Source organism: Homo sapiens, chromosome 2, assembly GCF_000001405.40.
Source record: "Homo sapiens chromosome 2, GRCh38.p14 Primary Assembly".
NCBI lineage: Eukaryota > Metazoa > Chordata > Mammalia > Primates > Hominidae > Homo > Homo sapiens.
In genome coordinates this window covers 209,270,087-209,757,673 of record NC_000002.12, presented here as the reverse complement: position 1 = coordinate 209,757,673, position 487,587 = coordinate 209,270,087, and the positions used below count along the sequence as shown (strand labels likewise).

The 487,587-nt window shown below is 36.3% G+C and overlaps 1 protein-coding gene and 1 pseudogene across 90 annotated transcripts, besides 13 other annotated features; one reads left to right on the top strand and one right to left on the bottom strand.

Annotated features, from left to right (window-relative positions):
- Nucleotides 5,135-5,691: an enhancer, noted in NCBI's record as "H3K27ac-H3K4me1 hESC enhancer chr2:210616707-210617263 (GRCh37/hg19 assembly coordinates)". NCBI's record gives its function as "activates a minimal SCP1, AML or CMV promoter by ChIP-STARR-seq in primed H9 embryonic stem cells {active_cell/tissue: H9 hESC(primed)}" and the evidence as "EXISTENCE:reporter gene assay evidence [ECO:0000049][PMID:30033119]".
- Nucleotides 5,692-6,249: an enhancer, noted in NCBI's record as "H3K27ac-H3K4me1 hESC enhancer chr2:210616149-210616706 (GRCh37/hg19 assembly coordinates)". NCBI's record gives its function as "activates a minimal SCP1, AML or CMV promoter by ChIP-STARR-seq in primed H9 embryonic stem cells {active_cell/tissue: H9 hESC(primed)}" and the evidence as "EXISTENCE:reporter gene assay evidence [ECO:0000049][PMID:30033119]".
- MAP2 (microtubule associated protein 2) lies at nt 23,562-333,627 on the bottom strand. 90 transcript variants are annotated; one of them, NM_001375504.1, is made up of 18 exons: nt 333,398-333,627; nt 250,033-250,082; nt 177,574-177,638; nt 132,545-132,621; nt 104,242-104,532; nt 78,989-79,102; nt 76,847-76,924; nt 61,324-65,049; nt 60,926-61,132; nt 60,623-60,757; nt 57,336-57,397; nt 53,054-53,224; nt 51,947-52,094; nt 47,420-47,760; nt 33,987-34,079; nt 31,884-31,965; nt 27,712-27,824; nt 23,562-27,492 (listed from the first exon to the last, which is right to left on the bottom strand). In NM_001375504.1, exons 5-18 carry the CDS (start codon nt 104,501-104,503, stop codon nt 27,277-27,279), a joined length of 5,748 nt encoding a protein of 1,915 aa, NP_001362433.1. In that variant the 5' UTR covers nt 104,504-104,532; nt 132,545-132,621; nt 177,574-177,638; nt 250,033-250,082; nt 333,398-333,627; the 3' UTR covers nt 23,562-27,276. The 90 variants fall into 90 exon arrangements, 84 of the variants coding, with proteins under 84 accessions (NP_001362433.1, XP_024308662.1, XP_011509497.1 ...); XM_024452894.2 differs by having other exon boundaries at nt 61,324-65,037; XM_011511195.3 differs by having other exon boundaries at nt 76,847-76,921.
- On the top strand, nt 35,653-35,761 carry RNA5SP118 (RNA, 5S ribosomal pseudogene 118; annotated as a pseudogene).
- Nucleotides 141,882-142,478: an enhancer, noted in NCBI's record as "OCT4-NANOG hESC enhancer chr2:210479920-210480516 (GRCh37/hg19 assembly coordinates)". NCBI's record gives its function as "activates a minimal SCP1, AML or CMV promoter by ChIP-STARR-seq in naive and primed H9 embryonic stem cells {active_cell/tissue: H9 hESC(naive and primed)}" and the evidence as "EXISTENCE:reporter gene assay evidence [ECO:0000049][PMID:30033119]".
- Nucleotides 142,479-143,076: an enhancer, noted in NCBI's record as "OCT4-NANOG hESC enhancer chr2:210479322-210479919 (GRCh37/hg19 assembly coordinates)". NCBI's record gives its function as "activates a minimal SCP1, AML or CMV promoter by ChIP-STARR-seq in naive and primed H9 embryonic stem cells {active_cell/tissue: H9 hESC(naive and primed)}" and the evidence as "EXISTENCE:reporter gene assay evidence [ECO:0000049][PMID:30033119]".
- Nucleotides 237,898-238,583: an enhancer, noted in NCBI's record as "OCT4-NANOG hESC enhancer chr2:210383815-210384500 (GRCh37/hg19 assembly coordinates)". NCBI's record gives its function as "activates a minimal SCP1, AML or CMV promoter by ChIP-STARR-seq in naive and primed H9 embryonic stem cells {active_cell/tissue: H9 hESC(naive and primed)}" and the evidence as "EXISTENCE:reporter gene assay evidence [ECO:0000049][PMID:30033119]".
- Nucleotides 261,496-262,695: an enhancer, noted in NCBI's record as "CDK7 strongly-dependent group 2 enhancer chr2:210359703-210360902 (GRCh37/hg19 assembly coordinates)". NCBI's record gives its function as "activates an origin of replication core promoter dependent on BRD2, BRD4, P300/CBP, MED14 and CDK7 cofactors, with strong dependence on CDK7, by STARR-seq in HCT116 cells {active_cell/tissue: HCT116}" and the evidence as "EXISTENCE:reporter gene assay evidence [ECO:0000049][PMID:35650434]".
- Nucleotides 306,052-306,553: an enhancer, noted in NCBI's record as "NANOG hESC enhancer chr2:210315845-210316346 (GRCh37/hg19 assembly coordinates)". NCBI's record gives its function as "activates a minimal SCP1, AML or CMV promoter by ChIP-STARR-seq in naive H9 embryonic stem cells {active_cell/tissue: H9 hESC(naive)}" and the evidence as "EXISTENCE:reporter gene assay evidence [ECO:0000049][PMID:30033119]".
- Nucleotides 333,557-333,946: a silencer, noted in NCBI's record as "silent region_12291". NCBI's record gives its function as "represses an Ori minimal core promoter by ATAC-STARR-seq in GM12878 lymphoblastoid cells {active_cell/tissue: GM12878}" and the evidence as "EXISTENCE:reporter gene assay evidence [ECO:0000049][PMID:35858748]".
- Nucleotides 387,755-388,954: an enhancer, noted in NCBI's record as "MED14-independent group 3 enhancer chr2:210233444-210234643 (GRCh37/hg19 assembly coordinates)". NCBI's record gives its function as "activates an origin of replication core promoter dependent on BRD2, BRD4, P300/CBP and CDK7 cofactors, and independent of MED14, by STARR-seq in HCT116 cells {active_cell/tissue: HCT116}" and the evidence as "EXISTENCE:reporter gene assay evidence [ECO:0000049][PMID:35650434]".
- Nucleotides 451,446-452,444: an enhancer, noted in NCBI's record as "NANOG-H3K27ac-H3K4me1 hESC enhancer chr2:210169954-210170952 (GRCh37/hg19 assembly coordinates)". NCBI's record gives its function as "activates a minimal SCP1, AML or CMV promoter by ChIP-STARR-seq in naive H9 embryonic stem cells {active_cell/tissue: H9 hESC(naive)}" and the evidence as "EXISTENCE:reporter gene assay evidence [ECO:0000049][PMID:30033119]".
- Nucleotides 452,445-453,444: an enhancer, noted in NCBI's record as "OCT4-NANOG hESC enhancer chr2:210168954-210169953 (GRCh37/hg19 assembly coordinates)". NCBI's record gives its function as "activates a minimal SCP1, AML or CMV promoter by ChIP-STARR-seq in naive and primed H9 embryonic stem cells {active_cell/tissue: H9 hESC(naive and primed)}" and the evidence as "EXISTENCE:reporter gene assay evidence [ECO:0000049][PMID:30033119]".
- Nucleotides 457,446-458,105: an enhancer, noted in NCBI's record as "OCT4-NANOG-H3K27ac-H3K4me1 hESC enhancer chr2:210164293-210164952 (GRCh37/hg19 assembly coordinates)". NCBI's record gives its function as "activates a minimal SCP1, AML or CMV promoter by ChIP-STARR-seq in naive and primed H9 embryonic stem cells {active_cell/tissue: H9 hESC(naive and primed)}" and the evidence as "EXISTENCE:reporter gene assay evidence [ECO:0000049][PMID:30033119]".
- Nucleotides 458,106-458,765: an enhancer, noted in NCBI's record as "OCT4-NANOG-H3K27ac hESC enhancer chr2:210163633-210164292 (GRCh37/hg19 assembly coordinates)". NCBI's record gives its function as "activates a minimal SCP1, AML or CMV promoter by ChIP-STARR-seq in naive and primed H9 embryonic stem cells {active_cell/tissue: H9 hESC(naive and primed)}" and the evidence as "EXISTENCE:reporter gene assay evidence [ECO:0000049][PMID:30033119]".

The following is a 487,587-nucleotide window of genomic DNA, read 5'->3' as shown; positions in this document are numbered from 1 at the left end:
GTCTTTTAGGTTCATTTGGTAAAGTGTCAAATTTAAGTCCTGAATATTTTTGTTAGTTTTCTGCCTTGATCTAATACTGTTAGTCGGGTGTTAAAGCCTCCCACTATTATTGTGTGGTTATCTAAGTCTCTTTGTAGGTCTCTAAGAACTTGTTTTATGAGTCTGGGTGCTCCAGTGTTAGGTGCATATGTATTTAGTGTTGTTGAGTCTTGTTGAATTGAACCCTTTATTATTATGTAATGCCCTTCTTTGTCCTTTTTGATCCCTGCTGGTTTAAAGTTTGTTTTGTCTGAAATCAGAATAACAACCCCTGCTCTTTTTTTGTTTTCTATTTGCTTGATAGACTTTTCTCCAACCCTTTTCTTTGAACCTTTGGTGTCATTGCATGTGAGATGAGTCTCTTGCAGATAGTATACAGTTGGGTCTTGCTTCTTTATCCAGCTTGCCATTCTGTGACTTTTAAATGGATATTTAGCACATTTACATTCAAGGTTAATATTGAAATGTGTGAATTTGATCCTGTCATTATGCTGTTAGCTAGTTGTTACATAGACTTGATGTGGTAGTTGCTTTATAATGTTAATGGCCTATGTACTTAAGTATGTTTTTGTGGTAGTCAGTAATGGTCTTTCATTTCCATATTTAGCACTCCCTTAAAGACGACTTGTAAAGTAGGTCTGGTAGTAACAAACTCTCAGCATTTGCTTGTCTGAAAAGGATTTGCTTATGAAGCTTAATTTGGCTGGATATTAAATTCCTGGTTGGAATTTCTTTTCTTCAAGAATGCAAAATATAGGCTCCCAATCTCTTCTGGATTATAGGGTTTCTGCCTGAAGGTCTGCTGTTAGCCTGATGAGGTTCCCTTGTAGGTGACCTGCCCCTTCTCTCTTGCTGCCTTTAATAATTTTTCTTTTATATCGACCTTGGAGAATCTGATGACTATGTGTCTTAGGGATGGTTATCTTGTATAGTATCTTAAGGGAGTCCTCTTAATGTCCCGAATTTGAATGTAGACCTCTCTAGTGAGGTTGAGGAAATTTTCATGGACAATATCCTCAAATATGTTTTCCAAGTTGGTTGCTCTCTCTCCTTTTCTTTCAGGGAGGCTAATGAGTTGTAGGTTTGTTTTTTACATAATCCCATATATCTAAGAGGTTTTGCTCATTCTTTTTTATTCTTTTTTCTTTATTTTTGTGTGACTGAGTGGATTAGAGGAACTGGTTTTTGAGCTCTCATATTCTTTCCTCAGTTTGGTCTATTCTGCTGTTAATACTTCTGATTATATTATAAAATTCTGGTAGTGAGTTTTTCAGCTCTATCAGATCAGTTTGGTTCTTTCTAAAAATGACTATTTCATCTTTCAGTTCCTGTATCATTTTACTGGATTCCTTAGTTTCCTTGGATTGGGATTCACATTTCTTCTGAATCTCAGTGACCTTCATTGCCATACAGATTTTGAATTCTGTGCCTCTCATTTCGACCATTTCAGCTTGGTTAAGAACCACTGCTGGAAAGCTAGTGCAATAATTTGGAGATAAGACGACACTCTGGCTTTTTGAGTTGCCAGAGTTCTTGTGCTGGTTCTTTCTCATCTGTGTGGGCTGATATTCCTTTAATTTTTGAAGATGTCCTTTGGATGGGGCTTTTTGCTGTTACACTCTTTGATGCCTTTGAGGATTTGACTGTAGTATAAGTTAGGCTCCATTGACTGGCTTCATTTCTGGATGATTTCAGGGGGCCAAGGCTCAACCTAACACTTTTGGGCTGTGTGCTCTAATGCTAGAGGCCCGGGACCAGGCTCATGGCTTTGTTTGGTGGCCATGAGACTTGTCCCGGCCCCCCAGGATTAGAGCACACAGCCCAAAAGTGTTGAGCTGTTAAGCACCTGCTGTGCTGGAAGGTCCTAGGTATTTATTGCTGGTTTGCTGGCAACAATACTGCAATGGTGGGGTGCTAGCAAAAGTGCTTTGTTGAGGTGGTGACAGTGGGGTCTGCATGCATGCATGTGCAGGCACCAGTGGGGTAGCGGGGTCCTCATGCATATGTGTGCCTTGCAAAGTGATAGGGAAAGCTGCAGGTGAGTACACACTAGCAAAGTGGTGGTGGGGAGGTCCATCTGCAGAAGCTTTCCAGTGGTTAGATGGGGTCTGCCAACAAAGAAGCTATGGTGGCAGCCACTGGGAAGCACCCTACTTGGGCATCCAAAGCTGTGCTGCAAGCAGGCACGGTGAGGGAGGGAACCCAGGATAGGCCAGCAGACAGGGTGTGCTTAGATTATCCTGGACCCATCTCATAAGCAAGACAGATCCAACAGTCAACAAAAGCCAAAACCACTTAGAGGAGTGTGGCGAGCCTTGGGGGCTCATATTTCACAGCAGCTTTTCCCACATCAAACCTTCTGGGCTCCTCGCAGACTAGAGTCCTGTCCCTGACAACTCTCCAAACAGATCTCCCTGTGAGCTCAAATGTCTGTGGGGGTTGTGAGGTCTCCTGCAGCTGGGATTCTAGAGGTCTATTGTGAGAGTGGGCCACTCCTTGCCTGTTTAACTCACCCCTTCCCCAGGGTCTGCACCCTCCCTCTGTCCATTCTCAATACCTTCCTTCTGAAGATCTGCTTGGAGTGTGCCGATTTTGTTGGTCTGGTCTCTCGGTGGGAAAGCTCCTCTTAGCTGCATCTAGTCAGCCATCTTGGCTCTTCTCCAATATATTTAATGACTCTTGTATTCCTCCCCCAAATTTTATGGACCTATGTAGGTATTTACATATTGTACGAAAGAAATAAAAATGTTCAATGGCTTAATCAGGATGTTTTATTTGGAGCTAATTTGGTTGGAAGAAACAGAGACCCATTCAGACTAGCTTAAAGGAAGGGAAGTATTATAAGGAAGGAAATCACACAAACATGGAAGTTATGCTGTGACCCTACTGAGACAGAACTGTGGATGAAACAAAGATGCTAAATGGACTACAGCAGCAGTTCTCACTACAGCTTCCTTGTTCATGTGAGTCAGCTTCATTCTGTGGGTCTGTTCATCTCTGATCATTTTGACCTCCAATTGCCCAGCCCAGGGTTTAATCTAGTCTTTAGAAAAAATAATCAAACAAACAGTTTGTTTTTCCCGTACTCTCACACCCCACAACCCAGCTAGCATTCTCTACTTTAAAACAATTCTGACACTATCTTCCTGGACATAGCATCAGATCCCACAGGTTGAAGGCTCATTTCTACAAGCCTGCCCCTCACTTCAGATGTCAATTGCAAGCCCCAGATTGTTTTCCCTGTGCTTCTCATTGAAGGCAATAAATCGAGGCTACCACCGTCCCCACCTTGGGTTTGAATAATTTGCTAGAGCAGCTGACAGAACTCAAGGAAACACTTAAAATTTACTGGTTTATTTTAAGGATATTACAAAGGATACTGATGAGCACCAGATGGAGGAGATGCATAGGAAAGGCAAGTGGGAAGTGATGCAGAGTTTCATGCTCTCTCTGGGTGCACTACCTTCCAGGAACCTCCACGTGTCCAACTATCTGGAAGCTCTCTGAATACAGTCATTTTGGGCTTTTATGAACACTTAACTATGTAAGCATGATTGATTAAGTCACTAGGTATTGGTGATCAATACTTTCAGCCCCTCTCACCTCCCCAGAAGTTGAGGGGTAGGGCTGAAAAGTCTCAACTCTCTAATCATGCCTCGGTCTTTCTTGTGACTAGCCCCTATCCTGAAGTTACCTAGGGACTGCCAGCCATCTGTCAACTCATGAGCACACAAAAATATACATCACTTTGGAAATTCCAAGGATTTTAGGATTTTTATGTTGGGAAACAGGGACAAAGATCAAAGATATATTTTATAATACTACAGCTGCTTTTGACTCACAGAATCCCTAGTAGTTTGATAAACTGCGAAGTTGTTTAAAGTTGAAAAGTCATGTTCTAAACCATGACTATTTACGACAGCAGAGGCTATGAAGAGAGGGGCAGACTCATTTTGAATTTCTGTGAGATCCAGGCAATGAGTGGCAGCTCCAGGATAGGGGGCCAACAGAAAAGGTAGCTACCTAGTTTTTTCATATGTGAAAGAATCCTTCTGGATGTAGGAAAAAGCCTGAACATGACGTTAGAAGATCTGTGTTCAACATATAGTTCTTTTATTAACTAGCTGTATTCTGCATAATCTTGGGAAATGACTTCATATCAGTTTCCTCTCTATAAAATGTGGCAGGAATATATATCCCAGAGGATTATTTTAAGACTTAAATAAATAAAAGGTTGAAAATGTTTAATAAAACTAAAAGCATTAGACAAAAGCAAGGGAATAATTACTTCAAAGTACCAGAACGTCAGGTTAATTGTTGCTGCAAAGAAAGCAATGCAAAATAACTGCTTATGTATAAATATCAGCTTCACTGTCCATTTTCACACATGCATCCAATATATTATTGCATCACCTCATGCGTGAGTTTTCCAGAACACTGAAGAATAAAGTTAACTACTTCCACATGAAGTAGGGGGACCATATGGATGATTCTAGCTTCATTATTGTTGAGGAAAACCTGAGGTTTGGAAAGGCTAATTTACACTGGTAGTAAATTATAGACCAGGATTTGAAGTCATTCGATCATGAAAGCTATAACTTTTTATTTAGAGTAAAGGGTACCAGTCTCTTTAATGGTTGTCTTTCCATCTATGCTACTACCTCTTCCCTTGTCTTCCTGAGGTAAAAATCAGGGAGTATGAACCACGTGAAATCTCACTACATCTAACCAACTCAGGAGTCATTACAATACAGCCTAGGCCAAATGAGGTTCATCGTTTGTGTTGGCTAAAGATGGTTTTTACATATGAGTATGGTTTTATTTACTTTTTCTTTTTCTTTTCTTTTTTTTTGACAGGATCTCATGCTGTTACCCAAGCTGGAGTGCTGGGCACGATCTTGGCTCATTACAACCTTGACCTTGCAGGCTCAAGCGATCCTCTGGCCTCAGTCTCCTGAGTAGCTAGGACCAAAAGTGTGAGCCACCATGCCTGGCTAATTTTTGTATTTTTTGTAGAGACAGCTTTCGACATGTTGTCCAGGCTGATCTTGAACGCCTGGGCTCAAGTGATCCCCCTGCATTGGCCTCCCTAAGTGCTGGGATTACAGGCATCAGCCACCATGACTGGCCAATAATGTTTTTTATATTTTTAAATGAACAAAAATTAAAGTAAAATACATTTTGAGACATGTGAAAATTATATGAAATTCAGATTTCAGTGTCCATGAATGAATTTTTATTAGAACACAGCTACACTGATTTCTCTATGTTTCGCCTATTGCTGCTTCCATGTTACAACAGCAGAGTTGAGCAGACAGAGAAGGTACGATGAGTGAAATCTGAAATATTTGCTACCTGGCTTTTCACAGACCAAGTTTGCAAATCCCTAATCTAAATCATAGGTTTTTTAAAAAATTTTTTTTGGTGGGGGAGGAGCCAAGATGGCCGAATAGGAACAGCTCCGGTACACAGCTCCCAGCGTGAGCGACGCAGAAGACGGGTGATTTCTGCATTTCCATCTGAGGTACCGGGTTCATCTCACTAGGGAGTGCCAGACAGTGGGCGCAGGTCAGTGGGTGCGCGCACCGTGCGCGAGCCGAAGCAGGGCGAGGCATTGCCTCACTTGGGAAGCGCAAGGGGTCAGGGAGTTCCCTTTCTGAGTCAAAGAAAGGGGTGACGGACGCACCTGGAAAATCAGGTCACTCCCACCCGAATATTGCGCTTTTTGGACCTGCTTAAAAAACGGCGCACCACGAGATTATATCCCGCACCTGGCTCGGAGGGTCCTACACCCATGGAGTCTCGCTGATTGCTAGCACAGCAGTCTGAGATCAAACTGCAAGGCGGCAGCGAGGCTGGGGGAGGGGCGCCCGCCATTGCCCAGGCTTGCTTAGGTAAACAAAGCAGCCCGGAAGCTCCAACTGGGTGGAGCCCACCACAGCTCAAGGAGGCCTGCCTGCCTCTGTAGGCTCCACCTCTGGGGGAAGGGCACAGACAAACAAAAAGACAGCAGTAACCTCTGCAGACTTAAATGTCACTGTCTGACAGCTTGGAAGAGAGCAGTGGTTCTCCCAGCACGCAGCTGGAGATCTGAGAACGGGCAGACTGCCTCCTCAAGTGGGTCCCTGACCCCTGACCCCCGAGCAGCCTAACTGGGAGGCACTCCCCAGCAGGGGCACACTGACACCTCACACGGCAGGGTATTCCAACAGACCTGCAGCTGAGGGTCCTGTCTGTTAGAAGGAAAACTAACAAACAGAAAGGACATCCACACCAAAAACCCATCTGTACATCACCATCATCAAAGACCAAAAGTAGATAAAACCACAAAGATGGGGAAAAAACAGAACAGAAAAACTGGAAACTCTAAAACGCAGAGCGCCTCTCCTCCTCCAAAGGAACGCAGTTCCTCACCAGCAACGGAACAAAGCTGGATGGAGAATGACTTTGACGAGCTGAGAGAAGAAGGCTTCAGACGATCAAATTACTCTGAACTATGGGAGGACATTCAAACCAAAGGCAAAGAAGTTGAAAACTTTGAAAAAAATTTAGAAGAATGTATAACTAGAATAACCAATACAGAGAAGTGCTTAAAGGAACTGATGGAGCTGAAAACCAAGGCTCGAGAACTACGTGAAGAATGCAGAAGCCACAGGAGCCGATGTGATCAACTGGAAGAAAGGGTATCAGCGATGGAAGATGAAATGAATGAAATGAAGCGAGAAAGGAAGTTTAGAGAAAAAAGAATAAAAAGAAATGAGCAAAGCCTCCAAGAAATATGGGACTATGTGAAAAGACCAAATCTACGTCTGATTGGTGTACCTGAAAGTGATGGGGAGAATGGAAACAAGTTGGAAAACACTCTGCAGGATATTATCCAGGAGAACTTCCCTAATCTAGCAAGGCAGGCCAACGTTCAGATTCAGGAAATACAGAGAATGCCACAAAGATACTCCTCGAGAAGAGCAACTCCAAGACACATAATTGTCAGATTCACCAAAGTTGAAATGAAGGAAAAAATGTTAAGGGCAGCCAGAGAGAAAGGTCGGGTTACCCTCAAAAGGAAGCCCATCATACTAACAGCAGATCTCTCGGCAGAAACCCTACAAGCCAGAAGAGAGTGGGGGCCAATATTCAACATTCTTAAAGAAAAGAATTTTCAACCCAGAATTTCATATCCAGCCAAACTAAGCTTCATAAGTGAAGGAGAAATAAAATACTTTACAGACAAGCAAATGCTGAGAGATTTTGTCACCACCAGGCCTGCCCTAAAAGAGCTCCTGAAGGAAGCGCTAAACATGGAAAGGAACAACCGTTACCAGCCGCTGCAAAATCATGCCAAAATGTAAAGACCATCGAGACTAGGAAGAAACTGCATCAACCAACGAGCAAAATCACCAGCTAACATCATAATGACAGGATCAAATTCACACATAACAATATTAACTTTAAATGTAAATGGACTAAATGCTCCAATTAAAAGACACAGACTGGCAAATTGGATAAAGAGTCAAGACCCATCAGTGTGCTGTATTCAGGAAACCCATCTCACGTACAGAGACACACATATGCTCAAAATAAAAGGATGGAGGAAGATCTACCAAGCAAATGGAAAACAAAAAAAGGCAGGGGTTGCAATCCTAGTCTCTGATAAAACAGACTTTAAACCAACAAAGATCAAAAGAGACAAAGAAGGCCATTACATAATGGTAAAGGGATCAATTCAACAAGAAGAGCTAACTATCCTAAATATATATGCACTGAATACAGGAGCACCCAGATTCATAAAGCAAGTCCTGAGTGACCTACAAAGAGACTTAGACTCCCACACATTAATAATGGGAGACTTTAACACCCCACTGTCAACATTAGACAGATCAACGAGACAGAAAGTCAACAAGGATACCTAGGAATTGAACTCAGCTCTGCACCAAGCGGACCTAATAGACATCTACAGAACTCTCCACCCCAAATCAACAGAATATACATTTTTTTCAGCACCACACCACACCTATTCCAAAATTGACCACATACTGGGAAGTAAAGCTCTCCTCAGCAAATGTAAAAGAACAGAGATTATAACAAACTATCTCTCAGACCACAGTGCAATCAAACTAGAACTCAGGATTAAGAATCTCACTCAAAACTGCTCAACTACATGGAAACTGAACAACCTGCTCCTGAATGACTACTGGTTACATAACGCAATGAAAGCAGAAATAAAGATGTTCTTTGAAACCAACGAGAACAAAGACACAACATACCAGAATCTCTGGGACGTATTCAAAGCAGTGTGTAGAGGGAAATTTATAGCACTAAATGCCCACAAGAGAAAGCAGGAAAGATCCAAAATTGACACCCTAACATCACAATTAAAAGAACTAGAAAAGCAAGAGCAAACACATTCAAAAGCTAGCAGAAGGCAAGAAATAACTAAAATCAGAGCAGAACTGAAGGAAATAGAGACACAAAAAACCCTTCAAAAAATTAATGAATCCAGGAGCTGTTTTTTGAAAGGATCAACAAAATTGATAGACCACTAGCAAGACTAATAAAGAAAAAAAGAGAGAAGAATCAAATAGACACAATAAAAAAATGATAAAGGGGATATCACCACCGATCCCACAGAAATACAAACTACCATCAGAGAATACTACAAACACCTCTACACAAATAAACTAGAAAATCTAGAAGAAATGGATAAATTCCTCGACACATACACTCTCCCAAGACTAAACCAGGAAGAAGTTGAATCTCTGAATAGACCAATAATAGGAGCTGAAATTGTGGCAATAATCAATAGTTTACCAACCAAAAAGAGTCCAGGACCAGATGGATTCACAGCCGAATTCTACCAGAGGTACAAGGAGGAACTGGTACCATTCCTTCTGAAACTATTCCAATCAATAGAAAATGAGGGAATCCTCCCTAACTCATTTTATGAGGCCAGCATCATTCTGATACCAAAGCCGGGCAGAGACACAACCAGAAAAGAGAATTTTAGACCAATATCCTTGATGAACATTGATGCAAAAATCCTCAATAAAATACTGGCAAAACAAATCCAGCAGCACATCAAAAAGCTTATCCACCATGATCAAGTGGGCTTCATCCCTGGGATGCAAGGCTGGTTCAATATACGCAAATCAATAAATGTAATCCAGCATATAAACAGAGCCAAAGACAAAAACCACATGATTATCTCAATAGATGCAGAAAAAGCCTTTGACAAAATTCAACAGCACTTCATGCTAAAAACTCTCAATAAATTAGGTATTGATGGGACGTATTTCAAAATAATAAGAACTGTCTATGACAAACCCACAGCCAATATCATACTGAATGGGCAAAAACTGGAAGCATTCTCTTTGAAAACTGGCACAAGACAGGGATGTCCTCTCTCACCACTCCTATTCAACATAGTGTTGGAAGTTCTGGCCAGGGCAATTAGGCAGGAGAAGGAAATAAAGGGTATTCAATTAGGAAAAGAGGAAGTCAAATTGTCCCTGTTTGCAGATGACATGATTGTATATCTAGAAAACCCCATTGTCTCAGCCCAAAATCTCCTTAAGCTGATAAGCAACTTCAGCAAAGTCTCAGGATACAAAATCAATGTACAAAAATCACAAGCATTCTTATACACCAACAACAGACAAACAGAGAGCCAAATCATGAGTGAACTCCCATTCACAATTGCTTCAAAGAGAATAAAATACCTAGGAATCCAACTTACAAGGGATGTGAAGGACCTCTTCAAGGAGAACTACAAACCACTGCTCAAGGAAATAAAAGAGGATACAAACAAATGGAAGAACATTCCACGCTCATGGGTAGGAAGAATCAATATCATGAAAATGGCCATACTGCCCAAGGTAATTTACAGATTCAATGCCATCCCCATCAAGCTACCAATGACTTTCTTCACAGAATTGGAAAAAACTACTTTAAAGTTCATATGGAACCAAAAAAGAGCCCGCATCGCCAAGGCAATCCTAAGCCAAAAGAACAAAGCTGGAGGCATCACACTACGTGACTTCAAACTATACTACAAGGCTACGGTAACCAAAACAGCATGGTACTGGTACCAAAACAGAGATATAGATCAATGGAACAGAACAGAGCCCTCAGAAATAATGCCGCATATCTACAACTATCTGATCTTTGAAATACCTGAGAAAAACAAGCAATTGGGAAAGGATTCCCTATTTAATAAATGGTGCTGGGAAAACTGGCTAGCCATATGTAGAAAGCTGAAACTGGATCCCTTCCTTACACCTTATACAAAAATCAATTCAAGATGGATTAAAGACTTAAACATTAGACCTAAAACCATAAAAACCCTAGAAGAAAACCTAGGCATTACCATTCAGGACATAGGCATGGGCAAGGACTTCATGTCCAAAACACCAAAAGCAATGGCAACAAAAGACAAAATTCACAAATGGGATCTAATTAAACTAAAGAGCTTCTGCACAGCAAAAGAAACTACCATCAGAGTGAACAGGCAACCTACAAAATGGGAGAAAATTTTCGCAACCTACTCATCTGACAAAGGGCTAATATCCAGAATCTACAATGAACTCAAACAAATTTACAAGAAAAAAACAAACAACCCCATCAAAAAGTGGGCAAGGACATGAACAGACACTTCTCAAAAGAAGACATTTATGCAGCCAAACACATGAAAAAATGCTCATCATCACTGGCCATCAGAGAAATGCAAATCAAAACCACAATGAGATACCATCTCACACCAGTTAGAATGGCGATCATTAAAAAGTCAGGAAACAACAGGTGCTGGAGAGGATGTGGAGAAATAGGAACACTTTGACACTGTTGGTGGGACTGTAAACTAGTTCAACCATTGTGGAAGTCAGTGTGGAGATTCCTCAGGGATCTAGAACTAGAAATACCATTTGACCCAGCCATCCCATTACTGGGTGTATACCCAAAGGACTATAAATCATGCTGCTATAAAGACACATGCACACGTATGTTTATTGCGGCATTATTCACAATAGCAAAGACTTGGAACCAACCCAAATGTCCACCAATGATAGACTGGATTAAGAAAATGTGGCACGTATACACCATGGAATACTATGCAGCCATAAAAAATGATGAGTTCATGTCCTTTGTAGGGACATGGATGAAATTGGAAATCATCATTCTCAGTAAACTATCGCAAGAACAAAAAACCAAACACCGCATATTCTCACTCATAGGTGAGAATTGAACAATGAGGTCACATGGACACAGGAAGGAGAATATCACACACTCTGGGGCCTGTGGTGGGGTGGGGGGAGGGGGGAGGGATAGCATTGGGAGATATACCTAATGCTAGATGACGAGTTAGTGGGTGCAGCGCACCAGCATGGCACATATATACATATGTAACTAACCTGCACATTGTGCACATGTACCCTAAAACTTAAAGTATAAAAAATAAATAAATAAATAAATAAAAAAGAAAACCCATTAAAAAAAAAAGAAAAAGACAAAAAAAATTTTTTAAACTTAATAAGAGAATGGTGTTTCATCACTTGTTATCAAAAGGATCTAAATTGAAAACGAATTGAAGTGGGGAAGTATCCCTCTATTGTGAACATAAAACTTAACACACAGTTTCTGGAGACAATTTGGCTACATATATAAAAATCCCTTGTAAATCTGGATACCATTTGACGCAACAATTTCATTTCTAGAAAATTTTGCAAAGGAAATAACTACAAATCTTTGTGGGGATATGGGAAAACAGAACCACTTATAATAGTGAAAATTTGAAAACAGACCTGCCGGTTGCGGTGGCTCAAGCCTGTAATCCCAGCACTTTGGGAGGCTGAGGCGGGCGGACCATGAGGTCAGGAGATCGAGACCATTCTGGCTAACACGATGAAACCCCGTCTCTGCTAAAAATACTAAAAATTAGCCAGCCGTGGTGGCTGGCGCCTATAGTCCCAGCTACTTGGGAGGCTGAGGCAGGAGAATGGCGCGAACCCGGGAGGCGGAGCTTGCAGTGAGCGGAGATCGTGCCACTGCCCTCCAGCCTCGGGGACAGAGCAAGAGTAAGACTCTGTCTCAAAAACAAACAAACAAACAAACAAAAAAAACCAGACCAAAGGCTCAAACATAAATAATTAATTCAGCTATAATATATTCACAAAACGAAATGCAATAAAGTCATAAAAAATAATGCAAACCTATATTGAATTGAAAAGATGTTCATAATACAAGTTTAATGAACAGCATGGTACAAAAAATATGATAGTATATTCTTCTGATAAAATTTTATGCTGTGATATTTTATTAAACATAAAAATATAAAGAGTGGAACAGCAGAAAAATGTAGCACTTACAATTACGTACTTTATTAGACAACTCTACACATTATTTTATTTTAAATTCACAACAAGCCAGTTGCAGTGGCTCATGCCTGTAATTCCAGGGCTTTGGGAGGCCGAGGTGGGAGAATTGCTTGAGGCCAGGAGTTTGAGACCAGACTGGGCAACAAAATGAGACCTTATCTCTACAAAAAATAAAATTTTAAAAAATTAGCTGGGTGTGGTGGTGCATGCCTGTAATCTGAGCTGCTTGAGAGACTGAAGCAGGAGGATGACTTGAGTCTAGGAATTCGAGGCTGCAGTAAGTCATTATCGTGTCACTGTGCTCCAGTCTGGGTGACAGAGCAAGACTCTGTCTCTAAAAATAAAATAAAATAATAAAATAAAATTTCACAACAATCCTGTGAGCTATTCACTCACTTTTTAAAAAACAAAAATTAATTTAATTTAATTTTACTTTCTGGGATACATGTGCAGGACATGCAGGTTTGTTACATAGGTAAACATTTGCCATGGTGGTTTGCTGCACCTAACCACCCATCACCTACCTATTAAGTCCAGCATGCATTAGCTATTTATTCTGATACTCTCCTTCCCCCTACCCCCTCTGACAGGTCCCAGTGTGTGTTGTTGCCCTCCCTGTGTCCATGTGTTCTCATTGTTCAGCTGCCACTTATAAGTGAGAACATGTGGTGTTTGATTTTCTGTTCCTGCATTAGTTTGCTGAGGATAATGGCTTCTAACTCCACCCATGCCCCTGAAAAGGACATGATCTCGTTCCTTTTTATGGCTGCATAGTATTCCATGTTGTATATGTACCACACTTTCTTTATCCAGACTATCATTGATGGGCATTTGGGTTGATTCCATGTCTTTGCTATTGTGAATTTCACCCACTTTTTAATTGTATTTTGTGTGTGTGTGTGTGTGTGTGTGTACCTAGCAGTGTCACCATTTTTCAAGTATAGAAACTGAGGCACAGAAAAAAGTAAGTAAGCTGCCTAAAGTTACATAACCAAGAAACAGTAAGGTCAGGATTAGAAAGTTAATGTTCTTTGTATGCTACTACACAGTTTCTCCTTTCAGGATTAGGATGAGGGTTTTATTTTAATAAAAATATAACTGCAAATTTCAATAAATTCTCAAGTATAAGAAGCTAATGCCCTTTTTATAATTAGCATTTCTTTTTTTGATTTATTTAAAGTTCTACATATTCTTTTTTTTAAATTTTTTTAAATTCTTTTTTCTTTATATATATATATTATTATACTTTAAGTTCTAGGGCACATGTGCACAACGTGCAGGTTTGTTACATATGTATACATGTGCCATGTTGGTGTGCTGCACCCATCAACTCGTCATGTACATTAGGTAATGCTATCCCTCCCCCCTCCCCCCAGCCCACACGGACATGGATGAAGATGGGTTTTCAATCACAAGGATTCATGTACTTCTCAGTCATTTATTATCTGTGTGATAGTGGACAAGTTATTTAGCCTTATGGGTTCTCATTTCTTTAACATGAAATGAATATAAAAATATTTATCTCATAGAGTTATTGTGAAGTTTAAAAGAGGCAATGTATCAAAACATTTAAGGCATATTTGAAAAGCAATACATTTTGATTCCATTAAATACATTATAAGCAGTAAGAACCATAATTTACCATTATGTATCTGTATATAAATTGCTGAAAATACCAAACAAGTGACTGTTATTTAATTCTGCTTCTTAAAACTGATTATTCTCTGTTTATAACCTCTAATTTACATAAGTGATCATTCCCGGGTTTAATCTTTTTCCAAGGAATGATCCTAAAGATCATTTTTCCCAAAGGAAAAGACTGATTTATCACACTCATACCAACCAGTCCATAAGATCTTGCTGTAAAACTCATATAGTTATTGAATTACAGACGAGCACACTTACCCAACCTGTGTAAGAATCACATTTGTCTGCTGAAGAAAATATGTTAGCTGGCAAGAACAACATACATTTCTTCAAAAGGAGAATTTGGGAAGTTTCCTTTCTAGTAGTGTTAGGACCATAGCTTAGTGAGTTAGGAAAATTCCACCACGCAAGGAATAGGTGTTATGGGTTCCTCTTAGGTGTCATGTCTGGGGAATTGGAAATAGCTGAGCACGAGCTTTGCTATTGGTTCAAACACAAGAAAGAAGATTCGGCCAAGTGTCTTGCATAGAGAATAATGGCCCTGGTGATTGAAACACCTTTGCAACAATAAAGATATCTCATCTTGTTTCCAACTGCTGTATCATAGTTGGTAATTTGAATTTATTTTTCCAGTGTGTAGATTTTTTTGCTAATTTTTCTTCAATTTTTACTTTATTCACTTAGATTACAGATAGGCTCTTCCTCTCAAATTAATGTAATTAATTGTATTAAACTTTGATGGTTCTCTAGAGAAAATTGGTGAGAAATTTTGCTGTAAAAAGGGAAGGAATGACATTGGATGTGGATTTGATGATCTGGAAGAAGTATTCTACTTGCTTTCCTATATTTAAACTATGTTCTAAAAAGACTGGAAGTCACCAATTTATACGTTACTATTTAATGTGATTTTTGTTGTTATATTACTGCAAAATTTCCTTCCAAGACAAAGGTAAATGCCCCATCTCCTCTTGAAGTTTTCCTGCTTTGCACAGATTGTGTTGCTGTGAATGTGCTTCTCTAATCAAGCACGATTGATCCTCTGGCACCAGGAATGAAAGCACAGGTGATGTAACTGGGAGGAATTACAAGTTCTCTCTAAGAGCTAGCCTGCAAACCCAGTCTCCTCCTCTCCTTTTCATGCTGGAGTTGTCAGAAACACTTCCCACTAAGAAATTAAAAACTAACTTAATTTTAGAATGGGCACGTCATAAAATGTAGATTATTTAGAGTATGCTCACATGCATGTATATGAGAGCATAGGAATTGGATCAAAATAGAAAATAATTCAAAGGCAGTTTTATGACTGCATGATTGTATAATACATTCAAAGGTATCTGGAGAAGAAATCACAATAAATTATGTAACCAGATTTAATCTACTGTGGTTTTCCAGACTGGCCCTGAAGGTAGATTTTAAATTCATCAACTCATCATCCACTATTCTTGTAATGTATAAATGAGAAAACTCAATAATTGTCATTTGAAAATCACAGATCACGCTGGAAATCTAACTGGCTGAAATACAAGGACAAAAGCAAGGTTACCATCACCATTTTTTTGTGGTTGGAATGGTTGGTTAAAGGATTTAATCTAAGATAAATGGATGAATAAGTAATGAAACAGACTTTAATCACTTTATTTTAACCCAATATTCCATTGAGTTGAAGCTGCTTTATATACTTACCAAAGCCTGTTTACCCTTTTGAAAAATTGTATTTGTACTTTTCTCATTATACAAGCAAATAAATCAATTTATATTCATTTAGAAGCCAGTGTCAGTTAGCATCCATGGCCAGCAAGATAGCAAATCCAGGTGGTTGTGAACAAATAAAAGTAGAAGCTGGCTTTCAGAAACAGCTGTTGGAGTGACAGGGTGAGATGCCAAAGCACAGAGAGATGCCTTTTTATCATGGATGATGTTGACAAACATCGTGTGCCCCGGATGAAAGGCATTTCTAGAGGAAAATATTTGTATTCAAAGTTCCCCAAGCTATGAGTGGGGAAATTATTTTCAGATGGTCCTTCAGGAGCTGGAGAAGATATTGCAATTTGCCACTGTTATATAAAAGTGAAATGAAGAAGTACAGCACAAGAAACCTTGTTCTATCTTCAGCATCCACCATCATTCTGCAAAGTCACTGAGCGATCCATTGTAAAATGCTTCTCCTTTCTCATATTTGGCAGATGCAGATTTTAACCCTGTGCAACATCTACTCTTGTGGCTTCTGTAACATTTTCTCCTAGGAACATCCCTCCAATGACTAGTCCTTAGTTTTTCTGATCTCCCTTTTTCTCTACTTGTCACTTCAATATGAAAACTACACTAAGTCTCATTTTGGACTTTTTAATTCTCTCCATTGTGAGCTCAGCCTGAATGAGTTCATCTATTCCCTAGAACTGGCATCATTTATATGTTATAGGAATTTCGGAAATTCCTATAAGATATTATGAACTTTGGCAAATGAGAACATTAGAATAAATGTCAAATATTTTGGGATCACAGAAAATTAATAACTTTGTTCTGGCCACTGCTGACTTAGGATGTTATTCCTCGATGATCAGATGTTTTGTCCCTAAACAAAATAAATGGAGCTAAGGTAAATATATACCTGGTGTCTAATGAGTGAATATCAAGGACAAATAAAGCAATTAGAAGAAAAAGATGCTGTCTCAATTTCAGATGTAACTGTCTTGGGACAATAGACCAATTAATAGAGCCAACACTGATGATGACAGAGGAGGAGTTGAAGATAAAATAAGCCCACCGATGTGATGTAGCCTGCATCCTACTAGCTCAGATAATGTTTTGAAACTCAATTCCTCTTTCTCTAAAGCAAGCAACATCTACAGGGACCCAGAACAGACAAGTCATAGAACTGGGGTGGTCATCAACATTGCATCCATGGTCAACTGGACCCATCCTAAGGGATAACACCTGAATTTGGAGAGAATAATGCCCTGGGATGAAGGATAGGAGATGCAAGTTGTAGCTATTATTTCCTATTTTATGCATGGCATCTGATAAATAGGACTCTTTCTATTTCAAAAGCCAAGCTTTTGCAATGCTCATTACTGATCAATATGGTTGGGTTAGAGATGATCAGGGCAAGCCACTCCTCTTACTCTTATTTAATCCCCCCTGGCTTGGGACCATCCAGAATCTGGAGTGATAAGAATATAACCATCATTGGTCATGATCCCACTTCTAAGATCCAGATGGGAATTAATAATTTCCTGAGATTTCTTTCTTTCATTCTTTCTGGATAATCTACTGACACCTCATCTTCTTCACCTGCATACTGCATCTTAGTTAATTGCATTATCATCTACTTGATTATGCTAGTGAAAAGCCTCAGGTTTATTTCTTTCTCGACTAACCAACTCATATACCATGGTCACTAAGTTCTGTCACTTTTATTTCAAAAGTGTGTTAAGCCTGTTCCTTCCTCCATGCCACCACTGCTACTCCCTGGCCCAGACTCTAGTGATCTCTCCCTGGTTTCCCCAACTAACAACCCTTCTTTTAAGTACAATCTCAACATTGTTGCCAAAATTACTCTTTTAAAATTCAGATCTGATCATGTCATTTCTCCTCAAAACCTTTAATGACTCTGCGAGCTTACACAATAGAAATCAAGCGTTTGAATATGATAGAAGATCCAAAATCTGTCTCCAAGCTCCTTTTTTTTCCTGGCCTCCTTTCTTTGGACCTACCTCTACTCCAGATATACCAGGTGATTTTTATGTTCAGAATGTGTCCTTCACTCATGCCTTTATGCCTTTTCTTTCGAAGTCCCTTCTCATCCCCTTGTCCTTTCTGACTCCCCTTTTGTCCCCTGGATCTTTGTGTGACTTAAGCTTCCACCACTTATCACTGTTTATCTTGGGCTACGGTTAGTTGTGTATGATCTGCTTCCCTCAACTTGGCTCTTAATGCCTTGAGGGCACTAGAGCAGATGAAGATGTAGCATTCAATGAGTGTTTATGGTTTTTGTTTGTTTTCTGTTTAAAAGGGTCCAGACATTATGAGACCACTCTAGCCAAAAGTGTGGAAAAGACAACTGCAACAAGATGTTAAAACAAGATTCTTTTCATGTGAGAATCTACTGAGGGGCTGGCCTGATTAACATCAGGTCACAAAAAAGAGAGTGAAAAATTGCCCCTTCCCATGTGCAGATGGACACAGGAAATGATATCAAAGATTTGTTTCTATCAGATAAAAGACACAAAAATGGGATAGAGTGGGATTTGGTGAGAGGCGACTGATAAGGGATTCCCCACGTTGTCTGTGGGTCACACTTCTCTTTTGGGGGAGGCGTAGGGGGGTGCTACCTTCCTATCCTAAGTTTAATAAAGTGATTTAAAAGGACTACTTGGAAAGCATTGAAATGTGTTCCGTGGAGTTGGGGGACACGGATGTTGGTAGACACGAGATTTTTCAGGCTGGAGAAATCTAGTAGCTAGAGGAAGCTGATGGCTCTGACTGGCAGGTCTGAAGAGTGCTGCTGAGTTGGGATCTGCCTCCAATAGAATTATTAGGGTAGGTAACACATGCAGGTCAGGTGAGAGATAGGTGGGAGAGAGAGCTGGAGACAGACACCTTGGGTCCTGTCCAGTAGGACTGCCTAGATGGGCTAGATGCCTCAGTAGAAAGAGGCTGAAGGTCTATCACTGGATGCCCAATGAAAAAGAGAAAAGATCTGCTTAAGCCACCACAGTCATGGAGTGCACCACCCCCAATCAAGTAAGACCTCTCCTTACTTTTTCTTACTCCCCAAGTTTTATCTCTGAAGGGAGCAAACCCAGCACCTGTCAGCAGGGGAAAAAAGTGAGTCCATAGAGAAGGAAACAGATAACTATGCCCCAATCTCAATGCAGGCTTGCAGCCTGAAGGCAAATCCATGGTATAGATCTTACGCGTTTTCATTATTTCGTGCATTGGACATTTTAATGTCTGAAATGAGACACTTTATAATCGAGACTTCTTTTTATAACCAAATAATTTTATGATCTGAGAGTGCCTAAAAAGCCATAGGTTTGACCAAGTCTTCAGCTTGAGGCAGGGGAAAATTTCTTTCACCATTCAGTAGGATGTTTAAAGGAACTGTGAGAGACAGAAATAAATTTGTGTTTTGATCAAAATTCATATGAGTCATGCTTGTTCAACATTCTCATTACACAAGTAAAGATGAAATATTGTTACTCTGGTATTCACATAATGAGTGCTTTCTGCTTTTTGTGCTTTTGAAGCAGAAAAATGGCTGAGAAGTCCCCTTGGCTTGTGTCTTAGTTTTCTGATGCTAATGAATATCAGCATATTTTTGTTTACTAATATTACCAAAATTCAACAAGACTGTCTGACGTGTGCATTCCACATCTAAGGCTTAATCGGGTATTCTCATATTTTATGCTGTGAACTGCAGATCCTTGTTTTCATAAGGAAAATCTAAGTGACATGTCATGCTTATAATGAGGCTGGAAGCAAGGGTGATGTTAAAATATTTAGTGGCTGGTACACTATTATAAGTTAACACATATACCAGAAAACTTGCTTTTATTCTCTAAACAATATGAATTATAAGACTGCTTATTGAGTGATGTGTGTTGTAGTAAAAATAGCTTATACAATTTTCCTAGAAATTTCCAAATAAATTGTTGAATTTTAGAAATTTTTGGTTGATCTTTGCTTGACTTAGATGTCACTTGCTAGATTTTTTTTTTGTACAAGCCATGACGATGCAGAGAACCACATAAAATACTTCCAATGATTTCAAATTGATTGTCATTGGATGACTTGTATTTATTTATTTGAAAAAAAGCATTTCTCTTTATGTAAATGATATTTATTATTCATAAACCTGTTTAACCTTTGCTAAATAGCAAATATATGAACATTTTTCTAGCCCTTGTAATACTGAGATATAATAAGGTATTATACACCTTGTATTTGATATCATTACTGTCATAAAAATGGTTTATTAGAATATTTAATTAGGTTAAACCTAATCCACTACATGAAACATCTATTATTGGGCTGCTTGGGTTAAAATTCTAGCTCTGCCATTAAGTTTTAAATGACCTAAGCCCCAGTTTCCTCATCTGTAAAATGGTGATGCTGACAAATGCAGTACTATTAGGAGTTAATATATGTTTTTAAGGATGCCTGGCACAATCACTAAATAAGAATAAAATTAAAAGTGTTAATACCCACATCAGTTGGGCTTTGGGGGTTTAAAATGGAGGTGACTATTAACATGGACCATAAAAACTCCTTACCTTAGACATCTGTTAGCCCAAATCATCCCATAGGCTAGCCTATCTATGACAACATCCTTCTGTTTGTGGCCTCAGCAACCTGTATTACCCCCCTAGTTCCTGTTGTCCATTTTTTATACTATGCTAAGAATTCAAGCCCTGTGGTGACTAGTTTTCATAAGCAACTACATGAGAGAGGTTCTTAGGGGATTAGCGACTGACAACAGGTGACCATATTCAAGGTATAATTACATGTGCACCAGGTATTTACCTACCAGCATGTCACTAAAGGCACTATCTCCTCTGGGGGGGTTCCAATCTCCTTCTGACTTGGTTGGGGGTGTGTAATGCAGGGATGGGGTAGGCAAATAAGAGCTGTGGCAGGCTGTCTGGCAGGAAAGCAGGCTGCTAGGTGCCAGTGTAGACCTTCTGTGCTGCCCATCTGGGCTTCTTGCAACAGTTTGTAAGGCACGAGCTAGTTCTCAGGAGCCTTTGGGGGACAGTAGCCATTGGTGATGCCTGGAAGCCAGGACTTTTGAGGGGACTAGAGCAGGATTTTGAAGGCCTTCTGCTGTCCGTTTGTATATGCTGGAATCAGAGGACATCTGTGGAGCACAGAAGAATAGGTTTGGGTGGCCAATGTGGGCATTGGTAAGGCGGAGGAGGCTTGGGCAGCAAGTCTTTCAATATTGTAACAACTTATTCAATTAAATAACATGTATATTGCCTGAAGATCAGCCTTGGGTTCAAGAACATTGGCTTGTCTAGGCTAGAGCGTTTCCTAGCTATGCCTTTCTTTGTTCCTAAAAGGAATAGGCAAGTATCCTATATGTTCAGTCCTACAGAGTAAGACAATAGTTTTTGTCATTTCTCACTTGACAATGAGATCTTTATCATAGGTGGCACGACAAGGAAACAAACTCCACTGCAGTTTTTTTTCCCTTGATTTAGCAATAAGTATAAGGGGTGTGCAGAAACTTAAATATGTTTATCATGGACATTAACAGTTGCTGCTATGAAATAAATGTGCTTCTTAAAGGTCTTTTTCCCCCTGCTTTTTTTTTTTTTTGAGACAGGACAAAAGCTATAAATATTGGTGTTCCCAGTTCTCTGTCACCCTGAGGATTCTAATCTAACCTCCCTAACTCCCTGGCTCTAGGATTAGGGGCTCTAGGATTTTGGACTTTTGTTTTATAGGATGAGGAAAATATTGGCGAGAAAGACAAGTGTGCCTAGGTCAAGGGTTACAAACTCTAAATCTGTAGTTTAATGCTTATCGTAATGAGTGAAAGCAGAGGGGTGGGAGAAAATAATAAGCCTAGCTGGGCATGGTGGCCAAGTCAAGGGAATAAACCCCATCTCAGAGGTACCCATGGACAGCTCTGGTCAATGGTCACCAAGAGCGAAGATCCAAATCTGGGATGTGTGTGTGTGCATGTGAAGTTTCTGAAATTTGAAAACAGTTTGCAGGCCAAATAAAGCCTATCTGGAGGCCACAGGTTTATTACCTCAACTGAGGCCTGGGACAGAGATTGTCTTGGAATTTAAGGGAGTAGAAGTGGAAACAGCTGAGGCATATTTGTGAGGGAAAGGCATGAGAGGTGGAAAAAGGGCTTTAAAGAGTGTGTCCATGATGCTGCTTTATCATGCTCAAGAAAGTCGAGTGAAGGGCTTAATATTTTGAAACAATTTTAGGTTGCTAGACTGTATACTTTTGACAATTTTCTAGCCCTAAATTCTTGAAGTCTCAGGTCTACAAGGAAGTGCCACATCATAAACAAGAAGAGGAACATTTATCTTTCTGTAAGTTACACTGAATGTTATCCTGTCATCCTCCATTATTTACGGTTGTCTCTTGTCAAGGCAAATAAACCTTTCCTTGCCTTGTTAACAAATAAAAAAGAAAATCAACAATTTTATGGTGATTCATGCTACTGGACAAATTTAATCCTCATGGTTTGAAGACTCTGAAGGACAACATGTGTGCTGATTTTAAGGAATTATTAGAGATACACTAATAATTCTTGCTAGGTTCTACAAAATCTGCATTATTAGCAAAAGGAGACTGAATGAGAAGTGATGCCATTAATAAGAGAAGTAGGTTTTAGCCAAGTTAAAATAGTCTGAGGGCTGGAAAACCTCTAATACACACATAAGTATTTCTTTTACCAGTCACAGCTTTCTATGCCTTGGTTCCTAGTTTGACATCAGAGGTAGGGATGCTGTCTCAAATAGTCTTTGGGATAACTTTTATCCATTAGAGACCTGCAACGGAGCTCTTTCTCCTTAAACACATTAGCAGGGACTGAATGAGCTTAGTGTTTCTCAAATTTTTGAGTGCAGATGAATCACCTGGAGGAATGTTAGTTAGTTAGTCTGGGGTGGAGTCCAGAAATTTGTATTTCTATCAAGCTCCCTGGTGAAGCCTGAGCATAATCTGAGCTGTAAGGAGCTAAAAGATGAACAGGGGTGCAGCTATACCACGTATTTGTTTTTGTGGCCTGTACAGTATCAATTCCTCTCTTCTGGCAGGAGTAGCCTGAATTAACTTTGGGGGAAACGTTTCCTCTCCACGATTAGCTCAGGTAGTATGGAGGAGAATAAAGCCACTTCTCCCCTTATTCTCCTTCTACTCCAACCACCTGTGACAGAGTTGGGTACGTGAGCCAATCCTGGTCAATTAGCATAAGTAGGCAGGAGATCCAAGTATTAATCGTTCAGTGATTTTCAGACCCTGGATTTGAGCTACTGTAAAGGGGCTTTCTTTGATAGGTTGTGAAATCTGGAGCTTCTGGTGCCCATCACGGAAGGGGTGCCTGCCTGAGAAGGAAGCCAACACAGAGGATGCAAAACTAAAAGTTGGAAAAGGGAAGATTCCTGATGACGTCGTTTGAGGGCCTGGACCCAGCCATGCCTGAGGCAGATACACCTGAGTAGTCAGTTACTTGAGCCTACAAATTCACCTTTACGTTTAAGCCCGTTTAATTAGAATTTTTGTCACTTGCAAAAGATAGCATCCTGCTAATACAGTAGTGATAAAAATAAATTTCCTTATTAATTGAGCTAATATAAAATCATTTAGTATAGAGCCTGACACATAATAGAAACTCAGCCATAATAATAGCCTTGTTTTCACAATTTTTCTTTGGTTGTATTACACACATGCACACACACACGCACTATATCACTATATATATATATAAAATTTTTTTTCCAGAGGAGAAGCAATTAAACAGTCTGAAACCAAAACTAGCAGTTAGGTGACAAGCAATTTTATTTTGCAAAACAATCACTATACAGCAACAAATACATTTGCAAATTTGATTGAAAAACATGAACTAACTACAACCAGCCATTGAAGAAATGCCTTTCTATGGTAACAGGCTCTAGAATTATCAGAAGAAAGAAACCCCCCACAGATTTGTAACAGTGTGTTGGAACCTCGGAATCCCAGCATACAGAGTATACTTTTTGTTGATTTTTTTTTCTTTTTGCTAAAGTTGAAGTAGATTTTTATGATTGACATTTTATTTTCTGAGTTTGAAAATAAGCTTTTTCCTGCAGAGAGTCTTGGCCTTCACCTACACACCCAAGCTAAAAATCCTAGGTGTAAAAAAACTCAAAACATCAATGCTTATTTTAGCACGTCAATCTTTGAAGGAATGCTTAAAATTTCCTTACCAAGCCATGAATCTACTTTATCTCTAGTATTTAGACCATGAGTAGTTTATTTTCCTTATTGTGGCTTGAAAAATAGAAGAAAACTGTAATTGCAGCTATGTCAAAATCAACCACATTCAGGTTATTTCCTTAATAAAATACTGATGGAATGTTATATATTGGCTGATTATTCCACGCTTGCTGTATTACTGTAGGTGTGTGTGTGTGTGTGTGTGTGTGTGTGTGTGGAGAAGGTCACTACAATCAGTACATTCTTCCATTTAATGGCATTCTCTCTTCAGCCTTCTCCAGCCGTACCTAGCTGGTGTTACACAGGTGTCATACTTGTAGGTGGGATGTCAGCCCATCACGCTGCTGGAACTCAGCAGGTAAATCCAGAGAGAGTTGGTTCCTAAATGAACGTGGCCTTTGAAACTCATCATGAACTCGGGTCTTTCCTGCATCATTATGAGGTATCCAATTTCTGGTTGCAAGTGACCCAGAGGTTGAGTTCACTGGAGAAGTTGGCCTTTAAACTCTTCACAGCTCTGGATTACTTACGTATTCTTATACAGGTTCTCAAAGGCTAAAGCCAGAGAGAAACTGGCATAGTAGATCTAGAATTGAGACCACGAAGATTTCATTCCTAGATCAGCGTATGTGTGTCCCCACAAGAGTGGTGCTCAAAAAGCTTAATTTGAGTCGTTATCTTGAGAGTGAAGGCAAGATAGGTTCTACCCCTTAACCCCACAAGAAGATATTTAACCTGTGTGTTTCTCTCTTTTACTGGTACAAACGATCAGTTCCTTTCTGTTAACTTTAATAAAGAATTGTATTTCCATACAAAGCAAGAACATTTATTCATTATAATTTTGTTGTGATTAGAAATAAACATTTGTTTTAATGCCAAATCTAGTAGTTTGGTGCCTTGTATAATCTTTATTTTTGACATGTATTTGTAATAAACTGACTTCTAGTATGCAGAATGTTTACCTAGTGTTAACTTATATAAAAACTTTAAAGAATGTTGAGAAAAATACTTATTTCACAGGTTAAAACTTTTCTAATGAGCTGTTAACTTCTTTCTAGAGAAATTTAATCACTATTTAAGACTATGAAAACATGTAATAAAATACCCTAAGTCTCCACACACCTTTCTTCTATTTTCTGGTGCACTTCAAGGGAAGCTGATGAATAAATTGCCCAGATTGGTCAAATCAAACCTCACAGCAATTAATAGGCAGAAAATAGATATAATGATCCTAAGGTTTCTAAGGTTTTGACTGTCATATAAAATAACTGATTTATAGATGGTTTAAGACACGTTTGCCTGTGTAAAATCTCTTAGCTGAGAATGAGTGGTGTGGGTTTGCTCCTAGGGTTTCTTGTATGGCAGTTACACTGGTTGCCATATCCACTGGGTCACCAAAAAGCACCTGTGTCTCTGCCTTTGCATCCCTTGGCTTTTGTCTTGGATGTTTCTATACTTCCCCGTTGCCTCAGTACATCCTCATCATTTCCTCCTTTATATTCAGGAACTGATTTGGCTCAAAGAGATCATACGCCTAGTGGACCATTTGATTTTAATGGTTCAGATCCAACCTACCAGCCCTGAGCAAGAAAAAGAACAGATAAAATTTTTAAAAAGTGTCCATCTAGCCTGGTAGCTCTTTGCCTTAATCAGGCCATTGACTATTTCATTCCTTATTTGTAAGTCTAAGATGAATGATTTGTGAGAGGAACTAATTGATTTGTGAGTTCTAGACTGTATATACAGTCAGAACAGTATTATCTACTGATAAATAATACTAGATCACAGTGTGTTACTTTACAGAGTGCAATGTTGGAGTCTTGGAAAAAAACTGATTTAGATATCTGTGTCTCAAGTGTTTTATAGCTATAGCTTCCCAAAGTATTGTATTTTTTCTTTCTGATCAGGGGATCTTTACTTTGGGTAAGAAAGACAAACATCTTCTATTAGAGAATTTAATAAACAGATACTATTTGGAAAAATGAGAAAACATGTTTCAAACTATTATAGTTAGTTTCAACTTTCAACTTTAGCAAATGGAAAAAAAAAGAAAAATAAAGAAAAAATCTTAAGTCGGTTTCATGAATAATAATAGGAATAAACCCCAAACTATCCTGTGATTAAAAATGAGATAAATCCATAATCTTAAACCAACAATCTGTAAACCCTTTCATGTATAACTGGACCCACCCCCACAAACTCCATGTTGGTGAAAGCAAAGAAAAATAATTTTTTGTCTAGCATCACGGGAGAGACTTGTATCTGGCACTAAAACAGGGTTACGGCTTTGAGTTGTTACAGAAAGCAACTTCATGCTAAAATTTTTTGTCTTTTTTAATGTATTTTTTTTAAATAGGGAGAGAACCCTGCTAACATCTACTTTCACATATCTAAAATTGCAACACCAAAGGGTGCAGGAGACACAGATACTGTGAATAAAGAAGTATAATATTCAAGTATATGAGGAAGTATCACAAATGGCCACAGAGAAATATATATATATTTATATCTATAATACTGTATCAAACAGATGGAAAGGGGGTGTGAAACTGGTAGTGTGGACACAAATCTAGCTGATCAACTGACATTCTAATCAGACACGAGTCCATCCTAATGAAAGTGCATCATTCCTAATGGATGCACTTTTACACCACTTCCTCAACCACAGCTCAAATGCTTTGCAACTATTTTTTAATTAGTTAAATAATTTATTGGACTGACATACTCTGATATAATTATCCAGGTCCCAAATGTTAATAACTTAATTGAATCTTTCTTCCCATTTATACAAAATAACACTTTAAAAAAACTTATTTCTTACATGCTCTTCCCTTCCTGCAATCAGACTCCTTGGTTTAATTTAACCTGAAATAAGTTACAATGGGCAGTTTTTATCTTCTCACTCAGAAACAGAATAGTGAAATGAGCAGCTTGGATTTTAACAAGGCCTTCAGAATGTAGTGGATAGCCTTCAGGCACATGAAAGGTAAAAATGCAATTTTTAAAATAATAATACTCCATGCAAAACAGAGCAGAGCAAAAATAATTGTCCAATTGAACCCATGTAAAGCCAGTGTCTTCCTGTTGCAAATGGAAATCAGGTCAATTTCTGCATGTACTATTCATTTTTTAAATAGAAAATTGTAACAATTACTACAGTTTGGGGATGAGATTATTTATTTTATGGTTTATAAAGAATGAATATAACAACTGCTCAGAGCCCACTCCTGCCAAGAGCTCATGCCTAAATATTATTATTTCAATGCTAAATGAGAAATATTCACAAGCCCTGCTTAGCGAGTGCAGCAGTGACATCCTCAGCCAAAGTGGCAAGCTGAGGAGATTCGAGCAGGTTGATGCTTCCAGACGAGGAGACATTGCTGAGTCGTCGGGGTGATGCCACGCTGGATCTGCCTGGGGACTGTGTAATGATCTCAGCCCCATGGTCCACACGGGCTTTAGCATGCTCTCTGAAGTTCAACTTTTGGCTGTCAATCTGTTTAAGACAAGCATCAGTCCTCGTTAACTCATGCATCTTAACTGGCCCCTACCTCTTTCTCCATCTCCCAGGGCTGACATTAATGACTTCTATTCACCTCTGTTATCCCCACTTCTTATTTGTCCAGGTCTACAATCTGGGACCTATTTTGATGAAGAGTATTTCAGAAGAATTTTTTTTAAAAAGACAAGATTGGCTCATAACCTTGTTTCTTACCTTGACATTACCACCTCCAGGTACATGATGAGCATTATCAAGAGAACCAACTTTAGCTTGGGCCTTTTCTTTGAAATCTAGTTTTACACTCTCAATTTTCACACGTCCGCCACCTATGAGGGAAGAAATACCTTGATTTAACTATATCTTGCATTCGTGGTAACTATTTCCCAAAAATGACTGCAGTAGATAGACTACGGCAAACCACAAATTTATTAACTTTACCATCCCTCCAACCATATATGTAAAAAGAGTCTTTTAGAATTTCTAGCCCATATCATTTCCTCATATGATGCAAGACCATAACACCCTTCTTATACTATTATATGGATTGCTTCACGTATTAATACCTTTCTCCTTTACCCATGTCTAACCTAAGAAATCAGAGGGGCTTTTCTTTTTGGTATAACAAGAACTCTAAAAATTAGCAAAATGAAAATATCTTATTTGAATCCTTTCTAAAAGTTGGAACATTTAGTCTCTTATTTCTAAGGGACCAAATTAAATTTAAATGAAACTCTTCTTTATATTCATGGTAACAGGTTACTTATCCAAAGAAGATTTAGGCTGGAAGTGGTGCACATGTGGGCAATATATTCATTTATGAATGTTCAACATTGAAAGCTTCACTGATGAAATGAGTCGGGAGGTAAGTTGTTTATGACTAGTAAGCTTTAAAAGCCTCCCGTTTCATATATGGAGTGACAGATCATCATCTCTTTCTTGTATGGATGCCATAGGACCAATATGACGCTGACCTTGATCTGATAATATTGAGACAGAGTTTTGACCATGCCATTTTCCCTAATGCTAACCAGTCTAGAACTCTGATCTGCTGATTATAACAGTGCCATGCTGCACTCTTCAGTGTAGTCTTCCCCATCTCTACACGTCTTTCTCAAGCTCTCAAATATGGAAAGTTCTTCTACACTGGGCAAGTTACTCGTTGTCCTTGAGCCTGTCCTTGACCATTTCTGAGTGTCTGCTGATGTATTTGATCTAGATAAAAAGTGAAATTGGACTCCTTATTTGCTCATCACCACCTAAGAGATTTGCTTTCACTTTAACAGCAACTTGGTTTTGAGCACATGCGTTCTTCTGGAAAGAAGCGGTAACGTAGGTCTCACTTGTTGATTGTGATGTATCTTACAGACTACATATTTCAAAGCTGCTCCAATAAACATGTTGAGTACATAAAGTGCATCTTGCTTGGGAGTTTGATTTTGAAAAAATGCCTGATGGACCGTATGGAAATATGAAAGAGATTTTGCAATTTTGGATTCTTGTTGCTCATGTATCTCTGTAGACGAAAGAGGAAGGTTTGTTAAGGCTTCACGGTCTCTTAAGCCATGAGGTATTTTTCTCATGCAATATCTAGACATCTATGTTAATACCCAACTGCCTGGCCAGGGGCCTCTTGAAATTATATTACATAATTAGATTACATTTTGGAGAAACATCCATTCGTTCTTCTTTTAAGGCTTAGAAACTGTATGATGTTATTTAACTCATGCTTAGAGATGTAGTTATCCTTCCCTGAAAATATGCCTCATTTTATAGAGTGTTATTCTTCCCACATTTTACCTGGCCATATGGGTCTCACTTATTGATTGTGATGAGATGAACATGATTTGCAATGATTCATAAAAACAGACTTATCTTGGTTAGAGGTTAGAGGATACTGGACTTTCAACTAGATAAGAACAACTTCTTTGTGATCTTATTTTTGTATTTTTGGTAGCCTCTGATAGAAATCATTTACTTTTCTGATTATATGTTGTGTCAATATAATCGTGTTAAATTTTTGCTAAAATGTCCTTTTTATTTTTGGAGACAAGGTCTGCTCTGTTGCCCAGGATGGAGTGAAGTGACATGATCATAGCTCACTGCAACCTTGACTTCCTGGGCCCAGGTGATCCTCCCTCCTCAGCCCTCTGAGTAGCTAGGACTACAGGTGTGCACTACCACACTCAGCTTATTTTTATTCTTAATTTTTTTGTAGAGATGGACTCTCACTATGAACTGTCTTCTGAGAGGGAAAAATAATAATGTATTATTGACCCAAAACATATTCAGAAAAGGAAGCTTAAGAAGTCTATTTCTGATGAAGTCCCTCTAGAAATTCTTATGCAACTGTTAGAGAATCCAGATATCTTAAACTCAGAGATCCATGCCTTTGATTTTCGAAGAATTCTGGCACCCATCAGGAGCAGTAATTGTGAAAGACTATTATCTTTGTCAAGCTTTATAAATGAAGTTGAGAAGAACAGATATTTCAGTGTGTGCCTCCAGATGTTTATTTTCTTTATTTTCTCTTTAGATATTCCACATTCCAAAGTAACTTTGTGAAAAGGTTGCTGCTGTCAAGGATTATTATGCTTACACTTCTTTATGAATTTAGTCATTTGATTCAGTTATAATAGAAGCAAGAGCTAGATTTAGAAATAGGTGGGAGTCCATGACAACAGCCTTTTATGACCAACAAATCATACACAGAATAGTTCCTTATCTATATAAAATTTTTCCGTACATCTAGGTCACAGGTGAGTTTGACTAACTATATCCTTACTGTCTAGAATTGAAGAGTCCAGCATTTTCTTTTGCATTCTGAAAGAAAATAGGCAGTGTTGCCAAGTATTCCAGCCATGCTGTTGACACAGCAGTACAAAGTCAATTTAGTGTTTGTAGACTTCAGCTGTGGACAGGAGAATTTCAAAGATATGAAGTATGGGACAACCTTCCTGCTGCGTCATGAATAGTAGAGAAGCTAATTCCATGGCAGCAGTTCTGAAACTGTAAGTGAAGACATCATAAATGTAGTTTGTAACTCTTTGACTTGCTTTATAATGAATACTCATTGACAAAATGAATCCTGATTTCCAGATGTTTTCAATGCATTTATCCATTTTGAAATTTATTCTACCTATCTTTGTTTTTCAACCAATAATTTATTAATAATTTTCTCCTGACTAGCAGAATAATTGTCAGCTAACAGCTCAATTGTTATTATACCTTGTTTCATGGAAAAAAACCTATTACTTTGTTTTCATGTTAAGATGCCAAACACAGACAGTTAAAACCATTTGCTTTCCTTTTGTTCTCAAAGGGATAAATGAATTGTGTCAAAATATTCTCAAGAAAATTACAAATATGACAGTCATCTTTTATTACATATCTATGGAGGCAGAGTTTTTTCTTTGTGACAAGGTCTTGCTCTGTTGCCTAGGCTGGAGTGCAGTGGTGTGATCATAGCTTGCTGCAGCCTCTAACTCCTGAAACTAAGTGATCCTCTTGCCTCAGCCTCCAAAGTAGCTAGGACTACAAGCATGTACCACCATATCGGCTTATTTTTATTTTTTTATTTTTTATTGAGACAGGGGTTTCCCTATGTTGCTGAGTCTGTCTCAAGTTCCTGGCCTTAAGCAATCCTCCTGCCTTGGATTCCCAAAGTGCTGAGATTACAGGCATGAGCCAACATGCCCACTCTATGGAGGTAGAATTTAACAAAAACATGTAATACATGATATTCAGAAAAAGTGACTCATAATGTTAGATTCACACTTTAAAGGGAGAAAATCTCCCAGTAACTATGAATATAAATTCTACTTTAGGGCACTAGTCGTATGAGATATTTTGAAAAACCAAAAGGGGTTCATGGTCAAATAAGTTGAGGAAACATTGCATTCTGCTGGGTATTCATGGTGTTTACTGACCTAATAAAGAATCTGAGAAATTCACCAGATAAATACACTTCTTCAGCTTTGCAAAGCACAATCCTTATTTTACATAATGTAGAAAGCCAATTTTAGGAAAAAAAACCTTGGAAATGCTACCCCCAATGTTATTATATATGAATACATGATCTGATGTATTTTATAGACTACGTATTTCAAAGGAGCTCCAATAAGCGTGTTGAGTACATAAAGATAAATGCGTCTTATGTACCTTTTAATTTTTAATTAAAATGTGTCCTCTTCATTGTAATTGGGTTCACTTTTCCCCAATGAAGATGCCTTGAAATTTTCAATTTTAGTTTCTATTAATAAAAATGTGAAGTACCCATATTTTAAAACATCCTTCCAATTAGGTATTTTGCAACAACAAAAAATTTTCTCATCCCTTTCTTGATTCCAGTTAAATATTTCTCAAACTACTAAAAATTATTTATTTACCTGGCCTGTGGCGGATGTTCTTCAGAGAGCCACATTTGGATGTCACATGGCTTAGGTCTATTTTCTTGGTAACAATTTGTACCTATGTGAACCACATAAAACATGCTTAAAATAGTTCAAACATGGACAAAAACCCAAGCTCATACATAAGATCTAGAAACACACCCAAAGTCACAACATGCAACAACATAGCTAGAAACCCAAATTGAAGTACACACACAAACAGAGGAAGACATAATTTTCCATATATTCTCCCACATGTTTGGATTGGAAAGAAGAACCCAAGTGAAAGAAAACCCTAGAATAGAAGATTTTATTAGTTGAAAGCAGATTATGACACAGGAGGATAGAAACATATTAATAAGGCAAGCTTCCACTCAGAGAACTAAGCAACACTGTTTAACCTTTCCATAAGCAAAGAGCCAAGGGAAGAGCTGCATTATTCTTTATAAAGTGATTTTTACATAAAAGTGACCAATGTTGCTCATAGTTACAAGAAGACCAACGTTAAGATACAACAAGAAGTTCTGAATGTGCTTTCCTAAATTGTTATTACATTGTCATATCTTAGCTAGATGAAATTTTTCTTTCATACCAAATTATAAAATGATAGTAACAGGTTTTTTTCTTCTGTGTGGTTTACTGAAAATATTTCCTCTCCCAATATTTGAAGCAGTGCTTCTCCAAGTTTGGTCCATTGTCATCTGCACGAGAGTACTTGGGAATTACTGAATCAGATATCATGAGGACAGGGCCAGGATGTCTGCATATTTAAACAAGGGATTCTTTCCTAGAGGAAAATTTAAGACTATTGTTTTGGGAGATAAAGCTCCTCTACTTACTTTAAGATCTTTAATTATCCTAGTTTATCCTTTTCCACTTAGGTGTTTTGTCCAGCAGCACTTGTGTAAAGGATAGCTGGGTCCATCCTCTGATACCCTCAAGGTAATTACCAGGACTGGGGCTCCTTTTATGAGAGTACCACATGGTGTATACTTACAGTCTGGGGAATAAGGAAGAGTGGCAACCACATAAATGTAAAGTTTAACCCTGAGGCTTAGCCTAGCATACCTGAAGGGGGCCAGCAAACATTGCTATGAACTTTCAATGACAATGACAGTTTTATGCTCAGTGAAGCTACTTTGATTATCAGGCAACAGCTGCTTGTAGAAGGCACTTGCTTCTCTCTCTCTCTCTCTCTCTCTCTTCACTGCTTGATTCTACTTCTGCCCAGTTGGGAAGCAAGTAGCCAAAGAGTTAGTAGACAGGTGAAATTCTAGACTCGACACCCTGTAAATTACTTGAGTCATGGATGATCAGAAACTGAAGTTTAAAGAGATAGGATCTGTAGAATACAGTTAGCCTGATCACCTTTGAAAAACTATTCTTGTTTTATAAAGAACCATGCTTCCTTTAGCTTGAGATTGTCTGACCATTTCAATTCTGCCTCAATCACACTTAAAAAACATGGAATCATCTTTCCCTTCCTCTCACAGGACATTATTTACACTAAATGAAAGAGACAGGAAAAAAAATCCCATCAAGCTAAAGTGTACACTGGACTTGAATCCTTTCACTTTGAATTATAAATGAACCATGCTCCACCAGTTTTGTATTATTCTAAATGATATCCTTACTTTCATGAATAATGAACCACTGAAGATTGACATTACATACTTTGGGCATTTACAAGTATATCAGTCTTTGCCTCATGGGTAATTTAAATGGAGCTAGAAAAATATGTGCCCAGCTGACTTTTGTAGTGGAGTAGAAACAACGTGAGAAAATACATTGAAGACAAGAAGGCCAGCAACAAAGTTGGCAAGTGAAGTGGTTTTGCCATTCTCCAGAAAACCATGGTGCATCCCATCAAGGTTTTCTTTCCCAAATCAAAGCAGGAAATTCCCTGATGATCTTACAGGGAAGGATGGGAAGTCCATCACTGAAAATGCAAGGCTACAAGCTATCATACCAGGGAGACATGTGGAACAGCAGTGAGAAAGGAGCAGTGTGTTGGAAAGAGGTGGGAAAGAAGGCAGGGTGCTGGCTGTGCAGGTGGCTCCACGCAATCAGGACAGCTTTCTAAAAGGCGCTTCTACTTACATTTCCGCCCCCAGCCGAATGTTTGATGTTATCCTTGGAACCACATCTGGACTGAACTTTGCTAAAATCGATCTTCTTGTTTAAAATCCTAACCTAAAAGGAATTGGAGGTAACTTCACTGTGCATTTTTCTATCAAGATGCTGGATAAAGGGAACCAGAATGGGTAGCATCAAAGAGGCTTTAGATTCCCTTCCACCTACACATTTATTTAAGAGAAAATCTAACACTGGAACTGAAGAACTGTTCTATCATGTAAATCTGAGCCCCTATTCTTCTGCACCCACAAGGGTCAAATGCGAGAGAGGCTAAGAAATCCCACTGTACTTAGGTATGATCTGGAAACAGTTATATGGATTGAAAAATAAAACTTGAGTCATCTGTGATGGGGAGGCTACCAATGTTGTCAGCAACACTGGGACTCAGGCTCACTCTAGGTAAGGTTCAATAGTGGTTAATACTAAATCTTGTTCAGCACAGGACCCTAGAGGATATGCCATTCCCTCGCCCCATCAGAGTCAGCCATCACAATTATTAATCACCTCGTACACTTGACTGTTCTGTTGGTCCACACAGCACAAATGGGGCTCACACATGGTGAATGCTCTACATCAGAGTTCTCATTCATCTAGGGTAAGAACCCCCGGTTTCCCAGGAGGGTCAACGAAGAAACTTTGGGTTTCACAATTCCCTTGCAGGTGGTTCAGCGACATCCTGAAGGCCCCTTTCTGGCAATTGCTCAAGAGCAGCCATTTTCCATGGATGATCATATGGAAGCATTATTTCCATTTTTAGAGGAAAGAAAACCCATGCCCATTGGTTAGCTGACTTGTAACTAGGTCATACAGACATAGGTCAGGCCTTGATTGAGGCCAGCAGATTTGAGGTTAGGTGTTTTATTTCTATTTTTGGGAAGTCAAACATTCATCTTGAAGACAACAGCAGATCCAGATCTGGAAGGACATTACTCTGGTTTAATGTAAAATGTTACAACTTTCATGACTTCTTTCATATGTCTTTTGAACCTTGCATCTTTTGGAGGACACATAAGCAATATAAGCATGGAAAGAAAGCTTTATTTGTGTTATTGTCGTTATTTGTTCATTTTGTTTTACTTTGGCTACTTCTACTCTCTTCTCTTCCCCACCTCTGCAATAGCTAAAGAAAAAAAAACAACATTTTCAATGCTTTAGGGGACACTTTATCCTCTTATTAAAAAATTCTAAATAAATTTACCTTAGATACACAGCCATCTGCAAGAATATTACCACATCTTTTGGTATTTCCAAAAAAGAATAAATAATTCAAAAAGACATTGAATCCTGACTATTTTTAACTAGGCAAAGCTTAATTCACAGTGCCTGCCTAACATTGACAAGATAGCTTGTCCCTTGCAGGGAAATATCATTGATATCTCTCATCAGCAACCCACGGGGAGAGCCTCTTGTCAAAATTTGAATTCAGAAGACAGAATGATTGGGCTACTTTTTAGGGCATAATAAAAGTTGCAATTTAAACAGGCTTGAAGATATTCACAGAGTCTGTATCTAACAATAAGTGTAGTTGCACTATAAATGTTTCACATAAGACGGAGATAGTTTTAAACCAACAAAGACCATTACATGTAAAACCTCACAGAGAAATTATTTTCTAAAGGCAAATCATTTTATTTATGGCCATATCACCATAAATGTGCCCATTCCCATCTAATCTTGGAATTTAAGCAGGATCGGGCTTGATTAGTACTCGGATGGGAGAAAGCAAATAATTTTGACTTACTGTTTCTAATAATAATACTTTAAAGGATTCTCAATAAGTATCTAATTATTTTGGCAATGACATAGACATGATGTGAGCTATTTTACTAATCCTTGAGAATATACAGGATTTCATACTATGTTTAAAAAATTTAACTTAGAGATCATTAGAGTACCAATCTGGTGACTCATTGCCAAGTGATCACAAGCCAAACATGAAATCTGATTCACTTGTTACAAAAATGGAAATTCTAAAATCAGTTGCATAAATCTGTTTGACATTAACATTTAATCAACTGTTTGATCATTTTTATGATTTCCAAAACAAATGATTCAATCCTAAATGATCACATTGCCAGCATTATTAAGAGATTATTTAGAATCTTAAAGTCCTACAACTTAAAAGCTAACTTCTGTTGATTTTACCCAGATTTTCTAGAAAATCACAGATATTCTATCAAAAAAACCTGCTTGCCTCTCTTGCAGGTAGACTTTCTCCACCTATATCTGCTCAACTTGTAATATGAAGCAATCCTATCCTTTCACATGCATTAGTGGCACTTTCTTTACATATTTCCATATGCAATAGCTTTATATTATAATTTTTTCATCTAAAATGAGGTGAATTATGACAGAATAAATGTAACTGGCCTCTCTAGACCTTTGTTTTCCATCGCGCTTAATGGTAGGGTAGAAAGAAGCATAAACCTCTTTGGATAGTGGACACTTAGTGCTCATGAAGAGTTACACTCTAGCTTGACAACTTGCACCTGAATGTTCGCCTATTCCGCGTGACTCATATTTATGCCGTAGCAAAATTACAAATTACTTCACACCAAAGATCTCTAGGGTCAATTACAAATAATTAGCATCTTAGAGTTCATTCCACAAATAACAGCAGTCCTCAGAAGCCATTTCATAAAATAGAAAAATTTGTGGCTGCTGTGAAGGAGAAGGCCATATTCCAGATCAGTTTAAAAAAAAAAAAATCAAAGAGTTATAGTTTTAACTCTGGGTTCTATGGATAAATCTAAATAAATATTTATTTCTTTGGGAAGGGATTTTCAGTTTTAGAAAAACATTTGTTTTCCTAAAAACCTATGTCAAGAGAAAATTATTTTAACATCTTAGAGATTGTCTAGAAAAAAAATAACTACTATTTAACGAAAAAGCTAATTTTCCGTGCTCATGATATGAAGGAAAAAATCTGAATAATAATTGCGCAAAATTTTCTCTAAATCACATTTTAATCTCTGCCAATTTATTTCAAGTTTTTTTTTTTTTTTTTTTTTTTGAGACCAAGTATCGCTCTGTCACCCAGGCTGGAGTGCAGTGGCGCGATCTCGGCTCACTGCAAGCTCCGCCTCCCGGGTTCACGCCATTCTCCTGCCTCAGCTTCCTGAGTAGCTGGGACTACAGGCGCCCGCCACCATGTCCGGCTAATTTTTTGTATTTTTTAGTAGAGATGAAGTTTCACCGTGTTAGCCAGGATGGTCTGGATCTCCTGACCTCGTGATCTGCCCGCCTCGGCCTCCCAAAGCGCTGGGATTACAGGCGTGAGCCACCGTGCCCGGCCTATTTCAAGTAAAATTTTTACTTGCACTATTAATACAAAGTAGTGTAATTTGAAAGAGTGTGACAATCTTTTTTTCTACATAATTCATAGTAGAAGTGAAAAATATTATATTAATCAACCAGATCATCTTCCTATAGCTCTCCCCTATTCAAAATTCCCCCAAGCACCCTATTTCTTATTAAATACATCAAAACTTCTTAGTGAGGCAGCCAGAGGTCTCAGCAATTCTGATTCTTCAGACTTCTCTGTTACTTTACATTTTGGCCAGACTCTGCTATATTCTATACTTTAAGGCCTGTGTTTACATTTAAAGTTCATCCCTGTGTTTTATGTTATTATCTCTCCCTAGGGTGCTCTCATTCCAATTTGAGTCTGTAACAGATTATTCTTTAAGGTTTGGTGCAATCAATACCTCCAGTGGGAGCTTGCAAAAAAGGATTTTAGTCTCATGAATTTTATGCAAACATTGGTGATTTATTTGCACAAATAGTTGGCTTTCCATTCACATAAGGGTCATATAGCATGAAGAGTTGTATAAGCATAGGTTAATGACATTAAAAAATTCATTAGAATTGCTTTATTTTAATTTTACTAATTCTTTCTATTCTTCCACTATGATAGAGAAGAATATTGTAATTTCTTTCTGGATATTCCTTGTGTGACTTTAGTTGGATTTTATCACCACGGTTTAATTGAAGTGATCTGCCACGGTGCTCTCTCTCTCTGCATATATTTAATTGTTTCTTTCAATAAATTAACCTGTTCCCCTAAAACAGGGTTGCTCTAGGAAAGGATTGAAACAGAAAATGCAGGATATGCCTGCAGACAAGAAAAAAACATCTCTCTTACTAAGAAACGTAAAATGAAAGAAAATACATTCTTAATGTACAATTTTTAGTAAAACAATTTGTAAGTTGGAGGCATTCATCCCAATGTCAACTTGAATTTCTTGAGCAATGAGATTTTGATTTATTTTTAAATTGACTCTAACACTGCTCTCTTTAACAAAAGACCCACACGTCAGCTCAACGTGGTGAGATGTGGAGGGTGACTAGGAGTCAAATAATTTGGATTTGTCTAGACCCCCTCAGGCATCCATTAGGTACGAACCTAGGTTGCAACACCGTTTCTCTCTTCCTCCATCTGAGTTGTATCAGAAAGAATGCTTTTGAGAAGGGGGAGTGAACAGTGGCACTCAACTGACTTCCCTTTAACCTTGCAGGGGATTAAGTTTCTCCTTTGGGTTTCCCTCATTTCTCAAGATGGCATAAAATTAAGCCTTCCTTTGTTCTTGCATTATGAAAATACTTTCTCTCTCTTTCGAAAGTATTTTTTATTTCATAATATTCATTTTAAGGAAAACTATTTCGCCTCTATAAAATCCTCAAGTATCCTATAGTAAAACAAACTATGACTACATCAGATATTCCCGAAGATTGAAAGTTCTCTGGCACACATGATGTTCTTCAAAGATTCATCTGTTAAAAACTTTGCACTCTGGTTAAAATGTATGCAGACATTATAATCAGAATTTTAATCATCCCTGCCTACATTGAACAATAGTTTCTTTAAAATTTTTTATATCCAATATAAACAATATGTATATTTAAATACACATTTAGGAAGAAATAACAGTTTATGTCAAAATGCACAATTCCACAAAACTCTAAAAGAAAAGTTGGAGAGACCAATTTTCCTACGCAAGCTGAGTCGCATGGCACAGAAAGTAGAACCACACTGAAAAGCCCGGGGTGAATAGATAATGCTGAAGAATTTGGAAAGAACGTTTTAGTGGAATAGACATTAATGAGTTCAGTCACTGGACCCATTTTTACGTATTTGTAAATGGTCTCTCAGTGGGCGCTGGAAGAAACATTATGAGTACAACAGTCATTTTGATTCATGAAAATGAACAGCTAATGAACTTTTTCAAATTTGTATATTATAATTTTTTGACATTAAATTTTTTCTTGTTTAAATTTTTAAGAAATTCTAAGGAATAGTGGACGAAGTCATCAAAGAAAGTAATTGTTAAATAGTCTGCTCAGTTATCTGAAAATAACCTCATTAGTTCCTGTGTCTTTGTTTGGCTTGTGAATGAACAGTAGATAAAAAGGCTCAACAAGCCTCAACTTTGCAAACCCAAAGTGGTAATTTTCTCATAATTTTTAAAAATTAGTATTTACTCAACCTAGCTCAAAACCTTTTCATTACTCCACAAAAGACATTTGATTTATAGTTACAAAATTCTATTGCATAAAGACAGAGTCCTGATCTTAAGTAGCTTTCACTCTGATATAATGATGACTTTGATATCAAAAAACAAAACAAAACAAACAAAAGCCTTGTAATAAATTTCTTCATGCTGTGTTGACCAACAGTATTTTTACAAGTTCGTAGGGTATTTTATGAGTCCTCTTATTTAGCCCTTATTGTAGCTCTAAGAAGATGTGAAGAAATGGCTTGGAAAAAAACTTAAAATTAAATAAGGGGAAGACATTAGAGGAGGACAAGAAACAAAACAAAAAACAAAAAACCTCCTTTTTGCCTAGATTGCAGAGACCATGCCTCATTGTCTCCCATTGCCCTTTTGTCATTTAATGCCCAGCAATCTTAGTAAATGTTTGATGAAAGAATAAATATGTGAATGAGAAAAAGATTCATTGCAATCTTTCTCTCTTCATCTTATATGTTATAAATATGCTTACATGTTAATAGCACCCAGTAGACCTTCATAGTGGTAACCATTATAATTTCATATAATGAGGGAAAATTCTGTTTCACTATAATTTATTAGTTGCTTCCAGAATTAATCCATTTTCTTAAATATAAAATTGAAGGTAAACTATGTAATTAGCATTTAAAGGGCCTACAAATAATCCGAGGGTAACAATATGATTTGGATTTGTGTCCCTGCCCAAATCTCAGGTTGAATTGGAGGAGGGACCTGGTGGGAGGAGATTGGAACATGGGGGCAGATTTCCCCCTTGCTGTTCTCAAGACGGTGAGTTCTCATGAGATCTGATGATTTAAAAGTGTGTGGAACTGCTTTCCCTTAAAGCAGGCACCTTCTTCACATGGTGGCAGGAGAGAGAGTGAAAGTTCCTATTCTGCCATGATTTTAAGTTTCCTCAGGCCTCTCAGTCATGCGCCCTGTTAAGCCTGTGGAACTGTGAGTCAATTAAACCTCTTTTCTTCATAAATTTCCCAGTCTTGGGTAGCTCTTTATAGCAATGTGAGAACAGACTAATACAGATAATGCCTAAAACTTTATAAGAATATATTTAAAAAGATTCCACCCTACATTTCACTAATTTTATTCCCTTCTTCCTCCCTCTCTATGTCTCCTTCTTCCCTTATGACACCTTTCTTCTATTTCAGAAACCTGCTCTTTTACTCAATTTCAGCTGGCCCTTGTGGCACAAACATATATGGAATCTATTAGAATACCTAAATGAATGTTTTTTGATGAACTGTAATGCATAACTACTATCATGCTCCAAGTAGTACCATGCATGTGAGAATTTAAAATGATTTAAGAGTCTATTTAAATGAAATGGTGCTATATACAAAAACAAGCATGATTTTGTTGCTTCCATTCTACAAATAAGGACAAAAAAAAAATCAGTACCTAAGGTAATGCAATACTTTAATAGAAGAGCTGGACCACTAACTCAGCTCTTAAATCCTAGTTCAATATTCTTTTAGATCAGGGTGTCCAATCTTTTGGCTTCCCTGGGCCACATTGGAAGAAAAAGAATGGTCTTGAGCCACACATAAAATACACTAAAACTAATCATAGCTGATGAGCTAAAAAAAATCACAAAAAATCTCAAAATGTTTTTAAAAAGTTTATGAATTTGTGTTGGGCCACATTCAAAGTCATCCTGCACCACATGTGGCCCCAAGGGCCATGGGTTGGACAAGCTTGTTTTAGACAAACATGGAAAGTTTCTTTGGATAATAACTGTCATGACATAAAACATTCATAATCATTCAACGGTGTCACTAAAAGAATGCATCTCTCCATGAATATGGCATAATACATTCATTCAATTTTCACTGCATATTTATTGAGCACCTACTATGTATGGGACATTATGGACAAAATGCACCTCATCTCTGACTTTATGGACCTTATGGTCTAGTAAGTGAAACAAGATAGACATTAAATTACTAATTATATAATGGAATATTTAATGAAAAATGTGGTGAGAAAGTTTGGTTACAGTATAGAGAGTACATCAGATAGAGCAAACAACAGATGTAGGGAAACCAAAAATTAATAACAATTGCGACAATATCAGCAAGAGATCATGTATCCTGCGCTAAGGTAGTGCAGAGCAGACTGAGTGAAATGGCCAGATTTAAGAGCTATTCAGGGCACAAAATCAGATGGTTAGGATATGGGATGAGAGAAAGTGAGAGGAAAAGTCAACACTTAGATTTTTGGTTTAGCAATATGAAAGTCCTGTTATTTGAATAGATGTAATAATACTAAAAATAATAATGTAATAATAGCATAAACTTTCTATACTCAAAGATGTATGTGGCATCAGTCACACTGATGTACTTGCTGTTCCTAGAACATGTTAGGCCTGCTTCTACCTCAGGGTCTTTGGATGTGTGGTTCCCTTTGCCTGAAAGGCTCATTACCTAGTTATCCAAATGGCTTACTTCTTTACTTCCTTGGAGCTTCTATTCAAATATCACCTTCTCGGGACTTTCCTAGCCATCTTATCAGAAATGCAATTTCCTCTTAACATATCCTGAGCCTCTTTCTTATCTTTATTTTTCTCCATACTTAGCACTTTTTTACATATTTTTCTTATATCACTTTTTTTTTTGCTCACCTTTCCTCCTAGAATGTAAATTCCATGATGGCAAGAATTTAAGAAATCTATGTCTATTTTGTTTGTTGTTATATTTCAGTATGTAGAACATAGCATGGTGTAGTAGGTGCTCAATAAATATTTGTTGACTCAATGGTCAAGTAAAGAAAGGTAAAACTTTGTATTTCTGGAATTATCAAAGTAATAGGAGACAACTCCCCATGTTATTTTTAAGATGCCAAGATTGATGCTATAATATTTCATAATTGATTCTTTATATTATCCTTAGAAATTAAAAAGCTAACTAGCTTCTATTTTAAAACCTTAATTTTTAGAATTATTTAAAAAATAACTGTCAATTATAGGAGAAAACAAAAAATATGATAAAATGCAACATACCTTTCCAAATTTAATGTAGTATATTAATATAACATGTATTTTAATAGTGTATCAATATAACATGCTATTTGCATTAAATTATTTCATGAAAATATAATAAAAGTTTAGAAGCTTCAAATTTCAATCCTGACGTGGTAAAAAAAACTTTGGCATGGAAAACACTGCTAAATAAAATTACCATTTATTTTCATGTTATGAAATGAAAGGTAAGGCAAACAAAGAAGACTAAGGTATACAAAATTACATACTTGCAGATAAGTGACTAATTATTCATTAAAGACAAAGTATAGACTCTGACTTCACAGCTCAGCCATGGAAGGATGATATTTAATGTCCTATATGCAAGATGCAGGTAATGTGAGAACTTCTGTTTCTTACTCTGTGAAAATGTGAGGGTTGGATTAGAAGGAGATGGATATCTCTGACATCTAATATCCTTTAGTTTAATAGATCCATATAGAACTGAGATATAGAAACTAAGATTGCTTTATTTCTAGAATGTAATGATATGTTTTACAGGTTCTAGTTTAATAGATTTATCTAAATAAAAATTTTACAAAGATGACAGACCAATGCTGATTGGGAAAGCAATATGCTGACAAATTTTACAAAGTTCTTTATTTAAAAAGTGAGTACTGTTTTTTCTTCAAAAAGGAGTGACTTGCATGATGATGCCACCATCTGTAGCCTAGCTAACCTGAAAATGACTGACTGTAGTCATTAATGGAGCAAAAGCACATAATTCAGAGGCAATCAATCAGATCCACAGACATGGCCTTGCAGAGATTATGCTCTAACTGACTATCCTATCCAATGAGCAGTTAATGAAAACAACATCTGTGAAACCACTTCTTTAGTAACTTTCAATTATTACAAGCGCATATAACTTGTGCTTTTAAAATTTTATTTATTTATTTATTTATTGAGACAGAGTTTCATTCTTGTTGCCCAGGTTGGAGTGCAATGGCGTGGTCTTGGCTCACTGCAACCTCTGCCTCCTGGGTTCAAGCAATTCTCCTGCCTCAGCCTCCCAAGTAGCTGGGATTACTGGTGCCCACCACCACGCCTGGCTATTTTCTTTTTTTTTTGTACTTTTAGTAGGGACGGGGTTTCACCATGTTGGCCAGGCTGGTCTCGAACTCCTGACCTCAGGTGATCCACCCGCTGCCTTGGCCTCCCAAAGTGCTGGGATTACAGGCATGAGCCACCACACCTGGCCAACTTGTGCTTTTTATACTCATCTTCATAAAGCCAATGGAGAAAAACAAGATATCTGTCAAAACATATAGGAGCATTCCATATAAATCCAAGTAACTATTTTAAAACCTGATTATTAGATAGAAAAGGCAAAAAGCACTATTCCTTGAGTTGTTACCTAAATTTTTTTATGCTACGTGTTTAGAGAAATTGCTTGTTTCTCTACCTTTGTTTAACTGAAGCAGCTGTGTTCTTCAAAAGCTAACATTATTTATTCTAAAACTTAGATTTAATGTAGATTGAGAGGCTAGCTACATAGAGCAGTTTCAAATTAATACACTTAATAAGATAGTCTTCCCTATGCCTTGAGTTAAATCAATCAAGCTAATTATCTACACTGAATCTATGATTGCCCATATTCTTTCCAATAGAATGAATTTGTTTTAGCTGAAAAGATTAGCTTTATTGCCTTCTGTAAAGCTCCTTGTATCTTCAGCTAGCTTATCTATTCCATTAGGCATTGATGTGACTCACTGAGCTGAGCCCCTCTGCCAACAGAAATTGGACCTTAACAGAAGAGATAGCTGCTGTTAAGCACAAAACCTGTACATACAGAAGAGCAATTAATGTTCAAACTGCAGGCAAATAATTTGGAAAGCTGTTGAGTTCCTAAGATGCATATATCTTTATTATAGATTTCCTCTACCAATTTTTAGAGATTGCACAAATTTTAAAACCCCAATAATGAAGTTTTCACAATTAAATCATTTGTATACAACCTAATTGCTTCAAATTTTACCACAATAGACCCTGTGCAGAGGAATTAAAGTTACATCTTTAATTTTACTCCCATCTTCTTTAATAAGAATTACATGAATATTTTTCTGAATTCCTAGAGACCATATATCACTATTACAAAACCTGGCCCGTGAAGAAAGTATAGCTCTTGTTCTGTCTTTTTAAATGTTTCTGCGTTGGCCAACCCATTCAAGTGCCTTAGGAAAATCAATTTACAATTGAGAACAATGTGCTAGTGGCTTCAATTTCTTCAACGGTATGCATGTATAGATGCTCGATCATCTAATAAAGGTCTTTAACATGTCATTTTGATAATTTCTAAGAAGCCCTAAAATACTTTTCCTTCAGTCGTTCTATAAGATCTTCAGTTTTACAAGTATGGAAAAAACCTCTCCTCACTCCCTATATCTGAGATCACACACTGTAAGGAGGCTTTTAAGGGGAGAGTGCTGAAGTGTTGAATGATATGTTTTTCCTACAAAGACAGTTCAATTGCAATGCGCTATTATTTCCCAATTCATTTTACCCTTTAAGTGAATTTATACCATCTATCACAAAATAGAAGGCAAATATCTTTCATCTGTTTATCTTGGTGAGGAAATACCTCCTACTTCTGCAAAAAAGTTACCTCATAACTCCACTGTTGTGGATTTTTTCCAAAGTCATCATTGCTGAAGTAGGATAATTTTGTAGCAGGTTAACACTTGCCTGATGATAAAAACATATTTGCTTCAAATGACACTGTGATTTTGAAGCTATTTTTGTTCTTTCTGTAATTTTTGTGTCATATGTATTTACTAGTCCTTAACCACCATAATCTCTAAGGAAGTTTTAGTTCAGCTCAAAAGTATGAGATATTTTGTATCAATTTTATGAATTACCAAATATAGAAGTCAATTACAATAAGACATAAAAATACTCCAAACCAGATATGATAAAGAATCAGAAAAAGAAAACAGACGTCTTCACATTTTTTGGGTTGATTGAATCTTAGAGGTTCCTGCAAAGCTGGGGCTAAAACCATTCTTTTTGCCTTTCTTAAGGAGTCCTTCAAAGAAAATCATATATTATAAAATTTCTATGTCAACTTAAAATAATACTTTTCTCTTTTAATTACTTTTGTTAGTTTTAATACAATATCTTGGAGATAATTTGTATTTTCTTGTGATTCTAAGAGGAAACAAATTATTTTAAGTATTAATGTTTTCCAGAATATAATTAAGTAAACCCCATATCTAGTTGAGGAGAATAACAGGACATGGGAATATTTATTTTAAAAGAACTGATTTTTAAATATACATAATAGTTATTCTATTTTAGAGGATAGCTTGTCCAAGGCTAAAATGCAGAACTTTCCAAATGGTACTAAATTGATTTTATTCACCTTACACTTTTAAATTATTTATGTATAAATATAAAGATGATGCAACATTTGAATATTTCCAAAAAGCTCAAAATATTTCCTTCTCTTGCATGTGCAAAACTCTGATGAACGCAAGAATAGTTTGAGTTTTTTAGGAATTATAGGCTTATAATTCTACTTTTTGCTTAAAAATGTTTCTTGTAGCTTCTAGTTTTCATAGCATCTGTCTGTGAAAAAGTATCTTTCTATGACTCTATTATTATAGAATGTTATCATTGTTCTAAAAGGGCATATTGACCTCTCCCCTCCTGCCCCATTGGTTGATTTTTCTTAACTCTTTGGGCTTTCCCTTACAGAGCCATAAAGAGACAGCAAAGAAGTTTGTTGCTAAATGAAAGAGCAACACTGAATTGTTGCTTCATTGGTGAGTAGGAGTGCCTGATAGCTTTACATTTTGGCAAGATCTTTCTTCCTGAAAATAGATTTTCTTTGGCATGAAGGAGAGATACCAGAAAGCAGTGGCACAAAATACAAGAGACAAGAAAAAGAGTGGCAGAAAAAAATATTGACGTTAAAAAGGAAAGACTTTCTTGGAATACTGAAAGGGCATTATAAGTTCGTTTATGTACAAAGTTACTGTTTTTGTCCTTCTTTCTTTCAAAAAAGGATGTTGTTTTATATCTCTTCAATGACAAAAGTTAAACTATCCTGAATAGATCAATATTATGAGATAAACATTAAATAATATTTGTATTATTTCCTTCCAGGCTAATTGCTTTGTCCAAACATGTAGTGTATAAGCAAGGTTCAGGTCAAGACAGAACTCAAAACCCCCTGGTTTGAAAAGATATGAATGTTTGCTCTGGGGAGCTGAAGTTAAGAGTTAGTAAGTAAGCTTTACTAATAGCTCTATTTAATACAATTAATCTTGAATAGAAGTTCAAAGTCTACAATTTTATTCATCAGAACCATGTGTCTTTTATTATCAACACGAATACCTCCCCTTTGCAACATTTAGGCAATAGTAGCCAGAATTGAAACTCGGTGAAACATCCTTATTTTGGAGTAAACATGAGGAAATGGTAGAAAATGTCATAGGAAATCCTTGGGGAAGAAAGGAGATAAAATTGGAATCACTAAAAGATAGCCAAATGAGCTCATGGTCAGAAACTAAAATAGAAAACTCAATTTTATATCAGAAATATAACTTTAATCTCAAGTTAAAAAACACAAAGCAATAGAGATACATTCAGAAAAAAAAAAAGTTAGTCAATCAACTAAAAGTTGGTAAAAATTTTTACCCAGTAACAAACAGAAGGAATGGGCATGTCATGTGATTTTCGTTGTATTTCAGAGGCTATCTTCCTAATGTAAAGTCCAAACTCTTAGCAATAAATTGTAACCAAGCTCTTTAACACCTCTGCTTCCCTTTTAAGAACTGTTAGTTTTCAATATGAAGAAGGCAATGTAATAATTATTTCTGGCAGCAAATATGTGTTCATGCAATTCTTACCTGCCCCCCTTTAGGCTGGTATTTGATGTTGTCTGTTGATCCGATTTTGGATTTGACATTCTTCAGGTCTGGCAGTGGTTGGTTAATAAGCCGAAGCTGCTTGGGAGTCGCAGGAGATTTTGGAGGAGTACGTATGATGGCGACCTTCTTCTCACTCGGCACCAAGATGGCAGACTTGGGGGTTCCTGGTGTGTGAGGGGTCCTGGGATAGCTAGGGGTTCCAGGAGTGCCTGGTGTGCGTGAAGAATAACTTGGTGGGGTGCCAGGAGTGATGGCAGTAGACCCAGGGGTAGTGGGTGTTGAGGTACCACTCTTCCCTGCTCTGCGAATTGGCTCTGACCCTGTATTAACAAGCAAGACCAAAACCAAACCAGAGTCAGACAATTCTCCTCAAAACATCCCTCTTCCCATAGATTGTTAGAAGTCATAATACGTTTAATTTCTAAGGTATTTAGAAACAGTTATCACTATAGTACTCAAGAAGCTGAGAGTCTCGTTTCTGAAATCAGGTGCATAACCCGGTGGCATTCTTTTGAACATGCATTGCTATCAACACAAAGAAAAAAACCTGATTTTTTTTTTCTGATTTGTTCTCCGTAATTTTCATTATGAATGTGTCAAAAACTATTTTCTACTTGTGTGACTATTAAGGCAAATGGATCTGCCTTTAGTTGGAAAGAGTTTACACTTAGTGTCGTATGCAGACCCATATTTACTGAAGATTCCTTGAATGATATGTAGATCATTCATTCCTCTATGTAGTAAATTCATTCTGGGATCCAGGTGAACATACAATATAGAACCATGTATTTAGGACACATAGTTTTGGCCTGTATAGAAAGATCTGCATTTCAATATTATATCCTTATACTGAGGAACACTATGAGGTGTAAATGTGTTTATGGAAGCTGTCAGACACTGCTATACTATATCATGTATTCTTTTCATAAGGAAAATTATCTCAGTGCTTCAAACCAAAAAAAAAGTCTGTTTCTTGCCTTAGAAACTTGGGATGTCTCAACAATATATTCCCAGTGAGCCTCGTACCTGATTGTGTTTTCTCCTCTGTTTTCATCACTAGCTTGGCAGTTTAGAGTTAAATCCAAAACCACATTAATTATACAGGATCTGAGATGCATTTCTTTGCCTCAAGTTGAGCTCAGCCTCATATTATTATTATTCCCACCCCCCACTTTCCTATACTATGTTTCTTTCATCTTTTGAATGTGCTTTGAATGACATTTCAAATACTTTCCTGAAAGAATGATAGAAATAAGAATGCAACACCTTATAAATTTCAAAGCACTTATGTGAATACCAACCAACTGATAACCAAACAAACATGCACAATACAGTTGTTAGGGGCAGCTCTTATTATTCCTAAGAAATGAGAACATTGAGGCTCATTCACCCAGATGCTACTAACGTCTAAGCCAGATACAATATTTAGCCCCTGAGGATTTACATTTTTAAGCATGCAAATTTCATTTATAACATATTTTATAGAAAAGGGATAATTTTCATTTTTTACTGCTGCTTAAGTAAAAAAATCAATGAATCTTCTGAAATTTTGTAGAGAATAAATATATAACAATTTTAAAGCCACTGAAGTGAAAGGAATCTCAGAGGTCACCTAATGCAATTGATCATAAATATAGGAAGTTCTTTCTGAGAAGTGGACATGTAATCTTTGCTTAAATATTTACAAGATGTGAGCTCAGGAGAGCTTCTTGGACAATTGTAATCTATGGAAAATGTAAATCCACCCATCACCATAGGTTCTATCTCCTGGAGAAACACAGAAGAATTTTACTTCTTTCAGTGAACAGTTTTCAAGTATCAAATGAAAGTGCCCTGTGTCTTTTTGGTCTTCTAACACAGGGCACAAGATAGTTAGACTCTTCAATTGATAATATGAAATGGGATATGAGAAGTCTAAAGTGAGAAATTAGCATGTGTTCTGTGATTTTTATTGCTTTTCACAAGAATTTCAAGACTAGGATGACACAACCACATCCAACTTGGCATTTTGTAACTTCCATGTCCTGGTTTGTTATGGACTAAGTTTGTAACGTAGATGTCTGTCTCTATGTCTGTCTGAATACTTTCTCCAGAAACATTATTTCTTTCTTGAATGTTTTCTCTATTACTTCACCAGTTTTGAATAGCTCAGATATTCTGGGGAGAGGGATCATCCCTGTATTTTTTGCCATTGTACCTAGCCCTGGTGACTTTCATGTGAGCTGAAAACAGTAGGTAGACAACATATTTTTTTAATAATTCAGAATTCATCAAAGTGTGCTGAGGGGTTTTTTGACTTCATGGAGACTGAATTGAAGCAATATTCTGGATGTGAATAACAATTTTTACTATATGAAATAATTTTTTCTAAACTTCTAAGGAGTCATTTCCATACTTGTAGAAAACACGTTAAGCTTTATAAAAGAAGGTTTTATGTTACATCTGGAGAAAGAAGATAAACTACAAATATTAAGGCCTTCACACTGCTGTTCAATATATATGACCAATTTTTATTGTAATAAATATGTTCTTGTCATCAAAACAATAAATTTGAATGTTTCTTATTTGTTCTGAACTTGAAGAGGTTAAGCCTAAGATCTAAAACAACTTTTAAGATATTTCTTTACAAGTTAATTGATTAAACTGTGCTTTTATTTATCTTGTCAACTCCTCAATGACAATGGATTTCCTTCCTCTTGGGCGGATGAGCTTCCTGCACAACATTGTTTCCTTCAAATCTTTTCAATAGCTGCACAAAATGTTAGAACATCCCTGTGTACCATTAAGGGGATGGTGCACAAGTAGAAGTGGGCAGAGTGCTTGCTTTTCCAATCGTCTTTATGCCTTTCAGCTATTGGTATGCAGAGGTAAAACAGATCCTATGTTTTAAAATTATCAATGTGTTAGTTATGTTCACTATCAAATAATACAATGCAAAATGCCTGTAAACATCAGTAAATTTAAAAAGTCAAAATAGAATTGGTGCTGAACATTTAATGAATCAATTCATATATAGATACACTTTAAAAGGCAGAACACAGTGGTTTGAAGAAGTGGATTTATGGAGAAAGTGCCATTTTGCTTTTATAGCAACAAATACAAGTATAATTCAAGATGTTCCTTTCGAGAGTACTTGGTATCTTTGTCTTGTCTCATACATCCTTGGGGTTATTAATTATGTTCAATTTCAACTCTAGAGATTTAAAGTCTCTTCCCTGGAGAGTACTAAATCTTAAATGACCTTCCTGCTAATTCATTCAAATAATTTATTTTTGCTATGATAAAAGAGTTTTTGTGATTTCAGTGTTCTTAACACATATTTCAAAGGATGCTAATACTCTAGGAAACTAAATAATGTTGGACACAATTACTGTTATTATAATAAACACTTTTCTTGTAGGCAAAAACACTGTTTAAATGCCAATAGTCATATTTAAGTGGGCCAATTATTATCAAAATAAGTGTTGAAGTCAACTATAATGTGATAGTGGTAGCAATTTCCACCATTTTAAAATGGTTCTTAAATGACACAGATACTCTTCTCCAAATAATTCTACAGAGCAGTTCTCTAGTACTATTTCCTCCCAATAAATGTAGAAAAGACATTAAGACTTCAGGTTGTGAAGTTATCAGTAGGCTGAAAACCAAATTCAACCACTTGCGAACTGTGAAGCAGTTACCCTCTCTAGAGGGTAACTGGACAAGTTACCCTCTCTAGAGGGTCAGTTTTCTCATCAGTAGAATGAATTGAGTTTATTAATTATTATAATAGTCATTAGTCTTGCTAATTAAATTAGTGAAAAAATGTATCTTAAGAGTTTAGTATCTATATGTGCTCAATAAACGGTAGCTATTTTGGTTGCAACAGAAAAATATTTACGGAAGTAATTTGAATCCATGCTTTACTAGATAGTTTGCCACAATGCAACATATAAGTGTGTAATGATTGGAGCATTATATAAACTGTTACAATTGCCAATCAGTTCATGAATGGGCCATCAATCAAGATAATTTGAACCTATTGCATAGACTATGCTATATTTATAGCTCATTTGGAATGCAAATTCTTAAGAAGTTGAACAGGATCCTAAGTTTTGAATGTCGACTTTCTAGTTAGATTTTACAACTTGGAAATCTAATAAGTGTTAAGCTTTTATAGATGTATGTTTTTAAAATCCTTGACTTGGTTTCTACATTGATTACTTCTTTAGAATTTTCTTTTCTGCTCTAAATTTGAAGCAAAAAGAAAAATATATTCTTAGAGAAATAACTTTATATCAGTCTTAGATAATAGGGTAATATGTTACCATTTCCTCCATCAGTTGTTTTTACTCAAACAGCTATTTTGCAGCCATCTACATTCTGGATTTTCTGATCCTTATGGCAAATATAATCTAGTCTTAATGCATGTTTTATTTTTACAAATTAAAATATAAATATAAGTGCTATTCCACTTAAAGGATTTAAAAAGTGCTTAAAAAGGAATTCAAATCAAAATAAACCTACTGGTGGTCCGCCGTGCTGAAGAAGAGATAGAACTGTTGAGAGAGAAGGAATTCTCATCTCTGTCTCCTGACACACCTCGCCGAGGAGGGAGAATGGAGGAAGGTCTTGGGAGAGAAGAGCGCTTTTCTGGGCTCTTGGTTACTCCGTCCTGATTGGAGAAAACAAAAAGAACATTGGGTTCTTGTAACTCTTTAATTTATACGAAGTGATATTGATTTTGCTATTTTCCTCCTGTGCTAATAAATGAATTTCTTTTAATACAAACTACTGGATTTCATATATTTATAAACATTTCTACTTTATAACTTAGAAAGAGTGCATATTTGCCTAGATGTTTTGTAAAAATACATTATTTTGGAGTTCTAATAACTGAGTGTGAAGTTCAAGTTCTAAATGATAATATTGGTAAAATAAATGTACTCAATCTTCAGCAAATTACTAATTTTATTGAAAAATCTTCATTAGCATGATAATTTATTAATCAGAAAGGACTGAGAGTAGCTCACTGCATGCATAATATTTCTAACAATGACCATTACCATATCTTGTGCGTGTATGTGACAGGAACCCTTTATAGTTTATATCCTTTTATGATTTGATTCTCACCACAAAACATGATACACATTTTAAAGCTGAAGAAACAAGTTTAATGAGTTTATATAATTGTTTCAAGACAATTGAGTTGGTAGGTGTCAGAGATAGTATTAAACCCTGATGTATATGACGTTTAGTTTAAATTATCTATTATATTCTATACAATGTAATTTGTTATTATTGTACTGTACAATATTATTTCTTATATATTATATATAATAGAATATATTTTGTTTTGTTAGTTTGCATTTGATATTTTACCAGATAATCAAACCATAAATTAATAATGGGTAGCATATCTAGAAAAAGACATATTTTCTACATTTAAAAAATAGGTATACTGTTTATCAAAATTTTAAATTTGTATTTGTTTTTAAAAGGGCCTACTGTTTATGTGTCAAACACTTCAGAGTAAAGTATTTGCTTTCATACATTTCCTGAATTAGGTTCTATAACATAACCTTCTCCCAAATTCTATTTCTTTCTGCACCTTTTATTGACCTGCCGCCTTACCTTGTTCCCTGATTTTGAGTATGGCAAACGGTCTGTGGAGCCTGCTGAGGTGGGCTGTATTAATAAACTGTCAGAAAATGTAGCCCTTTTAGTCGTGCTAGGGCAGGCTGAGCTGTATCTTGGGGACTTTGTGCTACCCTGTAAAGCAGGAATCTTTGACAAGGTAGAATTCTAGCCATGAAAGAAAACAAACAAAAGCACAAAATAAACCAAACTATAAAGTAAAAGGAAGATAAAAAAGAAGTATAAACATATAAGAAACTCAAAGTCTTTTTAATAAGAACACATGATAAATGGTTATAATCAATGATAGAGATGTGTACTTAGATGAGAAGAGATTTTCACAGTTCTTTTTAGCCAAAACTAACTTAATAATAGTCATAGAAAAATGTCTAAGAAAACCAAATATCACATGTTCTCATTTATAAGTGGGAGCTAAACAATGGGTACACACGGACATAAAGATGGCAACAATAGACACTGGTGACTCCAAAAGTGGGGGAAGGATTGAAAAACTTCCTATTGGGAAGTTCCTATTGGGAACTATGTTCACTATTTGGATGATGGAATCAATATAAGCTCAAACCTCAGCATCACGTAATATACCCTTGTAACAAGCCTGCACATGGACACCCTGATTAAAAATAAAATAAAAAATCTGTTATACAAATAAAACACAAAAATAATGCTAAACCATTTTATTTTCTATTAACCAGGTCTAGAACAGGTATCCATGTTTATTACTTATTACTTGCTCTTCTTTACTTCCAAATGTGATTGTTTATGTTTGGTACGCAGTAGAGAACCAGCGGATAATTGCTGAATAAATGATGAGTGGGTGGATAGATAGAAGGACAGAAGAAAGAGTAATATTGCTTAGATATGAAGGAATTAGCTTTGTGAAATCCTGAGACCAAAGCAAGTCTCTCTTTCTCTTTAAAAATACAATAAGCCTTAATATAGAAAGAATGTTACAAGTGACTAGCAAAACTCTCTTTTTGCAGGTTTAAAAAATAATGCTGAGTGCTTAAATTTTGTTGTTTAAAAAATGATTCTATACATAGTTCTCTAATTTAAGGATAATGTATATAAAATATTCTTTTTGGATTCTACGTATATAGTCTCTAATTAATTCATAAGTTTTATAATGATAACACATTTGGAAATATCTTTCAATATCCTATCTGCTGGAATTATTCCTTTAATAAACACAGCCTTTAAGGTGTACATATAATCCATATCTTAATCATGTTTCAAGAACTTTGGAACAAGGTATATTTGAAGCCTAATAATGAAAAAAGTATTTTTAAAGATTGAGAAAATTTATTTTCACGTCATCTACATTGACTTCAACAGAATTTTTCAGAGTTTATATATAATTTGTTCATTTTATAAGTGAAACACATACTGTGGATTAAGTTATACCATAGAACTAATAACATTTTTATGCAAAGACTAGAGTCTGCATGATGTGTTATGAATTCTAAAAAGGAAAGTCAGGACTGAAAAGATGGCCAATAAAAATCACGACTTAATTTACAGGTGTTGATAACTCCTGGGGAGACTGTCTGCAAGTATAATTGGGAAGGATGTATGGCTTTTGGAGAAAGCTATGCCAGCGTGCCATATGTCTCATGGGTGACTGTTAAAAATATAGATAAGTATGACAAAGCCAAGGAGATTATTATCTTCAAATAATTAATTTGATTTAACTGTTACAGAAATGACAGATAAAACTGAGATTTTTATCTCAAGTTTTAACCTCTGTGGCTACAACAGGACATAAGTATTTACAGACTGTACAAATCACTTCTTGTTTTATAGACCCAGTATCTTGAGTGGGAAGTGTAATTGGGTCAGCACAAGTCATTCTTTTTTTATTGATCCTACCCACAAAAGAGTGAATTTCAAAAGCGTGATATAGAAGAGAAAAATAAATTGGATTGCTTGTAGTTAAGAAAGACAACTATTAATGCTAAACAAACAAACAACAGAAAAACCCACGTGAAATGCAGGATTATGGGTGGGTCTGTTTCCTAATAAAGAGCAATTTAAAAAATCATCACAGGCATCCCATAAATATATACAACTAATATGTACCCATAGAAAAAAAATTTTTAAGTTAAAAAAAGTGAATCTGAAAGAGCATACAACTACCAAAAAAAATCAGAGAACAGTACTGATGGATATACTGAACATTAGAGCTAAATCAAATAAAAGTTACTCGGGGTTTTAGAAAACTTATAGAACAAGGATATGGGATTAGGAAGAAAAAAAGACTAATAAATGAGAAAAAAAGAAAGAATGAAGGGCTAATTTTGCTTCAGAAAGACAAGACGGGCATTTACAAGGAAAAAAGGTTGTTTTGTGTCAGACGATGCCTATGGTTCTGTTCCAAGTGCTGATTCTATCGAGTTACTCAAAGACCAAGGGGCTTAAAAATTTCCTAAAAATGTTCCAAATAATGTCAACCTAAAGGAGGAAAGGTCAGACTTATTTTCTATATCTGCTCCTGAAAACTTCCACCATTCAGTTAACTAAAATAATAACTAACAACTATTACCATTTATTAAATGAATGCTATGTTCTAAACATTATACTGCATACTGTTTTATAACATCATTACATTTAATTTTTATAACTAACTCATGAGACAGGAATTTTGTCCTCCCCTTTATTTTTAGAAAATTAAGAAATAGGAAGAAAAGGATCATATAACTAATAGATGTTCAAGATTTGAACATGATTTGTTTCATAGCCCTACGGCCAACCACCATACATCATTAATTTGGAAACAGAAGGTAAAGAGATACAAATCTTGAAATCACAATGTGTTTATAATAAAGCCTAATATTCACCAAAGCAATAAATGAATTCTGTTGCTTGCCATATGTTCAGGAATATATCTGAAACATTTGTATAAAAATCAAGTATCATCTTTTATCAACATAAAACCCCTCAGGTTCAAGATCAAAGAAATGAATCACTCACTACTTTTCATAATAAATAAAAGTGGAAGTCTAAAATCTTATTGGTTTTTTAGAAGGGTAAGCTAAGAATTGTGATTTACATATTACATGTGTTTGCTCAGTCTCAGAATGTTGTTATAAGCTACTAATTAATATCATTCAAATTATTTGTTATAATTTTAGGATTTCATTAGTAGCCTTTTAATTTTTTTCTTTCAATCATAAAGGAGTGAAAATACTTCATGTTGGCTTTGGTCATTAAAATACAGTTAATAATATAAAAATAAAATTCACAGAAAAAATAGAAAAGATTTACAAACATATGAAGAAGTTAAACACCATTAATACAACCAAAATAAAATTTTAAAATAATAATATATGCCATCTCTATAATTTGGCAAATATACAACAACAATATAAAATATGTAGTAATAATAACAAATATGAACACTCTCCTTATACAGAATGTATAAGTGGGTAGAACCTTTCCAGAGGGCAATTTGACAATATGCAGCAAAAACTTTAAATATTAACATTTTTCTTGAAACAATAATTTCACTAGTAGAAAATGAAGGAAATAGCATACAAACTGAACTTAGCCAAAAAGTTCTCTACAGTAATATTGTTAAAATACCAACAAAAAATTCTAAAAGTCAAATAATAGGAAATTGATTAAGTATATCATTGCAAAGAAATAAAATGCAGTATTACGTAGTCATTAAAACTTACAAAATGTTCAACGACATGGAAGTACATTTACTGTTGAATTTAAAAAGTGATACACAGTGTTCTCATTTTTGTTGTTAAGCCTATAAATGTATAGAAAAAAATTAGGATTTTACATCAAAATGATAGCTGTGTTTATCTTTATGATAAGAGGATTATAATTGATTTCTACTTCTTTCTGCTTGTGTGCAGTGCTTCATTTGGTCATATTTCTATTTTGTAACAAAAACAATGAAAGTGTATTATAAAATACAGTTACTGTTGATTATATGGTTTAATTTGATTCTATGAAAAGTAACTAAACTGGACTTCCTTACTTTTGCCATATCATTGTGCTGCTTTCTATGTTTTTGTCTTACTAGTAAGGAAGCAGTCCAGCTGTGCCCTCACCAATTACCATCATACGCCATCCCAGAAGACGTTCATCCTTCCATGCCTGGATGCCACGGAGAATCTTCTGGGTGAGCGAACTATTTAAAGTGACTTTTAAGAGTAAATATCTAAACAATATCAAAAGTTATTCTGATGTTACAGCTAATACCAAAGGAACTTCAAATGAAGAACAAGGAAAAACTTATTTTACTCACAGAGACTTTGTCCTTTGCCTGTTTAAATACACTGGGAGCCAGAGCTGATTCCCCACCTGCTGCTGTTGAAAATAAAAGACAAACAACCCCAAACTTAGTTGCTAAAAAGTCATAAATGCAGTTTTAAATACCTGTAGGATATTCTGTTGTGTCAACAGACTAATGCAAAGCAAAAGTTTGCTTATTATGAGACTCAAATTCAATAACTCAAGTAACATGAATAACAATAACATAGCATGTGGCTCCAACAAATAGTGTGTGCTAATTAATATAACCCATTGTCTACCAAAGTGCAGGTAAGCACACCACGTAATTTTTCTATTGATTACCAATGTATCTTTGAATCACTAGTACGTAAGGAGATCCTTTAGAACAGAAGTTACAGAATAGCAATGTGAATGTTGCAAAATTTAAGAAAAAGAACACTGATTGGTTTCTGGGGTTCACATGATATATAGAAGAGGGTTCATAGAGATTTCCAAACCCTCTTCTTGTTCTGGAAGCCACTGGCATAACCATAGATATTTCGGTATTTTACATTTCAAACTGTCATGATCAGCTAACCCCTTTCCCTTTGTATCCCTTCATTTCACAATATGAATGACATACTTGTTTGATGTGAAAATGCCACATGAGAAGGGAAGAAAAATAGCTTGTCAAGAACAGAAAACACGAGAGAAAATTTAAGTTCAGTAAATACAGAACATGTTCTACACATGCACTTCCTGTATGAAATTATTACCACATCTGTTACTGTTGTTTCTCTTGCTGCTGTTTTATGCTTCTGGATTCAATTTTAAACTCCATTATCTCTAGCACATTTTGGTTGATGACTTACCTGAGGTAGCTTAGCTCTCATGATTTAAAACAATCCCTTGTGGTTTGGAAAACCATCTATGTTTGAAAATTGGGCTTAGAAGATAAAATAATCAAGCTTGTGTGTTTATTCCTCCTTAATTTTCATTCATAAAATAGAAACCCTCAGAAAAAAAATGTATCCTTATAAGCCCTCTGAATAAGTTCTAAAAAGGTATTTTTATGACAGGTACAGTTCTGACACAAACATAATAACTGTCTACAATATGCTTTATGCCATGTAGGACTAGCTAGTGAGATTTTTCAGATTCTAGGACTCATTGTTTTTAAGGAAGCAGTGAAAACGATGCCTTACTACTATCTCTGTAATATAACTCAAATTCTTGTGACATGTATAGCTTGCTTCAAACCAATGACACCTACATCTGATACATGCTTTCTCCTAAAGTATCTTAACATTAGACCAGAATAAAGGAAAATCTTCATTAGTTCAAAGATTTTAAATTTCTTTCAAAGAATGAATAAAAACACAATTTACTTTAAATGTGGCAAATTGAATACCAATGACATGTAAACACTTTACTAAACCATTTTACGTTTTCTCTAAAATTCCACAATCCTGATGACATCTTTCATCCTTTTAGGTAGGTTATAGAGTTTTTATGCTAAATCAAGAGATTCTGCTTGCCCAAGCAATTTTGCTACTAAGTTTAATGAAGCTATTAATTTGCTATTAAGTTTAATGAAGTTCTAAGTTTAATGAAGCTAAAAACCTGAGAAAATGAATTGAGGTATGTCACGTTAATTCCTAACTCCTAGCTTCAGATATATTCTTCATCCTGAAGCTTTATCAAGGTGTGCGTATATACAAGCCTTCTATTTTCAAATCCTGCCTTAGATTCTTGTTTTTGAAGGAAAGCACATGATATGATTTCTAGATGAAGAACACAAATACAAAATACTTGGAATTTTCAATGGCTAAAATAAAACCATCAGTTACCTTGATTTTCTCTTTCTCACAAAGGCTAATGTTCCTCTTAACCTTTAAAACCATCCGAAGATTTATATAGAGGCATTGATGATGTACAATGGAAAGAAAAACATTCTTTTCTGATTTAGCAATCTGTCATTTTGTAGACTACAAGCATGCCACTTAATAAATGCTAAAATAAAATATAGTGTAAGGTAAGATTATCCTAGTATAATTAAACATATAAAATAAATACTTTGCCCTGAAATTTAGAAAAAAGTTGGCATTACAGATATTTGTAGGGGTTTTTATGATGGTTTCCAACAAGTTTCATTCCTTTGTTTTACCAGTTTTATAAACTTAGGAAAAAATATGTATTTGAAGAAGAGTAATAAGTAGATAGCAGGCCGGGTGCAGTGGCTCATGCCTGTAATCCCAGCACTTTGGGAGGCTGAGGCAGGTGGATCACGAGGTCAGGAGTTCAAAACCAGCCTGGCCAAGATGGTGAAACCCCGTCTCTACTAAAAATACAAAAAAAAAAAAAATTAGCTGGGTGCACGCCTGTAATCCCAGCTACTCCGGAGGCTGAGGCAGAAGAACTGCTTGAACCCAGGAGGTGGAGGTTTCAGTGAGCCGAGGTCGTGCCACTGCACTCCAGCCTGGGCGACAGAGCGAGATTCCGTCTTGGGAAACAAAAAAAAAGTAGACAGCAAAGTAAAAATAAACCGAAGTTTATTTCTAACTGAAGTTCCTCCTAAAAGGAAGAGTTTTAGCTTCAAATTTGTGAAACTAAATTATATAGAAAAGTCGAGCAGTTTGGATCCAACATATTTAAGAAATCTCCATGACAAAATGTCAGCTAAGAGATGTAGTTCAGTAGAGTGAAAATCTTGTTAATTTTGGATATGAGGAATAAAATCTGATATAATTACCAGAAAATTTTGTTTTCTATCTTCTTTTTTTCAGCAAAAGCAAAGTAATAGTAATTTTGCAAACCACAATTTCACTTCCTGGCTTGCTTTTCATTTTCAGTATCTAAATCACTACACATTCTTGGTGGTTTTCAATAAATTCATCAACATCAGTAACAGATTTGGCAGTAACAATGTAGAAAATAGGACAAATATTTATGGGTTTAAGCATGAGAGAGATAAATAAGCAAAATAATGAGAATGCATACCACAGTTAAATTCATCGCCATCGTCTAACCAAACACACAGAATGAAAATAGGAATCCCCAGAACGTGACACTAGAGCACAATGCCAAGATACAATCACGCACTGTTATGTCTGAGCATGACAAAGAAACAGATGGTCATGACCTTTTCTGTAAGGAGGGGGGAAAAAAGAATAATGATACAAGACACTTAATAGCAAAATTGTTCATGACTGCTGAGATTCTTGGAAGAAAAACAAAATGAAGAAGCTGCTACAGTAATGAGATTTAAAAAAAAAATACATGTCTATGTTTGCCAGTCACATTGCAGAATTGAACAGTCACCTGTGGTTTTCCGCTTAACACAGGAGAGATGAGTTGGTCTAGTATATTTGATAGCAGGTTTTAAAATGAATTTCCTGGAGGGAGAGTGGGCCTGAACTTCTGTTTTTTTAGCAAGTTCAGCCTTCTTATAAACTGCTATGAATAAGAAAACACAAAAAGCATACCATCAGGAAAAAATAAACACGTGGAGCAAAACCGAACGAAATTTTATAAATAATTAGTTACCACTGTTAGGCAGTTCTGCAAAAAAGTAATAATGAATTACTTCAAAAACATTTTTAAAGAAGTGATTGTTAAATGAACCTTTTTTCCTTCTCACTTCATCTCTGGAGACTGTGCTAGGTTCCTTTTTAGCTACTTTTCTTTCAGGAGTGGAAATTCTGCCTCTCCCGGTTTTAAAAGGCTTTTCTTTTCTATGTTTCTCAAGAGATGATCTCCGAGCTTCCTTTTCAGCTTTCTCCTCTTTAGGAATAGTTTCTAACTGTTCTGTCATGATGCTCCTATCATCATCTGTGGATCAAAGCAAATCATGACAACAACAACAACAGTGAAAACATTAGTAACAAGTGTACAAAATCCTTTGTATATTTAACAAAATACAAAATAAAGAGATAAAGAGGTATTTTAAAATGTTTAAGTGAAAAAAAATTCCCATAAGGTTATTGTGTTTGAGTTAAAATAATAATAATAATAATGCACACCTTGAGTGTCCACCCAGAGGCTGTCAGCGTCCATGATGGAGTCGTCAATGGTGGTCTCATCTTTGTAATCGTCATAGGTTTCTGTCTTATATTCAGAAAGTGCAACCTCTTCTCTCTCAGGGGAAGCTGGAGCCTCTGGGGAACCATCTTTGGGTTCTGCCTGGGCTTCAGCTGCCTCTTCTACTTCAAACTCTTCTTCATCATGAGGAGATGGTCTCCTTTCCACCTCAGGCTGCTCTAGGGCTGCAAAACGCACGCTGTGGGACCCTGACTCCCCTTCATCAGTTGTGGTTTGCACTACAGTGATGAAATCATCCTCGATGGTCACAACAGACTCAATCACTCCTTTGTGTTCACTTGGGCAGGTCTCCACAAATTCCTCCCTGGCACCTGAGACACCCAGGTCAGTTATCTGAAGGGTGTCTGAGCGGAAGAGCAGTTTATCATATTCTCCCTGGGCTTCTATCTCTTCTTCCTCACTCTGAATCTCTGCTGGTTCAGATACGATCGTTTCATGCAATGGCTCTGCAACATCAGAAGGCGTGATGGATATATCTGGGGTCTCTTTGCTTTCTTCTTTTGGCCCCTGAATAAATTCCATCTGGACATCAGCTCTCTCATCTGTGGCTAAATCAGCCTCTGAAACAGCAGGTGGGCAAGGTATTTCCACTGACAATTTGACGGCAATCTCATCTTGAATTAGAGATGATTCTGGAGATGTTTCCTTCTTGCCCTCATCAGCTTTCAAGGACTCCATGGTGAGACTTTCATGCTCACCACTAGATTCATAGGACTCCTCCTTGTCTACAGCCTCCTGGTGCACCAAGTCAGGCTTGGCCACCTTCTCTTTGACTTCTGTCTCACTAACTTTAGTGCCTTCTTTCATGTGGCCAGACTCAACACCCATAAATGCATCTGCCTCCTGCGGTGCTTTGGATGAGGGGGTCATGTCCTGTGTAGCCTCAAGTTTTAGCTCTGTTGCCCTTCTATCATCTATGTTTAGCCCTGAAGCCATCTGTCCAAAGTCACTAATTTTAACATCTAGTTGACCCTGGACAGCAAAATCCAGACCTTGTTCCACCTTTTTGGATGGTTCTACCTCAGCTATCTCTGGCACTGAACTAAGACCCTTCTCTGCTTTCTCAGAGGATGCATCTGTTGGTATTGACAAATCTTTGGCCAAAGCTTGCTCATAGGTTACTCCTAATCCGAATGTTTCTATTTCATCACCAGCCTCTTCAGTTTTCTTGGCATGTTCTTTTGAATCAGCATGTTCTTCACTCTTTTCTAGTACAGTATCCAACCTATCATTAGCTTTCTTCTCTTGGTCAAACTCCTTACTCAGTCCTGATTTGTCACCAGAGATATGCGCGGATGCTTCTTTGTCAACACTGAACTCATCTTTGACTCTTCCGGCTGCTGCCAGTTTCACTTCAATCAGTGAAAGGTCTGTGGCCAAATCTCTTCGAACTTTATCATCAGTGCCTTCGTAAAAGGTACCACTCTCCCCTGATAAATTCTCACTGTCTTGAACAGGTGATGGCAATGGGACTGTGTACTTATTGAACACACAGTAGCCCAGGTCTTCGAGCTGACTGTCCGTTTTTACAATGACATGGTTTTCATCAGTTACCGGGGGCAAGCCAGTACGACTATCCTCAACCACAGTCTCTGATGGGACTGATTTCCTCCTGGCAACCTCAGCATCTGCACTCACAGAAGCCAATCTTGACCTTGTGCCTGCCAGATCTAGCATTTCAGGAAGGTCAGGTGCCATGACAGTACCATTTTTGTAAAAATCTTTGGCTAGGAAAGGAGACTCACATGATATCTCCGCTTGAGTACTTTCTTCTCCAGTAGCTTTTACTTTCTCTATCTGTTCTTCCTCTTTGCTTTCTACAGGGAAGCAAGGGGCTTTCTCCAGTGCAGGTGTGGTGGCTGGAAGGTAATCATCCCCTTCATCCATACTTCCACTAGTGTTGGTTAGAATATCGGAAGCCAGAGGAGAAAGATCATGTCCCCGACCAAAGTTAAATCCAAGGGCTATGGAATCTAGGCAAGACATCGGCAAATTGATTGACATGCTTCTTTGTTCTATTGCAGACCTACCACCAAGTCCTAAACTCCTGCTAAGGGTCAAATCATCCTTATTCTTACTGTGGAGGTCCCTTTTCTCTCCATACACTTTTGGATCAATAGTGAACATTCTTTCTTGAGGAGAACTGGGTTCTTCAGGTAAATCTGATGGATAACTCTGTGCGAGAGTGCTGTACCCTGCTTCTTGTGCTGGAGGACTGGGCTGGGATTCTTTTCCTGTTTGAAACTCCTTGTCACCATTTTTATGCATGGGAGACATGGTATCAATAGACTCATGGACACTTTCTCTAGTGTCACTCAGTTCATAGTAATCACTGCCTGGCTCAATGCTTTTTGTTGCTTCTTCTTTCAAGGCAGATGTTTCAAAGTACTTGGACATTCCTGATTTATCTTCATAAAATGGCATATCAAGCTCAGCTGATGTTGCAGCTCCAACTCCTTCAATCTTATCTTTGTCATCAACTCTCATTTCAAAAAGTTCCTGAATTGAGCTCTTTTCAATTAATGCAGATGGTTCGGTCATGGCTTTCTCCAGTGTTTTAGAGGTCATGGCTGAATCTGTAACTGCTTGCTCCAAACTTACAGGGAACGAGTCCTGTTTCAACATATCTGTGGTAGGCTCTTGGTCTTTCTGTTCTGAGAAAGTGTGCTCTGTGGAGGTCTGAATTATGCCTATTTCTTCATCTGCAGGTTTTGGGGGTTTACTCTCTTTTGGCACAGCTTCTTTGTCAGAAATGGTGGTTTTTTCTTCAAGCTTCAGCTCAGTTTCCTTTTCAGTAAGTATAGGTTCCTGTCCACTGGGGGTGAAAGTATCCCTTTGCTGCACAGTCTCTTGATTTATGGCCTCCTTTTCTTCCTCTAAAACTTTCCCCATAACATGTTCTTCTACAACTGGAATGTGAGCATCTTTGGGTAAGGTCATTGCCTCTGAGGGTGGTGCTTCTGCCATTTTGTCAGGTTTAGCCTCATGGGGCTCTTCAATTTTAAAACTATCTTTGGCAGTAGCTGGGCCACTGGTTTGTTGCAGAGATTTTTTGTCATCTGGCTGTAAAAAGGCAGGGGCAAAGGGCGATGTTTCTGTAACTATTTCATTCTTCATGACATCTAAAGGAAGAGTGAAGCTTCCCCCTTGAAAGGGACTTGGCATGGGAGAATCAAACTGTTTCCCTTCCCATTTTGGGATATCATCAAATACATCTTTTTCCCTCATGGGAGTCAGAGGGCCAGGAGATATGGGGGCAACTAAACCCCACTCATCCTTTTTTGCTTCCGTTGGCATTTCGATGAACCAGTCCTTTTGTTCTTTTGGAGTTGGAGGCTCTTTAGGGAGGTCAATGCCAGGTACTACAAGGCTTGGTTCTGTCTTCTGTTTCATGTCTTCCAGGCTGGCAACAAGAGTGTGCCCAAACAAAGCTAGGGGTGCTTTTTCTTCTTCCGTGCCTTGCATGTCCTTTTTATCAGGGTAAGTTTTAGTTGTCTCTGGCTGAGAAACTAAGGCAGCATGTTTAAGGTCTTCACCAGGCTTACTTTGCTTCTCTGACTCCTTTTCCTTCTGGTCTGAAGGCTCAGCTGTAGAGGGAGTCAATTCCTGTTGATCGTGGAACTCCATCTTCGAGGCTGTAAGTAAATCTGAAGTAATCGGGTTGATTTTTAAACAAATAATAGGCAAGTGCGTTCAGGAAATAAGCTTAAAATTATATTTTGAAGTGATAAATGAATGGTAGAATAAAAACAAAAATTATGGAACATGCAAGCATGCTACCCATGTAAAAGTCAATATGAAAAGGTCAGGACTGAGATATATGTGTACTATTACTAAAATGAACTCTGGTTGTAAATTAATGTGCAAAGGAATTGTAAGAACAGTATATTTCTGGATATTCTTTTCTCTTTTTTTCTTTGTTTTTTTTTTTTTTGGTCTCTCCTAAACATTATGTGATGTGTATTACAGAAGAAACAAATTCATGTGCCTTCTATACATAAAAGTTATAAGCTAATGAATATTGAGTAAGCAGCTAATGTTAGGGTACAAAAGAATATATAGTAAGGACTAAATATAGATAAAGAATTGATTTATACTGAACATTTTCATTGGTTTTATCATTTAAAAATGAATTGGTAGGCTATGGGCAGAGGGCCAAGTAATGCACAATGATATAATGTTAATAGTTGCAGTTAACTTGATTAACAAATGTCAGGGCCAATTCTTTAGGCATCCACAGGTTACTGGCATAAATTTTTAGAATTCATCTGAGGATAAATTTCAGAAATATAAGTAAATATTTGCTATCAATTTTATATGATATGACTTAAGAATTTACAAGCCAGTTTCTATTACATATTTAAAAATTTAAATTCCTAATCATTACTTAGTCTGTACGGTAGATATAAGAAAATCTGAATTACACTGTTGATACTGGGAAGTCATGTGAGTAACAAACTTTTCAAAAGAGTCAACTATTGAAATAACTTTATTCCCATGGTCATGACCTCAATCCTTGGAGCATGACTAACTGGTGAAGCATTGGCCAGTATTGGCTTTAGAGGTGCTTCACAGAAATTAGATAACACATTTTTACTTTTATTTATTCAACAATCCAAAAGGCTTTATTGTCCCACTTGTGTTTTAAGGTCAAAGTAGTTCACTGTGGTCATTAGAGCTAAATGTAGTTATCTGGAAAAGATTTGGGGAAAAATAATAAAATTCAATCATCTCTAAAAGAGCAAGTGTATGGATCATCATTACCTTATATACTTATGTGTCCTGTTGTAACAATAGAAAAAAAAATACTTGATGAACTTCTAATAAAGGTTAGATGAATGAAAACTCAAGAGATATGGGGATGATCAGAAGGGCTGGCTGCCATGGGGAGAAAATGATATGAGAAGCATCAGCAGGAGGTCAAGAAAATCAAACCAGTATTCATTGAAGCATAAAAAATATAGCACATTTCGGTTGCAAACAAAAACGATTCCACCATTTAAGCCTCTATGTGCCAAAATCCAACTGTACGATTTGAAATAAAAGCATATGAATTGCTGTCCCCAAAATAAAAACAAAAATATACATGTATTAGCAATGTGACTGGCAAACATTTGAGATGAGGGGGGGCGGGTAAAAAAATAAAATAAAAAAAGAAGCTCACATAGCATCATCAGCCTGGCTGCAAAGCGTATTGTATCATGGCAAAGGAAAACCAGGAATCAGCTGCAGCACTGGAAAACCAGCTGCCACACAGCACTTGCGCAAGCCACACTCTCTGCACATTAAGCCTACAACAGTGGACTTGTTATCATAAGACCCAGCGATGAAATAGCGAAATAGCGTTGGAAAGGCATCAGGTTGGTAAGCCACTGGAGAGATCATTTGCAACAAAACACATGCAAATCCTGAGAAAGACACACCTTCCCCAGCAGAGGAAGGGGTTTTTACTTCTGGAGACACCTCCTTGACCTCTTTTACACTTTTCTCATGTGGGGCCCCTGCTGGGGCACTCTCTTCGGGAACTATTTGGGCCTCCGCACTAGACTCCATTTGGCCCTTACTGAGGCCCTTGGGTTGGTCTGAGGACTTAGCAGCCCCACACTCTTTCTCAGGAAGAGCAGCAGGTTTCTCTTCCTCAGCCATCCGACTCTCTAGCGTTTCTTCTTCTTAGGGATGAAAAAGATGTTGACATCATGACCACAGAACAATACATGAAACGACAGAAATATTGCTAAAGGAACACTTTCAGCTCCATTAGAATGACCTCATGAAGACCTCAGCTGTTTTTTTATTTTACCATTGGGATGAACAAATTAATATTCTAATGCAACATACATTAGGTACTGGTTGGAAAACTATGATGTATAATCTGCTAATAGTGATGACTTTTAAAGTCTCATTAAAAGGCAATTTATTTTAAAGTTTGAGAGCTGAAAGGGTTGTATTGATTGATTACCCTTATTGGAAACGGCAGTAAGTTGCACGCATGTGGAAAGCTTGCTGGAAATAAGAGATGGTACTGCCGGATAACAGATGGTTGTGAAAAGATGGATGTACTGATGTACTGAAAAAAAAAAGCCTTTAAATTTGTTAGACATGTGCTGTTTTCGCCAATGCAGGAAGCCCCTACATAAGAATTCCCGGCTGCTTTATTTAAAATGTGCAAATTTTGCTAAAGAAATCTTTGGGAATAAAAAAAGCCTTGCTTCAAAAGAATATCCAACCAACTACCTTAACAGCTTTATCACAAAGTCCACCAAATTTACTTAAAATATAATTTATTTAGCATTTCCAAGGTAAGGGACTACCTAAGTCAAGTTATGTTAGCTTCATTGCATTGTATGATGTTGGAGAAAATGAACATTTTCAAAAAGTAAGTAAAATAAAATGTGTTAAAAACAAGGTCAAGGTTAAATTTAAATCTGTTTACAAAAGTCTACCTCTGGGACACAACTATTATCATATTGTTAAACTCCCTGAAATATCAGTAATGTAGTTCATGTATAATTCTCTTTGACACTAAAGAAAAAATATGCACATTAGTAATAAAGTCTTATTTCTGTAATTCAAAACAAAATCACCAAGGAAAGATAATTGAGTGGCAATCAAACGGCCAAAATAACCACCCCCCAAACCATGTATATCACATAAAAAAGTTAACATTTAAGATGTAAAGATAAACTTTTCAAGTTCATGAGTTATTGCACTAATTTGTTTCTCATTTACACTTGAAATGTCAGTAAAAATAAGTAAATTCCATTTGGTCACTTAAGGAATTAGAGAGAAATATATGAGCTGTTTTATAGTTTTGTAAATGGAAGATTCTTACAAAATTCTTATGAAATAATTGTGCATTGTTTAAACGGCCCTGAGGGAAAGACTACAGATAAAAAGAAAAGGAATTTTCTTTTATTTTGTTTTTTAGAAATATTAATATCCTCAGAGAGAAACAGAGAGAGAAAAAAAAATCTACATTATCAATCTCTTCACATTTAGCACTCATTTTTAGTTTTGTAATTTAATTATGGCATTTTAAGTAGCATTTTAAAAATTTAAATTCTAACTTGTTATTTTAAGAAAATTTTTATAATGCCATAGATTTTGATTACAGTTAAAAGAATTTTAATATAACTGCATTATAATGTTACCTTTTTGGATAAAGTCTAATCAAGTTAATTTACATGTTTTCAAATCCATGTAGCTTTTTAGCTTTTCATTTTCTCATTTAGTATAAATCATATTTATTTCCACTACAATTGTTCCTAATTTAAAAACTCACATATTTTAGAAATTTAGTTTAGAAGAACTTAGTTTCACTTAATAGGGGTTATATTTCTTTATCAGAGAACCTGAGCTATTGGTGTTCTGTTTTCAAAAGGGTCCTTGAAGACGTTTATTATGATGACCATAGTTGGTGAGCTGTAAGCTTATTCCTTATTGCTTTAGAACTATCTGCTTTCATATTAAATATTGTCCCTTTTGGAAATAAACTCTTCGCCTAAGCAAAAATATATTTAGCTGTACCTTTTTTTTCTTTACCAAAACTACCTAGTTAGAATGAGACACATTGCAGCCCATCACCTACTTATTTTATCCTCACGATAACCAATTATACACTTGAGTCTCCCAGCTTTATAAGGCTAGAATGACAAAGGCTTTGAATCATTTCCTTCATTTTAGTCCAGCTCTACTGATGTGAGCCAAGATTTAGTCACCTGGGGAAGCCTCTGTAGTTTCTGTAGATGATTACATGATATGGGGAAATAAATTGTTTCCATAACATTTATTCTGCTCTAAACAGATTCTTCATTCTTTCTCTTTTAAAGATCTATCATATTAATATAGCACTAAAAAGAAAGCTAATGCTATTTAAAGATGCTATTTAAAGATGCTATTTAATAGTAATATTATGTGTCTAAGGAGGAAAAAAATTATATTCAGAGTCATCTTCTTTGGTTTGGGTAAAGAATATGTTCTTCCCCAGCTGATTATTGGCAGGGAGCAGAAAGAAGCCATACTTTAATGGAATATTTTTTTGCTTCTCTCTCTCTTTCTCTCTCTCTTTTTCTTCCTTCTCAGAAGCAATGATACAGAAAAAGGAAGTGCTCACATGCCTCTAGTAAGGCTTCTTTTATATAAATTGTTAAGGCATTTGGATAGATTCAACTTATATAGGAACTTCACTTTCATGCAGAGAAAACAGGCTCCTGCCCCTCCCACCCTGTATTAAGGCACACTTAACATGATGTAGGTGGTCAAAGCTGTAGGCCGGGGCGGAGGAGCAAAAGGGGACCATGCTTGGTTCACCTTTCTCCTGGCCTAAGTGGGCCTCTGCACTCTGCGCTGTGACACTGGGGAGCACACTAGAGGTGGTCCGTTCTGAGCTGAACAAAGGATGCTCATAGTACTCCTCATCGGAATTGTAAGGGTCATCATCAGGCACAGACACTGAGATGGAGGGGGCTAGGAGTCCACGCCTCTCCCCGCTGGTGGCAGGTTCATGGCTGGGGAACCTGTGTAGAGGACCCACTTGATCCTCAGCCCCTTCATCTACAAACAGACACACAGGAAGAAACTGCAGGGAGAACTGGACAACACAGACACAAGATCAGACGGACGAAACAAACACCTACACAAGGGCAGGAAGGGCCACAGAAGCAGCACAGCAGGATGAAGGGAAATTAGCAAGATCAAGCTGATGGAGGATGGGAGACAGTGAATGTTTCATGCCTCAGTAACTGCTGAATTCCACCTATCCCTTAAGCAAGTTTGCCATTGATCTAAGTGAACCAAAAGCATTGACAGCCCTGCGGCAAAATAAAAATCATCTGTACATTCCTCTCAAACAAGTCAGAATAACCAAGGAACGTTGGAATAGAAACAAAGCATTACAAAACAAATGCATTCTTTGGAGGAAATTATTTCATGAAGGTTAACTCTACTCATGCTTAGATCAATATGTTTATAAGTTTAAAAAGAAGAAAGTTATTAGGATTTAACGCCTGTAAGATTATGAAGAAAACAGTCCTGTTTAAAACATAGTCTTAATTATCTAGGATGCACAAGTAGTGTTTTGGTTAATTTAATTCTAGTTAATAACTTTAACCAGAAAGTCATTTTTAATTTCAATCCTGTTAAGAAAAATCTACAATGCATTATGCCTCTTTCCTGCCTTAATAAGAAATGCGCAGTCAGCATAGCTCTTTCTTTGGATGCTAAGGCTAATGTAGTACCTAGAGGCATCATTTTAAACCAGGTTCTGATTTGCAGGACACTAAAAGTATACTGTTTTAAGAAAGCCTCTAATATTATAAACTTGTTTTCTTATGTTTTGTTTTCCTTCTGAAAGCTTAGCAGAGATACAATTAGCTAAAAATTTCTGCAGAGTCGGCTGCAGATTCATCAAGACTTTATTCCATGTAGTTTCATTTGTACCACTGGCTCTTGGCTGTTTTTCATGTTTCAAACCTCTTATTGCATATTTCTTATTGAAATGCTAAAGTAACTACTCTCATTTCTGTTCTTTCCTGTATCTTGCCTAGGAAATTTGCATTATTTAAACATATCTCCTTAAATATACAACTGTAGATCAGTCTGCTTAGCATTTGGATTCTCGTATAACTCAGTGAGCACTTGGCTTCTGATGTGGTGCAGACGTTACATCTCAGGCCTATGTGGTGGTTGCTAAATTTGCTAATCACTATTTATTTACTTATATTGAGATATCAATTTAAAATTTCATGACTCTCAATAATAAGAACAAAATCTATAGTATCTATCTGTACAGTTTTTATTTATATCAGATTTTAAGAAGACAAAATTATAGCATTAATTTGCAAATATACTGTATTTTTAGGACAGTAACTTATTTTTGGCAACCAAGTGCTGACAACTAGAAATAAGTCTGAAATCATGAGGATACTAAAATAACATTTTGTAGAGAGAATACATTTAATCTTTCAAGCACATTATTTACTGATTGTTCCATGGAAGATGTTTCTGGATGGATGCTCAGAACTTTCTCAGCCACAATGCTTTTTATATCATGGGATAGCAGAAGCCTAAAATAACGTTTGATATTCTTAGTTCAACTCGGCACGATTTCGCAGCTGAGCAGATAATTGTCCAAGATCTGGCCTACAACACTGACTGAATCATAGCCCTGGCTTGTCACATGTCCTAGCCATTCATATTTCTCTCAGTGGATCTCTGGGGCTGTAAATTCCCCATGTATGCAAGTTACTTCTAAAATTCCTGATATGTTCAGTAGGGTACTTTCATGATCAATAAATGAAAATGGGATATGCTCCTCTCTGCTTTTCAACATTTATTTTCTGGGAGGTACAGCAGACTATAGTATAAAATTAAAGAATTTCAAGCTGAGAGTAAAGGCAATACTCATTGGATGTTTTAACCTTTTGCAGATTCTGGCCACCTCTTTCTTGTTGTCATTGTTCTTTGTGAAAGTGCCAACATTTAAAAACAGTCCAGAGCCTTGCTTCAGATCTATAGCATTTAAAAAAATGGTAAATGGTATTTTCTATTCTGAAAACTTTCACTCTAATCAGGAAACAACAAAAAGAACAACACAAATTTTGAAAGATCTAGTGGAAAAAGTAGCTTCTTTTTAGTATTCATCTGGCCTGGGACCAAGGCAACTTCAAAAAGAGTGTCTGGCAAAGTCCAATCTTCTCTTGGTACTGTAAGCTGTCTGTACTCCAAGTCTCTGTTTAAGACCTATCAGCCTAAAGTCCATCTACGTTACAAGCTCTAGAGATATGCCAGGGAAGCTATGCTTTATGGGGACCAGGGAGGGCTAAGCCAAACAGGGCACTTGATTTTAATGATAATGACAGAAGACATTAGATTCTCATTTCTTATTGTGTTGTGTATGGCAGGTGCATCTGGATCACTCCCAATGCAGATGGAAGACATAATAATTTTAAATAAATAAATAATAAATGGAATATTTATTTGTAAGATTTTTTTTCTTAAAGGAAATTAGTATAGTAGCTTGTAACAAATAACTCTCATTTGAAGATAATTTACTTCCATAGTCTCACAGTAAGAACCTTGATAAGAAACAGCTTTAGGGATGTAGTGCAACCGTGATTGCAGAATTTAGATTTGGATTTGCATTCTGGATAAGCCACTTCTCCAGACATAAACCATAACATTTTGGGCAAAGGAGTGGAAATGAATATTATCTATCTCTGTGGGTTGCTGGGAGGATTAAATGAGAAGATATCTGTGAAAATGCCAAGCACAATGTCTGACTCCATACATCTTAGCATCTGTGTCTTCAGTGTACTCAGACAAGTTGTCAGGTACCTCTGTTCTTTCCCCTCATTTAGCACATCAAAGTTGGAGTTGAGAGATATATTAAAAATTAAATTTATTTCACAACAGTTAGTTTGCTGTTTGAGGTCAGGATTGAATGCATGCATCCTTTTACTAGAAGTGGGCATGCTTCTGGGGACTCTGCTTTTGCCACAGAATATTCTATTTCATTTAATCACGTGTTATGCTAAAAACAGGGTAACCTTATACACCTTGGACTTTTGCATAGTTTTCTGCATAATTATAATCTTCAAAAATAAAGCTTACCTGGTTTCAATGGAGGAATAAAGTTTCCCTAGTTTGCTTTCATTGAAACTTTTTCTTTTAAATAAAGCATTTGAAAATTTACACTGGGCTAATGTAAGGTTTGCCATGTAAAACCCAGCCTTAGTATACCAGCCTCCTTTGGAGACTGCATCTTGTGGAATGTTAGTGATTCGGTACTTTTTGCTTGTTGTGGCATCACAGCATATGGTCGATGGCTGCTGGCCGCACTTACATTGTTCTCCACCATTTCCAAGCCCTTTCCATTCTGCCAGCTTTTGACTGAGGACTTCTCAGTCTGCTGACTGTTACTGCTGCCCCAGAATGACATAAAGAGAAAACTACTTTCAGATGCGCGATGATTAGGTCACCACATCCATGACACAGGAAAACACCACCCTAGAATTCTGGAGCAAACCTAAAAGGGCAGAAAGAATCCTGGTTCTGTGTTCAGATTATTCCATTCCTTCACAGCCTTCCAAATTCTAATAGCTCAGTCCAAATGACAACTATTATGATTAGGCCAAAAAGAAAAAGGAGGTTAATTTGAAAACATCATAATCAGTACAGGTTTGGTTTACTGTACCGTAGATCCTTTTCTAAGTGTGCAGCTTGTTTCCTTTTTTTTCATCAAAATCCCTTGTAAATGTTTTCTAGAATAAGCACATATCCTGGGAATTACTAATATTACATTAATTATAATAAATATTCATAAATTATAGTAATTAACATCTTAAATTTTTAGTGGAAGCTTTCATGCTTCCCCTTTGGGAAAGAACAGCTTTAAAAAGTTTGATAATTAACAAAAAGAAAATGTATCCTCAAAATCGCTGAATTAATCTAACAAAAGAGCTTTCTTCCATTTGTATAAAAGGATCAGACTGCAGCAGTCACTATACCCTCAGATTAAAGTTGCTTTGAGGGTATCAAGGAGGGTAAATAATCCCCTAGATAAGGCAAAAAAATCCACCTGCTCCCTTTCCACCTGACCTGCTATAAGCAATATATTGATGGAATTTGGGCTGAGTATTTACAAACTACTTGGTTTGAAAAATTGAACAGTTCAATCCTGTCTTGTGACTTGTCACTAATTTATTTTCTGACAAAACTAAACTTAAAAAATACTTGTATATTACTTAAGTGTGGCTTAACATAAAAGAGAAACAGTAGTTTGTCTAGACCACAAATCTTTTACATATTTAAGGTGAGAATATTATCTGGTCTTTATAGAGATAGAGTTTATAAAATATATACATCTGTTTTTCTTAAAACTCAAAAAATGGTTATACTTTTAAAATCAAATAATCAGAACTTCAGATAGTTCAATACTCAAAAAGTTAAAAACACAAGTTTGGCTTGAAAATAACTTTGAATTACTTTCAATAAGAGGTTAGGTGGTATTTTCCTTGAATATCTTGAAACAGCTTGAAGAAAGTAATTCCAAAATATTAGGGAACTCTGGAAAGTTGACACCTAAGTTACCAAAATGTGAAGGTGATTCTACATTTTATTTATTTATGTTTTCATTATATCCATCATATTACCCTACAGGAAGCAGGCTGGGTGAATTCCCAGATGGATGGGAGGACTCTGCTTCTTCCCTTTCTGTTCCAAATCCCATATAGAGTAAGAAGATTAAATGACTTGACCTCAAGCCGACTTTTGGAGTAAACCTGCTCTGTCAACATCATATCCCTCTCTGGGTTAAGAGGATTCTCTGATGCTTGAAAAGCTTTAAGTAGGAGCTTAGAAACATTTTCCATGGCCTGAAGGAGGTACAAGGGTCATGTCAGGCTTCCCGCTGCATTCAGAATGAAATCTAGGCCACTGACCCCAGCTGACCACTGCTTACTCTCACACTCCACTGCTCTACCCTTTCTCACTACCCATCAGCCACGGACCCCCTTCAGTTCCTGGGTCACTTCATCTTCTTGGGCACCTGAGCGCCCTTGTGCTTTTTTCTATCTTTATTTGGCCAACACTTCCTCCTCATGCTTCTGGTCTCAGCTACTTAGCCATCCCCTCACCACCCAATAAAATCAGGTTTCTCTTGTAATATTTTAAAGCTCCCTATTCTTTTCCTCTTCAATGCTAATCCAATTTGAAATTATTGGTAAGCTTATTTATTGGATTTCTGTTCTCCACTAGATAGTGTACTATTTATTTATTTATTTTGAGATGGAGTCTCGCTATGTCACCAGGCTACAGTGTAATGGTGCCATCTTGGCTCGCTGCAACCTCCGCCTTCTGGGTTCAAGTGATTCTCCTGCCTCAGCCTCCCGAGTAGCTGGGATTATAGGCGTACGCCACCATGCCTGGCTAATTTTTGTATTTTTAGTAGAGACGGGTTTTCACCATGTTGGCCAGGCTGATCTTGAACTCCTGACCTCAAGTGATCTGCCCGCCTCGGCCTCCCAAAGTGCTGGGATTACCGGCTATAGTGTACTCTTTAAAAGCAGGGATCATGTCTGTTTTGTTCACTAGTATATACTCAGAATTTGAAGAGTACCTGGAAGACTGTAGGGCTCAATAAATATGTGCCCAGTGAATGGATAAACATAAGGTCAAAAGGAACTTTTCAAACCTATAAATTAAAAGATTAAATCACATTAACTAATAATCAGTGGCTGCTATGCACTGATTATTATCCCCAAAGTTTCTTTTATTCCTCAGAAAAATTTAGTTTGTTTATTATTTCAGGCAGTAAATTGGAAAAAAAAAGCTTCAATTTAAGAAAGAAAAACCTTGCTAAAATAAATTTAGGTTTATAAATCTGTGACAAAATAAAATTATATTAGAGGTGATAATATATGGTTCACTAATTCAAATTTTTGTATTTACGAAATCAAAGAATATTTTAAATGAACCTAATTACAAATGATAAAAAGACAAGTCTTTTAAAATAAATGTTCTTCAGTCTTTAACACAGTAAAAAGGAAAAATAAATGAATAAATGAATAAAATAAACACTTTTAAAATTCTGGTTTTAATATATGAAAACTAAGTAATGTTGAAACAACAATGGAGCCCTAGTTCTTCTCTGCCTTTTCCTGTGACTCTCAAACAATAAACAAAGGTTAACTGGACTAAGTCGGAGAACCAGTAATGGTTTCCTTTTAAGTAGTGCCTTTCATCTCAGATTCTGAATGAAAATTCTTCAAAGGCATCTTTCTGTTGTATCAATGAGAATTGAAAAGCTAACATGACATTCCATGTTGAGTAAGTTCATAAAAAGATCCATGGACAATAACAGGTCTCAACAGGAAAGAGTCATGAGCTCAGCTTCCAGTTCAATGCTCTCAATATCAGATTCATTCATTAACTTCTTCATTTATTCATTAATATTTATTAAATTTGCTATGAGTCAGGCCCTGGGGAAGGTCTTGGCAATATAACAGTGAGCAAAACAGAGATAATTCCTGACACTTTCATAAGGAAGTGTTGATTTCATTGATAAATCTGACCCCTACTATTATGGAGATTACATTTATATTTATTTTAATTTTTGTTCAGTCACTTACAAGGTAGAATTGTATCTTCCCTGTTAAAGCATTCTAAAGTGAATGGGGTCTCTACAGTTATTTTAGCAACTGAACACAAAATTCTTTTCCTTAATCAAGCAGATTTCTTTTTTATTTACCAAATTCCTCTACTTTTGCTTTTATAAAAATAAGTGATTATTTATTTAAAGTCTTTGTTTCTTCTTCATTATTTGAAACAGATAGCTCCAAAGCTTGGTCACATACTAACCAATACCAAAGTCCAGAGCTTATTGATTGAAGTTTATTGTTCACACTTTAACAGAAGACAAACCCTGAAAAGTCCAATAGGCCTTACCTTCCTCCACTGTGACAGTCTGTTCTGAGGCAGGTGATGGGGGTGGAGAAGGAGGCAGATTAGCTGTTTCTTCAGCTGCTAAAGATCAAACAATAGAAAAATGAGATGCAATAATTAATCCTTTTAGGCTGGTAGATGTGTAGGAAGTTCTGCCATTTGTAAAAAGACCTCTCTATAAAATTCAGAAAAAGATTCAATAGTAAGCCGCATTTGGTTTATTTATAGGCCCATTACCTGATTCATGCATTTTTGAAAACCTAAAAAATAAGACAAGCATTTGATATTTTCAAAAAAAAATGATTTTATCATCTCTAGAAAAACAGATTAGAGATGCCTGCTAAAATTCCATCATTAATCTCATTAATGTGTCTACCTGTTCAATTAATAAAATATTTCATTTTGGCCCTAATTTACCATATGAAAACACACACAGGCAGGCAGGTGTTTTTAGTCTGGATTCAGCTACTGACTGAAAAAACTATTAGAACTCTCTATTGTTCAACTGCTCAATCTGGAAACATGTGTTATCTTGATCACTAATAGTTATTTTAGGGAATATATTTTTTAAACAACCTTTTGTTCACTGAGTCTAATTTCAAAACCCATCTTCTGTATGTATTCTCAGAAATGGAAAAATAAGCTTTCATAGCCTGAGTGAACTTTCAGACAAAAACCATATGCTGAGTAAACTTCTGGTCTTAGCAATCAATACACATGAAAAGGAACCAGAGAAAAAGGTTCTAAAAGATGTAATTCATTTACAGTTAATGTTAAGTTTTATTTTTCAAGACACTTACATGATTTGTGATCCCCCTCATATGACAGTAAGAAATTTCAAAAGGAAATATTTCTCATTTAAGGCCAGTGGTTAAATCTATTTTAAATATTAGGGGAATTTCAGCTTCATAAAGTAGTTATTAGAGGCAGATTTGGGATGACAGGTGACTTTTTTAGTTCCTTACCCTATGGGCTTCTGCATGGCGTATTTTAAGATTTCAAGTTTTAAAAAATTGAGTTTTCTTTTCTTTCAAGGAATAAAAGTGAACAATAAACTGAAGGTTAATGTTTTAGATTAGATAATTCTCTATGTGTTTTAAGAGAAAAATAGTCCTTAATAATTAAAAAAACCCACAGTACTGAAAATACTGAGTGTATTCTAAATTATTATTCTGGGAGGGCAGATTATTTTTATTACTTACTTTTTAATAGACAGTTAAAGGAATACTGATCAAAAAATCAAATATCATGGATATATTAGACTGTAAGAGAGGGAAATGGATATGTACTTTTTTAGGCCTTTAAAAACACACCTTTCTATGACTCACGTGTATATACCTGTGAAATAAATATATATATTGAATTTAAGAGAGTCTCCTTTCCTGTATCTCTTTGTGTATATACATCCATCTCTCTATCTATCTATCTGCCTATATACATCCATCTCTCTATCTATCTATCTGCCTATCTATCTATCTATCTATCTATCTATCTATCTATCTATCTATGAGTAGGGGCAGCAAGGCTTTGGCTGAGAGTGTTTCCTTTGGCAAGCATGCGTTAAATGACTTGCTTGGCATGGAGGGCATTTGTCTTGTTACTAAGGGAGAGAGCAGCACTCTCTCAGCGCCCTTAGATGAACCAAGTGAAGTTCAGTACTTCATATAAGATACAAAGTCACTCACGATTATAACAAAGCTCTGGCTATAGGTTTTGTGTAGTCATTTCAGGAAGACCCAAACAAGGCTACAGTATAATCATTCACCAAAACCTGTAAAGGGAAATAATCATCTCTTATGAAAGTTTTAGTATATTATCCTTATGGGTGGAGGTCATGAAATAAGGCATTGGCTTTATTTTAATAATAACTATTTCTAGTGGTCTGGAAAATGAAAAAATTAAGGGCCACTTAGGGAAAAGTCTAACTGTAAGCTCACCACCCTAACGAAAGACTATGCAAACACTACAACAAACCAGTGGAAAAAGATGAAAATAGGTCCTAGTGCATACCCAGTCAAGGTGTCTGATGAATGTTACATGTAAGGATGAAGTACAAGATATGGCCTATCTTTTGAACATGAAGACTTTATCCTGTGATCAGGGTGCAACAGACACAGTCCCTGACCTGAGAATCTTCTTATTTACCTAAAGGCAGAGCTGCAGTCTGGTCTTTATGTTGAGCTTCTTTCTCTTGTTCACCTTTCAGGACTGCTACAGCCTCAGCAGTGACTACTTGAACTATCCTTGCAGACACCTCCTCTGTAATAAACAGTAACAAAATAAAATATAACGATGAGAAGTCTGAGAAAGCAAAGAGGAAAAGTAACCAAACAGTATAGTGGATTATAATTTCATTTTCTTCCCCCTAAAAAGTACAACATAATTTTTTAATTGCAGAGAAAACATAAACACATATATACAAAAAAGAAGAAGAAAAGAAGTTGGTATTCTAGGAGCTAAGCTAAGCAAGCAAAATGAGCACAGAACTGAGAAAAAATACTTACATAGTATTTGAACATTTTTTTGGCTTCAACAACAGAAATTTATTTTCAACTCTGAAGTCTATGACATCTCTGTTATAGAATGAGTGTTTGTATCCCCTGCCCCCAAAGTCATATGTTGAACTCCTAACCTCCAATGTGAAGGTAATTGGTACTTTATTTTGTAAAAGCTGTTTACAAAAATAGAAACAATTTAATTTCTTTATACCTAGTAAAACAAATTCAAGGATAGAAGAGAGGGTTCATTTTGAATTTAACTTAAATTTGTTTTATAGTTTCCTTATACTATTCTAAAAATATAATTTATATAAGCTTGTGTGCTTGATTTGCAGAAATACCATTATTTAAAATCTGAAAATCTATTTATGGTTAAATAGCATTATCCAGGATCAGTGAAAATAAGATAAATTATAAGGAATCTGGAAAGATGAAGTTTTAATGAAATACATGGCAATGATATGTCAGATGGTCTCTTTCTAAAGAACTAGTATTTTTCTAGAGAGTTGATATTTTAAAGATCTTTAAAGCCATATGACATCAAATCATCTTAGTTTCATTTTTTTTAAAAGGAGGGCTCAAAATTAAAATGATTGGTCTGTGAGATACCAAATAACTAGTTTTTAGCATTCCTGACTATTATAATATTCTTTCTCCTAAGCAGAACAATGGAAGAAATAACAAACACATAATCACAAAACTTTCTAACAGTCGTGAGTGAATGACTAACAGAAATATATCAACTCTTTTAGTGGTATGAATGAAGGAAACATACTCACTATCAGACCTGCTCAGCTATATGTCTATCTAAAATACATCATTGTAATTCCATTCCTGATTATAGCTGGAAGCTATGCAACAAGTGATGAGCCACAATTGAGCAACATCTATCTGTCTGTCTGTCTGTCTGTCTGTCTGTCTGTCTGTCTATCTATCTATCTATCTAATCTATCATCTATCTACCTACCTATCTGCCTGCCTACCTACCTATATATCTCATAGACCATGTTAGATATTGTGATAGTTTACCTTTAGAAGATGACTATTTTATTTCTAAGAGATAATACTATCTTATTAGCATATTTGTTTTAGTGTTGGAATAGAATTTTTCACAGTTACAGCAGTTAAATAAATAACATTAACAGTCACCAAAGCATTATGAGGAGGATTATCTGCTATGCTACTCAGTGAAGAGGGCAGTAGAGAAGGAAAGGCTGTTTGTTTTCATAAAGCCAGGCTGCTGGGTGGGGTTTCTCTGAACATTCTCTGAAAGGCTGGGCTCCTAAAGTGATGTTTTTTTAAATGGGAAAGAGTATACAAAAAGGGCTACAGAAAATTAAATTAGCTGTAAAGATCATGCTTAGACGTCTAAATTGTTTAATAATGTTACAAAAAGAATTATTTTAGGTTTTGAGAATTGCCGCTTACATATATTAATTTTTAATGCAATTAAAATATTTAAAAATCAGTAGAGTGAGGTAGCTTCTTCTAGCACCCCAGTGATTTATGGAAAAATTGAGTGTAATAAAGAGGTGGAACAATCATGGCAGAAATTGGGAGATATATATATATATATATATATATATATATATATATATATATATATATATATGACCTTTGTGTCTTCTGGATCATTCCTGCATCTTTCTATTAGCACGTATGCAAACTGTAGTGTCTTCCTATGGCATTTAGTACATCTCACATGGAATTGTGCTGGTTCACATGGCTTATCTCCCACACTATATAAGGTTTCCCAAGTCAGGGACTCTCTTCTGTCATTGTCACAATTCTAACTTTTAAGTTCAGGGGTACATGTGCAGCTTTGTTACAGAGATAAACTTGTGTCATGGGGGCTTGTTGTACAGATTATTTTATCACCCAGGTATTAAGCCTAGTGCCCATTAGTTATTTTTCCTGATCCTCTCCCTCTTCCAATCCTCCACCTTCCAATAGGCCCCAGTGTGTGTTGTTCCCCTTGATGTTGATGTGTCCATGTGTTCTCATCATTTAGCTCCCACTTATAATTGAGAACATGCAATATTTGGTTTTCTGTTCCTGTGTTAGTTGCTAAGAATAATGGTTCCATCCATGCCCTGGCAAAATACATGATCTTGTTCTTTATTATGGCTGCATAGTATTCCACAGTGTATATGTACCACATTTTCTTTATCCAATCTATCATTGATGGGCATTTAGGTTGATTCTATGTCTTTGCTATTGTGAATAGTGTTGCAATGCACAACTCTTGAAGCTTCTCTTATTGAGCTTTACTCAGATTGGATGCTTAACAGAATTTTTTTTGACAGAATAGAAAATTAATATGAAAGGTTTTGTTCATAATATTTACAAACATTCAGAAATAATTCATGCTTGTTACTACATTTAGTAACCTTAAAACCTAAAATTATCTTATTTACTCTATTATTAAGTATTTGATATATATATCAAAACAGTATTTCTTAAATGGGGGTCCTGCATTCTTGTTTAATTACTGATAAATATTTTTAGGGTCTGAGAGTGTTTTATATGTATTCTTTTTTTAGATTGGGAAGATAATCCAAAATAAATAAGTATCCATTGGTTATATGAGCAAATTATAACTGAGCAACTCTACATTATTTCAGTATTTTTCTTTGGGATTGTATCTTAGGATACAGTTTTGATATCCATGGAGAATTATTTAAGTGTTGAGAGCTAATAAAAAAGGAGAGGTGGATTTAATACATAAAGGATGTATTCATACAAGTGTAGCCCAAATAACATTGTGGTACACTGTATAAATAGACTTTGAAAATCATTGAAACAGAGAAAAAAGGAGAATAGAAGTATTACCTGTCTCCAGTTCAGTATAGAAATGTCCAACTTAAACAAAGGCACTGTATCAGCCAGTACTAATCGTGAGTGATAATTTAGTTTCAGCAAAGCAGTATCATTTATTGTAGATGGGAAGCAGCAGAGAGTTTGAATTTTACTGGTTTTGTTGTTTCAGAGAAAATGAATTTATAAGTGTGTTTATGTCCCATAATGGAATTAGAACTCATGAACAAGTTAATTTTATTTTTGTATATGTTTAACCAAAAGTTGTTAAAAAAAATAATCCAAGGGAGAATTGGTAAATTTTTTCTTCTTTGAAGTAATTTAAGAGGATTTGAGAAACATTATTTTAGCATAGTCAAAGTTATTGGCTTAATTGACATATTATCTTTAAGACTTTTTAGAGAATAATATTGTTAAACTTTTTCAAATAGGGCATGTCACATTTTATAATATAGAGTTCACAGTGAATTTAGGGAAACAGGAGCCTAAGATTGTTCTGGGAATTTCAACTGGTCCAATTAATTTAAAATCTTCCTCTAAGTAAGGGCTGTCATCAGCAGAGACAGAAGCATTCTTAAGGAAGGAAGAGATGGGCTTCTCTCATTGGAAGCCTCATCAGCAGATCTACTGGGTGAGCTTCATCCTTATAGCATGGCTTCTGGGACAGGAGCAAATTCAGTCAGAGTGTGTGTAAAGTTCAGGGCAGATTAATGGTAAATGTTCCAAACAAACTTAGAAGACAAGGAAAGACAGTCAAAAAATCAGACCTATAAAAATATAAATGTAATGATTATGATGTGTGTGATTATATATGTAATTTCTTCACTGATTCTACATTTGTCTATTAAATACCTCATCCATCCATCCATCCATCCATCCATCCATCCATCCATCTATCTATATATTTAGGGGATTACTGATTGCTGTTTTTTTACAGCACACATCAGAGGGAATCTCACAGACTTTAATTCAGGAAAATGTGGGTACAAATTCCAGCATTGCTACTTTCTAGTTATTTCATACTATGAAATGTATTCAGTCTCATTTTGCTTCGATGCCTTATCCATAAAATGGAAATAATTTTAGTATCTGTCTCAGAGGTTGTTGTGGGGACTCAATTACATAATTATATAACAGGCCTGGCAAATAATTATATAACAGGCCTGGAATACAAATAAAATAAAAACTTCTATATAGTCCTTCACCAGCACATCTTTATTTTCCCCTAGTCATGTATTTTTCTGAGTCTTCTACTTTAATATTTCTACTTTAAAGAAAGAGCAATAGTGATATGCACTAAAGGTCAGCCCAACTAGGCTATTGTTATTATAACCATCTGAAAATATAGTTAATCCAATATCACTGATGTTGATGGCTATGTTAATGGACAAGGGAAGTATTTTTTTTTCCAAGGCAAAGATATGAGAGAAGTAAATATTGTCTTTGTTATTTATTTTCTGGCTTCACACCCAGTTTCCTGGATGCATAGGTCCTGGGCTACCATCTGCTCAAGATTCCATCCAGCAAGTCCCAATTCAGGACTGTCTATTCTAGACAGGGCTCTAAAAGGTATGATAATCCTGTCTAATTCTGAAGACAATTGGTGACATGAAAAATTCTTTTTGAAGTCAGAGATTAGACTACATTTTAATTTTTCATTGCTTACTTTTCCTACCTTCTATTCCTTTTTATACTTTCTATTCTCTTTTTCTTGCTTTTTCTTCCAAACATAGGTGTAAAGTTATAACAACCAGGACTTAGTTGTTAGAAGATTAAAGATGAATCTAGATTACACATAAATTGGGGAATTATTATTCATTATATGTAATTGAAAGGTAACACTGATCTTCATAGCTGAAAATATTAAACAAACATAAAACTGCTTATTGTAATCTGATATTTTGAAAGGCTCAATTATCTTTCTTTTGAACTTATAAAATGTTCTGGCACTGGACATTTTTTAGTTTATGTTAGAAATTATCTTAGTTAATAAGTGTATACAATATGTTTTTCTATTCTTTCTCTTGTGAATGTTCCATTCTGTCTTTTGTGAATGAATGTCAGGGTTTTGATGTAATTAACCGTAGTTTTTGCATTGCAGTAAGACCCTTACATTGGTATTTGAATGTTAATTTGTTATTATTTTATCGGTAGTGTCAATATGATAATGAGACAATTTCTGTAAGTAATAAAAAATATTATAACATGCCTGTAAAGTCACGTCATGGCTATGCATGAGTGACAACTTGGATCTGCTCACAAATCAATTAGAGGGAAAACATTAAAAAGGAACCTTTCTAAATAAAATTCATCTCATAATTTCTAAAAATGTTATTGGTTAAAGGCTGATAAGAATAAAGGATTTAAATATTTAATCTAGGCAACAGAGCAATAGATGATAGCAGATCACCACTATCCAGGTAAACATCTGAAGATAAAAAGTGAAATCTGTCTTGAAAACTTTTCCTGGGAAACAAAGATGGGGTCAGTATTTAGAAAAGAGAATCAAAGCAGTCCTCTGGAAACAAATAATATCTTTTCTTGGTATTAAGGAAATATATTGGTGGAAACACATACAGGAGATTAATATGTATGAGAAACTAATTGAGAAATGCTGTCATCCACCAAAAACTACTTGAAGAAACCCAAACGGTATCATGCTAGGCTACTTACATCTCACCTAACTAATGAATAAACATCACACTGTTATACAACGTTATTAAGCAACCTTGTATAACAAGTTGTTACAGTAGGCACTTTCATTTCTTGTTGATGTTATTTAATACACATATTTACAGATAGTCCAGATGGGAAAACTAGCAAAATAATGGATAAAGATATGCTTGTCCCATTTAGACATTGTTATGATTTACATCAGTATTTTATATAAAAGTAGGTTCTAGTGTCAGAAAACCTGGGATCAAATTCCATCTCCATCTCTTACTAGCCAAAAGACCTTGTTAAGTAACAATCTCTCTAACCTTCAGATTCCACATCTGTAAAGTGGGAATAAGAGTAGTATTCATCTTTTGGTGTGTTGTGACAATTAAATAAAATAATATAAATCAAGTGCTTATTTAAATTAGGTACCACTGTTTTAATCACTCTTGATGTTCTCTTATCATGAAATCTATGAACATAATTTGATTGACAAAATGTAGGTAAGATCTGAAAGTTTTTGTCAGACACTGAGATTATTCTGTCATTTTTCCCAATGAGTACCTCCTTGCTGAAATGTTGGGTCACTGCTGGGACCCTAACAGACAATACATCAGGCTCCTGCCACTTATTATTTAAACTAAAAGGAACATAAGGTAAATTTTGCCCTACTGTCATATCATACTACTCAGCATTTGTAGCCATCATGACCCTCTGGTTTTTTCCCTAATGCTGATTCATGCTGCACCATTGCCATGCTCTTCTGATCACACTACTTGTCACAACAAAAATTTTAAGACAACCTCAGGCTTTGCTTTTAGCGCATTTTAAAGTTATTGTGTTACATTTATCTATCAATATTGCTTGGTTGATTAAAAATAACCAATGGAGATGAAACTTTTTCAATGATCCTGGAAGTTTCAACTTGTTTCTGAGTGATTCTGAGTGATATGTAACATTGTTGGTGGACCCATAAGTTTGATTTTGAATTCGTACCCTGTGGTTTTTCAGCAGGACCAGCTATGATTACTTGAACGTGCAAAGGTTCACCAATTAGACTGTGAATAAAAAAAATCCAAGCACCTTGGCATATGCTTGAGAACATATTTTTGTTGATTTCTTTCAGGTTGTTAGAGAAAAGTAAGAGACAGTGCCTGTAAATTCAACCATATGGAATATAAAAGCCTGTAAATGTTTTAAGAATCTTTGGTATAATAATGTTGTGTTCAAAGAAAACGACAAATAAGCTTACCGTACGCTTGTGGAAGAAGGAAAACAAAACAATTTTAGACAGAATGCTCCTGTCAAGAAAAGGTTTTTCTCAGTAGGGTACAGAATGGTTTCCTAGGAAACCGATGCTAATTGCTGCTGCTGATGGAAACTAATCAACAAGGAAAGCACTGTGTAGTTTGAAGCACTCTGCTAAACAAAGACCCTAGATGAATTCATAAAAATAGGGAAAGAAGAAAAGTTATTTGCTTCTACTCCTTGCTCAATTTGGAGAGTAAATGGTTCCTCTGAAACTATTTCCTGTAATCAACTGATGATGAAGGAAATTAAAAGAGCAAATTGTTGGGTTTTTATTTGTTTGTTTCCCTGGCACCTTTGCATTATTTAGAGGCCAGCATTGGCATGTCTCACCCTAGACAGACCTCTGTTAATCTCAGGGGTCACACTGGCCAACATTGCAGCTACAGATCTTTCCCCACCAGCTTTTTTTTTCCAGATATTTCTTCTAAAGATTTAGCGATTAAAACAAGGATCAATTTGGTTTATGGGGAAAAATGCATTTGAGGCGAAGTTAGTTAACGAAGACAAATGCATTTAAGATAAAAGAATTATGATGGCACAAAATTCAGCTCTGATGGGTACTTAAATTTAAGAGAATTTATTTTGCACCTGCTATAGACAATGGAGCTATTCTTAGTCACTAGTGGGGGATAGAAAGATGAGTAAGATATGGTATTCCTACATTTAAGTTGTGTTTAAAGGGGGGCACTCTTGTTCAAGGACATGTTTTATTTTTCTTCTTCAAGATTTACTAGTAGTGGCCACAAATTTTGACTGATCCCGCCACAGTCACTCATATGGTCCTCTTCTGAAACGGATTTACAAATTGGTAGACTAGGATTGTGAGTACAGTGTATAATCATAGGAGAATTCTCCCTCTCTTGCTCTTTTTTTTCCTCTACCTCCACGTACATGCTCAAACCCACAATCTTGTTTAGATTATACCTTAATGTACTCAAATGAAGTCTTTAGAGTTTAATAGAACTGGCCTAGCATTTAAATTTGGTCAAGGAGGAAAATGTAGTAAATTAATACTATTATCAGTGAAAGGACACCACAGGTTAAAAACACTACATTATGGAGTCAAAGGTAATTAGAAAAGCACAGATCAGAGATAGTACCTACTGGAAAATTTTGCTTCTAATTTTAAGTTCCCAGCTGAAAGTAGGAAACAGAAAACACATTTAAGCAGAAGAAATATGGTAAGCCAGTATCGTTACAATTTAGCTTTATATTTATCATGTTCTAGTTAAAGTGTTCTGCTGGTGGTGGTTTTGGGGGTGTCCAATGGAGTAATGTATTGCATGTTTATGTTGTTTGTAGCCCCTATATTACATATTTACTAATTAACTAAGGTTGTAATATTTTATCAATCTTAACTTGAGAAAGAGAAATTCCTAGAGAGGTTTGCTCCCCTGAAATTTTCAATAGTTTTAACACCAATAAATTGAATCCAATCATTAAGGCACTGAGGGAATTGACAGTACTTTTGGAACTTTGAAATGTTCTGTTTTGCATCTCGTCAAAACTGTTACAATTGTACTACTCTTTGTAGATGTGGGGAAATTGGATTATATTCTCTTCATTAAGTCTTAAAATACATCACATTGCTAAAGGAATGTAGCATGATACATTTTAAATATTAGTGGGAAAATAAAATATCAATAAAACAAAGAGACCTTGAATAAATCCACCCCTAGAAAGAGTAACTGTGAGATAAACAAAATATAAAATATAGTGGGTTTGTGGAAAAGCAATTTTGTGTGTGTGTGTGTGCGTGTGTGTGTGTGTATGCACATGTTAGGACTCATGCACATAGAGGTCTGTCCATGCTTTTAAAGTCTCATCTGTACATGGATACCTCACAGGTCTTAGGCACAAGGAGCAAGGCTAGGGTTTCTTATGGAGAAATCAATGCTTCTATAGCTGCAAAACATAGGAATGCCAATGCTGGCCTGAGACAGGATATGATGGAAAAAAATTCTACATTCTAAAAGGATGTCATTGGAATAAACTTTTGAAATTAAGTTCTCTATATACCAAGAATAGTCTTTACTAGTTACCTCTGTAAACACAGATCTTTCTTCTAGGAGAAACTATATTTGTTACAATAAAATGGTAAAGATCAGCAGCTTAGCTAACTTTTGTTTGATCCTTCTCTCTCATCCCCAACATAACTTAGAAATCTTTGGAAGCCTTGTGACCTAGATGCATATGGAATTTAGGAACCATGTGATGGGAAAAATCACTTTGTTCAAAATACATCAGAAGGTACACTCAATGTTCACATGGAAAAACCAACATGACTTCTGCGTAATCAGATTTCACTTAAACCTCCTTCCCGTCCTATAACGTTTCTAAGAATTCGCAAATAGCAGCAATCATCAACCTTATCTGCTTTCTTCTTAGCAAGTTTCTCATTAACTATTAATGTTGTAAATAAGTGACTGTTCATTTTCTATACCTGCATATTTTATATCATTATAGCTACAAAAGTATTGTCCGCAAAGATTCTCTTTACACCAGCACCTGAAATGACTTGACAGACTTTAAAAGTCAATGTTAAATAGACATGGTAGTTCTTTGTAATTTTCAAATCATAACTGAATATATAATCAGATAATCATGTTTCAGTAATCTTATGGGGGGAAGTACAGTGAAATCAATTACACTATGAACTTCTGAAAACTGAAATACCTACTTAAGAAAAAGCAAAAGAAAGTAAAGTAAATTTGAACCATCCTACTATTCTTTCTTTAATAATGCTGTAAAATAAAAGCTCAGCCACAACCCAAGAGAAGGGGAGCACCTTCACTGGAAAAATTCTAAATATGTAAAATTGATGATAGTTAAAATACTTTTTGCCAGACCTGTACGTAGCAAAATCAACAGACTTTGCAAATCTTCTTTTTACAGCAAGAAGGGTAAGGTCAATGTCATATTTGTATTTCGATGCCATTATGACAGTAAAAAGCAAAGACTTTAATAGAATTTTAAAATTTCTTCATGTCAAAAATATTCTAGAATAAAGACGATTTCTTTTAGACTCTGTATTGATAAATGCACCCCATGGAAAATATTATTAAATACATTTTTCAATTTTATTTCTTCATTATGTAAGACAAATAAAAAACAAATAATAATTTCAAATGCACCTTGAGAAATTTGCAAATAGCATACAAATCTTTAGAAAATATCTCTGGGGCGTTTGTTGAAATAAAATTTTACATTGATGATTTTGCTTCAATGTTGTTTATTCATGTCAATTTCTATAGCTGCATCTCTCCACTGTATTGCTTCTCATTGATACCAAGCACACCTCTAGAAATACCTTCAAAGCATGAATTCCATCTCTATTATACCTATACTTGCCAAAGAACTCACTCTTTACTTGAAGACAATGAAGTTTTATATCAGAATAGAAATGATATCTAGAAGCATAAAACTGTAACTTGTTATTGAAATAGCTCTGGTTGTCCTATTGTAGGAGCCCAGCAGAAAGAGAAAGGTAGATAAAATTTGATGGAGTGGTAGAGTTGAGAAAAATGTAAGAACAGGATGCTATCTAGGTAGGTAGCCTGATATAGGGCAAGGAGATTAAGCTTTGTAATGGGATTTATGCGGGATTTTAGGCATATGAGCATATGACTGCTGACTTGAAGAAAATGAAGAGAAGGGATTGGGGAAGCAGATAGAAAAGTGCTGAAGTCATGTTTCATTTACTTTCTAATTCTGCATAGGGCCGGTCCTAGGTAGGCAGATATTACTATACCCATACAACATACTTGGTCTACAAAGACAGAGCTTCATTTGGAATGAGAATCACAATCTTATGGAATAGACATTTGGGGCTTGTTGAGGATATGGAAAATCAGATTTCATTAAAAGGCCCTGAAATTTTCAGGAAAATATTACAATGAAAATTCAATTTACTATGATAATATATGAAAAATATATTATTTTCTTCCCAACATATAAGGAAAATTTCTAAATCAGGACTTGTACCTTTGTTTTTCAAAATGAAATTACAATGTCAGTATTTCATGTACAGGAGCCCTGATCATGAAGCAGTTGACCAATTCTCGGTTCTAAGAATATGCCTAAAAATAGCTTGGTTTCTCAGATTCCTTTCCTTTCCCTTTGCTAGTTTATCAGTCACTTTTCTCCCAACTTTTACAGAGACCACCCCTTCCAAAAATATTTTATGTGAGTTTGTAGTTTGGGTTTGTTTTCTTTAAAAAAAACTGTAAAAGTAAAAACTCTCATGAAACCAGAGAACTTTGTTGTTTTTGCTCTTTTTCTTGGACAGTTCTGAAATGCACACATGAAACAAAGAGGCAGGAATGACATGATCTGAAAACAACTAGAAGGTGATCAAAAGCTATAGGAAGAGAAGTATGGTTTTAATACAATCATTATGTTAATTAAAGTGTCTTACTGAAATTTTATAGCATAAAATACAAGAAATACCTCAACATTTTAAATAGAGTTTAGAGTGTCCAAAATACTCTTTAAAAAGCAAATATCGTATTTTCATTTTCCCACAGAACTGGTGAAGAAAACCACTTTCTATTTACATACTGTAGTTTTTCCACATTCAGTTGTATCAAAGAACACAGGCAAAAGTTGAAACTTGCCATTATTCAAGCCTCAGGAGATTCAAGCATTTCTAGTTAGAATTGAAAAAATGCTCGATATTATAAAATTTACTTTAAAAATAAGTATAATTTGGGGGAGTTTTTTTCTTCACATCAAAAAAAATTAAATTCAAACTTATCTAGTAATTCCATCATAAGATGATAAAATTTTTTTCTTCACATAAAAAAATTAAATTCAAACGTATCTAGTAATTCCATCATAAGATGATAGTCAGCTAGAGTAATTTAAGTTCACCCTTAAAGAGTGAAATCCAACTAGAAAGGAAACCTGTGTCACCAAAATAGCCAATTCCTTGAGCAGTATTTTTGATGTTGTATTAGGATCATATGAGCAAGATAAATGTGGTCTGCAGAGCATTTCATAACACATTTTTCTTCAGGATGGCAGATGAGAGAAGGGAACTACTGTTATTCCAACTGAATGAACTTCCTTTCTCGTTATCCTCTTGTTATTCCTCTACTGTTATTCCTCTACTGTTATCCTCTACTGTTATCCCAACTGAATGAACTTCCTCTCTTAAAATGTGACTTTTGTTAAGTGGCTACTATATTTGCATCAAACTCAATCATTTGCTTCTTTTCTTATAGCAATCAGGATTTATAAAGAATTAGATGAGAACTGGCCTGGAGAAAATAAATATCTTACATGCGTTGTGATCTACACCAAGTTAGTGCAATATTTGGAGAAAAAGCCACTTTCCCCAGGTCAGCATTTGTGTTCCAGTAAAGCTCGAAGGAAAGCAAGTTTATTCCAATTTTTTTAATGCTTTAGTCACAAATTCTATTTTTCAAGCTGATGAGAAAAACAACCAAAGCCAATTTTTAAAGAAAGACATAAATAAACATGAGCTGAAGATGCAAAATTCAACAAGGAGAAAAAGTATCCAGTGAATTGATTTTTTAAAAGTGGTTATAAAAGTAAGTCAATAATTATTATTACTACTATTAGTTTCCTCCTTGGAGAAGAATTTCACTAAACACTGAAATACTTAATGATTAGATTTAGAAAATGTAAATGGGAGCATTTTCATTCAAATATGTCAAAGGAAAAGAAAATTATGGATCACAGGAAGCTTTTTATTAAGTGAAAAATGAAAACTAAAATGAAACTAAGGAATTATATTTAACTGAAATCACAATATTTTCCTAAAGTTAATGTATAAATTCCTAATTTGATATGATAATGTTGTTTACTATCTAAGAACTCATTTGCAAATAATTTTATGCACTCAAAGATGAAATAGAGAAAATAAAGGGCATTGGTGACATTTGGTCTTCAAAAATAGGATACATAATATCTTTCCAAGACGATACTGGTATACTCCTTTAAAGGAGGCACATATTAAATCCATGACTTAGAATATCCAAATGCTTTAAGATTTAGATTGCCCATTTGTCAGAAATGAGATTTACTTGACCTAGAACAGTGCAGCAATCCTTATTTATAGTCAGAGGATCAAAAAAGACATGCATTATAGAGTTCCATTTACAGAATATTTCAGTGGCATTTTCAACCTAAGCCAATTATTACACTGGCCTCAATTCTGCAGAAATGAACATGAAAAATTTTTCTGTATCTATGTATTTCTTAACCACTAGATTATCTTTTAGAAAGTTCATTTATCTGGACTTTTCATATTATTTTCAGCTCAGTAATTTTCATCATCAAGAAAATATCTCCAATTTGATATCTTACTGCTATCTTCAGTCAAAGATATATTTTCTTTACTCCCAACTCTCACTCCCAATTTCAGAACAAGTCAAGTCTTCCACCATATACTTTCACTACAGTATTTTGGAGTTCCTACCTAATTTCTTTCTGTTCTAACCGACACTTTTAAAGTCCTTACTTTGAATCTAGACTGTTTTCAGTTTCTTGATTACCTCTTCATTCTCAGTTTTCCTTTCTTTTCTTCTTCTTCTTTTTTTTTTTTTTTTTTTTTTTTTGAGACGGAGTTTCGCTCTGTCACCAGGCTGGAGGGCAGGGGCGCGATCTCAGCTCACTGCATGCAACCTCCGCCTCCTGGGTTCAAGCGATTCTCCTGCCTCAGCCTCCTGAGTAACTGGGACTACAGGCATGCACCACCAAGCCTAGCTAATTTTTGTATTTTTAGTAGAGATGGGATTTCACAATGTTGGCCAGGATAGTCCCGATCTCCTGACCTCGTGATCTGCCTGCCTGCCTTGGCCTTCCAAAGTGCTGGGATAGAGGCATGAGCCACGGTTTTCCTTTCTAATACAGTCTTTCCTGCAAATTTATTGTTCACAATGTAGTATAAATTTTGTAGACCATTTTGTTTATGTGATTTCCATTCTCAGAACTATATATGGATACTCTCTCTTCTTTTTGTTTTTTTGTTTGAGACAGGGTCTCACTCTGTTGCCCAGGCTGGAGTGCAGTGGCGTGATCTGACTCACTGTAACCTCCACCTCCTGGATTTAAGCAATTCTTGGGCTTCAGCCTCCCAGGTAGCTGGTATTACAGGCATGTGCCACCATGCCCAGCTAATTTTTGTATTTTTAGTAGAGACAGGGTTTCACTATGTTGGCCAGGCTGGTCTTGAACTCCTGACCTCAAGTGATCTGCCCATCTTGGCCTCCCAAAGTGCTGGGATTACAGGCGCAAGCCACCATGCCCAGCCCTCTCTTCTTTATATTAATTCAAAAAATATGTATTAGCACATACATATTATAGAAAATAAGCACTGTGTTATATACAAAAAGGAAAAGAAAGATGAATGAAGCACAGGTTCTACCCCAAAGCATTTCCAACCTACTGACTGTAATAAAAACAAATAACAAGTAACCTCAGTAAAATGATTGCTATGATCAATTGTATTAGCAAGATATAAACATGGTACTTGGGGGTGTTCAGAAGAGGAAGACTCATTTGAGAGAATAAAATCAACAACAGCTCTTTATCTTTAATGGTAGATTTCCGAGAACCTTTGCTGTAGGGTGGTACCCTTCCAAAATGTTTTTCTTATGACTTCTTGCACAATACTGCATGGGAATGAAAACACCACAATGTAAACTTGCCCATTTACATTCGGCAAATGCAACGTGTCACAAAAGAGAACATTTTAGACCAATCGGAGGACTGATCATTCATGCTGGAGATGCTTTGCAAGAACCAGAGGTGCTCATATGCCAGCATCACTTTGACCTGTGTTTACAAATTAAAAATATGGATTTTCAGGATGCTTAAACTGAATCATATGTATTTAGGATGATTTTTCTCTGAATCTTGATTCCTCCTTTCTTATCTATTTTTGCCTAATGCCTTCTTGCGTATTCCTGAAATCAACTGTATTTTACTCTCATTTCTGTGTTCTAATAACCACCCAGCATTTGCAAAAATTGTTAAAAGCATTGTTAAAAGTTGCATGACAACCTATGACATATGTTTTCCCCTTCCTCTGCTCATCAGCTTGGCTGGTTTTTGAACTGTATTTTCTATGAGTGTTGCTGAATGGTGACTCATTCAGTGAGACGAGCTACACAGTGAGCCGGCAGGACACGGTTTAGTGTCCTTTTCCCCCAGGACTCACGATGCCAGGTCAGATAATGCTGAAGCTACCAGGTCTGCAATGCAGCACCAGTTGTTCTGTTCATCCTCTCCTGATATGATTTCCAGACTCCCCTGACAGTCAAAGCACGTGCTTTATGTAATGTACTGGGGAGCAGTGAAGTGTGAGGGAATGAGAGGAAGAGAAAAAGGCTTGACACACTGAAGTAGAAAGAGTCAGTTTATCTCAATAGCTTAGAGGGGAAAAAAGAGGAGTGATAACTGCTGGGTACTCTCCAGTCTACTTAATAACCTCCCAACCGCAATAAAATCAAACCCAATTCTAAACCGCAAGGCAGCATTTGGCATACAGTGGCAAACATTTTTCTCAGACCTACACAAGTAATATAATCAAAGAATATATATATGTGTGTATATATATATATATCTCACACTTAAAAACACATTATTGCTTGATAAGAAATATAGTCTCAAGATATTTGAGCAATTTATTTGTTCAAAAGTATTAGATTTTTTATCTTATCTTTTTTTTCTTTTTCTCTTTTGTGAGGAGAAAATACTCCGAAATATAACAAAGGACAGATAAAGGCCATGCATAATCCTAACCAAAACAAAGGCTTAGACAGTCCAAAAATGAGTCTAGAAGACTCACTCCCATTACTTATTACTTTCATCTGTTTGCTAAAAATAAAAAAAGAATTTAAGAATTGTTTTAAATTTTTATCTAAATGGAGGTTTTTTAAATCTCAAAAAAATTGAAAAACATTAAAAGAAAAATATGATGACAAAACATGACAGCATATTAGAGGAGAGAAAACTTAACAAGATCTTGGAAAAAATGGGATGAGAGAAAGGTCAAGTAAAAATTACAATGATAATTAAATTATATTTGCACTTAAAAACAAACTAGAAAGAATAATTTTCATAAATAGGTCTGAATTGTCATTGGCAAAAATCTGTTTCGTTAAGATTCAAATTCAACAAAATAATTTTTAAAATGTCAGTGGACCAAAACGTCTGAGGAAATACTTTTTGCGCTTGTGATGTAGTTCTGACATTTAGCACAAAGCGAGACAAGAAACGAGACTGATTTCCACAGTGCATGGGAGGAATTTTCTTGAGGAACACACATAGAAGTACATGTGAATGCAATTAACCTCAGTTTTTAAATATCCTATTATATTGTGTTAGATAGAGCCTTGCTCTTCACAACTTGAAGTGTTTGTAGGCAATTAAAATTCCAAGGAATAAAATCATACCTTAATTTGTTGAGTCATAGGGTTTAATGGAAACAAGTCTTGAGAAACCAAGTTTTCCTCATATATCGATTAAGAATTACCGTCTTAAGAAAATCTCATCCTACCTTAAGACTGGACTACAGAGCAAAGACAGATTTTTATGGGACAAACTACCTTATAGCTGTACAATGAAACAAAACTTTATCTGATGTTGGTTTTTTTCCTCTAATTTGTAAAATATCAAACGCTGTGGCTGGCAATACCTGCTATATACAACCTCATATTGTATCAAGAATAAAAGACACAATTCTTTATTATAATATCCATATAAGCTAGCCCTAAATTAGGTTCAAATCCTATTCATCAACAAGCCAAGCCAAATATTATGATTGAAGCTAATCCCCACAACCAGCTTCACCTAGTAGAGAGACCACATAGGACAAAGCAAACGTGACAATACAAACCTCGTGGAACTGCCTTTTCTATCAATCCTTGTCTTTCTCACTCTTTCTAGCCCCGGATGCCTAACCTTTAGAAGGAAAACACTGAAAAGATCCCCATTTTCTGTCCTCATCCATCGGTGCCACCAGGCCCAGATGCTTCGCAGTGAGGCTGTGTGATTTTCTGCAGATCCACCCTTGAATGCTAAATAACTCTGCTCTGCACACTCCTCTCTCTGCGGAGCTCAGGGAAATGGCAGCCAGAGCAATGAGTGGTTGGCATGGCAACTAGGAAAGGAAAATCTGCAACCTCTCGCATTGTTAGGCGAGCTTGTTTATTTGCTTGGGGGGTTGGTGTGGATGGCTTTAGTCATTTTGCAGGAGAAATGGCTCAGTGCTATTTTGCTCCGCATAAATTAATATATTACATAGAATAGGCCATATTTTAAATGGGATGCTGACTCCTATTAGTAAATCGCAAATCTAGAAACGGAGGCAGGGGAGAAAGGGCGAGGTGAGAAAAGATAGATTTGAATCTTCTGAGATTGAAAAGCAGAACAGAGAGAAAAGCTTTATTTAAAGGCATATGCAGCTTTTTGCATGTGAGAGCTGCCAAACTTTTCCTTCATGTGTTTTCAAACTTAATAATTGCAGCAACAGGCCGGGTGTGGTGGCTCACGCCTGTAATCCCAGCACTTTGGGATGCCGAGGCGGGCGGATCACGAGGTCAGGATATGAAGACCATCCTGGATAACACAGTGAAACCCTGTCTCTACTAAAAAAAAAAAAAAATACAAAAAATTAGCCGGGCGTGGTGGCGGGCACCTGTAGTCCCAGTTACTCGGGAGGCTGAGGCAGGAGAATGGGTGTGAATCCGGGAGGCGGAGCTTGCAGTGAGCCGAGATCGCGCCACTGCACTCCAGCCTGGGCGACAGAGCGAGACTCGGTCTCAAAATAATAATAATAATAATAATAATAATAATAATAATAATAATAATAATTGCAGCAGGCCGGGCACGGTGGCTCACGCCTGTAATCTCAGCACTTTGGGAGGCAGAGGCAGGCGGATCACGAGGTCAGGAGATAGAGACCATCCTGGCTAACACGGTGAAACCCCGTCTCTACTAAAAAATACAAAAAAAATTAGCCGGGCTTGGTGGCGGGCGCCTGTAGTCCCAGCTATTGGGAGGCTGAGGCGGGAGAATGGCGTGAACCCGGGAGGCGGAGCTTGCAGTGTGCCGAGATCGCGCCACTGCACTCCAGCCTGGGCGACAGAGCGAGACTCCATCTCAAAAAAAAAAAAAAAAAAAAAAAAAATTGCAGCAACAATAAATGTATATAACTGAGTGTTGGTCACTTGGCTGCTGGAGTTATGTGGATGTGATAGTATAGGGCCAGATTTTATAAGACATAGCTCCCATGGTGAGCTCCCTGAAAAAGTGACAACGCAAAGCCTGGAAAAGCTTTTCCATTCCTGCCTCTTTGGCAGTGGGTAGGTCTGGATAGCATGCCTGGAAATGATGGGGAGACAAAGGAATCCTGGTAAATTGTGGGGATTATAGTGAGGAATTGCCTTTTAATCTTTACATTTACCCAAGGGGATTGCTGATACTGGCCTTTGATCGTCACGTAGGCACTTTCTACTGTGACCAGCATTTTTTTTTTGAGACTGAGTCTCGCTCTGTCGCCCAGGCTGGAGTGCAGTGGCGCCATCTCGGCTCGCTGCAAGCTCCGCCTCCTGGGTTCACACCATTCTCCTACCTCAGCCTCCTAAGTAGCTGGGACTACACGCGCCCGCCACCACGCCCGGCTAATTTTTTCTATTTTCAGTAGAGACGGGGTTTCACAGTGTTAGCCAGGATGGTCCCAATCTCCTGACCTCGTGATCCACCCGCCTCGGCCTCCCAAAGTGCTGGGATTCCAGGCATGAGCCACCACGCCCGGTCTGTGATCAGCATTTTTTTTTTTTTACTAGTGTTCACAGCACTGTACTTCAAGATAGTCAAAAATCACTAAAGCCTGATTTTAAATACTTTAAAAATGTTTTAGTATCAATAAACATCTCAAAATTGCCTCCCCTTTTTGTCTACTCAGATTGAAAACTAGGAATAAAGTTATGATATCATATCACTTAAAATTACATGAATGTGGCAGTTCTGGAATAGAAGAATTGTCTGCTTTGCCTGTAATCGATAACTGCTGCAACTAACTGCTGTTCTGAATGTGGCAGATGGGGATAGTGGAAACAGCACTGGTCTGTAGGGCAAGAGACTTGCATTCTGGTAGTAGTCATATTATCTACTGTGAAAAGTCATCTCACTGGTCCCTTCCAGCTTTCAATCACATCATCCACAACTGTGATAGAAAAGTAGCTAATTTCACCACGATTTTCTAATAAAGAACAAATCCTGACATTTGCAAAATTAATCCTGAGAGCAAGAAAAAAAAATACACTCATCTAAAAGAGTCTTGAAAGCTTTCACAATGAGTAGCATATTTATAAAGCCAAGTAAATTATAAACTATAGAAAAAAAAATCCATACCACTTCTTGAGGTTAGGACAGTTGAGAAGAGAGTTGCATGAAATTCCTGAACACTGTGTTCACAATTCACCTCTCTCACTTTCTTACTGTGTAATAATGGGCAAGTTGCTCAGCCATTCTGTGCCTTAGTCTTCTTATTTGTAAAAAGAAGACACTAATGACAGATATCCTCATGGAAATTGCAAAAAGATGAAATGAGATAAAAGATATGACGGTGCTTTATAAACTGAAGAGCACTATGGCAGCTTGCAATTCTACACACATTTCTAAGCTGTAGTTTTATATATATTTCCATAATAGTTTTGTAAGCAATTCTTGAGGGATGAATAGAAATTAGAAAATTTTTTCCTCTCGGCCGGGCGCAGTGGCTCACGCCTGTAATCCCAGCACTTTGGGAGGTCGAGGTGGGTGGATCACCTGAGGTCAGGAGTTCAAGACCAGCCTGGCCAACATGGTGAAACCCCGTCTCTACTAAAAATACAAAAATTAGCCAGGCCTGGTGGCAGGCGCCTGTAATCTCAGCTACTCTGGAGGCTGAGGCAAGAGAATCGCTTGAACCCGGGAGGCAGACATTGCAATGAGCCAAGATCGTGCCATTGCACTCCAGCCTGGGAGACAAGAGCGAGACTTCATCTCAAAAAAAAAATAGTAATAATAATAATTTTTTTTTCCTCTCTTTAGATGAAAAGTGAGCAACAGCAAAATTATTACTTTTTTAGAGCAAGGTCAGAAACATAGAACCACCACTTTGTTTGCACATCCCTGTTTTTGCTGCTAGAAAGTACCATATTCAAAATGATTCTATAAACAGGCACAGTAAAGATAGGATTTGATATAATACTGTTAAGGGAATACTAGATGAAGTCAAAACCAATTACACTGTTAAGTCACATGCACAATGATTACAGAAATCAATTGCTTTTCTGTGCCCTTAAAATTTGAAAGGTCACTTTCCATTTTCTAAAATAATTTTCCACTCAATATTTTACAAATTTTACAAATAATCCCTTTTGCCCTTTTATAAGATCTTGATACAAGTTCTAATACGAGTTTGGGCCCCAACCCTGGAACTGAAACTTAAGGATGAGGCTCCCAGTTATCTTCAGAGCTGAAACTCTGTGGGGACCAAAATGCATTCCTCTTGCTTTCTTCAATAAAGATAACACAGAAAAGAGAGGAAAGAATTATTACAAGCCATTACTCTTATTATTTACGCTTTGGAAAACAATTTTAAAATGATGCTTTAACTTAAAAGTGAGACCTCAAGCTATAAAAATCCTAGAAAAAAAGCCCAGGAAAAACTTTTCTGAACATTGCCCTAGGCAAAGAATTATAATGACTAACACCCCAAAAGTAAATGCAACAAAAACAAAAATAGACTAATGGGACTTAATTAGATTAAAAAGCTTCTGCACAGGAAAAGAAATAACCAAAAGAGTAAACAGACAACCCACAGAATGGGAGAAAATATCTGCAAACTGTGCATCCAACGAAGGACTAAGGAATTCAAACAACTCAACAAGAAAAAAAAAATCCTCATTAAAAAGTGAGCAACGGACATGAATAGACACTTCTCAAAAGAAGATGCACAAATGGCCAAATAGGTATATGAAAAAAAATGCTCAACATCACTAATCATCACGGAAATGCAAATTAAAACCACAATGAGATATCATCTTATACCAGTTAGAATGGCCATTATTAAAAAGTCAAAAGACAACAGATGTTAACAATGCTATAGAGAAAAAGGAACTCTTAAACAATGTTGACGGGAATGTTAAATTACTACAGTCTTTATGGAAAACGGTATGGAGATTTCTCAAAGAACTGAAAATAAAACTACCATTCGATCCAGCAATCTCACTACTGGGTATCTACCCAATGGAAAATAAATCATTATATCAAAGACACCTGCACTCATATATTTATTGCAGCACCATTCACAATAGCAAAGGTATGGAATCAACCTAAGCATCCATCAGTGGATGACTGGATAAAGAAAATGTAGTGTAGATATACGATGGAATACTACACAGCCATAAAAAAGAATAAAATCATATCTTTTGCAGCAACATGGATGGAACGGGAGACCATTATCTTAAGTGAAATAACTCAGAAAGAGAAAATCAAATACCATACGTTCTCACTTACAAGTGTGAGTTAAACAATGAATACACAAGGACATAAATATGGAAATAATAGACATTGGAGACTCAAAAAGGCGGGAGGGTGGGAAAGAGGTGAGGGTTGAAAAATTACCTATTGAGTACAATGTTCACTATTCAGGTGACGGGTACACTCAAAGCCCAGACTTCACCCCTATGAGATATATTCATGTAACAAAACTGCACTTGTATCCCCTGAATCCATGAAAATAAAAATTAAAAACAAAAAACAAAGATAAAGATAAAAATTACGCTTTAGACTTATTATAACGACAGCTTTCCTAAGTGGCTAGATGCTTAATAGTTTCTCATTTCTTTTTTTCATGCTTCTGTGGCATGGCTTCCAAAAAGCACACTTTAGTGGTAAGAAAAAATCTTAAGGAATGAAAAATTATGCTACAGTTGAGCAAATAATTCTTTTTATGGATAGTTTTAAATCATAAAAAAGGGGACAAAATCTAGATTATTATTATTATTTTTTTTTTGAGACAGGGTCTTGCTCTGTCATCTAGGCAGAAGTGCAGTGGCCTGATCACAGCTCACTGCAGTCTTGACCTCCCTGGGCTCAGGTGATCCTCCCACCTTTGCCTCTTGAGTAGCTGGGACCACAGGTGTGTGACATCATACCCGGCTAATTTTTTTTTGGAGATGAGGTTTTGCCATGTTGCCCAGACTGGTCTCGAATTCCTGGGCTCAAGCAATCTACTCACCTCAGCCTCCCAAAGTGCTAGGATTACAGGTGTGAGCCACTGCACCCAGCCAATTTAAATTATTATTGCCTTCTAATATTCTCCACTCTCCCACCCTCTGGTGTCAGTGCATAAGATCAAGGATACACTGACTATGGGTTTGCATCTTTAAAAATTATTATTGCCCATAATAAAGATGAACATTGAAGGAGTGGATGAGGGGGAAAAAAGTAAGGATCTTGGTTGAAGTGAGCCCACTCTAATGAAGGAGAAAAGGGGGAAGAAGATGACGATTGCATTTTATTTATCATGTGATCTTATTTATATAAATGATTAAAAAGAAACAAACTTGGAGAAAATATTATTTTAAAATGCAAAGAGGGGACTATAGCAAAAACGGAAAGTAGAGGGAAGATTCTTTGATTTAATCAGTAATGTCCTGGATATTACAACATATAGCTGTGGACCTGATGTCACTGAGAAGTGCCTCACGCTAACAGTGTCCTGAGAAATATCCTTTATAGGGAAAAATGTAATACACTGGTAGATTGTATAAAAGAGTGAGCTGATGTATAGATCCCTGGTCCTTTTTAAAATAATCACATCAAAATATTACGCCAGCTCATATCTATAGTCTCCATCATCAAAGGATAGCATTTCTAAATACCATATTTGGGATTTAAGAGCATTTGTTTATGCTGGAGATGATTTTTATTACACAATTTGTGAAACAGCTGTCAATAAACCATGAATGATAAAAGTTGTTATTTGTTAAATTAGAGTTTGGAAATAAATTTAATTGCATATTAACTCATCACTGGAACATCCTCTGTAGACATGAAAAGATATTATTTTACATTTTCCTTTTTCTAAAGATTTCTACACATGCATATCTCATGGATTCAATACTTGGCTGCTTATTTCTAGAGGAAAGTTAATTTAAAAATCACACCATAGTTTAGTTTGGATTGACTATCACTCTGGTAGCCCATGGCTGACTGTTTACAATTTTTGTCACTCAGAACATACAGACAAAACCTTTGTAATCAATCTCCAAAAGCTAATACCAAATGTGTTTGATACACATTGAGCTGAATTTAAAATGAACTCTGGATGTTCCTAAACCCATCATTTAAAAGAAACGTCTATTAGCCTCTTTTAAATGTATATCATTTTCTCAGAGAAGCTGGTGATAATACACTGACTTGACAAATAGATTTTTCTGATGCTCTCAAATACTTAAGACCACTGAACAGATGAAATAGTGAATGGTGTTGGTTTTTACTGCATGACCAAGCACACTGCAGTGATTTTTTTTTGTGTATTACAAGCTTTCATAACAGGCACTGAGAGTCAACTGGCGAGAGCCCAAGGGACAAAGTAAGACTTTTCAATTGTTTTCATCATTAATGTGAAGAGGACTTTCTTCTTTTTGAATTTATTCATTTATTCCTTCATTCACTCGCTCACTCAACACACATTTATGGAATATTGAAGGTCTAATGCTGCAAGATACGATGATGAAAAAAACCTTGACATATCATACTAACTCTTTTCTTCCTCACAATCAATATGCTATAACATGCTCTCATCTCCTCATGCTGCAATCCCTTGAAAATCCTCTTAGTGCTCCTGACACCCAAGTTCCACCCTGTTAAAGTTGTGTATACTCAGCTATAGAAAAATATTACTTGATCAAGAGTGCTATGTCATCCATATTGATACCACCACTACCACCAATAATAATAAAATTAATTAACAGTTATTATTTCTTGAGCCATTCACTTTGTACACTTTACTATCTTAATTAATCCTCATTGTAACCATGAAATGTGCAAATAATATTTTTATTTTATTCTCAACCACAATTTCATACTAATTGAATGTATGTGCCTGTGGGGCACTGCACAGTATCTCAAACCCTGGAATCAGGTTGGACACTATCACTCTCTTCTTCCATTTCACATGGATTTCTGCAGGGTACTTGCTTTTATCAGAACAACTGCTGAAAACCTATTTTTGCAAAGATATGACATATTAAAGGAATATAGTGTAATGTAATGTTGAAACTGTAAACTATCTTGAGCTAATAGTTCAGGCAGTGTTTGACAGATATTATCACTGTTCCCCTTAAATATTTAAAATACCTTGTTGTATTCTTGTGAATTTGCTGCAGCACCCCAAGATGATAAGATGATTTTGTGCACAATTTGGGGACTTTGGCCCAAAGCAGAAATAATCTGCTTTAAACTTTGCCTTTCTATACTGCTCATGTGGCACTTACATGTTATGCTTTGTATCCAAATAAACATATGCACAAGTCTCATGTCTGCTCCAAGATCATCTGATTCATGAAGTTCTGGGACCATTTCTTGCACATGCACTGGCACAGAAGCTAACACAACACCTTGCATGTAGAAAAGCTAAACTGTAATTTGTTGAATGATGGATTAAAAAAATTACAGTATGTATTTACGTATTTTGCTTTTTTCTGCTCTAAAAAATATGCTTCTAATCAATCCATTGGATTTAGGTCCAAGGTCATTTAAGAGAATTAAAAAAAAACTATTTGTAAAGTTTTCTTTCAATGAGTTAAAATGCTGACAGTTTCTAGCAAAACATACATATACTCAGCCTGCAAAAATTCACGTGATAAAAATTAAATAGGGGAATGGGATTGAGAATACAGATAATGTGGGGAAATGTCAAGTTAGTTGCCATGATTTTTCTCTTCTTTTATTTCCTCTGACTGACTGGAATTTCAGTCCTAGCACTAGTGAAAGAGGATCAGTGCTGTATATTAATTCACTTTCAGACTAAACTGACTTCAAAGCACAAAGCAAGCACTTGGTGACAGTAGAGCCCTTAGTTACCTGCTGTTTCTCTGTCAGCTGAGGTCAGCTCTCCGTTGATCCCATTCTCTTTGGTATTTGAATAGGTGCCCTGTGACCCATGCTCTCCAAAGGCACCCTCTTCATCCTCCCTGTATGGGAATCCATTGGCGCTTCGGACAAGTCCTTCCCCTGCTCCGCCTTGATCCTTAATCTCAGGTGGATGTGAGTGTGCAGATGCCTCTGTTAGCGGTGCTGAGGTCCAGTGAGGTGCCTTTGCTTCATCTTTCCGTTCATCTGCCATTCTTCAATGCCTTGTTATTTCTCCTGCAACTGAAAGAGAAAAAATAGTAGCTATTACTTTGGGGAAATCTTCTGATCTGATATTGGTTGTACCAAGATAGGAAAAATTTGTAGCAAACCGTGTGGCTTTCTATGGTCAAAGAAAACATGTACAATAACCTATGTTTAATATCAAGAATGGGTCAATTAGTTCATCTTGAGTTTTACAGACCATTTCTGGAATATTAGTTCTTTTAAAATAAGATCAATGTCATTCTACACATATTCCTTTTTGTAAACAAACAAAAACAAAACAAAACAAAACAAAAAACCAAACAACAATGAAAAAAAACTAGTGTTTGGCATTTAGGTATACATCTTAATGAACTTTCATTTAATTATGGTCTTGAATGTTGACTGTATGGTAGAGTCAAGGAATCCTTCAGCATAGGGAAAATCTGCAGTATGAGAAAACGGGCTAGAAAAAGTGGGAGGAAGAATGACAGCAGGAATTCTATACCATGAAAAATTATCCCATGTACTCTCTTAAATCATGACTTTTAGTGAGATCTAGAAAAGACAATAACTAACATATTAGCCGTTTTGGTTTCAAGGGTGTTCAATTAAAGCCGAAGGTAGATACACTTTTCTGGATATGTAACAAACCTGCACGTTGTGCACATGTACCCTAAAACTTAAAGTATAATAAAAAAAAAGAAAGAAAGATAGCTTTAACTTAATTTTTTTGATAAACTTTCCTGGACCCTATCTATAGACTAAGAGGAAATGACATTTTCTATTAATGTAAATCTTACAGAGAGAAAGGAAATAAATATAGCATTAGGCCTACATCCTATCTTATGGCATTATTTCTCAGCTAAATCAAATAAGATCTGAAAAAGTTAAAACCATTGACATACAACAGGAAGTTGTAAATTATAGCAAAGGATGAATGAGTTGTGGAGGAGGTGTTCTATACATGTTAATTGGATGGAAGATACTGCATGACCTTCTCTTACAAGCTGATATTACCAAGTTTAGATATATAATTGAAAAGAGGTGATTCACCACTCAGTTTTGGAAAGCTGTTGCCCACCATGCAGCCTTATTGATGGCTTATCGTCTCCACAGTAAGGATGACAACACAGGCAACACTGTCTTTGATGGAAACTAAGAACATCTTCCTTTTTCCAAAAAAGTATCTCAAGCAAAGGCCTCCAAAAAAGTAAGCAAAAATTATATTAAGACAAATACACTTCTTACTACCAAGCTCTGTTTGGAGAAAGTATAAATAAAGTAAGTTTTCCCATCAGATTACTAACAAGCATTTGTCTGGGGGTTTTTTAACTGAATTTTGTTGCTATCCTCCGCTCTCTCTATTTTCTGTTCATAGCAGGAAGAGCTAGATGAGTTAATTCATTTAAGCCAATTTGACTGCAGCACCAAATCTCTCCCAAAACTGATTCTCAAAACAGCTCTATTTATTTTCCCTAAGAACATATTTAAACAGGATGTAAAAATTTAGGTTTTAAAACATTGATTGAAGGGCTTATGAGTAAATCAGGGAGTATCGCTACCTCACTAACTATGTGAAAAGAATTGTGTGCACAGGAGAGTTTTCTCATCTATTAAATGAGAACAATGCTTAGTTTATTGGTTTGTTACCAAGTTTAAACAGAATAAAATAAAGGGCTCAACACAGTTCCTGGCATGCTCAATAAACAGTAGTTATTACATTTGTTATTGTTTGTTAATTATATCATTATTCATTACATATACAACATTGGCATAGGAATAGGAGCCTGAAAACTTGGTGAGTACAATAATGAGAGTTACTTGCAAATCCGTCCCCAGATATTGTGTAGGGATGAATGGATATCCCAAGACAGGCATGGTAAATGTACCAGACATGGTAGCCTAATGAGAAGAGAGCATCCTTGGAATTAACCTCTCCCTGTGTACATTGAAAAATTAGCTACATCTTTTTATAAAAACCATTCTGCAGTGTTCTACACTCCATTCTGCCATTTTCTTCCAGTCACATATCAAAAGATCTAATTGGGTAGCCTAAGCATTGTGTTTCCGCTGAGTTGTGGCATCTTCATATATGTGAAGGATTGAGGAAATTATCTAGATTCCAATTGTGAACTTTTGGATCACAACATTTTACTGATAGATTCTTGCCTACATCAGTATCCTAATCTTTACATGCTTTTATTTCTTTTTTGTTTGTTTGTTTTACCAAAGAGCTTAATTAAGATTTCCATATTCTTATATGGCCCAATTTATTTTGTGTACACAGAGAACATTGTAAACAGAAAAAGTTTCACGTAAATAACATGCCTTGTTGATGTAGCTTTTTCTGAGTTAACAGGCTTTACATTTTTGAAAGTTTTAAATTTACAAAAATATTAAGCAGATACTATAGAGATTACCCATCTACCCCTTGCATACAGTTTTCCCTATTTGAAATATTTTGCATCAGTATGGTACATTTATATAATTAGTGAACATTACTTTTAACTACAGTCCATAGTTTATTTAGATTACTTTAGTTCTTACCTAATGTCTTTCGTTTTCGTTTCAGGATCTGATCCAGGGTACTATATTATATTTAGTCCTCATGTCTCCTTAGGTTCCTTTAAGACCTTGACCTTGAAAGTTTTGATGAGTACTAATCAGATAAATCATATACCCCTCTATTGAGATCTGTCTGTTTTTTGTAATGATTAGTTTAAAGTTATGTGTTTTGGGGAGGAAGACCACAGAAGTAAAGTGTTCAGATGAGATGCTAAGCTACGTGGGTAGGAACACTATGAGCCTTCTGAAAGCTTTTGATACGCTACTGGATATTTGAATCTCAGGCAAAGGCAGTGATGTGCAAAACATCCCAAACCAATTTGCCACAAAACTTTTTCTAACACCGTATTTATTAACATCCCCAAGAGGATCTGGGAAATATTTAGGTTTGTACTTTAGTCCATGTTTAACTCTAGGAGTTCTAGCCACCAAATATTAAAAGCAAATACAACAATATAAGCACCCACAACTCTCAGTTACATTTGACTTCTCTCATCCCCCTGCCATAGAGCTTTCTGGAACAGATTTCTCAGTGACCAAGAATCCTTATTTTAAACCTAGCAAACCAACACTTAAATAGAGAGAGTGCTACTTGGTAATCATCCATTTAAAAATATTATGATAATTTGTTTTCAAGAGGACAGACATTTAAAAAATGAATTCCTTAGTATTTAATGCTTTAGAGTTTTGAATTTTTAAAATTAGTTAATAAAAACTAATTTTGGAAGAAGAAAAGGCTGGCTAGCCATACTGATTTCGCTTAATACTAGAATCACAAACAAATCAAAACGATTACCTAAAAAGTATCACCCAACTTCCTGGTAAGACTATTCAGATAATATTCCTTAAAATGTATGCAGATTACTCAGGTATTGCTTTTTAATTTATTGAGCTTTTTGAAAGAAGATAGTCTAACCATTTAGTAAGTAATGATCATTTTAGGAGATTTCAAACTAAAATAGCATGGCTCTGACAAAACTACTTTTACAGAAAATATAACTTGAAAAGATTGCCTCTGTTTTAGGGAAAAGTTTATTGAACAAAAGGAGACACTATTTGGCCACACTCATTTATAATCACAACATAATATTATTAAAATACCACCCATAAATGATAAATTTCACTTATACTTCTAATCAAAATTTTGGGGTCATAGATTATCTCTGTTCTTCAAAATGGTATTTTCAACATAGTTAAAAGTACCATAGCCTTCTTTAATTTCTTCTTCCTGATGTAATATTATTTTTACCCAAATCTCTTTGAAAACCATGTGAATGTGCAATTAAAGAAGATAAAGACTGGGCATAGTTGCTCTTGCCTGTAATCCCAGCACTTTGGGAGGTCGAGGTGGGAGGATTGCTTGAGTCCAGGAGTTCAAGACCAGCCTGATCAACATAGTGAGACCCCCATCTCTACAAAAAAATTTTTTTTTAATTAGCTGGGTGCAGCTATTTAGGAGGCTGAGGTGGGAGGATCACTTCAACTGAGGACATTGAGGCTACAGTGAGCCATGATTATGCCACAGCACTCAACCTGGGTGACAGAGAAAGACTCTGTCTCTAAGCAAATAAAGATACAAATAAAAAAGTGAAGACAAAGACAAATTCTCTCCAAGTCTACTAAAAAATTTGTTGTGAGATACTAGGAATTTTTAACATTCCATTCCTACTGTACAATGGGAAACTCTCCAAATTGCAAAAGATCACAGATCTTAACTGCTCCTAACTGCCAAACAGCTGAGCATCTGCCACACAATCCCAGCTTTGATAGAGCAAGCTGAGATGCTACCTAAACAACTTTCTTTCTTTCTTTTTTTTTTTTTTTGAGACGGAGTCTTGCTCCGTCACCCAGGCTAGAGTGCAGTGGTGTGATCTCGGCTCACTGCAACCTCTACCTCCCAAGGTCAAGTGATTCTCCTGCCTCAGCCTCCTGAGTAGCTGGGATTACAGGTGCCCGCCAACATGCCTGGCTTTTTTTTTTTTTTTTTTTTTGTATTTTTAGTAGAGAAGGGGTTTCACCGTCTTGGCCGCCTTATTTCTCTTCCCTGAAAAGCCTAGCTTGATAATGTGAGCAAGGAAATCTAAGACTAAAACAATGATTTACAATTTATAATATATTGCAATGGGAATCTTACTTTTTAGGACAAAACACACGTCAATATATAATGGGAATACTGTTATGTGTGATAAGCATTTTTTAAAAATCCAAGACATGGCCAGGCACCGGTGGCTCACGCCTGTAATGCCAGCACTTTGGTAGGCCAAGTCGGGTGGATCATGAGGTCAGGAGTTCGAGACCAGCCTGACCAACATGGTGAAACCCTGTCCCAAGAAAAATACAAAAATTAGCTGGGTGTGGTGGTGTGTGCCTGTAGTTCCAGCTACTTGGGAGGCTGAGGCAGAAGAATTGCTTGAACCTGGGAGGCGGAGGTTGCAGTGAGCCGCGATCACACCATTGCACTCCAGCCTGGGCAACAGAGTGAGACTGCGTTAAAAAAAAAAAAAAAAATCCAAGACGTTTAAACATCTATTGATATCAGGGTGAGATATTACACTTGACTTTATTGTATTATGACTATTATACTATATATTAAAGGGCCCAAGTATTCTTTCTAGGTAAGGTATATTATTAAAAAAAAGAAAAAATATTGTGCCACCAGAAATGTTAGTTATGAATCTGAGTGGTGAGCTTTGATGTTTGCTACCTTAGTTGTTAAACAATTTTGTCTTGATATTTGAGAGTTTCTATGGACACATTTATTTCTACTTCATCAAAAGCTAAAACTTCGGTTTTTTAAAATTCCAGCTTTTTCCCTTGATAAACCTTAGATCTGTTTTTTTCATGCTAATGTTCTTGACAACAACATGAATGTTTTCATACCAACCTCTGACCACTGATCACTGCTGCACTCTGAATAATTTCACTGATGGAAAATTATGAAAAATCGAAGATTCTTTAGTGTTTGTTGATCTGACATTAACCTTTGATTCCAATGATGTGAGCCAAACTAAGAGACTTGGTATTGATCAGATTTCTAACATATTGATGATTTAAGCTGTATCATAGTATATCAGCATAATAAAACTGTTATATAACCAGAATAGAATGGTCTTTCTAGAGCTTAAATTTCAAGTTGAAATGGTATATGAATTAATTTCTCGTCTTTTTAACACATGTAACATTCTTCAATTTTGTTTTTAGGTAGACTTAATGCTTACATGTTTAATACTGTTGAGTAAAACAAGTACTTTGCCTCATTTTGATTAAAAGGTTTTGGTACCATGAATTATGAATTTTATAAGTGATATGGTCTGGATCTGTGTTCCTACCCAAATTTCATACTGAAATGTAATTGCCAGTGTTGGAGGTGGGGACTGATAGGAGGTGACTGGATCGTGGTGTGGTTTTCTCATGAATGGTTTAGCACCATCCCCCTTGGTACTGTCCTCATGATAGTGAGCTCTCATGATATCTGATTGTTTAAAAGTGTGTGGCTCCTCACTCTGTCTTACTCCTGCTCTGGTCATGTGAGGTGCTTGCTCCCCCTTTGCCTTCTACCATGACTGTAAGGTTTCTGAGGCCTCCCCGAAGCTGAGCAGATGCCAGCATCATGCTTCCTGTACAACCTGTGAACCATGAGGCAACTGAACCTCTTTTCTTTATAAATTACACAGTCTCAGATATTTCTTTATAGCAATGTGAGAATGGAATAATAAGTAACCAAATGTTCTATTAATTTAGAATTTATTAATTCTAAAGAAACAGAAGTGATAGAAGAGATTGAGAAGCAAGTAAAAAACAGGAAGAAACAACAACAACAACAACAACAAAAGAATGAAGAAAGAACAAAAGGAAATATCCAGCTCACTATAAAACATGGGTACTATGGCAAAACAATTTTGGGACAGACATATTCCAATTTTCAATCACTTAATAGAAACTATCTAATATGATAATTAATGTAGACTCTCGGAAACTCTTTTTGTAGCTGATGGGTAGGTCTTTTAGCCATCACTGCTGTTATTTATCAGATTTCTACAGTATTGACTGGAACATCAACAATTCAATTTCTACTGCATTAGGATTTTCTTATATTTAAATGTATCTGCTTTTAGCATTTTCCAGGCCTAAGATTGTAATGTTCTATGTTTAAAAATTCTAAAATCTTACTTGAGTATGTGTCTAGATACTTAAATGAGTTCCTCTTTTTCTGTGTTAAGAAAAAATTTGGACTTGCCCATAGGCAGCCAAAGTCTGCCTGCAAATCTGTAACACTACTGTTGAAACATTGTCTTTTGTGATGTGATTGCCTCGTGCAAAAAAAATGCATAATAAATTAATTTACATTGTAATTTAGAAATAAGATAACCTATATTTTGCTTATTTCTTTTATTTTCTTTATTTCATTTTATTTTTTGAGACAGGGTCTTACTCTGTTGCCCAGGCTTCAGTGCAATGATGCAATCACACTCACTGCAGCCTCAACCTCCCGGGCTCAAGTGATTCTCCCCGCTCAGCCTCTCAAGCAGCCTCTTAAGTAGCTGGGACTACAGCTATGTGCCACATGCCCAGCTAATTTTTGTATTTTTTAGAGAGTCAAGGTTTTGCCATATTGTCCAGGCTTGTCTTGAACTCCTAAGCTCAAGCATTCCATCCACCTTGACCTCTCAAAGTGCTGGGATTACAGGCATAAGCCACCATGCCCAGCTTATTTTGCATATTTCTGATAATTAGACTATCAGGAAATACATCTGTTCCCTTATTTTCTTTTATTCCCAAGAATTTTAATGCTTAATGCAGTATTTACTTTATTCTAAGTCCTGAGTACTATGTTCTGTTCCTTATTTATAATTGTGAAAGTTATCAAATCTTTTCTGAAATCCTGCAGAATATATATCATAAATACATAACTGTACATATTACCTTTTAACATTTTAGTTTGAGCATAGTTCTTACAATAGAATTATATAATATCATTTAGCACACAATAGCTTATTTTCATGTAAAGCGAATGAAGTACAAAATAGGCAACAATATTTTCCACACAAAATGTCTCATAAAAATGTAATATTTTAGACCTTTCAGATAGGTTACAGGTTAACAGACTGTAGCAGAAAAATCTGATTTGTTGGAATAAATTACTTAGTTTTTTTTTTAAAGTATTTCTCCTTTGTTCTTCTTCCTTGGAATACTTTTTAAATTATCATTCAAGCAAATGTGGCTAATAAGTGAATAATAACTTTAAAATGATAAATGACTTATTATATTGGAGACAGCCAAATAACATATTTTGGTTGGTTATCTAAGTGTTATAAAACTGTATGTACAAATTAAAACTTAATGCATTTAACAGCTGGCTTAAAAAGAGAAGCATTTTCACCTGGACCTCCATCTATTATTGCATTGCCTGAATATTGCACATGGAAAAAAATAATTTGATACACTCTGATGTTTCCTGCATTTTGTTTTTTAGAGCAAGTGGCAAATAGACATACTTATTTAAGTGTAACAAAAAGTAGTTCCTGAGCACATATGCCCTGAGGGCTTGCAGACACAAGAAAATAAAGTACAGCTGTCATATTTCCCAGACTATTTAAAGGAAAGAAATAAGAAGTAAGCAGAAACACACAGAAAAAAATGTCCCTGACAACTCTGCCATCAGTCTGAGCTATTGATGAATTTTGAATTTATTTTCTCTGGATAACTCCAGGACTAAGGATGCAAATCAGAAATACATTTTACTAAAAAAGAAACAATTTTCTCATTTCTACTCATTTAAAATTTTGAAGTTTTCCATACCTTTTCTTCGAAGTCTAAAAGGGGTTATTTGAAAGTATGGTGTGCATAACCAAACCATGATAGCAATATAAAAAACTATCAAAACAGCCTTTGGTCATACTTTGGCTTTCATTTTCATTGTCTTTTTTTTTTTTTTTTTTTTTGAGACAGGGTCCCACGTCGTTGCCCAGGCTAGAGTGCAGTGGTTCCATCTTGGCTCACTGCAACCTCCACCTCCCAGCTTTCAAATATGTATTCAATGTTGAATGAATATTAATTAATCAATTACCTACCTCAGGGTAAACACAGAAAGGTTCTGCCTGCTGTGGATGTTTGGCCAACACTATATAGCAAATTGGGTTAAGAGGGGAATAGTTTTGAATCTAATTTTCAGGGCTGTCATGGTAGAAGTATGGAATTCAAGTTCTAACTCCATTTCATATGCTCCGGTGCATATGAAAAATAACACCAAGTAAAACAAACTACTGGACACGAATAGGGTCTAGTAAAAACATTTCTAAATCTGTATAAATGGGGTGATAGAGGTCTAGTAATCATAATAGAAACCACATGATATAAAGGTTTAGAAATACTTTTAAGATAAACTACTTCAATCCATTGGAGAAAATGTTTTAAAATCATAAAACTGAAGTGATCTTTGGTGATCATCCATTCCAGTGTGTCTTACAGTGTTTTCAGTCAATTAGCTCCAACACAGGTTTAACAAATTAGAATTTCTCAATGTGGGACTTGCAAATTGATATTTTAACAAGCTCAATAGGGTGACTCTGATACATTGACATTTGAAGACTAGTGCTTTCAGCCAAGCTTGCTGCATAGGACCTCAGAAAAGAATGAGGAGTGATAAAAATACACACATGGAACATCCCTATAGACTAACTGAAGTGAAGGGTTAAGGCAACTATGTTGATAGGTCACATGACTATTCTCACAAATAGAAGTTGGGTCTTTCACTTCCTTTGTCCAGAACATTTATGATGAGTTGATGGAGTTAAATCACAAGATAGACTGCTCGTATTCTAGCTTATGGGGAATAAGGCAGTGCTCTGTTGTGCCTAATCCTACTTGTAGTATCTTCCAAGAATGTTTAAAATTACCAATTGTCCATGGTTAAAAAAAATCTACTTCACATTATGAAAACAATGGGCAGTCCCTGGCATTTTCAAATCGTCTTTCGAACATTTACTTTAAACACCCCTTAGCATTCATTAATGGTTTGTGATAGAAGTACACTTGATTAAAATATCTCAAATTGAGTTACAATTTTCTTTACCATTAGATCATTTTGGAGGTGGATGTGGGGTAATAAGCAGGGTGCAAATGTGTGGTAGATAACTCTGAATTTGTAAAGCTCTCAAAGAAGTAATTGAATTATTTAGTATCTAGATCACTGAGACATGTGTGCTGAAAATATCATTAAGAAGAATAGAACTTTCCCTCCTGGGATTCCCACATAATCACAAACCTCACTGGTTTTCTTTGGATTACAATATTAGAAAGATCACAAAGCACAGGAATACTTACTGATGATAGTTATTACCAGGCAGCACTAACTACTCTCAAAAATTGGCAAAAGGAGAAACAATAAAGTCTTGGAAAATCTAAAGGAAAAATACACTATGTGCCAGATAGGCATGTCTCCATTTTAATAATGTGTTCGGCACAGACAGTTCTAGAATGTTTTCTATGTGTTCTGCCCTATCATCATGTAATGTGCCAGTTCAATCAAAAACATTGGTTTTATAATTTTGTGCTGCTACATATCCACAGATGAACAAAAGGCTAAAATGACCAGTTGTGTAATACAATTAAGCACATAAATATTGTTTCTCTTTTCCATGTAGGCTCAATTATGCTTTATACTGTTACTATGCATATCAGTATCACAAAATAGAAACTTTTGTTTTGGTCCTTAATGGTATTAGAAGTTTATGCAGAATCCATATTTTTGCTTATAAATGCTGAGAAGTTCTAAGCTTAAACATTTGTTAATAAGCTGCCTGCAACTCTATATTCTCCCTCTTTGTCTTCTAAGAAAAACAGAGGAAAAGGTTCTTGATAACATGAAAAAGATATGCTGAAAATCCAGATATTTGTTTCATATCTTCCCTGCTTTATTTCAGGCTGATTGTAAAATACCTATAAGGATGACTCATCATTCTTCATCACATACCATGACTAATAAACAATTAGAAAGAAGAGAGCTGGTGGGTGCATAACACGTAATTTCAAATGATCATAGGCACAGATAACATTAGGTTATTGCTAGAAATAGATAGTACAAATAAAGTATAAGTTCAGACAAGTTGGAAGGGCTTAAGAAATGTTACCTACTACTTGTTATTATTTTGTGTTTTCTTCTTTTTCTTTCTTTTTTTTTTTTTTCAAAGACAGGGTCTCACACTGTCACTCAGGCTGGAATGCGGAGACACAATCATAGCTCGCTGCAGTCTCAAACACCTGGGCTCAAGCAAGCCTCAGCCTCCTGAGTAGCTAAGATTATAAGTGCACATCACTATAGCCAGCTAATCCCCCCCATCCACCACCAAGAGATGGGTCTTGTTATGTTGCCTGGAATCCTGGCCTCAAGCAATTCCTCTGCCTCAGCCTTCCAAAACACTGGGATTACAGGCATGAGCCACTGTGCCCAGCCCATTTTATGGTTTTTATTTGAAAATTTTCAGCAATAGGATTCAGTACATGGTTTGACCCACACTGAAAAACCAAGAATAGATACAATTATTTAACCAAATTAGACACTTCCAGAGAGATCTGGAAGGAGAAGTCAAATCCCAACATCCGTTCCATTGCTTGCTGTTTCACAAAGCAGTGAGACTGGTGGAATAGGGTTAGAGCTAAAAAGAGAATCCACTCCAGATAACAACACTAACTTTGTAAACCTGCTCGATTGGTAACAACCTACCATATGAAACTGGGCAATTGTCTTTATGTGACCATGATATACAACTTATGCTTCACAGCTGTATACTATTTCTGAGCCTATTTTTTATTATATCAGAGGACTAATAAATAGCTCCTGTATATTAGATATAAACAATATTTAAAATGCTTTAGAGCTTTAGTCTCTACCAGTAATTTTTTTTTCTTTTTTTTAAGTCCCCCCACCCCTACCAGTGATATTTAATTAAGGAATTAAGGACTTGCATTTAGGTACTGGAGATATTGTGGAATAAGTAACAGATTTTCAATCAGAAAAATAGGGGTGAATCCTGGGTCTACCGCTTACTAGATACGTAAACTTGGACATGATGCTAAACCAGAGTGTTAGTTTCATAAGTATGTAACTAACTATGGAGCCATTGAACAAATAAACTTTGACCCCTACATTAGAATTTTTCTTTATAAGGAGAAAAAATTCTAATCATAATTTTAATAAAAATTTTTCTTACATAAGCATACATTTAAATATCAGGATAAAAAGCTTAAGAGGAAAATTATAATTTGGATTTGGATAAATAATGTATTTTGTTTTAAACTTTTTCCAGTGTGGAATCTGATTCAAGACCTGTCAGACTTGGTCCAGGTTCACTTAACAAAATACCATAAAAGTAAATCTTCTTTGGACACAACTCTGAAGAATATTGGCTAGAATTGCAGACATTACAAAGCAGAATTTAGGCCATAAGTATTTGCACCACCACAGAGTGAAGATCCTTGGGTTTGAGATACCTGAGAGCCACATTATGAAGAAGCCACTGGCTGGGATTAACAACAATCTAAAAATAACAATCAGTACTTGAGGACTAGATGCTTTAGAGATTTTCTGGTATTGTAACAGGGCCATGATCCAGGTAAACTTGGAGGCCATATTATACATCATGGAAGAAGATGCTAGAATTAAAATTAAGAGAAAACAAAACTCTAAAAGTTGGAGAAGAAATGGCAGTCATGAAAAGACAAAAAAAAAAAAAAGAATAGATAATTGAAACTGGAGAATGTATTAGAACATAAATTCAAAAATTAGATGCTTGATAGTTTTCTATGAGTGGGATCGGCTTTTTGGCTATTTAAGACAGAGGAAGAATAAAGTCCTGGAGAATTATAAGCAGGATACCATTTGTTGTGTGCCCTTCTCTTTATGGGATCTGCTCAGTCCCTTTATCTTCTGATGAACAATTGTTTCTCCACAAATGCAAGCCATCTGACTAAAGCTCTGTCTCTAACGTGTTCAAATTAAAATCACATTCCAAATATAAGTGTAAACAGATTTACAGCATAGTCATAGTATTTTTTTTTTTTTGCATTTCTTTGAACCTGATTGCATTCCTTATCAGTGAACGTGTTCAAGCAAGCAAAACCTGAATGACCATCCTGTTATGAACATTATAGAATCAATTCTGGTTTTGACTGATGGGAGGCTGGAATGTATGACTACTAAGATGTTGTCCAACTCTAAGATTACAAATTTTAATGCATTAAGCAATTAATTATTTTTTAACTGTATTTAAAAAATTAATGGACAGGCTTCTGTGTATCAAGTAGTAGGAACACACTGGGAATACTAGAAAAAAATATATAGCCCTCATGTTGAAGGAGGTGACAGACAAACCAATAACAATAATACAGTGTGGTACATGCTGTGATGGTGATAAGGACGGGAAGTTGTGGAGGTACGTCAACATCTCTTGCCACACTAGGAAGCCAATCAACACTGCCTGGAAGAGGGTTTAAAGGACAAGTAGGAGGTAGTCAAAGAAAGGACAAGAAGCTTTCTAGGAAGAAAGAGCCTAGATGACCAAATCCTACATTTTTGTTTTTGTTTTGTTTGTTTTTGAGACTTGGGCTAGGCAACACTTTCTAGAAAGATACCAAAATGAGCATCTTCTGGCATCTCCATAACTCCAGCCCTCACTCTGGGTCAGAGGTTCCTCTCTACTCTATGTCTCCCTCACAAGGCTGTGAGCTCCTGGAGGAAGGGCTGTGTTTAATTCATCTCTGACCTCCAGCACCAAGTACAGTGTGTGGCACAGAGTAGGCTCCACAACAAATGCTCGCTAAATAAATGAACAACATTAACAACCAAAAAAAAAAACCTCATGTAAGGCACAAAATTGTTCACTATGGAACAGAAGTGAAGTGGGAAGTGTGGAAATGAGGTCGATGGCCAGGCAATGGCAGAATTGTAAAGGGATGTGGTGAGCCATGCCTGCACTCTGTCCTGAAGGCCATGGATGCCCATGAAAGATGGAGAAAAGAAAATGGTACACTCGAGCTTGGTTTTTAGGATGATTGATCCAGCAGTGGTATGGAAAGTAAATTGGAAGAAGACATGGCTAAGGATAGAAACATTTCTCAGAGACAGTTGTTTGAAAGGAACTGGGCCTGAGCTATGGCAGTGTGAGTGGGACTGAAACAAGGGGCTAGATTCTATGTTCAAAAAAATTAATTAATTAAAACAAAACCTAATCCTCAAATTAATACAGTCTAATAAACTTAACAGACTGTTTCATGAATTACAGTATTTATCTATCATCTATTTACATGTATGTTTTGAAAAGAATGATAAAATATCATGTTTTATACAATTTTGATGGGTATTGACATTATTATGTTTTGAATTCAGTTTGTGGTCCAGTCACATATGATGTCCAGAAGAGTTCCTTTTCATTAAAATTTGTGCTGATGCCAGGCATGGTGGTTCATGCCTGTAATCTCAGCACTTTGAGAGGCTGAGGTGGGAGGATTGCTTAAGCAACAGAGAGCCTAAATGACCAAAGCACTGGGCCTGATATAAAGGTGGTAGTCAATAAATGATTACTGAATTATATACTAGAAAGCAAAATAAATAAGTTAATGGATTGATAATGATCTCTAATGAGCATGTATCAGGCCTTCATTTAATTTTAAGATCATTATCAATCCATCGATTAATTTATGTTGGTTTCTAGTATCTTATTCAATGATCATTGATTGAATACCAGGTTTATATCAGGAATGCTGTTAGGCATTAGGAAAATGATGATGATTAAGATATAGACTCTGACCATAAACTGCTTACACTGTATTCAGAAAGGCAGATGTGTTTGAAAAAACATACATTATAACACAGTAAATGCAATAATAGAGGATAAAATAGGTACTACATGAGTAAAAACCTTCTGAGTCATACATATTTAAAAAGAAAAATGGATGGATGCAAAACATTTGTATTACATGCATTTTAAAGTATACTAACCTACTACATCTGTGGAGCATCAACGATCTAGTTAATTATGTTAAATACTAGTTTTTCTCCAGGGAAAGGTAAATATTAGTCATATATAAGTAACGTATGAGTCATATAAAGCAGAGTCATTTCTCTTCTTTCTTTTTTTCTAGGGGTGGATTTGGGGCAGGCTGCTTGTGTTGTGCTGTGCCCACTGCAGCTGTAATTGTGATTCAGAGGAATTCTAAGTTGAAAGTAGCCTTATTCATGATATCAGTTGAGTTGGGCCAAAAGGAAGCATACAGAGAATCCTTGTCATCTGAAATTCCCTTGCAACCCAAGTTTGATCCAACTGGATCAGCCTTCATATACTGTTTGACTTCTCTCTTTGAGTAGATTTATCTTAGTGTGCCCCAGAGTGAATTCTAGGAATCAGGTTGATTTCCATGGCATGCTACTTGTATTCTGTCAAACTTCTGGAGGGGTATGATGGGACATACATTTGCTAAATCCTCCAGGCCTGAAATGTATACAATTCATTTACATTTATGAGACGTTAAAAAATTGAGCTAGAAAAAATATTCAAGTACTTAAATTGCCACAATAATTAATTTTTCTGCAAAGACAAATATTCCAATCTTATTTGGAAAAGTCTTAATAGATGTGGCAATATTATGTGGTGGGCCTGTAGGCAAAATACTTAGATATAAAAATAGACCCATCATATGCAAGTTAGGTAAATAGGACCTAGCCAAGAGTGAATTTAAAAAAATTATTAAGAACACAAAAAAGATTAAGTTAATATTAAAATAAAACAAATTTTAGAAAAATCACAAAAAGTTTAAGGAGACATTAATTTTTTAATGCACTGGTATTCAAAAATTAATCTTCTATTAAACCTAACATATGTTTAACATTTCATCATAACCATCACAATAACAAAGGATAGCAATTTTATATTTTAATCACTGTAGTAAGTGAGGAGAAAAAGGGACCAGTGAGGCTGATGGTTAGGTTAGAAGTATTACTGGTAACAGCATCCTTAAAAGGGCCACTGTGGACTGATCGCTCCCATTTTTCTTTTCTTTTCCTATCTTATCTTATGTCACCTCATCTTATCTTATCTCATCTCATCCTATCTTATCTCATCTTACCTTATTTTATTTTACCTTATCTCCTCTCACCTTATCTTGTCTTATCTCATCAAGACACAGTCTCAGTCTATTGCCCAGGCTGGAGTGCAGTGATGTGAACCTGGCTCACTGCAACCTCTGACTCCTGGGTTCAAACGATTCTTGTTCCTCAGCCTCCCAAGTAGCTGGTATTACAGGTGCCTGCCACCACGCCCAGCTAATTTTTGTATTTTTAATAGAGATAGGGTTTCACCATATTGGCTAGGGTGGTCTTGAATTCCTGACCTCAAGTGATCTGCCCACCTTGGCCTCCCAAAGTGATGGGATTACAGGTAAGAGCCACCACACCCGGCCAGAACTGCTCCTTTTCTTTCTGGGATTCCAGATGAGCTGAGAAAAGCAGAATACAGCAGCAGTACACTCGCTTGTAGAGAATACTATTCAGGTAGGTTCTGAGCTTTCATTTGGCATTCTGTGATTTTTAGACTTTTAATGTATAATTTCAAAAATTCACCTGACGAAGCTCTACAGGATCCTATACAAGCTGGGAAGTCTTTGTAGGCTCTTAAGCATGGTAGATCCTGGATGCCAGAAAGAATAATTGCAGGATAGGCTTGTCATTACTTAAACTATTGTGGAGAAAATAAAGTTAGAATGTTTTTCTGTGTGATTTCCATGTACAAATATTTTGAACTATGTAATACAGTTACTCAGCTCTGCCATGAGAAAATTACATTAAAAATATACATTGGTATGTTACTTCCCTATAGTATTTCAATGAAGAATTTCCCTGTCCTCATGTTTCAGTCAAATCTTACAGTGTATATTTAAATAATCCATAGATGTATGTATATGGATATTATATATCAGTGTGCATATGCAATGTATTACGCTGTTATATTTTCAATTCTGTTGCTTATAAGTGTGTGTGTGTGTATATATATATATATAATATATACGTATATAACATTATATTGTACTATAATTTTCAATCCCCCTTGCTTTTAAAATAAAGTTCTCTCTTGAATTCTCACACTCCAAAAACAGGACTCACTCCAATTGTAAACACATGCCAAAAAGGAACACACAGGCTCAAAACAAAAAGGCTTACACACTGCTTCCCAGTAGGCCAGTAGGAAGAACTTTCTAGTGCCACAGCAGTCTGTCTGTGTTAGAGAAAGGTCTTTTTTGATTGTGTTGGCCCTTTGCTTTTTATTCAGGATTGATTACTACTGGATCTTTCCTAGAGCTCTGTTCACAATGGTTGTAAATGACTCAAGCTTTGGCACTCCCTCACTGAAGTATTTGCTTTAGTGAATTCTAAATTTCTCTGACAGAGACTACAACTGTCTCAGAATCAAACTGCCTTCTGTAGTAATTACTGAGCACATGGTACAACTGGAGTCCTTGATATTCATTAGAAAAGTGCAGAGGGTGGGTGATAAAAGAAAAGAGTAAAAATCTCAAGAAATTACTAGGTTTAGGTAAAATCATCACACTTCTTAGGAAGAATGATTTGACAGAGATACTCAGAAGGAATCAGCCCCTGAGTTCAGCCACATTGGGGTCTTGCTGGCTACTTAATCTCACATAGAAGAAAACATCAAACTGTCTTTGCTTACATGCTTGTAGGAAAGGCCAGTTTTCTTCCCTTTGAAATGCTCTCTGATGTCATGAGAATTCTATTAAATGGCCGCCTACTCTCAAAGAGAAAATGCGTTTTAACTTTCAGGGAGAAAACAGTGATCACACACTTACTGCAATGCAGTATTTTTGCAAACACCCAAGCATTCTGCAGTCACAGGAAACAGAAACCCAATTATAGAATTTTTTTAGCAGATAAATTGATTTTGTAGAATATTTATCCAACAGAACAGCTTTCATGCAACACTGCAACACACTATATTCCTTTCATATAAACCAGGTGCACTGCTACCCTCCACGTAAATAGTAATGTTTATAAACATCCAAATAAACAGTATGGATGGAGCAAATACAAAATATCACGTCAGGACTATATACGGTTATTTGTAAGTTCATCAAAACATCACAGTTTTTTAAACATTTTTGCAAAAGCATCAACTCAGGGTTTTTTTCTATTATAATTTTACTCTTCATTTTTCCTTAAAAGGCCATATATCCTTCTTCAGTACAAAAATGAGTTTTTAACTGGCTATGCCAATTTGTCTTTTTATAATAAATTTTAGAAACTCATTAAAGTACAAATATTTATTTTTTCCATAATGAGGTTTTCTACATTAATTAATCAATTGATTCCTTTAATAAGAAGTTACTGAAGAAACCAAGAATGGCAATAGACACTATGCTTTTGAAGTCATTATCATTTTGGAAACAATGAGTATTTCTATAAGGAGAGTTATGTAAAATATCTGATTTATTATTTTCTTTTTCTTTTAGAGTCAGAGCTCTTGCTGTGTCACCCAGGCTGGAGTGTAGTGGCATGATCATAGCTCTCTCAAGCTTCTTCCAACTCCTGGGCTCAAGCAATCCTCCCATCTCAGCCTCCCAAGTAGCCGGGACTACAGGCAGGTGCAACCTTCCTAGCTAATTTTTATTTTTATTTTTTGTGAGATGACATGAGGTCTCGCTATGTTGCCCAAGCAAAATGCTTGCTTTCTCTATTATTATAAGAATTAAGTTCGATAAACTAGTGTATTTAATACATTTACTATTTTAACATGATATTGAAGTTACAATCCACACTCTTATCTCTGTGGTATAACTGACATCTATTTTTGCCACAGCTTGAGCTACTTGATCTGAGTATTCAAATATATTAATTTGTAGGCAGATTTTCCCTTGGTATAACAGAGACTGCTAACCATTTACCAAAATCTTTTTTGATTTTGAGCATATAGCTAGAGTACATTTCTTAACTTCCCTTGCGATTAGGTGTGTCCAAATGACTGAGTTCAAACCAATGGCAGGTGAACAGAAAGAAGTGCTGTGTACACTTCCAAGATCACCTCAGGTACAGCTGCCTTTTGCTCCTCCTTGGTCTTTTCCCTTCCACTCGCTGGATGAAGAAAATGACAAAGCAAAGCCACACATGGAAGAAGTCTGGACCCTGGCTGACTACGAAGAGGACAAACAACGTTTCAACTGGAACACTGAACCTGGACTGTTAGGTGAGCAAGAAACAAAGTTATAACACATTTCTAGATCTGTTTGTTATAGCAATAAGCTAATCCTTTTGGTTTGAAGAAAAGTATAATGAGATTTTCCAAAAAATCGATGAGACTAATAGAAGTAGCAGGATTAAATGAAACATTTAAGTCACTGTCCCCAGTTTATTGCCTGCACAGCAAATCTTGACAGCAACTAGAACACCCTGTGGGAGGTGGAGTGGGAGAAGTGAGAGAGCAAACTTGAGGAAAGAATTTCCTGCAGCTCTTCCTGAATTTCTCTCTTCATGCCCTTCTCCGGTGTGGCTGGAGCAAAGATGGCCCAGCTTCTGGGTTGGTCCTTTTGTAACATCTGCTTTCTGGCCAATGTGCAGACAGAATGTGCAAACACATTCAGGGAATCTTAGGACAGCTTGATGTTTGCCAAAAGCAGAGTGAAAGCCCTCCTTTTCCTGAGATGGTAAAAAACAGAAGCCCTGCAAAGGGTCTATGTCTTGTCTCTCTAGGCCCTCTTCATTTGCCCTCATTGTCGTCACCTTTCTTTAGAGGAATGGGTGGCCCTTATTTTGTTAATTTATTTGCTCTTTAACGTATCTTTTCCTGCCTCCTCCAAAATTTTGTCATATATCCCTTCATGGTCTCACAATTCCAGCTCATTCTTCCTCCTTTTCTTGCTTTCTGACTACAAACCTAGTCTTTTTTCCTACCCAAAACAAACCCCCTTCCCTACCACACGAAAGGATGACAAACAGTAACCATCACCATAAAATCTATTTTGTAAATCTATCTCAAGGCTACAGTTTATTTCTTTTCACCTCTTTAATCCATTTACTTATCACGTACTCATTATTTTACTCATAACTTAGTAACAACTATTAACAACAATTTATTAAGTATTGTTTTGTTTAAAATCGAATAACATGGTTTTGGAAGCGGTGAAACTTTTGCCTTTGAGACTTCACCAACTGGATGGGAATAATGACACGCCAAGATGATTTTTCTATAGTGCAGATACATTTAAAAGGCTACCAGATGCCCCTTATTGCCTAAAGGCACAATTAATACCACTTTTTTAGGACTGGAGAAAAAGCTTCATAGAAGGAATGGCATTTGAATTGAACAGACATAGGCTTTTGGAAGGCAGACAAGGGGAACACGGGTATTTAGACAGGAGTAACGGAAATAACAAAGGTGATTGTAACATGAGAGAAACGTGGCATACAAAAATAAATAATTAAATTGAGGAAGTACAAGTCACCTGCTGAGGTTAGAATGAAGAAAAGGCAATCGAGTAGAAAGGAAAGACTGGAGATTGTCCAGAAACAGCTGCTTTGACGTGTTCTAAATGGCATTTAATATGTTTGGAGCTTTAGACTGTAGGAAAATTTGAAGTAGGAAAAAGAAATGATCTGATATACACTGAAAATTACACAGTGACAGCATGGAGGAGAGTCAGTTTATAAAGAATTTCAGGAAGAGGGAAACTAATCAAAGGCCACTGAAAGGTTCTGGTAGACGCCCTGGGCTGAGAGAGTAAGAGTGAGGAAGAGGATGGCTCAGATTTCTGAGATACTTCAGAATCTGGTGCCTGGCCAGATTTAGGAATTAAAGCAAGAGGATTAAACAATAGATTCTTGGATTTCTACTTGGATATCTTGATGGATAGCAACGGAGATACATTAAAACTTTGGGTGCCAGGAAGAGCACAGAGGGACATGTGTGTTTGTGATGACTGACGACAGCATATCTGGATGGGCATGGCCAGAGCATGGTAGAAACTTTGTGTTTGGTGGTCTCAGGACTGGAGTTGAAGATAGAGACTTTGTAGTTACTGTTGTTTTCCTGTCTCTTAATAGTCACTGAGAATCTATTAAGCACGAAGTATGACACTTTTTTGTTGTTCGTTCTTTCTTCTTGACTTAAATGTCATTTTCTGTAATAACAACCTTGGTTCATGATAGGCATGATTCCTTCTTCTAAATATCCTTCTCATTTTTCTCTGTTTCTCCACTTCTCCCCACCAATGTGAATGTTCCCTAATGTTCTTTGCTCTTTTCTGGCATTATTCTCTTCTCCATGGCCCTTCACTCCAAATAGTTCAGATACTGGATATGTAGATGAGTACCTAGTCCATAATTCCAGTCCTGACTGTTATCCTCAGCTACAGGTTTCTTTTCCACTCACTTTCTTGTCCACTGCCACATATTGAAGGTGTAAATACATATTAGTGATGCAAACCTCCAATTTTCTTTTGCTTCAGAATCTACTGTCTAATTCATTCTACATATCTTTGCCAGTGTAATCAAACTTCCTAACTCAAGTTTGATCACATCATTGCTCTGCCAGAAACCGTGTTGCCCACGGAATCCCCACTATCTAATGAATAAAGTGCATGCCCCTAGGTTAGGTTTTATAGCATCTCCACAGTCCTATTTCAATTTACCCCTTTTGACTCAACTCAGTCTACTACCTTACATAATCCAATTAAAATGGACTTGCTGTTTCTTTTAACACATGTTGCAGTTTCATGCTTCTACACAATCCCTTACTTGGATTTCTCATGCTTTATAGAACAGAGACTTGAACAAGGTAGGATTAAAATATTTTTTAATGAGTAAATAGAAAGATCTTTGCTTCATCACATACTCTTTTCTCTCCTGTAAAATGATGATTGGCTCGAAAATAAGTTTATATATTTGGTTTCATATTTCAGTGAGAATTAGGCAGGTATTATGCTGCAGTTAGATTATGACCATTAAGAAAAATGTTTCCTTGTTAACTACTTTTTTTTTTTTTGCCAACAACAGAAGCCTGAGGGACAAAAGGGGAACCGGCCAAACATACCACTTGTGGGAAAATGGCCATTCACCTCCTCAGGAACAGCCAGGTCCACAGGACAGTAGCTGAAGGGTCTGCCTGCAAAGTTCCTCATATCACACTGTATCCTCAAATTAAAATTCGTTTCAATGACCATAGGACTGAGGTTTTAAAGCATCCCAAACTCATAATCACATTCATGCCAAGTTTTGTAGAAGAGTGGTCTTTGGAACTATGTGTACTGAAACGTTGGTTTAAGTTGTGCATGTAAACACACAGACACCCACATACCCGCACATCTCTTGCTAAGTTCACATTTTTCATATTGCATCAAAGGGACAGGACAGACAGATGAATGCATCTTATAAGCAGTTTTATTTTTACAGGAAAATGTGGCAAGCTAAAGGCTGAATGCTAACTTTGCACCTGAAATGCTTCCTTAAGCTGCTTGTTCTGTCTCTAGATTTGTCTATGACAGTCATTTTGCTTTCCATCTATTCTCGCTCTCTCTCTCTCTTTTTTTTTTTTTTTTTTTTTTTTTTTTTTGCTTGTAGCTCCCTTCAATCTTGAAAAATGCTACTTTCTAGCTCAAGGGACAAGGAGAGCTTGAATAAGACTTTTAAGGGCTTATAAACATCCTCAGTTTCTGAGCACCAACCAATATGGAAGACCCTTGATCAGTAATAGGGTTTTCATGAGTTGACAACCATAAAATATACCTAAGTATGTGAAGAAGAAGGAAAAAATAGTATGTAGTGAACACTCCCTAAAGTATCAATTACACAAAAACCACAGTCAAGAAGTCCTTTATCCATTTGTCTTTCCCTTGGAGGCTGGCTATACTCCCTGCTCTTCTAATCTCTTAACATCCTACTCTTTGGCTCTTTATACAACAATAAAATTCAATAAAGGGGAATTTTGTGGAAGGGAAGACTTAGGGTATAAATAAACTGTACCATGAGATTTTTAATAGCTTTTGAGACTCCATTTCACTGATTATTCTTCCCTCTTCCCACCCATAGGTATAGGATCCTGGCAACTATATATGCACCACCTGGTCTATTCCATTGATCACAGCTTATTAGCTAAGCAGCTCAGGTCATTAAAAATTAATATACTGCTTGAAGCTGGCATTCATGAGAAAGCACACTTGAGAGTTGTGCTTGTGTAATGGGCAGTAGGGAAATCCAGTCTCTACGTAAAGAGTTATCTATAGTCATCTTGAATTAAAGAGAGCTACAGAGGGATCGGGCTGAGGAGCCCCAGAGAGATTGGGAGAATGGTGGCCTTAGTTCCTGGCTGATGTTTAGTTCCTGATTCTAGACCCTCATAAGATCTGTTTCTGAGCCCTTGGATTATGAGGTCCCTCAGCAACCATAAAATAATCTTCCCTATTCTGCTTAAGCAAAGTGACTTATAGCCAGTAAAAGAACTAATTGCATAGTAACCATGCCTGGACCACCATTTTTAAAAATTCTAAGCATTAGAAAAAGTGCTCATCAGCACCGTTTTTGTTTTCTTTTCCTATCTCCATTTGGTCAAACAGTTAAAAGACAAGACTTAATAACAGCACCCTCCTAATAAGAACTAGAGCCTTTTGAAGCAGGTGGTGCCCACCTCTGCCTACAGAATTCCAGCCCAAACAATCTGCCCAGAATTACTGAGAAATCAGTAGAATGTGCTGATGACTCAGCCTGTTAAGTAGGAGGGCTGTTATTGTTATTTTAACTCCTGCCAGAGTATGTGGGCAATTCTGCCTCTTTCTGTCTCTAGTTAACCATGAGAGATCCCTCTTCAAAACCTCACTCCTGGAATAGGTTCTTGTTCAATAAGAGCCAGAGTAGCTTGAGATCTGGATATGACTGCCAGCTGAGAGTACAGAATAGGATAGGCTTTTATAATGGAAGCATCTGATATCCTAATTTACCAATAGAATTTATTTTTAGAATGCTTAATCTGCCTTTAAAATTATTCACACAGAGTGCCACGGAGCGGAGTTGAATGCTGATGAAGTAGTAATCAGTGCAAGTCAAAGTATTTATTTTCAGAGAGGATGGTGAAAATACCAGGTTTTCTTTCTCATTTCCTTAAATGTTGGGGTATTGTGGTTCTACTGTTTGTCTTTCTCTTGCCAAATGTTCTCAATGATATAAACACTCATCAAGTGCTTCTCCTAGGAATATTATAAAAATAAAACAACAACAACAACAAAAACCCAGCCTATTTTACAGAAAATTATCTTAAAGGATAAACTTTGCTCATCTATGAGTGATGAAGAGATATAAATCTATTCTGAAGATAAAGTAAAATCTAAACTATGTTGAATGTGGTAAATCTTAGTATTATTATTTAGTTAAAAGACTGCAAGGAATAATAAATATTTTCTGCTCTTCAACTGGCTTTCTCATCCAGCTAATTAGTTCCTGATTTGTCTATGTGCATTTTTCTTTCTTTTGGTATTATACATTATGGCTTGCAATTATAAATCAGCTAAGTAAAGTTTCTCATAATGCTATAAAATCATGAGTCAAAAACATGAAAGTGCTTTAGCATTGCAGATGTGATGGCCTCTGTTGAAACAAACCAAAGGAATCCTTAAAAGGGCAACGACTATCACTGTTCTGCATTAAAGGTACTCTGTGTGCAGAGCATCTACCTACATTGTTCCATGGTAACCCTTGCATACCTAGTCATCCCTTCAGCAAGTGAGGGTCCATCCACCAGGATAGGTGGTAGTTCTAGGGGCTGGTAATACAGCTCTGAACATCATAGTCTCTGCCCTCCATGAGAGGAGATCATGTCGAGATGATGTAGGTAGAAGATGCCAGTATATGTAGCATCTTGTTGGCCATTGTAGGAGTGTGGGCTTTATTTTTGACTATTACAGGCAGTCATTGGTGGATTCTGCATAGGAGAGTCATATCAATTGATTAAGATGTTTTTAAAAGATAATTCTGACTTCCATGTGAACAATAGACTGTAGAAGAACAAGACTGAGTACAGGGGATTATGATAGTAGTAAACATGAGAGACAGTGGATGTGAATGATATAGGTAGAGATGATAAGGCATGATAAGATCCTGGACAGGCATGAGCTTGGTACTGTAATTATCTACTCTGAGTCTTAAAGAGATTAAATCATGCCTTTAACAGGTGGTGGTTGTTAGAAACAAACAAACTTTCAGAGTTGCTAACCACTGCACTGTAATATTTAAGGTTTTTGTGTGAAAAATATCTCGGCTCACTGCAACCTCCGTCTCCCGGGTTCAAGCGATTCTCCTTCTTCAGCCTCCTGAGTAGCTGGGATTACAGGCACGTGCCACCATGCCCGGCTAATTTTTTATTTTTAGTAGAGACGGGGGTTTCACCATGTTGGTCAGGCTGGTCTCAAACTCCTGACCTTGTGATCTGTCTGCCTCGGCCTCCCAAAGTGCTGGGATTACAGGCGTGAGTCACCGTGCCCGGCCGAAAAATATGTGAATTCTACATAAGTTAGTAAGACTCAAACTTCAAACACATTTAGAAGTACATGTGTTAGGATAGAAGTATTCAACTCTAAATTCATGGAATATGAGAATTAGTAATATTAGCAAATGATTGCAAAGATTTTGTCATTTGCAAAACATTTTCACTCCTATTATCCTATCCAGTTTAATTGAATTGGCATGGCTAGGCAATTTCAAAGGTAATCACCTGGTAAGCAGTGTGAGGATATCACAGCAAAATAAAAATGTCTAATTAAATAGTCACATTTAGTGGTATCACTAAATTAATCTTCGTGGTTTTCAATAGACTGTTTCTCATTTTAGGTACTGTGTCTTCCTTGCTTTCCTAACACTGGACCTCAACTCACATAAAAGGATCCCAATAAATATTAGTGGCATGAATAAAATTTCTATATATGTGACAAACAGATTAGGTTTTTCCAATTTATTTTCTGGTAGGCAGAATAGCTTCAGAGCCTGAAAGGGATGAGTTTGAATGCAGGCTCTGCAATCATTATATGATCTTGAGTAAGTTACCTGAGGTATTTGGGCCTTATTTGCCTCCTATGCAAAATGGTAATGCATTTCTGACCTAAGAGACTTATATAAAATCTCAAATTTACTTACTCAAATTTGCCCAAAAAGGTTAGTCTTCTATTCCTCTTCCTCCCCCAACTTTGACGAAATAATTTACTTCTCTCAGAAAATAAAAGTTGGGAGAGAGTCTATGTCTACTATTTCACTACCATATACTAACATTTCTTTTACCTTAAACAAATTCTAAAATTAGCTATAGTGTTAGAAAACATTTTGAAAAAAAATTTCTTTTTTAGTTTCCTCCATTATTTTCTAGAATATGAGCAACTAACATAGGCCAGACCAAGATATTTCACTTTTAAGTATCTTAAATTCCAAAGGTAGTAATTTATACTATATTTGGGAATAGTAAGTGTTTCATGTATAGGGAAATAAAACAGATTCTAATTATTGTGTTATAGCAAAAGAATGAAAATCATGAGTCCCATTAGATTAGTAAGATCCTTACAAACCAAATAAAAAAATGTTTTTCTAGTTGAAAAAAATAAAACATAAGCAGGATTGGCATGATATTATATATTAAAAACTTTGAATTCCTTATACATAAATCTCAAATAAGTTTTGCAAGCCATGCTTAAACCATTTTAACATTAAACCTTTAAAATGCTGAAAGTTATTTAGAAATAATAATTAATAATACTAGGCACCAGAAGATTAAAACATTAAGATGAGTCAACTTTATAACAGAAGGTGTCAACCAGATCTTCATGCCTCGATATGAAAGAATCTCTACATATAATATTGGGTAAAGATGAGATGCAAAAGAATATCTACAGTGTGATGCCCTTCATGTAAACTTTTAAAATGTTAATAATTGTTCAACATTTGTTTCTTACACATGTCATAGCAGTGTTAGAACACACACAGGAAGGTTATATGATCTTTAGGGTTTTGACATCTCTGGAAGAATGGAAGAAACTAAAAAGGAAGCAAGAAGAGCTTTGATGACTTCTGTGATTATTTTTTTAGACAAGATTTTAATATAGCTGCATGTTAGCATTTGTTTAATCTGTGTGGTGGATGCTTAGGTATTTGCTGTAATATATATACTTTTTTGAGACAGAGTCTTGCACTGTCACCTGGGCTGGAGTGCAATGTTGTGATCTCAGCCACTGCAACCTCCACCTCCCAGGTTCAAGAGATACTCCTGCCTCAGCCTCCCCAGTAGCTGGGATTACAGGTGCCCACCACCATACCTGGCTAATTTTTTGTATTTTTGGTAGAGATGGGGTTTCACTATGTTGGCCAGGCTGATCTCAAACTCCTGACCTCATGATCTGCCCACCTTGGCCTCAAAGTGCTGGGATTACAGGTGTGAGCCACCACACCCGGCCTATAATATTTTTTTATATTTTGCTTTGAACATCTTATAAATTTTCTTGCTTAAAAACAAATAATAAAAACAAGAAAGTGAATACTGCTGTGGCCAATTTAAGATTATATATTCAGTACTTCTAATTTAAAAAAACTAAATTGAAATATATTTCCTAGAATAAGAAATCATTCATTTATAATCTTTCCATAATTTTATTATGCTTTTATCATAGGAATTTTGAGTTTAAAGAAAGATGTAAAATAAAGGAAAATATTATTTCTGCTTGTAACTGAGCTAAAGCATATATATTCCTTTATTTACTCATGCAAAAATTTTGTGAGGAACAAATGCAAACATAAAAGTTTATCTGCTATGCATTTATAGCGCGTTCAGTAAATGCACTGTTATTTTTATTCCATAAATTTTGATAAAAACTACTCAAAATGTAGGAAAGTCTGATTGCTAGACATTTCTACCACAACATGAAACTACTCTCCTAATAACAGCTGGGGCTGGTGTTCTGTCCAGTGCCTGCTTCCAAAGCCATGTATGCAATCTCAGGTGAATCCCTGCATCCACCTGCTTCTCTCTCTGCCTCATGCCCCTAATCTCTAAAATGGGGATGATCCCCATATCTACGTCATAGAACTGTTGTAAGAAGTAAATGAATTGATTTATGCAAATTAAGTCATGTAGGATCATGCTTGGCATGTAACAGGTACTGAAGAAATACCGTTGGCATTGTCAACCAAGGCAGGAGAGACAGGCTGAATTCAATCCTGATTTAAGAGAAAGAGCTTGTCATTTTCTTACTATTAAGTCAACTCAACACTATGAAGTGCTGTTTTAATAACACTGAATTTATTAGCTATAACTATTAAAATATTAGAAATAACTATTTATAAGTTATTTCTCCATTACTAAAATGAATTGTTACTTATTTAAAGATTTTAAAAAACAAAAGGTTAGCAAAGAGTTATTTTTCACACTTGTAGGTAACTCTTTCAGAGTAGAGAGAGTCTTACCTATTCAAGGAAGTGGTAAAATATAAAGTTCGTTGTGTCGTGTTCTCAAAGGGTTGATAATATTTTCTGGCTTCTTTCTGTTAAAAAAATAGAAAATTAATAGTTTAATCCCTGATCCATATACATTAATCACATCAAGTAGCTCAACAACAGAATTCATCTTGTGGCTTTCTCTTCTGGCAACTATAAGACTATGAGATGGATATCATCATGGTTCTTTATAGTGGTCATACACTGAGCATTTATCACTGGCTGGGAACTATCACAGATAGAATAGAAAAGTGAAAATGCTAACTGCTGCATGCTTTTTCTCACTTTGAAAACCACTCCAATGGCACTTTATAGGTATTACATCCAAGGGAGAATAAATTTTTAAATTGTCTTCAGCTAATAAATAGCAGACAATCATATTTTCTCCCAAGAGAATACATTCATTCTAGTAAATCATTAATTATATCCAGTAATCTTTAAAGGACTGGGCCTCCAGCCCAGTCTGCATTGATTCTCTCCAGCACAGGATGGAGAGGAATTTTTTAACAACTCATTAAATTTTCTCCATGGAGTACTAAACTTATTTTGACATTCAGAATCCTAAATGTCATTCTGGATTAGCAGTTCTGCTTAGGAACTCCACCTAGAACAATACAGAATACTTCTTACTGAAGTGGTATGTAGAAATAAACAGAATTACTAGAAAGCACGAGGCTTGTTTTCTACTTCATAAGCCATTCAGGTGTAACTATCTTCATCTATAGAGGACTACAAAGGACGCACAATACATAAGGGATTGCAGAGCTGAGGGCCATTTTATAGTCCAGCTCTCTTATACTAGGTATCTAAATCTATGTATCTCCATGCGTTTTGTCAGGACCTGTGTGATTTTACTCCTGGTAGAGTGGACCCCGTCATATCTTCTAGGAAGATGTTGCTCTACAGGTAAGGAACCCAGACTCAAACTCTGACACCTATTAACTCTTCTTTAAGACCCACTAGGAAATGCAAGTTGGAAAGACAAGATGCAGATGGCTCAATTCTTCTGTATGAACCTCTAAGGACCAATGTGTATATGGATATGAGCAGACATAAGTTTGATTCAAAAGCAAAAAATATGGTCTGGGCCAGAGCTGTGTATGAAGTGCTTTTACATGTGTTAGCTCATTTAATCTGTGAATATTTACACACAATGTGCAGCAGCAAACAAGTCCTATTAGTACATATTAAAGTTAGAATGTCTTAACATTTAAATAAACATTTAAAAATGTCTGCAGGCAAGAAGAAACATGGTAGAATTCTCCATTCCCTGTAATAATTTGATAACTATTTTAAAAAGAAAGGTCTGACCGTCCAAATCTTTGCATATAGCTTTTTTTTTCTTTAGTCCAGCTCAGTGGTTCTCACATTTGGAATATATATAACAGTATAATACAGAGTTCTATGCACAATAACTTCAGACTATTTAGAGAATTTTTAAGGACAATTTTGATTATTAGCAAATTAAACCTTCTAAGTTGGTTTTAGAACTAAAGTAGAATGGTAGGCCAGCTCTGGAGCTTATTTGGATAGAAAGAGTCTTTGTGTACTTAACAAATGAATGCTGGATAGAATATCTGTTTTATTTTCTCTTGAAATTATGTATTTTTCTTAAATTTCTTAAAGTGCTTGTTTTTTGTGCTTCATCTTCATGATTTTTAAGTAAGCACATATGCATATGGATAAGTGTGTGAGTACACATTCTATGTGTATGTCTTTTACCCTAGTAAAAATAAGAAAAAAAATGAATTTTATAAAATATGAATCAGTAAACTATGGTCCATGGGTCAGAACCATCCTGCTGCTGCCTTTTTTAAAAAATACAGTGCTTTTGGCACATAGCCACTCCCACGCACTTCCACGTTGTATATGGCTGCTTTCATGCCATAATGCCAGACTTGAATGATTCTGACAGACTATATGGCCTGCAAAGCTCAAAACATTTACTATCTGGCCATTTACAGAAAACATTTAACCTATCTGTTATCAAAGAGCATGTTCATTATTTGGGTAATATTAAAAACAACACTAAAAAAAATCCTGTCTTTTAGTCTTTCCAAAAATTAACTCAGTAGTTACATATGAATGAAAGTGAAATTCCAACCCTAAATACTTAAAAGCTTATTTCATCCCAAAAGAATTGGGAAATTATTGGCCAAAGGATGAGACGATTATTAAAAAATTCAGGGTACCCAATACCTATCAGTCATAAAAAGAATGGCCCATTTTCACATAAGCTTGACTTTTATGAGGTTTTGTTTATTATAAAAAATAGAAATAACTATAATTTTCTAGACTTTATGAGAAAGAGATACATACTCTCAGGGATTTATTTTTAAAGAGCAACTTATGGCCTATTCCACAAGGCATACGAAATTTTAAATTAACATAGGATAGTTAGAAGTGATCCTTTGTACCCATATAAATAGCATTAAATTACTTTAACACTAATTTTTTTACAACATTAACAACATAGTTTTAACATTAGATTCATTATATAAAGTGGCTGCAACATGCCTAAAATAATATTAGCAAACATTTATACATAATTTATTGTGTGCTAGACAATGATCCAAGCACTTCATATATATTAAGTAATTTATTCCTCACCATCATCCTCTATTATTGTCCCCACTTTACAAATGAGAAAACAGGCCAAGAGAGTTTAAGTGTCCTTCCCAGCATCACAAGGCTAGAAAGTGCCCAAATCTTTTAGCTACATACCAACTCCACAGACACTGAGAATTGGTTTTAGGTCTTCAACTCTGGCTAGAGACAATTTTGAGCCTAAGGGCTTGTGGCTTCTCTGAGGAATGATATTACACTGATGGCAACTTTTAATTTACTAGAATTACCTACAAAGTACTTTTTTTACTCAGCACATTCAGCTTCTTGAACAAATTGTAGTATACTCAGCCACAGTTCTGCCTCCCATTATATCATTCCATTATTTCTACCAGGTGTGCTTATGCTACCTTCCAGAACCTTTTAGAGCCAGATATGAACACTGTTGAGAATCATGACTTACAACACATGACAAAGTCAACTGCTTAACAATTATATTTAAGAGTTAGCCTACACAAGGCAGAGAATAGGATGTACACTGCACACTGGCATCACAAAGTAAGCTGAGTAAATCATTTAATGAGGAACCCAAAATACTTGTTCAGCTATAAACGAAGTCAGCTTTTATTAGCTGGTTACTCCGTAAAATAAGATATGCATGCAATGTGCTTAGGCTGCATATATGTTTGGCTGTTCTCATATTTATGTCCAAGTTATTTGCTACCTACAGCATTGAGGCTATAATGATAAATTCATGCAGATTTTCAGAGTCTCCTGGAGAAAATGTTGCCATGTTGTGGTTTCCTCAACGGCTGTAAGAACTCAGGTTTTATTAAACAACAAAGTCATCAAGATAAAATCTTCCCTGGATTGTTGAGCCAGGATATACTCTTTAGTTTCCTTCGAAACACATTGTAAGTATCATTTAGTTTTTAAATCTCATGTTTGATAGACTTTGCCAGATAAGCAAAACATCAGTCGGGCGTGGTGGCTCATGCCTGTAATCCTAGCACTTTGGGAGGCTGAGGAGGGTGGATCACCTGAGGTCAGAAGTTCAAGACCAGTCTGGCCAACATGGCAAAACCCCCTCTCTATTAAAAATACAAAAATTAGCTGGGCATGGTGGTGCATGCCTGTAATCCCAGCTACTCAGGAAGCTGAGGAAACAGAATCACTTGAACCCGGGAGATGGAGGTTGCAGTGAGCCGAGATCGTGCCATTGTACTCCAGCCTGGGTGACACAGCAAGACTCTCTCTCAAAAAAAAAAAAAAAAAAATCAAGATGCCTGAAGTTGCTGGAATCCTGTATTCTTTCTTTCTGTCTTTCTGTCTTTCTTTGGTTTCACCCTTGTTGCCCAGGCTGCCAGGCTAGAGTGCAATGGCGTGATCTCGGCTCACTGCAACCTCCGCCTCCAGGGTTCAAGTGATTCTTATGCCTCAGTCCCCAGAGTAGCTGGGATTACAGGTATGTGCCACCACGCCCAGCTAAGTTTTGTATTTCTAGTAGAGACAGAGTTTCACCATGTTGGTCAGGCAGGTCTTGAACTCCTGACCTCAGGTGATCCATCTACTTCGGCCTCCTAAGATGCTAGGATTACAGGTGTAAGCCACCAAGCCTGGCCTCCGAATAGTGTTTCTAAAGGCTAAGCTTAACCTCAATGACTAGCATTAAGCTATTCAGTCAATTCTCAAATAAACAACAATAACATTGTACTCCACCTCCACTATCAATCTGACCTACCAAGATTTTGAGCAATTCATGTAATTTAGTGCACTTGTCCAGGATAACAATATTTTAGCTATTGAAGACTGAATGTCCAAAACAGTTGGGAAAATATCTATTATTCAAGCAGTCTTTTAAATAGGAAAGCAGATGCCAACATAAAATCATTTAGTCTAACATGCTACTAAACCAGTTCTACTCCCTAATGTGCTTATTATAGAATTAGTTATCTACATATTTGTGAGTAGAAGGAAGTCATGGTGTCCCAAAGGCACTGATAATTGAAAATATCAGAGAATGATCTTTCTTTCTTGGAGCTTTTGTCAAAGTTCCTTTTAAGAGAAACTTATGTTTCTTGCAAAGGAAACTTATTTCAAAATATAATTTGAAAGGATTAAGAGCTGTTAGCAAATTCCTATGCAAATAACATATGGTCTTCAGTGGAGCAGAGAACTTGGGTAAGGTAGACAGTAAGAATTATCTCCTTTCATCTCTAAACCCAGAAGCTCCAGGCTATTGTAGAGGACTAACGGGCTGGGTTAAGCTGATTTAGTAGAAATGATCTAGTCTTGTCTGAAGCATCTCAACATAATTCAAGGCAGTAAAAATAGTATACAAGTAGGTGAAGGATAAACAATTAGATTAGTCAGAAAAGTAAGGCTTAAGTCTCAGAGGCTTTACACAATAAAGGTTATAACCTGTTTACACAAATCCTGATGTGAGTAGGAAGACTCTCCAGGCCACTTCTCTCTCATGCAGTGACAGAGCTCTCTAGGTACATCCTTCTTGTGGCTCAACTCACAGCCTTCAGGATTACAGCAGCAGCAAAAGAAGACATCTGGAGGGCTGAGCACAGGCTCTTAAATGCCTTAATGAGGAAGTGACACACATCACTTCCTCTTACAGCCCACTGTACTGAACATGTTGCTTAAATGCAAGGGGTGGAGAAACATGGGGGATAAATGGATATCTGATATCTGGTGAGCAATAAATATCTCCATCTCAAGGATGAATGGGTATGATGGGCTGGGTCCTGTAGCTATGTTAGGATTCTTCCTTGTTGACAAAGGTTGAAAATAAATAACAATGCCTGGTGATATCAGCTTAAAACTCACTTTGCTAAATTGGTAGCTTATGCTGACTCTGATTAAATATATATACATATAAACAAATATTTTATTTTATAAATAAAATATGAATTGGCACTGTAATATAGGGAACGTTGAGCAGCAATGGGGCACATGTATCAGTATTTTTGCTTATTTATATACTACACTGCTGTTTTCTGCTCAGCATCAGAATATAGCTGAAGAAATGTAACACTACTTGACAGAAAGCCATCTGTTCATTTGTCTCTAAGTTGCATACAAAACACCAAACTTTTATTATTTATTCAATTAGCAGATAAAATTATATATATTTATCATGTATAATATGATGTTTTGAAATATGTATACATTGTAGAATGGCTAAATCAAGCTTGATATCATATGTATTACTTCACATAGTTGTCATTTTTTGTGGTGAGAACATTTACAATCTATTCTGTTAACATTTTTCAGGAATACAATATATTGTTATTAACTACAGTCACCATATTGTATAATAGATCTCTTGAATTTACTTCCCCTACCAAACAGAAACTTCGTTATCTTTGAGCAACATCTCCCCAGCATACCCCCAACATCACTGCCACAGCTCCTGATAACCACCATTCTACTCTCTACTTCTATGAGATCAACATTTAAAGATTTCACATACAAGTAAGACCATGAGGAATATGTCTTTCTGAGTCTGTCTTATTTCATGTAACATAATGTCCTCCAGGTTTATCCAAGTAGTTGCAAATTTTTTTCTTTGTTATGGCTGAATGATATTTCATTATGTATATATCCCATATTTTATTGATCCATTCATCAGTTGATGGACACAGGTTGATTCCATATCTTGGCTATTGTGAATAATGTTGCAATCATCATAGGAGTGTAGATATCTCTTTGACATTTGGTTTCAGTTTCTTTGGATATATATCCAGTAGTGGGATTGCTGGATCATATGGTAGTTCTATTTTTAATTTTTTGAAGAACCACCAAACTGTTCTCCATAATGGCTGTACTAATTTATATTTCCATCAACAGTGGGCAAGTGTCTCCTTTTCTCCACATTCTCTCCAACACTTATATATTGTCTTTTTGATAACAGCCATTCAAACAGAACACCAATCTTTAAAAAATGGTAGAATAAATTAATGCAGGTACCCAGGTTCATGTGGTAGGAGAAAAAAATTGGAGAGAGGCTCAAAGGAAATTGAGCAGGTTCACATGTTGTCGTAAGACTTATCTTGCCGGGATACCACATAGTGATTTATTAGTAGCACTCATGGTCAAAATTATTTTTTCAAAATGACAAAATATAAATTTCTCAGCTTAGCCTCAAGGACTTTTGTATTGTGACTACAATGTATTCATCCTGAACTTTCTACTGTTACAAACCCTCACATTTTCTTAGACTAGTTCTTTTGCAGACCTATTAATTCCATCTTTGTATTTTTCTCCTCTCCTGCAAGGTCCTCTTCTTTCTCTTTCTTTCTGCCTGTCTCCTCTGCTCCTTTTGTCTCTTCCTTCCTCTTGATTTTTCAACTCCTTATTTAACTGAAGTGTTCTCCATGAACTCTTCGATTCCCCAACCACTCCAGGAATGTTTCTTTCACTGATGTATGGTTCTCGTTTCTTATATTTATTTGATATTCATGTAAACTACAATATATAGTTAATTAAGGCTTCATGAAATTGTAAGAAATTCATGTCCCTGACCTTTTTTTTTCTTTATTTCAATTCTAAAAGCCATTAGTATTTATTAAATATGTAAACTACTTTTTGATAGCATTTTGAATTTAAAATAAAAACATATGCAGGATAAAAAAATGTTAAACCATATACGTACACAATAGATTTCAAACAATGCTGCCAAAGTGTCTCTGAAGAGTTATTAATTTATACCCTTTGTGGACTGTATTATATCCTCCCCCACCCCCAACATTCATATATTGAAGTCCTTACTGCTAACGTGATTACATTTGGAGATAAGGCCTTTAGGGAGGTGATTAAGGTTAGATGAGGTCATAAAGATAGGGCTCTAATCCAACAGGACTGAGTCCTTATAAGAAGAGGAGGAGACACCAGATCTCCTTTTCTTTCCATGAGCACAAAGAAGCAAAGAGTCTCTCCTTGACCAAACTTTAGCCAGGCTTCTCTGAGCTCTCTTCTTAACTAGAAGACTTGACTTTGGCTCCTTTGGATTCTTGGAGCAAGAATCTAAAATCAGTTTAGAGAGAATCCCCCACCCTTGACATTTGATCACGCTGGGTATCTGATTGAGTTTCTTATCCTCCAGCTTTGATGTGTGTCTTTGGTCTGCCTTCAGCAAGAATCTGATTAGGTAGGTTTGGCAAGAATCAACCTACACTTGATGCCTCTTGGTAATTTTTCACCCATAACCCCCTCACTCTGCTCATTGGCTAATGTTGGGGCTCAGAAAACAATAACCCAAAATGAAGGCCTAGGAAGCAGTTTCTTTCTGATCTTCTCCTGTCCTTTTGTCTATCTCTAGGCCTCATTCTTCTCCAACACAAGTCATAGAAACTAGAATCCCTGTTCCTTAAGGTGGGTCATAGAAACCAGAGCCCTCTTTTCCCAAAGTCAGCCATAAAACCTAAAAATATCATTATGACTCCCCACACTGTATCCCCCATCCCGCCTTTCTGTGTAAGAATTTGCCATAAAGAAATGCTTTGATCTACCTTGTTTAATGGAAGGAAGGAATGTTGCACAGAGGCCATGAAGAATCTGAACAGACAGGTCTTGCTGGGTCCCCCCGCCTAGTCTATAATTATGAGATAATATCCTTTTTGTCCAACCATATTTCTACATGGCTGCCTATGCTTCACTGAACCTAAGCCCCCCAGCCTGTGGTGTTCTTTATGGCAGGCTGGGCAGACTAATACATACTCATCCCACTGTCTATTTTCAGACACTATCACTAACAATGCATATTGTGTATTTGTTTAATGTCTGCCCCACTCCACCCCAACTAATGTGTATACTCTAGAAAGACTGACTGTTTTCTTATTACACTACACCCCTTGTTTGGTAGCAAATACTTGTTCAGTAACTATTCAACCAATGAATGAACAGCTGAGAGACGTATTGCAAAAAATGGAAAGGTGTGCTCAGTACTGGTTAACTTTGTGTAGATGAGCTCCTCTGTTATAAGCAATGAAATCTTGCTATACCCTGCTTAATGCTTCCCTGATTTGTAAGTGGGTTAGTAAAGGTCTAATGAATGAGTTAATGAATGACGTAGTTTATTTTCCTAACCATTCTGACTAGGAATTAATCAAATTTGGTCTTTGAAGTAAAAAGAACTCAAACTTTAGATATAGAAGCTGAACTTGAACACTTACTGGCTGTGTAATATTGGTTAAGCCTTCTAACTTTTTGGATCATCACTGTTAGCAATAAAATTGATGTAGGATTTTTCTTCTTGATCACTTTGCAAGCTGGGGACCCCGGGCCAGTGATGCCCCACCTGGGCCTCACTAGGCCATGCTTGTGTGTGCCAAGGCCACAAGCTGGTTATAGCTGTGTTATAGCTGGTACCTCTGTTTGGTGGTTCCCGAGCTCTTGTACCATGCCCAAGAAGAATGAGGATACACAGCAGGACATTGAAGCGTGGAGAGGGAGAAGAATTTTATTGAGCAATGAAAATAGCTTTCAGTGGACAGGGGATGTGGGATAGGGGAGAAATGGTGCCCTCACCCGAAGGTGGGAAAGTTCTGCCTGTGTGGCTGGGTCTGGGCCTTTTATGAACTCAGAATGGGGAGTGTGTGCTGATTGGTTTGTGAGTATGCAGAAAAGCTTAAAGTGAAGATACCACTCAAAGGAGGGCATGATAGCATAGAAAAATCAATTAGGAAAGAGTAGGTATATGTAAAATAGGTGAAGGGTAGGCACAAATCAGAGGAAAGCGCACTAAACAGGAACACAAGTTCTCAATCCAGTCAGAGGATTTAACATGTAGCTTGGCTTTCAGGCTTTTTACTGTCTTCGGCTTGGAGGTGGCGTTTCACCGGGGACCTGCCTGTATCTGCCTAGGCATTTGGCTGCCTCCTGCCACTCTCAAAATGAAGACTATTAATGAGACTTCCCCTATAGAGTCATTGTAAGGATTACATAAAGTTATATGTTTGGAAAAATGCTTTGACAATTGTGGAAAATTGCAAAGTGTCAATATCAGTCTTTAAATGATATTTTCTTTTACCACTTAGCACTACTGTATTATCTCATGAAGAAACTAGGTATTAACTTGAGCAGAAACCCTATGGTTATTTTAATCTGTGGTTTCTTGGCTTCAACTCTTCTCTTGAGTTTTGCTTAACATCTAAAAGCCTTTTGTAAGGTTCTTAAGACATGAGGTTGTCTTTGAGAAGGATTGTGGCAGAGAAAGAACGCATTTCACTCACTAATAGCCTTGAGTTCACCTGCTGGGAGCCATCTGTCAACCTGCAGCCACATACAGAGATTTCACTGAAGAGGCATTCGGCTGAACACAGGGGACAGAGCACCAGGCTATTTTTGAGGTCAACGTGAGCATTCAGATTCCAGCTGTGGTCTATAGAAACTGGAATTCAGCTGACTGATGATGTTTTTTGCCTGAGCTCCACACCCTCTGACATTCCTGATCGTGGATAATTTGGAAAGGCATGCATTTAGGAAAGGGGACCACACCAGAGAGAGGGAAATACAGGCTGTGCTACAGTCATCTGAGCAGAAAAATGAAATTCTGACAAATCTACTTTTAGCATGAAAAGCTAAAAGCTCTAGAAGCAGAGGAAGTTCATCGACTCACTGGAGTCTTGCGGAAGAGTTTACAATTAAGGGTGATCTCCAGCTGATTTGAGTTCTTTATCTTCTGCTGCATGTTGTTCAAGAGGCAATGCATGATCACTTAATTAGCACAGTGGGGACTAAGCTGGCACCCTCCCCTCCCCCTTCTGTGATACTAATGTGAAATATCTTTTCTTCCTCCCCAAATTATTTTCTTAACAGTGGCAGCCAACATTTTATTACTAAAGCGATTGCTTGTAATAACGCATTTTAAAAAGTGAGTTTCTCTTAATTGAGTGAGAATATTACTTACTGGCTCAGAAAATATATCAACATAAAAGCAAGCCTTGAAATATATCTCGATCTATAATGTTATCACTCCCAAGTGTTCTGGAAATTCTATAACCATATTCCTGAGTGCATAATATGATAATTCTCAAATCAATAATCTTGGAAATATACATGATGATATATCATTAAGATTCTACCAAAGAAAGATGGGGGACTTGGCATAGAGATTGCTGGAAACAAAAACAAAGAAGAGGCTGCCTCCCTATAAATAGGAGGCAAAGGAAGAATAGATGAATCATCTATTGGGGGTTTCTTTTAAGATGTTTTCCTCGTTCTTCTGTTATTCAGTCAGTGGCCATGCAATTCCCCATCCTTTGTGCTCTTTTCAGAAAGATGTTCTATTATTATGTTGTATTTAATTGGCTTAGATTTAAGTAAACAGGCACCACTGAGATGAGGGGCAGTCGGAATGGAGGAAGGAGGAGTGCAGAAATCAACACAGGAGGAGGGGCACAAAGAGACAGAAACTGCAGAGTGGGGAGGACACCAGAGAACCCGGGCATTGCACGGTATTGAAAAGCTTTCATCTAAAGCTCCTAGTAGCCACTTAATGTCTATAATTAAGCCACATGAGTCTGATTTATACAAAAACATAAAAATAAGATTAAAGCCTGGGCTTAAAAACACAGCAAGTGAGCCAATGAGGTTGCAAATATTCCAGCTGCTCTAATTATTGTTGTTCCAAAGGAATGTGAGGGCTGTTGACTCCTTGCTTGGGTTACCCTGGGCTCGTCTGGGACTACATCAGCTACCTTTGGTATTTGCAGGCACAAAAGTTTGCTTCAGAGGTAGGTTTCAACCTCACACTGTTAGAATGTTTTTTAGAGCTATGTTAAGCCAATGAATAGTTGACAGACTTCAAAATGTTTTATCTTTTAAAATTGTGGCTCTGAATAACTATACTACAATAAAAAAGTCCCACTCTGAGTCTTTCAGTGGTCTAATTCCAAGACACCAAGTGTAGAGCTCTTCTCCGCTAGCCCCACTGAGCTCCTTGATCCATCCATCTGGGGCCTTCCCAAAACTGCAAAGCCAGCAACCTGCACTGTGTGCTCCCCACGGCAACTAGTGACTTGCATGATTTCACCTTTAGCAGGGGCTTTGGCTCTAAGGAAGATTTTGGAGGCACTTTCTTAACGAAGGACTACAGATCCTATAGTTTAGTGAGTTTTGTTTTCTTTTGTTTATGATTTTATTTTTGCCATTTCACATTCATTCTATTTCCTAATGTTAATTCCAAACAGAGAGCCATTCAGCTAAAAGAAAACTCATGCAGCTATAGAAAACAGATTAAAATAAATAAATAAATAAATAAATAAATAAAAATAGAAATAAAAAACACGTTAAGAGACTGGAAGCCATTTGTGGCTTTCTCTTTGCCTCATGTTTTGGGTGGTTCTGTCTAGTTAGCATAAACAGAATATGCTTTCCCTATGCACAGCAAGTCTACTTCAAGCTCTGAAAATACTCTCACTGATTGTCTGGAGATCAACTGATGCGCACGGCGGGGGTAAGAGAACCTGATCTAATAGAAGGTAATTTTAGCAATAGTCTCCAAGAATTTATTACAGTAGCAAGCAGCCATGAATGGGCCATGTTTCATTAGATCCTGATATAACTTTGAAATAACACTAAAACCAGGAATACAGATTCCTATTGTGTTAATAAGAAAACATAATGCCACTGCTAAACCAAAAGATAAGGATCCTTAACTATCCAAAGGAAGTTATAGCATTTTCTGCTCTTAAATAAGATTTCCTGTAAAACTTGTTCTAATACTATGTTTCCATGTCATAGAGAAGTTGACTCATGACCAAAAAAGACATTTGCCATTCATTTCCCAAAATATTCTCAAATATTGATCAGCTATAGCATCACCTAAAAGTCTTGAAATAATGTATTTAATAGTTCTCTCATTCATTTAATACATTACTTGCTATAGCTGCTGGCTGAATAGCACTTTTCAACAGCATCATAAGAAATATTATTTCTGCTGTTATATGGCAGCTGACAAACTCAGCTACAACAGGCCCAGAAAAAAATTCTGGCTCCCAATTTCCTGAAGAGTTGGTTTTTAGCATTACATAAAGGAACGATCTTTTCTCTTAAATAATTTGAATTAAAACCATTTTTTCATAAAGAAATAAACTGTGAAGATATTTTAGAAGAAATCAGTGTTCTTGTGATAAAGCCACCTTAAAGTCAAATTGAATGTTTTTAACCCCTGACTTCATTACTGAAATGCAAACATTTCAAAATTATAACTAGAAACTAGAAATAAACAAATAACTAGAAAACTTCTATCTTTTCACTCTCGAAATATTTTATGAATAGACCACATTATATTGGCAAAGAGCTCTTTTCTAGTAAAGGTCTATAAAATAGAGTTGATTTCAGAATTTGTTTTTAAATTCAGCAGTTTTATTATTAATGCCCAATAAAGGCGCTGCATGAAATGAAACGCAATTCATGTGATACAGCACACACATATCACAGAGCCATCTCTCTTGGGTAAAATGCTTATTAAAGCTCATGTCTTAAAGCAACCTAACAGACCTGTCTTTTTCCAGCTGCTTTAAGGAGTTACATGGAGTTTTATTTATCCACTTATTTATTTTTGGTAGTGATACACGCTAATAGGTTTTAGGGTTACTTTACTGTAATATTTTGTTTTTTCTTTATACTCCCTGCTTGTTAAATTGTAACAACTTGGAGCAAATTTTTCTCATTTTCACACTTTTTCTGCCTGTAAAGTGTTACCTCTGAGAGCTTCTTTTAGAAAGTGTCAGACAGTTGTGCTTGGTGAGAGAGGCTCATGTATTATACTTTGTTCTTTATAAATCTTTAACTTTGTTGATGATCATGGGTTTCAGTGGATGTTGACTAACACTGTTATGGACTCATATAACTCCACTCTCTAAAAGAAGCTTTCTTTTCCTGAGTACTTCTTATAGTACGGAACTAGCAGTAGGTAACTTATAGCAGTTACAGCAAGAGGCTTTATGACAGAGTATTAACAAAGCCAGATCTCTATGTGGCCAATTATTTAATTTCATTGGTCCATAATTTCTTCATCTTTAAATTGTAAATTATATTATATATATATTTTTTCAGTGTGCATTACATGGTACTATTATAACTAATGAATTGTATAAATTTGTTTTTTCAAAACACTGAACAGAGAAAGAATGTTGTTATTTACTATGTTACCTTTCCAAACATGTGTTGACACCAAAATCACCTGGGATCCTGGTTAAAAATCCAGAGTTCTGAGTTCTATTCCAGGGATTCTGATTCCAAATGTCTGTAGTGGGTCCAGGAATCTACATTCCTCACAAGTGCTCAATATAATCCCTGAGTATGATCTAAGGTCTATAATTTTTAAAAAAGAGAATACTGCTTTCAAGATATTAGCTTATATAATAGCTGTTAGTTTAAATATTTGGCGTCATTTGTAACTGCATTGGTTTAAACTTCTCTAAGTAGTATAAAAAGTGACCAAATATTTTTTCCTAGTAACTTATAGATTATTTTCCACTCTCAAAAACCCTAGTTTTTAACTTTTTTGTGTGTATAATAGACTCTTTGTAGAATTTAATGAAAGCTTTGGATTCATGCCCATGCAGGCATGACCTTTATTTTTTACAAAAGCTTTATATTATTTCTACAAAAGCTTCCTGGGTCCCATTCATATAGTGCCTGAGAGGAATGGCTCTCAAGTCAAAAGCACTTAGGCTAAAGAATTAGGCATTAGCTAATTGGAATTTAGAGAATGGTTTCTGTACCTTTAGAATTTATAGGTCTAAAACATGTTTATTGTATAATGGAAACATATGGCCTTTATATATTTATTATAATACTTCTTAAGTAGCCATGATTGCTTATTCCGTAGGAGAACTGGAAAGAATAGTTCTTCACAAAATTGAATTGGAGAATTCTAATAAGGAGGCTGTTTATCCTGTGAAAATAATACAAGTTTTTACTTTTGATAACAAGTTATTTGGTAAACACATAAAAGAAAACTTGAAATGCCACAATTCTACCACAAGTTTTGGCAGAAAAGATAACGTATCATCCAGCAAATTTCGCCTTTCTTAACACAGCTAAGCCCTGGGAGAAAAAAAAAAAAGTAAAAACAATACACATTTTCTTTTTGCTTGCATTATCTCTAGGATTAAAATACTTCAGTGGTCCAATACTCCTCAGAAAATGAGTAAAACCCTTCCCTTGTCCTGGAAGATTTGGCATCATTTAACCTTACTTTCCAGCCTCATTCCACACATGCTTCCCCTACCCTCTCCTCTCCTGTTACCTTGCCTCTGTCATTTCTCCTATAAGCCATGCTCCTATAGCCAGGGCCTTTGCATGTGCTCTTGCTCTGCTTGGAATGCTCTTCTCTACCCTTTTTACTTAGGTAATTATTGCTTATCCATAGATCACAGCTAAAATATCCTCCTTGACAAGGTCAGTTCCCCAATGTCTTCTTTATAGCTCTTGCCATGGTTCTAATTTTGTGTTTATTTATATGATTATTTAATAAAAGCTTATTCCCAATTAAACTGTGAACCTCATGAGGACATGAACCATAATTATTTTTGTTTATTCAGATCATAAACACTTAGTGCTCCATAAGTATGTATTACGCATATGAAAGAATGAGTAGAAAAGTACATGAATGTATGTGTTGTACCAACCCAGCATCTAAAATAATAAGAAATACAATAACTATGTAAGTCTAGGAATACCACTTTGGGACACAATCTCACATGTATTAAAGGAGGATACTGGACTAAATAACCACAGGGTTTCCTTTCAGTTTAAAAAAGAATCAATGACTCAGCAACTTAAATGTCCGTCAACTGATTAATGAACTAATAAAATCTGGCATATCCATTCAATGGAATATTATTCTTCCATAAAAAGCAGTGAATGATGCATGAACACTGAAAATACGATGCTAAGTGAAAGAAGCCTTCTACAAAAGACCACCTATTGTATTACTTATATGAAATGTCCAGGAAAAGGGACAGATCCATAGAGAGTAGATTAGAGGTTGTCTAGGATAGAGGTGAGGCAGAAATTGAGTGACTGCTGATGGGTTTCCATTGGGGGTGATAAAAACCTTCTAAAATTAGATAATGGATATGCTTGCATAACTCTGTTAATACACTAAAAATCACTGAACTATTTAATTTAAAGGGGTGAATTTTTATATGTGAATTATATCTCACTCAATATAGCTATTATTTTCAAACAAAATTAATGACCCAATGACATATGTTAATTCATGATTTTGATAGAAAAATCAAAAATTAATTTAGTAAATATTAATTTTTTGAAATTTAAGATTTTTTTCAGAGTTTTAAGCCTGAGCAATGGGAAAATGTATATTCAGAATGAATATACATTTGTTACTATATATTAGGCATTAAATTATACCTCATCTACTTAGATCTTATTTAAAAATACATGAAACACCCTTCCTGATTTCAAGAAGCTTATATATAATCAAATCTGGGATGGTAATTAACACAAAGTATAGGGTGAGAGCACAGAAGAAAAAGTATGTGTCAGGGACTATGTGAATCAGAGAATATATTACATTCAATTTTAATTATTCTGGAGAGCATGGTATTTAAGATGAGCTTTGTAAAGTTACACATAATTTGGGCAAGCAGGGGATGAGGGGCAAAGATGAAACTGAAGAAAGAGCAGAAGCAAAGGGGCAATGAGAACTACAGGTTGTTGGCACACAACAGAGAACAGTGGGAGATAGAAATGGAAATGTAGGTAGGGGTCATATAACAGAGGGGATGGAATCCTAATTGGAGGAATGTATATTTATTTCAGCATACAGAAGAATTTCTTGGAGGTTTTAGGCTAAGATATAATTAGTTGTGTTTCACAAAGATTAATCTAGAATTGAAATGGATGGCCTCGTCAAATATATGGAACAAGAATCTTGGGATAGGCCAATAGTTTTGGGATGGACCAATGATAGAGTGGCAGGATGAAGAAAAGCCAGTAAAAACAATACAATTCAATATTGCAGAATCAAATAAAAATAGATTTCCCAGCCTGGACAACATAGCGAGATCCCATCTCTACAAAAAAATTAGAAATTAGCCAGGTGTGGTGGCACACCCCAGCAGCCCAGCTACTCAGGAGGCTGAGGTGGGAGGATACTTGAGCTTAGGAATTCAAGGTTGCAGTGAGCTATGATTGTGTCACTGCACACTAGCCTGGGTGACACAGCAAGATACTGTCTCCATTAAAAAAAAAAAGATTCCAAGGAGAAATGGGTAGCCACTAATAATATCCTCTTATATATGTGTACAGTATTTAATCTTTGTTTCAGGTTTTGGACAGTATTTAATCTTTGTATGATGTTTCATAACTTGCCTAAGGTCTCACAGTCAGTGGTGCACAGTAGAGTCAAGAGTGAAATCAAGTTTTCACATTCTTTCTACTGCATCATTACTGTGGCAAAGAGAGGTCATTCAACATAAAAAGTAAAAGGCAACTGTTCCATTTTAAAATAAGATGATCACAGGAGATCTCTCAGAAAACATTTCCAGCATATAATAGGGTGAAAATGAAATCTAGCAAAATGCTAAGAAAAGAGTGTGACAGAAAAGATATAAGACAATAAATTGAATGGACATGTTAGAGGAGTTTGACTAGCAAAAGGAATAAGAAAGTGGTAGTTAGAAATATTAGCAGAATTAAGACTGGGGCTTTCAGAATTAGGACTCTGGAGTAAAAGGGGTACCCCTCACTGGTGAGGATCCAGCAATAGTGCACACCAGTGGGGTAGGCAGCCACATGGTATTAATATTCAGGCCGGGCACAGTCGCTCATGCCTGTAATCCCAGCACTTTGGGAGGCCAAGGTGGGTGGATCACCTGAGGTCAGGAGTTCGAGATCAGCCTGGCCAACATGGTAAAACTTTGTCCTTATTAAAAACACAAAAATTAGCCGGGTGTGTTGGCAGGTGCCTGTAATCCCAGCTACCTGGGAGTCTGAGGCAGTAGGTTCACTTGAAACCAGGAGGCAGCGGTTGCAATGAGCTGAGATTGTGCCACTGCACTCCAGCCTGGGCAACAAAGTGAGCCTCTGTCTCAAACAAACAAATAAACAAACAAACAAATGAAACATTAATTTGAAGACATCTGAGAGGGAGGGAATAGTTTACCATCTTTCAAAATCTGTTTGGGATGAACTGACCCTTGGCTCAAGTTTTATATTATCTCTTGACTAATTCATCTTGGTCTGCAGTCAGTGAACCAGTTGTTTCTCCCAGTATTTCAGTCTATGTTTCTTTAAGTACTGAAATAAAGAAACTTTAAATATTCAAAACACCTTCAACTTTGGAAAATGTTTTAAATGTTAAATAGTATCCAATGGTTATATGGTTCCCAAGTGTATTTGAAAGTAGAATGCCATCTACTTGGAAATGTACCTGGGACATGTACATCATAACATAGAAACATGTTGGTGAGTAGATGAGTTTTGTGGTTATTACCTTATTATACTAACTGGTAGATGCTATTAGTTTTTCTCATCATTAACAATAAAATACTTTCAAAATATATTTAAAGTTAATAAATATTTCTGCTGAAGATTAACAGGAACACAACAGAAAATGATATATTTAATATCATTAATGCTATTCATTTACTGTGAAGTCACCTAAAATACAGATATCAAACATTTACCACCTGTTACTTGAGTTAGCTTTTGACTTTCTGCGGTTATTGTTCCTTTAAATGAAAATTTAATTATGCAGTTACTTAGCTCCAAGCAGGGCTCATATATGCAAAATCAAATGACTCATAAACATGATCTCAACTATCAAATGTGATAATTATTTATTACATTCAAAATAATGTCATCAAAACAAAAGAATGGATTGGTACAGATTTTTCTAAAGCTCTTTCATATGTCCAATTTAATAGAGAGATGTTAATTACCTAGGTTTTACTAGACTTTGCCCACAGAATGAATCTACTCTATTTTTTAACCCCAATTCCATGCCCCCTCCTTTTTTTGAGACAAGGTTTACTCTATTGCCAAGGCTGGAGTACAGTGGTGTGATCACAGCTCACTGCAAATTTTATCTCCAGGCTCAAGCTATCTTCCCACCTCAGCTACCCAAAGTGGTGGGATTACAGGTGCAAGCCACAAGACCTACTTTCTCTATTCTTTCTTCACATGTTAATACCAAGAGGAAACATCTTCCCTTTACAGTGCCTAAAAATTAAATAGTCTCACCTGGAAGTTTTTCTTTTATATTTTTAACCATAGACACATATTTAGAAACAGTCTTCAAGTAACTTTATGAAAGAGCCAGAAATAAAAAAAGACTGAACAATTTATTAAAGTCTTCTCTGGTGGTATCAATCAAATGGATGTTCTCTTAAAGAAAAGGCTTGATATACGATTTTGAGTGAGGAAGATTATTTTACACATTGGAGAAATTTTTTTCTACACCCCCCCCATCATAACGTGAACATAGTCACTAAAAAAACTGATCATTTATAAAATAAGTATTTACATGAACATGCATCTATCTATCCAGCGGTTAACACTAACTTTACCCTTTCTCAAAAGGTCAAGGTCTTTCCTCTTGAGTTGATTTCCAGATACTTGTCAGAAGATGCTAATATCTGACAACACAACACAAATGGGATACCACTCAACTGTTAATTTAAATTGCAAGTCTAAGGCAATGGAGGAGAGGTACTCAAGTAACAGGCAAATCATGAGAACATGAAGATCTGGCATGGTTAGGCCGGTTACCAGTGAAAAAGGGAAAACCACAAGGATAAGGGCACAATATTCACTTTAACAAATAATTATTTCTGTATCACAATAGTTTTTTAAAATCTAGGAAAAATTGAGTAAGTGCTTAAATATTTTTACCCAAACAGCCTTTTTAAGGAGCATGCTGAAAAAGCCAAAGGTGGCATAAAGGATGTTGAACTACCTTCTAATAAAACTTGTGGGGAAGTTACTCTCAATAAAACCAAACAAACTCAATTCATTCCTTTGTCTTAGAATGAGCATATAGTTGCAATTATAATACAAGCATTTCTATTCATAGTTATAATAACCTTATTTTTATAAGATCTAACTTTATTTTTTCAAACTAAACATTGCCTCCAACTTTCCTTCACTATGTTTTTAATAAAACTTGATCTGTGTTTGAGGAAGATTTACTTTAAATGTTTCCTTCTGTGACAACAATTATTAGTAGATAATGAGGTTCTCTTGTACATATTTTCTGCCAAAAATCTAATTTTGAATAAATCTATTTCCATAAGGGCTGTTTAAAAGTCACACAAAACTGTCTAAGATAGTGAAATGAGTCTCACTGAAATACGTTTGTTGAGAGGACTACTAATGAACAGTAGCTAGGAGAAACTGTATTTTTAAAATTGTTTTCTAAAACAGCCTAGTTACCTTTATATAAATATTTTTTTCAGATCTGATGTATTCACATTTGCATACACACGCATATACTCTTTTAGTATATTTCTGCTGCACTAACTAAAACACAGTGAGAAATTACTGACTATGTTTAAAATCTTCATCTCTGTGGTTACATATAATATACCATAACCATCAGGCTTTGTTCAACAGCCTCTAAAGTTTTTAGCATTTTTATGGGGAGGCCATTAGAATTGGGAGTTTATTTCGGTCTGCAGAAGTATTCTGTTTTGGGATTTGCCAACACTAACACTTTGTCTTTCCTGTCCGCTTATTCAACATGCTTGGCAAACTATAATTATCAGTATTTTCCTTTATGGCAGGATAATTATTTGTTATTCTTGCTTAAGCAATAAAAGAACTTAACAGCATTCTCTGCACAAACAAAAAGCATGTGCGCAGGGTTTGGGCCTGCCTATGTGTACAATTTGAAAAGACCTCCATAAAACAGACTGTTACTGTAGGGTTACTCGGTTAAAATACCAAAAACTGTTTTACAGAAATCCTTTTTAAAGGCTTCGAAGAGAAAGCAAGGTGGTTACATTTAAGAGGATATCCCTTTTCTTAGTTCTAATTACATTTGAACTGCTGATGGTCATATTAGAGAACAAATGTATCACCAAAATGAATATTGGTGAGTTTCTTTAGACCAGGAGCAAAAACCTTTTTGCTACAATTCATGATTATGCAGATAGGGCACTGTACACCCTGTGTTAAGGTCACTTTAGGGAACTAAAGAGCCAAACTACCAAATTAGCTCATCTGGATTAGTGCAGATTAAGACAAGGATTTATGTGGCATTCTTGTTTCAAGGGTACTGGGTACGGACTTAATGAACACCTCAGTAACTACTTGGAAAACTGAATTGAAGTTGTGATTAAATAAATGCAAACATTCTAAAAATCTGTTCATCTTTCTTGGGCCCTACCCTAAGCTATAGCCTTCTTGTTGGCACCAATCCTTCTTACTGCTATAGAGATCCAGTGAATCTCATGGATAAATTAATGGAAACTGGTACAAACTAGTGAATACACACAGGATGCAAAACAAAATCCTCCGGGAGATGATAAGACCTGCTGCGGGTCAGCAAGGCAGAATCCTCAGCTAACTAGAATTTGCAATGTCCCTCCACACAATTGCACATTCCTCCGATCAGCAAAAGTAGGACACTGTGGCTTTACCTTGGCATTACACAAACTTTTCTCATTTTTTCCCCCTACCAGAGCACATACAGCCCTTAGATAGTTAGATCAACTTTGAAACCACTAAGAGCAATTGTGGTTTCTTTCCTCTGATGAAAAGACTGAAACTGTTACTTAAAAAGATGTCTTTTATAGCATTGTATTCCAAAAATTGAGAGATATTCTGTCAAAAATGTGAAAAGTCATGGCTATTCTGTTATGTGGTCAAGAAAGGCGGGTATAAAAAGATGAGAAATCTCACACCTCACAGGGATTAAAGACTGGGAGTAACCCCTTCTTAGCTATTAACATCTATTGAGTAAAAGGAGCTGCCCACCAGCATGCAGAAAGCTTTGAAAATGCTTGCTTAAATGGTTACTCCGTGCCTGCTTTCCTCTTCTACATATAAAAGGTAAATGGAACATCACTGGGGGCAGATTGTTCATGCACAATCTGTTAATCCTTTGTGATAACCGCCCCCCATCCCACCGCCGAAGTTTCTACATCAAATGAAACAATGACTCTGAAGGCACACTGAAAATGGTAAAGCTTTATCTGTGATTATCAGTGAGTGTCATGGTTTTCTAAGGTATCTTTCGTGGGAAACATGGTAGGTAGAAAAAATAATAGCTGGGCCTACATATTTTTTTAGATTCCACAGTGTAATTTAGTTCTAAATAAACCAAGGGGTTTCTTTTCCCCCTAAATTTGTGGGCGTCAGGTCAGTTTGGACAGGCAATCCTATTCACCCAACTATTCTTCTCTCCAAGCTTAAGGGCAGTTTGACTCTGGACTGCAGCTAAATGAAAACATGGCTGTGCACAGCTGGCAATCCTCTTTCTTATGAATGCTTTATCTCTTTTTGATATTTGTGGTTAATTGGTTTCTATTCTAAATGGCTTCACTTCAAGCCACTGATTTATGAGCTTGAGATGCCTGCCTGAGAGTCATTAGCCTTCCTCCTAGGACTACCGGAGACCTGCAGTCACCAAAGTATCTCTTTGAAGCCTAGCTCTTATTTCCAGATAACAGTACAAGCTCTGAAACCATTTTAAGATTTGGTAGAGAATTATAATGTGTAATATTGACTTAGAGAAGTGCCGCAAGGCCCACAGGCAGCTCTTCATATTTTGATAAACTCTGTTGGAGAGTTGGTCCAGTTTTGGCATGCTCAGAATCCGCTAGCGTTCTCAGAAGAACTTGAGTCTTCTTGGTCTCTTTCAGTTGTCAGGAGAGCTGGCTCCTCTTCTTCTGAGTTCATCAAAATAGATTCACAGTGTGAATGTGTACTTTTTATTGGTAGTGGATATTAATGATCAAGATTAGTAACAGAAACTTAGAATATATTTCTGTATTCGTGTTCCTATTTACACCAGCTGTTCAAAGTGCTGGGATTCTAATCTATTGAGTTTACAAAAGGCTCAATCCTTCTGACAGCTAAAAGAGGCCAAGGTGACTGCCAGCCTGCCTGAGGAGAAGCATGTGAAATCAAATGCAATTCATGATCAGCAGCACTTATTTTATGACTGGATGGGTAGCCAAGTATACCTTTGCATCCTTTGTTAATTCTATCCAAATATATTTGAAGAGAAAAATCCTAATAGTTTTTACATTTGTCTTTTAAGCCAATTATATTTTTAACCCAAACAGTAAATGAACTCCCTCAACTGTTTTCTTTTTGACTGAGAATTGATTTGTTCCATTTGAGAGAAATATAAAAAGAATATGCATAGTTGAGTCTTGTTCGAACTAAAAAACTAAGGCATATTGGTCGATTTCCTTTCCAAACTAGATAAAATTCAAAAGGTGACAAGCAGTTTAGAAAAACAACAACAACAGTATTTGCTTGAGTCAGGTGTGCATAAATTAGTTTGGGAGACTTTTCACACATAATGTCTGTGCAAAGAGGGCTTTATTAAAACAGACCTTGAAGCTTGGAAGAGTTCATGCATATCACACAAGTAAACAGCCTCCTTTCTTAAATGTCATTAAGTGGAGTCTTTTTGGCAATTTACTTTTATTTTGTAGATACAAAGGGTGAGACTTTAAAAATCAAGATTAATTTAAAAAAATATAAGTAGTACTCCTTCAAGGGAGATTAGAATGCTGAATATCCTTTATCCTATCTGTATGTCGCATATCACAGAAAAATACACTGCCAACCCATGTGATTCAACCTCCCAAGAACTGATTTGTAGTAGACTCAAGAATCATTACTGATGAAACCCAGAATAAATTAGCATTTCTCTCATTTATGCATTTGGTAAGTTACTGGCAGCACAAGAGGAAAACACTAAAGAAATAAAAACACCCAGGACCACCCCTTTATAGCCTATTGATTTGCAAGCTCACTGCATTTCAGACATAATTTATAGAAGTTCTCTTTATAAACAATGAACCATTAAAGCTATGTTTTCCATGTCAAAGACTATTCAATATCTTTAAAACACAGTATTTTTCTCTCTAGTTAAAAAATTCACATGCCTAAAGTGTGAAATATGGTTGGAGTTAAGCCTAACAAGAGAATTTATTTTTATGTAAGATGTAGAAAGGAATGAGATACTTCTTCATGAAAATGTTCTAAAAATAAAATCCTACATTATTATAACTTGAAAAAAAGAAAAAAGAATAAAAACTGAAAGGATTGACTACGCATAACCATAATGTTTAAGTTACTAAATAAAAATAAAAATTTTAAATGTAAGTATAACCGTAAATAATTAGAATACCAGCCACCATTTATTGTCCATGTTGAAGTGCCTAGCACTTGACTAAGTATTTTACAGTCAATATGGCAACCATTCTTCACAAGTCTATGAGGTAAGTATTATTGAAATTTACTGGTGAGAAACCTGTGCCTACAGAGCAACTTGACAAGAGCCATACAGCTGTCATTGTGAGAAGTCTAATCCTGAACTGACCCAAGCTATTAGCCTCTCAACAGTGTGTCTTGCTTAGCCATAAAAAACTGAGCAAGAATCTGTGCATGTAAAGAAAGTGTAAGCTTAACCTACAGGAAAGGCTACATAGTCACAATCCTAGCTCAAATGATGGAATAGACATTACTCCTATAGAGAAGAAGAAGGGAAGCATTTGAAATCAGGTAGCCTAGCAGCGCTAACACCTGGGGAAGCCTGCAAATTCAAGGCCGCTGACTCCCAGCTCACTCACCGTGTCCTGGCTCTGTCAGCCCTACAAGGAGGTTTGCCCTTAATAGGGACTGACTGAGGACTCTTACAAAAGATAACATCTATGTATGTGGCTAGAGGCAGAAAGCACAAAAAATAATCCTTTCTTTGAGACAGGTGATAATGGATCTTTGCCATTTGGGGGATTGGTAGGGATTTTGACACTAGTTAGGGGGAAAAACTGTCTACCCGAATATGTGCTGATGGTAGACAGCCCCGGAAACAGGCTATAGAGAAGACAAATCCTATTAAGCCAGCTGGGGGGACTGACAGCAGCTGGTGGGTCTGGAGGCTGCAACAGCTAGGAAAGGCTTGGACAAATCTGCATTTCAGATAAACCTCAAGAGAAACAGCTGAACTCTTAACATTGCCCCTGCCAGCTTTTCTCCTGAGAGAAGAATGGCCTCAGGTGGTGTAATTTAGGTTGTATATAATTTCCAGGCCTTTCTGGTGACTTTGGATAATATACAGTTCCATCTATCATCTTGCTGCTTTTCACCTGTCGATGTGTGTGGGCTTTTTTTGTTTTGTTTGTTTTTATTTTGGGTAAGAGTGAAATGGGTAGAAAGAAGCAAAGGGGCAGAGTAAAGGAAACTGTGCAGTCCCTTCAATGCTCCTTTTATAGGTCTTAGCTTTTGTTTAATGATAGGCTTTGTCTTTATCAAACTTTACCATTCAGTTTCAAAACAACATCAAGAAAGAACTGAGCACCTACCTTGTTTGTTAAGAAGGGAGTAGAGTAATGTAATTTGGAAGATCATAGTAATTACTACTAATTATATAACTTTTTCTCTGTAAATTATCTTCATTAACCCCCTCAATATCCTAATAAGTTTTTTATTATCATTCCTGTTTTATACACCTGAGGCGTGGTAAATTTCCAATATTTCACAGTTGATGAGGATCTGAACCCAAGGGTATCCAATTTCAAAGTACGGACTTATTATTCCACTACATTATAACTCAATATTTGTTAAATGCCTGTTATATGCCAGACATTCTGCTTGCAAAAAAGGAATAATTTACCAGCCATAGACTCCAGAAATTTCTGTTCTGTTGACAAGAAGGCAATTGTAATAAATGGTTTTTTAAATACAGGCAGCTATTATAATAAAACTTTTCTAAAACACTTGAATTTTCTAGAATGTGTTCCCAATAGTAATTTAGAATTTTGTAAACAAAATAACTGTAATTAAAGTCTGATATATGATCACAAGAAAAATGAATGCCTAATTAAAAGGAGAAGGTGCAAACATGGTTTTGATGGTCCAGAGGATGGATGGGATTTTGATGAGTGGAACCTTGGTTGGGATGTCAGTTAGGTATGCTTTTTGGGTGAAGAGAAGAGAATAAATCTGACAAAGGGCTAATATCCAGAATCTACAATGAACTCAAACAAATTTACAAGAAAAAAACAAACAACCCCATCAAAAAGTGGGCGAAGGACATGAACAGACACTTCTCAAAAGAAGACATTTATGCAGCCAAAAAACACATGAAAAAATGCTCACCATCACTGGCCATCAGAGAAATGCAAATCAAAACCACAATGAGATATCATCTCACACCAGTTAGAATGGCAATCTTTAAAAAGTCAGGAAACAACAGGTGCTGGAGAGGATGTGGAGAAATAGGAACACTTTGACACTGTTGGTGGGACTGTAAACTAGTTCAACCATTGTGGAAGTCAGTGTGGAGATTCCTCAGGGATCTAGAACTAGAAATATCATTTGACCCAGCCATCCCATTACTGGGTATATACCCAAAGGACTATAAATCATGCTGCTATAAAGACACATGCACACGTATGTTTATTGCGGCATTATTCACAATAGCAAAGACTTGGAACCAACCCAAATGTCCACCAATGATAGACTGGATTAAGAAAATGTGGCACATATACACCATGGAATACTATGCAGCCATAAAAAATGATGAGTTCATGTCCTTTGTAGGGACATGGATGAAATTGGAAATCATCATTCTCAGTAAACTATTGCAAGAACAAAAAACCAAACACCACATATTCTCACTCATAGGTGGGAATTGAACAATGAGGTCACATGGACACAGGAAGGGGAACATCACACTCTGGGGACTGTTGTGGGGTGGGGGAGGGGGGAGGGATAGCATTGGGAGATATACCTAATGCTAGATGACGAGTTAGTGGGTGCAGCGCACCAGCATGGCACATGTATACATATGTAACTAACCTGCACATTGTGCACATGTACCCTAAAACTTAAAGTATAATAATAAAATAAAAATAAAATAAAAAATAAAATAAATAAATAAAATAAATAAATTTTAAAAAAAGTATCAGTTAGTCGACAACATTGTCTGAGCACCTATTCTGTACCAGTCTCTGCACTGGGTGCCGGGGTTCAAGTTAAGAATAGGACAGACACAAGGCTGGGTACGGTGGCTCATGCCTGTAATACCAATACTTTGGGAGGCCGAGGTGAGCAGATCACAAGATCAGGAGTTCGCGACCAGCCTGGCCAATATGGTGAAACCCCCATCTCTACTAAAAATACAAAAATTAGCCGGGCATGGTGGTGGGTGCCTACAGTCCCAGCTACGTGGGAGGCTGAGGCAGGAGAATCACTTGAACCTGGGAGGCAGAGGTTGCAGTGAGCCAAGGTTGCGCCACTACACTCCAGACTGGGCGACAGAGCAAGACTCAGTCTCAAAAAAAATAAATAAATAAATAAAAAAGAATAGGACAGACACTCATGGAGATTCTAGTCTTGTAGGAAGATGGGCATTAATCTGATAAATATAAGTGAGAGAAGTACAGGGGCTCTGAAAGTATATAATGGTCAAGCCTAAATCAGAACAGAGGATGAGAGGCTTAATCTGAGACCCAGCCAATAAGCAGGACTTCAGTAAGCAAAGGGGAGGAGGGTGGGAGTGGGGAGAGATGGGAGGGAGCATAGAGAGAGAGTACCAGGCCAAAAAACGAAAACAAAAAAAACAAAAAATGCAATAGCTGCAGGAAGATCAACTCAGGATGGACCTAGAGAGTCAGGCAGAGGCCAGATCATGGATGGCCTTATGGCACAGTTTATTCTGCACTTTAGGGTGAATGCTATGGGAAGCATTGAAAGGTTTAACCACAGAAATATCATGATTAGATTGTATTCTGAGAAACTAAGTCCAGCTACCATGTGTACAATGGTGCCTGTGAAGCAAGGGTTGATATAGGAAGCTGTTGCAGTCATTAGAGTTCAAGATGATGAGAGACGGAGCTAACATAGTTCACGTGAGCATAAAGAAATGAATGGATTTGAAGACTGGTTAGAAAGTGGAACTGAATAGAACTTGGTAACTGATTGGTATATTTTTGGTAACAATTTTAATATAAAAGTGATTTATATACAGAGAAATGATGATGAAATGATGGTTTGGAATCTTTGAAAATAAACATAAAGTTATAAAATTGTCAAACAGATGATTAAGTTTGGCTGTAAGTAATGGAAAAACCCCAATTAACAGTGGCTTAAACAAAATAGAAATATATTATAAGATTATCTCATATTCAAAATGGCTGCTGAAGCTCCAGTCACTAAGTCTGAATTCCCACTAGAAGAAAGGAGGAAGAAGTGGCAAAGAGCACACTTACTCCATTTAAGTAGCTGATACACATTTCACACAAAACTTCTTTTCTAGCTTACAGGCCAGAACTTAGTCATATGGTCACAGCTAGTTACAAAAGAGGCTGAAATTCTGGATCTTTTTCTGAATGGCCAACTACCCATGAATCTCCCAAAAGCAGGAGTCCTATTTTTACTGAGGAATAAAGAGATAATAGGTACTGGGGGCAAAAGTAATCTATACTACATTAATTATTGGCTTTAGGTATGAGTTAGAAAAAAGACTTGTAAATTGTGCCAGCTTTTTGCAACAACAGAATATTAAAACACATCAAAATGAACTCGCTTTGAGTTAGCGCTTCATGTTTTGCCTAAGTCTCCAAGTACATTTTAAAATTTCAATTACCATCCAGATGGGCTGGGTAGGTTAAACAGAGCTTCACCATCAATAAATATGATTTTCTACTGCAACAAAGCAGCCTCAGCTATGCCAATATTTGAGCATAGTTGTTTATGGTTTCATTTCCTTTACTTTTAATAGTGGCCATAAAAAGCCAAACAAATGCATTTTATTCACATTCCTTTGCATAAGGCCTTGAATTTAAAGTATGTCATGTCACTAGATCCATTAACATTTAACTAGGGCTGGCGACTTATCCTCTGCAAATAGTCAACGTTAGAATGTAATAACTGCATGCAGAAAATAAGAATGAATAGCAGTCATATATCTAATTGTAGATGCATCATGCTGCATACATTCACGTGGTGTGCTTTGTCTGTTTGATGTGTTTTCAGTTTATTCGTAAGAATAAAGGCTATCAATAAAGATGCTGTGTTTTAATAATTTAGGGAAAATACACATTTTATCATATCCGCAAATGGTTTCCAGTACGTTGAAGTAAAAGGCCACTGTGATCCTTAGCTTTCTCTCTACATTTAGTCTCCTCTTCAATTTTTACAATGAAGTCACTTTACTGTTATTTTTATTTTCTTTTTTTTCTTTCTCTTTTTAAAATTATACTTTAAGTTCTAGGGTACATGTGCACAACGTGTAGGTTTGTTACATAGGTATACATGTGCCGTGTTGGTTTGCTGCACCCATTAACTTGTCATTTACATTAGATATTTCTCCTAATGCTATCCCTCCCCCTGCCTCCTACCCCATGACAGGCCCTGAGGTGTGATGTTCCCTGCCCTGTGTCCAAGTGTTCTCATTGTTCAATTCCCACCTATGAGTGAGAACATGCAGTGTTTGGTTTTCTGTCTTTGTGATAGTTTGCTCAGAATGATGGTTTCCAGATGCATCCATGTCCCTGCAAAGGACATGAACTCATCCTTTTTTATGGCTGCATAGTATTCCATGGTATATATATGCCACATTTTCTTAATCCAGTCTATCACTGGTGGACATTTGGGTGTCCAAGGTTTTGCTATCGTGAATAGGGCCGCAATAAACATACATGTGCATGTGTCTTTATAGTAGCATGATTTATAATGCTTTGGGTATATACCCAGTAATGGGATCGCTGGATCCAATGGTATTTCTAGTTCTAGATCCTTGAGGAATCACCACACTGTCTTCCACAATGGTTGAACTAGTTTACACTCCCACCAACAATGTAAAAGTGTTCCTGTTTCTCCACCTCCTCTCCAGCATCTGTTGTTTCCTGACTTTTTAATGATCACCATTCTAACTGGTGTGAGATAGTATCTCCTTTTACTGGGTGCTTCATGTCTTAATCTCACTGAGAAAGCAGAAACTTTCAATTAACTGAAGCCAGATAAAATCAATAATAGTTTTGTGGCAGCTAATTAGCACCACTAAATTATACTCATTTTAACATAAATATTCATATTCTTAATATTGCCAAGACAAGGATCACACACATTAAGTCATATATTCTACGCCAAACCGCCAAACCTAAATTTCACATTTATTTTTACTTAGCTGAGAGTCTATTAACTACATTCTTGGTCTGCTTTCAACTTTGTCTTTCTGTGAGGTGAAAAATATACCAATGTGCAATTGCTTATTTTAATACTGCTACCACCATATAATTTCTAGTTCTTTAGAATTGTAGAAGGAGTTTTACTTCTTGCCTCTCCTTGGGATCACCTTGTAATTCCTATTCAGTAGGGAAGGGGTTATCCTGTAACTAGTTAATCTCAAGGTCTTCATTTACTTGTTACTCTGGATCCATGAGAAAGTCTTATATATAAAGACAGTTGACATTTATATTCTACATCTTACAATCTGTACTTGTATATTCCATCTCAACACTGAGAATTAGATCCTATCATTATTTTACAGAAAATAAAGGCCGAGGAAAGGAATTTTTCCAACCAGGTAGTAAATACTAGAGGTAAAACAATGAAATAATAAGTGGAAAAGATTGTAGTGCAAACATATACTGTTATTATGAATATTCAGAGTAAAAAATATGAAATATGATCAGTGATAGGAGAATTCTTACACACACTTCTCTCTATTAAGTATCAGTAAATAATAAAATTGTCAAAAATACAGTGTAACCCTAGGAGAAATTTTGAAGATATTCTAGACATCAAATGCAGACGGGCTGAGACAGAAAGAGAAAAAACACCAGGGAAACGTGTTTTGTTAATAGTAGGACCCTGAAGAAACCTGAGGAAACCCCAAGCTTAGCGTAATCAAATACAGAGTCCTAGAGGACTATGGGAGCAACATCATGGCAATTCATTAAGAAACTTATTCAGAACATTTGAGACCCTTCTTCTTCTCCCTTGCTACTACATTTGACCCTTGAAGCCTTCGTCTTCAAAATAAGAACTAGTCTTTAATGAAAGCATGTGATCAGTTTTGGAACCTGGTCTAATACAGATAAATCCAGGCAGAACTAAAACACATGGTGGATGTGCAAAGATCTTACCCTGCTCATTGCCAGCTTGCCAGCTGTTGCTCCATACTCCCTCTGGGATGCCTGCTTTTTTTTTTTTTTTTTTTTCATCTGTTACCGAGGCCGGAGTGCAGCGACACAATCATAGCTCACTGCAGCCTTGAACTCCTGGGCTCCAGTGATCCTCTCGTATCAGCCTGTCAAGTGGCTGGGACTACAGGCGAAAGCCACCATATCCAGCTAATTTGTGTGTGTGTGTATATATATAATTTTAAAATATGTGTGTGTATATATATATAAATATATATTTATATATTTTAATAATATAAATATATACTTATATATTTTAATAATATAAATATATTTTTATAATATAAATATATATTTTATAATATATATTATAATATAATATAAATATAATGTATTATATTATATTATATATTATATATAATATAATATAATGTATTATATTATATTATATATTATATATAATATAATATAATGTATTATATTATATATTTATATATAATATAAAATATAATATAATATATATTATTTTTTATAATACATATATATATATATATATATATATATATATATATATATATTTTTTTTTTTTTTTTGTAGAGACAGGGTCTTGGTGTGTTGCCCAGGCTGGTCTTGAACTCCTGGCTTCAAATGATCCTACTGCCTCAGCCTCCTAAAGTGCTGAGTTTACAGATGAGAGTTACCACACGCTGCTGATACCTGCATCTTGACAGATTCTGCCCTCTTACCTAGAACCATTAGTCAGCCTTCACAGTTAATGGGGATACACAGCTACACAACTGCAAAGGAACTTACAACAGCGACCTATGATCCTCAACTAGTTCTTCATTCATTTTTTTAATTAAAAAATACAAATTAATAAAATAAAAATTTCAAAATCAAGATATTTGAGAAAAATAAGCAGCACAAACAATAACAATACATTTTAAAAATCACTCTTGAGGAAATAGAGGTGATTCAGGAAAGAAGAGAGAACTTACAAGTATTTTTCTCAGAGAGATTTGAAAGAATGTTATTTACATACTTTAAAAATGAACATCCTTTTGAAAATGAATTATGGAAAAGTATCAATCAGAAAATAAGAAAGAATTCTTGGAAATTAATATATGAGTACCTAAATAATTTGAATTTAAATTGATTACATAATTTGAATTGATTTTTAAAAATAGAATTAGCAGGACTAAAGGTAAAGTTGATGATTCAGTTGACAAAAAGGAAAAAAAACCTAGAACGGAGAAAAAGTGAAAAAATGTCTTAAAATATTTGAAAAAGGAGACATTATAGGTTCTGGAAGTTCCATATTTATCATTAGGAATACCCTAAGCACAGAACAGAGGCGAGAATAGCAACAAATATCAAAGAAGAGCAAACCACAATTCCTTTGAATTAAAAAGATATCATTAAAAATAGTCTGATTGCCAAATAGGTTAAATGAAAAAAGACCTTCATCTGGACACATCATTTCCAAATCACACAAAATTCCTAAAGCCTACTAAAAAGAAAACCATCAAAGTATTTCACAAAAGAATGAGAACCTGACTTATTTCAGATTTCGTATCAATAACACTGGATGCTAAAATGTAATGTATCAATAACACTGGATGCTAAAATGTAATGGAGCAAAACTGCACACCTGATCAAATTATCAATCAAGTATAAGTACCATGTGAATATATAGTTTAAAACAAGTAAGGACTCAGATTTATTAGTGACTGGCCACATATGAATAAATGCCTTTCACAAGGAGCTCCAGTCAAACCAAAAGGAAATACAGAAAAGATAACATGAGATAGAAGACACTGGGAGACACGAATATAGCCTAAAATGAGGGTAAGTAAGTCATGACTTGTGGGCCAAATACAGCCACCATCTGTTTTTGTAAATAATGTTTTATTGAAACACAGCCGTGCCTATTCATTTACTTATTATCTATGGTTTCTTTTGTGCTACAATGACAGAGTACATTGTAGCTGCGACAGAAACTGTGTATGTAAGTTGCTGTGATGGTGATTAGATGACCCTCAAAGCCAAGAATATTTACTATCTGCCCCTTTAAAGAAAAAGTGTGCTGAACCCAGTTTAGAAGAAAGAAATTAGGTTGAAAAGGCATTAAAGCCTCTGGATCTCAACACTTAGAATATTTTCACTTGAAAAGCAGGAGTTGGGAAGAGACAAGATTACCTTTACTTTTCAGTGGTTCTGATTACAGTGTTTGATTCAACAGGGAAATATATTTTTGAATATATTCAAAATATTTTTGAATCAACATAAAATACAGATTGCTTAATTATAAATACAGAACAGAATACATTCATAATAAACCTTGACAATATAAAAATTATAATAACCTAACAAATAGAGGGGAGAGGGAGAAAGTGTTAGTGTGCTAAATTTCTCACTTTTTATTGTAGTAAATCAATAGATACTGTCCCAAGTTAAGAAATGGAAGTATAATATTTACAACTAAAATGGTAATCAGAAGAACTCTTGGGGAATAGCAATTATCAAAATGGTTTTCACTGGGATGTGAGATTGGGAATGGGAACAGAGAGGAAGACTTTCATTTTCTTTTGGTCCTCTTGTTTGGCTTGTTTTTAAACTTTTATTTGTTTACCATAAGTAGGTGTTACTTTAACTTAAAAACGATACATTCAACTCTCATTCAAATATATACCTATTCTATGATAAGTACTGTTTAAGGCAGTGGGAAAATTGTGGTGGGGAAACAAAAGTCCTCATTTTTATTTTTTTTAGACTGTAAATTCTTGTAGAAGGAGATAGAAAACGAACAACTTGGGCATTATTGTCATTGTGAGCCAGATAACTCTCTATTGCAGAAAGCTGTTCACTGTAGGAGGTTTAGCAGCATCCCTGGCCACCTCTAATCATTAGATGTCAGTAGCTCTTGCTCCAGTGGTGACAATCCAAAATGTCTCCAGACATTTCCAAATGACTTCCGGCAGAGGGGCCCACAGGTTAGGGGAAAAGCCTTGGCTTTGGGCCAGACAGACCTGGGTTTTATTTCAGGCCCCACAGACAATTAGCTCTTTGTCTTTGTAAAACAGACTTACCCTTGCTAAACCTCATTTTCCTCTACTGTGAAATTAAGCTTAAAAACAAAACAAAACAAAACAAAAACAAAAACAAACAAACAAAAAACAAAGAAACCAAATGGTCTTATGAGGCTTCTTTGTTTTGTTTTTTCATAATCTCATAAACATGGTATGTACTTGGCATATAATATGCATTAAATAAACAGGAGTCATTACTATTTTAATTCTAATTGTAATAATGACCATGAAGAGGAGGACAGTAGCAGGTGGAGTGAAGACTGTGTGCTAAGGGTAATGGGCAAGGAGGAGAGTAAGCCTAGGCCTAGGATGCCTGGGTGAAGGTTCTGGTTATGCTCCAGAGCAGCACTCTTCAATCAAACCCACTGTGATACTAGAAATGTAATATAATATATAATGTTCTGTAAAAAGAATGTGGCTATCAAGCGCTTGAAACATGGTATGACTAAGGAAGTCAACTTTCAATTTTTAAAATTTTTATTAATTTGAGGCCAGGGATGGTGGCTGACACCTGTAATCTCAGCACTTTAGGAGGCCAAGGTGGACGGATCACCTGAGGTTAGGAGTTCAAGACCAGCCTGACCAATGTGGAGAAACACCGTCTCTACTAAAAATACAAAATTAGCCAGGCGTGGTGGCGCTTGCCTGTAATCCCAGCTACTCTGGAGGCTGAGGCAAGAGAATCACTTGAATCCGGGAGGCAGAGGTTGCGGTGAGCCGAGATTGCACCATTGCACTCCAGCCTGGGCAACAAGAGTGAAATCTCATCTCAAAAAAAAAATTCTTAATTTGAATTTAAATAGCTGCATGTGGCTAGTGGCTACCGTATTTATTAGCCAACACTGTTTGAGATAGCAAATGAGAGCCACTAAAGGGGGAAAAAAATAATAGGAAGGGTGTTCTAGTTTGTCTGGAAGATTAAGGTAGTGATGTGTTTGGGGAAGGGAGACCAGATAAACACACTTCAGTATCCCTGGTGTGCTAATGAGAGCATGGATGGGGTGGTGGAAAGGAGAACTGAGGAAGAGGTGGGTCGCTGCACTGAGCATGGCCTTGGTGGACCCATTCCCATGGGTGTCTGCCTCAGGACACCTAACCTCCACCTTGACCCTAACTCAGCAGCTCCTGAGGTCATCATTTTCTTTATATATGTTCTTCCCCTTCCATGTCTACATCTGAGACCAGAACTGAGATCCAGTTTAAACTTTTTCTTTATAAGCTCTTTTAATTATCCTAACAACAGGCAAATCACAATGCCTATGTTTTAAAATGTTTCTCCATAGATGTGCTCTTTTGAAACATTAATAATTTTCTTTGCTATCCTGAATTCTTACTGCGTTATTTACCATTCGCTTAAAATTCTGTGGAACTCAGAACTGAACAATGAATTATTAATTTATCCTTCTTTCAAATGTGTTTTACATCAATAATATTTCATTATTTCATTTTCTGTGATATATTTAGCTTTATCTGCTTCTCATGTTGAAAAATTTTAAACCATTTCAGTAAAGACTGTGCTATTTTTACTAGTATTTACATAAATCCATGCCACACTAATCCAAGACTTGGAAGGGCAGGAGTCTTTTAAGGTAGGGCAATCCACTTAGTAGAGGTCGCCACTGCCTTAGATTCCTTATTTTAGCAATCAAGTCAGTGCATTATTAAAATATTGTAGATTTAGGGCAATACACTCATTTATCTGCTTTAGCTTCATAGTAGTAGGAAGTAAAGGCTTTGGAGTCAGAACAAGGATATGTGTCCCAGGTTTACCATTTTCTAGTGCATTGACTTGAGTAGGACACTTGCATTCTTCAAACTTCAGTATTTTCATCTATACCAAATATAATAACAATGTCTGCCTTTCCCATTCCAAAGACCGTTGTGAGCTTTGGAACACCACGTCTTAGAAAATGTTTCATATTACTTAAAAGTGGTACAGAAGTGATTATTTTTTTTTGTCCTTAAAATCTAAATGCAGCTTCTTAACTGGTTGCATTATTCTAACAACTTTGTAATTCACAGTCTATACCCTGGTTGTGTTTGTGAACATAACATAGGGAGCTTATTCCATTAAGCATGCAAACATTGCATGCTTAATGTAATATATTACATTTATTATTTCTCTTTTATCTCTTGGATTATCCACTTTCCTACAGAGGAAAAGTACAGCCAGAATTATGTGAATTTCTCAGGCTCATGAGTTCTTGTATGATTTTTAAAATGTTTCGATTGTTAGATCTCATATTTCCTCAAATGTCATCTTGGAAAGTCAATCATTTTAGGAATTTCTGCTCCCACTATTTAAAGTATAGGCAGTCTACTTAGGTTTTTTTTTAAGACTCTGAAATATCACAAATTTTCCTGAAGTTATGTTCAAAATTATGTTAATTGGTGGCTCTTGGGCACTATGTCAGAAGAATCCTTAACGCTTGCATGCTTCACCTTATTCTGTATATGTTAACATGAAATCTTACCATGAGAAAATCATATAAAAAGCAAGAAAATAGTTTTAAAGAAAACTAAGTACAACCATTGTTCACCTTGGAAATAAAATGTAAGATCTTCCCAAAAAGAGACATCATTTCTTAAGTTCCTACACGTGGTGAAGAAAGATATTTTGGTTATAATGCATTAAATGGAGTATCTTTTCCTTAATAATTGCCATAGGTGGATCAATGTACATCTGGCTTTTTAAAATGGTCATAATGTAGTCATTAACACCAGGAGAGAATCTGAAAAAAGGTTAATGCAAACCATCTGAGGCAGACTGAAATGGAACCTGCAGAACAAAACAAAAACAAAAACAAAAAACAAAACTTACTCAGACTTCTATTTTGAGAAAGAGAGACAATCTTGGAAGACCAGAGATGATTCTGTGCTACTCTGAGACTCTTAACAATTGAATGCATGGGCATGGTATTCAAATTCTGCAAATAGTCAATTCCAGCTTGATGATGCAAAGAAGACCAGTGCTGTCCATTATGGAAAGAGTAGACTGACACATACACACACCCATGTACAACACTCATTTTTCTTAGCTTCGACTTGAATGTGCATCTAGAGTATCTTCTATGTAGACAACATATACAGTGCAAAGGTGCCTGTTAACATGGCTTCTCTCCTCAAGGACCTTGCCTAAGTGTTCTTGAGGAAATGTGATTATCAATTTAACTTGACTTCACATAAAAACTAATTTGATACTTCATTGCAATTTTAAATTTCTAGTTTCTAAGGACATTGCTCATGCCTATTTGGCTGTTTAAGTATACAACAAATTACAAAATGATAACAAGGTCTGGAGACCTGGTCATGGCATGGTCCAGAGAGAGAACTAGCCCCTTAAGCAAAGGATAAATGCTAATAAGGATGAGGACACCACAGATATTTAACATGCACTTGAGCTACTCTGCCTTGAAGGATGGGTATGTTATATTTATTTGATTTTTTTCTTAGATATTTTATAGCTACAATGAGTGATGTGAGGGTAATCAAACAGGTCAGTGCTCCCACGTTCCCATAGCTAAAAGAGATGACTAGAGTTACATTCTAGCACTGGAGGCAGAAAGGTAACATTCCTCCTGACAGAGTCTGTCAAGGCTTCTTATGAATACTTGGCTCCTCTGAACACTCTGATTGTCTACACACCGATGCATTCTCCTATAGAGTTCTGACAAATCCCTCAGAGGGATGCAGGTTGCTGTCACCAACCAAAACAGTCCACCACAAAGAGATGATTTCAACGGAAAAAAAAATGCTTTCCTGAAGTCAGAGACTATCTTCTGTTCCCCTGTGGCTTTAAGCAGAGTCACCCGGGGCTTTTAGTAGGAGTGGGTGGCAAGAGGATGGAATGTGGAGACTCAGAAGCTTCCCACAGAGGAGTGTGATGGATGTCAAGAGCTAAGGGGACAGAGAATTTAGCAGCTCAGTACTGTACTGGAAATCCAGGCAGAGAGGACATTAAAGTCCAAAGAAATCATGAGGCAGGAAATAGAACTGGAATGAAGAAACGGACACAGGGTTATATAGAACCACGTCCCCAAACACAAGCCACCGAAATTCATTATATGGCATAATAAGCATTGAGAATGGGCAGAAAGAATGGAATGCCAGTAGCTCATTTGGGTTGATTTAATGGATTTTTCATAAAACTGGCTGGGATTTAAAAACTCGGGAGTAGACAGGCAATTTGCTCTTTCCATCAAAGAGGTTTAAAAGTATGCTATGTTGCTGAATAAGAAGAGCTCACTTCAGACTTGCTCACCAACCACTCCTCCAATCATTTCTCATTTTTCTTGCCTGGACATTTGCCTTCTAGCCTTTTACTAATCAAAGCATGGTCTCCATGGACCAGCAGCATCATTACTTGGGAGCTTGTCAAAATACAGAATCTCAGGCCCCTCTTTAGACCTACTGACTCTGAGTCTGCATTTTAGTAAGATCCCCAGTTGACTCTTCTCTGCTTTAAAGTTTAAGAAGCAAATCTCTTAGCATCTACTCTTACCCTTTTATAATTCATTCTCTGAACAGCTGCCTGAGTAATTTTAATTTTATTTGTTAGCCCACTGATTAGTTCCACTCTCTAGAAGGAAAGTTCCATAAGGGCAGGAAACGGGAATGGAATTAGGTATTCAATTAATATTCATTGAATGAATATCCTTCAGTCCAGGATAAAGTCCAGATGAGATATGCAAGGTTTCTCATATTTTTTCTTTACCACTTCAAAAGTCTCACCCTCTTTTCCCTTGCTCTTATTTATAAGGAAGCTACATTTTGCATGCCAAGCCCAAATTCTTGTCCACGTTCTTTATACCCTTTCCTTTAGAACATTTTCTATAAATTTGTCTTTTTTCTGATTACACATGTAGCACCCCTCTCTACCTGCCCCTGCCTTTGGCTTGTGATTTTCCATGTTAATAAGCAGCAAAAGCGCACTGAAGTCACTACCTTCTTGCTTTTCATATTTTATCTCTCTTTTCTTTGAGTTCCGGACTCCTTAAGTGTATTTTCCTATTGTTTTCATATCCTTATTTACTCATTCATTTCTCAAGATCTTGTTTGTGTCTCCACGATTTGACTAGTTAGAGTCAGACCCAGATTTAAAACTAGGCCTAAAAAACATGTGCAACTCTCTGAGTCTGTGTACCTTCATTAGTAAAGTGGGTATAATAGAATCGACATCAGAGATACTGTGATAATTAAAGTGCCTTTCACAGATGCTGGCACATGGCAGGTGCTAATGTAATCTCAGATCCTCCTTGGAGGAAAGCCGAGGCTCATTTTGAAACCACCAAATTTTATCTGTCCAGGAATTTGACAAAATAGAATACAGTGATTTTGTTTTAAGTAACTATCCATTGGAAATTATTTAAAATATTGTGTAAGAGTAATATACAAACTATTCCACTACAGCATTATGGTGATAGTGAAAAACTGGAAACAGTAGGGATTTAAAATGTCCAAACTTTAGGTGAGAGAATAATATGCAGGTGGCAAAATGTTGTGAGAAATCCTTAAGACACTGCTGAATGAAAAAAGGCAGAATTCAAAATTATATCCTTATGATTTTGATTATGAAATTTTAAAAGCAATAGGATAAAAAATACATCAAAATGTTTTAAAAGTGTTAACAATAATCTCTGGATTGTGTAATTATGAGTGACTATTATTTCCTTCCTTACACCCTTCTAAATTTTACAAATTTTACAAAATGTGGATTTATTGTTTTTATAACAAAATAATTATTGAAATAAATAATACTCCCAGCAACATTTTCTTTATTCTCATTCTTCAGTTTTTCTGGAAAATTTGAGTTTTAACTTTGTTTTCTATAACCTTCCCTGTCCTCTTCTTTCTTTGCTTTTTTTTTTTTAATTCTTCATTCAACTTTAATTCTTGTCCCTTATTTTGCATCTTAAATGCAGGTACTGCCAAGAGATTCCCTCTGGTCCTCTTCTTATCCTTCTTGTTAATAACACCCACGCCCTCCCTCCCTAAACTTCCCTTCTCAGCTTTGGATCTGCATGTTCTGCAATCTACGAGCCCAGTCCACCCACATATCCAGCCTCATGTCCTAAACATACCTCTTCATTTTTTATTCGTGTTCTCACTCATTCATTTAGCATTTATTGGCTGTCTGCTATGTACTAGGCATTTTGCTAGCGACTAGAGATACAATAAAAATAAAAGAAGGACTCTTTCCTCGTGTAGCTCTCAGCTACTTTCTCCCTTTGCTTTTTTCAGTTATCAGATTCAAATTTCAGAGTCACCTTTGAGTCCTTCTGCTGTTCATTCCTCCTACCAATCAAGCAATTGTTCTACTCTGTATATGAACTTGAGCTCAGAAGCATCTTTCATTATCATGACCTCTTTTTCATGCCCACAGTCAATACCCTCTTTGGACTTTTGTTTTTCCCCTGGGATTATTCTATGACAGCTTCTGAAGTGATGCTTTCTTCAACATGCTCTCACACACAGTTCTGATTTATCTCACACAGAGCTATAAAACAAATAATCTGAAAACACAGTTTGGTCATAGTAGTCTCCTGCTCAAACTAGTCAATAGCTTCCCACTGAATAAGAAACAAACCTCCTTGACTGGCATTCAAAGCCATCTCCCAATGTATTAAGTTGAACTGAATGAAATTTTCTAATTTTATAATTCAAAAAAGATGAATATTAGCCATTTCGTATGATACAACTTTATCTTCTAAGAGTCCTGTTTTTCTGCTTTATACTCTAGAATATGAATGAGATCAGTCTGTGCTTTCCCAGCATGTTCACTTCCTTTGATTCCTTTGCTAATGTTTGTTCTTTCTGGAGCTCCTCCATACGTTGTCTCCCCCTTGAATACTTCTATTCATCCCCAAGTTCCGCCTCAGAAAACTCATACTCTATGAAGTATTTCCTGTTGAGTCCCATTCCAATGATTAGAATTCATGCCCTGTAATGAAGTCCCTTAATAAATTATCCATAATATGTTATATATACACCATGGAATACTACACAGCCATAAAAAGAATGAAATCATGTCCTTTGCAGCAACATGGATACAGCTGGATCCATTATCTTAAGCAAATTAATGCAGGAACAGAAAACCAAATACCGCATATTCTCACTTATAAGTGGGAGCTAAACACTCGGTAATTGTGGACATAAAGATGGCAACAATAGACACTGGGGACTACTAAAGCGCAGAGGGAAGGAAGGAGGAGTTGAAAATGAACTATTGAGTACTATCCTCAGTACCTGGGTGACAGGATCATTCATACCCCAAACCTCAGCATCATACAATATACCCAGGTAACAAACCTTCATGTACTCTCTGAATCTAAAATAAAATCTGAAAAAAAAAAAATCATTTATGTCTCTCTTACGGTACCAGTGAGCCTTGGTACTACTTCCTCATCTTATTTTGCTGACTCCAACTGAGCTCCGGAAATGTTCTCCTGTAAATACTCCTTTGCAAGTAGAGAATCTTAATACATATTTGTGTAATTGTTAGTATCTTCAGTGATTTTTCCAAGTTAGTTGTCCTTGAGGTTGAATTGGTATTTTTACTCTGCCCATGGCCCTGTTGCCTGCTTGTTTCTTTATTTTGGTCACTTGAACATTCTTCTGCCATTATTTCACTTTAAAAAGAAAAAAAAAACCCAAACCTTGCAAGTTATAACATCAGTTATGCTATTTAGCACTTGGATTCTCTAATTTTCTTATATAGATTATGCAATTCAAAATAACATTTCACTATAATTACATGGAAAATGCTTTATGAATACATTTATTTTAAAACTTCCTAATTTATCTTTGACATTCATCCTTGAAGAATAAAGTCCTTCAAGTTAAATATAAAAATTAAAATACAATAGAGCTTGAATATTAGTTAAGTATTTGAGGACATATTCACTTCTACCATAGATAAATAGATAGATAGGATAGACAGATAGATAGATAGATAGATAGATAGATAGATAGATAGACAGACAGACAGATGGATAGATAGATAGATAGAGATATTTTGATTTATACTTGCAGATAAATCAAGATATTTGCAAGCATACTGTTTTAACCTTATTGCATGGAACATCAAGACAATGACTAGGTACCAAAAATCTGCTAGAAAAAAATGTGGTAAAATTTAGTGTTTAATATGAAGGACTTTGAGGCCAGACTTGGGTTTGCCCAACTGTAGTCTCAATTCATTTATCTGTAAAATGGAGACCACACTTATCTCCCAGGATTACAGGGAGAGCTAAAGGAGATAATATATGTTAAGGACTTAGGATACTGTCCGTCACATTGTTAATAACAAAAAATTATACTTTTAATAATGAAAATAAATGACAGCAAGAAAGAATAACATTCTCTAAAGCCATGTGATTCTAGAAGTTTCTTGATAGATTCCTTAAATATACAGAAAATATTCTATCTATCTATCTATCTATCTATCTATCTATCTATCTATCTATCATCTATCTATCTATCTATCCTTAAATGCTTTGTTGCTCATTATGGACTGGTAAGTATGACATCATTTCTCATATTACATTTATAGAAAGGGGATGGGGGGAAAGGCCTCCTCCCCTTTGCTGCAGCAAAATCTTGGCCAAAGACATGAAAAGCAATAAACAATGTCAAGCCTGGGAGTAGTATTTAGGAAGCGTCCATAAGCAAAGCTCAGGCTGCAGTTTGGCATATTTCCCCCAGCTGATGAAAGTGAAAGGGGACATTTCAAGAATTCTTTCCGTTTTAATCTAAAACCAGAAAAATCCTATTCCGTACAGCCTAAAGAAATTTCTATACATGGTTTGTCACTTTTATATCCAGTGTAATGATCTAATTATTATTTATTAGAAACATGTAATGAATATTTTGGGTAACTAAAAAAAAAATGACCAGATGTCTGTTTCACAGTGTATAATTTTAAGAAAGGCAAGAACAAAAAAGTAATAGGGGAAAATGCTGACAAATTCATTTATTTGTGAAATAATTAAATAAATATTTATTGAATTCCTACTGTGACCCAGGCACTATACTATGTGTTAAAAATGTAAGTGAAAAAAATGAGTGAAATCAGTAAAGGAATTAACTCACCACAATATTGACTAGAAAAACCATGATATAGGTCCCAGAATTTGACTCTAGTAGTCAAATTCTGTTCTGCTTTAATCACCCAACCTACTATTTTAATAAACTCATTTTTTATTATATGCATTTTGTCAGCATACCGCTAGATGAATTTTTAACTGGTCCTCCAAAATTTAGATGCCAGAGGCCTGTTGGTGAGATTGTATGCCCCTTCTCCAATATCCAGACAAATCATAACAGAACTTATTAGTTCCTATTGACAACGCATTGGAGTCATTTTTTAGCAGTTAAATAATTTCACCCTTTTCCAATTCATACACATATCCTAAAGTTCAAAATTAATATAATGAGTTGCTGAATGAGTCTGAAGATTAGGAAATAGATCTTCATGTGAAATATATGCTCTCTGGATTTAATCAGATGGGCAAATACCAAATAGATTTTTTTTCCACCAAACATAAATATTTTCACTTACTTTGAGTGAAATCTAAAAAGAGAGAATGGTCTCAAGAGTTTTACAATATCTAGGTGAAATAATCCTGTTTGGGGGATTTCATACACGATTCCACTGAGTAATTTCTGAAGAAGAAGTGCAATATAATTTTATGTGTCTCAAGACTAGTATTAGCTTTTGTTCAATATCTGAAATAATGCAATTTCCTTTCTCAGACCACACTAATTTATTTTAACGAATTCATTCTCCTGTTCAAAAATCTTTATGTGATGCTGCCTACACTCTAGAAGGCTGAGGACAGTGTCATCTACCCCTTCCCTCTCTCTCTCACAATAATTACCCACAGCAGCAAGGCTCTTAAGAAGTGCTTGTGGAATGAATAAATTAAGGTTCTCATGATTATACATTGCAGATATTAACAAAGGACAATGTATTACTCTCCTTCACCTGCTACAAATATTCACACTCACAGGTGTACACTCACATACTTATAATATTTCAGTGTCAGTAGTTGGACATTATTTTCAGGTATATTTTTCAAAAATTAAATTTATTGTGTAAAATGCTTCGGACTGACAGTCTTGAGAGGAAATATTATACATAGATCCCAAGGAAAGGCTTAAAAGGTATTACTGATTTTCTTCTCAGCAGGGCAGAAAATGTCTTCCATTTTTTAAAGGCAAATTACAAATATAGGTTTTATTGATATTAACAGGTATTAAAGTTAAAGACGGTCTTAAAGAAAAGGTAATATCCATAATTGCCATCTCAAATCAATATATATCCTGATGCTGAATTTCAAAATTAATGTTTTTCATGTAAGGCATGAGGCCCAGGATCAAGTGGATTCAAGTGCATTCATGGCAAGATGAAGGATTACTTTCTTATGCTGTCAATTCCAAATAAAGCAAATGTAAAATAACTTCTTTTAAGAACTAACAACCTCGGCCTTTAAATATGTCCATTTTAAAGACTGAAATGTCAATAAAGAAGTTACAATATTTTATTTGTAAAGCCAACAATACTGAGTCATTCCTGGGCTTTCGTCTCTAGCACCCATTCTACCTGGGAAGGGCAAGGCATTTCATTTAACCATTTTAATAAATCACTTAGCAGGATTTGTTCAGATAAAATCATTACTTAGCATATTTCTCTTAAATTCAAATTAATGAATTTTCATTTAGATGGAGAATTTTGGACTTTAAAAAAAACATTACAATGATAAAATCTCCAAATAAGCCAAACATGTTGATATTTGTTAATAACTTGCAACATAGGCAAAAGACACAATTCTTTAGTCATCCTCTAATCAAAACAACCTTAGATAATAGAAGTATCTGCATAGAAAATGGTATATGCAATAGACAATGATCAACTTAAGCTTAAGGATAAAAGACCAATCATAGATAAATTAATTTAAATAAAAACATTCCAATTCTCCCCTGATTTTCCCTCATTAAAACATCCAAACAAAACATGTGGTACCTTTTAATTTTCTGAATGAGTAGCTCCCAATCAATGCTTCCTCGGTTAGAGACAAGCTGAAGAATCTACCGAAACAAAACAAAAGAAACATATATATATATATATATGGATTTGTTAACTAAATATCAAAAATTATAACTCACCAGTAAGCAAATGCATTCTTTATACTCAAATAATAAATCTATGCCTGGAGGTCTGTAGCACAAAAAAAATGCAGTACTTGAATATTTAGGAAGCTCAATAATGAATTTTAAAAGATCTTTACTCTGAGATTACATAAAGCACATCCTATGAAAAACGAATTGAAAATGAAACGAAATAAAATTAAAAGCCCCAAACCATTACCAGCGCATATGCAGCAATACCACTCAAGTCTAGCCTTTGAGAACTGCTGCAGAATCCTTCTCCGGGAGCATTATCCCCACAGGCTGGCTCTCTGGCTCTCTAGCTCCAGACAGACGCAGTCTGCAAGCCACCAGCTCGTGTCTGTGTGTGCCGGGGAAAGGGAAGCTGCAAATTAGAAGTCCCCGCAGTGGCGAACAGGAAAATAAGGCGAGTGGGAGAGAGGGAGAGAGCTCACTAGTCTCAGAATTTTCGAGAATGATGACAAGCCACTCAGCTCCGCCATCATTCACTGACAATAGGATGCAGCCCTCACTTACGATTTAGCGGTTTGCCATAGGGGCTTCTGGTACCAAATGCCTGACAGGCATTTTAATTGCCTCCATCCAAGTGTGTCCCCAGGAGTCGAGTCTATCAGCCTATGAATGTCATCATCTGGTCTCCTTTGTGTTAATGCCAGACACACACACACACACGCACGCACGCACGCACACACACACACCGCTTAAATAGAGAAACAGTTTTCAGGCATATAGGATTACAAACAAGTTAAGCTACACAAACTGGACATGACTAAATACTAGTTTATGGGAATTTTTATTATCTGCATTAAGGACATCAGAGATTTGTTGATGTTTTGTCATTGGCAGATAATTACAATATTTTTAACTATCGCATATTGCTTATTTATATTCCAAAATAAATATCTTCATTAAAGAAATGCATATATTTATGTATATTTTCCTACAGAAAATTCAATACCCTTTTAACAGTTATAATTATGCACTTGGCCATGTTTTCCTTACAAGAGAAAAAGAAAAAAAAAAAACAGAGAATTAGAAAACCAGGGCCGATATGTGATTTCTGGGGGCAATCTATTTACATACAAAAGCAAAAGGAGGTGGCAACCAGCTTGGTCCTGGGGCTTTTCAGTCCCTGAGGGCCCAGGCAGAGAATTCAATCTTTGGCATAATCTGTATCCCCTCCATGTTAGCAACTGAAATTAGCAGTTGAATATCCCTATTTTACAGTGCCCTTGTGTAGGGAGGTTAAGTGTGGAATAATTTCCTGCATTTATTTCCTGGGGAAAAGGGAAGGAGAAAAATGTCAATAAATAAGTTAATTTTTACAGCATTGTTAGCAACCTGAACCAGTGAATGGAGCAAAATTCGATGAGAACCAAAAAGGCCAGCTGTGAAGAAGGTTGCTGGGAAGAAGCATCACCATGGTTACTGGAAACAGAAAGTCAAGAAAAAAAAAATATGATGGCAGAGAAGAGAGAATGAGACTACAGGGAAGGAAATTGAGAGACAGATGATATGTTTCTTTTTTTTTTTTTCCTTCTTGAAAGAATCGCCTCCATCAGTTTTATACTGTATTTTGAATTAAGATAAATTTGCATTCTCCTTGAGCCACCTTTCTGCCCCATTTTTTAATCACTAGCTAATTTTGCTTTCATAAATATTCAAACTACAGTTCTTTTGTATGAGATCAATTCTGCTACCCCTTGCCTCTATCCAAATACTGGCTTCATGGAACCACTTAGCCTAGTCCACATCCTTTGTTTCATAGGTGAGAAAGCTGAGGCCCAAAGAATATGACCAAGGTCACAAAACCCAGGCACCCGCAGCGTTTCCTGATTCAATCCTCTGCCTTTCTTCTCTCACCAAGTGACTTTCTTTCCCTGCTCTCTTTTGTTCTGTTTGCAAGCAATACAGATTCCAGAAACATCCTTTGTCTTTGATTTTTTAAACCTTCTTGTATTTGCTACAGCAGTGATGTATGTCCCTCTTTAAAATGCATTGCAATCATTCTGAAGACTTTTGCAAATATCTGTGCTGGATTGTATTTGAGGTCTGAGGAATCTGGGGTAATTATGTCACTGCTTTTCTTTCATTTCCAGTCTGGCAATCAGATAAATCAAGCATGATTGCCCTTTTGTGAACCTATCTTGTTGAGCCTGAACTTCATCATTACATACTAGGCACTCTTATCATTACTGGCCTCATTATTTCTGCAAGCATAAAACTGGGTAATCAAATTGAGTCGGTCTCCCAAGGCACCTTCTAGGTATAGACAAGTTAAACTTTCCTGGGTTACCAAAAACAATGAAGCTGGAAAATGGAAAGCCCAGGTAAAATTAAAAATTACAATAATAATGATAATAATTCATTCCAAAACAACCACTGGAGGGCGCAAAATTTCTTAAAATCTTTCTAAACTACTCAGTAAATGTGGCTAGAATTTTGACCTTCATATTTTACTGTTTTTATTTTCTTTCCAAACTGTTCTTTCAATATTCAGTTTATATGATTCAATGCTTTTGGATTAACTCATCTATAGATAGGGTCATACTGCTTTTTTTGATGTCTAAAAGACAGTTGCTGCCACCATCATCATCCTCTCTCCCCAGTATGTAGCTATAAAATGAATAAATCACATTTTGAAAATGTATGACTACCACAGGTAATAATCACAAGAGATTTCAGGTTTTAGTGAATCCTACATACTGGTTAGAATTCTTCCCCCGACCCGCAAAAAAAAAAATGCCCCTTTAAATATAATCTCCCTGTTAAATGTCTATTTTTCTTCAGTGATTTTGGATAATGAGGTGATTTTTCAAAGTGAATGCTTTATTTTAATGTATTGTCTTCTGTTCACTTCTGAACATAAAAAATGATGCCTAAGACTTATGTCTGGGAACATGAATCATATTCTATCATGAAAGCACATAACAGGGTCCTGGTCAGTCTAAAAAAATAGCACAGCTTCCAAAAACATTTAATACTCTCTGGAGGTCATTTAATATTTAGGGATACCTAGTTCAGTACATGAGAATGAGTTGGTACACTCTTTTTCTTTTCTTTTTTTCCCAATTGTTTCCAACATGGAGTAAGTACCATATGTGAAACATAATTACTGCCCTTAGGTATGTCATATTCTAAGAATACAAGACAACCGACAATTGAGATACTTCTGTGAATTTTTAGATTTTTCATATTTATGCCCAAAAGCCTAAACTGATGCTTGCCTTACCCTTCTTCTGTCTGACAGTATTTTAGACCTTGGATTACCACCATTCATCCATTCAATCAATTGTGATGGCACACATACATATTTTTCAGACTCTTTACAGGTTCTGGGAATGGAAAAAAAGTGGGAAACAGGATTTCCTTTTCAAGACACTTCATTTAATAAATTAGTTAACAGAAGGCCAGGCATGGTGGTTCATGCCTGTAATCTCAGCACTTTGGGAGGCTGAGGTGGGTGGATCACCTGAGGTCAGGAGTTTGAAACCAGCCTGGCCATAGTGAAACCCCATCTCTACTAAAAAAAAAAATACAAAAATTAGCTGGGTGTGGTGGTGCATGCCTGTAGTCCCAGCTACTTGGGAAGCTGAGGCAGGAGAATCTCTTGAACCCAAGAGGTGGAGGTTGCAGTGAGCCGAGATCGCACCACTGCACTCCAGCCTGGGCGACAGAGCAAGACTTCGTCTCTCAAAATAATAAATAAATAAATAAATTAGCAGAAACCTAACTTCACACTTCCTTTTCTCACTTTGATGAGATACTATGACTCCACCCCTCTGTCATATCTGCTTCATTGTAGATGCCTGATCTTTAAGAATCTGATTTAGCTATACTCCCAAATTTAGTTAATTCACCCCTGTGCCTCTTCTGAAATAACTTTGATTTCATTCCCTAAATATATTGGTCTGCGTATTTGTGTATGACTACCTAAACTCTCCAGGAATGAATAATGGAGACTTATCTTCCTTACCTCCTTAAAGCCTTTGCTCATAGATCATCTTCCAACCAGGGCTTTCCTAACTACCATAATGAAAGTTGCAACCATGCCCTTTCCATGGCTTTTCATTCCCTGCTGCATTTTACTTTTTTCCATAGCACTTATCATAGCATAAACTTTTCTTATTTACTTCTAACTTCACCCCGCTAGTTCCACGAGGGCAGTCATTTTTACATGTTTGGGACACTGGTATCCAAAGCACCTAAAACAGTGCCTGGAGCGTACTGGCACTCAAACATGTTTTTTAAATGACTGAATATGAAAAATCACACTAGTGGATGAATTGGAATGTCTAAACACAAGAGAAGTTTTTGTATTCCATATTGTCTTCCCTATTCTATATATTCAGTCTTTCTTAAAAATATTGCCTTTTATTTGTAAGCGACTCCTTGCCACATATATATGTATTTTTTTTTTTTTTTTTTTTTTTTTTGAGATGGAGTCTCACTGTTGCCCAGGCTGGAGTGCAGTGGCGCGATCTCGGCTCACTGCAAGCTCCACCTCCCGGGTTCACGCCATTCTCCTGCCTCAGCCTCCCGAGTAGCTGGGACTACAGGCACCCGCCATCACGCCCGGCTAGTTTTCTGAATTTTTAGTAGAGACGGGGTTTCACTGTGTTAGCCAGGATGGTCTCGATCTTCTGACCTCGTGATCCGCCCGCCTTGGCCTCCCAAAGTGCTGGGATTACATGCATGAGCCAGCGCACCCGGCCTTCCTTGCCATATATTTTGTAATCAATATGTTTTATAATTTCTATTATAGGATGTAAATTTATTTTAAATAGAGACTTGTCTCCTACTCTCTTTGAATTCTGCAAAGTACCTAGCATGGGGCTATCAGCTTTTAAATGCTCAGAAAGAGTTTGTTTGATAAATCATGCCTTCTCTTGGTATTAAAATGTGCTAAATTATAATTTTTAGATTTTTAAAATAAAATTTGACAAATTAATGCTGCCTCATGGCCAAAATATTTTGGAATGACCTTTGTAGAGATATGACTACACTTACTAAAATTTGTACTTTCAAAAATTTATAATAGAAATAATACTTATGCTTTCCCCTAGTATTCTTGAGTTTGTTATTCTAAATCAAATAGGCAGATGTGTAAGTATTTTACAAATTATCATGATATCCAAAATCACTGAACACTGTTTTGCCTTATTTACTATAGATGACATTTTCTCTTCCAACAAAGTTGGTCCACACAAAAATATATTTTGGTCAAAAAAGACAAAAAGTGTCATAATCAGCACATTAGTCTTAGATATACAAAATGATAAAATTATATTACTTTTTACCTACAAAATGCCAATTTCAAATGGTTCAACCTAATACCTAGAGAAGCTATACATGGATGCGGGATTGGGTAGCGTGAGTTGTACAAAATGACTCCCATGTTTATTGCAGCATTATTCACAATAGCTAAGATATGTAAACAATCTAAGTGTCTGTAGATGGATGAATGGATAAAGAAACCATAATCTCTGTGTCTGTGTGTGTGTGTGTGTGTGTGTGTGTGTATCTATACTATGCAGCTCTAAAAAAGAACAGGATCTTGCCATTTGCCACAATGTAGATTAGCCCGGAGGACATTATGCTAAGTGTAGTACATTAGACACAGAAAGAAAAACATTGCATGATCTCACTTATTTGTGAGATATAAATAACAATAATAATAAAAATTCAATGATACAGACAGTGAACAAAACTGTGGTTACCAGTGACAGGGCTGGGGGACAGTTTGGCAGTGGCAGGGAATGAGGAGATGTAGGTTAGAGTATACCAAATAGCATCATGTAGAATGAGCAAGTCTAGAGATCGAATGTACCATGAGAATCATAGGTAATAACATTGTACTGTACAAAAACCAAATAAACATCACATGGTACCCCATAAATGTATACAATTATGATTTGTCAGTCAAAAATATTAATAATAAAACTTTTAAAAAATGTGGTATATTCATAGAATATTGTTTGGCAATAAAAAAGTGAAGTGCTGACATGTCACAACACAAATGAACCTAAAAGCCATTATACTCAGTGAAAGAAGGTGGTTACAAAAGGCCATATATTTTATAATTCCATTTATATGAAATACCTAGGATAGTCAAATCCATAAAAATGGAAAGTATATTAATGGCTGCCAGAGGCTTGGGGCAGAGGGTAATGGAGAGTGACAACTAATGCGTAGGGCCTTCTTTCTGGGGTAATGAAAATGTTCTGAAATTAAGTAATGGTTATGAGTGCATAACTCTATGAATATATTAAAAACCACTGAATTGCTGAATTGTATACGAGTGAATTTCATGCCACATGAATTATATCTCAATAACTCAGTAAAAAATAAAGTAATAAGGGGCTGGGCACAGCGGCTCATGCCTGTAATCCTAGCACTTTGGGAGGCTGAGGTGGGTGGATCACCTGAGGTCAGGAGTTCGAAACCAGCCTGGCCAACATGGGGAAACCCTGTCTCTACTAAAAATACAAAAATTAGCTGGGTGTGGTGGCTCACACCTGTAATCCCAGCTACTCAGGAGGCTAAGGCAGGAGAATTGCTTGAACCCAGGAGGCGGAGGTTGTGGTGAGCCGAGATCGTGCCACTGCACTCCAGCCTGGGCAATAGAGTAAGACTCCTCAAAAAAAAAAAAAAAACAGAAAAAGAAAAATAAAGAAAAGAAAAAAAAAGAAAGATAAAAAAGTAATAAAAAGGTCCCAGTCTCTAGGCAGCAAGTCTTTGAATTCCATGGCCACTAATTAAAATATGACAAGTTTATAATTCAATCCATGGCACCTTCCAGATTATTACAAATTGTTAGAAGCATGGCTCCAAAAGCTATTCATTTTTTTGAGGCCATGAGACTCTGATTCATGTGGGAATCTGAAAATCTTCTAGAAGTGTTTCTTGAATTCTTTAACAAATTCAATTGCAGATCTGCAGATCTCCATTTTTAAAAATTTCTTTTACATGGACAAATGGATTAACATGGTATTATAAATGAAAGATATGTGCTCTAGTGGATCCCTGATTTATGTGATAAAGAACAACTGGTCAGGAGTTGAAAGACAATCACTAAGCATCTAAAGGATAAATATATGTAAATCACTCTCATGGCTGTCTTTTGTTTTTCATAGAAAACTATAAAAAGTATTAACTATACACCATCAACGAAGCTGAGTTACTAGTTATAAAAACATCTGTATGTTGAGAAACTCATGCAAATAATTCTGACAGCAAACAATGGACAAATTTATTACTGAGGAACAAAATTTCTCCTGAAAAAGTAGAATCCTTGAATCACTTGACTCCTGCCACAAGTTTTGTTATGATTAAAAAATGGACTAGATTTGTTAGCTTGTTGTCTATTTGATATTTCATTTAAGTTTACTAGGTATTCTATGCCACTGAGCTCTGGGCTATTAACTTACTTAAAATTTGAAAATAATATTGATATTATACAAGCCCAAAGTCCTATAACTATCTGCCTTACTTTATATGTATTTTAACTATGCCTTATACATAAAACCCAGTAAGAAATATTTAAACAAAATATTTAGTATCTCCACTGAACTTGGATGAAAAACAAATTACAAAATAAAGTATATTTATAAAAAGCAAAGAGCATATTGAGATACGCGTTGCATGTGGTCATCTTTGACATAGTCACTGTGATATTAATTAGAGTTGTACTGCAATGAGAAGGATGAATTTATTCCAACCAAGTAGGGTGAAGAGTAAGACAAGATAACTAGAAATCACTTTCCAATTGCTCTTGAATCAGGCTTTAATACTTCTGAGTTATGATGAACAGAGTTTAGCTTGACTATTTCATTTAGAATCTTAGTATGATGATTTTTTTAAAAAATCACTTATATTCTTATCCAAATGTATGTACATAATACATTTCAAATTATTTTTGGATTATGCACCATCTTGAACCTCCGAGATATTCATATTTCACTGACAAATTTTGCACAATTCTAAAAGTAATAAATTCTCGTTTTTCTTTATTCCATCAGTGCTTTTATTTCACTTATCAAGGTAAAGCCAATGGGATGGTATAAATGGAGAGAGAGAAAGAAAGACAGGTTATTCTTATTGTCAGCATTCAAAGTCTGACTGCAATTTAATAAAAACACTTGCTTAAAAGCCATATTTAGATTTCATATGACATTACCACCTAAGCTCATGAAATAACTATACTCAAAGTTCTAGTCTTCTCACATACTTTTACTAAAGTAAAATAAACCAAACTTCTTTTTAAAAACAATGTCACATGAACTATAATTATGAAAAATAATTGCTACTTCAATTCCTGAAGTCATAATCTCATTACACTTTAAGAACTATGTTGGGAATTAAAAGCTCTCAAGAGGTTGAAAGGAAAACTATAATAGTTGAACAACTAAGACTCTCATACATTGCTGGTGAGAGCTTAAATTAATACAACCACTTTGGAAAACTGTTTGGCAATATCTAGTGAAAGTAAATACTAAACTAAATATATGGAATAATATATGAACTTCCAGAGCAGATAAAACTAATATTCAGAGAAAGAAATCGGAATACTGTTTACCTCTGTAGAAAGTAGTATGAGAGACTGTATTGACTTGGAAGATGTACAATGTCTTCTTGACCTGAGTGGCAGTGACATGGGGTAGAGGGCACTCTATTAATGTAATGTACCTTCATAATAAAAATTGTAATAAATATTATGGTGCCATTGTTTTAGAAGTTCTTCATTCATAAGTTTTAGGATCTATAGTGAATATTATGCAAAAGGGTTCTTGTATAAGCATATATTTTACACACATACCATGTAACCATGGCTGTGTAAATAAAGACTATATGATTATGTGTATATTAAATAAACAAATTGTAAGGGCACATTCTCCTTAGTAGGGAGAGTATGTTTTACATTGGCTTTTAGTAAATAAATGGCAACTGTAAAGTAAAAGCACATGAAATGAGAAATGGAAGTAAAATTTGTATTTTAGGAATATGGCAACAAGTGAAAGTATTTGTGTGAAGCAGCCCTTACAGAACTACGCTATTATGACAAAAGAATGGACAGCTAAGATGCTTCCCGTATCATCCTTTTCACAAAAATCCATTACCCATTGAGGCCTATCGTAATCGTAAGTTTATTTCAGGAATCACTGATTTCTTCTCTTCCAACCCAAATCTTACATTTCCTTTTAGGTTCATTTAAAATTGTGCCTTTTTCATAATGGCTTCCAAAATTCCCACAAGCACATAATGTCATAAAGCTCTTTCCTTTCTCAGAATCGCCAACATATAAATCAAAAAACAAAAACCATCATTATACTATAATGCCTGTTATTAGATACGGGCTTGGTCCATTTTTCAGTAATTTACATTCAGTTATTTATTCTAATATTTGCGAATTTGAAAAGCATATGACATGATTCTGATAAAATGATTAAGAACCTATAAAGTGCCAGTCTTTTTGAGTACATTATTTTATTCAACAATTCTGAGAGTCATGTGCCTCCATTTTACAGTTGAGGAAATAGGCCTAATTAGGTTTAGTAAAGTGCCCAGGGGAACACAGCTGGTAAGTGGTAGAGCAGAAATTCAATCCCTGGACTTCTCAGCTAATTAGTTTGTAATTCAGCCTAACACTTAGAAGGTATCAGAAGAGGAAGAGATAAACATAGAACTAAGAATTTTCCATTTACACTTACAAGATAGCAGAAAGGGAAGAGATAAATTAAACACAGAATTAAGAATTTTCTATTTTTCCAGGAGAGGGAGTTTAGACAGACTACTTGTTATGTAAGTAGGCTGTGCATAAAACAGATAAGATTAAAAATATAGATTTTTACTGTCAGAATTATTTCAGATTCCATCAGTTCATATTTAAATAATATATATGTATAAACAAGCATTCCTGGAGGTGAGGAAAACATCTTAATTTTAATTACTATCTATCTGGTTTAATCTTGGCAGAGGATATAGAATATATGAGTGCAATATAGGCTCATGGGTTTTTAAAGAACTTTGCTGTTTGACAATTTGGGCTTATTATGATTGTTTTGAAACATCTTGTTGAAATTAACTCCTATCTTAGAAGTACAGATGATAATAGTAAAGTACGTATCTTAACACAATCACTACCCTTATTTTATTCTATCAAGTTAGAAATCATCAAACATCATGGTGAATCTTAAACGTTACATGAGAAAACACCATATCATGTTATGTAATCTATGTCCATTAAAAAAGTTAACACATTTTTAATAGTTAAATTTTGGTGTGGACACTTTTTCATTTCAGACAATTCTATTCTTTCCATGAAGTTTTCCCTCAGATATTGCCTTCTCAAGCAGGCTTCACCTGACCATCCTATTCAATACTGCAATCTGTAATTCCTACTCCCAATCCCCCTTACTCCATTTTGCTATCATCTTCTAATGTGCCACATAATTAATTTACTTGTTATGTTTATCCTTTATTGTCTTTCCCCATTCACTTGTAAGCTTCATGAAGGCAAGACTCTGCCTGTTTTGTTCATGAATGTATCCCAAATACCTAGAACTAGGTCTGGTATATAACTGGTGCACAATAAATATTCAATAAATATTCATTCATGCATGCATGAACACTGAAACACTGAAATTAAAACATTAAAGCTCATATAAGAAGCATAAATTACCTTCCTAAAAGTCTTAGGGCTAAAAGTTTCAGAAATCATGAGATAAAACATGTAGTGTAAGTGTTTCATTTATTTTGGGTCTTGGTTAGCTATTTGAATATACAAATTTTAGATTTTTCATCTTTGGCACATTTATAGGGAGTTTGAGTAACCCCTCTTCCTTTACTTCAAGTTTTAAAAAGTATTTACTTATTTTTTTATTTCTACAAAAATTATTCTAGCAGTTTTTCTTATCTACTTGTGAATCCTTAGTTATAACTAGTAAATTTATTTTTATCTTACATATAACCTAAGTGTTAAGACAAACCGTATTCACTGTAGGTACAACTACCCTATAGGCAAACAATATTTGCAAGAGAAATGGGCAAACCATGAAGGAAAATTAAGAGAATTAGTGCGGAAGATTTTTTACTAAATAAAATTTTTATTTAGCAGCCAACCAGTCAAGCAGAACCATCTTCTAGAGTCATTAATTTCTTGGCTGATCTTCTTGAAAGCAGGAAATGAACCTTCATTTAATCAAATTCTCCACAAGTGGGGCCATTACAATTTCATGAAAGACTGAAATCAAATCAAATGCTACAAAATCAAATGCTACATTTCATGACAGTAGATCTAAATACCTGATTTGTTTTTGAAAACTACTAAAAGGAGCTATTTTGTTGACTGCTTTCTAAGCACTGAAGATTAATATATCTCAATATTTTAAACCTCTCTTGTTCCTTCAGTCTTCAGCAACTTCACTGAATTGGAGAGCCAGCAGAACTTAAGAGGTCAGCTAGTGCCAATCCATTTAAATTTAGTAATCTTTAACCTTAACATGACCAGATTATTCTGAAGAAGCTTAAATTCTGCATGATCCTATAGCTTTTATTTTCAGTATCTAATATTCCCAGTTCAAATAATATGTCTACTTTGATGGTTTAATAAATACAATATCATAAGTGGAATGATTTCTGAAAATGCATATATTTATTTTGTGAATAACTGAAATCCATATTCCAAAAATTTATGAAATCCAGACTTATTCTCTTGGCTGTTGAGGGGACAGTGTACCCTAGGGTGATGGTCACCAGGAATTACATATGTAATTTCTTAGTCTCTCCTCTTCCTCTAGTCCTTGTACCAAGGTTACAATAGAGATGAGAAGAGAGAATTAATTATCTATGCAGGTATTTATTTATAGATATTTCAATAAAACAGAACTACAACACACTTTGAATATTTAGAATGTATTCAAGTACATCTACATGTGCATGAAAGTTCCAAATTCTCCTATTGATTGGAACCAAAGAATAAAGATGATGAATATCAAATCCCTAGTGTGAAAAGAAACAGGAACTTAGATGAAGAGTGGGCGTACTGTTTCTATTTCTACTAAAACTTCATGGCTCATTCTATCATCAGATTTCTCAGCTGCAAAGGATTTTAGGTAAAAGATATACTGGCTTTTAAATCAAAAGGAAATATTATACATAAGCAATGCCTATATATGTATATTCCTTCTCAACATTATCATTAAGTTGGCGAGAAAGAGTTCATGTTATGTTATATTTATACTCGTTTCATTTTCCATAGTTTTGTGGCTTTTTTTTTCCTTTTGCTACTAATAGCAAACATATAATTGAAGAAGTCAGTGTTTTATTTAATATTCTGTAAAACGGAACTCAATTTTTTTTCTAGGCATGGTCTATCTACTTTTTTATTTCAAATGGAATGCAAAAATAGCTATTGTAAGAATCTGGGCCAACAGATCTGTCTGGAAGAGAAATTTCCACACCCCCAGGACCACTGACCTTTTTCTTGAGCTACCACACTCTTGTGTTTTGCTTTTTTTGACTTTTCCATTATCTTTGTTTTGCCTTCCCCTTTTCAACTCTTTCTCCTCCATTTTACCCCAAAGTAATGGGGAACATAGTCAAGGAAAATAGTTACGGAATCATTTAAATAAACTTTCATCTATATAGGTCCTTGGTTTTATGTTAGTTAGGGGCAAACTTGATGTGTTTTACAAAACTTTCTCTAATATCTGGTAGGCTCCTTTTACACTGGGTACAATGAATAATGTTAATTTGTGTTGTGGACATTGACCTAAAAAAATGGAAGAAGTCGCTGATGGGGAGGAAGATATGTTGTCACTGAGATCATTGTATGTAGTGCTGCAGCATGGTATTTATTTATTTTTAAACCAGTGAAGCTAAAAAAAATAAAGAAAAGTGAATCAAATGTCCAGTTTATACATACTTTCTACTGTAATGCTTATACGCATATAGATGACATATTAGAAAAAAGCAGGTGATGCCTCAAAAACAGATTTTTCTAGTGGCACGGGGATGCTTCTAATTTTCTTATAATTTCTTATTTTATTTTGGAGCTGTTTAACAAAATGTATGATTGATTGATGGCGGATGAGAGAAAGGGATGTGAGGCCTGTGTTAAGAAATGCACAAAAGGAAACCTTGAGAAACTGACACTCATGAGTTAAAAGCCAAGTGTGATGAAAAAGAAACTTATCTTACAACAGAAAAAAGCTGAAGAAGAACAACAACAACAACAAAAAAACAAAGAAACAAACGGGGGTTGTGAAGATGATAAAATAGCACAGAAACGCCAAGACTGATTCAGCACTATTTGTACATCACTTGAAAAAAGAATTAAATGAAAACTGATGATGTGTGTTAGGAGAGTTAAGACACTCAAATCAGAAGAAGAAGCAAGAATATGCGACATGGATAGAGAAGAGTTGGAGGATGAAGAGCTTTGGAAACAAATAGAGTTTCATTTTTAAACCACTGAGCCAGTCTGACAGGTGAAGCAGGCTGAGGCACTTGAAAGATCTTACTCAATAGCTGGCATTGCTGAATGCCCAGCTGGGTCTGAATGAGAGTAGTTTTAAACAGGGACATTGTTCCAAGGAAGATTTTAGTTTCACGTGCCTTCCAATACAGCCTTATAAATCCTGAACAGCGTCAATATTCACCAGCCACCTGCAATCAGCATTATTCCAGAATTTGCTAGATACAGCAAGTCCGTGACAGAGGATATATTAATTAGGATGGTTGGTCCTCCACTCAGGACTTACGTGTATTGATGATATGCAAATCAATGCAGTTCAGTCTCATCAACAGGATAAATTAAGTGCATCCTATCATGAGGATTATCTTGGAAAGAGTGAATGTCACTCTCAATAGGCCTCTGGCCTGGAGGTGCATAGTCAGCAGTCGCTGAGTGAGGGAGAATGAAAAACAGACAAAAAAGTATTTCATCATTATTGACTGGCTGGTTGCATTCTTCCCTAGATTGAATGCTTGGCTACTTATATTAAAAAAATCTTTGCTTAGAAAAATTTCCTTCTTAAACATCTGTGCAGTCGGACAAGAAATCCAAAGGTAGCATTTTTGATTAAGAGACCCGATGAGCAAATAACAAGAGAAAACAATCCTACATTGTGACCTTTGTATTAAGAGTTAATATTTCACTGGGAAATGATGCCCACACAGGACAGATGTTTTGTACTAGAGAGGATGAATTTGTGATTTCTTGTTGGACTTTCTTAGGAACTTAGGTTAGTTAACAAAGAGCTAACGGCCTCAGAGAGAAAGATCACAAAATTGTATGACAAATGTGAGAAAAAGAAAAAAACTTTGGATAAGGATATACCTATGACTGACATTTTAAAGAAGCTATAAATCATGGATGGAAATAGTTAAGGAAATACAGATATAATTCAATCTGTAATGTATAGATATTTTCGGTCTGGGAATAGTGGCTAATGCCTATTATCCCAGCACTTTGGGAGACCGAAGTGGGAGGATCGCTTGAGCCCAGGAGTTCAAAACCAGCCTGGACAACATAGAGAGACCCTGTTTCTACAAAAATTAAAAAAAAAATTAGCTGGCATGGTAGTGTGTACCTGTAGTCCCAGCTACTAGAGAGGCTGAGGTGAAAGGATTGCTTAAACCCAAAAGGTTGAGGCTACAGTAAGCCATAATCATGTCACTGCACTCCAGCCTGGGAGATAGAGCAAGTTCCTGTCTCAAAAAAATAAAAACAAAAAGAAATTTTCCATTGAGTTTGCAATTCCTCCTAATACATGTTATCCAGGCAGCTTAAAACACAATCAATGAAAAAGAGTTGTTAAAGTCTAGATTTAATAGCAAATTAAATGTTATGAGTAATCTTGAAGCCTAATGAAAGTGAAGCAGCCAAGCGGTGAATCTGAGTTTAGTGCTTGAGCTCGGTATTTATGATGGTGGGAGTCAAGACAACTGAGGTGTTCACAGCAAGGGGCGGAGACACATCACAGGTGGCAGAAGGAATCTTGCTGTCCTGTGCAGCTGTTAGAAACTCTAAACTGTTGAGTGAAAAAAGGCAGAAACAGAACAGTATGGGCATCTCTACAACACATTGCAATGAGGGCATGTGGGGGCAGGAGAATGGAAGTGGAGCTCAGAAATGAAAGGAAAAAAAGTTAAAATAACGTAAAGCATGAAAAAAGATTTGCATGATCTGATGATAATGAGCCAAAGAAGTGAGGATTATGAGAAGGTTAATTCTTTGCATCTGTGGTTCAAAACAACCACCACCATAACAGGTTATGAAATAAGAACCTGCACTGCCCCCCAGCACCATCTATGGGGAAGGGGCTATGAAAGTAGACATGAAGGTTGTGGCTACCCCTGGCTTTTGGTTTTTTTTTTTTTTTTTTTTTTTTTTTACTCCACAGAGCTGTGCTAAAACACAGATTCTGGGCCTCACCTTTGTGTAATTCTACTCAGAAGTCTAGAGGTAAGCCATCAGTCCAACATGCATTCATTAGCATCCCAGGTGATGCTGGCGCTACTGGTTCATTAAATCCAGTTTGAAAAAACACTAGCATAAATGATTCAAAATAACTTGAGATAAATTATTTCCTCACCAGATGTAAAGGTATTTGCCTCTTGTACATACAAAACCAACAGGGAGTTCCAAAAATGAGGTACAGGGGTCAATCTATATGTGAATATGAATTTGCACTGAGAACAAAGCATACTGAATTATATCAATGTCTTCTACACTTACAGATATTACAAATTAAAATGTATTGTTTGAAGCAACTGAATTTCCCTTCATTTTTCTATTCATTTTCCTTTTCGTATTATCCCTTTTTCATTAGCTGCGATCGGTAATAACAGGTAAAAATCCAGAAAAAAATGCTCTGATCAAGGATATTTTAAGACTAACTGACCTTCATTTCACATTGACTGTTGAGAGATGAATGAAAGTACAAAGAGGATTCCAAGATGGTATTTATAACATATGCTTTAAATAAGATCTACAAACATTGCTTAAAGTTAGAAAGTTACCTTCAGCATTCTTGCCATATTTTTATCACCTAGTACGTGCAAGTTTTGCACTTGATGTTTGTGAACTGGTAACCATAGAAAAAAAAAGCTTATTTTTTCAACGCAAAGCAAAGTATAAAGTGAATAAGACACCTGTCTGTTTCAGATGAAAGTACATTACTTCAGCTTCCACAGTGTTCTATCTTGGTTGAGACCAAAACCTCTATGAGGAATTTGGGAACAGCACAGCCAGCGCCCACAAGGGGCTATGTTAATATCATCTTGGTCTTCAGAGCTTGGGACTGGATTCCAGAGCTTGGAAATTCCAGCCACACTGTTGCTTTAGTCTGAGAGAGGCCAAGGGATTTCACTATGAGCTAGAGAAGTATACGGGGGTGGGTTGGGAAGCTGGTGGCGATGCAGGTGTCCTTAATCTTGAACTAGATTCATATGGCCTCTGAAGGAGGGTTGTTCTCGTGGATCTCTATAGATAACAATGAAAATCTTTTATAAGGTGCTTACTAAGGACAGGGCATTTTTTGAGCATCAATTTGTATAGGTTGGTGCAAAAGTAATTGCATTTTTTGCCGTTACTTTTAATGACAAAAACCACAATCACTTTTGCACCAGCCATTAACTTGTTTAATCCTCATAGCAACTCTGTGAGGTGGTTACTTTCATTATACTCATGTTACAGATGATCAGACTAGGACACAGGAAGACTAAACCACTGGATATGAATTCAGGTCATATGCTTTTATACTACAGGTATGCTTTTAAAACTCCATTCTACTACTCTGTACTCTCTTATATTCTGTATATAATCAAAACTGATTCTACAGCAGAGACAAGGCTAAAGACCTGGCAGGAGTTAAGGTCTGGCATCTCAGTCCTCTAGCTGAAAATTTCAACAGCACATTCACATAAGTAATGTGCATAATGTGAATAATCAGGTACCCAGGAAGCAATGGAATATCCAAAAACAGTTCTGGTAATGTATTTCTTAGTCTTTTAATATCCTGAGATGTGTGGATAACTAACATTAATGATTCAATTTTTCAAAAATGAAACATGACCCCCAATTTTTAAAAACTGCTTTATATTCTAAGGCTAGTTGAGGAGTCAAGAAAGAGAAAAATTTCTGTTTTGGTATTTGAGCTGGTGTGCAATCACCGCTGGGCTTTTGAGGCATTGGTTTCAGTTTTTCTGGTGCTTCACTGGGATGCTGTTTGCATTCGCTTTTTGTTTTTTTTTTGACAGAGTCTCACCCTGTCATCCAGGCTGGGGTGTGGTGGCGCAATCTTGGCTCACTGCAACCTCCGCCTTCTGGGTTCAAGTGACTCTCCTGCCTCAGCCTCCCGAGTAGCTGGGACTACAGGTGCACATCACCACACCTGGCTAATTTTTGTATTTTTAGTAGAGAGGGGGTTTCACCATGTTGGACAGGCTGGTTTCAAACTCCTGACTTTAAGTGATCCACTCTCCTCGGCCTCCCAAATATCTGGAATTACAGACGTAAGCCAGCGTGCCTAACCTGCATTAGCTTTTTTTTTCAAGCTGGAGACACCCCCAGTGTGTAGCTACCTTTGTGACTCATATGCTCCAGTGAAAGGGGAAAATGATATCTTACCCTCTTAAATTACAAGATGCCCAGAGGAAATAAATAAATTAGTAATATTGTAGTGCCTTGGGCATTATGATAAATCCCAAAGTATAATATCCAGAATCACATATGTGTTCATGTTTGCTTTAGAGTTAAAGCACACTTTCTTAAAAATATTCTAGTCACTGAGCAAAATTATTTTATATTTATTTTCATTTTGAAGAATGAGTTTCAGCACTGTTAATTTGGGGAACATCAATATATCTTTCATGACCCTTAAGTATAAGGAATTCCTTAATTTTCCCAAATTTATAACTTCACTATATCTTGTAATAGTAATTATCAAACAAAATGACATTTCCTTGTTTATATAATGGTCAGTACTACCAGAGTTAGCTACTTGCGGAGAACTATATCATTATATTTTTGGATCCTTCACAACTACAAGAGTCCCTGGCCATGCTGAGTGCTTCATCAATGTGCCTTACATTAAGTTGGTGGTCTGGATAATACAGAGAGCTGTAAAAGCTTTAAAAATATTGCACCTCAAAAGAAGAAAGTTAAAGAAACCAATAACAAAATAAAATTAGACAACATAGTTTGAAGACTGAGTAATTCATTTGTTGATTGGATTGTTTTAAAATTTTCAAACATTGATAAGAAGTAATCATATTTTCTTAACATGTCCATTTATGTGTCTATAAGTAATAAAAATAAGAGCTAATATTTGATGTGTGCTTATAATTTGCCTACACTATATTAAGCACTTTACACATAATAATCAGACCTTATGAGGAATGTCCTCTTATTACCTCCATTTTATAGGTGAGCAGGTCGAGACTCAGAGAGGTTAAATAACTTCTCCAAGGACAAACTGCTAGAAACTGAAGAACCTTCATGAATCAGACAAATCTGGCCCCAGCTTCTTCATGAGCCTGAATTTTTCTACGTATGTAATGGATTCTTTATCAGAATGGCCTGTTCTGTTCAGTATTGAAAAGTGAGGAATTCTTGAAAAAGCTGGAATAAAGCCCTACCAAACCCAATCACCTTCTTTGCCAAGTTCAGATGCCAACACACACACAGGCATTTGACATTCTTTCACCTGAATTTGACACAAAACCAAAAATATAAGAATAAAAGACATTCCGACATAAATCATACAATACATGTCTTTGTTCTTCCCTATTTTTAGCCTAGCTTCTAATGAAAAGAGGACGTGTAAAATCATTGAGTCTCTGTGTGTGTTCTCCTTCCTCCAACCTCATGCCTGCTTTTGCCACCATAGTCAGAAGTAACAGTCCAGATGAAGATATAAAGAAAAGAATTATTGTTTTCTGGTCATCTGGGCTGTTTTGCTTTCCTTCCTTGCTATTAATGAGATGCTAAGCATCATCTATTTACTCATCTCCGTCCTCTGTCCAATTTATCATAATCTGTGGTCATGTAGGGGTAAGTTATTTTTAAGAGTTTTAATTTGAGAGTATAAAGTGATACGGCAAAAGCAAGAAAGTCTTGAAATTAAACCATATCATATTTATAGTATGTATTAAAAATGAAATCATAGTCAAATAGGTGTGCTTCTTACTTGAAATAGAATCATAGAAAGTAAAACCCACAACAATCCATTTGCCCACAAGAAATCTAAAGATAGCCTGAACAACACAGCAAGACCCTGTCTCTTCAAAAAATATAAACATTGGCAAGGTGCAGTGCCTCATGTTTGTAATCCCCGCACTTTGAGAGCCTGAGGGGTGGGGGATTGCTTGAGCTCAGGAGGTCAAGCCTGCAGAGGGCCATGAGCACACCACTGCACTCCACCCTGGGCAACAGAATGACACCCTATCTCAAAAAAAAAAAAAAAAGAATCTCAAAGTTGTCACCACACCAGTTCCTTAAATGTGACATAGGTACTGCATCCACTGGGAAAATAAAAGAAGTTATATGTTTGCAATTTTAAAAAATCTTATATTCCCTAAATTACACTGTTCTTTCAGACCTACTAAATAAATGTAAGAAAAGTAAAAACACAAGAAATCACAAATGTATGTTTTATCATTCTTCACATAAATGTTTCATTTTTTTGAAAAGATTTCAATGTATCACAAAATAAAATATGCTTTCCTATCTGAAGTATTAAATAACAAAGCAGCACAGGGAACAGGTGAGAATGCAATCCATAGCCTTTCATCTGTTCTGTTTAGTCTCAGAGTCAGAAGACAAGGACTCATGTTGTATCTAACCAAGCTAGCTTATTTATTTCCTTCACCCTCACATATATCCTACCTCCTACTTATTCCCTGCACACAGATTTATATTGGTGCTCCTATTTGGCATTGTTCCAAGTAAGCTGAATACTTGTTTCATAGCACTAATCATAGTCATGATAATATAGCATTTTATATTTCACCAAGTACTCTCAAAGCAATTACTTCATTTTGTCCTAGAAGCAATGACACCCCAGTCTTGGTTTATAAATGCCATTTACCACTAAAAGGAACAAGAAGTCCTTGAAAAAAAAATGTGGCTGACTCCAGGACTGGCACAGGGAAAATACAAAGAGTCTCTGGACATCTTGTTGCACCAGAAAGCAGAGAAGTGTTGAAGGACTGACTAATGAGACTTGATGAAAGGACACCACTACTGTCTTGGTGGGGCTCCCAGTGGCCAAATTTGGTTTTTCTCTTTATTTTTTTGAGACAGAGTCTTTCTCTATCATCCAGGCTGGAGTGCAGTGGCATGATCTTGGCTCACTACAACCTCTGCCTCCCGCGTTTAAGCGATTCTTCTGCCTCAGCCTCCTGAGTAGCTGGGATTACAGGCATGCTTCACCACACCCGGCTTTTTTTTTTTTTTTTTTTTTTTTTGTATTTTTGGCAGAGATGGAGTTTCACCATGTTGGCCAGGCTGGTCTTGAACTCCTGACCTAAAGTGATCTGCCTGCCTCGGCCTCCCAAAGTGCTGGGATTACAGGTGTGAGCCACCACGCCCAGTGGAATGGCCAAATTTGAAATAATTTGGGCACCAAATATAATAATGATGGTATTAGATTATAAGACATTTACTGAAGGAAAATCCATGAGGCTATAGAGATACTCTAACAGAGGGAGGGAGGGAAGGAGGCGTCGGCGGGGAGAGAGAAGGAGAAGCTTTAGAAAAGGAGAGGAGTTGGGGGAAAAGTCTTCTTTAGAGAAGAATGCCAGTTAGTAAGGGCAGAAAGAATGATAAACTTTAAAAACAAAAAATCACCATTTCATCCTCCAATATAGTAACAGACTCAGGTAAGAATCACTGATGTATGCTGAAACTGCTGGGTGAAAGAATGTGGGGAAACAGGATATTCCCATGGCCTTGAAGTATCCCCTACAGATTCCTTCTTCATTACAGAGGCAGAGAGGTACTTTTACAAGTAAATTGATAAAAAGTGTCCAATATCATCTATTTGGTTATTTCCCCAAAAAATATATACTCTGAACCTAATGATCAGTAAGCAAATAAGAACTTCCACGATGGGAGACAGTCTTCAAGACAACTGGCCTGGTATTTCCAGAAACATTAACGTCACAAAATTTTAAAAAAGCAGGTGCTGGTTACTAGATTAAAGGAGACTAAAGAAACATGGTAACCTTGCTTATTCTTGGATTATTATTATTATTATTAGAAAAAGAACATTTTGGGGACAAATGAAGGAATTTGAATACAGGTTACATACTAGATAATATTATTGAATGAGTGTTAAATTTCTTGGCTCTGATAACAGTATTGTAGTAATGAGAATGTCTGGGTCTTTAAAGATACAAGACGAAGTGTTTAGAGGTGAAGTGTCTTGCAAACAGTTCAGAAGAAAAATGAATGTGTGGCCGGGCGTGGTGGCTCACACCTGTAATCCCAGCACGCTGGGAGGCTGAGGCAGGCAGATCACCTGAGGTCAAGAGTTCAAGACCAGCCTGGCCGACATGGCGAAACCCTGTCTCTACTAAAACTACAAAAATTAGCTGGGCTTGGTGGTGCGTGCCTGTAATCCCAACTACTTGGGAGGCTGAGGCAGGAGAATTGCTTGAACCCAGGAGGCAGATGTTGCAGTGAGCCAAGATCACGCCACTGCACTCCAGCCTGGGTGACAGAGCAAGACCTACCTCAAAAAAATAAAGAAAGAAATAAAATAAGAATATGTGTGTGTGTTTATGTAGATATATGAATGTGTGTATGCACATGGTATATACATATATATCTTCCTGAAGAGATGAGAAAGATAACATTGTCATCATGTTAACAATTAGTGAATCTAGTGAAGTACACACAGATATTCATTGTACTATTCTTTCAATTGTTCTGTAGCTTTAAAATTATTCAAAATTAAAAGTTTGGAGAAGAAAATATTGTGTGTGTTCCAAATAGCTCATGATACAGTGGTGGAGAAAGGCACATAAAACTGTTTAGAGTTCAATGTGCTCAGCTCTGCGATGAGTTTTTCATAAGGCACCATGAGAGTACAGAGGAGGATAAGCCGAATTCTAACTCCCTCAGTGCACATCCTGTGCTTTTTCCACTCCCACACTGCTCATGGACTTGAGCCATTAAAGGCTCTCTCATCTTTCCTCCCTGCATCACTTCAACCTGTTACCTTTAGCTGCCTAGTAAAACAGGACCTAATCTAAGCTAAAGACAACCTGGCTCATTCTCACTCTTCAGAGCCCCTGGGATCCAGGGCCATTTCAGGATGCCAAGGACTCATTTTACAGACTATTCTGGTACTTGTAAACCCACTTGGAAGAATGCCTTGATGAGTCTTCCAGTGATGCCTGATGCTGGAGTTGGATAGTGGCTCTACTGGACAAGAGCCTCCACACGATTCACTCTGGTGTGAATGTGCATGCTTACACTCCATAACCAAGTTGGAATGTAGCAGCTTAAACAGGGAAAAAAAACCACATTTTTTTCCTGCTGTCTACCTCCATACCATTCTTGAAGAATTGGACAGGAGTCTTCTCTTCTTACCAGACAGGTAACGGAAACAACAATTTGTCATGAGACTCACATACTGGACTAAAGTTTAGTCTTCTCAGTACAGCCAAAATGCTCCCATTATGTGAGAGAACAAGATGGTGCCACAAGTCTGTTGTCTGGTCTCAGAATTAGAAACCGTAAGTCCAAGATTCAGATGAACCTGAATAGTATTTTATTCAGTGTATTTTGAATTAACAGTGAATGTGAGATCACAGATTTTCCAGAGCCTACTGAGTATTACTTAACTATGTTAAATTATTTTAAACAGTTCAAAAGAAAGGACAGTATCTTCTGTTAACATAGATATTCAAAATATATTTCCTTATCTGGTAGATGTCAACTTAATTCACCCAAATAATGTATAATTATAATAATACATATTTAATATATAGCACTTAACTCTGTATTTCCATTAGGAGAATGATAAGCATTATACTTGAATATTCTTATTTTGTTTTGTTTTGCATTGCTTAATAATTAAAAAAGAATCTCAGCAGTAAAGACATAATTTTATATATGTAGTTTAAATTTTTTTACAACGTAGGTTAGAACATTTTTGGGTTTAATATGCCATTGTCAGCTACAATGGTTTTATGTCAGATTACCTCTAGTTAAGATATTTCCTTCCATTTTGGTTGTTTCTTTCACTGTGTAATCCTTTTTTTTTTTTTTTTTTTAATAGGCCAGATTATGTTGCCAGTATGTGTGCGTGTATGCAAGGGTGGAGGTGTTTCAGGTTGAAATCTGGCACCCATGTTTAGGCCTCACATTTCTCTCTAAGCAGTAGAGGGCAGAGTTGTAGCACTTACTATGTGCCAGACACTGCTAAGAACTTTACAAGGTTCACGTAATACTTACAGATTTAGGATGCAGATCCTAGTATTGTCTCCACTTCAGAGATAATGAAACTGAGGTACAGAAAATGAAATAACTTGTCTAAGGCAACGGAGCAAATAAATGGTAGAACCACAAATCTTCAAAAGAAAGAAGGCCTGGGGCGGGATGCAGTGGCTCGCGCCTACAATCCCTGCACTTTGGGAGGCCAAGGCAGGACGATCGCTTGAGTTCAGGAGTTCAATACCAGCTTGGACAACGTGGCAAGACCCTGTCTCTACAAGAAATATTTAAAAAATTAGCTGGGCATGGTGGTATGTGCCTATAGTCCCAGCTACTTGGGAGGCTGAGGTAGGAGGATCACTTGAGCCCGGGAGTTGGAGGCTGCAGTAAACTATGATGGTGCACTGCACTCCAGCCTGGGCAACAGAGCAAGAGGCTGCCTCTAAAAAAAAAAAAAAAAGAAAAGAAAAAAAAAAAAGAAAGAATGCCTGAAAATGATTTTCTCTTTTCAATTTCTTTTCAAGCAGAAAATCCAGCTTTTCCAGAACTAATACCATTAAAAGGATAGTTAGAACACAACCACTAGGCTGTCTTTCTGGATGCCAGGCCTGTTACAAACTGCAGATGCTGAGAATGTGACTAGATTTTGTAATTCATCCTTGAAGGATGGGAGTAGAATATTGGCATTCTCCAGTTTATAAAGACAAATATTAAATATCGCTTGGTTTTCCTGGCTAGACTTTTGATATGTTTGAATGATACTACAAATCTGAGCTAAAAATGCTTTTTGGTACCTCTATGCCTGGCACAATCCAACAATTTAACAAATGCTGAATGGATAAATAAAAGAAATAAACTTGAGTTGTGAAGTAAAGAAATAAAGCTGAATTTCAATTTTGACTCCTTCATATTGAAAATGTATAGATAAGCCCCTTTATTACTAAAAAACTAGAACTTTGCCTGTGGTTCTGTATGTTCTCAATGCTAATTTACCTTATCTCCAGTCCAGTCATAAGCCTTAATAAACAGTCCCATCCGGGTCTTTCCTTCTTCCCAGAATTCTCCATAACACAAAATTGTCCAACTCTCGGCCTCCATTAAAACAGCTTCCCCTATAGCAGATTCCACCGGGAATGTGGAAAATTTTTTAAAAATAACTGAACTGAGTGAATATTCGCTGGCATCTTAGCTTTCTCAGAATATGTGCATTTTTTAAGTGTAATAAATCCTTGTTTAGCAGATAAATTCTACCAAATAAACCTCCATAGTTGAATTCTAGGCAGTAAATAGAAGCAAACATACAAAACAAACAAATAAACCAAAAATCAGACCTAGGATTATAAAATGAAGGATAGGATTATGACGGGCACTGGGCACCCTTTTGCTATCTTCTGTATGAATCATCTGTTATTTTCCAGACATGAAGTTGGAAGCCCCAAGAACCAGGATTTATGATTATATTTGCCCATTCGATGCCTCCCCTAAAATTCTGACACTTTAAATCCCTTCTGAAACAAGGCAGAAAGTAAATTATATATATATATAAAAATAATATATATATTTATATATGATAGATACATAAAATGTGTATATATTATATTTAATGCATATATAAATTATATATATATAATATTTATCAGATAGTTACTGTGTATTTAAATTCTGTGGTAACAGTTTACCTGCTACCGAAATGAATCTAAAATTTTAGTCCCAAAACGAGCTTTTATTTTATTTTTTAATTTTAATTTTTTTTTGAGACAGTCTCTGTTGCCTAGGCTGGTGTGCAGTGGAATAATTCAGGCACAGCTCACTGCAGCCTCAACATCCCAGGCTCTATCAGTCCTCCCACCTCAGCCACCTGAGTAGCTTTGTATTTTTGTAGAGACAACGCTTCACCACGTTGTCCAGGCTGGTCTTAAACTCCTATGCTCAAACAATCCATCAGCCTCTGCCTCCCAAAGTACTAGGATTACAGGCATAAGCCACTGCACCCGACCCCAAACCAACCTATTAGACTTTCATTCTCCAGTCTGCATTCTTCACAGCAGCCTACTGTGGCAGCATCCATCTTAACTCACAATGGTACCATGCTTACATCTGTCTGAATCCTACACCCTCGGGTAGAAGAGAGTGGAGAAGACCAGTCCTAGAATATAGGACGCTGTGGCCAGAGTAGTGGGCTAAATTTGGAGCAGGCAGAATAAACAGGGGATTTCTTCTGGAGACCACCTAGCTGCCAAGGGTTACAGGCTGAGCCAAGCCAGGATCTGGTGGGGAGAGTTTAGATTTGAATACCCAAAAGACTGAATTTCAATGCTTTATTAAAAAGCAGAAGCAAGTATTAAGATGAGAGTCAAAGAGCTAAAAGGTCATCTCCTGAGATAGAACTGTATATTTCTGTCATGCCTTCATTCTCAGTAGTTTACACTGTGAAACAGGTATCTTGAACACACCCATTGGATCCCTTGTCCACGGTGTATATGCTGGACCCAGCTCCCACCCACTCTCGAGTCAGTTGTGAGCTTCTTTTCTCAACTCTGTGGTCAGTGACATCACGAGGACAGCTTGAAACTGGCCACAGGAGTAGTATTTACATACAGAAATCCGCTAACTCTACAAATTAGGGCATTTTACATCTTTCCCCACTCTCCTTGACAGCCACTTTACCAGCATACCACTAACTATCAAGAAATTAAGAGATGCTTCTTCTTTTCAATGTAATACATTTATTTAGGCAATGATAACATTCTCAAATACGCCACTTAGGGATGAGGACAAATTAAATAAGTGTAGAAGGGATAGCCCAAAAATAAGATAAATAGAGGCATAAAAATAGTTTAAATTACTTGAAATCACTTTTTGGACTTCAACTGAGAAGTTATGCCAATAACTACTATCATTTATTAAGTCTAGCACTACTATTAATTGGTGCTATTAATAACAGCAACAATAATCAGAGCAGTCATTTACATCAGGAAATCAATGTATTGTTTACCAAGCACTTTCCTGTATGTTATCTTATATGTTCTTGTAAAGGTGATGAGCCCAGGAATTTTTAAATTTCCATACATACATTCATAAACACAAGCATCTGGTTTATGAACCAGGCAACACCAGGATCTCTTTTAATGATGTACGGTACAGGGCTCTTCTCGCTGTACCATACTGCCTCTTAAAAATACATCCTTTTTAGGCTGGGCGCGGTGGCTCACACCTGTAATCCCAGCACTTTGGGAGGCCGAGGCTGGTGGACCACGAGGTCAAGAGATCGAGACCATCCTGGCCAACAGGGTGAAACCCCATCTCTACTAAATATACAAAAAATTAGCCGGGCGTGGTGGTGGGTGCCTGTAGTCCGAGCTACTCCGGAGGCTGAGGCAGGAGAATGGCATGAACCCGGGAGGCAGAGCTTGCAGTGAGCCGAGATCGTGCCACTGCACTCCAGCCTGGGCGACAGAGTGAGACTCCGTCTCAAAAAAAAAAACAACAACAAAACATTCTTTTTAATGTTTTAACTCTGTTTTGTGACAGTGCAGTGCTGTCAAACAGTGTTTGTTATAGTCTTAATATTTTTCCCAGCTAAATTAATTTCAATTTTAATTGATTTTCAAACTAAGTATTTTTCTTTTTTCTTTTCTTTTTGAGACAGAGTCATGCTCTGTTGCCCAAGCTGGAGTGCAGTGGCGCGATCTTGGCTCAGCACAACCCCTGCCTCCCGGGATCAAGCGATACTCCTGCCTCAGCCTCCCAAGTAGCTGGGACTACAGGTGCGTGCCACAACGCCCGGCTAATTTTTGTATTTTTAGTAGAGATGGGGTTTCACTATGTTGGCCAGACTGGTCTCAAACTCCTGACCTCGTGATCCACCCGCCTCGGCCTCCCAAAGTGCTGGGATTACAGGCATGAGCCACTCCACCCGGCCAGTAAGTATTTCTCAAAATAAGTCTTAGGCACACACATAATAGGACTTTTAAAAGAAGAGACTATATGGGAGATGATGGTAGTAACACACAAATGCAAAAAGGGTGACAGATTGAATTGCTTATTTCATTCTAAGCCCTGATGTTATTAAAAGCATAAATTCAATATTATTTAAATATATTATATTCCTGGCACTGTGCTAAATGTCTGTAAACCCCAATGTTTAAAAATAGAAGCAGATGGATGAATGCAGGAAGTCGTTACATGTAAAAGTTCCAAATGCCCTGTGAGACATTTTTGTTCATAACAGGTTAGGGATTGACAACTTTACAGTAAATAACAACAAAAAAAAAGTTTAAAAGGCTAAGTCTTTCTATAATTAATTCTTATTTTATTATAGACATTTTTGTTTATAGATGTTCTTATCCACATTTTACAGTAGAGAAAGAAATTAGAATATTTGCTGTCAATAAACACTTATGCAACCTTTTTGCTTTGGTAGAAACTTCATGCCCCATGATTCCAAAACAGAAATAATTTCTTACATCAAAAAGTATATTTATGCACTTTGAGCCATTTAATCTTACTAGCAGTATGGTAAGTATGGTATATTGAGTGGGGCATGGCTTTGGGATGAGTCTTCAGTTTAAAATGGAGTTCTGTTATTTGCTAGCTGTAAAGTTGAAGGGAAGGTAAATAACCTGGACTTTAGTAAGTCCCTACTTCACAAGATCATTATGTGGAATAAACAATTTGATGTGTACAAAGTAACAGCATATCACACACAGTCTCAATAGTTAGTCCCTTTTCTTTCTTAATTGGCCATACTATACTCTGGTTTCCCCAGAAAGGAAACCATTTATGACTTCCACAGAGAGAACATTTCGGTACATGCAAACTTGCTCAAATCATAGAAATTTTTTCTACCAGATTGCTAATCTTTAAAATGAAAATTCTTACTTAAACTGAAAAACCAAATCCTGAAAATAAATAGCATTATGCAGCTTGCCTACGTTAATTCTGCCTATAAAGGAAGTTATCACAATGTCCTCTAAAACAGAACTGAGCTCTTTGGGCTCTATGCAAGGACAAGTACATACAAAATGAAATCACTTTTTAAAAATTATGAAATGTATCTTATCAAGTGAATGCAATGAGCTTTCTAGGGTGAATAATGCACTATGAAATAATGTTTTATGTATGCTACCCTTAAAAGGAATTAAATGGAAATTGATAGATGAAGGTAGTAAAAAGTAACTGATGAAAATAAAAAGTGAGGAAGAAGTGCACCATCAAGACCACACTTTTTCTTACTGGGATGATGCTTTCTAACAGATACCATATGCAATCTATTTCTGTCTAACAATAACTAAACCCTTCAGTTTTGTAGGCTTAAATATAGCATTAATAAAAAAGGATAAGTTGTATGTTTTCTACCTAGCCCTATAACTTTGTACCCAATCCAATATTTTCTTCCTATGCCAACACAATTAATGGCATGGTAATATGGAATACTTTACAGATGGTGTTTGAGATCTGACAGCATTGGCATCATTTTTCTTCCTCTTATTAGATCTTGCTTTGAACAAAAATGAAATTGGGATGATATGAGAAGGTGTCAGGGTGACCTCCTCAATGTGACTGGGAGAACCTACCTATATTAAAATTCCCGATGCAAGTTATACACACGATTTAGTATTTCTATTTTGGAGAAACTGAGATCTGACCAAACTTTGAGAAGTTTTAATTACTTAATTATATTAAATCAAGTGAAAGTACATTATGAGAACTGTGACAAGTAGGAAGTGTTTCCAGAAATATTTAATCCATGACAAAACCATTATATTATTGGGACTTCTGAATATTGCAACTGTTTCAGCCCTTTGTTAACTACAAGAACTAATCTTGATTATTTATTAATCATCTAAAAATGATCTCTTGCAACATTTTTTACACATTCAGCTATATCTGGCTTACCCTGGCTTAGAAATTAAGAAATACTATCCAGGAGGTTGTTTCATATTCATTATCAATATTTCAGAAAAATTATTTCAGGTTTAGAGTAAATATCAAGTGTAGGAATTAGAGTTCAATTTTGTGAAAGAATATGCAATAAAGTCCTATTTCTTTGAGTCTTTTAATTAGCTTTCAAACTAGACCTAATAATATATTTTAAATACAAAACTCATGACTCTTTACTACTAAAATTTAGAGTAAACATTATACTACTTTATAAAGCTACATATACTTTATTTCTATAATCATAAGTATATAGATTCACTGCATATTCATTTTTCCATAAGATATATGTTGTGAACCGCTTCAATGTTTTGAGTGTGGTTTGATGGTCCCAGAGGAGAGGCCAGGATGTTGTTTTTAAATATGACATTTTATTAAGTGTCTTATACCAAGAGCAATCACATTAAAAATGTTTCTAATGTAAAATGCAAGGTTGACTAATTCACCACTATAGCTTCCCCCGGGATTGACAATAAGGAATTAACAAAATGTTTGCTTCCTTTCTCTAAACTATTAAAAATGCCTTTAAAAATTCTGAAATAATCTACAAACTATATTGTCACTTTGCCTTAAAATAAATCAGTACCTTTTCCATCATTTGAAGCAGCATAAAATCAAAAATTGTTCACCACCAACTGTAAAGACGAGTAAACTTATAGTTCCCAGAGGGTGAGAAAGAGAAGCTAAGTATGCTAGAGCTGGTTTTAAAGTGTTTAACAAGGCAGAAACCAGAACGGATGTGCCACAAACCAATATCCATTACCGCAAAGTGATTGCTAAATTTTCTTGTAAAATAGCTCTCAGCTGGCCTATTCAGTCTAGTCCTGTTATAGCTAAAAAGAGTGTCCAACTTGTGATTGTTGCCATGAAAATAGCAGGCAACAGACTACACAGTAGCTGCAGAGAAGAAAACAATATGCTTCAAGAAGTTTTCTGACATTTAAATCTATATCAGGTTCTGTAAAGGTTGAAAGAATAAACAAATATCTTTTACAAAGTATTTTTCCAGATATCTGGTATGCTGATTTATTAATTAATATACTTTGGATTTCTAATTATTCCTTATAGGTAACTAAGACTGACTTTTGGGAATAATAACACAGTTCTAGAGAGGATTTCAATAAACACTTAATTGATTAATGGAGGGAGTACAGTTTGGTAGAGTGGGAGCCACCAGAGCCAGAAATGATCATCTTTTTCTCTTCAGTTTACTCTGAAGCCTTGCACAAGTCTGTTCTGGTGAAGAGACCTTGGTTTTCTCATCTGTGAAAGAGAGGCATGGTAGACACTGTCCACTGTCTACTTCACAGCCATTTCCCTTGCCCAGTGATAGGTTTAGTGATAGCCAGCTCTAGTTAAGAAAATATTAGGGAAAAATCTCCTGGAGAGAGCCTTTCTTCCTAAATCAAAACAAAAATCCTCAGGAGAAAGCCTTTACCAATTATTTTTTCTTGCCTGGAATATAGATGTGACGGCTGAACATGTAGCAGCTATCTTGTGACTATAGGGCAAAGAGCCTTATGATTGAAAAAAGTCAACATTCTAGAAACACAGAAAGACCAAAATGTGTTAGGGCACTTTACTAGTTCATTCTTACACTGCTATAAAGAACTGTCTGAGACTGGGTAATTTAGAAAGGAAAGAGGTTTAATTGACTCACAGTTCTGCATGGCTGGGGAGGCCTCAGGAAACTTGCAAGCATGGTGGAAGGCAAAGGGGAAGCAAAGCACCTCTTCAACAAGACAGCAGGAGGGAGAATGAACACAGGAGGAACTACCAAACACTTATAAAGCCATCAGATCTCATGAAAACTCATTCAGTATTACAAGAAGAGCACGGGAGAAACCACCCCGTGATTCAATTACCTCCACCTGGTCTCTCCCATAACACATGGGGGTTGTGGGGATTATGGCTATTACAATTCAAGATGAGATTTTGGGTAGGGACACAGCCAAACTGTACCAGGCACTTAGTCTCTTATGGTATCATTGAACAATTGATTGCATTTCTGGCTAATATTTTTCTGACATTCTGTGTTTATGTCATTTCTATGACATCTGAAAATGATTCACAAGGTTATGTGTGGATCCAGCTAAGAGCATAAGCTCTGCTATTTGTTTAGCAAAGAAAATAATATTTAGAAAGAAGATAGAATATCTGGTGGGTATCAGGAACAGGACAAATAAACAAATGCAAAGCCCTTCTAGGCAGGCTGTCATCTTAATTGTCCCTCTGAATGTAAGCTAATTGTGCCTAGATAAAAATATGAAGTTTGTGGAACTCCCCATTTTCCTTACCAAATCAGAGTGATTTGTTTCCTTGTAGGACTGCCTTAGAAGTTCTTATTACAATCATGTACATTTGGTTAAGCTACTCAGGAAATATCTTCCTACTGATGCTTGGATCCTGAAGTCCAATTTAGTGTGGAATGCTGAATAATTTACATGCCTAGATGAACTGAAGCAATCAGGACACTTTGTGTCCAGCTAATAAACAGCATTCAATTTATTTCTGGTGCTTTATCGAGAAAAGCACCATATAAAGCTTCACTGTTTGAGTTAAAAAATGGGAAAAGGAGATGCCTTGTGTTTTATTTATTTTCTTTCTTCCATTTAAAGACTGTTGCACAATCACTATCATTTTTGTAAAAAGACTGACTGTATTGTAGCATCAAAAATGTGAAAGAATTCCAGCCTTCAAGCACATTCATGAGTTCTATGCAATGGAAACACATTTAATAAACATCATAATAATAGTGGAATTAAGGCAAAAATTAACCCTTATTTTAACTTAGCTGTGCTAAGTGTTTTACATGTATTTCTCATTTAATCCTCACTACATTACAACCACTATGAGGTCAGTGGTTTTATTTTCCCCATTTGAGACAGGGAACTAAGGCACAGAGAGGTTAAGTAACATGTTCAAAGATACACCACAAATAAGTAGTAGAGCAGGAATCTGAACCTGTGATGTGACTCCAGAACCTTCAATATTGATATTCATCAATACAGCATTTTTATTAGCAATGTCACTTTTTTCTTTGTTAGATCTTTCAAACTTTACAATCTGCCGGTATTTTACGTTTTGCTGTAACGTAAATGTCTGATTATTTGGCACTCATTTACCCTGAAGATTATGATGACTACAAAATTGCAACTTGTGAGGAACTTAAAAACTAAGTGGAAGGAGGTGGCCTGGGGACTTTTATTTGGCAAAGCAAACATATTTAAAAAAAAAAGAATTCAGGTGAATGTTTTGTAGGTCTTCTTTTTGTGGGGGGTAGTGGCTCTGTGTGAAGGGTGTCTGAGAAGTAGCATGTCAAAGCCCCTCAGGCTGTAGCACAGAGGCCACCCTCTCCTCAAGGGGCATGCTTCCAGGAGCATATCTCTTCACACATCCCCTGCAAGAGCCAACAAGAGTATTTTAGGGGACGCATCAATGCCAGTTTATGGTATCTATAATAAAAATAAAATTTAGGGTATATATATAATTGGAGCAATTTTTCCCAGTTGGACAGGTAAAGTGAGAATTCTATTTTCTTTCCAAATATGTATCAAATTAATTTTTAAAAATTTCTTCTATTTATTGGCTCATTGGAAAGTATGATAAAGTGTGCTCCATGCTTAAACCATTTTCCTAGCCACTGGCTAGGCTATTAAAATCTGTAATTTCATATTTTTGTTGATCTTCTTGTTTTACTCAAAGACAATACCAGTGGAAAATAAAAGAGAAATAGTTACAGTTATTTAATTCTTCTAAAATCTGGATTATTTGGAGAATAACCACATGGTTTTGGAAGCCATGCATATAGATTCTTTTTCTGATTTGTAACATAGTGTGGCCTTTTGAGAATCAAACAAATTTTGTACTGCTTTACTCCTAAGGGAAAGTGACCAACTTTGAGCCTTTAAAAGTCCCAGGATCTGTGCCTGAAACATCTCCTGTTGTCTCATCTACTTTCCATAGATATCCTTTTTGATATGCACTAGCTTATAGGTGAGGCAACTGGGACTCAAAGAGATGAAAAATCCTATAAGCAGTAAAGGGCAGACCCAATTAACATTTAGTTTAACTGACTCCACAGACACTGTCCAGACACTGACTCCACAGACATTATCTCTATGACAATATTGATAATACATAACTACATAATCATTACATATTACATAACTACATAATCATTTTATTTGTTATATGTAGCATTAAGATGCACAAACATACAATTTGTGTCATTGCATATAAATATAGGTATTTGTATATATGTCTGTACACAGTGGGAATCTACATGTATACAGAGATATACATACTTATATATGTGTATATATAAAAACATCCATACACATTTAAAATATATGTGACCATAAATTACAAAAAGTTGCGTGCATTTCTTTTTTTCTTTTTTCTTTTTATTTTTCTTTTTGAGACGGAGTCTCACGCTGTTGCCCAGGCTGGAGTGCAGTGGCGCGATCTCGGCTTACCGCAACCTCTGCCTCCCGGGTTCACGCCATTCTCCTGCCTCAGCCTCCCAAGTAGCTGGGACTACAGGTACCTGCCACCACGCCTGGCTAATTGTTTTGTATTTTTTTAGTAGAGACGGGGTTTCACCGTGTTAACCAGGATGGTCTCAATCTCCTGACCTCATGATCCGCCCGCCTCGGCCTCCCAAAGTGCTGGGATTACAGGCGTGAGCCACCATGCCCGGCCAAAAAGTTGCATTTCTTAAATTTGTTAAATACCATCTGGTGTTGTATGTGAATTTAATTCAGTACTATTAACTTTCTCACATTCAATCCATAATTTATAAAGCATAACTGTACAGATTTGATGTCACAAAAAGATCCTGAACTTCTTTTTTAAAAATAAGTAGTTAAAACTGTTAACAAAAAAATACTGCAGCAATTTTGTGCTAAAAACAAACAATAAGGTAGGTTTTATTTTGATTTGTTATCATCTTTTACTCTTGCAAGAGAAAAGCCAAACTGATTTATGTAGAAATCAAACTTTCAGGTTAATAAGACACTAGCCTTATGACTTGACTAATAATGTTACAATACTGTCAGCTGCATCGTTACCACAATATTGTTGCTACCAGGTCAACTAATTAATGTTTATTCAAAGCTCTACACTATGAAAATAAAATAAAACAAGGTAGCATTAAAAAATAAAAATTATTGAATTTTACTAACACTTGTATCTCTGGTTTAGAGACCCAATAGTGCAGGCTAGGTAGATTTACAAAAGTGGATGCTTTCCCACAGATGGATTTCATCTACAAGAGGATACTATAGGGCAAAATCTATTAAAATCTTAAGCACAGACAGATGGTAAAGTGTAAATTAAGATTCAGCACATTACAGGAAACTCACAACTACCTTCAGTAAGTGGTAGAGCATAAATAACCTAATTTAAATGTGTAAAACAATCTGATCACTGCCAGATTTCCTCCCCCACCCACCAAAAAAAGAAAACTCTTACTATTATCCCATAGCTAAAATTCCCTAAAAAATTAACAGTATTTTTTTTTCCTAACAGGCAAAAATAGTTTGAATTCCATTTTATCTGAATCTCTTCACACTGCTCATGTTCTGGTATATAGTTTAATGAACAGTGAAATGGCCAGAAGAAGAATATTCAGGTTTTACAAAGGCTGATGCAATCTAGACACTGGCTATTCAAGCCCAGAGTAATCAAGTACTTGCTGTAATTGTATTTCAATGTGCACATAATATCTATTCCAACCTCCATAAAAATATTGACGGTTTACAATGCTGACTACTTACAGATTTATATCACATTATTGGGTTAGCATATTTTGAAGAAATGGATGGGAAATCTAAGGTTGAGCAGTCCATGATTATTATTTTGCTCTTTTACTTTTACCGAATAATTCAATGACTTCTAAGGAAATAATAGCTATATACATTAGTGTTTACTGAGTGCCCTATTTTACAGAAGAGAGATGCGGCTTCATCGGTAAAATGACTTGCTCAAGGTTACATCCTTCTACGCTGGCCTAAGCAGCAATTTGGAAAGTTACGAGAGCTATGATGAAATGAAACCAGCTCCAAGAGATCATACATAAAATAATAACATCATTTTAAAGCCCTTAAGCTCATATAATAAAATTATATCATAGATAGATAGACCTCCCTTTCATAGTCAAAGTGAAGATTCCTTCCCCACTGCAAAAAGATTTCTCCCAATACCATTTTGTTATTCTTGTCATGTTTAAGATTCCCTCGATGTTGCTGGGCTAGAAGACAAAAAACAAAAAACAAAACAAAACAAAAACTAAAAAGGTTGTTTTCTTCCCCGTTTTTTTTTTCTTTTGAGACAGAGTCTCACTCTGTCACCCAGGCTGGAGTGCAGTGGTGTGATCTCAGCTCACTACAAGCTCCACCTCCCAGGTTCACGCCATTCTCCTGCCTCAGCCTCCCAAGTAGATGGGACTACAGGCACCCACCACCATGCCTGGCTAATTTTGTTTTTGTATTTTTAGTAGAGACAGGGTTTCATCATGTTAGCCAAGATGGTCTCGATCTCCTGACCTCGTGATCCGCCCACCTCGGCCTCCCAAAGTGCTGGGATTACAGGCGTGAGCCACCATGCCAGGCCTGTTTTTTTCCTTTTTAAAAAAAGATACAAACATTTAGAACGAAAACTTTTAGAGAGACAGACATCATGGATTTATGACACAATTGTTTAAACAAGTACAAAATAAAACTTGACCTCACATTTTCATACAGTACTAAAGCAAAATTTCAATGCTGGTTTTTACAGAGAAGTACATTGAAAGGAAAACATATCATCCTAAACTGCCCTTAAATCTTTAAAATACATGCGTGGTATCTAAAGAAACCTGACACAATCTTAAAATACAGAAACAGATACAAAATAGTTTTGAATGTTTTCCAAATGTTCTATTACCCAACATGTTGGTTTAAGACAGCAGTGATGAAGTAAAAGGAAGCGTTGTATTCTAAGGAGATTTATGAATACTATACAGCATTGCAAAATCAATATCTGAGTATGCCTCATTTTATTGCACTTTGCTTTACTGCACTTCATACATCCTGCACTTTTCACAAATTGAAGATTTGTGGTAACTCATTGACCAAGTCCATCGGTGCCATTTTTCCAACAGCATGTGCTCACTTACTGTTTCTGTGTCACATTTTGCCAATTCTCAAAGTAATTCAAGCTTTTCCATTATTTTTATATCTGTTATGGCAATTTATGATCAGTGATCTTTGACGTTACTGTTGTAATTGTTTTGGGATGCCACAAACTGCACCCACATCAGACAACGAACTTAATGGCTAAATGTCGCATGTTCTGACTGCTCCACTGACTGGCCTTTCCCCTATTTCTCTCTCTCTCTTCTTAGGTTTCCCTATTCCCTGAGATATAATAATATTTTAATTAAGCCAATTTATAACTCTACCATGACTTTTAAATGTTAAAGTGAAATAAAGAGTTACATATCTCTCACTTTAAATAAAAAACTAGGAATGACTAAGTTTAGTGAGGCAGGCATGTTAAAAACTGAAATAGGCCAACAGCTAGGCCTCTTTCACCAAGCAGCCAAATTGTGAACGCAAATGAAAAGTTCTCAGAGGAAATTAAAAGTACTACTCCAGAAAACATACAAATGATAAGAAACTTGAAAAGCCTTATTGTTGATATGGAAAAAGTTTCAGTGGTCTGCATAGAAGACCAAACTATCCACAACATTCCCTTAAGCCAAAGCCTAATCCAGAGAAAGGCCCTAGCTCTTTTCAATTCTATGAAGCCTGAGAGAGGTAAAGAAGCTGCAGAAGAAAGGCTGGAAGCTAGCAGAGGTTGGTTCATGAGGTTTAAGGAAAGAAGCCATCTTCATAACATAAAAGTTAAAGGTGAAGCAGCAGGTGCTAGTGGAGAAGATGCCACAAGTTCTCTAGAAGATCTAGCTAAAATCTTTGATGAAGACAGCTACACTACACAATAGATTGTTAATGTAGATAAAACAACCTTTTTATTGGAAGAAGATCCTATCTAGGACTTTCATAGCTAGAGAGGAAAGTCAATGCCTAGCTTCACAGCTTCAAAGGACAGGCTGACTCTCCTGTTAGAGGCTAGTGCAGTGGTGACTTGATATTGAAGTCAGCGCTCATTTACCATTCCAAAAATCCTAGGGCCCGTAAGAATGATGCTAAATCTACTCTGTCTTTGCTCTGCAAATGGAACCACCTGGATGATGTAAATGGAAAGCCTGGATGATAGCATATCTGTTTACAGGATTGTTTACTCAATATTTTATGCCTACTGTTGAGACCCACTGCTCAGAAAAAAAGATTTCTTTTAAAAGGTTACTGCTCATTGACAAAGCACCTGGTCACCCAAAAGCTCTAATGGAGATGTACAAGGAGATTGATGTTGGCTTTATGTCTGCTAATACAACATGCATTTTGCAGCCCATGGACCAAGGAGTAATTTTGACTTTCACGTCTTATTTAAGAAATGCATTTCATAAGGCTGTAGCTACCACAGATTGTGCATCCTCTGATGGATATGGGCAAAGTAAACTGAAAACTTTCTGGAAAAATTTCACTATCCTAGATGCCATTAAGAACATTTATGATTCATGGTAGGAGGTCAAAATACTAACACTAACAGGAGTTTAAAAGAAGTATTAACTTAATTCCAACTCTCACAGATGACTTTGAGGGGTTCAAGACTTCAGTGAAGAATTAATATTCTGTACATGTGGTGGAAATAGAAAAAGAACTAGCATTAAAAGTGAAGCCTGAAGATGTGACTGGATTGCTCTGATCTCATAAGAAAACCTTAACAAAAGAGTTGCGCCTTATGAATGAGCAAAAGAGTGGTCTCTTGAGATAAAATCTACTCCTGGTAAAGATGCTATGAACATTGTCAAGATAACAACAAAGGATTTAGAATATTACATAAACTAAGTTGATGAGCCAGAGGCAAGGTTTGAGTGGATTGACTCCAAATTTGACGTTCTGTGGTTGAAATGCTATCAAACAACATTGCATGTTACAGAGATATCTTTCATGAAGGGAAGACACAACCAATGTGGTAAACTTCATTGTTATCTTATTTTAAGAAACTGCCACAGTCAACCTAACCTTCAGAAACCACCACCCTGATCGGTCAGCAGTCATCAACATTGAAGCAAGACCCTTCATCAACAAGACTATGACTTGCAGAAAGCTTAAATGATCATTAGGGCCAGGCGCGGGTGGCTCATGACTGTAATCCCAGCACTTCGGGAGGCCGAGGCAGATGGATCACTTGAAGTTAGAAGTTCGAGACCAGCCTGTCCAACATGGTGAAACCCCATCTCTACAAAAATACAAAAATTAGTCAGGCATGATGGCAGGTGCCTGTAATCCCAGCTACTTGGGAGGCTGAGGCAGGAGAATTGCTTGAACCCGGGAGGCGGAAGTTGCAGTGAGCCGAGATCGTGCCATCGCACTCCAGCCTGGGTGACAGAATAAGACTCCGTCTCAAAAAACGAAAAAATCATTAGTATTTTTAGCAATAAAGTATTTTTTCATTAAGGTATGTACTTTTTAGACATACTATTGCACACTTAATAGACCACAGTATAGTGTAAACGTAACTATTGTATGCACTGGAAAACACAAAATTCATGTGACTTGCTTTATCGTGGCAGCTAGAACTAAACCTGCAGTAACTCCAGGGTACGTCTGTATAATGCATACAGTAGATTGAGGATCTCAAGAGCAAATATATTTTGAAAATCCTCAATGCATTTCTTAAGTGCATTAGATACTTTGGAGTATTTAGGACTATTACTTAACAACCCTATATATATTTAGTCAATGACATGAACATCAAAATAAAGTGCTGTGATTTTCTTTTCTTTTCTTCTTTTTTTTTTTTTTTTTTTTTTTTTTTTTTTTGAGACGGAGTCTCACTCAGTCACGCAGGCTGGAGTGCAATGGCGCGATCTCAGCTCACTGCAACCTCCGCCTCCTGGGTTCAAGTGATTCTTCCGCTTCAGCCTCCTGAGTAGCTGGGATTACAGACGCGTGCCACCACGCTCGGCAATTTTCGTATTTTTAGTAGAGACGGGGTTTCACCATGTTGGTCAGGCTAGTCTCGAACTTCTGACCTCATGGTCCGCCTGCCTGGGCCTTCCAAAGTGCTGGGATTACAGGTGTGAGCGACCGCGCCCGGCCAGTGCTGTGATTTTCATTAATTTTTTAATGGAGACAATATCCAGAAATGCATTATACAAATGCTAAAACATTAAATTTACCTTTTTTACTTTTCTTAAAATGTCATCTAACTATTCCTCAGACCTATAATTATGGAAAGAAAGTGGTCACTATATATTTCTATTTTATCTAAATTCAAGCTCACAATAACAGATTCTGGGCCAAATCCACTATTGTAAACTTTGTGGCTTTTTTTTTTTTTTTTTTTTTTTTTTACAACGTCTCCCTCTGTCACCCAGTCTCGAGTGTACTGGCATGATCACAGCTCACTGCAGCCTCGACCTCCCAGGCTCAAACAACCCTCCTGCCTTGGCCTCCTGAGTAGCTGGGACTACAGGCACATGCCACCAAGCCTGGCTATTTTTTTTTTTTTTTTTTCGTGAGATGGGGTCTCACTATGTTACCCAGGCTGTTCTTGAACTCCTAGCCTCAAGCAATCCTCCTGCCTTGGTCTCCCAAAGTGCTGGGATTATAGGCACGAGCCACTGCAGCCAGCACGAAAGTGACTTTTATGTGGTTTGAGCCAAAAAACAAATGAGTCTTACATGAGTTTGTCAACAACAAATTTGCACTATTCCATCATCACAGACATAAAAAAAAAGCAGATTGTTAATTTTAAAAATTCATATTTACTAGTAAGTGTAAATATAATTAGATTATAACATTAATTCAAGTGATAATTATAATAAAAGACAACCCATGAAGTCTTTGCTCCTAAAAATTAAGCACTAGTTTTCAGTTATTCTTTAGAGAATAGTCATTTAGGAACATACTCAAATGAGCATCTCAGTGAAATTGGCCAAATTGACTTTGTTTTCCTAGACTTTAGATAGATACTCAGCATAGAGATTATTCATTGTTTTCTTCAGAAAATACTAGTTGCGTTAAATGACTACTTCAGCTGTTCTGACTCATGTCATAAATTAGGTCAAAAGAGTGGCCAAATTGTGAAGGAGCAGAGGTAAATATATAATTAATTAGACCCAACAATTCACTACATACAGAATGCATTCACAACAATTACAGAAATGCAATTCCATTAATATTTAATAAGTTATTTACTTTGGTCTTTATACTTGGCATTTTATAAGAGCAGAAACAATCTGCATATTTTAAGGTAACTTTAAAAATAATCTCCAAAGTGATAATGATTCTGGACAATTGCAGGATCAGCAGGTCAAATAAACACAAGGTTTAAAGAAAAAATTAAAATGTTAGTCCAGCATATCATAAATTAAGGAAATGATATTGTGTTCTGCCTTAAATATCAAGATCACACAGAAAAGATGTGTATCATTCTAATATTTTTTGAAAAACCAGTTACTGTATTAGTGTTTAATTAAAAGTTAATAAAACTAGTAATCTGTACTAGATTCTAAAAGACAAGATGGAAACCACTGGTTATTTTTCCCTAACTTAAAAGCAACAATGATATTATTTGTTAGCTACTCTAATCTATATATATTTAAATTAATTAATTCACATCCTTCTCATTGAACAAACTTTAGGGTATTCAGCGACAGATTTTATTAAATCAGTGTCATCAATGTTAGGAAAGAAATGCTTGTTTTTTTCAGCATCTCGATTTCACGATGTGTTTTTATTAACTGCAGAGGCAGAAGGGGATAATATGGAAGTTTGATACGTATTTTAATCCAAAGTGTACCAGGCGCTAGCCTTCATCTTTTCCAATGTGTACCACATTTTTCCAAAACCAATTTATTACTGTTCTATTTATACCCAGAGTCATACACAGAGGAAAAAAAAAAAAAAAAAAGGACTCTTCTGTCCGTTTGCTCTGACCTGCTGATTTCTTGAGTTTTGTCTTGTTTCAACTTGATGAAAAAAAAATAGCAGACATTAACCTCACTTCATCATTATTATTTTGCTAAAAAACATTTGAGGAACTTGAACAAATGATATAAATATGGAATATGAACCAATGATATAAAATAGCAAAAATTCACTAACTCTTTTAACCTTAAAAGTCAGTCACCACAAAGTTCATGAATCTAAAATATTAACCTACTCTCCCATTTCTCTCTCTTCTCTAAATATTATTTTCAAGTTCCAGTTCATTTATTTCATTATATCATAAATTGTATTAACCATTTGTAAAGTATTTAACAGAGATAATATTCATAGGCACAAATCCAAAAATTCAAAGTCTCCTCAGCAAAAAATAACCAACAGATTTCTGCGTGAAGACACAGCCAAAGATGGTGTGCATGTATGATCAAAATATTCTACAGTGATGCTCAAGTGAGATAGACTGGGTTCAATCTGCCTGACTGTGACTCTGGGCAAGTTACTTAATCTTGGTGAGCTAGATACTATTACCTATCTGAAGATCAGCAATAGTCACATGCATTGTATTTGGTACAGGTGCCAAACATCAAATATTGTTGATATTATTATTATTTCTGTGCTTATTAATGCTTCTTATGAGCAACAGACTATAAAGGAAATTAACATAGCAATGCTGCTTCTTGATAAAATGAATTAAAGGCTGAATCTGAGGAGGATTAAGGAAATAATTACAAGAATATCAGTGAGAGAGTCTTCACTCTAAGTCCAGGATTTATTAGAATCACCCCATGACTATGTCAGACCTTTAAAATGACTTGACTTGATTACAAACCAAATATTAAAAGAATGGCTACTAGTTTCTCAATACTGTGCTAAATGATGATGAAGGCTGTAATACAATCATGTAAACAAAACTTGTGTATGTACAGAAAGAGTGTACAATATACACATATACCTGTAATTAGCTTCTAATTAATTGCATTATCCAGAAAATCATACAATTTATCTTTCATTAGGATTGGATGAAAGTTTCTGGTGCATTTAACCATTTTACCTAAATGTAGTCTCAGTACAGAAACTGAATTTTTAATTTTTTTCTTAATTATGCTAGTTGCCTTATTGATTTGCACATAAACCTATCCAGGTATAAATTAATTCAACTTATATGGAAAATTTATTGTGTGTTTCTTTCAGTGATTCTTGTAGTTTTGGGGGTCTCAAAATAATTACTATAGTAACATCAAAGATCACTGATCACAGATCACCATAACAGATACAAAAAATAATTTAAAAGTTTGAAATATCGTGAGAATTACCAAAATGTGACACAGAGACACAAAGTGAGCTTATGCTGTTGAAAAAATGGTGCTGACAGACTTGCTTAATATAAGTGTGCCACAGACCTTCAATGTCTAAAACATGCATTATCTGTGAAGCACAATAAAGCAAAAACAATAAAGCAAAGCACAACAAAATTAGGTATGCCTGTATACTCTTGGGCCACTTAGAAAAAAATCCTATAAAACACATGTCCCGCCACTGTGAGCTATCCTTACAGTATGTACACACATAATGAACATATTCAGTGAGGAAACACTGGTTCGATGCAACCCAATAGGATGGAAATTGAAACAAAGGGTGAAGATGAAAACTTCTGTCCTGGATAAACCTAAATTTATGTTCTGTCTGACCACTTAGTGCTTAGACATTTCACAGGTTTATGAAAAAAAATACTATCATATTTTAAAATTTCTTTAGATTAACAAGTAACTCAATTTAAGACACAAAGTGAGGCTCTGAAATAGCTTCATATTCTATTAGTTAAAATCATAGTTGGGGATCCACCATGTCTTGTCTCACCATCACCCAAGACACAGACAAGGCTTCTGTTCACCGGACTCTGGAACCATGTGAGAAGCTGCTGGATTCCACAGCACCCAATAAACAGCTCTCACTTGACTGACAAAGAGTTGCGTGGTGTGTGGAGGGCAGTTCCAAGGTCAACAAACAACATTTTGTTTGGAAGACTGCTGTGACTGAACAAGAGTCAAGAAAACTTTTTTTCTTTCAAGCTATTTGTAGTATAAAGAAGCTGGGTAACAGTATACATTTCTGAGCAAAATTTACCTTTCTCTCTACCTGGGCTCAAGCCCAAAATGAAGCATAGAGATAAATCTGTACAGTCTTTGGTAGGCACTATACTGATAGCTGGAACAATAATAATAATATGACAGTGTTACATCATTTTGCTTATTATTTTATATTTGCATATGTCATAAATAACTGAAATATACTTGAAAACACCTAGTCCAGCTTATGGCACAGATCAGGTTATTAAATGTTTAGGAGAATAAACATTTAACAAACATTTAAACAAATGCTGTCTCACTCTGAGATAGTGCTGAAATAAAAAGCATAATAGTTAAAATACCAATTTATTTTATTTTATTTGTATCCATAATCTGTCTCATTCTAAGAAAGTTTTGAAGAACCTAACTTTCTGTTTCTTAGTATAAAATTCATTCTAGGTTTACAACTGTATTATGAAATATTTGTATAATTATTCAGTAAGCTACAATGAATGGAGCAAAGACCTATTTAATACCAATTCAGTTACTATATTATATAAGAGGTCAGCTTATAGGAGAAGACAATGAGGAACAGCAAATGATAAATAAAATTTTATATTATATTGGCTTTTGTATTATTTTAATCAAATGATTATATTTAATTTGGTGTAACTGAAAAATAAACCTCGAAAAATACCTACAACATAGTATTATTTATTACAAGTTTAATTCTGGCTTTGTAATTTATTAATGGAGTCTAAAACTACAAACCTCCTCAAAATGGATTGACCCTACTGTTTTCTAATTGTTTGTTTTAAAGCTTACTTTTATTTCACAGCCATTGATCAGCTTTCTTCTGCAGAAAAAAAAAAAAAAGACACTTTGCCAGACTGCAAGGGAAGGCTTCACTGAACCATGCATTCATGGCTGAAAATATATTTATGAGAGACGAAAAGATGCTAAGGAGAACATGGACATCTCTGAAGTAGTGAAAAGTGTTCTTAAAGCTTTGCAGGGATCAAAGACCTGTCTACCACAATGTGCAAAATTTATAATTCTAAGTGATCCTTGGAAATGTTATGGTTATGCGGTGAAGTTGTCCAGGATAAGTAGGGAAGCACCTGTTATCGGCATCAAGGGTGTGAACCCTTAGAAAAAATAAAATACAAAGAACAAATTGAGCACATGACACAACTTGGATGAATCTTGAAAACACGTTAGCTGAAAGAATCCAGTCACCAATGTTCACATATTATATCATTCCATTTATATAAATATCCAGAATAGACAAATCTATAGAGACAGAAAGTAGATTACTAGTTGCTTCAGACTGGGGTGGGAGAGAGGAGAAGGGAGGACATGAAAGGGTGGGGAGGTAGTAGCCAGAGGACACTATGGGATTTCTTTCTGAAGTAATGAAAATATTCTAAAATTGACTGTGGCAATGGTGCACATATCTGTTAATATACTAAAAACCACTGGATTTTATAATTCAAATGAGTGAATTATATGGTATATGAATTATATCCCAATAAAGCTGTTAAAAAATGCACGTATTCCATTTTTGGGATGATGGCAGGCAGGGTACATGACCTTGAAATTTCATGTTTCATGAGTATTTCTTCATGTCCTTGCAGACTAACTTTAAAACTCCTGCTATTTCAGAGCAGTGATTCAGTTAAATTTTGAATTGTAACTCTTGTAGAAATTGTGACAATTGAGATATTCTGATTATATAATTCTATGTTCTATGTGAATAAAACTGAAGTCCAGCTTAATTAAAAGAAAAAATGTTGACAGACTCAAGAGCTTGGAATACTTCTAAGTCAGAAGTTAGTTTGAATATTTGACATATTTATAGACCAGGTTTACACAGAGCAATTTAGAAGGGGTAAGCAATGCTACCTTGGTACAATAATTTGAAAACCTCCAGAAATTACTGCCTCCCACCCACCCCCGTACACAACAGTTTCCTCCAGTAGGTTAGACTACTACCATAACCCCCTGGCAAATGACTAAATCACAGACCACATGGCAGCGAAGAGTAAGAACTAGAATGAGACAATCACTGAGCTGGAATTCCTATTTCTCTATTTATCCAAGTGGCCTTGGGCAAAACCATCAACTTCTCTTAACTCTGACTCTTTATCTGTAAAATGGATATCCCAACAGTAACCAACTTGTTGTAAGGGCTAAACAAGATAACACCAGGAGATAGATTAGCCAGTGCTGGACACATACTCAAGAAATGTTGGCTGTTATTAATGGCAAACTAACAAAAGGTCTCACATCAATTACTTGCAGGGCTCAGGAATAATCAAGTTGGTCTATGCTTGAAGGTGGAGGTTCTGAGCACTTTGGCAGGTCTTGGTATTTTGCATAGCCCTTTGGGGTAGCCAGGCTGCTGGACGGCCCTTTGAAGCCAGGTCTCTTGGGATGCCCTAGTTCCTTCAGCCAGCACTCAACTCCCATTCCCTCCAACTGGGTGTGGTCCCTGCTCTCACTCTCCTTGTGTTAATAAAATTCATGGAAAGACCTATCTTTTGCTTTGTCAACTCTCTTACCTAGACCGGCTCCCCTTACCCCTGTCTCAACCTAGTTCTCCCAGGAATGGTTTTGATCTTCAAGCACCTCTCCTGTCCTCTTTGAGGGTGGCATCACATCGATGTCCCTAACACAAACAGATTTAGATCCTCACTGAATCCCTAGAACGAGACAATTCTGTATATCTGAACCAGAAGCATAAGTATGCCTTGAGCATAAACATGGCTTTTGTTTCAAAGAGCTGTATCCTATTAAAAAATAAATCCTCATGTCTTAGAAATTTTTCATACAACAAAAGGCTGAAAGGAAATTTGCCAAAATGCATACTGTAGCTGCATCTGGATGTAGAATCACGGGATCTGTATTTCTTTCTGTTTCTTTACACTGTTCTGTACTTTCTAAAATGTTTGTACTGAAAACAGAGCAATTAGGAAACCAGAAAAAACAATATTTAAAAACATGGCTTGCCTGTAATCCCAGCATTTTGGGAGGCCAAGGCAGGCGGATCACCTGAGGTCAGGAATTCGAGACCAGCCTGGCCAACAGGGTGAAACCCCATCTTTACTAAAAATACAAAAATTAGCCAGATGTGGTGGTGGGTGCCTGTAATCCCAGCTACTTGGGAGGCTCAGGCAGGAGAATCGCTTGAACCTGGGAGGCGGAGGTTGCAGTGAGCTGAGACCATGCCATTGCACTCCAGCCTGGGTGATGAGCGAAACCCCATCTCAAAAATAAAAAATAAAAATAAATTATAAAATAAAAATAATAAAAACATACCTTGGCTTGGGAAATGGGGGCAGTAGAGAAGAATAATGAGAAAGTAAAATCGCACTTATTTTTCAAGGCTTGGTTTTGAAGTGGTACAAAGGGGAAATGCAGTGCGGACCACTTGAAGAAAAAAGAAAAGGTCTGAAAGGGAGAATGCTTCTGTCAGGGGAGCAGGGAGGAGTGGGCAAATCCCAGCTATTTCATGAGTTCACCAGAGAGCAGGCTAAGCCTAGTTTTTAAGATACATGAAAATCACCACTGAGTTCACTGGTGAAAAATTCATCAAATTTGTTGGCTAATTAAAATAATCAACCAATTAAATCAAAATGGGAAATGCAAATAGCCTGTACAACTAGTCCACATTGATTTCTGTGCAGAGGAACAGGAGGTTATTTTGTGGTCTTGAGTTCTAAGAGGCCAGCTTTAAAAGGAGAGAGAGACTTAGTGGGACAACACTAAAGGCAGGGTCATCGAAACACGGCCAGTTCCACATTTAGGAATCTGTGAGATTAGGCACATAGGCATCATAGTATACTTTAGAGGGCAGGCACTGGATTTCAGACTGTCTCAACTTGAATCCAGTCCCAGCCAGCTGTAAGCTATGAGACCCTGGGGAAATTGTTTAACTTGACTCAATCTCAGTTACATCATCTTTAAAATAGGGATAACAATATTACCTAGTTTTTGGAACTGCTAAAGGATTCAATGAAATAACACATGGTAAGGGCTTAACACTTAGCATTAGGCATGTGATAAAGAAAATGAGGATGATGAAGAAGAGTTTATGTGAAATAAATAGATCCTAGAACATATAAGAGCTGAAGTCCTCTTTTCATTTTCATTTTTTTCTTCCTCCTTCTCTTCTTTTTTTTTTTTTTTTTTCCTGAGACTGGCTCTCCCTCTGTCACCTAGGCTGGTGTGTAGTGATGCTATCACAGCTCACTGCAGCCTCCACCTCCCAGACTCAAGTGATCCTCCTGCTTCAGCCTCCTGAGTAGTTGGGACTACAAACACAGCTACCATGCCTAGCTAATTTTTTTAGTTTTTGTAGAGATGAGGTCTCACTATATTGCCCAAGCTGGTCTCAAAATCTTGGACTCACGCAATCCTGCCACCTCAGCCTCCCAGAGTGCTGGGATTTCAGGCGTGAGCCACCATGCCTAGCTGAAGTCCTATTTTCTAGTTAGTCAAAGTGAGGAAACAAATCAACATTTATATTATAGTATTTTAGAAAACATTATTTAAAGACACCTTTTCTCAATAAGATCCTTCCCTTAGGAGTCTAAGATTGGTTGCATAAGAGCACCCTAATTTGGTCAATGCCCAATACCATTTGTACCTGAATAATTAAGCTCACTTAAATTTCACATTAAAAATAGAAAGAGGAATTGCCTGTAAAAGTAGCTTATATCAGCAATCTATATATTACAAACATCATTATTTGAATTTCAAAATTCAATTAACATAACAGATTTCTAAAACTATTGTAAAGTACACAGACAAATAAGTCATATTAGCCAAAGATTAAATAACTCAAGGGTATTGAAGGTAAATTTTCCTCAACTTCTGACTCATTATTCTCAAAGTTGACATGCATAAATTTGGCAAACACACATTTAATTATTTTATAACTTGTTTTATGAAAGTCTGATTCAGGCTCATAAAAAAAGTGTTTGTATTTTCTCTACTCTAGCAATCAAATGTAATAACCACTAAATGGCATTACACATGCTTTCTCAAATTAAATGGCTTTAGAAGGCTATGCTATTAAATAATGAGGAAAAATTTCTGCATGATAAAGAGTAGATATTTGACGACATGGAATACAGACAAAACAAGCCCACAACATGAGGACAGTCAGGTGCAATAAGAACTTAGAAATAAAGAGAAGGACATTATCTTTTCTTTCCTCTTTCATTTCTTTTTCTCTTTCTTTTTTCTTATGAAGAAAAAATACTATTTGGAATATCCCATCTATCATGTCACTGAATTTGCTCAATAAAAATGTTGGCCACTAATCAGAAATTAAACATAGCAAAGGCATGAGATGGCTTTAAATAGTCTACAAATGATAAAAACATTTCACAGCATTGGCGAAAATAGTGGACTTTGTATTTGTATTTCATTCATTCAATCAGCAGCTAAATATACTGTTTGTAACATGGAGGATCTAAAGATGAATGAAACAAATTGAATACTGTGCTAATAAATACTGAGAAGCAACTAGGAAACAGAACAATATGGGAGAAAAGACACATTTTGCAACCCAACAGACATGGGTCAAAATTCAACCCTATTTGTTATTATCTATGTGACCTGGAGCAAATTAATCAATTCTAATTCTCAGACTCTTCAACCATAAAAAAGGTGAATACCTCTATTACTGGATGCTTATAAAGAAAAAAATGAAAATATATATCAAGAACCTTGTATGCTGCCAGGAACTTCATAAATATTTGTTCTCTTATAAATACAAATTACTAGAATTTATGATTTAATTCAAGCTGAGAAAAATACACATCCTCATGAATAGCAGACAACTTTAAAATCTCAAATTAAATAATCTGCAAGAGATTTTAATTTCCTGTCTATATTTGTCCTATAATCATGTAACTGAACAGTGAACATTCACTGCAACCCTAATAATCTGTACTTCCTCCTCTGATTAACAAAATAAATAGGGCTAATTCTCATGCAGCAGAAGCCAAAAACTGTCCTTCATTATCAATTCTCTCCTTCTTCTTAAGTAAAAGAATCCTCAAATGTTAGTTGGGCACATGTTTATTTTTAATAATGACTACATATCATCTATATAGCAAAGTACGATGAAATAACTAAGGTCTGGTGGGATGTGAGAACAAGAAGTATATGTGACTAGTCAGAAATGTGTGTAAAGGGAGAGGTCATGCCCATCTCTGCATTTCTCCCTCCTGCTATCTGGGATGCATATGTGATAAGACAGTGGGGGCAGAAGCAGCCATCTTGGAAACAAAATGGAAGTTGCATGTTGAGGACAGCAGGGCAAAAATACAGAGAGCATCTGGGTCCCTGATGATAATGGAGCACTATGTTAAACTTGAGTTGGCTTAAGTTACTGTTATTTTAAATTTTTTGTAATTCTTCCCCATGTGGTCAAAATTAAATATACCTAAGGAAAACTCTGCTCTCAATACTCATAGAATTATTGAGTTTGTTTCTCCTCTACAATCATTAATGGGCGGGCGGGTGGGGAAGAAGAAAGAAAAGAAAGAACAAAATGTTGGGCTATAACAAATGACTTCAGCAGTCAAGACGTGAGTAATTGGTCTAGGACAGATGGGAGTACAATTAAAGGTTATGGCTAAAATGAGAAATAAATAGCTTATAGGTACTTAGTGACATATGTATTTGCTCAAAGTATTTATTGCTTCTCTATGGACCATTTTTCATCTTGCTGATGCCCTTTAGTGAATGATGAATCTGCTTGCCTCCCACTTATTTTAGATTGAATTCTATTTTTAGAATAATTATAAAGGGATTTTAGGAGACCTGGTGTCATTATAAGACTGGATATGTTAATAAGTAACATTTGTGATAATCAGACCCATATATTTTTTCTTGAAGAGTTGCTTTAATGGACTAAACAGTAACATCGATGATTTCCATAGGAGATATATGCTTTTCTCACTTACACCCAGCAATGTTCCTCATCTGACAGGTTCAGTTACCATCTCTTCATCAAATCACACATACAGTTGTTTGTTAAGAAGTTTACTTATTCATGTTAATTGACGTACAATGCATTAACTATAAGTCGGTTTTGACTGAATGCCTTGCTAATTTATAATCTTGACAACAATAGAGTTTGTCTTCCTAAACTTGCTTACTTCCTTTCAAAATGGAATGCCCTTGTTGCTCTAACATTGCAAGCAAGGAAGCTTTAGTGTCCTCTCCACCACATTTGATAACTGTTGCTGCTTCATCCACACCACCATTTTTTTTCCTAACTAAAATCCTTGTCAGTTCTAATGTGTACTATAGCAAACTCCATTTGAGAGACAAATAGCACCTCCTTATTCTTAGTTCAGACTCAAAGTTCTTAAGGAACTATAATGAATTGGTCTTCCCCAGAGAAAAAGGCTAGATATGTGATTAGGCTTTTTAAAATGTGAAAAAATGATTGAGGATATATGTATATGTACATATGTATGTATATATATGTATGTGTGTATATATGTGTGTATATATATGTATATACACACATATATACATATACACACACATATACACACACACATATATATACATACATATGTACATATACATATATACATACATATGTACATGTACATATATACATACATATGTACATATACATATATACATACATATGTACATATATACATGTATATTTATGTACATATACATGTATATATATATAGTCCTAAGATGACATGGGCTCAGCTATTCTTCCAGGTCCTCTTTTGAGAAAGAACCCAAGTTCTGATGCTCTTTCAGCTACAGTGAAAGGTCTGGGGACTAGAAGTCAAGCATTCAAAAGGCTGAACTGTCAATATGTTAACCAAATTATAATCAAGTTAAGAATGAAATGTGGCAACTGAAATATTTTCCCATAAATGACAGAAGTGGTTTTAATAAAAAAGCAAATATAACATTATATTGCTATTTTATAAATTAAAGCAGATTTAGTACATAAAAATTTTAAAGTGAGGAACCATTCCTATCTTTCTCTAAAACAGAATTACATAGAATTTCCAAGAAAGAAGACTATATAATATCTACGTAATATTTCCCATTCTAAAGAAGTTTAATTTTTAGCTTTACATACAATTACTGATTTTGAGTATTTGTCCTGAAGAGCTGTGGCTCACCTACAACAGGTTCTAGGGTTGAATTTATACATATACCATGTGGGAAGTTTGGGGGGATGAAGGAGGTAGGTATACACTTAAAAATAAATGGGAATTACAGCCCAGTCTTCTAGAAACTTGAATTTGCATATTTTCTGGGGTGGGCAGGGGGGGAAGATGGCTTCTACCTTGCAAGATTCTACAGGGACATATAATCTATGCCTACCATGCCCATAATTTAATAAATAAATGTTAAGCCCCTGCATTAATTTAGAGAGAGAACTTCGTATAATATGAATCTTTTTGGATCTCCTGAAGAAATATGCCCAGAGAAATTACAGGGATTTTGAAAAGTTAAAAACAAAGCCAGGAGGCAATCTATGTCTTCTCACTGGTTCTCAAACTTCAGCATCAGAATTACTTGGAAGACTTGACAAAACGCAGGTTACCGAGCTGCAGCCACACATTTCTGATTCACTAGGTCTGGGGTGGAGCCCAAAGATTTACATTTCTAACAAGTACCCATGTGATGCTGATGGTGCTGGTTCAGGGGACACTCTGAGAACCACTGTCCTTCATGAAGGAAGGGCATAAAGAAGCCAAATCAGGAGCTCAGCTCTCACCTCTAAGAGGGCACAGCCACACATGGTGTCACACTAAGCACCTGAGAAAGATCCATAAGAGATGGTTCCTTAATCAAGTATGTAACCTCATTGTTGTGAAGAAAGCTGCTAGTGGGATGGGAATTGTGGGATGTGGTGAGAAAGAAGAGAGGCGGAGTACACGGCTGCGAGGGGAAGACCAGACAACAGTAGGCATCGGTGTATGCGTGAAAATAGTGACTAAATTCATATTCATTGAACAGATATTATTGAGCAACTATGATGTGCCAAAAACTTGGCTAGATGTTAGGGACTCATCAGTGATCAAAACAGAAAATGTTCCTGCTCTATGAACATTCTAGTTAGGTGAAACAATAATTAATTGTACAAAAAAATATATCAGATATATCAGTAATATAGAAATGCTATGGAGAAAAATACAGGGTAGAGTAAGTGAGGATTAAGTGTTCTTTTTTATTTCTACACAGGGTGATACAGGAACGATGTCCACCAGATATCACACTAAGAACTGCCACAAGAAAATGAGACAATTCTAATGTGTAACTTTGCAATCACTTTTCTCCCAGATGCCAGGATTAGTATAAAGAGCTCCAGATAGTGAGGGTGCAGAATTCATAAAAGTCCATCTGCCTGGAGCTCTGTCCTATTCATATATTCACAAGTCTCCTGGTTTAATTAAGTAAATCTGGGAGAGAAGAAAAAGTATTTGTTGGTTTTGTAGTCAGTCAGCTTTACAGATTCCCCACTATATTCCATCATAGATCTGCCATGGATGATCAAGCTTAGGAAAGACATTTGTACATCTTATATCTCAGGTATGAAATGAAACTTTTCTAACACATGACCATCATCAGAAAACAGGGATGCCGTTAGATTTAGTTACAGTTCTTATTATAGCAGCACTTCCTTCTTTCACTTTCAGGGTGGCAAAAAATAGGACTTAGGTCAGCTAATACTTCTGCAAGGATCTAGTATGAAGATAATCTAGTTAGAAGACACTGTTTGGTTAGTTTTCAATGATCCAAGGAAAGATTTGCCCCAGGGAGAATCCTTGCTCTTTTAAATTTATAAATGCATATATCCTAAGCAAATACTCACGTATTTTACCCAAATAAATCTAGAGTGCTCTTTAAAAAAAAAAGAAAGAAAAAAATAAAGAAACAAACCAAAAAACGAAAGCCTGAGAAAGGTCTCTCAGCCTCCCCCTTCTGTATTTCTCTCTATGTACTCACATGTGGATATTAATTTTATATTCTTTAAATTGGATTTCCCTCCACTTCCAGAATTCTCAGGCACTCAGACATTTAGTGAAATATGCTATTTGCTTTTGTATATTATTACTATTTAAACTCTTAATTTTCTGCATTTTCATGAGGTCACTTCCTAGACTCCTAGTTTCCTCTTTTAAACCACAGCTGCCTCAAGCTGACTATGCTCAAAAGAATAGGACTTATGAAAAAAGTAGGCATTGCTAATCCACTGCTAGTTGAAAATACTTTCTGAATTATCAGACCTTCTGTAAAAAGCCCATGATATGCTTCATTATGTAAACAAACCTCCTCTGTGTTGCTTTTTAAGCTTGAAAATATCAAAATCATGACATAACATGAGAAGAATTCCATTTTGACAAAATGAAAAACACAAAAATTCTTCTACCCAGAAAAAAAAGAAACAGAATGTAATGGGGGAAAATAAATGCAAAAATAGAATTGGCTAGAAACCAGCAACCACAAGAAAAGAAATATGACAGGAAATGGAACTAATCAGTTACTATAGTGAAGAGTTTTTTCCCCAGACTTTCTTAGGAGAAAAAGAGAAATTCTAAAGAAATGTAGAAACTAAGAGTTTGGACAAAGTTATTTATATAATCTTGAACTATACAAAATTCCCTGAGAATGTATATGTTTTTTGAAAGGACAATGGAGTTTTTATTTAGCGGAATTTTGAAAGTTTATCTTCTTTGGGATTCTTTTGGTAAAGCTTTAGTTAGAAGGGTTGGAACTTTTGAGGAGTAATTTCTATATAACTACACTATGATATCTTTTTCCAGAGGCAGAATTATCTTCCTTTCTAATTCAAGGCCACTCGAAGGCTTAGTCCATGCAGGAATGGGCTTGCTTTGTCAGAACCCTCTTCAGCTCAGCAACAGACATTGCCAACAGATTAGCCTTCCGTGAATAACAATTCTTCATACACTGGAAAATTTTTCACATGAAAATTGCTCCTTTGGGTTATTCTCCCATTACAACTTACTTTTATTATTGGGTTATTTTGGTATAGACTATATCAAGTTTTTTAGCTGTTTTATGCCTAGATAAAATTAGAAGACGTCATTTCTAAATATAGATATGAAAAATTAATCTCTATATTAAAAACAAATTTAGAAATAATTGTCATTTATTTGCTAGTTGTTTTGTGACTCTAAGTTTTAAAAAAATTAGTAGCTAATTCACTTAACAAAAGTCATTTCCAAAATGTTTGACAACCTCTGAGCATGTCTACAGAGATGGTAGATACAGAATAGTCTTTATTTAATTTCTAATATCCTACTGGAAAAATATGGATAAAAGCTAGAACGTATATTAAAAATAATACGGCTCATCTCCATTTAATTTATATACAAGAAAACCCAGGTCTCAAGATTTGAATTTCCTTATTCAAGGTAACACAGCTGCTTAGCAGACGAGACAAAAATTGAAACCAGGTCTCTGGATCCCAAGGGACACTGATGGTCCCTAATTATCATGGGGTAAGAGAGATCCACCAACAACCAAATAACAAACACAACAGGTAATGAATTGAAAAAAAAATTGATATTAACTTTTTTCACACCCTTTGTAATCCATAGAAGCTTATTCATAAATAAATTAGTGAATGTCTTGTGATTCAATTGAACCAACATTTCCCAGTGTTCAGGCAAGACAGAAAGACTGAAAAGAGGATGAATGATGAAAAGGTTCCTGAGTCAAAGTAATTTATTGAATTTTTCTTTTTCCAGCTCTATTATTTTACACATATAATAATGAAAGTTGATGAATGTATACTTTATGCAAGTGTGTTACATATATTACCTGGTAACATATTATATTGTATAGTGTATTGCATGTATTACCTTATTTATTTCCTTTTATTGCTATTATCTTAATGTTTAATCTCATGTTTCGAGGCTACTAACATAGCAATTATCATAAAGCTAACAGCCAGCATTTGAAACCAAATCTAAATGATTCCAATGTATATCTCTATCCAGTGAATTATATTGCTTAATTGTTGAAAACTCTCCCTGACTCTGGATTATGTGTGTTAAAAATAAAAAAAAGAAAAAAAAGAAAAAGACTAAAGAAACTACTTCTGCCTGTTGAAAAAAATCATATTTCTAAAATTAGATACAAATAACTATTAAAATTGATTCTAAATTGGGATAAATAAGATAAACAGGACTTTCAAAATGAATGCCTTTATGCATCACTGAGCATCTAAAATGCCTTCTCAAGGTTTCCATGCCAACCTTTCTAGAATGCTAAAATAAGCTGTGAAACAACATTTACTCATACCACAATATGTAGTTTTTGATGCACTAAATTGTTTCGCTGCATTTAATAAAAAAAAAAGCTCAAATAAATTTTGAGTATTTAGCAAATGGGGGAAGTAAAAATGGTACCAGTCATCAGTGAGCAGGCAAACAATGTAACTTTTGTTTGTCTAAATGAGACAAGCCTTAAGAAGGACTTAAACGGAACTTTTCATTTCTGCTAACATCCTTTTTATGTATATCCATAGTTAGTCATCGCTTTTCAAAATAGAGTTTTATAAAAGTTATGTTTAAATTATAAACAACACTAAGCACTTAACACTGAATATATAAAAGACAAATTTGGAAATCTAGGGCACTTCAATCTTTGATTCGGACCACCTGGCAAGAGAAAAATAAATGAATAAAAAGCCAAATGGAGCTGAATAGGTCTCATGCAGTTTGAAGAGATTTCTTTTTACCTGTCAAGCTCCTTAAAAGTAAATATTGCAGTTTGACTGCTGAATTACGACAGGAGCCTCCAGTGGAGAAGCAGCAGCTCCTGCAGGCTGGAAGAGATGGGCAAGAGAAGGGCCTAGCATTTGGGTCCAGCCTCCAGCATGCAGAAGACGTAGGCTGAGGAGCTCAGACAGGGTGGTTAGAAAGGGAATACTCAGGACAGCAATAGAGAAGGGCACACAGGGCGCTGGAATAGTAACAGCAATCCAACAACAGCAATGAGAGTAAGAGTGAATGTGGGCAACATCATAAACACTAAAATTATATCAAGCAACGCACTAAGTTCCAGAAAGACAGTAATGACAAGCCATGTGTGGTCTCTGACTTCAACAACTAGGAATCTAATTAATCTTTAAAACATGTTGATTAGGGAGGGAGAATAAAGCGAAATGCCATGAGAGATTGCATTCGGGGTGTTATGGGAGTGCACAGTGAGGGCATCTCGCCCACTGTAGGAAAGACGGCTCTGAGTAACTGAGGTCTAAGCATTCACTCCTAACAGAAAAAAACATGGAGAATAAAAGGAGGAGAGATGGCAGGAAATAAGGCTGAAGAACCATTTACTGACTTAACTAATTTAAGCTGAATGCAAATGTCAGATTTTAATTTGTCCCTTACCAGGTTTTTAAGTATGTAATACATCATATCTAAAGACCAATATTGGCAACCATAAACAGGAAAAGACAACTGTAAATTTATTAGAGTCACAACTACACTTACTCCACCACCAATAATTGTGGGCTTCAATGAGTTAGTTGACATCTCTTTGATTCAGTGCTCTGGGTTTTCTATGTAAGTTGTAACAGTTTGAATGCAACCGTTTTGTTACTGAGGGAGCAGCATCAACTGATACTTTCCCTGAATGAAGAAAATTTAAGATTTTACCAAAGGTAAATAAACAAAAACAAAAACAAAAACTTCCATATGGAGCTTTAAATAAATTTCCTGGATTGAGGTCTTAGGCCACGTCCTTACAACTGCAGAGACCTACAAGTGCAGGCCTCTTACATATATTAATTATTTTGAAACTTTTTTCATATATGGATTTGAACTCTCAATCAGAAATACAATGCTTGATTATACAGCACTTTCAAAAGTTATTTTTAAAAATTATTTGTCACAAACATTTCTTGAAACATCATATAAGAAGGGGCAATATTTTCCTCAACCTGAGGTTTATGACTTGTCAACTACTTCAATATGATTTAGGTCTCTCTTATCCCAACCTGCAAGACTTCTTCCAAATCATTTTATTTTCCTGCATCTATGATACTCTAGTTTTTAGAGTTCAAAATGCTGTTTTGTGACAGGTGCCATTGGTTTTGCATTAGCCATATTTACAGGGCTCTGCCTTGATTCAGAAGTGTATGGCCATGGCTTTCTAATCTGATTAGCTCCTTGGAATTTATATTACTGTCTTTACTGAATATATTTTTCTCATTTCACAGCTGAGATCTAGCTGGTGGAAAAAAAAAAGGAGGCCCATCAATCCTAATGGGGCACTGGTTTAAATGATGCTGACTCTTGTTCTATATCCAGTATGAGAAGCAGCTCGACACAGGTCTTTGATGCTTCTTTAAAAGTGAATGAACAAATTCTCCCTCATTTGAATTTTATTTATGAAAACAATACTTTCTGAACCAAAGCTCTAAAAATATGGCTTGTCAAAAGATTTTTCTGTGTAATTTATGATTTAATTAATATGAAGTCTTACAAAACTGAACTGAACTACACTGCTATGTATTTATAATTTTATTGAAAAAATAATACCATAGGAGCTTTAGTACCTATGAAAACAACAATTAAGGAATTTAGCAAACAGTTTCTCCTTTAAAACATGCTATAGAATGGACCATATAATGTGTTATTGATCACAAAATCCCAATCTCCTGGTATATCAGCTCAGATGGATCATGAATGTGCTTTTGATGTTATCTTTGAGAGGCATAGGGGCCCAGCTGACAGAGTTCCAATATTGCAAAGTCTCTTAACTGTTCTTTCTCTGAAAAGTTAGAAGAGAAAGATATCAGTCCTAACAACCTAAAAAATTTTTTTTTTTTAAATAAGATTAAAGAGTTTACAAGAAGCAAGGAAGGAAGCATAAACACAGATAAAAAGGAGAGAAAAGGGTTACAATCCAATCAAACTCCTTTATGCCTGAAGAATAAGTTGAATCATATCCTAGTAATGACAAAAGAGGGGGTGGGGGAGGAAGGATTGGACAGGTGCTGCCACAAAACGACTTTTAAAAACCATCAATTGATGTATTTTGAAATTATTAATAAATGAGGTCAAATCATTTAGGAAATGATACATTATATTTTGGTGCATCATATTAGTGTGTTGTAAAGTACATGTATGTACGTAGAAGGCTGCTGCCACCTGAATAAAAGTGAGCAAGACTGTGTCTTTCTTGTTCTTTTCTAGCACACTTCTTGGCACGATGTGGTGCTCAAGAAAGCATTTGTTTAGTGAATAAATTATTCATTTAGAGTCATTTTACACATACTGGAAATAAGCTTAGCCTGCCTCAATACTATAAAGGAAATTATAAGAAGCTCTAAACCATACTTTGGGGGCAAATTGGCAAAAGGAGAGATTTTCAAAAGAAGAAAGATACTATGCATAACCTTTAATGTCATTGTCATTAACCAACATGGGGAGACCAACCAATGGTATTGCAAAAATACTGCCACATCTCCTAACATGATATTTAGCACAGTGTGTCATTCAAAAATTACTGCATGAGATGGGAGAGGCTAAAAATAAGTCAAATTAATACACAATAGAATTTAAAACTGTAAGTGCTTTATAGTAAGCAAAATATAATAGGGAGCAAAGTAAACAATACTGTGAGAAAATATCCTATGAAACAACCACCTTTTAATAAGCAAATGACCTCATGAAAGGGAAAAGAATTCATCTTGCTAAGGAATGGGCCTCAGAAGGTCTTAAGCGGCCTGAAGAATCTTCCCTTAAACACACACCCTTTTCATTAGAAATTAGGTCTTCATCTCAAAATTAATAAAAACAAAACAAAATAAAATAATATGAAATAATATTTCTGCTGGAAAGATTAAGCCCTTGTGACATTCTTTTCTCCTTGCACAGAGAACTAAAATTTGTGTAGGTAAAGGCTGCTGCTTCATTATTAGTCATTATTAGAATATCTTCCCTATTCCCTCTTTAGAATTCTAATTACATTCGCACACAAAAAAATATGCATTTTATGCTGTTCCTACTAAATTTTAAAGAGGCATTTTAGGAAAAAGTGTGAGGAAAAGAATGCTTTTATTAGAGCATATGGATTTAGCTGTGCATATGTATATATATTAAGAAATTAATCACTGGATATCTTATAGGGAAGCCTGTCTTTAGTAATCTCCTGATCTATTTATCATCAGCAGATGCTCACTCTGGGTGCAACCTAAGTGATTACTCCCAGAAATCTCATAATTGCAGTAATTAGGGTCATGTGACCTTCAGCTTGTTCCTGCTATAAAAAAGGATGGGGATGGGGAGGCAGATGGCCCACATTAACATTTGAATGAGCACTGAATGAGTAGTTGAGCAGTTTAAGTTAAATGCACCAGAAAGCTAGGATGTCCAGTCTGAAACACATTTCAAGTAGAAATTTAAGACCTTTTTTATATGATCCATTCTGCTCTCCACAAGGTCTGCCTTCCCTTGCAAAAGCCAAATATGAGCAGAACTACCCTCCAATAATTTACCCAACAATCAAGTTACTATGAGTGTGAAGGAGTAGTGATCATCTTACTTCAATCTTTCCATTTTAAGGCCTATTTGTTATTTGTTTTAGAATATACTGACAATATACTCAGGTAACCCAAAATATCCACTGACTACTTTTCTTAAAAAACAATTATTTCCTTCATTTTACACTGTAAGGACAAATATACCTCTTATTCAAATCTCTCTGCTGAAAACAAGGGTAGATAGAGACTGCTTTCTACCCTCCCTTTTCTTTTAGAATTTCTTTCTTTGTTCTTTGAGAATTTATGTAAATCTTAATGATGGCTAACTAAGCCTCCCATTAGCCTCACAACTCAGAAATGCTTTCTCAAGAACCTTGAGGCTATCTTTTTGAAATGCAAACATCAAGGGAGAAAGCTCCCCTATCTCCCAGTTCCTATGGGAGGGTAGGAGCCTAACTTCAGGGTTACCCTTGCTCCAAGTTGCAAAACTTCTTCCTGTCATAAAGGGATGAGAAATTTGTTTCTCCTCAGAGAAAGCCAATTAGCTAACACAGATGATCACCCCAATTACCTGAAGAATTTAGGATGGGGCTGTCAAGTCCTTTTACTTGAGGACTGGTTGTTGTTTATCTTGAAAGCATGTGTGTAATCCCACTCTTGGCTACATCTACTTGGCAATATAGAAAAGTGAGATTTCTTTTGGTTTTTATAATCTTAGTGGATTGCCTGTAATGTTCATCACATTCTGGTTTAATGCTTAATAGTAAAAGTGTTTTCTTTTTCTATTACTTTGGTGGAGGGGATTTCTGGGTTGGTATAAGATTTTGTTTTTAATTATATTCCCTCAACAATTTTGATTTTAATTAATCCGTCTCCCTGTAGTAGAGCCCTTTTAGATATTTAACAAAGGACTTAAACAGTAAAATTCCAAATTTCCCATCTGAAATTTAAATAAGGAGATAAAGTAGTTAATTTTACTATTTCATTTATCTTTAATTATAAACAAGCTTGGTAATATTAGTGCCAAAATAAAATAATTACAGACATCAAGAGGGTGAGTTGGAACATCTAGTTCCCATGTGTTCAGATATCAATGTTTATTTTTTTCTTTTCATAAAACCTACGACAAAAACAGACTTTCATTAAAGTGAGCTTTTGAAACAGACATTCACAGCAGTATATATCTATGTAACTATTCTGTGTGCATGAAGAGAGAATGAAAAATCTCATGATGAACTGGGTTTCTGCTTACAGTTAAAGAACAGATACACATACAAGTAATTCAACAAATATTTGTAGGGAAAAAAAGTGGAAGACTAAGAAAGAAGGAAGAAAAGAAGAGGCAGAATACAGATCCAAAGTAAAACTGTCCCGCACCCTCTGTTCAGGTTTCTCAACTTCTGAGTCCTCATTCCCTTATGCGTGCTTTGGTTTCCATAGACCCCTTTCAAGAAATGTCCTTCTTTCTGTACCTCTAACTCTCTATTGTGGCTATATAAATTCTATTTACCTATAAACCCAGCTGAAGATCCCTTTTAAAAAATTCAGCCCTTCAAAATCAATTATATCTTCTCTAGGTCACTCTACAAAGTTATATCTGTGCTTAGTATTTGATTGTATCATCATGTATTAATATTTATATGCATTAGTTTTCCCCTCTCTTGACTGTAAGCCATTGCAGAGCAAAGTAACCACTGTTAATACATTTAAAGCATTCACAGAATCTTGCTCTCAAATGAACTACAACTGGATCTTCACTACTTGATTTAATAATAACCACTCAGTTGTATTGGAACTGCACCTTCTCATGTAGGCTTACTACATGTGTGCCAAGATTTAATTCTGAAAGTACAGAGAATGATTTAGAGTATGATTTAGAAATATTATCATGTACAAATTCTCTTTCCCTGGTAAAAATACATGCCCATGAAACTATGAGATGAAAGAATGTAATCTGGTTTCCCAAAGGCTGGACCAGGCAAAAATGTGTTATCATCTAGGCTGTTTTACTTTTTGTTTTTTCTCTTATTTAAAAAAAAAATCTGTTTGGTTATCATTCACCTCATGGCTTGTATTTCTTTGTATATACTTTTCTATTTTTTGAGCATACTTCTTCCCCCATCTGCTTCCCTTGCCCTTCCACTCCATAAAGTGGTGTATTTCCACGTGGGGTCATGTTAGCTAATGACTAGGATTTCTATGTCCTAGTTAATGGTACATTGTTTGAATATCTATGTGGGATACCATTTATGGCTATGTCAAAATGATGAAATAAAGAGATACGTATCAAAAACTACAATAATGTGGGCTTTACGAGATAGATAACGAACTTGTAAAAACTATCTAAGCAATCCATGACATGTACATGAAGAAGATACTATGCTCAATCCAAAGAGAAACTGTTTAGTTTTCTGAAAGCAAAACCAAATCACATCACGTTTCAAACACTTTTTATGCCATCTGCTGGCATTGTGCCACACATTGTGGTGACAAAACACATGATATTTCTAAAAGTTTTCTTGTTAATTAATGAAGTACTTGATGTTTGCATCCTCTTTATATTTATGTAAAAGTGAAGAGTGTCCTTATTTTCTAAGCACAAAGTTAAAATAACTTTTGCCACTAGGTCTCTAACAGAGAACTTCAGTGATCACCAAAAAGAAAATTTTCAAAAACTATCTAAATATAAGAAAATCCAAAAATTAATACATATCTACTTAGTCCCTACAGTGAAAGAGGAACACAGCAGTTCCAGGTATGGCGGAAGAGGGAGGATGATGCCTGATAGAGAAACTTGGTAAATACCCTGTGGGGTATACATTTCCAGTAAATGCATAATCATTCAATAGCATACAATATTTTAAGGTGACATTAGTAATTATTAACATGGAAGATTATGTAATTTTTGTGTTGTACAACACTTGTATGAAATAGAAGAAAAGGTAATTTCACTCCATTGAAGTGCCTATGTAATAGCCTAACCTGAATATGTAAGTACGATTTCTCTCTGAGCATTAATTTCACCTAAGGAAATTAACTGCCTGCCAGTACACCCCTCTAACATACTACAATACTAATTTACATCTTAATTTCCAAACAGGTAGAAAACCCCAAGGGATACCCTAAGTGCACAAATCATCCCCCTGTGATAGTGTAGCCAGACAGTCTAAATTAGGTCTTCGAGTCTCTAAGGGATAATGGAAAGTCGAAGTGAAATTTAAAATGGTTTGCAACTATAAAGTTGCCTGTCAAGTTAAACGTCCTGCTCACTGACTCATTTTTACCCCATATTTCCAAAATTTAAATAAATTTTAAAGGAAGAAATTCCTATACCTTTATTTTCGGTAAGTTCCTTAACCCTTCCCTTTTTTTATTCCTGTTGTTTAACTGATTCTCCTCTATTGGTCTAATACTCCTTATGGCTGACTTAAAACCCCTTAAAGATGCCACCGTAGCTGTTTTTTAAAAAGTAGATCAGCTTATACTTGCACCTTAGTATTGTACCAGAGAGCTACTTCTGACAGAACACTAATAGAAGGCAATAGTTTTGAGGAAAAGGTGGAAAAAGTATATTCATTCTAGGTGAAGCATCTTTAAGCAAATGACATCAAGCCCACTCTCTTTATCATTCTGAAGATCAATATCTTATAGTTTAAGCCATCACTAAATGATGTATATCATAGGCAAGTAGTTACATTTAGATAAATGTGTATTTTTCTACTTACTGTTATTCCATAAGAGACTTTTCTGTATTTCTAAGAACTAACATACTTCACAGAGGAATACTCTGTTTATAAACATTCTATCCGGGCCAGGTGCAGTGGCTCACGCCTGTAATCTCAGCACTTTGAGAGGCTGAGGTGGGAGGATTGCGTGAGCCCAGGAGCTTGAGACCAGCCTAGGCAACATAATGAGACCCCATCTTTGCAAAAAATAAAAGAAAAAAAATTTAGCTTGGCATAGTGGTGTGCACCTGTGGCCCCAGCTACTCAGGAGTCTAAGGCAAGAAGGATCACTTGAGCTGGGTAGGTTAAGGCTGCAGTGAGCCATGATCACACTACTGTACTTTAGCCTGGGTGACAGAATAAGACTCTGTCTCTACATAAATAAATGAAATAAAAATAAAAATTGTTTCTGGTTTAATGACTAAGTTTCTCGATTCATAAAATGAAGACAATAGTACTTAAAGTTCCAAATACCTACTGATATGGTTTGCCTCTGTGTCCCCACCCAAATCTTACCTCAAATTTTAATCTCCACATGTCAGGGGAGGGACCAGGTGGGAGGTCATTGAATCATGGGCGCGGTTTCTCCCATGCTGTTTTCATGATAGTGAGTGAGTTCTCATAAGAGCTGATGGTTTTAAAGTGAGGCACTTCATCGTGCTCGCACATACTCCCTCCTGCCACCTTGTGAAGAAGGTGAAGAAAGTGCCTGCTTCCGCTTGCACCATGATTGTGTTTCCTGGGGCCTCCCCAGCCATGCAGAACTGTAAGTCAATTAAACCTCTTTTCCTTATAAATTACCCAACTTCAGGAAAGTTCTTCATAGCAGTGTGAAAATGGACTAATACACTTATTAATATTCAAAAAGTAATGTACTAAGTGATCACTTGCTCTAGTTTTGAACTACAAACTTTGGCAGGTATAAAACTTTAGATAAATGAGAGAGAGAAAGAAGATAGACACAGATGTACTCATATAATGCATTCAGTGTTTTCTTTACTCAACTCTTCACTAATTAGATTTGAAATGGTCGAAAGAAAGAAAATGAAGACTGTAAAGCAACACAAAGTTGATAACCGTAAGACACTGAATAATATGGAATGAAACCTAATCCATGTCGGTTTGTTATGGCAAATGATTTTTCAACTAACATTTTTATATTATTAATAACTGGGAGAGTTTAGTTCAGAAAAGGCACATAATTTTACCCTCTTCAACATGAATGACTCAGAAGGCATTCCTAAAAGTAAAGCCCTTGTATTGTGCATTGGCAAAATTATTTGAAACCATCATGACTATCCATTTATCTATCTATCACATGTGTGTATTGTATGTCATATTCCTTTTTCTAATACACAATGGATACTTTTCTATTCTCAGGTGAATAACTGATGAAGCTTAACAAGTCTCACGTTGATTTATAGAGGAACAAGAGAGTTTATCCCTTGTACTACTATGCAGTTCTTATTCTGCAATAAGTAGAATATAAAGAATTTCTTACATAATAAAGAAATTCATTAATTTTATTTTTAAATCTTCCAAACTACCCTAATAAGATATAAGGCCTATATTTAGGTTATAATACTTTTTAATGACATAAATGGGCTGCAAAGAGATCAGCTGTGTTATTCTTTGGAATGGGATTCTTTTTTACAGATGAATTTAGGAAAAGAATAAAGATTAGCTGGTCAGTGAATTAAATCCACAGAACTGATTTCATAAGCATGGGGTTTGTATGAAAACATAGCCAGTGGTTGTCTTTTGCAGCCATTTGATACTACATTTAATTAAGGAATAAAGAATGAGCTAGAGCATTCTTTTCCCACATGAAAAAAAAAGGGAGGACTTTAAACAATAATCACCCCAAAGACATTTGAAGCTGCAATAATTATTAGGTTTAATTTGGGAAACTTAGAAAACTTATGAAAAAGGTGATTATTTTGTCATTTTATTTTATTCCTACATTTAGCATAGTATATTAATATCTTTGTATTAAAAAAACATATCCAGGATTCTAATGATTAGATTTACATATGATACAAAGTGACTTTGAGATTCTGGAAAGATTTATAGAATGGCCAATTATTTGTTTACTACTTTAAGGAGAAATACAAGGCTTCCAGAATCACATTTCAAACTGAAAAGACCATTTAATCCTTAGGATAATTTACTTTCTCTTGTGAAGCTTTCTGAAATTTGATGCATCATAAATATGTATTTTTTCCTTTTAATGGTAATCATTTCCTAGATTTTGGACAAAAACGTGACTATCAAAGAATTAGCTCATGACATAATTTAGAAGAGGAGAGGTGGGGAGGGGGTTGAAGTGAGGATGGCAGACAAACTTGCTATCCCTCCTCATTTGTTCACATGACCTAATGAAGAATCTTGGGGATACGTGCTTCCAGAATTGCTTTCATTTTGACAGCCTGACATCCTGAGGAAATAGGCTTGTTGATGCCATGAAAGATGAATACAAAAATACTACCCACTGGAAGAATCTTAAAGAACAAGTATTGGATCTGTGGTGTTTTTTTGTTTTTTGTTTTTTCAAGAGAGAAAGATAGGGGGCCGAGAGAGGATACAGTGATTAATGATTATTAAAACATACACACATATACGCACATATATGTAGCTCTATAGTCTTCATATGTAATACAATTGTTTATATTCTGTTTTGCAATTTTATAATTGTTTGTTATATAATGAATGTCTTTAAAATTCATTATATAAGCATTTCCTAAGTGTCCATTTCCTCCAAGGCCCTATTGAGACAGCACGCATAAGTGTAAAGGCCCCAGTTTCTCCTTAAAAAGCCTATGGGCTGCTAGGGGAGAATGGACCTATCCAGATACAATCATAACATGAAGCATAACAAGTCTATAAGAAATGTGTGAAGCAACATGAAGCAAGTTGGAAGAGAAATATAGCGTCTCCCTGAGAAGGTACTGGAAGTTGACCAAGAAGCTAATCAAAATTTTGTCTTGATTCTGGAAAGCTCAAAGCACTGAAGCTTACTGGTTAGACATTAAGAACATCCGCCTCTCCCCACTTCCTATTTCATTAGAGTATTAGCATTTTCTACACTTTTTTTAAGTGCAAGTCTGCTTAATTGTGCAATATGCTGTTTAGTTTAACAGCATCTTTAATGAACCATATAATACTACTCAACAGAGCATAGAGAAATTACTTTCTGGCCAGTTTAAAATACAGTATAAAATTCTATAAATTGGACTGCGTGCAGTGTCTCATGCCTGTAATCTCATCACTTTGGAAAGCCAAGGCAGGAGGGTCACTTCATGTCAGATCAAGACCAGCCTGGGCAACATAGAGAGACCCTGTCTGTATAAAAGGCATAAAATAAAAAATTAGCTGGGTGTGCTGGTGCATGCTACCACAGTCCTAGCTACTCAGGAGGCTGAGGCAGGAGAATCACTTGAGCTTAGAAGTCTGAGTTTATACTAAGCTATGATTGTACCACTCCATTCCAGTCCGGGCAACAGAGTGAGGCCCTATCTCTATAAAAGAAATATTTTTTAAATTTATATATATCATACATTTTATATATATATGTGTTTGTGTGTGTGTGTGTGTGTGTGTGTGTGTGTGTGTGTGTGTGTGTATAACTTCTGGCTTCTTTCATTAATATATTTTGAAGCTTTTATAACAATAATTTAAAGATCCTCATTCATTTTATTTTCTGTTTTAAGAGAAGCGTCAGAATTTATTACACATGTAAAATCTAGAAAAAAAGACTTTAATAGAGAATTTGTTTGTTTGTTTGTTTTCAAGGATCAATGGAACAAACACTCCTATTTATTTAGCAATCCCCATATGCCAGACATTGTTCTAAGAGTCTTTTTTTGCATTAAAATGTAATTTATTTATTATAATTTACATATTTATCAGACACAAGGTGGTGTTTTGATACAAGTATACAATATGTAATAATCAAAGTAATTAGCATATTTTGATAGAGGGCTTAAAAGTGGACTAAAAGTTACAATTTTTAAGACTCATAATAATATCTCATTTAATCTTGAAATGAAGTATAAGTTATTTTTGTTTCCATTTTACAGATAATAAAATCAGAGGGCTTGACCAAGGAATACCACAAGCAGCTTAGCAGTCTAGAAGTATAGAGGGCATCAGAGGTTAAGCCAGAGGAAAAGATTAGAATTAGGAGGAAGGACTAGATCCAGGTAGAAAAGAAGCACAACATCCACCCTGTTCTGGAGCACTGGATCAAAATCAGGGCTTGGGTAAATAATTTCAGATAAATATTAATGATTCAGTCATAGGTAATTGACCAGGCACAGTGACTCATGCCTGTAATCCTAGCACCTTCAGAGGCTGAAGCAGGAGGATCGCTTTAAGCCAGGAGTTTGAGACAAGCCTGGGCAACAAAGCGAGACTCAGTCTCTACAAAAAATAAAAAATATAGCCAGGAATGGTGGCACACACCTGTACTCCTAAGCTAATCAGGAGGCTGAGATGAGAGGACAACTTGAGCCCAAGGGTTGAGGCTGCAGTGAGCCATGATTGTGTCACTATACTCCAGCCTGGGTGACAGAGGGAGACTCCATCTCTTCAAAAAAAATCATAGGAAATCATCTGTTTAAGAATTCTAAGCACCAAGAAAGCATGAATTAATCTAATTTCAAACTCGGGTGCTTCAACCAATGCCACCAGAACACTTTAATATAGTCAAGTGCAATTGCAAAGGCAGGGGAAGTCTTATAGCACTGAGAGCCTTGTGTTAAGCAATGTATCCCTTAGAACTAGGTGTCAGTATGATGAACATGATCCCTCTTTGGGAGCAAGATAGGATAGGGTTGGAGGTAGGGTCTTCATGGAATATATATGCTAAGTACTGACTGCATTAGAGGAAGGATAAAAGGTTAGTGTATAGGATGAAGAAGAAACGGATACAAAATAGCAACAAGTTATATCCAATATTTTCTTTTTAACTTTTGATTTTGCAAAATGAGACTAAAAGACAGTATCAATATAGAAATGTATTTTTTAAATTTTGAGGAGAGAAATTTATAAAATATCTACACTAGCTAGCACACAATATGACATTTCACTTTTAGATTTGTAGAGTAATCTTAGTTCTTTTCTGCTCACAGCATTCCAAACACTTCCAGAAAAGCTACTGCACCTCATGTCACTTGTTGAGCAGTACCTCCACTGTAAGTAAACTTGAGAACTCTATTAAAGAATGTCTCCCTTGTCCCATTCCTTAGGGTCCTCAACCTCTTTCTCAAGAAAACTATAATTAATATAATTAACATGATCATCTATCTTTATAAGAATGAAAATCATTTAGCTTTTGATTCCGTCTTCAACAGCATAAGATCAAATAGCCTTCCCAGGCTGAGAGTGGCAGAGCCAATGAAATTAACATTACCTCGTCATTCTATCTAAAAACAAGTTATGCTGTTTAGATTGATATTTTTAATGATCCATGAGTATTCCTTTACAAGCATCTGTTTCCTATTTTATATTCTAAAATTGAGAATCCATCATTTGCTTATCAAACTGAGAGAAATTTTTAAAATCCTAATTCCAACATTGGCATGGGTATTGCAAATCTCAGACTGCTTCTGCTACCAGTGAAGTGTATATTGGTATATAATTTTGGGGAACATAATGTACACGTTACTCACCTCAAATATATTTATTTCTTTACACTACATAATCCCACTTCTACAAATTGATCCTAAGTACAATGTCAGCAGTGAACATAAACATTTTAGAAGCATATTTATTGCAGGGCTATTTATAATAGTGAGATATTAAAAATGGTCTGCATGTCCAACAATGAGTAAATGGTGAAATAAACTATGAAATATCCATAGGATAGTATATCACAGAGCCATTAAAAATCACCTTTTCAAGTAACTGCAATGTATAGAATAGAAAATTTAATTTAACTTTTGTGAAAACAAACCACAAAAAAAACTGGAGGAAAATATACCAAAATGCTGGTAGCAGTATTAATAATAAAGAAAAAGAAGTAGATCAGAAAAACCAATACACATTTTTTTAAAAAGGCAAAAATTGTGGCCTAAAATGTTGCTGAGAATCAATGCCAAATTTACCTTCCTTGTTTCTAGATTTCATTCTGACTTTTTTTTTTTTTGTAATAACTTTAGGAGATTAAAACACGTTTCCAGTCTAAATTCAGTAATATTGTGTTTCATAAAATCTAAGATGCTATTCATTACAAGACATACCTCATTTACCACTAGGAAAAAAAATGCTGTCAATTTAACTATAGCATCACTTAATTTTACATAACTTAATGTAAAATTACATGCATCACAGAATTGATAAAATATTGCAATGGCATTTCTGATGTCCTATTTTATATACCCCTATCGGTAGCTTTCTTTTATCTGGCAACACTAGTTATTTTGCTCAGCTAACAGTTTTACAGATAAACATGCTTTTTCTGTGAGGGAAACTCTTTTATTTTAAACCAAAAGTAACTTAGTTATAGTTGAAAAAAATGGTAATTTCCATTACATATATTCTGTTTTGATAACTTGGCTGTTTCTAGTGAGTTAATATAGTTTTAAGAGACTTACTACATCTAACTGCTTTTACAAAATGTGATTTAGATAACTGATTAACCAAATGTAATTTAATATTATTTTCATTTCCAGATAGAAGGGAAAACAATACTAATAAATACTAAACCACACATATCCAAGTGGGAAGACCTGGTAATAAGAGAGGCTTAAACATGTTTCCATTTATATGTACACGTTATTTTCACTGATATATTTATTTATTTATTTGAAAATAGGCAAGTCATCTTGACCAAACACACTCGATTTTCGTATTCCCACAACAGAAATCTCCATGTGGAAGATGGTTAGGGGATCAGATTATGAAAAATTTTTGTGCGTTACTGTTAGTTTTTTATAGTCTAACAAAAATCTTTTTTCTTTTCAGTTTTCTTTCATTCTGGTAAGTGGTCAGAGCAAGATGAGATTGCAAATTGTCATGTTTACCATATAAACTATAAAATAAAAAAATCAGGAAGGGAAGAGTTTATTTCTTATTAAAGAAGAGAAAGGAAAAGTTTACCTCTCATACAGATTTATTTATAATTAAAACTTAACTCTGTGCATTGAAAATATTACTGATTCAATGATGTATACTTTACAAAAATCTCATTCTACTTGTAATTTTGGTTTTGTAGGTGGATGGGATAGGGGCTAGTAGGGGATAAAAGTAGAAAAAAATTCAAAAAATCTTAAAAAATTGCACATTTAAATGTTCACAAATCTCCATAGCATATGCAGAAGTGAATAAAAAAGAGAAACTTTAATAAATTTGACCCCGAACTATATAAAAACACTTAATAAAATAATACAGTTTATAGACTTGAAACCAATACTTGTAGACATTTCACCTTTTTTCTTTATTAAGTTTCCAATTATCTATAGGCATAATTTTAATATATTCTATTTGCTTCATTCGATACAGATTTCGAAGATAGGAAAGCACAGTTTGAACCTGAAAAGAGAAATAATAGTAGTTTTTCATCTCTGTGTGTGTGTGTGTGTGTGTGTGTGTGGGACAGAGAGAGTGTGTCTGTGTGTCTGTGTGCTTATATGTATTTGGTTGTAGGAAAGTGAGGTCAGAAAAGGTACATATTTACAGTGTGCCTGTTATATGACAGACACTGCAATCTGAAGGGTTAAACATGGGCTTTAAAGGGAAAATTCCTGATTAGTGTAAGGGCAAATGAAAAGCCAATGTTTTCCTTTATGTTAATTATTAATCAAAAGCCTATACAAAAAGTTTAGCAACAACTGGCATGTTGTTCTTTCATAAGCAATAAAAGTCTTCATTTCATTCAGTGTTTAGTGTTTTTTTTTTCAATCTGAATACATGTTGAAAAAAAATAGAAGGCATAAATAAAATCCCAAGTTTATTGCTGTGAGGGCCTTCTGAGGTTCTGTTACTACTCTAAACTCAGTTAAGCTAGTTTCGAGTCTCAATTAAGGCCAATTAATGAAAGCACAGAACAAAAGGAATGACATCTTAACACTCTGCTAACTGAAATTTTTTATTGAAAAGTACGTTTTCAATTCTACCCTCTTTACGAAATATATTCTCTATGAGTATATAATTGTGGAATTCAAAGTGTTTTCCTGCAAATTCAGGAAGCTGACCATTCTTTGAAAGGTCAGCCTTCCAAGAAGTCACTCTTTTAATATTTCTGTTAATTAAACAAATGAATTCGAGTTGGATTTTTTTCATTATTCGAAACTCAGGTAGTAGTAAGATTAAATAAATTCAACATTCAAAAACCAAATAAATTATACTAATTAGAAAAACAGTACTTAGGGAACCATGTTTGCTAGTAGGCCAACTCCGAAATATATCCAGTTTTTACTAAATTTGAGCTTCTACTACACATTGCAAGCATATTTCTGACACAGCTATCTAAAGACCCATGATGCCTTTATTTTATTTCACAGTTTATTCATGATTGACACAAATATAGTACTGACCTTAATTCCAGCCAGAAGTTATAAGATACTTTGGATTAGATCAATAAAATCTAAAAGAAGAAAAGAAAAATACCCAGTAAGTTAAATCAGTTGAACAATCTGGCTTTTTCTTTCACTAAGGAGGAAGATAAAATCAGAAGTGACTTGTTCCTCACTCCATAAAATGCACTGACTGAAACACATCCATTTACAATACGTGACGGTTATGTATAATACAACTTTAAACTTAAAAATACGTTCTACATTTTATTGAAAAAAATATATATTAAATGCCAAAATTAGGTCCTATTTTTATTTTATACTTATTTAAAGTAGAAGTCCTATGTTTATATTCTAAAACAACCAACCAAAAAGAATTTTTAGCACATTCTGTTCTTAATATACTACCATTGCTCTTAAGAGATGTTTAATCAAAAATAATAAAACTCAGGCATTTTGATCCTGCCATAGACTGAATGCTAGTGTCCCCACCACCCCAAATTCATATGTTGAGATCCTAATCCCCCAATGTGATATTTGGAGGTGGGGCCTTTGGAAGGTGATTACTGCCCCTATAAAAGAGATCCCAGAAATATAAAAAGTGGACTGTGCCTTTATACAAGAGATCACAGAGAGCGCTCTTACACCTTCTGCCTGCCATATGAAGGCGGAGGAAAAAACAGGAAGCAGGACCTCAGCAAAACCAATCTGCTGCTGCCTTGATCTTGAACTTCACTGCTTCCAGAACTGGGAAAAATAAATTTCTGTTCTTTTATGTTTGTTAGAACAGTCTGCACAGACTGACACAGGTCTTTAATCTGATTTAATATGCACAGAGAATCTGAAGATTTTTAGTCCTGGGTCGACAATCAGTCCAAACCTTTGCTAAAGGTAGCAAAGTTCAAATAAGACAATTCCAGTGGTAAACGATCAATCTTTCCAGTGGTCTCTTGCACCTAAGCCTTGCTACTAAAATATGCTGAGAAGTAAATATGCAGAAAAGCATGTTGTCAAATGGAAGTATAAAGAAGGTAAACCAGGGACAAAAACAAACTTTTGTGCCAAAGTCAGCCTGTCTCTTGAACAGATAGTAAACAAAACCACTTCAAAATGACAAAAGAGACTCAACTCGCCACAGGGAGCATCTATGGCAGTCTCTAATTAAAAAGCAAGTTAGGTTCTAGAAGTATGTTTGTGAGTTAACTGGATAGAAAACAGCATATGTTCTTCTACATGTTAGAAATGTTTCATTATTAGACTCCTATGCTAAGCCCAAAAACTAAATTAGCCTAAAACTAGTTATTTACTGAAAAGAACAGTATAAAATAAGACAAAGAAAATACTAGTAAACCACAGAAAATACAACTGAATATGAAATAGTTGATTTTTAATCCTAAGGGCAGGTGTTTAAGAAAAGTAAACTTTGTCCTACAATAACGAAATGATAGGTTGATACATCTGTGGAGATTTTTTTTTAAGTATCTGAGGAAATTATGAAGGACATTTAAGATTAATGCCTTTAGTATATCTATCTTGACTTCCAACTAATGACATTATTTTACTTGGATACAAATATTATTTTTTGGCTATAAAGCCAACAACTCTCTAACTGTCATGGTGGTCCAGGGCACCACTGTAAACTCTCAGGGGAATGGTGAAATGTTTTCTTTTTCTTTTCTTTTCTTTTTTTTGAGACAGGGTCTCACTCTGTCACCTAGTCGGGAGTGCAGGGGTGTGATCATGGCTCACTACAGCCTCAACCTCCCAGGCTCAATCGGTCCTCCCACCTCAGCCTCCGTAGTAGCTGGAACTACAAGCGTGAACCACTATGCCTGACTAAGTTTTGTATTTTTTGTAGAGATGGAGTTTCACCATGTTCCCCAGGCTGGTCTCAAACTCCTGAACTCAAGCAATCCACCCACCTTGGCCTCTCAAAGTGCTGGGATTACAGGCATAAGCCACCGTGCCTGGCCAAAATGTTTTCAATATATGAAAACAAAAACAAAAACAAAAAACCCACAGCAGTATCCATTAGGCAGCACAAAAACTATTAAAGTGGTTTGCAGTTTCAATATTAGATCATGCTACATTCCTTTCAATGATGTTACAGCTTTGCAAAGTTGGGTTTTGATTTTGTTTGTGATATAAAAGCAAATACTGCATGAAAATCAACATGAAGTAAGAATGACAAAAACCTTGTTTCCATAAAAAAATTAAAGGAAATAAGAATGATAGCGTCCAGTGTGACTTCAAGGTTTGAGGGCTGGGCAGTATTCAACAGGCAAAAATCCCATTAGTAAGTGATTGTGGGTTTCTAAGCATAAAATAAAAATAGATTTGCTTTCAATTTATGTGTATCATTTTTTCAAAAGGCTACTAAGTTGTTAGGACTTAAACATATTATGTTAATTAAATGAAACTGTGAGGTACATCTTTTGGCCTAGAGGATCTTGAAAATAAAATTACTGAGATACTAAGGGTGCCATAAACTGAGAACATTTGGAACATTCCCGTTAAGCACAGTTTCTTGTTGTTTATTTTTTGTTTTGCTCCACAAATTTAAAGAGAAAGTATGAGAAATTTAAAATAAAAATACTAGGAGAGTAAAGGAAAAAAGAGAAGAAAAAATATGTCTCTAAAATATGAAGAAAAAATGCTAGGAGAGTGGGAAGGACAGTGATTCAACACACTCAGTGACTGTGTATGTGTGGCTGGGTTGCATGTGCACTACTGTGTGTGCAAGAGATGGCTAAAATAGAATGTACATAAGAACACTAGGCTATGAAAGACAGAGTGGATACACTGCCTATGTGTTCATTTTAATCATATTATCAATCATTATCCCCTAAGAAAAAAGGAGACACTGGAAAGGGATTGTGATTTATATCTAAATATTCACTAGGAAAAAAAAAATGATAGCTTGCACAGCAACGCGAATGTACTTAATGCCAGAAAGCTGAACCCTTTAAAATGGTTAAAATGTTAAATTTTACGTTACATGTTTTACTACAATATAAAATAAGTGATGCTGTTATCCTAGGATCTTGCATGGTGTCTCATACAAAAACCTGCTCTACAATTGATAAATGCATACTGAGCAATGAATACCAGGATGATATTGCCACTTAACAACTCTTTAAAGAGAAAGTGGTTCACTAGTTGCCTGGAGTCAGGGAAAGTCTAACCTGAAACTGCCCATTTGTTTGCTTGCAAGTTTTAGGCCTCAATTTATCATTTGACTATAGCTACTTCTTGCTAATTGCTCTTTAACACAAATCAGCATCCTGATATCTTTAATATTCTTTTAAATAGACTGGATTTCATTTCTTCTACGTGCACTCCCAAATATATACTTTCATAGCAAAAACAAAATGATACTGTGGGATTTTTTTTTTTAAAGTTCAGTTTTATGACACAGGAGCCTGACTTCTTTATGTATTCCATAATGTGTCTGGAAAGACATTCCAACTTACTTGTCCCTCTTCCAGTGTTCCTCCTCCCCACAACTGGAAGCCCCATCTCCAAGAAAAATCTTGCTTAGTCTCTCTCTTTTTTTTTTTTTTTCCAGAGACAGGGTCTTGCTCTGTCAACCAGGCTGGAGTGCAATGGCACCATCTCAGCTCACTGCAACCTCCACCTCCTGGGTTCAAGTGATTCTCCTGCCTCAGCCTCCTGAGTAGCTGGGATTACATGTGCGTTTCACCACACCCAACTAATTTTTGCATTTTTTAGTAGAGATGGGGTTTCAATACAGCATGATTCAAAAACAAACTGTATTCAAAATATTAATACTCTTTTAGGTATGTGAACTTTGTATTTGAACCCAACGTTTGCAGCACACAAAATATCAATAAATATTGTTAAATGAATAAAGGTGCTTACTGTCGTATTTTTTCCAATTCTATGTCAGATTTAAAGAAACAGTTGAAAATACCCTTCGTGGTGAGAATAAGAAAATAAAATCCCATCCTTGTCTTACATTACTTCCATTGAAAGGATAGTCTCTTCAATAAATGGTGTTAGGTAAACTGGGTACTACATGTAAAAGAATGAAAATAGACTTTTATCTTACATCATGCACAAAAATCAACCCAAAATGGAATGAAAACTTAAATGTAAGACCTGAAACCATAAAACTCCTAGAAGAAAACATAGGGAATAAGCTTCTTGACATTGACTTTGGCAATGATTTTTTGAATATGACACCAAGAGCTCAGACATCACAAGCAGAAACAAACAGGTGGGGCTACATCAAACTGTCCAAAAAAGGAAACAATCATCAAAATAAAAAGGTAACCTAGAGAATGGGAGAAAATATTTGCAAACCATATATCTGATAAGGGGTTAATATCCAAAATATAGGGCTGGGCGTGGGGGCTCATGCCTGTAATCCCAGCACTTTGGGAGGCCAAGGAGGGTGGAGTGCTTGAGTCCAGGAGTTTGAGACCAGTCTGGGAAACATGGAGAAACCCGAACTTTACAAAGAATACAAAAAATTAGCTGGGCATTGTGATGTGCACCTGTTGTCCCAGCTACCCAGGAGGCTGAGGTGGCAGGTTTGATTGAGCCCAGGAAATTGAGGCTGCAGTGAGCTGTGACTGTGCACTGAACTCCTGCCTGGGCAACAGAATGAGACCCTGTCTCAGAAAAAAAAAAAAAAAAAGAAAAAAAATCCGAAATATATAAGGAACACACATGAAACAATATCTCAAAGCAAATAAATAAAAATAACCTGATTTAAAAATGAGCAAAGGACCCTGAATAGACATTTTTCCAAAGAAGACATGACAATGGCTAACAAGTTTATGAAAAGGTGTTTAATATCAGAAATCATCAGAGAAATGAAAATCAAAACCACAATGAGATAGCTATCTCACACCTGTTAGTATGGCTATCATTAAGAAGATAAAAAATAAGTGTTGGATGTGGTGAAAAGGAAAGGGAACACTGTATACTGTTGATGGGAATGTAAATTGGTACAAGCGGTATGGAAAACAGTAAGGAGGTACCTCAAGAAATTAAAAAGGGAACTACAATTTGATCCAGCAATCCCACTACAGGGAAAATACACAAAGAAAATGAAGTCGGTACCTTGAAGAGATATCTGCACTCCTGTGTTCATTGCAGCATTATTTACAACAGTCAAAATATGAAAACAACCAGTGTCTATCAACAGATGAATGGATTAAAAAATTGTGAGTTACTATACACAATGGAACATTATTAAGACTTTAAAAGGGAGATCCTGCCATTTGCAACAACATGAAAAAACCTGAACGGCATTATGGTAAGTGAAATAAGCCAGACACAGAAAGAAAAATACTGCATAATCTCACTTATGTGGAATCTTAAAAAGCTGAACTCATAGAAGCGGAGTAGAATGGTGGTTATCTGGAGGTGGGGAGGTTGGCGAAATGAGGACATGTTAGCCAAAAGATATAAGGTCACAATTATACAGGATGACTAAACCTAGAGGTCTAATGTATAGCATGACGACTATAGTTAATAATATTGTAAGGTCTACTGAAAATTTGCTAAAATAATAGGTTTCAGGTGTTCTTATTTTTTAAAACAATAAGTGTGTGAGGAGACAGACATGTTAATTTGCTTCACTCTAGTAATCAATTCACTGTGTGTGTATATATATATATCAAAACATGTTGCACACTTAAATATATACAATTTTTATATAAAAATATTGGAAACACAGTTCTGAGGGAAAAGAGGTATTCATTTTTGACCTGGTGGGCTCAAGCTGTCCTGTGGCTTCTGTTTGTTTGCTTGCTTTTCTTATCTTAAGGAGAGCACTTTCATTTGCAGTGCCAGGAGCGGATGCTTTGTAAATAACTCCCTGGAACTTTTTTTTTTCCTTTTTTTCCAACCAAGCCAGTTATTGAGCAAATAGGTGCAGAATTGTGAAGATTGATGTTGCCCCAAGGCTCAGTCCTCACTGTGAACATCTGCCATTTCAAACACACAGGTCAAGACTTTTTGTGTAGTATTTTGCTAAACAATACCCTAAGCAAAACGCAAATAAAATTATTTTCAATAGGATTTAGCATCTGCTTCCAGGCAGCTTAATGTATCAGCATACTAAAAGCACCAATTCTCCATCCTCTGTCTCTTTCTCCTCACCTAAAAGGTAAGAGAAATGTCACCAAATAATCTTGAGTTAATTGGTAAAGCTCTTCTTCCCCCTTGCCACACTCCTGCCCCAATGAGAAATGACTTCATGCCTCCATATTATAAATCATATTGTGATGGTCAGATAACATTATAAAGCCTATGTCAAACTCAAATAGGCCTGATTATACCTCACAAGGAATACAAGATGAAAATAGCAGACATCTTTTAGCTATTGGATTATCAAAATTAATTGTGAGCTGAAAATTCACAATTTTTATATTTCTTATGCTTCTCCCTTGTTAAAGTTACACTTGAGTTTTCAAATTACAGAAATTGTTACTGCTTAAGTAACAGAAAAGTTACTACTGGAGTTACACCTTACAGAAACAAATGTTGGGAATACTGCAGTTATATTTAAAAAAATGGAAATGTTTTTTGTTTGTAATTCTTGTAATTCTCATATTTTTAAGGTATAGAGTAGGCTTTTTTTTTTTTTTTTGAGACAGGGTCTCACTCTATTGTCCCGGCTGGAGTGCATTGGAATGATCATGGCTCACTCCAGTCTCGACCTCCCCAGCCTCAGATGATCCTCCCGCCTCAGCCTCCTGAGTTGCTGGGACTAGAGGCATGCACCACCATGCCCAACTAATTTTTCTATTTTTTTGGTAGAGACAGAGTTTCCCTATGTTGTACAGGCTGGTCTCAAACTCCCGGGCTCAAGTGATCCACCCTCTGAAATTGCTGAGATTATAGGCATAAGCCACCATACCCAACTGGGTAGGGTTTTTTTGTTGTTGTTTGTTTGTTATGTTTTTTAGTATCATTTAGTATTTTAGGGATCCAATGTTCTTTAACCTTAAAGAGTTCACTTAGTTAGAATCTAGTGGGATAAGGGAGGTTGTGAAAAAGCCAAAAGACAAAAAGCCACGATGGAAAAAAAAAATTCCTATTGTCACAAGGAAATACTAACAGGGCTTTTGGGAGATCAGTGAAGGGGAGAAAAATCCTGTTATGAAGATAAAGATTCACAGAGGAAGTTGCATTTGAGTTAGCCCTTGAAGGAGGTAAGGGATTTTGATAGGTGGAGATGGAGTGGGAAGGAGAGCAATTCAGACAATGGACAGGACAACACAGAAACAAAGTAACAGAAGAATCAAAGCCCAGGGGGTGTTTGGAAAAATACCTAGCCTGGAGTATGACCCATAAGAAGAGCAATAATTGGGTGAAAAGCTAAGTTGGCTCTATATAGGAAGTAATGACCTTGAATGACAATCTGAGGAGGCTATTCAATTAAACATATTTAATTTTGTAGGTGAAAGTGGACCACTGAAGGTTTTAAATTCAAGAATGGCATAATTAGGAAATTTAATCTGGCAATATTATGTAGATTGGATCAGAGAGGGGAGTGCTTAAAGAAGTGTTCAAAAAAGTGGCTCCTTCAGAAGTCCAGGTGAATGGTAATGAAGACACAATTCAGGTGGAGACAGTGTCCATATAAAGGAGAGTGTTACAACTATTGCATGGATATGTGTATTAGTCTGCTGAGACTGTGATATAGTTCTGATGTTTGTCTCCACCCAAATCTCATGTTGAATTTTATTCCCTATTGTTGGAGGTGGGGCCTGGAGGGAGGTGACTGGATAATGGGGGCAGAGCTCTCATGGCTTGGTGCTGTCTTCATGATAGTGAGTTCTCACAAAATCCAGTCACTTAAAAGTGTGTGCCACCTCCTCCCGGCATTCTCCCTCTCCTTTTCCTCCCCACCCCCTGTCTCTCTTTCTGGCTTGCTCCTGCTTTCACCATGTGAAGTGCCTGCTCCTGTGTTGCTCTCCACCATGAGTAAAAGCCCCCTGAGGCCTCCCCAGAAGCTGATGCCGGCACTGTGTTTCCTGTATGGATTGCAGAACCATGAGCCTATTAAACTTATTTTTTTAATAAATTACCCAGTCTTGGGTATTTCTTTATAGCAATGTAAGAACAGCCTAATACATTGAACTGAAGAGTGGGGTGTTGCTATAAAGATACATGGAAATGTGAAAGCAGCTTTGGAACTGGGTAATGAGCTGAGGTTGGAAGAGTCTGGATGGCTCAGAAGAAGACAGAAAGATGAGGGAAAGTTTGGAATTTTTTAGAGACTAGTTAAATTGTTGTGACCAAAATGCTGATAGTGATATGGACAGCAAAATCCAGGCTGATGAGGTCTCTGATGGAAATGAGGAACTTACTGGGAACTGGGGCAAAGGTCACATGTTTTATGTGTTAGCAAAGAGCTTGGCTGGATTGTGTCCATACCCTAGGGGTCTTTGGAAGTTTGAGCTTCATGGTGACTATACAGCATATCTGGCAGATGAAATTTCTGAGCAGCAATACATTCAAGAGGAGGCCTGGCTGTTTCTAATAACCTACACTCAGAAGCAGGAGCAAATAAAAGATTAAGAATTGGAATTTATATTTAAAAGGGAAGCACAGCATAAAAGTTTAGAAAATTTTTCATCTAACCATGTGGCAGAGAAAGAAAAAGCTTTTTTTGAGAGAGGAATTCAAGCAGGCTGTGGAACAACCACTTGCTAGAGAAATTTGCATAATGAAACCCCACCAAACACTCACAGCCAAGATAATGGGAAAAAGGCCTTGAAGGCATTTCAGAGACCTTCATGGCAGCCCCTCCCATCATAGGCCCAGAGGCCTATGAGGGAAGAATGTTTTTGTGGGCCAGGTCCAGGGCCCCATTGCCTGGCACAGCCTTAGGATACTGTACTGCACTGGAAGCTCTGGCTGCAGCCTGTGCTCAAAGGACCCCAGACACTGTCATACCACTGCTCTGGAGAGCACAAACTGCTGTAAGTCTTGGCAGCCTCCATGTGTTGTTAAGCCTGCGGGTGCACAGAGTGCAAGAGTGAATGAGGCTTGGCACCTTCCACCTAGATTTCAAAGGATGTGTAGAAAAGCCTGGATGCCCAGGCAGAAGCCTGCTGCAGGGGCAGAGCCCCAACAGAGAACCTCTACTAGGGTAGTGCCAAGAGGAAATGTGAAGTTGGAACCCTCACATCTGGTCTCCACTGGGGCATTCCTTAGTGGAGTTGTGAGAAGGGGGTCACCACCCTCCAGACCTCAGACCAGCAGCTTGTATCCTGCACCTGGAAAAGCCACAGGCACTCAACAACCTGTGAGAGCATCTGAGGGGTATGGGGAGGATGCACCCTGCAAAGCTAAAAGGGCAGAGCTAACCAAGGCCTTAGGAGCCCCCTCATTGTACCAGTGTGCTGTGGATGTAAGACATGGAGTCAAAAGATATTATTTTGGAGCTTTAAAGTTTAATAACTGTCCCTGCTAGGTTTTGAACTTGCATGGGGCCTTTAGCCCCTTTCCTTTGGCCAATTTCTTCCTTTTGGAATATCAATGTTTACCCAGTGCCTATACCCCCATTGTATATTGGGAGTAAATAACTCTTTTTGATTTTACATGCTTGTAGATTGAAGGGATTTGCCTTGTTTCAAATGAGGCTTTGTACTTTTGAATTAATGCTGGAATGAGTTAAGACATTGGGGAACCATTGGGAAAGCATGACTGTATTTTGCAATGTGAGAAGGACATGAAATTTGGAAAGGACCAGATGCAGGATGATATAGTTTTCATATTTGTCGCCACCCAATTCTCATGTTGAATTGTAATCCCCAGTGCTGGAGGTGGGGCCTAGTAGGAGGGGTTTGGATCATGGAGGTGATCCCTTATGGCTTGGTGCTGTTTTGTGATAGTGAGTTTTCATGAGATCTGGTCATTTAAGAGAATGTGGAGCCTCCCATTCTACTCTCTCTTTCTCTCTTGTTCTCTCCATTGCTTGCTTCTGCTTTGACTACATGAAGTGCCCACTCCTGCTTTGCTTTCTGCCAGGAGAAAAAGCTCCCTGAGTCCTCCCCATGAGCTGATGCCAGCACTATGTTTCCTGTATAGCCCGCAGAACTGTGAGCCAATTAAACCTCTTTTCTTTGTAAATTCCAGTCCTATGTATTTCTTTATAGCAATGCAAGAGATGGCCTAATATAGTCTAACATAACAAAATGCCCTAGACATGTGGCTTACACAACAGATATTTACTTTTTCACAGTTCTGGAGGTTGGAGGGGTGAGATCACATGCCAACATGGTCAGGTTCTGGCGAGGGCTATATTCCTGGCTTGTAGACAGCCACATTCTCACTATATCCTCACATGGCGGAGAAAGAAAGACATGAAGATGGGTGGGGAAATTTAGAGAACTCTCTTTTCCTCTTCTTATGAGGCCACCAACCCTACTGGATTAGGGCCCCACTCTGATGACTTTGTTTAACCTTAATTACCTGCTACAAGCCCTATTTTTAAACAGTCACACGGGCACTTAGAACTTCAACATATGGATGGGGTGGGGCACAACTCAGTCCATAACAGTATTTACAGTCCATACAGAATTTAGGGATTAAAGCCAGTCATGGTGGCTCACACCTCTAATCCCAGCACTTTGGGAGACCAAGGCAGAAGACTGCTTGAGGCCAGGAGTTTGAAACCAGCATAAGCGACATAGAGAGACCACTACAAAAACAATTTTTTTTTTTAAATTAGCCAGGCATGGTAGTGCACACCTGTAGTCCTAGCTACTGGGGAGGCTGAAGCCAGAGGCATATGAGGTTACAGTGAGCTATGATTGCACCACTGAAATCCACCCTTGGCAACAGAGTCCCTGTCTCACACACACAAAAAAAGAATTTAAGGATTCATTGGCCAGGAAAGGCACAGGATGAAGAAAGGAGCCAAGAGAATTTTGAGAGTGTAAGAAAAACAGACTCCCAGTACATTCTTAGAAACAGGAAAGCCTGAAGGGAGATCAGGTTGCTGGGTAAAAGTAGAGGATAATGGGCTTTATTAGACACATTAAGTGTGAGTTTCTGGCAGGATAATAAAGGAAAGGTATTCATCAGGCAACTGACCTATTCATGGAGGGTATGATTTTACGTGATATGCAAAGGAATAAAAACTCAGTATCCAAACAAAACAATAAAGGAGTTAAATTTGTGGTGATATAATTAGGCAAAATATACCAATATAGGGCTATAGGGTCAGAGGTACATGTTCCAAAACATAGAATTAAGTTGTCTAGACAGCTCATATTATTGTATATTTAATCACACTTTGCCTTGACAGGTAGATATAACATTAATAGAGTGCTGGCTATGTGTAAGCCCATATTGTTCTTAATGAATGCCATACCCTGCCTGCCCAGACTGTGGGCTGCTCTGGGTCAATGACCCAGCAAATCTATGTTTGTATTCCAAGCACTTAGTGTGGTATACGGCACAAAGTCAGGAATCTATAAATGTGGAATGACTCACTCCCCAGAAAAAGAGGCTGAGTCATGAGCACTCCAACTAATTTCACCTCTAGACATTGTATTATTCATACAAAACATCATAGGAAGCGAGGCATGAGATAAGGCTCTTAATGGAATGTTCTGTACTCTGACATGTTTGCTGTAGCTGCCGTAACAATGCTGGAAAAGAAAGTTAAGGCTAAAAAGGCCAGTTACATGCTGGGAAATTGAAACTATTTCACCCATTTGCTGTCACAACACTGAACATAAAATGACTAGGTGATGCAGTAACTAGAAATAAATGTCAGTTGAAAATGAAGAACTTTCAAATGTCTAAATCATGGAATTTGTTTTATGAAGGCTAGAGTACCATTCTAATACAAAACAACAATTATAGGAAATGAGTAACAATTATAGGAAATGAGTATTAAGTGTTTAATACAACTCAATCATTCTACAAAGTTTGTCAGATGCATTATTGATTTAATCCTCACAAAGGCCAAACACAGCAGATACTATTTTTATTCCTAGGAGAAAACTAAGCTTATAAAGATTGAATATCCAGTACCTTTCTGTTTGTTAGTTTTCCTTCTGACAGTCAGGTCCCTCTTCTGCAGGTCTGCTGGAGTTTGCTGGAGGTCCACTCCAGACCCTCTTTGCCTGGGTATCACCAGCAGAGGCTGCAGGACAGTAAAGATTGCTGACTGCTCCTTCCTCTGGAAGCTTTGTCCCAGAGGGACACCCACCAGATGCCAGCCGGAGCTCTCCCGTATGAGATGTCTGTCATCCCCTACTGGGAGGTATCTCCCCGTTATGAGGCACGGGGGTCAGGGGCTCATTTGAGGAGGCAGTCTGTCCCTTAGCAGAGCTCGAGCACTGTGCTGGGAGATCTGCCGCTCTCTTCAGAGCTGGCAGGCAGGAACGTTTAAGTCGGCTGAAGCTGTACCCACATCCCCCTCTTCCCCCAGGTGCTCTGTCGCCGGGAGATGGGAGTTTTATCCACAAGCCCCTGACTAGGGCTGCTGCCTTTCTTTCAGAGATGCCCTGTCCAGAGAGGAGGAATCTACAGAGGCAGTCTGGCTACAGCAGCTTACGGCACTGTGCTGGGCTCCGCCCAGTCCAAACTTCGGGTGGCTTTGTTTACCGATGTCTTTTATTAAGGCAAAGAAATAACAAAAATCACAGATAAGGTGGAATATATACACATATATGGCCAGCATATATTATTTTTTCATCTTCTGTTTTTAAGTTTAGAGCACTGACAGATTTTCCTACCTATATAATTCTCTAAGGAGTTCTGGCATATTCAAATTCAGGCAGAAACAATAGGGGAAAACATGCTTTGAAGAAACCTGAAAACCAATGATAAATTTTTGAAATGAAAATATCTCAATCTCTTTTAGTTCTTTCTGTGTTTTCAGTGGGACAAAAACTTTGGAAGATGGCAATATTTATTTATTTGTTTTTTAAAGTGAAAGCAAGTCTATTAAGAAAGTAAAGGAATAAAGAATAGCTACTCCATAGGCATAGCAGCCCTGAGGGCTGTTGGTTGTCCATTTGTATGATTATTTCTCGATTATATCCTAACAAGGGGTAAATTATTCATGCCTCACCTTTTTAGACCATACAGGGTAACTTCATGATATTGCCATGGGATTTGTAAACTGTCATGGCGCTGGTAGGACTATAGCAGTGAGGATGACCAAAGGTCACTCTCATAACCATCTTGGTTTCAGTGGGATTTAGCTGGCTTTTTTTTTTTTTTAATTATACTTTAAGTTTTGGGATACCTGGGCAGAACATGCAGGTTTGTTACATAGGTATATATGGGCCACGGTGGTTTGCTGCACCCATCAAACAGTCATCTACATTAGGTATTTCTCCTAATGGTATCCCTCTCCTTGCCCCCAACCTCCCCAACAGGCCCCGGTGTGTGATGTTCCCTGCCCTGTGCCCATGTTCTCATTGTTCAACTCTCACTTATCAGTGAGAATGTGTGGTGTTTGGTTTTCTGTTCCTGTGTTAGTTTGCTGAGAATGATGGTTTCCAGCTTTATCCATGACCCTGCAAAGGACATGAACTCGTTCTTTTTTATAGCTGCATAATATTCCATGGTGTATGTATGCCAAATTTTCTTTATCCAGTCTAACATTGATGGGCATTTTGGTTGGTTCCAAGTCTTTGCTATTGTGAAGAGTGCTGCAATAAACATACAAGTGCATGTGTCTTTATGGTAGAATGATTTATAATCCTTTGGGTATATACCCAGTAATGGGATTGCTGGGCCAAATGGTATTCCTGGTTCTAGATCATTGAGGAATCGCCATACTGTCTTTCACAATGGTTGAACTAATTTACATTCCCACCAACAGTGTAAAAGCATTCCTATTTCTCTATGTCCTCTCCAGCATCTATTGTTTCCTGACTTTTTAATGATCACCATTCTAACTGGCATGAGATGGTATCTCATTGTGGTTTTGATTTGCTTTTCTCTAATGACCAGTGATGAGGAGCTTTTCTTCATATGTTTGTTGGCCACATAAATGTCTTACTTTGAGAAGTGTCTGTTCATATCCTTTGCCCACTTTTTGGTGGGATTGTTTTTTCTTGTGAATTTGTTTAAGTTCCTTGTAGACTCTGGATATTAGCCCTTTGTCAGATGGATAGATAGCAAAAATTTTCTCCCATTCTGTAGGTTGCCTGTTCACTCTGATGACAGTTTCTTTTGCTGTGCAGAAGCTCTTTAGTTTCATTAGATCACATTTGTCATTTGTCAATTTTGGCTTTTGTTGCCATTGCTTTTGGTGTTTTAGTCATGAAGTCTTTGCCCATGCCTATGTCCTGAATGGTATTGCCTAGGTTTTCTTCTAGGGTTTTTATGGTTTTAGGTATTATGTTTAAATCTTTAATCCATCTTGCATTAATTTTTGTATACAGTGTAACGAAGGGGTCCAGTTTCAGTTTTCTGCATATGGCTAGCGAGTTTTCCCAACACCATTTATTAAATAGGAAATCCTTTCCCCATTGCTTGTTTTTGTCACATTTGTCAAAGATCAGGTGGTTGTAGATGTGTGGCATTATTTCTGAGGCCTCTGTTCTGTTCCATTGGTCTATGTATCTGTTTTGGTACCAGTACCATAACATTTTGGTTAATGTAGCCTTGTAGTATAGTTTGAAATCAGGTAGCATGATGCCTCCAGCTTTGCTCTTTTTGCTTAGGCTATACAGGATCTTTTTTGGTTCTGTATGAAATTTAAAGTAGCTTTTTCCTAATTCTGTGAAGAAAGTCAGTGGTAGCTTGATGAGAGTAGCATTGAATCTATAAATTACATTGGGCAGTATGGCCATTTTCATGATATTGTTTCTTCCTATCCATCAGCATGGAATGTTTTTCCATTTGTGTGTGTCCTCTCCTATTTCCTTGAGCAGTGGTTTGTAGTTCTCCTTGAAGAGGTCCTTCACATCCTTGTAAGCTTTATTCCTAGGTATTTTATTCTCTTTATAGCAATTGTGAATGGGAGTTTGCTCAAGATTTGGCTCTGTGTCTGTCTATTATTGGTGTATAGGAATGCTTGTGATTTTTCCACATTAATTTTGTATCCTGAGACTTTGCTGAAGTTGCTTATCATCTTAAGGAGATTTTGGGCCTGACGATGGTGTTTTCTAAATATAGAATTATGTCATCTGCAAACAGAGATAATTTGACTTCCTCTATTCTTAAGTGAATACCCTTTATTTCTTTATCTTGCCTGACTGCTCTGGCCAGAACTTCTAATACTATGTTAAATAGGAGTGGTGAGAGAGGGCATCCTTTTCTTGTGCCAGTTTTCAAATGGAATACTTCCAGCTTTTGCCCATTCAGTGTGATACTGGCTGTGGGTTTGCCATAAATAGCTCTTATTATTTTGAGATATGTTTCATCAATACCTAGTTTATTGAGTGCTTTTAGCATGAAGGGGTTTTGAATTTTATCAAAGGCCTTTTCTGCATCCATTGAGATAATCATGTGTTTTTTGTCATTGGTTTTATGTGATGGATTACATTTATTGATTTGCATATGTTGAACCAGCCTTGCATCCAAAGGATGAAGCCAACTTGATCATAGTCGATAAGTTTTTGATGTGCTGCTGGATTTGGTTTGCCAGTATTTATTGAGGATTTTCGCATTGATGTTCATCAGGGATATTGGGCTGAAATGTTCTTGTTTAGTTGTGTCTCTGCCAGGTTTTGTTATCAGGATGATGCTGGCCTCATAAAATGAGTTAGTGAGGAGTCCCTCTTTTTTTATTGTTTGGAATAGTTTCAGAAGGAATAGTAACAGCTCCTCTTTGTACTTCTGGTATAAGTTGGCTATGAATCCATCTGATCCTGGGTTTTTTTTGGTTGGTAGCCTATTAATTACTGCCTCAATTTCAGAACTTGTTATTGATCTATTCAGGGATTCGACTTCTTCCTGATTTAGTCTTGGGAGGGTGTATGTTTCCAGAAATGTATCCATTTCTTCTAGATTGTCTAGTTTATTTGTGTAGAGGTGTTTTATAGTATTCTCTGATGGCAGTCTGTATTTCTGTGGGATCAGTGGTGATCTCCCTTTTATCAATTTTTATTGTGTCTATTTGATTCTTCTCTCTTCTTTATTGGTCTGGCTAGTGGTCTATGTATTTTGTTAATCTTTTCAAACAAACTAGCTCCTGGATTCACTGATTTTTTTGAAGGGTGTTTCATGTCTCTCTCTCCTTCATTTCTGCTCTGATCTTAGTTATTTCTTGTCTTCTGCTAGCTTTTGAATTTGTTTGCTCTTGCTTCTCTAGTTCTTTTAATTGTGATGTTAGGATGTCAATTTTAGATCTTTCCCACTTTGTCCTGTGGGCATTTAGTGCTATAAATTTCCCTCTAAACACTGCTTTAGCTGTGTCTCAGAGATTCTGGTACATTGTGTCTTTGTTCTCATTAGTTTCAAAGAACTTATTGATTTCTGCCTTAATTTTGTTATTTACCCAGTAGTCATTTAGGAGCAGGTTGTTTGGTTTCCCTGTAGTTATGCAGTTTTGAGTGAGTTTCTTAATCCTGAGTTCTAATCTGATTGCACTGTGGTCTGAGAGACTGTTATGATTTGTGTTCTTTTGCATTTGCTGAGGAGTGTTTTACTTCCGATTATGTGGTCAATTTTAGAATAAGTGCTATGTGGTGCTGAGAAGAATGTATATTCAGTTGATTTGGGGTGGAGAGTTCTATAGATGTATATTGGGTCTGCTTGGTCCAGAGCTGAGTTCAAGTCCTGAATATCCTTGTTAATTTTCTGTCTCCTTGATCGGTCTTATTTGACAATGGGGTGGTAAAGTCTCCCACTATTATTGTGTGGGAGTCTAAGTCTCTTTGTAGGTCTCTAAGAACCTGCTTTATAAATCTGAGTGCTCCTGTATTGGGTGCATATATATTTAGGATAGTTAGCTCTTCTTGTTGCATTGATCTCTTTACCATTACGTAATGTCCTTCTTTGTCTTTTTTGATCTTTGTTGGTTTAAAGTCTGTTTTATCAGAGACTAGGATTGCCATCCCTGCTTTTTTTTTTTTTTTTTTTTTTTTTTTTTTGCTTTCCATTTGCTTGGTAAATCTTCCTCCATCCCTTTATTTTGAGCCCATGTGTGTCTTTGCACACGAGATGGGTCTCCTGAATGCAGCACACCAGCGGGTCTTGACTCTTTTAACCAATTTGCCAGTCTGTGCCTTTTAATTGGGGCATTTAGCCCATTTACACTTAAGGTTCGTATTGTTACATGTGAATTTGATTTCCATCATTATGATGTTACCTGGTTATTTTGGCCATTAGTTGATGCAGTTTCTTCATAGTGTCGATGGTCTTTACATTTGGCTTGTTTTTGCAGTGTCTGGTACCGGTTTTTCCTTGCTACATTTAGCGCTTCCATCAGGAGCTCTTTAAGGCAGGCCTGGTGATGACAAAATCCCTCAGCATTTGCTTGTCTGCAAAGGATTTTATTTCTTCTTTGCTTATGAAGCTTAGTTTGGCTGGCTATGAAATTCTGGGTTGAAAATTCTTTCCTTTAAGAATGTTGAATATTTTCCCCCGCTCTCTTCTGGCTTGCAAGGTTTCTACAGAGAGATCTGCTGTGTCTGATGGGTTTCCCTTTGTGGGTAACCCAACCTTTATCTCTGGCTGCCCTTAACATTTTTTCCTTCATTTCAATCTTGGTGAATCTAACGATTATTGCTCTTCTTAAGGAGTATCTCTGCAGTGTTCTTTGTATTTCCTGAATTTGATGTTGGCCTGTCTTGCTAGGTTGGGGAAGTTCTCCTGGATAATATACTGAAGTGTGTTTTCCATCTTGGTTCCATTCTCCCCATCACTTTCAGATACACCAATCAATTGTAGGTTTGGCGTTTTCACATGGTCCCATATTTCTTGGAGGCTTTGTTCATTCTTTTTTATTATTTTTTCTCTAATCTTGTCTTCACGCTTTATTTCATTAAATTGATCTTCAATCTCTGATATCCTTTCTTCCACTTGATCAATTTGGCTACTGATACTTGTGTATGCTTCATGAAGTTCTCGTGCTGTGTTTTTCAGCTCCATCAGGTCATTTCTGTTCTTCTCTAAACTGGTTATTCTAGTTAGCAATTCCTCTAACCTTTTATCAAGGTTCTTAGCTTCCTTTCATTGGGTTAGAACATGCTCCCTTAGGTCGGAGGAGTTTGCTATTACCCACCTTCTGAAGCCTACTTCTGTCATTTCATCAAACTCATTCTCCGTCCAGTTTTGTTCCCTTGCTGGCGAGGAGTTATGATCCTTTGGTGGAGAAGAAGTGTTCTGGTATTTGGGACATTCAGCCTTTTTTCACTGTTGTTTTCCTCATCTTTGTGGATTATCTACCTTTGGTCTTTGCTGTTGGTGACCTTCAGATGGAGTTTTTGCTTGGTTGTCCTTTTTGTTGATGTTGAGGCTATTCCTTTCTGTTTGTTAGTTTTCCTTCTGACAGTCAGGTCCCTCTTCTGCAGGTCTGCTGGAGTTTGCTGGAGGTCTACTCCAGACCCTCTTTGCCTGGGTATCATCAGCGAAGGTTGCAGGACAGTAAAGATTGCTGACTGCTCCTTTCTCTGGAAGCTTTGTCCCAGATGGACACCCACCAGATGCCAGCCAGAGCTCTCCTGTATGAGGTGTGTGTCGTCCCCTGCTGGGAGGTATCTCCCTGTTAGGTGGCACGGGGGTCAGGGACCCACTTGAGGAGGCAGTCTGTCCCTTGGCAGAGCTCGAGCACTATGCTGGGAGATCTGCTGCCCTCCTCAGAGCTGGCAGGCAGGAACGTTTAAGTCGGCTGAAGCTGTACCCACATCCCCCCCTTTCCCCAGGTGCTCCGTTGCAGGGAGATGGGAGTTTTATTTATAAGCCCCTGACTGGGGCTGCTGCCTTTCTTTCAGAGATGCCCTGGCTAGAGAGGAGGAATCTAGAGAGGCAGTCTTGCTACAGTGGCTTTTTGGCACTGTGGTGGGCTCTGCCCAGTCCAAACTGCCTGGCAGCTTTGTTTACACTGTGAGGGGAAAGCCACCTACCCAAGCCTCAGTAATGGCAGACACCCCTCCCCCCACCAAGCTCGAGCATCCCAGGTTGATTTCAGACTGCTGTGCTGGCAGCAAGTGTTTCAAGCCAGCGGATCTTAGCTTGCTGGATTCTGTGGGGGTGGGATCCACTGAGCTAGACCACTTGGCTCCCTGGCTTCAGCCCCCCTTTCCAGGGGAGTGAATGGTTCTGTCTCACTGGCCTTCCAGGTGCCACTGGGGTATGAAAAAAAAAACTCCTGCAGCTAGTTCAGTGTCTGCCCAAACGACCATCCAGTTTTGTGCTTGAAACCCAGGGCCTTTGTGGTATAGGCACCCGAGGCAACCTCCTGGTCTACAGGTTGTGAAGACCATGGGAAAAGCGTAGTATGTGGGCCAGATAGCTCCGTCTCTCACGGCACAGTCCCTCAGGGCTTCCCTTGGCTAGGGGAAGGAGTTCCCTGACCCCTCGTGCTTCCTGGGTGAGGCGACACCCCACCCTGCTTCTGCTCGACCTCCATGGGCTGCGCCCACTGTCTAACTAGTCCCATTGAGATGAACCAAGTACCTCAGTTGCAGAAATCACACACCTTCTGCGCTGGTCTCTCTGAGAGCTGCAGACCGGAGCTGTTCCTGTTTGGCCGTCTTGCCCAGGAATCCAGCAGTATTTATTTTTTAAAGAAACTTGTTGTCATTACCTCAAAGATGTATGGCAAAAAGTTCTTACATATTCCCAACCAAGTTCCTTTTGTTTTTCCTTCTTTTTAATTTTTATTTTATCTATGTTAGGTATATAAATAGTTTAAGAGGCTACCTTACTCAAGGTTTATGATAAAAACAGCAATAAGAAGTATGAGTTATTTGAAGGTTAAAATGCATCTGAATAATGCTGTATTTATGTGGATAATGAAGTAAGAGAGTTGAGTGATGAATCTGCAAAAGCCCCTAAGCTTATTTTTATCCATTTATTCAAATCATTTGTCTTCAAAGTCTGAGTTTTTCCTTGAAATGCCTTTATGGTTAACTGAATGCATTATTAATTATTTGTTGAAAATCTTTCATGGAACATCTTCTCATTAATACTCAGATTTACAACTGAGCTTTGTAAACATGTAGGATAAACCTGAGGCACATGTCAGGCAGGCAGCTGTGTCTAACATTGGGGTGCTTTTAAGATTAATACCACAACCTAGATTTTCTCCAGTTTGGAAAGTACACATCCTCCTAGGCCTACCAAACCATCATTTTGTCATCTGAGTGAAACCTGAATTTCAAAGGAATGTACAGCTATAGGCAATCCTTGACAATAAAGCAAATCTGTTCCCCAAAGCTCTAATTTCCTGAAAGCTTTGGCAATGCACTACTAATAAGCGAAAACGGAGCATTCCACAGATTTCTGGACCCACTTCTCTGAGTCAGAGGCTTTCTCTCGGGTGAGTCCAGGTGTAGGTAACTCCTTCTGTGTTGCTGTTATAACTAAAGTTCTACATAATTTAATAAATAAAATTGCAAATCCCCAAAAGAGGTATATGAGAATTGACTTCAGACCTATTTATCATAAAGTATATTTTCATACATTTTAATATTATCATTGCATTTCATGTTACATAAAAGGGACCAAAAAACGGTCAGAATTCTAATGGAATCTATACACTACAAAAGGAAATCCCATGTCTGGAACAAATGTAGCTGCAGCAAAAGTTAGGGTTTCCCATAAGTCTGAAAATATTAATCTATGACACAGATCTGCTGTTAATCCATGTTACATATTAAGTACTTCCTCAGATTCCATTATATTTCAACTGTACTAGTCAAGAGTTAATGCTTTAATTTTCCCCTGAAGTAGCACTGGAGCAGAAAGTATTATATTGGAATGAAAATAGCTTAAATCAACTTACATTTTCCCCTATAATTCACCTATAAACAATCTTATATTTGTAATTTTTCAATAACGTATTTAAAACCACAAGCAAAACATTACAAATGATGGTTAAATTTCTGATCTGACCAATTTCATCTTTAGTATAATTGAAGTGGTGCTGAACACCTAAATAGAATGTTTACAGCCTGACTGTGAACCGAGACATATCTGCATCTTTATTCTACTGTAAGAAAGTTTTCCCTAGGCTGGGTGTGGCGGCTCATGCCCGTAATCCCAGCACTTTGGGAGGCTGAGGCGGGTGGATCATGAGGTCAGGAGATCAAGACAATCCTGGCCAATATGGAGAAACCCCACCTCTACTAAAATACAAAAAACTAGCTGGGCATGGTGGCGCACTCCGGTAGTCCCAGCTACTCAGCTGGGGCAGGGGAATCACTTGAATCTGGGAGGCAGGGGTTGCAGTGAGGTGAGATCGCACCACTGCACTCCAGCCTGGTGACAGAGTAAGACTCCATTAAAAAAAAAGAAAAGATTTCCCAAGCAAATAGAATATACAAGCAAGTTAGTTATTCATTCTTTTAACTAATGTTTTTTGAAGACGTGCTTCAGGGCAAGGCAGATACTTTTCTAGGAACTGGGATATAATGATGGTGAAGAAGTTGTCAACAAGGTTCCTGCACTTTTGAAGCTTATATTCCTATAGTGGAACACAAATACTTAAGAGAATGATGACTGCTATGAAGAAGATAAAGCAGGGTATGAGGTTAGACAATGAATGGTAGTTGGGAGCTTTCTCCATCCCCAATTTAAGCAACAAGAAAGAAGCAGAAGCTGAAAAGACATTTATCACAGCAAGAAAGCTAGGCCCTAACCTTCTGCCCTTTCAGAAGGGAACATTTCCAACTAACAGATCCCTGATCTACAACTATCCAGCCACAGATTAATCACAGGAGTGTTAAGTTAGAAAGTGCAAATGACAAATTCATGTGAATTTTGAATGTGCACAAAAATATTTGGAGACTAGTGTGGGATTATAGTAGCAGTGTTGGTGCCAACACTAAAACTAACAGCTTATATCTGTTGGTCTTCTAGTTCTTCCACATAGAAAGTCTTGCTTAGTTCTATAAGCAAACATACCTCTGTTGGCCTAGATTTATCTGGCTCTGATTCATCAGCGTGACACCTGCTTCCCAACGACAGGTAATCTTTGGTTATGGGCTATCCTCAATTGTTTGCTTGACAAAGTGTCAAATGTCATGCAGGAGAAAACAATCCAGAAATAAAGGAAAAGAAATGACCTAATTTTTGAAATCCTCATTCAATAAAGTGTTTTCAATAATAACATGTATTTTATTTCCAAACTTCTGACACAATAAAAAAAAAAGTTATAGGAGGTGGGGCTTATAATCCACCTCTAATGAATTGATTAACTCTTCTTGTTTGAGCCAAGCACAAAATTATTTAAAGTACAGCACTGATTAAATTCCTGTTGGTACATAAATCTTCAAACAGTTAACAGAGAGGGAAATAAGCTTTGACAGCAGTCTGGTACCACCAAAACGCTGCCCAATGTGACTCACATGAAGACAGTCAGAATCAGTCTGTACAGAAGGTCAGCCCGTCACCTCTAGGAGGACTCAGCATTTGATGAATCTAGTGCCACAGCAAAGAAACTATAGACACGCTCCAGCAGTTACAGAAAGTTAACAGGCCTCTCCCTGTCTGTAATGAGCAGCTCAATTACTAACTTCTGTTGTGTGTCTGCCACAGTTGCAGACATGGTGCACAACTGCTATCGCGTTTCTATCGGCCCGATTTCAATGTGCCTTTGGGACCAGAGATAGCACATTTAAGTTCTTTAAGAAGATTTCTTTTTTCACTATGGCTAATAGTTGACAATAGACAATAGTTTAAATAATTGAGGAGGCCTTATTTTCTAGCCAGTCTCAAATCAAGAAGGCCAGGTTATTTAAAAGGCAGAATAAAAGCACAAAATAAGTATTTGCTGACTTGCAGTAATTTGCCCCCAAGCAAATTCATTGAGAAAGATATGTTTTTTGTTTGTTTGTTTGTTTGTGATGGAATCTTGCTCTGTTGCCCACGTTAGACTGCAGTGGTGCAATCTCGGCTCACTGCAACCTCCACCTCCCGGGTTCAAGCGATTCTCCTGCCTCAGCCTCCCGAGTAGCTGGGAATACAGGCGCCTGCAACCACGCCAGACTAATGTTTGTATTTTTAGTAGAGACAGGGTTTCATCATCTTGGCTAGGCTGGTCTCGAACTGCTGACCTGGTGATTGACCCACCTCGGCCTCCCAAAGTGCTGGGATTACGGGCGTGAGCCACTGCGCCTCGCCATCAAATACATTTTCTTTGACTTCTTGGTAATGCCTCGGCCTCCCAAAGTGCTGGGATTACGGGCGTGAGCCACTGCGCCTCGCCATCAAATACATTTTCTTTGACTTCTTGATAATAAAATATAAACCACTGACCACCTACCACTAAACGTTCAGTGCTGTAAAAAGTCAGTCTGTGCCTTTCTACTGCACTCAGGGGGAAGTCAATTTACTAAGTCAACACAAATGGCCCTCACAAGTTAAAAATCATTTTTTTCAAATGCAAATGCATTTTCTTTATATTGTTCTTAGAAGAAATAGAGGAGGTAAAGATTTTTACCTCTATTTTTTTAACTAAGGAATCAAGCTTAAGGAAATTTAAGAATGTTCTAGAGTTGTCTAACATATCAGAAGTTCAATGAGATACAGCTCCCAGCTCCCTGCAGGGATGATAACCTGGGTAAAGCTAAAGGAACTGGCAGAAAATGGATTCAAATCAATCCTCTGGAAGTGCTCTGAGGCCTCTAAGAAAATTTCTCCCAGCTGTCACCCACCTTTCCTGGCTCCATGTGTCCCATTTAATCTTCCCCATGATGAAAGGATGGATGAAAGTAAATGGTGTGTGCTCTTTAAGGCAAAAGATGCTCATGTGACTTGAAAATTTTTCCAAAAACTAACACAAACTCTGGCATTGTCACAAGCAAAACTGAACAGTAAATTATTACACTTTTGCCTCCAATTTCAAAAATCATTTTTCTTGTAGATAAACAAGACCCATAATAGGTAGACTATATCGACAAAATACAATAAAGAATTTTAAAAACATCTTTTACAAAAATTAAATTAAAAATTTTTAAGAGATGGAGTCTCGCTCTATCAGCCAGGCTGGAGTGTGGTGGCAAAATCATAGCTTAGTGCAGCCTCAAACTAGTAGTCTCAAAGGATCCTCCAGCCTCAGCTTCTTGACTAGCTGGGTCTACAGGCACAGGCCACCATCACTGGCTAATTTGTTTTATTTTTCTAGAGACAAGGTCTTACTGTGTTGCCCAGGCTAAATACCTTTTTTTAAACAAAGGGTAATTGTACCATTGAATCTAGGTATCAGTAATAAAATAAACATTAAAACAAGGTACACTTTATAACACTCACATTCTTCTCTTCTTTCAGACATTTCATTTTTCTGTATTCACAAATTGTCTTTGATCAACATGTATTACAGCCAATAATAAAAGTATAAGCAAACATAATTTGTTTCTCTGTGGTGGCTGCACAAAATTCATGTTAAGAAAATATTTCTAAATGCAGAATTTCAGATCATGTTTACAGTCATTAGTGTTGTATGAATAATCTAGATTTAGCAAAGCCCTGAGGACAATTTCAGGACTTTAGTTCTAAACTCAGCGCTTTGTTAACATATAATGTCATGTTCTAAAAAAGATACTAAAATCTACTTTGCCCTAATCAATAGGACAGCTGTAGGAATGACAAGATAAAATGCAGTATAAGGCTGTAATATTTCATAAAAACAGACAATGATTCTGTAAAATGCAGAGAGTTCATTTAAACAGACCACTATCATGTAGTATATTAGTATTCAGATTTATTTACTACAAATATTGTTTAATCTTACAGAAACAGGCAAAAATTCAAGGTAGTTGGTAGAATGGAAGGAGCTGAGGCCATGTGTTTGAATCCTAAGACTTTTTTCTATCAGTTAGTGTTTAAATATGTCTGAGTCTCAGTTTTTTCATCATTAGAATGGGGGTAATAATTTCCCAGAGTTCTTTGAGATAATCAGATAATGTGTGTTAAAAGCCTATCAGAAAGTTTGGTATAAAATGGAGGTTTAATTCTTCATTCAGTAATATGTTTGCAAAAATCTGCTCACTTCCTATGACCAACAATATATCAACCTGAACACATATTGCCACACGTGTCAAAGGGGAAAGAACTGACATAGCTTTTAGAGAGGCTGACTCTGACAGGTTAAAATTAACTGAATTAACTGAAGTCAATGCTGCTGACATTGGATTTCTGATGGTGACATTATTTCACTGAATTTTAACCTTAATTCTCATGATGACTGTGAGTTTTTTTTAAATCAGCACAGTTAACTTACTGACAGTCATTTATGCAAACATTTTTTCATGTCTATATTGTGTAATGTTGGATATCTATACTGTATGAGATAGAAAGCAAGCATAGCACTCTGCCCTCAGAGAGTTACTATTTAGTAAGAGAGCTAAGACACATGATCAGTCTCTACAACAGAACTACAAATAATACTTTTTAAGTAAGAATAGTGAAGTGTCAACACTGATTCTACTGCTGTCTTTGAGATTTTGGTCTAATCATCCCAGCTTTTCCTAGTGTGCATTCTCTTCTAAGATGTTCTACTTAAAAAAAAAGAAGTTCCACGGTAAAATCAATGTATACATACACATAGGAATACATTATTCTGAAATAAATGAAGAGAATGCTCGTGTATTTTAACTCACAAATAACTGTAACATCATCAACTCTATATGAACAGAAGTTTGTGGAAGCTGGCTGTCCTTTCATGTATGCTACGTGGTGAGCTAATACATGCTCAATAACACAGAAGAAGAGAGGTTTAGGGATAAAACATATCCAAATTCTATGTTCTGAATAAAAATGTATTCTACTATCATAATTCCCTTTATTCAGAAACCTAAAGACAAGCTGGCTTCATAGTTAAGTGACCTAAGGCAGAGGTTGTCATGTATATCTCAGTTCAGCATTTCCCTTCCTTCATCTGCAGTCAAATTCATCTTTTTTTGTGGGGAGCCAATTTTATGTGATTTAGATGTGGTTGACCACACACAGTCCAATCCTACCCCAGCCTCAGCCATAGGATAGTATAGGTCAATCCATGGACTCCATTTCTTGGGGACATTGATTGGTTGACAGCTAGGAATTCAGGCCATATTAGGATGGAGTGGCACTTTGGTGTACCGCCCAGTCCCCCATCAATGAAACAATGTCCTAGCCACAGGAAGTTACTGTCAGTAGAGAAAGCTCAGTAGTTGGGCCCCTTCAGAGATTGCCTTCCTTTACCTGGGTAGCCCACATCCAGTGATGGATCAATGCAGGAGTATGAAGGCTGAACCATCTTCACCCAATAGGAGGCAAGCTGAAAAGCATTCTTCTGTTGGGAGATGTTGTCACTGGGTTGCAAAGCAGCTCAAGTTCTCCCTCTGCCCATTCCTGTTTCCTTCTCCTTCCCTTCCATGGACATTTATCCCAGGAAACATTCAGTAAGCTACACTCTGTGTCAGAGTCAGTCTCACGGAAATTCAGTTTGTAACACAAGCCAAAAAGAGTCTTCCCTGATACGTGAAGGCTGTACAGGAGATGGTCTCTTTTCCTCTCAGTTAACTACATGTAACAATCTTGTAACCTCGAAGGTACTGGTACCTCTTTTCACCATGGAGTAAGAGCCTTATGATGAACCCAGCATTTCCAGATGAAGCAGAGCAGGGAAATGGAGAGAAAATGAGACGAAGAGTGGGAGGGAGGGAAACAATGGGATGGAGAGTGAGAAAGAGAAAGAGAAAGAAGGAAGAACAAGACTAAGCTAATGATTACAATGGTAAACCTGGTTCCTGCCATCCCTATACCAACAGGACTTCTGGACTTTTTATATCGTATATGCATTAATATTTTCGTCTAAACTCTTTAAAATTTTTTCTATTTACAGGTGAAAGAGCCTGATTATTATAGATAAATACTGATATCAAATCTTATTATTAACCTCAAACAACACAAAATGACTGATACATAAAGCAGCATCATGTTTGGCAAATCCTGCTCATGGACTAGAACATACAGTATGTAGTAAAGAAAACAAACAAACAAACAAACAAACAAACTTTAGATCATCTTAATTGCAAGTTACTAAGGAAAACAATGTGATTCCAACAACAAATAAAGTAATGCTAGCTTGTAATCATCTTTAAATATTTTTTCCACGTATCCACAGACTCAGCCAGAAATTCAACACTATTCAAAATTAAATGTGTAAGAACAAAAAGTGTACAATGGCCTTATTGTTCCTTGTGTAAACTAGAACCTAATAGTTTCCCTCCGAATGGAATAAAAAGTCCCAGTTAATAAAGCTAAAGGGTATAGTACTAAGTGGAGTCTACTAGTCTAGTAGACTACATTATTATATTCTAAAGTTCTATTTGTCACTCTCCTAAGAAAGACCCTCATCCTTGGCAGAACATTATCAAGCTCTCCCTCTTTGACACAGTGACAGTCTACTGATTTCATATTAACTACTCTTAGTCAATGTGCATATTTAGCTAGAAGCCTATCAGCTATTTGAGTATGTACATTATTAGGTAAGGAATGATGAGGAAAATTGTGAAAAATGTCAAATGCAGCTCAAACTGTCACATTTTAATTAAACAAATTGATGTGACTTATTTAAGTAAAACATGGGAAACAGCAGCAATAAAACACATTTATAGGCTCAGTTGTGCAAAACCATTTGAGCTTTCTACTAGCAACTCAATTTTATTTTGATGCATAATTTGAAAACAGTTGAAATGTTCGGCTATTATATCTGCTAAGGCTGAAGAAAGTTATAATTTACCAAGTCTTTTAAAATGTAATTTAAAAACTTTAAATTTTTATTTGACACTTTTATTTTTGGTAATAAACACAGGACTAAAAATATTGTTTTATGTAGTTCAAAATTGTGCTATTTTCTATCTCAAGCCAGGGGTCAGGTACACTGCATTTAATTACAGAATCTCTGAATTTTTCTATAATTTGTTGGCTTATTCATATATCTCGCCTTTGGTTCTGAGAATGCTGAAATCAACATTGTTACTATAAGATTTAGAAATTAATGAAGCAAATCTAACTACCATGTTATTGTGAATTTCCGATTTCCAGCTCATTCTTTACTTACTGCCTAGCCCTAGACAATTGATCAAAAATGTATCTTTATTATCATAGTTCCTATCTATTAAGCAAATAGTAATATGACAAAATATAATTGCATTAATAGACTAATGTAAATGTCAGTGAAGTTCTGGTAATGAAATTTTATATAAGTGATGCAGAGTATTAATATTTCAGCAGGTTCCTATGCCAATTTCAACAAAACCCCACAAAATCCCTTCTTTTGTTAATTTTAATTAAATACAGAACCTTATGAAAAGGAGAGATATATGTTTTTTGCACAACCATATAAGGAAAAAATTGATCAATCTTAAAAGAGAAACCAATGTATTTTCCATGGTAGAAAATACTCCATGTTTACTGAAGTCCAACTCTGGAAGAAAAAAAATCACTTGCTTTTGTAATTTGAAAATGAATACACATAGGCTAACACATTAGAAATGAATATTTACTTTATTCATTGTTTAAAACAGTTTCTTAATTGATTCTCAACAAATAAAACTACTTAAATGAAGGCAGGCCAATAAAACTGTGTGACTGGGTAAATGTTAGACACCTTTTAAAAAAGTTGTTTCAAACCCTGGAAGAATCTATACAGCCTATTTAATTCCATCCTATTTCATTAGAGGGAGAATGTCTGATGAAAATACGGGCAATTTCCTTCAAATTTAAAACAAATATCACAAGACATCAATTAAAACATTTCTATTTAGATAATTAAATCTAGAGTGGAAATGGGAGACATATCAACAAAATAAAAATGCGGAACCTTATAGTGAGTTGAAGATAGCAGTCACTAGAAGTTGGTATTTTAATAATGTATGATAAACATCAAAAACCTAAATTATTTATGTATGCCTGCCCTACATATATTTAGAAAGTGGACTCTGCAACAGGAGAGTCGCAGCAGCTGTGATGTGCTGGGTGTCCATGACACAACTATGTTATCTCTTACTGCTCCTGTTTCACGTTCTTCTATAGTGAGGTTTTGTAAATTGTATTTCAAATATCCAGATACATTTTCAACTTGGCAGTAGTAAACATTTGTCTTCAATTAGATAATTAAGCTAATAATCACTGAGTGCTGCTCTATGCTGGGAATTCTTTGGATGCGTTAACTCACATAGTTTTTAAAATAAATGTATGAGGTAGATAATATTATGGTTATCTCCATTTTAAAGATAAGGACATCAGGCACAGAGAGTCACTTGCTAAGGGTCACAGGAGATAGCATGATAGGGATTTTAAACTGGACTGCTTGATTTCAGAGGCTGGGTTCCTAACCACTAAAATTGATGTCATTCTCTTACAGGTAACTAGCAATAATGACGTGTTTACCAGAATTTTTTGTTTGTTTGTTTTTCATTCTATTTTCCCCACACCTAACTGATCCTAATCAGGTGCTACAAAACTTTAGCCCAAGTAGCACTTTCTTAATACAATAGAATAAGAGTAATCTACCAGTATTTTTAGTATCTTTATTTTATTTTTTGAGACAGAGTCTCGCTCTGTTCCCCAGGCTGGAGTGCAGTAGCCCTATCACAGCTCACTGCAGTCTCAATCTCCCAGGCTCAAGCCATCCTCACACCTCAGCCTCCGCAGTAGCTGGGACTACAGGCATGCACCACCACACCTGGCTTTTTTTTTTTTTTTAATATTTTGTATAGAGGAGGCCTCACTTGTGTTGCCCAGGCTGGTCTTGAACTTCTGGGCTCAAGTGATCCTCCCATTTTAACCTCCAGAGTAACCAGGATTATAGGCGTGAGCCACCATACCCAACCTTTAGTATTTTCAACATCAGAACTGTCAGAGTGGAGAGACAAAGAAGGAAAAATGTTAGAAGGGATGCAGAGAAGGGGAGAGAGAGGTAGGGGGAAGAGAAGAAAGCATAGGTAGAGATTAAGACAGACTTAAATATCCATTTAAAATTATTTCCCTTTGGTTAAAGAATAGCCTAATGTTCTTTATTGTGCCCTCCACTAAAGACAATTGTAAAGGGTTTTAGGAATAGCATGAACCTTTCACACATGTGGCTAAAGCAATGGAAAGAAAAAAAAATCATGATGTATTCTTTATTGTCATTATTTTTAATTTTTTTTAATAGAGCCATATTTATGTACTACAGTTTGACTTCTTCATATTTCATTTTTGTGGCTTTTTTTTCAATATAACATTTTCTTTTGAAATAGTTTAAGATTGACAAGCAGTTACAAAGTGGCCCAGGCTATGGCATACCCTTCACTCAGCTTCCCCAATTCCATCGTTAATTTTTTGTATATGAAAAAGTGAATGGATCACTTTCATTGTTTCCAAATCTTCTGAAAAGCACAGAAACTAACACTTGTGCAGTACGCACACCAATGGCCTGCAAGGTGGCTCTGTTGCAAGACTCTTGATGAAGCTTGGGGAAGACGTCATCAAACTCTGGACTTGAATGTTAAACCTGCTGGCAGCCTGCCCTCTCACAGTATGGTCTTCGTCATGGGTGCCAACAAAACTTGGCCTTGTTTAAAAAGAAAAATAGCTCAGCCAATCTTTGTGATGAAGGTTTTGAATGCTTAACTGAATTCAATTAGGACAGGAAAAAGGAATTGCCTTTACATGTGCAGAATAAAAAAATCTGTTTTTATTTTTTTTCCAAAGAGCTCACTTTTCTCAAATGAGAAAATGAAGTTTAATTTAGTATAAGAAAGATCAATTGTAATAAAGAAAACTTAAAAGGCTTTGTGTCAAGACGGATTATATTCAAAAGCAATATTTAGGTGATGGGTTAAGAGAACAGCTGGCACAATTAAGGCCTGAATGTGCACCCTGTGGTTGAGAAGAAAATGAAGAGCACTTAATCATATGGACGTCGTATATTTTTCAAGACATAAAACCTCTAATGTTGCTTTTCCCAGACCAAGGTTGGTGAAAAAGCTTGGAGACTGTTTTATTACATTGGGCTTTCTGCCCAGTTTTAATCACCATTAGGGAAATAGGGCTCTGACCAGGATACTATATTTCACTTTCAGGATGGCTAGTGGCAAGTAGCATTGTATTTCCTAAATTACAGCCTGAATTATACGTATAGCAGAATGATGAAAAAAAAAAAAAAACTAAGAAAAACAAATCGTGGGGAGGACTACTACAGGTTTGACTAATTTACCACTTTCTGTAAATGGATCTCTTTCTTCAGCGTCGGTTTACTGAGATGTTTAATTCCAAAGTATAGGAAACAATCTTATGTCAGAGGTCAATAGATCTTCTTTCCAAGTGACTGCTATCACTTTGAGATGGACAGAACTCTCATTTCCAAAACTAGGATCCACAATCATGGTCTCGAGAAGGCTTTGGCTTAAAATTCATACCCATTTTTAAAGTATTTTCTAAATGTTTATTCTAGATGCACCTTCCTCTATTCTGGATGATAAGAAACTTGTTTTGTTTTTTTTTAAGATGAGAAGTTCCCAGAATAGTAAAATACATTCAATCTAAAATTTAAAAAAGCATTTTGAGTTATATTAAAATTGTCTTCTCTGAAAGAGAGAAATGGAAAGCTTTGTCTAATAAACATTCAGCATGTACCAACTGACCTCTCATCAGTTTTTCCTAGAGAAAAGAAATTTACAGTTTTTCTAGAGACTCTTCATAGAAGGTTCTGGAATACTGCTAAACTGTGATCCACCGTGTTCATATTTCTTGTACTTAAGTACTATAAATATATTCCATACAAGTTGACATAATTACATAGTGTTAAAGTTAAATATGCATTAAAAACTAGAATACATAGATACAAAGATTGATGCTTATTTAAAATTGACACATTAATAGAACAGTAGTTCAAATAGGCTGAATTTTTTTATTGCCTGCTCTTCAAACAAAAAATGGTTGTTTCCTACTTGAACATAACAATATTGATTTGACCCCTAAGCTGTACTTCACTATTTTATATAATTTCTGATTTTACATTTTATGAGGCTTTTCCTCTCATATGTACCCTTAGATGAAATAGTAATATCTCTGCTAAACATTTATTTCTAAATGTTTTTATTTTTTCAAATACTATGTTTTTCCCTAATGTTATAAAGTAATGCAGTTTCAGGACAATTGCACTGAGCAGAGATGAAAGGGAGTATTTGGCCTTTCAGTTCAGAGTTGTATACAGTGGCTTAAATAAATAAAAACAAGAGGAGAACTCTATACACAGTTTATATATTTTTACCATGAGTAAAGACAAAATCTTACAAGTATGCATTTTTAAGAACTGATCAGAAGATGGTTTTACATTCACTGACTTGTGATTTGTGTACGTGTATAAACACACAGTAGGATGTTACCATTTTTATGTAAACTTCATGACGGGAGCAAATTACTTTACTGTAACAGATTGTGTTTAAAGATATCTAACTATAAATCAATTTTCCAGACTGCAGGATTAAGACAAGAAATGGAGCTAAAACTCATTCCTCTTCATACACATAGAAAATTATTAGGTAGGAAAAAAATGCTTTCACCCAATCAAGAATAATACTAGAGTGAAAACCCATTACTTGCAAAAAGTGAAAAAGATATTTGAAATTATCTCTGGCAGGAGGGAGAAGATAAATCCTGACCAAATTGGATTCAGAAATAATATTGTTGAATTGAGAAAAATATATATGTTTTCCTCATGCCTATTTATAGATTTAAATTGTTTGCATATATGTATGCATATAGTAACAATCTCCATGTATTTTACTCACTGTGTAGTAAAATACGGTTTTATTTTATTTGCCTGAAAATCACCCATTTCGAGCTTTAAGTAGCACCCATTTGTCCTAGTATTTGTGGTGTAATAAAGTTATACTTTGTTACTTATACGAACAGTTAATTTTTGTAATACATACACATACACACTCATATATAATATACTTCTCCCCTCTCTTTCTTTCTTATAACAATACTGATCTTCAAAGCAGGAGATTATGGAATATAATGGTCCATACTATTATATTAGAATGTAATGGAATACTATTTGTCAGAAACCAGCATTGAGAATCTGCTTTTATAGACTGTGCATTGTTCCTGGGCTGGTGGAATAAGCAATAAATAATTATTTTAACAGCGATATAACTGCCTTCCTATCATGCTGTAACATAAATTATACAAAGGACTCATAACTTTCACTATCTAAGAAAAAAAAATCCAACTGACAAAACACATGCAGTAAAGTCATTGTCTTTAGGCACTTACACATTTGGCTCCATTGAATTGCAGTGACTTCCTAAAACTTAGACCAAAGTTAAGTACATTTACAAAGATTAAACCACAAATCAGTTGTAGCCAAAATTGCTTTGGTTCAACACCTGGCAGTATGCCCATATCTCAAGCTCCCCTTGGTAAACCACTATAGAGAGCATCTAAGGTAATGAGTACTACTTCTAAAGTTTGCCTCCTCAGATCGGTTCAATGTTAGAAAACAACATGAATCAGGTTTGTGGAATGTGAGTAGAGCACTGCGGAGTAGATCCTTAAGTGGTGAAACCACACAGAAATAGACAAAGATTGCATAAGGCAAATAAATACAGTAAGCTAGAAATAATCACATTTTCTCCTAGTGAAACCTTAAGAAGTAATATGTGATAATTTTTTTAAAATATATGCTGTAAAATACAAGGATACAAATATGTATTTAGTCATTGTTTAATAAGGTGCTATTAAGACAGTGATAAATAATTTTAGTTCTATTTCCTAAGTTCTAATTTTTCATTAGTTACTTCATATCTAAGGTATTTATTAAATATATCACAAACTAGTCTCATAAACACTTCAGAGATCTCTATTAATAATTCCTGTAACTTTTTGCCTGGCAGGCCAAAACTGTAAGAGTAGATAACTATACATCTCTGTTTTATCTTTATCTGTTTCTATACCCCTAAGTATAAAATTTTAAATTAAAATTTAGACACTTGGGGGTGATAAATCATAATATAAAATTGTACAGGTCTCTTAATGAAAACATATGTGACAAAAGCAAACTTTTAAATATATAGGGTACTATACCTCCTTCTACCTCCTAGGTCCTGCTGTAGACTCTTCACCCTCAAGACCTTAACTCTTTAACAAATGGATTTTCATTATTTAATTAATCTATATTAAAATACTAAGAAGAATGAAGGAAAGCAACATTTCTACTCATCAGTAAAATCCTCTAAAAGTCACTGAGTAGAAAGGCACAGACCACTTTTTTACCACTTATTTTCTCACCAAAGTATAATTATTTGCCACCAATAACCTGACAATCACTGTAAAACGTGGGATTTATGGATGAACAAACTTGGTTCCAGGAATGCTAGTAAGTACTTGAGACAGACCAGACCAAAATACAGCACAACACTAAGCAGGAAGTGCAATAATAGTTGATGTGGGGAGGACAATTTGTGACATACTTTAAGAAGGGTATGAAGTCACCAAGGAGTAGCGTCCTGCTCCTGGAGCTCAGACTGCAATCCTAGCCATCAAAGATGTTGGTCTGATGTTGAAAGAATCAGAAGAATGTAAAACCAATAAATATATACATAACAGTAATCAGAAATCCCTATACATTGTTTGAAAATTGCTAATCCACTTATGTTCTTTCCTATAAGACAGACTTGACTAGAAGATCTCTCAACTTCCTTCTAATTCATTGCTAGCATTATATTAAATATGATAATGCTTTTGTACCAACTCACAGTTGACTGTTCTTGGATATAAAACAATGACTAAGCAATTTCAGTGACGGCAATAATTTTTTTTTTGAGTAGTTCTAACCACTCATCTCTGTGTTACACAATCCTGTTTTTTTTCCTCCTCCCTCAAGGTTTAAGGGGGCAAATGGTCTTTGGTAATTAGTGCTTAACTTCTCTTCTTTCATTCACAAAGAGGTATTTCAACACTCAAGCCTTTGTCAGTACTTTGATGAATTGTGCTCTTCAATCTTCTGGAAACGAATAGCAGACTGCAAGGTCTCGTTTTTCCTGAGATTCACCTGACCATGAGCTTTTAAGTGTCACTTTACAACTCCAACATAACCCAGGGCTGGCTATACCCTTCAGAACTCTGGTGGAAATGAAGCAGCAGGCCAAGTACCTTGGCCTTCAACAGCTTCCTGACTCTAGTTTTAAGCTTGGTGTTGATATACCTTGAACAATCCTAAGGGACCCATTTTCTCCTTAATAAACCTAGTCACCAACTTAAATCCTTGGCTAACAGCCCAGACACACACTTGCTCTGAAGGCCATCAGTAATAACATCCCAGAGGGGCTCCAAATGAAAATTAAAAATCTATAACTTCTATGTGAGATGACAGATATGTTAATCTGTTTCACTATTGTAACCATCTTTTATTTTTATGTATCCCATAGCATCACGTTGTAAACCTCATATATACAAAATAAAATTTATTATTAAAAAAATCAATAGTTACATGATATGTAATTGTCAGCTGTTCATAACATATCTAGCATATTAACCCTTATGGAAAATCATTGGGATGAAGTGGTGGTGGGGAGAATAGCAAAATTGGCTGTGAAACTCCTTTTAACCATAAAATTTGATTTATTTATCTTTTCAACACAGCAGCAAAAATACAATATCTCATTTTCATGTCCTTATGTTAGGACTTACTAAAGTTAGAAATTCCTACTAATAGAGACCAGGTTTACATATATTTGACCTTATCATTAAAATTTCTACTTATTTGGCATTTTAAAACCTAATTTAACCCTTCATTCTCAAGGAACTATATTTTTAAGGTAATAACATATATCAAATAAAAGAAAATTAATATAAATAAAGTATTTGTAGAACACGTTCCTTCCTCTTTATTCTTTTATTAAGTGCCGGGGGTGGGGGGTTGGGAACATGAGAAAAATCATTTAAGTACTAGGTTAAAAAGTTCCCACAGTTCTTAAAAACTTTTAGTAAATTAATTTTGAAATAATAGCTTTCTTTACCAAATTTACCTACAATTTTAGAACAGTTAATGGTCAAACCCCATTTAATATTCCTCCCTTACCCTAGCAGCACCTACTTTTATTTAACAATTCAATAGCTAAGGACATGTAAGGCACCATGCTAGGTACTGGGGATATCATTGGTGACCAAAACCAGACCCAGTTCCCATTCTCAAAAGGCTTACAATCTAGTAGAGAAGACAGGTATTAATAGGTTTAACATAATTAAAACCTGAAGTGAGTATTCTGAGGCAAAAGAACCTGAAGGAGTTTGAGTAAGGATTCCCTTCCTGTGTAGGATGAGTCAGAATTAACCAGAAAGAGGGAGAGTGGGTGAGAATGTGAACTAGAAGAAAATGCATGTTGCCTTAGAAAAGAGAAACATGGTGTATTTGAGGTAAAATGTGGCAATGTGGAGAATGGTAGAAGTGAGACTAGGAAAACAGGCAAGAGTCAGACCATGCAGAACCTTGTCAGTCATAGAAAGATTTGTCTTTGTACCAGAAGACAAACGGGAAGTTACTAAAGACCTTTAAACAGGGACATGAATACTGATAAGTTTGTATTTTTCCAAAATTAGTCTACTCCAATATGGAGGACAAGTTGAAGGGCATGTTCAGGAGATATGGGAAAATCAGTAAGTCATTGTCAAAAGCAAGACCGTGTTTGTGTTCATTAGAGAAGATGAATGGGGAAAGATAATGTGCAAGTGGTTTTTGCCCTCAAAAAGGTGTTCCCTTTCAGTATTTACTTTTGGAATCCAGGTATATTAGTGCAGAGAAGCTGGACTTGGGAGTTAGTATAGCCACACCAAGCGCCCCTAGCTGACCTCAGAATTGAAAGTACATGGTGCATGGGAGCTATGATGGAGACAGAACAGCCAGGGGCAGTGGCTGTTAATGCGGGTGAGGTTGAGAAACTTTTGGTGACAAAGACAAGACATCTTTCTGATGAGATTTTACCCTTACCCACTGCAGTTCAGTGACATCACTTATTTTACAGGAGAAAAATACAGGAAAAGGTAGAAAAAATATTTAATTATATACAATTATATATATAATATATATGTTTATATATATTTTTTACTTAATTTCCCCTCTAAGTAAGGCAGAAGAGAAGTCTGTGAGAGGGGAGATGTATGCGTAATTACAGTATAGCACAAATTCAAACTGCTAAAGAAGACACGTTAATAATACGCTTGGCTAGATAAATATACAAGATCCCTTGCCATATGTAAAACCACTTTTAAAACAGTGCCAAGGGGCACTGTGCATGTACATGACAAGCTGTTTCTAATGATCTTCTCCCGCATAGCATTTGCCTTGCCCAAAGCATTGTTTGGATTTTCACTTCTTTCAATCACAAGTGTTTAAATTCAAACATGCTATACTAATTTTGAACATTGAAGATTTGCTATATTAAAAAAATATGGATGACTAAGTTCTGAAAGCAAACATATGTGTTTGATGCAGCAAACCATAATAAAACTGGTAGGTGGGCTGTCGAGAATGTAGACCTACAGAACAGAAACCAGTAGTTCTTGAGTATTTATTGTGAGCCACACACTCTCACATTTACTATTTCACTTAACAGTCAATACTGGCCAGTGAGACAAGAATCATAACTTCAATTTTGTAGGTTGAAAAAATGGAGGTGCATCAAGTTGAAATAATTCTGTTAGAGAAACATAACTAGTGAGTGGCAATGCTAGAACTCAAATCCTAGTGTGTGTGGCTGAAAGACAAATTATTTTTATAACCCCTAATCTGCAAGAATGAACTACACTTGCTTAGGTAATTCTTAGCCTGAGTAGGAACCAAGGCACTGACATTCCTGTGGGTGTATGGAGGGATGTGTGTATGAGAGAGACAGAGACAGAAAGGCAGAGAGGTTGACTGGTTGTGAAGGGAGGCTGCAGCAGGTGCAGAGGGAGAGTAAGAAAGGATAAAGGATGGAATGAGCATATCATTGCTTCTCTTCCTAACAAGATGGAGATGGAAAGAAGATAGAGCCCATTAATCATTAACCAAAAAAAGTGTATTGTGCATATACTTACTTGAGTATGCCCCCCAAAATAAAATTTTTGTGTTTTTAAAAAGTAAAATATAAAAAAAAATTACATCAGAAATGTTTTAGAGAACTAAGCATATTTTGGCCCAGAGAAGAAGACTCAGCGGAAGGCACGGAATCTGTCTTTTCAACCAGGAACAAACATCTTATGGAAGACAATGGAACATATCGTATCTAGTTTAAGGGAACAACTTACACAAATGAGTGAAAACTGCAGGAAGACAAGTTATGGCCTGAGACTAAGAAGCTCTATCTAGCAATGAGAAAATGTGGTAAGCTGACTCAAGAGATAATGAGTTTCCTAATGGAGGAATTCAAATAAGGCCCAAATAAGCTCAGGTCATAAATCTGTTTAAAGAGGATTCACGCATTTAAAATTGAACAAGATGATTCCCCAAATCTCTTCTAACTCTCTGGTTCTTATTAGTAAGATTTCATGACCTGGTTCAGTTTCTGGCTCAGTCATAAACTTACAGTGTGGTCCTGATAGTATCATCTTGGATGTTATCCTGGAAGCTGGAAGTTAAGAGCCACAGAGAAATGTTCCCACATGTTGGTGGCCCCAGGCACTGGAGCAGTCCCATCAACATTACTTGGTTGCCCTGTGCCTCTGCCTCCTGTTTCCTCACCTACTAAGTAAGGGTAATATATACCCAGATCAAAGATATCCATATGGTTTAATTAGATGCAATCTGTAACACTCTTTCCAAAGGTACCATATCATTATCTATTGGTGCAGTTTGCAAAAAATATAAGAATCATGAAACTCATGTTGCTGAGTGTTAAAGGGACAAACTCTTGATAAACTCAACGTAAGACTTTGTGTGCTTAAAGAAACACTAAACTGAGGCCGGGCGCGGTGGCTCATGCCCGTAATCCCAGCACTTTGGGAGGCCGAGGCGGGTGGATGATGAGGTCAGGAGATTGAGACCATCCTGGCTAACATGGTGAAACCTCGTCTGTACTAAAAATACAAAAAATTAGCCGGGCGTGGTGGTGGGCGCCTGTAGTCCCAGCTACTCCGGGAGGCTGAGGCAGGAAAATGGCATGAACCTGGGAGGCAGAGCTTGCAGTGAGCGAGATCGCACCACTGCACTCCAGCCTGGGTGACAGAGCAAGACTCCGTCTCAAAAAAAAAAAAAAAAAAAAAGAAACACTAAACTGAAAAAATCCTCCATGAGACTTTTTAGTTTTCTAAAAACTGAAATTAGCCTACTAGGAGAGATGTGAAAAATTAATGATCAGATAAAACTGGCCCAAATTTTAGAATAATTCTATTGAGAATGGACTAGTCAACTACCGAGATGAAAGTTGAATTTTTCAAGAACCAAGTGCCAAACCCCACTATGGGAAATACAATGAAAAAAAAAAGCAAAAATCTCATTCTCAAATTAGGGCTGAGGGAGTGAGCAGGCTTAGGTAAGATATGCATGCAAATAATATGACGTAAAATGTGATCCCTGTCATAAGGTAAGTATAAACCAGTTGCTGCAGCCAATTCTTAATTATTTTATGTAACAACCTCTTGTAGCACTTCATATGAGCTAGGCATTGTTCCAAGTGCTTTATATTTAATATAATCGTCATACCAACCTATGAGACAGGTACCATTATTGTCCCTATTTTAAAAATGCAGAAACTGAGGCAAACGGATGTTAAGAAATTGCACATGGTCTTATGGCTAATAAGTGGTGGAGAAGAGAGATTGAGCCCTGGCAATCTGTCTGCAGAGTCCATGCTCTTATTCTCTTTATTATCTTGCCTCTTCAGTCTAGACAAGAAAGAGTAAATAATTCTTACTCCAAGGAGAAATGCAGAGAAATAAAATACTTTAGGAATAATACATATATGAGATTTTACCTGGTAGAACAGAATCAAAATGGTAATACAGAGAAAGAGTAGCATAACAAAGGGATGATGAGAAGAATGTAAAGAGAAAGAGTATGTGAGAAATGGTGAGATCATTCCAGGCTGGTCAGAGATTCAGGGCCATGAATGGGAGTAGTAGGAAGAGACAAATCTAAAAAAGTATATTTTAAGTAGTCCTCAATGGTATGTTGTTGGAAGCTGAAATTTATTTTTTTAAGAATTGGGTAGACGTTAGAAATGATTAATCAGGAGAGTGATAGGACAGAAGATGGAATTTGGAAAGCATCTTCTGGCGGTATATTATGTAGGACAAAATGACAGGGGTAGAAACTGAACAGAAATACCCCAGGAAAGAGGTCGTTGCAATTAATTTAATAAGGGACAGAAGGCCTGAATAAGTGAGGTGGAAATAAAGTCCAAAAAAGACATAGCAAAGGTAAGAAGTGACACAATTTGTACAAATTAAATGTGGGGGTGAGAGAAAGCTTTTGCTCTGTCAATTAGAGTCTGGGTGGCTGCATGGGCATGAAGTGTTCTCCTTAAAAATAAGGAAAATTTGGCAAGAAGGAGAATGTGTGGAAGAGGTGATGAGTTCTGACTGGGACATACTGAGCTTAATGTAGCAGTGGCACACTCAAGAGAAAATGCCACTGGGCAACTGGAAATGTTAGTAAGGAACACAGGAGAGGGGTTAGTGGGAAAAGAGAGAAATTCAAGTCTTCAGTCCCTCTCATCCAGTGAGAGCCAGGTAGCTCTTTTATTTTGAAAGTGGCAAGAATTTGATCTTCTGCTGTTTTCTTAGCTTTTTGCCATGTCATTAGAGAAACTCCACAAGTTCTTTTCAATTCTTCTATTTATGAAACAAATGCCTTCCCTATCTTTAAGGGTTTTCATGGAGAAAGAAATATGTAGCATTTAGATCATGGAATCACTCAGACCAAGCTAGCTTAAATCTTTGCTCCATTACCTCTTAATTAAGTTGCCATTCAAAGTTCTACTTTCTTTGTGTGAAAAATGGGTAGGTATTATTGCCATGATATGATTATGTAAAGTACTTGATACCTAGTAGGTCCTTGATAAATGTAGCTATTTATTGGACATTTAATGTGATCTGACCACTTCATTTGCTTAACCAACAACCTGATAAAGAAGATACTACTATTAGTCCTTTTTACAGATAAGGAAACCAAACCTTAGAGAGGTGAGGAAACTTCCCAAAATCTACTTCCAAATGTCATTTTAGGGAAAAATCAGTCTAGAAAAAGTATTCAGTATGGATTAGAGCTACTTTGAGAGAAGGAATATGGCAAGTGTATACATTTATTTGTAGGGGGTCTTTTAATCAAAAGCTAATACTAGAAATCCCATTTTCTTAGGTGACAAATGTAGGCATTAATAGCTGATAAAATCAAATTTTACTCTCAAATTTTACTCTGTAAGAAACTGAGACAAACCAATAGTTTATGATTCTTTGGACTAAATAACCATTTCTTTAGTAGTCTCATGGGACTTTAACACAAACCAGCCCGCTCAATGTTTGATCATACTTGAAGTCATACATTCAATGACAGCTTTGGGTCATTTGGTAAGGAAATATTCTTCATGGCCCAGGACAAATTCCAGCATTTCTGATTCTTTGGACTCCTTCTGCAACAGTCTTAACTAAAGTGAAACCTGAGGAAGATCTGGGCCTTGATCTTTCAGAGGCTTGGCTTCACCATCACAGTGCTTTTGGAAAATGAAGTACAGCCCATTGATATATCTATTTTAAAAAATTACACCTCTGCACAACTAGAACAGGAGAAGGGAAATCTCTCAAGAACCAACATGTGTTTTAGACCTAAGGGTGTTTGCTAACCAAATTATCATTTAGACTCCTATGGAGTCTACAAATTGTAGTGTAGTGAACAAATATAAGGAAATGAAAAATAAGTTAAATGCCAAGTGGTTACATCCTAGAATGGAGAAAGTATTATTGTCTTTGTAATAACTGAGACTACTGAATGGAAAGAATTTTAAAACCCAGGTTTGCTTTTCAACATGTTCTCACTCTATACAGTCATGAAATTAACTCAGAACTTTTAGAGAAAGTAGACTAGAAATTTATTTTCCAGTTTTCATGCAATACCATATTTTGTGTGTCCTCCTCTTACAATGATAGAAACTAGAAAAGTTATGTTATATGCAATTATTTTGCCTTTTAAAATGTGAAAAATATTTATAGCAAATGTTATATTACTCACTCCAATGATAGATTACTAATGCACATTTTTTATTCTATTTTGAATGTGCCTTGACTGATTTAGTTTATTTTTCTTTCACTTTTTTTTAGACAAAAGTATTTCTGGAACTATGTCATTTATATTATTTTCCTAAATAAAATAATCTCTCAGTCAATTAACTTTTTTAGACCTTAGTCCTAACCATAAAAATCTAATTATAAAAGAAAAGGGACTGGATTAAATCTTCCCTAAGTCTCCTTCCAGCTCTAAGATTTTATTAATTCACGACCTTTGGAAAAAAACTAAAATGCCCAACACTGGGGGAATGGTCATAGTCTATTCCTGTGATATGATGCGTGCAGCATTGAGAAGAAAGCTTATGATATTACATGAGAAGGGTGGGATAGATACAGAACAGTATATATTTACACACACAATTATAATTATCTGGATGTGTGAGTATACATATATACATGTACACATACACAGCAGTATAATTACACTAACAATAAAAAGAACACTTTTTTAAGAAAGATGTTACAAGATGATTTCAGTTTTGGGGGAACACAGGCAATTTTAATTAATGTCATTGTATTTTCAAAACTATATTAGTTGTCTTTAATGACCTTATAACTAGATAAACAGTTATTTTTAAAATCCATTCTTTGTAACCTTTAGTAGAAGTTGATTTTTTTCTAACCTAAGCAATTTTATTATTAATGTGTTACTGATAAATACAGTATAATTAATGAATGCTGGACTGGAATCAATCAATCATGTATAGTTTAATATCTGTAGAGTAATATCACTGTTTTCCAGCTTCATTCTTTCAGGAAAACAGAAACAATGTCACCTTCAAGCGTCCTCAAACTCTCCCACACCAAACAGCAAACATTGCCTAATAATGTTACAAAAATGGGCCTGACTGCAATAATTTATTCTTCATTAAGTAGTATAATTTGAATAAATCTAAATTACTTCATTGACATTACTTTAAATAATCACATGTAGAGATTTTTACCAAACTAATTCAAGAGTTGGAAATAGATGGTTGTGAGTTCCTAATATAAACTATATTATTTTCAATCGAAGTACCTGTGCTAATTCCTCAGAAAAAAAGACTAACATTGAAGCTATGTCAACAAGGGACAAGCTAATTTTTTCTTTATACTGAGATATAATCATCTATTTTAGTGAACCATTTCAATCATTCAAAGAATTTGGGATGGCATAGAGCACAGTCTCAAATTTTGGACTTGTTACTGTAGACAGACCTGTTCATGAAGAAAAATAATACAGTAATACAGCTAATTTTCCCCAGTCATCCATTAGTCATTCCTAAACTCTGTGATTTGAACACCTGTAATATTTGTCATGTTTATAATTAGATGTCTCAGAGTGAGGGAGATGTCTGTATGTCAAAAACTATATAAACCACTCTAAATCTAGCGACTGAGAGCTAGTTTAAAAGGCAATCCCTACACCAACAATTTTCTTTACTTCACTGAATCTACAGTCTCTCCTTTGACTCAGGCAAATAATAGTATTTTACCAACATTCAAACTTTCAATAAAGACGCATCTACAAAGATAAAAAAGAAAGTGGGACGAGACAACTACCATAGATTATTTCAATGATTTCTTTTAGCAACAGTTAAAATGTTATAACTCAGGTTTTACCCTTTTATCCTGGGCAGTTTAGGTTAGATTCCAGTTTCCTCATATGTGAAATATGGGCACTGATTTTCAGTACATACATTTTTATGATTTCTCTTTGTAAATGTATTATGATTATATCTCATTGGTATATATAAGAATTATAATTACTAACTAATAAGCATGCCTTGATTTCAACTTTTACAAATTCACAAGGAAAGAATATGTTGAAAGCTGCTTCCTCCCCAGAGAGAGGCCAAAAAAAGAAGAAAAACATTCTCAGGCCTCTAGTGGCAGAAGTCAGACCTTACCTAAAAGCAGACCAGAAAGCACGACAGGGACACTTCTCCAAAGGAACACTTTCATGAGACAAGTTAAGAAATGGTAAGAAGTTGACTTTTATTATTTTGTATGAAATAAAACAAATTAGAAATAGCATGACTTATCAGAACAAATTTTAAAAGACCATATTATTAAGAATAAATATGAGGTGATTAGAGCCAGCTTATAATTGTAGAATGACACTATAAGACTCAGTATAGAAACAATTTTTGCCATTTCTTCCTCCATCTCTTCCTGCCTTTTCTCATCTCAACATTTATCAATAACCACATGAGATAGATTCTGAGGATCCATAAATAAAAGACACACTCATGTGTGTCTTGAAGATGAAGACATCTTCAAGTTACTCGTGCATGTGTGTGTGCACGTATTTGTGTGCACGTGTGTGTGTGTGTGCATTATGCTGGGAGTTGACAGAAGAGCAGGCATACAAACAGATAATTACAGAAAAATCTCTTTTCATTTAAAGAGATTGGGCTCCCAAAAGCCTCTATTATAAGATTATTTACAATGGAAAATCTTAAAACTAAGTGGAGAATGTTAGAATTTAAATGATGTCTTTGCAATATATTTATTTACTAAACCCAAGCATCAAAGACATAACTCTAACCAAATACTAAACCAATTATATCCTTTGCATCTCAAACTAGTCATAATTAGACTAGTTTAATAGCTAATTAGATTAGTTTAATAGTTAATTATTGCTACCATAATAGCAAAAATTGGTAAAAGATTTGTGGAAGAGAACATCCAAAGTAAGAGCATGGTGCGGTCTCCTAATTGGTCAGTGGTTTTCAGTTTCATGACTAGAGACTGACTTTCTTTTTGTCTCTTGGATCCCAGCTCCTAGGTTCTACTGAGCTCTCAGAGATACAAAGTAGTGTACATGCCTGAAAAGGTTGCCTATAAATAACCTAATTGGAATAACTAAGTATTTTTCAAACCTCTGGTCCAATATTTTTAGTTCCATGGCATTAACTCTTCTTGTGTTAAATCCATGACAAAGTCACTGTCCTTTTTACACGTGGCTCACTTTTCAAGGATACCACTGGAGTGCAGTTCTGAAGCCTGTTTTTACCTCCTTTATTTTTTCTGATCTTGCCCGATAAGGTCTAATTGAAAAGTCCAACCATCTGCCATCTATTTTATTTCTCTTTTCTACATCCAAACACCAGTTTCCCCTTTTCTCACAACACTTATTCTCAAAATGAAAACTAGAACAAAACGTTTCATAGTTGTCAAAAATTGAATTGAATTAACATTCATATATTTTACCAGGATTTTTTATAAAGCAGCTCAAGGTAGGAGAGGAATTAAAATACAGTTTTGATAAGTGTGATGACTCATAAAATAAGCATGAGGTACTATTGGGCCCCTTAGATGCTAAAGGCATCTAAACCAGAGAGTAAAGGCCAGGGAAGGTTTTCTGCCAGATTATATCTGGATTAAATTCCATGGATTAGAAAAAAATCAGAAGAAAAAGGGAAATTCAGAGGAATAACATGTGTAAGAGTACTGAGATGAATGAGAATAAAACAGACCTGAAGAGTGGCAAAAGAAGAGGCTGAAATACTAGAAGATTAGAGACCAAAGAAACAAACAATAAAAACAATTAATTAAGAATCTATTAAGGCCAGGTGCAGTGGCTCACACCTGTCATCCCAGCACTTTGGGAGGCCCAGGGGGCGGATCACCTGAGGTTGGGAGTTCAAGACCAGCCTGACCAACATGGAGAAACCCCGTCTCCACTGAAAACACAAAAATTAGCCAGACATGGTGGCACATGCTCCCAGCTACTCAGGAGGCTGAGGCAGGAGAATAGCTTGAACCTGAGAGACAGAGGTTGCAGTGAGCCGAGATTGTGCCATTGCACTGCAGTCTGGGCAATAAGAGCAAAACTCCGTCTCGAAAAAAAAAAAATCTATTAAACTACGAATTTTAAACAGGGGAATTATTTAAAGCCATGCTATGCAGTCAAACTTTCTGCAATGATCCAATATAAACTTATGTGAATCCATACTGTCTGGCATGGTTGCCACTAGCCCCATGTGTCTCTGGAGCACTTGAAATGAGGGCAGTGCAACTGAGTAACTAAATTTCAAATTTTATTACATTTATTTAACTCAAATGTAAGTAGTCATGTAGTTCATTTTGGAGAGCACAGATTTTTAAACAAATGCTTTATTTTTAATTTGAACCATTGTGAATAGTTTTCTGGTAGTAATAATTAAGTTTACTTAATAATCACGTTTTCTGGAGTATTTAATGGGTTGTTTGTTTATTTTTACTTTCCAGTGAAACAAGTTTATATCTTCAAAGTTTCCATTTTTTGGCCGGGCACAGTGGCTCACTACTATAATCCCAGCACTTTGGGAGGCTGAGGTAGGTGGATCACTTGAGGCCAGGAGTTCAAGAGCAGCCTGGCCAACATGGTGAAAACCTGTCTCTACAAGAAATACAAAAATTAGCTGGGTGTGGTGGTGCGTGCCTGTAATCCCAGCTACTCGGGAGGCTGAGGCAGGAGAATCACTTGAACCCGGGAGGCAGAGGTTGCAGTGAGCCAAGATTATGCCACTGTACTCTGGCCTGGGAGACACAGTGAGACTCTGTCTCAAAAAAACAACAACCAAAAAGTTTCCATTTTTTAATTACCCACAAAGTAAGATTCTACTTACCACAAACAGAAGAAAGAGAAAATTTGTTATAAATTAGTTAAAAGATGAAAAAAGAGAGTGAAAAGAAAGAGAAAAAAATAAAGAGGAAGGAAAGAAGGAAGGAAGGAAGGAAGGAAAAGGAGAGAAGGGAAAGAGAAGGGAAGGAAGGAAAGAAAAGGAAAGGAAAGGGAAAGGGAAAGGGAAGATCATTTCTCCTAGTTCCCCCATATCCCAGTTACCAAGGGAATTTTTTTCTCTTTCAACTCTAAGGCACCTGAGTCACTAAATTTATTGCACTGCAGTGATTTTCTAGGGCCAGTGTCTACCTTATGAAACCAATATCCACGTCCCAAAGAACCAGTTTGTTCTTTTTAAAACCACCTATGTTGTTTTCCTCTGAATAGGCATAGCTGACATAGACCGTCATTGTAAACACGGTTAGTCAGATATTAGTAATCTTCATACATTACGATGGCCAATTTCTTCATCTATTTTATATACTTCTTACTTCATGAAAACGATAATTCCAGAATTTATTGAGGAAACTATGCACACATGCACACACACAGTGAAATATCACATTTGTACTCACAAATTAAAACAGGTTTGTAAAAACTGAATTATAATTTCTAAACAGAATAATTTATGTGCTGAGTTGAAAAATTTTACCCCACTTAGCTGAATCTCCAAGTATTTGTTTTGTAAAGGAGGTTGGACTCATAGAATATCAGTTAATCTAGCAACAGGCCTTATTTGCTCATCAGAGGTTGTGGCTGATGTGCAAGAAAGACAAGGAAAGGGGCTAAGAGTTGGAGAGACTCTCCATGGGCCTGAGAGGGTTTCAAGTACTAAGAATAGAAGCTCCATGGAATAGTCAAACATGATGGGTCCAAGACCTACAGGACATCCAGCACAGTCCTGCAGGCATGAAGACTAGGGCCTGCAAGTCCCAAACTGCTACTAATCAAAAAAATGCATGGTGGCCTGGTAGGCAGTGCACATCAGAGAGATTTACCAATGAACCTCAGTGATGTGATTGTTCTCTAAGGCAGTAGAAAAGCACCTCAGATGTAAGAGAGTCCAGGGAGTCTCATAGAGTGCTAGAATAGAAATCAGGACAAAAGAATTACAGTAGAAACCCATGTATGAGAGCTAGACACCAAGATCCGAATCTGCCTGGAGGGCAGAATGGGATGATGCACTGCTGAGACAGACTTAGAGTTGTTTTCCTGGATCTTTAACTTTAGGCCAGGCTTCGTCTTGAATATTAGGAAAGGGGTAGATTTTAAGGGGGTATCTAGTGGTCCCAGTTATGGAGAAAAAGTAAGTTCCAGAGGAAAATAATAATAATGATGATGACAGCTAGCATTGGACAAGCACTTAAGATGTGCCAGGCACTGTTCTAGGGCTTTCCATGTCTCACTTCACTGACTCACTATTCAACCTCAAAACTATATGAATGGCATTATCTCCATTTTACAGATGAGAAAACAGAGGCATGAGATGTTAAATAATTTACCCAAGATGAGAGCTAATAAAGAGTGGAGCCATAATTTAAACACAAGCAGTTGGACTACATAACTCATTCTCTTAATTAGTACACTATATATACTGGGCATGAAAGGGCCAGAATACTAGGGAAAAAATTAAAATGTCTTACAGAGGTAAAATGAATTTCACAAATAGCAATAGCTTGATCTATATTTCCTTATCATTCAACTTTGCTCAATGATTATTTGTCAGATAACATTACCTTTCTAAGCACTTTACATGTATTATAAATCATGCGATCTCCCCAACAGCCCTATAAGCTACATATAAGTATCATCTCTGCTTGACATATGAAAAGACTAAGGTATAGAGAGCTTAGAGCACTTACACAAAGTTACTCTAGACCATATGCTCTTAACCAGTATCCTTCACTGCTTCTCAGGCAGGTGGAGGGAGCATCGTATGCCTCAAACACCTCTATGGGACTTCTGATGGGCAGGAGGCAGCCTGTGTGATTCAGGTTTGGAAATACTGAGCTCTACCCATATGAATTATTATTGTGATTAGAGGTAAACAACACAGATGCTGGAGAAAATCCAAAATATCTTCACTTTCCCTAAACTCCCAGTTGCTTTATTATTCAAATACAGTGACCATCCCCTTTAGGCAGTCTCAACTATCTCTCAATAGGCAGCCTGACCTCTTACTGTGAATGAGTTCTAGTTACTTAATTACTTTGCATGGACCATATTTTGGTTGGTGTTAATCTTAATCTCAGTTTTCCTGTTTCCTTTGCTCTCGATATTATTTCTACCTCCATGTCCCTAACCCTAGAACAGTTCCTTTTTAAAAAGTTTTAGTTACAGAGGGTATAGTTGGAATGCATCCACTCATATAATAGTGGTATAACTATACAGTCTTTGAGTTGTTAGGGAGGAGGTAATTTCCCTCCAGACCCTCTGTGTTGCCTGCTCTGGATAATTTACATTCTTCTGTGACTCCAAACAGTGTAATGAAGACTTTACTAACAGGTGGTTTCTCACTGGGGAATCTCCTGTTCTGGGAGTATAGCCAAGCCTTTTACAATGATTCTACTTTATTAAATGGGATTTCTGGCATTTTAGCAGCAGAGAGTTCTGCCAAAGTAAAAAAAAAAATTACCTACTTATTTGTATTATCCCAATGCTCAGGACACACTAATAATCAATACTGGAAACATAGTGCAGCCTTTTAAAATTTAACAAAAAAAAGTTGGCAGTCCCAACAAAATCAAGATAAAAACACACTGTGGAGATATCTTCCTTTATAGCTGCAATTTATTTGAGTGGTTGAGAAGGGCAGTAGCATACTGTGGCCCATGGTTTGTGGTTCACTTTGGATCATCCTAACTTAAGAAGGAAAGGCAAAGATGGCAATGAAACTCAGGTATCTACACTAATAGGACACAACCTGGGCTATAATCCCCCATCTCCATGTCCCTATCTCTAGAACGCTTCTCATGTATCCTCCCATTTTCAGAGAACTTTCATGTGATGCATAGAGTTTAGTCATTCCAACAATCCTATGAAGTACATATGGTGGATATCCCTGTCCTCTTTTAATGGATGAGGAATTTGATGCTCAGAGAGAATAAGCTACATGTTCAGGTCACAGAACTCATAAGAGTTGCAGTTCAGAGCTTCATTATATGACCACCGGTTGAATATTCTTTCTACTATACCAAAGCATCCCATTCACACAAAAAATCTAAACTGAATAAACTTCCTTAGGCCTCCATTTTTGTACTGTATCATTCCTGCTTCCAAAAATGAGCAATAACGTAGGATGCACTTGTGCATGTATGCAGTCATTTTCTAGCAGCTGGTTCACTGCTCCCCAGATAAGATACATAGGTCAACAAGTACCTCTCCAGACTAGGTGGTGGGTAATTTAGGAAGATTTTGCCAGACCCAGTGAAAGTGCAGAAAAGATGAGCCAATATCTATGCAAAAGCTCATCTGGGTAGCTGCCATAGCCAAGCCATTCACGCCCTTCACGATTCTTAATATCTTCATCTGTAAAACCAAGAAAGAAATAACTACCACCTCAAAACAGGTTGTAATGTTGAATGAGATAATGTTATTGAAACACATTTTATACAGTAAAACACTAACTAAATATTAACTGTGATTAAAATTATTACCTATAAGTGGAATGGGGTTCTCCTTAAAGTGATCCACCTAATTTCTTTTGATCTGTGCATGTGTTTGTGTGTGTACATGTGTGTGTGTTGGAAGAAGTGGGCCACCAATTTACTTCCCTAAGATTCCTATAATGATGACAATTTATCTATAACAAAGACCATGACACAAAGATGAAGATTGTTCTTTATCCCAACTCCCAATTCTTGAATGTGATTTACATGGAGTTTGCAGTTTATAACATGCTGTTGTGAGCTAAGTGTTTCATATGAAGAAGGCACACTGTTTCATAGGCTAATGTCTGACCTAAGGAAGTAAACAGGTAACTTGTGGCCTCTACTTGTTAACATGTGATCACAGTGAACAACAATGACCACAACACTTCCTCTTTGAGGGATCAAGGACAAGTGCAATAAATGGAACAGAGAAAGTAGAGCTACTCTTAGTTTGTCATTGGCTCTTTTCTTCCTCCCTCCCACATGGTCTGTATGTCTTGGTATCTTTGCAGGCTTTCCCTAATCACAGATACAGACTCAGTTTGCAGCCTTTGTGCTTCCACCATTCTTTCTCATATCTAACATAGATTCACTAGGACCCACACTGCTTCAGAGCAAGAGGCCTGAGTAGTAAAATGATGGTTCTTCATTATACCACAAATGTGGTACATTACCTTAAACTGGCTCCTTCATTCACTGGGCCTCAGTTTCCCCATTAGTAAAATGAAGGTTTAGAACAGTGACATCTAAAGTCCCTCCCAGACCTGATATTTTTAATACTATAAGCAGAAAACCAATCTTCTTGGTTTGAGATTATAATTCCTAAGGATGCACTGGAAGATCTTATAAATCCTTTCCGATTCCTGAAAGTGACAGGATTCACCATTTAGCACCTCGGATGTACCTTACCACATGATAAGGTTCATTTAAAAAATTACTCAAAGGCACAAGTGTGACAAGATGCCAGGGAGTATGAGTGATAGTCACTTCTTTTTATGGCTGCTTTAGATCAAAGATGCAGAGGTTTTGACCTTGAGTCCTAAGGAGTTGTCAGTAAAACTGGGGTACATTGACCTAACAAGATCATTCTGAGGATTACAGGAAATAGTGTAGATATCATGTTTAATAATATGCCTGGCACTTAGAAAATCCAAAAAGCCATTCACAGTAATGGTGGTAGTAGTAGTAGAATGCTAGTACTCGCAAGGATAATGTGGGTCAGTCAGTAAGGTGTAGAGCCAAGTGAATAATTAATACCTTAAGAATGAGAATCCAGTTATTCTAAATCACCACAAGCAAGACATCCATTCCTCAGGACCAGGATTACAAGGTGGCTTTTTAAAACATTACTAGAAACCTTAAAAAATTTATTTATATATCAGAGTCATCCAGCTCTACATATATTAAGAACATGAAGCCGTGTTTTTTATTAATGCTCTGCATTTTATACAAGTAATTCATGCTAATAATTTTTGAAGTGTGTCAGGAAATCTTCCTAAAGATGCATCCATATTTTGAACATTTGAGGATCATTACAAGGGATGATAAATATGAAACAATAGTACACTTTCACCTTTCACTCTGGTTATCATGAGTAGAGGCCAGCTTTGACAATAACAGCACAGAGCTGGAGCAATTTCAGAGATAAAACTACTTGTTAATCTATTATATTTTAATGTGCCTTTAAAATGTGATTGTTCATAAAGACAAAATAAGATCAAAAAATAAAATTCTAACTTTATTACTTACTATCTGTGTGACCTTGGACAGATTATCTATCATCTCTTCATGTCAGTTTCTTCATTTGTAAAGTAAGGTTGATAATGGTACCTACTTAATAAGATTGTATAAGGAAAACATTAAGGACTAAATTATGTCCCCACAAGGTTTATATGTTGGAGACCTAACCTCCAATGTGATGGTATTTGGAGATGGGGCCTTTCGGAGGTAACTGGGTTTAGATGAGGTTAATCAGGGTGAGGTCCTCATGATGTGATTAGTGCCCTCATAAGAAGAGACGAGAGAGCTTGCTTTCCCCCTTTCTCCACCATGTGGGGACACAGCAAGAAGATGGCTGTCTACAGTCCAGGAAGACAGTCTTTACCAGGAACTGAATCTTCTGGCACCTTGTTATTGGACTGTCTAGCCTCCAGAACTGTGAGAAATAAATGTCTGCTGTTTAAGACACACAATCTATGGTATTTTGATACAGCAGCCAAAGTTGACTAAGACAGAGTAAATGATTACACACACACACACAATGAGTGCAATGCACCTGTTTAACCCTTAGTCTAGTACACAAATATTTGTTATTATCATATATTTACATAATAATGCAACTACATATGATTATGTATTCTATATTTTAAAAGACTCTTTTAGTTTGCTATGCAGTGGAATTTACTAAGATATTCAGTATTTAGGACAGGTGCAGTGGCTCATGCCTGTAATCCCAGCACTTTGAGAGGCCAAGGTGGATGGATCACTTGAGGTCAGGAGTTCATGACCAGCCTGGCCAACATGGTGAAACCCTATCTCTACTAAAAAATACAAAAACTAGCCGGGCATGGTGGTGGGTGCCTCTAATCCCAGCTACTCGGGAGGCTGAGGGAGGGAGAATTGCTTGAACTCGGGAGGCAGAGGTTGCAATGAGCAGAGATCGTGCCACTGCACTCCAGCCTGGGTGACAGAGCGAGACTCCATCTCTCTCTTTATATATTCAGTATTCAGTGAATATATTGATGATTTCCTAACATATTAGCTGTGGTTGAACAATCCTGCCTTACACCAGAAAGAAGAATGATTCCTTTTTTCTTATTTTAGAATTGAGCTTTTTCACTCTCTCCTGGGCTGAGCTAATTGCATTAAAATTTGTCCTCTACTTTTTTTTTTTTTTTTTTTTTTTTTTTGAGACAGAGTCTCGCTCTGTTGCCCGGGATGGAGTGCAGAGCGCGATCTAGGCTCACTGCAAGCTCCGCCTCCCAGGTTCACACCATTCTCCTGCCTCAGCCTCCGGAGTAGCTGGGACTACAGGCGCCCGCCACCACGCCTGGCTAATTTTTTGTATTTTTAGTAGAGATGGGGTTTCACTGTGTTAGCCAGGTTGGTCTTGATCTCCTGACCTTGTGATCCACCCGTCTGGGCCTCCCAAAGTTCTGGGATTACAGGCGTGAGCCACGACACCCGGCCTGTCCTCTATTTTTTTTAGTCCAGTAGAAAGGTTATCATATAGTGCCATCTGTGTACCCTAATCATGTCCACATTAAGATAGTGACTCATGTGAGAAATATCACTTTTCCTGACATGACACCCCATCTATGTAAAGAAAGAATAGGGAATCCTTTGGTTTAAAAAAATAATTTATTGATAAAAAAAATTTTAAACAAGAATTTTAGTTACTAACAGAATATTATGTAATCTTTTTATTTGGAAGGATAAAATGGGCACATATAAATGTTTGAGATGATTTAGGCTTTAATTTTTAGGAAAAAATATAAACAGTAACAGTCATAGGTATATATACATGTAATCCTAGTCCTCTTCCAGCCCTTTTAAGTCGTTATGTTGCATTGTTATGTATTAAAACTGTACATTCCAATCTTAAAGTACTTTGATATTAAGTGGGTAGAATCTGATATTTTATTTCTTAAGTGGGGAAAAAAACTTTCTTTTTAACACATGAAATTCAACTTATGCAGGAATGAATTTGCCAAGCAAAATGCCAAACCGTTACTATCATGGCCAGTTTGTCATTAATTTCTTAAACAAAGAAAATACGAGATAGATAATGGCTGATCATGCATCATTAAAGCAGAGAATATCCAGGGGTTCAGATAGCTCATCGAAGGAACAACAACATCGCTACACTTATTTTGTCATTCTGAGATGGAATAACAGGGTATTAATCACAAAGACCATAAGGCACACCATATGAATTGTGTTTTCGTATAAGCCACAGAAATCACTTTTTGGCTATCCTACACTTAAAATATAGACATGCAGGAGAAAACACAAACAGAAAGAAATAAAATTGCAGGATTGAAATATAAGAACTTTGAGCAAAAACAAAAGATTAAAGCTAAATATTTCCAATTTCTTTTACAATGAAGAAGAAAAAAATGGATAGGTATAAATTATTTATATATATAAAAGATCAATAGTGTTATAGAGACAACTGTGACCAACTAAGTGTATCCTTTTGATTGTTAAATAAAAGAATGCTATAAGATTGCAGCAAAGGAGTTAAGGTAAGATATTAAAAACAGTCCCCTCTACTTCTCTGCATGTTTCAGGTTGCATAAAGAACCGTTGGCTGGTACTGAGGTATGTATGCAGGCTAAAAACTGAAGGGAAGAGAAGCATTATAAGAGATAGGACTGTATGCTAGAAGTACCAAATATATTGCTATCCAGAATTCTAAAATGTGGATCCATCCTTTAATATGGTTTTATTCTAATCCAACTGATGAAGTTTCATTCGAAAGATGCACTTTGTTTGCCCTGTCATTATCAGAGGCAAAAAGAAAATGGGATGCCTAGGGATATGATATGCCTCAGGATACCATAAAGGGGTACTAACCATGATTTTTTTCTAGGTATGTGAAAAAATGCAAAATGTATTCAGAGGTGTTTAGATGAAAGGAAACTGATCTATGCTCAATAGGAAAGAGGAGAGTTCCTGACAGAATGCCTTTCTAGAGAGAAGGACCTGCCAGGGGATAGGATGAAAGTGGGTTTTACATCCTTGAAGAAGCTGCTGAAACCAAATAGCTCCTAGAAATAGGTCTTTAGTATTTGCATATAGGTCAACCCTCTCCCCTACTCTGTCTACTTGTAGAGATCACAGATCCATCTCTAAAGGAGAAAAATACCTAGACTGTCACTTCATACCCTTTCACACTCCTAACCTCAAAGAAATGATATGGTTTATTCTCAAGGCTAGACTTGCAAACAGCCTATTTTGATTTCAAGGTGTTCTTTTGGGTCCTCAATTAGTTCTACATGAACTTGGTGCTTTCTAAAATTGCATTAACAATCAATACAATCTTTTTATTGAAAAGAGAGAAAGATGAAAAACAGAGTTCTAGGCTGAGGTATGCCTCTCTAAAATTCATCGATTTTAAAATATTGTGTGGTCAGTAACAAGGGTAACTGGTGACTATTATCAGGTTCTTTGTGAGAGTAGAGAGAGGATTAGGTTGCAAGAGAAAAGCTGGCACCTAAAGATAAAGTCCTTACTGAGTCCCCCAAAATGGAGCTTAGAATTTCAAAAGAAAAAACAATGTTGCAGACAGAGCTATTTTTAGCCTCCTACAGCTGTGCCTACATACACCCAGCAGCAAGTTTGCTGAATGTCTGCATTAAACACTAAAGCCCTGTTTAGTATGTGTATGTGTCAGGCTCCAATTAGAAAAGTGGGCTTTTGATGAAGGGATCTCTCATAAAGAGCTACGGATAAGGTTACGGAAACCAAGGAGGGATGTTGCAACAGCCAGGGCTAGAAAAGTAGAAAACTGTTACCACCTCAGAGCCATGGGAGCAAGGGGAGGGAACAGTGTAAACAGACCCCACCACAGCTACTGCCAGGAAAGGGGGCCTGAACTACTTACCTGGGAGGCACAGACACTGTGGGAATCTTAGCAGCAGGGCATGGAGGGAAGGGGGAAATAAAGAGCTGGCCTTGCTCCTTTCTCACCTGCTGATCACCTATTCTTGCTCCCCATTGTCTGAATCCAACAGGAAGCCAGAGGAGCAGCAGCCTGATGGGCAGACGCCTAGGGTCACACTCACCCCCTCACCAGGGTAGAGAAAGGTGGAGAGTGGATGAGTGTGATGAGCAAATGAAGATTATCTTTTATACATTTTTTTCCCTAAACATAGTCCAACTTCATGTTATAGAACCTTCTGTATCTAGGTGTATCTTATATCAGTATCAGAGGATAAATAACTCAATTGTTCAGATTCAATGTATGTGGATTTGGATTACATTCTTCAGGTTACCAGGCCAGCAGATATTGTCTTTACATACCCAGCAGAAGAAATAAGGAACAAAACTCAAACTTGCTAATGGCTTGGGAAAAAAAATTATTTCATAACTTAGAAATCTAATGATTATAGAATTAGAAATTCTAATAATTATATAATTCTAATAATTACAATTCTGCAGTAGCTTCCAGTTTCTAATCTCATTCATTTTTCTGATATTATATACTATACTGCCCATTTTAATAAGCTACACTGAGGTGATTTCTATTTTTCTCTGATTTATTAAATATATGTAATGAATCAAAAAAGTCATAGAGAAGTCAGACTTTCCAATGAGCTACAGTCCTTAATCACATAGTATTTGTGAGCATTAACTTTTTACAAGATACTCTTGGATGATATAGAAGATACTGAAGAAGTGTAAGACATTACCCCTATCTTCATTACAGACATTCTGAGGAGCATATAAATATACTTGAACAAAAGCAAATAATGAAGAGTTTTAGATTCAAGTACTAAGTGATGCAGTAAAAATATGTGATTTATACTGAAGTGTAGGAAGTAGATATTAGAAATTATATTTATGATTCTTCCCTAAGACTAACTGAAATGAAATGTTACTAATCTGTAAATTGACATGGGAGACTTCACTTGGCCTATAAGTCAAAAGCCACTTGTTACTGAGGCCAAGCGATGACTGGATGGCTCTTAATAAAGGGAGTAAGAAAAGGTTCTTCTTGTTCATTGCTCTTGGCTTATTACATGTGTGACAGTTTATGTGTGCCTTGGCCAGTGGATGTGAGGTTTAATAATCTGTTAAAAAAAGGTAAGTTGGCTGTGCACGGTGGCTCACACCTATAATCCCAGCACTTTGGGAGGCCGAGGCAGGTGGATTACTTGAGGTCGGGAGTTCAAGACCAGCCTGGGCAACATGGTGAAACCCCATCTCTACTAAAAATACAAAAATTTGCTGGCCGTGGTGGTACATGTCTGTAGTCCCAGCTACTCGGGAGACTGAGGCAGGAGAATCACTTGAACCTGGGAGGCGGAGGTTGCAGTGACATGAGATTGCGCCACTGCACTCTAGCCTGGGCTACAAGAGTGAAACTTTGTCTCAAATAAATAAAATAAAATAGAATAAAAGAAAATAAAAAAGATAAGTGACTTAAAAAATTCCCTATGCATAAAGAACAAATGGAAGATAATACTGATAATACAAGTATACTCCTGCAACACACAGCAATAAAAAGTGTCACTAACCTTCAATACAAAATCTTTTCAGACATACACAATGAAAGCCTATTCAGATCTGATGAGAAGTCAGACAAAGAAACTGGAAATCATCAAGACTACTTGCAATATAGCTTTATATCCAATATCATTAATGATGAAACTCACTCAAATTACATTTTTCTTTGAGATATTAAGCCACTGTGATTTGCAAGATATTTGAAATTATTCTTTATTTTATGCTTAATTTGCTCTTTTTAATTTCAATTTCTATATTTTATATATATATAACAAGTTCTGAACTACATAACTATTAAAAGTATAATAAATTACTATGCATTTTAGACAGTATGTTCAATACTGTTTTAGCAATAGGTATGTCATGAAAAGGTTTTGAGATAATTGGTATAGACTATGGACATGGAAGGAGAGGGAAACGCATTCTCTAAACATCCAGTTTTCTTAAGCAGTCCCTCTCAAGTATTTTTGTAGTTCTGGAATAAGGAGCGTGACAGTTTGTTCTTTCCCTAACTGCCTGCGTCTGTTGGGCCTGAAAAAATTTTTTGATTCTATTGTTTCTTCTTTAATTTTTTAAAAAAAGTGCTAAGCACCTACTATGGTCCAGCCAGTGTGCTAGGTGATACAGTGCTAAATAAGACTGTGGAATGTATAACCTAATGGTTGAGTCTTCCTTTGCCTCTTTAGACCAAGGTGCTGAACTTGGAAGCTCCGTATTCTAATGCCTAGAAAAAAATCATGTGCGAAGTCAGGGAAGACCTAATGGAAGCACGTACAAGACTTACCCTGGTTAGTTATGGGACTCTAACAATGACATTATAAAAGCAGGCTTTAGTTACAGAGTCCCCCATATCTCTCTAGTCCAAAAACTGTGGCCATAAGTACCATAAGTATGCAGGTGGCTACCACATGGTATGGTGGTTAAATGGTGGCCCCCCAAAAGATATGTCCATGCTTTAATTCCCAGAACCCATGAACGTTACCTTATTTGGAAAAAGGTTTTTTATAGGTATAAATTAAAGATCTTGAGATGTAGAGACCCTGGATCTGATGGGCCTGAAACCCAGTGACAAGTAACCTTTTATAAGAGACACACACAGGAGATTTGAGAGACAAAAGAGAAGTCCATGTGAAAAAGGAGGCAAAGATTGGAGTGATGTAGCCACAAACCAAGAAGCATCAACAGCTAATAGAAATTAGAAGAGGCAAGGAATGGGATCTTCCCTGGAACCTCTATAGGGACCACCATCCTGCCAATACCTTAATTTCAGAGCCCTGGCCTCCAGAACTGTAAGAGAATACATTTCTATTGTTTTAAAGCACCAAGTTTGTGATAATTTCTTATGGCAGCTACAAGAAATTAACACAACCAAGTGAAGACTCTTTAGTCCTAGTATGTAGTCCAGGTATGTTGTTCTGTTAATCCTTGGGAAGCAGTTAATTATTAATAATTCTGGTTTGGGGAGCACGCAAGATTGGCTGCCAGCTTTAGGGTCAACAGGAGGGGAAAAACTACTGAAATGGTCTTTTCATGGTTATAACAGCTACCTACCTCCCAACCTCAAGTGATTATATGAGAGCAATTTTATGTTTTACATATTTATACATGTTGCCCAAATTTCAACAATAGACCTCTTTATTTGGATCATCTTTCAGGTTCAATACCTCATTGAATTACCCTGGAGCAATGCTGTTGTAGGACAGTAGATTTTTCTTCTACTTGTTGTATATTACATGGTGAAGGATGATACTGCACATTAAGGCCGTGCTTTCAAAACTTTTGTGTGCATCTGAATCACCAGACAGCTTGCTAAACATAGTAAATATGAAGTAGAATTTACATTTCTAACACGTTTTCAAGTGAGGCCGATACTCTTAGTCCAGGGACCATACTTTGGGAAGGGCTGCTTTAAAAGCAGAATTTTAAGTTATGAGTTAACCACTTATAATAGAGCTGGTGAGCCCTCTACTGAACTTTGCAGTCCTTGTTGTGTCTCTTTTAGCTAGGGCATGGAGTTATCTTCCACTATTCTCTGAGTAACTAGGACATAACTGATAGTCTCTTATTTGGAAGTACTGATAGTACAGGTCTCAAACTTAGAGAATTGGGAAACAACCTGACACTGGCTTGAATAATGATCTGCTAAGGGATCCTTGGGGTTAGCAACATCACTGAGGATAGTATCAAGAATTGATACCCTCATCATGACTACCCTCTCCATCAGCATGTGAGACTGTCCCTTAAGATCCTCTAAACAAAATGCTATCGTTTCTTTTGCTGGCTACTCAAATTTTTAGTAAGAATTTCTCCATATGAATGAGAGAGTTGCTACCAAGATGCTAGCAAAGGAGATTTCAGTAGCCTGGGGTTATATAACATATTACATTTTATCCCTAGCAAAACCTTAAAGGTGAAAGTCTGAGCCCAAACAGACCAATATGATCCACAACAGGTAGTTTAGAAGATATGGCTAGCAAAAGGGCAGCAGTTCAAGGTAGGATAATATTTGGTAGTTCTGTGAAAGTGGCCTCTTTCCTAAAATCAAGTCTGCAGACTTGTGAGCCACTAAAAAGCCACATTTTTATCAAATAGAAAGTTCATGATCAATTTAATGAAATGTCACTTGGGTCTGAACAAAAAGGATGTTTTAGTCCAGGCACCAAAGAAGGCCACAATTTCATGTCCATGTAGAACTTCTGTCTGGAAGAAGAAGGAGTTACTCTACTGCTTTACTGCTTTTAGTTATCTACTTATATATTAGCTCCAGAAAGAAAAATCAAGATGTGGGTTGTGGCAAGCTGCAGCTTTGCCAGAAAAAAAGGTTGGCCTTAGAGGTCCTAGGTAATCTTGAAGTACCTACATTACCTAGGTAAGTAGTATCTGAGAAAATATCTGCTATTGAAGTGACACTGTCAAACCTCTGAAGTTTTGGAAAACTAATACCACTCTTTAATTTTGAACTTGGATGAGTCAAGTAAATCTCAATAGAGGGCCAAAGGTACTCTATTTAAACACAGCAGTAGGATTCTTTCTCTCAAGCAGCCTTCTACTTTACACCGTCCTACTATTATTGGTTTCACAATTAAAATTTAAAGAAAACCTCCCGTGATTTGAGAAAACAAGATGTACTTATTCAAAATGGGGTGGGGAGAAAAGTCAGCTGGAACCTCATTTCCCTCCACCTATTTTAATAATGTAATTTTAAATGCTTTTGGTATTACCATAAATTTTTTTCCTTGGCTCATTCATGTCTAGGCAGTTCTAGGTTAAGCCTCTAAATAAAAAATTTTCTACATTTTAAAATGTACAGTCTGTTTCATTTTTAGTCATTAACTACCCAACTTTTCCAAAGTAATTTAATGCAGTGATTCTATTTTTTTCCAGAACTGAGATTGGTGATGTCGGGGTTTGGAGGGTGAAAAATACAAGCTACCCTTGGGATCTTTCTTTTTCAATGGAAAGGATGAAATATACAATGTAATATTAAAGCTAGGTCAAAGAAGGAAAAATTCCAAGGCAGAACTTTGGACATAACTACAGTCAAATTGTTAACTAAAGGTCTATATGACTCTAAAGAAACCAGGTATGATAAGCCAGAACCACATTTAGCAATGTATGTGTTTGAGGTTTACTAGTCAATAGAAATATGATTAATTTTAAAAAGTAAGAAACTATATGAAAACTGACACTTTTCTTAAATAATTTTACTTTTTTTTCTGAAAACACATCAAGCTTATGACCATATTACGGCATTAAATTGAACAATTTTAAACAACTACCCCCAAAACCCAAATATTTTCTTTTTAATATCTATTGTTTGGGTTCTTGCAGATAAATCTTGTGATGGATCATTGATTTTTTTATGGTATTCTATAATGGGCAGGAAGTGTAGGTACTTAGGTTTTGATTGTCAAAAAACATGTGGCTTTTTGTTCATTTAGGTTATGGTATGTTTTATGGTCTGTGGACAAAAAGAAAAGAGCTGCTATATTTTCTTGTTGAGTTTGAGTCCACATATTATTAAAACATGCTGCCTAATACCTCAATGCAAATTGCTATTATGAGTAATTTTCTTGGAAGATGTGGGTGTTGGAATGGTTTGCCAATGCTTCTGATTGTTATTCTCAAGTTCAGTCCTGTTGGTAGAACATGATTTTCTTGATCATATTTAATAAGTCACCGTAGTTAAGATGTTACATAAAAATGACATCTTACTCTTAATACAGATTAGTTACGTGCCCAGAGGATCTTGTGTTCTGAGTGATTTTTGCTTTTCCATAAGAAACAAGAGCACCAACTTTTCTTGTCTCCACCCACATTTCTGGCTATATGTTTTAAATGTGTTGCAACGTCTCTGCTGAAAAACCTGTGCCACATAGATTTAGGGTTTTAAGAAAACCCAAACACTGAAACCATACTCTTGTCAATCTATTCTGCATAATAATTATAATGTAGCTTTTGCTTTCAGTGATATTCACTTTCACCATTACCTCAGCAGAGAATGACATTGTGCATATCATGGAGTCAGTTTACAAAAATAAAGGTGAACGTAAACCTCTCTCTTGAGAGCATGAAGGCAAAATAACTGTAGTGTCCCTATTGCCCATTAGAAGTATTTGAATAGGATTAGGCTTTATTAGCAATTTTTAATATTACTTAAATGTGGAAGCCGCTTTGGAGCTAATTAGATACTTATGTGTTAAGGTATCACAATTGATTCTAAATCAAAATCTGAGTGATCCATATACATTATTTTTTAATTTCAAGAGAATTACAACTAAATAGTCCTTAGGAAATTTATTGATTACAGAATCAGGCAAAAACAATGTAGCATTCAAACAAACAAAAAAAACCATGTCTGTAAGAGTAGTGATGGTAACACATCATCACAAAAAAGCTTGACTTAAGCTTTTTTATATGTGACAATCAAACATTTCTTTTTGAAAGTGTGAGATTTTATAAAGTACTTTAAAATTTTAAAAATATACTATTTTTAAAAATTGCTCCCGATAAGAACTTTTAATCAAGAAACCAAGTGTCTTTCAAATTTCCTCAAAGAATACACGGTTGAATAGCAAACTAAGTTTCAACGATGACTCAGTTTGAAAAATAAAAATAGTTATTATAATTAAATTTCAAGTTAAACAATTAACTTACATACTCCTTTAGTAATTACTGTAATGAGGTTTGAATTTTACTTTAATTTTCATTTTCCCTCTGACAAAATATCTTAATTTTACTAAACTGCAACCAAAATTCACTTCAGATCTTGATTCAAAATATCAGCCCAGCCCAGGTTCTAATTTTAGACAAATAGGCTTCCTCCCCATAAATGATACTGACTTACTGAATCTAATTGGAATGTATGGTTATTTCAGCCGACAGTCTCACGTACTTGTCATACAAGACTTTTAATTACAAGATACTAATTAGTACAACAAAAATGTTCACCTATGTAATATTTAGGCATGAATTATTAATTTCCTTATTCATTGAGACTGAGTAATATAATTAATCCTTGAGCAAAGACAAGAAATACTGAACTAGAGAGACACATACATTTCAAATTTTAGTCCCCGAGAAAGAATTAAAGATGGGGGTTCTAATTTCCTGCATTAACTTGAGATAGATGTCTTAAACTTCTGACTACTTTGCTGGTGTTAATGGTTAATGTGCTTGGTAAATCATTTATTGCCATTAAATTAAATTAACCTGAGCAAAACAATATAGATTTCAAGCATACAGACATCTCTGCTGACCTTATGAAAATCTCTAAAATTGAAACAAAATACTTAACTATTATACAAAGGAAATGTTAAAATTCTTTCTCAGTACTTGAATAATATATTCCTAAAACTGGTTTTGCTTGGAGGTTTGCTGAATGTAAAGAATCCAAAGTGATGTCAAGTGTGGAAACAGCCCCATGGTAGCCTCCTCTGGTAGATTAAAGTTTTAGCTCACCTCTTTCCTATGAGCAGCTGTTCATCATCTTTATTTCCTAATGACGGTGTTGAAACATTTTAGAAAATGTTGAGTCTTCATGTTTTATGAAAATTCACTGAATATTTACTCAACTCCAATGATGTGTGCCTGACACCATGCTTCCATGTTCACATAAGCTCTCCATCAGTTAACTCTCACAAAACTTTGGGAAATAAACTATCCCCATGGCCGAAGTGAAGAAACTGAGGTTGAGTCTTTAGTTTATCCAGGATAGGGTGTAATAATGGAACAAGTGTTCTTTGGGAGTGGGTCGTTGAAGAGACTGGTAGCATACATCAAGAAGTATGATAAAAATATTTGTTATACTAAAGCATTTGACTAATGTTAGCTCTGTAGAGGGAAACAGTGCAGTAGACAAGCACCAATTTAATCAAATAATCACTAGCAAAAGCTAAACAGAACGGTGAACCTGCATTGTTGTTTGGTTAAACAAATAATTATTCAGTACATAGTATATGCCAGGCACTCTGCTAGAAACTGGATTTACAAAAATGAATATGATGGTTACTTCCTGCAAGAAGTATAAATAGACAGTGGGATAGAAATACAAAAACTGAGCTGGTTTTGAAAGATTAAAAGCAGCTAGCCAAGGAGAAAAAAAAAAAACCTATAATGGGAAGAACAGAGCAAGTAATGTGTGGAGACTATAGTAGATTGGTATTTCTGAGGCCAAAAATACAGGAAGGGAGTGGCTGAAAATAAGATTGAAGAGATAGCATGCTTCCAGATTTGCATGGTTTTATATGCTATATTAATACTGGAGGAAGGATTTTAAACAGAGGAGTGATTTGGTTAAATATGCAGATAAGAAAGATCAATCACTCTGGCTCATATAAATAGCGAATTTAATGGGAAAAGTTTGGAGGCAAGGAAATCAAATGCTATATTTCAGACGAAAGGTGAAAAACAAATTCAGTGACAGTAGAGATGAAAAGGAGAAAAATTTGAAAGAAATATATATTTAGGAGTCTAGGATGACTTTTTCATTTCTGACTTGGAATAGTTCCATGACCTAAAATGGGGACTCTAAGAGGAATGTAAGGGTGGATATTGAAATAAGTTTCATTATGAACATGTTGAGTTTCAAGTGCCTGCAGAACACCAGTGAAGCCACCTGGCAGGCAGTTGGATATATGAGCCTGACTCTCAGGGAAGATTCCCAAACTGGAGATACAGATTAGGAAGTAGTCAGAATACAAATGGTTGTTAAATATCGGACAATGGAAAAGATCATCCAGTGAAAGTGTAAACAGAAAGAAGAGTCAGGGACCTTAATAAAATACTGGAGGTAGAGGATGAGGAGATAATGCCAAAATTTAAGCTGATAATTAAACATTTACTTGCTAATAAAATCTCTTACTATTTCAATCATTAACTGCAATCTGATCTTTAGTCATTTGGACACTACAGAAATTGTTCACCAACCCATACAAAAAGGCAAAATCATTGATCAATGTCTTGGGGGCCCCTAGACCCCCCAATTTTTTGAGGTTAAAGTTCTTTTGCTCCCTCAACTTAGTGGTTTACTTGTGTAAAAACCAATTACAAATCAATATATCTACACTTTTTCCTTTCCTCATCAACATTTTATTTCCTCATCACATACTAGGACATCTGATTGACATTAAATATTAGGACTTAATAGAAATAGTTAAATGAGTATACTCTATGTATGTAGCCCTGGTTAGAACATCTGGGCCTTTCTGAAGCACTTACATTTGTAGAAAAACATAATAAAAACTAATTTATTTGTGAAAATCCTCAAATTTAAAAGCTTTTATGGGTGTTTGTCCAATAATTAATATAGACAATCCTGAGGAAACATGTATAATCTTTCTGTTTTGTTCCCATGTGGCACTGACTGACTACATTGTGCTAAAAGACCTCTGTTTTGATTCAAAAACCACATGAATTGAAATGCAACTCATGCCGGCACTGTAGTTCCATTTACAGTCCTGCTATAGTACTAATGTAGTAACTTCCTAAGTTCCATGCACAGTTATCTTGTGATTTGGATTCAGGCCCAGCAGAACTGAAGGCCTGTTCCTCGATTAATTCAACTTCTAAGTGTCCTAGACAATCAGTGGGTTGTGTTCACTTAGTTCCTTGCAAATCACTTCCCTCCCAGCCTTTCACTTCATCATTCGTGACTTGTGCATAGAAGGAAATCTCCCTAAATCCTTTTCTTACTCTGATTGCACTGGGCATTGTTTAAAAGGAATGGCTCTCATTATTTCCCTTTGATAATTTACATTTTAATTCTAGGTCCAAAAACAGCTGGCCTCCACTTCGAAAAGCAGTACAATAAATCCTTTGGGGATACCTCCTTTTTCCCTTCTTTTCCAAAGCATCATGTCCTCCAAAGGATTTACATTTGAAGTGGAAGACATTCTCAGAGAATTTAAATAGACATTGGTAGATCATCTGTATATAACAAAAAATTTAAAGGATTTATGAGTAATGTTTTATCCATACGCCTGATGAATTAAGACTTAACTGCCCAAAGAAATAAAACGTGGTATTATGTACATTAGTGAAGAAAAACAACCTTGTTGCCTTTCTATTGCAAATTATTTTTTTCAAGAAGATTTTTTATTCTTTTAAAAATCCACACCAGATACAGGAAGGGTGAATATAATCTACAAAGAATGTAAAGTTGTATCTGTCTTTTCCCAAAACTTTGTCTCAGTCTCATCTTTCCAACAGCTCTGATTACTTGTATCATTATTTACATGGTTATGCATTAGAATCATCATTTTTATACATGACCATAAATGATGATTTTAGCACACAACTATAATTATGACTGGGCTCTTATTTAAGTGTATCACATGTATGTTTCCTCCCCCAAAGACTTTTAAAAATGTAAATTAGTGATATGATAAGCACTTATTTATAGTCTGTTTAGTTGCCAAAAGGATGTGAGGTGGCTGACTTCAACTGGGTAACAGGCTTCAGGAGGGCAAGGATGTGGGATTGTCTTTTACTTTGTACTGCTAACATGGCTCATCACAGTAGGAAACTCATAACTGGTTCTTAATAAACACTTGCTGAATATAAAGTAAGTGTTCACTGTGGATAGATTTGTTTCCTCTGAAAGGTGCCTTATAATTCCAACCTTCCTTTATGACATTCAGATTTCCCTAATTAAAACAAACAAAAAAAACTTACCTGTCCAGCATTCCAACTATTGCAGTCTTTTTTGAGCAAACAGGTAGCTAAGATGACTGATTTGTGTAAAAGTGTGAATTAATGCAATGCTCTTCCAATTAACCATAAAACAAGCAGTCTTGGAGACAAATTTATCCCCTTATTTTATTAGAAAACTAAGGCCCAGAGGGTCAAATGACTTTCTCAAGGACTCAATAAGAGGGCGGTGTTATAAGAATTTCTGTGTCAAAGATAAAAATTGGATATTTTAGACAAATGAATGAGGTTTCTTTTTCTTTTTAAGAGAAACAGATAGTGTTGATTCTTTCAAATCTTGTTTTCTCCAAAAGTACTCACCATTTCCTTTTTGGTATAGGATGAAATAAGTTTTGTTAAACCTTTTGGGATTCTAAGCTTGTGTCTCTAAAACTATTCATTGATTTACTCAAAAATACTTATTGACCATTCCCTTCATAGACACAACTGGGATATCATGGTGAATAAGAGAATGAAATATTGCAAATACTGTACAAACAAGGAAACAAAAATTATGTAGTGACTATGGTGTCTTGTTCACAACTTCAAAACTGAAATTAGTGAATGTTTCAAGGATAAATATTTAAAAAGTGAACTATTCCATAAAAATTATGTGGCCTATAAAATGATATAGAGTGATAAATCTAAACACAGTGTAATAGAACAGTTTGTAACTTATCATGATTTTTTAAAGTTATTGTGTGGACAATAAAACCATAAAATAAATAGGGGTCAGTAAGATGTTATTTTATTTACATTCTCCTCCAGATAAATTCAGTGCTTTGTCTATATCTATTCATGTTGTATATCCCAGTACCAAGCACTGGGATAACATAACATCGACTTAAAATTGTATAAACTTTATACAATTTTATAAAGGGTGACAGTTGCTTACTTTCTAACGGTTCTCAAATGGCTAATGTGACCAATAAGTGATATGCATCTCTTATGTAGGGTAAAACTGTTGACATTGCCTTTTTCTATGGAGCTACAATTGTGGCATATATTTTGTTCACTCTCTCTCACTTCCTGAGAAACAATAAGTCTTTGCTCTAAAAGATAGCTTTAATTTGACTTCCAGATTCCTAGATGTGAAGCAAAAATAAAACAAAACAAAAAACTCAAGAGATCTTTGGTAATTATCCTCACCTTAAAAATACTGAAACAAGGGCCAAGAAAGTCATAGTTTAGTTTCAACTTAGATTTTTTTTCAGTACTTCCTTTATGAGTCTATGCAAAGTTGTCCTTTGTAAATTATATATATGTACACATTTATACACACATACATATTAGGCATCTTGTTCAAAGAAGTATAGGTATTAATAAATGTGGACCTTAGCAATCACATGTAGTCATGGAATTAGGTAATCAAATGTATAATCTTATAAATGACAAAACAGAGCAGCAATGTGGGTACACAGAAATAACAGCACTCAGTCAAACTGGAGTTATACAAAGCAATCACCATATGATACCCCTCTTTGTTCTCCATTTTATTCTCTCCAACCTCGGAATTAGAGAAGAAACTTTATTTATATACCATCAATGAGGAGGCATTACACTGTTCATGTATAACTTCAAATGTCTAACTTAAAAATTTTTATGCAGTTAAATGGCAACCGAATAAAAATCAGTATGTTATTTTTAAGAGCAAAATGAAATTTTTATTAGAGTTGGTATGGATTTTTCCAACAGGAGGTCTATTTTATTCTATTATTAGATTATATTATAAATAATAATATAATGTAGTTATCCAAAAATTTGAAATATTGTCTGTGTTTTGAATATATGTATACCTAGATTTTATGAAGATGATATGTAACAGCAAATCTGACCACCAGAGAGCCGTGTCATCGTAAGGTTACTTTTCATTCCATCCTGAGGATGCTGACATGAGTCCAGAAATGGCATGAATAAGTGGTGCCACTCTGTTTAAGCCAATAGTACTTTTCTAAGGAGAAGCATTTTCCAGATGTGCCTTGGCCTAAACCAGGGCTCCTCAGCTCAATGGTGAGAGGAGATTCTCCATAAACATATAGAATCTTCTCTGCAGGTTTAAGAAGGTGCATAATATTTTGAGAAAGGCAACTGCAATTGTTCAATGACTTTTCCTAATTATATTCCCAGAAAAAGGATGCTGAATAAAATCGGTGGAGTTATTTACACAATAAACTATGTTTTAATCACAAGATACAAAGTCATGAATACTTAATTCATCACAAAGTTTCCAGTGGCTGCTCTCATGTTTTTGAAATATTTTGTAATGCAAAAAATAACCCTGCATAATACAGGAACCCTAAGCAATTTACTGAAATAATTATTTTAAAATAATGAAAATAATATTCTCAAGGTTAAATATTCATACTCCATTTACATCCACATCCTTATCTACAGACTGTTTCCATAAGTATCTGATATGTATAATAAAATACGAATTTTTTTCTTTGCCATGGGAAAATAAAATTGAACTCACTTTAGCAAAGTACAACACCATCTTTTCATTTTGACTAACTTAGCTTAATGTAACCTCTTGCTAATATTCGAGATACTTTATATATTTCACTACCATAACAATAGTACAGTCTCATGCCTATTGTACTTTCCTTGCAATTGCACCTAGGCAATAATATTTGTTGAAATCTGGTTCTGACTATACCTATGGCTCATCACTCAAGGTGTTGTCTATGTTCCACATCTGGTTGAAATGCAACTTGTTACATTTCTAATTCTCTGTGACTCTAAACAATGCAAGATGATTACAGGGGAACGACTTATCTCAAATACAAGTCCTGATAAGGGGGAACAAACCACTAACTATCTGACAACCAAGAACTTTCTAACTTATGTATTTTTGTACAGTATTCTTCTATTTTTCTTAATTTTTAAAGAAGAATATTGCCATTTCCCTTGACACTCCCATTGATTATGTCTAAGAATCATTATCAAGTCACAGCTAATTAGTAAGTTTTTGTTTTCAGGCTAATGGTCACATGGGGGGCTCTCTTGTCCATCGTGTCATTTCTGGAAGAGTCAAACAATCTCACTATTGATTTAATAGGACAGTTAAAATTAGGCCAATTATTTAATTCTAATTCCAATGTATCCACAATATCTACCTATTATCGAAATTAGAAGGCAACAGTACAATTTCACATGAGAATATGTAAAACAAAACAAAAATCAAAATTCACAGTTATACTATAAGTCCCAGATTTCAGTTTGAATGAGAAAACCTCATGTGGCATTCTGGAGAGAGACAGAATAGTGCTTACATATCTAAATTCTAATTCTCAGAATATTTTCATGACCATGCACTTATAAGACAAAATACCTGGGTCTTAGCATCTTCCTACCAGGACCACTAAAGTTGAGAGGGTTGAAAAACTGTTTAAAAGACATTTGTGATAACGAACAGTGAAAGGTTCAGAAGCAACAAATCCACCCCATTTTTTTTAAGTGCAAGGGTAACAGATTTAACAAATGTCCTCCAACAGCATATTCACACACACATTATAATTTATTTTTGAGAAAATGATTTCAGTTGTGAAAACTGAACAAGAACAATGCAATCTGTCCTAATTTGATAGTACAATATGATTGAAAGGCCATGCCATCTTTTCCTTCTGAAAAGTGAATACTGTTCTGGTCACAGACTTTCATTAAAAGTAGATCTCTGATGAAAATACAGAATGTAGTTTGATTTACATTTTACCTTTTAATAAAAAGATTCAATAAAATTAGGATAAAGAGAAATCATAAGAAAACGATGCATGAAAATGTTAGTGTATGAAATGTCTACTAAAGATTCTACACAGTTACTTGAAGGGGGACACGATTTTATTCTGAGATTACTAGAAGCCAAGAAAAAAATGGAGACAAAATCAACGTCACAAACACTGATTCCAAAACCAAGCTAGTGGCTTAGGAAAGAGTCTCCAGTATCTAACATGCTCTGACTTGAGAGAAATCTAAAGATTCCATCCATGGGACTTCATAAAGGGAAATATATTAACTATTGTCTTCACATAGTCTTCATGTATTTGTTATCTTTTAACAGTATGGTTTTTATAATTTCAAAGCCATTTTCTGGATTCATGTTCAACCATGACAACATATGCCAGGGGTTGACAAAATACAGTCTGAAGGTCAAATGGGACTGTCACTTGTTTTTAGTAATAAAATTTTATTGGAACATGATAAGAACTGCTTATTGTTTGTGGCTGCTTTCTTGCTACAACAGCAGAGCTGAGTAATTGTAATAGAGACTACGCGTGGCCCACAAAGCCTAAAAATTTTCTGTCTGGCCCTTTGATAAAATAGCTTGCCAATCCCTACCACAGTACATTAACTATAAAAATATTAATACGTCTTAATGCAAACCTTTAAAATTAGAAATAAATATCTAACAAGAATGTGTTTGTAATCTTCTGAAAGACAATTTGTTAACATACATATACACACATATAACTGATTTTCAAAAACTGTTTACTAACTTAATCTGTGAAGTCATGAAGTCCATTTCCATTAAGACCTAGAAATTAGAAGGAATTAAATAGAAATTAATCTTTGTTCTTTTGCTTTATTTTCCAAGGCCAGTACATATATATATATTTTATATATAATATATACTGTATATATAGTATATAATATATACTGTATATATTATATATAATATATACTGTATATATAGTATATATTATATATATAATATATATATTTGGCATGCACGTGACATAACCCGAATAGAAGCCTATATTATTCACTGACTGACTACATTTCTGCATGGCTTCTAACTCTCACCCATCTCCACCAGCATCACACAATCCCATTCTTTAGTGTTGATATTTTCTTAATTGTATGTGAAAATGTCTGTAACCAAAATTTCCAAAGAAGTACCTTAGTTTCCCACTCTAAATAGTTTGATGTCTCTATGCTACACCATATGTAGAAATTCTAGGCAGGCCACTATCTTTCCCCAAATTTTTCTTGCTAATCTGAATATATCACATTCCTCATGCCATTTCCCAGGTCAAAAATCCTTCACTGATGCCAGTGGCCTTACAATGAAACCAAATCTCTTACTAAGGACATCTACAAATCCAGCACCACCCACACAGGCAACTGTTCTCCAAAAGGAACCCTCTATTACATGCAATCTGGTTTGCTTTGCTCACTGTCACCTCAGTGCCTTTGCTATTGCTATTGTCCTCAGTGCCTTTGATATTGCTATTGTCCTATCTAGGTGCTTTTCCAAACCTACACACACTCATGCCACTTCTGACATAATGTGTTTCACTTCTGCACATGGCAATGACACTCCCTCCTCTGAATTTGCTGGCACTTATAAGACATACTTTTTTTTTTACCATTAATATTGTTGTAAATTATATTATTTTTAATACTAGTTTTATGTCTTATATCTCTAGTGACTGTCAACTAGAGGAGAACAATATGCTGTATATTTGATATTCTATAGCACAAGCAGGGTTGTCTATATAGAAGAAATTAATTACTTTTCTGATTCTTTTTAAAGCTCTTTCATTAATCCTTTGAAATACATTTTAATTTATATTTGATGCTTAGTAATATCTCAATATTAAAAAGCCCATATTTTGGATATAATTCCAAGAATACTATTCAGAATTTAAAATATATTTGAATTATTTGTTGATTTGCTTTATATATATAAAACACATATATATAACATATATATATAACATATATATAACATATATATATAACATATATATAACATATATATAACATATATATAACATATATATATAACATATATATATATATAGAGAGAGAGAGAGAGAGAGGATCTGGCTCTGTCATGCAGGCTGGAGTACAGTGGCACAATCATAGCTCACTGTAGCCTTAAACTCTATGGTTCAAGCAATCCTTTCACTTCAGTCTCCTGAATAGCTAGGACTACAGACATGCACTATCACACCTGGCTAATTAAAAAAAAAATTATTTTGTAGATTTGGGGTCTATGTTGCTTAGGCTGGTCTTGAACTCTTGCCTCAGACTCCCAAAATGCTAGGATTATAGGCATGAGTAACCATGCTTGTCCCATATTTTTAACATTTCAGTAACTGCAAGTCTGGAAGATCCTTATATCAAATGGTTCCACATTAAAGTAATTTACATAATAAAAATAATCCTAAAAATAAAACAGAAGTCAAGGAAAGAGGCTTAAACAAAAATCAACAATAATTAAATACCCCATTATAAAATAAAAATATTAATTTCTCCTAAATTATGTGATATTTTGGAAATGTCCAGTAACTATCATAATATGACAAAATAAAAAAATAATAATTTTGTTTATTGAGGGCATGCTTAGGAAAAAAGTAAACAGCTCTGAACCATGCCGAAAGTACAATAAATCAAATGTCTGCAAAGTGTATTTAAAGCTAAACTCAACAGAGCATTACACTAAGTCCATAAATATCTGAAAAGTGCATTAAATATTTTAGTATAAGCAATATATGCATAAAGAGGTACACTGCTTATTAATCTCATACATGATTCAAGATTATCATGAAACTGGATCCGCTCATTTACCAAATTGTCAGGAGATTTAGACCATTGTCTCTAAGAAGCAAAATGTGTGTTACACTGTTATTTAATGTTGGTTGTTGTTTGGCACCTGACCTTGTTTACAACTAAATCTGCTGTGGGGAAATAGCCAAAGGACCCATTCATATTGAGAATGGAATTTTTTTTTTGACTACTTCCCTCAAACATGAATTTGTACTTTTCTGTTTAGATTGTTTTGAAAAGCTTGGTTTGGGGTACAAAGAGACTACAAGTGATTAAAATTAATTATGCATGTAACTCACCAACAGCCAAAAAAAAATGACACAGTTTGAGTTACGTTACAGCATTAGATAAGAACAGCTTACCAAAAGTCTACTCTTGTTTCCACCATTGATTTCTGATTTTCTAAATTATTTCTCTCTTGTGATTTAACACATTAGCAAATAAGATACAGATATATCTAGAGGGATTTAGAAGATATAATTAATCTTTGAAAGCTTTTATGAGATTCTAAAAAAATTCTGCTTTTAACAACCTGAAAAATTACAGTGCAGTGCAAGTTAAATAAAAGACAAACTCCTTATCAGGGTCAAAAGGACCAATGTGGCCTGGTACCTGCCTTCTGTTCTGACTTAAGTGTCCCAGTATCCTCTACCGTGTCTGTTGGACTCCAGTACCATTGGTCTTTCTGTTTTCCAAATATACCAAGCTTCTTCCTGCTTTGAGGCTACTCTCTCTCACTTGAAAGCTTTTCCTCCGGGTACTACTGTGGCTGGCTACTTCTCATCACTCATGCCTCCAAAGGCAGCCTATCCCATCACAGACAAGCTCTATTATATATGTTTATTGTATATTCCCTACAGCATTTATTTGTGTCTGAAATGTTCATTTATTATTTCACTTGTTAATGTCTGTCTCCTGCTGCTAGAATGTTAGCTCCATGAGGACAGGAATTTATGTGGTTTCTTCTGATATTTTCCACATTCAGAAAAGTGCCTACTAAATATTAGGAACCCAATAACCATGTGTTTAATAAATAAGTGAATGAACCATGGGCTATGATCTAAGAAAGGACACACTAGCCTGATATTCAAGTAGAAGAGACAGAGACAGTGAATCCCTCCCAAGTAAGAACATCATGTTCTAAAAGGCATTATCTTAATTCTTTACAGATTATTTAAATTTCAGACCACCAAATAAAATAAACTAAGAAGAGTATGAAATATCTTACTTTAAGAGATCTGCATTTATATGTGTTGACTCTTGATATACAATCCAGGTGGTTTTATTCCCTGTACCACATAAAGACACTTCAGAGGAAGACCAATATGCACAACCCATTTTTCATCAATGTATATGGAAATTATAAGAAACTCTGTACAATCTACTCAGTGATAAAACAGTCACTCTGACTCTGATGGATGATTAGACATGTTCATCGAGAGAATTAAGACATATTACACGGAATTTTCTAATAGAATGGTGGCATTAGAATTATTTCACTCTCCTGATAGTGGTATGGTTTCAGTTTTCAGTGACCAGGAATATGTTTCTCCTTAATATTTAAGCACAATTTCTACTTAATTTCTTTCCTTTAAGATGCCTTTCGTGGCTTTCAAGTATTTGTCAACTAAAGATTCCATAACGCTTAAGCAGCATGGGTGCAGATGAAGCTCTGCTGAACACAGGAACCACAGCAACACCCAATTCTTATTTAATATGCAGTCTTGGAAAAAGCAAAACAACAACAACAACCAAGAGGGATAGAGCACTGTAGGCAGAGAAACAGGAAGGCACATAAGAGTAGGAAGGTAAGTGGAAAATAGGCACAAACACAGAGGCCCACAGCCTTTCTAGCTTACTTCTTCTTAGCTAAAAATGTTAAATCTGGGAGAAACGCAAAAGGAAAGCAATTTGAAGGAAATTTAATGGCATTACAGATGAGAAAAAAGTTTCAACCTGCCTATTTTTGTTGGATTCCCCTTATATGTTGAGCCAAGTTTAAATACAGACTCAAATCAGTCTGGAGGCATCAGTATGGATAGTTCAAGCTCACAGAAAAGCTCATTGGCTTTCCAAGTCTGGGCACACATCCCCAGAGTTTAAACTACTATCCGGAGAGATCCAAACCACAGGAATGGCCCTGGAGCAGTAGCTTTGTAAGTGTTTCCTGGATCAGATTTAGTCTCAGTGCTTACAGTAGTGTAGCTGGCATGTAGCTGGTTGGAATAACCCTAGAATTCCGAGCCCCTCCCTCTTTTATATCCATGTGAAAGTCACAGTTGAGTCACGAAGTTGGGCAGGTATGACTGCCACCTCAATCCACCCTCAGCTCAGAGAACAGAAATATAATCAGAATTGGGAATGGCAGTCAGAATGAGATGAGTCTTCAGTGACACCTCTTACCAAGCACTGAGTTTGAGCCTGAATTATTGAGTCTCAGGCCTGCTTCCCCTACTAACTAGATAAGGAAAGTCACTTAAATGGTCACTGTCCCAGTTTACTTATATGTACTCCACAGGTTCACAACATTTGCCCTTGATAGTCTCTTTTCCCCATCAAACATTCTCTAATTCATATATAAATAGCAAGTCTTGAGAATTGATGCCTTTTCAGTGATGGGGCAGAGGCACAGAAATAAAGAATGTATTTGTAACTCTCATTTGTAAATGTAAAAAATAATTAACTAATTACAAAAAGAATGCATTTAATAGCATTTTAAATATTTCCAGATATGTAAACACACAGTCCTTCTAATCCAGTAATTAACAGGGCTACAAAAAGTTATTCCATTACATAAATCATAAATATGTTAGGAATAAAAAGATTTTATTAAAAATCAGTTTATCCATTTTAAATGCCATTTTTTTAATGGAGAACTTTGCATTCCTATTAATACCCTCATGATACCATTTGGGAAGCGACTAAATAAGGCAGTAAGAATGTCCAGGATTGTACAAAGCTTCATACTGCCAGTTTTGATATTGACCACTCTCAATATGGTGCTACTGAAGACAAAAGAAGAAAAAGCATGAAATTCGTGACTGAGTTTTAAAGCTATAAGAACTTAAACAAATGAAAAAAACTGTTAAGTTTCACCAAAGGCCACTCAGTGCTCTGAAATAATCTTCATCCCGAATAAGGCAAAACTTTAGTCTGAGATACAGTGGCCAAAGATCTTTTAAATAAGTCCTAGATCATAGTCACTTGGTTGTTTTATAAGAGATTCAGGTTTCAGTAGATGCTTAGTATTTTATGTTCTCCTAGCAGCAAAATTCTTAAAAGTTCCATCAGTCCTGGTTTCTGATGTTTAAGTGAAGATAAAGGGCATTTTCCATGTAAAAGCAGTGTCACCTGAACTTCTTAAAAGATACATTTAAGTAGCCAGTATTCCAACTTAGGACATTTTGATCAACATGGAGATGTTTTAATTTTGAGCACAAGATTTAGCTTTACCATTTGATTTCAATAATGAACAATGGAATCTGGACTATCTTAATCCAAACAGAAAAATACAGCAATACTTTAATATTAATCTAATTTGATTTCATTAATAAATACTTGGTCATTGTTTTCCCTATTAAATTGTATTTAATACCAACTGTTCTCATGTGGAATCAACTGATTGCATAATAATTGATTTCACCAATGAAAAAAGCAAATATATAAAAGTCTAACTCTATCTTAGAAAGTAATTATACACAAACACACAAATACCACCACTGCCACCATCATGTTAGCCCTTGTGAAACACCAGGTAGACAAAATTAGCAGGCTGAGAAGTTGTTACAAGTATTATAATTCCATGTTCTCATCCACTAAGTAAAGAAATTGTATGCTACAGATTGAAAATTTTGTTCAAACAATAAATAAGTTTTGTAGCAAATTAAAGAATCAAATATTTTCCTGGCTATACTAGATGACCTATTAAGATAAAAAGAATGAATAACTGAATCCTAAAAACTTTTTTGCTTGTTTTTCAAAGTGGGCCAAAAGGACGTAGTGAATCATATAAACAACAATAAAAAATAGGCAGCCTATTACTTAATACATTATTTTGCTCAAAAAGGTAGACTCTTAAGGGAAGAGAAAATTACCAATTTGAGAGGTACAATACCCAAATAAAATAGTAAAATGTCAAAGCCGAGCATTATTTAATTGCCTTAATACCAATCAAAATGATACCATATTATTCATTTTAAAATTGATGAACACTTTCTCATGCCAATTCATTATGTAATTTCAGCACCATGCATTAACAACACAATGTTGTACTTTTAAATTGTTGTAATGCAAAGGTAGTAGCCACCTAAAATCCATTACTACTTAAATAAATGTAAAGGGTTCATATTGAAATGATGGTTTTGTCTCAAATAGAGTCAGTTTGTATATTTACTTGTGAGTTTGCTTTAACTGTAAAGGACCTAGACAGTTAAGCGATGAAATATCTCATGATATTCAAGCACTGTATTTTATGGTCATTTTTGAGGTAGATTAAGATGGCTAATGATGATGCTATACAGAGAAATGTAATTAGGAATATTTTACTTAAAATTAAATTAATTTAGTTCAACATTTACTGATTGCTCATAGAGTAGTTCATACTTCACTTAATAGGTACACATTAGTGGAACTAGTTAACTAACATAAAGACAATGGACTGCCTGACACATAGTAACTTTACTAGTTGTTAAAAAAAAAAAACTAGTTGAACCATGTTTTATAGTGTCTGATGAACAAAATAATAAAAAGTCAGTTGGCTAGCCAAATTTTTTATTTAAAAAAATTCGTTGTATACATGTATTACTTTTGTCTGAAAATGTCTTTAAAGTAATTGCCGGGCACGGTGGCTCATGACTGTAATCCCAGCACTTTGGGAGGCTGAGGCGGGCGGATCACGAGGTCAGGAGATCGAGATCATCCTGGCTAACAAGGTGAAACCCTGTCTCTACTAAAAATACAAAAAATTAGCCGGGAGCGGTGGCGGGCGCCTGTAGTCCCAGCTACTCGGGAGGCTGAGGCAGGAGAATGGCGTGAACCCGGGGGGCGGAGCTTGCAGTGAGCCGAGATGGCGCCACTGTACTCCGGCCTGGGCGAAAGAGCGAGACTCCGTCTCAAAATAAATAAATAAATAAATAAATAAATAAATAAATAAATAAATAAAATAAAATAAAGTAATTCAAAGAAGGCTAATGAGGACACATTGAGGCGAGCAATTACCTATAACCTAAGGGAACCTGAATAAACTTGGATACAAACTAATCGGGAGAAATAGGGTAGTAACTTTTCTTCTGGTTTTTAAAGGCCTTTTTGAGGTACAAAGCGTTATGAAAGATTGGTATACAAGGAAAAAACTGTTGAAGCCTAGGGGATATAAAAGCCAAGTTCAAAGAAAGGACCAAGATAGGGATGGAGCCTTGAGAAGGAGGAGAGGTTAGCATAAAACTTCATGTTAAATGAGAAATATAAATATAATGAAAAATAAATTTCAATAAGAATATCAGGCTATAATTTCATTTTCTAAAGACCAATGTTTATTTTGCCAATACAAACTGAAAGAAAGGAGCAATCTAAGTAAAGAAGAAAAGAAAAGGGAAAGAGGAGAATGGAAAGAAGACAAAAAAGGAAAGAAAAAAGTCAAGGTATGTGATCTTAAAAGTAAATTATTTGCTCATTAACATAACAAAAAGCAAAAAAAAAAAAAAAGAAATTTGCCCCCTCTAGTGTGTGTTTTAACGGAAAACAAACTGTCTAAAACTTTCCCCAACTTCCACAATATAAACTTAACAGTAGACTGAAAGAGGATCCTGAGCTCTTTATTTTGTCTAACTTTCCATAGAATTTTACTGAAATGTTTAAGTAAAATGTATTACAGTTAAAGTACTACCATTCAAAGGAAAGCTTATGTCTTGAACAGGAAAGATCAAAGATTAGATTCAAAGTGTTTTTCATAAAAATTCATCTAATTGTGTTCACATCATTTTAAAATTCTGAATTCACCTAATTCACTGTAAAACTCCTTCCAATAAACATACTGTATAATTTTTATAAGGAAGCACCATGGCCTTAGTTCAAAGACATGACAGGGGAGGGATGGGGACAAAATATGTTGAAACAGAAAAACAAAACATTTATTCCTTCTTCACCCTCTTAGACAAAAAGGCTCATCTCTACCCTACATGGACAGCTTTTAATAGCTGAGAATTTGCTTTCATTCCACATCTTCCTCTACGCCCACCCACCTACCCACCCACCCAAACCTTCATACAGACTGTCTCCCTTGACTTTGGCCTTTTGTGTACTACATATTAATTTGCAGACTTTTAACTGCTTTTGGTGCCTAGAATCATTTTCTGCAATTGAAAACTGAGAATATCAAAAGTTGTTTCTCATAATGAATAAATAAATACATAAATGGTAATAAGTGCTCTCCTTAATGAAAAATAAAGGCCAAATTTGTATCAAGAGAGTAACATTACTGAAACCAAAATAGCTAGAGAACAGTAAGTCTAACATCCAAATGTCGAATTAAAAAGAATGATGTGAAGGGAGGGAAAATATGGTGAAATGATCAAAATACAGTCCTTACATGAAAAGGTCTAGATTGAGTAGATAAAGGTAATGGCAATAGTAAAGAGATAATTAAAGTAGCAAAAACACTTGATATATCTGAGAGAATCAGATATGACTCAAAGAGTTTATTAGCATCTTTAACTAATCTATAACAGAGACAAAAAAATTTGAGATTGTTTCAAAACTGTTATCTTCAGGTTCATGCATTTACTAATGACTTACCTAAAGTGACTACTTTTAGCATTAAGGAGGATAGTATTGATCTGGGGGTGGTGCTATCTTCTACTGTAACTATTATTTCAGATTCTTTATCTTAATCTGTTAAGAGGAAATTAAGTATTGAAAGGATTCAATAATCAGAGTTACCAACTTGAATACTAAAATCCCCATGTCAGTTTCATATGGTCAGTCTCAAAAGGACATCAATGAATCACTGAAGGATGCACCTATTGTCCTATAAGCAAATGTAATAATGATTTTTTAAAATGCCAACAGTGCAACTACATTTGTTAATAGCATGTCCAGTCTGTTGTCTAACTGCTAGTAAAATTCAATACAAAATATGTGTGTGTGATAAGAAAATACACAAAAATACACCAACATTTTTCTTCCTTTTCCCTTCTGATGTTTAGAAAATTTGCGAACTGGTTTAAACCAAAAGGGGTAAAGGAATGAAATTATTCCTTCAGGCTTAGAGGATTCTGTGCCAAGTTTCATTTCTGGCTACATATTTCTAACCAAGTTCAAGATCCCTGAAAAGGAATACATAAAAGAGAAAATATCCCTTTAACCTCAGTGGAATGACATTAGTAAAGGCTGCTATGGGAAGAGAAAGGCTTTTGCCCTGAGATGGGTGTGCTCCTGGTGTTTGGTTTCCACTGAGAGGATGCCTGCTCTCTCAATGAATCTGAAGTACCTACTAGGATGAGGTAATGGCTGTGCCAGTTTCACTGGGTCATGCTCTTTCAGCACATTCTTTCCCTGTCTCCTCCCTGAGAAGGTGCTGTAAACAAGTCATCCTGAGAGGTGCTGCAGAGAATGAACAATCCTAAATTCAAAATTCTTGAAAACACTGGCCCTCCTATGGCAGTATAGAAGACTAAAGCAGCCATAAAGAAACAGGTTATTTGATTAGAAAAGGGAAAAAAATAAGAGAGGAGATAAATAAAATAAAAATTAATATAACTAAAATATTATTTTATAAAAGGTAGCTCTATTTTTAAATTACTTAGATCTTCAGATGTGTGTTAAGCAATTTTCTACTTATGGTTTTAAAAAAGAAAACTTTGGACATTAAATAATATTGTAGCAAACTGTAAAATATGAAAAATTAAAATTAAATAAACCACAGATAAACAGCATGTACCACTGATCCTAAAGCCACAATGGCTCTGATAATATACAAATCATGAATGCAGATGTACACCTATGATAATCAGATGAAATTACCAGGAAATCAACATAAACATACACACACAAATATAATAATCCTTACTGAATGAGAAAAATGCCTTTTTTCTTGAAGGAAGGGTTCTTTGTGTGCATGGGGCTGGGGCTTTTGGAACATCCATGATTTGCAAATTCACAAGGATTTCTACCAAAATACACCTATTGCCCGGTTAAAGGGCTGCTTTGTGTTATATTCTGATGGAAGGCTGTAATCTTTTCCCTGGGCATAAAATTAAAAGCATTCTAAAGGGCTTCTATTTATTCAATCTATTTGACTGCCAAAAAAAATCATAATTGTCCACAGTGAAATGACATAGTGAAAGAACTATGCTTTTGAACTGGGCTGGTACCTGCAGCTCATGCATGGGACATTTTGCATAATGTGGCTCACATAGAAGGCTTTGTTCTCCATCGCCTCACTGTGGCTGCAAACCTCAATTTCAGTTTGCAATCATTTCCTTTTCTAGACTGATCATTTTAAAATAAATTATACCTTTAACATTTAAATTAGTTCCTTACCAACAGTCATCAATCCCTTTGCCTCACACCCAAAATTATATACCACCCAACAATATTTTTTTGTTTTGCACTACAGATTTTATTCACAACATAATTTCCAAACCCTCAAATACAATTTTAAAAAATCAGTCTCTTAAGTACCTATTTCCTTTTGTAACATGTATATAGTGTATTATACATTTGTGTGCATACTTGTGTGTTTAGGCATTTAAACAAAAACCCTTTACACCGGACTCAATTTTAAAGCGTCTATGTCCTGGAAGCATTGTGCTAAGAGCTTACGACAGATGGCACACAGCAATTGTCACAAACGGGCTTGTTGCTAATGAAAGCTTTTTATTTTCTGACAAAAATCCTGAAGTCCGGATGCCAGGCAGAATAACATTAATTTCCAGTTTTCAAGGATTTTTTTTCTGACTCCATCCATACCCCTCCCCCTATACACACCCAAATATACAGCTCCCCACTCCTAGCCCCCCACACACTCTTTCTTGAAATTTCCATCCTTAAACAAAAGACGAGGTGGGGGAAGGCAGGCAGCCAGCACTGCAGTCCTCCTCTCCCCACCAAAAAAGCCTTTTAAAAAGAAAAGGAAGAAAAGAATAGATGCACTGTAGATTCAGAGGTCCACCCCCAACGTTTAAAAAGAAAAACGACTGTGTGGAAGCCTAACCAGACTCATTTCTTCGTGCCCCGCCCTCCAACACCACCAGGCATTTATTTTTCATTTTCCTACAATTATAAATATCAGTCCTCCTCTCCCAGCTGTTTCTGAAGGAATTACAGAGAAACATGATTTGAAATGGACAAGGCTTCCCTCACTCACTCACTTCCCAGTGTGCAGTTCTCTGCAGCTGGATGAACAAAAAAATCCCCTACCTCGATTTCCTATTTTCCACTATCTTTGTAGAATCCACTCCCCTTCTTTCCACAGCGCAGGTAATACTGGCTTTCGATACACGTATTCTAACCTGGCGTAAGTTTTCAGTTGTTTCAAAGTGGTACCTAACAAGCTCACTCGCTCTTCTACGAAGCCAGGGCTCAGGTACCAGTAGCGTCCGGCCCCCTGCTCCGCAGTGACACCTGGAGAGGACAGGCCCGAATCTTCCGCCAGGTGCACGGCTGGCCACTCGACCAACTACCAGACTGCCTGCTGCGAGTCCCAGAGGACGAGACACAACCCCTCCCCATTCCTATCTCTTTCTACTCAGAGACCGAGGCAAAAGGAGAGGCGCCCTACATAGAGCCAGAGGTGGGGACGGTCTCTTACCTGGGCGCAGAAACTGGATGCACCCGCGGTCGCGACTGCCACCGCTCACGGACTTAGCGCCCTCCGGAGAAAAAGGAGAGGGGTAGAAGGGTTAGGGGAAGAAGGGGAGGGGGGGGAAAAAGAAGGAGAAGGAAGAGAAAGAAGCGGAAGGGAAGTAAAGGAAGAGAGGATGCTGCTGCTGCTGCTGCTGCTGCCCAGAGCCCGCGCAGCCCGAGCGCCCGCCCCAGACTGAGAGCGGCGCCCCCAGCCGGCTCCCAGCGCAGCAGCTCCGCCTCGGCCCCTCCTCCCCGCCCCGCGCAGGTCCCGCCCCGCGCAGGTCCCGCCAGACTCCGCGAGCCCGTGGGCGGCCGCGGCGGGGCTGGCGCTGCCACCGCCGCAGTGTCCGGGAGGGGGAGCACGACCGCTTCGCCTTCTGCCGCAGCCGCCGGCCGCCAGGCGGGGACCGCGAGGTGGGAGCCTCGGAGAGCCCCGCCCAGCCGCTGGCCCGGGCCTTCTCCAGAGCCCTGGTCCCCTCCCGCGACAAAGTGAGGCCAGTGCCCGGGCGGCGGGACAGGCGGGCCTTCCTCACTGGCGTCCTTGGAAAATCGGGGGCAACAGCTTTAGTCTCTCGGGAGCAACCTCCGCAGACCCCCTGCTTCCCTCCCCTGTGTCGCTATGAGGCGGGGTTGCCAGTGGCACCTCACCAGGAAAGCTCACTGGCCTCGCCTCACAAACCCAACCACAGGTGCATCCAGAAAAGACAAAGGAATGTGGGGCGCTTGAGAACATAGAACAACTCTTGTCAGCACTAAAGGAGCAATGGCTGAGGGAGTAGAGAATTCTAGACCCAGCTCTGTCACGAATTAGATTCATTCATTTATTGAGTCAACGAATGTTTATTGACACCTACTATGTGTCAGGCACTCTTCTAAGCATTAGAAACATCAGTGACAGACCTTTCCCACAACCCTAATAAGAAAGATCCCCTCCCTTTATAGTTATTACATTCTAGATAGCCAGACGTATGCTCTAGAGACAGTTCACTTAATCTAACTCTCAGTGTATTCATGTGTCATATGAGAACTAAAAATGACAGCCCAATTCTCTTATGCTTAAAAAGATAATGAATATGAAGGATCTTTGAAGAATGATACAAATACAATGAATTAGAAAGCACGGAAAGTGTTGACCTTGAAATATCACCCTTAAAAAAATTGCCTCTTAAATGCTTTTGAAAGTGAAATGACCACCTGAGAAAACAAATGATTCTTTACCATTCGTACTAAGGAGTATGAATCTTCATAATCAGAGAGCAGCATTTTATTGTAAGTAAGAAAAGTAAGATGCAACTTAGAATTACTTCGAGTGTCTATATCAAGTACTGACAAGGTGTTTTTAAGGTCAGCCAACATACTGAGGTGTGGCTTGTACAGTCTTCACAGTGCTGATGAAACAGCAGCCATAATGTGGTTCTGTCACTTAAATTAACCACAGAATCTTAGAACCTAGAACATTAGAGTTGATGTTTTAGGCAGCTGGTCTAATTTCCTCCATTTTCAGATGGAAAGAGACCCAATGGTGGGAGCCTGCAAGGATTAGAAACCATCACAGAGGAAGCTGTGAAAGCCTGCCCTCCCCAGTCACACCCAGTGCTCTGTGTCCTGCCTCCCCCGCTCTGCTTCATACCATGTGCCAGTGACGCTTGCAGTGAGTTTGGAAGTATCAAGGCACACCCAGGAGCTGGGAGGTTGGAGGAGTTGATGCTCCTCCTCGGAAGATGGCCTTACTGAGAAGGAGGTCTTAGGAGACTAGGAAATCATAGACAGTATGTGGATGGGAGGAAGGAGTAGGCATGCTACCAGAGTGTTAGCAGCTGACATTCATGACCAGGCATGCAGGCGCAGGTGCTCAATGAGAGTAATTTTCCAGGGCCAGGAGCGGTGGCTCACACCTGTAATCCCAGCAGCTCAGGAGGGAGTATCGCTTGAAGCCAGAAGTTTGAGGGTGCAGTGAGTTATGATTACACCACTGCACTCCAGCCTGGGTGACAGAGTGAGACCCTGTCTCTAAAAAACAGCAATAAAAAAGACATTATTTCTCTGATAGTTTAAAGTACAGTGTTCCTCAGCACTTTTTGTTTTTGTTTGTTTGTTTGTTTGTTTGTTTTTTCCTCCACTTTAAGATTAGCTGAGGCAGCCAAACTCTAATGGCTTTTCTCTTTGGGGAACCTGGTCCTTATATGGGAGATTGCCTCCTCTCGACACACATCTTAGAGTTCTTTCAGAAAAATAGCATCTATATGTTGTAATTCAATAGAGAGAATTTAATATGGGGAACAAATTACAAAGGATTCAAATGACTAAAAAGCCAACTAGGGGATGATGAGGCAACACGATGATAGTTACTAGCAGGAAAGTACTACCACTCTCAGGCTGGGGAGTGCTAGAGAGGAGGCTTTACCAGGAATGAGGAGCACAAGCTACATTAAAGGAACTGAGACCACAGTGGAGATGCTTACTGGGAGACAGATAATGCTGGAGGGTCCTCCAAAAGCTGAGAGTGAAAAGAAATATTGTGGCCCTCCTTTAACCTGTATTTCAAAACCCTGTCATTGGGTGAACCTAGAAGAAAGTCAGTTGACAAAGCAGCCTAAGAAATACAGTTTGCAGGAGTCAGTGCCCTGGGATGTCAAACAACTTTAGGAGGGGACTCCATATGTTTAGGCTTCTGGTTTAAGGAGGGATCTTTGTGTTGAAGTGAACTTTTTTTTTTCCCTCAGCAAAGCATCCCTTCCTTAGAGTAATGATCCTTTTCATATGATTCCCCATATGCTAGTAAAATGTGTGCCTCTCTTCTCTTTCTCAGAGGTGGACATGTGACCCTGGCTAACTCTATAGTAGAACCTGTTCTCCTAATGTATAGTGATTGATACAGGGTGGTCATATGTCCCAAATATTTCCAATCAGGCTTTTTTCCATGAGATGTGTCATATGAACAATAGTGAATCGGATGGTATAGGTATAGAGTTGTCAGTGACTGTATTTCCTTCCATGCAGAAAAGCAATGCTGAGAGATGGAGAAAGAACACTTGAAAGACTCCATGGATCCTGCTACGTCTCAAGGTAGAAATGCCATTTTTCAAGCCAATAGATTTTTGTTTCTTTTCTAAGCTTGCTGTAGTTGGATTCCTGTCATTTTCAACTGAAGAAGCCTTGACTAATACAGTGCTGGACTCCAAAAAGTAAACCACAGATAGAAAGAGCCTGCCAATATTGATTTCCACAATTACTTGTCTTGTCTTCAGGCTAAATTCTTGATTTGTATTTATTTGGCCCGGAGGATTACGTACATAAACAACCATACCCTTTTCTCAGGGACAGGACTTCTGATAGTTTCTCAGTCAGAAAACCATCAGAATAAATGTATTTCTACTGATTAGAGAAAGGTCTACTGGTATATAGGAAGTAATGAAACCTTCTCCCCAGAGAGTCAAGGAGTAGGTGAGCCTTTGAGGAGGTTGTACTGCATAGTGTTAAGAGCACCAGACTTCAAGTCAGATCTGAGGGCCCATATTTGCTGTTCCCTGCTTGTGTGACCTTGGGTACATCTCTCTACCATTTTGAACCTCAATATTTTTATTAGCAAATGAGGAGACTCAACCACATGCCACCTAAGGTCACTTTAGTTTTATAAAGCTATGAGAAATTATAGCTCAGCTGAGGATTTGCTTATTAAGTTGATGAACATTAATTAAGTGGCCCCTAGAGAAACAATGAGCAAGGTTCATACATACACAAACAATGCTGATACAATGTGCAGCCCATCATAGAAAAGATGTGGATGCAAGATGCAGGTATGACACTGAAGAGCAGACACACATAAGTCTTTTACCTTCTATGTGTGAAATGGGCTTTTTGTGTTTTGTTTTTAATTTCTTGACCTTTTCTCTATGGATGACTAGAGGCACATCTATCAAAATTTCTATCATGTTTCACAAGTTTTGACCATTGCAATGGCTTTAAAATTTAAAAATGAGCTTTGTAGTATGGTCTCCCATTTCCAATTCTATGCCTAGTTCATTGAACAGGTGGTGAAATTACCATTGACTTCTTCTGGACCATAAATGTATCATTCTGTTCAAAAATTTTGTTGAGGTATAATTTACATTCAGTTAAAAGCACAGATCAGAAATGTTCAATCTACACCTTCAGCCCCAACCCATAGAGGTAACTACACTTTTGATTATGTTTCTCTGTGGCTTCACTTTGCATATTCTTGGAATTCCTATAAAAGGATTCAGACAATATATATTATTCTACATCTGGCTTCTTTTGCACACATATTACTTTTGAGATGTATTCTTTATTTTGTAAGTTATCTGCAGTTTATTCCTTTTTATTGTTCAGTAGTATTTTATTGTATGGATATACCATATTTTGTATATCCATTTTCTAATTAGTGGACATTTGGGGTTATTTTCAGTTTCTGCTTGTTAGTAATAAGGTTGTTATGAACTTTTATATAAGATTTTTTGTGGATATGTTGTTGTTTCTTTTAGTCATATACCCAAGAGCGAAATTTCTGGGTCGAATGGTAGATATATGCTTGACATTTTTTTTTTTTTTTTTTTTGAGACGGAGTCTCGCTCTGTCGCCCAGGCCGGACTGCGGACTGCAGTGGCTCAATCTCGGCTCACTGCAAGCTCCGCTTCCCGGGTTCACGCCATTCTCCTGCCTCAGCCTCCCGAGTAGCTGGGACTACAGGCGCCCGCCACCGCGCCCGGCTAATTTTTTGTATTTTTAGTAGAGACGGGGTTTCACCTTGTTAGCCAGGATGGTCTCTATCTCCTGACCTCATGATCCACCCGCCTCGGCCTCCCAAAGTGCTGGGATTACAATGCTTAACATTTTAAGAAACTATTGAAGTATAAGTTTTCAGTACTGCTGAGTAGACTTTTACTAGACCTTACCATCCCCCAGATAACATCTCCTGTAGGGGTGAAACAACCAAAACCAGAAAGCACTGGAATGTAAACAAAACAGGCATATTTTAAAGGGGAATCAACGCTTGGAAGAAGGAATGGCACATTCAATGCCTTTTAACTTGAGAGAAGATTGCACACAGTATTGCCAGGGGCAAACAGTCATAGAAAAATTACAGTTTTCCTGAAATAGAGTATAGAGTTTGGGACAATGTCCTGAGATGGAAAGTGAAAATAGAAGACTGAAAAGAAGAGACACTGGAATAGTCCAAATTTCTAGGTATAATCTACGCACAAATCTCCACTTTATCCCTGAATCATGTGTATATGGAACAGATTCAATGCTTCCCAGTTAAAGATTAAAACAAACAAAAACAATAACCAAATACTGAGCTGAGGTTTGAGTTGCTACCCGAGTGACAAATGTTGCAATGTGAATCTAACCAAATTAAATGAGTAGTAAAACAAAAACTTCAACACTGGAGTGATATAATGAAATCCAGAGTCTTCACAACTTAACATCCAGGATACCACCGAAAGCTATTCAACATTCAAAGAACCAGGAAAATGTGGCCCAGTTTCAAGAAAAAAAGACAATCAACAGAAATTAATTTTTAGATGACCCAGATGTTGGAATTAATAGAAAAGTGTTAAAATCAGCTACTATAAATATACTCAATTAAGTAAAGGAAATATAAGTGAAAAAAATAGAGAATTTCAGTAGAAAAACTAAAATTATTGAGAAGAACCAAATTTCCTTGATGACCAATGATGCCAATATGTCTCTGTGTTCTTGTTGGTTATTCTTGCATCAGATTTTGTGTTGTGAAGTGTCTGTTCTAATATTTTGCTAATTTTTAATTGGGTTGTGTATCTTCCAATATACAAGGAATATATAAGGAATATATTTTGATAATATTTTCCTCCAATTTTTTGTTTGCATTTCATTTTCTAAATGTCATCTTTTGGAAGTGCGAACTCCTTTAATTTTGATAAAGCCCTATTTCCTCAATCAAATTTTCTTTTTATGCTTTGTGTTTTTTTTGGTCATATCTAAGAAATCTTTCATTTACTCCAGAGCTACTTTTTTTCTGTTCTCTTCTAGAAATTTGATAGTTTTAATTTCTATGATCTATTTCAAATTAGTAGATATGATATAAGGTATTACTGATTATTTTTTTCCGTATAGATATCAGTTGTTCCAGAATTATTTTGTGAAAAGACCATCCTTTCTTCATTGAATGACCATAACATCTTTGTCAGAAATCAATTGGTCATATATATATAGGTCTGTTCCTGAACTCTGCCATGTCATTGATTCTTATGACAATTTCACATTATTTTGATTACTCTAGCTTTATGGTAAATCTTATAATCAGACATGGCAAGTAATACAATCTTATTCTTCTTTTACAAATTTCTTTTGGCTCTTGTAGTCTTTTGCATTTCCATACAAATATTGATGTCAACTTGTCAATTTAAGTAAAAATTATGTTTTCTTTGGAATTTTCTCAGGTCTGTAGATCAATTTTGGCAGAATTGCTGTCTTAAAAATATTGAGTCTTCCAATCAATGAACATGGTATAGATCTCTATTTAATTAGATTTTTTGAAGTTTTTGAAAAATATATACATTATTAATAAGCTTTATTTCTTAAAGCAGTTTTACATTTAAAGAAAAACAGAACAGAAAGTACAGAGAGTTTCCATGCATTTCCTTTCCCCTGCCCATGGTTTCTCCTACTATTTGCATCTTGCATGGGTGACGTACCTTTGTTAAAATTGAGGAACCAATATTGAGGCATTATTATTAATTAAAGCTCACAATTTATATTATGGTTCACTCTTGGTATTGTACAGTTTTGTGGGTATTGCCAGATATATAGTGTCATGTGCCCATCATTGTGGTATTATACAAGATATTTTCACTGCCTTAAAAAATACACTGTACTCCATTTATTCCTCCCTACAGTCTTTCAATACCCCACAAATGTTATATAGTTGAAATTATGTGGTATATAGCTTTTCTTCTTTCATTTAACAGTAAATATTTAAGATTCCTCATACCCTTTCATGGCTTGATAGCTCATTTTATCACTAAATGTTATTCCATTGTATAAATGTCCCATAGTTTGTTTATCCATTCAGCTATTGAAGTACATTTTATTTGCTTCTAATTTTGGCAAGCACAAAGTTGCTGTAAACATTCATGTTCAGGTTTTTGTGCTGACATAAGTTTTCAACCCATTTGGGTAAATACCTGAAGCACAATTTCTGGATTGTAGGGTAGATTATGTTTAGCTTTGTAAGAAACTGCCAAACTGTCTTCCAAAGTGGCTGCACCTTTCCTCTGGTGATGAATTAAAATTCCTTTTGTTTCATGTCCTCAAGAGCATTTGCTGTTGTCAGTGTTTGAATTTTACCTGTTCTAGTAGGCATTAGTGGTATCTCGTTGTTTGAATTTGCAGTTTCCTAGTAACATATAATTTTGAGCATCACCTTATATGCTTATTTGCTGCCTGTATATGTTCCTTGGTATAGTAGTTATTCAAATATTTTACCCATTTTTTAAATTACATATTTTCTTATTGTTGAGTTTCAAGAGTTTCTTTATATTTTGTATTCAAGTCCTTTATCGAATATGTGTTTCACAAATGTTTTCTCCAAATCTGTGGCTTACCTTTTCATCTTCTTAATAGTGATATTCACAGAGAAGAGCTTTTTAATCTTAATGAAGTCCAATTTATTAATTTGTTTTTCATAGATTGTCTTTTAGTTTTGTATCTAAAAACTCATTACCAAGTACAAGGTCACAAGGATTTTCTCTTATGTTATCTATTAAAGTTTAATTGCTTTGTGTTTTACATTTAGGCCTATAATTAATTTTGAGTTAATTTTTGTGGAAGAGGTAAGATTAGCATCTAGATTCATTTTTTTGCTTTCACATGTCCAATTGTTTAAGCATCATTTGTTGAAAAAATTATCTTCTCTCCATTGTATTGCCTTTCTTTCTTTGTCAAAGATCAATTTACTATATTTGTGCAGGTCTATTTCTGCATTTTCTATTCTGTTCTATTGGTCTATTTGTCTGTTTTGGTTTGTTTGTTTTTGCCAGTACTGCACTGTCTTCATTACTATAGTTTTATAGTAAATATTAATATTGGATAGTGTCAGTCCTCTAACTTGTTCTTCTACTTACACATTGTGTTGGACATTCTGGTTCTCTTTTCCATATCACTGTAGGATAAGTTTGTAGATATCCACAAAGTAACTTGCTGAGATTTTGATTGAGATTGCATTTAATTTACATATCAAGTTGAGAAGAACTGAGATATTGACAATATTGAGCCTTCCCACATTCATTTATTTAGATCTTTGATTTCTTTCATCAGGGTTTTATAGTTATTCTCATATATATCTTGTACATAATTTGTTAATTTAAACCTAAATATTTCAGCTTTTTGGTGTTAATGTAAATGGTATTATGTTTTTAATTTTTAATTTCAATTGCCCATTGCTGGTGTATAATAATGCGATTGATTTTTGTATATTCACCTTGTTACCTGCAATCTTGCTATTATCTCTTAATAGTTCCAGAAGTTTTATTGTTGTTTGTTCATTCTTTGGAATTTTCTACATAGACGAACATGTTACCTGCAAATAAGGATAATTTTTTTCTACCTTTCTAATCTGTGAGTTTTAATTTACTTTTCTTGTCTTATTGCATTAGCTAGGACTTTTATTAAGATGTTAATAGGAGAGATGAGAAGGATATCCCTACCTTGTTTCCAGTCTTAGGGGGAAGTATCTAGTTTCTCTCTGTTAAATATAATGCTAGATGTAGGTTACTTGTAGTTGTTCTTTATCAGGTAGTGAAAATGTCTTTTTATTCCTAGTTTTCTAATGATAAAAATGAATGGAGGCTTGATTTTCTCAAATATTTTTCTACACTTATTGATGTGATCATATGATTTTAACTTTTTGACCTCTAGACCCTGCTTTTGCTGCATTCCACAAGTTTGATAGGTTATATTTTCATTTTATTTAGTTCAAAATATTACTTAATTTCTTCTCATACTTCTACTTTGGCTTATATATTAGGATAAATCATTGAGTTAGGTTTTCTCCTCATAATATAAGCATTAAAATGATACATTTTTCTGTAGGCACTGCATTATCTACATTTCCCAAATTTTGATATGCTGTGTTTTCATTATAATTTACTTCAAAATTTATTATTATTCCTTTGTGATTATTTAATTTGAATATACATGTACATTTGAAATACGCTAACTGTGATGGTTAATTTATGTGTCAACCTGACTGGGGTAAGGGATGCCCAGAATGCTAGAAAAAACATTTCTAATGTTTTTGATGTTTTAAATGTCTGTAAGAATATTTCCAAAAGAGACTACCATTTGAATTGATGAATTGAGTAAAGAAGATCACCTTCACCAAGGTGGATGGTCATTATCTAATACATTAAGGACCCGAATACACAAAAAGGTAGAGAAAGCACAAATTCACTTTCTCTTCTTCAGCAGGGACATTCACCTTGTTCTGCCTTCAAAGATACATGTTCTGGGACTTAAATCAGTGCCCCCTTTTGTGGTTCTTAAGCCTTTGTGCTCAACTGGAAATTACACCATCAGCTTTCCTGGTTTTCAGACCTTCAGACTGGGACTAAATTACAACACTTGCTTTCCTTGTTCTCCAGCTTGCAGATGACAGACCATGGGATTTTTTGGCCTCTGTGATCATATGAGCCAATTCCCATAATAAATAAATAAAATTTTATATATTTGTTTAGATTATATATTGGTTTAGAATATATATTCTATAATTTAAATTTAAATTATAAATTAAATTAAATTATAAATTTATATTATAATTATATATTTATATTATAAATTAAATATAAATTATAAATATATTTATTAAATTAAATTAAAATTTAAATTATAAATTTAATTCAATTGTAGCAGAAAGCATATTTCATATGATTTTTATTCTCTTATATGTATTGAGGCTTGTTTTATGGCCATAGGGTCTATCTTGACTAATATTCTATGTGATCCTAAAAATGTATATCAAAAGTTGACTTAAAATGGGTGAGATACCCAAATATAAGAGATAAAGTTTTAAAACTAGGAAAAAACATAGAAGAAAATATTTGTGATTCAAATTAGGCAAAAACTTCTTTGGTATGTCACCTAAAGGATTATCAAAAATGGAAAAAAATAGATATCTTTAATATTAAAAGCTTTTGCTCTCGAAAAGATTCCGTTCAGAAAAAAATTGGCAAGCCAAAAACTGGGAGTAAATACTTCCAAATCATTATGTCCTATAAAAGACTTGTATCCAGAAATTATAAAGAACTCTCAAACTTAATAATAAAGAGATAAACATCACATCCTACCCTTGCAAAAGGCAAAATATTTGAATAGACACTTTACCACAGAAGATATAGTAAAGGCTGTTAAGAACAAAAAAGGTGTTAATATCAGTAACCATTAGGAAAATGCAAATTCAAACCACAATGACATACCACAACATACACAATAGAAAGGCTACAAAAAAAAAAAAAAAGAGAGAGAGAGAGAGACAATATCAAGTACTGATATGGGTGGGAAGAAAACTGGAATTCTCATACATCACTGGTAAGAGTGTAAGATTGTACACCCACATCTTAGTCTGTTTTGTGCTACTGTAACAGAATTTCTGAGACTGGGTAATTTATAAAGAAGAAAGATTTATTGCTTACAGTTCCGGAGTCTGAGAAGTCCCAAGTGGAGAGGCTTGCATCTGGTGAGGGCCTTCCTGACACATCATTCTCTACCAGAAAGCAGAAGGGCAATATCACACATAGGGGTTGGGGTGGAGGGTGAGGTGCTGAACTCTTTTTTCATCAGGAACCCACCCTCTTGATAATTAACCCACTCCTGCAATAACAGCATTAATTCATTCATGAGGGCAAAACCTTCATGAGCTAATGACCTCTTAAAGGTCCGACCTCTCTGCACTGTTGCATTGGAGATTAAGTTCCCAACACATGAACTTAAGGGGCCATACTCAAGACATAGCGATCTACTCTAGGAAGCAGTTAGTAAGCTTCTTAAAAATTTAAACATGCACTTGCCATATGACCTAAGTATTCTACTCCCAGCCATCTACCCAAAATAAATGAAAACATATGTCTACATCAAGTTGTTCATCTCAATGTTCATAGCAGCACAATTCGTAATAGCTGAAAATAGGAATTTATCAAAATGCCCATGAAGTAGTGAATGAATAAATAATTTGTGATATATTTCTACACTAGAATAATGCACACAATTTAAGGGACAGAATACTGATACATGCAACAAGTGGGATAAAATTCCAAGAGATTTTACTAAGTTAGAGAAATCAGATGCAAAAGACTACTTACTACATGAATTCATTCGTATGAAATTTAAAGAGGCTAAACTGTTGAAACAAAATGGATATCACTGGTTGCCTGAGGCCTAAGAGTGTGAGCAACAATTCACTATAAGCCTCATAAGAGAACTTATTGTGGTCATCCTAGTGTTCTAAGACCATATTATTGTTATGGGGGCACAATCACCTAAACCTAGTAAAATGCGTCAAACTATACACTAACAATAGGTGAATTTTATGGTGTGTAAATTATATCCCAATAAATCTGTAAAGAAACAATATGTACCTACTGCTGTTGAGTGTTTAAAACTGCCAGTTGTATAAATTTGCTTAATATTGTTTGTATCAATATTCTTACATATTTTCTTTTTATTCCAGCCCAACCCCTGTGCTTTATTCCATTTATAAGTGGAGGCAAGAGTGTTGAAATATCCGACCAAAATTGTAGATTTGTCATTTTTCTTTTCCATTCTATTAGATTTTCCATCATGCATTTTGAACCTCCAAAATAATATATATATGCAAGTAGGATTTTCTGTCTTCTTGCTGAATTGTTCCCTGTAAAATGGTTACTATCCCTCCTTTCCAGGTAATATTGCTTTTCTGAAGTTTACTTTGTGTAATATTAATAAAATAATTTCAGATTTCTTTTGGTTAAGATTGACATAGCTTATCTTTTTCATGTTTTACTTTTTAAATTTTGTTATAATTCAGATATCACAAAATTCACTCTTATAAAGAGTACAATCCAGTGAGGTTTAGCATATTTACAGTGGTACAACCATTGCCACGAATTTCCACATTTTTATCACCACAAAATGAAACTCTACAACCATTAGCAGTCCACTTTCCATTCTTCCTTCTCCTCAGTCTCTATGGATTGGCTTATTTTGGACATGTCATATCAATGGAAGCATACACCATGCAGCGCTTTATGACTGACTTCTTTTACTTGGCATAATATTTTCAAGGCGCATTCATGTTGTAGCAAGCATAAGTACTTCATTCCTTTTTTATGACTCAGTCGTGTTCTTTTGCATGGCCATAACACTTCTGTTTATCTGTTGATAAAGAGTTGATGCACATTTGGGTGGTTTCCACTTTTGGGCTATTGTGAATTGTGCTGCTAAGCACAGTACTATACAAGTAGTTTTATGGACATTCTCAATTCTTTTGTGTGTATACCTAGGCATGATATTGCTGGGTTATATTTTAATTATATTTTTAACAATTTGAGTAATTGCTAAAACTTTTCCCAAAACAGATACACCATTTTACATTTCCATAAGCAATGCATGAAGGTGTCAATTTCTCCACATTCTCATCAACACTTGTTATTGTCTTGTTTGATCATAGCTATTCTAGTAAGTGGGAAGTGGTATATTATTGTGATTTGGGTTTGTATATTCCTAATGACTAATAATGACTAATAATGTTGAGCATGTCTTCATGTGCTTATTGGCCACTTATATATTTTATGTGAAAAATTGTCTATCCTTTGCCTATTTAAAAAATTAGATTATCTATAGTTTTATCGTTAGTGTTCTTTACACATTTTGGATACTAATCCTTTATCAGACATATGATTTGCAAATATTTTCTCTGATTCTATGAATTCCCTTTTTCACTTTCTTGATTCTCTCCGTTATAACAAAAGTTTTCAATTTTTATAAAGTCCAATTAATTCATTTTTTTCTTTGATTGCTTGTACTTTTGATGTTATTTCTAAAATAATATTGCTTAATTTAAGGTCATGAAGATGTATACCTTTTTTCTTCTAGGAGTTTTATAGTTTGTACATTTAGGTGCTTGGTCCGTTTTGAGTTACTTTTTATAAGATATGAGATACGAGTCCAACTTCATCTTTTGCATGTGGATAACCAGTTGTCCCACCAACATTTGTTGAAGACGACTCTTTCCCCTATTGATTTGTCATGGCATACTCTTTAAAATCAGTTGACCAAAACTGTGAGGGTTTATTTCTGGACTCTCATTTCTATTCCATTGAGCTATGTGTCTATTTTTATAGGAGCAGCACACTGTTTTAATTACTGTAATTTTGGAGCAACTTTTAGAATTAGGAAGTGTGAGTCCTCCAACTTTGTTCTTTTTCTAGGCTATTCTGGCCACTTTAAGTTCCTTGCATTTCCATATGAATTCTAGGATCAGCTAGTCAATTTCTGTGACAATAACACAAAAAGGAAGTTGCAACTTTGATAAAGATTGCATTGAATCTATAGATCGGTTTGGGGGCATTGCTATTTTAACAATTAAATCTTCTAATCCATAAACACATGGTGTCTTTCCATTTATTTAGGTTTTTATTAATTTTTTCCATGTTTTCAGTATACAAATCTTATACTTCTTTATGCTTCTTTTGTTAAATTTATTCCTAAGTATTTTATTCTTTTTGATGCTATAGTAAAAGGATCAGTTTTCTTAATTTTATTTCTGGATTGTTTTTTGATAATTTATAGAAATTATCAACTTGATTGATCTTGTATTCTGCAAACTGGCTGAACTCATTTATAAGCTTCGATAGGTTTTTAAAAATACTTAGTATTTTCTACATTCAAAATCATGTCAGCAACTGGATATAAGTTTACTTCTTCCTATTTAATATGGAAGTCTTTATTATTTTATTTCTTGCCTAATTGCCCTGACTACAAATTTTCAGTACAATGTTGAATAGAAGCAGTGAGAGCGTACATACTTTTCTTGTTCCTGATCTTAAAAGTAAATACTTCAGTTATTCATCAGTAAGAATGATGTTAGCTGTGGGTTTTTCAAGAATATTCCTTATCAGTTGAGGAAGCTTCCTTCTATCCTGGTTTGTTAAGCATTTTTATCATAAAAGGGTGTTGAATTTTGATGCAGAAAATGCCTTTTCTGCATCAATTGAGATGATTATATGGCTTCTGTCCTTATTTTATTAAATTAGTTTATTATAATTGATTGATCCTCATATTGAACCAACTTTGCATTCCTGATGATTAATAAAACTTAGTTATCTGTTATTGGATTTGGATTGTTTGTTGAGGATTTTAATTTTATATTTATATTTCTAGTTTTATTAATTTTGAAATACAAAGTTTCTCTCTTGGAAAATTTAAAAATTTTTAAATTTTAAATTGATAAGTAAAATGTATATATTTTTGGTGTATAACATAATATTCTGATATACATATACATTGTAGAATGGCTAAATCAAGCTGATTAATATATGCACTATCTCACATACTTACTATTTTTTGGTATTGAAAACAGCTATATGTACTGTTGTAGCAATTTTCTAGTACACAGTACATCGTTATCAAACAATTTTTATCATCAATTTTGCCAATATCTGCCTTTTGTTTGAAGTGTTTAATCCATTTACATGTATTATAATTACTGGTAAGGTAGGGTCTATATCTACATGGTGCTATTTTTTTCTATATATCACGTTTTTTTGTTACTCTATTGTTCTGTTACTGACTTCTTTTTTGTTAAGTAGATATTTTATAGTTTACTATTTCTTTTTAGTTTGTTTGTTTTCAGACAGAATCTTGCTCTGTCGCCCAGGCTGGAGTGTGTTGGTGCAATCATGGCTCACTGCATCCTCAAACACTGGGCTCAAGTTATCATCCTTCCTTAGCCTCCCAAGCAGCTGGGACTACAGGTGCCCACCACCATGCCTGGTTATTTATTATTATTTTTTTTAGAAATGAGGGTCTCTCTATGTTGTCCAGGCTGGTCTTCAACTCCTGGGTTCAAGTGTTCCTTCCACTTCAGCCTTCCAAAGTGTTGAGATTACAGGCATGTGCCACTGTCCTTGGCCTGTGTGACATTTTTTATAGTCATTTCTTTTAGTATATTTGTCCCTTAATTTTTACTGGGTGCCAGTACAATAGTATTATAATCAACATCTGAGTTTATAGAAGTATAGCTCATATTAATACCACTTTAAGTTCAACAGTATAGTAAAATTTTGTTTCCGTATAATACCATTTTGTACTCCCTCGTTTGTTCTATTAGTGCTGTTCAGATTACATCTTTATAGATTGTATTCCCATCAACATGATTTATAATTACTGCTTTTGAAGTTCTTTTCAAATTAGAAAGGAGAGCAAAGAGTTACAGACAAAAAAATACATTTGTACTGTCCTTTATATTTACCTACGTAGTTACCTAATCCAATATTCTTGTATTTCAGGTCTACAGGTAACAAATTTTCTCAGAAATTTATTGTCTACATTTTTACTTTGCCTTTTATTTTAAATTACAATTTCATTGGTAATAACTTTTAAGATGACAGTTTCCTTTTTCTTTCAGCACTTTAATGATATATTTCCATTGTCTTCAGGCCTACATATTTTCTGATGAGAAGACTGCAGTCACTATTGTTTCCTCAATGCAATGTGTAATTTTTTTAATGGCTGCTTTTATAATTTTTCTTTATCAGTTATTTAATTATGATATTTCTTAGTATGCAGTTTATGTGTTTGTGTGTTCTGTGATATTTATCCTCCTTTGGGGTTTATGATCTTGATTCTTTGCATTTGTAATTTTCAGTAAACTTCAAAAATTTCTATCCATTACTTCTTTAATATTTAATTAATGTTTATATGGTATATAAAATATTAAGATACATGGCTATTATACTGCTTATTCATTTATCGTATGTCACTGAATGTTTCATATGTCACTGAGATGCTATTCAATAATCTTTTCAATCTTTTCCTTTCTGTATTTATGTTTTGAAAAAGTCTATTATGTCATTAGATTCACAATTTTTTCTTATGATTTAATCTGCATTTAGTCTCCAACAGTTAAGTTTTCATTTTGCATATGTCAAGAAGTTTCATTGTTTTTGACTAATTTCTCTCTTCATTAAATACTTAAATATTCACATACTGGCTGTTTAAAGATCTTTTTGCTGGTTGTATTTTCTATGTCATTTCCACTTATTTTTTCTTTTGAGTAATACTTTTCTTGGTTATAAGTCATATTTTCTTGCTTCTTGGCCCAGCTTGTACTTTTTTATTGGATGGTAGACATTCGTTTCTTGTTTTTTTTTTTTTTTGTTGTTGTTGTTGTTGTTTTTCTTGAGACAGGGTCTCATTCTGTCACTTAGGCTGGAGTGTAGTGACCCAATCAAGGCTCATTGCAGCATTGACCTCCTGGGCTCAGGTGGTCCTCCTGCTTCAGCCTCCCAAGTAGCTGTGACCACGTGTGCATACCACCACATTCAGCTAATTTTAAAAATTATTTGTAGAGGCAGGGTCTCGCCATGTTTCCCAGGCTGGTCTCAAATTTCGGGGCTCAAGCGATCCTCCCACCTCAGCCTTCTAAAGTGCTGGGATTACAGGTGTGGGCCACCACGCCCAGACTGTATTTTAAAAAATTGATATATCACAGTTGTACATATTTTGGGAGTATGTATGATACTTTGATACATGTATACAACATGTACTGATCAAATCAGCACAATTGGGATACCCATCACCTCAAACATGTATTTTTTCTTCGTGTTGGGAGCATTACAATTCTCTTCTAGCTATTTTGAAATATTTAATATATTGCTGTTGACTATAATTTCCCCACAGTACTATCAAACACTAGAAGTTATTCCTTTTATCTAACTGTATTTTTGTATCCATTAACCAACTTCTTTTCATGCTCTCTCCACTTGCCTTCCCATCCTCTCGTGACATTTAGTTCCAATACAAGCAATTAAATAAAAATTCTCTCTAAATACTGCTTTGTTGCATCCCACAAATTTTATGTTTTATTTTTCTTATCTTTAAGTTTAAAATGTAATTTCTCTTATAATGATAACTGTGAAAAATTTAAAATAGTGTGTTGCTTACTAGCCTTGTGATCTTATTTTTATTGATTTCTCATTCACTGTGGTCAGAGACTATACTCTGAATGATATTATTCAACCTGGCTTCCATTTACACAAGCTTGTGAAGGCATTTTTCCAGAAGTTTTATTGATTAAGTTTTACACTTACATGCATCATATACCTGAAATTAATGTTTGATGATATAAGTTGAGCCAAGTTTTTTTAAATCATAGATTTCTAATTTACCCAGTATCATTTATTGAAAACACTGTCCCTTTTCCAATGATTGAAGTGTCATTTTTATCATAATTCAGGGGTCCAGTGTGTATGTTTCAATTTCTCTTATGCCCATCTTGTTATTCTGGCTTATTTTTCCATTCTTGTAACAATAGCATACTATCCTAATTACTCTAGCTGTACTATACATTTTGATAATCAGTACAGTACATGCTCAGTTGGTTCTTTTTTTTCCTGAGATGGAGTTTCACTCTTCTTGCCCAGGCTGGAGTGTAATGGCGCGATCTCGGCTCACCGCAACCTCCACCTCCTGGGTTTAAGCAATTCTCCTACCTCAGCCTCCCGAGTAGCTGGGATTACAGGCATGGGCCACCACGCCTGGCTAATTTTGTATTTTTTTTTTTTTAGTAGAGACGGTGTTTCACCATGTTGGCCAGGCTGGTCTTGAACTCCCGACCTCAGGTGATCCACCCGCCTTGACCTCCCAAAGTGCTGGGATTACAGGCGTGAGCCACCACACCTGGCTGGTTCTTTTTTAAGCTTGTATTTTTACCTTTGGACCTATACATATTTACATAAAATTTGAAATTAGTATATAAAATTGACTGTATAGGTAATTTTGGGAAAATCCAACGACTTCATTTAGGTCTTTTTCAATACACCTGAATAAATATTTATAGTTTTATGTGTAGATGTATTACGTATCTTACAAGGGATAATTCATAGGTATTGAAATTTTTGTTTCTTTCAAAAAGGTATCACTTTAAAAATGTTATTTTCTAACCTTTCTTGCTGATATGTGAAAATACAATTAATTTTATACTGACTTTATATCCAGTAAAATTTCTAACTTCAATTTTTAATTTTAGTAGTTTTCCTGAGATTCTTTTAAAATGTTGCATTCACAATAATTTTATCTATCTTATTCTTTCTCTCCAGTCCTTTATAAATTTTACTTCTCTTGCTTGGCTTTTGTTACTGACTAGAACCTCCAGAATGCTATTGGATATAAGTCATAATATTGCACTCCTTTGTCTCATTTCTCATCCCAGGGAGAATGCTTTCAGTATTTTACCATTAAGTGGGATGCTTATACAGTTTTTTTTTCAGTAGACATCTTATATCAGATTAAAGATTATCTTTCATATTATTATTTTGCAAGCAATTTTAAAAATTATGCATAGATATTAAAATTTATCAAATACCTTTTACATATTTGTAATAGTTTCTCATTTCTGACATAAAAATTGCCACAAACTTAGTCACTTAAAACAATACAAATTTATTACTTTACAGATTTATAGGTCATAAGTCTGGCACAGGTCTTACTGGGTTAAAATCAAGGTATCCTCAGAGCTGCCTTCATAATGGAAGGTTCTAAGGCAGAACCATTTTCCTTGCTTATTTCAGTTGTTGGCAGGATTCAGTTCCTTGTAGTTGTATGACTGAGGTCTCCATTTTCTTGCTGGCTATAAGCTGAGGGTGACTTCTAGCTTCTAAAGACTACTGCACTTCTCAGCCTACAGTCCCCTTTATCAATCTTTAAAACCAGTAAAGGTGGGCAATTTTTCTCACATTGCATCTCTCTGACCACAGCTGAAAAAGATTCTTTACCTTTAGGAATTCATGATACAAGAATGAACCCATCTGGGTAATCTGGGATTGTCTCCCCATCTCAAGCTCCATAACCTTGACCACATTTGCAATGTAATTTTGCTATATAAGGTAACACATTGACAGGTCCTGGAGATTGGATGTAGACATCACTGGGGGATGGGGATATTATTCGCCCTGCTGCAACATCTATTGAGATGATGATATAATTTTTCATTTTAATTCTGTTAATGTGGTGGAGATTTACTGACGTTTGAATGTTATACCAATTTTGCATTCTTGCAGTGAAATCAACTGGCTTATGTTGTATCACCTTTGTTATATATAGAACTTGGTTCACTAATAATTTATTTAGGTTCATGGTTCATGTTCTTTGTTCTACATCTTTCCTTATGAATGAGAGAAATTGATCTGTCTATATTTTTTAATTACAGTATTCTTACCAAGTATTGGCATCAAGTTTATTGACCCTATAAAATCAATCTAGAAATTTTCTTCTTTCCTTTTTTTTTTTTTGAGATGGAGTCTCGCTGTGTTGCCCAGGCTGGAGTGCAGTGGCGTGATCTCAGCTCACTGCAAGCTCCGCCTCCCGGGTTCACACCATTCTCCTGCCTCAGCCTCCTGAGTAGCTGGGACTACAGGCGTCCGCCACCATGCCCAGCTAATTTTTTTTTTTTTTTGTATTTTTAGTAGAGATGGGGTTTCACCAAGTTAGCCAGGATGGTCTCGATCTCCTGACCTCGTGATCCGCCCACCTCGGCCTCCCAAAGTGCTGGGATTACAGGCGTGAGCCACCGCACCCGGCCACAGTTTTCTTCTTTCTTATGTTGGATGACTGGCATATATTTGATATTCTTTCTCTCATAAATGATTGGAAGAATTTGCTAGTGATGTCATCTAAGCCTGGTATTTAGTTTGCAGTTTTTTTATTATGAATTCAAATTATTTAATAAATATATTTAGATTTTATTTCTACCTGGGTGGCTTATAACATGTTGTGTTTTTCCAGATTAACCTTCTTTTCTAAATTTCCAAATTTATTGATATGACATTTCCCACAATACATTTATTATTATAAACTTTATTTTGATTCATAATATTGGTAATTTGTACTCTTTTATATTTTGTTTTCATCAGCTTTGCCAAGCTGCCATCATTTTGAAAGTTATTTTGAGAAAACAACTTTTGTCTTTGTTAAAACAGAAAATAATTGTTCTTTAAATATTGATTTTTTATCTTTCTTACTTTTAATACTTCCTTTTAGTTTCATATGCTATTTTTTTTTTGCTTCTTGATATGCAAGTTGAGATTCTTTTGTAATATATGCACTTAAGACAATACTTTCTCTCCAAGCACTGCGTTAGCTACATCTCATAAATATGTCATATTTTAATTATTATTCAGTTACAATTATTTATTTTCTATTGTGATTTTCTCTTTGACTCATGGGTTATTTAGTATTGTTTCATTTCTGAGCATTTGAATATTTTTAAGCTATTAGTTTGTTATTGATTGATAACTTTAGAAGAAGATTCTCTACTATTGCCAGACACTATACTCTTAGGGTCCAGCATATGGTTAATTTTGCAAATATCTCATTTGTACTTAAAAATAACATGTCATCTTTAGTTGTTGAGGTCTGTCTTTCATATATCTACTAGATCAATTTTTAATTTTGTGTTTTTCCATCTTCTATTTCCTTACTAATTTTTTTGTTATCTTGTTCTGTTAGTTTCAGAGGGTTGAATGCTGAGATTTCACACTGTGATTACCTAATACATTTTCTAGTTCCATCACTCTTTTGCTTTACTTATTTGAGGCTATACTAAACACATTCAAAATGATGATCAATTCTTGATGAATTGACTATTTTATAAGATATTTCTCTTTTTTATGGTTATGTCTCAAAGCCTACTTTGTCTCATGTTAGTATACATCTCCACCAACGTTCTTTTGGCTAGTGCTCACATGGCCTATCCTTCTTTTTCCTTTCATTCTTTTTACATTCTTTTAAGCCATGAGTAATTTGTATACAACATTGAGTTAAGTTTAGTTCCTTACCAGGTCTGAAAATTTTGGTCTGTTTTGTCTGTTTCCATTTACTGTAATTAAAATTATTGTGGGGTATAAATGTACCATTTTATTACTTATTTTATGTATGTCCAAACTGCTTTCATTTCCTTTTTCTTTTCTTTCTTGCCTTTACTTGGATTAATCAACCATTTTTGTTATTTCATGTCACCTCTTTGTTAGCTGCATATTCTTTTATTGGTCTTTTGATGGTTATGCTAGTGATTATGACCTGCATGTATCGTTTTATCATTTCATGGAAGTAAAAGGATCTTAGGACACTTTAATTCTATTTATATTTCCTCCTGATTCATGGGAAATGTTCATATATTTTATTTACCTGTTATTTTAAACTACAAAAGATCTTCTTATTGTTGTTTTATATCATCAATATTCAACTGGAGCTACCTTCACGCAGATATATATTGTATTTTGTGCAGCTGTTCTCATTCTTCTTGAAGGGAGAATTAGTGTACAATAAACTATTCTACAACTACCAGAAGCTGTAGTCTTTAACATTCTTTATTTATCACTAATTTTCAGTCAAATCCAGAGAAAATAAGAATACTTTACTCTGAGTTACCTTGCAGTAAATAAAAACCACTAGAAATAATTGAAGCATACAGATTTAATACTATAAAACAAATACTAACACATTTTCTGAACAGGTGACTTACGGGACTCAGGCCTGGTATTCAAATTAGAACAAGGAAAACACTTCTAGGTTGGTCAGTCAGGAAAGCAGCTTCCTCCATCACAACCAGAAAGCTGCAAATCATGAAGCTACTATTGTAACTGAGTAGAACAACAGTGTCCTAAATGAGATCAGTGATCAGGAAACTGCTTTTGCTCAGACCACTACCGCCCTGACAATCACTAAACTAGTGACAGATGCAGAAAAATCTGACATCCCCTCAACTGCACTTGTCAGCAGCAATAGCCAAGTCACCAGCCTTATTTCTTTCTAAATTGCAGGAATAGAGAATATAATTTCCAGAATTCCATATATAAAAGCATGAGACGTGTATGTTTTGGTCTTCTAACCTCTGCAGTATGTAATGGAACAATGATGTTGGGATGAATCCTGTGTGCCAATTTACCGTATCCAAATTAATTAAATTACAATGTGTAAGCAAGTCGTTCTCCAAATATGAGTCATTATTATGTAGTTCTCCTCAACACCATGAACAACTCAGCACTCTAAAAGAAGTCATTTAAAAATGACACACTGCTATAGAGAATTAATAAATCTTCCCTTGTGGAAAATAGCACTTTTCCCTATTCTATCTGAATAATACCTTCTCACTGATCAAAGAGTTTTTTGGCTGCACCTCCAACTTTGTAAAGTAATGTACTAGTCAATGTAAAATGAGAGTAGTTATACTTGTGAAGTGACAATGCTCTAAAGCCTGCATAAAATAAAGCAGAGAAGAGCATAATGTCTAGTTGACAAGAGAAACAGTTTCCCCTCCATGTCTTGTCAGGTATTTAGAAGCCAACTATAAGGGTGATCATCAGCATCAAGTATCTCAGCTGGAAAACAAAGGAGCTGCTCTAACTATTAGAAAGGGAGGCAGAAATCTGAACATAATTGTGCTAGAAAAGGCACAGGATTGAAGTGCTCCAGACACAGAAGCCAGTTTTCCCCAAGGCCAATGGAAATAATTCAGACATTTTGTATTTTTCCATCAACAAAACAACAGAACTTTCATGCTGCATTAAATCAATCCTGAGTTATGGTCATCACAACTGAGCATGCTCAGACTGGGCAACCCAAATGCAAAAGATGCTTTCTAGCAACTGAGCTGGACCACATGCAGCAGCTGCCTACTCATTTTCTTTGTACAAAAGCAATATTGCTGATACTTGAAAGCAAAATAAATGATAAATACAAATACAATTTTTCTAACATATTGTATATCATTTGGACTCTCTTCCTAACTTCTCAAACTCTCTTCCTTGCAAACTTACCTAACCACACACCTCCCCCCACTCCAAAACACAAACATCTAAATGATAACCACATACTCCAAGTAGTCAATATAATTAAGAAAAATCTTTACACTTTGTCATTTTTCAAAAATTATAATGCTTGACAAAGTCATAAAATAAGGTCTTCTGATATCTAGAGGCCAAATAATTTGCAGTGATTTTTGTGGTACTCTGAATGAGTCTTTGTTTTTTAAATAATAGGATTGAGAAATGAGTGATAAATGTAGTTTGACATACAGAAGAGTACCAGAAGTTTTCTAGTCACATATACTGCTCCCACGAACCTATTGCCATTTTAACTATGCTATATTCCAAAACATATTGCACATTTAAAGGTATATTATTCTTTAAATTAAAGCAGTAAAGTATACCACAACACTAATACCTTTAGCAGTGATCAACATATTTGTATATCATGTTTTTATTTGACTCTTTTCATATGAAAAATTCAGAACATTTGCAAGCTTAAAAACTCAAGGAATTTGTTTTTAAGACTAATAGGATATATGCATATATTTTGTTTTATAAACTCATAAAAAATGAGATTTTAAAATTATTAAGATCAAACTAAAATTTCATTCGAGATCTTGACCAACCTGCATTAAAAAAACTGTATCGTAAGCCTTTTGTCGTTATTTATTACACACTCTTTAGAAAAGGTTTTCACAAAAAGTCAAAATAATATCCTCATACTGCTATAAATTGAGGTAATGAAGTAGGTGGACAATGGCTTCTAATCATCAATTTCATTCAAAATATACTTTTTAAGGCAAACCCAATCAATGCTATAAGGAAGAATTTACAAATGAATCTCCACAACAAGGCCATAAAAAAGGAGAAATGCATTATATGTAATAGCAGTTTTTGTTAATAAGTTGATCTGACAAAAAGCAGTGACTAATGTTTATGTTGATTGACATGTAATTTAATTCAAGTTTGTCCTCTTAAGGAACAAAGTAAACATTGTACTATTTAAGCAAAAATGTTGGTGGAAAAAAAGGACACCATTATTATAATCAATTAAGTGTGGCTCTTTTGCAGGGAATGCTTTTTGCTTCTGAAGATCTTAAAGATCTAGGGCTTGAACTTTTCATGAGGCATTTTGAGTACCAAGTTTAACAATGAATACCATGGCAGCTCCTAAAGATGGAAATAAACCAGCTGTAATACTATCTTCAGTGTGAGAATATAAATAACAATGGTATTTGGGGACCAAGTGTAAAGTTTGCAATTGTCAAAGTGTGAATTGGATATTATCAATAAATCATTTTCCTTTATGCATACTGATATCTTAATGTAAATCTCTTTTTTGATCAGTTGAATTTCTGCTTATTCTTTCAAAATTTAGATTCTTATGATTCTTTCTGAGAAATACAGCGTGTTCTATTGGAGTGCCTAGTCCCTTGTACATAATATTTTGCAAGATCTTCTAACATTTACCAGTATAGTCAAATCAAACAGAAAGAAAGCAATTTTTATGTTCACACAGGTTGATGAGATGTTAGCTTTGTGTCAAAGGCGATACCATCAAAAATATTTTCAGCTTAACTGTACCACATAAATTTTATCATTTTTTCAAGGAATTATTGAGCTGTGTAGATGCTGAAATATTCTCATTATCTGAAGAATAACTGAGAGGAATGATTAATCTTTGCTGCAGCAAAAATTGAGAAATTGTCACCAACATCAAATAAGTCATATATAAAAACCCCAACTGTTCTTCACAATTTTTATTTCTTTAAATCTTGTTCTGAAGGTGCCTACGCTTGATTGACATTCATAATGATTAATAATTTGTATTAATGCTTTGTTCAATGAAATTCCAAAAGCCATTAGTATATACAAGGTTCTAGGTGCTATGTAATATGCAAAGATAAACCAAATTCATAGTTAAGTTTCTATATAAAAATATGGGTTTTTTAGTATGGTGTGGTTTGCTCATATCTTCTCTTAACTGTTATGACAGTAATGTTAGTGATTGGGTCTTGCTTTATAAATACAACATCACCAATTGCCTCGTGGCTGACACCCAAACTGCATGTATAATGTGTTCAATGATAGGTAGAAATAAATTGATTCTGCAAATCTAGTCTTGCAAATCAAAAAGTAAATCACTCAGGACTTAAAGTAATTTTATTATGATCAAGTTGTATTTCTGAAAGCTGATCCTCAATGACACAAGCAAAGTCACTCTCTATTGTTTACTAGATAATTATTCCCCAGTGCCTTGTGGTGAAAATACATTTATTGTTCTCTGGTAGTCCTTTCTTTACACAGACAGTTCTTCAACTTTGGCATTCTTAAATATTTTTCTATTTTCCCTAACATTTCTTTGTTACCAAGCATTCAAAAATCAAATATTCTGGTATGTCTTCTTGTCCCATATGCTGTCTTAGAATGTAATTGTCCTTATAACTCTCTCAAACTCATTTTCTCTCTTATAAATATTTCTCCTAGCTAGGTCATGCACAAGATGGTTTGGTGTCTCCTTGGCAACCGCATGGTCTTAACATTTCTCAGTATCCCTTTTACTCCCACTCATCACACTTCACATTTTTGTTCTTATCATTAATCTTTAAAGTGTCTTCACCGAGTCCTTATCTTTGTTTTTATATATCCCATGTTAATTATTTGCATTTTCATATATGTTCTAGATCCTAGCTTTTTAATGGCATTAATTAATTTTGTTTGCGTAGCAGAGTACAGATCAATTTGAGCTACTAGTATCTAAGTCTCTCCTGTAGTTTCTTTAGCAGGGTTAGGAAGCCTTATAATCAAGTTGGAAATTCGGTAATGCAGATTCTCCTATATCAAGGCTATATTACCTATTTTGATATCAGATGTAAATATAAAATTTACACAGCAGGTTTAGGGAGCCAGGTTTTGTGATCCTTCCCTATGCTGGCATTGAGCTGCTATTGCCAGCCAAAAGTTCGATAGCAGAGTGTTCAAAATAACAGACTTTGGAATCATGCAGAATTCCTAAATTTGAATCTCAGCTCTTCCTCCTGCCAGCTGTGTGATGTTGAACGTGATACACAAGATTCCTTCTAAAGGAGGAATATAGTATCCTCAGAGAGTGGTTGAGAAGTTCGATTGAAATAATGTAATATACAGCAGATAGTTAAGAGGCTTTTAATGAACAATTCCTTCTAGCTACATGGGATAATTTGTGGCCTCTATTTTAGATCTAACCCACATTCACTTACCCATATCCACTTAGTTGATTTCCTAACTCCATCTTAGAGCATCTTATGGAAAAATCAAGGGAATACTTTGACTTATTTTCTTCCTCCATTTATTGGCTCAGTAAACCCTGAATTAGATGTTTTTCATTACCCTTCTTGTATCTTATAAACTAGCTTAACAGGGCGCTTCCTAAAATGTTGCAATATCTTTTACCTAAAGAAAAAAAACTGTATACAATATCTGAGAGTAAGGATGTAGAAATACATCTTTAATTGTACAGGTTTTTCATTAGTTTATCTTTGTTTTTAGTTTTTCTTGTGTTGAAAATTTTGCAATTTTTACCCAGATGTAGAGCAAAGGGAATCGTGCATTATGCTTCAAACCTTTGCGTAGATAATTTCATGCACTGCTATGCTTCTGAGCTAGTGAGTTTTCTATAGTTATAATTTCTTCCTTCTGTGGGCTTTGGAATTTTCCTTGGCAAGATTACTTTACAGTTTTGGGGTAGATACATTATGACATGGAGGAGTGTATGTGATTCAAGAGGATGTAGCCCCAATCCCTGGACTCTTTTCTGGCTACTGACTGTCCACAGCTCTTCACTAAGCCTCTGTACCTTCTCTTGCTGAGTCAAACACAGCTGACATGCTGCTAGATTTAGTTTTTATATTGGATTTATGCACAATTTTCTTTAGAAATAAACTGATCCATTATTTTTGAAGTCTCAGTCCTTTAAAAGATATGTTATAGTCTGTGTTATTTTTTTCTTCTAGTGACACTTAAGTGTGTAACGTTGTGTTCTATATGTAGATTTAACAAAATTCCTGGACACCCATCACTTTTGGTACTGACATTTTTAATGTTTATATTTTTTGTCTCTTCATTGCATAATGCCTGTCAGTATTCTCTTAAGAGAACTGGTGGCAGGATCAATTATTCCAGGATGCTATTGCAAGCCTGGAATGTTCCGAAATGCTTAGCCTTTGACCTATTATACGTGGCTTTTCTTAATCCAGTCACCTACATGCAATTTACATTGTTCATTTTAATTGAAGTTGCATCAGTTAAGGGCATGATTTTGTAATTTTAATTTTTTTCTCCTAACTCCCACCCTCACTGTGAAGTTACAGTTTTCTCAGGCACATATCTTTGTACCACTGAGGCACCTTTATTTTATCTTTTTTTTTCTTTCCTGAACCAGATGTAAATGACTAAAAGCTCTAAAATAGGCATGCATTTTAACTAGAAATTTCTTCTACTCTTAAGAGTACATAAGGAAGAAAAGAAATAATAAAGATTTTGAGATAAGAAACCTTGTTGTAGCATTGATAAGAGTGGAAAAATTTGGAAGCAACTTCAGGGGTGATAAATGTGGATTGGTTAAATAAATGTGAGTATAAACTTATAATGAAATATTGTATAATTTAATGACCAATTAGTATATGCTAAGCACTGTGCTAAGTATTTTATGTATAATCCCATTTAATTTGTACATTACTGCTATGAGGTAGGTATTTTTATTATCCTCACTAGATTTAAAGGCAATACAATCTTAGAAAAAATTGAGTAATTTAAGCCAAATTACACAAGTCTCTGTAGTAAATAACAGAATTTAAATTCCAGAATTTCTGTCTTCAGAACTAAATGCCTTAAACTTCAGGGTGTCTTGAATTTGTAATAGGGAAAAAATATTCATGATTTAAGTGAGAAGAGAGAATATTAGTTTGGTGCAAAAGTAATTGTGTTTTTTTTTCTTGTTATGTTTAATGGCAAAACCGCCATTAGTTTTGCACCAACTTATTTAATGTTTTCTATGCTTCATATATTTACTTTATAATAGGGTAATACATGTTGAAATAAAAGTGTGAAAAGAAATGCACAAAAGATTGTTTAATCCAAATTTATACATGAAGTACTTTCTCTAACTATTTTCTTTAGTTATAATGTTTTAAAATCCTTCTCAAAGCAGATATTCTTGGTAATATGGTCAAAGGGCTCAGTGCCATGAATGTAGTTTTCCACTCCACTCCTGTTCAATACCATAAATATTTATCATTCTTTTTGACTGTGTCCCCCATTTCATAATAACCAATTAGACACCTCTTTGGATGTACATCAAGTACACTTTCTACTTTAGAGCAAACAAAGTGAAATGCCTTCTCCAGTGTTACTTTCTGTTCACTTTAACTGGACTCAATGACCACTCTTCAAAATCCACTGCAATTATCCTTCAGGTTCATTTTATAGGTTAAATGCAATCAATTTTTAAGGGCTGGTGATATTCTTATTAAATAGTCCTATATGGATTTATTTCATTGAGATCTTTTTGACAAAAGTGATTAAGAATAACCTAAAACTATATTATTCTTCTTCCTTTGGTATGTTTAATGCTTTAACCACTCAAATAACTTTGGTGGTCCTCTTTTCTCTCACTCTTTGCCACTTAACATTTCTCTCTCTCTCTCTCTCTCTCACCCAAGAAATTAATGAAGTGGATTTCTAACATGAAAGGAAAGGAAAATGAGAAAATTGATGAATCAGCATCTTATTGGAGTATCTCCTGCTAAAGATGGCCATAAATTAACCAAAGCTTTCAACTTTCAGTGTGAAATATAAGAAAGTTTTAAAAAATAGGAAAGCATGTATTTCTTCGTCATTGTCACCATTCCATCAAAAACACATTTTTCTTTCTGCAATACATCATTGTATTTCTAATATTTGAAGTTTACAAAAATAGGGAAGAAAACACTGGACAAAAAATTGAATATTTGAATTCTATCTCTCTTATTTTTTCTGTGCCTTATTCTTGAATAACTCATTTGACTATGGAAATAATATCACTTACCTTAAAGAGTTGTTTTAATTTGCAAATAGATAATGGATGTGAGAATGAGCAGTAAAGTACTTTCTATCCTATATATACTAGTATATATACCTATTCATATTTTTCTCCTGAGTTCCAGATGCCTCTACCTGGCTGATCACTAGACATTACAGCTTGGGCTATAGGTATCTAACATAACACATCCAAATAGAATGTACATTTTCTTATGGCAGGTTCTGTTCATGTTATCTCTATACTGGGAAATGATACTTTTGTCAATCAGTCCCCAAGATCAGCAACCTAAGATTCATCCTGGATTCCTTCTTTTACTTTATCTTACAAATTAAATCTTTTCATCTCTCTCTTCAATATCATTCCCTATTCACAGAAATAAAACAGACTCTCTTTTTTCCTGGCATCCTGTGTGTACTTCTATCATGGAATCAAGTGTTATTTTCTGTTACTTTCCTTTTTCTCCTATTTGACTGGAAAACTCCTTGTAGATAAGAAATGTGAATTACCATTGTTGTTGGTATTGTTGTTTGTAGCCTCTCCTTCCATTCATTCAGCACCTGTTTGTTCAATGTCTACTATGTTCTGGCTGCTGATCATATACTGGTGAGTAAGACAGACAAAGATGCAATCTCACTTATAGACAAGGTGGTCTCTGGAAATTCCATTCTTGAGTAGGGAGAGAAATACCAGATACCAATGGGTGCTACATACAGAATTAAAAGCAGAGTAGAGTGATGAAGAGTAACAGGGTGACTACTTTAGATGGATGATCAGAAAGGGGGATGTTCAAGCTAATATCTGAATGCCAGGGGAAGAAGAAAGAAGGAAGGATGAAAGGTCTGAAGATTTGAAGGTAGTGGACAAGAGGTAGTATGTTATATGAGATCCAGGAAGAAGATGGGACCACCTAATGCATGGATTTGTAAGCCAGGATGTTTAGATTTTATTTTAAATGACATCAGAACCATTTGAGTATTTATGTAATTAAAGAAATCACTTTGGCTTCTGTGGAGAATGTATTATAGAGGGGAACAAGTTAAAATAAGAACAGGAGGCTGTTGTAGGAGTCCAGTCAAGCAGTATTGATGGCTAGGATCCTCGTGGCAGTGGTAAGATGGAAATAAATGCATGGGTTCTGGTATGGTTGGGGCTAGCACTGTACTGAGTATATGACAAATTTGTAATAAATAATTATTAAATGAGAGAATAATTAAATGATGTAAAGATTACTAAAATCAAATCTTTGCCTTCAAATAGCACATAATCTAATTATGGAGGTAAATATACATGAAGAATTATAATCAGAATTATTTTTTGATACAATTTTTATTGTTTGAATCCTGTGCTAAATAGGTAAAGGATTTCACTCACCCCATTCATCCTCATGTTCTTGTGGAAAGATTAACAAATCTTTTTTAATGTTGAAGAAAATCAAGATTAATATGCAGATTCTACAAAAGAGTTGCAATAGATATCCATAAGATCTGAGAGTAAAATGGATAGTAACCTTATTTTAACATTATTGCAATACAACTTGATATATATATTTGAACTTACAGTTGTTTTGCTGTTAAAAAATTTCTTTTTAAAAATTCACTAATTTTTAAATTAGACACAGTGGCTTCATGGCTGTAATCCCAGCTACTTGGGAGGCTGAAGCACGAGAATCTCTTGAACCCGGGAGGCGGAGGTTGCAGTGAACCAAGATCATGCCACTGCACTCCAGCCTGGGTGACACAGTGAGACTCCATCTCAAAAAATAAGTAAATAAAAATTAGTAATGGAACAAATAATCATGAGGAGAGCAGCATAAAATGTAAAATAAAAGGGAACATAAAATCAAGTCATGCTCTTTAGATTTACAAGAATGTCTTTTATCAGACTCTTACTATGTGTCAGATTCCTGGCAAAACACTCAATATGCATTGCATCACTTAATAATGATAGCTAATAAATAAATGACACATCATTTAATATGCATTCATTTGTAATTTGAAGTATTTTAAATATTCATTATGAATTCCAAGCTAAAATATGTACTTTAACAAATGCTAATTTGTTACATCTGTGAATTTGCCCAAGTGTATATTGATAGATAGTGATGAAGTTTCATTCCAGAATAATCAAGCTTTTGAATCATCAGGTAAACATACAAGCATGACTAAACATTTCATGAAAGTTTTCTCTAGGCACTAATTTTTATAACATTAATTTAAAGTGTTTATGTTTCTTTGCAAGTGCTGACAATGATACCAAAGAAAAATTTCAAAGTAACCATTAGGTCTAAGTAGGATAGTGTCACTCTTGATTTCCCGATATTTCCTAATATTTTTGGATTAAATGAGTAATAAGACTTAAGAGATGATCTATTTTGGTCATGCATAAAATGACTATAGGAGAAACACACTGAGGTAAGAATGTGCTGTTTTTCTACAAGATTCAGATTGCCATGCAACTGAATCACCAAAGGACAAATGCCATTATTAAAAACAAAAAACAAAAAAAAACCCCTGAAATTTGGGACTCAGGCATGGTCAGACTGTGAAACTGACTACTTATCAAAATTTGAAGAGAGCTGGGAAAAGTCTCTCCTCTTTCCCAGCTCTAAAACAATTTCCCCACCTGTTTTGCCACAGTCCCTGAAAAATTCCAATTAGACATATTTGTGGTTAATTTTTAGGGGTTATCAGACAATAGAGAAAAATGTAGCTTGTAGGAAAGAGCATTGAATTTGGAATCAGCTATTCTGCTTTGAACAAGCTTGTCACCTCTGACCCTCCTATTGCGAAGTTGGGAGAAGAATATCTTTCTCAAAGAGTTGTGCTGTGAGAACTAAATGTCATTCCATAAGTATTTGTGTACTAGAGAATGCTACATATAGTGATGCTAGTTCACTTAATTTTTCCCACAGTGGACAGACAGCTCATAAGTTTTGGAAGATGAGAGCACCAGTTGTTCTGTAAGGATTCAGGTAATATTATGAGTAACACTACATTGTAGAAAAAGGCAAGCAAAGCACATTTTGATTATTTCACTCTTTTGTAAGAGGCAGGCCATCAATGAAGGCAAAGTTTGATAAGCATGTGACATGGAACTGTATTAAATAATCTGGAAATTCCAGTCTGTCCTTCAGATTTCAGGATGGCAGTGTTCCCAGAGAAGTTACTCATCCTGTTCCTAAAAACTTCAGAGAAAGAATTTTCTGCCTTAGTAAAGCATCCTACAGTTTGCCAGTCACAACGATGTAGAAAGGCTTCCAAATATCTTGCTGCATTCCTGCTGCAGTTGGCCTGATTGTGCCCCTATTGGAGATGGAAAAGTCCGAATGGAATTTGCTTAAAAGAAATTCATTATGTATTGTAGAAAAAAAATTGATGACACTAACAATTCACTTTGCAAAAAGTTTTTTAAACTTTACATAGCAAATTTATTGTTAAATAAAATAGCACTTTTCATCTATTTATAAAATAGGTTCAAAATCAAACAGATAAATTTAAATACATAAATATACAAATATTCTTGTGGTAAGTGGCTTAATGGAAGAAAATTCTCCTTTGGGTTCCTAAAACTTTTAGTTACCAAAGGTCTAGATAGCTGAAGTCACCTTTGAACAATTTTAGTTAGTTTTGTTTATTGAAGAATTTAAAAAGGGTAAAACCACAAAGAATGAGGGAGAGAACGAAGAAAAAAGACGAGAATGTCTTGTAAAATTGAATGTACTTGAAAACTAACATAGAACGATCTAGATGTCTGAATTTTACTGAGATATATCAAAAAGCTGTTTGACTCTGTATAGACTAAAAAAAGTTTGTTTGAAAAAGCATAGGAAAGTTTTGTTTTTACTGCTTTTTAAAATAATAACTAACATAAATGTTAATAAGTTGAGCATATTTTCAAAGAAGTGAATTTAATAAGCTTTCCACATTCAATATATACATTAATTTTTTCTAATAACTTTTTAAATGATAAGAATAATGCCTTCTTATATGGTTTTATTATTAACCAAACAAATTAAAATATGTTAGAGTCCATTAGGCAATTAGGTAAACAATGAACTGCTTACTTTGGAGGCAAAACACATTTGGGCAACTCGACTATTATCAAGTAAATAAGCACTTTAGAGCACTAAATGGTACCCTAAGGAATAGGGTATAGTGAAATAGTGGTATAGTGAAATGATTAAGTGGTAATAGTTAATATTTATTGAGTGCTTATTGTAGTCAGGCACTACTGAATGCTTCATAAATATTAGTTTATTTATTTTTTACAACTCTATGATGGAAGTACTATTTTTATTTCTATGTCATATATGTGGAAACTGAGGTCAGAGAGAATATGGAAGCTGCCCAAGTTCTAAGAGTCCAGAAGGGACAGATTCAGGAATGGAAACCAGGTTGTCAGATCCCAGGAACACACCCTTTTATCTACTGGATAACATTACTCTATCATAGGGAGGCCCAAGGCAGAAGTCAGGGATGTTATGGAGAACAAATGAGCAGAGTTCAGATTTAATGTCATTTCCTGCTATGCAAAATTAGATGTGCTGGTGCTTTCTAACTTTCTTACATTTGCCAAAGGAAATGATGAATATACAGTGATCAGCACTAAAAAGAGTTACTTGTTTTTTGTTTTGTTTTGTTTTTGAGATGGAGTCTTGCTCTGTTGCCCAGGCTGGAGTGGACTGGTGCGATCTCGGCTCACTGCAAGCTCCTTCTCCCGGGTTCACGCCATTCTCCTGCCTCAGCCTCCTGAGTAGCTGGGACTACAGGCGCCCGCCACCAAGCCTGGCTAATTTTTTGTATTTTTAGTAGAGACAGGGTTTCACCGTGTTAGTCAGGATGGTCTCGATCTCCTGACCTTGTGATCCACTCGCCTCGCGGAGTTTCGCTCTTGTAGTTCAGGCTGGAGTGCAATGGCGCAATCTCAGCTCACTGCAACTTCCGCCTCCAGGGGTCAAATGATTCTCCTCAACCTCCCAAGGGACTACAGGCACCCGCCACCACACCCAGCTAATATTTTGTATTTTTAGTAGAGACAGGGTTTCACTATGTTGGCCAGGATGGTCTCCAACTCCTGACCTCAGGTGATCCACCTACCTCGGCCTCCCAAATTGCTGGGATTACAGGCATGAGCCACCACGCCCAGCCCAAGAATTACAGTTTTTTGTTTGTTTGTTTTTAATGTAGAATTAGAAAGCTAATCCTTCTAAATCCCAACAAAGTGGTCCATGCAGGATAAAAATATATCCTTAGGTTGTTTCAAAATGAAAATGTTATACAATGCACAGCAACCTGGTGCAGTGCTAACTAGATTCTTAGAACTTCAGCTTTGCTCTTGGTATCCTCTAAGGGATATCAGTTTATATAAAAAGTCTTATTGTCAGATAGAACATGGCATCATATTTTTCAGTTGGTAACTTGAAGATCCTTTGAGATAATCCTGTTCAATTCTGTTATTCTAAAAAGGAAGAACCCAAGACTCAAGTATTACTGTAAGCAGTAAGCAGGAGTGATTAAAACCTAAGCCTTCTGAATCTTTGTGTTTAATATTTCCAGACAGCTCACGTAAGTAAATAGAGGCACTATAGGCAGAATGCCTGCATCCTTCAGCCCTGATTTCCTCCTGCTTTGTACTCTGAATACTCTATTAGCTTCAAGAAAGAAAAATGAAGAGAAAGCTTCGGGATGGAATTTTATTGCTCTCAAGAGGTGTCAGAAAGTCATGAAACCAAAGGAAGGATTATCCCCTTCTGACGGGCAGGGGATAATCTTTGCTATTGTGGGTATAGCGGTCTGACAGGACTAGTGACTCCCTGGGGCTATTTGATATTTCTTAAATAAAGAGCCTTTGGAATACCTTGCCTGAGATAGGTTTCCATGGAAACAGTGGAGTCAGCTGCACTCGGTTAGTAAAAGATTTCACCAATTTGCTTACCTTCCAAAACATGGTTAGTGCAGACTCTCAGAACAGAAGCTCTACCTCTAAAGCATTTGACATTGACCGCTGACTGTTTCAGGAGGTCACCTTTTAAATGCTATTCTGCAATCAATGATGCTAAAGCAGTCTGAAAAAAATTCTGTTAAGGGTTGTCAAGCTGACAATAGTCTCACTATGGAGCTTGAAGTAAGAATGCCTGTGTTAAAAAGCCGTAAAAGCATCTCCAGCTCCTTCAAGCCCCCTGCCTCCACTCTTCACCCTAGAAAATTTATCTATAGACATCCTTCAGTTTCTACGTCAGTGATGAAGTGTAGAGGAAGAAGGAAAGAAGAGACAGAAAGGAGGGATGGGTGCAGGATGACTTGCAAAATTAAAATGCACAATACCAAGTGCAAGCAAAGAAGGAACCAGTATAAACTCTTATGTATTGTTGATGGTAAACCTTTTCAGGAAAAAAAATAGTTTTCCTAGTGGGTTTGAAAATGCACACAATCTGTGACCTAGGTGTTGCACTCCTTGGAGCAGTCTCAAGACACCCTGCGTATGTATACCAGAACAGATGGACAAGAACATTCCTGGCATCCCTGAGTGTAATAGCAAACATACTGGAGCCTTTACTGAATATTCTACATGTAGCAGTGTGGCTGATGCTCCCAAACTAATCTTGAGTGAAAAAGCAAGTCATAATGTGTCTGGAATTGGTGGGTTCTTGGTCTCACTGACTTCAAGAATGAGGCCACGGACCCTCGCGGTGAGTGTTACAGCTCTTAAAGGCAGCGTGTCTGGAGTTTGTTCCTTCTGATGTTCAGATGTGTTCGGAGTTTCTTCCTTCCAGTGTGTTCGTGGCCTTGCTGGCTCAGGAGTGAAGCTGCAGACCTTTGCGGTGAGTGTTACAGCTCATAAAGGCAGTGTGGACCCAAAGAGTGAGCAGCAACAAGATTTATTGCAAAGAGCTTAAGAACAAAGCTTCCACAGTGTGGAAGGGGGACCCCAGTGGGTTGCCACTGCAGGCTAGGGCAGCCTGCTTTTATTATCTTATCTGGCCACAGCCACATCCTGCTGATTGGTCCATTTTACAGAGCGCTGATTGGTCTGTTTTATAAAGAGCTGAGTGGTCCGTTTTGACAGGGTGCTGATTGGTGCCTTTACAATCCCTGAGCTAGACACAAAAGTTCTCCACGCCCCACTAGATTAGCTAGATACAGAGTGTTGATTGGTGTATTTACAAACCCTGAGCTAGATACAGAGTGCTGATTGGTGCATTCACAATCCCTTAGCTAGACACAAAGATTCTCCAAGTCCCCACCAGATTAGCTAGATACAGAGTGCTGATTGGTGCACTCACAATCCCTTAGCTAGACACAAAGTTTCTCCAAGTCCCCCTTAGACTCAGGAGCCCAGCTGGCCTCACCCAGTGGATCTCGCACTGGGGCTGCAGGTGGAGCTGCCCGCCAGTCCCAAGGCGTGTGTCCGCACTCCTCAGCCCATGGGCGGTGGATGGGACCCGGCGCTGTGGAGCAGGGGGCCACTCTCGTCGGGGAGGCTCAGGCCGCACAGGAGCCCAGGGCGGAGGGGGGAGACTTAGGCATTGCGGGCTGCAGGTCGCGAGCCCTGCCCCTTGGGGAGGCAGCTAAGGCCCAGTAAGAAATCGAGTGCATCGCCGATGGCCCAGGTGCTAAGCCCCTCACTGCCCGGGGCTTGCCGGCCGGCTGGCCGCTCAGAGTGCGGCGCCCGCCGAGCCCACGCCCACCCGGAACTCGCGCTGGCTCTCAAGCGCCGCGCGCAGCCCTGGTTCCCGCCCGCGCCTCTCCCTCTACACCTCCCTGCAAGCTGAGGGAGCCGGCTCCGGCCTTGGCCAGCCCAGAAAGGGGCTCCCACAGTGCAGCGGCGGGCTGAAGGGCTCCTCAAGCGCGGCCAGAGTGGGCGCCAAGGCGAAGGAGGCGCCCAGAGCGAGTGAGGGCTGTGAGGGCTGCCAGGATGCTGTCATCTCTCAATAACACGATAAACACAGTAAGAGTATAAAATGTTCAAAAGTAAATAGTATAGTATTTATAAAGAAGCATACAAAAAAGATACAATTATAAAGAAAAATAAGAGAATTATTAACACAAAATTTGGCGTTGTTTTTATTTTTATGTTTGGAGAAGAAAGAGAAACATTTTTATTGGAGAGAATAACGTGGGTATTGGTAATGCTCTACTTTTTTGCATTTTTAAAATTTAACCATGCATATCCTGATAGACACTCTTGAAATTACTTTTAAAATAAAAATATTACAAACTTAATAATAAAAATTGAAAATAGAAATTCACTTACAATGTTATATGACTTTAGTCATTACCTTTATCTTTCTTAACAAAGAATATTATAGCTAAATGGATATTCTTATTATCAGATATAACAACATTTGCATAGAATTGTATGATTTATTAAGATTATTAAGGATATTTGCAACACTTTAAAGTGGATTCGATTATTTCTGAATGGCAATAAAATAATAGAAGCTCAAATGTGACGCATCCAAGAAAACAGAGCTAAAAAATGAATACACTGGTGGCTCACTCATGCCTGTAATCCCAGCACTTTGGAGGGTGGAGGCAGGCAGATTGCCTGAGGTCAGGAGTTCGAGATCAGCCTGACCAACATAGTGAAACCCCATGTCTACTAAAAATACAAAAATTAGCTGGGCATGGTGGCAGACACCTGTAATCCCAGCTACTTGGGAGGCTGAGACAGGAGAATCGCTTGAACCCAGGAGGCAGAGGCTGCAGTCAGCAAAGACTGGGCCATTGCACTCCAGCCTGGGCAACAAAAGCAAAACTGTCTCAAAAAAAAAAAAGAAAGAAAAAAAATGAATACACTGAAACTCTGGTCTTGTGACTCAGCAACCCAATAGTCTTCTTACTTGACCATATTAAAATCTCACACCCATTCTTGCTGTGCTTCTTATATGTTACACTCGTTAATTATAATTACTTGGCAGTTCATCATTTTCATTTCATCTCTCAACAGTCCCCTCTTCAAACTCTTCACTGCATTTGCTCACAATTACCTTAAAATCTTCTGCTTTCTCACATGCCTGGGTCTTTGCACATCTTACTTCCTTTGCCTTTGGTGCGCTATCAAATTGTACCTTCTCTCTAGTCCTTTTAGTTTGCTCATTCTGCTTCATTCTTCAGGTCTGAGCTTAGATGACTCTTGATCCAGGACACCAGAGTCTGCAGGTTAGGTGTTTCATGGTATCCTTCACTGCATTTACTTTCAGGGTACTTATTGATATTATTTACTAAATTGTAAGTCCCTTGAGAGCAAGCATTTTGCATTGTTTACTCTCTTATTTCTAGTATCCAGATCAGCGTAGCTGTTAGCTGTTGCCTTAACGAGGCTGCAAAACAAAATATCATGAAACAGTGGCTTAAGGCAGCAATCATTTATTCTTGCTTATGCATTTGCAGATTTCCTGGGGTTTGGCTAGTCTGGATTTGGCTGCAAGATGTAGATTGAATTCACCTCTGCTCCACATGTCTCTCCTCTTCCCAGGACCTGTGAACTAGTTGGGTCATGCTTTAATCATAGAGCATGCATAGAGCATGCAGAAGGACAATAGAATATGCAAGCACATTTAAAGCTGCTAATTCACTTACATCATGTTGCTAGTATCCTTTTGAGATAGTCATATGGCCAATCCCAAAGTCGATGAGTAGGAAAGGGCACTCTGCCTTTAGTGAAAGGAACTTCAAAGACACATAGCAAAGAGAGTGGACACAAGGAGGGGTAATAACTTAAGACCAATATATATCACACCCAGTGCATGCCATACACAGGAGAGCTTCTAGATGCCAAATGTTGCTTTGTTGTTGCCTTGTCTTTCCTTTCTTGGGCTCCTTCATCAGTCACAGAGCTCTTTTCTTATGCTGCCTCTTCTCCAAACTTCACCTGCCCTAGGCTTTTACTCATAACCAGAATCTATTTCCCAACCGATTATATCTTTCTGTTCAGCTTTATGCATCATAACGGATGACTTTAGGCCACCAAAATGTCTCAATATCCAGGATAATGGATTGTTAATAGACTTACATAGGTGAGAATGATGATTTGGATAATCCAATAGCCTTACCTAAAACTCCTTAAATTCCTCATTAGTCTTCAGTGATATACTTTATGGATAGTAGGGCTGAGCCTCCAACATCTCCTGACCAGTGTGTCTTACGGCTACTGTTATCACTAATTATAAATGTGTCTTGCTTACTCCTTAATAGTAAAAAACCGAATTATTTTTCATCCTTCTATAAATCCCTTTTAATTTAAATTGATAAAAAGAAACTAGAGGGAAAAGGAATGAGTAATAAATATATTTTTTAAAATGCAATCTATATTTAGTCTCTGTCCCAAATACATTTTATTCAGGTAAAAAAAATCTTTTAAAGTTCTTTAGGAGCCAGTATATATAGTTTTATGACATTAATAAAAACTTATAGTGTATTCTATATGAATAGCGGGTGTTTTTAGAATTAGAAATAAGTTTAATTATGGAATTTTGGTGAGCATTTTAGAGATAAAGATAGTGGAAATAATTGTACCCTATATTCATCTTTATTCAGAGATATTTTTGTTAGCAAAGCTTTTTATATTATTGGAAAAAGTCATAAGTATGTATACTGTTTCCTTAGAAAAACTATATTTTAAATTGTGTAGCTATAAAGTTTTATTTGTGTCTGTTTAATAGTTAATAGAAAAGAAAATCAATAGTGATTTGATTTAAAACATTATCTTGTGAGAAATGTGTGAATGTATTATAAACGTAGGCCTGGTTATTTATTTTTAGTTTTCATTATTAATTATTATGGATACATAATAGTTGTACCTATTTGTGCTGTACATGTGATATTTTGATACAAGCATATAATGTATAATAATCAAATCAGGGTAATGGGATATTTATCACCTCAAGCATTTATTATTTCTTTGTATTACGAACACTCTAATTCTACACTTTCATTTTGATTATTTCATTTGTAGGGTCTGTGGTGATTTTAAAACATGGTCGTAGTTCCTGGTTTTCTTTCCGTCAAGATCAGTTGAGATATTTGCCACTTAAGAAAGGATAACTGTTTTTTTTCTGTTTCATATGTGCTTTTATTTTGATTGTGAACCCTTAAGTCTTTCATGCTATGAGGAAGTATACTCAATCTTGATAAATAGCTTCTTTTAAAGATGAAAGCCAATTCACCTTGTTTTGTGGATTCCAGTTAACTTGTAACCTTAAGGTTCTAATTATGTTTCAATTTATCATATCTAGACCACCATTTCTAGCATATCAGTAGACACTAGTTCACTTGTGAATATCTACATAGAAGGCTATGGCTTCCTTGCTGGTATTTTGCTTTTTTGGTATTGAGAACTTAAAGTTTAGGCTTCTGGCACTTACCTATATGTTTGTTTTGAGTCTACAGAAGCTTAATTAAATTATTCACATTACATCTTTGACTTTCTTCCATCATAATGTTTATTAAAAATGTGATTTGAGTTATAAGCTTCTAGTTCCCAGGTGGTTGAGCTCAGACAATAATGGCAGAACCTTGAAGAAAAGCAAACAATACAACCTTTCCTAAAGGGGAGCTTTTCTACCTCTACAGAATCATTTGCTAAAGAACTCTCCTGACTTCTTCATCTCAAAGCAAAGATGTTAGCTAATCTTAGACAAATTCTCTTACAGCATAGCACTCTCTGACTCAATGGATATGACTCAGCATGCTTGACAGCCAGATCTAACCTTGAAACATCAAATGCAATTTCCTGGAAACTGTTGTCAAATCTGTTTACAAAGCCAAGCAGAAAAGGTTTCATCAGGAACTCATTGTGCACCTGTCTTGAGTATCTATGGAAGCTCTTTTGTCTGTGGGGAGGCTATAGAAATTACAGAGAAGAAGGTGAGATGTAAAATGTTTACCTGTGGCAATGAACTGAAGACAGAGAGAGAGAGAGAATGAGTTTTATTTCCTTTCTCACTCCTTCACTCTCAACACACATGCACATATACAAAATCACAACACACACACACACACACACACAGGGGAAAAAGGGTAGGGAGGGGAGGAAATACAGAAAATTGCCATTTCAATGGAGACCTGATTAGGTGTCATATTAAAGTCTGTGGAGAAGAGATCATAAGAACTAGAAGAACAAGTTTTTCTCTCCATTGCTGAGGTGGAGCAAAGGGTGTGAAAATGAGAGGAGTGTCAGAGAGATTTGGAGAAAGGTGTATGAAAGGTATGCTATACCCCTCCAGTCCATCCTCCTCATTATGGTAGTCAAGTTAGTGGTATTTGACTCATCTTACCATGCAATTGGATGCTCCTATGGGACCTACCCTTGAAGTTTTTGGGTGAGTCTTTAATTAGGGAACACTTCATGTCCCATTTAGGAGTGACAGTCATTTCTAAATTTCTCATATAGGTCAAGGTCATGCCAGAAAATTAATTCAAATCAAATCATGAGCCAGATCAACAGTTTCTCTAGAAATTGCTCAGTAATGGAAGGGTATCCTTTCAACAGTTTGTCAGATGGGTGGTGTTAACTAGTTATCCAGAGATGATCAAGTGGTCCACAAATTGGTACTTTACCCTTCCACGGGGCTTCAACTACAACTGTCAACAGCTGGTCACTCTGAACACCTGGACAGAAAGGAGGCCGAACTGAGAGAATATGCATAGTTCCCCCTTTTCAACTCCCCTCTACCTTCTGCAATCCCTGCCTCTGCCAGCTCACTATATCAGAGTCCTTCATCCCCCTACCAGGAGTTAGGCATTTGTGACTCCTGTGAAATTAAAAGTAAGACCAAGAGGAAGGGAAAGAGTAAATAAATCAGAAAGAAGAAAGATTGAAAAGACGTATTAAATAATAACCTTAGTGTTAGACTGAAAGATATCATCCCCCAAATTTAGGTTTTCAAAAATCAAGCAGAAAAGGAGGCTCCTAATTGAGTTGTGATAGTTCAAAGTTTTGTACGCACATTTGATTGTGATTGATTGGACAATCAGTTACATCTGTTATGTGTGTTACTTCTGGCAGTGAGGCATCAGCTTTCTTTGGTAAGTTTGCTCCCACCTATGAAAAACACTAATGCATCAACATCTTTGGCCTAATTTCCTGGCCAAAAATTTTATTTTTGTTTAACTACATTCAATTTCTTTAAACTTAAGAGGAAAAAGGAAAGTCTTTTGGTTGGTCCTGATTTTATTACATTTATTATACTAGTCAGGGTAAATATATTTTATGCTCTAATAACAAATAAACTAAAATTTCAGTGACTTGCTTAATGCAACAAAAGATTCTCTTACTCAGACAGTGGAATGTAGAGCAGCCTTCTTTCATCTTGTAGCAAGACTTTCTAGAACTTTGTTACTTAACAGAGTAGCCACTAGTCCCGTGTGACTACTGAACACTTGAAATATGTGGAGTCTGAATCCAAATGTGCCATATGTGTAAAATACACATGGGATGTATTAGACATAGTAAGATAAAAAGAATATCAAGTATCTCAATAATTATTTTTATATTGATTGCATGTTGAAAGAATAATATCTTGGATATATTAGATTAAATATTATTGATTATTTAGTCTATTAATTTTAATGAGGCTGTTAGAAAATTTAAAATTACATATGTGGCTTGCATCATATTTCTATTGCACAGCAGCTTTAATCTAGGAACACATGGCTACTAAGAGACGGAGGGGTGCAACACTTCTTATCTTAGCTACATAGGACTGTAAATAACATGTCATTGCCATTCATATTTTACTCTCCAAAACTAGTCATGTTTGGATGGAGTCACAAATCATCCAAACGTAACTTGGATGATTTGTGAGTCCCCAGTGTCTGTGCCACACCATCCTTTTTCTCTGTTTGCAGTTACTCATTACTCTCTTACATCTATCCTTTCCTGTTCTCATTTTTTTTTTGGCTCATATTTCATTCTTTGTGGAGACACGGAGGTTTCCTTCTTCCAGATAATCTTATTGTCAATGTTTGTGACTCTTCCTTCTGTGCCCAGCCTCCTGGAAAAGTAACTCAATTGATCCTTCTCTTCTGCTAGACTCCCATATGGAATCATCATAGAAACCAATGTTCAGTACATCATTTGATATACTATTATTCATCCGATTACAATACCATTTATGGCTTAAGAGGTACATGCTGAACTGTGATATTTAACTTTTCACATTTAATCCATTTAAGATCATGACACAACTGCCCAGAACATCCGGCTTTAACATTTCACGTACGATTATTAGGTTAAAAAGAGATGAATACCAGTAGAAACTGCTGCAGAATTAAAAGAATTGAAAGGATTGGTAGAACCAAGGGGTGAAGGCAATAATTCTACTAGTATCATGCTACCGATATATATTCTAGAAATTGAAGAGTTTAGAGTAAGACATTAGTAGCAGAAGAAACTAAATTTCATATCATGAGCTTTATTTGTATTCACTCTACTTCCACTTTTTAATACCTCAAAGTTGTAAATCTTGTATGTCTCATTTAACAAGAAGGCCTCTGTTTTTTGTGGGTTTTTTTAAAATAAGGAACTTGAAACTAAGAAGTGATTCAGAAAAGGAAGCAAGAAAGCCATTGGGTACCACAGGAGGTCAGATTGTAGGTTGAATTGGCCTATTAAAAATGCTAGGAGCTATGGTACCTGCTCTAATACAGCTTCTAGGTTTTCTTTTTCAACTTCCTGCCTCACTGTTCTACTGCATAAGCTCCTATTACAGAGCCACAGGCCTTATTGACTCATTACTGGGGTCAGTCAGGTGTGGAATGGGTTAGGAATTGCTATAATATCTCATTACCTTGCTGTTCTGCTTCATTATCTGACCAGCCTCGGGCAGGGTGCTGGGTATAACGCCATTCTGCAGTGCAGGAAGAGACAGCTTAATTTTAACAATCTTAACAACCCATAAAGAGAATATTCTAGAAATTAAGGCACATAAACAAACAAGGATATCTCATCTGCTACACACTTACTTCCAAAGCTAAAATGCGGTTACAGTTTTCAAGTTAAATTGCCAAGAGTGTGGGAAGGGGATTCACTGTCACAGTGAGCATTTTGAAGTATAGTTGTTGGTTGAGATCAACCTGCAGATTTCTTTCACCTGTAGGCTCAGGAGAAGTTTTTTCTTGGTCGAAGTTGGCAGGGACCTAGCACCAGGGGACTGAACCATGCCACATTGCTGGGTCCATTGTCCTCTTATTCGCAATTCAATTTCTGGCATCTAGTTTAGTATTCCCTCATGGTAATTATACTCCCAACTCTATCTGCTGTCAATGCAGTCTCAAAATGCATTGGAAGCCCAGGGCACTAAAATCTAAGGGAAAGTTGCTTGCAATCCCATTTGGAATAGGGGGATATCAACTGATGTTATATCATGAGCTTTATTTTTATCCACTTTTACTTTCTTCTATGTCAATTGAAATTAGGTTTTTTACATTAAAAATAATATGACTACTATGACAAAAACTAACAGCTGATTTTATACATATTGGAGTTTATGGTAATTAAACTTTTAGATTTATTTTAGCACTATTTCACTTGTAATTTATTAACTGTTTAGGAGCTTATTTGTTTCATGACTGTCTCCTCCCAGACATGGTACAGTCTTTGAGGGTAAAGACCTAGTCTCTCTTAACATCGTAGATTCTTCCTAGATGATGGTTGTAAGAATGGACAATCCTCCATGGTGATTTGATATCAGTGCACATTTTAGCTTCTTTCCTCATCTTTCTGCTACTGCTGTTAGGTGCAATTTGAATCTACTATTACTATTTTTACTTTTCTATAAGTGGGGCATTAATGTGCCTGGGTGCATTGTTGTGACCAGGGGTGGATTCCATCAGGAAGTGGCACACTCATGTCCCAGAGGCCTCTTTGGACACTTAAATAATTATGACATCAGAGGGAGCCATTGGGTAGATCACTAGACTGGAAGCCAAAGGCCTCTTATGTTGCTACACTATCTTACAATGTCATATAAGTTCTCTGAACCTCTGTTTCTCGTTGAAAGGAAAAGAGATGAAATGCCTTTTGTACTTGTGTTCTTTTTGAAGCTAGAATGTGAAAACAACCATGGTTATACTTTGCATATAAATACAAATTCAGTTCATGCTGAATCTGATATCCATAAAAATAAATGGTTGTCAGATACAGTTCAGATATATCAGATAACAAGTGTTGTTCTTCAGGCCTGACCCCTACTGCAAGTTTTTGAGTCTTCCAACTGGGCCACCTATTCCTTTGCTCACTCATACACATCTCAAGCGCACTTTCGTATTTCTGAACTTAGACTATGGTAGCAACTTGTAACATTGAAAACACTCACATCATCTTGCAGAAGTCTTATGAGAAAGTGTAAAATGTGAAGTAATCTGCAATATGTGGGTGCCTAGGAATTCTGCAATCTTTGGATGGAAAAGGCTTTGGAATTCCCAGACTTTCCACTCAAACCATCTTTCCTGATCAAGAAATTTTATGGAAATCACCTCACGTGGCCAGATTGGCTAGTGAGGATTGAGGACCTGTCCTTCATGCTTCTCTAGGTGTAGCCAAAAAGTGAATCATGGGCAGAGGCCAGAAGGATATGGATGCAATGGTAGGAATCATAGGAAAATAACTACACTATTTTTTAAATGAGCCTTTTAAATGTTACCGAGGAACAATACCCTAACTCAATTATAAAGTAACAATTGAGGAAGATTCTGGAATTCTCTAATTTGGCCATATTCTGCAATTTCTGTATCTAAAAATAATAAAACAATGGTGTCGGGTAGGCTCACATGATGTCTTTTAAGTGATTGAGTCTTATTTTGATTATGCAGAGTGTAGCAATATTCCTGACAATTTGTTCACTCCACTAGTATTCAGAGTCATATTCAAAAATATTTTTTCTTCGTGAAATATTGCCACAGATAATTGAACTTTCTGGTGATTTTCAGTCATGGGATTTGCACTCCACCATCATTTCAGTGGACACCTGGTGACTGCAGCTCTGCTAGTGTGATGTTCTTCATGTTAAGTCCTTGGTTAATGCTTTATTTTTATCCACAGTTCTTCCTACTCACTGCCATTTGGCCTTCATTAAAAAGGCTGAAAACCTGCCTACCACTTCTGCTGCTGCATCTGGCCTCATGGCTAATCTATGAATAATAGTAATTAGCATCTGTGCAGGATGATTTTTATTCACAGAGTTTTGAGACATTAATTAGTGTTATAACATCCTTAAGAGGTAAGTAATTATAATTCTCACACTTTTTACAGAGGAAAAAACTGAGACACAGCTGGGTTAACTCACATGTCTAAACTCATGCCCAAGAAGGCAAAGAGTAGACAGGACCTGGGGTGCACACTGCTGCTCTCTGCCTGATGCCACTAAGCTGTCTGTCTGCCAATGTGCTTGCTGCCTCACACTCTCAGGCCTCCCGCATGGCCCCAAACCCTTATTTTAGTTTTCAGAGTGGGGGCCTTGAGTAGAATCTGATAAAAAAGGGCATATTTTCTGAGAAATCAGGCTGGGAAGTCAGCATGGGTTTTCCTCGTGGAGGGTTCTAGGGGAAGTGAGAAGTCCCCTTGTGAAATCATTTGAAATGAATTGAAGACATATAGGATGTTTGTCAGCCATTTATCTTCCTCTTACCATTATTAGTAAACATGACTCCATGATTTCTACCTTACACTCTAATATAGAAGTGAGTTAGTAAAAATAAGTGGCAACTAAACATGTCTACATTAGACCTCATACCTTAATGAACTATAATACAGCTAGTACTAAAATAGAATTTTTCAAAATTATTTGGCTTTTAATTTATGATGTCATAGCTTTCCACATGATGCATAGAGCCTGGGTACTATCCCATGAATAACCTTGGGTATCTCTTTAGCTAGGTATTATTTTTAAGTTAATGTTTATTGACAAATCTTAGATGTTTCCATTTTGTGTGTGTGCATTGCTCGTGTACTTATGTACGGATTAGAGACATAATTTCTTAAAACTATTCCATTTTTCATAATTTTGAAACTACTTTTTTAACATTTTACATTAGATGATAAAATGTAAATTATGTCTTCAAATTATTGCTTGAAAAGCAAGAGTTGTTTATTTTGAACAAAATTGGAAAGGTTTTTAGAAGGCACGAGGTACTTGATTGACCTCTGTAGTTACTTTTATGGAGCCACAAGATTAGGAGCAACTGAACACCCTCTGCTGATACTTCATGTCCTTCTTTTCTCTCTGAAGTGAGACAGAAGTGAGAACTCATGCTGCAGCTGACTGGTTCCCTCTGCAGACCTGTTGGTCAATTTGGTTTCATTTGGGAGAGAAGTAGAAATTGATCCTGTACATTTTATTTAAGTCTAGACTCCAGGTTAAGAAGAAGCAATGTTGTCACTTTAGACAAGAATATCTTCAGATGAAATATGGAATTATGTGATTTTTGAATCTATATGTACTCCATTTGGTCATGAAACAACCCAGGGAGCTAGGTTATGTACTACTATATTGCAAAACCAAATCAAGAAATGTCCTGAGGTGAAAAAATTGGCACATTTTAAAAAGCCAGTAGAGAAGGAAAGTTATCAATTACATTTAAAAGCATTGAATTTTGTTAATTATACCTGTAAAATGAGAGTTGAAACTGCTATTCTCTTCATTCTCAGTGCTGCAGCTTAATTTACGTCTTTCTTCCCTTCAACTTATTCCCTTTGTTGTTCAAGTTAATGAATTGAGCCAGTCCTTCTTTACAGAAAAAAATCTCCTGTAACACAAATAGGATCATGTCATTCGCTCTCCTCTGTCAACTCCTCCAGTGATTCCTGGGAGCCTAAAATAGATTTAAGATTTCATAGCATGGATTTATAGGTTCTTCACCATGTGGTTTCTATATATTCTAAAATTTCCTACTGAATATTTGGATTCATCCAGGCCTGCTGCATTGGTATAATTTTATTTGGCTGAGAAAGGCATTTCACACTTCTGTACCTTGGTATGTCACAGTGCTCTCATGGGAACATCGTTCTCTTCTCTGTCTGCTAAATAAAATCCTGCTCTTCAAGATGCTCCATCATGGTTATTTTAGAAGCACATTTTCTACCATTCCCCACAAATGGCAGTTAGTTGTTTCTGCCCCATGCTTCAACAGTGCCTCAAACAAATCTCTTCATACATATCAGATTCTATTGTAATTGCTTTAAGGGCAGAAACAATTCTTCTTTGTTTGCAAAGCACGTAATTATGCTCAATAATTATTTGGTGAGCTATTATTTCATCATTCCTATGTAGTTCTTCCTCTGCAAATAGTAGTGTTGAAATACAGTTCCTTACTGTCATGTGTTATTAGACATTTTAATGGAGTCTCAGTTGTCTCGCCTGAAAAAACTTGTGAAAATTGTAATTATTCACTTCACAAAGATAGTATGTAGATTAATCAGTAGATTCAAAGTGTTCTGAAAATGTAGGGCATATTGTTCAGGTGTCAAGTTCTATTACCTAAGATCAGCAGTGAGGCTTTCTAAATGTCAAGAGGAAAGTTTGAGAACCTGCTGCCACAGAAAATCTATAAGAAGGTGTGAGCTAGGTGTGAAGTTTCCTCTTAAGTAATTTCACTTCTGAATCTTCACATTGATGACTGAAAATTAAGTTTATAGGAATAAGATGTAAGAGTAAATGGAGTGTTCAGTGTTCCGTAGACATATATAACAGTGCATTTATAGGAACACGCATGGTGTATATGTATATTTTCATGTGTACTTAAGTACATATGGTATATATGTAAAAAATTATGGTGCACATACATAAAATTATTTTACACATCTACAGGTAGATGAAGAGAGAGAAAGAGAAGAGAGATAGTTACTTGTTTTTGGTAAACCTGCTGAAGTTTAGGAAGAGTTTGGGTCACACTTCCAATTGATGAGCACTGAAGTTTTTCTTTTATCATTTAGAAATATTTGGCTGTATGTTACAATGTCTGGTGGCTTTTTTTTTTTTTGTACTTTAAGTTCAGGGATATATGTGCAGAATGTGCAGATTTGTTACATAGGTATACACGTGCCATGGTGGTTTGCTGCAACCATCAACCCATCATCTACATTAGGTATTTCTCCTAATGCTACCCCTCCCCTAGTCCCCCACCCCCTGATAGACCCCAGTGTGTGATGTTCCCCTCCCTGTGTCCATTATGTTCTCATTGTTCAACTACCACTTATGAGTGGGAACATGTGGTGTTTGGTTTTCTGTACCTGTGTTACTTTGCTGAGAATGATGGTTTCCAGCTTCATCCATGTCCCTTCAAAGGACATGAACTCACATTTTTTATGGCTGCATAGTATTCCATGTGTATATGTGCCACATTTTCTTTAGGTAGTCTAACATTGCTGGGGATTTGGGTTGGTTCCAAGTCTTTGTCATTGTGAAGAGTGCTGCAATAAACATACGTGTGCAGGTGTCTTTATAGTAAGATAACTTATAATCCTTTGGGTAGATACCCAGTAATGAGATTGCTAGATCAAATGGTATTTCTGGTTCTAGACCCTTGAGGAATCGCCACACTGTCTTCACAATGGTTGAACTAATTTATACTCTCAGCAACAGTGTAAAAGCATTCCTATTTCTCTATATCCTTTCCAGCATCTGTTGTTTCCTGACTTTTTAATGATTGCCATTCTAATTGGCATGAGATGGTATCTCATTGTGGTTTTGATTTGCATTTTTCTAATGACCAGTGATGATGAACTTTTCTTCATATGTTTGTTGGCCACATAAATGTCTTCTTTTGAGAAGTGTCTGTTCATATCCTTCGCCCACTTTTTGGTGGGGTTGTTTGTTTTTCTCTTGTGAATTTGTTTAAGTTCCTTGTAGATTCTGGATGTTAGCCCTTTGTCAGATAGATAGATTGCAAAAATTTTCTCCCATTCTGTAGGTTGCCTGTTCACTCTGATGATAGTTTCTTTTGCTTTGCAGAAGCTCTTTAGTTTAATTAGATCCCATTTGTCAATTTTGGCTTTTGTTGCCATTGTTCTTGGTGTTTTAGTCATGAAATCTTTGCCCATGCCTATGTCCTGAATGGTATTGCCTAGGTTTTCTTCTAGGGTTTTTATGGTTTTAGGTCTTACGTTTAAGTCTTTAATCCATCTTTAATTAATTTTTGTATAAGGTATAAGGAAGGGATTCAGTTTCAGCTTTCTACATATGGCTAGCCGGTTTTCCCAACACCATTTATTAAATAGGGAATCCTTTCCCCATTGCTTGTTTTTGTCAGGTTTGTCAAAGACCAGATGGTTGTAGATGTGTGGCATTATTTCTGAGGCCTCTGTTCTGTTCCATTGGTCTATATGTCTGTTTTGGTAGCAGTACCATGCTGTTTTTGTTACTGTAGCTTTGTAGTACAGTTTGAAGTCAGGTAGCATGAAGCCTCCAGCTTTGTTCTTTTTGCTTAGGATTGTCTTGGCTATACAGGCTCTTTTTTGGTCCCATATGAAATTTAAATTAGTTTTTTCCAATTCTGTGAAGACAGTCAATGGTAGCTTGATGGGGATAGCATTGATTCTATAAATCACTTTGGGCAGTATGGCCATTTTGACGATATTGATTCTTCCTATCCATGAGCATGGAATGTCTTTCCATTTGTTTGTGTCCTCTTATTTCCTTGAACAGTGGTTTGTAGTCCTTGAAGAAGTTCTTCACATCCCTTGTAAGTGGTATTCCGAGGTATTTTATTCTCTTTGTAGCAATTGTGAATGGGAGTTCACTCATGATTTGGCTCTCTGTTTGTCTATTATTGGTGTATAGGAATGCTTGAGATTTTTGCACATTGATTTTGCATCCTGAGACTTTGCTGAAGTTACTTATCAGCTTAAGGAGATTTGAAGTTGAGACGGTGGGGTTTTCTAAATATACAATCATGTTATCTACAAACAGAGAAAATTTGACTTCCTCTCTTCCTGTATGAATACCCTTTATTTCTTTCTCTTGCCTGATTGCCCTGGCCAGAACTTCCAACACTACGTTGAATAGGAGTGGTGAGAGAGGACATCTTTGTCTTGTGTCAGTTTTCAAAGGGAATGCTTCCAGCTTTTGCCTACGCAGTATGATATTGGCTGTGGGTTTGTCATAAATAGCTTTTATTATTTTGAGATATGTTCCATCAATAGTTAGTTTATTGAGAGTTTTTAGCATGAAGGGTGTTGAATTTTATAGAAGGCCTTTTCTGCATCTATTGAGATAATCACGTGGTTTTTGTCATTGATTCTGTTTATGTGATGGATTATTTTTATTGATTTGCATATGTTGAAACAGCCTTGCATCCCAGAGATGAAGCCTACTTGATCGTGGTGGATAAGCTTTTTGATGTGCAGCTGGATTTGGTTTGCCAGTATTTTATTGAGGATTTTCACATCAATGATAATCAGGGATATTGGCCTAAATTTTTGTTGTTGTTGTTGTGTCTCTGCTGGTTTTGGTATCGGGATGATGCTGGCCTCATAAAATGAGTTAGGGAGGAGTTCCTCTTTTTCTATTGTTTGGAATAGTTTTAGGAGGAATAGTACCAGCTCCTCTTTGTACCTCTGGTAGAATTCGGCTGTGAATCCATCTGGTCCTGGGCTTTTTTTGATTGGTAGGCTTTTAAATACTGCCTCAATTTCAGAACTTGTTATTGGTCTATTCAGGGATTCGACTTCTTCCTGGTTTAGTCTTGGGAAGGTGTATGTGTCCAGGAATTTATCCATTTCTTCTTGACTTTATAGTTTATTTGCATAGAGGTGTTTATAGTATTCTCTGATGGTAGTTTGTATTTCTGTGGGATCAGTGGTGATATCCTGTTTATCATTTTTTATTGCGTCTATTTGATTCTTCTCTTTTTTCTTCTTTATTAGTCTGGCTAGTGATCTATTTTGTTAATCTTCAAAAGACCAGCTCCTGGATTCATTGATTTTTTTGAAGGATTTTTCATGTGTCTCTCTCCTTCAGTTCTGCTCTGATCTTAGTGATTTCTTGTCTTCTATTAGCTTTTGAATTTGTTTGCTCTTGCCTATCTGGTTCTTTTAATTATGATGTTAGGGAGTAGATTTTAGATCTTTCTCACTTTCTCCTGTGGGCATTTAGTGCTATACCTTTCCCTCTAAACACTGCTTTAGCTGTGTCCCAGATATTCTGATACATTGTGTCTTTGTTCTCATTGGTTTCAAAGAACTTGTTTATTTCTGCCTTAATTTCATTATTTACCTAGTAGTCATTCAGTAGCAGATTGTTCAGTTTCCAAGTAGTTGCGCGGTTTTGAGTGAGTTTCTTAGTCCTGAGTTCTAATTTGATTGCACTGTGGTCTGAGAGACTGTCTGTTATGATTTCTGTTCTTTTGCATTTGCTGAGGAGTGTTTTACTTCCAATTATGTGGTCAATTTTAGAATAAGTGCGATGTGGGAGCACTGAAGTTTTATGTCAACTCTTTTCAAGCCACAGTATATATCTTCTTGACTTCAGAATTAACTGTACATTAATCAGTTTTTCCTTGGTTCATGGTGACTTCTACATTTGCTGACTGTGAATTTTTGGTAATACAAATATAGGTGTATATACTTTAAATTTCTATAAGACTTTACAACCTTTAAAATTATTTAAAATACGTTTGAGATAAATCCCTGTTTTCTGACACTATCTGGACCAATGATGGGCTGGTTAGTTGAAAAAAGGATCATAAAAAGTCCTTTACATAGAAAACTTAAAAATGATGTATGCTTAATGTACTGCATTTTTATGTAAATTGATTATAAAAATCAGCATTAATTTCTAAATATTTTAATATTGTGCTAAGGCCTTTTTAAAAATTCTGAATGCCCTGCTTTTATTCCATCTTCTTGCCTAAACTTCATCTGAAATTCCTTATATATAACTTCCTCATTTAGTTTCTTTAAAGTAGAACAAGACTGTAAAGATACTTGTGGAGCCAATAAAGCACAAATTTCTTTTATATATTTTATGATCCCTCTCAATTTTTTAGTTTTCTCAAGATGACTGATTTGAAAATGAATTTAAATAGGTTCACATTTATGAAGTCTTTTCAAAGGATCCAGCTGAGTGTTCATAGAAACAACTCTTTTTTCTACATACCTATTTCCATAAATGTATATAATAATTAATTCAAATATATATTTACAATGCCAAGAGCCAGCACCATAATGTACTCATTAGTGGGCACCTGGTAAGCATGCAACTCAAGTGTTGGGAGCAGATTACCCAGGCTTCCTAGGGACCTACCATCATAGCATCAGTTGGTATATTCTGCAGAAAGACAGGAAGATACTGGTTATCTGATAATGCAGAGTTTCTTCTCTCATTACACATGAAAATAGTCTGTTAGGTAAACTTTGGGGAAGTACATTCTTTTGCCATCATAGTAAGTGGACATCCCCATTTATGCAGCTAACAATTGGATCTTTTGCAATTCAAGCCTGTATTCCTTGAGTTATGGTCCAGTTTCTCATTCACGAGTTTTTTTTTTTTTTTTTTTTGTTTTTTTTTTTTTTGAGATGGAGTCTTGCTCTGTCACCCAGGCTGGAGTGCAATGGCACAATCTCAGCTTACTGCAACCTCCACCTCCTGGGTTCAAGCGATTCTCCTGCCTCAGCCTCCCAAGTAGCTGGGACTACAGGCGCATGCCACCATACCCAGCTAATTTTTTTTTTTTTTTGTATTTTTAGTAGAGATAGGGTTTCACCATGTTAGCCAGGATGGTCATGATCCCCTGACCTCGTGATCCACCCACCTCGTCCTCCCAAAGTGCTGGGATTACAGGTGTGAGCCACCATGCCTAGCCAAATGTGTTTTTAAATACTTACCAGTGCCAGACATTGTGCATTGTTTGTGTTTCCATAACAATATGCCACTTTTCACTTTGCAGGTAATATTTTCTGTACAAATTAATTCAATATTGGCATCATTCTCACAGGTGTTGGAGCGTAGGCCTGGATAACTCCAAGACTCCCTCCCACTTGGTGTGTTATAGACTTATAAGTCTGAAAAGGTAGGCAATGGGGCAGATAAAGAATATCACAAGGGTAAAATAGAATATGTAGACATTAAATGTGAGGATTCTAATCATGTGTGTATAAGCAAAGGTGAGATAGATCTAAATCAAAGATCACTGCTGAGAGTACTTTGAGCTAATTATCATATGCCTAAACTCATTTTGCTCTCTCTTTTGAGTGAAAATCACCTCTACCCATGTCATCCTTTGGCAACCTCCAGCTTGACAGACATACTCTTACAACATCAAGAAAGACCATAAATCCTTTCATAGTAATGCATTCTGCCAGATAACTGCTTTTGGGCCATAAATCATATTGTACTTGTCATTATTGTATAGTTTTTATTACTAGTTAGATCATTTAAAATAAATTAGGTTCAAATGGTGATACTGAATTTTTATCATCTTCTTAATGTAGAAATGGATAAAGGAATACAATATGGAGATGCATCTTGCCCCAATTTTTAAACAAACAATAGGGCTGGTATGAGATGGTGTTAGATTATTCAGGGCTGCACTTGTTAAATGACTATGCCTTGAGGAGGAAGAAAAGAATCAGCAGCCTTCTCTGTTTGTGATACTTCTCAGCATGACTTCTTCCCTTCTTAAAACAGTTGGACAGGTCCATAGATTTTTGTTTTACTGTGTAGTTGCTTTGTCTTTACAACAGTCTAAGATAATTGATGTTTGTTTTTTAAAAAATAAAAGTTTACCATAATGGTCGCAATAACATGCCTGGAATACACAGCTATACTGTTTTCAATACCATGTTATACTCATAGTTGAGGCTAGAGAAACTGCAGAAATACATGCTTTAAATATGGGTCATTTCCCTGATTCAAGAAAGAAATGCATCAGCAATTTAAATGCAAGGAAAATGTTCCAGCTCCGACTTGTGATCAACGTGAAGCCATAGCTCTAGATCATGTGTCTGTGATGCCATTGTCCACAGGACCTGTAGTTTCAGTCCCAGTTGTTAGTTTCATTTCAATGCCGTGAGTCAATGAGCTGACGTGGCATCGCCTCAGTTGGCAGTTCTAAGAGGTGAGCATTCCTGACAAGGCTCCAATCAGATAAGGAGCAATATAACCAGCTAGTGATGCCAGGTCATCCTGAGAAGGAACAGAGAATGCTGCAGTGGTTAGAATTAAAACCACTTTATTATGATTAACAAGTAAAAATCATTTGTAACTTTGAAACTTCTTTTAGACACCAAAAAGAGAAAAAAAAACTTTACTATTAAATGCTTGCAAGGCAGTTTCAAATACATAAGAAGTCTTGTCAGGAAAAATAATGTTTTACATAATAGATTGAAATATTTCTTTTTTATAGGTATTCAAGATTCAGGTGCTGAATAGAGCTTTATTAAGTATTTTAAGCCATAGACCACTGAAGCATGGAAATACTGGTCCTAAGCAAAATTGCACAGGAGTAAAGCTTATATTTGGGCATTACTCTCTCTCTTTTTCTGCAGTCTTTTATTTGCACTTCTGTCTTGGTATGCAATAAATCACTGGTAGGGCAGGCTAGACCCGATGTCCAAACTCTTTACAGGCTGTGGTGCTAGTCCTCCTATGGAATGCTCCTTCAAAGGACGCATTGTCAAACAATTGATAGAGAGGGGAGTGATGATAATACTCAAGTTCTGTTTCCAGATTCTTTAAGAATGAGAACAATGCTGAAATTTGAAGAAAAGCAAGGCATTATAAATGCTGAACAAAAGCTCCTCATAGGTGTTAGAGGAGCCAAATTTGGATCTTGCTACTCAAAACGGCAATTAGACCTATCCTCACAGAACACACATGACAATAATAGCAAATACTAACATGAGCAGTCAGATACGGAGTCAGGTGATTTCATTTATTAGCTCATTTAATCTTTAAAAGCACTCATGATGTAGGTATTATTATTATCGCGCTTTGCAGATGGGGGAATTGAGATATGGAGTGGAAAAATATCTTGCCCAAGTTCAAATGACTGGTAACAGCTGGAGCTGGGATATAAATTCAGGCTAGAGCCTGAATTTAGCTCTGTTAAATTCAAATATGGCACAATGCACAATGCTCTTTAGGTTAAAAGACACCAAACATGTATTAAAATATTGAACATGCTGTGGCAGAGACTGTGAAATGCCTACCGGATACTCACTCAAACTTTCTTCCTTAGTATGACTTCTGATTTAATTTTGGGTTTTATAGTGCCTAGTTAAAAGACTGTATTTCCCAGCCACTCTTGGAGTTAGCGGAGAATAAAGAAATACTACCAGAATTTGTTAGGGAGGAAGTCTGAGATACCTTTCAGAGGGGTCGGGCAGAGAGTTGCCGTACATAGTTTCTGTCCATCACTGCTCCCTTTCTGCTTCCTTCCTGCATATAATAGCTGGATAACTCTAGCTGTTACCTGGGACCACAAAGAAGCCTTGAGGATATAAGTCATCTGCTAAGGGTAGGGAATCAGAAGGATAAGGCACTGGTTCCTTGATGACAAGTGGAGTCACCACTGCTACCATGGTTGTTTTACTTTAGCTTTTAAAATTAAATGCAGAGAAATGAAGTTCTGTCTTATTAAAGCTAGTTATTTATGGTTTCTTACTAGCAGCTGACATTAGTCATAAAGAATTAAGTTAAAAAATTTTATATTGAAGCACACAAAGGTTTTCAATGTGCTCTTAATGCTAACTACTGTGAGGAAGGTGGGAAGAGAGGTCATAAGAAATTATTATATATGATTCTGCTACTCAAGATGCACATGTTCTTGTGGTAGAGATAAAATAAACATACAAAACAAGATTGAATTCTTAATAGTGTTTTGTAAATTTGGTAGAATCTGAAAACTGAGAGAAGAGAGTGACTCATAATGGCTGAAATAGTTAGGTAATGCTTCCTGTAAATGGAGAGATGTGGACTGCATTTTGGGGAATGGGAAAAGTTTGACGAAGAAAGGCAAGAAGGTGGGTAGACCATTCTAGAAAAGGTGTAAGATACTAGTACAGTTACAGGAGTGTTTTTATGGGGCTGTGGAAAGTGTGGTGGGATTAGAACAGTGCTAAACAAAATAATGTAAAAGCTCTTTATTTATTTATCTATTTTTTTGAGATGGAGTCTCACTCTATCTCCCAGGCTGGAGTGCAGGTATGTGATCTCAGCTCACTGCAACCTCTGCTGCCTGGGTTCAAGCAATTTTCCTGCCTCAGCCTCCCAAGTAGCTGAGATTACATGCGCCTGCCACCACACGCTGCTAATCTTTGTATTTTTAGTAGAGACAGGGTTTCACCATTTTGGCCAGGCTGGTTTTGAACGCCTAACGTCATGATCCATCCGCCACAGCCTCCCAAAGTGCTAGGATTACAGGTGTGAGCCACCGCGCCTGGAACAACTTTTCTTGTTATATTTGGCTTAAAATATTTCAATAGCCATTTAATTTACATCCCAGTTTCTAACCTCTTCCATCTTCAAAGTAATTTTATATATTACTCCTAAAGTATTTTTTCTAAATTACAAATTAATTCACATTTCTCTCATGCTTAAAATTATTTATTAAATTTCTGTTGCATACAGAAAATAGTCCAAGCTCATTGTTTTGGTTTTTGTAAGATGACCTCTGTTTATCTCTGCAAATCACTCCTCACCCCGCCCATTTCTTCTAATAAAGAACGAACTACTTCAAAATATGCTCTGCCATATTCACAAAGTTATGCCTTTAAACATGCTATGACTTCTCCCTGGAATGTCCTCGTCCTCATGTCTACCAAGTAAACACCTTTGTCTTTCAATTCCCAGTTCAGATATCACCTATCACCTCTTTGCTTAAACTCAGTAAAGTTAACCTATTTGTGTGTGTGTGTGTGTGTGTGTGTGTGTGTGTATGTGTGTAATACGTATCTTTAATACAAAATGTATTAATTTTTAAAAATTTTTAATATTTTAAAATAAGCATTTATTGGTTTAATAAATGCATACAATAGGATAAAAAAATCAATGAGAAACTTTCTTCCAAAGATAAAAAAGAGGACGGGCGCCGCGGCTCACGCCTGTAATCCCAGCACTTTGGGAGGCAGAGGCAGGAGGTCGGGAGTTCAAGACCAGCCTGACCAACATGGAGAAACCTCGTCTCTACTAAAAATACAAAATTAGCCGGGCGTGGTGGCGCATGCCTGTAATCCCAGGTACTTGGGAGACTGAGGCAGGAAAATCACTTGAACCCAGGAGGCAGAGGCTGCAGTGAGCCAAGGTCGTGCCACTGCACTCCAGCCTGGGCAACAAGAGCGTAACTCCATCTCAATAAATAAATACATACATAAATAAATTAGAATAAAAATAAAATACAACCAAATCAGGAATACAAGGTATCTTCTTTTAAACTGTGTAATATAATAGCTGAAGTTGGATGAAAATATTGTTTTAAGCTTCTCATAGAAGACATTTTTGAGATTCAGTATATCCAAGGGATATGCCTGTATCAAAATATGCCATGCACCCCATAAATATATATACCCACTATGTACCCACAAAAATAAAAAATAAAATAGCAAGTGCAATTAGAAAAAAAGCCAGATGCTTAAGAACTATATAAATTTCCATTGTTCTGAAAGAAATTTTCCCCAACAATCTTCATAATAAGCTATTTCCTGATATAATGATCAATTGCATTCAGGATTGATATTCAGCTAGTATGCATTAGTACAGGCATCCTGGTTGTTAAAATGTTGAAATATCATACCTTCTTACTGATTGGTAAATAGCCACCGCTTTGAATGCTTTCTCTTTACCCATTTCTGCTGTGGACCCTCTCTCAGAAGTCTCTGCTAATCTTTATCCTCTCCCTCCAGGAGCCAGTGATGAAAACTGGTGCAGCAGGGGTGGGGGAATCTTCAATACCTGCTGCAATACTCTGGGGCTGTTTCTCCTGATTGGTCAGTACCAGTGCCTCCTTACTTGTTAAATACAGCATGTGGCCTATTATCCCTGATTATTATTTTTTTTTTAATAAGACATGGTCTCATTCTGTTGTGCAGGCTGGAGTGCAGTGGTGATCATAGCTCACTGCAGCCTTGAACTCCTGGGCTCAAGTCATCCTCCTGCTTCAGCCTCCCTAGTAGCTGGGACTACTGTTGCATACAGAAAATCGTCCAAGCTCATTGTTTTGGTTTTCGTAAGATGACCTTTGTTTATCGCTGCAAATCTTGTGCCACCACATCCAGCTAATTATTAAATTTTTTTTGTAGAGACAGGGTCTCTCTATGTTGCCCAGACTGCTCTTGAGCTCCTGGCTTCAAGTGATCCTTTCACCCTGTCCTCCCAAAGTGCTGGGATTATAGGTGTGAACCACTGTGCGCAGCCTCTTCCCCATTTAAAACAATATACTTCTTGGAACTTAACATACTTCATTCCTGGCTTTACATATCCACTTGGGTTTCTGACAGGAACCTCAAACTTCACATCATAAATGAAGTGTTTTAAAAAGCTGAATGAGTAGTTAAATGTTGAGTAGTTAAGTATTGAGTTTTATGTATTCTCCCTAGTAGCTTTCTCAACCCAAGCTGATGGTCTTATGTCGAAGTATTATATAATTTATTAAAAGCAAATTTAGGAAGACCAAAGAATTTATACTTCTAGATAAACAGAATAACCACTTATTATTCTGGCAATGTCCCAAATAAGATTATTTGTCACAGTAAAAATTTTAATGAGAATTAGCAACAAAATGTTTCAGATTTAAATTTGGCGACAAGAGCAGCTGTTTTGTGTTGCTAACTAAGGACAGAACAGGCGTTGATAATATGCAGGTTGAGGAGACAGATCAAAACTTTGAGTGAAATTGGAGATGCCAATCAGGACAGTTATCTGGACAGATGGCCACTTCCTCTCAGTACTGAGGTAGCAGAGGATTTTTCTTCAGAAAATAGTTCTGGGTCCATGCCAAATTTGAAAGAAAGAAAAAAAAGAGCACCCAAGTGCATTTGTACACCAGAAATCGTGACCGTGCTATGCCATTATGAGGAATTAACAAAGCATGTTTAACTAACTCTCTTGATGATCATATTTTTTGAATTTTAAATCAACTTTATTAAGACATCATCTAAATACAATAAAAAAGAGCTCATTTTAAGTGTACAGTTCAGAAAGTTCTGATAAATGTAGTTGCCCATGGAGTCCATCTACCGTCAAGGTATGTAATATATTCATCACATCCAAATAGTTACTCCATAGTCAATTTCTTTCTGGTCAATAACCGCACCCCCTCCCAGTACCATAAGCCCCAGGCAACCACTTATATGGTATCTATCATTATAGATTAGTTCTGCTTATTCTATAATTTCTTATTAATAGAATTGGTCAATAATTACTTTTTGGTGTTTGTCTCATTTTCTCAGCATAATATTTATGATATTCATCCATATTATAGTCTATTTTTTATTAGTGAATAGTATTCCATTGTATAACTGTAACAGTATATTTATTCTTTTTACTGTTAATAGGCAGTAGAGTGATTCATGGACATTAGAGTTTGATTCATGTTAGTAATGTTGCTATAGAAATTTATTTGTTTATAAAAATTTGTGTGAGCATACCTAAATTAAATGTTTTAGATTTTATTTTAACTTTTTTTAGACTTATAGAAAAACTGCAATAATTCCAATTTACTCCTTACCCAAATTCCCCTAGTGTTAGCATCTTACATAACTATGGTACATTTATCAAAACTAAGAATTTTATATGGATGTACTACTACTGATTATAGACTTTATTTGAAGTTCCCCAGTTTCGCCACTAATGTCTTTTTTGATCCAGAACTCAGTCCTGGGTACCACATTTCATTTAGTTGTCATGTCTCTTTAGTCTCCTCTGATCTATGACAGTTTCTTAGCCTTTTCTCACCTTTTATTACCTTGACACATTAAAGAATAGTGGTCAAGTATTTAGTAGAATGTCCCTCAATTGGGTTTACCTGATTTTTTAAATGGTTAGCATGAGGATATTAATTTTGTGAAAAAATATAATGGAAGTGATGTGTCCTTTTTAGTGATAACAAGCCAAGATGATAAATATCTGCAGTAAAGCTATGCACTAATTGTCAATCATAAAGCGTTTTGTGATATATATATCAGAGATACATGATATATAGCAGTATATCTTAGGACAGGTGATGTTAATCTTGATCCCTTGGTTAAGGTGGTGCCTGCCAGGTTTCTTAATAAAAATGAAGTAATTATTTTTAGCTTTTTAAACTCTAGTCATTAGCAATGAGCCACTAAGTCCCAAATAAGATTATTTGTCACAGTCAAAATTTTAATGAGAATTAGCAACAAAGTGTTTAAGATTTTAATTTAGTGACAGGAGCAGCTGTTTTGTGTTGCTAAAGACAGATCCGCAGGCATTGATAACATGCAGGTTGAGGAGAGGGATCAAAACTTTCAGTGAAACTAGAGGAGCCAATCACTTGGTTAAGGTGGCGCCTGCCAGGTTTCTTAATAAAAATGAAGTCATTATTTTTCTCTTTTTAAATGCAAGTCATTCGCAATGAGCTTTTTTGTTTTTAGCCTCCTAGTATCAAGTCAAAACCCTGTACCCCTCTTACTTTTGGCAGCTTCTTTCTTTCCTAATACCACCATTGCTAATCACAAGTCTACTGGTTACTAACTCTGTGGTATTGGACAAATTTCAATTACCATTGCACTTACTCCAAAACAAGGATGAATGTCTAGCAAGGATTAAAAGGTAAACATGAAATCATAATTCGTCTTTAGTGGGAAGATATAACATCCTCTTTCATAATGACAAATTTTGGTATTCTGGTAGTAATCTGTTCTGGTTATTGTGTTCGCTTTAATTCTCACAAGTATTTTGCATGAGAAACCATTAAAGAAATATGAGATACTTATATCCATCTTTATTTGGAATCTATAATTAGAAATTACTTTATGCTAGAGAAATACAGATATAATAAAAATATAATACATGACAAAAATTCCATATTCTTTTACTAAGTACCCAAGGAACTTGGAGAAATTATGTTTTAGGAAATCAGGAAGTAATCTGTATTAACCTAGATATAATAATTTGGAATTATAGAGCAAAATTAATATAACTATATATAAGATTTTTGGAACTAATAATATTTGTTCTTTAGCAATGGCACTTGACAATGTTTAAATAGCTAACAATTAAAAATGAAATTTAATTTGCCCAAGAAAATCTTATTTGCCCAAAAGGATTAGCATAATTTCTGGTATCTGAGAAATTTTCATAATGTAAAATTTTAAAAGATAAGATTATTAAATAATAAGAAACTGATTTTTCTCAATTTCCATAAAAATGTCATATGGCAAAATTTATGTGCATCAGTACAACTTTGTAGACTCTTAAATAGCACAAATTTATACCAGGTATAGAATATCGTATCTCTGAATTGAGGCAAAATTACTGCCTTCCACAAGAAAGAGATAACACATTTGTATTTTCACTAACATGTCGCAGTAACCAAAGCTTAGGTTTCTATGGAAGCAGGAACATTAATCTGCTAGGTACTGAATAGTAAACCAATTGCCTTATTGTGTTATAGCCGAGATGACAAATATCTGCAGTAAAGCTATGCATTAATTGTCAATCATAAAACATTTTGTGAATAAGCATTTTGGTCAATGTACTAATCTATATCCTAGGGAATACAAAAATCAATAAGACACTCCATTTGTCTACACATAGAATTGCAATACAAGCTTGAAATTGGTGGGGGCCTAATTAACATTTTTGAAAGGCTGCAAGTAAAAGGCAATTTTAAAACTGTATTACACTTCAGTGAAATTAGCAACAAACACAAGCTTAGTGGCCTATTAGGAAAAGGACTTACCCTTGATCTAAGATGCCATTTTTGAATCAAATCATAGACATTTCAATATCAGCACATTGGTGGGCGGGGATGCGACTTAGAAAACATTACAGTAAATACACACAAACACTTTGTTCTCTATCTAATAACAACATGATTTTTTCATATTATCCTAAACCATCTCCTTGTTTAACATCACAAAGTTTATATTTTCTTCATAGTTAAAGTATGTATAAAGATTTTTTTAAATTTACCTCGGCCACTGGGAAGTATGCATATTTAGCATCGCTGGCACATATTGCTTTTCATAACATGATTTTAACCACTAGTACCTTTAGGATTGTTCACAGAATATCCAAGCACAGCAAATAATACAGAGTATTTTTTTGCATTTCTTATTTAGCAGAATCTATCATTTTGTTTTTCCTCTAATTTACTTTAGCATTTCTTGAAGTTAAACAGCTTTTCTGAGAGTTAGCCAGAAGCTTTTGACAGGTACTTTTTAATAACTTAAAATGGTGAGAAAGTTTTTGATTTGTTCTGAGATAATTGTCAATTTTAACTGCCTCAGATTTCTCAGTGTCAAAACAAAGTTGAGTTTTGTCTATTTGTAGGCTTATTTCTGAGCTGTACTTCTGAATTGGTTCTGTAATACAATTGACTATTGCTTTACAAGACGTCTAAATATGGTAATTCTTCCAGTAATGAATATTTACTTCATTTATAGTCAATATATTTGATAAATCTAGGTTCATTTTTCTGCATATGGAAAACTTTTTATTTCAAAGATAGCATATGTGAGTTAATAAATGTCAGAAAAATAAAACAAGAAAGAGGAAGACTTTCTATTGTTCCCTTATACAAAGTCCATTACACACACATATTTTTAAGGAATGATGTGGCTAAGCTTATGCAAAGACAGGTAAATTTGTTGTTCCAGCCAAATGAGTGCATGCATCCAGATGGGGACCCTAAATTATATGAGCAGACTTGGCAACAGTGTTCTGAATAGCTACCTGCACTGGACTGGGGTGCTCATTCTCACAAAAAGAAACTCCATAGAATCTAAATCACTTCCACTAAATCTATAGCCAAAAACCTCAGAAGAAAGACTTGTTGCCTTTGAAGAGGCCATTTCTATTTTTAAGCCTTATTGCTTTTTAAATTATAAAAGCAATAATCTTCATTATAATAAATTCCTACAACACAGAATAAAACGTTAAAAACTCTCATTCCTTTCTTATCAGTCTCTTACCTCAAGGAGGATCACAGTTGGGCATCTTTTAAGGTATTAGTGTATGCAAACATTCTCAATGTGTACACATTCTCACATACATTATGGATTATATCATGTATGTCCATCAGGCTTATTACGTAAAGATCTACCTCATTTTTTGATATTGTTGCAGAATATTTAATTACACAGACATACCATTATTTATTTTACAATTCCCCTATTGTAGATTGTATAGACTGATTCATTTTCTATTTCCTATAACAAACCATGCTGTCATAAAGACTTCTATATAGAAATCTTTGCAAATATGTATTATATTACTATAGGATTCTTAGAGGTAAAGTTTGCTACAAAGAATTGCACATTTACTATTTTGATAAATAATGCCCAAATTGTTTACAAAAACAAGATCGTGTGTATTGATAATCCTTACCAATGTATGCATGATTTTGTATACCTTCACAGATTCCAGTTATTATTAATATATTTATTCTGATTGTATTTATGCATTTAGATATTTAATTACCTGAAATTTATTTCTTATATGGTGTAAGGTGGGACTCAGAATAGTTTTTATTTTCCCAAGTGAACGTCAAGGCCCAGAATTATTTATGCATTGTTAGTCCTTTTTCCAGCAATTGTATTCTCAAATATAGTTTATGTGTTATTAGTGTTCTTAAATGCAAACAGCAAAATCTGCTTCGGCTAGTCTCTACATTAAAGGAATTTGTTTGTGGATGTTAGATAGCTCACAGAATCATTGAGTTGCTGAAGAACAGATTAGAACCAAGCTTCCAGTACACTTTCTGAACCACCATGCACCACAAGCCCAAATAGCAGCCACAACCAACTCAGAACAATGCTGTATCAGCCACACTCAAGTCACCAAAAATAGAAACCTGTTTATTCACATAGGTCAGGTCTGACACAAAGTTTCATGTAGGTTTATTTTATTGTAGGACACTGGCTCATATGCTTGTCCTATAGCTACAATGAAGACTAAAAATACCATATTTCATTAAATCTAAGATGTTATCAATTGTAAGACGCACAATATCTTATGTACCACTAATAAAAATAAAACATTGATCATTTAACTCTGAGACAATGCTTTCAATTAGAATTTTTATTTTCTAATTATTGAAAAGGAGAATATTTGGGTTTATTCAGACAGATTTTTATTACATATTCTTCGGCATATCCAAAAAGGAAATTATAGGCAAAATGATCTGGCTAAGCTTTTCTAAAAGTGGATAGTCCTAGTTTCAAACACAGAAACAGAGGCAATGAAATATTCCCTAAGGAACTTTCTAGGAACATATATAGAAACTTTAAGAGTGACTAGGAGCACTTCATCCAAAGTCACACACTTGAAAATAGGATTCTATCCAAGTAGGGGAAAGAACAGAAAAGTTCCTGGCTGTCTATACCCACTTTTCCAGTCATTCTGTTAGAAATGGCTTATATTGTGTCAATATTCCGTTAAGGGGCAATAACAAAAATTGCTCTCTTCAGACTATGGAAAGAGCTTTATTCAGAATATGGAAAGAAATAATAATTTGGGGATACATCCAGGAGTCTAAATTAGGGCACCACTCATAAGAGGGCTGCCCCTTTTGACTCAGACAACCTTCTAATACAGAAAGTACAGAATTTCACATTTGTAAGCTCTTGGTGAAAAGATTGCGTGAGAAAAAAAGAGCCTTTTATAGATACTAAAAGGTCTACTGAATACAGCATGTGTATGAAAATGGAAAGAAAATGCTCAAGAAGGAAATTGATCAAGTAAATATCCATGAATACCTCTGGGCTGATACTGAGATGGGGGAAAGATGGAGAAGGTTTGATGAGAAACTTTCCTTTTTATTTATTTAATTTGTGTTTGGATTTTTTTTTTTTGCAATGAAAAAGAATCATAATCCGTTCTGTAGCTAAAATATTAATTAACCTTTCTTTAAGGATGTAGATTAGTATTATCAGTGTGTCAGCTGGGGCCTTCCTGCCCCATGAAATCTAGGTATGCTTACCATAAAATGCCAATTCCATGGCTTAAGGAATTGTAATGACTAGATTTCAGGAATATACGCTTCCATAATCTCATGTGCTTCTTTCTCTCCTTATGTGTGATCTGTATTACACTAGGGGGGCTGAGATGAATAGCTCAGTAACTCCTAGGTTCCCTCTGAAGATCCATTCATATAAAAACTGTGAGGACAACACAAAGCTTTATGAAGAGTTCATATGGGAAGTAAGGGAGGAGTGGACATCACCCAATCTAAAAATGCTTATGTATGGTTATGTTTTCCAGGATGCTTTTAGTTGCTCTTCTACTCCAATTTTCACTCTCTCCATATAGCTTCAAGGCTCCTTAAATTCTTTCTCCCTTTCAAATTCCCAATTACCATACTTCTATTGGCCTTTGTTATTTAGCTCCTACTGCCAATTTCCATACGTAAACATTTCAAGGTGTTTTGCAAAACGAAGCAATGAATTTACAGTGATGTTATTCTTAAAGGTGCCAATTATTATTATCTGTAAAGTTATTACTTCTTCCTTTGAAAGAATATATATATACAAATATATATATATTTGTATTTCTTAAACCTTTTCTGATTCAAGGCCCATTACCTCTAGTGTACTTGCAATTTTCTTGTTTGGTGCTTTCCACCTAACCCATAGAGTATCATTTATCCCCTTCCCCAAGGTTTTAACTACACTGGCCTCTACTCCAGCTGGTTCATGAAGGAGCTTTGCTCCTTGTATATTTCAGTATCCAGGCTGATTCATGCTTCCGTGAACTCTCATTCTCCAGTTGCCTCTACTCTTAAAGCGACTGTTCAGTTTTGTTCTGTGGGGAATGCCAAAGCCATTTTCCTCTCTTCTTTATCTCAAATTATCTTCATTTGCTATGATAATTTATGCAATCACCCAGGGCCCTTAGATATGGTGTGCATCCATAAAATATTCTGCACCAAATTGCCTCTGCAGTGACCTACCACAACCAAACCAAATTTTTCAAACTTAATTCAGTAACAACTGCTTGTATGGTTCATTGCAATTGTCTGTGATTTTAAAGTACATGCAGGGGACTATTCAGAAAAGCATAATCTACAATTATTTTAAAAATCCTGATATAAAACTGAATAAAACCAAATGTCAACCAATATAAACATCATCTGCAATTTAAAAAAACTGAAATTGAATAAAACCAAATGTCAATCAATACTGGAATGAATATATATATATATGATACAGTAGAATATTGTACAGTGGAATTTGTACAGTGGAATTTTTACAGTGGAGGAATAAATGATTGTGAACTATATGCAGAGAACTGAATGAATATTGAGTATAATATTGAGTGGAAAAATAAGATGTACATGGTTACTCATTGTATAATTTCATTTATATAAAGTTCAAAAGCATCCAAGTTCAGAAAAACCAAAAACTTAGTACAAATATATGTGGTAGTGTTGCAGGAAAGGGGTCCCAATCTAGACCCCAACAGAGGATTCTTGGATCTAATGCAAGAAAGAATTTAGGGCAACTCCACAGGGTCAAGTGAAAGCAAATTTATTAGAAAAGTAAAGGAATAAAAGAATGGCTACTCCCTAGGCAGAGCAGCCCCAAGGTCTGCTGGTTGCCCATTTTTATAGTTATTTCTTGTTGATGTGCTAAACAAGGGGTGGGTTATTCATGCCTCCCCTTTTTAGACCATATAGAGTAACTTCCTGACATTGCCTTGGCATTTGTAAACTGTCATGGTGCTGGTGGGAGTGTAGCAATGAGGATGACCAGAGGTCACTCTCATGGCCATCTTGGTTTTGGTGTTTTGGCCGGCTTCTTCACTGCAGCCTGTTTCATCAGCAAGGTCTTTATGACCTGTATTTTGTGTCAACCTCCTATGTCATCTTGTGACTTAGAATGCCTTAACCGTCTGGTAATGTAGCCCGGTAGGTCTTAGCCTCATTTTACCTAACTCTTATTCAAGATGGAGTTGCTCTGGTTCACATGCCTCTGACAGTAGGACTGTAAATAAAAATAGGGGGACAATAAATCCTCAATTGTTTATCTCTAAAGGGATGTAAGTGGATAGGATTGGGGGAGGAATACTCAGGGATAAGCTCAGCTGTCACCGGACATCAAAGGCATTCGTAATAATTTTCTTCTTAAACTTGTTGGTAGTCATGTTTTTGTATCTTCATTCTTTATGCCTTACATAAAGTTATACCTACTTCATATACATTCATATGTCTCAATATATACTACAATATGCTATGTTAATATAATTGTGAAATTGGTTTTAATGTTTGTATTAGTCAGTTCATACACTGCTAATAAAGACATATTAAAGACTCGGTAATTTATAAAGAAAAAGAGGTTTAATGAATTCACAGTTCCACGTGACTAGGGAGGCTTCTCAATCATGGCAGAAGGCAAAGGAGGAGAAAGACACGTCTTACATGGCAGCAGGCAAGAGGGTGTGTGCAGGGGAGCTCCCCTTTATAAAACCATCAGATCATCAGACTTATTCACTATCACGAGAACTCATGGGAAATACTTGCCTCCATGATTGAATTACCTCCCACTGGGTCCCTCCCACAATACTTGGGAATTATGGGAGCTACAGTTCAAGATGAGATTTGGGTGGGGACACAGCCAAACCATATCAATGTTTGAAACATTTTGTTTGGAATGTGTTTGGGGAATAGGTTCACTATGTCCCACGGATAAATAAAGTGACAGGAGAGAGGTACAAAATACTGGAGCAGGAAACCAATTTTACTGATATTTTCAGTGAAATAATCTGTTTTTTGTTTTGTAATTTTAGAAAGAGAAACTCTTGTTAGTTAACTATGCCAGTTGCAGACTAATACAAGAGACTAATGAGGTAAGGTATATTGATGCTGAGAAATTTCCAAGAGATTAGGCACACATAGATGAGAACACTGCATGAAAGGAGCCACTTGAAATACACTGGGGACTGGATTCCAGAAATAGGATGAATGGCACAAGATAAAGGCAGTGGAGTTTCATCCTGGACATTTCTGTGAAGCAGCAAGATTTTTACAATATCTTCCTCAATTTTCCAGGAGAGTCAAGTCTGACAATTAAGAACAAGTGTTTGAGGAGAAACTGGCAATCAATTAAAGAGGCTGAAAACAACTGTGCAACCTTCAAACAAGCTCTCAGATTGTATCTCTCAGGAGAGGCACCTTCACACCAACACATGTGTCCATGATTTTCCAGTGGGCTCAATCATTACCAACTAAATGCCAACCCCCAGAAAGGACACCTCACTTTTACACACTTCTGTTGGCCAAGGCAAGTCAAATAGCAATACCTAACATTAAGAGAGCAGGGCTGGGTGCAGCGGCTCACGCCTGTAATCCTAGTACTTTGGGAGGCCAAGGCGGGTGGATTGCCTGAGTTCAGGAGTTCGATATCAGCCTGGGGAACATGGTGAAACCTCATCTCTACTAAAAATACAAAAAATTAGCTGGGCGTAGCAGCGTGCACCTGTAATCCCAGTTACTTGGGAGGCTGAGAGAGGAGAATCGCTTGAATCCGGGAGGCAGAGGTTGCGGTGAGCTGAGATCGCACCATTGCATTCCAGCCTGGGTGACAAAGCCAGACTCCATCTCAAAACAAAACAAAACAAAACAAAAAAAACAGGTCAGCAAAATTCTTCAAAAGTAAAAAGTATTTGCACAGGCACACACAGCAGTAATGTCTACAACCCAGACCAGGTACCAAAAAGCACTTCATTGGCCGGGCGCGGTGGCTCACACCTGTAATCCCAGCACTTTGGGAGGCCAAGATGGGCAGATCACGAGGTCAGGAAATTGAGACCATCCTGGCTAACATGGTGAAACCCCATCTCTAATAAAAATACAAAAAAATTAGCTGGGCGTGGTGGCAGGCGCCTGTAGTCCCAGCTACTTGGGAGGCTGAGGGAGGAGAATGGTGTGAACCTGAGAGGCGGAGCTTGTAGTGAGCCAAGATCACGCCCCTGCACTCCAGCCTGGGTGACAGAGCAAGACTCCATCTCAAAAAAAAAAAAAAAAAAAAAAGCACTTCATTTTACATTGCAGTTTACCAACTTATAAATGTTTCTGCAAGAAAACAAAAACGATCAAAATATCCAAAAAACCAATCAGTTCCAAATTTTTTAAAAAATTATTATTATACTTTATGATTCAGGGTACATGTGCACAACGTGCAGGTTTGTTACATATGTATACATGTGCCATGTTGGTGTGCTGCACCCATTAACTCGTCATTTAGCATTAGGTATATCTCCTAATGCTATTCCTCCCCCCTCCCCCTACCCCACACCAGTCCCGGGTGTGTGATGTTCCCCTTCCTGTGTCCATGTGTTCTCATTGTTCAATTCCCACCTATGAGTGAGAACATGCGGTGTTTGGTTTTTTACTGGGTGTATACCCAAGGATTATAAATCATGCTGCTATAAAGACACATGCACACATGTTTATTGCGGCACTATTCACAATAGCAAAGACTTGGAACCAACCCAAATGTCCAACAATGATAGACTGGATTAAGAAAATGTGGCACATATATACCATGGAATACTATGCAGCCATAAAAAATTATGAGTTCATGTTCTTTGTAGGGACATGGATGAAGCTGGAAACCATCATTCTCAGCAAACTATCGCAAGTTCCAAATTTTAAAATAGCTATTGTAAACTCAGATAATGTTAAAAAAATCCTTTACATATGTATACATGTGCCATGCTGGTGTGCTGCACCCATTAATTCGTCATTTAGCATTAGGTATATCTCCTAATGCTATCCCTCCCCCCTCCCCCCACTCCACAACAGTCCCCAGAGTGTGATGTTCCCCTTCCTGTGTCCATGTGTTCTCATTGTTCAGTTCCCACCTATGAGTGAGAATATGTGGTGTTTGGTTTTTTGTTCTTGTGATAGTTTACTGAGAATGATGCTTTCCAATTTCATCCATGTCCTACAAAGGACATGAACTCATCATTTTTTATGGCTGCCTAGTATTCCATGGTGTATATGTGCCACATTTTCTTAATCCAGTCTATCATTGGTGAACACTTGGGTTGGTTCCAAGTCTTTGCTGTTGTGAATAGTGCCGCAATAAACATACGTGTGCATGTGTCTTTATAGCAGCATGATTTATAGTCCTTTGGGTATGTACCCAGTAATGGGATGGCTGGGTCAAATGGTATTTCTAGTTCTAGATCCCTGAGGAATCGCCACACTGACTTCCACAATGGTTGAACTAGTTTACAGTCCCACCAACAGTGTCAAAGTGTTCCTATTTCTCCACATCCTCTCCAGCACCTGTTGTTTCCTGACTTTTTAATGATTGCCATTCTAACTGGTGTGAGATGGTATCTCATTGTGGTTTTGATATGCATTTCTCTGATGGCCAGTGATGGTGAGCATTTTTTCATGTGTTGTTTGGCAGCACACCAGCATGGCACATGTATACATATGTAACTAACCTGCACATTGTGCTCATGTACCCTAAAACTTAAAGTATAATAATAATTAAAAAAAAAGAACTCCAATTGTACTAAATACTTTTGTGCATTTTTCTGTATCTGTCACTAATTTTTGGATCCTTTGTACCTGTTTATTTCTTATTTTACTTCAAATCATTTTCTTTCCTCTCTTTGATGTATTTTACAAAATATTTTAAGTCTAATTTATGTTTCTATTAATTTTCTCCATGGTAAATGATTTTCAGCATTTTCTCATGTAGTTATTGTTCTTTGTATATCTTCCTTTGTGACTTGTCTTTTGCCCTTTTTAAAAAAATGTGTTGTCTTTTTATTAAAGTTTAATAATCTTTAAAAAAATGTGTTGACTGGATCAACTACTAAATCAATGTACAGAATATACATTTCTGAAATGAAAGCTCCTCTATTATGGAAACCCCTGTGCACATTTCACAATGTAGAATATTTTAATTGTTCAATGATATAAAGAATTTAAGTGAATCATTTAAAATAATGAATAATAAAATGTGTTTGATTATTTTCTAAAAAAAAAATCCTTTATAATATGTCTGCCTCCATCCACTTATTAGAATAAACGAAATTAATCTAAGCCCAATTGGAAAAGAAAAAAAAATTACTCATTATATGAGCATTCATCACCCAGCTCCCAGGGAGTTTATGGTCTCACGCAGCATATAGCAAAACACAGCTTTTGGCCATTAGAGAGCTTCCCCAATGGAGGAAAAGATAAACCTCCCATATATCATTTCAACAGACTCTTTGTAGGTCACAGCCTGCTTGGTTAAAAAAATAAGGAAAATATGTTAGGAAAGAGAAAAATGTGTGGGAAATCGCAGAATATTATTTAAAGCAGAAGAGCAGCAGATTAATTTTGAACAGTTTTGACTGAATTATTTCTCCATTTATCTGTAGTTAGAAATGTTAATCAGCTTTTAAAAATTAAACAGCTGTCAATCTTGTAAAAGGAAAATTGTGGCTTTTCTACAGCTGTGAGAAAAAAATTACGGGAACATTTAGCTGAAAGAGATGTTAGCTTCCATTTTACACTTTTTCTTTAAAAATTCCACCTTAGACCGGGCTAGGTCAGATATATTTGCATAATTTTTCTCTATTTTTTACTAGCTATTTGATTTCTCTAACCCATAAATGCCCATGGCTATGTTGGTGAAAAAATCCCATTACCAGTGATTTTCAAAAGATTTATATATTTAAGCATAGTTGTAAAAAAATTATATTCCTGGATGTCATCTCTAAACATAGTGACTCATAGACTCTCATGTAGGATCTAGCAACTCCCATTTTAAACCAGAGCCCTGGTGGTTCTGCAGTCAGAGGTCTAACTATCACCCTTTGAGAAACACTATTACAAAGTGATCAACTGTCTAGATCGATCAATTCAAGTATTTTTTTTTTTTTGCAACCTCCTTTGGATTTTCTTTAAGCTATGTGCAAAGAAGGAAAGGCAATGATGGTTAAACAATGTAAAGTTAGGAACAGCTGCCCATTTAACACTGCTACTGATCATTTACATGCACTTTTTGAATTGAACCCTGCTTAAGGTTAATAGTCAAAGCACTTACAGAAAGACACACAAGGTTTGGAAGTAAAAACGGATCAAGTAGTTTTACAGACTCTTAAAACTGGAAGGGATCTGAAAAGGGGTGACCTAACTCTTTATTTTTTAGGTAAGAAAACCAACATCCTAAGATGTTAAATGACTTAGTTGGACCAGTTGACCTTGAGCTGGGATTGGTATCTGTGTTTTTTTCCCTCCAGTACTTCATTCTTTTTTCTGCAGGAAATGCTGGTCATCTCTAAAGCTCAAGTTTCAGTCTGATATACCGTCAGTATTGAACAATATCTATTGATGGCCTTCCCTCTGTGAAGTTGTTCACAGTTTTTAGTATGCATGCAGTCACAGTTCTCTGCCATATTGAGAAAAGCCATGCAAAACAGGCACTCTTTCTATTGATCACCTTTTTGATATTTGTCACCTTTTCCCAGAAGTTGTCCCCATCCAGGTAGTAAACAGCAAGTCACATAAACGTTGGTCTCTAGGTACCCATTTATTAATTTATTCAGCTCAATAATAAATGAATTTTTTAATTTACTCAGTTATAATTTATTGAGCAGTTACTATGTGCTAGTATCATATAGGCACCAGGAATACTATGGTTATCAAAGGAAAAAAGAAAAAAAATATTCACCCTCATGTAGTGGAATAGAGTTTTACGGAGAACATTTAAAAGCCTGCAAGAGTAGGTGCATGAGTCACCTGCATTTTTATTTTTGTTAACTTTATTTAACATTTTCAGGCTCAAATCCACCACATACCAAAGGAAATATAAGACTGAAGAAAAAGAAAGACTGCACCATGGGATTGAGGTTTAACCTATGTTGTCATGATTGCTCCGTTTCACTTCTATCCCGTCTGGACTTTGTAGTCTATAGTCTTAATTCAAATCCACAATATCTGCTAGTACAGCCTCAAATTTTGAGTTCCCAACCAAGGGGTTTCTGACTTCTGGAGGCTCCAGAATTATCATATGTAGTTTTTGAATCCATACGTGCACCAAGATTGGTCTGTAGCCCGAATACGTAATGTTTCTTGATTGTGTACCTATTGTTAATTATTATACGTACATAAGTGCCATTATCTTTGTTAAGGTATAGATTCATTAGGAAGTTTTACCTAATTTCAGAGGTTTTCATTGGTGAGGGTATGTATATTCCTAATCAATTGTCACACATACACATAAGCGCACAATAATTATATGGCAGGCAGCACAATTTCATGACTTTCAAATAGAATCCTTACAAAATGGTGTAACCATTGCGTTCAGTTAAAACCCTGAACTTGGTTCCTTCTATGCCTAAACCTATGCTATTAATGATGCTCTTCCTTCTTGCTTAGACTCCTAGACTTAACTGTATTCTACCATCTGATGTCACTTATGCCTTGGGATGCCTTCTATTAGCTTTGTCCTCATCTATGTAAGACATTTTCAGCAGAATCACACAGCACTTATAGCATCTGTAAGCAAATGGAACTCTGGTGCAAGAAAGTAGATGATCAGGAAACTGGCTGGTTACTATTTCTGGTGACACTCAAAGGAAGTTGTGACAGCCAACTGTGTTTCTATAGCACTGATTTTTTCCTGAAATTATTAACATTTGCTGTCCTGTGACCTTTATCAAACTAGCAGTGAGTTCCACCATGAATAAAACACAAATATAACTCCTGTGGAGAGACAAGATAAACAAGATATTGGAACTGATTTCAAAAAGCTTAGTCTTTGGGGGCACTAAAGTGGGAAAGACCAGTTACAAAGCAGAAATAGATGCAAAGAGATGGTAATTGGGCCTTGAAGGAGGGAGAGCATTTTGACAGGCACCTACATAGGTAAAACACATCCCTGCTAGTGGGGACAGTATGGACCTAGAGAAGTGCAATAGTATGTCAGGAAATGGCTATTGATCCAGGTTGATTAGAACATAATGATATGATAATTTTCTAAATGATTTGTTTGCATTCTAAAATCTGTAAAGTGATTAGTTTTTGTGTGTGTGGGATGAGGGCAGAGTGAAAGAGAGAAGGAGAAACAGCCGACATTATTCTTTTCCTCTGATAAGTAACCATAACAAACTGTAAAATTTAATCTTATTTATTCTCAGGTGAATCCTTTAGTGAAAAGACAAGAAAGTAAAATCATGTCAAAGCAGACAGCAGGAGGGAGGAAGGGGAAAGGAGAGAAACGGAATGGCGTGAGAGGGCTAGATGACTGTGATGTGCTTAAAAAGAACGACCCAACTGCTGGGGTTGGTGCGATCCTATTTGATTAACTTGGCATAAAACAGCTACTTAGGAATTGGCAAGCACACAAAGGAAGACAAAAGAGGAGAGGGACCTGGTTTTAAAATACAGTCAGCTCAGAAACTCCCAAGAAATCACTTAATGTATTCAAGCAAGTAGGATGTAATTTGCCTAAGAATACCACGTATAAACACCATGTCCGTTGGTGATAATATGTAACATATGTTCAGGAGAAATACATTGCTCCTAATTAGAATGACTATTAGAGAAATGAAAATCAGCTTGCCTGAGGAATTTATTCCATCCCATAGATGTTATTGCTTGGGACGCCTATCTCTGAAAAACACTTTAGTTATGACAGAGTATGGCCCTCTTATTTTTCAATTTATTTTTGACATTATTTTTAAAAGAATTTCTGAAATCAGAAAATGAATTGCCTTTTCTTTTTTTGCCAAGAACAAGCTGCATTGCAGTAGGTTCTAGAGAAATCTACTTAAAATGCACAAGTCAGAAGGAATGTTTCTCCAAATCAAGATAATGAGCTCTGAGAAATATAAAATAATAAATTTGAATGTATTATTCCCTTATGTAGGAAGATGTCTTTCAGTGGAGATAACATAATCTGTACAGATATATTAATAATGTGCTTACGGATCTGTGCCAGGTCATCGAGTTAGAGTTTGGGTTATTTTTGTTGATACACTTCATTAATTATCTAGTATTCCCTTGATTTAAGAGATTATGGTAAACAAAGCTGGGTGCAGTGGTGCACGCCTGTAGTCTCAGGTACTCAGGAGGCTGAGGTGGGAGGATCACCTGAGCCCAAGAGGTAAGCCTTGGCAACGTAGTGAAACCTCGTCTCTAAAAAATAAAATAAAAATGTTATGGTAAACAGGGGCCGGGCGCGGTGGCTCACGCCTGTAATCCCAGCACTTTGGGAGGCCGAGGCGGGCAGATCACGAGGTCAGGAGATCAAGACCATCCTGGCTAACACAGTGAAACTCTGTCTCTACTAAAAATACAAAAAAATTAACCGGGTGTGGTGGCAGGCGCCTGAAGTCCCAGCTACCCGGGAGGCTGAGGCAGGAGAATGGCGTGAACCCGGGAGGCGGAGCTTGTAGTGAGCCAAGATTGCGCCACTGCACTCCAGCCTGGGCGACAGAGCGAGACTCCGTCTCAAAAAACAAACAAACAAACAAATAAAACATGGTAAACAAAATCCCAACTTAGACATTTTTCAAAAAATTCTGTATATTTGAATGACAGAACTTATTACTCTCTACCCAAAAAACCAAGCCTTCTTTTGAAGCATTTAAATAATAATTTACTTGAAAAAATCCATTTTCACCTAATTTTCAGGAATCTATCTGGTAATCTTAAATATGGCAACAGAAACTAAGGGAGAAGTTTGGACTCTATAGTACATAAATTATAGCAGCATGAGGTTGTAGTTGTGCAGGAGCAGAATTTATATTGAATAGATATATGGATAGACTGAAATTCTCTAGCAATGGCTATATGCTCATTTTGAGCAATTTGTACAATAAACTGGAAAATGAACCAGAACAATTTGGAGATACTTTCTCTGTCCACATTGAACAAACTGCTTGGCATGGAGCCAATCACCTAACTTTTCTGCATCTCACTTTACTCACCTGCAAATAATGAGGTTTGAACAAATGCTTGCCATTAAAAGCTTTAAAAATGCAGATTAAGTCCCACCCAGACCTACTGAAATCGAATTCGTTTTTAACAAGACCTCTGGGTGAATTCCATGTGCATTCAAGTTTGCAAATCACCGACCTAGATTGTCTTTACATTACCCAGAGTTATACTTTTGAGGTTCATCCCCTGTTCTGTAAACTCTCCTTTCTGTAAAAAGTTTGAAGTCTGACAACTTGGGTTGAAATTTTGCCTCTAGCAGTTAGTTGCTTAGGGTCTCTGGATAACTGACTCATTTTCCTTAATCACAGTTTTTTAATTGATCAACATTGTCTATCAGTGTGGTCCTTGCACATTTACTGTGTTGATTAATGTATGTCAAGTTTCTGGAACATAGTTGATGCTTAATAATTGGTAGCTATAATTATTGTTACTATTCTTATCTTTACAACCCTGAATTTTCCTCCTTAACTCATGTGAGTTAAGTGGTAAATCTAGCTAATAGTGGCTTAAGGATTGATCTCTCCATCTCCTTCTGTGTTTTTCTTTCAAAAGAAGACTCAGGCTATTGTTCATGTGAGGGCATATTCAAAATAACCTTCTACTCAGTTGTCTCTGATTGTGACTGGAAACTGGATAAGCATCCACATCCTGCCATTAATACATTAGAATTATAGGTAAGAGCAGTGATGTGGTGGCTACCAAATGGGCAGACTCTAGACCCTTTCCCTGTATAACTCAAGAAGTAGAAAGTTTCGTGTTTCGGAAAGATTGCTGATTTCTGATTTAAGGTTTGAAAAATACCAACCATTAGATATTATATTCTAGGTGGGCTGAAAGAGGTGTCTACATATTAGTGCCTGTCACATACACAGCCATTTTTTATTTTTATTTATTTATTTATTGAGACGATGTCTTGCTCTGTTGCCCAGGTTGGAGTGCAGTGGTGCAATCTCGGTTCACTGCAACCTCCACCTCCTGGGTTCAAGCGATTCTCCTATCTCAGCCTCCCAAATAGCTGGGATTACAGGCAGGTGCCACCACGCCCAGCTACTTTTTTTTTGTGTGTGTATTTTTAGTAGAGATGGGGTTTCACCATGTTGGCCAGGCTGGTCTCAAACTCCTGACCTCAGGTGATCTGCCTGCCTCAGCCTCCCAAAGTGCTGGGGTTACAGGCGTGAGCCATCATGCCCACCCCACAGCCATTTTTTAAAGTACTTGGTCCAGTCTAATTTCCTTCTCCATCTTAGCAGGCATTGCTAGTGCCACATGTTTTGTTAGGGGAAGATACCAGGCCACTCATGTGGCCATAGCAAATTTTTCCTAGACTGTTGCCTGACCCCAGAACAGGCTGATTGTTTACACTTGGCATCTCACAGCAAGAAAACATATGGAGGCCTACGTACCACATCTCTTAATTACCAGAAGTTATAAATAAACAATATCAGAATTATTTAGATATCCAGAATTCTAAAGTTAATTTTAAAAATTTAATTACATTTATAAATTAATAAAACTATAACTATTTACAATTCTACTATTCAATATCTACCTGTGTATCCATGAAATAAATAGTATTACACTTCATTCTTTCTCTCTGTATATGTATATATTTTTGTTTGTTATTTAATACATATTTCTGAAGCTATTTAATACCAAAAAAATTCCTCAGTAGCCATTTGCAACTGTTGCAAATATCCTCCTAGTTAATCAGTTTCTACAAATTAAAATATAAAGGGAGACAATAAAATGAACCTTCATTATTCCTGGGAAACAATAATTAATTATGCAAGAATTAGTATCTGGGAAGAATGTTGAAACAACTTACTTGATTAATCTTTTCAGTTACTTAAGAGCTTTAACTCTTCAAATTTCTCCTATACTCTGAAGCAGTGTCTTTCCAAAACTGGCAGCATAGTAAAACCCATAACCTTTCATGATATTTTTTATTTGCTTTTCTTTTGAGAACTTAGAACAAAAGATGTTGACAAGATTTTTTATAAAACTTGAACATTGTTCACCAAAAGAAAGGATATGTCGGTTACAGTTTACCTATGCTAAGTAACAGAAAAGTCTGAATGCTCTTTAGTACATTTCTTAGTTTGTATATGTGTGATACGTGTAGTCCTTTAAATACATGGGTTTGGTGTAGAGGCCCTTCTTATTTGGCTAATGGGCAGGACCGAATAGGGTTCTTTAGCTGTTCATGCAGACATAGCTGACTAGAACTGCCCAGTAGAACTATAGCACATCAAATGATATTCAGACCATCTCAAGCAAACTCTTCCCTTTGGAAAATGGGTGGCTTATGTGGCTGGGATTTCTGACTTAAGGATTGGCAAGCATGTTTCTGTGTAGTTATGCAAACTCCTTTACATTATGGAATTTGAAGAATTGGACCTAGGTTGATGTGCAGCTGATAAACGGACTTCTGCTGCTACCTCATGCACTGTTATCCTTGCAATAGATATACGTTATTATGGATAACCTAGGTTTGTTTTTGTTTTTGTTTTAAGACACTAGGTGGCCTAAACAGCAGGTCTAAGGTCTAATACATAGTCTTTCACAAACGCCTTCAAGTCAAGCTGGGTTATTTTATACAAGCCACTGATATCCTAGAGCTTCAGTTATCTTTTAATATAAAATGAGGGAAAGTATCTGTCACTCAGTGTTGTTTCAAACATTATCAATGCTCATATGTTTAGAAGGTGCTTAGTTAATTAATATAAATGGAAATAAAAACAACAGAAACAGTTATTGTCTTGAGCTGCTGTTTACTCCAGTGCTGTTTTAAATTTATTGAGTCCAATCATTGGTAGATTCTATTACTTCTACCAAAACTTTTACACTAAGATTTTATTAAAGCTACTCTTGTATTGTAACTTGTTAGATTTTCTTGAAATATTTTGTAACAAATGTATAGTTCAGAGTTATTTTGCAGAGATGAAATTGAATATCAAATATGGATAACAATAAAAAATGCAGAAAAAACATTCAAATGTATTTTAATATGATTTTCTAATTTTTAAGTTGGTCTGTTTTCTAAAAGAATTCATGATAGCTAAATGGCATTGATACACACTTGAGATAAATATTTAAAAATCTGACTAAAATGCTTAGGAAATGAGAAAACTATTTCACAAAGTTAGGCTTAGTTAACCACTGCTACTGGATTCAATATTTAACCCTGAGTCTCAGAATCCAAAAGGGAGAAGTATTTACATTGACTGAAATAGATAGCATAACATTGTGTGAGAAAATAAGTGGTCCAAATTCACTTGAAGACACAGAACTGTATTAAATATGAATCCTGTCCTCTATTAGAATCAAAAGCTCCTCATGTCATTTATCTTTCTAAGCCTAACACTCAACACAAAGCCTGCTCCACAGTACGCATTCACCTGAGTTTGGAAAATAAATTAATTTACTGCATAGATCTTTGTATCACAGTAAATATAAAATATAATAAAATGTACTCAAAGTTTTTCAAAACATTCTAGTTATAAAATTGGAACACGATCCTTGTTTTAGAAATTTTTCTGTGGAAGGTCATTTGTTTAATTTTATTTTCAACTTTGTTCCTTTCTCTACTTCTACTACCCTGCTGCCATAGCATTATCTTGGGTACATACATGACCTTGCACAATATGCAGTGTTATTTTGTATATGTATGTTTTCAATATATAAAGTATATGTTGCTATAAATTTCATTATCCTTCTCAGCCTTTTTTACCTAACATTAACTATATTGCTGTACAAGCATTAATTGGCTCTAATTGTTGCAGAGTATTTCCTGGTGCTTAATCACCACAGTTTATGTATGCATTTTCTTATGGACACCAAGATTGCCTGTGACTCCCCATAGCCTCAAAAATACAACTGTGTCAACCTGTGCAATTTTTACTCTGGGGTATAATTCTTAAAGAGAGGTCATTGAGTTGTAGTCTATCAGTGGATTTGGCATCACTGATACTGCCAGACGGCTTTTTAATATCAGATATACTTCTACCTGCAGGGCATGATGGGTTACATTTCTCTACATACTTACCAACATTTTATAAGTTCTGATTTTAACTTTATGCTGATTTGATGTTTTTAGAGCATTTTCTTGTTTAAATAAATATGAATTCCTCTGATTACTGATGAAGATGGATATCACTTCACATGCTTCTTAGCAACCAAATTTCTCCTCTGGTATATTGTTTTTTCATATATTTTTCTATCAATCTATTTCTTTTTAAATTCCTTGTGTATTCTACATGATGATCCTCAATCAGCTTTAGGTATCACAAATATCTTTTCTCAGACTATCATTAGTCTCTTAACCTTCTCTGTGGTTCAGGTCAATGATCAGACATTCTTACTATTGATGTGTTAAAATCCAATTATTTTTGCTTTTTAGTTTGATGCAGTCTCGTTTGTATATTTTTGCTTTTGTTACCTGCGCCTTTGAGGTTATATGCAAGAAGTCATTGCCCACACCTATGCTGTGTAGATTTCCCTTTATGTTTTATTCTAGTAGTTTTACAATTTCATGTTTTATATTGAAGTCTTCAATCCATTTTGAATTAATTCTTGTAAAAAGTGTGAGACAAGGGTCCAGTTTCATTCTTCTGCATGTGGACAGCAAGTTTTTCCAGAATCATTTATTGAAGAGACTGCCTTTTTCTCCTGTATAGTCTTGGCCTCTTTGTAGAAAATCAGTTCACCATAATGCATGAGTTTAATTCTGAACTGTTTATCCTGTTTCATTGGTGGGTGCATCTGTTTTTATGCCCATACAATGCTCTTTTGATTATTATAACTTTGTAGTACATTTTGAAGTCGCATAGTGTCATGCCTTCAGATTTTTTTCCCTAGATTACTTTGACAATTTGACATCTTTTGTGCTTCAATACTTATTTTAGAATTTTTCTTTTCTATTTCTGTGAAGAATGACATTGGAATTTTGATAGAGATTGTATTGAATCTGTGTGTTGCTTTGGGCAGTAGTAGGATCTTCCAATCCATGAACATGAAATATTTTTCCATTTATTTGTTTCATCTCCAATTTATTCCACTGATGTTTTATAGTTTTTAGTATATAGATTTTCCACCTCTTTGATAAACAAGTGTTGGTGAGGATGTGGAGAATTAGAAATAAAATTTTCATATTCAATTTCCTTTGGTACATAACCAAAGGAATTGAAATCAGTATGTTGAAGAGATATCTGCACTCCTGTGTTCATTGTAATATTATTCACAATTGTCAAGATTTGGAAACAATCTTAAGTGCCCATCAACAAATAAATGGATTAAAACTGTGGTATATCCTAATAGTGGAATACTATTCATCCTTAAAAAAGAAATAAATTCTGTCACTTGTGACAATGTGTATGAATTCAGAGGACATTATGCTAAGTGAAATTAATCAGGTATGGAAAGAAAGGTATAGCACGATCTCACTTATATGTGGAATCTAAACATTTGAATTTATAGAAGTAGAGATTACAATGGTGATTACCAGGGTCTGAGGCAGGGGCTGTCAGGGGGATGTTGGTAAAAGAGTACAAAATTTCAATTAGGTGAGAAGAAAAAGTTCTAGTGATTTATTGCACAGCATGGTGAATACAGTTAATTATTATATGTTGCATATTTCAAAATTGCTTAAAAATGGATTTTAAATGTTTTCGCTATAAAAAATGATAAATATGTGAACTGATGGATATGTTATTAGCCTGATTTGCTCATTCCGTAATATATACATGTATTGAAGCATCACATTTTACCTCAAAGATATATACAATTATTGTTTGTTAATAAAACTAAAATTATGTAAAAATAGAGATGCTAGGACAGTTTCTTTCATATTAGGTTTGTGATTTGATCTGTCAAATTAAAGGAATTCTAGTTATATTAGGTATAAAAGCAATTAGAAAAAACCTAAGAGTCTTGGGTCTGTACACAGATTGTACATAAGTAAATCCTGAATCTGCAATTAAGATCTGATGAAAAATCGCATCAGGAAATGTTGAAGCTCCACTCTGATTCCTAATCCCTTTGTACATTTCTGTACCTTCCTTCCCTTCCCTGGCCCCTTTCTCCAAGCACTTTCTACTCCTTGTTTCTTGTTTCTCAGTGTATTTTCAATGGTCAGACCTAGGGCTCTTCTTCAGCAGACTGACCTAGACCTAGTTTATGTGACCCACCACCCTCATGTGGGAACCTTAAATTTCAGTTCTGTACTCTCAGATGTGGACAACTCTGAGGGGTACCTCATGCTTCAGAGTCTCCCCTGCAGAATCGAATTGGAGCTCCCCAAGCTGGAAATTTTCCAGAGACCACACCCTCACCTCTCTTATGACTCACACTTCTAGGAAACACTTCCTTAAAAACCATACGTGTACACAGGTTCTCTTCATAAGATCTGCTTCTGGGGAACCCAACCTAGCATAATAATCAAGAAACTCTAACAAAACTCTTAAGCCTTCTCTCATGTAGTGAAACAGTACAGAAAAGTTCAGTTCTATCTCAACTCTACTTGTTTTTCAGAGTTGGGGGACCCAGTCCTCCAATGTTAAAAAAAAAAAAAAAGAAATTTACTAATATTAAGGAATTTTATGGAATACAGCAAACTTATGTGTAATTATTATTTTTTTTTAAATTTTGAAGGTGGGATGAGTTCCCTTTTAAATTTATTGCAGGAGAAACATAACTGAGGAGCAGAGACATACATAGGAGAAATGAATATATCAGCAATTCTGCAATGGAAGAGACTTTCTTTTAGAACATTAATTTTGCTTTACAACTAATGGAATGTTTTAAAGTAGGTACTGAATCTGGAATTCACCCAGGAAATCAGTTAAATCTATAAATTTCAGGCAAATTATCATAAGGATGTGAACTCTTCTGAACTGACAGAGCAGGCATATGCATCTATGCTTTCTCTTACCAAAACTTTACCAGAGGCAAAAATATTTCCAAAATCTGCATTTTTATTGACCACAGTAGCTGTCATCGAGTTTCATTATATTCAATTTAGTTTTCTTCATTATACTGCTTGTTATTTATAATAACAGCATTTATTTAAATATTTTTGAACAGGCATGTTTGTAGGATTCCAAAAAGTCTCATACATTTCTGTTACACATTGTCTTAGTTCTCATCCCCAAAGAAATATGTGATTATTAGTATTTTGTGTAATCTTCTAGAGTTTCTTTATGTAAATATGAGCAGATATAAGGATAATTTCTTATCCCTTCCAGTGCCCTGATGCCCAGATATAGAGCAGTCAAACGAGGTTGCAGCCTCTGAGTAGTTGTTGCTGAGATATTATGGATATGGCTCTTTTAAGAATTCTGAGCAGGATAGCCAGGCATGGTGGCTCACGCCTGTAATCCCAGCACTTTGGGAGGCCTAGGTGGGCTGATTACTTGAGGTCAGGAGTTCGAGAACAGGCTGGCCAACATGGTGAAACTCCGTCTCTGCTAAAAAAAAAAAAAAAAAAAGAAAAAAAGAAAAATTAGCCAGGCGTCGTGGCAGGAGCCTGTAGTCCCAGCTGCTTGGGAGCCTGAGGCAGGAGAATCGTTTGAACCCAGGAGGCGGAGGCTGCAGGGAGCAGAGATCACACCCCTGCACTCCAGGCTGGGTGACAGAGTGAGACTCCATCTCAAAAAAAAAAAAAAAACCTAAGCACGATGCTGAGAATTATTCAGACCTCAACTTGATCTTCTTGATCAAGTTCCTCTTGCAGCAGAGTGAGAAGGGAAGCAGTTGAATGGGTATGTTTTGAATTTCCTAAGGAACATATATTGATACTATTTCCTAAGGAATATATTGGTGAGAAGTTAAAAGGCTTCTGGTTTAACTTTGATGGCAATGAATTAAGGTAGATCCTGTGAATAAACCTGTCCAGATTTCAGGTATGAGTGTGACCAGTATGTGAAATGTAAAGCTGACATGTTTAATTCCACATGTCACAGTTTTTACTTTGTATTTTGTAACATTAATTATTAAAGACTGGAGTATATTCTGTATATTAGCCAAAGTTTGTGTTCTAAATGAAAGATAGGAATACAAATGAATATGATGGGGAAAACACTGAAAGTCTCTTGTCCATAGTCCCTTTGTCTTTGGAGTTTACATAGAATGGAAAATTAAATTTTATTAAAGAAGGCAAATAGCCTTTATAATATTCCTCAAAAGTAATTTTTCCTTTTAAACTAGAAATTGTTATAATAGTAATGCATGAGCACATTCTTTTTGTTAAAAAATTCAATGCTATATAAAAAGCTAAGTTACATCTTGATGACTTTTCTGGCCCTGGGAAATTCCATTGCTAGAGGGAACCATTGCAATCAGTTTTGTCTTTACCCTTCCAGACATTTTCCCTGTTACTTCTATACCTATATACCTATCTGCACATCTAAAGACAATAGCTTTGCTTTTGTCTGTGTGTATGTGTTCATTTTCATAAATGGTGTCATACTCTATAAAGTGATTTCTCTGCTTTTCTCACAGAAAAAGGTCAAAAGAGAGTGAGCAAGAGGAAAGTAGAAGAAAATGAGATTGACTAGGTAGCCACTGATCAGAATATGCATAAACTAAAAGCTGTAGAGAAATTTGTGTTGTTTTTTTCTCTACATTAAAGAAGATTATTGGAATATTTTTAGCAGGGAAGTGACATGGTCAGTCTCTGAGAGTGGTAGTGGCAGATAGGAAGCTATTGCAGTCATGTGGGTGTGAGATAATAGTGACCTAGATTAGGGAGGTAGGTAGGAAATTGGTAAGAGACAGTTATATTTGCTTTAAAAGAAGAAATTTGTTAAAATTTACTAAGAAAATGATGGAGTAGAGAGAAAGAGAAGCCTCACAGATGATGTCAAAAGTTTGGCGTGAGCAACTGTGTGAATGGCAGTATTGTTTACTAAGATGTGGAAGAAAAAGTGAAGAATAGGTTTACAGGAGTGGATCAGGTTGTATTTGACATATTATATCTAAAATGACTATGAGACAGCCAAGTGGAGATGTCAAGTAGGCAACTGAATATGCAAACCAGGGGGAAAAGACAGAGCAGGACATACATTTGAGACTCTTTAGTGTATAGATGGTATTTAAGTCATGTTGCTGGTTGAGATCACTTAGACATTAAAGTTAATTAGAGATCCAGAAGACAAGGTAAATTGAACCAAAAAAAAAAATGAGCAAAATCAGCTTATAAGATAGGAGGAAAACCAGGATCATATCGTGCTCTGGAAACCAAGTACAAAAAATGTTTCTATCATGTACAATGCTCCTGAGATGTCCACTAACAAGAGGATTAAAAATGGCAAAGTGGGGCCAGGTGTGGTGGCTCATGCCTGTAATCTCAGCACTTTGGGAGGCTGACGAAGGCGGATCACGAGGTCAGGAGTTCAAGACCAGCCTGGCCAACATAGTGAAAACCCCTCTCTACTAAAAATACAAATATTAGCAGGGAGTGATGGCGGGTGCCTGTTGCCTGTAGTTCCAACTACTTGGGAGGCTGAGGCAGGAGAATCGCTTGAACCCAGGAGGCGGAGGTTTCAGTGAGCCGAGATCATGCCACTACACTCCAGCCTGGGCAACACAGCGACACTTTGCCAAAAAAAAAGAAAGAAAAAAGAAAGAAGAAGGAAGGAAGGAAGGAAAGAAAGAAAGGGAAAGAAAGAAAGAAGAAAGAAAGAAAGAGAAAGAAAGAAAGAAAAAGAAAGAAAGAAAGGCAAAGTGGATTTAGTAGTATGGAGGTTCTTGGGACCTTGAAAAGACGAATATTAGAGGCAATACTAGATTAAAGTAGGAAGAATAAATAACACAACATTACATAACATCCATGTAAAGCATCTGCCTTTCAAACCAAATTGCAAAAGGACTGCCTCATGCAAAGATTCTATAAATTCAGGATAAAAAGACATTGCAGTGAAATTTCTTTAGACTCAATTTTCTCCAAGGCATCAAAATGGTAGATGCACAGTCCATAGTGAGATGTGAGACTTAAAAGAGAAGGTAGCAGAATATTCGTTTCCATCATTGGCTGACCATCTACCTCTAATATCTAAACAGATCTTGGATAAGCTAAGAAAAAATGATTGGAAATCCAAAGAGGATTTGTGGGTAGAGTATTGGTATTCTATGATTCTTCCTGACAGCAAAAGTCAAGATGCTTTCTTTTTCTTTCTGACAAGAGAAAGGGTTTGGAGGAAGCCGAGCTGGTGAGCTTAATCTATTATCCTTACTACCACCATGTTTGAGTAACTCATGCCTGAGAAACTCAGAAGGCAAGGCCTGGGCTGGCTTTCTGGAGATGATAAGAAAGAGGCTGCTGTTGCCTCAGAACCATCCTACACTCTCAATGGAACAAGGCAAAATTGTGTAATTTTCTCCTCTACTGTACCTGTTGTGGGCCATGTCAAGAGAAAGCCAGCTTGAGCTTGTCTTGGCTCTTGCCTAAGAGGAAGTATCATAATTTGTGGTATAATAACCTGGCCAAAATCTCAGTGGCTTACAACAGCAAATATTTATTATTTTCTTGGGTCAGCTGCACGGTAATTCTGTGGTCAGCTGGCAGCTCATCTAGGCCTGGATTGTCAAGAATAGCTTCATAATCTATAGCTTTATCATTGACTAGATGTTAGCTGGGTGAAGGTGATGCTATGTCTTCATTCTCCAGAAAAGCTCTAGCCTGAGCTTTTCACAGCATAGTGCTGACAGAGACAACTGAAAATTTCAAAGTATATGTTTTCTTCAAGCCATTCAATTGTTTTTAAATTTTTCTTTTATGTAGGTCTTATATGTTAACTGCAAATTTTATTTCTAGGTTATAGTATTGTTACTATTATCAACAACAATAATAATGAACATAAAATTACTTTTTGACATTTATTAGCAATTTATTTTGCAGTGAATGTTCAATAAATAGGCCAGTTAATTTTCAAGGTATTGATTTGGATGTATCTCTCTAAGACCTACTTAGTTATTTTTTATTTATAGTCTGTATTTTTTGTATACTTCCGTGTCTGAGCTTATAGATGTGAGGATTCTACACATCTGAGGATTAATTTTATCCCTACACATGTGAGGATTAATTGTGTCCCTATCTATTTCCACTCATATTTCTTGCAGTTTTCTTTTATTATTTTAATGATCTGTAACTTGATGTATAAATACTATTGACAGGTATGATTTATCTTCATTTGTGATTATAGGATATCTTTCTTTTTCTCATTTCATGATTATTACTTTGAACTCAAGCCTAAATGCCTCTTGTTCCATATTCTTATTTTAATAATAGATTTCTTCAAACTTGATAAAAGTTTTGCAATTCATACTTTTGCCTAATTCAGACAAAAATTAAGCTGTTTATATTCAATTAATGAATTATCTTTATAGCCACCTAATTACTTATAACATTGCAAGAATTAAGCTTCCAAAATTTCAAGGGAACAAATTTCTATTTAATATCTAAAAATATGTTTGAAAATGCGTGTTTTAGTAGCTACCCTCTTCACTAGCCCTAAGAATATTTTCTTCTTTGACTAAAAGTGAATCTCCAAGACAAAAGTAAATGTGGCTGAGGATTTCCTAGAAACTGTATACATTAATTTAAATATTAGTGTATTGACATGTCAGAGAAATTATTTTCCTTGCAGCAAGCACTATACAAAAACTATTAATAAGCTAATAACAACTTAATAGTACCTATTCAGTAATGGAATCATTGTTTGCCAAGACTGTATGCACTTACATTGTGCTAAGCATTTTTACACATTGTCTAATTTAATTTTCACAATAATATAAAGCAAGTATTTTTATTTTTCTTATTTACAGATAAAGGAACTGAGGCTAAGAGAAGTGACCTCTGACACCCAGCTAACTAGTGACAGAGGTGAGATTTGGGCTAGGGGGGTTTGATAGCAAAGGCCATGCATTTGGTCTGTTTTGCTTTTAAACTTAATATACCTTTTTAAGGAAATAACTTGAATGAATCAAGGGATATTAACTTAATTAGGAAGAAATGTATTTACAGAAAAATTGGAACTTTTTTGCTAATTCAGGTGAACAGGTTTTTTGCTAGACTGAATAATGAAGCTTCACTATTCTGAGTGTTTTTCTATTATGACACTACAAATGATTTAATAATTTTTAGAATTTGGATTGTATCCTAATTTTCTAAAAACTGTTTATCTTTTATTAAGATAAAAAATAATCTTAATAATTTGCAAAGCTTTTAATAGAACTAAATTATATGAATTTGAGGCCCCATCTGAAACTCAGCCATGAGATGGCATGCTGAAATCTCCAGGGGAGTGTTAATGCTGGCTTTCACTGGCATCGACAATCCACAGCGAGTGTGCAGGGCAAGGAGAGTTTTTATTTCCAAGTCTAAACCGAATGAAATGCAATTAATTCTGCTGTCTGGGCCGCTGGTGCCCTCTACAGGTCAAATAGATGCTATACAGCTTTAGGTTTCACCTGTTAAAATGTCGTTTTAGCGCTAAAAGAACTCTGGGTCCCATTGCATAGTAGCTTCTTTACAGGGTACTGTCACTCTTATTGGCATAAATAATAGAAATATTGAGTAAAAATCACCTAAATAGCCTCATTCATGTGTCTAGCAGTTGGATAGGTGTTAGCTGGGATGATGGTGATGACGTGTCTCATTCTTCAGCAGCCTAGAGTGGTTATTCATATGGTAGCAGTCACAGGAACAATTGAAAATACCAAAGAGTATGTTTTATTTATGCCTTTCAGTTGCTTATTTAAATTTTTTATATAGTTGTTATATAATTGTAATGCAACACTCATATATCAATGTCTTAAGTTATTCAGTTACATCAAGATGATTATTTCTTTAAAAAAGTATGGGGAGACAGAAGTGGAGATGGCAGTAGTACAAGTTTTATTGTAAAGATCAAATGAAATAAACTATGTAAAGCTTATGGAACATAATAGGTCATCTGAAAGCAATTATTTTTACTTAATCAAATTTTAAAGTTTTATGTGAGAACAAAACAAGCTAGGGTGAGGGTGGAATGGTTGGGGGTGTGAAAAACGTAGGCAACACAGAGGAAGGGCTTACTCAGTCCTCATTTAAAATACCTCATTAAATATATCATGTGTACAAAATAGAAAAAAACACAAAATATAAGCATATTTCAAGTGTAATTAGGGAAAACGCATTTGTGGTCATTATTATGTATTATTTTTCTACATCAGAAATCTAAGTTTTCAGTCTTTGTTTAGAGTAATCCTTTATTGGTTTTTTACATTTTGTAACACAGATTAGTTTGGAGCTCCTAACTTTACCATGGTAAAGAGACAATCTGTAGTTCTGTTTTCTCATCTTTTACATGATAAGTAATAGTGAAGAGTCATAGTGTCCTAACTTCACTTGTTTTTTAAAAAAAATTTTTCTCCCATTTTGTAGGTTGCCTGTTCACTCTGACGGTAGTTTCTTTTGCGTGCAGAAGCTCTTTAGTTTAATTAGATCCCATTTGTCAATTTTGGCTTTTGTTGCCATTGCTTTTGGTGTTTTAGACATGAAGTCCTTGCCCATGCCTATGTCCTGAATGGTAATGCCTAGGTTTTCTTCTAGAGTTTTTATGGTTTTAGGTCTAACGTTTAAGTCTTTAATCCATCTTGAATTAATTTTTGTATAAGGTGTGAGGAAGGGATCCAGTTTCAGCTTTCTACATATGGCTAGCCAGTTTTCCCAGCACCATTTATTAAATAGGGAATCCTTTCCCCATTGCTTGTTTTTCTCAGGTTTGTCAAAGATCAGATAGTTGTAGATAGGCGGCGTTATTTCTGAGGGCTCTGTTCTGTTCCATTGATCTATATCTCTGTTTTGGTACCAGTACCATGCTGTTTTGGTTACTGTAGCCTTGTAGTATAGTTTGAAGTCAGGTAGCGTGATGCCTCCAGCTTTGTTCTTTTGGCTTAGGATTGACTTGGCGATGCGGGCTCTTTTTTGGTTCCATATGAACTTTAAAGTAGTTTTTTCCAATTCTGTGAAAATTTTCGCAACCTACTCATCTGACAAAGGGCTAATATCCAGAATCTACAATGAACTCAAACAAATTTACAAGAAGAAAACAAACAACCCCATCAAAAAGTGGGCGAAGGATATGAACAGACACTTCTCAAAAGAAGACATTTATGCAGCCAAAAGACACATGAAAAAATGCTCATCATCACTGGCCATCAGAGAAATGCAAATCAAAACCACAATGAGATACCATCTCACACCAGTTAGAATGGCAATCATTAAAAAGTCAGGAAACAACAGGTGCTGGAGAGGATGTGGAGAAATAGGAACACTTTGACACTGTTGGTGGGACTGTAAACTAGTTCAACCATTGTGGAAGTCAGTGTGGCGATTCCTCAGGGATCTAGAACTAGAAATACCATTTGACCCAGCCATCCCATTACTGGGTATATACCCAAAGGACTATAAATCATGCTGCTATAAAGACACATGCACACGTATGTTTATTGTGGCACTATTCACAATAGCAAAGACTTGGAACCAACCCAAATGTCCAACAATGATAGACTGGATTAAGAAAATGTGGCACATATACACCATGGAATACTATGCAGCCATAAAAAATGATGAGTTCATGTCCTTTGTAGGGATATGGATGAAATTGGAAATCATCATTCTCAGTAAACTATTGCAAGGACAAAAAACCAAACACCACATGTTCTCACTCATAGATGGGAATTGAACAATGAGAAGACATGGACACAGGAAGGGGAACATCACACTCTGGGGACTGTTGTGGGGTGGGGGGAGGGGGGAGGGATGGCATTAGGAGATATACCTAATGCTAAATGACAAGTTAATGGGTGCAGCACAACAGCATGGCACATGTATACATATGTAACTAACCTGCACATTGTGCACATGTACCCTAAAACTTAAAGTATAATAATAATTTAAAAAATAAAAAAAAACACACTTTAAATAAACCCCCCCAAAAAATTTTTTTTAAAGGCTAAATTAGAGATTCATATAAAAACACCTGACACTTTTCCTGGGCATGGTTCTAAGCTCTTCACATATGTTAACTTATGGACTTTTACAATAATAATTCAAGGTAAGGAGTAGTATTTTTTTCAATTTTCCAAAGAAGGAAACTGAGCTACAGAGAATTTTAATAAATTGCCAAAGATTATACATTTTGTAAGTTTTGAAGCCATCCATGTGGGGCAATCTGGTTCCAGGATATATATGTTTAACTGTTCAACTTTGAAAATTTGTAAAAACAAAAAGTATTATTTAAATCAAGATATTACCATTAGGATTAATATTAATCAGATCATTATTTCTCACATTCAGCTTTCTATGTTAACAAAGTTAATCTGAACAAAATAGGATCATTTAGCATGAGCAAGTCCTATGGTTTTAGGCTCTTGGGTAAGTGTTATTCTTAGATTTCTAGATATTGTAATTCGGGCACCATTCAAACTGAAGGCAAGTTACAGTATTTCTCTTCATTCAAATAGATTTGATTGTTTTGGTTACTTAAGGTTTTCTACAACTTAATGCCACTAAGGCACCACTTGATGGCAGTGGTAACCTGGGTTATGATGTCTATTTAGGTCTGGAGATAAGATGGAAATACAGTGATTTTTTAAAGCTGAATCCAACTAAACATCTATCTAAGATATGGTACTTAAAAGACAAAAAGACATGGTTCACATACATATTTGAATTACAGTTTTATCAAATATAAAACTCTGTGTCCTGCCTCTTTCCCACACCAGATTCATTATTTTAAAAAATCAAACCAAAGCAAAGCAAAAATCAATGTTAGGTTTCTTTGTGGTTGTTCTGATAGCTCTAAGGACTATACCTACGACACTTTTAAAACTATATCAACCTTAAATTTATTTAAATTTCAGCTTCTCCATCTATTACTCAGTTATCACCACTCTCTATGTCTTAGCTGATCACTTCTGCAACTCCAAACATGCAAAACCTCTAATTCTTTACTTCTCACTTATATAATGAGAATACTAATGTTCCCCTTCCCTTCATCATCTCGTCTTACCCTCACTATGCTCTCATTTCTGTCAGTTTTTTCAAAGTTGAGAAAAATTTGTATTCTATTTTATGATAATTAAGTACTGCAGATTTTGCTTATAATTTTAACCTAATAATTAAAAACCAAAGCCTGAGTTTATATCACTATGAGTATAAAAATACTGCTTATTTCAAAGAAGAGTCATGTGCCATGGTTGCATTACCTTTTCTACCAAGGCAATGACACATATCTGTGCCATTAGATGGAAAATATTCCTAGCATTAGGTACAAGTGGATTGTCCTATTTTATCCTGAGACCATTTTTAAATCTCATTGTCAAGGTCTTCTAATGTGCTTGATTGGTATTCTCCCGGTGTTTCCCATTCATTCTCATTTTTATGGTAATTTATTCCTTTAAAATGTATTTACCATCATTTTAATGGGTTCTCATGGGAGTAGGACTAAACAAATAAAATAATGATTAAATAGTATGAGCTACATAATGTTTAATCAAGAGTTGATGTAAAGAGAAACTTTTAAAGGAAACATAATGCCCATCATCATAGGACCAGTAAACTTTAGGGCTAGAAGTCTCTCTGTTATTTTACAAATCAAACCAAAGCAGAATAAATTAATTTTCTAAAATTGCACAAGTTAGTCTACAATGAATATCTTATCTGATGTGATTCTTTATTTCTTACCTAATGACAATTGATTTTAAGGATACCTGATAGCTAATATTTGCTTAAAGCATTTGAATTTGGTGTAATCTATACCCTTTAACCTAATAATGAAAACCTTTAGATCACTTAAGTCAATAGAGGCTTAATAAAGTATTTTATTTTTCATTGTTCTGACTCTTGGACTGTACTTGGTATACTTTAAACTTATACTTTTCTAGACAGAACAGGGAGAAGCTGAAGGCTTTTTACTATGCAAACCTTTAAATATCAGAGTAAGCTTACAGCTAATGTAGTTTTTATTTTCCAATCAGAGATTCCTATGAGAAAAAATATGTTTTTAAAATAAACTCCCTTTCAATGAATAATTTATTAAGCAACATTTCATTTCATTATATTGCAGTTAAATTTTAACCAGAGCTAATGATAAATCTGTGCTGTGGTTTTTCTTTTTTTAGAACATAAAGTATAATTTTGAACTAATTTATCAAAAAGGACAAGATAAACTAATTTATTATGAAACTATAACTTTCTATTCATGACAATGAAGTGGCAAAAAACACAATAAAATATATTTGGACACATTTTTTTCAACGTAGAAATGCAAAAGACATTACACAGTTAATGACTTCACTAATGCCCCTGAGTTATGTGACACTAATTATTTTGTTAGTCTGCCAACACTATGGGGTTTAAATTTTGAGAAGTAAAAACTGCAAATCCAGACTAACACTGCTTTTCAATTAATACTTTATAAGAAAATTAAAATTATATATCTATCATAAATTTTCTCCAATATTACTACTAATGAAATCTTCTTGAGATTGTATTTTCAGAGTTAATGCTCTGTTATTATAAATTCATTAAAAACCAAAAGCTGGAAGAGACCCAAACTCTGGCAACTAATTTCATAATCAAGTAAATGAAGGCATTGGGAGTTTAAATGGCTTCCTCAAATAGGCCAACAACTAATTACTGGTAAAAGTTGAAAGTATCTAACAACATTTTCTAATGTTGTAGTTTTATTTTCATTCTGTTCAAAATATTTAAAAATGCGTCTTTCAACTTCTTTGACATCAGTTTACTCAGAAATTTTAGAAAAATGTCTGAACTTTTTTTTTTTTTTTTGAGACTGAGCCTTGCTTTGTCACCCAGGCTGGAGTGCAGTGGCGCGATCTCGGCTCACTGCAAGCTCCTTCTCCCGGGTTCACGCCATTCTCCTGCCTCAGCCTCCCGAGTAGCTGGGACTACAGGCGCCCGCCACCACGCTCGGCTAATTTTTGTAGTTTTAGTAGAGACGGGGGTTTCACAATGTTAGCCAGGATGGTCTCGATCTCCTGACCTCGTGATCCGCCCGCCGCGGCCTCCTAAAGTGTTGTGATTACAGGCGTGAGCCACCGCGCCTGGCCGACGAAAAATGTCTGAACATTTGGGAATTTTGCAAATATCTTTCCTTTGTTGATTTGTGATTTAATTCCATTATGGTCAAATAATATGCTTTGTATAATTTCTATTTCCTTTCAATATACAGAGACTTTATGGCACAAAATATAGTTTGTTTTGGTAATATCTCTGTGCGCACTTGAAAAGGTCAAATATTTTGCTGTTGTTAGAAGTGAGTCACTGAAGGTGTTGTTGACCTTGACGGGAAGTGGCCACACTGCCTGCAGAACTTTCTGGGAAACTATCCATACATGTCTGGGTATCCCGCTTGCCAGGTAAACATTGCAGAAGTAAGGATTTTTAAAAAGCAGAAAGGGAAGCCCCCCCACTTTTTTTTCCTGCAGTGCAGGCTCCATCTAGTAGCAATCTTAATATCTTGCCAGCTGGAAGGGGAAAGGTTTACAAGATTTAGCTCCACTAGTGACAAAGCAAAGAAGAGGGAATTTGGAGCTGATAAGCAATACATTGATAACGGGAACACCTAAAACAGTATCATTTACATAACTCTTGCTAACATTTATGAAAATATATCTTATTGTCTCTATTGCATTGTAAATGAGTAGAGGGATCATATCATTAATAATAAGTTATATAGTATAATTTAGATTTTAGCACTTTATAAAAATATCCAAAGTTTAAATCAGATTTGGTAATCTAAGCAACTAGGAAAACACCAAAAAAAAAAAAATGCAATTGGATTAGAAGGTTCAGTACTCTGTGTGCCTACTGTTGGAACAAAACATAAAAGTAGAAGTTTGGAGAATATGGATAAATATATTCTAGAGCAGACAGTGACGTTTTAAGAGTAGTATACATTTTACCCTCTGTCTGGTAAATTAGTTCTTAATTTCAAGTACCTCATTTAATATAAAAAATAATGTAAAATTGATGGATAATACTAAAAAGCACTTAGTATACCTTTGTTGAATTGATTTTCACATGAGTGACTTCAGGTATATAATTCATTCTTCCAAATAGAAATTAATGGCATAGTCAAGTGGAGCACTTAAGACACGCTTTCCCACTTAATTTGCCTAATAAAAAGTTAGCTTTAATAGAATAGATACACTTAGGTTGTAGAAACAGATGACAGTGTTGCCCAGAATTCTGAAAAGTGGTAAGTAGTCAGTTGGTTGTGCTAAAGATGAGAGTTGGGCATATTTTACTATTGGGAGGAATTAAGAGTGGGATAGAGGAGTAAGGCCTATTTAGACCTTTAACAGCTTAAAAAATCAATAATTACAGCTTTATTAAATACTACTTTGCTATTTCACCCAAAATATATCATGCCTCATATTTAAAAAGGAATATGATTTTACTTAGAAGAATATATATGCTTTAGATGCTAAAAGTAGAGTCCAATATTTGACTTATAAAATTTTGTAGGAAGTGGGTAACTTCAGAATACTGCCATATATTACTCTTTCTGTTAACTGTCTTGTTATTCAGAGAGGATTGCCAATAGAATACAGTCTGTTGTTTGTTTGTCACATAGTTTACAAATGCACACCTTGTGTATAAATAATCTTTACATGTAAACATGTGCTTCTGCAACATTGCACTACCATTTGAGTCTTTGTCATCATTGCTGTGAGCATTGGGAAAACCAAAGTCAACTTTTTTTTTTTTTTTGAGACAGATTCTCGAACTGTCACCCAGACTGGAGTGCAATGGCGTGATCTCGGCTTACTGCAACCTCCGCCTCCCGAGTTCAAGCAATTATTCTGCCTCAGCCTCCTGAGTAGCTGAGACTACAGGCGCGTGCCACCATGCCTGGCTAATTTTTTTGTATTTGTTTTGGTAGAGACGGGGTTTCACCGTGTTAGCCAGGATGGTCTCAATCTCCTGACCTAGTGATTCACTCGCCTTGGCCTCCCAAAGTGCATGGATTGTAGGCGTGAGACACCGCGCCCTGCCCAGACTTTTTTTATATCGACTTTTCTCAGTGTGACCCATATTATTAGAATTGTGTGGTATACTTCTTAAAATAAAAGCTCTTTAGGGTGGAACATGGACATTTGACCTACAGTGAGTTCTCCTGAGCTGTCACTGTATTCTAAAACACCTTTGCTTTTCACATTTCTGAATCCGTAAGAACCATATATTTTTCTCTATGGTTCATACTGTACTGAAAAGGAAAGGAGAGAAAAACTATTAAAACATAATATGGGCCGGGTGTGGTGGCTCACGCCTGTAGTCCCAGCACTGAGGCCGAGGCGGGCGGCTCACGAGGTCAGGAGATCGAGACCATCCAGGCTAACACAGTGAAACCCTGTCTCTTCTAAAAATACAAAAAAAAAAAAAAAAAAAAAAATTAGCCTGGCGTGGTGGCGGGTCCTGTAGTCCCAGCTACTCGGGAGGCTGAGGCAGGAGAATGGCGTGAACCCAGGAGGCGGGGCTTGCAGTAAGCTGAGATCGCGCCACTGCACTCCAGCCTGGGCAACACAGCGAGACTCCATCTCAAAAAAAAAAAAAAAACCAAAAATACAAAAACATAGTATGATAACATAATCACGTTCATGCATCAATGTAAAATTATATTCGTGTACACATGTATTCTTTAAAAAAATCAGTAGTAGTTGGAAACCAATAACCAGTTACAACGGGGTTAATATAAGGACATCTTCTGGATTCTAAACAGTTGTCTCACAAACGAATTATTTTTGGTTACTAACTATTGAGGGTTTTATATTTATATTAAACATATATGTGGATTATATATATGTTATACACATATATTGAGGTTTTTGGGATATCACACACACACACACACACACGCACGCACACACACACACTCTATTGCCCAAACAGTAATCTATTATAATTTGAAAGACAATGATTTAAGTGGTTGCTTATAACAAAATGGCAATTTTTAAAACTTAATTTTTGTAAATTCTTTTTTAAGATTTTAAAATGATTTTTAAATAAAATTCATTCATAATTCGCAAAGAAGATCACTTACTTCTTCCCATATTTCTGGACTAGTTTGCATCTTCTTTATTTTCCATGAGCTCTCATTTCATTTTTGCTTTGTTATAGCAACATTGAGGAATGCCAAACCTATTTCAGGATTCCACCATTTATCTAATGTCAATTGATATACAATTAAGAAAATGATAGAAAAGCAGAGGAAGAAATGCACTTTCTAGAAAGGCTGAAATGTACTAGTGAAATACACCTAGAAATTATTGTGGTATGGTGTACAATAATTCAAGGGGTATGGTGACCATGGCGTGTGCTCCTTCTTTTACAGATTGTCACTGCCAACCTCAAACCAGAGCTTTCAGATTTTTAAATAAGATAAGTGGAATCAAATTAGAAGCCAGACATATAAGGTTATGAGATATATTTAAAAATACATTCTAAGAATAACCATGTATTTTATCACGTTTTTCAATCCAGAGACTTTGTTTTTGGAAACAATTATCAAGCCTTAGTTTGCACTTCCTCCTCCTTTTCCTTTCTTTTCCATTTCCTTCTTTTTCCTTTTATTCCTGAACCATTCCAGAGCAATTTAATCCTGAAGCCCTAGTAAGGGCAGAGCAGTGTGGAAATGGGGAGAGGAGGGAGCTAAGTGAAGATGGGAGGGAATGAGCAGGGCATCTACGGAGAGGGGCTGCTTGGCCCCAGTGAGGACCAAAGGGGGCTCTCATGGAGTGCTGTCAGGAGGGAGGGGAGGGTATCCTTGCAAGGAGCCCATCGCAGGTGCAGAGGGAATCCATGGGGTGGGACAGGTGTCTCACAGTGTGGAAATCGGAGCTTGCTGAGGAGGGTGTCTATGCATGGGGAGGCCCAGTGTGGAGTTTAGGGCCAGAGTTCTGTGGGGTAGCACAACCCTGAACACCAGAGCCTGAGGAGAGTAAGGAGAGCATGCATGTGTGAGTGGGAGGTGACCTGAGAAGCACATTTCCCAGAGGCTGAGGCAGCCCCCTGAGGAGTGACAGGCATCCAAAATGAGACAGCCTATTTGGATTTAAAACTGTAGACTGAATGAGCTAAAAAAAATTAAAAAATTAAATTTGCATCCTAACATGACATCCTTGCTCTTTATGGTTATGATTCAAAGTTGTCCAACTTGTGACGTTTATGACTGTTTCAGTTCGTTGGATTTTATGAAGCTCCACTTTTCTTTTTTAACTTTTATTTGAAGTTCAGGGGTACCAGTGCAGGTTTGTTCCATGGGTAAACTTGTGTCTTGGGGGTTTGTTGTACAGATTATTTCATGCCCAGGTATTAAGCCTGGTAACTATTAGTAATTTTTCCTGATCCTCTCCCTCCTCCTACCCTCTACCCTCCTAAAGGCTCCAGTGTGTGTTGTTCCCCTCTGTGTGTCCATGTGTTCTCATAATTTAGCTCCCACTTATCAGTGAGAACATGTGGTATTTGGTTTTCTGTTCCTGTGTAAGTTGCTAAAGATAAAAGCTGCACATTTTACAGTTCTCTTAACCCAGGAGGCCTCAATGAGATCAAGGAAGGGAAGCTCCTGAAATTGGCTATCCTGATCTCCTTGGTTTCTTAGAGAAACACTGGCTGGCATTTCCTACCAGAGGGGTCTGGGACATCCTCATCAGGTGTGAGCATGTCTAAAAATGTTGGAATGTCCTACAAACTTCTTGTTGGCCCTTCCTGGTAAGTGAGGCACAATTGCCATTTGTCTAATTGACAGGACATATGGGAATGCACTTAAACCTTGAATGTGCATCCTGAAGCTGTTCATGGTTTGGGAATCCCCTACATCCCACCCACATTTCTACACCTCAAATATAAAAATTCAAATATAGAGACTTCAGGACTGACTTCCATCTCTCATCCAACTATTGAACGGCATCCTCTTTGAGGCAGGAGAATAGGCAATTAGGGTAACCAAGGGTTAAGCAAAAGCAAAAGAACAGCAGGTGCAGCCAGTTCTAGGCAAGATGAGGCAGCATACAGGCCAGATCTTCACTCCTGTGATAACAAGACAGAAGTTTCCACTTTAGCCTCTAACCACGGGCCAGATCTCCACTTCAGCCTCTGATTGGTCATAGGCCAATCCTTCATAGGGTGTAACCAATTGGAGGCCTCTAAAGGGCATCTAGGAGTGTTACCACATTCTTTTAGCTTAATAAAAACTGTAACTGGGGTAGGGGGGCTCTTGAGCCACTTGATTGATCCAGTTCTCACTCTGTGGAATGTACTTTCACTTCAATAAATCTGTGCTTTCGTTAGTCTGTTCTTCTGTTGACTTGTTTTTCGTTAATTTGTTCTTTTATTGCTTTGTTTGTGCATTTTGTTCAATTCTTTGTTCAACACGCCAAGAACCTGGATAACTCACAGTCAAGATCTTCCATCGGTAACATTCTTCTCACCAAACTTTCCAGGAGAGTTAAGCTTGTGATTCGAGATCTCTTGTGACAGAAAATTCGCCAGCTTGCTCATTCTGTTTTTGCTCAGTTAGAATGATGTCCTTTGCCTTGGAACAAAATCATCTCCCTATATTTTTGGCCCTTGGAAGTCATTCTATGCCTGAGGAAAACAAGAAACAGAGCATGACCCATCTTTCCCATGACAGCCATTCAGATACTTAAAGCAGCACTCTCTGTTCTGCTCAGTCATGCCTTCTATGCAAAAAACCCCAGTTGCTTCTGAAGCTCGTTAAATGAAATGGTTTTCTGAAGCATTGTCTCTCATCTCCCTGTTGCTAATTTGCCTTAACATGTTCCCATTTTTCAGTGTCCTGATATGATTTGGCTCTGTGTTCCCACCCAAATCTCATGTTGAATTGCAATTCTCAGTGTTGGAGGTGGAGCATGGTGGGAGATGATTAAATCATGGGGGTGGTTTCTAATGGTTTAGCACCATCCCCCTACCGCTGTCTCATGATAGATTTCTCACAGGATCCCGTTGTTTGAAAGTGTGTAGCCCCCTGCACTCGCTGTCTCTGTCTCCTGCCAGCCCTGTGAATATGTGCTTGCTTTCCCTTTGCCTTCTGCCATGATTGTAAGTTTTGTGAGGTCTCCCCAGAAGCAGAAGCTTGTACAGCCTACAGAGCTATGAACCGATTAAACCTCTTTTCTTTATGAATTACCCAGTCTAAGGAATGTCTTTGTAGCAGTGTGAGAACAGACTAATATAGGCCCTCTTGTACTTTCATGTTCAGAGCTAAACATGACACTGAATCATTTCATCTCCACTAATTTGGTATAAATCCAAGTTATTTAGTGCATACTTGCATGTATGAAAAATGACTCTTTACTATCTTTGCAATTTTTCTATAAATCTGAAATTGTTGTAAAGTTTAATTTAAAAATTAAGAATGTAGAAATTGAGATTCTAAATAAAAATCTTACTGTTGAAATATTTAACATTTAAATATGCACACACTCATTACATAAATACACATTTATAACTTTTTAATAAAAGCCTGAAATCTTACTTACTATGTAAGTTTAAGTAACTCAATTTCAGAAGACCAGTTTCCTTATCTAGATCATGATAGATTTGGATTAGATGGTATCTAATTGTATACATATATTTAAATTCATAAGGTAGAACTTTTTGCACACTATTTTTAGTAGAATTTAAAAGTTATAGCAGAGTATTCCTGATGCTCAGTAATTTAGTAGTACAGCAATAAACTTTTCTGACAGTTTCCATGATATTCCATGAGATGGTGCTATATTATTATCAGAAAATTTTCGTATTTCCAATTTCACAAAGCTTGGCATTAGTAGTCATCCCTATCAGTTAGGTTGTATCTATTGTGTCAAAAACTATTGGAAAAAATATAATCAATCAATCTACTTGATAAAGGAATTAATTTATGTTAAAATCCATTCTTTAGAGATTGGCAAATTCTCTTAAATGGCTAGATAATAAATGTATTATTAATATCATTTGTGGGTCATATGGTAGTCTCTGCTGCAACTACTCAAATCTGCCCTTGCTACCCAAAAGCAGCCATAGACAATACACACATGGGTGTGGTTGTGTGCAAATAAAACTTTATTTACAAAAACAGGTAGCTGGCCTATGGGCCATAATTTGACTACCTTTGATATAAATTACATATAAAATTGAGCCACCATGTTATCAGCGACTATGTTTACTGAGCCAAAATTGGTACTTACGGACAGACTTGAGGGTAGATTTCCATGATCTTTGCCTGGTGGTGTTCATGGCTTTCTGTGATCCCCTCTTCTTGAGTGTGGGCAGGTATGACGGTTAATATTGAGTGTGAACTTGACTGGATTGAAGGATGCAAAGTATTGATCCTGGGTGTGTCTGTGAGGGTGTTGCCAAAGGAGATTAACATTTGAGTAACTGGGCTGGGAAAGGCAGACCCACCCTTAATGTGGGCACCATCTAATTAGCTGCCAGCTTGGCTAGAATATAAAGTAGGCAGAAAAATGTGAAAAGACTAGACTGGCCTAGTCTCCCAGCTTACATCTTTCTCCCATGATGGATGCTTCCTGCCCTTGAACATTGGACTCAAAGTTCTTTAGTTTTGGGACTCGGACTGGCTCTCCTTGCTTCTCAGCTTGCAGAGAGCCTATTGTGGAATCTTGTGATCGTGTGAGTTAATACTTAATAGATTCCACTGTGTGTGTGTGTGTGTATATCTAGAGAACTCTGACTAATACAGCAGGGCCTGAAACCTGAGACTTCCTTTTAACCCACGCAATATATAAAATTGATGGAATATTGCTCTTGGGATTTTGTTTTGTTCTGTAAAACTCCCATTTGCTAGCTGACTTGCTCTGGAGACTCTCCTTACTGGCATGATAAATAAGAGGCTATATTGGGGAAGTCCACATGGAAAGGAACTGAGGGTCATTTCCAGCAGACATCCAGTAAGAACTTGGAGCCCTCAGTCTACAGCCACTTGCCAACAACCTGAGTGAGCTGAACACTGGACTTTTTCCTAGTTGAATCTATAGATGAGAATCTGCCCAGGCTGCCACCCTAATTGCAGGTTGACAGAGGACCCTGTTAAGCCATGCCTAGATGCCTGACCCACAAAACTGCAAGATAAACAATATATGTTGTTTTAAGCTGTATTTATTATGGAACAATAGAAAGCTAATATATCATAGTTTCATCTATAACTATAGCTTTATGTAGACATATATACACATGTAAATACACATATATACACATACATATATGTGTACACATGTATAGTTTTCTATGCACACACATTAATGTACATTATATTGACTAAAATATATATTTTCATGACATTCATGGAAAACACAGAACACTATAGGTGTACACAAGTTCTTATTTACTTTATTTGTGTGTGATTCAAGATCTGTAAATTTTTAACATTATGGTACTATCAGGTTGTTCTTTCTTCACTGTAATAAAAAAAGTAATAGAAAACACTTACTCATCTCTGAGATCCGCTAGAACTAGAACTCATTTACAGCACAATTTAGTAACTGGCTTTCCATCAGTTGAAAGGTTATTAATTTTGACAACTCTATTAGGACCTCTGATGTATGTAATGATTTCATCGAAGTATTGAAAGAAAGTTAAATAAATTTTAAAACACCAAAATCAATGAATAACTTGTGTCTCATAAATACTAAGACTACTTTAATTTTTGTAAATTACATAAAATTATTCGTCTGTGCAGAATATAGAGAGAAACTTAACTACAAATTTTCATTAGCTACAACAACCTTTTCTCAATAATGCTAGATAAAAGTGTATTCTGTTTGAAGGCCACTGTGTATATATTTTTTAGTTGTCACACAAATTGGTTAATCAGTAATCATCAGACACTATACATGGGTATTCCTAAATCATTTTATAATATTTTACTAGTGTTATTATTTCTTACTTTCCAAGTATTTCAGAATTTCAATCAAGGTGAGAAATCAACAATTTCCATTTTGTTTCCTCTCTTCTCATTCTGATTAAAATGATGTCAAGTAAAAAGGATGCAATAAAAGTAGATACCTGCTGTACAAAAAGGAGAAATACTCTCCTTCCCATATCTATACCCTAATATTTCCATTAGGTTATGAGGGTATTTCATGGTATTCTGAGGTCACAGTTGCTGCTAATTCAATGATGACTAAAACTCCCACAGAGTATATGAACAGAATGGAAATGCTGTCACCCTTACTACATTTGAGTTGCTTACAAGCTATTTTCTTGTCTTTATCTCTGTCTCTCCTGTCTCTTGGCCTTCTCTCTCTCATTCTCTGTCTCTGTCTCTCTCTCTCTCTCTCTCTCTCACACACACACACACACACACACACACACACACACACACACAGAGCTTTGTTGAAAGCAAATTTTCCTAAGTGTCTCTCATAGAGTTGCTATAGGAATAGAAAAGTGGGAATACGAATCTTGTCCATTTAACTTCGATTTTATTATTGAATAAATAGGAGTGAGATAACCAAGAGAGGCTGTACAAAGGACATAAATACTTACCAGCTGGTATTTTTTATTTTCTGAAGCCATCATTGAGAACAGGGCAATATCACATTGAGATAAAATATTGAACTATTGCAAAAGTTTTTCTCATATATTTGGCAAGACAATTTGGGAAGGTGTTTTCTAATGTGTACTGTAATGTTCTATCCTTAAAAACAATAGATAAATTAACTTTGTCTTTAAAAATAATCTGCACTTGTGTTCTTTGTGGTTTCTGAAATCCCATTGTATATCTTTAATAGTACTTGAGCAACTGTAATTATTCTGAGGATAAAGTAAAAACAGTGCATAATCCCTGATTTATAGGAAATGCTACTACAATAAGTCTCATCTGAACTTCTGTGTATCATTCATATGCTTATTTTCATCTTTAAACTGCTATTACAGAGTCAGTGATAAATGTGTTTTGTTTGGATTTTTGCAAAGATTAGAAAAGACAATAGATATTCAGATTTTTGGACCAATGCCATTCATTTAAAGACAACACTTGTTCATTTGTGCTGTGAAATGAAGATATTATCAATATTCTACATGTACTCAGTGAATATATTTTAAAATTCATTTTTCTCTTTGAGTGTTTTGCTTTTTGCTTTTAGTTTTCATATTTCTTCTTTGGTAAATATGAAGCAAATACTGTAGGATAAAAGCTAGGTATTTTAGAAAAAGTCTAATTCTAGACAAGGACATTTAAGAAAGGTGAGATTTATGCTCTTGCCTATAGAACTGTAAAGTCTTTATAGTTCCATGTGACAGAACGGATGATAGTCAATGGATCATTATACAGGAGTGGCATGGTACATTGTAATACTTTGGTCCAGGCTTTCTATGTTGAAAAATTTCCTTTTCTTCAGAAAACAGCATTGTAATAATCTCCTATCTGAAGGAAGTTATAGCATAAAATGAAACTACTTCTTCATTAAATTATAGGTAATAATATCATCTGATACTATGTCTCTCATCAACTAAATAAACTAGTTAGCAAGACGAGGTATACATGTATGTGTATATATTTTTTCTATTCTTATTCTTTTATTTTTATCCATAGAAAAAAACTTTGAAAGTTACTGGAATTATCTGCATTAGGCATTGTGATTTGAAATGTCACATGGTCACTATCTCTGAAAGATAGTTACATATTAGCGGATAATTGGAAAGTAGATACTTTTTCAAAAGAAGTAGCAACTGTTGAAATAGAGTCACTAGGCTGGTTTGCTTAAGGAACATAGAAAAACAAAGAACAATCAGTTTCAGAATTTGTTTGCATTAAATATGTCAAGTGTTTCAGTCTACCTCACAAGTGATAGTATTTATGCAAAACAATGAGTGGTTAAGTCAATCAGGATTCACCCTCAAATTAACTCTTCATCAGTTCTAAAGTTGATAAAACTATCCAGAACACATTCCCTGTGTGACTGTGCCCTTAAAGTCCTACAGTAACAGCAAGGAATACTTAGAAACTGCCATGGAATCTCAAGAGACAAGTTGCCCAGTGTCATCTTCCATGTTGCGAGTGTGACTTTTCAGGGCAATACTGACTTGGAGATAAAGACATTCACTGATACTTAAGTTACTTTAAAATTGCAACAACTTTAGTATCTCCTCCTAGCTTCTCCTTATTCCTCCCTAAGATCATAGTTCAACCAACTCTTTCCCTGTGACCACAGGGAGGGAGGGAAAGGAATCATTACCCAAAGAACTCACAATCTGTGGGATGGAGGGGATTAAAGTGTGATGTTCTGGAGACTCTGAAAGAATGTTTTCCAAAATTATAGAAATAATAGAAAAGTGTTCTAAGTATTTTACAGACATAATCATTTAAAGGATAGGCGGAATATACCCTGTTTTAGAAGTCATCCCCTTTTGCAAAATTTCTTGCTAAGGCCAGTAAGCAAGACACTGCAATTTGAACCTAGTGAGGCTTCAAAGTGTGTGTTCTTAACCACCAGTGTGTAGTGTGTCTTGTGGCACAAAAGAAAACAATGTTAAACTCATCCACTATCAGTCTGCGCAGGCTTGCCGGATCCATTGTGAACTGGACAATCCAGAGTCTCTTTTCAAACTCATAGATCTGTGATACAAAGGGTCCAGATTTTTGCTCTATTTCCTTCTCTATATCTAGAACTAGATAATAGCAAACAGATAATCCAGAGAATAACATACCCATTACTAAATAGAATGCTAAACAGCAATCAGTGCTATTCTCTGAATGCAACTTGGTTTGAATAATTGGAAGGTGGGAATAGAAATGGCAATGAAGAAATTCTTTTCTCCTTAAAGTCAGAGGGAAGTTGAAAGATTTAAGTTATTTCAATTTTAACTCTTGTTTCTTTTTTCCTCTTAATAGATAACACTGAAACATAAGGATAGATCTGAGGAACACAGCATTCTGTATACATTTACATTTGAGATAAAATGCTTCACTTATGCACATTGTGTATTGTATGCATGAAGATAAAAATGTAAGTTTCTTTCGTAGGTGTTAAAATTGCAGGACTTGTATATCAAAACCAGTAATGGTGCATGGATAATGGAGCTGTACCTGGAAACTGGCAGGACCAGAGACATCTCTCAGCACAGGTTTTCCCAATTTCTCCTCTGTGCTTTCTTTCCTGTACTTCCTCAATGAGTTTGCTTATTTTTTCTCTTCTTCCTTCTGACTGGCCTGTATACATGTATGCATGCATATGTAAGCATTTATTTATCTCTAAGCATTTCTGTTCTTAGTTTTGGGTACTTACTACTATCCACATGTATTAATTCTTAGAAACACTTTTTAAAATCCAAATTTTCAGAAAAATACATGCAAACTTTTCTTTTTATAAACAAATATTAAAGTTGTGGCAGATTTACTTATCAGTCTTCATTTGTTATTTCTTAGTAGCCAGATTTTGCATCCCCACCCTTGCGATAGCTTCATGGTGAACAGAATACCCTTTTCCATTCAATTATTGCAGAGTGTGGCCACAAGACTTGTTTTGGCCCATGGGCTGTTAGTGGGTCTGAAACAAGCAGAGTGTTGAAGAGTAGTTAGTCATATGGCTTGGTTTTCTCTCTTCTATTAATGTCACTGCCAAGAAAAGAACATATTCTGGGTAGCCTATGGATCTCAGACGAATGAGAGGCCCATGGAGCAAACCAAACATATTCCACAGTTTAAATACGAGCCTTCTTGAGCTTATCTGAAGTCAGCTGAGCCTCAGCAGATCTTGAGTCAGATGAATAATAAGTAATTGCTTCCTATTGGACACTACTGAGTTTTAGAGTTGTTTGATATGCATATTATTGTGAGAACAGTTGACTAATATATGCAAGTATATAAATAATTTGTTAGTATTTACTGGTTTTAAAATAATGGATCACAAAATAATTATTTCTTTATTTTTTATTATTAGTCATAACTCCCAGACTGAAGCTTAGGGCTAATGTGAATTATAAGTAAATTTCAAATCAATTCCTTTGGTTCATGTGTCCGTATTTCCTAATTTCTTTTTCTTGTTTTTTTCTCCTGCTGAACAGGACTTTCCCATATCATATTTTTCGTAGAAAAATTCTACAAAGTAATTTTCAATGCACTATCCTTGAATCTGAGAAGTAATATATTTAGCAGAATTCAAAGGAAAAATATTTTACCTTTTTAGACTAGTGACTCATCTGGCAGTTTCTTATTCTACTGCTGATTATTTTTCAAAATACGCTCTTACGAGTTTTAAAATAATTATTTCCAGTTCCATAGTAATCACACTAATTAGAATTTTCCAAGCAGGTATATTCTTAGAATTTATTTTAATGGTAATATAACAATCTGAAACTCATAATGTGCACTATTGCACCTTAAGTATATTTATTTTGAAAATGAACACTTCAGTGCATTATCTGCTGAGAAATAGTATCCTCATGATCTCAAGAACTATTAGCACATACCTAACTTAGTACCATGAAGTGGTTTCAGCACATAGACACGAAATCAAATTCTAAGATATAATAAGAGCAAGACCACAATGTTGAAGTAGTGTTTCACAAAATCAAATTCTAAGATATAATAATAGCGAGATCACAATGTTGAAGTAGTGTTTGCAAGGTAACTTTTTAGATGCCACAATTTGAGACCTAATTATTTTTGAAGACACATACAGATTCTTAATTATAAGCCTCTCATCACATTGAAATTTTATTATTTCTGGTCTTTAGGATTCCTCACTGTCCTCAGTCTCTTCAAACCAATCTGACTGCCATTAATTCATTTATTGTCCTATAATAATCCAGTGTTAATTTATTGGAGTAATAAAGCAACTAAGTTGGACTAGATGAAAACAAGAGATAAAAAACCATGGTAAATTGGGTTATTCTAAACAGAAAACATTGAAACAACATGTGAATGCTTCATTCTCTTATACTTAATTCATTTTACAGTTTGTTCCCTTTGCAGGAACACATACTCCGAGCTATACCTCAATACCTTGATAATGTAAGTCTTCTTTTCTCACAAGAAGTAGCGTAACTATTTTTTTGTGAATCCTTCTCTGACAGCCCTACATAGACATAAAACTTTGCTGCTCTGCTTCCCTTATTGTTAGCTATTTTATTGTTTGGTAACTGTCTTTCCATTAGATGGTGAACTCTTTGAGAACAGAGAGTATGACTCATTCTAATGTAATGTTGTGAACTTTTCTGATGCTCCAAATACATCTGTAGAGTTAAAAGACAATCACAGAGATTGAAAAACAGGAATCTAGTTTATCCCTTCTTTTACACTTAATATTGAGAAAATAAACATCTTAGTTAAAAATCTTTTGTCAAGCATATGTATTGCTAAATATATTTACTCCTAGTTTGATATTAAGTTGACATAAAAATAAAAATATGCCTTTGTTATTTGAGCACACAAATTTCTCACATATACTTAACAATTTTTCGAATTACCTTGAAAACATTACAGGTACGAGATTTTCCCCATGAACTGAGCTATGTAATGCAATCAAAATACTATCTTTGAATGCATGAAAATTATGTTGTCTTTAAAATAATTTCCAAATCCACAATAAGCAGTAGTACCATTTCCTCACTTACCTATCTCTTTATAGACATTTTAAACTACATATCTTGGGAATTTCTTCTTTTCGCTTGATTCTTCATGGTTTTTATGCTTTGCCAAAATCTTGTTACCTTCTACTCCTCTCAGCAGTTTAAATTATTTTGACTGACAGAAATTATTTATTACTCCTTTCTAAGGAAAATTTGAGTGTTATATGCCATTAAAAAGCAGTGAACTAAAGGTGGTAAAAGACAACAAATTTTCTACAACAATCCCTTTCTATGACAGACACCATTCAACTAATCCCACATTAAATAATTTCAGCATGCAACTACAAGAATTAAAAAGGGTAAAAATATATTGCACCAATCTTGTATCTCCACACATGTAACTGGAAATAGACTACTGAGGACATTAGCTGACAGGAGATGGAGTGATAGGATATGCCAAGTGCAAATACTTTCCAAACCTGCAGAACTAAGTTAATAAATGTAATTTAAATTGTATTAGGCAGTTGTAAAAGTTAAAGAAGCTTATTGGTTCTCTGTTCGGACTTTTTAAAAGGAAAACTAATATTTGCAAACTAACTCATGAGAAAGAACTGTCCATCCTCTTATAATCAAAAAGCTGCTAACAGATTTATATAAGGAATCACCGATCTTGCTGAAAAGTGAGCCATTTTACATACAGTGGGAACAGACATTTCAGGAACTTATTACATGCTTCTGAACCACTTTATATCATAGCATACAGAGTATGCTATCATCTCACACTAATCTGTGATATTTGACTTTTCAAATAATTTAATGCATTATATACAAATGATTTGAATTTCAAATGTGAGTACATGATAAAATCCAGGTGTTTAATCTTTTCAGAGAAAAAGAACAAATCAATAGTTCTCTCAGAAACTTAAATGAGAGAAATGAGTGTAACAAAAAGGATTTAAGTCACATGATTTTTGAAAATTGCTGATTTCTTTATCATTGTGTTTGAGAATGACATGAATCCTTTAGCAGCTAAAATTTCAAAGAAATAGTGGTGCTGATTTTATAATTTTGGGATTTATTTTCTTGTTCTATCAAATAATTTTATCATATGAAAAGGAGTGACAGTTACAGATTCTAAAGGCACAAATCAAAAATTTAACATCAGAGAAAAATACAAAGTTATTTTAAACCTGAGCACTCATTAAAAAAACCTTAAATTTAATCTTAGGAGATTTAGTAGCATTACATCATAACAATTTATTAAATAACCTTAGCTACCCAGGTATCTGGGAACTTTTTAAAAAATGGCTCTAACTTTTGATAACCACTTTATCATATTCAACATTGTTGAACTGCAATTTATGAGAAACTATAAGATGCCATTTTGGGTGCTCAGCTTACTGAAAGGACCAAGGTTATATGTGGGGTTTTTTTTTTTCAATATTATATTGAGCTGGTGTCTGCTTAAAGCTTACAAAATACTAGCCTATTAGAAATAGCCTACTAGAAATAAAATCACTCTTTTTTCTTTCTTTCTTTCTTTTCTTTTCTTTTCTTTTTTTTTTTTTTTGATGGAGTCTTGCTCTGTTGCCCAGGCTGGAGTGAACTGGCATGATCTTGGCTCACTGCAACCTCTGCCCCCCAGGTTCAAGTGATTCTCTTGCCTCAGCCTCCCAAGTAGCTAGGATTACAGGTACCAGCCACCACACCCTGCTAATTTTTGTGTTTTTAGTAGAGACAGTGTTTCACCATGTTGGCCAGGCTGGTCTCAAACTCCTGACCTCAGGTGATCCACCTGCCTCAGTCTCCCAGAGGGCTGGGATTACAGGCGTGAGCCACCACACCTGGCCAGAAATAAAATCACTTCTTAAAATAAATTGGTTTACTCTATTTTTGTTTAAAACTTGGTTAAATCTTTATGAACTCACTGATGGAGCTAGCCACCTGTCATGATCACTTTTATGAAACTGACATGAAAGTCTTGCTAACAGTAAGTCATAGCTCTAGAAGAAATATGTACTCCAATTAATTACCTTTTACAATTACTCTTCCATTTTCCTATTTGCCATAAAATTTTGAGGATAAGTTTTAAATTTACAGGGAATTTAGACTCCTAATTATGATTCTTCCAAATTCTTCTGTCATTCTCCTGCATTTATGAAGTGTATGGGAGTTGGCTTCTGGGGAATGCTAACTTTGGACTCACACATTACTCTTTGCTTACCTAGTCTCAACATCCCAGCCCTCTCCTGTCACTGCTGAGACCTTTAGGAAGCTGTGTTAGTCTTGTGGCCCTCACCATCAACCAGCTCTTTCACGCTTCCAGGAAACTGGCTAAAGCCCAGGAAGGGACTAGCTATCTTCTCTGGAATTGAAACACATGGACTACTTGCACATATGCCAGATCTTGAGATGCGTGTCCCAAGTCTTAAAAAATGTTTGTGTGATTCAAACCACATTCATTTCTACAAGGCTTGAAACAGAAATTTTAACTTAAACTATACAATTGGCTGTCAGCTTACTGAATCCCCTTCTGGTTGGCTGGGAAGTCATATGCATAAGCCTAGTACACATATCATTCCTGTTGCTTCCCTGGTGTGGGCTGAACTTGCCTGTGTCCTTACATTTGTCTGACATCTTGGTCTTGACTTTGTGTGATAGTGTCATATTCTATTTATAAAAGAATTATCCCTTGATTATAATAGCCCTTACATTGGATAAGATGTTTTACTTCCTTCTTGCCTTCTCCTATTCATAGATCTTCATAACTCCCTAAGTAACAGCAGTAACCACATGGCACAGATGTTTGGGAATCATTCTAATTTCCACTGTATGTCCTGTTATCAGGCAAGGTGATAAAAAACGTATGCCTACGTTTGATTTAGAAAATATAATGTCTAAATTTAGTTATAATCTACTATAATATTCCTTGTAGGAAATGAAAAGAACTTCATCCTAGCCCCAATCTGAATGTCACTTATCTCAAATTAGAGTATCTTAAGGAAATATTAAATATTTGCTAGTAAAGATGCACACATTCAAATATCCATGCATATAAAATATTTTCCAAAATCAAAATTAAATACTTTTTATCTTTCATAGGAATCTGTACATAGCATATTTAGTTTTCAAATTTTAGATCGGGTTTTTGAATGTGTAAGAGATAATTCAATGCTACATATAAGCTTCTTAAAGTTAAAACCAAGAAATAGACTATTATTTGGGTTATTCATAGGATAAATATGACTAGAAAGATCTAGGTACTTGCTTTCCTTATTTTCTGATTCCTATCAGTTCTTCTTCTCACTCAAATCTGTTTTCTGCTTCCATCACTTTACCGACGTTCCTTTTGTTAAAATCACCAGTGAATTAGTTTGCCAATGCTGCCGTAACAAAGTACCATAGACTGGGTGGCTTAAACAACATAAATTTATTTTCTCACGGAGGTTATAAGTCTGAGATCAAGATGCCAGCAGAGTTGACATTTTCTGAAGCCTCTTTTCCTGGCTGTAGGTGGCCATCTTCCTGTCTTCACATGGTCTTTCTTCTATGTGTGTTTGTGCCCTAATTTTCTCTTTCTGTAAGGACACCAGTCAAATTGGATTAGCCTAATGAGAGTGTTTTAACTTAATTGTCCATTTAAAGATCATTATCTCCAAATACAGTCACATTCTGAGATATTGTAAGTTAGGAGTTCAACATCGGAATTTTTTAGAGTGACACGGTTCAGCCCATTACAAGCAGCAACTTTCATTTTATAAGTCAAATATTTATATTGATATGTTTTAATAACCTTTGTTTTTATCTTCTGTGTTACCATATCATCAGACATTTTGAACATCTTCCATTTTATGTTTGATCTCTCATCTTGACTGCTTTCTGAGCAAAACTGCTGCACAGTTGAGAATCTCTTCCTTCTTAAAACACTATCTTCACTTGGTTCAATGAAATACAACAAGCCTTTCTTGATTCTCCTTCCATCCCCTTGACAGCTACTTCTGAGTCTTTGTTGGTAACTTCTCTTGTAATTGACAAATTTTGATTATTGTAAGGACTAAGTAGTAGGCCCTTCTTTTTTTTTTTTCTTTCTATACCAGGAAACCCAAACTCAACAACTTTCAGGTCCTAGGCATGTAGTATAAAAGTATGAAGCAACCAGGAGATTATAGATAAAGTTGTCTGGACCGTGGCATTGAGGAAGTCAAGCTCTGCTTAGAGGTATTGAAAGATGTAAAGTCTCCCAGGCAATCAATAAATATCTGTACTTTTGTTTCAAACTATTAGTCTGTTTTACATTCTCTCCCTAGACAAAGGTCCACCACACACAAGTAATTACTAAGCCCTAATCATCTGCCTCCTAATTTTCTTATTTCTCTCTACTTCTTCCAACCCTCTCTTGCCACTTTAATCTAAGCTGTGATCTTTTTTCTCATGGCTAGCTGAAATTCCCTATTAGCTGATCCTCTCAAACTTGCCCACATTTCCAAGATTCACAGTAATTAATCTTCTCAAAGTCTGAATGAGAACAAATCATATCCTTGTTTAAGATCTCCTGCCAGCTAGACATTAACCTTAAATGAACGAACAAGGTTTCATCATGTCTTATGTGGTTCAAACGGCCCATATATATGTATGTGGGCTCATATATATATATATATATATATGCCATATGTATTTTTTTTTTAACTAATCCACCTTCATCTTTAGCCACTACTCTCCTAGTTATCTTCCTCTTGTGATGGGCTTCTCTCAGTTCTGTGAAGAACCCGAGCTCTTTTTGACCTTAGGGTTTTCCCACATACTATTTCCTTTTCCTGGAACTTTCTCCTAGGAGGTAACATGACCAGTTTCTCATCCTTCAGGTCTAGAAAGAGCTCCCAAAACTGCATTATGGGAATTTTTGAGCTTTATGGAAAGGATTCTTTCTTTCATTCCTGGAATTATGCAAAATAAGATCAATGATCTTCAGTGGCAAAATCATGGACACAATGGATCCTATCTGGCAGTGAGATACTTAACAATGATATCAAATTTCTCTAGAAACTGACACTAGAACTTTCAGCCAGATTAGTCAATGCTCTTGCTTAAGCTAATTTGTATTTACTGTTACTTGTAACCGAAAGAGTCCTGAGTGATATACCTGTTTAAATAACAAACAGCTAATAGGAGCAAACAACTAACCTTTTGCAGAAACCATTTTAATTTTCTTATTTGCAAAAAACATTTAAGCATGGTGTTCCAGAAAGATTATGGACACAGATACTTCTGTAATGTTGAATGCTTGTACAAAATATGTGGCCTTAAGAAAATTGCTAGAACCTACTGGCTTTTAGATTTCTCACTTGAAAAATGGGAATAATGGGAATTATAAAATGTATTTCACATGATTCCCTGGGTATTTACATGAAAGACATGCTAGAAAATCGTAACTTTAGCTCTTTAAGGATGAATTACAAGGAAGAATTATTAGCCCTTGGATTAGTGAGCTTGAGAAAAGCCATACATAGTAAGGAATCTATGTTAGTGAAATCTTAGGCATTATCATATAACTCATATGTGATCTTATTCACCAATGATTTTATTCACCAGCACACACTTAGAGCAAGGTAGTTCATTTGCACTATATTGTTAGTGAAATCTTAGACATTGTCACATAACTGTGAGAAGCATATTATCAAATAAGGGGGCTAACCAAAACTTGTTCATCACCAAATGGTTTGTAGTGTAAAAAACAGTTCTTCACAGCTTCTAGAAACACTACAGCAACCTACATCCTGACTGGTTGAAGGACTGAGGCTTGATAAGGGGAAGTCTCATGGTTTCAGGTTAAAGGCAAAAATGCCCAGTCATCTTATCTAATAGCCTTATCTAATAGTTTAAAGCAAGGTAGCTCACTATGTTTGTAGTAGGGAGCAAGGGAGACACTCAAGATGCAAGAGAGATGGTGGTTATTTGAGAGAGCAAAATGCTAGAGCAGTGTTTTATATAATTATTTAGCTTTGAGACCTGTTGCTCAAATAGATAGAATGTAAGAAGCAGGGGAAGACCAAGTAGCTCCGGGTAAAGAGAGACTTAGAAGCAAGGGCCCAGTCATGAGTATTCAGGAGCACTATTGGAGCCCTTGGAGGGAATAGAAAGGGATGGCAATACTCCTAAGCAAGAAGAAAGAATATTTATTTTCCTGAGACAAGATGAAAGAAAAAGAGGTGTGTGAGAAGACAGAGCAAATTAACAGGTAAGGTTCAATATATTCCCGCTGATACAATTTGGCTCTGTGTCCCCACCCAAATATCATCTCTAATGGTAATCCCCACATGTCAGGGGAGGGGCCTGGTGGGACGTGACTGGATCATGGGGGTGGATTTCCCCCTTGCTGTTCTTATGATAGTGAGTTCTCATGTGATCTGATAATTTGAAAGTGTGTGGCACATCCCCCACCCTCTTGCTCCACCCTTGTTTCCTCTTCACCTTCTGCCATTGACAGCAGTGGGTGAGGGACATCAGCTGCAGTGGGCGAGGCAAGGCCGGGACTGCACACTCTGCAGAGCCAGCAGGAGCTGGGAACTGGCGGGAGCCCTGCCCCCTTCTGCACTCCCAGGGTGCAGCTGCAGCTGTGCAGCTGGGGCTGCAGAACCAGGGCAGCCCTGTGCTCTCAGGGGCCTGGGAAGTCCTCCTTCCTCTGCAGGCTCAGAAATGCCTGCTCCTGCTGCCTGGCCTCTCCCCATTCCTGGTGCCCACTCTGATTTGGGAGCAAAGTTGAAGCTGAGCCCAGGCACTGTTGCAACCCGGCCAGGTGTGTGCATGCTCGGGGCAATGCCAACACAGCAGTCCCCTGTCACCTTGGTCCCCTCTGGACTTTGGGCACCAACGAGCATGGGAGGGAGGCCTAAGGGGGTTGAGGGTGGCTTGGCGTAGCCTTACAGGCACCCTTTAGCACGAGCAGCCTGGGTGCCGTGGATGGCGTGTTGATGGTGGCAGGCAGGCTTCTGGGTGGGAAGGGGTGAGTCCCTGATGAAACCCCACTTCCAAGCCTGGGGGCCAGCCTCCAGTTCTGGGTGGAGTCCCTGGCCTGGAGTGAGAACTTATGGTGCTTTCTCCAGGCCCTCCCAAGGCTATCTATGGACCAATCAGCATGCACTTCCTCCCTTTGGAACCCATGAAAACCCCAGACTCAGCCAGACTTGGACAGACTTGGGACTACCAGCTGTGGGAAGGAGCTACCCACTGCAGTCTCCTCTATGCAGAGAAACTGGACACTTGTCAGGATGACCTGCATGTGGAACTGTAGGTTTCCTGAGAACTGTTCTGCAGCTCAGTGAAGCTCCACTTCACCTTGCTCACCCTCCAGTTGTCCACATACCTAATTTTTTTTCTGGATGCGGGACAAGAACTCAGGACCCACTGAATGGTGGGACTAAAAGAGCTGTAACACAAACAGTACTAAAACATGCCGCCCTACTTGCCATGTTGCAGGTAATGATGTTACCGGGGGTCCTTGCTCCCAGAGCTCCCAAGATGGTGGTAGGCCACTTCCAAGATGGTGGCAAGCCTCGTGTTTTCTGACCTGGGGTTCATTGGCCTCACGGATTCCAAGGAATGGAATCTTAGGCCATGCGGTGAGTGTTATAGCTCTATTAGAAGTCGTGGGTCATGGAAGACAACCGTGGAACCCAGTGACTAGTGTTCAGCTCGATTAGAACGAACCCAGGCACTTAGCCATGCAGGAACAATGGCAAGCCTTTAGCCCGATCAGGAGCGGCAATGGGCGCCTCGCTGGATCAGGAGCACAGCGGACACCCTGCTGGATCCGGAGGGATGGAAGTCAGCGGCCGGTCTCCGACCGCAACAAACCAGCAGTGGTGGATGGCAAGAGAAAGCTCAGTTTGAGCCGTAACAAACACGGACCAGAAGAGTGCAGTTGCAAGATTTAATAGAGTGAAATAGAGTGAAAACAGAGCTCCCATACAAGGGGAGGGGACCCAAAGGGGGTTGCCGTTGCTGGCTTGAATGCCTGGGTTTATATCCCGATCCTTGTCCTTCCCGCTGTGCTCTCAGGCAATAGATGATTGGCTATTTCTTTACCTCCTGTTTTTGCCTAATTAGCATTTTAGTGAGCTCTCCGATTGGTTGGGTGTGAGCTAAGTTGCAAGCCCTGTGTTTAAAGGTGGATGCCGTCACCTTCCCAGCTAGGCTTAGGGATTCTTAGTCGGCCTAGGAAATCCAGCTAGTCCTGTCTCTCAATGGGAAAGAGAGAAGAGCTGCAGTTCTTTCAGGAGCCCAGACCTAGGGGCCCTCTGAGCCAGGGCAGTGACACCCTCTTTGGGGGTCTGCGGTTCCTGGTGTCTCCAAGGGTCCAGGTGCCCCGAGTTCCATGGTGCTCACAGTGAAATCTACTTGTGGTATGCCTGGTCCAGCCACAGCCTCACAAAGAGCCGGCACCCGTGCTGGTGCCTGGAGCTCCCCACCTCTCCGCAGCTGGCATGCCTGGCTGTGGGCAGTGGCCAGATCCCACGCTTGCTCACACACTCCTCACTGCTCTATGCCTGACTCTCCCTTGGCAGGTGTGGGATCCAGGCCAGTGGCACAGCTGAGCACAGCCTGCCAGGCCGAGTGGGTGGAATGAGCCCAGCAGGCCTGAGCAATACTTAGGCAAAGGTGCCACTGGCCACAGAATTTCCAGCTGGAAAAGCAACACCCCAAAGATTCCTTGACACCATGATTTAAGTTTCCTGAAGGCTTCCCGTCGTGCTTCCTGTTAAGCCTGCAGAACTGTGAGTCAACTAAACCTCTTTTCTTCATAAATTTCACAGTCTCAGGTGGTTCTTTACAGCAGCATAAGAATGAACTATTACACCCACTAAGGGTTATGTGAAATAAGGAGCAATCCTTAAACCAGATACTACCATTTGAAAGATGAATTTTAGGTATTTCCTTAGATACTTCACAGAAATATGTTTAGATGTGGGTCTTAGAATATTCTACAAAGGTGTCTGATCTGTAAGAACAGCCTTGAAGCTCTGAGAAATATCCTTTAGAAGGGGCTACATTACGTATGTTTTACATTCATTTTGGAGTCAGAAAGATTTTATTTGAATTCTGATTCAGTTCTTAGAGAATTATATAGCTTTGAGGAGGTTAATTAACATCAAATTGTTCTCACCTATGGAATGTGAATGTATAGTGATGCCTACCTCATGGAGATTTTGTAAGAATTCAGTCAGCCCATGCATGTAAAGAAGACAGTATGTTTCCTGCTGTGATCGTTGGATGCTGATGTTAGCATAATTGGCTTGGTCACAGCTAGAGCAGTACACAGGATTCTTTTTCCCCTTCAAGCTAAAGATTTAAATTTAAATATATTTAATTCAGATGAATAATTAAAAGGAAAGTATTGGCTCTGAAGATGAGAACCAGTTCTTGAAAATTACCCAAGAATTATATATACTTCATGGTACATATTAGCTATTCATCATTTTATGAAATAGTCATTTTTTAAAAACACATGATTGACATATCTTTCATGCGCGTCCGTGTGAAGAGACCACCAAACAGGCTTTGTGTGAGCAATAAAGCTTTTAATCACCTGGTGCAGGCGGGCTGAGTCCGAAAAGAGTCAGCAAAGGGAGATAAGGGTGGGGCCGTTTTATAGGATTTGGGTAGGTAAAGGAAAATTACAGTCAAAGGGGGTTTGTTCTCTGGTGGGCAGGAGTGGGGGTCGCAAGGTGCTCAGTGGGGGAGCTTTTTGAGCCAGGATGAGCCAGGAAAAGGACTTTCACAAGGTAATGTCATCAGTTAAGGCAAGGACCGGCCATTTACACTTCTTTTGTGGTGGAATGTCATCAGTTAAGGTGGGGCAGGGCATATTCACTTCTTTTGTGATTCTTTAGTTACTTCAGGCCATCTGGGCGTATACGTGCAGGTCACAGGGGATGCGACGGCTTGGCTTGGACTCAGAGGCCTGACATTCCTGCCTTCTTATTAAGAAAAATAAAACAAAATAGTGTTGAAGTGTTGGGGCGGCGAAAATTTTTGGGGGGTGGTATGGAGAGAGAGTGGACGATGTTTCTCAGGGCTGCTTCAAGCGGGATTAGGGGTGGTGTGGGAACCTAGAGTGGGACAGATTAAGCTGAAGGCAGATCTTGTGGTAAGGGGTGATATTGTGGGGTTGTTAGAAGAAACATTTGTTGTATAGAATGATTGGTGATGGCCTGGATACGGTTTTGTATGAACTGAAAAACTAAATGGAATAAGGAGAAAAACAGGTATAAAAAGTCTAAGAATTGGGAGGACCTAGGACATCTGATTAGAGAGTGCCTAAGGAGATTCAGCATAGTCCTGCCACCAAAGATTATTTAGTTACTTCAAGAGTTAAGAGTGGCAGTTTGGGGATAGCACGAGGAGATATCAGCTGTGATGGCTTGGATAAACAGTGTAAACTGGCAGTGTAAACAAGAGCAGGGCATGTATGAGTAGTTGAGAACAGAGAATAGGAGTATGACTAGACAGAAAATAGTAGGGATGACAAGTTTTTTTTGGGGGCACAGTCTAAGTTGGTCTGGTGTCTGGAATGAGACTGGGGCCTAATAAAAAGGAGCATCTATACAGGAGCTTAAATGGGCTGTACCTTGTAGCATTCCAAGGACAGGCCTGAATTCTGAGAAGGGAAAGTGATAAAAGTATTGTCCAGTCCTTTTTGGTGGCTGAGCTTGGTGAGGTGAGTTTTTAAAAGACCTTCAGTCCATTCTACCTTTCTTGAAGATGGAGGACCGTAAGGGATATAAAGGTTTCACTGAATACTAAGAGCCTGAAAAACTGCTTGGCTGATTTGACTAATAAAGGCTTATCTGTTATCAGACTGTATTGAGGTGGGAAGGCTAAACTGAGGAATTATGTCTGACAGAATGGAAGAAATGACTGCGGAGGCCTTCTCAGACCCTGTAGGAAAGGCCTTTACTTATTCAGTGAAAGTGTCTATTTAGCCTAAGAGGTATTTTAGTTTCCTGACCCGGGCATGTTGAGTAAAGCTAATTTGCCAGTCCTGGGTAGGGGCAAATCTTCGAGCTTGATGTGTAGGGAAGGGAGGGGGCCTGAATAATCCTTGAGGAGTAGTAGAATAGCAGATGGAACACTGAGAAGTTATTTCCTTGAGGATAGATTTCCACGATGGAAAGGAAATGAGAGGTTCTGGGAGGCGGGCTAGTGGCTTGTACTATAGCATAGCCTGCCTTTGCTGGTATGTGGCGATTAGGCCTGGTGGAACTGCCATCAATAAATCAAGCGTGATCAGGGTGAGGAACAGGAAAGAAGGAAATATGGGGAAATGGGGTGAATGTCAGGTGGATCAGAGAGATACAGTCGTGGGGGTCAGGTGTGGTATCAGGAATAATGTGGGAGGCCAGCTTGAAGTCCGGGCCAGGAACGATGGTAATTGTGGGACTTAACAAAGAGTGAGTACAGCTGAAGGAGCCAGGAGCAGAAAGTATATGCGTCAGGTATGAGGAAGAAAATAGATTTTGGAAGTTATGAGAAATGTAGAGAGTGAGTTGAGCATAGTTTGCAATTTTGAGGGCCTCTAAAAGTATTAAAGCAGCGGCAGCCGCTGCTTGCAGACATGAGGGCTAGGCTAAAACAGTAAGGTCAAGTTGTTTGGACAGAAAGGCTACAGGGTGCGGTCCTGGCTCTTGTGTAAGAATTCTGACCACACTAACCATGCCTAGGAAGGAAAGGAGTTGTTGTTTTGTAAGGGATTGAGGTTTGGGAGATTAATCGGACACGATCAGCAGGGAAAGCACGTGTGTTTTGAGAATTATGCCGAGATAGGTAACAATTGAGGAAGAAATTTGGGCTTGATTGAAGTAACGGGGGCTGTCTGTGAGCTTTGTGGCAGTACAGCCTAGGTAATTTGCTGAGCTTGATGGGTGTCAGGGTCAGTCCAAGAGAAAGCAAAGAGAGGCTGGGATTAAGGGTGCAAAGGAATAGTAAAGAAAGCATGTTTGAGATCCAGAACAGAATAATGGATTGTGGAGGGAGGTATTGAGGATAGGAGAGTATATGGGTTTGGCACCATAGCAAAACAATTTGGTTGCTAAGGCGCAGATCCTGAACTAACTTGTAAGGCTTGTCTGGTTTTAGGACAGGTAAAACGGGGGAATTGTAAGGAGAGTTTATAGGCTTTAAAAGGCCATGCTGTAGCAGGCGAGTGATAACAGGCTTTAATCTTTTTAAAGTGTGCTGTGGGATGGGATATTGTTGAGTGGGGTAAGGGTGATTAGGTTTTAATGAGATGGGAAGGGGTGCATGATTGGTCGCCAAGGAGGGAGTAGAGGTATCTTATACTTGTGGGTTAAGGTTGGGGGGATACAAGAGGAGGACACAAAGGAGGCTTTGGATTGGGAAGGAAGGCAGCAATGAGATGTAGCTATAATCCAGGAATAGTCAGGGAAGCAGATAATTTAGTTAAAGTGTCTCAGCCTAATAAGGGAACTGGGCAGGTGGGGATAACTAAAAAGGAGCGCTTTAAAGAGTATTGTCTAAGTTGGCACCAGAGTTGGGGAGTTTTAAGAGGTTTAGAAGCCTGGCCGTCAATACCCACAACAGTTATGGAGGCAAGGGAAACAGGCCCTTGAAAAGAAGGTAATGTGAAATGAGTAGCCTCCGTATTGATTAAGAAGGGGACAGGCTTACCTTCCACTGTGAGAGTTACCCAAAGCTTGCCGTCCATGATGGTCTAGGGCGCTTCCGAGGTGATCGGGCAGTGTCAGTCTTCAGCCGGTAAGCCAAGAAGGAGTCAGTCAGAGAGCCTTGGGCCAGAGTTCCAGCAGCTCTGGGAGTGGCTGCCAGGTGAGTTGAATAGTCCGATTTTCAGTGGGGTCCCACACAGATGGGACGCGGCTTAGGAGGAATCCCGGGCTGCGGGCATTCCTTGGCCCAGTGGCCAGATTTCCGGCATGTGTAGCAAGTTCCTGGGGGAGGAGGTTCTGGAGGAACACTTGGCTGCTGCGGTTCAGGCATTTGGAAGTCTTGTGTGCTGGAGATGTAGCTGGGGTTTGTCTCACAGTGGAGGCAAGGAATTGCAACTTTTTTCTGTTATTGCACACCTTGAAGGTGAGGTTAATTAAGTCCTGTTGTGGGGTTTGAGGGCCAGATTTCAGTTTTTGGAGTTTTATTTAATGTCGGGAGCAGATTGGGTAATAAAATGTATATTGAGAATAAGACGGCCTTTTGACCTTTTAGGGTCTAGGGCTGTAAAGTGTCTCAGGGTTGCTGCCAAACAAGTCATGAACTGGGCTGGATTTTTATATTTGATGAAAAAGACCCTAAACGCCATCTGATTTGGGATAAAGAAAAAGGAGCATTAACCTTGACTATGCCTTTAGCTCCAGCCACCTTTTTAAGAGTAAATTGCTGGTCAGGAGGGGGAGGCCTAGTCACGGAACGAAACTGTAAGCCGGAGCAGGTGTGAGGAGGGGAGGCGATTAAAAGATTATAGGGTGGAGGAGCGGAGGCTGAGGAAGAATTGGGACCTAGCTCGGCCTGTTGAGGAGGGGAGAGGTCAGATGGGTCTGTAGAAAAGGAAGATTAGAAAGACTCAATGACACTTGGGGTTGGTACTGAAGGGACAGGCGGGAGGGAAAGAAGGAAGATTTGGGACGAGTTGCACTGGGCACAGAGACTAGGAAGGGACTGATGTGTAAAAGAATGCCTGGACGTCAGGCACCTCAGACCATTTGCCCATTTTACGACAAGAATTATTTAGATCTTGTAGGATGGAAAAATTGAAAGTGCCGTTTTCTGGCTATTTGGAACTACTGTTGAGTTTGTATTGGGGTCAAGTGGCATTGCAGAAGAAAATAAGATGCTTAGATTTTAGGTCAGGTGAGAATTGAAGAGGTTTTAAGTTCTTAAGAATACAGGCTAAGGGAGAAGAAAGAGGAATGGAAGGTGGAAGCCTGCCCATAGTGAAGGAGGCAAGCCCAGAGAAAAGAGTAGAGACACGGAGAAGGGGTGGGGGTTTCTTCCCCTCCAGAAAAGCAGAGAAAGGGTTGGGACATGGAAATAAGGGATTGTGGCACAGAGATAAGAGGTTGGGGTGCGGAAATAAGCGATTGGGGGGTTCTTGCCCCCTAGGAAAGCGGGACTTGCCACTAAGGGTGAAGGAGAAGGGGTTGAGGGGTACTTGCCCCTGTCCCAGGAAAGCGGGACTTGCCGCTAAGGGTGAAGGACCAAGGCAGGCATCCCTGCATGGTCTGACACCCTTGAAACGTGAGTGTATAATCAGAGAGGCGTCCCTGCAATGATTAAACACCAAGGGAAGGCTGCCTTCCCAGTCCGTGACCGGTGCCGGAGTTTTGGGTTCATGGATAAAACATGTCCCTTTTGTCTCTACCAGAAAATGAAAGGAATTGAAATTAAGAGAAGGGAGAGACTGAAGTGTGGCACCAAGACTGAAAGGAGAAAGAGGTTGAGGGATAGTGAGGGAGGTTGGAGAAGAGAGTAAAAAGAGGCCACTTACCGGATTTGAAATTGGTGAGATGTTTCTTGAGCTGATCGGTCCGAGGACCTGAGGTCGTAGGTGGATCTTTCTCACGGAGCAAAGAGCAGGAGGACAGGGGATTGATCTCCCAAGGGAGGTCCCCCGATCCGAGTCACGGCACCAAATTTTATGCGCGTCCGTGTGAAGAGACCACCAAACAGGCTTTGTGTGAGCAATAAAGCTTTTAATCACCTGCGTGCAGGTGGGCTGAGTCCGAAAAGAGTCAGTGAAGGGAGATAAGGGTGGGGCTGTTTTATAGGATTTGGGTAGGTAAAGGAAAATTACAGTCAAAGGGGGTTTGTTCTCTGGCGGGTAGGAGTGGGGGTTGCAAGTTGCTCAGTGGGCAGGAGTGGGGGTCGCAAGGTGCTCAGTGGGGGAGCTTTTTGAGCCAGGATGAGCCAGGAAAAGGACTTTCACAAGGTAATGTCATCAGTTAAGGCAAGGACTGGCCATTTACACTTCTTTTGTGGTGGAATGTCATCAGTTAAGGTGGGGCAGGGCATATTCACTTCTTTTGTGATTCTTTAGTTACTTCAGGCCATCTGGGCGTATATGTGCAGGTCACAGGGGATGCGATGGCTTGGCTTGGGCTCAGAGGACTGACAATATCCTCCTCCCTTAAAAAAGAAACTAGCAAACATTTTCAGAGAATATTTTGCATAATGTAGGAAATCTAGTTAGCCCTGAGTTCGGTATACTTCTAAACGCTTTAGTTCTGAAGATGTACTTTACAGAACATATCATAAAATTCTTCCTGTGCTTATCTCCTCTTAGTAGTATGAAGAAAAGGGAAACAGTGGCACCCTAAAGTTGTGGAGAATTCTTAGCAGAATATTTCTATGATCACATGCCCTTGGAAAAGAAGTTAAAACCCAGTATTGAATATATCCAAGGTTAGGCATTGAGTGTGGAATTTTTTAAATAGGGAGGCCACACTAGAAGGATAATATGATTTCCCATGTTACAGAAAGTGGTTGAGTCATTAGTTCTTCTCTGCCTGGTTGTTAAGAATAAAGGAGGTTTAAAAGGCAAGCACCTACTTTTGCTGTAGCAACCTCAGGGCGTAGGAGCATTCAGAAAGCCTGCTTCTGGTAGGCATGACTGCAGTGGGAGCCATGTCAAGTAATGGAGTGAGGACCGAACACTCTCCAGGAGTAGGAGCTACTGTGGTGTAAAACCTTCTTATGCACAGTATAGTAAGGCTAAGTAAGGCCCATATGTGGTCCCCTAAAACAGCCTGTCAGAATCCAAGAAGTATCAGAAAAATCACAAATATCTGCAGCCATGTTCATTCTTACAGCTAAAGCAGTACACAGGATTTGATGTTAATTAACCTGCCCAAAATTTGATGTTAATTAACCTGCCCAAAGCTATATAATGCCCTTTTCTGGGGGGTGAAAATAGGGGAAAAGATCATTGGTGCCACATCTATAAGTTCCTTGTCCACAGAACGCCAGGCATTTCGTCCTCCTGTTTTCCTTTCTCTTTAAAAAACTGCTAGGTGTTTTTTAAACCAAGCTGAGGGTAGGAATTACTTGAATGAGGTAGTCTAGAGACTACTCTATATAATGTTTTGTTCAGCATAGTCAATAGATCTGAACCAGGAATTCTGAGTCATGGTCAAAGCTTGGAGTTCAGAAAATAAATTCTTATCTTTTGTCAGGAATATTTTCTAGAACCCCTGAGCTTCCAGTGAGATCATAGTTCCAAAGAACATACTAAATAAGAAAAATAGAAACATAAGATACAAAGCAGTGAAAACACCAAAGCCCATATTTATTTATTGAGCAGGAAACGTATCGTTCTAGAGTTGTCATTGTGTTACCTTTTACAAGCTTAATGTAATAATTTGACATACATGAAGTGTTTTTACTGAGATCCATTCATTATCCTTCCATTCTAGATGAGAAGGAAAGAAAAGTAAAAGAACTAAATTTCAAACTCACTGAAGTCTCTCTTAATTACAAAAGAAAGATTACATGAAAGCCAGGAGTATTTTTTTTTTTTCATTTTTGTCAAAGATGTGGTTACTGGATTGTTTGAACAGAGTATTACAAGATATTAAACCAAGTGAAATTCTGCCCATAGTGCACAAGCACTACAGGTTTTTGTTTGTTTGTTTGTTTTTGAGACAGAGTCTCACTCTGTTGCCCAGGCTGGGGTGCAGTGGCACCATCTTGGCTCACTGCAACCTCCACCTCCCAGGTTCAAGTGATTCTCCTGCCTCAGTCTCCCAAATAGCTGAGACTACAGGCATGTGCCACCACACCTGGAATTTTTTTCTTTCTTTCTTTTTTTTTTTTTTTTTTTTTGTATTTTTCTAGTAGAGACGGAGTTTCACCATGTGGGCCAGGCTGATCTCGAACTCCTGACCTCGGGTGATCCACCTGCTTCAGCCTCCCAAAGTGCTGGGATTACAGGTGTGAGCCATTGTCCCTGACCACTACAGGGTTTTTGTTGTTGTTGTTGTTTTGCTTGTTTGCTTGTTTTGCAATAAAGACACATTGAAAGTTGACATCAGATAAAAAGTATTTTTCAAAGTCATATTAGTTTGATGGGGATTCCTCTGCCATTCCTTCATCAGCATGTGCTATCCTGTTATTAAGAACCTCAACTTTAGTTTTGTAGAATTTATATTCATTGTATTCTTGTCCTAGATGATATGACTTCTGTCCAAATAAGAACTCTTATCTTTACTCAATTATCTAGACTATCTCAAAAGAATCAAGAGGTTTTTCCTTTTTAATGAGACCATTGAAGAAGTCAAGCCTTTGACATGCCTCCCACACGAATATATGTGTGTGTGTGTGTGTGTGTATGTATGTATGTTTTTCTCTCTAGTAATTTGATACTTTCATAAAAATTTTGAAAGACATTGAAAGATATTTCAAAATTCTATATATTTTACTGGGTTAACTGTTCATTTTCTAATTAGTAGAAAATCTTTAGTTTTAGCATACAGATTTAATTAAGAACCCATTAGGTCATTCATATTTAAATAGACTTGTTCCAATAACCCACATCTACTTTTTTTTTCCACTTACAGATTATGTTAATCAATTCTTTCATCTGATTGCCCCCTAAAAGGGAAAACAATTTTTTTACATGTTCAACCATATGGAGAGATTTTGAAAAGGATCTATATCTATTGATGGTTTTAAACTCATATTTTTGGCTGAAGTGAATAAAAAGAAACTAAAATGTTAATATAAATGTTTATCTTATAGTCATAACAAGTCCTTGAAAGATTCATTTGTTCTTTTCTTTCTGCCTTCTGTAGAACCAAAAAAGAAAAAAAAAACTAATACCTTTTCTTTACTCATCACAAGGTTCATGGCAGAAGCAGCTATAATGAAAATAGATGAACAAGAGAAAAACCTACAAATGTATTTAATGTAAATTTTACATGATACTGCAGCTTTCAGAAAAGGAGACCCTCCAAAATAGGGAAACCTGTGTATATTATGCTGAATTTGATGAATGGATAGTTGTGGAGAAAAATGATTAGAGGACAAAGGGTGTGATCTAATGGTAATAAACTAGGCAGAGGGGGAACTTAGCAAGGCATGTTTGCTCAGGTTCTTCTCAGCTTCTCTGTGTCTTTGATGATAAGGATATTTTATTTCCTTTGGGGAAAGGAAGAAGAACTCTGAAGTAAAGGCTTTACGGCCTGCTTTAGAGGAAGTTCAGAGAATTCTTTTATGGCTTGCTTCAGGAGAGAAGGGCAGGGTAAGGTGAGAGTGACGTTTCTGCTTCTGCTGCTTCCTCAAATGCCAAGGTGCCATACTTTGAGGTAGTGAGTCCTGAACCCTGTCACTTCATTATAGCCATGTTAATGTATTTTTATTTTATTCATTCATTAAAATGAATCTGATTTTACCTTCCTGACTTCTTTCAGTAACACATAAAACATATATAGTGAAGATGTTTCCAGGGATGTGGGTAGGGTTTGAGGAGAAAAGCTCAAGAAGCTTAGTGGATACAAAAGGGAAAGAAAGGAACAACTTTATTTTATTTTTTATTTTCATAAGTTTTTGGGGAACAGGTGGTATTTTGTTATGGAAGTTCTTTAGTGGTGATTTTGAGGCTTTGGTTCACCCAGCACCTGAGCAGTATACACTGAACCTAATTTATAGTCTTTTATCCCTCAACCCCATCCCACCTTTTCCCCCTGAGTCCCCAGTCCATTGTATCATTCTTATGCCTTTGAATCCTCATAGCTTAGCTCCCACTTATGAGTGAGAACCTATGATGTTTGGTTTTCCATTCCTGAGTTATTTCACTCAGCATAATAGTCTCCAAACCCATCCAGGTTTCTGCAAATGCCATTAATTCATTCATGTTTATGACTGAGTAGTATTCCGTGGTATATATATGGGGTATACATATATCACAGTTTCTTTATCCACTTGTTGATTGATGGACATTTGGGCTGGTTCCACATTTTTGCAATTGCGAATTGTGCTCCTGTAAACATGCATGTGCAAGTATCTTTTTCGTATAATGACCTCTTTTCCTCTGGATAGATACCCGGTAGTGGGATTGCTGGATCAAATAGTAGATCTACTTTTAGTTCTTTAAGTAATCTCCATAATTTTTCCGTGATGGTTGTACTGGTTTACATTCCCACCAGCAGTGTAGAAGTGTTCCCTTTTCACCACATCCACACCAACGTCTATTATTTTTTTGATTATGGCCATTCTTAGAGGGGTAAGTTGGTATCTCATTGTGGTTTTGATTTGCATTTCCCTGATCATTAGTGACGTTGAGGATTTTTTCATATGTTTGTTGGCTGTTTGTATATCTTCTTTTGAGAATTTTCTATTAATGCCCTTAGCCCACTATTTGATGGGATTGTATTTTTCTTGCTCATTTGTTTGAGTTTCTTGTAGATTCTGGGTATTAGTCCAGAAAGAAACAACTTTAAACAGTGCTGTGGTTTGACCGTCCCCTCCAAAACTCATGTTGAAATTTTATCTTAAATGTGGCCATATTGAGAGGTGGGGGCTTTAAGAGGTATTTACAACATGAGGTCTCTGTCCTTAAGAGTGGATTAATCCACTCATAGACCAATGTATTAATGGATCAATGGATTATTACAACAAGGGAATTTGTTGCTTTCTAGGAAGAGGAAGAGAGACCTGAGCTAGCATGCTAACATGCTCAGCCCCCTTGTCATGTGATGCCCTGTGCTGCCTCAGGAGTCTGCAGAGAGTCCCTACCAGCAAAAAGACTCTCACCAAATGTGGTCACTAGATCTTGGACTTCTCAGCCTCCATAAATTCCTTTTCTATATAAATTATCCAGTTTCAGGTATTCTGTTATAAGCAACAGAAAACAGACTAAGACAAGTAGTATTGCTGGGGACTGTGATTATGTTTCATGGAATTCAGGAGATAAAGATAATGAACTTGAATTATTGTGAGTTCATATTCAGTGCAATGGATCATATGTTTTTAACCAGAACTACACCATTCTTGGCTTTCTGCATAGGAAATGTGGTTACAGTTTTTCCACTACTGATAATGAAGTTGGATAGATACAGCCATACTCCTTTTTGATTTTCTGTTCACTAAGTAGTGTAAATAGTTTCCTAAAGCTAGAAATTAAAAACCAAGTCCATATGCTTCAATTAACATTTCAGATGATAAAAAATATATATAAATATAACTGAGCTTATGGATCTTAACTGATTTTAGGGGCTATTTGTTTTTTAAAAATCTCTGAAGCTCAAAGCTAACCTAATGTAGCTTATGAGAAGCATTTTCAAATCAATGGAAGCAGCTTCTTATCAATGGAAGTTATTTCTCTTGTAATGACACAAACTTGAATAGTTTTAGCTGTAGTTTATGTTTAGGAAGTGAAACAAAATAACAGGATTTTTTTTCAGCTTGGTTTTGTGTCCATCCAAGTTATCTTGATTTATATTCATATCTGTGAATTCTATAAATGCACAAACACATAGTCTTTCATAAATCACCACTCAATGTCTCTGAGTTGATACAATTGTAAAGGAAATATTGATTTAAGTATGATAATTAAGTTTAAAGAGCAATTTGATGATAGATATTTTTTCCTACTTTTATTTTAGGTTTAGGTACCTGTACAGTTTTATTACACGGGTAAATTGCATGCTGCTGAGGCTTGGTGTACAAATAATCCTGTCACCAAAGTAGGGAACATAGTACCCAGTAAGAGGCCTTCCAAGCCATGCATTCTCTCCCCTCCCCACTCAAGCAGTCCGCAGTGTCTATTGTTCCCATCTTTGTGTCCATGTGTATTCAGCGTTTAGTTCTCACTTATAAATGAGAACATGTGGTATTTGGTTTTCTGTTCCTGCATTAGTTCGCTTAGGATAATGGCCTCCAGCTGCGTTCATGTTGCTGCAAAGAACATTATTTCATTCTTTCTATGGCTGTGTAATATTCTATTGTGCATATGTGCCACATTTTCTTTATTCAATTCACCATTGATGGGCATCTTGGTTGATTCCAGGTCTTTGCTATTGTGAATAGCACTGCGATTAACATACATTTGTGTGTGTCTTTTTGGTGGAATGATTTATTTTCCACTGGGTATATACCCACTAGTGGGATTGCTGGGTAGAATGATAGTTCTGGTTTTCTGAGTTATCTTGACACTGCTTTCCAGTTTCTGAACTAATTTACATTCCCGCTAGCAGTGTATAAGTGTTCCTTTTCTCTTCAACCTCTCCAGCATCTGTTGTTTTTTGACTTTTTAATAATAGTCACTCTGACTGGTGTGAGATGGTATCTTATTGTGGCTTTGATTTGCATTTCTGTAATGATTAGTAATGATGAACATTTTTTCATATGTTTGTTGACCACATGTATGTCTTCTTTTGAGAAGTGTCTGTTCATGTCTTTTGTCCATTCAATAAAGGGTTTTATGTAGTGCATTTTTTAATTTTTATTTTCAAGACAGGGTCTCATTCTGTCACCCAGGCTGGAGTGCTGTGGCATGATTGCAGCTCACTGCAGCCTCGACCTCCCAGGATCAAGCAATCCTCCTGCCTCAGCCTCCCAAATAGCTGGGATATAAGTATGCATCACCATGCCTAATTTTTTTATTTTTATTTTCTGTGAGATGAGGTCTTGCGATGTTGCCCAATTTAGGGGTTTTATGTAGTTTTGAGCAATCCCAAATAACACCAGAAGCAAGCACATTGTATAGAGACAAAAAAATAAATAAAAGCACATTAAAAACCTAGTCGCATTATTCCCATGGATTTATATTTGTTGAAATATAAATAATACCAAGAGGAAGCTCTTAGATATAAAATGTTTCCAGAGTTTTTTTCTTTTACAAAATCAACTGGGTTCCTTTTTCTTACTTAAACTGCTAGCAAGAGCAAGTTTAAATGAAAGTCTTCTTCATATCAGTGTCACACTGATAACAAGCAATAACAGATATGAATATATATTTATTTTTTAAATTGACATATTATAATTGTACATATTTATGGAATACAATTTGATGTTTTGATACATATTTTTGTTGTGTAACAATCCAATGAGGGTAGTTAGTGTATCCATCACCTCATGCATTTATCATTTCTTTGGGGTGAGAACTTCCAAAAGCTTCTCTTCTAGCTATTTTGTAATACACAATATTTTAATGTTAACCATAGTCACCCTACTGTGCAATTGAACACCATAATGTATTCCTTCTATCTAATTGTAACTTTGTACCAGTTGACTAACTTTTTACCGTCCTTTCTTTTTCTAATATGGAATAGAATATTTGCTGAACTCTGTCTTTTATGTTACGCACTTTAATACTCAAAACAACACCTAGGATTGCTATTAGACCAATTTTAACTGATATCTAAGCAGGCTGGGACTTCAAACTAAAGCTTATCTCATTTCAATATCCTTGATTTTCCACATCACAAGGACAGAAGGTTTATGTGTGGCATGTCATATGATAGAGCTTTCTCCCTTTGATAGATATGGATACTTTTTTTAAAGAAACTAAACTTACATAGCAGTCCTGCATTTCTTATATTATTTTCCAGTGGATTTTTTAAAACACAAAAATATTGAGGTGACACACTGGGTAGAAGTGCCTGTCTTTCTACCTGCTACAACACGTACTTCAAAACAGAAGAAATTTTTATAAAGAATAAGTCTATAACCACATGGAAAGCAATACTCAATACCATCAATGGATCTGACATTGAGGAAGTTATACGGAATACATGTGTAGCACTCTTAGAGGTGGGAACTGTGTGGGAAATCTCCAGGGTAAGATGTTACATACATATGGAGGGGGAGGGAAGTCAAAGCACAGCTATCGCTTAATGTCAGGGGACCACCTTGGGATAGCTAAATGTATTGCCCCCACCTGTTTGCATATATGTGAAACAGTGGCAGGAGAACTGAGGATAATAATTGGGCTGAGAGATTGAGTAAATCACCAAGGTAGATGATGAAATCCAGGAAGAATTGGGAGTTTTTATGCACAGAAAGCAACAGTAGACAAACCTTGTCTATCAGCTTATTCCCTTCACTTCAATCTCGAATCATCAGATGGTGGTCAAAGAAAACTGAATCAGTATCCACTGTTGAATAAATAGAGAATTTCAAACAACACGATGAGTGAAGAATTAGGACGCAACAAACGTGAATGAAACTGATATCAAAGAGGAAGCAATACACTCAACATATAGAAGAATATATGTTGAAGGAGCAAACAGAATGAATCTTACATATACGTATCTATGTTGTATAATGATCCAATCAGAGTAAAATGTTAACATCTTTAAAAAGATAATATACAAGTGTAACCTTTAAACAAAACAGATTTGGTATTTTGGTATAGGGATCCTTAACACCCAGGCCACGGACCGGTACCAGTCCCTGGAACCGAGCCACACAGCAGGAGGTGAGGATGGCGAGTGAGCGTTACTGCCTGTGCTCCACTTCCTGTCAGATCAGCAGCAGCATTAGATTCTCATAGGAGTGCAAACCCTGTTGTGAACTGTGCATGTGAGGGATCTAGGTTGCCTCCTCCTCATGATAATCTAATGCCTGATGATCTGAGGTGGAACAGTTTCAGCCTGAAACAAACTCCCTAGCCCTTGTATGTGAAAAAAATTGTCTTCCATGAAACTGGTCCATCCCTGGTGCCAAAAAGGTTGGGGATCGCTGTTGGTACAGACATGACCAATGTAAAGAAAAAAAATCAGTAAATAGTATGAATACCTAAATAGACAGAACTTAAGAGTAATGTATGGAGATGAAATAATGAACCAAGTGAAAAAATTTTCAGGAATGTTATTCAAAAGTGTGAAAAGAATATATAAAAACAACAAAAATGAGGCATTGAGGGAAAACCAGGTCCCTAAGATGTGAAAATACAGAATGTGGAGAGAATGAAACAAAATACATACTAAAAGAAACTTTCTCAGAGTAGAAGAAATATACTTTTCTTTAAATTGACATCAAAGACTTAATGGGCAAAATGGAAAAGACCAGTAGCAAAACAGGTTAAAATGTTTGAAAATTAAGGAGAAAGTTGTAAAAGCATCTGGAAGTAAAACTTTACAAAATTGTAACAGATTGACCACAGAGTCATTTAGAATAAAGCTGTTACCACATATATCACCATCAGGATTGGAATCTGGTGGAGTATGGCAGCACGTCTTCAAAGTTCTAAGGAAAATGTACTTTGAACATATTCAAATATATCACGTTCAGAATAAATAAAATGTCAGAGGCTGAATCTGAAGTAGCTAGGGTAATATTAATTTCAAATAAAATAGAGTGCATGGTGACATGCTTTAAAAGCAGCAAGGAGAAATAGTACCTGGAAAATGTGATCATAGAGAAAATTTCAGCAGATATTCAAGAGTAGAAAACAGAAATAAACAACTACTTCTTGCAAAAGCAAACAGCAGATAATCCTTTAGTGGGTCAGATTAAGGAAAGCAAAAGAGGAATTAGGAGTGAAAAGAAGGCATATATCTTTCAGAGACTGATATTTTTTAAAAAAGAATATTATACAAGGATGAAAACGAAAGGCTTCAGATCAATATCCTTAAAGAATGTAGAGGTAACAATAAGAAGAAAACATGAGAAAATGAAATCTAGCATTATATAAAAGACGGTAATGTAACATAACCAAATGAGGTTTATCACAAAAATGCGTTTTAACAATCATGAATTACTCTAATTCTGCACCTAAAGAGAATAAAGGAGAAAACAATCATACAATCATTTCAATGACTTTAGAAAAATTAATTGATAAAATTCAATACTCATTTATTTTTAAAAATGCAGAAAACTGAGATTAGAAGAAAAATTTATCAATCTAGCAAAGATTAGGAATAAATATCTGCCATCTATATCATGTTTTTTGGTAAAATAATTGTCTTTCTCCTTAAGAAGGACAAGGCAAAAATCTCCACGTTTGCCACCACTATTGAAAATACTGCTAGTAAAACAGTATAGTAAATGAAATAAAATGCAGTTGGAAAGGAAAAAATCAATCTCTCATTATTTACAGATGATATAATTGTATATGTAGAAAATACAAAGCAATCTACAATTAAGACATGTTAATTTAGAAATATGACAAGATACACAGTCAAAATACAGATAATTGGAAATGTAATTTAAAAATACCTATTATAAGATTTTAACAAACATAAAATACATAAGAATTTAATGAAAGACATGTATAAACTCTGTACCTAACATATATGACCTCAGTGAAGGAAATAAATAAGACTTAAGTAAATGGAAATTGTGATGAATGTATTTTCTTACTGTCTTTATTCTTGATGTTCTAGCAATTGGGGTGTTTATCCTGCAAAGGCTGCACCTCCCAGGGCTAGCTAATTTCTACAGGTAGCAAAGACTCCCTTGCAAGTGTGCCTTTGTTATACATGCAAAGCACTCCAGAGCCTATATCTTCAACTATCTCCTTTATGAAACTTTCATATACCAAGTCAATATTCCCCTGCCCTAAATCATCCTAGGGCCAGGTATTGAACAACTAAGGATCACCCTTATAACCCAGAGCCTACCAAAATTATTCAATCCTAAACTTACTCAGTGTACCAATTCTAGCACACCAAGTTCTGGCTCAGCAAAATTGATTGGAAAAGTACAGAGAGTTCCCATATAACTCTTGTCCCTACACATGCCACAACCTTCCCTGCTATTAACATCTCACATCACAATAGTACTACATTTGTCACAATTGATGAACTTACATTGACACATCATTATCACCATAATTTACCTTAGCATTTACTTTTGCTATTGTACAATCTATGGGTTTTGACAAATATGTAATGACACACATCCACTATTGTAATATTATATAGAATAGTTTCACAGCCTTATAAATTCTCTGTGCTCAATCTGTTCATTCCTTCTTTCCTTCTAATTGATGGTAGCCACTAATATTTTCAGTCTCCGTGGTTTTGCCTTTTTCAAAATGTCATATAATTGGACAGGAAACAGCCATTTCATTTTGGCTTCTTTCACTTACTAACGTGCACTTAAGCCTTCTCCATGTCTTCTCATGAATTGGTAGCTCATTTCTTTTTAGTTATGAATAATATTCCATCGTCTGGATATACCACAGTCTATTCATTCACCTGAAGGACATCTTGGTAACTTCCAAGATTTGGCAATTATGAATAAAGCTGCTATAAATATTGTGTTTTTATATAGACATAGGTTTTCAATTCATTTGAGTAAATACCAAGAAGCACAATGGCTGGATTATAAAGTAAGAATATATTTAGTTTTCTAACAAACTGCCAAACTGTTTTCCCAAGTGGCTGTATCAATTTTGCATTACCACCAGCAATGAATGAGAGTTCCTGCTGCTCTACATTCCCTTCGGCTTTCGCTGTTGTTTGTGTTTTGGATTTTGGCCTTGTCGTTCTAATAGGTGCTTAGCGTATCTCATCATTGTCTTAATTTGCAAATTCCTAATGACTTATGATGTTAAGCATCTTTTCATATGCTCGCTCAATATCTGTATATCTTCTTTGGTTAGGTATTCAGATCTTTTGCCCATTTTTTTTCTTTTTTTTTTTTATTATACTTTAAGTTCTAGGATACATGTGCACAACGTGCAAAGGTTACATATGTATACGTCTGCCATGTTGGTGTGCTGCACCCATTAACTCGTCATTTACATTAGGTATATCTCCTAATGCTATCCCTCCCCCCTCCCCCAACCCCACAACAGGCCCCAGTGTGTGATGTTCCCCTTCCTGTGTCCAAGTGTTCTCATTGTTCAATTCCCACCTATGAGTGAGAATATGTGGTGTTTGGTTTTTTGTCCTTGCGATAGGTTGCTGAGAATAATGGTTTCCAGCTTCATCCATGTCCCTACAAAGGACATGAACTCATCCTTTTTTATGGCTGCATAGTAGTCTATGGTGGATATGTGCCACATTTTCTTAATCCAGTCTATCATTGATGGACATTTGGGTTGGTTCCAAGTCTTTGCTATTGTCAATAGTGCCGCAATAAACATATGTGTGCATCTGTCTTTATAGCAGCATGATTTATAATCCTTTGGGTATATACTCAGTAATGGGATGGCTGGGTCAAATGGTATTTCTAGTTCTAGATCCTTGAGGAATCGCCACATTGTCTTCCACAATGGTTGAACTAGTTTACAGTCCCACCAACAGTGAAAAAGTGTTCCTGTTTCTCCACATCCTCTCCAGCACCTGTTGTTTCCTGACTTTTTAATGATTGCCATTCTAACTGGTGTGAGATGGTATCTCATTGTGGTTTTGATTTGCATTTCTCTGATGGCCAGTGATGATGAGCATTTTTTCATGTGTCTTTTGGCTGCATAAATGACTTCTTTTGAGAAGTGTCTGTTCATATCCTTCGCCCACTTTTTGATGGGTTGTTTTTTTCTTGTAAATTTGTTTAAGTTCTTTGTAGATTCTGGATATTAGCCCTTTGTCAGATGAGTAGATTGCAAAAATTTTCTCCCATTCTGTAGGTTGCCTGTTCACTCTGATGGTAGTTTCTTTTGCTGTGCAGAAGCTCTTTAGTTTAATTAGATCCCTTTTGTCAGTTTTGGCTTTTGTCGCCATTGCTTTTGGTGTTTTAGACATGAAGTCCTTGCCCATGCCTATGTCCTGAATGGTATTGCCTAGGTTTTCTTCTACGGTTTTTATGGTTTTAGGTCTAACATTTAAGTCTTTAATCAATCTTGCATTAATTTTTATATAAGGTGTAAGGAAGGGATCCAGTTTCAGCTTTCTACATATGACTAGCCAGTTTTCCCAGCACCATTTATTAAATAGGGAATCCTTTCCCCATTTCTTGTTTTTCTCAGGTTTGTCAAAGATCAGATGGTTGTATATGTGTGGTATTATTTCTGAGGGCTCTGTTCTGTTCTGTTGGTCTATATCTCTGTTTTGGTACCAGTACCATGCTGTTTTGGTTACTGTAGCCTTGTAGTATAGTTTGAAGTCAGGTAGCGTGATGTCTCCAGCTTTGTTCTTTTGGCTTAGGATTGTCTTGGCAATGCAGGCTGTTTTTTGGTTCCAGATGAACTTTAAAGTAGTTTTTTCCAATTCTGTGAAGAAAGTTGTTGGTAGCTTGATGGGGGTGGCAATGAATCTATAAATTACCTTGGGCAGTATGGCCATTTTCACGATATTGATTCTTCCTATCCATGAGCATGGAATGTTGTTCCATTTGTTTGTGTCCTCTTTTATTTCATTGAGCAGCGGTTTGTAGTTCTCCTTGAAGAGATCCTTCACATCCCTTGTAAGTTGGATTCCTAGGTATTTTATTCTCTTTGCAGCAATTGTGAATGGGAGTTCACTCATTATTTGGCTGTTTGTCTGTTATTGGTGTATAGAATGCTTGTGATTTTTGCACATTGATTTTGTATCCTGAGACTTTGCTGAAGTTGCTTATTAGCTTAAGGAGATTTTGGGCTGAGATGATGGGGTTTTCTAAATATACAGTCATGTCATCTGCAAACAGGGACAATTTGACTTCCTCTTTTCCTAATTGAATACCCTTTATTTCTTTCTCCTGCCTGATTGCCCTGGCCAGAACTTCCAACACTATGTTGAATAGGAGTGGTGAGAGAGGGCATCCCTGTCTTGTGCCAGTTTTCAAAGGGAATGCTTCCAGTTTTTGCCCATTCAGTATGATATTGGCTGTGGGTTTGTCATAAATACCTCTTATTATTTTGAGATATGTCCCATCAATACCGAATTTATTGAGAGTTTTTAGCATGAAGAGTTGTTGAATTTTGTCAAAGGCCTTTTCTGCATCTATTGAGATAATCATGTGGCTTTTGTCTTTGATTCTGTTTATATGCTGGATTATGTTTATTGATTTGTGTATGTTAAACCACCCTTGCATCGCAGGAATGAAGCCCACTTGATCATGGTGGATCAGCTTTTTGATGTGCTGCTGGATTCGGTTTGCCAGTATTTCATTGAGGATTTTTGCATCGATGTTCATCAGGGATATTGGTCTAAAATTCTCTTTTTTTGTTGTGTCTCTGCCAGGCTTTGGCATCAGGATGATGTTGGCCTCATAAAATGAGTTAGGGAGGATTCCCTCTTTTTCTATTGATTGGAATAGTTTCAGAAGGAATGGTACCAGCTCCTCCTTATACCTCTGGTAGAATTTAGCTGTGAATCCGTCTGGTCCTGGACTTTTTTTGTTGGTAGCCTATTAATTATTGCCTCAGTTTCAAAGCTTGTTATTGATCTATTCAGGGATTCAACTTCTTCCTGGTTTAGTCTTGGGAGGGTGTATGTGTCCAGGAATTTATCCATTTCTTCCAGATTTTCTGGTTTATTTGCGTAGAGGTGTTTATAGTATTCTCTGATGGTAGTTTGTATTTCTGTGGGATTGGTTGTGAGATCCCCTTTATCACTTTTTATTATGTCTATTTGATTCTTCTCTCTTTTCTTCTTTATCAGTCTTCCTAGTGGTCTATCAGTTTTGTTGATCTTTTAAAAAAAACCCAGCTCCTGCATTCATTGATTTTTTTGAAGGGTTTTTTGTGTCTCTATCTCCTTCCGTTCTGCTCTGATCTTAGTTATTTCTTGCCTTCTGCTAGCTTTTGAATGTATTTGCTCTTGCTTCTCTAGTTCTTTTAATTGTGATTTTAGGGTGTCAGTTTTAGATCTTTCCTGCATTCTTTTGTACGTCTGCTTGGTGTACCTGAAAGTGATGGGGAGAATGGAACCAAGTTGGAAAACACGCTGCAGGATATTATCCAGGAGAACTTCTGCAGCCTAGGAAGACAGGCCAACATTGAAATTCAGGAAATACAGAGAATTCCACAAAGATACTCCTCGAGAAGGGCAACTCCAAGACACATAATTGCCAGATTCACCAAAGTTGAAATGAAGGAAAAAATCTTAAGGGCAGCCAGAGAGAAAGGTCGGGTTACCCACAAAGGGAAGCCCATCAGACTAACAGCTGATCTCTCGGCAGAAACTCTACAAGCCAGAAGAGAGTGGGGGCCAATATTCAATATTCTTGAAGGAAAGAATTTTCAACCCAGAATTTCATATCCAGCCAAACTAAGCTTCATAAGTGAAGGAGAAATAAAATTGTTTACAGACACGCAAATGCTGATAGATTTTGTCACCACCAGGCTTGCCCTACGGGCTCCTGAAGGAAGCACTAAACATGGAAAGGCACAACCAGTACCAGCCACTTCAAAAACATGCCAAATTGTAAAGACCATTGAGGCTAGGAAGAAACTGCATCAACTAATGAGCAAAATAACCAGCTAACATCATAATGACAAGATCAAATTCACACATAAAAATATTAACCTTAAATGTAAATTGGCTAAATGCTCCAATTAAGAGACACAAACTGGCAAATTGGATAAAAGTCAAGACCCATCAATGTACTATATTCAGGAGACCCATCTCCCATGCAGAGACACACATAGACTCAAAATAAAGGGATGGAGGAAGATCTACCAAGCAAATGGAAAACAAAAAAAAAGCAGGGGTTGCAATCCTAGCCTCTGATAAAACAGACTTTAAACCAACAAAGATCAAAAGAGGCAAAGAAGGGAATTACATAATGGTAAAGGGAACAATTCAACAAGAAGAGCTATCTATGCTAAATATATATACACCCAATACAGGAGCACCCAGATTCATAAAGCAAGTCCTTAGAGACCTACAAAGAGACTTAGACTCCCACACAATAATAATGGGACACTTTAACACCCTACTGCCAATATTAGATCAATGAGACAGAAAGTTAACAAGGATATCCAGGAATTGAACTCAGCTCTGCACCAAGCAGACCTAATAGGCATCTACAGAACTCTCCACCCCAAATCAACAGAATGTACATTCTTCTCAGCACCACATCGCACTTATTCCAAAATTGACCACGTAGTTGGAAGTAAAGCACTCCTCAGCAAGTGTAAAAGAACAGAAATTATAACAAACTGTCTCTCAGACCACAGTGCAATCAAACTAGAACTCAGGATTAAGAAACTCACTCAAAACCGCTCAACTACATGGAAACTGAACAACCTGCTCCTGAATGACTACTGGGTACATAACGAAATGAAGGCAGAAATAAAGACATTCTTTGAAACCAATGAGAACAAAGACACAACATACCGGAATATCTGGGATACATTTAAAGCAGTGTGTAGAGGGAAATTTATAGCTCTTTTGCCCATTTTTAATCGGGTTGTTAATTTTCTTATTGTTAAATTTTAGGAGTTCTTTGTATTTTGTATAACAGCCCTTTATCAGATGTATCTTTTGCAAATATTTTCTCCCAGTATATGGATTATCTTCCCATTCTTTTGACATTGTCTTTTGCAGAGCAGAAGTATTAAATTTTAATTCATTCCAATTTATCAGTTGTTTCTTTCACAAATTTTGCCTTTGGTGGTATATCTAAAATGTCATCACTATACCCAAGGTCATTTAGCTATTGTCCCATGTTATCTTCTAGGAGTTTTAGAGTTTTAAATTTTATGTTTAGGTCTATGATCCATTTCAAGCTAACTTTTGTGAAGAACATAAGGTGTGTGTCTAGGTTCATGTTTTTGTGTGTAGATGGATGTCCAGTTGTTCCAGTACCACTTACTGAAGAGACTATGTTTTCTACACTGTATTGCCTTCATTTCTTTGTCAAAAATTAACTGACTATATTTTTGTGGTCTATTTCTCAGCTTTCTATTCTGTTCCACTGATCTACTTGTCTGTTCTTTTGATAATAGCACACTGTTTTGATAACTGTAGCTTTATAGTACATTTTAAAGTCAAGTAGGCCAGTCTTCGAACTCTGTTCATCTTCTTCAATATTGAGCTGTCAACTATATGATTCTACTTATGCAAACCTTAGAATCAATTTGTAAAAATCCACAAAATACTTTCTGGGATTTTGATTAGAGCTGCATTGAATCTATAGATCAACTAAAGAACTGATGTTCTGGCAATATTGACTCTTCCTATCTATGAACATGGGATATTCCTCCATTTATTTAGTTTTTCTTTCATATATTTCATCAGAGTTTTGTGGGTTTTCTTTCATATAAGTTTTTATATATTTTGTTATATTTATACATAAGTATTTATTTTGGGGGTGCTTATATAAACAGTAATATGTTTTTATGTTAAATTTCATTTGTTGATTGCTGGTATGTAACATTAATATTTAATATTGATTGAATTTTGAATTTTAATCTTGTATTCTGCAACCTTTCTTTAATTACTTATTAATTCCAGGAGTTTTTTTGATCAATTTTTTCATATTTTTCTGTAGAAGATCATGACATCTATGAAGAAAGACAGTTTTATTTTTTCTTCCCAAATTGTATATCTTTTGTTTACTTTTTTTGTCTTTTTGCATTAGCTAGGATTTCCAGTATGATGTTGAAATAGAGTAGTAAGAGGGAACCTTTGTATGGTTCTTGAACTTAGCAAAAAGCTTTGAGTTTTTTATCAGGTATGATGTTAGCTGTAGGTTGTTTCTAGATGTTCTTTATCAAGTTAAGGAAGTTTCCCTCTATTCCTCATTTGCTGAGGTTTTTTAAAAATTATTAATATCATGAGTGGGTACTTGATTTTATCAAATGCCTTTCTGCATTCATTGATATAATCATGTGGTTTTTCTTTATCCTATTAATGTGATAGATTACATGAATTTATTTTCAAATGTTTATTGCTTTTAAGCCAGGACATAGTTTTGATTATCTTGATACTCAAGGAATGGTTCTAAATTTGAAATAGTTTTTCCTCACATACTACCATATTTATTTAGACATGGTATAAGATCTTAATTGGAAATTATTATAGAGTAAGAGTACTACAGTCAGACTCAAAGACATAAAAGACAAAAATTAAGATATTAAAAATGTCATTATCTGCAGATAAATAAAGATCTTTAATTTCATCACACCAGCAAAAGTCCCCATTTCTACCTAAGGTATCATGTTTACATGTATAGGGAATTAGGACATGGGGGGCATGTCCTAATTTAGGAATTTAGGATCGGGGGGCATTATTCTATTTACCACATTCCTATAAAGAGGTAGAATTGTCTTGATCATTTCCAGCTTTTTGCTTCTTTCAGTTGTAAAATATTGGGAAGAATTTCATTAAATTAAGATATAAATATAATACATAAAGTAACTGCTTTAAAAGCATAACTAAAGGCATCAAATGAAAAGTAACTCAGGAGAATAAAAACATAAAATGTCAGATTTTAAAATCCACATTAAAAGTAGAATTTATTTGACACAATCAGATTATTTATATGGAGAAATTCTAAGTACTGCAATTGAAAACAAAGTAAAAAAGGAAATTGTTAAAAAATTTGATAGATCGAGACCATCCTGGCTAACACGGTGAAACCCCGTCTCTACTAAAAATACAAAAAAATTAGCTGGGCGAGGTGGCGGGCGCCTGTAGTCCCAGCTACTCGCGAGGCTGAGGCAGGAGAATGGCGTGAACCCCGTGGGGCGGAGCCTGCAGTGAGCCGAGATCGCGCCACTGCACTCCAGCCTGGGCGACAGCAAGACTCATTCTCAAAAAAAAAAAAAAAAAAAAAAAAAAAATTTGATAGAGAAGATAGATTTAGAAATTGAGGAAGAGGCATCTAATTGTATGCTTTTCCTGTAGAAGTAAAATAGTCAACAGTGACAAAATTGATACAAGGTATCATTCCTTCCTCTTTAAAATATGTTGATTTTTTGAAATAGTATTTTGACTTCCAGGACAAGATTTTTCATGATTCTCATCCCACTTCACTGGCCACACCTTCTGAATCTCCTTTGCTGGTAGGTATACCTGCATTATCTAACCTCTAAATATTGGAGTTTCTTGGACATTAATCCTCTTTTTCTTCTTTTCTTTTTTTTCACCCTTGACACTCATTTTTCAGATGATTTTTATCACTTCCATCACTTTCATAGCTAATATAACACTGATATTCTAATGACCCTAAATTCACATCTCCAACCCAGAAATCTCTCCTGTATTCCAAAGACTTCACTTGATGTCTCAAAATTTCCCGGGATAAATTTTTTATTTCCCCCATGTCCCTTAAAATGGCCATCAATTAACCCAGTTTCTCGGGCCAAAAACTTTGAAGTCTTCCTTCACTCCTCTTTTTTTGTTTTCTACACCCCACATTCAGTCTATCAAAAAATCTTTCCAACTTTATATCTAAAACAGACCACATTTTACACTACCTCTACCACTACCACTCTGGTTTAAATCACTGTCAGCTCTCCCCTGTATAATTGTAGCAGCCTACTGGATGGTCTTCCTCTGTCCACACTTTATCCCATACACTCTATTCTACACAAGCAAAAGAGTGGTCCATTTAAAATATGTCTGATAATGTCTGTCCTCTGCTCAAAATCCTGCAGTGTCTCCTATTTTCTCTCAAATAAAAGGCAGGATCTCCAGGCCTTCCTTGGTCTGATTCCTAGTTCTCTCTCTGAGCTCCTTTCCTGCTAATCTTCTCACTATCTTGTAACCACCCAATGGGTTCACCTTGCCCTCTGCCTAGACAGAGTTGATTTATCAAGACAGGGGAATTGCAATGGAGAAAGAGTAATTCACGCAGAGGCAGCTGTGTGGGAGACGAGTTTTATTATCACTCAAATCAGTCTCCTCGAGCATTTGAGGACTGGAGTTTTTAAAGACAATTTGGTGGGTAGGGGCTCAGGAAGTGGGGAGTGCTGGTTGGTCAGGTTGGATATGGAATCATACTGGGGTTGAAGTGAGGTTTTCTTGCTGTCTTCTTTTCCTGGGTGTGATCACAGAACTAGTTGAGCCAGATTACCCATCTGGGTGGTGTCAGGTGATCCATCAAGTGCAGGGTCTGCACAATGTCTCAAGCACTGATCTTAAGTTTTACAATAATGATATTATCCCCAGGAACAATTTGGGGAGGTTCAGACACTTGTCGGGCTGCTTGATCCCTAACTGGAATTTCTAATCTTGTAGCTAATTTGATAGTTCTACAAAGGCAGACTGGTCTCCAGGCAAGAAGGGGGTCTTTTTGGGAAACAGCTATTATCAATTTTGTTTCAGAGTCAAACCATAAACTGAATTCTTTCCTAAGGTTAGTTTGGCCTACATCCAGTAATGAACAAGGACAGCTTAAAGTTTAGAAGCAAGATGGAGTCAGTTAGGGATGATCTCTCTCAGTGTCATAATTTCCTCAGCTATAATTTTTGCAAAGGCAGTTTCATTGTCAACTAAAACCATTCTGGCTTCCCTTTCCTTAAATGCTCTAAGTATTTGCTTCAGCTTCGAACTTGCTCATTCTACTTCACCCCCACCTTAGTTTTCTTAATAGTTATATAGTGGTGTTGTATCTTAATGAAACATGGGTTTGGTTTTAATTTCAACTTATAAAGTGATTGTTGAAAATGCCCTTTGAAGATAACGTAAGTCACTTTTGAAAGTACATTTTACTTATATGCTGTGTTACAATAAATCCTATTCAATTTTGTCTCCAGATTGCAGGATTTCTTTTTGAGCACCAAATGAAGATGTTGGCTAAAGTTTAGAGGCTGTGTAATTAGTGGACCCACACTCCTCAGGGTTTATGCTCACACTATGAGAGGCAGGACTGAGACAGATGAGAGAAACATCAAACACAAACCACCCATCTTTTGCTCTCCCTAGGTGTATGCTCAAAGAGTAGAATATTGTGGCCTATGCTGATTTAAATTTTTCTCCCTTTCCCTAAATGAATGCTTGAATTTGAATAAATGGAATGCGTAAATGATGCTTCTCCACTGTAACAGATCCACCTCTTTTCTGAGACCTGGCAGTACCCAAGCTTTCAACCTCTCTTGTATCCACCTTTGCCTGAATAAGTGTGAACCATATTATCCCGGGAGACTTGTCAAGAAGAAATTTGCCTTTAGATGTTATCAAGATCTCCTTTCTCTCTGTGTCCCATTCTATAGGTTTTATCTGCTTTGTCATTTTGCTGATTGACATACACTTTTATTTGCTTCTTCAGAGTTCTACAAACTGCACAATTTCTCCTCCTTATATCCTGTGCTGGTTACTAAGTATTGTCTTTCAGCTTCAAATCTCACACTTGTGTACTCAGCTTATATGGCTGGGCTGAAATTCTCGTTTCTTCTCTTTCAATTGGGTTGTCCATTAGGCTTTACTTGTAAGAGCAGCAAAGGTTGACCAAGAGGAGAGAAGAGGGACTTTTCTATTAGTGAAAGAGGGAATTTTCTATTAGCTGTTCTGGAGTAAACACTTCTAGTAGCAACAGTTGCTTCCAATTTGTCATTTTTCCAACACTCCCTGAAAGAGGCTCTTTCTTTCTTTTTTAAATTTTTAAAAAATTTCCATAGGTTTTTGGGGAATAGGCAGTGTTTGGTCACATGAATAAGTTCGTTAGTGGTGATTTCTGAGATTTTCATGCATCCATCACCTGGGCAGTATACATTCTACCCAATTTGTAGTCTTTTATCTCTCATCCCCCTCCCATCCTTTCCCCCGAGTTCCCCTAAAGTCCATTGCATCACTCTTACGCCTTTGCATCCTCATAGCTTAGGCCCCACTTATGAGTGAGAATATACGATATTTGGTTTTGCATTCCTGGGTTATTTAAATTAGAATAATGGTCTCCAATTCCATCCAGTGAACGAGGCTTTTTCTAATACTCAAAGACACCAGCACAAGTCTTGGCAGCTCCTCCTCAGATGTCTGGTCCTTGCTCCAGGGGCCTCACCTGCAAGCGTCTGAGTCACCAGTAGGAAGGAGCTGATTAGCATCCCTCCTTAGAGGTCAGAGTCCCAGCTATATGGTACCTCTCATCCAAGTGTGTGTGTTTTCAAATCACAAACTCTTTTGTTCCCCCCTCCACAGGTGTGGACCCTGCACTGACTACTTAGTGACAACACTGGGTTTCCCTTTTGTCTTTTCTGTTCTCTAGCAAAACTCAATTAACAATTTTTCGTATTAAATTCAATCTCTTAAAATAATGGCTATGTTTTTGGCATGCCGACTAGATCCTGATTGGTATGTAGTCTATTTCTATTAAGATAGGCAGTAGTAGTTTAGCCTTGAAAAAATTTAGCATAATTTCTGGGCTTGCTTTAAAATTATTTTTTGCTTCTTTTATTTTTGCTGGTACATTGTAAGCTCCAGATCATTAAGTGCATTTTATACACACGAAGGGAACTTTATCTGAAATACAAAAGAAAATGTGTTCATAAAGCTTCAGTGTAATTTCTAGCAATAGTTTATTGCCCTTCTTCACAGTCCATTACATCCAACAAATTTGGAAACAAAAGATCTCCCATAATTTTGGATCATGTAAAATTTGCAGCTTAACTGCTTGTTCTCCAATTGAGCAGAATAAACAAACTTAACCAGGGTAATTTCCAAAAAGAGGACCTCATAATTCATAAATAGAAGTTTTATTCCTCTAAAATTTTCAATTATTTACTTGGCTTGGGCTCTCCAAAGCCATTAATTGTATAGATAAATTATGAAAACTTATTTTTAACCCAATTAGAAGTCTGAGTTTATTATTCTTTGTTTGGAAAACACAAGTCTTATCTAAAAATGAGATAAAGATTGAAAACTTATTTAAAAACGAACTTTTCAAATAATCTTTTTTAAGAAAAGGTCTGGCTCTATTGCTCAGGCTGGAGTGTGGTGGCTTGATCTTGGCTCACTCCATCCTCCACCTCCCAGGCTCAAGCCATCCTTCCACCTCAGTCTTCTGAATAGCTGGGACTACAGACAGACACCGCCATGCCTGACTAATTTTTGTATTTTTTGTAGCAATGTGGTTTCTCCATATTGCCCAGGCTGGTCTCAAACTCGTGAGCGCAAGTGGTCTGCCTGCCTCAGGCTCCCAAAGTACTGGGATTATAGGTATGAGCCACTGTGCTCAGCCTAAAAATTTTAAAACATTAATGTATAGTTTTCTTCGACGTGCGATAGAAGCCTAGTCTTTAACTTGTTAATTTCATGGCCCAGTGGCTTGTTACCAGTGGTGAATCCACACAGGTTGGCAGCAAACTCAACCCTTGCCTCCTCAGAGGACAGAATTTGGCCAAGGAGCAGAAGTAGGTTTAAGGCTGAGGGAAAGATGGAGATAACTTTTAGAGCAGGAGTAAGAGTTTATTGAAAAGTTTTACAGCGGGAGCAAGGAAGCAAAGTAAACTTGGAAGAAGGCCCAACAGGTGACTTGAGAGATCCATGTGCCCTGTTAAATCCTTGACTTGGGGTTTTATACATTGGCATGGTTCCAGGATTTTCTTTTCTCCTCTCTTGATTCTTCCCTTGTGGTAGGCTGCTGCTGAACTGCTACATATGCGGTGTCGGTCAGCACTTTGGAGGGTGACTGCATGCATCTTGCATTTACTGAGGCTGTGTGCATGCTCTCTAGAGATGATTTTCCTTTACCAGTTGAATACCCACAGAGGAAGGTCATACATCTGCCATTTTGCCTCTTAGTGCACATGCTTGAGCCTGCTCATCCAACTCCTGAGATCTTATCAGGAAGCTGCTGATCATTAGCTCCAGGTGTTTTCTATGTATTGGGAGACTGTCTTCCCCAGGCACTGGCTGCAACCAGTTATCATTTCAGAGAGACAGTTTAACACCTGCCTGACCATCACCTGATGTTATTCCTTGGGGGGGCCCTCTCCCACCTGGCTCATGTCTGTCTAACTACCTACTCTAACATGCTGATATTAGCAACTCAGGGACATCCCACTTTATACCTCCTTTAACACTAAAGTCAATAGGCTACAATGTTACCCTTTAAGTCTTCTATGTCCTCTCATTGTCTAAACTCCCAAAGTTCGTTCATCCTGATGGTTAAGCTTCAACCTTCTTTAGACTTTTCCCAATGTCAAGCTTTCCAAAAACCAAAAACCAGCCTTGATTTGGTATACTCAAATTACCTCCAACTTACGTTTTGATTTTATAAAATAACTACTGAAATTATAATTTTAATCAGTAAATACAGTGGTTCTTTAAACATTATCATCTTATTTTACAATCCAAAAAAAACCCAAACCCTCTTTCTTGAAGCCTCCTTTGTTGACTCTCCTATCTCAAATGTCACCATTCTCCAACTTCTGATGGCTCATATTCTGCCTCATTTCCCTCCTTTAGAAGCTTAAGTGAAAGTTGTGGGATTTCTGTCAAAAATTCCTGAGATAGTGCTGTTATTCCAGCACTTTGGGAGGTCGAGGCGGGCAGATCACGTGGTCAGGAGATCGAGACCATCCTGGCCAACATGGTGAAACCCCGTCTCTACTAAAAATACAAAAATGAGCTGAGTGGTGGCACGTGCCTGTAATCCCAGCTACTTGGGAGGCTGAGGCAGGATAATCGCTTGAACCAGGGAGTCGGAGGTTGCAGTGAGCCGAGATTGCGCCACTGCACTCCAGCCTGGCCGACAGAGTGAGACTCCGTCAAAAAAAAAAAAAAAAAAATCCTGACGTAGAGCAGTCAGGATACAAACTTAGTCATTTTCCAAACATCTTAACACATTAATCCCCAAATAAAATATATTTATTACAGAGACTAACCTGCCATCAATCTGAATGCTGAAATCTTATTAATTAGATAATTATGGAAATTAAAGTGCCATTATATAGTAATCCTAAACTTTTAAGCATCTAGGAATATGGCATATAATATATGAAGTAAGTAGACTAAATTACTGGAAGAAATTGACAAATCCAAAAAATAGTGGATATTTTAGCACACATTTAACTGAAACTAACATATACATGTTATATTCTCTCACTATGCTAATTCTAATATAAGAAATTTCCTGTATTTGGAAATGAATAGTTACACACCTAAGGAGTCATAATAAAAATTACAGAATTACTAAAACTGAATAGTAACTAAAATACCATCTCTCAAATTTTGCCATGTTTAAACCCACTGAAATCCTCACAGGAGCACAGTGGGGTAGATCATATGTTCATCCTAGCTTTACAGGGAAGGAATTTGAGGAAATAGAGTAATTAACTTGTCCAAGCTGTTGCCAAAACTAGGATTCAATCCAAGTTTGAGCTCCTAACTACTAAGCTGTAACACGTCTCACTAGAAAACCATTATATTTTGACAAAGGGGTGATATATTAATGAAGTAATAATGATTATGAATCATTATGAGATAAATTATGTTGCAAATATTGTTATACATTTAACAAAAAGAAAATTATAAATAATAATGCAGAATTTGTTATTGGGAAGTGTGAAGGTCTTCAGTTCTTGTCTTACTCTGGTCTATGATGGCTAGTTTATTATAGTTTGTAGCCTTGAGCTTTTAAATTTTTTTATTAGACACAGGGGCATATGGTTCCTGGCCCCTATTTTTGTCTGTAGTACCAATTGGGGTCCTGCTGGGGAACAGCTGTAGCTCCCTTGGGGGTAGTTGACGTCTGCCAGGTGTAAGTCATCCCCACAGGACAGTGCTGCCTCATAGATGGTTTGTCTTTTTTCTCATGAGAGGCTTGTCCTATGAAGATACTTATATCCTTTGAAGATAGTCTAAGTATAAGAGTCAATTTTTGGAAGCCCTCGATGAGTCTTTTCGGGTCCTCCGAGAACTTTTTAAGATGTTTTCACAAGGTTGTGAAGGTTTGTAAATAGGGAACCTCTGACTATTTACCCTTATAGCAGCAGAAAAGGTCCAGCTGGAGGATGGTATTAAAATTCATACTTTAGTTCTTTGGCCAGGCCTCCTCTGGTTTTGTAAAGTAAAATTTGTTTTTTTATTTGTTTGTTGTTGTTTTTAGGGTTTGAGGGTCAAATTTATTCCAATTTTTAAGGATGCATCAGAAGGGGGAAATCCTGGGGTATGGAGATCTGGATTCCCAGTGATTCTGTTCTGTTAAAAGGCCCAGTAGTCATGCCCTCGCTAGAGTGTGCAGAGAAGGGACCTCAGTCGAGTGTCCTTTGGTCAGTCTACAAGTCCTGGTATTAGGAGTTTTGCTTATAATGTAGATTTGTCCTTGACATGACCTGAAAGACAGTGAAGAAATCAGAAAGATGCCAGGGGACCTGGATCCTGTAGGATGCCAGTCCTCCAGTCAAGCCAGGGATATCAAGGCATACCTGTCCTCCTAGGCTCTACAACCTGCACCTAGGCATCCTTGGGTACCCATCTGGACTAGTTTCCCCTGGATGGAGTGCCCGTGGTGCAGCTATATTCTCAATCAAGTGCTTATTGCCGAAGCATCTGCAGCCCTTGGGGCTTTGGAAAAGATAAGGCTTTCACAATCATATAGGACAAATAACAGGCCTGATTTTATGGTGATGGGAATGTTGGTCTATAATTGAATTGATTCTGTCTTTATTTTTTGTGGGGAGGTATGGGTGGCCACGCCCATTTGGCTTCTTAGGTTTCACAAAGGGAGTATTGCCAAAAGTATGTTTTATCCAGCAATTAAAGTCTTTTCTGTGTAAAGACAAAACTCCATCTGCCTTGGCCGGATGCAGGGGAGTCTTGACATACACAGTTGAAAGGATCTCTAAATTATCCTGGTAAGTCAGAGATGAAAGGGAGGAATGAACAAGAGTTTCTGAATACAAATGGACCAGAAAAGTAAGAATATAATTGGCATGTCCAAAGATTTCTGAAGGACAAAAGGCCCTAAAGGGTAAAGGGGTCTAGAAAGAGAGGTCCTCTGAGTTTATGATGGTATTTAGACAAAAGGTATAGATGATTAGAGGAGTGGAGAAGGATTTGAAACTTTTCCCCGTTTTAAGGAGGCTCTTTAGGGATCATGTAGAAAAGATGTTCGAGGGGTCGGGCGTGGTGGCTCACACCTGTAATCACAGCACTTTGGGAGGCCAAGGCAGGCAGATCATGAGGTCAGGAGATTGAGACCATCCTGGCCAACATGGTGAAACCCTGTCTCTAGTAAAATACAAAAAAATTAGCCAGGTGTGGTGGTGTGGTGGCACATGCTTGTAGTCGCAGCTACTCAGGAAGTGGAGGCAGGGGAGTTGCTTTAACCTCGGAGGTGGAGGTTGCAGTAAGCCGAGATCATACCACTGCACTCCAGCCTGGGCAACAGAGGGAGACTCTGTCTCAAAAAAAAAAAAAAAAAATTCCTGTCTTGACATATGCATGACTTAATTATTTTAGATTTCTGGTCTCTTTCTTTATTAAGCAATGTGCTACAAATTTTTTAATATAATTTAGAAATTTGTGTTTCGCATGTTGCCGTGTTATTTCTACTTTATATCTAAGGCACTTTATATCTAATCTAATCTAAGGGATAAATGAGCAAGTAATGCAAATAAAATTCAAAATTATTTATAATTTTTCCTAATGGATATATTATAACCTGGGCACCACTATGAAGTCTGAATCTGTAGACAGTTTGAAACTGTAAATAGTCTGAATGTTATGTACAGCTCACCATACTTGTGTTTTATATTTGTGTGTAATTTTAGGCTCATGGTCAACTAATATTCCCATAGTGACATCACATATACCAATGCTTTAAATTTATTTTCTTTAAATATAATTTTTCCCCTATCATGTTATCTTGGCAACTGATATTACTTGATCATTCAGTGTTTTTATAATCCATGCAGGATTAAGGCTATGAATGAAAGTTGAAAATACATTCTGTTTTTTGTAGGTGCAAAAGTCCTCAGCGAAAGACATTCAGAAAATAATTCACAATATTTTCTTCAACCAGCAGTCTTTGAAACAAGTTGATTTCACAAAAGGTGAGCATTTCCCCATGTTTTTAGTATTGTGCTTTTTCCTGTCCTATAATCAAATGCAACATTTTGTTAAGAAAGAACAACTTATGATTTAAATAAAATACCATACTTTATAATGATAAGGTTCTGGTTTAAAAAGGAAGAAAAAACATTTAACAGGTAATAACTCTCCATATAAACCCATTTAACCAAAACATGACTTAACCCAGCGTGAAGTGGCATGCTATGCTTATCCTTGCTGCTTCTCTTCATCACCTCCCTAGGAGGGTGAATAATTATCACTGGAAAAAATGAGCTGAAAATTATTGTAGGGAAAAATTAGATGTGAAGTTTTGTAAAAAAGCTCTTGAAGCCTCGAAGTGGTATGCTTCATTAAAGTGAACAAAGGAAACCAAAGAGCTTGTTGCTTTAAATAGTTCTATTATTTTTATAAAGCCATTTTTCCACCAGCTACTTTCGCCCTTTTACTGTTCAAAGGAATCCTACAAACAAGCAGAGCATTTTTATGCACTCAATTCAACAAATATTTTCCAAACAATCTTCACTTAAATAAAAGTTCCAAGGGCTGTTAGTTTTTGCTTTATAAAAATTAAAACAATGCCATGTACTATGATCAAGTAAGTTTAGGGAATGATGGATTAAAGAAAGCAACCCAAATACTTACAGCCAACTGATCTTCGACAAAGCAAACAAAAACATAAAGTGGGGAAAGGACACCCTTTTCAACAAATGGTGCTGAAATAAATGGCTAGCCACATGTAGGAGAATGAAACTGGATCCTCATCTCTCACCTTATACAAAAATCAATTCAAGATGGATTAAAGACTTGAATCTAAGACCTGAAACTATAAAAATTCTAGAAGATAACATTGGAAAAACCCTTCTAGACATTGGCTTAGGCAAGGATTTCATGACCAAGAACCCAAAAGCAAATGCAGTAAAAACAAAGATAAATAGTTGGGACTTAATTAAACTAAAGAGCTTTTGCACAGCAAAAGGAACAGTCAGCAGAGTAGTCAGACAACCCGTAGAGTGGGAGAAAATCTTCACAATGTATACATCTGACAAAGGACTAATATCCAGAATCTACAATGAACTCAAACAAATCAGTAAGAAAAAAAGAAACATTCCCTTCAAAAAGTGGGCTAAGGACATGAATAGACAATTCTCAAAAGAAAATATACAAATGACCAACAAACATGAAAAAATGCTCAGCATCACTAATGATCAGGGAAATGGAAATCAAAACCACAATGTGATACCACCTTACTCCTGCAAGAATGGCCATAATCAAAAAACAGTTGATGTTGATGTGGACGAGGTGAACAGGGAAAACTTCTACACTGCTGGTGGGAATGTAAACTAGCACAGCCACTAATGAAAACAGTATGGAGATTCCTTAAAGAATTAAAAGTAGAACTACCATTTGATCCAGCAATTCCACTACTGGGTATCTACCCAGAGGAAAAGACGTCATTATACGAAAAAGATACTTGCACACGTATGTTTATAGCATCACAATTTGCAACAGCAAAATCGTGGAACCAACCCAAATGCCCATCAATCAACGAGTGGATAAAGAAACTGTG

What these genes read in the sequence shown, in the direction of transcription:
- MAP2 (NM_001375504.1), bottom strand. Translation starts at nt 104,503, where the DNA reads ATGGCAGATGAACGGAAAGATGAAGCAAAGGCACCTCACTGGACCTCA. An exon ending in TGAAGTGAGAAGGAAAAAAG is followed by an intron (nt 60,758 to 60,925) that starts GTTCATTTAACA and finishes TCTTATTCATAG; the next exon opens with CAGTTTATAAGAAGGCTGAA. An exon ending in CTGGAGGTGGTAATGTCAAG is followed by an intron (nt 27,493 to 27,711) that starts GTAAGAAACAAG and finishes TGTCTTAAACAG; the next exon opens with ATTGACAGCCAAAAGTTGAA.